The 576,716-nt window shown below is 34.4% G+C and overlaps 2 protein-coding genes and 4 long non-coding RNA genes across 10 annotated transcripts; 4 read left to right on the top strand and 2 right to left on the bottom strand.

The window, feature by feature from the left end:
* The first annotated feature begins 95,343 nt into the window (after window positions 1-95,343).
* LOC126746095 (retinal guanylyl cyclase 2-like) lies at window positions 95,344-502,788 on the top strand. 4 transcript variants are annotated; one of them, XM_050454203.1, is made up of 17 exons: window positions 95,344-95,791; window positions 198,915-199,011; window positions 225,254-225,470; window positions 280,117-280,410; window positions 324,634-324,874; window positions 331,905-332,262; window positions 339,250-339,606; window positions 345,255-345,454; window positions 363,993-364,217; window positions 373,264-373,496; window positions 391,162-391,403; window positions 411,772-412,065; window positions 438,357-438,872; window positions 462,430-462,519; window positions 467,040-467,247; window positions 485,058-485,352; window positions 485,440-502,788. In XM_050454203.1, exons 2-17 carry the CDS (start codon window positions 198,924-198,926, stop codon window positions 485,533-485,535), a joined length of 3,954 nt encoding a protein of 1,317 aa, XP_050310160.1. In that variant the 5' UTR covers window positions 95,344-95,791; window positions 198,915-198,923; the 3' UTR covers window positions 485,536-502,788. The 4 variants fall into 4 exon arrangements, with proteins under 4 accessions (XP_050310160.1, XP_050310162.1, XP_050310159.1 ...); XM_050454205.1 differs by having other exon boundaries at window positions 485,430-502,788; XM_050454202.1 differs by having other exon boundaries at window positions 485,058-502,788.
* Window positions 100,483-111,257, bottom strand: LOC126746108 (uncharacterized). The gene is made up of 3 exons (XR_007663792.1): window positions 111,008-111,257; window positions 107,021-107,243; window positions 100,483-101,292 (listed from the first exon to the last, which is right to left on the bottom strand). It is a non-coding gene; the product is annotated as an uncharacterized LOC126746108 (long non-coding RNA).
* Window positions 159,040-162,258, top strand: LOC126746099 (uncharacterized). The gene is made up of 2 exons (XM_050454210.1): window positions 159,040-160,806; window positions 161,065-162,258. Exons 1-2 carry the CDS (start codon window positions 160,167-160,169, stop codon window positions 161,790-161,792), a joined length of 1,368 nt encoding a protein of 455 aa, XP_050310167.1. The 5' UTR covers window positions 159,040-160,166; the 3' UTR covers window positions 161,793-162,258.
* LOC126746114 (uncharacterized) lies at window positions 240,752-241,759 on the top strand. Its single transcript, XR_007663798.1, has 2 exons — window positions 240,752-240,800; window positions 241,417-241,759. It is a non-coding gene; the product is annotated as an uncharacterized LOC126746114 (long non-coding RNA).
* LOC126746107 (uncharacterized) lies at window positions 465,398-477,351 on the bottom strand. Of its 2 annotated transcripts, XR_007663790.1 has the most exons (4): window positions 477,256-477,346; window positions 468,322-468,521; window positions 465,694-466,041; window positions 465,398-465,623 (listed from the first exon to the last, which is right to left on the bottom strand). It is a non-coding gene; the product is annotated as an uncharacterized LOC126746107 (long non-coding RNA). The 2 variants fall into 2 exon arrangements; XR_007663791.1 differs by lacking the exon at window positions 468,322-468,521 and having other exon boundaries at window positions 477,256-477,351.
* Window positions 502,789-535,147: 32,359 nt separating the features above from the next.
* LOC126746106 (uncharacterized) lies at window positions 535,148-554,851 on the top strand. Its single transcript, XR_007663789.1, has 2 exons — window positions 535,148-535,350; window positions 554,435-554,851. It is a non-coding gene; the product is annotated as an uncharacterized LOC126746106 (long non-coding RNA).
* The last annotated feature ends 21,865 nt before the right edge of the window (window positions 554,852-576,716 follow it).

Genomic DNA, 576,716 nt, shown 5'->3' with positions numbered 1-576,716 from the left:
CAATGTCAAATGCGAATTTCAATGCAAATGCGAATTTCAATGTCATTGTAAACATTGAAATTCGCATTTCTAATTATACTTATTTAAAAAAACATATAAAGAAAAAAACAGAAAAAAAATCCTAACCATCAACGGTTTCTTCTGATGAGGCAGAATCTTTTTTTAAGTGTTTTTTATAAAACGTTAGTTCCGGAAGGCTTCTCCAATTTTCTCCATAGTGTTTGGAAAGGAGACCATTAATAGTTCCTTTATCCCCCTTAAGTTCTTTTCCCAGTGGTAATTTCAGAGGAGCCATTGAAGAAAGGCTAAATTTTTTTTTACAAATACTTTTAGCTTTTCCAATAGCATTGTTGTAATTGGGCTCACCTCGGATCAGAACATTTTTATCTTTTTTTACAAAAATAAACCGCTTTGCCTTATTAAATTCAAAGTGCCATGAACTAGGCAGCTTAATAACACGTTGTGCTTGTGTTCTCCAATCAAAGACATCCCAATCGCTACCGATTTTCCGTATAGTGGAATGCTTTCTAATTAAATCATCGTAGTCACTAATTTTGACGATAACATGGATTTTTTTAATATCTTTTTCTATAAGGCCAAAGATGCAGGCGGAATAAAGGAATGACCGACGATCGGAAAAATCAGTTCAATTTGTTTAATATGTTTCGGCGCTTCTCCTAGAAGCCAATAAGCCAACATTGCCATTATATTCGTGTTTTTGTTTTGTCCACCGCAACCATCAGCGAACAAACAAACTGATTCTATACTGGGATCAAAATCAAAATTATTTAGAGCATGTTGCAAAGCTGATGCAATTGTATTAGGATCTTTGCGGGAATCAATTTCTGTCCACAAGTAATAAAACACATTGCTTGGCCTTAATTTATCTTTAGAAGTTCCAGCGACAATGGTAAAATTATTATAGTTGATTTGCTGGCTAAAATATGCAGCTTGATCAGGTAGTCTTGGCAGTGCCAAGTTTTTCTGGCAGTCAAATGAAAAGTAAGTTGTGTTGGGTTCAGGATTTTTAAGCAGTTTGAAAAAAGCCTTTGCCTTTGCGATACGAACATGATGTTGAGTGACTAAGTTTTGTCGAACATCTAAAGAAGTTGCTACTTTTAGCTGCTCCTTTGTTCTTAAGCAAGTAGAACAACAGTCAGTTAACGGAATTCCAAAAGCGATATTGTACTTAGCATTCACATACTTTCGAAAATAAGAAATCTTTACATGCATAGGCTGTGGAACTTTCTGACGATAATGGTTGAAAAGTTTCTTAAAATTTAAGTCACATGGCAAATAAATCCTCACACTCGTCTTGTTTCTACAGTAATGAGACTCGGTACATTTAATGGATTCTATAAATTGTTTGATGCAGTTTCGTTTTTCGTCATTTTTTGGACCCACTCTATCACCACGTTCCCTTGGTATCTCTCCTGTTACAACAAAATTTCTTAAAATTCTTTGTATGCGGTCCTTGCTTAAATTTGTAATTCCTAGAAATGACTTGGCACAAACTCTAATCATCTCTCCTTTACTCAGACGAACGTGGTATTTCATTGACACTGCAGCATGATTAGATTTCCCCCTTTTTGGTTTTTCTCCCTGACAACACGCTAATAGCAAAAGATCTTGGCTAATTTTGTTTTTTGACTGGTAAAGATAGGCATGAAAATCTTTAATTTGCTTCATTGTGAGTGTGGAACAATAATATGGTAATCCGGGTCGTCCATAATGTCCACAAATTGGAAAAGCCGGAAGAGCTTTTGGTGTATTTCTGTAACAATATAAATAGACAAAAATTACACAATAGCTGCAGACATAAAACATATCGATACAACTCACGGCTAGTAAACTTTTTGTTAGCCTTACTCGACTTAAAAAAAAAGAAAAAAAATTTAAAAAAAAACAACTGACACTGCAATAAAACTCAAACGATTACCGCACAAGTTCAAATTCATAAGTTTAAGATGAAGTACTTACCTAGCAAGTTTAGCAACATTCCTTTTATGCGTTTCTGGCTGAAGAAGTTTTTTGCGTCCTTTTCCCTGTGGACTAGGTTTAACAGACATAACATTTTCACCAACTAACTCCATATTAATAAAAAAAACTTTTTCTTATTCGCCAAGAAAACATCTGTGTAGTTGCTTGAATAAAAAATACTTAAATGCCGTTCTGAAAAAAGTTTTTGTAAACAACCCTACAACAGCTGCTATCGCGTGTTAATCACGTGATTTAACAAGTTAATTTCATTGGTGTCAGAACAAGGAGCGAGTTTTGCAAGCAAAACGTCAAAGCAAAGAGCTAGTTCTGCATATAACTGTAATTTTCTTCTCAGTATTTACATGCTAAAAAGAGAGTTTTGAAAAATTCTGATTTTATCATTTGTCGATTAGCAAGTTTTGCAAATAATGGCCTCATATACTCTATCGGAGAAGTATGTACTGGTGATTTTAACATTGATTTTCTAAAATTTTTAGATAATACTAAACGCGAGGGTCAAAGAGTCAATAATGGACACATTTGGCCTTACCCAAGTAATAAATGAACCAACTCATATAAACCCTGCTTCAGTATCCTTAATTGATTTAATATTTACAAACATTGAATGCATAAAAGAGGCCGGAGTACACAATGTACATCTTTCTGATCATTTTCCCGTGTTTCTAAAATTTAAATTTCAAATTGAAGAGCAGCATCCAGTGGTATTTATTTTCGTTCTATAAAATAAATCTTAATAATTTTCAAAGAGTCAATAATGGACACATTTGGCCTTACCCAAGTAATAAATGAACCAACTCATATAAACCCTGCTTCAGTATCCTTAATTGATTTAATATTTACAAACATTGAATGCATAAAAGAGGCCGGAGTACACAATGTACATCTTTCTGATCATTTTCCCGTGTTTCTAAAATTTAAATTTCAAATTGAAGAGCAGCATCCAGTGGTATTTATTTTCGTTCTATAAAATAAATCTTAATAATTTTCAATACGATCTCGATTCATTGCCATGGCACATATTTATGAGTTGCGTGATATCAACGAAAAAGTGGAATTTTTCACTGCAACCATGCTAGCTCTTTTTGACAGACATGCACCTATTAAAACTTTTAAACGCAATCGTAACTACAAATACGCTCCCTGGATAACTGAAAATATAAGGCTTCTTCAGAAATTACGAAATAGAGCGTTAGGTATCTTTAAAACTACAAGACAGCCAGCGGCCTATGATTATTATAAGCAATTGCGCAATTTCACGACGGCAGCGATTCGTAATGAGAAAAAAGCCTTTTTACGAACAAAATTTAATTCCAATTTATCAAGTAGGGAAACCCTGGCAAAAGAACATTCCTTCAGAATTATGTGATGTAAACTTAATTAATAATTTTTTTACCTCGAACTGTACTAATCCGTATCAAGCAAATCAGAATTTGAACATGCTTTTCAATTGCAAGAAATAACCGAAATCGAGTTAATAAGAATTATTCTTTCCATAAAAAGTAAAGCTTATGATTGTGATGGGCTTAATATTATATTAATTCAGATTTGTTGTCCATTTATTCTCCCCTTTGTGCTTCACATAATAAACGAATGTTTGAAAAATTCAGTATTTACAAATATGTGGAAACACGCCTTAGTCACGCCTTTGGCCAAAATAGATCAACCAAAGGAACTTAAAGATCTCCGATCAATAAGCATTCTTCCCGTTCTTTCCAAAATTCTCGAAAAAGTTGCAAATAATCAAGCTCGAGTATTTTTGAACAGTCATGAAATTTTGCCACTCAAACAATCAGGGTTTCGTCAAGGATATAGCTGTGCTACGGCTATGGCTGACGTGACAGATGACATTTTCCGAGCGTGGGATCAAGGCGAGTTTACTGCTTTAATTTTACTTGACTACACAAAGGCATTCGACTTAATTAATCATAGGATTTTATTATCAATTTTAAGTTATATAGGATTTTCAAGACATGCAATAACATTTTTTAAATCATTTTTGGGCAATCGCAGCCAGCAGATCGTTTTGAATGGTATAAAATTTAACTCAGCACCTTTATCAGTAGGTGTTTCTCAGGGAAATATCCTGGGGCCATTGTTGCACACAATTTATACATGTCGATTTAAAGACCATTTAAAATTTTGTAGCTACCATTTGTATGCGGACGATACCCAACTCTATATTCATTTTCACCCAAATAATACAGAAATTGCCAACAGAAACCCTTCAAAATCATCTGTTACTGTCCGTTACTGTATTCGGAGGAGATAAAAATAATAGATTGAGAGTTAGCAACGAGCTTAATATACAAATTAACAACGTCACCATTCCATTAACTAACACGTCCAAATCATTGGACTTGTTATTGATTCTGATCTTCGGTTTCATGAGCATGTCACAGAAAAGCCCGAAAAGTTATGGTGCTCTTAAACTTATTTATAATCAAAGAAAATTTTTCAATCAAAAATTAAAAAAACATCTATGACTCCTTAGTGCTATCCAACTTTAACCACTGTGACACAGTATATGGCCGATGTTTGGATCAGTTTGATTCTCGTAAAATTCAGAAAGTATAAAATGCGTGCCTTCGCCTTATTTTTGGGATACGCCGCAGAAATCGGATCTCTCATAAGCTTATAGACATCGGTTGGCTTAATATGTATAACCGCAGAAAACAACACTTCATTTCGTTGGGCTACAAGGTAATAAAATTTTAAATCTCCTCAATACTTGTATGATGAGCAGATTTTAGAATTAACGACAATAATCGTAACTTACGCAATTTACATCTTCTTACTATTCCTCGACACAGAAAAGAACTTTTTAAACGAAGCTTTTCATTTAATTTGGCTTCCAGTTTGAATTCCTTAAAGATTACATAATTTGATCTGGCCTGTTCTACTTTTCAAAGAAAAACTAAAGACATTCTGTTTTTACGTCAGTAAATAAAGTTGGTCTTTTATTTTGATTTTGATTTTTTGTGTAATGTCGCTGAATATGTTTTTGTATTTTTGAGTTTCAACTGTTATGATCTGTAATTTGAAATATTGGTACTGATTGTAGAGCAAATTTTTTTATTGTTATATTTTTTACATTGTTTTAGAGAGCGCCCAGAATATAGAGTACCAGAATACTGACGTAAGACGGCCTTTTATTTTTCATAAACATTGTGTATTTCTTAATTTTTATATTGTATTTTGTACTTGTTTATGAAAAGTAATAAATTTTGTTTATTATTATTATATTGAGGATTATAGGGAATTTATATAGGAAGATTTCAGTGCTTTAAAACTCTGTAGAAAGGTTGCCCTATTTACGAACATTAGAACTTTTATTATACCATGATCCAAATGTTATGTATGCAAAAGTACCATGAAAAGCGTAGTAAAACATGTCTATATTCTGGCTTGTTAAGAAGTAACTCAACTCAATTCTTTAAAGTGAATTTTTTATTATTATGTTTGCAATTCTACTTCTACAATTATGGACTTGAGCGCTTCCTAGGAGTTACTATGGCTCATCCTTGAGCATTGAATTAAAGTTAAAGAGCTGACACCATAAGCATAATACGTCTATGCCAGATCCTTAAATTCATATAATAAATATTGCTTGAATATTTTTTACGTAAATGAACGGATCTTTAATTACTTTAAGATTAAAGCGCTATTTTCCTGATCAGTGTAAAGAAGCGAATATTATTTTTCTATTTGAAACTTCAGGTTCTACAGAGTTTATTCATATTCATTCATGTTAAATTTTTCATTTTAAATCTAAAATTTTAAATTTAACATGTATGAATATGAATAATTAATTGTGTGATGTTACTCTTTTGAAAAAATTTTAATCAATAAGTAACATGTTGTTACACACTTTTTATATTTACACACAAATGTTAATAACGTTATGTTATAACCTTATCACTAAAGTTCCTATTTATATTTATTACATAGATATTAGATACCTGATGAGGCAGAAATAAAACTACAATAACAAGAGAGCAACATAACAGGAGAGATCTCAAGGCAAAAAAGTCGGCAATAAAGCTAAACAATAGCTAAATGTTTAATTAACCAGGCCTTAAATGAAACTAGAGTAATATACGCACGCGACAATAAGTGTGGGATCCTAAGAACTTATACCCAACAAAAAAACATTAAGAAATTTCCTGAATTAGGCAATATCATACTACTTAGATAATAATTTTACTTTAATTACTTTTGTGAAACTAAATGACTTTTGAAAGCTAAATGTGTTATGTTGGTTTATGGAAAATTTGCTGATATGCTTGAGAGTGTTGTGTGTGTGCTGGTTATAATAAAATAATTCACCGATAAGATGGCGGTGGAGGTTTACTTGTTTTTAGATTTTATAAATAAAAGTTAACAGATGACCCTGTCGTCTATTAGTCATGGACAATGATAGATGGTTCCAAAACCAAAACAGGTTCGGGGTTTACTTTAAGGAAATGAACCAAATGAGAGGACACTTGGTTTTTGCATGGCTTTACGAAAGCATGTAAAGTTCTGTTGCCAATCAACTGCGACGTGATTTTGTAAATATATTTTTTAATTAAAATATGGGGTTTTTTCACATCAGAAGTGGGATAGAACGAAAGAAGAAGAAGTAAAAAAGTACGTTTATTAGTAAACTTTATAATTTTAATTTTAATATTATACTTCATCTTAATATTCAATCTCTACGTTCTAAAGTCCCAGAGCTTGAGGCATACCTCGAATCGAACCTCAATATTAATATCCTTTGTTTCAATGAGCACTGGCTGTCTGAGGCGGAAATTGGTGTAACCCATATACACGGATTTAGTCTTGTTTCCAAATTTTGTAGGATAAACAGAAACCATGGCGGGGTATGCATATATGTGCGTGATGGATTAAATTGTGAGTCTGTCAGTATTCTGCCCCAAGGAGTAGCATGTGAGGTGGATTTTGAGATTGCGGGGATACAACATGGTGAGTTTCTCATATTTACTATCTATAGATCTCCACTGGGCGATCTCGACAACTTTCTCAGTTGTCTGGAGGGTTTTCTTGCTAGCTTAACAATTAACAAAAAATATGTCATCACTGGTGACTTTAATGTTAAGTTTAATCTAAACCAGACACAGTCGAGGAGGGTTGTTGATTTGTTTTCTTGCTTTGGGCTTTATCCAGTTGCTAGAGGTGCTACGAGGGATTCGAATTGTCTGGATAATATTTTTACAACTGTCTCCAGTTCCAATTGTAATGCTAATATTTGTGATCCATCATTGTCTGATCACTTGGGAATTGTGTTTCAATTTAAACAGAGCATCCCCGTTCGAGGTGACGCTGTTCGTATATGTTACCGCCCTATAACACATTGGGGGTTGTTAAATTTTTATAATGCGGTGGAGAACTTTGATTGGGACTTCATAGGCAATACTAGTGATGTTGATATCTCTTTTCATTCTTGTGTTAAATCTCTGAGCGAGGCTTATTTAATGTGTTTTCCACTGAAGTCAAAATCAGCGAATACCGCCAGGCGCTCAGCTGCTTCTAAGTGGTTTGATTAGTCTCTCAGGGAGATGAGAGAACGGCTCTGTTTCTTAAGACGGGCTAGTCAACAATACCCCAATTTGATATCAAGTGATACTATCCGCACCTACCGTATCAAATACCGGCTTGAAATTCAGACAAGGAGGAGAAAGGTCAATGACAACTTCATTAGCCAGTCAAGTAACCCTGTCCGGGCAATGTGGAGGGTAATTACAGCTCTGAACCCTAGCGTAAAGGAATCGGAGCTGAGTGATATTAATGCCAGCCATTTTAATGAATCTTTCGTGAATGTTCCTGCCAAACTAAAAGAGACTCTTCCTCTGCCTCCCAAAAATCCTTTAGCTTATTTGACTGGCCCTTGCGGACCCGGCTTTTCCTTTGCCGAAGTTACTTTCATCCAGATCCGTCAGGTGATTGATGGCATGAAGAATAGTGCAAGCAATGATCCATATGATTTGAATATCAGACTCATAAAGACTATTAAGAATTTAATTATTGTTCCCCTGACCAAACTAATCAACCTAGCTATCTTTGAGGGCACATTTCCATCCTGTCTTAAAATTGCTAAGGTCATTCCTATTCACAAAAAGGGTTCAAAAGTGGATGTTGAAAACTACCGTCCCATTTCTCTGGTGCCTATCATTGGAAAGATTTTTGAGTCTTTACTCAAGACTCAAATAGAGGAGTATTTTGAACAAAACTCTTTATTTTACGTGAACCAACATGGGTTTAGAAAGAAACACTCCACCACTGGTGCGGTCCAGAACCTGTGTGACGTGGTGCTTGACGGGTTTGAAAGTGCTCTGTACTCCCAAGCCTCATTTTACGATTTATCTAGGGCTTTTGATTGCGTGGAGCATAATATTCTTCTTCAAAAGCTCAACCACTACAAATTTTGTTCGAGAAGTCTGTCACTGCTACAGTCCTACTTGAGTGACCGAAGTCAGTTTGTTTGTTTTGGGGGATGTAGGTCTCAGAGTTTGTCGATTGAGCATGGAGTGCCTCAGGGATCCGTTCTCGGGCCTATCCTGTTTCTTATATTTGTTAATGACCTACCAACTTGTCACCCTGATTGCACTTTCTATTTGTATGCTGATGATACTACATCCCTGTGTACTGATAGGAGTTGCGCAAACATTTCGCTCAAGGCTCAAGAATCTTGTTCTCAGTTTAGAGACTGGGCCGTTTCCAATAGATTGTGCTTAAATGAGTCCAAAACTCAAAATATAATTTTTTCCCTTCGGGACGTTGATTCCCAGCAACAATCTTTAGGTGTGTCTGTGGATTTTCTGGGTGTTAGATTGGATAGTGGTTTGACGTGGCAAGGTCACATAGATGAATTGTCAACCAAATTATCAAGGTGTACTTTCCTGATTCGCAATTTGTCTGGGTCTGTCTCCGCAGGTACTCTCAGGACAGCTTACTTTGGATATTTTCACTCTCTAATGACGTATAACTTACTAAACTGGGGTCATTCAGCGCATATGCCCAGGATTTTTGCATTGCAACATCGATGTCTGCGAGTGATTGCGCAGATTGGATACAGGGATTGTTGTAGGGTCCACTTCAGGCTTCTGAGAGTTCTCACCTTACCAAGCGCCTTCATACTTCTGTGCTTTGTATTCATTAGGGAAAACCTACCCAGGTTTGCGACTCATGCTAGCACTCACAGTCATGACACCAGAAATAGCGGCTTCTTGGTGGCACCATTTAGGAGACTCGAGCGTACCCGTAATGGCGTGTCTTATTATGGAATTAAGTTCTTTAATGTCCTGCCGGTCTACGTTAAGGATTTGCCTCTTAATGCTTATAAGACAAAGGTAAAACAATTTTTAGTCACCAATGCTTTTTATTCATTTGAGGAATTCCTGAACTCAAATTTCAGTGCTATTGCATAGGCTGGGTCTCTTGACTTTTAGTGTTTTTAAGCATTACTTTTTAGGCTTATATGTGTTTTATTTTTGTTCTTAGGTAAAACGAATTTTACAGTTTAATACTTTTATTTGGAGTTACATTTTTGACTGACTTGTGTAAAAGCTTTATACTTTTTGGCATGGATAAATAAATAGTTTTGTACGTTTAGCGTTTTTACAACTTGTTCTTTACGTGTTTTACACGTGCGGTCACAAGACATAGACAATTTTTTTTGTTTTATTCGTGTTTGCAAAAGTATTTAAAAAAAACTGTTTAAAATAGAAGAATTTAAAAAAGGTTAAAGTTAGTTAAGTTAAGTAATAATAATAGGTACTATTAAGCAGGTGTCAATTCCAGCGGTCCAAAATACTAAAACAAGTAAATTAAAAAGAGGTTATCCATTTGAGGATATTAACAAATTGAATATCAGTCAACATCTATGTTATACGTGTAATAAGCTTGATCTAAGACTGCTTATTGAAAAATCTAGAGAATATCAAAGACCTATGATAATATGTTTCGATAATCAAAAGGCGTTTGATTGTGTCAACTAGTTTAAACTTCAGACCATCCCGATAAATATAGGATCTCCTGTCCATCTGGTATCCCTTATAAAAAACCTCTATAAATTAACTATAGTAACATGAAACTAACATGAAAGTCACAAAGTCGGTTTAAAAATTAATGAAAAGACTAAAATAGCGATAATCGATAGATTTAACTGTTTACAATTGACTGACATTTTAAAGTAATATAATCTAGTAGACAGTTTCAACTACTTAGGCTCTACCATAACCAGCAATGGAAACTGCGAAGCAGAAATACGAACGCATATAATCATGGCAAAAAGCGCCTTGCAAATCAAAATATGGAAAGACCGTTTGATTTGCCAAAATATAAAAATGAGGGTTGTAAAATCCCTCGTCTTCTCCATTTTTTTATAGGGTGATGAAACTTAGAGTCTTCCTGCTTCTGATCGTCAGAAAATTTTGAAATATGGTGTTAAAGCCGAACAGCTCATCGCACTAATGTTTCTATTTTAAATGAATTAAAACTAAAAACCAGATTATCATCAATCTACCTGCAACGGATTCTTTAGTTTTTTGATCATACAACCCGCCAAGGCTTTTAAGGTAATTTAGAGAGACTTATTGTATCTGGGAATATTTCAGGTAAAAGAGCAAAAGGTAGATCGCCGACTAGGTGGACCGATGAAGTACAACAAAGACATTCTATCAAGTTTTTCGAGACGCAGAGGACTGAATAAAATGGACAAAAACTAGTCGAACTAGTCGACTAGTCGAATGGGAGGTAATCACGATTATCAGCAATGATGGAGCGACTAGAGCGAGAAATAGAGATCATATTACGCCATATTTTAGGAATTTATAACTGCAGAGAGGTGGTGGGAAATACCACTGAACTTCGGCCTCAGTAGGCCCATATACACCTCTGTTCAAGGAGTAGGGGACCTCTTCCTCAACTTGTTATCCATCTCTTCAAAGGTTGGGTGGAATCCGCCTAGAATTCTGCTACGTATTAATGAGAGAACAGGACAATCGCAAATTATGAGCCCTATTATCTCGTCTTGATGGTTGCATGTCCTGCATAATGGACTCCTAGTTTGATTTTAAAAAGTTGGCCATTTAATTGACAGCGATCAGTTGGATGCGAGCAGCTTTAAGATGTAGTTTTCCTTTAATCAGAGACAATTTGCCTTCAGTTTAATAGGATAGCTTCTTCTGGAAAAATTGCAACTGTCAGTATCATCTCACCGCTTTATGAAGAGCTTGTGAGAGCATGATTTTATTAGTTCTCTTATATTGGCCATGGTCAGACGAAGAGCTCTGGCTCTCTTGGCAAAGGAGTAAGCGGCCCGATTTCCATTGCTGTGGTTGTGCTGCTTGATCCAGCTGACCTCCATCTTATTTTTGAAAGAAGCTTTCACGAGATTGCGATGGCATTGTTGCATTAGTTTCGACGTGAAGCGTGATCTTGACGATGCTGAACTGTTTGTCTGCACTCTGTCGGGTAATCACCGATTAGTTATTCTGCCGCCAGGGTTATCCCATATATATTTCGGTTTGAGAGACACTTGTCAGAATACCTGTAAGAAAACTCGATATTCTAATTGAAAAAAATATTGAAAAAAAATAAACTGCGACGGTATCTTAAAAATATTTATCATATCAGAAAACATTTACATGCTTTCGTAAAGCCATGCAAAAACGAAGTGTCCTCTCATTTGGTTCATTTCCCAAAAGTAAACAGCATATCGTATTTAAAAAATATAAAAACCTTAACTCATCATCATTTAGTTTCTAAACAAAAATACCATACTTAAATCATATCACTATAAAATAACCCTTATATCTAAATATCCTTGCCGCCGCCATCGATGTTGCCGCCAAGTAAACATAAATCTGGACCGGCCGATGTTGATGACCTAGTGTCGTCACGTCGGGAATTTTTACAAGGCCAACCTGAAATTTTAATTCTTAGCCAGTTATCGGTCGAAATTGTATTAATTACTTGTTGTTCAGAGACTGTAACCACAGGATTCCTACTTAAAAAATCTGCATGCTGTAAATATTTGCCCTTTCGGTATTCGGTGTCAAAGGTAAATGACTATCAATACAGCCACCATCTGGCAACCCTCGGGATAAGTTCGTTTTTATTTTGTGAAAATTTAAGAGAGTTGCAATTTGTAATTAACTTAAACTGCTTATGCGTCGAAGATGGAACACGGAAATGCTTTATAACCTAAAGGCTGGCAAGGTCTCCAACTCATATGAGTGGTACTGAGACTCCTGATTAGAAGTTCTTCGAGAAAAATAAGCCACCACCCTTAACCGGTTATTTTTATGCCGTTAAAAAAGTATGGCCCCAAAACCGTTCGCACTGGCATCTGTGTAAAGTTTGTTTGGTAAATTACTATCAAAAAAGGTAATAAGGGTCGTTGATTTAAAAAAGCAGAAACATAAGCTTTCGCGATCTGTTGATCCGTTCCCCACGTAAACTTTTCAGTATTTTTTGTAATATAAAATATAAATATAAATTTCAGATATAAATTTACGAAAATAGTTCGCCCATAAATTGTCGAACTTGTTTTACACTTTGAGGGGCAGAAATATTTAACAGAGCGTCTACTTTAATTTTTGTAGGTCTTCGATTTAATTTTCCCCTGCCGTCAGATATAAATTTTGTACAAAGCTTTTGGTCTTAAGCTGCACATAAATAATTATTTTGAGAAGTAGAAGATTGCTCATGCTGTTTTTGAAAACAATCAACATATAATGCTAAATTTATCAAAAAAATACTTATTTTCAATTCGAGTATTCCCGTAAGTTCCCTTGTTTCTTTTAAGACAATCTCAGATATAGTATTTGTTCATTTGTTCTTAGTTTTTCTTTTACAAAGCCCGCCTGTTCTTGAAATATTTGGCGGTCTGAATAGGCTTTCAGTCTAGTTTTTGAGGTTTTTAAGAGGACTTTGCTGGCGTCATATATTAGTGACAGATATTAAAATTTCCCTCTTTATCCAAAAAAGATCAATTTTGTGGTCTAAACTCTTTTGTTAGCAGTTTTATTTTGTTATTATTTTATTTATTATTATTTTATTAGGTAAAAGCCAAGAATTTACATTCTGTATAGCTCTATGAACTAAATAAGCATTACAATATAATTTAATAGATCTTCAAATGTCAGCTTCCAAATTCAAACAATAAACATGTCCAATTTGTCCGGACGATTCTTTAAACAGTTTACAGAAGTCCACGTACTAGACGGGACCTGCATAGTCAATAATAGGCCGCTATCCATAGACGGTGGCCGCACAAAGGTGGTATACAACTTCATAAAATTGTGAAATGGAATTTTAACAAAAGGTTTTGTAGCATATACAACATAGAATTTGCACGTTTCACAAGTGAGGCAATATACTGGGACCAAGAGTAATCCTTAGTTACTATTATTCCTAGATTCATAATAAGATTCCACTTTTTTAAGGTCAATGTTGTTTATTTGGTCACACAACTTGTCCGCGTTAAGTGGAAGTAACTATTCATTGCACCACTTCCAAACAGTGTCCAGATCGGTTTGCAACTGTGATGAGAAGTTAGGGAAACTGCATATATTTTTGTGTCGTCAGCAAACATTGATACCCAATATTTTATTTCTGAAGGTAAATCACACTTGCAAGCCGAGGACGGAGCCCTGAGGGACTTCGCTGGATACCGGATAGAATTTTAACATGGAGCGCCCCCACCCTCACACTTAACTTTTTTTTTTTAATCTCCAATCCAATTTAACAATTCTCCTCTAAGGCCAAGGTTTTAGCTTATGTAACAATCGTTTCGTGGGAACTCTACCAAATGCCTTAGCAAAGTCGAGGTAGATGACATCTATTGGTTGTTTTTTGTGTAAGGCTGATATCCACTGGTTAAGGCATTGAAGCAGGTTTGTAATCATAGAGTGACCCCTTACGAATCCGTGTTGGATATTGGGTATTACATAATTTTCAGTAAAGAATGTTTGCACTTCATCTCGAACAATGGCCTATAGATCGTTTCCTGTTTGATCCAGGCAGAGTTCATTTTCCATGTCCATCTCAAATTCCTGCATTTTTGATGGATGCAGTATTACATGCGATAATTCTTTTAATTTGTTTTCGAGGCGCTACTTTAAAACGAAGTCTAAAATTCAGAACTAAAAGTTGCTGGTCAGTTTCGTATTCCGCTCCGGGGTAAGTTTTACAGTGTATGGCTGACGATCTTACAATCGTTGCTTAATCAAAATGTAGTCGATCTGCCTCTTGGTTTGGCCGTCTGGGCTCCGCCATGTGAATTATCTTCGAGGATGGTGTTTAAAGAGAGATGGTAGGTGAGGACCTCTTTAAGATGGCCGTAGAATGCATCTATGTCTGCATCTTTAGATGTCGATGTTGGTGCATAGATTTCTGTAAAATGCACGGTGGTTGTTGAGGAATGAACTTTGATATGAATTATTCTGTCATCCACTGCATTGCATAGATTCGGAGGTTCAATTATTGCAACGCCAGTAGTGATGGTATTTTCTGGGCTTGAAAAATAGACCATGGTACCCTCAGCGGTTCTGCAGTGTCCATTACCTCATACCTGTTTTTAATATTTTTCATATTACGGACGAGATTTTCTTGGAAATATAGTTCACTGTGTGGAAACCACTTCTTGTTGCCTTTTCCAAGGCAGTATCCAGCCGCGTTGGAAATATGTCCATTAAGCCTGGGGTATTTTGATTCTAAGCCATCGGAAAAAATATATCTTTGCTCTGTCAGATATATACAAGATATCTGACATATATATCTTAATATATCTTATGCTCCTTAGCTCGGTAATGATAGATACTATTACCCTCCATCATGGCTTGGTTCTAAACCCCAAGACAGAGTTGCCATTTAAAACACAACTGTGTTCCATTTAAAAAAATTATATTGACGCCATAGCTTCTACTTGAGGTACCCTGTATAGAAAAATTTTTATTACAAAAAATGCGCAAGTAACCATGCTAATCGCCTTGTACGAAAAATAAAAGAACACAAAAAGAAAAAAAAGGTGTGTTCCTTTCATCGTGAATGTACTGTATAATTTTTATTATATTCAGGTAAGAAGCAAGGCAGCAGATCCCTCCTGAACAGGGTTTAGTATCCCAAAAAACCTGTGAATATTATTTAGTATTACCTTAAGAATGTTAAAAATTTTTAAAAATAAATTTTTAATGATCAATCTAGCTTTAAAATCAACGATAAGGCTGGTTCAGGCTTTTGTGGAGAGTCCCCTAAGATCAGCAAAGTCTACAAGCCCATGCCTCTTCTGTTTTCCAATTAAAATGTAGTCAGGAAGAATCTTAAATCGCAGAACAGTAACATATTGGTTCACTCTGTCATAGCCGGTAACTGAGTCCAAACTAGTACTAAAGTTTATAAAGGATGAACTGGGACAGGGGGCTATGGGGTAGAGCTTATCTGATACCACTCAGGTAATGCTGGTAACGTGGAGACTCTCTTGCTACCGGTAGGTTATGAACTCATAATAGGCATGGCAGAAAAATCTGTAGCTGTTGTGTTGCTAAAGAGACTCTTTGATAGCAGGACTCTTCAAAAATTGACGAAAGCACTTGGTATAAGACAGGCTAACATGAGGTGAGCTGTCTCACCAGACGATTACTGCGCCTATTAAGATTATACGCCTAATCAGACGAGAAACTCGTTTCGACTGGTCTGTTAACTGGATATTGGCACTAGATACCTACCATCTAGATACCTTATTGTGGACAACCCGGAGTGCCATTTTTGTAAGGAAAAAGAAGAAAGGAATCATGCCACTTCAATGATTTGGTGTAATTATAAAATTGTTGCCTCATTAAAGTCCCCCATTATTATTAAATTATCCACAATAATACGTAGTTTAGCCTTTATTGACATTAATACTATTTTATTTTAGTTAATCTCTACATTTATAGAATACGCAGTAAAACCAAGTATTTTTGATTTTTATTTCTCGCCATATCTAATTATTTTATCTTTTTATGGTAAAAACAAGTTATACATTTTAATTATAATTATTATTGAATAAACTTGAGTTAAAATGCCATTATATTATTTTTCTTATAGTTTCGTAAACATATTACCATAATAAAATATAACACTTAAAGTATTAATATATTGCCATTAGCTGAAAAATATTAAAATTTAACTTTTATTAACGGCGGAAGAATAAAAATTCCTAATTATTTTTGGTATCTGCTTATAATAATTAAGTCAAACACAAACATAATAAACAAAACAATATATTAGTTTATAAGTACTTTTGATATAAAACCTACTAAAATGTACATACAAAAAAAGTATATAATTTTAGGATGACGAATATTTTAATATGATTGACTTGAGTTGTTATAATAGTGCTCTGAAAATTAATGATAAGGTAAAAGATATCAATATCTCTGATCATGTTGTGACAAGATGTCTAATACTAACGAAAAAGATGATACACTTAATATCACAATAGTTCATATAGAAACTTAAAGAAAATTAATTTAAATTTTCCATTAGCTTTAGAGGCTATGCCATACTATAAATAGATCCGAAATACATTTACGACAGTATATCGTTTTGAAAAAAAAAACTTATTTAAACTTTAGATTTCAGAACTGCAATTCTAGAGAACGATGGGCGGAATTAAGAAAAATTAATGTTTTAAATAAACAAAGAAAGTCAATTTCTCATCTAAAAATCCCTAATGAAATTAATTCACATTTTGTTAATGACATATTTGAGTTTTACAAAAATTAGAAAAAGATAAATCAAGATTTTTTTTAGTGAGATATGTGAGGAAGTATAATTTCTAACATTATTCTGGGGTTAAAGTCAACGGCATCCCACAGCGACAAAAATAAAAGCACGTTTTTGTTACTTTGTTGTCCTATGCTATGTTATCTACTATCTTAGTCATACAGTGCATCCCAAAAGTTATGTCTAAATTCATTTAAAATTCAGGGGTGTGTTCGAAAAAAAAACGCTCGGACCCGTCGATTTTTATTTCAAGTTGCGCATTTTTGTACGTGAAGTTTGTATATACAGGGTTGCTCAAAAATAAATTATGACCATTAACTTCATTTTTTCAAATGAAAGCACCTTTTTTATTTCATCTTTCAATTTCGCGTGGAATTCTGCGTATGTTTCATGCATCATGTCCTAAAGCTAAAGTCAACAGTTATCGAAAAAAAGACGATTCATGTAACAAATAAAAAAAGAACAAAAATTAAGTTAAATGCTCAAAATGGTTGCCATTCACGGCTTGACAATATCCAAGGCGATCAATAAAGTCTCGTTGCACATTTTCAATCATTTCCGGAGTTATGGCGCGCACTTCTTTGCGAATTCTCTCTTTCAAGTCGTCTAAATTATTTGGCCTATTAACAAATACCTTCGACTTGAGGTATCCCCACAAAAAAAAGTCCATTGGTGTTAGGTCAGGCGACCTAGCAGGCCATTCGATGAGTCCTTTCCTTCCTATCCACCGATTGAGAAAGGTTTCATCCAAAAATGTATGCACAGTGGCAGCATAGTGCTGAGGAGTGCCATTATTGCTAGAAAATTAGTTCTTCGTCAGGATAGTCTGGGTCCAATAGATTGGAAATAAAGCTAGTAATGCTTGAACTAATTCAAATTGGAGAAAATCGAGATACACTTGTCCCGTTAAAGTCTGTTCAAAGAAAAAGGGACCTATTACTCTTCCGCGCACTATTCCACACCACACATTTAGTTTTTGAGGGTACTGGGTGTTTACCGCCATCATCCAATGCGGATTTTCTGTTGCCCAATATCGACAATTTTGTCTGTTCACACTACCATTCAAACAGAACGTGGCTTCATCGGAAAAAATAATGTTTCTTACTAAATTATTATTTAGATTACACATGTTTTGTAAACGTTCACAAAACTCATTTCGCCTATCGAAATGGTCATCAAATAGCTCTTGCACAGGAATAACTTTGTAGGGGTGATATTTGTGCTTTTTAGCTATAGATTTCGCCATGTGTAAATTTGCCCCAATCTGCGACAGAGGAGTGCATGGATTTTCTTCCAAAGAAATCAAAACGTCAAGTTGTTCATTTTCATCTCAAGCAGGACGACCAGATTTCGGCAGATCTCTAACATGACCGAATTCTCCAAATTTATCCTCTATTCTACTCACCCCTTTTTGACATATCGGAGGACGATCAGGATGGATTTCATTGAATAATTGAGCAGCTTCTCTTTGAGTACGTGTTCTATCACCAAACCTAACCATGCACAGAATTTTTATTTTTTCACGTTCCGTTAACTTTACCATTGTGAAAACCGCAACTTTGCTCGTACACTTCATACTTGACAATATCTGTTTGGCGTACAACTGTCATACAGTTTCTATGAAAATACACAGTCACCAGCCAACAATAAAAAAACACGAATGAATGGAATTTTGCTCTGTATAAAAATTCTCAGAGATAAGGTGACTCGTAAGGTGAACTTCAATAATAATGTTTGGTCGTCTTTTTTTCGATAACTGTTGACTTTAGGTATAGGACATGATGCATGAAACATACGTAGAATTACACGCGAAATTCAAAAATGAAATAAAAAAAGGTGCTTTCATTTGAAAAAATTAAGTTGATGGTCGTAATTTATTTTTGAGCAACCCTGTATATACAAACTTCACGTACAAAAAGGCGCAACTTGAAATAAAAATCGACGGGTCCGAGCGTTTTTTTCTCGAACACACCCCTGATTTTTAAATGAATTTAAACATAACTTTTGGGATGCACTGTATAATAAATTATTTTTCACGAACATCAATATTTCCGAGTGCTTGGAAATCCGCCATTGTAATTCTGTTTCCAAAGGTAAACCGGTCGGATTTTAGCAGAGAACTAGTCAGAGTTTCGTTGATGTTATAGTTGTCCAACTTCACTAGCCGAGGTAACAGATTACATTACTGCAGCCCTAGAAGGATCAACTGGATTGATTTTTTTATACTATTCACGGGCCTTGACCATAAGTCTCGATTCAACCAAGGTACCGGACGGTTGACCGCACATAAACAACTTCGAGCATTTGAAACTCTTTAAAGTACCAGTATTCAGGATAAGAAGACTGTAATCAGAAGACAATAAGAATCTCTTAAAGAAAAGGGAATAGAGGTTGAACTTTTTGAAAAAGCCAACTCTTTTTTAGAGTCATAGGTAGAATCAATGAAAACAAAAATTGATGATTTAAAACAAGAAAACAAATCATTTAGAGAGCAGCTTTCTTCCCTCAAACTGGAGGAAACGAATGAATTGGCAGTGCTGACAGGTCAAAGAAAAAAGATTAGTGAAACTCTAGAAAATGAATGTGCAGCGTGCAAGCCTCTTCATCTGACGGCTCCCAAGAGACGCCAGATGTGGAGATGAGCCTACCGTCAAATATCACTGCACAAAATACTAAAAATTGAAATATAATAAATGTTCAGTTTCAAGCATTGCCAGGCACGAGTCGAGAGTCTGAGAGTAACTCTCTACAAACACCGCTATCCAAGCTGTCAATCTTAAACCAAAACAGAGCTAAGCCTAATCAGGATAACAATGCTGTCAAATTTATAAAAATCGTATTAAAGGTCACGAAAAATTAAGTACAAAAGCACACATTTATTATGGATAACAAAATCCAGTTAAAAAAAGTGAGAAGAGACAGAATGGGCTTGGCTCTGTTTCCTAAGACGGCTCAGCGCCATAGGGATCTTACTATGATTCTCAAAGAGAATGACCAAGCGTTTCACTACTGAATATTAGGGTCAGGGTCGAGAACCTTAAGCCAAAACCCAGAAAAAACACAAGATAAATTGAGCAGTGCCACCGTTATCAGGAGTTTTGCCACTGGCTCAGTAATTGCAATATTGCGCCAAGAAGCACATTTTTACAAAAATTAAGATAAAGAAAAGGTTAAGCCGGCGTAATGTTGCAATTGCGGTAGGGACTACCTTGAAAACGATTAGCAGTGCTGAAAAACCCGAAATTTGTCAATAGTCAAAAAAAAAGGCTACCGAAGTACCGTACGCGGATCGAAAAACTCGACCCGTCACTGATGTTCAGAAGGCGAAGCCAAAGAGAAAGGTGGCTACGTTACCAAACTTTGATAGTGCGGGAAATTATCCATTTTTCTATTTGCTAAGTTTCCCTGCAAACGAGTTGAATCAAAAATCGTAATCTCTATAATAAACTTAATGTTTTAAATAGTAATCCCGCGATAAAATTACTCTTAGGTGCAAATTCATATACTGGGGGACTCCTTGGGGAAATGCTTGAATATTGTCGGTTGAAACCTGCAGTCGCTTTACTCAAAATGCATAGAACTTTGTGAGTTCTTAAACACAAACAACATTGACATAGCGCTGATTCAAGAAACCGTCCCAAGACGGCACACTGAACTTAAAATTCAGAACTAAAAAGTTTATAGAAATGACAGACCAAATTTAGTAGGCGAGGCCACAGCAATACTAATTAGAAGAAACATTACCCACCAAGGTGTACAGATCACGTAATACAGACCCGGCAATAGAAAACACAGCAATTAAATTATTCTTAGGAAATAAAGAGGTTCTAATCATCTCAGTATATGAGCCACCGTCTCAATACTTAACAACCGAAACTTTAGGCACTTTTTCTAGATATAGCTGTCACAAAAAACTTTAGCCATTAAAAATATGGACTGAGAAGTTCCTCTGACCAAACCTCAATCTTAATCACAATAGCTGCAATCTTTATGCAGGACTCCCACGCTGAAAAACTTATCACTTACTGGAAATTGTTTAAGCATATACTTGTAGAAGACTACCCAATCTCAACTCCAAGTTCTATTGAGAAAATAGATTCCTCAATAAAAAAAAGTAAATGTAATTAAAGAGTCGTTTGACTTAGCAGCCATTAAAATCCCAAACACCCACTTCATAGTCTTCCTAATGAGAATTAAAAGATTAATAAGAACAAGAAACAGGCCAGACTGCAAAAAGACCTAAAGGCAAAAAGGATTGCTTGGATGAATTATCTCACGAAAAGAATTAAAAACAAAGTCTTTGACTTCAAAGATACATGGGGCAACTTTTTATAAGAACTTAAAGATGGTAAATCCAAATTCTGAAAGATGTCAAAGATACTGAGAGGAAGAACAAAAATAGTGTCAGCGCCCATAGAAAACTAAGATGGTCTTTTGGTGCAAAACGGCCTGGGATAAGGCGGAAATCTTCATTAAGAAAACAATTTGACCTTAACGATATACCAGATAATCCCGAACTACGTTAAGAAATAGCTAGATGAACTCAAAATCATCCCGGAAGAGCAGTGCTGATTTACTAGAGGATCATCAACCGAGTTGCAGCTTGCACGAATACAACAGAGTCTGGTGGATTCTTTTAATGTGGAGGGTTCTATCAACATGATCACCCTCGACATCGAAAAGTCCTTCGATAGAGTGTGGCATGACGGATTTTTTATCTACAAGTTGCAAAAAATTTGGGGTGACGACAAGGTTTACCAAATTTATTAAAAGTTTCTTAAAAGACAAAAAATTTACTGTCAAAATAAATATGACTATAACTTCCTAGAACAGGATGAGAGCAGGAGTTCCTCAAGGCCCCCTCGTTCACACCTGTGTTATTTAATATATACCAAGCAGACATTACTCCCAAGTCGCGTTATTAGCAGACGATACTGTTTTTGCTAGAATCTTTACTAGCTTTTATGAAGCCATACTAACAAAAAAGCATGACCGCAACATCCCAAAATTGACAATTTCAGACATGTTTGTCCCCTGAAAGGATGAGATAGAATAGTATTCTTCTAGGAGTATTCTTTGACAAAAAAAACAACAAAAAAAAAAATAAAAATTAAAAAAATAATTTTTCTTTTCTCTGCAGGAGTAGTAAGCTCTCTTGAGTAATAAATTAGTAGTGTACAAACGCGAAGAACATCAAAAAGCTTCAGGTGTTTCAGAATAAGTGTTTGAGTTTATTTACTAATGCACCGTTCTTTGTAAGGAATGTTGATCTGCACTCAGACTATAGGTAAACTTAATACTATTCTCAAGAATATACAGGGTGTTACAAAATTCGGTGCCAATATTTTAAGAGCGTATTGTTGGAGTTAAAATGAGACTTTTTTTCCTATAAACATGTGTCCTAAAATGCACCCCCTCAGAGCTACAGCTTGCGCGAATTGCTTGAAGAAAATCGATTATCTGGAATCGTAACGACAATTATGCATCAATTCTTCTGAAAATTTGCGTGTCCCCGTTTTTCGCGTGCTCTTTTTATTTTCCGTCCTAAAAATGGTGTAAATCCAATTTTAGGGGAGGATTCAGGAGAACTTACCTGTTGAACTTATCAATCCTAAACCAAAACAGAGCTAAGCCTAATCAGGATAACAATGCTGTCAAAGTTCTAAAAATCACACTCGCTCAGTAATTGCAATATTGCGTCAAGGTGCAATAAGTGCAAGAGAGAACATTTTTACAAAAATTAAGGTAAGGAAAAGGATAAACCGCCGTAATGTTGAAATTGTGGTAGGGACCACCATGCAAACTATTAGCAGTGCCCAAAAACCCGAACTTTGTCCATAGTCAAAAAAAAAGGCTACCGCAGTATCGTACGCAAAAAAAACTAGACCCGACACTGGTGTTCAGAAGACGAAGCCAAAGAGAAAAGTGGCTACATTACCAAAGTTTGATTTACTGAGTCTCCCTGAAAACGAATTGAATCAAAAAATAGGTAATCTCCTTAATAAACTTAATATTTTAAATAAAAATCCTGCGGTAAAATTACTCTTAGGTGCAAACTCATAGACTGAGGCACTCGGCCCCAAAATGCATTGAACTTTGTGAGTTCTTAAACACGAACAGCATAGATATAGCGCTGGTTCAAGAAACCGTCCTAATACCACACACTAGCTCAAAATTCAGAACTACAAAATTTAGGTATTCTTACGTAACAAAGAGGTTCTAATCATTTCAGTTATAAGCCACAATCTAAATTCTTAACAACAGAAACTTGAGACACTTTTTTAGAGAAGACACTTCCACCATTGCAGCGCGGCGGAGATTGGAATGCAAAAAATACAAAATTGGGAATGCAGAGCAGAAACAGAAGCCTGGCGCACACTGGAAAGATAATTAAGTGAAAACACCATTCAAGTAGTAGCACCAAAAGACCCAACGTACTATCATACCACTTCTGATATTTTAGATATAGCTGTCACAAAAAACTTTAGCATTGTGGTTGAATATATGGTCTCCCAAAGTTCCTTTGATTATACCTCAATGCTAATGACAATAGCTTCAACCTTTATGCAGAACCCCCACACCGAAAACCTTCACTAACTGGGAAATGTTTAAGTATATACTTGCAGAAAACTACCCGATCTCAACTCCAAAGAAATAGATTTCTCAATAAAAAAAATTAATAAAGGCAATTAAAGAGTCGTTTGAGTTAGCAATCATTAAAATCCCAATCTCAAACACCCACTCCATAGTATTCCTAATGAGAATTAAAAAATTAATAAGAACAAGAAGCACACTAGACGACAAAAAGGCCCAGTGACAAAAAGGATTGCGAATAATCTCACGAAAAGAATTAAAAACGAAGTCTTTGACTTCAGAAATAAAAGATGAAGCAAATATTTATAAGAATTTAACGATAGCAACTAAAAATTCTGGCAGGTTTCAAAAATACAAAGAAGGAGAACAAAAATAGTGTTACCGCCCATAGAAGACGAAGATGGTCTTCTGGTAAACACGAACTGGGATAAGGCGGAAATCTTCAGATAACAGTTCAAATAACAGATCATTATGAAAACAATTTGACCTTAATGATATACCAGATAATCCCGAATTACGTCAAGAAATAGAGCTATCAAACATACAAATCGAAAACCTACCACTAAAGACATTGCCAAACTACAAAATATAAGCCTATAAGGAGTAAGGGACCTAATTAAAGACCAAATAAATAGGAAAGCACCAGGCCATGATGAAATTAACAACAAAATGCTGAAAACACTATCTGACAACACATGATTGAATATAAAAACCATTTATAACAAATTCATCAGCCTGTGCTATTTTCCAGTAGAATAGAAAAAAGGAATAGTGTTAGTAATGCCTAAACAGGGTAAAAACATCAAAAAACCAGAATGTAGCATGATGATCTACAAGTGACGATCATAAAACGATCTGAAAGCAGGAATTTGTGGTGTCGGCATGGTTTACCAAATTTATTAAAAGTTTCCTAAAGACTGGAAATTTACTGTCAAAATAAGTGGGACTATACCCTCCTATAACAGGATGAGAGCAGGAATCCCTCAAGGCTCCCCGCTCACACCTGTGTGGCAGGGAGTTAAGGAGGCGGCAACCTATCATTCAAGAAACTACACCTCCTCCTCTTCAACAACAAAACGACCAGGAGGGCCCAACACCATCACGAGCCCCCCTCGCTGAAGGTGCTGCGCAGGAAATTCAGCCAGCGCTCACCCAGGCGGGACTACAAAGACAGCGCATGAAATGGACATCTGCAATGAATGAAACCGTCATGCGCAGCTTTTATAAAGTGACCAACCTGGGACGAGAAATGATCGGCTACAGACAACCTTTACATGCCGAATTTAGGAAAATCTATCCACATCTCCAAGTTACCGAACAGAGAATAGCAGACCAATATCGGGTAATAATGCGTAATCACCTAATTCCAGAGACAAGACTCAATACCATTAAAGAAGAAATACAAGCGCAAACTAACAACGAACAAGACCCCGCTAACAATGAACCAGCTGAGGAGCAACCTGTAATAGAAAACGTATTAAATAACACACAGGAACTTAACACTACCGAAAACACCCAAGAGGACAATTCTGAGCTATATCACGAACTATCTGCAGAAATGGCACGTGCGATGCTAGAATTTGAGGGAACCAACCCACTGATAAGACCCAAACTTCCAAAAGTAAACTCTTCAAAAAAAACTAGGTCAAATTATGGAACTTTTAAACACCAAAATTCTTCCACCTTATCTTTTAAATATTAATAACATGCAATCTCTTCACCTTTTAGTTTATAGCGCAGCAACTGCCGTTGCTAAAACCATGAAGATTAAGATAAGGATCCACAATGACTCTGCAAGAACCGAGCTACCGATACCGCCATGGGAGCCCAGACTTCAACGAAAAATTCAGAGGTTTCGAAAAGATATCGGCCAACTAACAGAATATCTGAGGGGTACACGAACAAATAGACTAAAACAGAAAGTTGATGAAATTTTGCAGAGAAACAACATCCACACTCGGCATGAACCAGAAAATAATACAGCTCAACAATGCCTGGATACTCTAAAACAGAAACTTTCCTTATTTTCAGGGCGCCTACGAAGATACAAGACTAGTAATAACCGAAAACGTGACAATTTTCATTTTGAAAAGGCGAACAAATTCAAGATTTTTGGGCCAAACAACTTGCAACTCAAACAACATGCAATATCAACGCAAGCTGGGTTACTGAAAAGAAACAAAATAGTAAGTCAACCAGATTATCCAAAAACTGCATAATTGGAAATCACCTGGCCCAGATGGAGTTCATAACTTTTAGCTAAAGAAACTACGGAGTGTGCATCCTAAACTCTCAGAATTAATTAACCATGTTATTCTTAACCCACAGGAAAAGCCAGCTTTTCTAACGCAAGGAGTAACCTATCTACTGCCTAAAGACCAGAACAACACACAAGATCCGTCTAAGTACCGACCGGTAACGTGCCTACCTACTTTGTATAAAATTATCACTTCATGTTTAACACAGCGCATTTATCAACACTGTGAGGAAAACAACATCATAGCCGCACAACATAAAGGATGCACTAAAGGGTCTATGGGCTGTAAAGAACAACTTATTATCGACTCTGTCATCAACAACCAGGCATATCACAACAAGAGAAATATTTTTACTGCCTACGTCGACTATAAGGAAGCCTTCGACTCAGTACCCCACGAATGGCTTATAAACATATTAAAAGTGTATAAAGTTGATGGCAATACCTTGTCTTTTCTAGAGAGCGCTATGACAAGTTGGAGAACAACGATCCAGCTCGAAGTACAGGGTAAAAGCACAGTAAGTACAAACAACATTCCAATTCGAACAGGAATCTTCCAAGGAGACTCACTGAGCCCATTATGGTTTTGTCTTGCTATGAATCCTCTTTCGAACCGTCTTAACTCTACCAACTATGGGTTTAGCATCCGAGATAATAACACCGAGATTGCAAAGTGAAATCACTTACTGTATATGGATGATTTAAAAATAATGGCTGCAACTAGGAACCAACTAAACCAAATGCTGCATATAGTAGAAGAGTTCTCCAATGATATCGGCATGCAATTTGGACTAGATAAATGCCGTACTCTCAATATAATCCGAGGAAAAATTCAGCCAGGAGAATATCAGATGCAGAATGCCCAGACCATCGAGGCCATGGGCGAACATGAAATTTACAAATACTTGGGGACGAAACAATCACAAACGATTGAACAACAAACAATTAAATGCGAACTGACTAACGAGTTTGTGAAAAGGGTAAGACAAGTTTTGAGAACCAATCTCAACAGCAAAAATATGTTTAAGGCACTTAACTCCTACGCATGTTCAGCCCTTAGTTATTCTTTTGGGGTAATTAATTGGAGTAGGACAGACATAGAAAGGCTACAAAGAAAAGTGAGGACCCTACTTACTAAAACGCACAACCACCACCCTCGAAGTGCCACTGAAAGAACAATGCTTCCCCGCCTCCTTGGAGGAAGAGGATTAATAGATCTGGGTAAACAACTTGAAAAACAAATCACTAACTTAAGATCCTATTTTTACAGGCAAGGAGAAAATTCCACGCTGCATCGCGCAATAAATCAAATAGACGATTCCACTCCTCTACAACTTAAGAGCGAGGAAGCGCGCAGCTACCATCATACGGACCAGGAAAAACTCCACATCTGGATGGAGAAGCCCCTTCATGGGCGGCATCCTAATGAGATCAGCCAAAATCATCCGTTACTGTATTCGGAGGAGATAAAAATAATAGATTGAGAGTTATCGACGAGCCTAATATACAAATTAACAACGTCACCATTCCATTAACTAACACGTCCAAATCACTGGGACTTGTTATTGACTCTGATCTTCGGTTTCATAAGCATGTCACAGAAAAGCTCCGAAAAGCCCATGGTGGTCTTAAACTTATTTATAATCAAAGAAATTTTTTCAATCAAAAATTAAAAAAAACATCTATGTAACTCCTTAGTGCTATCCAACTTTAACCACTGTGACACAGTATATGGCCCATGTTTGGATCAGTTTGATTTTCGTAGAATTCAGAAAGTACAAAATCCGTGCCTTCGCCTTATTTTTGGGATAAGCCGCAGAAATCGGATCTGTCATAAGCTTTTAGACATCGGCTGGCTTAATATGTATAACCGCAGAAAACTACACTTCATTTCGTTGGGCTACAAGGTAATAAAATTTAAATCTCCCCAATACTTGTATGATAGAGCAGATTTTAGAATTAATAACAATAATCGTAACTTACGCAATTTACATCTTCTTACTATTCCTCGACACAGAAAAGAACTTTTTAAACGAAGCTTTTCATATAATTTGGCTTCCAGTTTGAATTCCTTAAAGATTACATCATTTGATCTGGCCTGTTCTACCGTTCAAAGAAAAACTAGAGACATTCTGTTTTTACGTCAGTAAATAAAGTTGGTATTTTATTTTGATTTTGATTTCTTGTTTGATGTCGCTGAATGTGTTTTTGTATTTTTAAGTTTCAACTGTTATGATCTGTAATTTGAAATATTGGTACTAGTTGTAGAGCAAGTTTTTTTATTGTTATATTTTTTACATTGTTTTAGAGAGCGCCTAAACAGTATCTCTTCTGCGTTCCAGAATACTGACGTAACACGGCCTTTTATTTTTCATAGACATTGTGTATTTCTTAATTTTTATATAGTATTTTGTACTTTATGAAAAGTAATAAAGTTTGTTTATTATTACTATTATTATTATTTACAGCCAGTTAAGACTTGCACTTTTCGGTGTCCGTAAGTGACCTGAAATGTAGAGTTATCTCCTAGAAATTTCTGGGTGCTGCGAGCAGTTGCCAGTAGTACTGCCTTTTGCATGTGCTTATATAGATGTTCGCCAGTTCCTAGTTGTTTAAGGTATTCCAGTAGACTCTTCGGTATTACACCCATTGTCGATATAACAATTGGGATGGTCTGAACATTATCCATTCTCCATTGCCTTCCGATTTGAATTTCTAGATCTCTGTATTTGGCGATTTTCTCAGTGTGTTTCTCTTGCAGATTATTGTTGTTCGGTATGGCTACGTCAATTAGAGTTGTTTTCCTGGAAATTGTATCTATTAAAATAAGATCTGGTCTATTATGCCTTACATGTTGATCGGTAAGTACACTGCGGTCCTAATATAACTTATATCGGTCATTTTCCACTACGGGTTCTGGAGTATATTTATAATACGGAACCTTCTCTGTTGTAATAAGTTCCAACTTCATTGCCAACCCTTGATGTAAAATTTTCCCAACTGAGTCCTGCCGTTCTTTGTATTCTGTCGCTGCAAAGGCCTGACATCCTCCTATTATGTGCTGGATTGTCTCTGATGTTTGGCATCCATACCGGCATTTGTCGTTTTGTACGGACGGACCTCTGACGATGTGCTTGAGATAATTTCTTGTTGGTATAACCTGATCTTGGATGGCGAGTAGAAAGCCCTCCGTTTCTGGAAACATCTTGCCTGATACCAATAGTTCGACGAAGCAGTGTCATGAAGGGGCTTCTCCATCCAGATGCGGAGTTTTTCCTGGTCCCGACAATGGTAGCTGCTCGCTTCCTCGCTCTTAAGTTGTAGAGGAGTGGAATCGTCTATTTGATTTATTGCGCGATGCAGCGTGGAATTTTCTCCTTGCCTGTAAAAATAGGATCTTAAGTTAGTGATTTGTTTTTCAAGTTGTTTACCCAGATCTATTAATCCTCTTCCTTCAAGGTGGCGGGGAAGCATTGTTCTTTCAGTGGCACTTCGAGGGTGGTAGTTGTGCGTTTTAGTAAGTAGGGTCCTCACTTTTCTTTGTAGCCTTTCTTTGTCTGTCCTACTCCAATTAATTACCCCAAAAGAATAACTAAGAGCTGAACATGCGTAGGAGTTAAGTGCCTTAAACATATTTTTGCTGTTGAGATTGGTTCTCAAAACTTGTCTTACCCTTTTCACAAACTCGTTAGTCAGTTCGCATTTCATTGTTTGTTGTTCAATCGTTTGTGATTGTTTCGTCCCCAAGTATTTGTAAATTTCGTGTTCGCCCATGGCCTCGATGGTCTGGACATTCTGCATCTGATATTCTCCTGGCTGAATTTTTCCTCGAATTATATTGAGAGTACGGCATTTATCTAGTCCAAATTGCATGCCGATGTCATTGGAGAACTCTTCTACTATATGCAGCATTTGGTTTAGTTGGTTCCTAGTTGCAGCCATTATTTTAAAATCATCCATATACAGTAAGTGATTTAACTTTGCAATCTCGGTGTTATTATCTCGGATGCTAAACCCATAGTTGGTAGAGTTAAGACTTCTTCCTAATTTCTTTGATTATAAATAAGTTTAAGAGCACCATAGGCTTTTCGGAGTTTTTCTGTGACATGCTCATGAAACCGAAGATCAGAGTCAATAACAAGTCCCAATGATTTGGACGTGTTAGTTAATGGAATGGTGACGTTGTTAATTTGTATATTAAGCTCGTCGATAACTCTTAATTTATTATTTTTATCTTCTCCGAATACAGTAACGGATGATTTTGAAGGATTTATCTTTAGATCGTGACACGTTGAGATTTCTATTATACTTTTTAAATCCAAATTTATATTTCTATTGGCAATTTCTGAATTATTTGGGAAAAAGTGAAGATAGAGTTGGGTGTCGTCCGCATACAAATGGTAGCTACAAAATTTTAAATGGTCTTTAAATCGAGATGTATAAATTGTGTACAACAATGGCCCCAGGATATTCTCCTGAGAAACACCTACTGATAAAGGTGCTGAGTTAGATTTTATACCATTCAAAACGATCTGCTGGCTGCGATTACCCAAAAATGATTTAAAAAATGTTATTGCATGTCTTGAAAATCCTATATAAGTTAAAATTGATAATAAAATCCTATGATTAATTAAGTCGAATGCCTTTGTGTAGTCAAGTAAAATTAAAGCAGTAAACTCCCCTTGATCCCACGCTCGGAAAATGTCATCTGTCACGTCAGCCATAGCCGTAGCACAGCTATATCCTTGACGAAACCCTGATTGTTTGAGTGGCAAAATTTCATCACTGTTCAAAAATAATCGAGCTTGATTACTTGCAACTTTTTCGAGAATTTTGGAAAGAACGGGAAGAATGCTTATTGATCGGAGATCTTTAAGTTCCTTTGGTTGAGCTATTTTGGCCAAAGGCGTGACTAACGCGTGTTTCCACGTATTTGGAAATACTGAATTTTTTAAACATTCATTTATTATGTGAAGCAGAAAGGGGACAATAAATGGACAACAAATCTGAATTATTATAATATTAAGCCCATCACAACCATAAGCTTTACTTTTTATGGAAAGAATAATTCTTATTAACTCGATTTTGGTTATTTCTTGCAATTGAAAAGCATGTTCAAAATTTTTAACTAAATTATTATCATAAAACTGCAGCAGATTCTAATTTGCTTAACACGGATTAGTACAGTTCGAGGTAAAAAGTTTACATCACATAATTCTGAAGGAATGTACTTTTGTCTATTTTTAACAACATTAAGTTTTTTCAGTTCTGCCCAGGTTTCCCTACTTGATAAATTGGAATTAAATTTTGTTCGTAAAAAGGCTTTTTTCTCATTACGAATCGCTGCCGTCGTGAAATTGCGCAATTGCTTATAATAATCATAGGCCGCTGGCTGTCTTGTAGTTTTAAAGATACCTAACGCTCTATTTCGTAATTTTTGAAGAAGCATAACGCTCTATTTCGTAATTTTTGCGTTTAAAGGTTTTAATAGATGCATGTCTGTCAAAAAGAGCTAGCATGGTTGCAATGAAAAATTCCACTTTTTCGTTGATATCACGCAACTCATAAATATGTGCCCATGGCAATGATTCGAAATCGTATTAAAAATTATTAAGATTTATTTTATTTAAAGAACGAAAAGTAAATACCACTGGATGCTGCTCTTCAATTTGAAATTTAAATTCTAGAAACACGGGAAAATGATCAGAAAGATGTACATCGTGTGGTTTATATGAGTTGGTTCACTTATTACTTGGGTAAGGCCAAATGTGTCCATTATTGACTCTAAGCGTTTAGTATTATCTAAAAATTTTAGAAAGTCAATGTTAAAATCACCAGTACATACAATGTTCTCAGACAGAGTATATAAGTTAGCCAAAATATCTTGTAAATGCAAATAGAATCGGTCTATATTGGAATTTGGTGGTCTGTAGACATTTCCTATCAGCATTATGATTACGTGACTTAATGCTAATCCAAATACATTCAATAAAATCAAGTGATAACGTACTCACAATTTCAAAAGAAATCTTAATTTTATGTAGAAGGCCACTCCACCACCACGTCTGCCCAGCCGATCACATCTAGAAATATTGTAGCCTTCAACACAAATATCTGAACTATCTATACTTGGGTTCAACCAAGTTTCCGTCACCCCAACAATGTCCGAATCAACATCAAAAACATAATTTTTAAAACTTGCAAAGTTAGCATGTAAGGAACGTATGTTAGTATGAGAAGCAACAAGAGACATTTTAATAGAAAACTTTGGTGAGAATTAAAAAAAAAACACTTAAAACATTTAGAGTACTTAAAACGCTTTAAAAATCTACCCTAAACATACCCAAAAAACTGTCTCAATTAATCAGAAGTAAGTATCTAATTTTTATCTGACACCTTATTACATTTATTACTACTCACACTTCTAAGGGTTCTTTTTAGGGGATGATTAGGATTCTTGCTATGGCTACTAGAAGTTTTTCGAATATAAATTGAGGATAAAAATTCCGTCAGAATTGTACCCTGTTTAGAACTCACGTTTAAGAGCCCTAATTTTTGAAAATGATGCGGAAACTGCAACTTTTAATCTGATGAAATAAAAAATGTGTACGCTTGAGACCACACGACTGAAGTAAATCTTTATTTCATACACTGATTATGAGAGTAAGAGAGAAAGAAAAATGTGCCCGCGCACTGCACTCTCTTGCTCCAACAGTATGATGACGGATAAATATATATAAATATATATATTCCATGTACTGGCTATGAAAGGAAGAGAGAAAGAAAATGTGCGCGCGCACGGCTCTCCCTTACTCCTACAGTAAATTACAAACCGTAACTCTTTCCCATTTATCTCCACTAACTCATATCTCTTTCTCAACTATCGTTCGCCTCGCCCGATTACACTTTGCGTAACGCTTTCGTAACGCATTCAAGCTGGTGAATGCGTACTATACTGCCCAACTCAAGCGTGCGTAAAGAAGTTTTACTTCAAATCGCAGAATTCTGCCCCTTGCCAGTTTTTCAAGCACCTTGGCTAGGGTAGACAACAAATAAATCGTGCAAAAGTTACAAAACTCATCCAAGTCTCCACCTTTGTGGAAAAGAAGAACCTAATACCTAGAAAAATTGGAAATTTGTCTAAAAAGGACCATTGACCTTTTTCCTATTATAACGGAAATTTATAAAATTTTGAGCAATCACGACTTTAAATGGAAAACCTTAGAAAAATGTATAGATGACATCCACAGCTTTCATTATAATATCTTTGACCATAGACAAGAATCTTTATTCCATTCGATCAGGGAAATAAAGCAACAAATTTTCAATCTTTCATCTATGTTTATGGACAATCATAACGGGTCTGTTAAGGTCCAGATTCAAGACTCTTTAGAGGCAGACCTATTAAAGGAATTGAGTAATATGCGTATAACTGTAAATCAAATGGCACGGACCGTAGAGAAGTTGATCAACTTTCAAGTAGATGTTTTGAAGAGCACAAAAACACTAGCATTCATCACACGTAGCATCAGAGCAACTTGGACTTTTGCGACAATTATACTCACTTGCATAATCTCTATAGTATTGGTTTTATTTAAGTGAAAAAAAAACATATTTCTCTCTGCGGGTCATTCTTTTCATCAGAAAGACTTCTACGCCATTAGAAAATTAAGGAAAGTCGAAGTTGCTATTTTCTTATGGTTCCCTAACAAAAACCAAAAATGTTTAAACTATATGATGCGATCAGTATATTCCTCTTTATTACTCAGTCCTTAAGTGCTAAATTTTCCAAAAATTGTCACTATAACTGAACATTGATTAAATATAAATGAGCCTTTGTTTGTTCTAAATTATACTACAGTCACTACATTTAATTGAAGTAATCTATCTATGGAAGTACTATGATATTGTCTACTAACAACGACTTCTCGTTGATAAAGATTTATTATCTAAAAATATATTTGAATTTTCCATAGTCCCTTATTATAAATTTTATATTGTTAAGTATTTACAGAAATTCTTTAAAAAGTGGTTTCTCTTTAATTCTGGTTTCTCTGATGAAGCAGTACTAGCTAAATTCTCTATAAAAGCCAATACGCCATATTTTTAGAGATACAATTTTTCTAAACTTGAAAATATTTTGATGATATCGTTACTGAGGTTTCTAGGTTTACGAAGTCATTATCTAGAGGCTTAATTTTATCTGCATAGAATATGCGCTCATTAACACACTTAAAAAAATTCTCGGACAGCATCGTCTTTCATGATTATGTGTGACTTTCCAGAAAAATTTATCACAAAAGTATAAGCGCTGCCAAGAATATTTATTACAATAAGAGGCTGGCTAAGGCAGGTAATGCCGGTAGGAAAACATGGTCTATTATAAATGTATTAAGAAATAAGCCTTCTTCGTCTGACTCAATCTTTACTTTACCTAAGACCCTTAAATAGTTATTTTCTAAATATTTGCAAAAAACTTAATGAATACCATAACTGCTTCCCATGATCCACTTTTATAGCTCCCTAATTACAATTTACACAGTTTCTTTTTTACGCCTATAGTATAAGCAGAGCAATACAATAAATGACATTAGAAATAAAACATTAGTTGGAACAGATTGGCTTACTCTTAAAAATGTCTTTAAATCTGCCTTAAACCATCTTACAAATTTAATCAATAAGTCATTTCAAAATCGAGCTTCTTGCACTCCTTTTCATGTTATCCAAGATCAGTATACGATTAGTTAAAAAGAAGGTTAAGAACGCTTACTCACCAATTTGCATTCTTGAGTAACAAAATGCACCAACAATGCTTTATTTTCCCTTTTTAGTAGAGTCTACTACTCCTGTCTAAGCAACGATCACTCGACATCAATTTTGTGTAATTTCTTGAAAGCTTTCGACTGTGAATAGCTCTAATAATAACTTGCTGAATCATATCTTAATTAATAAATTGTACTACGGGTGTAGGAGAACGCCTCTCGAATGGTTTAAGACATATCTTAATGACAGAAGTCAGCTTTTAAGGGTTAATATGACGACGTCTTCTTTCAGGACTCAAGGTTCCGTCTTAGGCCCTATTTTATTTCTACTGTTTATAGTGATATTGCTAGTCTGTAAAAAAATTGTTTATTTGCAGACAATACAAATTTTACTTGGAGAATCCCGGATATTAAGACACTACACAGAATCGTATCAAATGACCTAGTCACCCCTATTAAATCGTGGTGCGATTCTAATCTTCCGTGCCATAAGGTTACTATGATGACCCATCAAATTTCAGACCCATAGCCCTGCTTCCCACGTTTGGCAAGCTTGTAGAGAGATTAGTAAAAACTAAGATGATGGAATTTCTGAAACGGCATGATGTTCTTAACCATCAGCAATTTGGATTCGGGACGAAACTGGGTACATCTGATGCTATTTTCAATTTTTTGAAGAGTCTGTACATGGGGTTGAACGCTGGGCAGTGTGCGGCGGCGGTGTTCTGTGACTTATCTAACGCGTTTGATTGTGTCACAGGATGAAGTCACAGAATACTGCTGCAGAAGCTAGAAACCTATGGATTCAGAGGAGTTGCTCTCGACTGGTTTCGTTCTTACCTATCTGAAAGAACACAACAAAGGGTATTCTTTGACAATGATATGTCATCCCGTCTGGATATGGATGCGGGTGTATCCCAGGGTTCTGTTCTTGGACCAATATTGCTCCTGCTATATGTCAATGATATCTCTCAAATTCCAATTAGGGGCAAATTTACTATCTTTGCGGATGATACAACATTACTTTGGCATGACACTGACACCAAGAGGTTAAAGAATATTGTTGGTAAAGATTTATTTCTTGTAAAGTCATGGTGTGAATCTAATAGATTAACTTTTAATATTTGTAAAACTAATATTTTAACTTTTAAATGTAACCTTGGAAGTGTCATTGCAAAATGAAATAATAAGTCCTTCTAAAACATGCAAATTTTTGGGTCTGACGATTGATAGGCAAATTACATTTGAAAATCATATCTCCTCTTTATTAGGGAAGTTATCATCCAACTGTTATGCTATTAGAGTAATAACATATTCTCTAGGACTTGATGTGGTTAAAATTCCCTACCATGCTCTTATTGAGCCTCATCTGAGATATGGTATTGTGTTTTGGGTTGTGTGCTCTCAGTATTTGTTTAACTCTCTATTTATTTTGCAAAAAAGAGCCATACGTTACATGTGTGTAGCTCCCTTTCGTAGCCCCTTCGTAGCCCCTGTAGGCCATTATTTTTCAAACACTCAATCTCCGAACAACCTTCTCTTTACCTCTGTCTATCACAAAAAGTGAGCAGATTAAGTCCTCAATTGTGTACGGTGGCAGAAGGCTTTTTAACCACATACCCCTTTATATAAGGCTAATAAATTGTGAAAAACGTTTTAGAAAAAATATAAAGAAACTTTTGCTTGCTAAAGCATTTTATTCTCTAGACGAGTTTTTAAATACAATTTTTTTGACAGTGAAGAGTTTTGCGTAGCGTGATGTTACTTCTTACTACCTTTTCTAAGGGTGTGTTCTATGTATGTAAGAATTGTTAAAATTTTTATATTTTTGTAAAAGATTATGTTGTCAATCTTTAAGGTTTTATATAATGCTTTGTTACCAACAGATTATGTCACGTAACAATAAAGCTATTTTTGACTTTGACTTTGACTAAAACGAAAGTCTTCTAATATAAAAATACATTGGAAGCTTTTATACTTCATAAAATCAGTTTAGATGTCGTTGAATCTGTAAATTGGGGCGTATTGTAGATAAGTCCTTAAAATGGGACTTGCACATGCTTTTTCTAAATAATTGAGCTCTATATGTTTTGCACTTATATCGGTTTCCGAGTTAAACTCGGCAACGTCTAAATGACAAAACGTCTTAGACGTCAACGTCTAGATTTTAAATAATCTTGGGCGTTGATATACACCTTACTCTCATGTCACTTTTCACATATTTGTTTTACTTCTTAATTTTTTACTTTCGTTTTTTTTCTTTCTTTTTTTTCTTAATTGTTTTACATTAACAAATAACAATACAATTACAAAACAAATACAAATAACTCATACTGTTGCCCAATTTTGAGGGTTTATAATTGATTGTAAATTGTAATAACAATCAGTATACTTATATATTTTCCTATTGGAATGATTTATTGTATTCTGGAATTTTAGGCACTTTTCTTTCATGCAAAATTTAGAGTATTATAAAATAAGAGCTTACAAGCTAAATATTAGTTTAATACTTAGTTTCCGGCTTAAGTAGTAAGGTAAACTTAATTTAAACCAAGGTAGGACATATAAAGATTTAATCAAATAACATAAAAAACATTCGAACAAAACTACAAAAAAAAGCATCATACATCAATTAACTAATTAAGAGAATCATTAAAATATTCCTATAAGGAATAATATGATTTTGTTAATAATAGTTTCTTCCACATTTATCAAAACTTCCTCGCACAGTGTTGTTTTCTTAATAAGAGAAGATGTGATTTGATCTCATCATCTAATCATCTGATCACCTAAGTCACACTTAAAGTTCATAATAATAGTTTCGGAAATATTGAGCACGAGCTATTGAAATTACACCATTCCTCCAGACACTGCATGTCGCGAACAATTGCATACTTCACCCTTCTCTGAAGGAATAAGAATCCCTGTCATGCGAAAGTATTGTTGTATCATCTGCAAAAACCGTGAAGCGGCCACTAATGTTTAATCGAGCCAAATTATTAATGTATATTAAAAATAACAGGGGACCCAAGACTGATCCCTGTGAGACACTAAAAGAAATAGGCAATTCAAAGAAACATGAGTTATTACACAAAACCATAAGTGTTAAAAGTGTTATGCTCCTAATGGACCTGTCGTGCTCCACCGAGGGTTCCCAGAGCCGATGTATCCTTAAAAAAACCAATGAGGCACTTTCCACTTTAGTTTGAAAGACTTAATGTAGGTGTTACCCAGATATTGGAACCTAGCAGGATGACGACTGAGCACACTCCGACAATGTAGTTTGCAGGTTCTCCCTCCTCTTAACACCATCGGCATTCCGCGTTCTCCGCAATATCTATGGAGATATATAGATACATTTAAATGCCAGTATCTAGTTAAAAGAATAAGAGTGAAGTGAGAAAAAAAAGGAGAGTGAGAATGAAGAAATGCCAGTGTGCGGTTAAAAAACCTGTCACTCGCCGAATTTCGCTTCTAAGCGCGGTAGTTGTCTGATGAGATAGGCAAAAAGCCCATCTTTCATGCAAGGTGCTTCCATCCGAGCTGACCCTTAATTGATGCAACACATTTAGCTACATCGATTATTGGTTTGGGATAATATACCTTTTTCTTTGCCAAAAAAATTGCACACAAATTGCAGTATTTTGCGCCGATTTTTATAATATACAAAACAAACACTTCTTGTTGCAAATATCAATTTTGAATACCTCAAATTAAAGAAATAATAATGATTTTAAGTTGCAGGTGCCGAAAATTAATTTGCATCATATCCTGTTTTTTTTTACAAACTATTCTTTATCTTGATTAACAATATATTGCTCCAAGGTTGGTTAAGAATTTCCGTTCTCACATCGCTTAAGAAATAAAAAAAGTCAACTGTCGACGTATATTTTTCGGGTCCGGTAATGCCATTAAAATGTTTACTGGCCAAAATTCTTAGGTCACTGAAATATGATTCATAATCAGATTTTTAGTGGGCATTTGTTTTGGATTTTAAAAAAAGATAAAGAAATTCGGAGAAGTTGATTATATGCTTCTCTCGTAAGATTTTAATTACTGAGGAGACATAAATTCTGACTTATATAAATAAAATAGATTCAGATCGCTGTCACAATTTTTTTTTCAAAAATCCTGATATCTTCTGTATTGATATTATCTGCACAGCACTAGGCGAAGACAAAAAAAGATAATGAGATTAATGCTCCTTTAAAATATTTACACAGAAAGAGAGCGTTAACCAGGTGCTAACATAAAAGACATATACATGTATATCTTCAATGTATATCCTCTTCAACAACAAAACGACCAGGAGGGCTCAACACCATCACGAGCCCCCCTCGCTGAAGGTGCTGTGCAGGAAATTCAGCCAGCGCTCACCCAGGCGGGACTACAAAGACAGCGCATGAAATGGACATCTGCGATGAATGAAACCGTCATGCGCAGCTTTTATAAAGTGACCAACCTGGGACGAGAAATGGTCGGCTACAGACAACCTTTACATGCCGAATTTAGAAAAATCTATCCACATCTCCAAGTTACCGAACAGAGAATAGCAGACCAATATCGGGTAATAATGCGTAATCATCTAATTCCAGAGACAAGACTCAATACCATTAAAGAAGAAATACAAGCGCAAACTAACAATGAATAAGACCCCGCTAACAATGAACCAGCTGAGGAGCAACCTGTAATAGACAACGTATTAAATAACACACAGGAAACTTAACACTACCGAAAACACCCAAGAGGACAATTCTGAGCTATATCACGAACTATCTGCATAAATGGCACGTGCGATGCTAGAATGTGAGGGAACCAACCCACTGATAAGACCCAAACTTCCAAAAGTAAACTCTTCAAAAAAACTAGGTCAAATTATGGAACTTTTAAACACCAAAATTCTTCCACCTTATCTTTTTAATATTAATAACATGCAATCTCTTCACCTTTTAGTTTATAGCGCAGCAACTGCCGTTGCTAAAACCATGAAGATTAAGATAAGAATCCACAATGACTCTGCAAGAACCGAGCTCCCGATACCGCCATGGGAGACCAGACTTCAACGAAAAATTCAGAGGTTTCGAAAAGATATCGGCCAACTAACAGAATATCTGAGGGGTACACGAACAAATAGACTAAAACAGCAAGTTGATGAAATTTTGCAGAGAAACAACATCCACACTCGGCATGAGAAAATAGTACAGCTCAACAATGCCTGGATACTCTAAAACAGAAACTTTCCTTATTTTCAGGGCGCCTACGAAGATACAAGACCAGTAATAACCGAAAACGTGACAATCTTCGTTTTGAAACGGCCGAAAAACAATTTTATAGAGAGTTAAATTCAAAATCAGATCACCCAGATAAGCAATACCCCACGAAAGAACAAATTCAAGATTTTTGGGCCAAACAACTTGCAACTCAAACAACATGCAATATCAACGCAAGCTGGGTTACTGAAGAGAAACAAAATAGTAATAAATATAACCAGATGGAACATCGACCATTCACTATCGAGGAAGTCAACCAGATTAACCAAAAACTGCATAATTGGAAATCACCTGGCCCAGATGGAGTTCATAACTTTTGGCTAAAGAAACTACGGAGTGTGCATCCTAAACTCTCAGAATTAATTAACCACGTTATTCTTAACCCACAGTAAATGCCAGCGTTCCTAACGCAAGGAGTAACCTATCTACTGCCTAAAGACCAGAACAACACACAAGATCCGTCTAAGTACCGACCCGTAACGTGCCTACCTACTTTGTATAAAATTATCACTTCATGTTTAACACAGCGCATTTATCAACACTGTGAGGAAAACAACATCATAGCCGCACAACAAAAAGGATGCGCTAAAGGGTCTATGGGCTGTAAAGAACAACTTATTATCGACTCTGTCATCAACAACCAGGCATATCACAACAAGAGAAATATTTTTACTGCCTACGTCGACTATAAGAAAGCCTTCGACTCAGTACCACACGAATGGCTTTTAAACATATTAAAAGTGTATAAAGTTGATGGCAATACTTTGTCTTGCCTAGAGAGCGCTATGACAAGTTGGAGAACAACGATCCAGCTCGAAGTACAGGGTAAAAGCACAGTAAGTACAAACAACATTCCAATTCGAACAGGAATCTTCCAAGGGGACTCACTGACCCAATATGGTTCTGCCTTGCTATGAATCCTCTTTCGAACCGTCTTAACTCTACCAACTATGGGTTTAGCATCCGAGATAATAACACCGAGATTGCAAAGTTAAATCACTTACTGTATATGGATGATTTAAAAATAATGGCTGCAACTAGGAACCAGCTAAACCAAATGCTGCATATAGTAGAAGAGTTCTCCAACGACATCGGCATGCAATTTGGACTAGATAAATACCGTACTCTCAATATAATCCGAAGAAAACTTCAGCCAGGAGAATATCAGATGCAGAATGTCCAGACCATCGAGGCCATGGGCGAACACGAAATTTACAAATACTTGGGGATGAAACAATCACAAACGATTGAACAACAAACAATGAAATGCGAACTGACTAACGAGTTTGTGAAAAGGGTAAGACAAATTTTGAGAACCAATCTCAACAGCAAAAATATGTTTAAGGCACTTCACTCCTACGCATGTTCAGCTCTTAGTTATTCCTTTGGGGTAATTAATTGGAGTAGCACAGACATAGAAAGGCTACAAAGAAAAGTGAGGACCCTACTTACTAAAACGCACAACCACCACCCTCGAAGTGCCACTGAAAGAACAATGCTTCCCCGCATTGTTCTTTCAGTGTCCCAGATCTATTAATCCTCTTCCTACCTTGGAGGAAGAGGATTAATAGATCTGGGTAAACAACTTGAAAAACAAATCACTAACTTAAGATCCTATTTTTACAGGCAAGGAGAAAATTCCACGCTGCATCGCGCAATAAATCAAATAGACGATTCCACTCCTCTACAACTTAAGAGCGAGGAAGCGCGCAGCTACCATCATACGGACCAGGAGAAACTCCGCATCTGGATGGAGAAGCCCCTTCATGGGCGGCATCCTAACGAGATCAGCCAAAATCATGTCGACACTGCTTCGTCGAACTATTGGTTGGTATCAGGCAAGATGTTTCCAGAAACCGAGGGCTTTCTACTCGCCATCCAAGATCAGGTTATACCAATAAGAAATTATCTCAAGCACATCGTCAGAGATCAGTCCGTACAAAACGACAAATGCCGGTATGGATGCCAAGCATCAGAGACAATCCAGCACATAACAGGAGAATGTCAGGCTTTTGCAGCGACAGAATACAAAGAACGGCACGACTCAGTTGGGAAAATTTTACATCAAGAGTTGGCAATGAAGTTGGAACTTATTACAACAGAGAAGGTTCCGTATTATAAATATACTCCAGAACCCGTAGTGGAAAATGACCGATATAAGTTATATTGGGACCGCTGTGTACTTACCGATCAACATGTAAGGCATAATGGACCAGATCTTATTTTAATAGATAAAATTTCCAGGAAAACAACTCTAATTGACGTAGCCATACCGAACAACAATAATCTGCAAGGGAAACACAGTGAGAAAATCGCCAAATACAGAGATCTAGAAATTCAAATCGGAAGGCAATGGAGAATGGATAATGTTCAGACCATCCCAATTGTTATATCGACAACGGGTGTAATACCGAAGAGTCTACTGGAATACCTTAAACAACTAGGAACTGGCGAACATCTATATAAGCACATGCAAAAGGCAGTACTACTGGCAACTGCTCGCAGGACCCGGTAATTTCTAGGAGATAACTCTACATTTCAGGTGACTTAAAAGGGCACAGGAAAGGCCCCCAGAGACCACAGAGCTTAATCCTTTTGATATCGTAGGTATCTGGGATAAGTAAATGATCCCCCCCCCACCCTTAGAGGGAGTGCGAGCCTTAACTGGCTGTATAATAATAATAATAATAATAATAATAATAATAATAATAATAATAATAATAATAATAATAATAATAATAATATAATGTTTTATTGTCAAAAAATTGTAAAATTTTTAAGACCTAAGGAAAAATGAGAGAATACAGAACATACAAAAATATAGTAAAAAATACACATAGAAAGAAAACAACCATACAAAAGTTTATACAAACAAAATTGTATAAGGTCAAAATACAAACAAACAATAAAAAATAATAAATAAATAAATAAAAAACAAAAATCTAATATACACTAGAAAATTTAATTTAAGTGTGAATGAAAAAATCGTTTACTGTATACAGGGCTCTCTCCAGTAAGTACCACTTTAATGCTTTGCGAAATGAGGGAAAGGAAGGTATGGACTTTATTTCTAATGGCGAGGGGTTGGAAGGTAAAGATCATGCTCTGCGTTCTTGAGTAACTGGAAAATTGCTTTTCAGAAGTAACAATATCATGTTAAGCATAAAATATCAGAGTAGATGGCCTAGCTGGATGGCGTCTGTTACTTTACGTAGGGGATTATATAATTTTGGTATGTAAATACATGTAATTTCTCATTTTGATCACATATTTTTACCATGCAAACTAAATTTTACAAATGATGTTTTGTTTTTTTTTTTAATGTTTTCCAAAGTAAATTTACATTTTCTTAGAAAAATTACTACAATTTGGGCTTCTACAGGATAGAATTCGTACTAACAAATAAATAACAAATTTATTTGGCATATTTCCCCTAATTTTTTTCTTGAGTTGCTCTTAATTGATCTCATCACTATGATATTTGGATTTGATTGCCAAAACGATTTACATTTTTTTAAATCTTTAAGAACATTATTATTAGTTTTACAGTGGTTATATTTATTAGTCTTTTTATAGAAATTTACAATATTACTTACTGCAGAGCCTCTAATATAATTTCGATCTTCTTCACTTGTACCCAAAGATTGGATACCAAACTCAAGATCTTTAATTAATAAGGGTATTGGTATTTCATTAGAGTTTAATATAAGGGCAAACTTTGGACACGCACATAAGATTTTTTTAGCCTCTACTGGCAAATCTATGTTAGTATATTTGTAAAGGAATTTGTCTTTAAATAAAATTTAATTAAAAAATAATTTATATTAAATTAATTTTAAGTAATAAATAGTGTAAAGTATTATTGTTAGGATGCCTAACAATGAGTTTTTATTAATATAAATTTTTGTCAATAGTCAGGGAATGGTGGTGGGGGTGGTTCATATATGTACCAGCAGGTATTTATGGTGGTACACATGTAAAAAGTTCAACAGCTATGATCGAAAATTTCATAAAAACAGAAAAAAATGCTATACCAACATTTATTTAAAAAAATAAATATAAAAACGGCTTTGCAAAGTAGAAAATAAACCTAATTAACTATTTGGTATGATATAACATAAAACAGAACTTGCACAATGGAATATTGCACTCTCGGCAAAGTTTTTGTTCTTGTTTGTTTTTTCTCTTCAGAACATCTAGTGCATCTTCTTCTGGTTGATCCCTCTACAGGCAGATGTAATGCTGAAGATCCGTATAATTTTCTTTTTCTTGAAGAAGCGCCTTGTTTCGGTAATGGTAAGCTTGTATATCGTATACCTTCTGCTACTAATTCTTCTGCAAGTGTGGTAAAGAAGGAAAGAAAAAAAATGCTCTCATTTTTACGTCTCAGTTGATTATACATTATCCACGAATTTACTGCACACATATTGAGGAATGTGTAAAACACCTTTTTCCCATATAGCCCAATAAATTGATCAGCCCGATCAACCCCTTGTATTTTTTTCTGTAAAAAGAAATGGCCTCTGGACATTTGATATTTTGTTTTTCACCGGTTTTGCTTTTTTTGATAATTGTGTCAAATTGGGCTTATGACAGTTACTCATTAGCAAAACTTCCTTTGTGTCCTACAACTTTACACAAAGTAATCCAGAAGAAGTGCATCTAAACTGAAATTCCCCTTTTTGGAGTTTGTCTTCCATAGTTGGTACATTCTTGCGATTGGATATGCAAGTTCCCAAGGCTGCATAGTCTAGTGAAAGTAACAAATTCACACTTGTAAAAAAGCGATCAAAACACAACACAACATCATTTCCTTTAACTGTAGACGCAAGAGCTGTTACGACTTGCTCTCCTAAAGTTAGGGATTGATTTTTAGTGGGAATTGGGTCCTGTTTTCCAGAATATACATTGACATCATACGTATATCCGGAATCTGCATCGCAGCCATAGTTTTATGCCCCTCTTGGTTGGTTTGAGGGGCATATATTATTTCAAAGAAGATCGACCCTTGAATTTGGTCATAGATTCGTCGATACTTTGATACTGGCTATCCCGGCGACATTTTGGAAATGTGTATTTGAAACAAGATAATAAATCTTCAATATAATATGTTTTTGAAGCATTTGGGGGTTTTTGAGGAGAAGCAAAGTAAATTTTTGAGCTCAAAGTCATGTAACGATTTCTTGAAAAAGTTTTTTGAACTTTTTGCCTTCTTCTTGCTCCAATAATTTTTTAGGCTTAGAAGGCGATTGTAGCACATAATGAACATGCAGCTAAATAATTTCTGTATTTCTCCTTTGTCAGTCATTTTCTCATTCCTTTTTTTAATTAATTTAGGATTTTCAGATGTTCATTTCTACAATTTGCAATGTGTAAATAAAGAGAATGAGGAAATACTTTATAAAAAACTTGCATAGGTGTCAACCGCTTGGTGATATCTGGAGCCAGCATACACTCTCTTTCAGGATGAAGGATTTTAGCAAGCTCAAATTTTTCATCAGGAATGACCCAGTCAAGAATTAGGTTTCTATCAACAATTACCTATGGTGGTTGCGCAGAGTTTATGTCTGAGTTTCGATGCACAGTGGTTTGCATTGTTTCCGATAAAGACGACGAAGATATATCAGACGTATCACTGCCAGCTTCTTCATCGGAATCTGGTTCATAATTATCACTGGAGCCAGCAGAAAATGGTTCCTAATCTGAGGATTCTTCAATAAGCTTTTCCAGCTCTTTTCGTGAGCGGACGGTGTTCGGACGGCGGCGATCCATATTGAAGCTGAAATCAAATAAACGTAATTACAGACCTGTTGGTATACATGTGTACTATCATAAATACCTGCTGGTACATATATGTACCACACGAACATACCCAAAAATACATAAATAAAACATAGTTTTGACCTACCTTTGGAACAGCACTGCACTTGCAATTGAATAATAAATAAAACTTAATTTAAAAAAAACTGCATAAATAAGCACCGAGTGTCCTAAATAACTAATTTTATTGCAGCAATACTGCCGCTGCTAAATACACGTGGTAACTAAATCAACATAACCACACATTTACCACAATGCATATTGTAGGTACACTGCGGAAGCCTGATACACCGGACCGGTACACATTTATACCAAATGAAACGCTTTATTTTACAAACAGGAATTTTTAAATTTGCCTGGTACATATGTGTACCATTCGGGACGAAAGGGTTAAGATTGAGAAGACACCCAATATTGTTGTTAATATGATTAGGATATACTTACCGCCTTCTGCATTGTAACAAGAAAATTCAACGATTGCGAAGATACCAATTTGTCTTCGAGCTTCATCCAGAATTTAAGTAGATGCAACGAGTCAGCTCCATAAATGCTGCACATGTTGAAAAAATCCTCATGTAGTTGCCATTAATAAAGTTTAACGTTATTAGTGAAAAGTGGCAAGAAAGTGTCGCAGGTTTAGAACTTCAAATAAAACTGATTTTGTTTCAGAAGAATTGCCGATGTTTCGGCCTTTATTTAGACTATGTTCAGGGCTGGAAATGACATGTTACACTTTACAATTAAATAAACAAGTATATGAATAAATAAATAAATTAAAAGATTAAATAAAAAACACTGTAAAACAGGCAGTCTTATTTTCTCATAATTATATCAAATTTTAAAGATTATAATTTACAAAAAAAGGAACTATTTATTTTTATTAGAGCTAAAAAAGAAGCCATTTAGATTGGAATTCATACACAAGTTATACGTGGATGACACGATTTTAGCCTGTCCCGAAGAAAATGCTCACGAACTTTTAACTTTCTTTGATAATTACCACCCACGTCTTAAACTTCCTATGGAGAACAGGATAATACAATATAATTTTTAGATATTATGCTTATTCATAACAGCACTGGTATAATTTCTACTAAGTGATATAACAAACCCACTGCTTCTGAGAGGGTGATAAACTATGTGTCTTCTCATGCCACAGTTCACAAGTCTGCAATAGTCAAGGGTTTACTTTACAGATCATGTCATATTAGTAGTCCGGAATTTCACGAAGATGATAAAATAATAATTAAGAATTTACTGAAGCAAGACAATTATCCTACTTCCTTTGTAAATAGAGTTTTTACTAATTTGAATACAAATATGCAGGTCCCTTCTTCCACAGAACCTGAATCCGTAAAATATTTTAAGTTCCCGTACATCAAATGACTTTCTGAAAGTGTCAAAGCATTAAACTTGCATAGACCAACAAGTTTCTCAGGACAAAAAGGAGCATACGGCTTTGGCACATCATTTTTCATTGAGTCATGATTTCGATTTTTCGAAAGTTAAGATCTTGGATAGGGAAGTTCATTTTTTGAAGCGAAATATCTCCGAAATATTATTTATGCATATTGACGTTACACTTAGGCAGATTTCACATCAAAGAGATGAACAACAAGTGATTCGCGATATGCGATATGCAACAGCGATATTGTATTACTTCTATTTTCAGACCACAACGATACAAACATAGAAAATAAATCAGTTAAAAATGGCAACCGCAAATTTAAATAACATTTTGATTGCATTTTATATGTTACGTAGATACAGGCAAAGACAAAAAACTAAAAGCGTCGTTTTTGGGTACGACCTCTTCACGTACAAAATATATGTCATTCAGCATTTAGCAGAAATACATTTAGACTCCGAAAAATTCTCCAAGACTTTGCAAAAATTCCAAATCTGCATTTGGCATAGTGGGGGGCGTTTGCTTTTTTACAAAGTCTATAAAACATCACACAGCTTCTTCTGCTAACGTAGATGTTAAAGACCTGGAACAAATCCTTTTGTTTTGAGTCCTATTGAACAGCTTATGTCGGATAGGTAAAGTATAGTTTTGAGTTTCCTTTTCAGTAACACTCCATTGAGTGTAATTTTGGAAAATATCTTTTCAATTTTTTTTACTTGACTTTGAAGCGTTTCACGTTTCTGATTCCAACACAGATTCGTCATTAGGTTCATCGCTTGAAGTTGGTGAAGGTAAATTACCAGATTATTTCCTTGATTTTATAAAGGGCAAGAGAAATGCCATCGCTTCCTCTAAATAATATTTTTTTTACTAGCCTCTGATCCTGATGGAAGTTTCTTTTTAGCTCTCGTTAATGCTGTTCGTAAGTTCTTCCATTTTTCCTTGCATTCTACTACTAAAAATAAAAGAGTTAAAAAGGCATTCCTATAAAACATCGATGCAAAAAATCGGTTAAATAAGAAATCTTTGCAATTTTTATATTAGTTTATATTCAAGAAATAAATCCTAGTAATATAGACATATTTATTTTTAGATATTTGGCTACAGGAGCAGTTTCTCAGCGCTGTCATTCATGTTTTTTCGAGGAATCAGTACTATATAACTGATGTTGTGATCTTTGGAATCTACCCAACTGTAGAGGTTCAATTGACGAGAAACACATCCGAATTAAAAAATATCGTAATACTGGTTCCCAATACTACAATTACAAAAGTTATTTTTCTGTGGTTTTAATGGCAACAGCTGATGCTGATGGAATGTTCCTAACAGTGGATGTTGGCGACTATGGCAGAAACAGCGATGGAGCTGTGTTCAGAAGTAGCAGGCTGGGAAGACTGCTCGACCGAGGTGAATTAAAAATTCCGGCACCTCGATACAACACGATACAAGTCCCCAAACGATACAAGTGGAAATTCTCTTCCATTTTATTTTTGTGGCGACGAAGCTTTTCCACTTAGGAAACATATTATGCGTCCATTTCCACAAAGACTTTTAGATAAAAAACGCATATTTAATTATAGATTGTCGTAAAAGTGTCGAATGCGTATTTGGTATATTAGTGAGCAAATTTCGCATTTTCGAAACGCCTATTGCATGTAGGAAAGAAACTGTATATATTAGTATAATAAAAAGTGCTTGTGTTCTTCACAATTTTATTCGCAGTAAGGAGGGTCGATTTACTATACCAGTTTTAGACATGGAGAGGGAAAATATAGAAAACCCTTTAGGTACCAATTTGCTACGAGAATGTATGCAAATAAATGAAGCATGCTCTGCACATTACACTACGAATTTATTTAAATGATTATATTTTAAGTCCTAAAGTAGCAATCCCATGGCAATGGAATTGTTGCATAAATAATATTTAGAATTAAATTTTCATCAAAACAATAAAATCTGTAAAATATTTGTATTTTATTTTTTCCTTACCTGGTAATTGTGCTCTTTCGAAACCAAATTCCACGCTATTTCAGATTTATTAATGTTTAGCATATTGGGGTAATCTATAATTAAAAAGACAAGGGTACATTTCAATTAGTTGTAAAAACAATATATTCTGCTTTTCACCTCTTGAACGATCGGCAACAAATATCTGTCGCTGCCTGTCTGAAATATTTCCCAGATACGTATCATCTATCACTTGACGATATTTTCTTGTAACCATATTGCCGCTCTTTCGGTGTGAACGGTTGTCATTTAACCCAATGTTATTTTCACTAGCGACGCATGTTGCTTATCAGGTATCGCTTATTGCTTATCTCTTTAGTGTGAAATCTGCCTAAATTGTAGAACACACAAAACCCCTAGTGCCCAATATAATCAGTTACTGTACATTTATAAACATAAACATAACATTAAACCACCAATGTAGGAACATGTAGGAACATACATAATTCTTATTAAACAATAAAACAAAAACTACTATCTTAAAGAATATTGCTAATAGCATTCCGTCAGTTATTGGTATCACTGGTGCATAGCTTGATGGATCTCAATAGCAGTCGCCGATGAGTGTTTGTGTATAAAGTGACCGTAAAGCATGTACTGTTTGTAGTCGATTTTTAAGGTCTGATGATGCTCTTAATATGAGCGAAACACGTGTAACCTACTGTTAGAATTAATAAATACTTTTGAGACCGAGACATTTTTTGTAATTCCCTTTAGATTATTGAATCTAGGTCTTTTCACCGAACAATAACAAGACTTCTTGTTATTGTTCTTGAGGTCTCTTTGAGAAAATAGACGACTTCCTTTAATAAGAAAATAAGACTGCCTGTTTTACAGTGTTTTTTATTTAATGTTTTAATTTATTTATCTGTAAAATGTAACATGTCATTTCCAGCCCTAAAGATAGTCTAAATAAAGGCCAAATCGTCAGCAATTCTTTTGAAATAAAGTCAGTTTTATTTGAAGTCTTGAACCTGCGACATTTTCTTTCCTTTTTACACTAAGGACGATAAACTTTATTGATAAAAATCTTATTTTTCGCGATACATTTGACATCCCTGTAGATATTTTTCTGAAAATTAGTGGGTAGTTTCTATACATCTAGTACTATTTTTTAATATATAATTAATTTTTTTATTTTACCGAAAACTATTTATTTCTCGTTAAAATTTAAATTTCTAGTTTTATCCGTTTGATAATATTTACGGTATTTATAATAAGAAAAAAAATTACTTAAGAAGAAAAACTTACTTTTAATGTAGAATTCGGTACCAGAAAGTGAATTTTTGCCATTGGTAATGTTTCATACTAAGTCAGTATTCTTAGTAAAGCGACCACTTATCTGGTATCTGCGTGTTAACATTTTTAGCAAGAAACAGCTAAACAATTAATAAATAGGTGTTTTAAAATGGAGGTATATTCGAATGTTGACTACGCTGACGTCGCCTTGAACGTGAAGTTTTTCCAAGGATTCATAGAAATCTTCGTGAAACTGGTAGCTTCGATTGTCAGACAAAGGGTTATTTGCTATTCGGGCAGTTGAGTTTGAAGATGCGGTTTTGAACCATGTCGAGGCCAGTCCTTCCACAACTGTGCGTGCTATTGCATATGATGTGGGAGCAGCTGCAAGTACTGTTTGGCGGATCCTCCCAGATCAACAGATGCATGCGTAGCACTTGCAAAAAGTTCAAGCCATGGGTCTAGATCAGTGTTACTCAAAATTTTTTCGTGACGGAACCCTTTTAAAAAACTAAATTTTTAACGGAACCCTAAACTAAAAGCAAAAGCAGTTATATGTGAATTGTTTATTAATAATCATACAAAAAAAGATAGATACAGTAAGTAGTGAGTTAGTAAGCAAATGATAACACTAACTTCATTTAATGCGAGGCATGTAATTGTTTTTTATTCCTCATCAACTGGGTAATGTCAGGCTTGATAGAAGAAAGTTGAATTCTCATGTCTGGTTCGGCATCCAGTCTACCAGTTTCACACAAATACGTTGTTGGGAACGGCAGAAGAACATTCAAAGCTTCTGTAGCAAGTTGTGGATATTCATCACGAACCCTGCACCAAAAATCATTTTGTGAAATGGTTTTGAACAATGATTCTATGCTTGTATCCAATGTCATTTCTAGAAATAATTCATAGATCTGATTTGACACATTTTCAGGCTTCTGCAATTTAGATGAAAAAGAGTTATGTTCTTCAGAAAAGTAAGATTCAAAAGTCCCTTGCAGATCATGAGATTTTGCACCAATTCAACAAATATTTCATTTTGAAATATTTCTCTATCACTAAGACTATGGTGACTAAGGAACTGACATAGCAATGAAAAGCTTTGGTTTCTCTCTTACCAAAACAAGTAATCCAAAAATCTAATTTTCTTTTAAAGGCAGTTATTTTGTTGTTAGCATTGAAAACTGTTGTCTGTTTTCCTTGTAGTGACAGGTTTAATTCGTTAAGTTTTCCAAACATGTCTGCTAAAAATTCTAGTCTAAATAACCAGCTCTTATCGGACAAATTGTCTTTTAAATTGAAAGGAACATCTGTAAGAAAAGCTTCTAATTCTGTTCTTAGTTCAAAAAGCCTTGTCAAAGTTTTACCCCGAGACAATCATCTCACTTCAGTATGGAGCAATAGTGTTTTATGGTCGCTACCATAATCTTAACATAATATTGAGAACAATCGGGATTGTAGTGGACGTGACTTGACAAAATTAATTATTTTTACTGACTCATCAAGAACAATTTTAGATTTGGTGGCATTTTCTTAACGCGAGTGATTTTCTATGCAGGATGCAGTGGCTGGAACTAAAATTTGGCGCTTTCATTTTTATTCGTGATATTGCTCCTGCTGTTCTACCTGTCATTGCCTTGGCTCCATCGGTACAAATATCAATGCAATCGTTCCAATCGAGTTTGTTTTCTTCAAAAAATATGTTAATCGTGTTAAAAATTTCTTCTCTGGTTGTGTTAGTAGGCAGCGATGAGTACATAAGCACACACAAAGTCTTCTTCGAGTGAATGGATATATAATGATGATTTATATGGATATCGCACAATTACTAGCAAGATGGCCAGTCCAACAACATCAGTCGACTCATCTATTTGCACGACGAATTTTTTATTTTGAAGCCGTGAAACCAGTTCTTGTTGTATATTTGCTGCGATATCCCCAATTCGGCGCGTAACTGTATCGTTCGAAAGCGGCACTGTAGAAAGATGTTTTACAGATTTTTCGTCTACCATACATGGTTTTATTAGCTTTTCAGTGATAGTGTAATTTTCTCCTGCTTGGCGCAATTGGCGTAAGTAACCAAATACGATGCCTCCGTGGCCTTTTCATTCACAGTCTGAGTCGCATACATCATAGTTTTTTGGCTTCTTAATAATTGTTCTTTTTTACGTAGAAAAATTTTTTTACTTTTGTTTTTGAAGTCGGAATGTAAAGTTTCTAAATGTCGGCGCATCTTAGCAAGTACCATCGAACTATTAGGAAGGAGTTTGCTGTACAACATACAAAGAGCTGAGCCGTTGGAATCAACAAATCCGAGATTACTGTATGATTCGTCATTCTTTCCTTTTTTCACCTTCAGTGTGTCATTAGATGTTTTACTACTTGACGCCGTCATATCAACTTGATTTGAATTTGACGCATCATCCAAGCGGACCACATTTTTTGCAACACCTTTAAGCCAGCGCTCCATTCTTCTTTAAAACTAATTTGATTTAGTCAATTTTATGACAATTAGTATTTCTTGACGCACGAAATACAAGATTTTACAACTACTACGAACAACAACAAGACAAGCGAACATAAAATACTGAGCACGGTGTGAGTAAATGTTACGGTACGTTGCTTGATTAATAAATTCTTCGCGCCAAACAATCCTCCTTTATATTATACCAGCCACCTCGAATTCCTCAGAAACTTCGGAGAGCCAGACGATTTTAGGTATTGATATTAGGTAGTGATTTGATTAGGATTGTAAGCGTTTCATTTTGGTTGTTTATTTTTATCTTAGGTAACTTTATTCTTATAGGGTCCACTTTAATACATGCATTCATTTATTATGACTGATGGCGGAGCCCTACCGGAGGTTTCGCGGAGCACCCTTTGAGTAACGCTGGTCTAGATGATTATTATGTGCAGTGACGCCGGTTTGTAGGTGGTGGTTTTGGCCGCCATGTTTTGTTTACCGTTATAATCCTCATGCTATATTCATTCGTAGAGATTAACATCAGTTTTCAATAAATATTTGGGCTGCAATCGTAAACGAATAAGTCATCGGGCCATATTTGCTGCCACATTTAAATGATCATATTTATGTTCAATTTCTACAGCATCTGCTTTCGAACCTATTGGAGGATATGCCACTAAATATTAGAGCTCGTATGTGAGTTCAACATGATGGCGCTCCACCACATTTTACTTTGCAAGCGCGCCAATATTTAGATGCAAGCTTTCCTAGAATACCTAGTACATACACAGTAAGTACCACGGAAGACGTATTACCTAATATGGTCCTATATAGGAGGTCCACTTACCGCCGGATTTCACGTCATATGTACGAGTTTATACTTTTAGGACATTTTACATCATGTATTGGACATAATATGACGTATCTAGAATGTTTACAGTAATCCTTTTTTTGTGTGGTAAAATGTATTTGGGAAAAAATAAATTATTTATAAAAACTAAATATTTATTGATTATAAGAAACTACATAAAAATATTAAACAAAACATGCATATGTCTAAAAAACCAAACAAAAAATAAAAGTTTAAGAAAATACAAAAAAAAAGCATCATTTGTTCTTCGCAACTATTGTAAATACAGTCTTCAATTTTTTTTTTCTCTTCAAGTTTTTCAATTATATTTTAAAATAAGCAAGTTATCAATTAAATAATTCATTATTACTTAAATGAATAATTATGCTTTTGCCATGAATTGGACTAGATCGTAGTAGATCCTTCTTATCACTGAGTGAACAGTAAAACTAAATTCAAATGTAATAAGAAAATGTTATTATAATCCGAATTTTGATAAATCCTAAATTCACAGGTGTAAACTTTTATTTCCAAGGGACAACCCATGCCGACTGAAAGGAGGGCATTCGTTCTCGCATCTGTCGCTTGTCTTAAACACTGTCGACAGTGTGAACTCCCTAATAATGCCAATTACTTATTTGACAGTCAGTGGCGATCTTGATAATTTTGATATACAGTGCATCCCAAAAGTTAGGTCTAAATTCATTTAAAATTCAGGGATGTGAAAAAAAACGCTCGGACCCGTCGATTTTAATTTTAAGTTGCGCATTTTTGTACGTGTAGTTTGTATATATAGGGTAGCTCAAAAATAAATTACGATCATCAATTTAATTTTTTCAAATGAAAGCACCTTTTTTATTTCATTTTTGAATTTCGCGTGGAATTCTACGTATGTTTCATGCATCATGTCCTATACCTAAAATCAACAGTTAATCGAAAAAAAAAACGACCAAACGTTATTATTAAAGTTCACCTTACGAGTCACCTTATCTCTGAGAATTTTTATACAGAGCAAAATTCCATTCATTCGTATTTTTTTATTGTTGGCTGGTGACCGTGTATTTTCCTAGAAACTGTATGACAGTTGTACGCCAAACAGATATTGTCAAGTGTGAAGTGTACGAGCAAAGTTGCGGTTTTCACAATGGTAAAGTTAACGGAACGAGAAAAAATAGAAATTCTGTGCATGGTTGGGTTTGGTGATAGAACACGTACTCAAAGAGAAGCTGCTCAATTATTCAATGAAATCCATCCTGATTGTCCTCCGATATGTCAAAAGGTGGCGAGTAGAATAGAGACTAAATTTAGAGAATTCGGTCATGTTAAAGATCTGCCGAAATCTGGTCGTCCTGCTCGAGATGAAAATGAACAACTTGACGTTTTGCTTTCTTTGGAAGAAAATTCATGCACTCCTCTGTCGCAGATTGGGGCAAATTTACACATGACGAAATCTATAGTTCACCGAATAGTGAAAAACAACGCGTTACAAAACGCGTTGTGAACGCTTACAAAACAACGTGCAATCTAAATAATAATTTAGTAACAAATGTTATTTTTTTCGATGAAGCCACGTTCTGTTTGAATGGTAGTGTGAACAGACAAAATTGTCGATATTGGGCAACAGAAAATCCGCATTGGATGATGGAGGTAAACACCCAGTACCCTCAAAAACTAAATGTGTGGTGTGGAATAGTGCGCGGAAGACTAATAGGTCCCTTTTTCTTTGAACAGACTTTAACGGGACAAGTGTATCTCGATTTTCTCCAATTTGAACTAGTTCCAGCATTACTAGCTTTATTTCCAAATCCATTGGACTCAGACTATCCTGACGAAGAACTAATTTTCCAGCAAGATGGCGCTCCTCCGCACTATGCTGCCACTGTGCGTACATTTTTGGGTGAAACCTTTCCCAATCGGTGGATAGGAAGGAGAGGACCCATCGAATGGCCTGCTAGGTCGCCTGACCTAACACCAATGGACTTTTTTTGTGGGGATACCTCAAGTCGAAGGTATTTGTTAATAGGCCAAATAATCTAGACGACTTGAAAGAGAGAATTTGTAGAGAAGTGCACGCCATAACTCCGGAAATGATTGAAAATGTGCAACGAGACTTTATTGATCGCCTTGGATATTGTCAACCCGTGAATGGCAACCATTTTGAACATTTAACTTAATTCATACGTTCATTTTTTACGTGAACAAACTTCACGTAAAAAATGCGCAACTTGAAATAAAAATGGACGGGTCCGAGCGTTTTTTTTTTTCGAACACTCCCTTGAATTTTAGATGAATTTAGACATAACTTTTGGGATGCACTGTATTATTAAGACAAATACTTTATTATCTATAGTTTTTAGATTTGAAAATCCCGTGCCTAATTACTTTCGATCAAATCAACAAGTAAACTAACTAAATTTAAAGGGTACGTTAGTCCTTTGAAAAGAGGGAATCTCAATTTGACAGTTGTTGTCACATTTATACCGAATTCGTTGACTTTTTCTAACAAAGCAAAGAAGCATGCAAATATTTTTTTTCTGTTTATCCTACGGAATTTAAGAAATATTAAAAATAAAACTTAGAAATTTAGAGGAAAATTTAAAAATAAGTATATTTGAAAAAAATCTTTCCTGGTATATAATTTTGTGTATTAACAAAAATGTAGCATTTAGCATACTGTTCGGTCCTTATCAATAACAGAATGTAAAGAAATAAAATTAAAAAAAAAACATGAATAATAAATAGAGGATTTTTTTGACATGGAATCAAACTCTGGCGCGTATATCCAATACCTTTTATCCCTTGATGATGGAGACCACTGTGTCCGAAACATGTAGGGACTTTTAAATAACTAAATATTTAATAAATAAGTGGAGGGAGACTGCGGGATTTTCATTTTACCTTAACCTACGACTCCACTACACGTATGGATTATTTCTTCACTAAAAATGTATATTTTTTTTTAGTCTTCTATAATCTATAGGAGCTAAAACATTTTCTAAATATTTACATGTACATGTATGTACGGCCGCGAGACGTAAGTAATGTACGTACGAACTACGTATCCAAAAATACGTACTAAATATGTTATTTTTATAACAATAGACTTATAGACATAAATATAACATAAAAATTACGTATCTAGGACGTATGATGCTGTTTGGGTAGTTATATTGGCCGAGGTGGCCCTATTCAATAGCCCGTGCGGTCGCCAGACTTCACCCCATTGGATTTTTTTATGGGGTCATGTTAAAACGTTGGTGTATGAGACCTCTGTTCCCACTTAAGAAGAGTTTTGGGTAGGAGTGATTGCTGCATGTGCAGAGGTTCAAAATACAGTGGAGATATTAGAAAGAGTTTGACAAAACATAAGCCGCCGTGCTCAGTTTTGCAACAAAAGATTTTTTTCTTATAAGCTATGTATAACATCAATAAACTTATAATATTCACTTTTTTTCAGAAAAAAGGAATCAGAAAAATTAATGTTTTTTATTTTTAAGAATTTAATATAAGTAGATATTTATGAAACCTAAAAATCAAATAATTTTATTCTTTAATTATTTTTTTTCTAATAATGGATACCTACCGTAAATATTATCAAACGGCTTAAACAAAAAAATTACATTTTAGCGAGAAATAAATTTTGAACAATGGTTTTTATTTTTTTATACGAAGCGGTACGTAGGAGAAAAAAAGTCAAGAGACGAAATTTACTATAAATTAAATGAGAGTTTGAAAAAAAAACAGTGGCGTACCATTTTCTTTAAACAGTTAACTAGGTTATAGACCGCACTAGTAAAATAAAAAACTAAATTATGTATTAGAAAATAGTGCTAGATAAATGCATAGAAACTACCTACTAATTTTCAGAAAAATATCTATAGGGATGTCAAATTTATATTGAAAAATAAGATTTTTTCTTAAGATTTTATCACCCAGTATTTCAAAATCTAATCGTTTTCGGATAGGGGTTTATGGCACAAACTTGCTTATTTTAAGGCGCTCTACAACTTTTCCAAGTTTGTCCCACTAATCATGAAACATCTATAAGATTGACTTGCTTTTACGTTTGCGAAAGTATATACACCCGTTATTTAGTTAACGTAAAATACCGCCTATTTCAATTAGGTAAATAGTTTATATCTCATCAAAGAGAGTGCCTTTAGAGTTGTACCAAGAGAAGTGAGGATGTACGAAATGGCCAGATCAGGTGAGTGCAATGTCTTTTTCTTGTTTTTTGATTCAATGCGATTTTGGCGATTTACCGCATATTTAAAAAAACCTTTCCGTACTGTTATGTATAAGTCGAAATACCCTCGTATACAGCGAACATTTATAAAAATGTCCATGAAATTCCTCAGCTTTTTCTATACGCTAAAACATCAAATCAAATCATAATATGCTTTATTATCATAAGAGATAATCTTGTCGACAAAGCTGTATGGGAAGAATGGCATTACCATACATGGGTACAAAAAAAAACACATATACAATACAGGAATCATACATAAGTATAAAATAGCAACTAAAATAATGCTCAAAAAAGAAAAACTCTTACAGCAAAACTTAAGTACTACATACACATTTCTGACAGGGCACAGACAAATATTCGACAGAAAATATAATGTCATATGTTAAAATCTATCTAAAAAGAAGTAATTTACTTCATAGTAGCCTCTTGCAACCAACAATTTTTTAACCCTTTTCCTAAAGACTCTATTACTTTGCACTTCCTTAATATCCGCTGGAAGATGATTAAACATTTTTTTACCATCAAATATAAACGACCTTTTTATTAATGAGTTTGACGGTACAGGCAAAATCACATCATTAGCCCTTCTGCATTGCAACATTGAGATCTCTGTACTTTTTGTGAATTGAGCACACCGTTTCCAGTATAAATAAATAAGGCAACGTAAGGATTTTGTGAGTAATAAAAAGTTCTCTACATGAATCTGTTATACCTACTTTGCAAATATATCTGATAGCACTCTTTTGCAAGATAAAAACACTCATAAATAATTGATCGGTACAGGCACCCCAAAAACACAAACCATACCTCAGATGTGACTCAATCAGTGCAAAATAGGCATTCCTGGGCATACCAAACTCTACTTCTCTTACTATGATTTTAAGGGCATAACAATTAGACGCCAACTTGTTGCACAATAATCTGTATTAATCAATATTCCCAAGAACTTATTCTCATTTAAATGACTTAAATCACTGTTTCCAAGGTAAACTGTGCTCAAACCGCATTTAAAGTTCATGACATTTGTTTTAAGAATATTAAAAGTTAGCTTGTTGCAGTCACACCATTTTTTAATTTTGGCTAAATCCCTATTTACTGTATTATTTAGATTTTCAATACTAACATCATGCCAAAGTACCGTTGCATCATCTGCAAATTGAATAAATATACCTTGTATATTAAGGTTTGCCGTATCCTTTATATATATCAGAAACAAAATGGGACCCAACACTGATCCCTGTGGGAACCATGTGAAACAGTCTGCTGTTTTGAGGAGGAACCACCTGAGGAAACACTTTGATACCTATCCTTCAAATACGATGCGAACCGTTGCAGAGCCGGCCCCCGAAAACCATAACGCTCAAGCTTCCACAGCAGTATTCCGTGATCAACACAATTAAAGGTCTTGGTCAGATCACAGAACACTGCCGAAGCCAACCCGCCACTGTTCAGTTCCAAAAAGAGGGACTCTAGGAATGAGAAAATAGCGTCAGACGTTTCCTTACCTTCCTGGAATCCACCAGACCAGATCAATCCAAATCAATCAAGGATCAATCCATCCAGTTGTTCACTTCCAATTTTGTTGGGTCACATAGGACATCATGCGGTTCTTTACTAGTCTTTCAATAATTTTGAAAAGTGTTGACAGCAGTGCTATGGGTCTATAATTAAAGGGAGACTCTGAATCACCTCCTTTAAATAAAGGAATTACTTTAGCTATCTTAAGGCAATCCGGAAATGTACCTGTGGTAAAAGAGTGATTTATGGCACTAACCAATACCTCCAATGCGCAATCAGGCAAGTTAAGGAAATGCTGCACAGTTAGACCATCATAGCCAAAAGACTTTTTTTTCTTAATTTCCCTAAAGGTAGATTAAATTTCTGCAATATCAACAGGCAGGAAAAGGAATGAGTCAGGCTCAGCAGGCAAAAAACGTATGTAGTTTGGTTATACCTGTAATAAGCGGCCATTGACTGAGAGTTTTGGGTTCCGAATCAATAGTTTTAAAAGTATTACTTTTGACTTTTATTTGGATATTCAAATTAACCCCAAACAGAAAACATACATTCCATTTATTTCCCATAACACAAAACAATTATTATTATTATCCAATACAGCCAAATACTGTAAATTTTGCCCCCCTACATACATACACAATGGCCGCCTATAACCGCCGAAGTGCCGGAAGATGTGCCTAAAGTCACGTTGATTTTCAGAGTCATTTTCGACCTTCTTTGGCGCGTAGAAAGGCTCTAGGGCGTTGGCCCTTTTATTTTTATAACGACAACAAATGGCTCTCACCGAATGTTTTGTTTTTCCAGCCGGTGCCCCGACTCTCGTAACGTAAGAGACGGTCATTGTAGCCACCGCTACGGCACGTTCATTCAAGAAATTCATATCTACGTCGCGGCAACATCGCTCCGCTCCGATCCTCGTATTGAATGTTAAGTGCGTAACGTGCGTTTGTGTTATCTAGTCAGCGTTGCCGACTGTTTTAATTAATGATCTGATGTGGCCTTACTTTTTTTCTTATTTGAATTAATTAAAACATTATTAACTGTGATTATACAGTGCATCCTAAAGTAGCGGATAAATTCAATAAAAATTAAATGGACTATTTCTGAAGAAAATGCCCGAATCGGTCGATTTTAATAGTGGGTTAAGAGTTTTCTACGTGGAAATTAAATATACAGGGTGACTCAAAAAACAAGATATGACGTCATCAATATGTTTTTCAAATGAAAACCACCATTTTTTAATGCAGAATCATTTTTTTACAAAGGATATGATACAAACGAATAGTGGTTACGAAGCTTGAACGAAAAATGATGATGAAATGTAAAATTAAAGAAATACCTAGAGTGAAACTACCAGTTACTCGACAGTTAAGCTTTTTTGGAATTTCAAATTGCTGCCACTGGAGTATTTTTTAACCGATATTTTTTTGTTTATGCCTGATATTAGTACATATATCCTATTTTATGCCAACGGGTTTGAAATATCCTTAATATTATTATAGTTCTTTTAGAAAATGTGAAAATTCCCGAAACGACTCCGAAAATCTAGTTATTGGACAAAAAATTCAATTACTGGACACGAAATGTACAGTTATTGGAGACAGGCAAAGCAATTAGTAAAAGCAAATAAAAACTTGAAATTACCTACTTAGTGTAAAAAAACTTTTATTGAACTATTTTCACTTATATTTTTTCATTTCAAGTTGGAATGTATTAAAAAGTTCTTCGACGTCCATGTCGTCATTTGAATTATTTTCAACATCTGGTCCACTTTTTTCCTATAGCGTTCAAGATCGTCTATTTCAATTTGTTCCTTACTTTTTATTTCTCCTGGGTTTTCGTAAATTTTGCTATTGACTTGACCGTTCTCATCTACTTCATACTCCTCGCAACTTCCTAGTTGTTTCGGTTCGTTGCCATCTTTTTTTTTTCTGTGTATTTATTTCATTATCTTTCTTAACGCAAAATTCTTTTGATTGTTGATCGGTGTTACATATTCATTGCTGTCTATTTCTTTGAGGTTGGATTCCTTGCGGTCACATCTTTCAATATCTCCTTCACTTTCTATTTCTGAAATAACATCATCATCATCGCTTTTCATAGTATAACACAAGTGACACATGAATAAATCGTCATCATCTTCTTCAGGAACATGTTCGTTATATTTCTTCGGAATACATCGTCGGTGAATTCTTTTCTTGCAGCTATCACATGTGAGATAATTATTTTTGATTGTACGAACTTTGCATACAAAGCATGATTTATTTTTGTCAGTATCTTGTGTAGTCTTTTTTAAAGCTTTTGCTGCTGCACTCTCTTCTCTTTCTCGCTTTCTCTCTAATTTATTATTTTCTAATTCTAACATCATGTTATAGCAAAGGAAACTCTTTCGATATTGCGTTTATTTTTTCTTGTTGGTTGTTCTAGCACTTCTAGATAGTCACCTATATTTTTACTTGTTGACGGCAAGCTACAAGTGTCCTTACTATAGTTGACGCGCCGAATAGATGCACCAAGAAAAACGCGTGGTTGGCGCGTGATCAGCGAGTGTTCGATGCGCGATCCATTTTGTTGTATTAGACGAGTAGATTTCGAGCGGGTTTTTACGTCTTTATAATTATACGATAAATGTATTTTTATCGATTAGTATTATTTTTATTTTTTATTATTAGAAATTTATTATTATAGATATTTAGTTCACTGGAAGGGCTTATTTTACAAATTTCTTATGAAACACCGTGTGAGTTTTGATTTACGCTCACCCCTATACCTTATAAATAATATGAATTTACTATAATTTGTTAACTATTTACAGTAAATACATAATATTTCAAATGTAATGATATAGGGTAATTCGTTATTGTTGCACAAATTTAATGGCGGATTCTTTACAAAAATATATGTAAAAAATAAACTAATTATCAACATAGGTTTGAAAATGCTTTTTCTCTAAAATAAAGGGCGTTATAACATTTTTAATAAATCAAAACTCCATAATTCAAAAAAAAACACAGTCAGCTACACAGGCCTTTAAAAAACTAATCTTTCTCAGAATCTGAAGAAGTTGTATCGTCATCTTCGCCAACATTTATAATAAGTGGTTCCACCTGAATTTCCATTAAATCATCCAGAGTCCACATGCGTTCTTCTTCTTTGATAATGTGAGCAACAGCATTTTTCCAATTTTGTGGACTGACATTTTGCACTGCTTGATCAAAAAGTGGTTTAAGATCTGCAAATTTAAAAGTGACATTTTTCCGAGCTACTTCACCCTTAATCTGCGCCCATATCAGTTCGATTGGATTCAACTCGCAATGATATGGTGGCAACTTAAGACCGTTCAGCTAGTAGCTTTAGCCATTTCATTCACTACAAATGTGTCTGCGTGTCGGTTTTCTTTTACTAATTTTAAAAGTTCTTCCTTTATCATATCTTGTTCATAATGAATTTGTTTAGTCATTAACCAGTTTTGAATATCCCCTTTCTTTGTGGCAGATGTCGGGGTTTTGTCAAGCCTTCGGGTATGGTAGGATGCGTTATCCAACATAATAACACAGCCATTTTCTAAGCTAGGTAAAATTTTTTCGAACCACTCTTCAAAAACTTGAGCATTCATCTCCTCGTGATAATCTTTCGTCTGTTTTGATTCAAAAACTAGTTGACCGCCCTGAACAAAGCCATCTTCTGACCTAATATGTAGAACTATCAACCGTTTCCCCTTTTCTGCCACAGCTTTTAGCCCTGTGGACAATCTATTGATAAAAGCATTTCTAGCGGTGGTTACGGTTGTATCTGTCCATACTTTGGAAACCGTGTGACCCGCGTTCACCCATGTTTCATCTAAATAATAAATGTTTCTATTTTCTTGTCGAGCCTTTCTTATGGATCGTAAATAACGTCGCCTCCAGCATATTATTTCATCCCTTTCTTTAAGCATACTAATTCGACTTCTCTTTACAAAGCTGTAACGAAAAAAATTATGTTAAAATTATGAGCTTTTATGTTTTTTTTACTCAAATTGTTTTAAATCTTTATTGTATGGCAATCTGTCACTTACCGAAAACCAATTTTCCTGAGTAAGTGTCGAAAAGTTGTTTCCTTAAAATTCGGAATTTCTTCATTTTTCTGAAGTTCTGATAAAATCTTTTTGACAGTTGGTGGCTCATTTTTTAGGAAAAACGAATGGATTATTCTACGGATGGCATTTTTTGTTTGCTCATCAATGTTATCCAAAATGGCTCTCGCCCTATGATACTTTGTTGGTGTTTGAAAGGTATGAGTATTTTCATAACTTTTGACTATATTATAGATACTCCTTTTGGAAACACCTGATGAAATTTTGTAAAGTTTGATACTTTTTGTGTCTTGCTGTAATCTGGATGATTTACTTCACATTCTTTATACATATTTATAATTGCCTCCTTTTCAGAAACCGTAAAATGTTTCTTATAAGCTCGTTTTTTAGGGGGTGAATTCAAAAGATGGCCCACAGGTACGTCACCGATTTTTCAAAACAAATAAACTAATACACACAAAAGATAAACAGATTATAAACTTACAAAAGAGATGCAAACAAATTAAAAAATAATCAGACCGTATACGCGCGCCAAAACTCCTGCTCTAAAATTCTCCAGTATTCACTGGTATTGGAACACGCATTTCGTTTTAACTGTCGCGTGCCATTCACGTGATTACTGCATCTTTTCGGCGCGCCGACTATAGGTTTTATGACAATATTTTGTGTTACATTAATTTCTGATTTCTTTGTAAGTTGAATCTGAGATGAATTGACTTTAGAATCCAAATTTATTTTTTTAATTTCTGGTTCACTTGAAGGTTGGTTTTCAGATGGATCTAGTTCAGGTTCAGCCTCAGTCGAGTAAAACACCTCAGTAGCAAACGATTCTGATATGTCTCTTACGTCAAAGTCTTTTTTTTTTAACATGTGTCAATGAATCAGGTTTTTCAAAATAACTCCATATTTTGTACAAAGCCAAAAATTCTTCGGTAATACCTTCCTTAACCAAAAGATCATCGAATAACTTACATCTTTTAATTAAATCTTCACCAGTCAAAGTAACAAATGATCTATAGTCCATACGCGGGGGCGGATTTTTACCTAAAAATGTGGTAAGATGATAATTTAAATTATAATAGGTAAATAAAAAAGTTTTTATAATATTACCTCAACATGCTGATTTCCTCCCAAACACTTAGTGTAATCAACAGCATCTGGGTTAAAAGTGAATAAACCACATACACGAAATCCATTGATTAAAGTGTCCCTTTTAATATTATTCGCCACTACTTTTTCCAGTAGAGGAGCAAATGTCATTTTATTTAGCACTTCTCCGGGATTTTCTTCATAAAATTACCTAACTGCCTTTTTCCATCCCATTTTTATGGGCCGGAACACTGCAACATCGCATGGTTGGAGAATTCTGGTTGCATTTGGATATAAGGCTATAACTTCAATGTTTAACTCATTGCAAAGTAGGCTCAAGTCATAACTTAAATGGGACTTATGCCCATCCAAAAATAATATTACAGGGAATTGTATATTATTATTCACCAAAAACGGATGAAATATATTTTTCACATAATCATAGAACGTATCTGCCGTCTTCCACCCATTGTCGGATCTTCCAATGCCCCAATCAGGATCTTTTACAGTCTGACTTATTTTTTCCGGAACTCGCTTGTAAGGATACACTATCATTGGCGGACAAGTTAATCCAGAAGCAGAAAACGAAAACATGACAGTGATGCTTTCCTTAGATGATCCTTTTTCCACAGAATAAACATTTTTTGCGCCTTTTCTAGCAAAAACTTTGCCAGTTTCTGGGCAAATCGGAAACCCGGATTCATCGCCATTGTAAATTCTTGAAGGGTCATCAATGATTAAGTTTTTGGAAATAAGATAACTATTTATATCTTTGAACCATTTTCGAATATCCGCTTCTGACACACAAGTGCTGGCACCACTTACTGCTTCACTTGTCCGCTGTACAGTTATTCTTTGTTGCCTAATTACCTTAAACCAACTATTGCCAGGTCTGTTATTTTTAAAGGGATTAGGACGTGGATTTTCAGTCAAAAATTTTTGGACGCTATTTAAAATGTCCTCTCGTTTTCTAGGGAATCCTTTTGTGGCCAGCTCTTCTATCCACCTGCAAAATTAAAAACAGTTATCCTAATATTTCAACATCTTACCTAACTAAATTAACTTTACCTTACAAGGTCAGACTCTTCTCTTGCTGAAAGAATTGGATTTGGACCGCATATGTCTTTATGTCCAGGATTTTTTATTTTGAATTCCAGCGTTGACTTAGGTACACCGTATTTATGTGCCGCATTTCTATATGACATTTTGTTATTCTTTACTTCATGTATCGCGGTTTCCATCGATTCCGCATTATATTTATTTTTCTTGGGCATGATTGAAAACTATATATACAAAAAAAAAATCATGTTTCAGTTATAGGACAGAGTATAAATCAGTTATTGGACAGATGTTCAACAACTAAAAAGAATCATATTTTAAAGTCAGTTATTGGACACCCCTCTAAAACATAACCTAAATTAAAGATATTGATATAAACCTTAAAAATACTTACTTTTACTAGACCACTACGTTGTATATTTATGCGAGCACTTTGGTACAATTTCACTGGTAATTACAACACTAAAATTCACCTAAGGTTTCTTAAGATAGGCTTAAGGAAACTCACTTTTTTGTGCATAACCACAGAATCTCACAATTGGCGCGAAAACAGAAATGTCAGTTAAATGTCGTTTATGTCTATATTGATACCAATAGTATAATAGCGACATCTCAATAATATTTAGCGAACTACTAAATACAGAATTCTTCTTTTTAGTTAAAATAATGGAATATCCAATAACTCGCAGGTGTCCAACAATTGGTACGTTTACTCTATCTAAATCAAATGTTGGTATTTTGGTTTTTTAGTTATTGTTGGCGTTGTCGTTGTCAGTGTCAAAACGTGAATGTATTTTGGTGCAACTATTTGAAGTATTTTACATTTGCAAGTGGTGTTTATTTTATTTTTTTTTTTTGAGAGACGAAAGCAATGTCATCCTGCGTTTTATTAGTAACTGCACTTTATTACCTACTGTTATTGCATGAAATATGAGAAAATTAACCCAACGTCGAAAAAATCGAAATCTTGTACATGATTGGTTTCGGAGATATGTACAGGGTGGGCCAATTTAGACGTTTTCTTATGGGAAGTCATGTCCCTGTTAGAGATAAAAAAATTTTGACCTCCATTCTCCGGGCTCAAATTTTAAAAGAAGTTTATTGAAGCAAATGAAATTTTGCTATGGCAAACAGTTTGGCCGCTAGAGGGCGTTTCTGAAATTTGGTCATTTTCGTTTTTCGGCTATGGCTGCTGTGTTTTTAAAGATAAATGATTTCTGTAAAGACTTTCTTATAGCACTTTTAAGCGCTTAACATGCTCATGATATTTAAATTTATACAGGGTGCTTCATTATTAATTTTTTTTTTTTTTTTTTTTTTAAATGGAATGCATATTATTTTTTTGCATTTTCTTGTAGCCCTTAAAATTCCCTTTTCAAATATATATAACACTTATAATCTAAATTCATTAGTTTAGGAGATATAAATAGATTTCTTAAGTATCAATAAATTATAATGCCGTGCCATTTAAAACGCCTAAAAAACAGAGTAGGCGGGTGACACAATTGCGGGTGAAACAATTGCGTAAAGGGTTGAGTAGGCGGTTGTCAAACTGCTTTGAGTAATACGTCATTTTGACATAAACAAGCTTATTTTCATAATCTGTTTTACTTTGTATTTCTTTTATGTGATAATCACAATGTATCAAAACTATGAAAAATTCGATATGATTAAATGTTTTATTGAATGTAATGAAAATGCAAGAGAGGCCTGTAATTTATATCAACGACGATATCCAGAACGGGGGCAGCCACATAGTACGCTGTTTGAGAAATTAAAAAGAAACCTTATTAATTTTGGTTCTTTTGCTAAACCGCGAAGAAATGCTAATAATAATATAAATGACGATCAAGAACTATTGGATATAACAGTTTTGGGCGCAATTGAAAATAACTCTAATCTATCCACCCGGAAATTGGAAGTAGAAACTGGTGTGCCAAGGACCTCTGCAAGACGGATTTAAAAAAAATATAGGTATAAAGCTTATCGAACCCGAAAAGTTCATCATCTCTTTCCTGCGGATCGTGATAGAAGATTGGAATTCTGTCGGTGGTATTTGCAAAAGTGTGGTCAAGATACAACATTTGGCTAATTGTATTTGGACGGATGAAGCATCGATTAGTAGTGCAGGCATTTTTAATAGGTATAATAGGTATACCTGGGCTCGAGCAAATCCTCACGCAACGGTGGCTGTAAGAAATCAAGGCCGTTACAGTTTTAGTGTATGGGTAGGCATATTTCGTGGTAGATTTATTGGTCCCTATATTTATGATGGACAGTTAAATTCAGAGCGATATTTACAAATTCTGCAAACGCAAGTTGAGCGCTTCCTAGAGGAATTGCCTCTAGCCCAGCAGAGGCATCCTATATTTTTCCAGCAGGATGGTGCGCCACCGCACAATTCTAGAGTGGTCAGTAATTATTTAAATGAGCAGTTTGGTGAGCAGTGGATAGGAAATCAAGGTCCAATACGTTGGCCGCCTAGATCCCCTGACTTAACACCCTTAGATTTTTATCTGTGGGGAAGAATCAAAGACTTGGTATACCAACAGCCAATTACTTCAAGAGTAATGTTGGAAGAAGCTTTACATAATGCATTTGCAACAATAACAAATATTGAATTAAGAAACGCTGTTGATAATGTTAAAAAACGTAGCCGCTGGTGCATTGATCAGGAAGGAGCTCAGTTTGAACACTTGTTATAAGTACGTAATATATAGAGTTGCAGTTTTAGTTAAAATATCAATAAAAAAATAAAATCTGGTTTTTACTTTTTGTTTGTTAGTTCATATTCTAAGTTTAAAATAAATAAATAAATAAATAAATACTTTTATTTTTTTTTTATTTTTTTACAGTATTATTTTGTTTTTATAACTGTATTTGTCCATTAATATAATTAATATTATTTAATAAAACAGGAGCTATTGTTTAATTTACTTTTGATTTTTAAAAGCGCTTACTGAAGTATCACAAATAAAAAATACAGAACCTATAACGTCCTTTTTTAATCTTTGAGTGTCTTAAATAACTGCACTTATTTTAATAAGGACGTTGATATCGCAGGCCCTTAAATTCTCATTATATTTGATAAAACATCTAATCATATGGATTTTTTTGAAAAATTGATACTTTTTGGATTCTAATATCAAAATATAAATACAAAGGAAAACATAGATTATAAAAACAAGTTTGTTTATGTAAATATTAAGCTTCACTTATAGCAGTTTAAAACACGCCTACTCTTCCGTTTACGCGATTAAAATGGCGGGTCATTACCTACGTGTTTTTAATATTTAAGAAATTTATTTATATATCGTAAACTATTAAATTTAGATTATTAGTGTTATATATATTTGAAAAGGGAATTTTAAGGGCTACAAGAAAATGCAAAAAAATAATATGCATTCCATTTAAAAAAAAAAAAAAAAAAATTTTAATAATGAAGCACCCTGTATAAATTTAAATATCATGAGCATGTTAAGCGCTTAAAAGTGCTATAAGAAAGTCTTTACAGAAATCATTTATCTTTAAAAACACAACAGCCATAGCCGAAAAACGAAAATGACCAAATTTCAGAAACGCCCTCTAGCGGCCAAACTGTTTGCCATAGCAAAATTTCATTTGCTTCAATAAACTTCTTTTAAAATTTGAGCCCGGAGAATGGAGGTCAGGTACAGGGTGATACATTAAGAATGGACAATCTCTGAACTGGAGAAACACCAAAGTATGGCGCAAGAACACAAAACAATTTAACCATATTTTGGTGTGTTTTTCTTAAGAACACACCAAAATATGGCGATTGAGCTTAACATTGTTGGAATTTTAATTTGAAATTTCTTAACAATTTAGTGATTTTAAGCAGTATCGTCTTGGAAATTGGCGACTTTATGTGTTTTGACATGAAAATTACGAATTTTATGGTGAATTTAGCATTATTTATACAGGACGTTAGTTACACCTTGTTACTTCGGTAAATTCCAACATATCTTTATTGCCTAATCAGTTATGGCTAAAACGACTAGAAAATCTTAAAGGCAGTTCAATTTTGAATAAAAAAGATACTCTTGTTTATTTCATGTAACTCTCTCAGTTTTTAAGTTATTTGCATTTTAAACATTCAGCGTAAATAATCCTAAGCCACCGTTATTGCATTGACTTTTTTTCAAGTAGGCTTGTGTCACTTATCAGTTTTTCGTGTAAAGAAATTATATGACAATTTTACTATCACTAATAGAATATATATCGCTATATTATCACTATAAAAAGCAATGATTACTAAACCATGGGCGCCCTGGCTCTCACCAAATATGCAACCATTTATGCGACAGAGACGCAGCGCTTCGAGAATTCAAGAGAACCCGGAATGTACACGACTGGGAAAAATGTTAAAGGTTGCGAAATCTTACGTTGTCTATGGTACGAAGGGAAAAAAACTATATTTATCTAATATATGCGCTGAAAAAAGTATTTAAAAAAGCTGGAGGACTCTTAAATCTTTTAATGTTTGTTCAAATAATGATTTGAGTATTCCGGATAATTTACTTAATAATTATTTTTTTAATTTACTTACGTCAGACTGTTCTTCTAAAATTAATTTTTACAATCAAAATATTTTCAACAACAATATTCAGTTTAATTTTAATTTAGCTAGTGTTGCTTAAATTAATAAAATACTAAATGTTATAAAAACAAATGCTTCGGGGGTAGATGGAATTAGTGCCAAATTACTTAAATTGTGCAGTCCCTTCTTGGATGTTTACATTGCACACATAGTCATTTGTTGTATAGAACAAAATTATTTTCCTGATCAGTGGAAATTGTCAATAGGTAAGCCACTTCCGAAAGTAAAAAATTCAACTAACTATGGTGATCTAAGAATAATTAGTATATTACCGGCTTTGTCAAAGGTTTTCGAAAGGGTTCTGTATAATCAGTTGATTGAGTGCTGCGGTGTGAATAAAATTATCCCGGAGACTCAGCGTGGCTTTAGAAAGGATTTGAGTACTGATGTTGCCCTAATTAGAGTTACTGATGACCTAATAACGTTAATCGATAAAGAGTTGTCTACTGCTTTGATTCTGTTAAACTTTTCGAAAGCGTTTGACACGATCAACCACGAACTTATATTGGGGAAACTGAAATTTTATAGACTTCTGGATGGTTCGGTGATGTTAATTAAATCATAACAGATTTAAAAAAAATATTTTCAAATAATTCTCTTTCCGAAGAAGCTAGAATTTTATCAGGCGTACCTCTAGGGTCAATCCTGGGACCATTATTATTCATAATCTACACCTCAGATATACTTAAATCATTAAAGTACTGTAAAGTGAGAGCTTTTGCCGATGATACCCAGGTTTATCTTCACTTCAATCATCAGGATTAGTTGCATGCATCTTCTTTAATAAACCATGACCTGAATTTACTTAACTAGCTTTCTTCTCGCCATAATCTAAAACTTAACCCTCTTTAATCAATTTTGAACCAAATAAAGACTTTCTTAAAAATAATTTAAATATCTTATTAAATGATGTTTCTCTTCCCAAGATGGATCGTGCAAGACATAAAAATGCAAAGTTTACTGATAATGTTAAAAGTTACTGACTGATGAATAAAATACTATATAGTATTTTATTCAGTAAACTTTGGTCTTAGATACTGAGTTGAGGTTTCGCGAATATGTTAAATTATTAATTCAGAAGTAATTTTTATCGTTGAAAATTTTATATAATAGTCGTCAGGTTCTTAGTCTTCATTTCTTAGCTTTCTGAGTCTCTGGTCCTATCCAACTTCAACTGCTGTGATTTTATTTATGGTCCTTGCTTAGACATTGCAGATAAAAATCGTATTCAGAAAGTTTAAAATACTTGCTCACGGCTAATATTTGGATTACGAAAATACGATCACATTTCATACACATTTAAAGAGCTTAACTGGGTGAGGATGGACAGGCGCAAAGAGTTATACTTAGGTAATTTTTCATTTAAAGTTTTATTAAACCCCTGCCTTCCCTCCACTTTACGGAATAAATTTGTTCCTCGTTCAAACGTTCACACAAGAGTGATCCGATTTCCTGAGAGATGACACTTCCTCGTCATTCGACTGCAATGTTTCAACGTTCTTTTACGTAAAATGTCATTAAACTCTACAATAACCTACCAACTGAATTATCAACTTTAGATCAGAAGTCATTTAAATCAAAGCTTAACAAATATCTTTTACATTTAACCTTCAACCCGTAATTTAGGCCTTTAATTATTTTTTTTTGGCAATTTTTTAAATTTTATATTTTATGTTTATATTTTATATAGCAATTTAATATTTATTTAAATTATATATATATATATATATATATATATATATTATAGTATTATATTATATATTATAGTTTATGACCGTTAAGTAGGGTTCAGTAGCGTAGCTGTCTCAGCTAACCTGCGCCCTGCTTCTCGGGTACTTAATTATAGAATGTTATTTTTGTTAACTACACCTGTAAGTTTTGAAGAAAAGACATTTATTATTATTATTATTATTTTTCTGTTTTAGCTCGCTGATAGCGGTGTTGTCAATTTCATCGGCCTGAAGACAAGATGAATTTTTCTATGGTAGATTTAGGAACTTTCGAACAATGTTGCATGTATTCAGTATAACAGATTTCTGTATAGTGACAATCGTCCAGGAGGAAAGATCCACTGCGTTAAGGTTTTTGGATAGTGTTAAAGGGACAATTCCAGTGGATGAAATAGCTAGAGATATTCCCTCTAGTTACATACATTATCTTGCCTCCTTTGTTGTTTTATCTCCTAAGCTAGATCTGCGTATTTAGCAAGTTTAGTGTGTGTCGTTTCTAGGACATTATTGGTATTTGGCAGTGCTATGTCAATTTGAAAGGTTTTCTTTTGGGCTTTGTTTATTAAGATTATATCTGGTCTGTTTAAAGTCAGCGTCCTATCGGTCAAAACAGTTCTGTCCCAGTAGAGGCGAAAGTCGTCATTTTCAAGTACAGTTTCTGGTTACTAGTAATAGGGGCAAGTTTCGCCAATTAGATGATAAAGTTTTGCCAGTTCTTGATGAATAATTTTTGCCACACAGTTATGCCGGTGCAGATATTCGACAGCTGATAGAGATGTGCATCCTAATGTTATATATTGAATTGTCTCTGGTACGCGCAGGCATTTTCTACATCTAAAATCTTAAATGGTGCTCCAAAAAATATCAACGTCGATGATGAAGAAGAGGTTTTAGCTCGTATTTTGGAAAATCCAGATCTCAGTACTCGTCTATTAAGTACGGCAACAGGAATAAGCCAATCGTCTATCTGGAGAATTTTAAAGAAAGAGAATCTCCGTCCATATCACTATACCCTGTCCAAAATTTGCTACCTCAACATTTACCAGTTCGCCTAGAGTTTGCTCAATTTGTGCTAGATAAACAATCCGAAAACCAGGAATTTCTTAATGACCTTCTTTTCACCGATGAGATGACGTTTACTAGACGAGGTGTTTTAAATTGAAAAAACAATCATTTGTGAGACTCCGAAAATCCACATGCTCCAAACGCTGAAAATTCATGCTGAACGACATTTTCAGCATGAATTCAAGATAAATATTTGGTGTGGTCTGATGTCTGGTTTTTTTATTGGTCCTTTTGAACTTCCTCCTAATCTGAACGGGCTCCTCTATTTAAACTTCTTTGAACAACAGTTAAACTCACTACTAGAAGATGTACCACTAGCCATAAGGTGGAACATGTGGTTTATACAAGACGGAGGGGGCGCTGCCACATTTTTCTCTGCCAGTACGGCGATGCCTAAATAAACATTTTCGTCACCGGTGGATTGGGCGTGGCAGTAAATTTGTTTGGCCACCTAGAAGTCCAGACTTAAACCCTCTAGACTTCTCAATATGGTCACACATGAAGGACATGGTTTACAAAGATACAATTAATTCCATCGAAGAATTACGACAGAAAATTCAAGAAGCTGCTATTAACGTTATTTAGTATTCAAAGATCTTTAAGGAGACGTCTTACAGTGTATTGAAGTGGAAGGCGGACATTTTGAGTATTTACTTTGAGGTTTTCATTTAATATTGTTACTGATTGTTATTTGTTGTCTTTACTATTGTTACCCAACATAGTAGTAATTTAACAGAATACATTCCTATTAGGCCAATGTAATAACGGTGGCTTAGTACTTTTTCCGATGAATATTTAAAATGCAAATAACTTATAAACTGATAAAGTTACATGAAATAAATAAGAGTACCTTTTTTATTAAAAATTAAACTGCCTTTGAGATTTTCTAGTCGTTTTAGCCATAACTGATTAGGCAAAAATGTATGTTGTAATTTACCTAAATAACAGGGTGTAACTAACGCCTTGTATAAATAATGCTAAATTCACCACAAAATTTTCATGTCAAAACACATATAGTCGCCAATTATCAAGACGATACTGCTTAAAATCACAAAATTATTAAGAAATTCCAACTTTAAATATCCTGTATCTCGTAAATCTTGTTCCAACTAAATTGAAAGCAAATCAAAACAATAGCAAAACGGTTTAATTACCGTATTTTCTTGACACTAAATATGTCCAAGATGTAAAAAAAATCATTTGCGTTATTAAATATAAGCTCTAAATACTGAATTTACTTTAAATTCGAATATTAGTTATCAGTAATAAGGTTAAAAGCTCGTATTTTTCTAAAATAAATTACATCGAAAAATTTTAGATGTACCAAGTGAACTCTAAAAATTAAATTGAAAGCAAATCGAAACAATAGCTAAACGGTTTAGTTATCGTATTTTCTGAACAATGGATATGTTCAAAAGCCACATTTGTATAAGTGTTCAAAGGCACATGTTAAGCTCAATCGCCATATTTTGGAGTGTAGTATCTCCAGTTCAGAGATTGCCCATTCTTAATGAATTACCCTGTATATCGCGTACTCAAAAGGAGGTGGTTCAGTTGTTTAATGCAACTAATCCTGATCGGTCGTCTATTAGCCAAAGCATGGTAAGCAAAGTTGAAGCAAAGTTTCGTGAATTCGAGCATGTTTGGGATACTCAAAAAGCTGATCGGGATTCAATAACTGAAGCTTATTATTAACTAGCTTAACGTTGTGCTAATGGTCCAAGATAATCCCAAAACTACAATCACAGGCACGGCTTCTAATGTTAATTTATCGCGATCTACTATGTGCATAAAGTATTGATTAAAGCAAAAAGTTTCACCCTTATAAAATATTATTACTTCAAGAGCTATCGGAAGATGATAGATGAAACATAACAATCAATGAAATCTTCACAGTCACAATTTAACTAAACACCAATAAGAGAAAAACCAATCACAAGATATCTTATCTACCTACTCTAACAAATAATTTAAAAGTTTTTTGAGAGTTTTTCAACTGAGTCCATGTGTTCAATAACTTCTGGTAAACTATTATATGCTATTGCGGTTTGATAAGCTGGATTATGTAACCCTATATTAGTCCTTATATTATTATCCCAGTAGATGTCATGTTGAGTTCTAGTATAGTGCTCATGAATATTTTCGGAAAAGAACACTCTAATATGAGTTTTTTGTATTTTATTAGTCACTTTAAACATATATTTACCCTGTTCAAATATAAATAATTTTTTTAGCAATAAGACACCCAATCCCCTCTATAGCTCCACAGTATTTGTGCGCCAATCAATTTTAAATACCACCTTCAAGATCTTATTTTGCATATCTGCATTTTTTTTAAATTTACCTGACCACATGAACCCCACAAAGGGAGAAGGTATCTGAAATGCAACAGGAAAAAGGAATTGTAAATATACATCTTGCTCTTAAATGTTAAATAGTCTGGAACTCTGTAGATAGCGGCTTGCATTGGAACAATTTTACTAGTTACATGCATTATGTGTTCCCTGCAATTCAAGTTTTCATCTATAATAAGCCCAAAATATTTAGTGTGTGTTACCCTTTCAATTGAAATATTATTTATTTTTATAATCGGATCTCTAGAAAATTTATATTTTTGTTTAAAAAATAAGAAATGTATTTTTAATTAATAATTATTGTGCGGTGCGGTATAGTGGAAGGAAGAGTTTTAGGACCTTACTTTTTTATGACACTCTCACTGGTGAGAGGTATTTGGACTTTCTTTAAAATGATCCTATCCCCGCTGTAATAACTTCGTATCCCGATTTGGAAGAAGCCGACATGCACCAACGTGATCTTTTTTTCCAGCAAGATGGAGCCTCACTACACTATGCTTTACCTGTTCGCAATTATTTAGATGAAGTTTTTCCAAATCGTTGGATAGGTAGACGAGGGCTCATTGATTGGCCACCCAGATCGCCAGATTTAACTCCCCTCGATTACTTTTTATGGGGATGCTTAAAAAGTAAAGTGTATGTCAGAGTCAAAGTCAAAAATAGCTTTGTTACATAACATCATATGTTGTTAACAAAGCATTATATAAAACCTTAAAGATAGTTGACTACATAATCTTTCACAAAAATATACATTTTTTAACAATTCTTACATACATAGAATATATGAAATCATATATTAAATCAAATCAAATATTAACGCGACAAAAAACATCATTACATTTATAAAGATGGCTCCAGAAGTATCTACCAATCATACGATATACAAAAATATATCAAGAAAATAATAAATCAGCCCCAAGTACACTTGAACAATTGATAACAATAAATAAAAAATTTTAATAAATTGATTATGATTGTATATGGGTAATAGAAATATGCAGGTTGAGCAATTAACAATTTAAATTTTAAGTGGGTGCAGGTTTTAAGTAATATATGATAAATGCAAATAATAAACACAATTAATGTAAAGAGAATAAAAATCTATGCCCTAGTTTCTTTTTTGGTCACTCTGTATATTTAATTTCCACGTAGAAAAACCCTAAACCAAATATTAAAATTGACGGGTTCGGGCATTTTTTTCAGAAACGGTTCATTTAATTTTTATTGAATTTATCCGCTACTTTATGGATGCACTGTATAGACACCAATTTCTCCAATTTTTTTGGTTGTCAATTTATAATGTGTTTTTATCGTTGATCCTTGCTATGTGTAAAATATTTTTGCTTCAAGAGGTAATTAATTACATACAGGATGTTCATTTGAAAACTTCCCACCACGGATTTATCGATAACCACTGTTTAAAAAAAAACCCGAAATACGTCAAAAGGTTTGTCAAGGGGGACAACTTTCTAACCTAAAATTACTTCACTCCCTTTCACCCTCTGCCCCCCAGGGTCATCCCCTTAAAAATTTTAAATGGCAAGGGGTATCGAGTAATAGCTTGCTCAAAAGGTCTTTCGAAGTCTTTTATTTTAATGTTTGATTTTTTTAAATCGGTCGATTCGTTTTCGAGAAAATTAGAAAAATCTTTGTTTATCTTAATTTGTTCACATAGAAAACAAAAACATGAAAATATCAGCTTTTATTTCAATAGGTGTTCAAAATGTTGCCCGTTATGGTTTGCCGAATCTACAATTCGTTTATAATTTAAAACGGAAACTACCAACATAAACAGCAATTCCGAAGATTAGACGTGGAAAAAACTAAATAACAACCTGAATTTTTTTCCGCATTCTTTTCATCAACACAGATATCCTGGGCGAACTGTATTTATTGTTATACCTGCTTAGTTATTTATAGTTGCTAAGGAAAATAAAGAATTTATTTCGCCGTCAGTTACATTTGTGACAGTCTTGGAATAGTGAAAATGTATTTATTGAATTGAAGATTTTACTTCCAAAATGGTTTGCCGAAAGTGTGGAAATTATTCTAATTTATGGTGCCCAAAATCAATGTGCTCGGCAAACTGCCGTCACGTTTAACGCCAGACATCCCGAGAAGATAACTTCGCATAGGTATGTTTTGAACCTTGTTACTAAGTTTACTGAAACTGGATCTGTTGCAAATAAAAAACGATCATCGGCGAATTTTGGATGAAGCCGCTCAAATTAAAGTTTTGGGTCATTTTGGAATAAATCCTAATACTTCATTACGCAAAATTTTTGCTGCCACTGGTATTTCATGAGGCTCTGTTCACACAGTTACCAAACTTCATAAATTTCATCCATTCAAAATGAAAATATTGCAAGAGTTAACCGAAGACGATTTCGATAGGCGAGTTGAGTTTTGTGAAAAAATTGCTGAAGCGATTAATGATAATACTATTCATGTAAAGAATATCTGCTTCAGCGATGAATGCACATTTTATCTAAATAGATTTGTTAATAAGCATAACTGTAGATATTGGAGCAATGAAAATCCTCATGCATTTGTAGAACGGCTTACCCAGTACCCTCAAAAAATGAATGTTTGGGCGGGCATTTTAGGAAATAAAGTGATTGGGCCATTATTTATTAACGGAAATTTAAATGGAGACATTTATTTGGATATGTTGGAAATTACCATCAATCCACTTATTACTGAATCCATTGAAAACCAAATGGATGATGATGGAAACCCTATACTTGATGAGGCTGAAATATATTTCCAGCAAGACGGCGCTCCTTCTCACTATGTTCTTCCCGTTCGGCAATGGCTAGACGACGAGTTTCCAGATAAATGGATAGGGCGAAGGGGGCCTATAGAATGGCCTGCTAGATCTCCTGATATAACGCCGTTAGACTTTTTCTATGGGGTCATTTGAAATCTATTTTGTTTACTCCCCAACCTGAAAGTTTGGATGAACTTCGTCGACGCATCATCGACAGCTGCCATGATATCACACAACATGTTTTTGAAAATGTCCGTCAGGAATTTGAACATCGCCTATATCATTGTTTGGCCAAAAAGGGGCAACATTTTGAAGACTTATTGAAATAAAAACTGATATTTTCATGTATTTGTTTTCTATCTGAACAAATTAAGATAAACAAAGATTTTTCAAATTTTGTCGAAAACGAATCGACCGATTTAAAAAAAAAAACGTTAAAATAAAAGACTTCGAAAGACCTTTTAAGCAAGCTATTACTCGATACCCCTTGCCATTTAAAATTTTTAAGGGGATGACCCTTGGGGGCAGAGGGTCAAAGGGGGTGAAGTCATTTTAGGTTAGAAAGTTGTCCCCCTTGACAAACCTTTTGACGTATTTTGGTGTTTTTCTTTTTTAATCAGTGGTTTTCGATAAATAAAATAAACTTTTTTGTATGACATAAAATAAGAATACCATACAAAGGTGGAAAGTACCGCTACGCGTATTTTAATAACCACCGTGCTTAAATATCTAAACCTAAAACTAAGACTGCTAATATTCCTACCTATTTATTCATACATATGTATATATTCAGTAAAATAATTATATGTCACAATAAATTATTTGATATATTGCTCTCCCTTATATAGTTCTTAACTTTATGCTTAAAAGTAGTGTGACTTACTTCCTTAGAACTCACAGGCAAGATATTATAAGTATAGATCCCTGTGTAGGCAAAACAAGATTTAAAAAATTCAGTGCGATGCTGAGGAATAGAAAAAATATTTTTATGGCGAATATCTACTGAATGGGCATCTCCACGGCCCATCAAAAACTCCGACAAATAAGCAGGCTCTTTGAGATTTTTTACTTTATATACTAGACTGCTAAGATTTGCAAATCTTCTCTTTGTCATATTTAAAGTATAAATTTCTGAAATATGCTGACTAACATGATTCCTGCGTGAAAGATCTTTAGTAAACCGCACACATGAATTTTGTATTTTTTGAATTTTATATTTGTTAATTTCACTTAGGAATGGACCGTATACAATATTAAGGTAGGCAGGTATACTAAGTACTAGGTTTTCAGTAAGAATTTTTTTACTAATTAGGGGTAAGACATTTTTGAATTCATACAGAATTTTGAGTTTGTGATATGATTTTTGACAAACATGAGTTACATGAGCATCAAATTGCAACCTGCAATCCATGTGCAAACCAAGGATTTTTACTTGATTAGTCCAATTAATTTCAGAATCGTTAATTTTAAGTTTTACAGCTGTGGCAGTTTCTGAGTTTATCTCATTTTTAGAAAACAATATAGCCTGTGTTTTTTTTTTTGAATTAATAAATAAGGAGCTTTGACTAGCCCAAAGAGAGATACGCTCCAAGTCATCATTAATGAAGGTTAAAGCAGAGGACAACTCATTAGCCGGGGTTTTACTATAGATTTGTAAATCGTCTGCATACATATGGTATTTACAGTGTTTTATGTGTTGAATCAAATCTGATGTAAAAAGTGTAAATAAAAGTGGCCCCAGGATAGAGCCCTGAGGCACACCCCTGCCCACAACCCTCCAGCTTGAGATGCTCACTGCTCCCTCAGCATCTGTAATTCTTACTGCCTGTTCCCTATTTCCCAGATAGCTGCCAAACCATCCATTAGCCTTTAGGTTATAATGATTTAATTTAGCTACTAAAAGATCAGTGTTTAAAGTATCAAAAGCTTTGGTCATGTCAATGAGCTCTGTTGGGCAACATTGACCATTATCAAAGGACCTTGCGATATCACTAGTTATTTTCAACAAGGCCGTGGCACAACTGTGGTTAGCCCTAAATCCCGACTGATATTTAGGTATTATGCATTTAGGAAGAAGATAATCTAGTATTTGGGTTTTTACAATTTTTTCCATTATTTTGGATGGAGTTGGCAGTATACTAATGGCCGTAATTCACCCACAGAAGTTGGGCTGGATACTTTAGAAACAGGCATTATGAGAGCCCTTTTCCAGATATCAGGAACAACGCCAGCCATGAAAGACTTTATATAAAGAGTTTATAATAACAAGAGGGCCTAGACACGTCGAAATACAAGATTTTAACATGCGTATAGAAACTCCGTCTATCCCAACCGCACCGCTCCCAACACTGTTCAAGGCCCTAAGCACCTCAAGTTCTGTTACAAGTCTAAATGTAAATGGATCAGAATTTATAGATAAGCTGAGAAAATCATTTAAAAGAACAGGATCAACCTGTGCAGCAGGTGTACTATCTATAAAATAATTATTTATTATATTTGGTTCTTAAATGCTACTTGGAATGGGGGTAAATTCATTATTAATAATTCTCCAATTAGCAACTTTTTTCCAAAAATCTGTACTAGAACCTTTACATTTATTTATTTCATTGGAAAAATATGCCTTCTTTTCTAATTTTATAGCCTTATTGACATAATTTTTTAGATCAATATAATAAGTTCTACTAGAAGCAGTTTTTACTGAGATATATTTTTTAAAGGCTTTATGTTTCATTTCAATCATTTTTTTTAGATTATGGGTTAGCCATGGTGGACTGGTACTTCTAGATTTTCTCAGCTTTAATGGACAAAACATATCAAACAAATCTAACAGTTTAGAATTAAGTATTTCTACTTTAGTATTAACATCGTCAGTCTTATATAAGTCACGCCAATCTAGATGCTCTAAATAATATTTAAATTCTTCAGAGTTAGTGTAAAATCTCTTATCATAGTCTTAATCAGCTTCAGTTTATCACATTTTATAGTACAGAATACACCCTTATGATCTGTCTGTATTGGATCACAGGGTATCACACCATGATCCTTGACTAGGTTAATATTATTTACAAAGATGAGGTCGATTAGAGATTCACTATTTAGTGTTATTCTAGTAGGTTTATCAATAATTTGAGTCAAATTAAAAGTCGTAAAAATATTATATAAAAATTTACATTCTACAGTGGTGCTATTTAAAATATTAATATTAAAATCTCCTGTACATATAAAGAGGTTACACTCGTTACAGATACAAATCACTTCTGGAATTAAATCATGCAAGTATTTTAATTCAGAGTATGCCACTGCTGGTGGCCTATAAACTACTCCCACAGTTATGTTTTGCCCCTCATGCTTAAAACTTATCCAAAGATGGTCAATGCCATATCCTGAGTAAGGCAGATCAATAAGAGTTGTTTTTAATTTATTAGTTACATAAATTGCGACACCACCTCCCCTACCCTCCCTGTCTTTTCTATATAACTTGAAATTTTTTATTGAAAAAGATTCAGAAAGGAGTTTATTGTTAAGCCATGTTTCAGAGACTGTAATTATATCATACTTAGATTTTTCTATAAAGTGCCTAATATCTGAAAATTTATTACATAAAGACCAGGGATTTATATGAACTATATTTAATTTGTGCTTACAATTAGGTATGGCTGGGTGAGGGTCAGCTTCTTTGGGCGATGATGGAGTGGGGATTCCTAGAACTATTTTCTGCGCTGGTATTGGGTTCTCCTGTGAAAATTTCCACTGGTAGGTGGTTTAGCTTTATGAGAAGCCACTGAGCTTTGTGTCCTAAAAGGATCCACGTAGCAGCCATCTGGCCAAAAGCTTTCGGAAAGGTATGTTGTTCCCAGCTCTTCAGGTATTCCAAGTTTAAATGCAGCGCTATTTGGGTTTTTATACTTTGACTGAAGTTTTACACACTGATAAACTACAGCATATTTTGGGTTTAGGACTGCAATTATTTTATTTATTTATTTATTTATTTAGCAATAGTATACAAAGTTAACAATGTTATAAACTTATAAATGTTTAACAATTATATAATATATGTAATGTATATCATCTTCTAATATATATAATCTTCCTAATTATTTATATTTTGTTCTTTTCATAACTACCTATTGCCCTAATTCAACGCACAATGGTAATTTCATACTGTGTGTGCGCCTAACAACGTTTATTAATTACTATTACTGAGGTTTAAATCATTATAAAATATTTACCTAACAAAAATGCAAATTTTAGAAATACTTTACTCACTAAATTTTAATTATTGTAACAAATATTTTTTTTTATATTAGATAATTAGTTTCATAATTACTATCAAGTATCCATTTACCAATTTTTTTTTTTGACATTTTTATATGATTTATTTTTAAATTCTTGAGGTAGACTATTATAAATTTTTGGACCAATACAGCAAACATAACTTTGACAAATTGTAAGTCTAGGATTCTGTAGGCAAACATTATTCTGAGAAGCCAATCTAGTATTGCAACCATGAGATATACTTCTTTTATAAAAATCTGTTTTTAGCATGATTCTTATAACTGACTTAATGAAAAGCTGTTTTATGTTTAGCAAATTGCTGTCTTTGTAAACTAGATTTGTAGGGTATCTTTTAGTTCTAAAAAGCATTACCTTAATGATCCATTTCTGTGCTATAATGAGCTTCTCCAAAATAGTCACACCCGCAGTCCCCCAAATCACAAGCCCATAACATATTATTGATTCAACTAGTGAAAAGTAAACTGTTTTCAGTGTTTTAAAATCTAATACGTTTCTTAGCTCATAAAATTTAAAGATCAGTTTTCTAATTTTATCAGCTACGCTTTTAACTTGTTCTTTCCATGACAAATTTTGGTCGATGATAATTCCCAAGTATTTTAAACTGGTTTTTCTCCCTATTGTTTTCTCACATTTACAGTTAATAGTTATCATGCACTGTGATTCATGCAATTTTATTTGTTGAGAGTTAGGTAAATATGAACTTAAAATTGAAAAGGTAGCGAATTTGGTTTTATCAACATTTAATGAAAGCATGCTATTATCCAGCCAATCTTTAATTTTTTTCATCGCTATTTCAGCATTTTTCTTAGCAAGTTCCCAGGTTTCCCCACATATTATAATTGCAGTGTCATCAGCAAAGCAGTATACAAAACCCTCATTTATAACTGATAAAATGCCATTTATGTAGATAATAAACAGCAACGAAGAAAGCACCGTACCCTGAGGAACACCGCACTCTACTATGGATTCATGGCTATGTTGTCCTGATATGTTTATTTCCTGCAACCTTTTAGTTAAATAAGATTTTATTATATTATTTGGAACCCCTCTAATGCCCATATTATCCAATCTTCCAAGCAGAATACGATGCTCCACAGTATCAAATGCCTTTTGTAGGTCAAGAAACACACCAATAACTTTTTTGCCTTGATCCAGACTTGTTACTATTTTTTCTGTAACTCTACACATTGCACTTTCAGTACCCGAGCCCTCCCAGAATCCAAATTGATTTTCATTTAATAACTGATATTTTTCTGAAAGAATGTCAACTGTTTTTTAAAACATTTCTCCACAATTTTACTTATTGTGCTTGTCAAAGCTATTGGCCTGTAGTTACTTAGGTTGTTTTTAGTATTTCCGGGAAGGTTCCCGTACTGAAAATAATGTTCGTGATATGAGTTAATGGTTTCAATAAGAATGAGCTATATTTTTTTATTAAATTTGAGCAAATACAATCTGTTCCTCCCTTAACCCCTTTTTTTAAATCAGTAATTTGCATATTGATATCTTTCTCTGAAACTGGATTTAAATAAAATGACTGACTTACCCTTTTGCCTAGATCTAAGGTGTTTGATTTGATTTTGCTTGCAATTTTTTTAGCTATATTGCTAAAATATTTATTGAATTCATTAGCCATTTGTTTTTTATCAGTGATTTCTCCACCCTCCCCACTGACACTGCTTATATCTACCTTACTTATTTGGTCATTTGTAGCTTCTTTAATAACATCCATAGCTTCCTAGGGTTGTTAATGTTCTCCTTTGCCTGAAACTTATAATATGTGTATTTTGCATATTTAATGAGCTTTGAAAGTGTATCTCTGAAAGTTCTGTACCTATTTAACAGCAATATGTTATGTCTATTTCTCATACAATCCTTTTTTAATTTATCCCTATTTCTAATTGATATTAAAAGCCCTCCCGTTATCCATGGTTTTAATCTTCTGTTTTTATTTTTTATTACTATTGTTTGTGTGGAATTTAAGATAATAATTTTTATAGTATTAATAAAATTTTGCGTGCAAATTTCAGAATCCTGACAGTCCGTAACATCATCCCATTTTGCCTCCGAAATAAGTCTGTAAAATTTATTGTGATCAATTTTGTGAAAAGAATTTTGTTTATTTACTGGCTCACATTCAGTTTCCAATCTTATATTAAGCAAAATAGGATCATGATCGGTTAATTTATGTTCTAATATTACAGAATTTAATTTATTAAATATACTACTTTTACACTTTATTAAGAAATCATCTAAGCATGTCTGTGAATAACCAGCTCTTCTTGTAGGTTTATTAATAAGGCTTAAAAACCCATATCCCATAAGCATTGTCAAATAGTTATTTGTTTGTTGAGACTCAGTGTCCATTAAGTCGATATTCATGTCACCCACTAGCAATTGCATTCTAGTGTGACTGGTCAATCTTTGTAGTATTGCATCTAGGTTATCAATAAATTCATCACGACTAACTGAGAAGCTTCTATATGTTGCCAAAATGTCCATTTCACTATTGTTCTTTTTTAATGTGGTTCTAATTATTTTCAAGGAATTATGTTCTAAAATCTGATGGTCTAATAAATACTCTTCTTTTATGTATGTAACACATCTATCACATTTATTTAATGCACTTTCATTAAAAAATATTTAAAACCAGGAATATTAAAGTTATTCAAGTCATACAAGAAGTGTGTTTCGGACATCACAAGCACATCAAAGCTCTTTTCACAAGCTTCAAGGAACACCAAGAACTGGTCAAAATTTTGGTAAATGCTTTTGGTAAATTATATCTTAGGGACTAGTGTTCACATCCAGGTTGAAGAGATAAAACCAAGTTAATTTAGCTATTCTCTCACCAATATTTTTATTTGCCACGCGTAACTTCGGTTGCTCTGGACCTGTGCATATCTTTCCAGATGATGCATTGGATAGGTTAGTCTTGCTACTAGGTGGATTTCTACTAACTTGTGTGTCTTTTTGTTTTGGCACATCATCATTGACAAATATAAGCTCATTTATTTTAGTATTTTAGGCCTCGAGCAGTTTGGATGTTGAAGTTGGCCTTTTAGGTATCTCTGATGCATAGTTTGTTTGATTTTGATGTTCCAGATTCTTGGTTGTATCATTTTTGTCAATTGGCTCACTTATTTGTGTGTGCTGCTTCCCTATGTTGTTTAGATTGGCGGAAATTTGGGCAATAGAAACTTTTATTTCACTCAAAGACTGATCTACAGTGGTAGTGAAAGTCTTAAAAAGATTTTCAAGTTTCTTATTTTCAGAGAAATTCTTGCCTCCACGGATCACAATCGAATTTTCCTCCAAAGCTTTGGTTTTATCAGTGGTATCAAATCCGCGGTGGGACGTTTTCAAATGAACACCCTGTATCTAAACTCCTGGACAAAATTATCGCACCACTGATTATTTTGTCAAGAAAATGTAAATAAAAATAAATATCAGTTAACAGTTATATATCTTTTCTCATACAAAAAGCAGAACTGGACAAGAACTATGTTTATGCTCTATTTTGGGATTCAAGGTCAAATTTATCTGAACATTTAAATTCCTTATTTTGCATTTTTCGTTACATATGTACCGTAAACCGGGGTTACTATGAGCCACTTTTCAACTTCAAATGAGTGTAACTTTTGCCAGTAACGTCTAATTACCATGGTAAATATTGGAAAACCTTGAAGGCTATGTCTACTTTCAATTTCTATTAGTCAAATATGATATATATATTCGCATCTATGAAAAAAAAAATAAAAACATGGTGGCCATATTCACCCCGCATTTTGGGGTGTCTATGGCCTCGCGCTTAAAAACACGGATAGGCTTGTTTGAAGGCGTAAAATGGGTGACTATGGCCACAAAAAGTGTAAAAAAAATGTTTTTAGTGTTTTTTATTTTACTTTAAATAAAAATAATCGTATTTTTATGGCTTTTTATTGAAAAAACAGAAACAAAACTAATAATACTTTTGATTATTCATAAAAACAAGGTAAGAACCTACAAATACCCACTGTATGTACCTATTTAAAGAAATAACTAAAAAATAACATTCTAAAACTAAATATTTGGTAACAAAAAAAAGGAACTTAAAAATATAATACTCTAGGTAATAAATAGGTAGGTAGGTAAACAAATAGGAACTAAAAATTATTTGAAGAAAACAAAATTTTTGTACTTCATCATTTCGGGAACCACAAAAATTGCCCTTGAAGTGGTAGAAACGCGGGTTCTTTAATTTTCTCCATTACTCTTTGTTGGGGTACCATAGAACGTCTTCGTTTTTCGGCCACTTCCAACCTTTTGGCCCGGACTTAATCATCGTGGAAATTTGTGCTTCATTTTTATTGGTGGAAATTATTTTTCCTGGATAATATTTTTGATCATGTTTTACTATGACAAATTCCCCACGTTGATACATTTTATTGGATGAATTTTCAACCGGTAGCTGTCCCACTTCAACTGCCTCATCATCACTACTTAGATGTGCCCAATTTTCCCCTTCTGCTTCAGATAAAGAAGTGTAGCCTCCAGAAGAAACATCACTTTCTTCATTAAAATTCGTAGACCTTTTTGTGGTTTTTTTTGCCTCTTCGCAGATTTCATACCTTTCAACTTTTCTGCCCCTTCCCTGCTGGTTCCTGGCATTTCTTCTAGCTCGGCAATATTGTTATTTTCGGAAACATCACTTATATCATCTTCCTCGTCATCCTCCAAAAGTGTTGGATCCTCAAAAGGTGTTGGATCCTCAAAAGGTGTTGGATGCTCCAACGGTGTGGGATCCTCCAAAGGTGTTGGGACGTTCAGAAGGCTTTTACCAGGAGTTATATTAATCTTCGTTCTCTTTGATTTGGGTTCAGCAGATCCTGTGCCAAATCTTTGTTTTTCCAATAAATCTAAAACAGAGTCGCTTATCAAAGATTGGTTCTTAAGTGCGTCCACATCTTTTTTTGGGAGTCTATCTATAACTTGCTGTCTATAACATGGATAAATTCCGCATTTTCGAAAGCCAGATATTAAAGACTCTTTGCCAGTTTCCTTTAGATTGGCCATTAACTGTTTTAGGAGGCTTGGAAAATGGGATTTGTTAACAACGCATCCATATTTATATTTATATTCCTCCAAAATTTTTCGCCACGCAAACTTCATTGGTCGAAAATATGCCACATCTAACGGCTGAGTTAAGTGAGTTGTGTTGGGAGGAAGGCAAACAAATCTAACATTATGTTCTTCACATAATTCCAACACATGGGAATTTATGTGGGATGATAAGGTGTCACCTAGAACAACTTTAGGGGCCTCTTCTTTTTTTAAAACTGGAAGTAAAAGCTGTTCGAACCAGTCTTCAAACGTGCAGGAATCGAACCACCCTGATTTTGTTCGATTATATCTTGCATTTGGTGGTCCGCCTTGGACCCAAGACTCATATAGGTTCGTGGAACGATAGACCACATACGGTGGTAAAATAGTCCCAGCCGCATTTCCACAAAACATTATTGATGTGGATGTTTTCGAAGAATGAATAATTCTCTCAGGGTATTTTGTACCCTTTCTTCGCGATAACTTTCTTTTTCCCGGGGTTATCGGCCAAGTTACTTTCGTCAAAGTTAAAAATATTTTGTGGCGGAATATCTGCAAGTTCCTTTTCTAAGTGATTAAAATAATTATTAAGTGTTGCTAAAGAAACTGCAGCTCTGACATTTTTGATACTAGCGGCAAACCTAACAGTCAATTCCTTGTGTCTTTTAAGAAATAGCTCGGTCCAATCCGCACCCGGCAAATTTTCTTTAAATTTCGAATGTGTCACCCCTTTCCTATCCAAATAATTTTTCACTAACATTCTTAGCTCGAATTTATCAACAGGAAACCCAAACTCGGACAACTTAAGAATAATGGCTACTATTACCTTCTCTTCTTCTGCAGACAAAGCGGTCTGCCCCCCATGCTTCTTTTTCGCTAAACCTAATTTTAAATTTAGCTGAAGAGTGCTTCTAGGGATTTTATACCTTTTTGATGCCTCTCGTTGACTTATAGTCTTGTTTGTAATTTCGGCTAACGCTTTCTGAAGAGTGTTATCAGTATAATCTCGATACGACCGGCTGCCCAATGGTCTTTTGTAAGTTCTTGGCATTTTCTAAAAACAAAAATTTGTTATTAGTCAACACCAAAGACCTTTTATGCATAGCCTATTAAATTATAACATTCACCGTTATCTTTAAAGTCTTTATAAAACGAAACACAAAAAAATTTGATCAAAAACATGAACCTAACCTCAAAATGTTGAATCAATCAATATGGTTCAATATATGCCGATAATTAAATGGATATGAAGCCCTATACATTTAATAATATCCTAATTAATGGTTAAAATTGAAAAAAACACTTTTTTATTTTAATCGTGATCTGCAAATGTAAACAAACAACTCTTAACGGTCTTTCAAGTCGGCAAACAAGTAACAAACTAAACGCAACCCGTTAAATGCAGCGCATCGGTAATAATTTACTAATATTTTCAAGGTCGCCTGGTGGCCATATTGACCCCAAGACGTCCGTAAATCTAAGGGGTGAATATGACACCCCCCTATTACCTAAGTAATTCTTTTTAAAAAAAAAAACATACTGAATTAAGGTCACAAGTGTCCAACGATCCTTATTCACCCTTTTACTTGGCCCCAAAGAGAAAAGAAAGACTTCTGGAGACAAAGTTTTTAGAGGTAAAAAAATTGGCAAAAAGGTCATTGAACTTTCATCATCCGCCAGAAAAAAAGTATAAACGTAACAATTTTTTTTTCATGGTTAGTATACTTTTTAGAATGTTTTCTTTTGAAATTAAGTACTAGAAAATTTTTGTAAGTAATTGTTTTAATGTTGTAACAAATCTAAACATCTTTCCCAAAATGGCCATAGTCACCTCGGCAGGCCGAAGTCACCCCAGTTTACGGTACCTAAAGCGAACAGTTTCACTAGTACTTCGTACGTTTTAAGGTGATAATTTAAAACAACTGTTGTGAAATATAAACCGTCCTTTTTATTGAGTATGGAGAGAGCGGCACGTCATCTAACTGAAAATGAAGCGGTCCAAGCAGTAACTTTAGTTGGAGAAGGTCGAAGTTACCGTTATGTGGCTGGCATTTTAGGCGTGCATCACACAACAGTTATACGAGCTGTGCAGCGGTTTCGGGAGACTGGAAGCCACACAAGAAGACCAGGACAAGGACGACATAGAGTTACTTCTCAAAGAGATGACAATTTCTTGCGCCTCAATGTTCTAAGAAACAGAACATCTACCAGCCGTAGCTTAAATGATTTGATTAGGGAAGTACGCCATGTAAATATTTCAGATCGTACAGTTAGAAGACGCCTCCATGAAGCGAATCTAAATAACAGAAGACCCGCAACTGGACCACTCCTCACCAGACAACACCGTGTTAGTCGTTTAAGATTTGCAAGACAATACTCGGGATCAGGGCCGTATCTAGGGGGGGGGTTTTGGGGGTTCAAACCCCCCCCCGAAAATCTTATAACGTAAAATAAAATTGAAACGACTGGTAACTCTTTTTTTTGAATTTACTTTAAGTTTTAAAGGTGTCCAGGCTATAATTAGAGAAAAATATCCAGCAGCAATATATGTGCACTGTAGTGCTCATTCTTTAAATTTAGCTCTTGCCCATTCCTGTAAGGTTCAGAGTATCAGAAATTGTATTGGAACAATAAAATCTATTGCAAATTTTATAAAAATATCAGCTATGCGCACTGAGATATTAAAAAATAAAATTAAAGAACATGTTCCAAATAGTAAATGGAGTAAGTTAACATCCATGTGTGAAACTCGGTAAGTGAAAAATCATGATGGACTAATTAGGTTTACTGAAGTTTTTAAACCCATTATTGAAACATTAGAAAAACTAAAACAAGTAAGAGACATCGAAACTTCTTCAAAAGCTTTGCAGCTCCTTCGACCTATTATGACCAGTGAGTTTATTATCAGTATGTTAACAGCGTCCACTTTATTTGCTTTTACTCTACCGTTATGCAGAATTCTCCAGACTGTGGATTTTGATCTATTTAGCGCTGTTGAGCATGTGAATACTGTTATTAGTCAGGTCAGGAATATGAGACTGAATATAGATCAAGAATTCAAAAATATTTGTAAAAAATCTGAAGCTATTATAAAGTCTCTAGATGATCAAGAATGCATAAAAATACCTAGAATAGTTTCACGACAGCAGAATCGTTCTAATGCCATGGTAGCCACTGCAGAGGAATATTTTCGAATCACAGTTGCAATTCCTTTTTTTAATCAATTTATAGAAGAACTGATGAAAATCTGCAAGATTTGCAAATCACGAAAAATTGTTATATTGTCTAGTACCAAATATGTGCGAAGCACACATAGTAAAAATGGAAGACTTGTTACCATATGAGGAATTTTTGGACCTAGATACGTTATCTGCAGAACTACAGTTGTGGAAACAAAAATGGATTAAGCTGCCTCAAGCAGAAAGGCCAAAAAATGTTCTTGATGCATTATCAGCATGTAATCCATCTTTGTTTCCCAATATTCATACTCTGTTGCAAATTCTGGCTACGTTACCTGTATCTACAGCCTCATCAGAACGATCATTTTCATCGCTAAGGCGTTTAAAAGACTATTTGCGCAATTCAACTGGTCGAGGAGCGGCTAACAGGACTTGCCCTTTTAAGCGTGAATAGAAATATTATAATTGATACCGCAGAGGTCTTAAATCGTTTTGCGAGGGAAAAGCAAAGAAATATTCAGTTGTTATTATAATTACTATTTTTAAATTTTAACGTTGTTAAATGTGTTTTTTAGTTTAAACTGGTATCTTCTTTTAGTAAAACCTATTTATAAATTAAAGTTTTTTTTATCCCTAATATCTCAAATGTCACTGGCCTAACCCCCCCCAAAACTTTGGTCCAGATACAGCCCTGCTCGGGATGGAATATAAATGACTGGAGGCGCGTTTTGTTTACAGACGAGACGAGAATTGCATTGCGATCACCAGACGGCCGTTCTAGAGTCTGGAGAAAAGAGGGTGAACGATTTGCCCAAGCATGCATATCTCCAAGGGAGCCATTTGGTGGAGGAAGTTTTATGTTCTGGGGAGGCATCGCCTACGATGCCTGTACGGAGTTAGTGCCCATACCTAGACCAGCTCTTAATGCACGTAGGTATGTGTTGGAGGTCCTTGAAGTCAAAGTCAAAGTCAAAGTCAAAAATAGCTTTATTGTTACATAACATCATCTGTTGTTAACAAAGCATTATATAAAATCTTAAAGATAGTTGACAACATAATCTTTTACAAAAATATAAAAATTTTAACAATTCTTACATACATAGAATATAGAACACACCCAAAGAAAGGGTAGTAAGAATTCACATTACGCTGTGCAAAATTCTTCACTGTCAAAAGATTGTATTTAAAAACTCGTCTACAGAATAAAATGCTTTAGCAAGCAAGAGTTTCTTTATATTTTTCCTAAAACGTTTTTCACAATTTATTAGCCTTATATAAAGGGGTAGGTGGTTAAAAAGCCTTCTGCCCCCATATACAAAAGAGGACTTAATCTGCTCACTTTTTGGGATAGGTAGAGGTAAAGAGAAGGTTGTTCGGAGATTGTAACCCGAGGAGGGGGGGCCAAGTTGATGGCGATATTTTTTGTGGATAAGACAAACAGTCTCTAAAATAAAAAGGCATGGCAATGTCAGGACAGAGTGTTTTAAAAACAATGGCCTACAGGGGCTACGAAAGGGAGCTGCACACATATAGCGTATGGCTCTTTTTTGCAAAATAAATAGAGAACTGAACAAATACTGAGAGCACACACCCCAAAACACAATACCGTATCTCAGATAAGACTCTATAAGAGCATGGTAGGCAATTTTGGCCACATCACGTCCCAGAGAATGTGTTATTACTCTAATAGCATAACAGTTGGATGATAACTTCCCTAATAAAGAGGAGATATGATTTTCAAATTTTAATTACTTATCAATCGTCAGGCCCAAAAATTTGCATGTTTCAGAAGGACTTATTGTTTCATTTTGCAAAGTGACAGTTCCAAGGTTACATTTAAAAGTTAAAATATTAGTTTTAGAAATATTAAAAGTTAATCTATTAGATTCACACCATGACTTTACAAGAATTAAATCTTCATCAACAATATTCCTTAATTTCTTGATGTCAGTGTCATGCCAAAGTAATGTTGTATCATCCGCAAAGATAGTAAATTTGCCCCTAATTGGAATTTGAGAGATATCATTGACATATAGCAGGAACAATATTGGTCCAAGAACAGAACCCTGGGGTACACCAGCGTCCATATTCAGACGGGATGACATATCATTGTCAAAGAATACCCTTTGTGTTCTTCCAGATAGGTAAGAACGAAACCAGTCGAGAGCAACTCCTCTGAATCCATAGGTTTCTAGCTTCTGTAGCAGTATTCTGTGACTTACACAGTCAAACGCCTTAGATAAGTCACAGAACACCGCCGCGGCACTCTCCCCAGCGTTCAACCTCATGTACAGACTCTCTAAAAAATTGAAAATAGCATCAGATGTACCCAGTTTCGTCCGGAATCCAAATTGCTGATGGTTAAGAACATTATGCCGTTTCAGAAATTCCATCATCCTAGTTTTTACCAATCTTTCTACAAGCTTGCCAAGCGTGGGAAGCAGGGCTATGGGTCTGAAATTTGATGGGTCATCATAGTTTCCACCCTTAAATAATGGTATAATCAAGGCATCCTTGAGTAAATGTGGAAAGGACCCACTTGAAAGTGAAACATTTAACACCTCAGCCAAAGAATCAAGGGTTGGTAGCGGTAGCGCTGTTAGGACCTTTAGTGACAGCCCATCCCATCCAGAGGAGTTCTTATTTTTCATTGAGGATAGAGCTTCCATTATTTCACTAGAATCTGTTGGTCTAAAGAAAAATGTTTCAGGCACCTTAATGTTGTGTAAGGATCTCCAACAGACTGAGGCAATAATATTGATAGACCCAAAGCAACACCCTGGAAAAAATGATTGAGTGTTTCGGCCGACACCGTGCTATTAGAAACAGAAGGGTTCCCATGTTCGCCACATAAGTCATTAACAATTTTCAAAAAGACTCTCTAGACTTATTTCTTGATTGGTTTATTTTACTTGAGTAGTATAAGTTTTTTGCCAATTTCACTGTATCACGGTAATTTTTGCGATATCTATTAAAGTAGGATATGAATTTGGAGTTGTCCAAGGCAAACCTTCTTATGGAGTGCAAACACCGAAGATTTTTACCAGAAACTAATAGACCCCTGCTATACCAGGGTCTTCTCCTTTTTTCCCTAATTGTCACCATGGGAAAAGTTGCCTCAAAAACATCCACTAAAGTTGAATGGAAACTCTCTAAAGGATCACCGTTGTTAAGTAGGATACCATTCCAGTCTATTGAATTACAACATTCTTTAAACTTACAGAAATTTTTTCTAGTGAACAACCTTCCGCACTTTTTTTTTCTTGAGGTACACTTTTTTTCACTTAGAAGAAAGGAACATAATACGGCCTCATGATCAGACAACCCGGCATTTACAATTCTACATGCAACCTGCGTTTCACAGAGAGTAGAGCAAACATAATCTAAAAGTGATGCTGAATTAGTAAGTGATGCGAGTAGGTTGGTCAACATGCAAACTTAAATTAAAAGATTTCAGCACTCTATGTATCGACAAATGATTGTTAGAGTTATTGCAGTCTAAAAAATTTACATTAATGTCACCTGTCAATATTAGTGATGCATTTACCGATATTTGGCTTAAAATGTTATATAATTTATCAATAAAACTACTAAAATTACTCGAGGGTGACCTGTAAAGGCCTAAAATGTACAAATTTAATTCTTTAGAATAAACAATGCAAAATTTAAAAGTTTTTTCTTCCAGGAGATACTCAAACTTGGTTATATCAACAAAGTTATATCTTTCTAAAAACTTATTCTCTATTAATATCAAAGTTCCACCATGATTATACTGAGTACGGGAATAGATGGATGCAAGAGCATAACTTTCTATGAAAAAAGGTTCACCCTGTTTGAGCCAATGTTCAGTCAAAACAACAATGACAGGGTTATCTTCATATGCTAAAAATAAAGAGAGTTCATCAGATTTATTTCTGACTGACTGAATATTTAAAAGGGCTAAAGCAAAATGGACTCCAACTGAGTTTGGCCTAAAAAAGTTTTGTTGTGTTCCAGAGGTCCACTATTCCATGTTATATCCATACAAGGTATAGTTTTTGATACTATTTTTAAGGCAGAGTGAGTGGTAGAAGAACATGTAGTTCCATTTGCGCCATTCATAGGAACGGATTTCTTACTTATGCATGATAATGCTCGCCCTCACGTGGCTGTAGATGTTATTGAATACATTAATGATGTGGGAATTACCACTTTAGACTGGCCGCCCCGTAGCCCCGACTTGAATCCTATAGAACATGCCTGGGACATGTTAAACCGGCGCATTTGGCAAAGAAATCCTCCTCCCCGAACATTGGCTGAATTGGAACATGCTGCTCGTGAGGAGTGGGAAAACATTCCGCAGGAAAGTTTTCAAAATTTGATACGAGGAATGCTGCGAAGACTTCAAGCGGTCATTGCAGCTAGAGGTGGCAATACACGATATTGAGAATTCATTATTGTTTTTCTTGGGTCTATTTTTTTATTTTTGTATCAAAATTGAAGTTAGTGAAAATCGATGTTTTTTCCTTGTATTGAATATAATTACTTAAATCTCGTTTTGTTAAATAGAATATAATTTTTTTTGGTAATAAATAATGCATAGTTAAGAATGTTTATTTATTAATTTTTTTTTATCTTTCTTAAAAAGAAAATCTCTGAAAATCAAGTGGTGCGATAATTTTGTCCAGGAGTGTATTTTTTAAATAAAATTCCTCAAAATTTAGCGGAAATTCCGCTACATTGGCAACACCGTCGAACTTTTCGGGTCTCTCGCTTCGTGCCCGTCTCTCTATCTATCCTTCTTTCTTCACACACATAAAATCACCTAAACCGAGAGCCGCAATACGAATTCGATAATTCGCTTTCAGTCGACTCAAATACGTGCTCGGTTCGCGTGGTGTTTACATTCTATAAAATGTTTAAATAAACCCGTGAAACATACGGTGTACGGGAGACTTGAACGGTTGTTTTTTTTTTGTTAGCGAAAATACGTGGCATGTGGTGTTATTATTATGGTGCCCCTCGTCGCACCGATCGTTTTCCCGAGTTCTTTTTGGTGGTGACGGCGTATGGCTAGTGGGTTTTTTTTACCTGACCCCCGTGGAAACTTTACTTGGAATTAATTTATTACAGTTGCTACATTAAGGTGTGTTAGGTGTTTGTGTATGTGATGAGTGATCATATATAGGGATATACACTGAGGAACTTACTTTAGGAGTTAATTTATTATAATACTTAGGCAGTGTGCCTAACGATTTACTTCGCCAATATTTACGTTAAGGTAAGAGGTGGTTTTAGCCTTTCCATTATTTGTTTATTAAATAGTTTTGTTACGTATCACCCGCATTGTCTATTTATTGCGACAGATTGCGATGATTTCAGTACGTTTACAAAATTTCTATGAACCAAAACATTTATCTCTCACGTGACGTAAAAATCAAAACACTACGGCACGGCAGCGCTGCGCGGCGTCGGCGCAAATTCACTTCATCTGAATGTTCGATTGTATGCGTGCCGCATAGTTTGTTTTTGTGAATGGCTTTATTTATAAACATTTTCTTTTGAATTTTGAAGAACCATTCACCAAAATATCAAGGAAGGTATCATATTTAAATAAAATAAGAATGAAACGGAACTCTGCTGTTTTGAAATTGTTGTTAACTCATTTCAGTTGAATTTATTGTTCAAATGTCTTATTTTAATGTCAAACTTCATTTGAGTGGCAATATAAATACCGTGTGACACAGGAAAAAAGGAACACTTAATAACTATTTTACTCTTTAAGTTAAACAAATTAAATTTGCTATATATTCTTTTGACATATCAATGGATTTTTGGCAAAACATCGTAAGCGACTTTCCTCGAATTTTACAAGAAATGTTTTTCTCTTCTATTTTTTAATAAAATTTGTTGTCTTTTTTTTCTGAACTAAAGTAATTTAGATAACTTTAAAAATAATTTTTTTGTAAAATTTTACAATTTTTCGGATATATTTGTCACTTACAACATTTTATTAATACCTTTTTTAAATTGTCAATTATTTATTTTTGGGTTACGATAGAGTTATGATGGAGCTTACGTTGTTTTTTGGGATTTAAATTTTTAAAACGAGTAATATCAAATTCTTTGTAAATATAAATTATGTATTCAAAAAACGTATTTATATAATAACTGTATGAAAAAAAATATTAAAGATCGTCGTTGCTCTTCGTCGTCTGTTTTAGTTAAAATATGTGGAACTTGGCCCTTGACTTCAAATTTTTTATACTCGTCCGCGAATTATTTTGGTATAATGTGCTTATTGCATAGTTCCAGTAAATGTTTATAAAGAACGGTGCAAATTTCATTAATGCCTCGGTTTCCATCTACTTCACCCCATAAATAGCAATAAGCTTTTCTTGTTCCGCTTTGATAAACCGTTTCATTGTAAATTGAATACTTTCGTGAATAGTATAGAAGCATGTTATCGCCAAAAACTTTTTGAAGGTCGTAATTTGCACACAGAAAACTATCATCCTCTTTTGTGATCTGTTGGTCTGCTAAAAAGTTTTGTTTGCACTCATCTTTTTCTTTGATAAGAAATTGGTACTTCACTTCATCTGCTTCACTGTATTTATAAGAAAATCTCATCCATTTTTCACAAAGAGACCGACGTATACAACAGACGAAAAACAATGAAAAACACAAAGTCACGGTCTCACAACATTTACTTAAAGCTACACGTGTTTCGCTCTATTCAGAGCATCATCAGGCCTAAAACAATAATAATTAGTATTGAAAGAAAAAAAAAACTAAATTTAATAAATCAATAAAGCACATTAATTAATTACTAAAGCCAAGAAGAGTCCTGTTCTTGTCTGTGTTAACGACGTATTTAATTTTAAACCCAACCTTATTTTTAATAATCTTATTTAATCAATTTTATATTTACATAATTTCTTCCAACTGAAATAAGTTTAATATTGTGTTAAAATGCCTTGGCTTAACAACAAATGTTTTGAACTTCTTCTCAGTGTTCCAGTAGCCCATAGGTTATAATCTCTGGCTTGTAAGCTTGTTGTCGCGGGTTCGATTCCCAATAGGTGTGATATTATTTTGCAATTTTTTATTTTTTGGTTCTAAATAACTGTATAGTCATCCTAACCTTAAATGTATGTTTATTTAATGTTTTGCCAACATTAGTGGCTTTTTAAGGTTTTGGTCTTTTTAATGTCCTCTTTTTTTCTTTCAATACTAATTATTATTGTTTTAGGCCTGATGATGCTCTGAATAGAGAGAAACATGTGTAGCTTTAAGTAAATGTTGTGAGACCGTGACTTTGTGTTTTTCATTGTTTTTCGTCTGTTCACTGTATTTGTCGTCTTTGTCTTTTCTAGATTCGCACAGAACACATTTATCCTTTTTGGGAAGGTGAAACTCAATATTAAAGTCATTATTGAAAATTTTCCTGAATACATTTATTTATTTATTTATTAACGGAATCCATTTACAAAAGTATTACATAGCATACCCATACAAACATATATATTCAGATACAAAACTATTTATAAATCAGTGAAAGGTGTAGATGAGTTAATTAATTAAAGCCCTCTATGAAATAGTATTCTTTAACTGCCCCTTAAAAGATGTTATCATAGAGTCAAAAAAGTTTATCTGTCCTGACAGACCATTAGCACTTCGAGTCATTCATGTAATTGGCTCATTAATGCCATAATTGGTATGGTGGAATGGGACTGACAATATTTCTGATTGTCTATTCAATCTGGAAGGCACTCTAAGTTTAAAAAGGGACAATAACTTGGGACAATCAGTAGCATTTAAAACCTTATGCATAAAACATAAGTCGAGTAATGTTCTTCGTGACTCTAATGTGGGTAAGTTCAGGTTATCCCTGACCCACTGATAGTAATACTCCTGTCTCCTATAACCACATCTAAAAGCCGCCACCCTTAAAAATGTATTTTGAGTTTTTTCAATCTGCTCAATGTAGCAGTTATATGACGGGGACCACACAATTGAGCCATACTCCAAGATGGGCCTAACAAGAGAGCAATAAAGTAATCTAAAAGTAAACAAAGACAAATCAGTTGTAGACCGTTGGATAAAACTCAGCATTTTCATTGCCCTATGAGTCACGTGATTGATGTGACTTTTAAAAGACAACCTGGAGTCAATAAATATTCCTAAGTCAGAAACCTCTGTTTTGACACCAATTGCTACATTATTTATTTTATAAAGAAAAGCAATAGGGTTTCTTTGCTTAGAAAAAGTAATCTTATGGCACTTATTGATATTAAGGGACATTCTATTCAAGTGGCACCAATCAAAGAACAAATTGAGATCTTTTTGCAGGAGCACAGCATCAGAAAGGGATGTGATAAGCCTAAATGGCTTCACATCATCAGCAAACATTAGCACACGACAATTTTCAAGTTTCCAAAAATCAATCAAAAAGAGGCAAAACAAAACAGGGCCAGAATGAGAGCCCTGTGGCACCCCAGATGGCACCAAAATTTCAGAGGAACATGTACCTGCAAAATTAACAATCTGGGTTCTACCTCTGATGAATCCCGAGATCCACTGAAGAAGAGGCCCCACAATACCTAAAGCCCTAAGCTTCTGCAAGAGTACCCCATGGTTAACCCAATCAAAAGCTTTGGAAAAATCTGTATATATTGAGTCAACCTGAAGTCCCTTCTCCAAGCAGCAGTAGAGGTATTGCAAATTGCTCAGGATTAAATAAAGATTTAAAACTCCAGGCAATCCTATGACTAACCAGGAAGTCAAGCAGTTTTGGCAACTCAGATTGGTTACACACAGCCCGATAATTGGAAATTTCATTTCTACTACCAGATTTAAAAATGGGTTTTAGAAAACTTCTCTTCCAGAGAGTGGGATAAGAACCAGTACCTAGAGATTTGTTAAAAATGAACAGTATTGGTTTCGTAAGAACACAAACACATTTCTTTAGGAAGAATGCCGGAATCCCATCTGGTCCAGTGCAAAGCTTATTCTTAGAGGAAGTAATAACCTCATAAACATCCTGCGTTGACAGAGTTGTGACAAGTGCTCAGACAAATTGATTTATCAAAATCAAAAGATGGTATGTCATTGACTTGCTCATCCGAATAGACGGATGAAAAGTATTCTGCAAACATATCCGAGATATTCATGCTAATCCTGTTATTGTATGTCATTCTGGAGGGAAGGCTAAAACCAGTTCTTTTATTTTGAATATATGACCAGAAGTACCTTGGATTATCAGGTAGATTAATTTCCACCTTATTAATGTATTGTTGATAGCACAACTCTCTTAAGTACTCACATTGTTGTCTCAACAATACAAATTCATCATAATCCTGCTGTTGACCACTAATTTTAAACTTTTTGTGAATTTGTTTCTTTCTTATGATCAAACTGCGAAGCTCTGAAGAAAACCAAGATGGAAAAGAAGAACTTTTGTACCTCTTTAGAGGAATAAACCTTTCTATTGAGGAGTAGATCACATAATAGAAAATTAAAACTATGACATCAATAGATGTCTCTCCCAAAAACAATTGATTCCAGTCTATCCCAGCAAGACAATCGTTAATTGCTATGTAATCTCCCTTACCAAAATCATAAAAATATTCCTCATATATCATATCATCAGAATTTTCTGCACAATAAAGGTCAAAACTAATTGCTGTATGGTGTAAGCTATTCTCAAAAATTTTGTCTATTGCATGTTCAACACTAATTAAATCTGAGCTACTAATATGAGATCCAAGGCAACCCCATTGGTATTTAGAACCCCATTTACCTGGAAAAAGTTATAGAAGCTAAAGCAGTTGGCCAGAGAAAGCACAGACTCTCTGTCACTCTCCAGGCAACCACCAACCACTAAACCAAGATCATCATACTCTTAGTGATACATTAGTTTTTACTTTACAAGACTGTAATTGCTCTTTTGCAAAAAGCCGATATAAATAATATACATTTCTTAGTTCTCTGGGTAAGTATTTTTTAGTTGTGCTTGATCTGCAATAATGTGATGCAACTGCGGGTAACTTTTTAATAAAGTCATGAACTTCATTTTTGTCTTCAATTGAAGTTTTATGAGGTGGGTTGTGTCTGCCTCTTTGATCGACTTTGGGAAATATTCCAGTTACTGCATTTTCCTTAGTATAGCGTAAAGTCATCTGTGAGATCCAAAGGGTTTTTAGAATAAATTGTTGGCAAACCTTAATTTCCTTTTCATTCCATTTTATTGTGTAAATGAAGGTTTTATTTCTTCTACTAAGGTTAACGTCATTTACTCGTCTTCTTTTTACTTCTCGTTCTTTTAGCCATGATAGAAGCCAAACCCTTTGTTTGGAACGACTGCCTAAACCCCAATAATATTCTCATGTCGCTCTTGCTCCGTTAGTTTGCTGCACATCCATCTGATATCTCACCTTCTGAATCAGAAAAGCTCATATCGGAATCTTTTTCTTCATGAAAAGAATATTTGTCAGAGTCGCGTCTATTGTTTTTAGGAGTTTTATTTTCATCGTTTTTTGATTCTGAACTGGATGAATAGTCTACCAATTTATTTGGCATGATTGGTTTTTCAATATTACGAATAAAAGAAGCTTTATTAGCAGTTTCCCCCAGATCATTTAAATTTACAGGCTTAAGTGGAACGTAGTTTCCTATGTCGTTGTCCGTTGCGATGTCAGGATTATTTTGAGTTGCCGCGTCGACATTTTTTAAAACCATCATGGCTATGTGGTAGCATAGAATAGCTCTTGAATGGGCCATCTAAATAAAAAGAAACAACTTTCATAATAGAAAAAAAATGTAAAACAAACTTTTTAATCTTAACACGAATTTTTGATACAAAGACACTGAAAAATGTTAAAAATCTTCTAATTGGCTAAAAAATGGCCTTAAAATTGACACTATTTACATCTTGTACTCAAATGCAGCAAAAGTAAGTATAGGAATGGATTACCAGAGCAAATTGGGTAAATAAACTGATAATAATTTGCTGATAAGTATTGCGTAAACGGACGGTAAGGCACCTTGCAATACCATGAAAACTAGTGGAATGACAAAATAAACATGTCTTTACAAGATTGTATCACCGTTAGGCGACGAGTAGGGGTAAAAAAATTATCCTAAGCGACAATAACAAAATCGTAACCATCGCGATTTTACGGCGCATATTAGGTAAACAGGGGTTAAATGGTATTGGATAAGTAACTATTTGGATTTCAAATCTGAATCCTATATCTCTTTAGTTACTGATATATGAGCATTTGATGCCAGAGTATTTTAATTTTTTTAAAGATAAAACACTAAAGTTGTTGGTAGTCAATCAAAATAAAATTACAAATTATCAACACCTAAGAAGAATAATCAAAGATATGTATTAAATATTTTTTTCAATATGATTTAGATATGTAATAGTTCCATAAATATTCTTGAAATAAGGGAAGGATGTAATCTTTCAAATATTAGGAAAGAAAGTTTCACTCTCACTGAATATATGCAAATATACACTAAATATATAATACCATATGTAATCCAATGTTTAATTTTTTTATATTTTTTATGATAATAAGTTTTTATTCAAATTCATTTATTGCTCTTTTGATTACATAAGTAATATAAGGTCGTCGATTTAAGGATAGTACTAGAATTAAGATTAAGTTAAAAAGTTTAAAATTAAAATAGTTAGAGCTAAGTAAAATTAACAGTAAAAGTTGCGGCCTAACTTTTATTTTTAATAGTGAGGGAGGCTAGGTTATTTAGTTCTTAGTTATTAGTTTGAATACATTTATTTACTCATTTTTTTTCTGCTGTTTTGAGTTAAATTAATTTTTGATTCTTATCCTAATTTAGTTTTGATTTTTTTACTATTTATTTTCTCAAACTCACTACTTTTTTTATTATAGAGCAATTCTTAATTCATCAGGTCTTATTTTCAGGATTATCGAAAAATTTATAGGCATCTGATAAGAGTCAGAAAGGAACTGTATTACAATGAGCGCTTAGATTCGTCCGGTAACAGACAGAAGGAAAGTTGGTTAATCATTAACAAATGTAGGCAGTCTTCTCTTCGGCGGTTGATTGAATCGGACTTGGGGCCCAATGATTTCAGTGACTATTTTTCTAATATTGCTGAGAAGTTACTGGAAGCAGTTCCCAGTGACGGCGATCCATTGCAGTATCTTAATCGGAATGCTATCAACCAATCATTCTTTTTCCACCCTGTAGATGCCACCGAGGTCCTTGAAACAATTCAGTGCTTGAAGAATCATAGGTCTTCAGGTTCCGATGGTATCTCTTCACATCTGCTGTCACTTCTGCTTGCGAGCGCTTTAGGTGCTTTGGTTTGGGCAATCAATCAGTCATTTCTTCAGGGCGAGTTCCCATCCTGTTTAAAGGAAGCTATGATTATCCCTCTTCATAAGGGTGGTAGCTTGGACTGACCCTCTAACTTCCGTCCCATATCAATTTTGTCTACCCTCTCCAAGGTTCTTGAGCGGCTTGCAAAAAAGAGAATTGTCTCTTTTTTGACCAAATACAATGTGCTGTCCCCTAATAAGTATGGATTTCAGTCATCTAAGGGCACGCAGGATGCCATTTTCAGATTCTTGGAGAGTGTTTATCTATCTATGAACTCCAAGGAGGCTGCAGCAGTGGTGTTCTGTGATCTGTCCAAGGCCTTCGATTGTGTGGATCATGGAATACTGCTGTCAAAGCTTGATTTTTACGGATTTAGGGGAGTGGCTTTGGGGTGGTTGAAATCATACCTGTCTGGCCGCACCCAGAGGGTGGTCTGGATTTTCGACAGGGATAGCACATCTTAAATGTGGTGTACCTCAAGGGTCAGTGTTGGGTCCTATTTTATTTTTATTATACGTTAATGACTTAAGCTCTCTATCACTGCATGGACTAGTGGTTCAGTTTGCCGATGATACTACCATTCTGTGGCATAACAAAGATCAAAAAGTAGTCAGATCTCTCATAGTAGAGGACCTTCACAAAATGAAAGAGTGGTGCATCTGCAATCAGCTTGTATTCAATGTTGATAAGACTTTTGTTCTGGGCTTTAAGTGTAATGTAGAGGGGTTTTTGTTTGATGAGCAGAGCCCTCTACATGGTAGGGATTATTGTCGATTTCTCGGCCTCTTCATTGATGAGAGTTTAAGGTTTGACAACCACGTTTTGGGCCTCGCTGCTAAACTTTCTTCTGGTTATTTTGCAGTCAGGGTTGCCAGGCATGAGTTGGGGGGTTGTTTGCTCGTTTAGTTTATTTCGCCTTAATAGACTCTCATATCCGTTATGGGTTGCCATTTTGGGGTTTGTGCTCCAAGGGACTCCTTAACATAATTTTTACAATTCAGAAAAAAGCATTAAGGTATCTGTGTGGTGTTGGTCTGAACTCTGAGAGTCTCTTGTAAACTTCTTTTTGTAGCTGAAAGAATTTTAACAGTTAACAGTCACTCTTTATATTAAAGACTGCAACAGTCATACATAAGTCCGTAAGTCCACCATCCTGCACCAGTCATAATACTCGTTAAGTGAGCTACTTATCTCTTCCAATCCCCACCTCCTCACTTACGAGAAACTCTCTTATATTTATTAGTCGTAAAATATTTAATCATGTTCCTTTTTCGATTAGGACTGTTACAGACCTTAAAAAGTTTAGGAGAGAACTAAAGAAAGTGATGTTACCAAAAGCTTACTACAGCATTGAAGAGTATTTTAACGACTCATTTTAATATTTAAAATTAATTATATATCTGTTGATCAGATTTATTTTATTATTTTTTTTTTATTATTCTTGTTTTATGTTGGTTCTCGCCTTTTCTTTTCTTCTTTTTTGGTTTTTTCTTTGATTATATAAAATATGCTTCTATGTACAATCAAAATCGATTCTGTATTCTGTTTTTGTCCTCTATCCTGTATAACCAAATAAATACTTGTATTATAAATTCTAGGATTAGGAAGCTTTTAGCACAAGTTTGTAAACTTAGCAAATAAAGTATATTTTGACTTTGACTTTGACTTTTATAGTTTAGTTGCATGGATCTAATACAGTTCATGCATTCATACTTGTACATTTATATATTTAATAAGCCTATTATTATTATTCCCATTGTTAGCTCTATTTTCAATGTTCTTGTTTAGAGATTGTCCTTTAAGTCTATGTAGTTTTATTCATATGTTCTTGCTATCCTTTTTTAGTGCTAGAATTTCCTTGCTAAACATTATATTTTTTTCTTTTTGTGCTTCATACTGTTTAGCATAAACCTTTCAAGTCACTTCTGAGCTCACATATTACCTTCCTTAAATCATTTATACAATCGAGAAAACCATCCTTGCCGTTATCCTTGAAAGAAAGAAAGAAAGAAAATGTGCTATATTACGTAAGACAACAAAATCTTGTGTACAAGCATCCTAAAAACTAAAAAATTCCAAATTCACTTTAAATTTCAAATTTCAAACAAACATAACATCTAAAACACTTTACCATAAAATTTACATACATTACCAAAATTAATCATACCAAAACAGATTGAGAAAAAAAAGCATCTTTTTGATAAATTTCATTAAAAAATAAATAAAGCTGTCAATAAAACAGAATTTAGAAGAAGTAAATTAAATTATTTAATAGGAAACAAAACTAAAACACTCAAATGATGTCAGAGCACAGGTCAAAAGGTATCATTAAAAAAATCGTCAAGGCTATAATATGCCCTGGATAATAAAAGTGATTAAAATTTTTTTTTGAATCTCTTAACTTCTAAAATTTGTCTGAGCTCTAAAAGAGTAGCTGTTTCTAAGATAAAAAGAGAAAAAAGAGTTAGGATTTTTTGAGATATAAAGAGAGGTTTACAAGAATTTCTTAACCCAGTGGAACATAGGTATCTAACTGCCTTTTTTTGAATCACAAAAATTATGTTTAATAATCCCTTGTTGCTTAAACCCCAAAAAGGCAAGCCATAACGAAGGTGGGACTCAATAAGAGAAAAATATTGGATTCATGAATATCAGTCCTGGTAAGGTCCATTGATTTTCTTACTTCTTGCTGTGTTGAGGCTTTTCAATTATTACAATAAAAATGATTATTCAGTGTATGTATGACTTCTAATTCTAGATTTGTAAGCCCTGTACACCCAACATGCAACCAATTCTTGCATTTTGTGCATTGCACTGATGACTGAGTTTTGGTTACATTGCTTTTACATGCACCACATTTATAGATCTTACGATTTCCACCCATTCTTGCAGTTCACAGGTTCAATTTGCAGGGCCGCGCCAAAGTTTACTGAATAAAATACTTTACGTATTTTATTCAGTAAACTTTGGCCGCGCCAACCATTGCAAAAGAACACTTTGAACACGCTGATTTTACCGGACTGAACGAATATACAGAATCCTAAAAACGATGCTCTAAAATTTTCTTTTAAATACGCCACTGACTTTTATATAAAAATATCTATTATAAGCAATTTTCAATTTTTTTTCTGCTTATCAGGGCTATTATTTTCAATTTCACCTTGTATTTCAGGAACAAAACCACCAAGCACCAACATATTTTTTTAAAGTTTTTTTGGATAATAAAGAATAAATAGAGTAATATTAAACCTTCAAAAATAATTAACAGATGCCCATCATCCATTGCAGGTGCTATTTGAAATGGAGATGAATAATATCCAATGTAAAATTTAAAGTTCACGGTTGCACACAGAAATGTGATAATAAATAAAATGATTATTTTTAGTACTTTGCCGCTGCTGCAGTTATAACATAATTTTATGGTTTTATTATGCATGTTTCCTTTGAAATATCAGGGTCAAGTTCACGCAAGGGTTCAAGTTTCCTATGTTTTTATTAACAGATGCATAGTGACATAACAAGGTACTTGTTGTACCCATGTACCCATTATTTTCAAAAAGACATTAAGATAATAAAATGTATTATTACACATATAAAAGTGCATAAAGCATAATATAATAATTTGAGCAGAAAAAATTGTAACAGTGTATTAACAAATACTAAAAATTATTATTTAGTGTAGTATGTTGGACCATTTCTAAAATAAATTAATAAATAAGTAAATGTTTATTTAGCACTTGGCTAGCTTAAAGCTATTACATAATAATAATATCTATACTTAATGTAATTATCATTAATAGTTAGTTGCTTAATTACACCATAAGATTTTTATTAAAACTCTTTAGTGCATCTGCATTTTTCACCCATTCAGGCAAGCAATTATAAGATTGAATTCCACTGTAAAACAACGATTTTTGTAAAGCTGTCGTCATTACACTGGGGATGTTAAATTGATTATTTGACCTCAAATTTTGATCATGAAAGTTCTCTCGGTTAGATATGGCTTTAAATAGGCTGGTTGTAAGTTGTTCACAATTTTAAAGATTAAAATATAATTTGCCTTTTCAGTGCATTGCTTAACATCTTTATAATTCAGATTCATTGATCCACTACCAGAAAACTTGTTCACACGTACATGTTTCCCGTCTACTGCACCGATGCAGTTAGGGAATTGTGCTGTCTTCCTGAATCCATTAGCTATTTCTAAAAATTTTTCTTGGTTTGGCAGGGGAGGATATTCTTCATGGAATGTTGCCCATATAGTGCGACATACCAATTTTACAATATTTCGGATAGTAGATTCTCCCAATCTGTATGTGTAATGCAAGTCTCGAAATGTGTTTCCACTAGCTAGGTACCTAAAAAAATTAATTAATTAATTAACTTATAATTTTGTACAATGCCTATTTATTTTTATTTATTTACAACTCTGACTGGAAAAAGCCTTGTATTAATTTAGTAAATTTAATTTACTTGTAAATGTAACCTATTATTAGTAACAGTAACCTAGTATTTACAATTATATTTAGTGCTTACAAGTTTTTTTGGGCTTTTCGCCACTACCTACTTTACCTATCCAAATTTGCCTAACACACCAAAGGGGGTTGAGGAGGAAAAGTATTATGAATATGCCACAAAGATATAGAACTTATCTATATTTAGTGATTTTTTTTCAGGTGATTTGATTATTTTGAAGTAAAATGGAACAATCTTCGCCATGCCGCTGTTAGATCACTCAAACAAACGAGTGGTCAAGGCTCGAAAAAGAAATACATTTATTACGAAAATCTTCAATTTCTAATGGAAAATGTTGAAACGGACAAAACTGAATCTAGTATTCCTGCAACCGAACATGAAGAAATTGAAGGAATGTCTGATGACACAGATACACAAGTTCCGTTTGAAACACCACAGAGTCACATAAATCATCCTAAAAAAAAGGCAAAGAAAACCCAACCTGATAAATTGGAAACTGACATAATAAAAGCACTGTCAGAAAAACCAGACGAAGATGAATCATTTTTTTCTTCGCTTCTATCCACTGAACATTTTCGGAAGAAGAAAAGTTTGATTTCCGCATTACTGTCATGAAAAAAAATCAGGAAATTAGGAAACAATCAAAATTAACAATTCATGTGGGCTCCAGCTCCAACTCAGTCACGTCACAACTGCATTCACCTCATTCATACATCTCTCAATACTCAAACCCACCGACCCCATCAAGCGAGCTATACCATCAGTCGTACGATGTTCCGGAGTGTTTAAATTCAGTGACAATCAGCCACCTAAGCCAACACCCACTCAAAGACAAGGCCTTAGTGCTTGGCGCGTGACGTCATCGATGTGGGCCACCGATTTTTAAAAACCAAGGGATTTCATATGCTAATATCTCAATATTTGGCTTATTTTAAAAATGCTAGGAATAGAATAAACTTCAGGAAACATTCAAAGGTATGTTTTAGTTCTGGTTGAATGTCAGGTTAAATATTATGGTGTATTATTTAATGCAGACTCCCAACTCCCCTACATCTGCGCCAAAATTCAACATATGAATTTAGGTATTTATAATAATTTTTTTATACCACCAAGTAGTAAAAAATGTTATATTATATAGACATAAATACATATATTGACTTTAAAAGCTTAAAAAGTTTATCATACTCCAGTTCATGTAATTTTTTAATTGCAGAAATAGAAGCACATTTTTTCTTGGAAGTGTCAAAATCAGGAAAATAAAATTTTTGGTCTGGTTTAGAGTTAAGCCAATTATTAAATACACATTTAAGTAAGTGAACTGTGTCAAATGGGTAAAATAATGGTCTCTGATTATCTATGGGATGAGGATAAACAATGCTAAGTTGGTCTGCAGTTGAACAATGACTCATGACTTTCCCGTTAATGGCATTATTATCACTTATAACACAAAAAACTATGTACCCAATCTCCTCTAAATCTTCAATAATTGTCTTAATAAAATTATGAAGTATGTCTGATGTAATTTTGGAGATGGGAGCTATGTGAACTACTTCCTTAAAGCTGGAACACACACTTGTAATCATAAAAGTAAATGCCGAGGAAGCTAGAGACTTATTATTGACTGATGTTCCAGTGATATTACCGCTTTTATAGTCCATGTAAGGGTCAATATGAATTTCATCAAAAAGTAGTGTCACAAATCTCTCATGATCCTTTAGTAAACTAAACATATTTTGGGCATAAGTTGAAACCATTTTTTTCTTCATCTATGTGGGGATCAGTCATGTGTTTGTTACAAATACCCATTATAGTTTGATGATGTGGTAAAATTAGGGATCCATAATTTCTTAAATATTTGTACGCATGAGGACTAATAGTATAGATTATAGAAGTCAAAATTATTAGACTACTTGAATATTGCAGTTGTAAGTGAAGCTAATTGTTCACAAATAAAATCTAAAGCACGCACTATTTTGTTGTCTTCAATGTTTTGAAAACTTTTTAGTATGTTTGACACAAAATCGAACACACATTTCATTTTATTTATGTCATTTGATGGTTTGACATGATCGAGAATAGTATTGCCAAGGGAATTGGTAGCAGTCTCGGTAGCAGTATTTGGATTTAAGTCACAGTCGGGGTTGTCATTATTGGTAACATTTTCCTCCAAAGGCAGGGTAATAATAGTAAGGTCTATTGCTTCAAGTATTGCATATAAATCATCTAAACTATGGGAAATATATGGAGTTTTAAATTTTGATGTTAAAACACAAACTGGCTCGCTATATAAAAAAGTTTCAACATTTAAATTAAAATTAAAAACAATTGCCCAATTAATGCATGGACCAGGTGTGTATTCAATTTTAAAAATTGTTAGCTTTTTGCTGTCTTCAGACTCACTGTGAGCAGTAAAGCAATCTGTCGGTAGTTTAAAAGCAGAAAATTTTTCAATAACTCTTCAAAACTGTCAAAATTATTTTGTTTCTTATGCTCGCCAAAGTCAATTTTGCTTAATTCAAGGGCTTTTGCTAAATTCAACTCGTCAATATTTTTAAACCTTTCATCTTTACTTGGCCGTAGTTTTATAGTTTTTGACAAATTACTAGGGCAATTTAAAAAAATAGATGGTGTACAGTCTTCTTTTAGCAGTGGTTTTAGTAATTCTATTGTAAAAATTTTACCTGTGTTGGAATCTTGAACTTGAGTACTCTTTATTATACTACCTTCAGGCAAATGAGCTTCACATACTTTGATGTTGTTTGTGGGCTTAAAGTCATCTCTGTGTATGGCTTTTACCTATTTTCGCCTTAAGATTTATATCCTTAGGAAAACCGAAGACATGCACTTTAGGTCCGTTTTTATAGTTTCCGTTACAACCCGGAACACAACACTTTTGAAGCATATTTACACTTTGGTATTAACTAGCCGAACTAGGAGAAAAACATTAAATTAAACACGAACTAAAGTATTAAAGTCTGATATAAACAAATAAAACCGCGGCGGGCCGGAGAACCGGTTTTTCCGAGGATTTTTCTAGTCCGAAAATACGATTTTGCGATTTAAAAGTACGCGAAGAGTTTACATAAATATAACATACACGTTTCGCGGAAATAAACAGTTCCGATTTTTGGAAAAAAACACAAAAATGAGCTAATGTTTACTGCGGATCTCGTCAGAAATACCGGCAACCACAAAACATAAATATAAACCTAACCTCTCGTTTCATCAGGTGGCACAACTAGTAGATGCGCCGTTGTCAGATTTATATAGAAAGAACTCCTATTGGCAAGTAACAAGGTATTAGATAAATGATAACATTTGAAAAAATGGAAGTTTAAATTATAAAAAGAGAAATAAGGATGCACTCTTTTTTTTAACTAAATTGTAAAGTAAGAGCAGTTAAAGATATAGATTTAATTATTTTAAGATAGTAATAGAGCATCCTAACGTTCACGGCAATCTGCAAAGCCTGGCAGCGTTGCAGGCAGCCTTCCGTGGACGAACAACGGCAGCGTCAACAGCTGAATTCACCCGAAAATCAACCCAAAGTGCATGGCCCAAACGCGTGACGTCACGAGCTAAATTTTTTGGAGCGCTTTGTCCTTTTGTAGAGGTGTTATTGTCCGATTCCGATTAAGGAACTTACCAGATCGGACTCCGATTTTATCGGTTCGTGTGCAACGGGCCTTAGTCTCAAAATAGTCCTCCAAAACTGTCCACAAACAACCGTCTCTAGAATTTTATCCACAACTAGTAATAAGTTGATAGGATGGAGGTCACTTACTGTACACGGTTTTGAAACCTTGGGTATAAGAGCTATGACACTATTTTTTAATTTAGCTCGAAAATTTCCCGTTTTTATTGAGGCATTCACTACAATAAAAACGGAAGTTTTATTAACAGATTATTGTCACAAGTGCTTTTGTTTTTAAGATTATACACTAGTTTTCTGAGTTGAGACAATGTTAAGGCTTGAAAGTATGAGAAAGTACACTCCACTCTATTAATATTTGATTTCCATTGTTTGATTTCAATGCTTTCGGATATTTCTTGTAAACTGTCAGCATAAAAGTTGTTAATATTCTCCTCCACACTATTAGAATATTTAGATCCTTTTAGATTTTCCTTTGCACTCATCAATATTTTGGTTGAAATATTTTTCCTTTTAATTTCTTAAAACAGAAACCACATTATTTCTTTCTTTTTTATAGTTAACCCAGTCATTTTCCAATCTAGGGATACAACATTTTTTATATGCGTTATCTCTAATATTTTGTGCTTTTTTTACTTTATTTGTTATCCACAGATACCTTTTAGATTTACTTGGTCTTTGTTGGAGTGGAGCATATTTTTCTATGGCATGCTGTATGATGGTCAAAAAGTCATTATAAATCACATTAACATCTGTAGAAGATTAATTCCAATCTTGTCCCTCTAAAGTCTCAATAATTTAATTTATGTTTTCTTGATTTTAATTTCGGGAGCATGAGGTTTCAGTCGTTAATGATCTGGTTTTAGCTAAGGTCAGATAAGCACCAATTATTTCATGGTCACTGATCAAAGGAAATATTTGTGAGGTCTCAGATAAATTATAATCGTTAGTTATTATAATGATCTATTAAGGTTGCGGAGTTATTTGTAATTCTAGTTAAGTCTGCAGCCTGAATAATATGTAGAAGAGGGAAGTGGCTGTGTTGCTCGAAGGACAATATAAATTAATCAAACCAGATGTATTCAGAGCAATTTATTTTTAAAAGCTAAGCAGAGCGCTTTCGGCGTATGAGCCATCATCAGTGCTAACTGAAATGAGTTGGGTGTTATATGCGTAAAAACATTATAGTTAAAGGCGAACGAATGAAATGTACTCACTTGTCAGTTAAGCCTAGAAGTTGACCATAGTGGGAACACATTTGATATTACTAAAATTATAGATAACATTTAGACACACTTAAGACTATACAGAACACTAAACAGGACCAACAGTATTTTAAAAGGGGAGAACGTTGGTCTCCTTTGTGTTTTGTTTACATTTTATTGTGGTTTCTTAGATGGCAGGAAATATTATGTCAAATTACGTTAGCCTACAGTTAACTTTACTTTAAAATTAATATTTATATTTTGCGAACCTATCAGAGTGGTAGTAGATAGAGATCGGTGGTCTAGATGTCATTATCGTAAATGATATGCGGTAGTGCGAGTTGGTTATAAATTGGTAGCACAAATTAAACTACAACAGTGAATTTTTGTTCGGATAAGGAAATTGTTATCCTTTAAGGATGTAAAAGTGAACTTTTAAATTAGAAGATTGCTAATGCTTATAAAAATTATTTTTTTTTAAATTGTGGAGTCTCCTATGTCATGGAACATAAGGTCTGTTAAGGTTCACTTGTATATTTAAACAAGAGGGATTTTTTATGAGCTCGTTGGTGATATAAATGTCCTCAAAAAAATCTAGTTGGTTATAGTTATTAGAGGTAACCTGTTGGAGTATTTTAGAATTCGACTTTGGACTGAAATTATGGTTATTAGATTTTATATGTTTACCAAATGCAGACATGTTTTTAAGGGTCTACAAGTTCGTCCCACATATGAACAATCACAAGAATCACACTGCAATCTGTAAATACCACTCTTTGATAATGTGTCCAGTTTATCCTTGGTATTGATCAAAATCGAACCCAAGTTGTTTTTAATTTTATAAGAAATTTGTAATTCTGATTGGTGTTTAATGAAGCTATTGTTGATTTTGTTATTTAGATGAGAATTAATGAATGGTAGATATATGAATTTACTATCTTTTTTAACATCAGGAAAGATCTGTTTTTTAATTTTAGCTAATTTTATTTTTCTGATTAAAATATGAATTAGTTTGGGGTCATAGTTCTTATTATAAGCAATTTGTTTAAGAACATTTATTTCGTTTTGAAAATTAGATACAGAAATGCTTAAAAGACGGTGAATGTAACAATTAAGCAGGCAGCCATTTTGTATTGGTGAGGGTGGTTGGAAACATTTGAAATTATGTAGTCTGTTTTAATGGGTTTCCGGTATATTGACAATTCTAAACTATTTGATTATTTATGCATTGTTAAGTCTAAAAAATTCAAATTATTATTTGTTTCTATTTCTAGTGTGAAAGAAATGTTAGGATGTATTTGGTTTAGCTTGTTTAAGAGTAACTGAGCCTCTACTGTGTCACGATTCCAGAAACAGAGACAATCGTCAACATATCTGTACCAATTGAAAATTTCTTTATTGTTATCGGTCATTATAAAATTTGATTCCAAGTAATCCACCGCCAAAAATGAAGATAAGCAACTGCCCATAGCCAGGCCATCTGGCTGTTGGTAAAAACTTATTATTGAAAAGGAAAAAATCTTGAGAAAGGCAATGGTCAAGTAATGTTATTAGGGAAATAAGATTATTATTTATTTTGTCCTTCAAGATATTTTTAATGATATTCACACTTTCAGATTTAGGCACTGTAGTGAAAAGGTGGCAATTGTGAGTCTGCTAGTTTATTTACAAGATCAGTAGAATTTTTAACAGCAAATTTAGAGCAGAAGGCTGTTAAATTTTTTAACAATTTAAGGATAAAATTGGATAAAAAGGAAATTGGAGTGTTGTTAAAACTAACTACTGGTCTTATTGGAATGCCGATTTTATGTAACTTGGGTAAGCCGTAAAGACGTGGGGTTGTAGGTTTGCTGGATGAGAGAGTATATGGAGCATTATGTTCTTCTAAAAAATGGTCAAATTGTTTTATAACAGTGGAGGTCTTTCTGACAAAGTTGTTAAAAGGACAGGACTTTAGTGGTTTAAAGTTGTTTTCAAAGAAGTTTCAACTTAGGATATATAAAATGCTTTTTCCATGATCACTAAGCAATTGGATAATCTTATCAGTCATAAGAATTTTCTTCAACATAGGAAAGAACAAAATTCTCACAAATTCTCTGCATTTGTTTTTCATGATAGGGTAAAGAATTTTTCTAACGTCAATTTTGATAGAGCCGAAATGGATCTTCTCAAACTAGGCTTAAAACATTGCTTTAATAAAGAAATTTCCCAAAATGATTTACTTCAATTTTCAGTTGAGCTTGATACAGTTATTGAGCAAATTTCTAACAATATCAATTTAAAAACGTCTCTTCGCAATGACCTATTTAGTATATTGCATAAATTTAAATCTAATTTTAAAAAATCAAAATCTTAATTAAATTCTCCAGACAAAGTCTTAAAATCCATTAAAAACAAAATAAAAAACTGTTGTAATTAAACAACTTTAAACCACTAAAGTCCAGTCCTTTTAACAACTTTGTCAGAAAGATCTCCACTATTATAAAACAATTTGACCGTTTTTTAGAAGAACATAATGCTCCATATACCCTCTCATCCAGCAAACCTACAACCCCACGTCTTTACGGCTTACCCAAGTTACATAAAATCGGCATTCCAATAAGACCAGTAGTTAGTTAGTTTCACCAACACTCCAATTTACTTTTTATCCAATTATATCCTTAAATTGGTAAAAAATTTAACAGCTTTCTGCCCTAAATTTGGTGTTAAAAATTCTACTGATCTTGTAAATAAAATAGCAGACTCACAATTGCCTAATAATTATCTGTTGGTTTCTTTTGATGTAACTAATCTTTTAACTACAGTGCCTAAATCTGAAAGTGTGAATATCATTAAAAATATCTTGAAGGACAAAATAAATAGCAATAATCTTATTTCCCTAATAACATTACTTAACCACTGCCTTTCTCAAGATTTTTTCCTTTTTAATAATACGTTTTACCAACAGCCAGATGGCCCATCTATGGGCTTATCTTATATAACAATAAAGAAATTTTCAATTGGTACAGATATGTTAACGATTGTCTCTGTTTCTGGAATTGTGACACAGTAAGGGCTCAGTTACTCTTAAACAAGCTAAACCAAATACATCCTAAGATTTCTTTCACACTAGAAATAGAAACAAATAATAATTTGAATTTTTTAGACTTAACAATACATAAACATAGTTTAGAATTTTGAATATACCGGAAATCCACTCAAACAGACCACGTAATTTTAAATGTTTCCAATCACCCTCACCAACACAAAATGGCTGCCTTTAATTGTTACATTCACCGTCTTTTAAGCATTCCTCTGTCTCCTTCTAATTTTCAAAACTAAATAAATGTTCTTAAACAAATTGCTTATAATAATAACTATGATCCCAAACTAATTAATATTTTAATCAGAAAAATAAAATTAGCTAAAATTAAAAAACAGATCTTGCCTGATGTTAAAAAAGATAGTAAATTCATATCTCTAACATTCATTAATTCTCATCTAAATAAGAAAATCAACAATAGCTTCATTAAACACCAATCAGAATTACAAATTTCTTATAAAACTAAAAACAACTTGGGTTCGATTTTGATCAATACTAAGGATAAATTTGACACATTATCAAAGAGTGGTATTTACAGATTGCAGTGTGATTCTTGTGATTGTTCGTATGTGGGACGAACTTGTAGACCTTTAAAAACACGCATAGCCGAGTACTTAAGTAGCACCCTCTTCTGCATTTGGTGAACATATAAAATCTAATAACCATAATTTCAGTCCAAAGTCTAATTATAAAATTCTCCAACAGGTTACCTCTAAAAACTATAACCGACTAGATTTTCTTGAGAACATTTATATCACCAACGAGCTCATAAAAAATCCCTCTTGTTTAAATATACAAGTGAACCTTAACAGACCTTACCTTCCATTACATAGGAGACTCCACAATTTAAAAAAAAAAATTATAAGCATTAGCAATTTTCTAATTTAAAAGTTCGCTTTTACATTCTTAAAGGTTAACAATTTCCTTATCGAAATAAAAATTCACTGTTGTAGTCTAATTTGTGCCACCAATTTATAACCAACTCGCACTACCGCATATCATTTACGATAATGACATCTAGACCACCGATCTCTATCTACTACCACTCTGATAGATTCGCATAATATAAATATTAATTTTAAAGTAAAGTTAACCGTCGGCTAACCTAATTTAACATAGTATTTCAGTAATATCAAATGTAGTAATTTAATACGTAGTAATTTTAGTAATATCAAATGTGTTCCCACTATGGTAAAGTTCTGGGCTTAACTCATAAGTGAGTACATTCCATACGTTCACCTTTAACTGTAATGTTTTTTACGCATATAACACCCAACTCATTTCAGTTTTCAGCACTACTGATGATGGCTCATACGCCGAAAGCGCTTTGCTAAGCTTTTAAAATAAAATTGCTCTGAATACATCTGGTTTGATTAATTTGAATAATATGTTTTAGATTTTTTGCGCCAGTCTTCTCTTAATAAATCAATGTTCAGATAGCCCATTAAAATTATCTTTTGTTTTTGACTAATAGCTTCTTTACATCGTCTTTACGGTATTGACTGTAGAATCCTATTAATTATTAGAAAAATGCATTTCCTGATAACTTCCTCTTCTAATATTTCTTAAAAGTTTTGCCACTTTATGACAGGAACCATTTATTCATACAACCAATTTGTGACAAAGATAGAGATGTGCTTGGTATCTCAAATGGATTCATTTGGTTCTTTAAAATAATCATTTTACCTTCTATTCTAAGCAACTATACTGTACCCCCAAAAGCATCCCCAAATCTATCATGATTTGCTTTTCAACTTTGACTAATTCAAATTCAAAAAGTAGCTTTATTGTTCCAAACAGAGTGATTGACAAAGCATGATTAAATCTAAGTCAGTTAAACTTAGGACTAGTAGATTTCAGAAAGCAAAAAAAAAAAGTTACAATTTTTTTTTTCAAATCACACATACATATTCGGTAATCCGGACAAAACATCATTAAAAAACTTGTCTAATCCATAATATGCTTTAGTAACTAACAATATTTTTAAATGCCTTTTTAATCTAATATAAGAGTTAAGTATTCTTATTCAAAGAGAAAGGTGATTGAACATTTTTTTACCCAACTAAATAAAACAACTTCTGGCTTCATCTGACTGTGTAATGGGCAACCAAAGAGTGTATATAAGACGAGTTCCAAACAAAATTCGATGGTGTGGACATAGGACATGTGGTAGTGGATGGTGAATATTTTGAACAATTATTATAATCAACAGCCTTTTCTAATTTTATCGTTGTTACTTAAATTTTAGATTAAGTGTTCATACGCAACCTAATAAAAAAATGCGTTTATTTCGAAAACGGTCTACTTTTTGGAGATCAAAGAAATATACCTTTTTTGACAAGAATTAAATGCTGTTTTATTATTTTCACTCCCAAATGTGCGTACAGGTAGGTCAAAAAAGTTATGACCATTTTAATCACTCAATGTTGTTGTATGTGGCGCCATCTAGTGGTAATGGGAAAATAGATATCATATTCGTGTTCCTCATCCCAAATAATAAGAGTACACCAAATTTTAGGTTAATCTGAGTGGATTCCAAAATATTTCAATAAATGTTTTAAATAAAAATTAGTTTTAACACCCTGTGGAACGAAAACCAATAACATTTTGCTAAGCGATATTGAGCTCAAACGGTTTATTTTCATGTCAGGTATCCTACATTAACCTATGTACAATTAACTATGGGACACCCTGTATAAGCAAGAAAGAGTCAAGATTATATTTTGCACAAAAAGATGCTGACAAGATACAGGCACTTACTCCACAAAGGGCTCTAATTGCTCTTTTTTGCAGAACAAATACTGTATTAAAGGGATAGTGGGCACATAATCCTAAGAAACAAATCCCATAGCAAAGATGTGACTCCACAAGGGCATGATACACATTTTTGCAATGTAAACATCTAAGTTCTTAGATGTTCTTCTTTAATTATGTGTTCCTGGAATTGGAAAATATAAAAAAAAGAACAAAACAACGCTAGCAAAAACACAAAAAGATGAACAGAACAAGCCTGCGTAATTGAACTGGCAAAGAGTTGCGCTATACATTTCTAGGGACAGAACTGCCTACTACACAAGCTGGCAATGCTATTCTGGTTATTTTTGGGATCCCCTCGTATCTTTAGCTCTGATGTTTGTACAAAATAATCTATTTTTACATTGTGAAAGAATGCATGTCATGATACCAGATCAAAACAACATTTTTTTGTCGGAAATAGGCAGATATTCTTACATTGAAAAATCGTTAATTTTAGGCTTATAAAAATATCCAATAGTTTATCTTTGAATGTGAGAAATTTGATAACTTAATAGCTAAAGACATTTTTATACGATTTTAAAGAATTTTTCACGTTCTTTTGCAGCGTTTTTTTTGGATTAAATGAACGATATCTATCTATATCTATTAAAAATAATGTTTGACCCTGTTTACGACCAATAAAATAGAAACCTTTCTCGGTATTTACTTGTGACCCAGTTTATGAAAATTACCCAGACACCATGGCAGCGTAATTGAATCATGAGCAACGAATTTTGCTTAATACGGTTTATTTGCAAATCACACTCCTTTAGCAATCGGTAAACTAAGATTAAATGACAGCGGGGTCAATTATTTTTTCCACTAGATACCTCGTTATATTTAATAATAAGTCGTACGTGTTATTATCAAGTATATAGGTTGCAAGATTAATGGTAAATATAATATATTAGTCAGAGTTAACGGATTAATTAAATAATAATAATATTAATAATAATAAAGGACAGGTAAGGGGTACATGGTCGGACCACCAGGGAGAGAGAACTGAAGGTCACCCATTTACTCATCCATATATGATAATCTTTAAAATCCACATTTAAGTCTACATTTTCCGTAGAAGTTGGAATGGAACTCTGAAGAGGCAAGTGCGATGTTTACCACCTCAGTCGAGAAAGAGCTGGCAATGCAGCAGGAGATGTTCAGCTGGTGGACGGGAGCATAATTAGACATTTAAATGCTGGGGAGTGTTGTAGGTTTTTAGGCGTCTTACAGAGTGGCATGCAGAACGCTCAGACTGTGAAGGATGCTCTTCACAGTCAGTATAAAGCACGCCTCTGGCAGATCTGGAAATCTAGTCTCTCGGCTAAAAACAAAGCGCTTGTTGCAAGCATACTGGCTGTCCCATTACTATCGTATTCGTTTGGTGTTCTAAAATGGAACGTCGATGAACTTCCAACACGAACTCGACCGTGAATTTCGGAAAATGCTGAACATCCACGTTTGGTCGAAGCTTGCGCCCAAGATACCTTCTCCGCTATTTTGGACGCAGAGGATTGGTGAACATCGAGAGTAGAGTTATCCTAGAGGTGTCGCAGAAAGTGTGGAAAGTGACCACCTTTTAATGCAGCTCGTTAACATTCACGAATCTGCAGAAGCTGCCGCATTTCTCTACGGAGGGGCAGATATTTTTGGACTACGAGACTTGTCTTCATCGAAAATTCACCAGGATTTAGTTGCTGTAAGAGCCAATAAGGAAGGCTAAAGTGAACGGATTTATGGAAGAACGCATAAATAATCTGATGCATTAGCAAGATAATAACCTCTCTAAAGGGATTGGACCTTTATCCCTACAAAGTGACCAGTATTTAAAACATGTTCAGCCAGACTTGACTTTTCAACTGTTCCATATTTCACATGACAACATGTAGCTCATGCGAAATGTTTTTTGATGATATTTTGGAAAGCATTTTGTGCATAAAGTAACATTACACTTATTGCAAAATGTAAGCGGTTTATCTGAGCAATTTGGATATTGACAACGACGTTGCGTTTCGCCTTTTTCGAGAAAGTGACCTCTTTGATCATACCTTTTATCAGACACTCTTGGTCTAGAGGTTGGAAGATAACTTAGTGGTCTACCTTTTAAAATTCGTCTTCCTTGACCAATTGTTAAATACTGTACTGCAATTGATCTCCTAAAATCTTTGATAAAAATTGATTTTTCAACATTACAGTACAATACAAAAGCGTTTACAAGAGCCATATCAATGACTTGCGTTACAAGGCACCAATACCATTTTTTCCCCTTACGGAAATACTGTGTTTTTCTAAAAACCAATCATGCTCATCTACACCCTCCATATATCGGTTATAGTTTTAAATAATCCTGGGCTGAGGTACAGCAACACACTCTTCTGAGGAGCAAAAGTTAAAGTTTTAATTGTATCAAAATTAGTTGCGAGGGTAACGCATTTATTATCATTCCACTTGACGACAAATATTTTGTTTTTTGGATCAAACTGATAATCATAAGCACCACGCCAATTTTTCAAGTCCTTTCAAAGGACACATTGTGTTCGATTCTCCCTAATAGTTCATGTAGCTCGAAACCCTTTATCCCTTAGTTGAATCAAGAAAGAGTGGCTACTGAAAAAATTGTCAAAAAAAACAAAATGATTTTCCAGGTTCTCTACAACTGATAACATTTTTTGTACTACTCTGGTTCCAAGAGAGTCCGAGTTATCACTGTTCTTTTCCGCAATATAATGAGAAATTGAAACAATAACTGGCTTAGCTCTGATAAATTGTTTTAACGAATGATTCCCGTAATATCAAACAATCATTCCGCCGACAGATAATTTCTCCTGAAATACACCCCACTAAGAAAAATTGGAATTTATTATGAAAATAAAAGGACGAATTTTAAAAGTTTTATCGTGTTTATTTTCAGCAGCTCTAGAGTTATCCTGAAAGTGAATAAGCGACTTTATCTCCAAATATGCATTGCGACTCATGGCATTATGAACCAAAGGTATACCTAGATCGTCATCCTGAAACCAGTAGTCCCTTTCACTGGGTAGTTTGTGATACCCCGAGAATAGCAGAAAACCGAAAAAAATTTTATGTCATCTGTTTTAATAGAAAACGCGCGCTTATTTTTTTAATAAGCGTATCTTACTATTTCCTCTACAATCATGTTATAAACATCTTCTTCAAAAAAACTGTTCAAAAATATTTACAGGTGTGGCGTTATGTAAGTTTACATTTAAGGTAATGATTAGGGTTACTTCTGTCTCTTACAACATCTTCGTATTTCGGGGAAATGGGTTTCCATTCTGTTGTTATCTTTATTTTGGATAACTTTATTTTTTTGGTAACTGGCCGTCTAAAGATGTTGAAGGATGAATGCAAGTCGATAGAGCTAGTTTATCTTCGGCGTCATCTCCATCTGGTATGATCTCATTGAGATCAGCGTCATTTTCGATTATGTCAATTTCAGTCAACCCCAGAATGTCGCTCACAACCGGCGTGTTAAGACCTTCGTCGTCAAACTCGTGCTCGTCAGTCATTTCATCAACCTAAGCAGGTATGATAACAATGTCTGCTTAAATTTTGCTCTGAAAAGCAAGATTCCATAGCTTCCTATAACATTTTGAACGATTTATTATTCATGATTACCGTAGCAGGTCGCACCGCCGTTCTGGTTATCATGTTTCAACAGCGAACATGATAACCAGAACTACTAACAACTACAACTACTAACTGTATAAGTTTTCTCTGCATTATCCTCAAAAAAATAGACCAATCGCACCCCACCCCAATGCACACCAAGACACCTGTTGATTTTAAATTGGTACACCGAGCTGCATGGCCAAAGATGATCAGATGAATCAGAGTCGTGAAAATTTCCTCTGCATCTATTCAAATCTTTGGATATGGTAACTATGGGGTATATACAAATCATCCATTTATCTGGAGGTTCATCAGGCTACAGCAAACTTGCCTTAAAGATGAGATTGATAAAATTAGAAGTAAATTTTTTCATCAACTCAGAGGTCTTGTCAGTGTCTTCCATATATGAAAGTTAGGAATTTATTTTAATAATAAGATCTGTAATAGCGGATCTCTTTATTCAAGTGGATTTACTGATACTACGAGGTCTGGCAATGAAAAAGAGTTTTATTTTAAAAATTATTCAATAATCAAATGCTCTCTTTCATTCTACTCTCGTCCCCCGGCGACACACCGTTCCCTTTGTTTTTCTCATTGCTGAAAGTCTTCTTTCGCTTCATCTCTTCCATTGATCAGGTTCTCCAGCCTTCGGACTTAAAAAGATCTTCGGAAACAGGAAAAAGTAACAGGATACTAAATCAGATGAGTACGGCGTGTGTTCCAGCACTGGACTCTTTAGTGGTTAAATAAATCTTCGTAGACAGCGAATTGTCCAGTACAGTTCAATTCGTTTCGTAAAAATTTCCTCACAGTTTATTGACGTTTACACTCTCAGCAATTATCTAAATATACGACGATCTTACCGCACAATTTAATTAATTTTGCTCACTATTTGCCTGAATTAAAGCAGAAATAGGTCAACTTAGACGTTGATCATCTTCGGTGAATCATCAACGGCTTTCAGAAAATAGATGCACGAGATAGAGAATTCTTACAAATGACTTATAGAGCTTAGTCAAATTTAGAACACATATTGGGCTATATTATGTAGTACTGTCAAAAATGCAACTCTGAACAAACTTTTTTTGTATAATAAATATGTTAATTAAATTTTATTAGTATTTAATATTAATAAAATATGTATATGTAGAACCAATGTCCAATTTTAAAGACTTTTATGTCCTCATGTAAAAAAAGAGGCATGTATTTCCAACAGCCTTGTTACCCAATTACAGGAAAGAATAAAAACAAATAAATAAAAATGGAAAATCAAAAATGCTTAACATTCTATGTACTTAAGTACTTAAACAGACTATCTATATACATACTAGAAAGATTCTGCATCACCTATTTACTTTATACTTTTCTATAATGGACCTTAAACTGTCAACAAAAATATTGGACCGTCCATGTAAATTATTATTAATATAATTCTGACACATTATATCCTAGCGGGATTTACATAAAATAATCTAAAATAGTGGGACAGTCAATCTTGTTATGAATAATGTTATATAAGAATTTTATGGAAAGAATTTTTTTCTTTTTGCTAGGGGTATAATATTATATTTATTTAAGTATAATTGACTATCCAAACCTCTGTCTGGAAAGACACCTTCCTCTCTAAACCAGAGATACTTCATAAATTTGCGTTGAATGCGCTCAATATCATCTATCAGGTAGCTATAAATTGGGTACCAAATTAGAGGTCCGTATTCTATTTTTGAGCGTATGTAAGAGAAGAAAAGTAGTTTTAAAGTATTAATATTTTCAAAATGCCGACAGTTTCGATAAATAAAACCCAACAATTTTGGCAGAGTCAGAAACTATTTTTACTACATGCTTGGCGAAACTTATTTCGCATCATAAGTAATTCCCAGATCAATCGCCTCATCCATTCTGGCTAACACAACATTATTTAAAATAATGTTTAATTTTTTATTTCTTTAATCGTTATAAATTTGGTCATTTAGCATTGCGACCATTTTTTTTGGAATTACAAATTCAAAACAAGAAGTATTTTTTGTTAAATTTTTAGAATGCATTATGCCCGTTAATGTTTTTGTTGATAGGCGGTTACGTATTTTTGGATTTATTTAATTTAATTTCCGAAAAAATCCGTTCTACTTAAGCGCTAGAATGCGGCAAACAAAGTAGACTGAACACAAAATTGCATAAATTGGCAAATATGGGATTATTATCTCCGCCTTTAAATTTGCTAACTGCTATCCAAAAATCTACCAAACTTTCATTCTCAAGTGTATGCAATTCTACATTTTGTAGCTCACGCCACTCTCGATTTAAGTCATTTATTTTGTCTTGTTTGACTAAATTAGGAAACAGCATTCCCAATGAAGCAATAGAATTATATTTTTTATCAACCACTGATTTAGGACCAAGCAAATTTAATTGTTTTATTATTTTTTGAGGCTGATCTTTAAAATTAAATCTTTTTAAAATTTGCTCACATCCTTCAATAAGAAAAGTCAAACAGTGTTTCCTAAAATTCAATAACTCACCAGCCTCCATTTTATGCAAATTATTTTGGATTTTAGCAGTGACTATCCCTCCAAGCTATAAATCTTCTATTTTCATAAAATTACGGGGATTTTTACAATCTATGTTTTCGATATCTGTTGAATTAATATATTCACTTTTTAAATAACAACCTAATATGGTCTTTAAATTGGTACAAACTCTTTGGTATAGAAAAGGTATTTTAATATTTTCCGATTGCATCTCTAAATTTAAGCTATTGAAAAGTGCTAAGCTAAAATCTAAAAATTCTAAATACATTAAAAAAGTTCGTAAGTTATTTAAAATTTGTTCAACATTTTGTATTTTGTCAAGTAAATGTGCATTAGTAAAATATAACACCAGTGCATTATATTGCTCTATAAGTCTTTTTACGACAGCAAGAAGAGATAGCCATCTGGTTTGGCTTGGGTGTAAGATTTTATGGGGTTTAATTTCCAAATATTTCGGGAAAGTCGTTAAATCTGCCTGTCTTTTAAAACTATTTTTTAAAAATGAATATATATCTCTAGCGGTATTTGCAATAAAGGAGGGCAGTTTCTCACATGCATAATTTGCACACAATGCAAATGAGTGACAAATACACCTCATTATAAATAGGTTTGGGATGTCAACTTTAAATAATATAGATAGAGAATGGCGCGAACCCATCATAACACTTGCCCCATCTGCCGCAAACCAATCATATTGTCTTTATATGGAATATTATTTTCTATAAAGAAACTCGATAAAGCGGCATATAGGGCATCAGCAGTTGCTAGCGGCACTTGCAGTAAGCCCAAAAAGAGATCAACCACATTATTTTTTTCTTTATCAAACAGCCTGACTACCATAGCCAGGTGTTTAATATCCCCCTGATCTGTAGATTTGTCTAATATATATAAGCGAAAATTTAGTTTTTCTTAAAATATCTAATAACTTCTCAAAACAGTATTTTCCGGTGATGTTATTAACTATTCGAGTTGCTTTAGTTCTTCCGCATGTAAGTTTTTTTGCAATATCTGAATCCGGATATATTTCGCGATTTAGCTTTGCTAGATGATCTAATGCATTAAAAGAAATATTATGCTCCACTGCATAAGATGCTAACCTAATTTCAGCCTCCTTAACCTTTCGATTTAATGATAGTTTTTGCTGTAATGTAGGCATGTTAGACAAAGTTTGCTGCCTGGTTAACCCCTTCGAATTTTCCTTATGTTTTTTTCCGTGAGTGTTTTTCTATTTCTGACTTACCACATACAAAGTCTTTGTTGCACGCCTTAGAATAGCCAAAAGTAGACCCTTTCTTACTTTTTGTAAGCCAGTTCCTAAACCGCTCATCCTGTTCCCACTTATCTTGGTAATGTTGTATATAGGTTTTTTTTCTCTTTTTTACTACCCTTGGCATCTCCGACGCTGAATCCGAATCACTAGAGCTAGACGAAATCTGGCGAGATGTTGAAGCCATTATAATTTGCTGTTTTAGCTTTAGAATAAAATAAAATTTACATTAATTTTAGCAACAAACAATTTTTGGTTTACATACCTGCAAGTCCTGCAACTCTGACACTTAACAATATAATAATAAGACAAATGTAAAATATTACTCGTAAAAAACGATGCACCACTTTATAAAATAATTACTTATTACAACTCACAACGCCTTGATGCTTGATGGTTTGTTCTAATAAAAAACCTGACGAAATCACGAAAATAATACTGTCGATCGCTTGGGTAAATTCCCCCGAGAATTTGGGAATCCCCGAACCCTCTGTGAACTGTCACCACTTACCGGGACGGCTCTTTTTAAAGGCGCACATACACTGCAATTTTAATGTCCAGTTAAATCGTTCGTGTAAAATTATTCGGTCAAAATTGCATTTTGTATATGCAAAATGCGTATGGGCAATTTCTGTAATATTAAAATACGTACCTAGATATAATTATTTTACCGGAATTTTACCTAAAAAAAATTCCCTAGATTATTAAAAATTTCCCTTTTTCCCAGATGCAACCAATTTTTCCCTAGATTTCGGAAAATTCCCTAGCAATGGCAACCCTGCCTCTATTATCCAAATGCTGATACAAATAACTCATTTAGGCAAGCCAGGTTTACTGTGCAGGAGCAATTTTTGATGAAACCAAACTGATTAGGTGCTATGTCTAATTTGACATGGGCATATTAAATAAAGAACTATTCCTGTATAGAACTATAGCTCTGTATAATTTTGAATGTCGTTCTTCGGTCCCTTTTGAGTATCGGGGATATTCTTGCAATCTTCCATTTATCGAAAAATACTGTTGAAGACAAGATAAAATTAAGTATGTGCGCAATAGGCCCTGACAAAACGCTAATCTTTAACGACAAGACTTGGTACTCCATCGGTACCGGAGGTCAACTTACTTTTTAATTTATTAGAGGCGGTGATAATTTCATCTTCCGAAATTGTTCCCAATTCCGAATCTTCCGAATTGTGAAAAGCGATGTAAAGATATCTATGACCTTAATTCGTTTTTTCACTTCCTAGATCTGAGCGAGCGAGCTTTGGACACCATGAGTCACTTTATTTTAATTCTTAAAATAAAATACGTGGAAAAAATTTTTTGTCGATTAAGTTATAAAGTGAGTTCAAAAGTGATATAAAACCTATTTCAGAGCGGGCTCAAAAATAAAATACTTTGTTTGGCACTAAATGAACATCTGTAAGAAGCTTTGTTGCGGTGCTTTTTTTTAGTATTGTTAGAAAAGAGAAGAACATGTCGGTGAAGTTTGTTAAATCTTTTGATGGGGAATGTTTTTCTTCTAGTTGATTTTGAAGGATAATAACCACTGTAATTGACACACAGAGGATATTTAAGAAATTATAAGTAAACCTAACGTAAAATTTGCCCTATAACTATTTGTAGCTTGCATCTTGTTCCAAGTGACGTATACTTTCAAAGTTTTAGAAGAACACATTTAAACTTCATGTCAATGTTATATTATCCGTGTATATTCTTGCACCATTTTTATAGAGATTGTTGTAACTCTTGGTTATAGTTATCCGACTTAATATAGTCTACACAGTTACACATTTGTTTAGATTGATAGAGTCAAGACTATCAGACTTCCCTTTTAAATAAAACTGATTTTCTTTGTTTCAGTTGTGATAGAAAATATTGATTTCCAGACGAGCATCATTTATTCAATGCATATTACCAAAGGCTTGATTGAAAAGATTGGTCTATGCAGGAGACGCTAGATGTCCTAGATGACAGATTTCCTTTATATTAGATATAATTATGTGTGCATCTTTCTACCATGTTATTTAGAACCAGCTCTATTGATATCAGAATCCTAGAATACAGAATTAATAATATGACTATTATACGGTTAAAATTGTAGTATTTGTAAAAGTTACGTCACTAGGACGCAACGTTGAACGCATAAAGTCCATGCATGTGGTTACTGCGTGCGTTCGACGAACACTCAGAAGCATATTTCAACCTAACCTGTCCTGTCGTCAATAAAACCTTCACTAATTTTCTACAAATGACAATGCCTTATACCTATTTCGGTTATGCGTGCTTGACAACGTTGTAATTTCTTAGAAATAACAGACTTTTAAGCCTTTAAGAAGACATACCAATTTTGACTTAACGGCTTATTCTGCTTGATAAATATATTATATAAAGATAAAATTTTCTAAGATTATATATAAAAAAAGTTTGTGTTTGGAAGGAATTCAACCATGTGTTCAAATCACATTAACCTTCATTGACCTAAGTATATGCAAAAACCGACGTTACTGAAATTGGTGCACAAAAATACGAATTGTGACACATCTTGTTTTCGATACCGGAGTAAGGTGTCATTTGGTACAGGACTATTATTAGCAGCCGTAAATGAATGTCTCGGAATTAGATCAAGCGGCATGTGCATGTGTAAAGAAAAGGAGTGCAAAACAAAAATTATTTTTCTATTCTTTTTTAAGAGTTCATTTCTTTTTTCTGCTTGTAGGAAATAAATGGCTTATATTATTGTTTAAGGATTAAATAGATAATGAAATGCACATATATATCGAAACGTTGACGTTTGATTAGGATGATTAGACTGCTTGCATATTATCTTGGGTTTTAAAAATTCTTAATTTTTTTTATTGCTATTTCAATTAAGATAATTAAGAAAGAAAGAAAGAAAATGTGCTATATTACGTAAGAATAATCTTGTGTACAAGCACCCTACAAGCTAAAAAAACAAAACAAAAATACAATTTCAAAAATTGACAAAACAATGAACAAAATTAAACACGAGAAGACAAAACTTTTTGAACATACTTGAATTAAAGAAAACTAAATAAAACAATCAATTACTAAATAAAGGTAAACTTGTTGACAAAACTAGAGAAAAAAAACTTTCCAACATGTCCAAGGTTAAAACCTATCATTAAAAAAGTCGTTCAGGTTATAATATGCCTTAACCAATAAAAGCGTCTTTAATTCTCTTTTAAATTTCTTAATATCCGATATATGTCTAACACATAGAGGAACATGATTGTAAATTTTTTTACTTTTGTAAATTAATGAGTTTTTGGTAAGGGAAGACGTAGGAATAGGTAGGGGAACATCATTTACACGACGAGTCAAATGGCCAGTGTCAGAGGGTAGTTTGGGAATTTTGTGAATAAGAGCAGCAGTTTCTAAGATAAAGATTGAAAAAAGACTTAGGATTTTTTCAGAAATTAAGAGAGGTTTGCAAGAATCTCTTAACTTAGCAGAACACAGGTATCTAACTGCTTTTTTTTGAATAAAAAAGACAATGTTAAGTAGCCCCCTATTGGTTAAACCCCAAAAAGGCAAGCCATACCGAATATGAGATTCAATAAGTGAAAAGTACACTGAACATGCAACCACCCCTCCCAGCTCTTGTTTTGCCATTCTTACTGCAAAACATCCTGAAGATAATTTCCCAGCTAAATGTAAAATATGATCTTCAAACCGAAGGCGACCATCAATGGTAATTCCTAGGAACTTGCAGCACTCTTTATTCTGCAAGAGGTAATTTTCGTCAAACATCAGACCCTGAACATCGCACTTAAACCCCATAATAGACGTCTTTCTTACATTAAACACGAGCCTGTTGGAAGCACACCATCCTGATAAAATCTGAAGGTCTTCAAGGGGATACAAGTCTTAATATAATCAGAATTTTTATGGCTCCATAGTATGGTGGTATCATCAGCAAACTGAACCACCTTGCCCTGCAGTTTCAATGAACTCAAGTCATCCACACACAGTAAAAATAACAGTGATCCCAACACTGAGCCCTGGGGAACGCCGCATTTTAGGGATCTAGAAGCAGACAAACGCCCAGACACTGTAACCTTCTGAGTACGATCTGATAGATAGGACTCAAGCCATCGCAACGCTATGCCCCTAAAACCATATTTATCGAGCTTAGATAACAGTTCCATGATCCACACAGTCAAATGCTTTGGATAGATCACAAAACACTGCCGCCGATAACTCTCCAGAATTCAAGGACACATAGACGCTTTCCAAAAAGCTAAAAACAGCATCATGAGTCCCTTGACCGGCTTGAAATCTAAACTGATTTGCAGACAAAATGCCATTATGATGTAAAAAGGACAAAATTCTGCTTTTTGCAAGTTTTTCAACTATCAGAGGGTAGACAAAATAAAAATGGGACGGAAATTACAAGGCTGATCCCAATCTCCACCCTTATGAAGAGGGATAACCACTGCCTCTTTTAAACATGAAGGAAAACTGCCAATATGTAAAGAATTGTTTATGGCAGAAACTAAAGCATTTAAGGCTGAATCAGGCAAAAAGAGTAACAACCTCGAAGATATCCCATCAGCTCCAGATGATTTATGGTTTTTTAGGCGTTTGATTTCATTTTTTACTTCGGTAAGATCGACAGGATGAAAGAAAAATGAATGCTCTACCGACACTTGTTGAAGATAGTGTAGGGGACTAATGTTACTACGAATGCCCTTGAGCAAGATATTAGGTATATCACAATAATAGCCGTTTAAAATGTCAGGTCTCAACTCCGGTTCAGATACTTTTCTATGGCAATGTCTAAAATCATTAATATTCGACCAACACTCTCTTTGCCTATTTGATGACATATTTAAGCGATCCCTATAATAATTAGATTTTGCTGCTTTAATTGTCTTTCTGTACAGACTACAGTATTTCTGATGATATACAAGGATATTTTCATTTGTGGTATATTTGCACAATTTAGTAAAAAATGGAGGTTTTTAGCTGAAGTTCTAAGGCCTCTTGTAACCCATGGTTTTTGTTTCTTAGTTTTAAGCCTCATTTTAGGAAAGCACTCATTGATCTTATCACACAGAACTTGAAAAAATAAAGTAAGTGGGTCAGAAGCCGTTTCAAGTGTATTCCAATTTACCGAAGCTGTAGCAGCAGAAAAAGCATTGAAATTTCTCCTGTTGAAAATTCTTCCCATATAATGAGATGAAGATAATACAGTATTAAATGGCATATTAGCAAGAATAGCTTCATGGTCGGAAATACCAGATGGGAGTACTGTGCATAAAACGTCATCAAAATTTGTACAGAAATAGTCAATTGTAGTTGCAGATGAAGAAGTTATTCGTGTGGGAGAAAGAACGTGCATTTTCAAGTCGTCAGAATTTAAAATACTTAAAAAAAAAGTACGTGGCAAGGGTTCATCAGTGTACTTGATATTAAAGTCACCAGCCAATATAACCTTAGAGTGTAGGGACAACTGGGATAAAAGAGAATCAAGTTTGTCCAGAAACATAGCAATATCTCCTGTAGGTGGCCTATAAACACAAAGAATATATAAATTAAAACGCTTACAAAAAGAAAGAGAGAATTCAAAAACATTCTCTAACAGAAGATTATCATACTTATCAATATTACAAAAAATCGTTTCAAGATTGTTGACGACAAAAATTTGATATAGGAACATAATCAGATATTAAAAAACATTCACAAGGCCTCAACCAGTGCTCAGTCAGAAGTACAATATCAGTAAAACTACATGTGTCCAGCAAAAGATGAAGCTTATCCATCTTGTTTCTTAGGAATTGTATATTAAGAATAAAGATACTTAAGTTTTTCGAAGAGCTAATTTCAATCTTACTAGTAGAATATGAACATGAATGAGATTCAACCTTCGTGGACATGTCTATAAAAAAGAAGAATTCAATTCACGATCAGTAATCAGTTCAGACTCATTAATTTGATGATTCAAAGACAATTTATTTGATGATATATTAATTTTAAAATATTTGAAAATATGTGCATGTAATAATGATGCCAAGTCTGAACCAAAATTACTGGCATGATTAGACTCTAAAATCCCATACAGATTAATATTATTTGCATGAAAAGTACGATAAAGGGCCTTATTACTATTATAGATAACATTATGGTTTAAATAAGTATAAGGGCTTGTCATCACTAAGTGTTTGTATCAACATGATTTTCAATTACATTTTTTAAAACATCAGATGAAGAACATATTCCATTTAACATTACTATTAAAAAATCTTCTTTCGTAAAGTCCTTAACTAAATTTGATGCTGTCCTAATCACTTCACTGCTTGAACTAATTATATCCAAAGTTGCAATAGATGAATTAAGCAATCTTGGGTGCATGCTTTGAATCATTGTTCTGTTGAAATATCTATCTCAATGGCACATTTTCTTCTGCAAAATATAGCATTGTTTGAAATCGATCTATTTTACCCTGTACTTAAGTCATCGACTTTGGTCTCCTCACATCCGGCTCTGATACAAGCTTCTTAATGGAATTTTTTTCATTTGCTTCACACTTAAATTTGTTTGGGAAAGTACAACTAAAATAATGTAACACATTACAATATTTGTTAACCTTATTTGAGATTCAGTTTACTGGGCTGTAAAGCAAGTAAAATGTTCTGCAATATGGCACATGCAAGATCTATTATGTGTTTGGTTTGATGGTACATGAATTTTAAAGGTGGGTAAACACTCTGGGCTATCTATATAGTTATTTAACACTTTGTATGTGAAACAAACATCATAATACTCCCTTCGAGCAGACTATAGACTTAGGTTTAGATATGACATAGTGAGTTCACTGTTTAATATTATCCCAGATTTAGAGAGTGTATAGCTAGCATATTATTTGAAATTATTATTATTTGAAAATTTATTCAACATAAGAAATACATGCTTAATACAGGATAGATGTAAACAAAATTAATCTATAGTACAAATACAATAAAGTACACCTAGGTGCAAGCACCTGTATGTGTATAACTTAAAATTAATTATATTACTATACAACATAATTATATTTACTAGGGGCCCCATACCACTAATTTACATAAACCGGAGGGTAGTGCATTTAAAATACAGGTAAAACAACTATAAGACACAAATATTAAAAATTTCAGAAGAAGAGGAAAACGTTAATAGTTATTTATAGAAGGTCAAGTAAGGCATCATAATTTTCATAGATAAATCTTTTACAAAGTTCTGGATATTTATGCTTATTTGTAATCTCCCGAATTGTCCGTGGTAACTTATTGAAAATTTTTGGTTCTATTACAGAATTACATCTTTGGCTCCCATCGAATCTGCGAAATGGTACATTAAGATGTCTTTCAGTTAGTTGTCTGGTTTCATGTTGGTGACTTATGTAGTTTTTATCTTTAAGTTTATACCAGAATACACAACTGGAGTATAGATATAAGGATCTAATATTAAGTATTTTGGTATCATACAAGAGCGAGGTGGGGTACAATCTGTCTTTTTTATAGATTATTTTGATAATATAATTTTGAACAGTTTTTAAGGATTCAAGAGCATTATTGTAGAGTCCACCCCAGGTCACTATACCATAGCATATCAGAGATTCCACAAATGATTGGTACAACATTTTTAAAAATTTTTTATCCAATATATTTCTAATAAGCAAAAATTTATGAATTAATAAACTTTTGAGTTTAGATGTTAAGTTTTGAATGTGTGGTGTCCATTTTAAATTTTTGTCTATTATTATACCCAGATGTTTAGTGTTTTCTACTTCTTTTATAATAAAGTTTTGTGGTCCATCAACTATTTCCTTAAAATTTGGCCGATTTGCATCTGTTAGAGAAAAGGCGACATAAACAGTTTTTAAGATATTTAGGGACAATTTATACTTGTTTAACCACATCTTTACCTTCCTCATGCCATTTATGAGTTTCGTTCTTACAAGAGTCCAAGTAACATCCTTAAATACAAGAACTGTGTCATCCGCGTAAGATAGTGCCATGCCACCTATATGCAAGGATAAAAGGGAGTTTATATATAAAATAAAGAGTAAGGGTCCCAGCACTGTGCCTTGGGGCACTCCAATTTGCACAGTGCTAGGGTCATTATATAATAATATAATTATAATAATAATAATAATAGTAAATGTCTTTTATTATTCAAATTCATTACAAACTTCATACAAAAAATAAACAAAGTACCTGAACCTGGCGCAGTCTAGCTTTATATAGCTACTCCACTGAACCAGATCAGGGTGTATTTGAAGTATATAAACCAACATTATAACAACATGTTATATGTAAAGAAAGATTCCCAAATATAATGTAACACAAAAAAAGTTTTCTTTTATAAAAAACAGCAATTTTAATACATATTAAACAGTAAGAGAATTGTTTTGAATATTCATAAGAACAGTTTTATATTTCCTCCTAAATTTATCTGCACGAAGTCAACAAATTCTGCAGGTATTTTATTCTAGCACTGAACAGCATTGTAAGAAAACGATCGCTGAAACATAGCACTCTCATGGACCGGCATGGTTAACTTATTTCTAGCTCTAACATTTACCCGTGTACATTTGCTCTAAACAACAATCTATTCCTTATGGTCGCAGGTGCCTTTGGGCCGCTAATGATTTTTATCAAAAAAGTGGAGAAGTGAAGGATTCTACGATTGTCCATTTTAAGCCAGTTAATTGTTTTAAAATATTGCGAAATATGATCATACCTAGAAATTTATTTTGAATTGTGTCAATTCTGTCAATATGAATTTGAAAATAGGGACACAAAATTCAAGTAAAGACCTCATATATGTAATATACAATTGTTTTAAAGCAAATACATTTTTAAAATCTTTGCATGACTGTTTGATATAGCTTAACATTCTGTTGGCTCTTGAAATAATATTTTCATAGTGAAAATGAAATGTCATTTGGGAATCTAGATACACACCCAGGTGTTTAATTACACTGACCTCCTCAAGAATTACATTGTTAATTGAATACACAACTGGCATTTTATTAAAGATCCTACTGAATCTTAATTGCATATCATTTGCCCGGCACAAAAAAACAATGTCACAATTATCTTGAAGTTTAAGCACATCATTGCAAGATGCTATACTGGTAAAAATTTTGAGGTCATCAGCAAAAATCAGGTTACAAGTAAGCAATTTGCCAAGGTCATTAATGAAAAGAATAAAGAAAAGAGGATCTAAATAAGACCCTTGAGGTACACCAGGTGTGACTAGGAATTGACTCAAAAGATGACCATCTCTTTTTATTTGTTGCTGTCTATCAGTTAGATAGATGGACACCCATTTCAGCAAGGTCCCCGACAAACCATACATAGAGAGCTCTGAAAGTAGTAATGAGTGATTGCCCTGTCGAAGGCCTTGCTAAAATCCGTGTATATAGCATGGGTCTCAACCCTTGATTGAAACTCTTTAAAAATATAGTTGGTGAATAAATATAAGTTGGTATCTACACTCCTACCAGGGGTTAACCCATGCTGCTGAGGTAATATTCTACCTTGGAAATTGATAGCACTTGCATGACACACTTTTCAAATATCTTGGGTATTGCTGATAAAATACTTATAGGTCTGTAGTTTTTAATATTGCACTTATCACCACTTTTGTGGATAGGAGTAATGTAGGGAAGCTTCCATACTTCAGGGAAAATTCCAGAGTTTAAAGACTGGTTAAACATATAGTAGAGAGGAATATATAGGGTTTGACAGCACAATTTTAAAACTCTATTTGAAATGCCATCAGGGCCTTTGCCTTTATTAATATTTAAAGAATCTAGAGCTTTATGAACCATTTCAGCTCTTATGTCAATGTGATCAAGATCGTCATAAATACCAATATCATTGATACAAATATTTTTCTTTGGATTGTAAACCGAGGAGAAGAATTTAGCGAAAAGGTTGGCAATATCGACACCATGTTCACCTCTAGCCCCATCAAGATGCGTTACCTGGGGCACCATACCCACATTCACTTAGAGCGAATAAAGTTCCAGAACTTTTTAGGAAAATTGGTTAGTGAATTTTCAGAATTTCTTGTGAAGTTTTTGTAGCACTGGACAGTTAAAGAATGACATTCCCTTCTCAAATTGCTAAACTGGTATTAGTCCCAATCACTTTTGGTCTGTTTGTAGGTTTGATCCGTTGTCTTTCTGTAGGTTTGACGATTCTGCAGCTTTATGGAAATATTTTCTTAAGTGTTATATATTGAAAACCAAGACTCACTATTTCTCTTCAATCTCCACATCATGGCAACGTCGTCAATCATACAATAATTTTCCACTATAATTTCACAATATCTGTGCAGCTCCAATTGATGATACCAAAAGAGTAGCTAAGCGCGGTAGAAGCATACGTATTAATGGCTTTTATTAGATTCTTTCTAATAAGTTTAGTTTTTCATAACTTTTGTAGTCTTTTTTGAAGCTTGTTGGACATTTCTAGCTTTATTTCGTGGTTGCTTAATCTTCGAGCTTGCCTGATTCCAAGAACGCTAAGGATCTCTTTTTAACTTGTGGCTTAGATTTATTATTGCAAAATAATAAATTAGTTTCTGCATCCAAGATCTCAGTTGGTCAGACCTGTATATCAGATTGTGAGAAGTTCTACACATTCATCAGATCTTTATGGTTGCTCTCGTTTTTCCTTATGTTTAGTTTGTCAAAATTATCTACTACTTCTCCACCATATGTCTTAATAAAAAGAAGTTAGCACATTAGTGAAAATAATTTTAGATAAATAGGATTATCAACCCTAGAACATTGAATGCCTAGAATAAGCCTAGCTGCAAACCATAGGCGAGGTTGTTTGAGTTCACCATATCTCAGACAATGATTGAATGATGAAGATAATTTTCTTAAGTTTAAACTATTAAAATAAGAAAATGTCTATGTATTGTTGGTACACATTGGACATCTAATGTATTTCTTGTATTCCTGGCCAACAAATTCTGGGTGAAACTTCTTAAGATGTCTGTTTCTCGTGGATGTGCTTGAAAATTCCTTCTCACAGACTTCGCAGATTGCATTTTGTTGACTGCAAAAAACATAATAATGCTGATTAGAGCTAAAACAGTTATATCTTACCTTAGTGTTGCCATAATTATCGTAAACAGATACTGCACCAGCTAAAAAAGAAATTATACAGTAATGAAATCACTGGACAGTTTACTAGAAATTGAAAGTCAAACACTAAAAATTTTTGTTTTTGAACTCAAAATTAGCGTAGAACCGAATATTATAGACAATGGAGTCAACATTAAACACTATGATTGCTGTGAGCACTCAAATAGCAACAAAATCGATATAATAATAATTATCGATGATAATTAAAACATTCAGGAAGCAAAGCAAATAAAACCTGCAATCTAGGTTAGGGAAAATAAAACAAAAGTAATATAAGTACCATTCGCGCGCGAAATTTCACGGACGTAAACGAAGGGATCAATCGGTTTTTGGTGCCGTCTTCAATTCTCATTGGCTGGGCATATTCGTCTTTTAACGTATGGTCAACATGGAATACAAGCATGTTTATCAACAAAATATCCCCACAGCCCTCTGTGTAGATGATGCGCTCAATCCAAAGGAGCCAATGTTTATGCTAGTGTATTCAATGTTCTAAGCGTTTTCACTTCCAGATTTTCAAAAATCTAAGGTTCTTCCACGAACATCATCTAAAATGGATTGAATTAAAATCTGGTATATAAAGGTTGATAAGAAATACATATAAAAAGAAAACAAAGTATGCAAAATGTAATATAACCTTAAAAAAAATTATATACATAGTTACATAAGTATTATTTGTGATGTCATCACGCCTTAACATCATTAACAGTATGCCAATATTTTTGCAATAATCTTTTTAACGTGCGAGCAATTATTCTCTTTTTTGTTAAGTGTAGTGATAGCAGTTTTTAATTGTTGTTTACTTAGAAACGTAATTGCTATAAATTATAAATAATTTTCTTGTTTGTGTAAAGTCATAATGAGCCTTTCAGAGAAAAAAAATTCAATTAAAGTTACAAGTGTTATGTAGAAAAAACGTTAGCATCAATAGGGGCATCTTTATAACCTGATGATGTATCGTATTATTCTTACGGTAATTTTTTTTCATTATGACGATATTATATCGTGAAATGTACTTGCAACTACGTATTTACTTGATAGTTACTTAAATAGTTACGTTAGCTTTTCGCAAATTAAACTATATTCTATTTTTGTTTTAAAACAACTCATAGTGGCAATTAAAACAGCACACCTATAAAATATTCATTTATTTCTATAAGTTTGTATCTCTCATAGGCATTACCAAGAGACAATAATGAAATAATTTTGGTTAAAAAATATTTTATGTAATCCCTGAGCTCATAAGTCCGATTTTGGTTTCAATGTAGCGCCATACATTTTCCATAGCGTTCAAATCTGCGAAGGTCAAGGCATTACATTTAGTTTATTTTGTCAGATAACCACCTCTTAACCTTGCTTGAGGACATTATGGTTTTGATTAATATTGCTGTTAATGGCATGATTTCATTCATGTTTGGCACTAGATGAAACAAGTCACGAAATATTTTTTTTGCAACTAATTCGTATTATGAGTTAATATTATTAACTAATTCCAATTACGTCAATAAAGTATAATACCACCTCAACTCAAACCTCTATTTTAAGTAAAACTTCAAGAAGTTCCCAATTCGAAAAAGTTAGTGTATGTTCTTCTGGAATTCAGACTGTCACAAAATCATATAGAAATGGAAGTTCAAACTGATAACTCCGATACTCCTTCTTGCGAAACTCTTGCAGACGAACTTAGCCTCATGAGGCGTACAACATCAAACTCTAGACCACCTGCGTATAATTGAAAAATTAAACGACGAAATTTCAGTTCATAAATGTCAGAAAAACGAATTAAAGGAAAAACTTTATACTCTTAGGGTGTCAGGAAAAAAAAACTACAACATTCGATAAAAGAACTGACTGAACTAAATAAAAACATGATTGTCACCATTGAGGTTTTAGAAAAGGACAATGATTCTAATGTATTGGTACTCTCGTAGTAACGTCATATTCAAGGCCATCTCTCAACAATCAAATGGCTTACCAGGAATAAGTATGATATTAATAGCCAAAATACTGCAAATATTACAGTCATGAACTTGTTAGATAGCTTACCTTAGTACTACCTAGTTTACCTTATTGTCGCCGTTTTACCAAGGATGGCTATTTTTTTCTTGACTTTACTTGTGCACAAGATTCTATGAACTGTAAAAAGCTATACGAACGGGATATTGAACAGAAAATAACACTCTTTAATCATACCAATCTTACACTAATAGGCCCTATGTTACTGCCGAACCGTCCATTACTTAACAATACAATCGCATCTCAAAACTTGGTACTTCACCTATATATATTTGCCCTCTGACTGTTGAATGTTTTAAAGTATGACTGTTTTAAAGTTATAACTAAAAATAATAAACCCATCAGTTATTCTTATAAAATAATTTATTTATAACAAAATGAATATAAACAATACATTTTGCAAATAATTAAATTTAAGAAAATCAAATTTTGGATTCATATACATGTCCGCCTCGATTTTTAATAACAGCTTCACAGAGTTTTGGTAGTCTTCTAATTAATTTGTCCAAAGTTTCCTGAGGTATCTTGTGCCACTCTTCTTGGATGATCCTCCACAAGTCTTCTTTTGATGTGGGGCATGATTTTCGCACTTGTCTATCCAGTTCATCCCACAGTAATTCGATAGGATTGAGGTCCGGTGATTGTGGCGGCCATACCATAACTTTCAGAAGATGTTGCCTTTGTAATTGACCTAAATATTGCTTGCACAATTTCGGCGTGTGCTTGGGATCATTGTCATGTTGAAAGATGAAGTTTTCCCCAATTATTCGAGTACCAGAAGGAAGTACATTGTCACTTCCTCCGAAACAACCTCACACCATCACCGAACACCACCGTATTTAACTGAGGCCACCGTACAGTTCTCAGCGACCCTTTCATTGGCATAACGGCGAACAAAAACTCGCCCCTTCGTTCCAAAAACCTCGAATTTCGACTCGTCACTCCAGAGAACTTTCTTCCAGTCATCAATGGTCCATTCTTTGTGTGATTGGGCTCACTTAAGTCTTTTCTTCTTATTAACATCCTTCAGTAGCGGTTTTGATACAGCTAAAGGTCCTTTAAGACCAGCATTATAAAGTCGCCGTTTTACTGTCGAAACACTGACCGCTCTTTTACGCTCCTTGTTGATTTTTGCTGTGATTTCAGGGGCGGTAAGGCGTCTATTGCGTTTGCTTCTAATTATAATATTTAAATTCTCCTTTGAACTTGTTGCCTTTGGCCTTCCCGATTGAGGTTTGTTGCTAATAGTCCCTTCTCTGGTGAATTTCCTAAATAATCGACGGTCCACCTTGGAATTCCCAAATCCGTCGAAATTTGACGGTTAGTCTTTCCAGCCTTATGAAGTCCAATGATAATACCTTTTGTTTCTACCGACAACTCTTTTGTTTTAGCAATTTTAAAGAATGTTGAAAAACCAGCAAATAAGAAACGGTGACAATCGTCAATAAGCAAGCGAAATTATTTACCAATGTTACACAAAATCAATTCTTGAAGACTAAACACCTTTAAATGTTTCAAATTTCATCAGAAACGAGCTGTAAACAGATTAGTTTTTTAGAAGAAGTGCATATTTTCACTATTTTCACTACCTTGTTTGTTATTTGCAAGACTATTTTTAAATAGGTACTCAGTGTTTTTCAACGAAACACGTAACGAAAACGTAACTATGGTTGATAGGTATGCTGTTTAAGCATATATGCAATTTTCAAAAGAGATACAATCTAAATATAGGTATAAAGATAAGATTTTTGTATCTAATTTAAACTATTAAAAAGAATACATGGTGGGCAAATACCTTTGAGCGGCCCATCCCCAAGCAGCAAGTGGCTGAATACCTTGTGAACTGCTATGCTCTAAATGACAGTGCATCTAAAGTCACTAAAGTAACTCTGGACCCCGAAATCCAAAAGCTGCATCCAAACAGTATGCCGCTTGATGAGGAGTCACCGAGGGAGTCACTGCAGGATTCTGATGAGGAATATTTTTTATCTGCCCGTCGGACCTCATTGGAGTTACGGTAACGGCCAGCAGTTCCAAGTTTTCGTTAAGGTTGTTAAATGTTTAATCTGTTCGAAATAAAACTAGTGAACTTTCTTTACATGTAAAAACATGTGATTATGATCCTAATATTGTACTCCTTACTGAACATTGGCTTAAAACGAACGAATTGGTGAACTTTCATAATTATGTAGTTATTTCTAGCTTTTGTAGGACTGAATTATCTCATGGAGGATGTATGATATTAGCTAACAAAACGTTTTTAAAGGTAAGCTCTTTTCAAAGAATTGATAAATTTAACCATCTTCTTAAAGAATCTGTGTTTGAATTTATCATAACTTTTTTTTGTAAACAGAAAAACCTATACATTATTTGTATTTACCGTTCACCACTAATTGATAGTTCTGAATTCTGTTTATGTTTGGAAAGTCTATTGCTTGAAATCCCTTGCTCCTCCACTGTTCTACTGGCAGGTGATTTCAATGTTAATTATAATGAGGAGAGCTCTATTGAAGCACTGATACTACGCAACCTACTAAGTTAATTTAACCTTAAAATGCATGTTGAATCTCCGACTCGCTTTACTCAGTTCTTATCCAGGACTATTGATTATACCTGCACTAACTATCCTGAACATGCGGTAAATTGCACCGTTGTGAATTCTGGCATTTCAGACCATGAAGCAGTTATCTGTGAAATTAGTAAAGAGCGGATATGCTCTAAGACTGCTTCATGTTCCTATGATCGAATTTTCAGCAAAAAGAATTTCGGGGCATGTGTGGCTGCTTGATGGGACGGCGTGATGGATTAGCCTGACCCAATCTCATGCTTCCACCAGAAATTGTACACCTCTTTAATGCCTCTTTTACGATAGTGAAAATCAAACCAAAAAAGAACAATAAACCCTGGTTTACTAAGGGACTTAAGACTTCATGTATAGGAATCTCCATTATCTTCATACATTGAAAAAAATTACAGTTTTTCATCAGTATTTTAATTCGTATGGAATCTTGTATCGCCGGTTAATAAAAAGTTTCTAAACGATCCTTCTATTCAAATCGTCTATCTAAAGCTACAAACAGGTCGAGAGAAAGTTAGCGGATTGTCAACTGCATCAGAGAAGCACACAGCAATCATTCTAAGGCTGTGCCTAACATCCCTGCTGATGACATTCATTTTTTTTACCGAAATTGCTGAGAAAATCCACAAAGATCTGGGTCCGCCATCAGCAGATCCCATTAGTTATTTTTTACCTGATAATGGGGTTCAGGTTTCATTTTTCTATAGACCTACAGACCTGGCTGAGCTTAAGCCAATATTACTTTCAATGAAAAATTAAAACTCAGCTGGAGAGGATGGCTATCTGCTAAAATATTTCTTAACATACCAGATATAACTTTGAATGTCCTTATTGAAGCTTTTAATGAATAATAGAAAATATTTCTTTTTGCACATCAAAAAATGCGTCTTGATGCATAGAATACATGTACCGAATTTCATAAAAATGTCTACACTATTGTTTAAGTTATTATTAAAAAAACTAATTTTTTTGAAAACATTAACACCCTGTATCTCAAAAGTTAAGACGTTTATGACATATGTTCATAGGAACTTTTTTTCTTAAAATGGGTCCAGGAATAACCTCCTTAAATATTAGCACGTCTTTAAGGAACACCCTCTATAATAAATATCTAAACAGATTTGAGATGGTTGCAAACCTCTACAAACGAAAGTTTTTTATTAAAAATTATTGAGTTAGATGTTATAAACGACTATAACTGCCAAAGGATGTGGATAAAACTTTTAGTTATAGCCATTACAGCCCTTTATATCTCTTAACATCTAACAATTCAATAATTTTCTACAAAAAAACTTTTGTTTGTAGAGTTTTGCAACCATCTCAAATGCGTTTAGATATTCTTTATATATTATTAGAAAAATGATTATTTCAAATCCTTTTTCGTTTCTTTAACACTCAACCTATATATAAGTAATTTTCACAAAAAAGTTTTAGTTGTAAAAGTTTAGTTTGTAGAGGTTTATAACCACTATAAATCTTCGTTTATATATATAAATACTTTTTCGTTTCTTTAACACTCAACCTATATATAAGTAATTTTCACAAAAAAGTTTTAGTTGTAAAAGTTTAGTTTGTAGAGGTTTATAACCACTATAAATCGATTAAGTTATTGATTGTTAATATCTGGACAAAAAAATATTGAAATTCTGGTGAACTCAAACCACCTCGCCTATGGTTTGCAGCTAGGCTTATTCTAGGCATTCAATGTTCTAACCAAGAAACTGTTCGGTTTGTCGGAGGGTCTATTATAGTATGGGCTGGTATATGTTAAAATAGGCGCACAGACTTAATGGTAATTGCAAACGGCATTACGTTACTTGGATGAAATGTTAATACCATACATGATTCCTTTTGACAACGCGATAATGCTAGGTGACACGTGGATAGGATAACAACAACTTTTTAAATGACCACAAGATTGAAGTTATGAAATGGCCGGCTAACAGTCCAGATCTCAATCCCATCGAACTTCTGTGGGATACATTGGGATGAAGATTATTGGAGCGACAGCCTATAAAAACCATCCACCAACTTGAAGAACTTCTTATTCAAGAATAGGACTCTTCTTTCTTTCTGATCAACTACCCCAGGAGTTGATCAGAAACTTGATTGAGAATATGCCCAGTTGTTGTGCTGAAGTTATCAGAGCCAGAGGAGGGCATAGTCGCTACTGAGAGTAGTTTTAAGATACTGCCATATTAAAAGATGAAAAAAATAAAATCATTATTTATTGGCTTATTGAAATTTGAATTTTTTATTCCTAAATAACACATCCGACAGATTTAAGACATTTACAATTTTAACAGTAGTCCTTCAAAATAAATTCAATTCAGTATTACCGTAATATACCAATTACAAAATAAATATGGTATAAAAATATTCAATAAAATAAGATTTTATATCGCAATAAAGCATTTAAAGTATTAGTACTATCATTAAATATCTACCTAGCATAAAAAACTGATAACAGGTAACATCAATAAAATCAAATAAAATATAAGGACAGCAATGGTTTAAAACTACAATAGAAAAGAGGACATACTTTAAGCAAAGTCAAGATATATTGCACTTAAGCACATTTTGAAATTCGTTGAAGTGAACTCAGAGAACAATGAAACAAATCTATACTGACACTATTTGAGTTAATCATCATTCTATCCATTGCACAGTTTTCACCATACATTGTACCATGTTGTTCAAGGTAGAATAATCTAGTCTGTCTGAGCACTGTAGTAGGAGGAACATTTAAATTAAACTGACACAACAACTCAGGAGACTGTATTACATTATTAAGAATCTTGTATGTTGTGACAATATCGCAGTTTTTACGTCGAGTCTCCAACTTTTAAATGTTCAGCAATTTATAAATTTCATTGTAATTAACCCTTAATTAGATAGGTCGAAAATTTAACTTTAAAAAGAAACTATGAGTCCCGGGGACTCACATTTAAAATTGGCTAAAAAAAATATTATTCTTGATATCATAAACTACTATTTTTTTTGTTATAATATAAGTATTTTCGTTAAATAAAACGACAATTATATAAAAAAAAACTTTATTCTAATAACCGAAACACTGCATTTACTAAAATAGGAACATAAAGTGTATGCTTATTGTTATATCAAATAAAAAAATGTAAGAAAACAAAAACCTTATAATATTCTATAAAAAACAAAGATATACACTAAAAAAATAAAAAAAAAATATTAGTTTTGGTAGCATATATCACAAGAAAAAACGTGCATATGCTAAACATGTAAAAAAATATTCTCTTTGTACGCAATTATTGCAAATTTTTTTTGCGCATGACAAACAAATGGGTTTAAAACATTTACAGCAAAGGTATGCTGTTTTTGTTCTTTTTTTATAATGACATAAGGTACAATATTGTCTTTGGTCTCTTGGAAGCTTCTCAATTCTTGGGTCAACTTCTTCTGGTACTTCTATGCCTATGATATTTGATATTGAGGTTCGTAGCTGGCGAGGAATCTTTGTGTTGTATAGGCGACTTCTAAGATTATTTTCATTAAGATTAGCAGCCAATACTTTAAAAAAATTAAGTCTGGATACCTTATTAGCCCTTTTATGGCTTTGGTGCAGTATATAGGCATTTAGACCAGCCATATCTAAAATTCTAAAAAATATAGCCATGGGCCAACGTGTAGTTCTGCGGCTACAGCTGTAAATCGAACACTTCTGGTCAACAGAATCGACACCTCCTTTTGTATTGTTGTAATCTTCTATAATGATGGGTTTACCAGTATTGGGGCCAATTTCATTACTATGGTGCATAGAAGAATAAAGAACCACCACTTTATTTTTCTTTGGGACGTAACTTACTAAGGTACAATGATTTGTAAATCCAAATAATGCAGTGCCAACAACTCTATTTTTATTGGGAAATAACTCTAGGAATTATGGCTTTATTATTTTTTAGAGCCCCAATTGTAGTTAGTTTCCGTTCTCGTAGGGAAGTAACAAGCTCCATTGAAGAGTACCAATTGTCTGTTGTTACATTGCGGTTTGAGTTGAAGATAGGCCTACAAAGCCGCAAAACCGCTTGGGTGGGAATAGACTTTCTTATGTCTTCTGAAAGTGACTTGCTTGCATCAGAACCTTTTCCAGTATACAAATAGGTATTACAAATGTAATGAATCCTAGAATCTGCTAAGCATTGCATTTTGAGGCCATATTTGGCGGGTTTGCTAGGCATATACATTTTAAATTTGCATCTACCTCTAAATGCAATAAGCATTTCATCAGCTGTCGCATTGGCGCCAATACTATAGCACTTTTGAGAATTTTCATTGAATAAATCCAAGACTTCAGAAATAGCGCATCCTGGATCTACAATTTTGCGTGCTTCTCGGTTCTCAAAATATCAAATCGACAAAATGCGACCAGTAATGCACAGAATCTTTTCATTGACATAGAGGCTCTAAAGACTTCACGCCCAGTTCCATCTGTAGCAAATAGTGAAAGTATACTTTCGCGATTAGACTTGAACACTGCACTATAGAAAAGAAGGGAAAAAAGGCCTTCAGCTCAATAATATTGCATTCTCTAAAATTGTAATCCCCAACATGTTTTGATCTTATTTTTTCAAGTTTTTTGTTAGTCCATTTTAGAACAATATCCATCATACGTAGATCAAAAATGTGTTGAAAAGACTCCAATGGGCTAAATGGATTTTCTTGAGCAACGGCTGGTTTATTACAAGGAAGACGAATTATATTATGCGCTAAAGTTCTAATATTTCGTGTTGGAGGTTTGGAATACCACATGAACCTGTTCTTACCATAATAATAAGTATTCGATGGTGTTTCGATGATTGAAGTATCGGGCTCCTCTAATTCTGGATCTGAATCATTGAACATTTCTGATTCTGTTTGATGTTCACTTTCAATATAATCACCATCATCAACATCTGATAGCAGCTCTTCTAGTACATGTTCTTGTGGCTGAGTATCAGCATCATCCTCATTTTCGTCCAAAGCTTCCAACTCCCTTAGCCAGGTACTAACGACGGTTTCGTAATTATCATCTAATGGATTCACCCTACTTGGGCCAGGTAAATTTGCCATTTTTTGCCTTAAAACAAAATATTTATGTAAATATAATCGTACCGTAACAATACACCATGGGACTCATGGTGTACTCACCTCCGGATGGTACGTACCGTAAATAATTTTTCAACGGAGCATCCGCCCGGCGGTCGATTGGGGATCTGACTGCAGGAAGGTTCTGTAACGCACGGCGGATTTGGCGCAATAGAGTGGGGGTCACGAGCGATTAAAGGTTTGTTCTCACAGCAGTAAGAAACAAGTTTCCGACAAATAAACATGCGCAATAGAGTAAAATGCGTTCGCACAGGAACTTCTGATCGATTTCAAATCAAAAGTTTGATGTTCTTACACAAATTTCTGATCGTCATCTGATAGTCAGACTTGTTTTCGGATTTATTTCAAGCAAAGTGTCAGAAAATTCGTGTAGCCAGTCAACGGCGATCTTCGGAATATGAACATAACCTCTAAATTGTTGTTTGTATGTTGTCGTTTTGTATACTCCTTGATATTCGTTTTGAAAATTGTATTTTAAATTGTTGAATTAGGCTAAAAATAAACATTAAGGAAATAAGGGATTTTGAATCGTCGGAAGAATCTGATCAGAATTTTGTTGATTCCGACACAGACTTTTAAAGAAGATTTAATTGAAGAACGGATAAGGCCCAATAATCAAAACTATTTTGATGAAACTGTGTCCCAATTTAATAGAAAAGAATTTCTCGACTATTTTAGAGTAAGTTTTGAAGTAGCAAATAATCACACAATCTTAAACTCTATTAATAATATACAGCTATTTCAAGGTTGTAGTATTTTTTTTTGTTTATGTTTGATTTACTTTCCCATTTCCCACTGGCATAAAAAAGTGAGGTTATTTTTCTTCTCCAGTCAACCCGTATTTGATGTTCGCACAGACGGTTTCAAATCGATCAGAAGTTGTAATATTTTACGCATGCTCATCAAGAATGGTTTGGAAACAGTTTCAAACTTGTAAGAAATTTGCAGTGAGAACAAACCTTAAAATTTCAGTATGAGTCCCCCGGACTCGGGTGTCTAATTAAGGGTTAATATCAATACAAGGAATATTAAGCTTTTAAGAAATGTATCTTATGAATTTACGTTGAATTTTTTCTATACACATTATATATTTAGCATAATAAGTTGACCATATATGCATGAATTCGACTCAAGTTGACTGCGAACCAATGAAAAATACACAAGTTTGATGAAATCAATACTGCTGAAATCATGAGTGTGCCTCTTAATAAATCCCAACATTTTGTAAGCCTTATTACACAGGTTTTCAATTTTTTTGGAAAAGTTAGTCTACAATCAAAAAGCACCCCAAGATCACGTATCTCTGATATATTCTCGATAAGTGAACCCCTTAGATGGTACTGATAGAATGGTGGACTAAAACTCTTGGTAAATTGAATATATTTGCATTTAGGACCATTCTATTGTTCTTGCACCATAATTCAAATTTGTGAATCATGATGTGCCAAGTTACTGTCTATAATTCTAGAAATCTTATTATCATCAGCAAAAAGTAACGCATTACAATAATCAAAACAATGAACAACATCATAAATAAGAAGGTTTAATAAAAAAGGGGCAAGATGGGTACCCTGAGGAACCCCAGAAGTCACTGGAAAAGGACTAAAATAGAATAAAAGTTATTTATTTGTACAATCTGTGTTCTTCCAGACAGATATGACTTCCACCAGGCCAAAAGACAATCACCGATGCCATAGCGTGACAATTTCGTAACCAGGAGAGAATGCTTAACCCCATCAAAGGCCTTGGAAAAGTGAGACTTTACGAGGTGATTAAACGATTTAAATTAAGTAATTTGCAACAAAAAAGTCGTATAACATTTTGTCGTTGTTAAATTTGTTAGTTCTTCTGATACTTAAAATTTTTTGATTTCATCAAATTTCTTTGTTTTTTTTTCATATAAACAACAGTATCTCTATTATTCTTACCACCACATAAAATTTAGATATACCATCTGAAAGAAAATTAAATTTGCTATAATATGGGTATATTTCAGTTTTTGAGTATTTTTTTTTAAACCGGGTGTTATCAGAAGTTAAATGTAAGATTTGGGAAATGTGCAAAATTAGTGGTATCTTCTTCGTTGTCGTTTTTCTAAAATTTGGTAAATAGGGACATGTTTTTTTTTCAGAAAAAACTACTGCATTTAATATGCTTTCCAATGATATACTTACTTTTGTGATAGCTATTTGTTTTCACAGCAATATCATGGGCAAAAGAAAGAAAACCACAAAAATTTAAAATTTTCAAATTTTTATATTTCTTGATCTTTTGAGCACCAATGCGGTGAGTACTTGTAGATCTATCTTCCCTAACACAACAACTCTACAAATTTCCATTAGAGAAGCCGTAAACAAATAACATATCGCGATATTCATTCTTTAAGAAAAAAGGCAGGTTTTCCTTCTTTTGTAAATGGCAATGAATCCGCAAAAGAAGGACATTCACAAACCATGTATTACTTGATTTTAAAACAAAAAGCATAGATATTTACTATTTGACAAGAACTGTCATTAAGTTTTCACTTCGACTTAAAGTAGTTAAATAAGTAATTTGATTTAAACGTGCTTAAAAAAATAATGCCTAGTTTCACAAACATTGAATATCGGGACATCTTATGCACTTCGTTTTCCTAATAGACGGCAACCCCATAGAAGTACATTTGCAGAAGTGTTCAGACGCTGTGGTGAAACTGGAGACAAGAACCTGCGATTATGATAGCTGTTACAGAAGATAGATCTAGAAGTACTCGCCGCATTGGTGCTGCATTAAGGATTCACCATTCCACTGTACATAGAGTTCTTAAAAAAAATAATTTGCATCCGTTTCATTTGAAAAAAGTCCAGGATGGTGAAGTGAGGCTTCAATTCTGTAGGCGGTACTTGAATAAGTTGCAAGAGTGGGGAACAGATCAAATATTTTGGACAGATCAAGCAACATTTACAGGAGCCGGAATAATGAATTTAAGAAATAACCATATATGGCATACAGAAATCCCTCATGCGACTGTTGTTTCACATGAGATAAGGGTCAACGTATGGATAGGATTAATGAGAGGTCGCTTTTTCGGGCCTGTAATACTTCCTGATCAGCCCAATTCCAATGAGTTTTCAAATTTATTAAATAATGACCTTGTTGACTTTCTGGTGTTATACGACTTTTTTGTTGCAAATGAAGAGAAGAATTTATTGATAATTTTTATGTGAAAGCGTTGCTCAATGCATTATACAAACAGTCAACATTAGCGTTAACAGCAGATGAGAATAAACTATCTCAATCTGTATTAAGAAGGTAGCTGTTAAGACCTTCATAATCTGCATTCTCGAAGTCATGTATTTCATCACAATAATCAAGAGATTCAAGATTTGTTTAACTTTATAAAAATCAGCAATGCAGGATGATGTCGATCACATGTAACTGAAAGATCATTTGAGCATGATAGGGTATCATTACTATTGTTACTAAAAGCCAAATCTAGATTTACCCCATTTGCTTTTTGAATGTTATTGATCTGATACATGTTAAGGTATGGCATTGTTTCTAATAAAGATTCTGCAGGCCCCACAACACCACTACTAAACATTCCAAGAGAATCATTACACCAAGTCAATTTTGGTAGATTAAAACCACCGGCAATCAAAATTGAGCTGTCATCATAGTCTTCGGCCACCCTCTCAGTTGTCTCACAAAAAACGTTGGTAGTCTTCAGGTTTAGAATAAAGGAGAAAATGATAAGTTTTTCAAAAAACTATTACACAAAAAATTATTTACATTTTTTCAAGTGGTTCCTTAATCTTTATAATTATGACTGTATTAAATTATAAACGGGTATATCAAGTTACAGTACTTAAAGTGTTTATGAGATATGAATTATCAGTGTGCAATAAGAATTAAGCAATAATGTATGTTGTATAAACCCAGCCGTCGTAATAGTGCCGTCAGTGCACATTCTGCAGTTTTAAACGAAAAGCGATATAGTGATCCGGTTCTAACGATATGCTATGACATTTTACGGTTTTTTAAGAAAACTATTTATCAGAAATTTAAAAACAAAACGGCATTTATTTCACTGATATTTATACTACAACTTTCATAGGAAGTTTTTTTGTATTAGATTAGCCGTTCTTGAGATATCTTGGTGTAAATTATATTTCGATTGCAATATTTCAGTACGCTTAGTTCTGTATTAAGGAGCTCCATATAAGAGCGAGTTGCATAGATATTTTAAAATTAAAAATAAAATACTTCCTTTGGGAGTTTTTAAACAAAACTTTTACAGATTATTAAACATGTTGTGTAGATGTCAATTAGATGAAAAAAATATCGTAATTTTTTGGAAAACCACCCCTTCTACACCCTCCGCACACCACGATTTTTTGACGACCAAGCAATTTTGCTTTCTTAAGATATCAGGAATAATGTAAGATAGGTGTTACATTTTAGCAATAAAATGCAAACGAAAATCTTTTAGAAGGAATATCTTGGCTCCGAACAGCTTTTCCATCAACGAATAATAGTGATAATAGTAGTATTTCTTTTCACACTAATTGATGATAGTTCAATGGTATATATTAAGGAATAAATTGATCAGTTATTAAAATTTTTCGTGAAATCCTAAGAATTAATTTATTTTTAGTGAGTTCCTATACACTCAACAAAAAGCATAAGTAAAATCAACCAAAAAGAGCATATGAAAATGCGTCAAACTACCTTCATAGTTATATTAACCAAATTTTAATGGTTAAATTGATTTTGCTCTGCTACAATTTTTTTCGTTGATTTTAACATGGTCTTAGCGAATTAACTAAATAATAGTCGTTTAACAAAATTTTTGTTGCAGCAACAATTTAGAAGGTGTATTGACATCTCTTTTCGTACTTAACAATTTTTTTGTTATATTACTATTATTTTGTTTGTATAAACAAAATATTTGTCCGATATCAATATGTTCATTTACGCAACAAAAAAAACGAGGTATACTTACGATTATATTCGTTCTCTACCAATTTTTTTTAGTTGAATGACTATTTATTTTTGTTTGCCGTACCTTTTTTTAGTTGTTATACAATTAGGTGGTATAGCGATATTTTTTTTTAATATTTATTTAAATTTTTTGGTTTGGCTTTATTAATAGCATTTGTATAATTTTTCATTATTAATGCTTTACTGTGGGATTTCAAATTTTTCAAATTTTAAAGGTCAGTCTTTTCATCGGCCGTGAAAATGTATAATGTATACACTGAAACACCCTGGTTAAACTTCAATTTTGACTTTCATTTAAGTTTAACAAAAAAATCAAAACAAAAGGGTTTAATCCTTTAATATGAAGAAATTGGTTCTCATAACGTTTGTTTTATTTTTTTTATTGAACATGCATGACCATTAACGAGTATAAAATTAATAATAATTTTTAGCGACAATTTTAGTCAGAAATTAATTATTTTGGTTGGGTTTAATGAAACACAAGATTTTTATCCAAAATTTATTTATCCAAAATGTCTTAAAATTAATCCATAAATAACTTAAAATTATTTGGTCAACTTTAAAAATATTTTTAAAATTATCTTTATTTAAAATATACTTAAAGGCAATTTAAAAAAATAATAAATTTAATTTTTTTTTGCTTTTACACCTATGATGATTATACCAATTTTGTTTTATATCTGTTACATTATTTTTATAACCAATTATCAATTATAAGCTTTTTGGCCTTATATATTCAAAACCATTTGGTGATTTATATACGTGAATAGGAGCGTAGTGAAATTCATGAAGCTGTGTTGAAAATATAAAAAAATTGTTGGTTTTATTTAATACTTTATAAGATTGAAAGTGATTGTCGATTTTACTAATTTTATGCTCAACATAAATAAGATAACAATTTTTCAAATTTTCTTTAATTTCCACAGCTATATGAACAATCTCATAAAATTTTAATGACTTTGAAAGTAAAAAAAATTACTTTATACAGCGTATTTTTATATTTTACTTCCATAAGAAAAATGAACGATTCTGAGCTTACAATTGCATCGTTAAATAAATCCAAATTTTGTATTCTTTCATAATAGGGCATTTCTTTTAAAGTAGATTTAGTGATATGCTTAGATTTATACTCTAATTCTGGCTCATCACTGACTGGCTGATTTTATTTAATAATCTATCGCAAAATTTAAATGTTAATATTCATTAATTCATAGCAAGAAGCTATAACAATATACGAATACAAAAGTGGAAAATGTATTAACCTAGTTACTGGAAAATTAACAAAACACCAGATCCATAAGTATTGCACCAGGAATAAGTGGATATACTTTAAAAATGAAATTGGTAATAATGGAAAAATTGGGACCACCTTCGTCTTCGTTGTCTTTAGTTGAATTGAGTAGAGAATTTACAAACTGATTTGTATATCTTACTGAAAAATCATCATCCATCTTTACTACACCAATTGTTTACTCACTCTTATAAAATATAAAAAATAACTCACAAAACACTGAGTGTATAATACAAAATGAAGAAAATTATTTCCTATTTCTATTATTTGGCGCGCAAATTTATCAACGTGCAACGCGAGCCGTATTGTGGAAAAGAATGAAATGGGCCACAAGCAAAGAATATGTATCGTGTGCTACTTATATTTCCAGGTATACCGAAAAACGTTGTAAATTTACCTGGAATAAGTGGTAAAATCAATCAATTAATATAGTTATTTGAAACAATATTGTGGATGATCCAAGTGCTTTACAAATAAAGTGGGTTCAATTTACCACGTCGGAATAGGTAAAATTAAAATTGAACATTTTTTAGTTTCAATTAACAAAAAAGCATGGTTATGTAACCCAACTATTGTTAAATTATACTATTTCTTAAGTAAATTTTATTAGACAGTTGGCAATTTCTTATTGTTAAAATACCTATTCCTAATAAGTAAAATTAACTTATTAAATATTATTGCAAACAATAATTTGGTTTATCCAAATAAATTGGTGGGCTGATTTAACAAAAAATTGTGTTAATTTTCTATATATTAGTAGTTTAACAAAGAATGTGGGTTAAATATATTATAAAATAATAGTTAAAAATAAATTAAACATTTTTTTGTTTGAATTAACAAAATTTTACTAAACGGTGGGAAAAGAAATAAAGAAATAGTTAAAATAACTTTTTTAATAACGAAAAGGTTGTTAGGCAACCAAACTTAAGTTAAAATTATCTAAATTATTAGATAAATTAATTTTGTATGGTAACAATTTTTTTATGATTACATTAACTATTACCCTTTAGTTAAAATAAACAATATAGTAGTTTTTTTTACAAAAAAAGCGGCTTTGTTACTTAACAATATTTTTTGTTTGAATCAACCTATCAAATTTTTCTGAGTGTACAGTGCATTTTTTTTATCTCGGGTCATAGGGTTTTACGTGTAATATTTTCAACCCCATGTCAGAACCTGTTCTATTTAATCGATAGGATTGAAACTTGGAACAAGTGAAGTTTAAGTTAACAGACTTTAACAAATCCCATTATTTTGCAAAAAAATTTGCGAGGAACCTATTTAAAATACGTTTTTCTGATGAAAAAGTTTGCTTTTTCTGCACCTCGTAACCTTCATTACCTTTACCCTTCAAAGACAGGGTAGACAAATATCTGACAGTGACACAAAATAATTTCCTCAAAAAATAGGTTTCTCGCAAATTTTTTTGCAAAATAATGGGATTTTTTAAAGTCTGTTAACTTAAACTTCACTTGTTCCAAGTTTCAATCCTATCGATTACAGATAGTTCAACAGTAGTAAACAAGAATGATGTTTTTCTATAAAAAAATAGGCTGATTTTTGGTCTATACAGGGTGATTCAAAAGTAAGCGGCATCCTTTCAGGGGCGTAATCCTTGTATGAAAATAAGGCAAAAAGTTCATATTAATATGGGTTCGAAATTGCTTCCTCAGGGAGCTACGCCCCTTTGAATAGGACCCCTTGAAGACAATTTTTTCTCTATAACTTTAAAACCGTTTAGAATTAAATTTTGAAAATTGGTGTACTACATAAACATTTCGTTGTGAATAAGATTCTAAATTCAAATTTTTTAAATGTTATTCACATGCGGGGGTTGGTAAGGGTAAAACATCCCTTTTTCTTTTACTCTTTAGGTTATTGTGATTTTGTTTGAAAATTATAAAATTTTAGAGTCTTATACGTAAAAAAGGTACTCTTAGTTCAATTCGATAGAGCGTACCATTTACGAGAAAATCGACTTTGAAAATTTTCTGATTGCGTATGTTTAATACATAATAAAATTACTGGATACGCATTTAAAACGAAGTTTGCGGTTGTTTTTTGGTTTTTGGCATTTAAATGTCTGATAAATGTCATTGTAAAATACAATTTACTTTGTCAAAGTAAAATTAGTTTCATAGAGTGTTTTACAAATTACTATTTATTATTAATAAGAAGGGCATTGCCTTTATGGTACTTTGTGTTTCTAAGTTTAAAAAGCAAACATGGATTTTACGTATCAAGAACAAGCTGATATTCACATTATGTTTGGAAGAGCATTTGGTAATTGTGTTGAAGCAAGACGATTGTATCATGAGGCATTTTCTAATCGACGAGTGCCACACCGTACGGTTTTCGCAAGAGTAGATCGTAATTTAAGGGAAACAGGTAAATTCAAAAATGTGAGTAATATCGCATAATATCTACTTAAATTTTGCTTAAGGAACATTTCAAAGACAGGAAGTTGTTGGGCGACCAAGAAATGCCAGAACCCTAGTATTAGAAGAACGCGTGCTAGATCGTATTAAAGAAGATCCATCTTTGAGCACTCGCATCATCGCAAATCAAGAAGGGTCCTCTCAGTCAACCGTATGGAGAATTTTGCACGATATGTTACTCTACCCTTATCATATTCAACGAGTTCAGGCTTTGGAAGAGCGAGATTTCCTTCCTCGTGTACACTTCTGTAATTGGCCGCGTTGCTTTTGAAAATTTTGAGAAGAAAATTTTATTTACTGACGAGGCCGGCTTCACAAGAAACGAAATTTTCAATTTCCACAACAACCACCTATGGACGGATGAGAATCCCGATGCTACGGTACAGAAGGCACATCAGCAGCAGTTTAGTTTAAATGTGTGGGCGGGAATAATCTATGGGCATTTAAAAGGACCTGTATTTATGCCGCAACGACTTAATGGACAAATTTACACAATTTTTTACAGAATGAATTACCACAAATATTAGAAAATCTACCACTTCAATTACGAGCACAAATATGGTTTATACACGATGGTGCTCCCCCACATTTTAGCATTCTCGCTAGAGAACATTTAAATAATGCCTATCAAAACCGCTGGATAGGTCGTGGAGGTCCAGTGCCATGGCCACCACGGTCTCCTGACCTAAACCCCCTTGATTTTTATTTATGTGGACACCTAAAACAACTAGTTTATTCCTGCCCTATACCCAATATTGATATTCTCAGGCAAAGAATAGAGGAAGGATTTCAGACAATTAAAAACAATCCAAGAATTCTACCACGTGTGCACCATAATCTAATAAAAAGATTAAGAGCTTGCCGTGACGCGAATGGTAATAATTTTGAACACTTTCTATAAATTGTTAAATAAAATGTGAGTAAAAAGTGTCTTTTTTGTCGATCGTAATGCGAATTAATTTTCATCAATAAACATACGCAATCAGAACATTTTCAAAGTCGCTTTTCTCGTAAATGGTACGCTCTATCGAATTGAACTAAGAGTACCTTTTTTACGTATAAGACTCTAAAATTTTATAATTTTCAACCAAAATCACAATAACCTAAAGAGTAAAAGAAAAAGGGATGTTTTACCCTTACATGTGAATAAAATTTAAAAAATTTGAATTTAGAATCTTATTCACAACGAAATGTTTATGCAGTACACCAATTTTCAAAATTTAATTCTGAAGGGTTTTAAAGTTATAGAGAAAAAATTGTCTTCAAGGGGTCCTATTCAAAGGGGCGTAGCTCCCTTAGGAAGCAATTTCGGACCCATATTAATATGAACTTTTTGCCTTATTTTCATACAAGGATTACGCCCCTGAAAAGATGCCGCTTACTTTTGAATCACCCTGTATATTCAATTTAAAAATCCTATTCCTATTTTTATTTTTAAACTATAAATATAATACAAATCTTCTATTTTTAAGATTGCATAGATGTGTTTACCATCTAAAATAAATGTTGTGTGGCTGTTTTATATATCGGCCCGATTAAAATGCTTTCGTATACCTATCTATTTTCGTCTATACGATGTGATTATCTCAGGCTCGTGTAAATGACCTTGTTCTCTGTATTGCTAAACGTTATGTTTACTATTTTGTCAAACGGGTTGTATGAATAATACGCATGGTCGACTGCGAGCAAACGGGTAGGTGGGCTAACTTGCTTTTGTTTCAACGACATACAATTGAAAGTAGAGTGGTTTTTATAAGCGTTTATAGATAACGTTTTTTGGGGAAAACAAAGATATTAAAACAGATGACCGAATTGTTTAGATTATTTTAAAACGATAAATTAATTTACTGGATTTTTTTTTACGAAATTGCACTTGTACCAGATTTAACTGAAATTGAAAAATAAGGAAACGTATCGCAGTTTACGTATCAACAAATTATTGATTTCAACGAACTTAAGCATTCTAAAAATTTAAATAAATAAAATGAAATAAAGTACAGGGTGTCCCATTTTGGGTACTTTTGCGGGGTATCTCCGTTATTTTTAACGTTAGCGTGATGCGGTTTTCGCGACAGTGTGCTACTTTTTCGTGAAATTAACGATGCCGTTAACAAAAATTCCAAAGCCCTCTTAGTTTTTAAGATATAGGCCATTTTTGAAAATTCGACATTTTGGGACCCCCCTTGTATTTCGGTTATTCTTTAACTTATCGAATATGTAAAAAAACAGTTTTATAGATTTTTTTCCGTAGAATGCAGTGGCGTAGATAATTTTTTTTTTAAATATTTACTGTTTTTGTGTTATAAGCCAAATTTATGTTTTTTTAATGGAACACCCTGTATATATATATGCACTAATAAATTTGTCTTCTTTTTAACTTTTCAAAAATATATAATGGTATGCACTTGTTTTTAAGAAACATACAAATAAATGACAATTTTCTAAAATTAAGGACATAAATTTATTAGTATGCCATGAATAACAATAACAAAGATAAAACTTACACAAATCACTAACAAAGAATTAGATTCATTGCAAATACATTGGATGCAATCAAAATATACCTATTGAGACAAAACCATATTATTAAAAAAATACACTGCAACAGATAGCTCCAATTTTTACAACATAAGCTTGTTTTGTAGCATAAAGCAACAAAACATACAAAACAAAAAACTCAACTGTATTTAACAAAAAGAAAAAAAAATATTAAAGGTAATGTTCAAAATGATGACCATTCTCTCGAATGCAAAATTGGCACATTTTTGTGATTCTTTCAATGGCATTTAATAGAAACATTGGTCTCCTTCGCAGATTTTGAAAGGCTAAATTAATTGCCTCTCGAAGTTCGGCAATTCCATCATAACCTGTTTTATACACTTCATTTTGTACATACCCCCATAAAAAAAATCCAAAATTGAAAGATCTGGAGATTGTGGGAGCCATCTTACAGGTCCGTTGGTACCTTTGCGGAAAATTATTCTCAAGAAATTCCCTTACTAGCCTTGAATTATGACTAGGAGAACCATCTTGTTGTAAGTAAACTGCATTATATTGTTCTAGCGGAATATTTTCTAGCAGTTCAGGAATAATTCCTCAAGGATTTCTAGGTATCTACATGCTGTAAGACCTCCTTCAAAAATCCGATAAACTATTTTTCTGCCCAAAATAAAACAAGACACCCCAACTCCAAAACGTCCCTGTTGTGCTCTTTCGGACAATAAATGCTGTTTTTCTGTTTTCCAATTCCTGGTATTGTGACTATTCAAAATGTCCGCACTTGAAAAAAAAACATTCATCTGACCAAATAACAAGTCTGCCGAACAAATCATTAGCTTCGATTTGTTGTAGATACCACCGGCAAAACAGTGTTCGGCGCTCAGCATCGCCAGGATGCAACTGTTGCACAATACTAAATTTATACGGATGATACTCGTATTTTTTTAGGATCCTTTGAGCATTAGTTTTTGACACACCAATATCTTTCTAAATTTTTCTGCATGAGGACGAAGGTGTTGCTTTTCTTGGCATTGTTTTTAGAGATAATTTCATCGTTATTAAGTTGAATTTTTAAATTACTCAAAAGCAGCTCTGTGGCTATCACTACAGAAAAGAATAGCTGTTGATTTAGCAGAGTTAATTTTTAAATGTAGCTTTTCAATTTCCGCCAGTAAGGTGCTAAGATCAGTATTAATTTTTTGATTGGTTTGAGCAACATCAGTGTGTAATCAGCGTCAGAGTGTAATCAGCGTAGTTATGGCGTTTACAATATTTTATTATTTTTGTAATCTGTGATGTACAAAGTGTATAGAGCAATGGGTCAAAAATACTACCTTGGAGAACGTTAATAATCACATTCAGGGCTTTCGAAATTTTGCCATTTAATGTTACCCTTTATTTTCGGTTAGACAGATAAGAACATATTAAAGAAACGGCCGAGTCGCAAAAGCCTAAATAATGTAGTAATGCTAAAAGAATTTTGTGATTTACCAAATCAAAAGCCATGGGAAAATCTAAAAGAACCACCACGGTGGCTAGGTTATTATCCAGAGCATACAAAATATCGTCAGTTACTTGAGTTAGTGCAGTAGTACAGCTGTAACCTTTACGAAAACCAGACTGATATTCTGGTATCAAATTATTAAAATTTAAGTAATTCAGATTTTGTTGTTCCATAACACTTACAGAACGAAGTATATTAAATTCAGTGGGGTTTTTTATTTTGGGCAAAGAAATGATATTAGCCTGCTTCCTTTTATTTTATTTCCTTTGCTTTTTATATTTTGTAGAACTTCAGTAACCACGTCCCGAGTAATCAAATTAAATTCAAATTCACAAGTAGAAATTCTGTGTTGTTTAAAAAAATTGACAAATTCATCATTAGTGTTATTATTTCCATTATTTATTATTTCAATTTTTTTCAAATTATAAGATGGTGCGCCTCCTCATTTTGCAAGACCTGTTCGAAACTATCTGGATACTATTTTTCCAGGGAGATGGATTGGCAGGAGAGGACTTTTTGAATGATCGCCCGATTTGACTCCGCTGCATTTTTTCCTAAGGGGATATTTGAAATCCAAAGTTTATGTGACCAAGCCGGCAAATATTGAGCAGTTGAAAACTAGAATAAGGCAAGAGTGTCGCAACATTTCTCCAGAATGCATAGGAAACATTCAAAATGAATTTGTAGTACGTTTAGGGCATTGCCAAATAGTAAATAGTTTAAATTTTGAACACTTATTAAAGAAAAAGGTTTAAAAGAGCCCTCTTTAAGTTTATGAAATACGTTTTCTTTAACGCCCTGTATCCTAAAAACAATCGAATAAAGGTAAAGTCGAAATTATACCCATTTGTAATGACGTCATTTTTGTTTATCTTTGTTTAGCATATTCCAAACAGCGGCGACAACAAACTTTTGAAAAAAATTGGTGTCTGATGATAATTCATCTTTTATATACTAGGTTATGTGAAATATCCGTCACTATCAATCAAAAATATTGGTTTGTCAACTTGTTCTTGAAAGTTATTTCGAAAAGTGTTAGGTAATGCCTAAAAAAAGACATAATAAGTATAATGAACAATCGCAGCTGATGATTTTAAATATGTTGGCTTTTTTTCAACTGGAAAAGGAACAAGTCCGAAACGGAATTGCACTTCAAATTGAGAATGTGATACAGCGAGCCGCAGATGCAACAAAATTGAGCACAACAACGATCGCAAATATAAAGAAGAATGGGATAAAATCAGATCAGGATTGCGCAGCCCGTATATATTCCAAGCAAAAGACAGCAATAACCAAAATTACAACATATTTGAAACATAGAATTCGGGACACAATTTATTCTATGTATGCCAGAAAAGAATATGTAATATTGGCAACAATAAGAGAAAAGTTCAGGGAAGAAATTGAATATTTTGAGTTTTCTATTGACTCCTTAAGAAGATGGATCAATAGTATAGGCTTCAAGTGGAAAAAATCAAATAACAGAAAATTTTTGATGGACTTGCCAAATATTGTTCATAAAAGAATCAATTTTTTAAGGAAGTATATCAAAAATAGAAATGTAGGTCCGGAAGGTTTTACTCCAGTTTTCATTGACGAGACGTGGATTTTTAGCAAGGGATCATTTCGTAGTAGCTGGCAAGATGACACCAAGCACACGGATTCAAGGAAAAATAGTGAAGGTAAAAATTATCTGGTTATCTTTTTAGATTTTTTTTTTGAATAAAAATATTGCCCTTGTAAGGGCCCTTTAAATTCATAATGTCATCTGTTTCATAGTTTCATATAATTTCTCTCTAAGACAATATAAGACAATGGAGGAATTTAACTCCATACACAACTCGTATGTGCATGGAACATTACTTATTAATTATATTAAATTTATGTTCTGGAAGAATGATTTCTAAAAGAAGAGAATTGAATTATCTTTTATTTTTAAGGTCATCGTTATATCGTGGTCCACGCCGGAACCAAAGATGGCTTCATCAAGGGTGCAAATTTAATATTCAAGAGTGGATTAAAGACGGGAGATTATCATGACAATATGAACAGGAAAAACTTCGAAAACTGGTTTAAAACTCAGCTGGTTCCAAATCTTCCCCCAAAGTCATTTATAATCATGGACAATGCAAGTTACCATTCTGGTTTATTAGAAGAAATCCCGAGAAAATCTTGGACAAAGCAGAGACTGACCAAATGGTTGAAGAAAAAAAAAATTGGCTTTCCAGAAAAAGCCATGAAAGATAAAATATGGAGTACTGCACGCAGACACTGCCCTAGTGAAAAAAAGTACTTTCTTGATGAATATGTTAAACCTTTAGGACACAAAATTTTGCGACTGCCAGCATATCATTGCCAGTTTAATGCAATTGAAATGGTATGGTCGGAATGTAAACGAAAATATGATCAATATATTTCCAATTTTAAGGGGTCACCTTCAGAAGTTCTGACTACATGGGAAAGGGTAATAAACGAAATTTCTATAGATCATTGGCAAAAATATGTTTTTCATACAGAAAAGGTAATTGAAAAGGCTTGGGAGGCAATACAAGTGTGTGATGCCTATGACATTCTGCCACTTGTGATTACGTTTGACGAAGAGGACGATGACGAAGACAATATCTCTGATTTCAGTTCTAACTCTGACAATACTGACGAGATTGATTAAGCTTTTTTTGTTCTAGCAAATTTTATTTTATGATTGTCGTTTAAGTATTTAATCATATCGTTGCAATTTCATTAACTTGGTAATGCAATATGGCGTGTTTTTTTTGAGTTTGTATGTTTTATTTTTTGGAACCTATTTTCATTTTAATGTGTTAACATATTCCTTCAAGCAGCATTTTTTTTCATGAACAAGTAAATTAAATTGTCAGTATTTAAATTTTTCCCAGTGAGTTAAAATAATTTTATACCATTATTCACAATTTTTGTAAGCTCGGTTTTGTTACGTCTACTCTGCTCGTCGAATTCTACTTTTCAAATATGTTGTAGATTTGGTTTTGCGGTCTTTTACTTGGAAAATATATGAGCAGCGTAATCCTGATTTTATCCCATTCTTCTTTATATTTGCGATCGTTGTTGTGCTCAATTTTGTTGCATCTGCGGCTCGCTCTATCACATTCTCAATTTGAAGTGCAATTCCGTTTCGGACTTGTTGTTTATGTCCCATTATTTATGATTAATTATAATAATATTTGTTAACTGTTAAGTTTGTTCATAATACAATAAATACTACAAGATTTTTTAAAATTTTTTGGGAATGAAAGTATATACACGAATATAAAAATATAACAATATGCTGCTAAAATAAATCATTTGTTAATTTCTGAAGGCGATGGTAAAGTTTCTAACCTAATTGGCAAAAATATCTACACCATAAGTTTTTTCTCACCTGGATGACGTAACTACAAATGGGTATAATTTCGACTTTATGGCATGTGATACATCAAAATGTTACTTAACTTACAATCTCAATTAACGTGTCCGAGCGTTTTTCCGAACACGCTCCCATTTGTTTATTATCGAATTTATTCCAAGTTACAGACTCGCACTGTATATCAATACTTAGCTGCATTGGAAAACTGCCTTAAGGTTAGTTATACCCAATGTTGTCGAGGAGCAAATGGAATACCTCTTAGGCTGTCTCGTTTTTTGTTTTGATTTGAAACGACAACAAACGATTTTTGGTAGTAAACATTTTATTATATGATTAAAGCATTATATGAAGCAAAGACGATTACTAAATATTTTTTGAACTGAAGTGGGTAGTAGCCAAATATATTATCATAAATAAAAATACGCACTCAGTACATATCCAATGTCATGTTTAGCGTAAACATTATATCAATTCATGCGTATTCAAATGAAACGTCGTAACCGTAAATGATAAATACAAGGAAATAATTTAGTAAGAGTTTAGTAGTTTAAGAGTTTATTAATTTCGTATTTAATATGGTCCACTGCTAATGCGCAAAGTATAAATAGATATCTGGGATTAGGTTCAATTAATCATTAATTTATCACCTTGTAAATGTCAACTGCGATCTTGTTGGAATGGAATTGGTATCCTATTCTATAATTTTTTCTAAAATATTGGTTAGAATTATTCTCGATTAACTTAATGTATTTCAAAATGTGGTACAAAATAAACAGGTTAATAAGTTGAGTTTAAAATATAGTACAACGCCTTTAAAATAGCATGCCACATCAAATGTCGCACCACCACTAAACGAGCGTGCAATAACGTCATTTCGTTAATTCGTTCGTAAATTTCGTTTTTTCGTTAATTATAAGAATAAAACGCTAAGATAACCCATTTCCTTTATGTGAAAGAAACCATTTTCGATTTTTTTGTGTTTTTTTTTTCATTTTAACAATTGCCGAACCGATCTCCAAATTTGCTTACAAAAATAGGTAAATTAGATACAGACTTGACAATGAACTGTAATTTGAATTTTAAAACACAACAAAAATGTTTATTTAGTTAACAAAGGATTTTCGTATTCTAGAGGATATTAAATTTATTTAATTTAATATTTGTGCTTTAATGAACTTGCGCAAAAAATAGGTATTCCACTCTCTTTCTATTTTCTACCCAAATTAATGTGAGTAGACTTTTTGGTTGTCTTAGTTCTGGATAATCTGCCCAACTTCTGTTTGGCCTTCCTTATTCAGTCCTATTCCCTCTTTATGAGGGGACTTCATACAGGAGTCTAAAGACGCACATGTTTCTGAATTTTCTAAGTCCTTTCCTGTTCAGCTTCTATTTGTACAATCGTTTGGGAAGATCACATCGTCTTTTTTTAGTACGAGTACTTATCAGTTTTAATAAAAAACCACTCCCTCCTGTGTTTGGTTGCAACTTGTATAGTCGCCAATGCTGACGTTTCGCTGATTATCCTCCCGGTTTATTAAGCATAGTCCTACCTAGTACTTCGTGTGTTTATTTTGTATAGTATTAAGTTTTAAATCAAGACTTTTGATGCTTCTTATTATTTTGTGAATTGTTGGTGAAGCATTTCTAGTGTGTCTTAGGTGAGTCCTATTTGGAAAATCTCGGTTCCGAATGTTTGGTGATTTTGAGTTTTTATTAAAATATATGCTCATAGGACTGGCAATGTATGAAAATCTCTGTGGGTCTTTGATTTTCTCTGTGGATCTAGTATTTTCGTAATGCAGAACACCCCGGTAGTAGTCTGAAAATAATGATTTATAGCCCTGTGTGTGGAAAGGGTCTTTTGTGCTTCAATCATTTTTGCTGCTTATGGCTATTCGGGACGAACTTCTCCCTGGCTTCTTCTCTAAGTAGAGAGAGGGATATATTTGTTTAATTGTGCCGATGTGCTCTATAGGGTTTGAAGGACCACAGATTCTTTCGCAAAGTCTCTCTAATACATCCTTGATATCCAGTATCTTGTACGAATTTTTTATGTACTGCTTTTAATGTCGGAACCGTCTTTTCTGTAAAATGGTAATTAATGATCGTTCTTCGCAAAATTCCTCGATCTGCGTCGTTAAGGCGAATTTTAAGTTTTGTGTTTTCCTTTGTTCTTGTGGGAGTTGAAAATGATGTTGATTGGCCCGTTTCAACTCGTTTTGCTTCCTTTTTAACTCGTCGAATACTTCTAAGCGATACACTTGTTACTGCTGCAACACGTTCTTGAACCTTAGGAATAAGGGTTTTTATAAATCTGTCAAAAATTATAAGTTTTATTATATTAGTTAAGATAGCAGTTGTATTAAAGCAATTTTTCAAATGTATGTAAATAACCACAAAATTAACTAAAGCGTTAGAATTAGGTACCTACATAAATATCTCCAAAAAAAACTGAGCTCAGAAACTAGACAGATAGGCTAGAAATTTCTTGATATCAGCCTTAAAGTCGCATATAACGTACAAATTAATTTAATAAAAAAATGCATTAAAAATACATAACTTTTTTAGAGGAATAGAAACTTCTCCAATCACTGCTTCTGCTTACATAAAATTTGTAATTTGTATTTGACGTATATTGTTAATTATCTCACGACTTTGGCCGCCTAATACTTTATTTCTTGATTTAGTTTCAAACCGACATTTTAAAATAGAAAACTCTATAAGAAAAAACGCATGATATATCAATCCCTTAATCTATCTACCGACTATAAAATTGCGATGTAAACAATGTGAACACCACGAAAGCAACGCTTTAAATGACCTCCCGTCGGTCTTGCCACCGCGCAGCGCACCCAACTCTCAGAGGCCAAGACAGTTTGGTTGACTAGTAGTCAATTTTCTTCTAAAAGAAAATTTCTTTTGAAATTTCTTTGATTTTCTAATTGATGAACTCTCAGAGGCTCAATAGATTCTGTCTTATATTAAAATACATTTTGCAATTGAAATTTTATTAATTCCCTCCTAAGAATTAACTTTTGGGATTACTTTTTTATCAGTAGTTTCTATCATTTCACAGTACTGCAGTACATTGAAATTGAGTATTTTTTTTTCATCAGAGTTACTGCACTGTCGATTTGAATTGCCTACTCTAAGATATAGTAGATTTACCAATTAATCAGTAGCACTATAGATAATATAATTTTAACAGCTAACCCGTTAGCTTTTATTAGAAAAAGGGAACAAACTAATATTAGTATTTTATAAGTAACAATTTAAATACAGAACAAACATTTGGTAGTCTTGTTTTCCTTGCCAGGAGTTCTGGCTATCGTTGGTTCTAGTACAGGCGTATGAAAAGAAATTGCCCGGTCGAGTCTGTCTTGTTGGTACATGAATACTTCTTTGGAATTGAAGATAGTGATGAAAAGATAGAACTAGATAAAAATTAGTTCCAGGAAGATGAACAGCCTGAAACCCAGATGCCTAAGAAATTTGTGTTGCACTGGCTCTCAAGGGTGACACCAAGGAAGTGATTATTATCGATACAGAAGGATGAAATTATGAGACGGGCTGTACTTACAGAGATGTATGTATACCTCGTCTTCCAAGCACGTCGAAATTCATCATCTAACGCCTTTTACATGAATATTTACAAAAAAATTGAATCAAAAAAAGTAACAAATTTTATTAAATGTGAATAATTCCGTTTTAATCTACATAAATTACATATATTTACCTTTATTTTATGGGAGGTTTAATTCTACAAAAACAGACTATTTTTGCATTGGATACATAAACAAAAAGCTGCAAAAAAAACGCGGTCCTGTGTTAATTTTAGATGACCTTCTTTGTGTGTAAGGTCAATGTTTTATCTTTTGCTGTTGCCGAATTGTTATTGCGAGATGACTAAATAGTTTACGCATAATACGAGGTACGTCCAGAAAGTAAGTTTCGTTTGTTTAATAAAAATAAATTGTTTACAGATACAGGAAAAATATTTATTAAATGATTAAACGAACTTACCTAAGTGATGTTTAATCCTAATTATATGAAGCCTCGCCGAATAAATAAGTATAGTTCAGTTCAGAGATCTATTAGAATCTTTGATGTACCGCAAATAGTCCGTGTGCCGGTGTTGCTTGTATTGTCACACGACATGCATGTTTAAATCGCAAAATTTTATGTGGAAAGAGTCATAAAGTAATATTCTAAGCGATATTTAATCATTTCATTAAATAAATAAATGTTTTAAGCATTTTTTTAAGAATTTATACATTTGATTCGTAAAATGTGACTACATGCGCCCACGTACTATTTTGTTAAATGCCTGACCTCAGTCACAGCCACTCAAGCGTGAAAAGTTGCACAGGTCCGGCCTTAAAATGTATTTGTATTTAAAACTTTATTATTCGGGATTTTTGGGTCTAGTTTTATTAAGTTAAAAATTCAGGATAGTTGATAGCAAGATAATATTTAATTTAAATATAAGATTTAAGTACGTTAAATGAGTTTAACCAAAAATTTTAATTTCATAAGTTTAGTTTTTAGCGCCATCCCCCTTATAACAAGTCAAGTCTCTTTGCTTTGCAATATGTCAAGTTGGAATAATGTATTGACTACTGTTAACCCACTGCATAGCTTTCATCAAATAGTATTAAACAATTTTAACACTGCTTTTCCTATTGTCAATATTAAGAAACGAAATAGAAAACCTTGATATACTAAGGGTTTACGAGTATCTGGGAAAAATATGCGCTTCCTTTTTTACATTAGGAAATACGCTATGAACAATGCAACATTTTTAAATTATTATAATAAATACCGCAAGATTTACAGAAACTCAATCAGAATGGCTAAGTGGACCTACTTTCAAAGGAGGATAAATAATTCCTCCAACAGAACATTTGACTGCATGAGTCACAGAGTGCTGCTGATGAAACTGGAGCTCTATGGTTTCAGGGGAACTGCCCTTGAGTGGTTTCGTTCCTACTTATCAAATCGTGTCCAGGCTGTCAAATTTAATGGTGGTATGTCTAAGGAACTTAATATAAATGTGGGTGTTCCGCAAGGATCAGTACTTGGTCTTTTAATTTTTTTCATTTATGTGAACGATCTGCCACAACTGCAGGTAACTGGTGTGCCGATGATACCACCATCCTCTGGCACGACTCTGATGTTTCTCAAATGGAGGCCAATATACGTGCAGATTTGTTAAAAATAAAAGACTGGTGTGATGCAAATTTTTTGACATTTAATGTTTCCAAAACAAATATCCTTAAATGTAATACAAATGATATATGTTTAAGTAATGAAGCCATCAACATGCCATCGTTCAGTAAGTTTTTGGGTCTTTCCATAGACAAGTTCCTTAAATTTAAAGACCATATTGTGAATGTATGTAGAAAAGTCTCATCAGGCTGCTACGCCCTAAGGGTTATTTAAGGGTCTTAATTTCTCCATCGTCAGATCTGCATACTTCGCGATTATCGAGTCGCACCTTCGATATGGAATTTGCTTTTGGGGTTCATGTTCAAATTCACTTTTTAGTTCAGCGTTTGTACTCCAGAAAGGGGCCATTAGATATCTATGTGGGGCCAAGCCTCGTGACTCATGTCGCCCGCTTTTTGTAAGGCATAATATTTTAACCCTGTGTTGTATTTTGGAAACAGTTTGCTTAGTTTTTAGAAAATATAAACAGGAACTCCACTTAGGAAGCCACTATAATACGCGACAAAACTATTTGTTGAGGCTACCCATTCCTCATTTTGAACTTGTCCGTAGCTCTATCATATATGGAGGTAGAAAGCTGTTTAATAAACTTCCACTAGAAATAAGACAACTTAAGACTGAAAAAAGCCTACGTACAAGGAAGAAAATATTTCTTGCTAGTAAGGCGTACTAAACTATGTAGCACCTAAACTATGATGAATTTTTAATAATTAGCATTTAAGTATTTTTCAAAGTTTTATATAATTTTATTTTATTTTAAATTAGTTTCTCGTTTTTATTCCTTTAATGTACAGTCTATTGGCTTTGTCTACAACTTCTATGTTTATATTGACAATAAAGCATTTTTGAGTTTAATGAGAGAGTAGGTGACAAATTACTTAGGCCCATTTATTCTGTGGATTAAGGTATTAAATAGTTACTTTTTGACACAAAAGTGTAAAATGTTTTGGTTTGTCTTCAAATTTTATATATTTCCTTTTTTTGGAAATTGATATTTATTTTTACATGGTGGTGATTATTAATGGGGATTGTGGCTGCCATATTCAATGTCCTTTATTATAGTTTTTTTAATTAATACATATTATGATATATTATTATAATAATATACTCATGAAAACCCCCCATCTCTATATTTAGTACCAACTTCTTTTGATAAAAAGTAATTATGTAGTCAGAAAATTGGAAGTATATTTTCTAAAATAAACTTTTACATTAAAAATCATCTGGCTGTCTATACTTTATGCCTTTAAAAGACACAAGTTTTATTTATAAAAAAAAACACACTTTACATCCTGAACGTATTTATTAATTTGTTTGCCTCGTATTTAGTTATTATGCATATTAGGAGAGATTAGATAAAAATTAACAAAAATAAATGCTTATACTAAAAACTAAAAATCTTATACAAAACACTACATTTTAAGTATACTGGATCCTAAAACTACAGTGAGGATACTAAATACTTTTATAAATTTAACCACTCTTTTGAATCTGGCCCAAAAAGTTAATACAAATTTTGTAAATTCTATTTTTTTGCCATTGTTCTTTAGCAGTTTCTTCCATTAAGGAAGGAAACAGTTTCTCTGTTGCCGCCATGGATTCGAACTTCATGTCGCACATCAGCATATGGATTCTAAAGCATTACATTATATATACTTTATTGTGTCGCTGAAGGACAAACAGGGGCAGTAAGCTGAAAAAAACAAAACTTTAAACTTCTTTAATTAATAAAAATAGGATTTTCTTACTATGGCAAAAAAGGGACTTTTTTCCAGAGAATGGAGGAAGAAGCAGTCTTCATTGTGTTGCTGAAGGACAACAGGGGTAGTAAGCTGTAAAAAACAAAATTTTAGATTTGTTTTCTTATTAAAAACAATGTTTTTCTTACCATAGCAAAAAAGGGCTTTTTCTAGAGAATGGTGGAAGAAGCAGTCTTTATTGTATCACTGAAGGACAACAGGGGCAGTAAGCTGTAAAAAAACAAAATTTTAAACTTGTTTTATTAATAAAAATATGGTTTTCTTACTATGGCAAAAAAGGGACTTTTTTCCCAGAGAATGGAAATCATACATCAATCATAAATGTATCATATCATGTTTCGGCTAAATAATATATGGATCTTTCTTTCTCCTAAATTTTTTTAATTTTCCTCAAATATTCTATACACCACCTGACAATTCCATTACAGCAGCTCTTTTGTTAACCATCTTAAGCTTAAATCCAAGTTTTATCAGGTATCTCCGCAAGGTTGAGACTGAGAAATGTTTGTCCCTTGCCGATAAGGTGTCTCTATGGTCAGAACCTCATTGTTTTTGTATTTAGAATACACACCTTTCCTTAGCAATTTGGCCAATATATATGTCAAGTCCCTTTGATTGTCCTGCATCTTTCCTTTTTATTCTGTCTTTAATCCTTTTTTTTTACAGGCATATTGTACTATAGGAAACCCCTGTTAAAAACACTATTTTTTGAGTATCATTCCTTAGATTGTTATAGATATTTAGATAAATTTGTTCTTTTAAAACTGCTTGATTTCCTCTGTAGCTTCTACTTCCCTTGCTTCTTTTTGCTTCCTCAATACTAGAAAATGAACTATCAGAACTATGTAAGTCTAAATCACTGCCCAGATCACTCTTATTGTTTTTATCACAAATGTTATTGTCTTTCTTGTACACCCACGGCCTCCGTAAGCCCGCACAAACACTTTCCTCTTCATTTGCCAAATTTTCCTGCCTATTTTTCCAGGGTCGAAACATTTTAAGGTCTTTAGGTATAATAACAAAACAAATCCATAAACACAAATAAAAAAACACTGTTCCTCACAGTAAAAACTGCAAAAAATTTACAGGAATACAGGCCAAATTCTAAATTCTTTACTTTCATAAACGTGTAAAAAGCATAACCGGCAAAACACATCAAATAATAACCTCACATGGCCCCCCTCCCAACTATTAAAGGTGATAGACCCATCCAACAAGTATTTTAAAGGCGATAGACCCATCCGTAAAGATCTCTTTAAAAACACGACGAAAATAATGCAAAAACGGTCCAAAAATTTATTTGGGTACGGCCCCGTAATTCTTAAATTCAGTGGGATAGAGAGAGATACACAATCACTTGCACAGCCTAAAGTAGGAATTGTCACAACGCAGGTGTTTTATCTTTGTTTAATAGACTGGCTAAAAAGAGGTGACAAGTCTGTGAGTGCTGGAAGTGTTTGAAATATTTTGTAAGATGCTTGGATTTTAGTCCGCGGTCAATTTTTTGATATTATTTTCTTGTGATATTATTTTCTTTTTAAAAATTGACATTTTCGAAAGAAAAATAAAAAATAGTATAAAACATGGGGTTTTACGTATATTTAAAATGATTTCATAGATAGACAATATAAAATTTTGCCATTTAAACATATATATCATGCAACAATAAATATGACATAGGCGCACGGACTAGTTAGTGCGGCATCTGCGACACATCAAAGATTCTAATAGATCTCTGAACTGGACTTTAGATGTAGTAGCTCCGCTTTGCGTCTATCTCACACAGTCCAAAAGTAAAAAATTTCCATGCGACCACCTAGATCAATCCTCCGCGTCCGTAGTTGGGTGTACCTAATGAAAGAAGTAGCTTTAATGTCATGTTACGATTCTCTAAACATTCTGAATAGGTGTTTCCAAAAAGAAATATGTCATCCAAAAAAATAACAGAAGCGAAACCTTTTATCCTAAGAGAGGTTATAACCGGTTCCATTAACTTCGTAAAAACATAAGGCGCTATATTAAGACCAAAAGGCATACAATTATATTCATAAATATTACCATCAAATTCAAACCTTAAAAATGCTCTGTGTTTTTTATGAACGGAAATTAAAAAATATGCATCTTTTAAATCAATCTTACACATAAAACAGTTTGCCTTTATCATATTTTTAATCGTACGATTATCCTCCATCTTAAAATGACTGCATGAAATATACTTATTAACATTTTTTAAATTTAATATTAGTCGATTTGAACCATCACTTTTTGACCTTAGAAAAATTCTTGATATATACTGATTTTTGCAACTAACAACCTTACTTATTACTTTGTTATCCAGTAATTTATTAATACAAATTCTAATTGATGATTTTTCTTTTAGTGACCATGAGGCCAATTTAAATCTTTTTTGGTTTGGTTTACTTATAAAAGGGATCTTAAGAGCTTTAACCCAACTTAAAACTAATTTGTCTTGACAAAATTTGTACCATATTGGATAAAACAAATTTAATCTGCCAGCAACACAAACCTTATCATTTAGTTCTGCCAGCGACGGTAAATCCTCCTGCGTTGTGGATGGTTCATGTTCACATTCTCGTCGTAAGGTCTTTGCTGAACTTGCAATCTGGGAACAGCTTGGAACTGGTTCTGTCGATTCCCGTCTCGACGAATCGTTTCCCGTTGCTGTCGAGATGGGGCTTTGGAGTTTAAAGACCTTTTATAAACAGGCTTTACCGGCGGCTTTAATTTAAGGGTTTTCCCCGAGGCCTCTAAATTTTTAGCAGCTCTAAGACGCTCCTCCAAATCTACCCCAAACAAAAACTCGTCAGTAGGTATATTTTTTTATTATTAACATCTTTAAAGTCTTGGTTTAAATTTACTGCTACTAAACCTCTGCGAGTCACCGTTTGTTGGTATAAAACATCAAGCAATAACTTACTGGCGTCATTAAGTAGTTTAACATGTTGCGTGTTACTACCTCCCTCCTTCAACAAAACAGAAGTAAAAACTTGACCAACAACAGCCAAACTTGCAACAATCTGCTCCTGAACGGCCGCCAAACGATTATCTCGTTGTTGATTTGATGATGATAGAATCTTTCCAATAATTGCGTTCAATTTAGGAGCTGCTAATGTGGGAAAATTTCCAGGAGGTGGGTAACGTTCACATAATTTCTGTCTCTCATCATCGGACAAACCAGAGGCTAATAGCATGCCCCAACGCACTGCTAAATCATCATGTAAGTTAGGACCAAATTTAATTGCATCGCACTCTTTAGGGCCTAAAATTGCCACAATATCGTCAGAGAGAGAGGCATTAGAAGTGGAAGGAAGAGGAGATGAAGTCTTATCGTCTGGAAGGAAAAAAGAAAACATTTCTTATTGTCCCATATGATACCTTACACATTAAAATATATAAAACCAAAATAAACTACATGAAATATGGTATTCTCATCGATACCCTAAAAACATTTATGGGCTTATTCATATTCTCATTGACATCATGCCAACTAAATAAAATAGGTATTTTCATTAAAACCATTACATAATGACTAAGAGTTACTCATCGACTCTTAAACCACTTAAAAAATGTTGATGTTCTCATTGACATCAAGCGAAAATATTAAGGTATTTTCATTAATACCATAATTAATGGCCAAAAGGGTTGCTCATTGACCCTAAAAAAAAAAACTATAAGCGATAAAATATTCTCATTGATATCCAACCAAATCAAGCATTTATTAGGTATTATCATTAATACCAAAATTACCAAGAGTTGCCCATCGACTGACTATCTTGTAAAACATAAAATCATAAAAATATAAAATCGGCCTTACCTTGAACTAATGTATCAGCCTGAGTTCTATTATTGGCAACAGTCCCCAACACAAGCACCCCATTATCTACATCACCACTGGACGGATCTATTATGCATGAATCGGGGGATGTTACCTTGCTACATCTGTTAGACAAGGATGAAGCACACTAGCACACAAAATTGGTTTCACTTTCCTAGCATTCAGAAAACAAATCACAGATATAATTCCAGAAGCGGCGGGATATTCAATCAACACCGACATTGTAAACAAGCACAACAAAGCATACGTGGCTGACAGCCATCTCAAACTGGCGCACGTTTCTTCTCCTTGATATAAAGCGTCTGTCGCGCATGCACGAAACTGCGATTGCAGCGCTGCAGCGGATATAAATAGAAACGAAACTTACTTTTTAGACGTACCTCGTATGTTAGTTGCCTATAGGACTAAAGTAGAGAAACTTGCATATTATTTTTGCCTTAAATTTAAATGAACTATGTATTTTAATATTTCAAACCGATTTGCGAATAAACAGATTTATGTAAAGAACTTTTGCTCGGCCCACAATCCGTACACCACTCAAAGGCATGCACCAATAATTTTTGAGCGAATTTTCTCGGATCAATACTTTCCGCGTGACATATTTAAGAAAGAAGTATATCTGAATGTCAGTTAGTTTCAGGTAAAGCCAGGAATGACTAACAATTTGCAATATTTATATTGTTTTCCTGTTTATGTGCGTCTAAAATTGAGTGTTAAATCGAATATTAAATAGAATAATGAAATAAGCAGGAATATGACACCCTAATTGAAGATTCCTTGGATGGTATTCCTACTTTAATATATGATCATTAGCTGGATAATGATTGGTTTAACATTGGTTATCTTATATCATTGACGACTTTATAAATACTTCTGAAATTGATGTAACAGAGCGCAGGGTCAGAAGGTATATCTGATATTGAACAAGTCGTTCTCTGATGGTTACTTTCCAAAATGCTATTAAATACTAGGTTACATTTTCACACTTTGCACACATCTTCAAATCACTTATGAATACATTTTTGTCTATTCTGCAATAGCAGAGTTTGCTCCTTGATTTGTCTGGTCCTACCAACTTGATTGTTTATAATAGAGCCTAGTCAGATCCCTTGGAGCTTGGAGAAGTTAAATTTATACTGATGTTTCAAAGGCATTTGACCTAGCCAGCAATTTTTTTCCCTTTCTGGGACTACTCCGGCTTTTATACTCGACTGCACCTCAACCTGTAATAGACTTATTGTGGTGCCCAACCAATTATCTATCTATTCTACCCAGTCTAGCACTTGCCTGCCCTGCACTAGCCTGTTCAAATCTTTTGCTGCTGTACTATTTACTTTTTCTGGATTTAGTGCATTTTTCTTAAGACACTTCAGGTCTCCTTTGTATACATCAATTCAATTGAAGTGTCTCTTAATTGCGATTACTTGTGTCGATTTTTTCGTTTATGGAAAGCAAACACATTATCCATATTCAACTGTTGCATTTCTGTCTAGTGAATTTGGTATTGTCTCTTAAACTAGGATCACATTTCTCTATGTGTGGTACTTTTTGGCACGCCCTGTTCAGGCTCTGGTCCAATAATGGGACTAACATATCCTATTCTATGCAAGTTCATGTGTTTTCTCGTTTTCTAGTACGATACTGTGTCCCAGTATCCTCACAAGTTGTACATTGTTATAATTTCCCAGCTTCTTTGGTTTTAGTAGGCAGTTCCATATAAGCTTCGGATTGTCTGGGTGTTAGATAATATTACGAACTGCTTGTTATTATAGGCTTTTCAATTATTTTCGTTCGCAAATCTCCAGTATTACAAGAATTCGGTCGGAAAGACTAATGCTTAAGATTATAATAATATAAAGCTAAAGATTATCTAAAGGCTGGAATATCTCATGTCTTATTTTTTTTTCAAAAACCCCAGTTTCCGTGATCTTTAATCTGTCTATATCAGATCCCCAGTAATTCTACGGTCGCTGTCATTCCATTTTTCTTGGCTCGGATACGCAACTTCGAAGGGCTATTAAAGTTATATCTGCGAGTCATGCGTTCGATCCTCACAGACTCTCCGAATTATTTGAAGTCTTGTAGGGTCTTTATGGATGCTGTAGTCATAGTTTTCATGGTCAGAGTCAACCACAAAGTTTACTTAAGAAATAAGCAAACAAACTATATTTCAATTGAATAAGTATTTTATAGGGTAAGAAAGGATATACCTGCTAAAATTAGGGTCAGGGAAAATAGTCAACTAATTTAATTATACACTTCACTACGAAAACACGATCACTCACGACTATTAGAGATATTTATTTTTACTGTATTTATTTACAATTTTTTATGTCTGATTTAAATCTGGCGCCAATATTCCGAACCTCACTGAACTGATAACTGCCAACTATCGGCGATGCGGCTTCATATATACTCGGCGGAACACTGTTCCGGAAGATTCCCGCTAACCTTCGACATATCGTGCGGTATACCACTTGTATCATTCCGGAATGACAGAGAATCAGCTGGGTTCTCGGTGTTTACAATATCGTTATAATATAATTTTTGTAATAAAAAGTCAAGAGGTTATGCTGAAGTATTGAGATTACTGAATCTAGATAATCCTTAAAAAAGGAAATCAGTTCTTTGTACCATAAGGCATGTCCTCTTGAAAATATATAGACAAAATCGACGACCAGACAAGTATGAACTATATATCCTAACCATGAAGGAGACAAATCATTTCCAATTTTACTCTTTTCTCCACATGCACTTAACCTAAGTAAAATTTTAATACTTTTTTCTTATAGTAAACGAGTATATTTTTTCCGATTTATGACAAATAGGTATTGACTTATTCATATTATGTTATCAAGTTAAAATATCTGCAAAATAACGGATTTCCTTTATATTATTACCTATAATGGGATCGGCTATCGTTAACTGGCTTTTAATAAAAATTACATGACATTTATACTGGACTTGAACTTTTGACAGCTTATTAGTTTACCTGGATTCTAGATTGTTCTAGGTAAACTGTTAATAACCTGCATATTTTACTATCTTTAATAGAATTCTATAAATGTATTGAAACAAAGTTTAATTAATAGTAGTTCAAAGAGTCTATAACATGTGGGGAATTCAAAATTCTTTACTCGTAGAACGGTGTCAAGCAATTCCATTGACTTTTGACAGCTTGGGAAACAAGAATCTCTAGTCGTGTAGAATTTTGTGTTTTCTACACTTGTTACTTAAAATTAGGAAAAGAAACTAACATTTATTTTTGGTCCCAATGGTAGGCCTAGAAACTAGTAATCGGTCTTTGATGTAACTCGTATGTTGTATTGCAAACCATTGCGGATTGGACGGAATAATGGCAACACTGTCTGCTGTCAGGTGACACAGCCGCAGTTTCGGGAATAAGTGGCCAGCGTAACATTTTCAAATCAGTTTGCTATGCGGGTATTACATTGATTTATGTAAAATTTGCATTGGAAATTTGTTTCAAAATACACCGGCGTTGAAAATTAGAGAATACCGTGGAATTTTATATTATCAGTAACGCTATAACAAAACTATTTCGGTTATTGAATGCAATTTTGCATAGACAATTATATTTTTATAAACAATATATTTATATATTTTTTAACAAGGATACAATTTTTACTTAGCATCTCTGTGGTTCAAATTAAATTTCGAGACAGTTTTACCACTAACCAAACTCTTTATTTAACTCTCGACACTTGTTTCGCTAACGATGTTAGCATTTTCGGGCGAAGATTAAAACAAGTGGCCTTATATACTAAAGATGTAACTTTAACTGTTTTAAGTAATTTTCAGTTGTATATCCCTACAAAGTAACGATTATTTAAAACTGATTCAGTCAAACTTGACTTTTCAACTCTGCCATTTCACATGACCTACATGTTCTTTAAATCTGACATTAATTGATCTTCTGGTTTATGCTAGGTACTTTCTATTACAATCGTTGCAATTGATCTAAGGGCCAGAATACTCGTCAACACTTTTTCTTCTGATTTAGCGAAGTTTACTTTTTAAACTGTGTAATGTATATGATAGCTACAGATAAACCCTATACACAGAGGTGCGTACATTAATTGTGCGTACCCTCCTCTGAAAGGTTGTACGCTTTTCTGAAAGAACACAACCTTTCAGAGGATTGATAGGCAGAGAGAGGATAGAGGTAGGGGTAGCAGAGGAGGGTGCATAAAACAACGTCAAGAAGTCGCTGTGCAAACCAAAAATGATATTCGTTAGTCAATCCATCCCAATTTTTTTCTACACCCCTATTTCTTTTATTACATGCTCATTTTAATCGGTGTTCTAGTCTTTTGTTTAAACCCCACTGCTAGACATGCTCATCTGGTATTTAATTGATCCCGTGTAACCGAGTTCTCACATACAACTTACCGCAATAATGGGGCTCCGTCTAACACTAATTATGTACTACGTGAGGTAGAGAAAGTATTGATACCTTCTGGAGACTGACATCGTTTCCCTGAGATGAACCTCCATGATGCAACTATGCTTAAACGCAATTGATCTGTTGGCCTTGGTTTCCATTAATATATTATATTATTTTGGCGCAAACATAAATATTAAACTGTTACAGTAAAATGAACAACCACAGTCCCGATCCAGATTATTATCGCGCTGTTAAACACACAACCTGTATATCTATCTATCGTTTTTATTAGGAATAGACCCTGGCGTAAAAGGGGTGTAAATTAGGTCAAGTATTAACGTTTTATAAAAGTTTGTCAAAACTGCTGAAAAGGCGAAACTGAAGGAAAAGTAAGCAATAATATTGTTTGAAGTGATTGAAGTTACGAATATTTGTCTTAACCGAAGATATCCGAGTATAGGAATCCACGTACGAAAATGTCATCCGAAGCCGCTAAGGCCTCATAAGTTCAAGATAATTCTAAACAAAATTGCGTTTAATAAGGTTTATTTCATTTTTAATATGACATTATAAAAAACGAAGAGTCAAACTGTTCTTTTGGCAAGTATTTCTCGAGCAGTAGTTTTATTTATTCCATTTTCAAAGAATTTGCTCCATTTAAACGTTAGGACGTTACGTTTCTCGTTCTATGGGTGGATAAGATCTGTTTTACAAGATACAGTTTATTCCATAGTAGGAATAATAAGAGAAGCCACAGAGAGATAATCCTGAAAAGTCGTGAACAACGTGGTTTGTCATCGTATGGGTAAGTATTTTGATGTACTTCGATTGGGCCATATCTACTACCGGGTCATTTATCAGACCACCAATTTACAGGCGTCTTGTCGAAACTTTTCCAAAATGACTCACTGAACATCAGACTGTACCTACAGTAATGTAGAATAAACACTATACCTATAGTATGAAGGCGCACCTGCATTTTTTTCTGAACAGGTCGATCAATATTTGAAGGAGTTCGGACAACTATTAGCCGCTGCCATCAACAACCTCCTTTACCAGCGATCCAGTTTCTTGGTCTCCTGGGTGACCTGATTCAACACTTCTAGATTTTTGTCTGAGGACATTAAATAACAGGGACGTAAAGTCACCAGTTTAAGAAAATGGAAACAGAACAAGACTAAGTTAGCCGTATACCTGCTAAATTTGAGTTCATGTAATGAGGTCTGGCAAAGGGTGGCCTTTTGCACTGCGACCATTGTTGATCTATTGTACTTCCCCTGTTCGTATCATTTTCGTTCATAACAGAATCAGCTCCTTCAGTGGAAATGTCAGCAGATATTTTTTACTCGGGGTATATGTATGAAGAATCCTGTATGTCCTGTGGTTCAGTGCTCCACAATTTGCAATCAAGTTTTCCATCGAGTCCTCTTCCTCACCGCAGAATCTGCAGATATGTGTATCGGAGAAGCCCATTCTGTAGACTGTTGCAGGTGTAGTGGATTGTGAGCGCTCCTACCAGCGTTTGTAGGCTGTTTCTGTGTCTTAGAGCTAGATTCAGCATCGAGGTACTTTTTGGGGTGAATTATTCCATTGGTGTCAATTTCGCAATCTCCCCTTTAAGGAAACTTTTGTTCAACTCAAAAGATGAAGTAAGTCCAATAAAGTTCCCCTCGACCCGTTTTTTTACGTAGATGTCCGCCATCTCATTCCTGGCGTGCGACTCCCGTCCTGGTACCCAGACCAGAGTGATCTGGGTCCGAGTCGCCAGGTCATTGAGCCTGCTGCATTCCATTATTAATCTAGACCTATATGTATAGCCGTGAGAAAATATTAAGCCGGATTCTCCTTCCGTGTCCACTTTCGGATAAAACTTCCGCAGTCTCCGATATCGCATATAGTTCCGCTTGGAAAATTATTGTATCCTTGCTCAGTGTCATGGACTTGTGTGTTCTAGGCCCCACTATTCATTTTTTGATCCATTCGTGAACGACATTTGCTATCCATCCTGTAACCACCTTGGGTTTGCTGAGCATTCTTCCCTTGTAGGGAAGAGAACCCTGTATTTCCTATCGAAACAGTATAATATGGTCGTCCGCATGAGACGTATCAAGTATATCCCAGATTCCCGTAAGAATGGCCAGATGACCACTAAGGTCTTCTTTCCTTTAGATGGATATTACCTTCGTAACGTCCTCCTTTTGTAGAGACCATACCAGAGCCCCATACAGGTGGTGGGTCTCACCTGATTTATCACTATCTAGAAATATATCCAATAGTTTTCGCTCAGACTTCAGGATGTACCAAGTAGTTTTCTTGCCAGCGAAATGTTCCTCGTGATCTTTCGCTGTATTTGATTCGACGTGTGCTTCCCAAGTGAGTTTTTTATCAAATATAAAACCCAGATATTTCACTCTCTCTCTGGGAACGATTTCGATACCGCTCATCCAAAGACTGGGGATGTTCCTCACCCTTTTCCTGGTAAATTGTATAATGGCCGTCTTCGAGGTTTATAAATATTCCCTTCATAGTGCACCATTCACATGTCGTATTCAGGGTATCTTGCAACCGTTCTGCAATCGTCCTTGCGTTGTTTCTTCCGATTATTACGGAGATGTCGTTCGCATAACCGATGGTCTTGTGCGTTCTTCGGTTAAGAAGCCTGATCAGGTCATCTACTATTACAGACCATAAAAAGCAAGATAGTACCCCGCCCTGTGGGTGTCCCTTAACTGCAATGACACTGAGATCAAAGTTCAACGGCACTGGCTTCAAGTGAGGCCCTAATCCACCTTTGGTGCAGCATACGGCTGATTTTTTACTATCGCCGCAGCTCCTCTATTAGAGAGTGCTGTTTCCATTGCTAGGAATCCGCATTATCAATGTCCCTAAAGGTACCCATCAGGGCTATTTTCTTGGATTCCAAGGCCTTTTCGATTTCCCGAAGTCTTTTGTGCAATGCTGTTATAGTTGATTTGTTCTCGTGATAGGCAAGTTCATGCTGAGGTACTGGTCCAATAATAATTTTAATAAAACAGAAGATAAATTGGTCTGTAGGACTTAAAAGATTCCGAGGGTCTGTTTCCATCCTTGGGTATGAATATGACCCAACCGCCCTCCAAATCCTTGGAATATATCCAAATGTTAGGCTTGATGGAAAGATGTTGACTTCCCCACCTCTGACCATTTAAGATCATGTAAACCGATAATAACGTTTTAGCGTTAAGTGTCATAGGACCTTAGCCGGGCATATTTTCCTTGGACTTTTGCACCTAAATCTATTCGTTTAGGCAACGAAAAACTCCTATAGTAGGTATAGATATTTGTACTCATAGTTCTGATTCATCCTATACAAACATAATAATATATAATGATGATCTGTCAACATAATAGCCCAGCAGCACACTAATAGTGCCCAGCTTAATGATATATGTTGATTGATTAACAATGAAAAAATATGAATAATTTGTCTGATGAGTCATTTCCAGGATTTGAAAGGCACTCTTTCTTTGTATATTTTTATAAACCATTACCTCACATTATTTTTAACTGGGATTCTTTCATGCACACCAGGGGGCTAAACGGAACATGTGGCAATCATCACCTTGTAGCATATCTCCGTAAATCGTGTTTTTGCTATAATGAGTATACGATTGTTGCATTTAAACAAAATGAATATTTTAAATTTATTGACACTAATAATAAGAAATGTTGGTAGGATATGCTTGGACTGTATCTGCCCTTGTGTAAAGCCACATCTTAGAAAAGTTGCTATTCGTTGGTATTCACATAGTAATTGGCAGAAACGTTACTTGTTAATTAAGTAATTTATTAATTATCTGCTCATTTGCAAAAACATTTATTTGGTAGCGTTCGACTCACGTGCACATCTCGTACTTACCTGTTTACTTACAATTTTGAAATAAAATAGAAATGTAAAATCTCATGTAATGTAACAAGTCTTTCTTACATATTTCACCTACCTAAATCTCTTAATAGATGCAATGTGATTTTCATATGGATGCTGCAACAAGTGAATTTTATTACTTAAATCTGAACATGAATTAAACTTATCTGCGACGACATCTTGCTTCACACATAGCGATGCATACCTTTAGAACAAGTCTTAAAATTAGTGGTCTTTGTGTTTACTGGTGTATGAATTCTCACTAGCTAGAAATTCAACTTCTGCTTCTTTGTTTTTTTTATTTTCTTCGCGCTTTTTCAATAGGCCATTGGAAACGTTCCTTCTTTGCGCATGACATTCGTCCAAAATGTATTCGTTGCAAATACTTAAATATGGCAAACGAACGCGAACGAATGGCAGCAAGCTAATGCTTGGTAGGTGCGATTAGGTAGTGGTATCTTCTTCTTGTTCTTCAGGTCTCTTTCCGTTTCTCTTTATTCCAGCTTTCCCAAACCAAGTTCATAGGTTCCGCAATCATGATGTTCTTCTTCTGAAATATCTAATATCGCCTATGCATTTGAGATTTTGCAGACACCCACATTCCCACATATTATCTTTCACCAAAGAGTCCTTTTTACACTTACACCGAAGAACCTCTTAAGACATAGAACTTAAAGATTTTCAAAGATAGCCCTTAACTTTACATACATTTCCATCGGTTATCGTTGCCTTTTTTAATCATTTTCGATGAGTAACAAAAACCAGATAAAATATATCAAGTAAAATAAACTCACGTCTTACAAAACTATGTATTATTTTTCCCATTAATAACTCAATTGCTAGATTTCATTCATAATAAAACGTCGTTTTCTGATACTAAACTTACTTTATCAAATACACTTTATGATTTACAAATAAAAGATCTTTTTTTATTTGATATTTTTCGAATATAAATTTATTTAGTATCAGTAATAATAATTTATGACTAATAACGATTCTCCTTATTTACAATTCTATTTATAAGCGCCATGCACTAAAACCAACATCCTTTTTAAACTCTGTGTAGTATATATATATATAGATTTTAAAAGAATGAGAAAACGTTTGGATTTACGTATAATAAAGATTAGTTGGGATTTTCGAGGCTTTAGGGGAAACAAGACATAACTTATTGGTAACAGTTAAAATCAATGTATTGGTTTTAGATTATATATATTTATGACAATTTGGGCGCATCATGGTAAAAGGAATGTTTCATGAAAGTTCAATATACCTAGCGAGCTAAATGTATAATGATACTAGGAGAATTAAATCAGGAATAATAAATTATAAAGTAAAAATTAAAAATTGAAACCGGGGAGATTAAGGAATAGTAGCGTTAACGCGAATAACTAGCGTTTAATTTTTCATTTAGCAGCATTTAAGATGTACAGGGTGACAATTTGGAATCAGATGTTTTTGGCCATTTAAGCTTGAGGGGATTAGAGTTCGGCAAGTGCAAAGTTACCACCTCTATATCGCTTTTTCTATATACGTTGTCTAGGGTCTGATAATTGGGGTTGGATTTCAGAAAGCCACTCAGATTACTGTTAAAATTTAGATTTACGCTTCCACGACAAACAACCAAAATCTTACGGCTACAGCAGCTAACACACAAAAGTACATTTAATCCACGTCTTAAATATAAATAATTAAGGTCTCGGCCTAAACTAAACGTAATTATAACAATAAACCACGTCTGAGTTTGTTATATTACTCGTCGTTTAATACGCGATAAACCATTTTTTATCCGTATTTCTTTAATTAGGCACGTCTTACCAAAAATTATTAATATTTGCCGTCTGCTGCTTAAAGGCCAATACAATCAACTCAACTCTACTAAATCGACTAAACTGCTACCGTCGACCCTTGGCGCACGGATTGCTGCACAACGATGTTAGCAGGCTTTTCGTATCTGGCCAATCACATCTATCAATTCCTACGTCTTCAACGAAATCTCATTCATGCTTCGCGCAACACTTACGCAGTGATTCTTAAACAAATTTAAATAAAAAAAGTTTCTTAACTAAATCAGGTTTTAAATGAAAACTAATCCTACATTAGATTATGTACAATGCTTTGGTGGAATCAAAATTTTATTTGCCTAGTCTATTAAAGTAAAAGTTCGTGTTTTGTACATCGGAACAATTGAATTAATACTATAAGCAATGTCTGATTTTTCCTTGTTGATTCTTGCTTCGTTCGAAAGAATTAAAGGTTGTTAACATATTAAAGAGAATAATATTCTTTTTGCATATTTGGAGTTCAACACACTCAGATATTATTGCTTCAAAATTAGAAGAAGAAAGGTCCGATGGATTCGTCACGTTGGCCAAATTCAGCTCTGAAATTTTATTGATAAGCTTGGATACCTCCTTTTCGACCACACGCTTAACGCTTGCAAATTGATCGCTGTTCGCATCCATTTTCGCACTGTTTACATAGTACTTCGAGCATTCGTACCTTGGTTCTAGTAAGACGCGTGTACTCGTCTTTGGAAAGACCCGTACAAGCGACGTGTATATTAAATTTGCGTCACACTGAATAATTGGTCTTAAGCGGTGAATGCAGTACCGCAATTCGGTTACCTTCTCATAAATGGCTAAATGATGATACAAATGGCTATGGGAATACCAACCATAACAGCTCTCTGCATAACTAACTTCCCACTTTCACTGAGATAAACAATTAAATAACTTATTCTATCAAATAGCAAGCAGGCAACGTTAACGTCTTCAAAAACGATCACAAGAAGTTCTGCAACGTGCTCTATAGGATTTATGTCAGGCGACACCGAGCCAATCTAATCTGGTAAAGTTTTGGTGTTCTTAAATATCTCTGGTGCGATGTGACTTAAGTAAGAGTATAATTACAGGATTTATGATGTTTTCGAGGTAATATCGACCTATCCATTATTCCAGGCATGTATACTATTCGAGCTCTCCAGTTAAACATTGTGTTACTCTCAAAATTTCACAGTCCCGTCGATCGAGGGTGAACTTAAAGAGCTCATTCACCTTGAATAGCTGTGTCAAGTATATTTTGATGTCTTGGTTCCTCCAAAATCTTAAGCCGTAATCATCATTCACTTACAAAAAGGTGTAAGGGAGAGTGGGGTAATTGGGCGCAGCGGCAATTGTGCGCATTGCAATCCTCGCTTAAATATTGAATATTACGGAATCTAACAAGTGCTGCCACCTAGCGATCGATGTATTAAGTACAGCATATACCAAAAATCGGTTCTAATATAGTTAGTACACGAACTTAAAAATATACCTGGACTGCTAATGCATATGGCCGCGATACCCAAAAATGACCACTGCATGGTGGCCGCCATTTTTATAGTGGTTGTGTCCTTTTGATGTTCGTCACTCTGAAAATGTTTTGTGTTGCCAACAAAAAATATATTAAATAACGGTAATGAAGTTGACATTTGACGTGTGAGTATAGCGGATTGCCTAGTTTTTGACGATTTGTAAACGACGCTAGGGTATATCGTCTGGAACAGGCGATGTATCTTTCTCCTTATTTAATACGTGAATAATGTATCACCATCTTTATTTAAAGGTATTTGGTTCAGTTTCTCAAAACCGAATTATTGTGAATTGTCCGTCTGCGTTGTTTATAATAGAATAATATATTGAGTTGTTGACAGAATAATAGATTTTTTCTATATAAACCCTTTATAATTACAAACCCTCATAAAATCATCTATATTTTGATTCTTATATATGGTTGTACCTATTAATGTGGATGTGGAAACACTGTACATGGAAGGAAAGTAAAACTTAAAAAAGTAATAGTAAAAATAGAAAGAAAATAAGTGTTTTTAACTGAATTTGTTAAGTAAATACAAGCAAAAAGTTAAATGAATATCAGGATTTTCATGGTATTAAGATTTATAAGATTCAAGATTATCAGAATGATAAAACAAATATTTTAAAGTGCACGCATCTTTTCTAAGTTGATTGAAACTTTGTCTCATTTTAGGTGAGGATTACTTTCTTTCATAAATTTTAATGAAATTCTTAAAGAAGTACCAGAAAAATCACAGATCTAACTCAACTATCTTAAATTCTTACCAATATGTAACTTTCTATTTTGTATTTTTGTAAACATAACCTCTCAAAAACTTTAGATGTTTTGTTTCCCTACAGTTGGCACAATTAAAATTTGTCAGAGTGACCAACATCGAAAGGACACAATCACGCACAATGGCGGCCCCCTAGTAGTGGTCATTTACTTTTCATTGAATTGGCAGTCCATGTATAGTTATAAGTTCGTGAGTTAGTACGAGAACGTTTTTGGTCGAACGCACATGTTGGTGTTTGGTTATAATTTTAGCTGTATATGATTTTAAAAGGTAAGTTGTCTGTTTATTCTTAATAAATTTTTAGCATGTGTGGTCATACTTAGTAAACGTTTAGGCATCTTCTAAATTAAAATTCCAGTCCATCATAATTCTGTAAATTAAATTATGATGGACCGATTTTTTGTTTTTGTTATGACAAGTTCTTGCAAATAACGCGCTGCGGGGGAATTGTGCGTGCTATGTGCGCGGTACTGCGCACAATTACCCCACATAGAATTAAATGAGAACTTTTTCTTTCTTTACAGATACCAGAAAATTACAAGCGGAAGACAGAAAAGAATTCGTGGGATACAGAAAATTTGAAGAAAGCTTTAGCGGAAATTAGAAATGGTAAAAAAATAAGAGAAGTTGACAAAACAAAGGTAAAAACACAAAGTCACGGTCTCATCAAATCCATATAATTTTTTAAATGCTACACGTGTTTCGCTCCTATCGGAGCATCATCAGGCCTAGAGCTACACAGATCACATTACAACTAACAACAAAATTAAAAAATTATATGGATTTGATGAGACCGTGACTTTGTGTTTTTACCTTTGTTTTGTTTTCGTTTGGTCTCTTAGAGAAAAAAATTAATGATACGTTTCTATAAGAGAAGCTGGCCGGCAATTTAATATATACCAGAGTCAACATTAAGAAAGCAAATGAAAAAAGAAAATCCTGTATCATCGAGCCTTGGTCGTAAAGCAGTATTTTCTCCTGATATTGAGGCCCAAACTAAAAGAGTACGTGCTTACACTTGCCAAGCTTTTTTATGGTTTGATGCCCATAGAACTTCGTCGGTTAGTATTTAAATATGCTTAAGAGCATGATATACAAAATGTTTTTTCATCCAAAAAGCAAATAGCTGGTAAAGACTGGTTATATGGGTTCCTGAAACTAAATCCTGAAATAAAACTTAGGCAGCCAGAAGGCACTCGCATAAATAGAGTTGCTTCTTTTAACTCTGATTTAACCAAGAAGTTTTTCAAGAATCTGAAAGTGGTAATGGATAGACATAAGTTTCCTACAAATAGGATTTTTAACATGGACGAGACAAGGGTCACTGTGGTGCAAAAAAGTGTCCAAAAGTTTATGGACCTAAGGGTGCTAAAAAAGTTGGCGCTGTTATTTCGGCGGAGCGTGGACGACCAATAACAGCAGTATTTGCAGTTAGTGCTGGAGGTAACTATTGGCCACCTATGCTAATATACCCAAGGAAGCGAATGTCCCCAGCCCTACAAAAAACTGGAGCAATTGGAGCTCTTTACGCCTGCTCTAAAAATGGATGGATCAGTTCAGACCTGTTCATTGAATGGTTAAAACGTTTTGAAAAAAGCGTCAATCGTACAGAACACGATCCTGTTCTCCTTGTTCTAGACAATCACTCCAGTCATATATCGCTAGAAGCTTATTTATTTTGTAAAAGCAAATTTATTCACATGGTCTCTCTGCCACCTCATACTTCTGACCACCTTCAGCCACTGGACCTAACATTTTTTAGTCCTTTCAAAAACCCACTCCCTCGGGAAATTGATCTACAGCTGACCAATACGGGAGATGAAAGAATTTCAGAATACGATTTAGCTGAACTTTTAAATAGAGCATTTTTAAAAGTAGCTACTATGGAGAAAGCTATTTCTGGCTTTAGAACTGCTGGAATATATCCGTTGAACCCGGATAAATTCACCGAGGATGATTTTGCACCTGGAAATCAGCTGAGACCCCAGTCGAATCAGTCGAAACTTCTACACCCGATATTGAGAGACCCTCAACGCCTGCTGCTGGGCCTTCTACATCACGGGAATCTCCAGTAAATCAGTATAAAATAGTTAATTCGTCGCAACAAGAACTTTCCACCTCAGACAACTAGTTTTTCAGCTTTGCTCCGATTCCAAAAAAGAAATCAAATCTTAAGCCTAAGAGAAAATCTCGTGGTAAACAGTGCTCCGAAATACTAACATATGAAAGAGCAATTAGAAAAAGCTGAGGAGAAAAGAAGAACAACAGCAGCCAAGAAAGTTAAGACTGTAAAAAGAAACTTAACAGATAACAAGAAAGAAGACAACCCTAAAAAAACGAGATCGGTAACAAAGAAAAAGAGAAGGTTGTCAGAAACAAGTAGTGAATCTGATGTTAGCAAAGCTGTTTGCGATGACGACGACCAAGATGATTCGGATCATTTTGATGATGTTGAACGTAGAGATAACCCTAACGAAGTGTGTGGCATTTGTGGGGAGTTCGGTCGCAATAGGGATCTATGGTACAGATGCGTTGGCTGTTCCACATGGAATCATGCCGCATGTAGTGATGCTGATCGAGCTGAAGGTTATCTATGTGATTTTATTTTGGTTAAATGTTAATAAACACGTTATAAAACGCTCTTGATTTGCCAGTTTTTATTATCAAAGAATATTTGAAATTATGCGCACAATTCCCCACCCTCTGCGTACAATTACCCCATAGGGTGGGGAATTGTGCGCTTTGCACTTTTTTGTTGTGGTACTTGGTTCTACAAAACATGAACAAATATTTCTTTTTACATAATAAAAGTATAATATATGCTTTTAATTTTCTATAAGTGTCAGTAATATAAGATCAATGGTCTAGTCATGAAAGCACATCTTGCTGCAAAATTCCCCCTTATTCTGCTAAAAATCAGTTTTAAAGAATTAAAACTTCGGCCACTGCAGATTAGCGGTTTGGTGGTGATGCGAAATTTATAAAGAATCTCTTCAAAGGCCTTCTAAAAATAACGTGTAATTTGAAATCCCATGGTTGTGGGTTTTTGGACGTCTGATCTTAGTACTGACCGATTTCTATGAGCTGTTGGGCAATATACCGATCTTCTTGACTGGTGGTAACACGAAGACGGCCACTTCGCAAGTCTACTTTCGACTCTACCAGTTTCTTCATAGTCTTTCCCTGTCCAATCATGCCGTTTCGAATAATATTCAACTTATTGCGCTTTTTGCCAGAGAGCAATAATTCTAGTTCTGTCGAGATAAAATGCCGATTGTTGTCATTATAAAAACACTTTGCTGATGCAGATATAGATTTTATTTTAAAAATTTTACAATGCGACTAAAATATAACATATGAACATGACCTTTCCTAGATACAATCTCTATGCTTTCATAAAAACAAGTGAAAATAATTTGGAACATTGAAAATAAATTGTGAAACAACAAGTTAATGACAGGTTTTTGCATGAATCAATTTCAATTAGTTCTATTTATGCAAAGAGTAATTAGGTCTGCTCTTATTTGAAACTTCAAGCCAGTCAACATAGACATTAGAACAATTATCCACACTTAATTACGTTTCTTGATTATAAATGCGTCGGAAATTTTAATAATTAATTTTAGAATCCAGACTAATTATATGTTTTGCATAATTATTTTATTTTGCGTCGCAAACCGGCTTTTCAAACTTCATGAAACTAACAGTAATTGTTACTAGTCAAAATAATAATTACGACTTGTCCACCAAGCATAATTTCATGATGTTTTTACATCAAAATTACCATAGGTATTTTCAAACTTAAATAATACATGCAAGGAAGTCATTTTAAAATTAAAATAAAAATCTGAATGATGAATAAATACGATCGGATTCAACGGTTTAATTTTTAAGGCAATTTATTGCGTGTAGTTCTACCGTATTCCTGCCAAATTTTACATTTTGTTTTGTTTTTCCGTAAAGGTATAAAAAATCCGAGTTTTGAGAGATATATGATCAGATAATATAATATATTTATTTTAGTATGTTAGTTAATATGTTATAAACTATTATTCTTTGTTTTGGTATAATTTTGAAAATACAATAAAAGGCTCGTTCTTAAATCAGTGCAACTCGTTATAGCCGGGATTCTGCGCATAGCCTTTTTCACAAATATTTGTTACAGTAATAGAGTAAACTGTACGATGTTGCAAATAATTTGTAATGGCCACCCGGTATGTTTTTGAAGGTGGTAGACAATGGTACAGTGAAAACATCTTGTCGGACTTGCATTGTCTTATTTATTTATTGTAACACGACGTTTCGGTTGGTAAGTATCTCCAACCGTTATCAAGTGTAAACTGACAGCAAACTACTATTCCATAGGCTTATATACTAGATGTGTGCAGCGATATGGAAGGGGAGGGAAGGGAGGGAAAGTCATCCGTGAAAAAGAGTTGGAGGGGGAAAGGACACGCGTCTCTCTAGATCCTACACTGTCCTGAGAGTAGAGGCTTCCAGATGTTGAGTATATCGACGCTTGGCTGGCTGAAGATCCTCTGATTCTGTGAAATGAAAGCTGCCTCTACGAACTTCCTCTTCCGCCAGTGCTGTTCCTTGTGCAGAATCTTGGCTTCTGACCAATGGATATTGTGTCCATTATGCCACGCGTGCTCTGCTATCCCGGATTTGGAAACCTCTCCTCTTTGGGTCCAGCTGCGATGTTCCTTCGCTCTGATTTCTAGGGGGCGCTTCGTTTCACCTATGTATGAGTCACCGCACTCACATGGGATCCGGTAGACGCAATTTTTGGTATCCACCATGCCATCTGGTTTGGTCTTTGAAAACACGCTTCTGATAGTGGTGCTAGATCTAAAGGCAGTTCTAATATTGTACTTGCTGGCAATGCGTCGGATTTGTTCCGATGTACCCCTAATGTAAGGTATGGGTAGAAGTCTGGTTGTCGTGGTGGCCTCGTCTCTGATTTGATTTGGACGCGTCCTTTGGATGGTCCTACTTATTAGCTTCTTTGGATATCCATTCTGTTGTAGGTCTTTGTAGATGGTATCCACTTCAGTCTTGAGATCCTCGTCGTTTCTACAGATGGTTCGAGCTCTATTGTAGAGGGATCTTATGATGCCTACTTTGGTGGTTGCAGGATGGTTGGACTCATAGTGCAGATACTGACCCGTGTGTGTTGGTTTTCTATAAACTGAAGTTCGTAGATTTCCGCCGACCTTTTTAACGAGAACATCTAGAAAAGGTAGAGCTGAGTCCTTTTCTGTCTCCATCGTGAACTTGATTGTTGGTCTGAAACTGTTGAGGTGAAGCAGAAACTCCTGAAGTGCTTTTTCCTCTTTGTCCCAGATGATGAAGGTGTCGTCTACATATCGAAGCCAGAGCTTCGGTTTGCACCGGGAGGCATCTATTGCATGTTCCTCAAACCATTTCATGAAGATGTTTGCTATTACTGGGGAAAGAGATGAACCCATCGGAAGTCCTTCGTCTTGGGCGTAGAATCTATCCTTGACCTGAAAGTAAGAATTACGAAGACAGATCTCCAAAAGTTCCATCACCCCGTCCAGAGGCAGTGTGGTCCGAGTTGAGAAAGCTGCATCCTTGCTTAGTTTGTCTCGGATGATGTTAAGAGACTCTCCTATGGGTACATTGGTGTAGAGACTTTCGACATCAAAACTCACCAATCTGTCATTGGTCTCGACTTCGATCCCTCCAAGAAGGTCTACAAAGTGGGCAGAGTTTCGCACGAAAGACGCTGCATTTCCCTGGATCGGTCTAATGATCTCCAAAAGGAATTTCGAGAGTTCTGATGTCGGCGAATTTCTAGAGCTCGTGATGGGCCGCAGAGGCATTTGCTCCTTATGAATCTTGGGTAGTCCGTATAGGTGTGGAGGTTTGCTATAATGTGGTGTCAGCCTAAAGCGTACCGCATCCGACAATGTTGAGGAGTACTTTTTAAGTGCTCTGTAAATTCGACCTTCTATGGTTGTCGTCGGATCCTTAGATAGTAGCCTGTATTCGCCTTTGTTCAAAACTTCCTCAACCTTGTTTTCGTAGGTTTCCAGGTCCATAATCACAGTTGCATTGCCCTTATCTGCAGGAAGAATTTTGATTTTCTTTTCACTTCTGAGGTTCCTGAGAGCTGTTTCCTCTTCTTTGCTGATGTTCTGCAAAGGTTTCTGTTTTTTAAGTGAGTCTAGAGCAACCCTTACCTCGTGTCGAAATTCATCGGCCACAGGACGTGGTAGGTGGATTGATTCTACTGAGGACACTATGTCTATAAAGGATGGTTTTGAGGATATAGCGAAGTTTAGTCCTCTGTTTAACACCTTCTGTTCAGCATCGGTAAGGGTTCTTTTTGACACATTAATGATGGTGGCGGGGAGGTTAGAGGTTGGTGCTGGTTGAGTCCTGTTGGTTCGTCTGGATTTAAGGTTTTGGAGTTTTGAAAGGTGGCTTGCTCTTAGCTTTTCTCTTAGTTTTTGGCAAGTGAAGTCTATTTTGTCAAAGATTGGTTGATAGTCTTCCTCCAATGTAACTTCTCTGATTTCTTCGAATCGCTGAATGCATTCGATTTCTATTTTTGCTTTCTTCCAACGGTGGTAGCTAAGTTGAGATCGCAGCAGCTCCATACTAGCACGTTCAAGAATACGTTCTGATCTTCTACCTGGTATAGCGGTTTTGAGACGTAGACCAGTAGGAATGACATTGGCGTCTCTTGTCTCTCGCAGGAAGCTGATGTGTTCCTCCTCCTTGGTCATCTTTATCTTGGTTTTCTCAAAGCCTCTAAATAGGTTGCTGGTTCCGGGATATGTGAACGACACCTTCATCATCTGGGACAAAGAGGAAAAAGCACTTCAGGAGTTTCTGCTTCACCTCAACAGTTTCAGACCAACAATCAAATTCACGATGGAGACAGAAAAGGACTCAGCTCTACCTTTTCTAGATGTTCTCGTTAAAAAGGTCGGCGGAAATCTACGAACTTCAGTTTATAGAAAACCAACACACACGGGTCAGTATCTGCACTATGAGTCCAACCATCCTGCAACCACCAAAGTAGGCATCATAAGATCCCTCTACAATAGAGCTCGAACCATCTGTAGAAACGACGAGGATCTCAAGACTGAAGTGGATACCATCTACAAAGACCTACAACAGAATGGATATCCAAAGAAGCTAATAAGTAGGACCATCCAAAGGACGCGTCCAAATCAAATCAGAGACGAGGCCACCACGACAACCAGACTTCTACCCATACCTTACATTAGGGGTACATCGGAACAAATCCGACGCATTGCCAGCAAGTACAATATTAGAACTGCCTTTAGATCTAGCACCACTATCAGAAGCGTGTTTTCAAAGACCAAACCAGATGGCATGGTGGATACCAAAAATTGCGTCTACCGGATCCCATGTGAGTGCGGTGACTCATACATAGGTGAAACGAAGCGCCCCCTAGAAATCAGAGCGAAGGAACATCGCAGCTGGACCCAAAGAGGAGAGGTTTCCAAATCCGGGATAGCAGAGCACGCGTGGCATAATGGACACAATATCCATTGGTCAGAAGCCAAGATTCTGCACAAGGAACAGCACTGGCGGAAGAGGAAGTTCGTAGAGGCAGCTTTCATTTCACAGAATCAGAGGATCTTCAGCCAGCCAAGCGTCGATATACCCAACATCTGGAAGCCTCTACTCTCAGGACAGTGTAGGATCTAGAGAGACGCGTGTCCTTTCCCCCTCCAACTCTTTTTCACGGATGACTTTCCCTCCCTTCCCTCCCCTTCCATATCGCTGCACACATCTAGTATATAAGCCTATGGAATAGTAGTTTGCTGTCAGTTTACACTTGATAACGGTTGGAGATACTTACCAACCGAAACGTCGTGTTACAATAAATAAATAAGACAATGCAAGTCCGACAAGATGTTTTCACTGTACCATTGTCTACCACCTCCTGTTGGTTTGTCTGGATTTAAGGTTCCGGAGTTTTGAAAGGTGGCTTGCTCTTAGCTTTTCTCTTAGTTTTTGGCAAGTGAAGTCTATTTTGTCAAAGATTGGTTGATAGTCTTCCTACACTGTCCTGAGAGTTTTTTTGGCCACCCGGTATATGCAGGGTGTCAATTTGAAAACTTTCAGTGGAAATATCTCGGAAACTAAAAAAGTTAGATAAGCGCAAATTGGTAAATATGTTATACATGTAGGGAGAACAACCACCATATTTTGGTTATAGGGTGAGTCACCCCTTGGGCTCGATGCATTTTGTAATAAATCCGTTGCCAAAGATAATCAAGTACTCTACGCTAAACTGATTTCTTTGTTTGATACTGATCGCCATCCAATTTAAGTCAAGTATGTCAGATTGTACTTCACAGGTACAGAGTCAAAAGTAACAATAATTTTTTAATCTGATAAAAAAGTTTGTTTAATAAGTTGGAATGCAGTATGTTGGAATATAGGTTTTAGGTCATACCAGAAAGTAGTGTGTTTGGACCTAGTTTTAAAAAACATTTCACATTGTATATTGTCTTGTAACTTTTCACCAACTCACCCAAATACTTTACACATATGGCTGAAAGAATAGAATTTTGCGAGGGAATGACAGAAAAATTACATTTTACTCCTCAGCTGCTAAAAAATATTTGTTTTAGCGATGAATGCACGTTTTTTTAAATGGTTCTGTATATAAACACAACTGTAGATACTAGAGTGGTGAACATCCGCATGTTTTTAGGGAAGTATCCGGATAACATTAACGTGTGAGCGAGAATATTGTGTGATACTGTTGTCTGGCTTCTATTTATTAATGGTAACCTTAATGGCGAAACTTACTTGGAAATGTTAGAAACCACCAGTCATAATTGTTGAACAAATAGAAAAGCAGTTGGATATTTATGGAAGTAAAAACCTAAACGAAGATTTATTACATTTTCAACCAGATACTACGCTACCCCACCAATTTTTACATAATGCGTTGTCAGATCAGCGGATTGGTATAAGAGGTCCCATGGAATGACCGGCGAGATCGCCAGATTTAACACCTTTGACTTCAGCAGCACTCTTCACAGCTTCACTCGATGATCTTCGACAACGGATTATTACAGAATGTGTATCTATTCCAAGAGAAGTGTGAGAGGGAGTTTGAAAATATATTATACTTTTGTTTAGCCCAAAATTAAATACATTTTGGACAGCATGACAGCTAATTATATAAAATAACACTTCATTAAAACAGAGTTTATTTTATTAAACTTACACCTTTCTTTGACCCTGATTAAAATTTATGAAAAATTCTTGTGGAAGTGAATACTACTCCAAAAGACCGTTAATTTGAGGTATCACAAAATAGGTGATGCCATTTAAAATTTTGGGGTTGGGGTACATCGGGCCCAAGAGGCTAACCGATTAGTTACGGTGGTTTTAGTTCCCCCTTCCTGTATAACATTTCCACCAAATCGCGCTTTTCTAACTTTCTTAGTTTCGGAGATATTTGCATTGAAAGTTTTTAAATTGACATCCTGTGTAAGGTGAGTGGTGTATAATTTTTCCCTCATAGTTTTAACTCCACGGCTTTGCTTCGGGGACATTAAATAGGTGGTTCATCAATAAGGTGGCTTCTTTCAGGGGTAGCTGTCTGGGAGAGAAATCTTGGTCGGATCCTTTTGTAGATTAGGTAGCTGATGACAACTAACAGGCTTCCATATATTAGTGTGGTCCACATGCTGGGGTAGCGAATAATGCCTTTCATTACAAGTTTTGGCTGGTTGTCGATGGTCTGACAACGCAGTTTATGTAGTCTATCTGATGTCGTCAGTGTATGCGCTGATGTTAAGTATGGGCATGACAGAATGGTTTTCTTTCAAATCAGGAAATCGAATCGGCTGATAATCAAGATTATAATCAATAATCATTGATTGTCGATTGGAAATAACGATTTCTTGCTTAAGTGTTATATAAAAGAATCTGTAAAGCTTTAGGGTATTTAAAACATTCTTGGTATTCTAGCTCTCTGTCAGGGACTAGATGTCACTCTCAAACTAACTGTGTTTAGTCGAGATTCTCTTAGAGGCTCAATGGGATTAAAATGCCACAGCCTTCAAAAACCAAAGCCAGTCCTTAAAAATATCGAGGTTTCGAGAAAATTTGTATCTGCAACTACATTTCCTTTATATCAGGTAGCAACGTACAAAATTTTACTAAGATTTGAGATAGATCTGCTTGTAATTTTGGACCATGAAGCGATGTATCTTTAAACGCTTGGAACCTTTTGCCAAAGCATTAAAGTCGACGATTTGCTTTACTTGCATTTCTTTCCAGCTTTACTACATCGTGATAAGGTAGGTCGCAGGAATTTACGAGCTTTTGATTCTCATAGGAAGTATGACCATGGTGTAAATAATTTTATATGAATTTGAAATATAACCTATATTTAATTTGATTTTTAACTAACCAAGCTTCCAGTTTTGAAATTACTATAATCAATGGCAAATGTGTCACCCAATTTTGGTTCATCGTGACGAAATGGTAAGGATACCATAACCAGACGTTTATCGAGACATCGTTTTTCTAAAGATTTCTTTACGATTTTCCTCACCAGGTGCTAGAGAAGTTTTACAAATGATTGATGCCAGTTCCCAGAATCTTCAAATACTTAATCAATTGAAGAATCAAAAAAAAAATTGCAATGAGGCTGAAGGAATATAAATATCTCGAGCCAAACACCGTCTCCAATGCAATGGATTGACCCGGCTGGCTTAAAATGCAACCTCCTTATAATGACAGCAAAGGCTTCAGCAACAACAACATGTCTACCGGTGCTGGAATCACAAATCGATGCTAAGCTGATTAAGGCATTTTTGACTAATGAAGTTTGCTTGGCTACCAGAATCTGAAACAACTCTCGCAATTTGAAAGTTGTCTTTACAATCCAAAACTTTGATTTTAGTTGTAGAAAATAGAAGTGTACTTTGGATATACGACTTGGCTGAAGACTGTGAACTGAGTGATTTGAAAACCGATAAGTACCATAAAAATAAGCACCAATCAGCTTATTGGCATACTTATTGGCAGGTGCTTCGATTTTTATTTTCTAGTAATTGGATAGCACAAGGGCTGTCTGGTGTTCTTGCAGGTCCATTTTATTGCAGAAGAAAACCTTTCCATAAATCTCTTGGCACTCATTTTGTCCGTAAAAGAAGTGCAGCTCATTTTTAGTCAGAAATTTGTTTTTTGCTATTATGACTTTAAACATGATCTGTATAGGTATTGAATAAAGGTGGAAATAGTTAACTCCTTTTTTTTAAATGTAATTAGTATTCTCAATAAAAATATAATTTTGTAATATAAAAATTTCTAATTTAATTATTTGTTTATAGAGCAAAGTGTATTCTGCTAAAGTGACTTCCAAAGGCACACGCTTTGCAAGTAGAATTTTTTAAATTACTTTTACGTCGTTAATAATTTCATATGAATTTAATAATTGATTTAGCGAATGTTTATTATAACTGGAACTCTATAACTTGTAAAAGTTTGAACTGCTTTCTACTTGATGTAACTTTCTATCTAATAATTTAGAATTATGATAAACTTTTTCAATAAACTAAAAGCATCTAAATTGCCTGTTGGTGTGATATAATTTATTTTAATTTTGATTCTACTTGACCTTGCGTTATCGCTAATATTTTCGTAGTCAGCAGTTTCTGCTTTATAGTTCACGTTAAGATTTATTGTTGTTGTTTATATCGTTGAAATGAAGTTTATTCACCTCTAAAATGATCGGGTTAAGGTCAATGTCAAATGTGTAGGTATATTCTTCAACGTTAGCAAGTCGTAATTTAATCGGTAGTAATGCGGAATTATCAGATAATTTTTCTAGAGTAATTTGGTTTTCGATTGCATATGCAGCACCAGCAACAAATAATCTAAAAGGAGTAGAAAAGCCTAGAATCAATTTTAAATTATTTTGTTTTAAGGGGTCTTTTTATATTATACAAATGTATTTTTTCTTGATTTTCAGTTTTTGCAGTTTTTCTTTCTCAATTAGTACTAACTATTTTAGTGGGATTTTCAAATTTATCCTCATTTTTCTGTCGAATATGCTTTTTGTGGTATATGACTTGATCTTTTTGGATATTTCAGCGTCGTCTCTATTTGCATTTAATTTTGTAGCAAGCTTTTTCGATTAAATAATAGTAATAGCGACGTAACTTGACTGCCCAGAACTTTGCATTTAAACCTTCTAACTTAATTTTTCCCTTTTTTGTCAATATCTTAAATACAAATTGGATTCTTATTAAATTTGAATCACCCTATGGTTCCCATCTGCATATTAAAAATCCTTATACGGAATCTTCAGGTATATTATGTAATATGCAGAATGCTCATTCTCTGTTATTTTTTAAAATTTATTCTTAGAAGGGCGAGATTCTATTCTATCTATAAAATAGCATTTTTTTCGAGCGGATTTGTGTTACATATATTGGATTTTACCTATATTCGGTTATAAGAGTTGTCAAGGCTGATAGATACAATGAGGTTGAAAAGGGGGAAATTTTACAAGGGAGGGCTGATCACGGGAAGAGGGTTCGAGGTGGCTTTTATAATTGCCGTAAGTGCGACGAGTTCTAGCTCAAGTCGGTCAACCTACCCGTATATAAGTTAGTCTACATTGAGAAAGTTAAATATTGCTAATTTAATAGTTAAAAATATAATGCCTAAGCGACGAGTGTATATTACAATTAAGTATAAGTAGTGTTATTGTAAAAAAAAATGGGTTATTAATAAGTCCTTAGAAAATATAGTGTTTATTTAGCATGAATTTGACAGATGCTAGAAGTAAGTCTAAAAGATTACAGTATCAAGATAATTTTACACTTTAGGGTAAAATCATTAGAACCAGAAAAAAAACTTGTTCGACGCAGTTTTTACAGTGTATGTAAAATGTACGCAGAACATAGGTGAGGTTATCTGACTATATATTTTAAATCACAAATGTGTTTTATATATATTCAGCAAGTCAAAAACATATATATTTTTTTTAAATAAGAATATATAATATTATTTATTCTTAATATTTCAAAGCGTCATATCATGGAACATTGTTTAATATTCCTTTTTCATTTGTTTCAGACTGTGATAATGTATTGGTGGAAATTATTGCTAACAAGCGCAGCTCTCATACCTTTTGTAAGCACTGATGAGAAACGATGTCTAGTCAACTACCCAGGTAAAATATTATAAAATTTACTTTTGTGATTTTAGTTAATGTTGATAATTAATTCTTCAATAAGTACTCAAAGACTCAGAGTGGTCCTCTGTATAGAGAAACTATTTTTTAAACTAAGTTAATACAGTAAAAGTCTAAAAGTGTACTTTTGGTACAACCGGTACCACAAATATTAACATATTCTAATTATGCATGATTATTAAAAGATGTGTTAACAAAAAAAGCAGGCCATTCTAAATAAAAATTAGTACAAAGTTCAAAAAAAGGATCAACTTATTTTATTTAAAAATCCTTTTGTATTCTCCAATCAAATTACGGCGAGAAACTTAAAAAACCAACTGCTTCCATATGAGGAAGACAAGCCGCTTTTGATGTCATTTTTAACTTGATAATAACCCCAAACATGGTTTATGTCATAAAGTGGCCATCCTAGCGCCCAGGTCTAAATCCTATTAAAAACCTTTGGGAAATATTAGAATCGGGATGAGTTGTTTGAGGCTCGAAAGGCTGGAAACATGACCGAATAAATGTTCTTTGTGTACTTAATGCCTAACAAATATTAAAAAGCTGTCCCTTTCTATTTAAGCTGCGTACTGCAGGGTGCGTACTTGCAATTTTTTCCGAAACGAGAAATTACTGTAAGATCTGATCAACCACGCACAGTAGGTTGGCTTGATAGTGGTGTCAGAGATACGAGAGAGAGTTTAAATCTGTTGAATGATGTGTGCCAGCAGTACAATTGAGTCAGAGACAACCAAAGAGACGTGCAACTGTGCGCTAATAAAATATCCGATTATTTTCCATCTTTGTCTCTCTTCGTAAAAGGTGAACGTAGATGGCGCAGATAGCGTTTGCCGCCATAATTCAAACCTCGGCTATTAAGCATTTAATGATTTATTTTGATTAAAATCAGCCGTTATGTCTCAGAAGTGAGAACATCATAATTATGTTCTGAGAAAGAACGGCTGATTTTAATTAAAACAAATAAAAAGTTATTGATATGTTTTTAATTGCTCAGAACGATGACAGACTTTAATTAAAACAATGCAGTTTGATAACAATTAATTGTATTTTTAGTATATGGTATACCTATAATATGTACATGCATTTTCTTAATTATTTTCATAATTGATAATTTAAGACGGTAACAGTAACATGTTACCGTCTTAAGTTTGTAGAGGTTTGAGACCATCGTCAGTCGATTTAGATATTCATTGTTAATATCTGGACACAAAATTATTAAAATGAAAAAAAAAACGAATTTCAGGAGATACGGGCATTATATTGATTAAATAACTAGGGAGTGCGGACTATAAATTGGTCGCTGGCAACCGACATATGCTGCGTTCTCGACATGGTTGCTGGATATCGATCGGACGCTAGCTTCACACACATAATCTGTATCCTACAAAAAACTACAACTACTAACTACTGTAACCAAGTTCACCTAAATCCGGTAGGTAATAAAATACGTAAAATTCAAACACTCGTCCAAAATCTCAACTAATGATATAAAACAAAACAAAATTAGTCAGCAACAACTATTCAGCCATATTGAAATGCACCTGTTCATGTTGAGCAAAGATTGCACTGTTGCCGTACTTAATTATAATTTTAGAAATACTAGAAAATTGGACACAAACTATCCCGTATTTTTGCATTCATTTAGACGGAGATGGAAGAATGTTTTGTCTTGACTGCTCTGATAATTAAATACATTTAGCATTGCGAAAAATTAGTATTGTGGCGCCACCTTAGCTCACCTTTTATAAGGGAAGAGAGAGAACGAAATATAATATATACAGATTAAAGAGAGCAACAACAATAGGATAAAAATTTCTATCTAGTTGCACGTCTCTTAGGTTGTCTCTGATTGAGTGATTAAATAGATCTTAAGTTAAGTTCCGTTTCTATTTATATCCGGTGCAACGCTGCGATCGCAGTTTCGCTTTACATCAAGTAGAAGAAACGTGCGCCGACAGCGTCAGTTTGAGATCGCTGTCAGCCACGTATGCTTTGTTGTGCTTATTTACAATGTCGGTTGAATTGAAAATTCCGCCGCTTGTGAAATTAGATCTGTGATTCGTTTTCTGAATGCTAAGAAAGTGAAACCAATTGAAATTTATCTCCGAATTTTCCAAGTTTACGGACAAAACGTGATGAGTGATTCAATGGTGAGAAGATGGGTCTTTAATAATAGAAGTACTGGTTCGAGCGATTGATGAAAAGCTTAAGGAAAACCGTAAGTTCACAATTAGTGATCTCGCTATGGAATTGCCCCAAATCTCACCATCACGATCACTACTTCATGAAATTGTTACCAAAAAAACTGAAATTTCGTAAACTTTGCTCACGTTGGATACCAAAAATTCTTACTGAGGAACACACAACAAAACGGATGGGTAGTGCACTTCAGTTTTTAATCCGTTATGATGAAGGCGGCGAAGATTTTCTGTCACAGATTGACACCTCGAAAAATCATGTGCACGGTGTTTTAGGACAGGAAAGGCATCTTACTGATTGATTTCTTACCGCGAGGTCAAACAATCAATGCAGATGTTTACTTCGAGGCACTTAGCAAATTGCGCTACGCAATACAGAATAAACGCCGAGGATTTCTGTCAAAAGGTGTTGTTTTCCTTCACGACAATGCACGACCACATACTGTAAATGTGACGAGAAACCTCCTACAGGGATTTGGCTGGGACGCGTTTGACCATCCTCCGTTTAGTCTTCACCTCACTCCTAGCGATTTTCATCTGTTTTTACATCTTAAGTCTTTCCTTGGAGGTCAACACTTCAACAGTGACGAAGAGCTGAAAGAAAATGTTTGCATCTGGTTGCATCGAAGACACAGGCGGCAACCTTCTTTGAAGAAGGCATAGAAAAACTTGTGTCACGCTATGACAAATGCCTGCAAATTTTCAATCTGGAAAAATAGTTTAAGAGTTGTAGATTTTTGTGCAATAAATATTTTTACTGTATCTGTACACAATTTATTTTTATTACCTAGCGGAACTTACTTTCTGGACGTACCTCGTATTAGACAAGGTAGACGTGGAGGTGTTACATTTTTTGTAAATAATAATTTGAAATTTCAATGTTGGTACAGATAAGGGGAAAGAGAGGGTTATTGTTGTTCCTCAGTTTGACCATGTGTTGTTCGGTGGCGATTTTAATGTGGATCTCTTAAATAATAGTCCAGGAACTAATAACTTTCAACGACTTTTAAACAAATACAACTTTTCGCAACTAGTAAAGTGCCCCACTAGAATAACGCAAAATTCTGCTAGCCTAATTGATTTTCTTATATCATCGGACCCTAATTTTTGTTAACGAGGCACACGTTCTAAATAAATGTCTGATATTTCGGATCATTGCTTGCTTTTCACTGATTTTAATTTACCCAAAACTAAATGAGAGATATATTATCCAACATACAGAGATTATTCACAGTTTAACTTTCAGGAATTTTTGCGGGACGTATTTGATATTAACTAGCATACTATGGAATCTATGTATAGTATCGATTAAATCCGTCCTTATTTGATCTTGGTCTATCTGATCCCAAATTCCTATCAATTTCAGATAAAGGTTATTCAAGTTGGTTGGGGATCTTGGCAGCCGTCGCAGTCGTCTCCCCATGATATCCCACATGTGCTCTCTTAGATTCATATCCGGGGTTCTAAGTGGGCAATCCATCGTAGTGATTTAGACTTCTTAGGATAAACTCGTAAGGTACTCCTGTACCACCCTTGCCACGTGTGGTCGCGCATTACCAGCGCTTAAGCAGGAAATTATCTCCAACATAGGGGGCGAATGGAACCACTTGATATCTACAAATACTAATTTTGTGCGGCTCTCCATATTAATCCTGCCTTACACCATTAATAACCCGCCACCATAACGGTTCCCACTATATTGAACTGCGTATATCGTGTGGCCAATCTTCATTGTCCCAACCAACGTGTTCACAAGCGAATTGTAGTCTTCGTCTCTTATGCTCTCTGGTGAATAATGTACTAAGTACCTGCTCTAGCAGGTCTTATAGTGTTTTCCGCTAGAATTCTCCTGATGGTGTTTTGACTTATTCTAAAATTATAACACTCCAGGAACTTATTTTGTAAAGAAGTGCTAGTTACAAGCCGTTGCCTCGAGGTACGAATTCGTAGAACTCGGTCTTCAGCAAAGGTTGTAACTCTTCCACAATCCTGGCATGGTCTTCTAATGTTGCTACCAGTTTATGCAAACCGACTCAAAACTCTGGAGATGGTTGTCTGGTTGACATTAAATTTTTCAGCAAGCTGAATTTGATTATATCAAAAATATATGAAAAAATCATGTGTAAATAACTAATTTAATATTTCGAAATCAACAAATTATTCAATGACCATCAGTTAGGCTTTAGAATGGGGAGAAGCACAGTTATGGGGATTGTTGTCTTTGTGGATGCGATGAGAGCTGATAGTACTTTAATGTCCCATTCTGCGACCTCACCAAGGTTTTTGACTGAATATAATAGTATAAAATTGACACAGTCAGTACTGACAGGTGTCAAAAAGTGCAGGTGCGTGGAGTATTGTCTGCGGAGGTACTTTTAGATATGGGGGTACCGCAAAGATTAATATTAGGCCCAATTCTATTTCTAATTTTCATGAATGATCCTCCTGATGATACAAGTGTTGGAGTGAGTGGTGAGACTGTGTCGGATGTAGAGAGGCTCGGGAAAGTGTGTGTGGAAGTGGTTCCTCTCAAATTGCCTACTTCTAAATGCAGAAAAGACCCATAATATGATATTTTCTCTCAGGTTCTTTGGAACTGAATTCGGGGTTGATCTGGGAGCACCAGGTTTCGGACTTGTGTGGTGGCCTAGTTCTACAGTGCTTGGATTAGGGGTCTAGTGGAATATGTATCTCAAGAAACCTTGAGAAATTCATATTTTGCTATTTTCCACAGTAAAATGACCTATGCTATTTTAGGATGGGGTGGTTGATCAAATTCGACAAGCATTTTTGGGCTGAAGAAAAGTGTGATGAGGGTCATGTTAGTCAGTCAGTAGCAAGTCTGAGTTACAGAGAAGATTGCAAGGTTGTTTTTACACACTGGGAGTATATTCACTTTTCCTTTTCCCTATATCCTGGAACATATCTTATATATAAAAAATAATAGGGATCAATACAAAACTTATTAGAACGTCCACAATCATTTCATTCACAAAAATTAAAGAAGTATATTCAGCAATCCAAAATCACAGCACTAATACCCCGCAAAGTGTGAAGAGGGAAATGCAGACTCACGGTGGACGTGATGATGGTGGTGAAACAACGGAAAAAGAGTACTACTTCCAAAATACGGGTGGTGCCAAGGTAGCCCACAAGATGTCGGGACCAACAACCTTATTAAAACTAAATTACTAGAACGATTTAGATATTAAAATATGAGCTAGATATGATGACAATTTAATTAAAGAGACTCTTTGATTGACAACATGTAAAATAGTTGTAAACTGATAATAAAGAAAACTACAGCTTAATACTTCTTTGGGCTTTAAAATCACAATAATAGATAGCACTATGTCCACATAATATGTCACCAAACGCTTAAATTAATGTACTACCGAGAGTGGTCACTAATAGGTCTAAAGGACGGGAAATAAAAATTTAGAAGAAAGAATATCCATCTTAAGATAAAATATCAAGATCAATTCTAAAATATGTAGAGGCAAAATAAAAATGTTACAAACGTCTTGATTAATATCTAAATTAGAGATAAAACAAAGATTATTACAATTGCTATGGTGCATATTTTTATTTTTTAGATATCTTGCAATACAGACAGTGGCTATCTGTCTCTATTCCGGCAAATATTTTGTATTTTCCTAATGGCAGTCCTCTTACTTTAGTTAGTAAACTACATCGAAGTAAGCTACAAAAGTAGCACGAACATAAAGATATAGTCACTGAAATAAGAAATCTCACACCCAGAAGGAATAATTTCTTCAATTAAATTTTTTGGCAATGAGGTAGTCTTACATCAGAATAAAACGATAATATTTTCAAGAGTTTTTATAGATAAGTAATAAGAAAAAAAATAATAATGTGTTCAGCGATTACGCAGAATACACTTCTATATACACCTAGTCGAGAAAATGAGATGATTGATGTCTGGTTGTGGCGCCTCATTTCAAGCAACTCGAACTTTGTGGATTAGCCGTGCCAGAGTCTATGGCGGATAGTGCAAAGTGATTAGTCTCTACCCTATCATATACCATACATATTCGATGGGATTTAAATCTGGTGAACGGGGTGGCCACGGCAAAACAGTAACGCCTGCATCTTGAAGAAAGTTCGTAGTATGACGAGCAGTATGGAGACATGTGTTATCTTGCTGAAAAAGGACGTGTGCACGGCCCTCTAGATAAGGCAGTAAAGTGGTTTGTAGGACATCATCAAACGCCCAGCAGTCATATTGCCCCGAATAAAGAGAAGGGAAGATGGGCTACCATATGCAATAACCTCCCAAATCATTATTAACAGTCCTGGGTACATGCAACAGCAAATCCAATGTCACGCCGTTCTCCATGGTGGCGCCTTAAGGCGCGTTTCCACCGGAATCGGCATAGCCGATCCGCAAAGCCGAATCTGTGGAAACGTGTTGCCGATTGTCATAAAAAGGCGATCGGCTTGCCGAACGGCGAACGACCAAAAGTCGGTCCGGATCAAAGGAAGCCGAGCTGAATCGAAATGGTGGAAATGCGAAGCCCATCGGCACAGAGATTTTGGTGCGTTGTCAAATTATTAATTTTCAGTTCTCTGGCGAAAGTCACGGATGTATGTACTGCGCTGCGAAAATAGGTAAGTTTTGAATAATGAACTGGAGTAACGAACAAGTTTTGGCCTTGATAGAGCTCTATCGTTCTCAAAATGTACTGTGGGAATCCAAAAGCCCATTTTACAAAGATAAAAATAAGAGACATGACGCCTTCATGGAAATTGCTCAGGATTTGAATGCAGATAAGACCGAGATTAAAAAAAAATTGCTATTTGCAAAGTTATAGCTAGACGATCTTGAGCAGAGATGGCTTTTCGATAATGTGTGTCCTGCTTACTAATCATAGGTACTATCATTTGAAGTAGGTTTTCAAAGGCACTGCTAGACATTCGGAAAAAACTTTTTGAAACCACCGTTCCTTCTGTATTCTACATTTAACACATTTGTATCGTTAAGTATTAAGTCCTTTATTAAATCACTTGCAGTGTATTTTTTTCTGCTTTGAAGACTTGGTCTTACCCAAAATCTTGGTCGTCGACGACGCTTTTTTTGAGCTGCAATAATTATGAATGCTGAAGAGGCAAGAATCGCGTCGTCGTCATCGAACATTTTGATGTCGAATGGCTAAATAATGTCAATTTGGTGGCAACAGTAAAGAGGGTGGTAGGCTTTGCAGATCGGCTTTACCGATTCCGGTGGAAACGCGCCTTTACGTTTCTACGGCTTTCCTGTATACCTAGACAGAATCACGATTCGTCGCTGAAGATGGCATTATTCCATACTGCATCCCAATATTGCCGTTTTCTTCTCCAGCTCAAACTGGAGTTCTAAAGAGCTGAGTCTGAGTCTCATCTCTGCGGTAAATCCTATATGAAATTACCTGCCTATAGAATATGGTCCTATGATTGGAACGTTTGGTGTGACACTCAAACCACAAAACCGTTTTACCACTAACCAAAATGATTTATTTTATTCTCCACAGGTGTTTCGCTAACGATGTTAGCAATGTTAGCATCTTTGGAAAAAGATTAAAAAACTAAACTAAAAGTACTTACAAGTGGTCTTATACACTAAAGATGTAACTAATAAAGCGAAGAAATCCAATGAAATACAGCTGAACAAAGTCTAAACACTAACTAAACTATACAATTGACTATAAGGAATTCGATCTTTATTCTCCTTTATGAAAACAATTTTAGAGTCACTAGTTATGTATCTAAAAGTATTTTTTTCTTTTCTATAAATATCAAATTCTAACTGATTATTATTTTTGATGGCAAAGGTATCTAATAATGGAAGTTGGTTATTTATTTTTTGGTGGAAGGTAAATTTAATGGATGGAAAATAGTTATAAGTTATTCTACAAAATTATCAATATTGCATTTACTTTGTCGAACACGGCAAATACATTATCAACATACCTTAACCAAACTCATGGAAAGTATTGGAATGTATTTTTTGAATTAACTCAAAACGGTTTTTGAAGAGCTTTGCTAGAATGGAAGAGAGGCAATTACCCATCGATGTATCTTCAATTTGTTCATAGTACGAATTGTTGTATGGAAAAATATTTCCTGACATGCAAAGTTTTGTTAATTTAATTATTTTTTGGATATTATCGAAACTATTATTTTCTAAAAGTTGAATCAGATATTCCAATGTTTCTGTTGTAGGAACGCTTGGGAAGAAACAAGAATTTCATCTTCACTTAGTTATTGACTTTTGCAATGAACTGTTGACTGTTTGCAAAACTAATCAGTTTTAAGGCAAACACCGTATCTCTAATCTGTTTCCAAGCCTTCTTTAATAAAAACACTACAGATACGCCATTTTTTTCTTGGGATTTAACAATTAGTTTCAACCAATATTAACAACCGAAATTAAAACTCTAAATATTAATTCTTTTATAAATTTCTTAACAATAACTGTTTTCTTTTACGCTATGTGTCAAGAACAGAGGAATAAGGAATAATAAAAAGGTATGTCAAAGCACAAAACAGTTTGTTTCAAATGAAAGTAAAATGAATGTGCGGGTTTCATTTTGACTTTATTGTTTTATTGGCTCGCATTTATCCAATAAGCAAATCATTGAACCCAAACCACTTTGCGGGGTCTTCGGCTCAGCGTTTTTTCTACTGTTTCGATTTTATTTACGAGTAATATATGTATGTATATTTGGCCCCAGCTAAACACAAAACAACCTTCACTATTTAATATTTAATACTCTTATATGGCAACATCATATTGTTATGTCGCTTTATTGGTTGGCTGATGTCATCCACGTGTATTAAAATTCTCAGAGGACAGACAACTTTAGTGTATTTGTTTTTTAGTATGAAAATTAAATTTTACAAGACTGAATCGTTTTTCATTGGGACCTTTTGACCTCGGTCGTGAAGCAGACGGGCGAGTTAGTAGCATTTCGCATTCACCTATAAGTGAGGTTTATTTACATATGTCATGTAGCTTATTTTATAGCTAAAAATCCTGGGTAAGCCCTTGTAGTAAGTATTACTACAAGGGCGTTTTTTCAGCTTGCGGGGTAGGGCAGCTCATACCTGTTTCGAGAAGATAGTCGGCCAGGTATATGGAAACAAAAAATCATGAAAATTGACTTTTATTAATTAGTTTGATTGGCACAAAACAAAATATTATATACAGGGTGTTTCTTTGAAAACTTCCCACCATGGATTTATCAAAAACCACTGTTTAAAAAAAAAAACCGAAATACGTCAAAAGGTTTGTCAAGGGGGACAACTTTCTAACCTAAAATTACTTCACCCCCTTTCACCATCTGCCCCCCAGGGTCATCCCCTTAAAAATTTTAAATGGCAAGGGGTATCGAGTAATAGCTTGTTTAAAAGGTCTTTCGAAGTCTTATTTTGACGTTTGATTTTTTAAATCGGTCGATTCGTTTTCGAGAAAATTAGAAAAATCTTTGTTTATCTTAATTTGTTCAGATAAAAAACAAAAACATGAAAATATCAGTTTTTGATTCAATAAGTGTTCAAAATGTTGCCCGTTTTTGGCCAAACAATGATATAGGCGATGTTCAAATTCCTGACGGACATTTTCAAAAACATGTTGTAGGATATCATGGCAGCTGTCGATGATGCGTTGACGAAGTTCAACCAAACTTTCAGGTTGGGGAGTAAACACAATAGATTTGAAATAACCCCATAGAAAAAAGTCTAACGGCGTTATATCAGGAGATCTAGCAGGCCCTTCGCCCTATCCATTTATCTGGAAACTCGTCGTCTAGCCATTGCCGAACGGGAAGAACATAGTGAGGAGGAGCGCCGTCTTGCTGGAAATATATTTCAGACGACGAGTTTCTAGATAAATGGATAGGGCTAAGGGGGCCTATAGAATGGCCTGCTAGATCTCCTGATATAACGCCGTTAGACCTTTTTCTATGGGGTCATTTGATATCTATTGTGTTTACTCCCCAGTCTAAAAGTTTGGATGAACTTCGTCAACGCATCATCGACAGCTGCCATGATATCCCACAACAAGTTTTTGAAAATGTCCGTCAGGAATTTGAACATCGCCTATATCATTGTTTGGCCAAAAAGCACGAGGATATTTTTTTCTCAAAGTGGCTTGTACGCCACTCTCTTTCCCTGCCTTTGTAGAACAGCCATCGAATCCAAACCCTACGCAATCTTCGGTTAGGAGGTTAGAACTAATCAAGAAATTGTCAATTGCTTCGCCAATTGCTGAAGCATTTTGTGCTTTTAGTTCAACAAACCCTACAAATTCCTCTCTGATTTTCCTTTTACTTTCGTTGTAGAATCGCACGCCTATTGACGGCTGTTCTTTCCCAACTGCGTCTGCGGTATCATCAGCTATGACTGCGTGGTCTGCATGGTCTTCTGAACCTCACTTATTATATTCCCCTTATTAACGTCGCCACATAAATTTATCAATTTGTTTTTAATTTATGGCGATGTGTAAACTGCATTGCGACGGCACTTTTTCAGGTGACTCTTTAATTTGTCATCCCCTGAATTGATTCTCAACTTCAATAAATCTAATAAAACGCCCTCATCTGTTTGTTTTCCCCTAAGAGGCATATCATGTGTACCGCAAAATACTATACAAGAAATAATTAATGACAATATTTGTCTGTTTTCATGGATTGCTTTTTGGTGTCCACTTTGCAGTTGGATGTTTACAGGAACATTTTCAAGAAAATTTTTTGCTGCATTTGTCGCTGTTAGGTGAAGGTTGGTCGTTACATGCTTTCGGCAATTTTCATGCATATTTTTGAACTATATATGGCCTGACCATAAATGATCCCAACATTCCTCTCACAGTGCTGATGGGCGGAGGGAACAAAACACAGTGCTTACAAAGAGCACCTTTTAGTCGCTTGGAATATGCTAGCCATGGTGCCTATTGATCCAACCAAGCATGATAAAATTTTCTTTCGAAATGGACATCACTTTTAAAATTGTAATTTCTAGGCGGGAACCAAGGATTTTGTAACAACTCCCTCTTCTTTTTCGTCGATAGCTGGGTAGCCAAGCCAACATAACGACCCAGATCATTTTCATGATAGCCATCGTCCACTATAATTTCAGGATCGACGTTGATGTCATAAGTTTGTTGGGACGTCGATGAAGAAGAATAGTCGGCAACAGATATATTTACAGGTTCTGCTGGAGAATGTGACTCTTGTCCAATGATAGCATGAAATGATCTTGGCATTATATGACTAGTTTTATCATGGTTGTCTTACACTGCTACTTTCCCGAAATTTTTTAATTTTTTCGCGTCTAAAAAATGGATACAGAAAATTACTCTTTTTTTTTATGGTGAACACAAGCACAAGAGGAAAGTCCTATGTCACTCTTGGAGTGGTGCTTGCGCGAAGATATTTGTGGGCATTTATCTTGAATCGCTGTAGGTTGTATGTGTCAGGAAATATGTGAGGTGGAAGCCCGTTCCACAAAGAAGATGCTTTCCAGATGAATGAGTCCCGATACAGCGACGTCCTTGGGGTAGGCAGGTGGACTCGATGTTGATGAGCCGCAACTGCTAGACGCGTCCTTCTTGCCGGAACAGCCCTGGGTGGAATTAGGCCTGCCAGCTCAGAGGAGCACTTACCGTGATAATAACGGTAGAATAAACAAAGATCAGCCACCTTTCTCCTGTGCTCCAGACTATCCAGACTCTTTGTCAGTTCTGGTTTGTCGATAAGACGAATAGCTCTCTTCTGTATAGAATCCAGCAGGTTTAAACTATGCTTGGGTGCAGAGCTCCAGACATGCGAGCAATACTCGAGGGAAGGGCGTATTTGAGTCTTATAAAGAGTCAGCAACTGTTCTGGTGTATACAGTTTTTTCGTTCTGAAAAGCACTCCGAGTTTTTTGGAAGCCGCCCTGGCGACCTCGGCAACGTGGTCATGCCAGGACACACTGTTGGTGACCTCGACTCCTAGAAGACGTAAAGATGATTTCATTGGCAATGTTTTCCTTGCCATAACCAGCTCCGGGCCACCAAGGTTAGTCTTCATCGTAAATACTGCAGCCTGCGTTTTTTAGCGTTAAAATTGACCAGATTGTTACCGCCCCACTCCAAGATTGCTCTAATATCGTTGTTGATTGAAGCTACTTGTTGCTGCCTAAGATTCTGAGAACTTGCGGCTATCGTTGGTTTGGCGGACTTAAATGTGGAAATAAGTGTGCTATCGTCCGCAAAGCTGTAGATTGGATTGACAGTAGTTCCTAGCAAATCGTTGATATATATCAAGAAAAGGGTGGGGGATAGAATGCATCCTTGAGGGACTCCAGCGTTAATGTCAAATTTGTCGGAGAGGTATCCATCGACGGCTACTTGGATTGTTCGTTGTTCAAGAAAACTTTTGATCCAATTCAATAATGAGTTTTGTATGCCGATTGAGGAGAGCTTGGTTAGTAGTCCCTCATGCCACACTCTGTCAAATGCCTTGGAAATGTCAAGAGCGACTGAGCGGGAGTCGCCGTGCTTCTCCATGGCCTCCGTCCATAAGTGTGTGACGTAAGCCAGAAGATCGCCGGTGGATCTAAGCTTTCGGAAGCCGTATTGATGATCGCTGATTAGTCCAGATGATTCCAGATATCTTAACAGTTGTTGGTTGACTGCTTTCTCCATAATCTTCGATATTACTGGAACAAGTGCAATCGGGCGGTAATTGGAGGGCATCGTCTTCTTACCCTTTTTGGGTACAGCTAGCACTCGAGCATTTTTCCAATTTGTTGGAAATTGGCCCTGCTTATATGATGCCGTGAACAGTCTATATAAGGGAGGAGTCAATTCGTCTGCATAACGTTTTAGTATTAGGGCTGGAATTCCATCGGGTCCAGAAGCTTTGTTGGTGTCTACGCTTTTAAGAATTTTATTTATAATTTGTTGGGGAAACGAAATTTCTCCCATCGATGAATTCACCCTGGGCAAATATGGCGGTGTTTTGCCTTGCGAGTGCAGAGTAGAATTGGACGCGAAGAGTTTACCCAGTAAGTTGGCTTTTTCCCTTGCTGTTACCGCGATAGAACCATCATCTACTGTTAGGGGTGGCAAGGCCGACTTAGCAAATCCTTGACTAACGGCTTTCGATACCGACCAGAAAGATCTTGTTCCATTTGGGCAGTTTAGCAGTTTGTTTTTGATCCTGTTGTAGTGACTCTCTTTGCATTCATCATTAATTCGCTTGCAGCTATTTAAAAAGTTCCTCCGATGTTCGACGGAAGGATGTTGACGCCATTTGCGGTATGCTGCGTTTTTAGTGTTTACTGCCTTTTTGCAATTTAGGTTGAACCATTGCTTGTTGTTTGATCCGCATTTAGTAGAAAAAGGGATATAAGCTTCCATTCCTGCTAAGATCGTCTCTGTAATTTGGTTTGCACATTCTGAGATGTTATTGGTTCTAAAGCAGACTTCTTTCCAAGGGAATGAGCGATAAAATTCCCGAAGATGGTTCCACTCTGCTGATTTATAGTGCCATACCTTCCGCGGCATCGGAGGATCCTGCGTTTTAACCTCCAACTGCCAAGAGACTGTAATCAATTTGTGGTCCGATGTTCCTACGAGTCAGGGTCTGAAGCCAAGACCAGATCTAGGAAACTCGCGATCTCGATCGGGGATTCTGGTAGGTTCCTCCACAAGCTGCGTAAGCCCGCATATGGTGGCAAATAGCTCAGCTTCTCGTCCTTCATCGTCGTTCTTGTTGCAGGAGCGCAGCCAGTTGATATTGTGAACGTTAAAATCACCCATGACGAAGATTTCTGCGCTTGGTTAGTCAATTTGCAGATGGTTAATGCAATCAACCAGGTTCAAAAAGAGCCGTCTATATTGGGTGTCGCTTGGTGGTCTGTAGATACAGCAGATAAATTTCGTGGCACCACTGGCTATTATTTTGAACCACATGACGTCGAAGTCCGCAGGTTCAAGCGTTTCCTCCCGCTGGCAACTCAAATCGTTCTTGACAAATACTGCCAATCCAAAGTTTAGTCGAAATCGGGTGTGTAGATCGTATCCAGGATAAATGAGGTGAACATTTGTTGTTGAAGGTTTCACCTTTGTTTCTGCCAATACCAGAATGTGAGGCTTATTTGATTGCAGGTGTTGGTGTACTGCATTAATATTGGTGTTTAGGCCTCTGATGTTGCAGAAATTGATTTTTAGGCTTTTTGATCTGCCTGATGGACCTCCCCCCGACCAGCCTCCGCCCGGAGATCCGAATGGGAGGCAAGTTTACCTCCGGAAAGTTTTGATCGTGAGGGCGCCATCATGCATTTATTTTTCTTCTCCATTTCCCCTTTGGAAACCGGACACATCGACATGGCGGCGAAACGTGAGTTCCATGGAACAACTTCACGCCGCCTAAGTCCTATGTGGTGGTATTGAACCGGGCGATGCAAGTGGACAACATCTACCACCTTACAGTGTTTAGGCATAAGACTAAAATACGAAAAATAAAGATTAAGATACCTATAATAACATCACATTCAAATATCATTTACTTCGGACTTCTTATCAGTAAAAGTAAAATTGTGATATTCAAAATTCGTTAACTTTGTGGGGGGAAGCTGCCTGAGTACGCCCCTGGCTTACTAGCCTAAACCGGTGGCTTCGCTCGCATTGAAATAGAATGAATTAACGACTTTGTTTAAGTACATTCGCAAATGTTGAAAATCTACGATAAATCCGCGATTAAAACCATGTCTATTACCTTTAAAAATGGGAGTTTAATAAGTAATGCATGGAAAAGAACTTAAGAAAATATAGGCCTCTTATTTATTGTAGCGATATTGCATTTAAATATAAAAATACTGATAGGCACCATACTCCCTGTAACTAGTCCTCTTTGGACTACCCCTAGTTTGATGAGTAGCGCAGATTATTAAACCTGTTTTTTATTTTTGAGTCTCACACAGTTTTTACTCCCGTGTACAACTCAGCTATAATCGACTTATTGCATTCACCATATGTGTTTTAAATTGTAATAAAATTATATTTCGGATATTTGATACCCAATCATAAATAGCAAATTATCCTTTATAACCTAGATTATTTACAAATAAGAAACACATTATACAGGATCGTACAACAGTGCATCGGTCATAAAGCCTAAAAACAAGGGTCAACATTTTCTAACCTCTTCATTTTTTTGGACGTGATAGCGTATGTCTGGAAAATATTAGTAGTATAGCGATATTTTTTTTAAATGGAGTGCCATTCTTTTTATTTTATTCTTGGGAGCACCTTAGGTAGGTAAGGTACTTAGTATATACGCTAAATATGGCGACTAGTCATGCGCAGCTCAACCGCAATTATTTTTTTTTACAAAAAAAAACACTACATCATTTAATTTCATCTTGACATCAGAAATGTTAGTTTAATGTCAATATTAGGTTAAATTCGGATTGTAGAAGAATGGAGGATTACTTTGACTTAAATGGTTTCGATCTGTCATTGTGGCAATTTTTCTACCCTATGGATATTTTTTTTTTGCCTCATAAATGCACGGCAGCTTTTAGTCTGGTGAGCGTGGTGGTGGGCAGATCATCCCTCCCTTTTTATACTTACTGATTTCATCTTTGGACGCCACTTAATTTAATTAAAGTTTATTTAAATTTTATAATTAAAGATGTTGTTTATAATTAAGTAAATCAAGAAACTTAATTATGTTTTTTTTTTAAAGCAATAGTCTGGACTGGTATCAACTTCAAGTGAAACGGTTTATTTTAATTTTTTAACAAAATTTATTTTGTACCCTAGATGTCAACTGAAACATTGCATTCCGTGCGGTCAATAAAATACTTACAACTATTTACAAATGATGGTGTGATAGTGATAAAAAAATGGATAAAAAAGATACTGAAAATAGTGATAGTAACACTCAAATATCACAAAGAGAACGTGTAGCTCTATGGGTTTATATTAAATTAAAATGGGAATATGACATTAATTATATGACGTTAAACCTGGGGAAAATTCATGAATTCTCTGCGCAGGAAAAAAAGGATAAAATAGACAGTACGCACAGGGTTACTTATAAATCAAAATATGTGTACCAACAAAATTAAATACCACAATCAATCAAAATAGAATAAATAAATCATTAAACCAAGTTCATATAAGTATGATGAAATTTTACCAACTCCGCCACGCAGCTTAAACACTTCCTGCTCAGCGTTACTGCGTAGGAATGCTAGGGAAGCATTATCCAGCGATTGACAGGCCTGAAGGCATGGCCTTAGGTGGATGAGGATGAAGGTCAGCAGTCTGGAAGTAGCAAGGGTTGAAGGCAGGGCTCGGCGTTGAAAATGGCGTCAAGACGTTGACTCGGCCTTGAGCGTGATGTATGACACCGTCAACTGTATGGCAGCAATCAGCAAAGATTGAAGGCAGGGCTCGGCGTCGAAATTGGCTTCAGGCAATATGGCAGCAATCAGCAAAGATTTAAGGCAGGGCTCGGCGTCGAAATTGGCGTCAGGCAGTATGGCAGCAATCACGTGGTTGGGGCAGGTAAAAGTAGACAAAATGACATAAGGACTAAGAACTAAGCAATAAGTAAGAAGAACCCCCCAAAAATATCAATCAAAGATATTTTGTGGCGTAGAATTATCAACCTTCGTTAAAGTTGATTGGGCAGCAACGCAGGACGAAGGAATCTCTAAATAAAGGAAGGAATACCTGATTTAAAGACACTTACAAAGGAACCGTGTGCTACTTACGTGATGTCATGGGAAAACTCAAAAATCACAAAATCAGATAAACCACGCCCGTCAGCAAAAGGAAAACTACATCGGTAGATGCAGTGCGAAAAATAAGTAAGTTTAAAATATTAACACATCCCGAAATGGAAAACTTTACTTGATTCGCCCTTTTTTCTAGGCAAAATTAGAACGACTTGTCAGATCTTCGGTCGCACGCCAAAAAGAAAGATGGATGGCCATCAAGGTTCACCTTGGTGCTTGGTGACCTCCCACCACCGAACCATTGCCGTTGTTGCCAACGTACCTTTTACCAGGAAAAGGAATAGAGCTGCTAGGAAATCTACATAAATAATTATGTACGATTGAAGAACATAAACCAGGACCTATCAAAATCCTTCAATAATGATATGATTCTCAATCAATAATGATAATGATTTTAATTCATTTTGAATATTGAAAACAATAAGATCAGCCGCTTTTCCGTTCCAGCACAATATGGCAACTCTGAACCTTAACCCGAAGATCGATATGCGCTGATTGTTTAAGGCAAGGTCAAGTTAGACTGGATTTTGTTTATGCATTTTTTGATAATAAAATACTTAAATACAAACGTAAACTGTGTTGTTAATAATAAAATATGTAACACAATATAAAAAACAGGTTTAATGATGTCGAAATAAATTAAAAGTACTTCAAGAGTCCATTTAATTATTTAAAAGTCCCTTGAGCTTTTAGGCAACACACAGTACATACTTTGTTTAAATTACGGATACCTCCGAAAGCGATATTGCCGAGATTAACATAAATAAATTAGATTAATTAATAAACAATATTCTTTCCAAATTAAAGTAAACTAAATAAAAAGAAAGTATTGTAAAAGTGTAGTATTTTTTTAAGATGATGCTAAGGGAACAAAAAAAAATCCTATATCATATACAGGGTGTTCGTAGTTATCATGCAAATTTTACGAATTTCAAAGCTTCATATCTCGCTTTTATCAAATGGAACACCCTGTATATTTTTTATGCATTTAATGAAGAATTAATAAATGAACGTTTCTTATTATGGAAACTTATAGCTTTTTGGAAACTTAAATCTTTAGTCGATTTTAAAATATTCACGATAATAATTAATCAAGCATATTAAAAATATGCTTGATTAATAATTTTATTACATTAAGTGTTCAATATGTCCTCCGTGTGGTTCAAAACATAAATTGATATGTTCCTGAAAACTTCTTTCTACTTCATGTAACATTTGTGGAGTTAATTGAGCAAACACATCTCGTATTCTCTGCTCCATGTCTATTGCCATTGTAAGTGGATTTCTATAAACAAGTTCTTTTATAAAACCATATAAGAAAAAATCTAATTTTGTCTTTAAATCTTTAAGTCTAAAAATCTAATTAAGTCAGGCGATCTGGCTTAATAGGTTCATGCCTTCAAAAGTCACATTTAACCCTTAACAGACGTTGTGGAGTCCCAGGGACTCGCAGAACTATATTAACACGTATTCATCTTTAGCCTTTTATCCCAGCGCGGCGCGCTTTTTAGTACCTTCCTACTATGGCCTCAGCAACATCATGTTAGCGCGACAAACTTGCCAGTCACTCTTGAACCTCCGAACCGAGCGCGTGGTAGTCCCTGGGACCTCACAACGTAGTTTTCGTGACTTTTTTGAGAAATGGCAACTCGTCGAAAAGTAGTGCAATCGGGTGATGCAACCCGAGTTTGAAGAGAATGTTCAGGCGTGGCATGACGATTTGGACAGTTATTCTTCTGATCTGGAAAGAGATGGTATCGAAGGTGGTGAATATGTTTTCAGTGCACATGAATCCGAAAGTGAAATGTTCGAGGAAGAAATCGATACATCTGCAGAAGTCGAGAATGTTGTGGACGAAATGGAAGAGGAGATGAAGGAGAACTTAGTTCAGGAAAGGGATAAACATGTAAGAAAAAATTATTGTGGGAAAAAATCGTTATAAGTGGTCCTCGATTGAACCTACACGAAACGTCCGCACTCCCAGCATTCAACATTCTAAAGCTCCCTTCTATGCGTGTCATATTTGACGCTGATAATAACATAGAGCCAATTGACGCCTGGAAGAAAATTTTTAGCCAAGACATGTTAGAAGTTATGGTACATTACACTAACCTAAAATTACATGAGTACAGACAGAAGGCTTCCAATGAGAATCGCACTGAATTTAGAGACACCAACGAAATTGAGATTAATGGATTCCTTGGTCTCTTGCACTTGACATCTATATTCAAATCAAATAACGAAAATATAGAAGCTATGTTCGCCACAGATGGAATTGGAAGGGAAATATTCCGACTGGTTTTTTCAGCCTGTAGGTTTCATGAAAGTTGATTCACAACAAAAATTCACAGGTTGCTTATACTTTGGGTGGAAATGTTACGGTAGATGAAATGCTTGTGGGTTTTAGAGGTCACCGTCATTTAATGTACATACCCAGTAAACCTGAACAATATGAAGTGAAGGTGCAATGCTTAGCTGATGCCAGAACTCATTATGTGTACAACACCTATATACCTATTGTGGCAAAAGTAGCGACACTTCAGAGGAGTTGCCTGATGAAGAGGAGAAGCTGGCTATTCCTACGCAAGCTGTTGTTCGCCTTTGCAAACCAATCTTTGCGACCAACAGGAATGTCACATGGACGACCAACACAATGTCATGAAAAAAATGTTTTTTTTTAAATAGAATACCCTTTTTGTTTTATGTTAAAATAAAGTTAATTTTCTTCATAAGTTTTTTTTATGTAAAGCCCTTTTTACCCTAAAATAACAAAAAATATAAAAGAGTGTTGCTGTCATAATCTGTTGTCAAAAAATTGTCTCAGGGAGAAATTTTTGGGAGTTCCAGGCACGCCACAACGTGGTTTGTGTCCCAAAATGTCGCCACATCAGTTAAGGGTTAAATGTTCAGTGACATTTCAAAAAAAAATGTGCAGGAGCTTCGGTCTGTTAAAATCGCATCCAGTTTTTAGTAATTAATGGAACATTTGCAAGTAATCTAGGCATTTTATTTTGTCATAATTGAAGGTATTAATTAACACACATTTAATGACCACCTATACTGGAAGTCGATCTGCCGCGTAAAATGGGGGTTCTGGATGAATAATATTATAAGTTGCAATGCTATTTACTGATCTATTTTTATGAAGTATTGTTTCATCTGTAAATACGACATGCAGGGATCGTTTTTGTAATTTATTTCTGCTCCAAGTACACAATTCAAGTCGGTTTTGTATATCCCTGTCAAAAAGTGCTTGATGTTCATGGATGTGGATAAAAATGGTTCCTTTTTAAAATTCGTTGGACTGATCTTTCACTTTTTCACATTCACATGAATAACGTGTCAATAAGTTTGTCCTTGCTAAAATGCATTTTATATGCAATTTTCGTTTAGAAATCTTTTAAATAAAAGTTCCGATTATTAAATAAAAACAGAAATTTAAACAATTAACAATACTGAAAAGTGAAACTTGGATGGTTCACACCGTTATCATTTTTAAATGAAGAAATCGTACAACAAAAACTCCTCAATGTGTATAAGGCATTTTTCAGCAGAATATTTTTTGTTGGATTGCTATACTCTGGTAGTGCCAAGGTCATAAGTGCTTCATACTCTTAGCAAGAGTCAGTCCTCCCAGTATCCTCTCGGTACCTCAACCCTGCAACAATCCGAAGAGTTCGTCTCTGGAGAGCGAAAACACGAGCCAACTGGCTGGAATGCCCTCCATGCAAGAATGCCATACATGATAACTGACTGGTAGATAGCAGGAAAGGTCTGGAGCAAAGCAGAAAAAGGAAGAGCCTTGACCGGGCTACGCAAAAGAAAAATATGTTTCGTAAGCCTGACTAACATTTAGTCAAAATGTTTATTGAACTGCAACAGGATCCAGGCGTAGCCTCAAGAACTTTGTTGCGTTCTGATAACCTTCTGGAATACCTTTTGTAAAAATCATACGAACTGTTTTATTTTGGTTTAGGGACAACCTATTACTCATAAACCACACCGCCACACCATCAATAACTACTGTTATTGTAAATTCTATAGGATTAGGAAGCTTTTGGCCCACGTTTGTAAATTTAGTAAATAAAGTATATTTTGACTTTGAATAAATATCCAAAATTTAACCGTTCTAACTTATATTCTAATTGTGTCAACACAGTCATAAGTTGCAGAAACAAATATACTCGTAATCTCAAAAATTTTCCATACTTGTTTTCATGCAGAGGCCTATAAGATTATTATTGCATATGTGTATCTAAAATTTGTCTTTGATTAGCCTTTGTTACTTATGTCATAGCATTTTCCATTTCATTGGAACTTCTACCTCTTCTATAATATATCCTCTTGTTTGTTGAATTTAGACCATTACCTGTCTTTAACGTTTTATCACGCCGAAATATTCATGAAATATATTTTACCAACTACATTAATATTCCGTCTAGAGTAAATAAACAACATCGTAAAAATCAGCTGAGGTTGTCTTCGAGGTCAGTGATACTCGTCTACCAGTCACTAACAAGAATATGGTATACAAGACGGATAAATGAATTCTTCTTTCAACAAACTAATTGTTTATTCATAATAGTATGATTGCCTGGGAATTAATCAAATGAGTCATACAGCTTGTCCAAGATTTATCTTATATGTTTTGCTCAAACAAGAAGCTACGAAAATAGTTGATAAAACGATTAAGAAAGAAATCGGGTTTGAATTTGAATTATGATCAATGGCATATTTTTGGGGATTTTTTAAAAATCAAAATTACTATTTTTTTAAAATAGCGTTTGAAATGAACTATAGAGTTAAATAATAATTCATAAAGAAAGGATATCAGCGTTTTAAGATAAAAAGCAGGATGATAAAGATATTTATGTAGTGTGCTAGAAACCTTCAAAACAAGAAAAGGGAGGGATAGGGTCATATGATTTTGGACCGGCAACCAAGCCAACCCTTCAAAAACTCGAGTTCCACATCACCTCTAACTAAAAAGGCTAAACATACTCTGAATGAACTAAACTTGAATAGCGTTGAACATGATCATCGGAACCTGAATACCATCAGGTCATAGGATATAAGAGTTAGGAAGTGGCCGATAATCTTGCTAAGGAAGGTGCAGAATCACACGCACAACTTGAGAAGTAGATTGAAATACCATGCCAATGGATGCAGAGTCATAAACAAAAAATCATAGATAAGAAACAAAGAACAACTCGGGGAAATTCGCAGATGATCCAAGGAGTTGCTAGGCCTATTAAATACAAGATTGTCAAGAGATTAGGAATATGTGAACACATGTTAAGCTCGGTTTGTTCTGGTGTTGTTGGGTATTTTCACCGGCATTTTTTTATGGCGAATTCCGATATTACACACATAAAATGCGGGGTTACAGGAACCTGGGTGGTGCAATGAGGATAATCACTCTATAATGATCCAGCTTTAATAGAACAACGCAAAAAATGCTAAGGCTCTAGCTCTCAAAAAAGTACCTATACTAAACGAAGTATTATTAACTTTATTATAGTAGAAGTATTATTATAATTATTATTAAATTCCAAACCTCTTTGTGCTTACAAAGGTTTAGAACCACCTAAAATTAAGAGAGAGATATTAGGATACAGTGGTAAAAACTAAATGCCCTGTTATGTACCCTATTGGGTCTAAAATAAATAAAAAACATCTCAAGTACCTTTTTGGTTCCATGTTGGATATCTTCTTAGGAGTTTGAGTATAAGTGTTTTATTTAACTATACCTACCCAAAAGCGATAGAACAAGTTCCAATACGAGCGTATGTCTGAATATATGAGGAGGTTCATAAAGGTATAGTTTTTGTCAATGAAGAAAGTGTTCATGAATATTTCCAGTTCTTAAACTCATGGTAGTGTGGGACGTGCCCGGTTACACACTAAAACTTCCCCGCTGTGTGGTACCTAGTTGGTTCCCTAGGTTCGTGGTCCTTGGTTGGCGGTCTGCTCTGTTGCGGTCCCATTGTGCCTCATAGATTTACTCCCATATGTTCAGTTCTATTGTTTCTGCAGGACGTCCAGTATTTTACCCAATGCTGTAGTTCTTATCATCTCTGTTGATGTTTTGGTTTCGCTCAGGACTGTGGAGTTGATCTGGTTAAATGCTTTACCCAGAATATTAAGAGTGGTTTCTTCTTCTTCTTCAAAATCTCTACATAGCCGTGTATCTACTTTCCCAAGTCTATAAAGGTCTTCCTGAGAGTCTTCCTGGAGGGTGCATGGCCTGTGGGCAGTCGTGCTACCATATTCTGTAATAGGATTATCTCTGGCCTGTTTTTCTCTCAGCGGTTTGTACAGTCTTTGACCTAGTCTCATACTGTCCTAAAGCGTTTGTTACTGCCTGGTCTTCTGTAATGATTGCGAAGGTTCGACTCTTTGGCGCCCCTTCTCTCATCAGTTGGACACAGGATATCTATTATGTTTCCCTGTAAGTATGTTGCTTCCAGGCATATAAGTTCATCGTAAGTTGCCTGCCCTGTTATCCATCCTCTAGAACCCCGATCTTCGATCGTATGGCCGCAGTGTACCCTACTGAGTAGCCGTCTTGCCTAAGCCCAGTAACTGTGTCCAGTGGTCCCTTTCCCTCCTTAATTACAAAGGGGTTATCTGGTTGCATGACCTCTGGTTTGTCCGTTCTTAGTGCAACATACCCAAGGTCCTGTATCTTGTCGAATATACCATTATGTCCAACTTTAGGATCGTTGCGTCATTCGACAGTAGCATTTTTGCACCTAATCGTGTTTCAGCCCGTGCTACTAGTGTAGTAGATTTACCCCTTTCAAGTTTTCTAGGGCAGCAGTCGGTGTCGTTGACATCGCTTCTATACCCAAACACGCTGTTCTTTGTGTTTTGTTGAGTATCTGAATAACAGTCCTTTCTTCCGCACGCCACCATAATGGTGCTGCGTATGTAAATGTGAGTTTCACCATTTTTGTATACACCCAGTGTATAATTTTTTGTGAAAGTCCTCATATTCTTTCGAATATTTTTTTACAATAAAAGTTTTCGTGGCCTTGTCTATCATATTTATTACATGCTTCTTGTAGCTAAGTATTTTATCCAGGGTCCCCCTAGATATTTGACCGCATCTTCGAGTCGCAGGTATCCGCCAACGAGCACCAAGTTTTTTATGGGCTCTAGTTTCCTCCTTTTTATAAAGGCAACAAGGGTGGTTTTGCAAAGTTTACCCTTAGTTGTTTTCCATGCACCAGTGCTCGACAACGTTCAAAGCTCTTTTCTTTTTGTAAATACCTGGAAAAATATGAGGAGGCCACCAGAGCCTGGTTGCCCCATTGGGTTGTGCTGTGGAACCGATAAAACCACAGCAGGGGTAAGAGTACTTCCCCCTGTGGTGTTACCTTGCATTCCTTGGCTTCTATCGTAGTTCTGTTGGGACTCGCTGTCACTTTCTTATGGTTTCCATTTGGTTGACCCAACCACTAGCTTAGAGATTTAGAGCTTAAAGACAAGATCCAAAAGTAATACCAAAACATTAGGACATACTTGGACATTCAGAGTAATGACAATATCTGTAGACGATGATAATAACAGCAGTAAAAAGCTGCTGAACCTACACAAGATGGTAAAAGTATGACTCAAGACGCAAATATCTCTTAATTGAATTTTACAAGGTTAAATAGAGTAACGCTACGCTAAATCTAAAATGCAGGCTCACATATGAACTCTTTAAACCACTGGAGATTAATTTTCCAAATCAGGTTCCACATCACCTTCATAGTCACATACGTATTAGTGCAGTTTGCAAAAAAGGGGTGGTTGTGTTCAATGCCAGTCACGCAAGCAGAAGTCAATTAGACTATGATAAAATTTAGCTAAAAACGTAATGCAGCATTTTTTCGATTCGTTAGGTGTGATTTAAATACTAGATTGTACAAAAACAGTCAACTAATATTACACACTTACGAAACGCGATCACTCACGACTATTAGAAATATTTATTTTTATTGGATTTATTTACAACTATTTTTGTCTGATTTAAATCTCACGCCAATATTCCGAACTTTATTGCACCGAACTGACTTCCATTGGCGATGCGGCTTCTTGTATACTCGGCAGAATGCTATTCCGGAAGATTCTCGCTAACCTTCGAGACATCGTTCGGTGTGCCACTTGTATCATTTCTTCAAAATGTTGGAGAATCAGCTGGTCTCTCGATGCTTACAATATTTCTGTAATACGATGACGATATAAGCATACCTAGAGACGCTATAAAGTGTTGATTACTTTTATTAATTACGATAACAATTATTTTTGCTTCATCATTATGTCTTGGGTTAATCAGCCCCCATAAGATTATATTTTTGTAGCTATTAATAGACGGGATGTATCTACTAGAATAATTATTTAATAAATATCTATTTAACCTTGTAAATTATCTCTATAAATGCATACTTGGCGTAGTTCCACACATGATTTCATGTGTACCGAGAATTCCGACTAAATAAACGTTAAGCTTTTATGATATTAAAGATATTCATAACAACTTAGAGGAAGAAGAATGATTTCAAACTCCTGAAAGATATCTGGTAAATTTCTTGTATATAAAGAGTTAGTTATAAATGAGGAAGATCTTGAAATGAGGAAAATATCCAAGATTTTCCTCAAATACCGGGAAGGAATTTAAAATGGCGAAATAGTAAATAAAAGAAAATTTTTCAGTTATTTAAAACTGAAAAATTTTCTTTGGTAAGAAGATTTTTCTTGGGTGCCGGAATAGCTATGCATTAACATGCAACACAAAATTATAGGTAAAACCTTAACTTAAAGCGATTCTCTGATTTCCTATTGTGTATGTCAACCTTCTCTACATTCTCTACTACAGTGATATGAGTAGGCCTTTAGCTAGTAGAATCCTTCTACTGGGAGAAATGGTATCGCTCACCTTCTAACTTCTGACTCAGGTTTGTTGATACAAGTAGGTTAATAAATAAAGACCTGAGTTGGTTAGACGTGTAGAAGTGCCAATAACATATGAATTGTATAATAATCTAGAAGAAATACTAGATGGTTTCTGGATTGTTCTATAGTATAATAGATAATATAAATATAATATCTTTCAGCATTCTTCTAATGCTAATAAGATTCTGAGAATCTTAAAATAAAGAATTTTGATCTTCATATTAACCAAACCAGAGCTACCATTGTTTCAATTTTTCCAATCATTTATTTTTTATTTGCAGAAGTCCACCCGAAAAAATATTTCCACATGCAAGGAAAATCTTTAAACATCACAATAGAAATGTCAAATCGAGTGACGCATCAACTAGCTACATGGGTGTTTTACTACTACATAAAAGAGATTTTAGGCTACACAAGACTAAATATTATCGTTCAACGTGACGATTTTGATGTTGAAGCTGTACTTAAAAGACTGACTGATACTGAAACTGACAGATGGTAAGTATTTTTCAATTCCTTATAAAAATTCTAGGTTTGAAACTCTTATAACTGTAGCTAAGTTCCCAGGTGGCATTGTTTTATTAGTACGGAAAACTATTGACAATTACTTTTACTTAAAGTAACAACACATAAAAAGCCTTTGCAACCTAAAATAATATTATAAGTTATATCAAAGATTCAAAAGAAGCCTTTAAAAAATTCATTAGTACTTTCCCTAATTAAGATTTCATGATGGGTTGAACAAGAGAACAAACATCTTTAAAGTGAGCATATTTTAAGACTATAATATGACAAATAGTGTGAATGAGAATTAGAACACTATTTCCCTTTTAAAGATGTAAACAAGATCTTGTTACTTGAATTTCATGCTCAATCTCTTCTAAATCTATATTGTATGTCTTTCTGAATGCATACAACATTGGGCCATAGGTTTTATTAATTGCAAAATTTGTACCATTAAACTTCTAGAGGGAACCTTTAAGCTTACCAGGACCATTGAACTACTTACATAATGGATACTGTAAAGGCGGCTAGTTCATGAAACAGCTACATTTCCGAATAAACTCGAAAGTATCTGTATTTAAAGCTAGTGAAATAAATGAACCTGCTAGTTATACAGGGGATTTTAGAACTATGGGATCAAACTTTCTAGAGGTTATTTAGTGCAACAGTAGAAAATATTTGAGTATAAGGGGACCATGTCCGGAAAATTATCACTACTTCACTATGGCCCTAAGACGCATTAAAATTTAGACGATGAATTGCCTAAATAGGATTTAAGGCATTTAATTTTTTCCTATTGTGCATGATATCATCACAATAATTGTTCAAAATGTCGTCCTCCAGCCTGAATACACCGATTTAAATGTCGCACATAATTTCGGCGGACTTGACTAAAAATTCGATAGTCGTTAATTAATTAAAATGCTGCTATAATTAAGTCTTGTTCTGTTTCTACTGGAGTTTCGTAGACCAAGGACTTTACATGTCCCCATAGAAAAAATCTAGCTCCGTTAAATCGGATGATCTAGGAGGCCAAGAAACTGCTCCACGTCTGGCAATCCAACGGGCCCAAACTGCCGAGTCAAATCCTCACGTACTTATACAGCAAAGTGAGCCGGCGCTCCATCATGCTGAAACGTTTGTTGGAACATGTCAAGCGTTTATTGGAACTTCATTATTTATTTTAGGTTTTATATTATTAAGGTATGGCCCAAATAAATAAACATCAACAATGCGTGCTCATACGTTGACAGACCAACGTTGCTGATGTTTTCTACGAGAAATTGCATGATGATTTTCTTCGTGTCAAACATGGCTATTCTTACTATTTAAAATACCGTGTCTTGTGAAAGAGGCTTCATCGATCCATAAAACATAGCGTAAAGGCTGTGCAGCGATTTGATGAAGAAATCATTGACAAAATTAAACTCTAGGATGATAATCGGCTGCAGTCAATCTTTGAACATTCTGGAAGTGGTAAGGATAAAGTTGTTGCTTGTGTAGCACTCGACAGACGGAAGAGTTACTCGTATTGATTTCCTCAGCAATGCTACGTGTACTACTTGGTGGTTCGTCGGCAACTCGCAGAAGGACTTCTTTTTCAAATTTGACTATTCTTAGGGTTTGAGCAACACCAGTATCATGCATATTGGTTTTAAACATGCCTGTCTCGGAGAGCCGCCGATGAATAGCAAAAAACTTTTTGTATCATCGATACTGTCGTTCGGGATAAAGTTCTTGATACAATCGTGAATTGCAGCTTATTGCTTCGTATGCGAAATGCATATCCAGTAATTCTTGATTGGGAAGGTTTTCCATTAGCAACAATTAATTTTTGTTAAATTTTTGCAAACTTCACAAATAAGATAGCACGACTAAGGCAATGTGGAATGCGGCTACAAAGAACAATCTCTTTTATCGCTTTTAAAGATAACAACACACAAGCGCCGGTGAATTATTTAAAATCATCGGCTATAACATTTTTAGACATTGACATTGACAATGACATTTTGAATAATTGTTGTGATGATATCATATACAAAAGGCAAAAATTAAACGTGTTAAATCCTATTCAGCAATTCATTGTCTTTCTAAATTTTAGCATGTCTTAGGACCGTACTGCCGTAGTGACACTTTTTCGAACATGATTTCTATACTCAAATATTTTCTACTGTTGCGCTAAATCACCCCTAGAAGTTTGATCCCATAGTTCTGAAACACTCTGTAGACCCATCTCACTTTTACCATGTTTATCTAAAAGTCATAGAAATCTTAGTTAAGCAAAGAATGATCTTCCTCACTAAGGGTTTAAGCACTAATGATGTATTGTTTGTTTTTCTAGAAGATATTTAGTTAAGCTTGAATAATGGTAACGGAACCGCAGCAGACTTCTGTGATTTCTCCAATGCATTTCATTGCATGAATCGCAGAATATTAAGTATTACTCGGTAAGCTCTTTTGCTACAGTTTCAGAGGCGTTGCTTTGGAACGGTTGGAATTTGGAAACTTTGGTTCGTATTCTTCATTCTTGTCTGGCGGAAGGATAACTTACCTGCTGTAAGCCCAATAGATCATGGGATTACCCATTGTTCCGTGCTTGGCTCTATTTTATTCCTTCTCTACCGGGTGGTGCATTGCCAAGCTGACCATAAAAAAACCCATATTCATTACTTTCTAATAAGCGATTTAGAATTTATTTGGAAAAAACTTAAATATAAAACCACCAGCCAAATTATCAAAATGTAATGTCAAAGTGTTGTCATCTATTTTTTCAGTGGTCGGTATGAATAATTATTACACTAATCAAGAAAAAATAACTATGTTAAATGGTACTACATGAGGAATAGTTTGCGAAAAGTCTCCGAAATGTTCTTCTGGTAATAATTACCATTTACTTAACACTTACCTGGTAAAATAACCGGTCCTGGTTATTTTTTTAACCATAACGAACAACGAATGAATGAATTTTTCGTTACCTGTTTAGGTTTTTCTGTTATTTTCAGAAATTTCTCTTTTCATTTCAATTTGGTCTCACTGTTTACATCTTCTGTTATACTAGTTTTGAATTTTACTAATCGAAGAGATACTTTTCTTTAAAAAAAAATTAGTGCGCTTGAGACCACACAACTGAAGTAAAACTTCTTTAGCTCCATTCATATGTATATTTATGCACAATTTCCGTACGTAATTTCTTCTTAGTTGATGGTCCTGGAGCACTTGAGTGTCTGTATCATTTCCTGCCATAATTTCTTATTATTCACCCGAAAATTCACAAAATTTGAACAAATGAAGTTTATTTACTTTAAACGTAAAATAATTAATGCATTGAACAACAAAAATTAATTTATAAAATTGTTCAAGAACGAACTAAAATTACGAAATAATCAAGAAATCACTGTTCGCGTAACGCTAGCAAACTCGCAAACCTACTGGCTGAAATATATACATATTCCATGCACTAGCTATGAGGGGAAGAGAGAAAGAAAATGTGCGCGCACGGCTCTCTCTTGCTTTTACAGTAATATACGTACCGTAACTGACTCTTTCTATCGCCACTAAATTAATTTCGAATCTATGCGGATTTTGCACATGTAATTCCTGCATTAGAAAAATATTATACCAATGCCGCGTAATATTGCATTGGTATTAAATGCACCGAAGCACGGACTTTAAAATACCTGGACTGCTAATGCATATGGCCACGATACCCAAAAATGACCACTGCATGGTGGCCGCCATTTTTATAGTGGTTGTGTCCTTTTGATGTTGGTCACTCTGAAAATTTTTAGTGTTGCCAACAAAAAATATATTAAATAACGGTAATGAAGTTGACGATGCTGACGTTTGACGCGTGAGTATAGCGGATTGCCTAGTTTTTGGCGATTTATAAACGACGCTTGGGAATATCGTCTGGAACAGGCGATGTATCTTTCTCCTTATTTAATACGTGAATAATGTATCACCATCTTTATTTAAAGGTATTTGGTTCAGTTTCTCAAAACCGAATTATTGTGAATTGTCCGTCTGTGTTGTTTATAATAGAATAATATATTGAGTTGTTGACAGAATAATATATTTTTACTATATAAACCCTTTATAATTACAAACCCTCATAAAATCATCTATATTATTGTATTGTGGTGTCTGTAAGGGCTATTTTCATCTATCTTGTAGAGGCGTTTCAGAAGTTGACGCCAGGTTAATGCAGGCTGAAAAAGCTCCCTGGAGCTGCAATCATTGCACTAATAGTGGCCCTTTTAATGCTTCCTCATCCTCCCGTAGAACTACAATTTTCTCCGTACCTGGTGAAGATTTGGAACTAAAAATGCTAATAAGAGAACTGCAGGGTGAACTTCGAGAAATGCGTAAATCTATGGAATTTCTAAACGAGAAGTATGAAGAGGAGAAAGCGAGGGCCAAGGTTTTGTTTGACATAATTACCGAGATATCCAAGGAAAATACTCTGCTTAAGCGGGAGGTACAGAGTATTAAGGATTATCACAATATTTTAGAGCAGAATAAAGTCAAGTCCAATATTTGTGTGACCGGTCTAGTGCAGAGGGAAGAAGATAAAGTAACCACAGTGGGAAAATTGAAGAAGCTTTTCAACTACATTGATGTCCAAGTATCTGAAACCGCATTTAACACCATTAAGTATGTCCCTACGAAAACTAGTGGTACAAAGGTTATCCTTACCCTAGAAAACGCAGACGCGAAAAAAATGATTATTGATGCACGAGTGAAAAAGGGTCGTATAACGAGTAGAGCCATAGGACTGGGTGAGTCAACAAGCTACATCTTTTTGGATGAGGAACTAACTCCACTAACCTACCAGCTTTTTAAAAAGGCGAAACTACAACTAAAAAATCACGGTTTTAAATATATTTGGCATAGGAATGGTAATATTTTAGCTAGAAAAAGTGATAATGATGATTTAATCGTAATTAAAAATGAAAGCTTTCTGGAAGAACTACTTAATTAATCTAATAATTTTCCTTTATTTTCTCTATTAATTTATTTGTTATTTACTCCTTTCACTTTGCAATGGATTCTTTAGGAAAATATCTTAAAATCGGTCATTTGAATGTAAGATCCCTGCTGCCTAGTATCAAGGACGTACAAAATTATTTACTGGCTTTAAACCTAGACATTTTGGCGATTTCGGAGAGCTGGCTAGGAGTAAGTGTATCTGACGAGGAAATTTATATCGATGGCTACCATTTTTATAGAGTTGACAGAGGGATTAGAGGGGGTGGAGTGGGAGCTTATATAAAAGATAATTTACAGGTTGATAAAATTAATGTAGTAGACTCCAACGCATCATTGGAACAAATGTGGCTTACAATTAAATTTAAAGTAATCACCCTCGTTGTGGGTATTTTTTATAGACCTCCAAAATATAATGTAATTGATGCACTTAATATTTTAGAAAATTCAGTCGGGTTTATAATGCCCTTGTGTGACGAATTGGTACTGTTGGGGGATATTAATATTAATTTATTACGTCATAACAAAATTAGTAACGATTTTGATAATTTTTTGGAATCTTTTGATTTTAAACAAATGGTTATTAATCCAACTAGAATTTCAGCTTACTAGATGTTATTATTCTCTCCAATGAAAATTTGTTGATAGGGCCGGTGTATCACAAGGATTTGCATGATATTTCTGATCATCAATTAATATAGTGCTCAATTAATATTACGGTACCTTCCACCATTCCTAAGTATATTGAATACCGAAATTTTAAATATTTTGATTCTGATCGATTTCACACTGATTTGTGCAACTGCAACTGGTCAAATATTATTTAGACTACGATAACGTTGAGGACAAGCTACAGTTTTTTACTGACTTAATAGTTGCTCTATTTGATATACATGCTCCTAAGCGTAGGATTAAAGTCACCAAACCCTTGGTTTACAGATGTTCTAAAGTTAATGAAAGCTGAAAGAAATAAAGCTTTGTCAAAGTATAAAAAATCTCGTGAGATCAAAGACTGGGAGGCCTATAAAACCTTAAGAAATATGTTTACCCAGGCTGTCCGCAGCGAAAAGAAAGCATATCTAGAATATGTGACAAGCAGCAAAAATGATAAGTTGATGTGGCAATCTATAAATCAATTAAATGTTTACAATAAAACAAAATATAATTTTAACTTACCATTAAACTTAAATAGCCCAGACAAGATTAATAATTTTTTTATTGAGTCAGTACGCAAATCAATGGGCAACTCAATTGCTCCACTACCAAAACACTGCAAACCGCTACCTTATCATACAAAACAATAGGTAAGTTAATTGCGCCAATCACTTTACTAGAACTATGATTTCCAAAATTGCACTGAGAAAAAGGTGATGATAACAATTGTATGTCTGAACGTTGTAATATATTCCATATGCTTAAACCAATAGCAGTAACATTTGCTCCAGAATCCAATAAGCCAATAAATTTCATACCAAATATCGAGACTTCGAGATGAGGACGATCATCACCCTTGCACTGTGCGAAGGCGTAATCTAGAATAGGGTAGCTGGGGTTACTAGTCGAGACCTTAGGAATCGAACTGATCTCTCGACTAACTAACAGTTCGCCCTCGGGTTTCCCGACCTACTACAATTTGGACATGAACGGGTAGTCACATTTTCCCGACCGCAACGGAAACAGTGTCGACGAAAGGGGTGTACACAAGTAGTATAAAAGATACTTGAAGTAAATCTTTTTTTTCTTATTTTGGTACTACAGGGTGAAACAATTAGTGGTTCCAAGTAACTTGTCTTATATTATAGGGAGTTTTTTTTTTTCTTTTCCTTTTGCTTTCCATATACTTTTTTTTAATTTTATATACTAGATGCTTAAAGAAAAAAAAAGAGAAGAAAAAGAAAAAAGAAGGAGGGAAAAAAGAAAAAAAAAAGAAAAATCCGCTCTACAAAGTGGGCGTTTGGCGGAAGTTGGATGACTCAGTGGCGCGAAACATTGGAGTTGTCCAACTCAGTCAATGGGTAGACTAACTTTGTACAGTTAGCTGGTGGTGGTAAAATTCCACTTAGTGCTCTTTTACCAGTATGGGGTGTCTTCCATTAGAACATACCCATACTAAGGCTCAACAAAAATATTTTTAAAAAAAAGTTTATGGAAATTAAGGAAGGAAGGGGAGATTGGATTTTCATTTTTTTTTATATAGTACTTCTCTTTTGAAAGTTTTTTTTTTTTAATTTAATTTCCTTGTGGTAGATTTAATATATTATAGGGTGTTTGAAAGTTTGAAGATTACTTATCTACTTACATTTCAGTTCCTAATTAGGATTATAACTTGTTAAGATTTTCTTTTAATGTAACGTTTCAGCTAGACAGGGCTAATGAAATAAATTACTTATAGTAAATCTTTGAGGCGAATTGAATTTTTTTGGGCGAAATTCTTTTGCTGGGCTGGGGGGGAATCTTACTGAGGTGTTTTACTAACAGTGATTAGTGTTGCAACTTAGTAAAGCGTTTATACTGTCATTGGGATTTTAACGTAGGTTAGGGGCAGTACAAACCCGGGACTTTTTTTTTTTTTTAATTTTTTTTGGAACGGGGTGGTTTGCACTGTGTGCACGGTACCTTGTTAGCGGCTTAGTTGCTCAAGTTACATCACAATACACAATACATACAGGGGACTATAATTAAAAATGGATATAAATAAATTGGAGCTGGATGAGCTTGAGTATGAGCTATCATCTCGAGGTGCTATCACGGCTGGTACTCTTATTGAAAAGCGTCAACGTTTAAGGTTATATTTGAAATTAGAGAAACTTAATAGCTTGCCGATGTTTGAGGTAATAGAATTGGACCCTGATAACGAAGTTGATATTTGTACAGGAAAGTGTAATTTATTGGAAAGTGCTATCTCAGGTCTTAGTGAATTAAATATTAATAAAGAGTATAGTAGGTTGCGGTCTAAGGCCTTACATATCCAGGGTCGTTTCAAGAAGTTATTAGAATTTCATCCTGATTTTTCTGAAGAAGTAATGAGTTTGTCTACTCAGCTAAATTCTATTATTGATAGGTTAGAAATGGCTAAGAGAACCTTGACAATGAGTGTAGAGGAAATTTTGCAGGTGCCGGTTACTATTGAGGCTTCCCCTGGAGAGGACTCCCTTCTGGATCATCCTCTTCCTGTTTCTCAAGCTCAGACAGAAGTCTCACAGCATCTTTCACCCAATGTGATTCCTTCGACGGTATCTGTAAATCCAGGTCCCTCTTGTTCGTTTCGGCCTGTTTCAATTCCGTTTACTCGAACAGCACCAACTTTTTGTGACCACACTTCGACACATTTAGTTCAGTCACTTCACACCATTCCTTCTACGAACGTTATTTCACAGGATCCAGTTAACCCAATAACGTGTTCTTATTATTCCCCATCGAGGAACTATTCCTTTCCTCCACAATCTAATTCCACCTTGAAGCGGAATGTACCCGTGTTTACTTCTGCTAATGCTAATGATGTCACGATTCCGTTAGGTTCCGATGATCTGGCTAAGAGCTTTTCAACAATTTCAAAATGGCAGTTACATTTTGATGGTTCTGGTAGTGTTACCAATTTTATTGAGCGTGTAGAGGAGTTGGGTTTTGCTTGTGGAATATCTTGGAATCAGCTGCTGCATTGTGCAGTAATTTTATTTTCGGACACAGCCTTGTCTTGGTATAGATCTATACGCAGTGATATCAGGTCATGGGAAGAATTGAAATGTAAACTTAGGTCTGCCTATTTATCGTCAGAATATGAGGAGGATATTTGGTGTGATATAAGGAATAGGACACAAGGTCCAGTGGAGAAGTCGGTAATCTTTATTGCACAAATGCGAAACTTGTTTCGAAAGTTACGTGAACCTCCATCCGAGGAAATGCAACTTCGCATTATACGCCGAAATTTGCTCCCCTCATTGCAAAATCAACTTGCACTTCACAATTTCACCAACATCACAGAGCTGGAACTTGCAGCACAAGAGATTGAGAACATCCAATTGCGAACTCAACGCATGCAACCTCCTCCAGTAAACCCTAATAATGTCGCCGAGCCTGAGTTGATGTATCAGCGACCAAGAAACCCTCGTGTACATACAATGAATTCTTCACCGCACCTTCAGAATTCCCGTGGTCCGGTGGTTTGTTGGAATTGTCGTAGTACTGGCCATTTGAGTAGTACTTGTCTACAACCCTTTCGTCGACACTGTTTCCGTTGCGGTCGGGAAAATGTGACTACCCGTTCATGTCCAAATTGTAGTAGGTCGGGAAACCCGAGGGCGAACTGTTAGTTAGTCGAGAGATCAGTTCGATTCCTAAGGTCTCGACTAGTAACCCCAGCTACCCTATTCTAGATTACGCCTTCGCACAGTGCAAGGGTGATGATCGTCCTCATCTCGAAGTCTCGATATTTGGTATGAAATTTATTGGCTTATTGGATTCTGGAGCAAATGTTACTGCTATTGGTTTAAGCATATGGAATATATTACAACGTTCAGACATACAATTGTTATCATCACCTTTTTCTCAGTGCAATTTTGGAAATCATAGTTCTAGTAAAGTGATTGGCGCAATTAACTTACCTATTGTTTTGTATGATAAGGTAGCGGTTTGCAGTGTTTTGGTAGTGGAGCAATTGAGTTGCCCATTGATATTGGGTACCGATTTTTGGAAAACTGTTGGTGTCGTTCCTGATTTGCAAAATGGTTGTTGGTATTTTGGTGTGCCGTCTCAGGACATCTGTATCACTGAAGCCATTATTCCTCAGGAAACTTTAACCCCAGAACAGCGATCCGCCTTGGATAAATTGACTTCAAAATACTTTTCTTTAATGGGTGGTAAGCTTGGTCGAACAGATTTAGTGAAGCATCAGATTAATACTGGTAATGCCCAACCCATTCGTTAGCGCCCTTATAGATACTCACCCGCCACTCTAAAGATTATCGATGAGGAGGTTGATAACATGCTGCAACTCGATATTATCGAGCCATCACAATCTGCCTGGTCTTTCCCTGCCTTAGTAGTACCGAAAGGTAATGGTAAATGGAGATTTTGCGTGGACTATCGAAAACTAAATTCTGTTACGGCTAAGGATGCTTATCCGATCCCTTTTATTGATAGTATTTTGGACAAATTAAGAAATGCAAAGTATCTTACTTCGTTAGATGTTAACTCTGCATATTGGCAAATCGAGGTTGATAAACATTCACGTGATAAAACTAGTTTTTCTGTCCCTGGTCGGGGACTTTATCGATTTAAGAGAATGCCATTTGGGTTGACGAATGCCCCTGCAACTTGGCAGCGATTGGTAGATACCTTATTGGGAGCTGATTTGGAGCCACATGTCTTTGTTTATTTAGATGACGTAATCTGTATTTCTGAGACTTTTCAGCAACATTTAGAGGTTTTGGAAGAGATTTTCCAGAGATTTCATAGAGCCGGTATAACACTCTCTCAGGATAAGTGTAAATTCTGTCGATCCGAACTTAAGTATTTAGGATATGTTGTCGATAAAGATGGACTTCATGTCGACCCGGATAAGGTGACAGCCGTATTGAACATTCCGACTCCAAAGAACACCACAGAAGTCCGACGTGTCATCGGTATGGCGTCCTGGTACAGGCGTTTTATTCCTCAGTTCTCAACCGTTATTTCTCCCCTTACCACTCTTCTTTGTAAACACAAAAAGTGGAACTGGACCCCAGAATGTCAAAATTCGTTTCAGAACATCATCAGTTTCCGCTCCTGTACTTACTTGTCCTGATTTCACGAAACCCTTTTTGGTTCAGACTGATGCCTCAGCGTATGGGATCGGTGCTGTATTATCTCAAGAGTTTGATGATGGTGAACATGTTGTCTGTTACATATCTCGATCTCTGTCTAAAGCAGAGAGGAATTTTTCCACCACAGAGAGAGAACTGTTGGCCATTATTTATGCTTGCGAGAAATTACGACCCTACTTAGTGGGATACTCCTTTAAAGTGATAACAGATCATCATAGTCTGAAATGGATTCATAGTCTGAAGGAACCAACAGGACGGCTTGCCAGATGGGTTTTGCGGTTGCAACAATTCGATTTTGAGGTTATTCATAGAAAGGGCCAAGATCATGTTGTGCCGGATGTTCTCAGTAGAGCTGTGCCAGAGATTGCTAAATTGAGTGTATACCAGGAACCAGAAGTTGCAGATAAGTGGTATCGAAGAGTTTTCAATCAGGTCGTAGAGAATCCTATTAATTATCCCCAATGGCGAATTGAAGGAAATTTACTTTACAAGTATGTGAAATGTTCTTACCCGTCTCTTCGAGATGATGAAGATTTCTGGAAGGAAGTAGTACCCAAGGATCGAAGACGTATGATTTTGGAAGAAAATCATGATCATCCTTTGGCTGGTCATGGTGGTGTCATGAAGACATACGAACGATTGAAGCGTCGTTATTATTGGCCAAAAATGAGAGCTGATGTCCTCCGATATGTTAGGCATTGCGCCAAATGTATTTCGCAAAAGCCCCTCCGGGAGCGACACGGATTAATGGGACAACAAACTCAAGTTTTGAAGCCATGGAACACGATTAGCGTCGATCTTTTTGGGCCCTTGCCTCGTTCTACTCAGGGTTACAAATACGTATTGGTCGTCTTGGATGCCTTCACTAAATTTCCTTTGTTCTTCCCTCTTTGCTCAGCTAAGGCCCCTATGATTTGTCGTCTTATAGAGGAACAAGTTTTTCTCATTTTTGGTGTTCCCCAATTTCTTATTTGCGATAATGGTGCTCAATTTCGAGGTGAACTTTTTTCCAAACTGTGTGAGCAGTATAAGGTCAATATCCGATATACTCCGGCTTATCATCCCCAGGCCAACCCCGTGGAGCGTGTGAATCAAGTCCTTAAAACCATGTTAAGCTGTTATATTGAGGATAATCATAAGAATTGGGATCGACTTCTACCTAAGGTTGGTTCTGCCATAAGATCTTCGGTGCATGAAGCCACCGGGCTCACTCCCTATTTTATGAATTTTTCCAGAGAATATATGCCCTCGGGCGACCAACACAATAATAGGGATGTTCCCAGTATCACGGTTGGCGACTTTATGGCACGTTCACGTGAATTAAGTAAAGTATATAGGGACGTTGAGGAAAGACTGAAAGCGGCGCATCAAATATCAAAGAATCGTTATAATCTTCGACGAAGACCAATTAGTTTTGAGATCGGTGAGCGAGTTTATCGCAAAAATTACGATCTTTCTGATGCTAGTAAAAACTTTACCGCCAAACTCGCACCAAAATTTTTGGGCCCCTTTACAATAAAGAAGAAGTTATCTCCGGTAGTCTATGAACTGATTGACGAAAAGCGCAAGTTTAAGGGTGCTTGGCATGTTAAAGATTTGAAAAAGATCCCAAAAGAAGAGCTACTCGTTGATTCCGATTCCGATTAGACTTTATCGATTTTGCTTACTGGTCGGGACGTATGTTTTTTTTTTTGTGTTTTACTTATTAGTTCTTTTGATTTTTCAATTCTAATATAATTTCTTTTTCTCCAGTTTCTTTCCTCAAAGCTGTGCGGACTGGGTATTTTGATGTTTTTGCGGTTATTGGATAGTAGCTACCTTGTTTGTTTTTCTCTTTCTAGTGAAGTTTCTTGTGGTGAAGGCCTACCACTTGAAGCATTTTAGATTTCCGATTAGGAATTCTATCAGAAATTACTAGAAATTTTGTGTTATTTGGTATTTCGTTGGTTATTATAGTATTATTATTTCATGAGTCAATCAATTTGAAGTTTTAATTTTTCTGACTTATTTTAATGCTTGAATAGCATTTTCAAATAATTAGATTGTTCGCACATTCTTTACTTCCCTTCCCAGTTGGATGCTTACTTCTCTTCGCATGAGAATTACTTTTCTGGTAATTCTTCTGGGGGAAGAGGGGGAGTTGTTGCAGGATTAATTACGCTTTAGACGGGATCTGGAGAATCCTAACTTTTATTCATTTGGTTAAAATATTTAAAAATGACTTTATTCTAAATTTTTCTTTCAAAACTGAGACACCTACCATAATTACAATTGCCTTCGACTCTTAATGGAATTCGCCAATATTTTTCATTAAACCACTATCAATATTATCACCATTTTAATTCTTTGTTATTGTTTACAATATGCTGTGCATGGAGAAGATTTCACGGCAATTGAATTGGTCAACCGGTTTACTAAAGCGGACGCCAGTGGCGCCGCGTGTCGAATTATTACGATTTGGCCCGTAATTGTACTTTCCACTAGGCACTCTATGGTTTGCTTATTAGTGACCTATGTATGGGTTTTGGTTGGGCCCATAGCGGCTAAACCCATAAAGTAACGAGTGAAGTTCCTCAATCTCCGGTCTTGCGCCCAGACGTCTTTTGGACTACTACTTAAGCAGTTCCGCGACGCATCTGGGGGTCTTTCCAGCTCCTGCGTCCGTCAAGAGTAGAGTAGGGAGTAGGTTCGTAAGGGATTTAGTACAGCAACGGCCCTGCTCAATATTCTTGATAACATAATTAAGGCATCAGATCGTGGATATACGTCCGCGGTTGTGTTTCTCGACTTTAGCAAGGCATTCGATACTTTGGATCCAAAACTTTTTCGAGCAAAGCTGAAATATTATGGTTTTGAAGAAATAACTTTAGATTTGCTCGGGGATTATTTGGAGGGGAGATGGCAGCGTGTGTCTTTAAATAATAATAAATCTGAAAGTCTTCGCGTGGAGAGGGGTGTGCCACAAGGATCAATACTGGGGCCACTGTTGTTTATTATTTTTACAGCGGACATGTGGAAATCTGTTAGAGGCTGCAACCTAAGTCAGTATGCTGATGACACCCAAATAGGAGCAGAATTCTCAAAAAATAATTTTAAGGCGGCTGAAGACAGACTTAATGAAACGCTATATATTAAATAGTATATTAACATATTCAAATAATAACGGTTTAAAGTTAAATCCCAATAAATCCGCAGTAATGTTCTTTGGGCCAAATACCGGGTGGGCTAAATCGAATATAAAAATTCAAAAGTGTGTATATACCAGTGGTTGCAGAGTACAAGAACTTGGGAGTTTGGTTCGATGAAAAATTAAGATTTAGGGGACATATTTCAAGGGTTAAACAAAAATCCTATTTTTCATTGCGTAATTTATATAAATGCAGGCACTTTCTCAACTTCGGTATAAAGAAGCAGTTATGTGAGACCCTGGTTTTGTCCCAGTGCAACTACTGCAACTTTGTCTATGGCCCTTGTCTTGATATGAGTAGTAAGTACAAGTTACAAAAAATACAAAACTCCTGCATAAGACTTATTTTTAATCTACGCTTAAAAGATCACGTCAGCCATAGACTAAAGGAGCTTCAGTGGTTAAGTATTGAGGACAGACAGCAGCTTCATTTTGCTTCTTTTCTTCATAGGATGCTCAAAACTGAATCGCCAAACTATCTATTTGCAAAAATTACACCTAGATCAAGACTTCATAACCGAGATACTAAATATAGAGACTATTATCAAATTCCAAGGCATAAGGGAAGCTTCTTTAAATCTTGCTTTAGCTATACTTCTGTTAATTTATTAAATCATTTGCCTGGAAACATAAAAATGTTTAATTAATCAACTTCGACTTTTAAAAAGAAGTATAAAAGTTACCTTTTTTCTAAATACTAATCACTTTATTTATTTTATTTATTGTTTTTTTTTTCTTTTTTGATTAATCACTTGTTTTTGTCTTGTGGATTCTGGAGAGAATTTTGCCTTATTTTTTTGCTTTTGATTTACTTTTGTCTGGTAGACTAGAGACTATTTTGTGTTGTTAGAGACTATTTTTTATTTTGATTTACTTTTTGTTTTGTAGATTTTTTAGGGACAATTTTCAGTTGTATTTTCTATTTATTTGAATATTTAATTTACCTTACTGTATGTTTCGACGTTGTTGTAATTATTGAAATCTTATATTTTGTTTTTGCTATAAATACTCGGCTAGCAACAGCTGTGCTGAATCTCATGACATTAGGATTTATAAGATTCAAGATTATCAAAATAATAAAACAAATATTTTAAAGTGCATGCACCTATTCCAAGTTGATTGAAACTTTGTCTCATTTTAGGGGAGGATTACTTTCTTTCATAAATTTAGAGATAAGATTTAGAGATTTAAGATATACGTAAAAAGCAGCAGACCTCTAATATTTCAACTTACAAACTACAGCACTCTATACACAGACTAATATAGTTAGACTCCAACTGACTTATAAGGTTAAAGTACAGGTGAAATGTCAGAAGTGGCCAAAAACAAGGAGCTTAAAGGGGAATCCTTGTAAGTAAATCTTTTTCATATGTCTATCCGACGCCGCCTAATAATGTAGACTGTAGAGGATTAAGAAGCAGTTGTTGACAAGTCGCAACAAAAGGCCAAGAAACAACAAGTGTATCACGAAGACTGGACAAGAAATCGGTAGACTTCAATACTTCCTAGTGATCAATGTTTAATTTATTTGGGAGTGATGATACAGGCTTTCTGGTCATTTCTGGTCAGATTCTACCAATAGTATTTTTTTTAATTGTCAAGTAAATCTGAGGGAGTTGAGACGTTTTAGGAGATAGTATACGAATCAATTAGTCAAAATAGAGATTCAAAAGTGAGATTTAACGTAATCTCCCTACTGGTTCTATAAAGAAAGATATCGCCTATAGACTAAATTGGGAGAAGCCAAGTAGTATTTCTATACAAGGCCACCTTAATATCTGCAATATTGATTGGACTAGTTGACATTGTTCCATTTCTGTAGCTTATATCCCAAAAATGTTTAGGAATTGGCAAAAAATGTAATCGGAATTTTGTGCTGAAAAAACGTTTGCTTTTCAAATTATACATTGGAATTTTTTTATGCTTCTACCCTAGGATTCATTTTATAAGAGTGATATAATTACAGGGGCGATCAGAACCATACCGAAAGCCGTCATGGAAGTATTACTTGGACCCTCGGTCAACATATCAGACCGAACGGACTGCAATGGGATCAGAAATGGATGGAGCAAGAGAAAGCGACATCGAATAAATTCAGACGGCTCCAAAACCAATTTTGGAGTAGGAACTGAAATATACTGCACTAGCCCAAGGACGGAAATATCTACAGTATTGTGCATAAATATAGCAACAAGCGATGTTTTCAAAAATATTATTTGCTCCTTTATTTATTCCATATTATTTCTTTACTTTTAAGTACACGTCTCTGTATTATTTATAAATATATCGAGATATCATAAGAATGCCAATGCAGAGTATGTACTTCATGTTTGTTTATTTAGACAATGTGCATAAATATAGCAACATTCTTGTTTCGCATTTATTTTATCAGTTAAATATCGATTTACCTGCTGTAAAGTTGTTATTTTTGAATCTCAGAATTAACTTAAAATGGGTCGCTCAAAAACCGTCTCTGGTGATGTAAGAAAAATTATTGTGGAGCATTACGAAAATGGTGTTAGGCAGAGTGACATTGCAAGAAGCTTACGGCTTCACAGGTCAATCGTATCCAGAGTTTGCAAAAAATTTCGCCTTACTGGAACAGCTGCACCGGCGCCTATTCCTGGTAGCCAGAAAAACAAATTTGAGGATGGATAGGCAGCTGCTACGAATTTCCAACGGTCTGTAGCTGATTGGAATAAAGTCGTATTTAGTGATGAATCTAAATATAATTTATTCAGGACTGATGGAGTGATGTACGTCAGACGCCCCAGTGAACAAAGATTAAACAAAAAGTACATTTGCCCCACAGTTAAACATGAAGGGGGAAATATTCTTGTATGGGGATGTTTCTCGGCTCGTGGCATGGGACCCATAGTAAGAATAGTGGGCAAAATGGATCGTTTCATGTACGAAGACATTCTGCAAACACATTTAGTGCCATATATGGATGAAGTCATGCCAGTAACAGCCATATTTCAGCATGACAACGATCCAAAACATGCTTCTCAATTTGTTAAGGTGGCTATCCGATGAAAATATTAAATGCAATGGTCTGGTCATCTCAATCGTCAGACCTAAACCCTATAGAGAATTTATGGTATTACATTGACATCAAAATTAGACACCTAACATGCTCTAATACAAATATTCTCTTTGAAATAGTGGAAAAGGCTTGGAAAGAAGTGAACAATGACTATATTATGAAATTAATTGATTCCATGCCAAGACGATATGCTGATGTTATAAAGGAGAAGGGGTACTACACGAAATATTGAATTGATTTCATGTTGCTAATGTTGCTATCTTTTTGCACAATACTGTATCTGCCTTGTGAAACACTCATCAGTATTTTAAGCGATAGATACCATTTAAATCTGTTCAAGAGTGATTAGCCAAATGCAACTTGAAAACAAAACCATCAAAATCTACAGCGATAGTTAGGCCGGAACAAAATTACCCTAACATAGATACCGGGACATGCTAGGCTTACAGGAATGAGGCGACTGACAAGCTATTCAAAAAAGGAGCAGAATCTAACCTGATAGGTCCAGAACAAGCATTGCCTAAAATATGGCAAAACACACATTCACAACCCTGGTGCATAACAAAGCAAAGCACTACTAGAAAGGATTACCAAGACACAACCATGCGACGGCTTTTATATCGGAGACAACAAGGAAGGTAACAAATACCATAAGGAAAGTACCTAAAAGCCCTAATGGAAATCTATACCAGCCACTGCAGACTGCAGAGCACATCCTATGCAACTGTTTGCACTAGAGAGAACCAAACAGTCCATCTTCGGCAATGCCTTACCTCAGAGGGAAGACATTAGTAATGCTTCTCCAAATTAAATTATTGTACCCCTAAAGAGGGCGAACTTGGTTGGGGAAGTATAAACAGTATAAACAGCTAGGAGTGACGCACAATAGACCTAGGGTCGCAGTGGAGGGACAAAAGGTGCCCCACTCACAACACACTTAGGGTTATTATACAGTGACCGCGTAAAGTTCCGCATAAATTCGATAAAAATTACAGACATGATTTTTTGAGAAAACGCTCGGACCCGTCGATTTTTATTTTATGTTGCGCATTATTTCACATAAATATTTGTATACAGGGTGGAACAAAAAAAAAGATATGACGTCATCGGTCATTTTTTTAAATGGAATGCTATATTTTTTATTGCATTTATGAAATATAGGCAAAATTCCAAGCAAGTTTCGTATAACACACCTTATCTCAAAACTCAACTGTTTCCGAAATATTGCAGAGTCTATTTACAAATTAAGGTAAAATCGAGGATAAAAATAATGTTATAAATACTGCCAATTGTTTCTATTTCCATGGTTGCACGTGTAAAGAATCTCCATTTTCGAATATCACTGTCAGTTCGAAAATTAATAGTTTTTGTGAGAATAAATTATGGCTAATTTAACGGAAAGCCAACGAATTGAAATTTTGATGATGCTAGGGTACGGGGATCGAGTACGCATGCAAAAAGAAGTAAGTGAACTCTTTAATTCCAAATACCCAAACCATCGTATTTCTCAGTCAACTGTTAGTAGAATAGGGCACAAATTCATAACTTCAGGTCATGTTAGGGATTTGCCAAGATCAGGTCGTCCAAAAATTTTTGAAGTAACAAAATTAAACGTTCTCCGTTGAAGAAAATCCAAACAATGCATAATAATAACACAGCCGGAACGTCAGTAAGACGCATCTTAAAAGCAAATGAATACCACCCTTATAAAATTAGACTAATACACGAATTAAATGAGGACGATCCTAATCGAAGAAACCAATTTTGCGAGCAAATGATGGAACATTCGCAATAATAACCGACAGTTTGTGTTACAAGTTTTATTTTCGGATGAAGCAACTTTTTGTTTAAATGGTGTCGTAAATCGACAAAATTGTCGATACTAGTCAGTGTCAAATTCACACTGGGCAACTGAAGCTCATACATAGTAGCGTAAATCTATTAATGTTTGGGCTGGTATCGTGGAAAATAAAGTAATAGGGCCATACTGTTTCGAAGAAAACTTAACAGGACAACGCTATTTGAATTTTCTTCAAGAAGATCTTATTTCTGCTTTGGCTGCCCTATACCCATATGAACAAGACCCTGCTGTCACTTGGATACAGTGTTCCCAGGAAGATGGATAGGACGAAGAGGGCCAATAGAGTGGCCGGCCAGGTCACCAGACCTAAATCCCTGTGACTATTTTCTATGGGGGTACCTGAAAAGTAAAGTTTATATTGAGAAGCCAAACAACGTAGAAGATTTGAAAAATAGAATCACCCGAAATAATTGATAGTGTTTTACATGAGTTTGTAAACCTTCTTGCTTTCTGCCAAGAAGTAAATGGGGATCAGTTTGAACACTTGATACATTAATAAGAGTTTTCACAGTTTATAACATTTTATTCTCCATTTTATCTTAATTTGTAAATAGACGTACAGTGTGGCAGACGGATCTGAAACACTTCGGCCTGAGGTAAGGGGAATGCAGTAGTGGAGACAACATGGCCGACTTCATTCATAAAATGGACAGTGGCGTGTGGTATTATGTGAAACTATTTAAATTCGATTTAAGGAAAATAATTTTAAAATTTATCAAAATAAATTTTCCTAATTAATTATTCATTTGTATGTTTTATGGTTTTAGAAATAAGTTCTTTTTTTTGGTATACAGGGTGTCCCACAATCAACGTCACAGGCTATAACTTTTTTATTTTTAACTATAAAAATTTAAAAAAAATTTAATAGCTATAGCCAACCCAAAATTACTTAAAAAAACTACCCCCAACAAATACATCCCCCAAAAATGAATTTGTCGGGGGTAGTTTTTTTAAGTAATTTTGGGTAGTGATCCTATAGCTATTAAAAATATATTAAAAAAAATATACTTAAAAATAAAAAAGTTATAGCCTGTGACGTTGATTGTGGAACACCCTGTATACAGGGTCGCACGCAAATATCTCTGTTGCTAAGCCGAATTTAAAAACAAAGTTTAAACAAAAGTTGCTAAGGTCACAGGGGGCCACGTCACTGCAATAGTACGTGTATTTTGAAGGTCATTAAAAAAAAACAAAACAAAAGTCAAACGTCGACTAAAATGAGCCACCTGGTATAAATTATAAAAAACGAACAGCATAAGCGTTTTCGCAATGATAAAAGTTCGGTTAAACTAGGAACGGGAATTTTTATGTTTTTTTATGCGAAATTTTCACTCTTTTTGATATTTCCGAAAAAGTAAGGTAATTTGAGAAAAATATAAGGTAAATAACTTACCTAATTTTTCGTTTACTGTTATTTATGTTAATGTTTTTTTTAAGTCTCACACACTTCACTTAAACCTGTTTTTATTTTCACTGGTGAAATAAGCGAGCTCGTTTTCTTTACCTTTAGCCTCGTATTCACTATCGTCTTCACTACTACTGCCATTAGTGTCACTGTCCTCATTTCCTGTGACAAGTTTGTGATGACAACGGGCTCGATTTCTTCTATGATTTGGTCAGTTTCCCAGAATTTATCCTCCACAGTTTCACACATTTTCGGAAATCGAGGATATAGCATCCTCAGTAACCTCCTTTAAGGTTGTAATGTTAAAATTGCCAGTAGTATTCCGACTTCTTATTAAAAATTTGAGTCTTGCCCAAGCTAGTTTAATTGGGTTTAACTCGCATAAGTAAGGCGGTGTTCTTAATGGAGTATGCCCATGGGACCATATAATCCGATCTACTATATAATTTTTTTGGTCACCAGGTGGTTTGTGGCGGAAAACCAAATCGAAAAGATCAGATTTTCTGGCACTTGCATCGTGACTTATACCTATAATAACATATAGTATATGTAATACATAATAATATACAGGATAAACCTTATTCCACCCCATTTTTTTCAGCCATTTTCTTAAAAAAAAAATTTTCGCCAATCGATATTAGACTGCAAGGGACAAATTTATTTGGTATTTTTAACCCCTTAACTTTAACCCCACGCAGGCGGTTATCAACCCCAAAATCTTTCGCCTGAAGTCAAAAAACGATCATCAAAAATTTTTTTTAAAAGAAAATATCTGAAGAAACTGAGGTGGAAAGTTTTTATTAGCTCACCGTGTATGTACATATTATGTAGGTACATTTATATATTGAAAATTTAAAATTTATCAGTTCAAAAGGCTTAATTAAGTTGTTATAGCTACCATTCTTAGTTAACCAGGCAATTATATCTCCTTTTAAAGACAATTTTGTTGGGGTTTTATCCTCCTGCACCGAAAGATAAGGAGAATTGTCTAACACTATTACCGAATTGGCAGGTATATTTGGGAGAAGTTTTTCCGTGAGCCATCTAGTAAAATTTTCCCTATTCATTTGGCCATGGTAATCACCTGTGGCCAATCCGGCTTTAAATATTAAACAGGCATTGTCCACAAAACCCTTGTCGGAACCTGCATGGACAATTATTAGCCGACCTAAAATATCATTTAAAATATATATATTTCTCAAATTTAACGGGTCCTTGCCCGTGAAAAAATATATGACTGTAACTTATACACACTGTTTTGTATTGTATGCTTACCCGTTGAACTAATATTTTTAAAACACCAGTAACCGTATCGCTCTGCCACCATTTCTTGAACGTCAAATCGTTATCCACCCAAGTTTCGTCCAAGTAAATAATGTTTTGGCCTTCTTCACGATATTTTCGTATTTCGCGAAGATATTTGTATCTCCAGGAAAGAATATTGGGCCTCTCCATTAAGATTTTCCTCTTATTTTGACAGTTACGCCAAAAAAAGCCATTTGACTTTAATAAAAGCCGAAACGTTTCCCTGGAATAAGAAAAATTTGCCTCTTCTTTTAATTTTCTTAAAAACTTTCTAGTTGTCGAAACCACTTTATATTCCAGGTAAAATCTGGTGATACAATAATGCCTTACTATTTGAAAATGAAAACTGTCATCTTTTTCGACGACAGTTTTCCGTGGCCGTTTTTTCCCTAGACTGGCTAACATTTCATCAGGGTTATTTTGTCGCCTTTCTTCATCTTCCTTGTGAATTTTTCTCACAGATAATACGGAGACTACGGTATAAAGGGAAACGCGATCAAGCTTACGTTTAAGAGGCAATTTCATCGAATTATTTGCAGCTTCTTCATCAAATCCTAATAACAACATTTTGAATGCATAGTTGGTATACAAAAAGCAATAAAATATAATATAAACTACTGTTTTTTTAAGAGGCACAATGTATTTCACTTTTTTTTAAAATAAATTATTATAACTTACCTGTAAACGTTTGCTATAACTAACCCTCGTTTGACTATGAAGGACCTTACCCTCAGTGAATTTATTCATTATAATAAATGTTATTATTCGTATATATGTAGACAATAATAAAACAAACTAAAAAATTAAATATTAGGTATTTCATGTAAGTAATAAAAGAGTGAAACTCCAAACCTACGAAAATTACACTACCTACTTATAGGTATACACAACACTAATATCAGTTTTTTTAATTAATAGCCACAAATAAAACAAAATAATAAATAACATATTATAAAATAAACGGAATCCAAAAATCAATGACAAAACTTATGCCACTGTCCACCCTTCAATAGTAATCAATGTTTTGAAACGGCAGCAAGCGTTGTAAACAGGTGACAAAGACGCTGTCCAATGAACTGTCGAAATAATTCATAACAAAAACACGTGCGGCGAGGGAAACCAATCACAAGCGTTCAGGTTCATAATGGCTGACTCCTATTATACAAGAAGTAGAGGAGTAGAAGTAGGAATGTTGAGGTGGAACGTAATGTTGCCAGATTTATTAAACATGATCCATTTTTTGGACAAACATTTAATTGTACCATATTTAATGGTAAAACAATTGCGTATTCAAGCCAAAATGGAATAACTATTTAGATTATAATTCTTAACATTTTACCCTCTATATCTTGTGACTGTAAAAAATCTTATATTGCATGTTATTGGAAAGTAAGTCCCGCACAATTACGTTTTGAGGTTAAACGTGGCAACGTCGAATATTTTGGCCCACATTCCTGCCGCTGTTTCAGATCCACTTGCCAGACTGTACTTACTTGCTTGGAATTTCGCCTATATTTCATAAATGCAATAAAAAATATACCATTCCATTTAAAAAAATGACCGATGACGTCATATCCTTTTTTTGTTCCACCCTGTATAAAAAAATTTATGTGAAATAATGCGCAAGTTTTACTTCTTCTTTACTTTTAAGCAAAGTTCACATGTGAAACATCCTGCCTTTTAACGTTCTATCCAAAATAATTCGTTTACTAATAGTGGATTCTAATTTATAGCTTTAACACAATGTCCGTGACGTGACTATCAATAAAATACGTTATGACGTGCGACGATGTTATGATAATCCGACTGATAAATACTTGAAAAACAAATTTTCATTAAGCAAATGCCGATGGCGCCTTTCGTCGTACGAGATATGCCTACATATTGTAGCATTGTTTCGTTTTGTCATCCTGCGTTGCGTTTATTTGAACTATGGTCACAAGATAAGCTTTATCGAGTTAAACCGATCGCAAAACATACTTCATGAGCAGTAATTTACGTTACGGCTTAAAAGGTGTTTTGTTTTTTTTTTTTGGAATGCTACGAGATCGACTGGCTTGATGCTTAAAAGATTATTTACAAAACAATTAACTATATAGAGGTCATAGTTAAAAAAAGTACAATTGCTTTATCGGTTAGGCATTTCAGTCATGTAGAGGGAGGGACTAATATGATTTATTAGCTAACCCGATGTCACGTAGCCTCAGCCACTCAACTTAATATTCTTAAATGGCAACCCATTCAACCCAGCTTATTTCAAAGCTCTTAAAAAGTAGTTTTAAATAATATAATTATTAAAATTACATTTCTTGTGATAGGCTTAAGACAATTACAATGTTAACCGAAACTTTATTATATCGAATAAATAATCAAGATAATTCCTTAATGACTCCTTTACGTAATCACTTTTGAGACTTATTGAATGAAATAATGTGCCATTTGTTTTTAAGAAAAATTTAATTTCGCTAATTTCGATCTCACATTAAATTATTCATTCAGTTAGCGATGATCGTAAGGAAAAACGCCGCGCTACGCCTAATAATAAAAATTTGTCGGACTTAACGTATAAACACCAGATATACAAAGCTTCAAGGATAAGATAATAAAAATATTCATAAATATGGAGCCAAAATCTAATATTCAGTGTTTATTTTTATTTCAAAACTTAAAATTATGATGCAGTGTTATCAGTTCTGACAACCAAGTCATGAATAATGAAAATATAAATTTATGAAACACAAATAGAAACTAAAATGTTCATGCTAATTTAATGTACTTTATGAAGCGGTAAGAAATAAGTCAAAATAAAAAAATATATATATTAAAAAAGCTCAGTCGCCCACATAAGATTTGGAGAAGACTGAGATTTGGACTAAAATGTAAAATTCATAGCAGGAGATCCTTCTGTTTTTTTTTGTTCTATTTTAAGATCTTGGATCATTTGCGTAGGCTTTTGGTTTACGCGATTTAAATAGGTTTCCTTTGAATTGCAAATCATCGCAATTCTAAAATATAGAACATCTATAGAAACGTAATATACAGTGCGTCCTAGTATTATTAAGTTTTAATCCCGTTCGATTACAAAAAATAAATATTGTTATATTTTGATTCTTGGAGGGATAATCAAACTTGATAGGAACGTTCTTTGTTTGTTTGTGTCAAACCACAGCTGTCCCTCAACAGCTTTTCCGATAGATATATTTCGTGGCAAAAAAAAAGCTGTTAAGTGGGCGCCCTTCTTCAATGCGAGTGCTTTATACTACAAGACTAAGCTCTGTGTGCATAATTATACAATATTTAATTTGGCTACTCATGATGCTACCTGCTATTAGTGAAATGAATTGCAAGGCGAGCTCGTAGCATCCGTTTTTGCTACTTGCCTTATTGATTATATCATTCAACACAAGGATTCTGGAAATAGTAGTTTGAACTGATGGTTGTACATACCAAGCTCGTAATTCTATAATTTTGTTATAGAATTGCAAGGATTTTTTTTTGTTATATTATACTTGTTAAGAAAAAACACTTTTTTTTTTATTTTGGCTTGGGCCAGTTTTCGCAATTCAGCCAGTCACATTTTTCTTATAATATGTCATATATCACAAACTTAAAAATAAGTAAGACACGAGCACCCATGCCAACTATGGGACTCGAACCCATGGCCACACGATAGGCAGAAACGTCCCCACCTCGCTGTCAGAGTGGTTTAAAAAAAAAAAAAAAAAAAAAAAAAAAAAAGATATTATCTAAAAATACAAATTGAAAAGTTAGTAGGGGAAGTCTTTTCTCCAAAAATAAAATGCTAATTCTCTAATTTCAGGAGTTATGCATTTCGGCAAGTGTTCTTGCCATCATCAGACTCTAAAATATATTTCAAACAGTTCAAAAACATATACGAACATTTTTTTCCTTGACAGGTGACATAAAAAATACAGATAAACATATGAAATTGTAAAATACTTACTGCGTTACTTAACACATACACAAATTCTATACAATAACAAATACTTCAATAGTACATTGCACGACATCTAGTGAACAGTTAAAATTATAATAAAATTGAACAATATGTGATTAGCAGATTTCTACTGAGTACTGGGAGCGAGTGAGAGAGAACCATCGGACTGTAGTGTTATAGGGTATGAACAAATATACAAATAAATGTGTGTTAATAAGTCAGATCAAATCAAATGTCAGTGTTATTGTTAGGACCCAAGGAATTAAAGAAAGTGTTGCTCTCAAATTGAGTTTGCTCATTAATACAAGTGTAAACCGGTGATTTTATGGCTTTATTTATTTCCAGGATTTCCAAAAGATCCAACCTTAACCCCTTCTGACTAAAATGGAGCACCTCGGTATCCGCCCCAGGCTCGAACCCATGTCCGGTCTCAATAATATGATTGGCGAAAGGAGAAGAGATATTGGTTATAAATCGGCTTCTATTCTTTTCAATGAGTTTATTATGTTCTTTGACTCTCGTCTCGATTCTCCTTCCGCTTTGTCCGATGTAGCACACATTGCAGTCAGGATTTTAGTCTGTAAACACCAGATCTGTGTGTGACCGGAATTTTATCTTTGGTGTTGACTGAAATCTCTAGATTTAGATAAATTATTCGAAGTTCTGAAACAAACACGCAACCGCTTATCGGAGTCCCTCGACAACCTCTTGGCAACCTGATGGGATATGTTTCCAAAATATGTTACGCTTCTGTACATGCCATCGGTTTTTCAGTTTTGTATATATGTGGCTTATTTAAATGTTTGTAAAGATGTTTAAAATAAAGAGAATTTATAATCTTGTCAGGATAACCATTGTTCCGAGCAATTTGAAAAATTATATTGAGTTCCTTTTTAAAATGTTTTTGAGAAAGAGGGATATTAAAAAGACGGTGGAGAAGTGAGTTAAATGCGGAAAGCTTTTGATTAACTGGATGGCTTGAAAAAAAGGGTATAACGTTATCTGTAGCAGTTGGTTTTCTATAAATTTCAAATTCGAGTTTTATGTTGTTTGTTCTTTTAATTAAGAGATCTAAAAAAGGTAGATTGCCTGATTGTTCCTGTTCGAGAGTGAAATGAACAGAAGGATTGATAGAGTTTAGAAATGCCTGAAATTCCAGTAAGTCCTCTGTGGAACCAGTGAAAACTGTAAATATGTTATCGACGTACCTATACCAACATCTTATATGTTTTTTATAAATCTCACGATTTGAGATTTCTCTTTCAAGAAAAAACATAAACACTTCTGCCAGAAAAGGTGACAAGTTGGAACCCATTGCAAGACCAGACTTTTGACAATATAATTTATTATCAACTTGAAAGAAGTTTGCTTCAGTACACTGTCGATAAGAGAACAAATTTCTAATATGATATGAGTAGGTAGATTGCTTTGTGAAAAGAGAAGTTCTCGGGTGTATAATAAACAATCTTCTGGTGGGATGCTTGGAAATAGGTTAGAAAGATCGAAGGAGACAATAAATGAGTTAGGGGGTATTTCTGTTTTTATTACATTTTTGGTAAGTTCATATGAGCTTTTTATTGAGAGTGGGTTAGAGAAATTAGTGAGTTGAGGGAGGATAGACGTTAACCAGGAGGAAAGTTTTGAGGCGGGACGTTGAGACCGGACATGAGTTCGAGCCTGGGGCGGATACCTCCATGTTTCCTCCGGTTCTCCATGTTTGTCAGAAGGGGTTAAGGTTGGATCTTTTGGAAATCCTGGAAATGAATAAAGCCATAAAATCACCGGTTTACACTTGTATTAATGAGCAAACTCAATTTGAGAGCAACACTTTCTTTAATTCCTTGGGTCCTAACAATAACACTGACATTTGATTTGATCTGACTTATTAACACACATTTATTTGTTTATTTGTTCACACCCTATAACACTACAGTCCGATGGTTCTCTCTCACTCGCTCCTAGTACTCAGTAGAAATCTGCTAATCACATATTGTTCAGTTTTATTATAATTTTAACTGTTCACTATATAGATGTCGTGCAATGTACTATTCAAGTATTGTTTAGAATTTGTGTATTGTTAAGTAACCCAGTAAGTTCATAATTTTACAATTTCATAATTTTATCTGTATTTTTTATGTCACCTGTCAAGGAAAAAAATGTTCGTATATGTTTTTGAACTGTTTGAAATATATTTTAGAGTCTGATGATGGCAAGAACACTTGCCTAAATGCATAACTCCTGAAATTAGAAGATTAGCATTTTATTTGTGGAGAAAAGACTTCCCCTACTAACTTTTCAATTTTATATTGACTCCACTTCAATATGGACTTCTTCCTTAATAAAAAATACAAATGCTTAATATGTGATACTTAAGACCTATTTAAATATGTCCGTAGATATTTTTACTCAGTTAATGTACTCAGGGCAGGCTTTTGTTTAGTGAGTCAGACAGATGAACTTTTTGCATTTTTTGCACATAACTCTTGATTTTTGATCTTTTTTTCTTTCACAAAAGGTGCACCTACCAGAAAAAGATGGCCTTTGGTCTACATTTGTATCTACTGGTTTTATATTAAGAATTTTTCCAGTAATAACTCGGAGCTCTACTGGCACTCCAACTTCGTATTTCTAGACGTTCCCTTATCAATGAAGTAACAAGGTCTCTGGCAAGATTTTTTAAGAACGACCTTCTGTTGGGGATTGATTCTTTTTCAGGAGCTTGGAAACCTTTATGTAGAACATTTGAATTAATTCCTACAATATCTAGGAGGTTATAAAAGATCCTGAGAGGCCAGCGCCTCGTTTTTCTGGAAACAGTACATATATCTGTGAGCTAGCTGGTCAAATGTATCTACTCCTCCCGCAAGAACAACAGAATTCGGTTTGTGACCTTCAGGATGCATAGTAGATAGCAGAAGAACAACTTGATGAAAGCAAAATGAATGCAATGTAAAATATTCACTATAGGCAAACATACCAGAGTTTACTTGTCTACCTCTTACTTGAATAAACGATTCTGGCAATTCAGCTTTGTTTTTCTTTATGGTTCCGACTAATGTTGTTAAAAAGTCATCATGCAGTTTTTTTGCGGTTTGGATGGAGGTAAACGAATTATCTGTTGTAAGGTTCCTGTTTGTGCCATGAATTGGCTTTGTCAGTTTTAGTGTATATATTCAACTACAGGAATACCTTGAGGTGTTGAATTTTTGCCAATACAGGCTTCAGCATTGAGTAGATGAAAAGTTTTTAAATCACATAAAGCCAACATTTTAATACCGTATTTGTTCGGTTTTGAAGGTATGTACATTTTAAAGGGACAACGGCCCCTGAAGCTTACTAATTGTCCGTCTAACGTACAGTATTCTGAGGTAAGTAGTAGTGAGGAAGGTATATAAAGTTCATTACATTTGGAGATAATTGCTTCAAAAACATCACGGATTGGTGCAAAGCGATCTGTTTCACGTCGTTGGATTAGTGTCCATATCATCAAATCTGAGGCAGTTTGTGAGAAATGAAAAGCGGGCTTCACTCATTATTACAGTTCTTTGGTGGTTACTGAATTCATGTTTAGGGCCCCAGCATAGTAGTAAATTCCACATTATTCGATGCAGAACTGCTGCCTGGCTTCTTCCCCAAATAGAGGGGGACACAATTGTTTAATTGTACCACTGGAGAGTACTAGTGCACTGTACTTGTTTATTTTGAATGTTTATTGAAGGACCAGAGCTTCTATGGTGCTGAAGCAATTAACTTTATAAATGAAACAAAACTTTTACAATACAAAATATACTCATTTATAAGATCCGAAGACAGGAAACTGGAACAGTTATTCATTAAAGCAGTTGCAAACTATGAATTGTCTTTGCTGTCTTTTTGTATACTTAATTTTAGCTTAATTACACTCACTTTGCTTCTTAGCAGGTAACTTCACTCACTTCTTACTAACTACTAACAATAGTGCTTATACTCTAATTACAAAGGGTTAATTACTTTAACCTATTGTGTCAACACGACGACCGAACTCATAACTAGCGACAATAATACAGGTAGTTTTAACTGGGTTTAGATAATAAGGGTACTTACGGATTTTCCTAGGTCACTAAAAATTTAAATAGAGAGAGAGAAAAAAACCCGTATTAGGGGTAATAGGGAAAACTTCCGTGAGCAACTTCTCACTCCGATCGCGACTACAACTCGCGACTCGACTCACACACTACTTCTCGGGGACAGTGACCCGACCTGACTTCTACAGCAACTGTGATCGACTGTATATCTAAACTTTGATTATGCGACCTTTTTATCAGCTTGTTTTACTTAGTGGGTGTAAAGATGTTCAATAAGTGCATCTTTCGTCCTAATGTGAAAACGGGCTTAAGACCTAAGAGCCTGACAGTTTCATGTCAATTTATGGGTTATATGTGTTTTCTTTAAAAGTTTGAAACGTTTAAAAGTAACCACTTCAAATTGATTATTTTCTGACCTGTGGGAACCTTCTAAGGAGTAGGTCGTAGGCCATCAGTAGGTCGATCTCTTGCATACGTTTCTCTTTGTAGTCGAATTTCCGCGTTAGTAAAAGAGATAATTGTGTTCAAAATATCGTCCGTAAAAAACAAAGACCAAGCTGCAATTCCGCTTGTTACACATAGAAAAGCACCTTTATTTCTTGAAAGATTAATTACTAGATTTCTTCTAGCAACCCGACCTGATTGTTTTTCAACTTTGCCGCTCTATTTAAACCAATTTTTTCCACGTAATTTTACAGGTATTAATGCAAATAATTATTTTATTCCACCAAATTAGCTGCAGGAATATAGGATATATTAGCGGCTAGTTCTTGTTGTGTAAGAGGCCTTCGGTCATTCTTCGATGCCATCATTATATTAAACTGAAAACAGAAAAGTTGTCTTACTGCTACAACTGCTATTTTAAGGTTTATTGTACATGCAATTAGCATAAACCAGATCCTCCAATCATAGTTCACAAATAATAATCTTCACCATAAATACAAGGTCAGTATTTTTTGCGCTATAAAATGAAACGCGGTATTAGCCACTTAACCCTACCGACAAGTATAATCGAAAAAAAAATAACTTACCTCAATTTAATTTGCACACTGATTTGAAATATATTCTGAAAATACTACCCGGGGTACGGGTGTACCATGATGGCCATGATGCCAAGTGCTTCAAAATTACAGGAACTTATTTAGGGACTGGGGTACAAGTGCATCCCAGATAGCGTTCCAGTTAAGTACCGTACGCGAATTTCAGACATTTAACGTTGTGTCTTCAGGCAACTTCAAATATTTGCTTCGTAGTTAAATTCGAGAGAGGCAAGGCAACTTACGCTAATGAAGCACCCGATCGTGACAGGCAAGGGAACTCACGTTAATCAAGCACCCCAAAGGAAACAGAACTTATAATGTGTTTTTGAAAGTTGTAGACAATGGTAATGTAGAAACAGGTAGTCGGACTGACATTGTCTTTGTTGTTGTACAACGCGAGGTTTGATTGATGGGATCAATGAGGCGTGAATTCTGATGATGCGTGAAGAGAGTGTTTGTTAGAAGAGGTCATATGTTGGGAATATCCACACTGGGTTGGCTGAAGACGCCCTGGTTTTGCGTTATGTAGTCAGCTTCTAGAAATTTTCTTTTTCGCCAGTGTAATTCCTTCCGTTTCAGACCAGTGAATGTTATGGCCGTTTGTCCAAGCATGTTCAGCAATGCCTGATCTGGCTACTTCTCCAGTGGTCGTCCATTTGCGATGTTCCTTGGTCCTAACTGCCAAAGGTCTTTTGGTTTCGCCAACATATCAGTCCCCACACTCACAAGGGATATGGGAGATGCAGTTTTTGGTGTCTGCTGTAGATTCTGGCTTTTTTTTGGAAACAGAACTTCTTATTGTACTGCCAGATCTAAAGGCGGTTTTTAGATTAAACATCGTCGGATTTTCTCGGATGTACCTTTTATATAGGGGATTGCGAGAAGCCCAGTTGATTCATCCTCTTGCTTGGTTCTGGTTTCCTTCGCCATCGACCTCGATAGTTTTCTGGATAAGTTTTTTGGAATAGCCATTCTGCTGCAGATCTTCAGTGAGAAGTGCTACTTCCGCCTTAAAGTCTGCGTCTTTATTGCAGATGGTTACAGCTCGGTTGTACAGAGATCTGATGATTCCAACTTTAGTCGATCCAGAGTGATTGAAAACTTATAATATCCACATCGTTGTTTCCGAATGAAGGAAATCACTCGAATCTGAAAATAACCTTAATAATTGACCTCAAGGTCAGTATGATTAAGGTTATTTACCAACTTGTGTTTTACCATGTGTGCTTCCTGTTAGAGTATTTTCATATTTCATATATGTGCTCCCCCTGCTAGAGTATTTTAAAAATATGTATAAACAGCTTTTTGTAATTTGACCTCAAGGTAGTTCCCGCTCTTTTTAAATTCACTACAAAAAAATAGTGGTTCCCATTTAAAAAAAATACTCCGAATTTAATTTTTTTTGTATTTCCTGGTATATGCAATCAGCATACAGTGTTGGAGGTTAGATTAATTTTGCACAGTCTGCAATTAAGGTCTCATCTTTTAACCTAATTTTATTTAGGTGTGCTTTAACGTAGCTAGTAGTAGTCATGGTGGGGAATCAGCGTTCAGCGAGTAGACCTTAAACTCATTTTGCCAACTCCCGCAATTGCTGGTAACACTTGTATCATTGATACAACCATTAGATTGCTGCTAGTTCTGTCAATCGTTGACTGTTGTCATTTGACATAACGTTGAGGCTGTGGTGTGTCCTGAGCGCAGCTTCTCTACCTAGTTTGGTTGAACGCCAATCCCCTAGCAGGTTAAGCGAACCTTGTTTTGGTATAGATGCTAATTGTATCTTCTAGCTGATTAGAAGGAGTTGTTCTCAATCTCATCTCTTTCGGGGTATGGGACTTGACCACAGAACATGAAATCAGATAGAACAGGTGCTGGTCAATGCTAGATATGCAAAAAATTTTATGTATGTGAGAAGCCGAAGGGGCGCAGATGAGGACTTTGATCATTTCCTAGTACAGGTAAAAATGCGACTGAGAATCAAGAGCATAAAAACAAAAGAACAGCAAGCCACAAATACAGCAAAATGGGAAGTAGGCATACTTGGAAACGTTGAAATACGAACCAAGTACCAGACCTAAATGGAAGACCAACTACGAAAAAACACGTTTGAAAGAGAATACATAGAAACAGCCTGGGGCACCCTCAAATCAACTATAGTGGCGGTCACGAAGAAATCACAGGGAAAGAAAAGCAGGACAAAGAATAAAAAATGATACGGAATGCTAAGAAATCTAAAACGCAAAGAAAGCCAGTTGCATATTATAAGACAATAATAACGCCAACATAGAGATATTTTAAACATGAAAGGAGGAATGGAAACTTATAAGAAACAAGAAAAGATCGGCCCAGAATAAAGTATTACAGCAATGAAAACAGAAACAGAAACCAAAAGTAACAATAGTAGGAGATTCTTTCATGAATTAGTGCATATGAAAAAAGGATATAAACGCATTACAAACAGCATCCTAAAAAGCGATGGAGGCGAACTGATAGGCACGGCGGAAATATTTAAAACCTGGAAAGAGTATTTTAACAATCTTCTTAATGGAGATAATGGCATAACTGCAAAGACCACAACATATCAGACGGCGGAAATAGATGTAGAGGGGTCAAGCTTCCAAAAAATAATAGTGGCAATCAGCAAACTCAAAAATAACAAAACTTTGACACAATTCCAGCAGAATTTCTAAAGTATGGAGGAACACATCTCCACAAAGAACTACATAAATTAATGTTAGAAATATGGAAATGGTAAGCCTTGCCAAACAAATGGAACGAGAGTCTTATTATCCCCATCCATAAGAAGGGATACCTTATGAAAAGTATCAACTACAGGGGTATATTGGTACTGAACGCAGCATATAAGAGACTCCACAATGTGCATTGAGCCGTATATCACCGTATTGGCAGTAACAAGTTCGCGACTATCAGTGTGGACCAAAGAGTTCAACAGTCTGGATAGCCTTAATAGCAAATAAAGGCTTACCACAGAAAATCATCAATCTCACGAAGTTAGTAAGTAAACGACAGTAGGTGTCGCGTTAAAGTAATTCCTCAAATAACAGAGAACGTTTTGTTCATGAGTGTCGACTGTCGCTCCTATTCTTTAACATAGTCCTAGATATGGCTATCAAAAAGACGAACATCACCACGGAAGTATTTACTAACTAGGGGCTACAGATGATCATAGCATTCGAAGACGACATTACGCGGTCGGCAGAAGTACTGTCGGAGTCAAGAAAACCTCCCTGAATATCAACAAGAAATATAAATCTGCTGCAATCACCGATCATATGCTACGGCTGTCAGGCGTAGACCCTTACGAAAAATAATGAGCTTCTACTAAAGTGAGCTCAAAGGAAAATCCTGAGAATATTGCCCCGTCAAGAACCCAAACACGGAGCAAAATTGCATAAGGACGAATGCAAAACTCCAGGACCTACAACGCAAGCCGGTATAGTAAAATCAACAAAATCCCAGCGTCTGAGATAGACAAGGAAGAGAACGCTGGAGCGAGCGAAACTGACCAGGTAGATATATGACTGGAAGAAGGCCGTGATGGTCGGGGACTGATCAGTAAAATCTTTATCGCAGCCAAAGCTCACCAAGGGTTGTAGTTCTACCAAGAAGAAGGAGAACCTTCTTCTAGCAAATGATACTACCTTCACATCTAAAAGTGGAGATCCCAAATGTTTTTCTTTAGTCTAGCTTACCTTTCGCATTTATGTATAAGAAGGTAAACTGTTTTCCTTGCTACGCCACTGTTCGGAGCACACTCCTAATCAGGTATCGGTTGAATATACAGTGAATTTAGAAAAACTTTCTCTATGCCGAGACAGCAATTGATTAATAAAATAGTGTATTGAGATTTTTGGCTTGTCTGCACTTGTTTTTTCTCATACTCATTCGTCATGAACGTGAGAAGGGTGTTCACCTCCTATTCTTTTCGAAGAATGTAGGTTGCAGAGCTGATCTAAGTGTAGCGAACAGTTTTCTCATTACCCTCCACTTTACTTTATACTGGGAGCCAGCACAATCGACCTGTTTTCCTTTTGCTTAACTCGCCCAATGCATCCCTGCACTTTTTACCTTTAACAGTTTTGAAGTGATTCTTGGAGGGTTTTTAAAGCAGTGAGTTTGAAAAAATGCTTTGAATAATTTTGAATGATTTGATTGATAGTCATTTAATAATCATTATATTGATTATTTGTCGGAGTACAGAATGATTTCTTTTTCAGGGCAACTCCATACTTCGTCCCATATTTTTATTTCTAGAATGACGAATACCTAAGTTTCCCCACCTCCAGAAATGCACCACACCCTTGAATGCCTTTCAACGGCTTTTCCAACGGAAAAGGCTCTCTTATATCAGTGTCGCTCCTTTATCCTCACATACGAATACAGGGCCTCCCTCTAAATCCACAAAGGAGACTCTCGGAGTTACCTAAATAATTTGTTATTTAAATCCACAAAAACTTTTTAATTTTCTGACGGAATAATTATCTGCCCAAGTTCTGGTACTTTGTTTCCCAAGAAAGAAGAGTAAGGCAACCCCTCGAAAGTGGTTGACAAAGTAACACTTATACAAATAGCCATTTGTTTACAAAAAACGTGATTTTTAACTTAATTTAATATACGTTCATTACTTATGTTTTCACAAAAACCCGTTTAACCATAAAATTGCCTTTACAAAAGTAATGGGCTATTAAAATTTTTGTCGTCGATAATAGGTTTATTGATTTCCTGAAACAATAATATTTTTGACGTGTGGTACGCGTATAATGTGTAGTATATATGACATAAAAAATCATAAAATCATAATTTAACGACTTTAGTTCACCTTGAACTTAAACTTAATACGTATTCTACCTAGAGGTTAACTAAATATGCTGGTTCGTGGAATATATAATTTTAGTTTTGTTGGTCTACAAAGATACTTTAAGATATATTTTCTAAATATTGCTTGTATGTCTTGTACTATTATCACAAACTCTATATTATCACTCACATCATTTTCTTAAATAATACACGAGAGTCTTTCATACTGTTTTAACTGATATGTAGAAGCAATATTTCTATGGCTAAGATAAAAATACAGAAAATTTCTGAATCAAACCTGGACGTATGTGAATGGCAATGATAATACTAATATCTGAACACTAAAACAAGGCAGCCTTCTATCCAATAGGCGTACATTAATAAATAAGTCGACCATCTGGTGTACAAATGGTTCCAGAACGAACACTAGAGTTGGTGCAAGGTTCTGTGGTGGAGTTCCATATACCAGCAGGGCATACTCGCTGGGGGAGCACGCTACTGTCTTCTAGGCTGAAGTTTTTGCTGTGTTGAAATTCGGGCAGAAAATTCTAAACTGCGGACACTGCAACACAATCGTATCAATCTGCTCGGACAGCAGGGCTGCCATTAAAGCTATTGCGGCTGAAATGGTACGCTCTAAGCCCATACTGGAGGTGGCAAAGGTAGGTCGCAGGGTTCAGCTTGTCTGGGTCACTCAGGCTGTGCAGGAAAAAAGGAAGCGGACTCCCTTGCTAGACTGCAATCTACGTAAGCTGCATCAATAAAAAGTCTGCTGGACAAGTGGATCCTCCAAAGATGGACGGAAGCACCTGGCATGAGACAAGATAAGGCACACATAGATGGATCGTCTGCCTGTCTCAGCAAAAATCTACTGCGCTTAAAAACAAAGCTTAAAATATTTTTTGCCTCCGGTTGTCCATTGCACAATCAATACAATCTACTTTTTCTTTAGACATGATAACCTATTTCTTGGTGTTTGAAATAAAAGCGACTCAAATTTATCTTAATCGGATTTTTATTTCGTTAAAAACACAGACTGTACATCACTGGTTCAATTAACATTTATCACGGTATTAAAACACATAAAATGGTAAATTCTGCTGATATAAAATATCATTAAAATCCACGACGGCCACGGACTTAAACTTATGTCATCGCAACGAATACTAATCGACAACCAAAACTTAACTAAACTACCAAATACGTACAAATATTATTTTTCAAGCCGGGAAGAAGATACTCGGAAAACCGTCTGGCTCTTTTCGCAAGAAGAAGGAGTTTTCGTACGGTCAAAAATGTATTAAACTTAAATATTATTTAAAGTAGCAAATTTTCTTAACATCCCCCCCGCCTTGAAAGAATCCAGACTTTCAACAAACCACAAAATACTTGTAAGATAATAAACCCTAACACCTAACATATCTTACTTTCTTCTTACATAAAACAGTTGCAAACATGACTATGTTGACATATACTAACATAGTCTCAAAACAACTGTAAACCTAACTAAACGTAATTAAATTAAAATTAACACATTACACAAACAACATGCACCCGTTATTTAATATCTGCTTCGATTGGAAGCGAACACAACTTAGAAAAAGAACGAGTAACTTCACCACGTAAAGTTTTAACAGTTGCAACACGACTGGTTCCATCGACACCTGGATAAAGCCGTAATACTCGTCCCATTCGCCAATCCAAAGGTGGAATATTGTCCTCCTTGATCAAAACCAAGTCACCCTCCTTTAACTTGTCCTTACTGTGCTTCCACTTGACACGATTTTGAAGTTCAGCCACATATTCCTTACACCACCTAGACCAAAAGCTCTGCTGCATTTGTTGCAGCTTTTCAAAACGCACTAACCTGTTTTCACTAACACTAAGTAAGTTCTTATCAGGTACCGAGGTAAGCCGCCTACCTATTAAAAAATACGCAGGGGTAATTACATCCAGATCGCGAGGATCGGATGACATCGGAGTTAAAGGACGTGAATTGACAATGGCCTCTATTTGACACAAAATCGTTGTAAAGTCTTCATAACTTAAATTATGATTGCCAACCACCCTTTTTAAATGATATTTGACAGTTTTGACGCCTGCCTCCCAAAGGCCTCCAAAATGAGGCGAGTAGGCAGGAATGAAATGCCATTCTATACCCTCATCTTTGACCAACCCTTCCAATTTGGATTGATAATCCTCTAAAAAATGACCAAATTCTTTTAATTTTGAAGAGGCTCCCAAAAAGTTTTTACCATTGTCAGAGTGAATTTCACTTGGTTTTCCCCTACGCGAGACAAACCTTCTAAGTGTGGCTATAAAAGCCTCTGTTGACAAACTTGTGACAACTTCTAAGTGTATGGCACGTGTCGTGAAACACACAAATAAACATATATAACCCTTATATAATCTATTACCGCGACCTTGTGCAATCTTTAGATTAAACGGCCCCGCAAAGTCCACCCCTGTAATATTAAAAGGAGGCTGAATCGTTAAACGTGATTTTGGAAGATTTCCCATTTGAATTCCAAGAGATAACGGCTTAACTCGCGCACATACCACACACTCGTAAATTATTTTCTTTATTAAATTTCTCCCCCCAATAGGCCAATACCTTTCTCTTATGGAGCTCAATACCGTCTGAGGACCAGCATGTAGCAATATTTTATGTTCGTGCCTCACAATTAGCCTGGATAAAATATGTTTACTACTTAATAGGGCAGGAAACTTCTTGTCATACTCAAAACCTGACAACATCAACCTACCACCGACTCTCAAAATACCATCTTTGTCAAGAAAAGCATTTAACCCTGACAATTTACCTTTTTTTATGAATTGACCTTTCTTTAGAACAGCCAACTCCTTAGAAAAACTTTCACTTTGAGCAATTTTCACTAATTCCCTCTCAGAATTTCTTAATTCGTCCACAGATAACTCTCCAAAACGACGCAATTTCCCAAGTTTATTGCTCCTACAGTTATCCACAAATCTTTTACACCAAGCAAAAATCCTCTTTAATTTATCAAAATCTGAAACCTTATTAAGTAGCTCAAAGGGAATATTCTCAACACAAACATGAGCCTTGATCTTTTTTCTGGTTTCTGGAAGTTTATCCAAACTCACAATTTCTACATCTTTAACAAAATATTCCAACTGTCCCAACCAATCAGGACCATTAAACCACATCTTGTTGTTTTTTAACTTAGATGGAAAGACACCCCTGGACACCAGATCAGCTGGGTTATCTTCAGATTTTACATATCGCCATTTGTCACAATCTACCAAAGTTTGTATCTGAGCCACTCGATTTGATACGAACTGATTAAACTGATTTGCCGGCGACCTAATCCAACTTAACACTACAGTTGAATCACACCATAAAATCATTTCATCAAAATGTAGCACCTTTGATTCTAAAACCTCCTGAACCAGTTTTGAGAGTAATAATGCAGCTGACAGTTCCAATTTTGGTATAGTTAAAGCTTTTATTGGTGCCACTCTACTTTTAGCACATAGTAATTTAACCTGCAAACAACCTAAACTGTCAACGGTTCTGATATAGACGCAAGCCCCAAATGCATTTTGACTTGCATCAGAAAACCCATGTAATTCCATTCTTTTTGGATTTTCACATGACACAAATCTGGGAATTAAAAGACTATTAAATTCCAACATTTCACTTTTAAACCTTAACCACTCATTCCTTAACTCTATTGGAATTTCATCATCCCACGACAATTTAAGCAACCACAGTTTCTGTAAGATGATTTTAGGAATTATGATACTAGCACTTAGCAAACCCAACGGGTCAAATATCTGAGCAATGTCAGAGAGTATTTTTCTTTTACTTATCACATCATTATTCAACGAAGATCCAATTTTATACGTAAACACGTCCAAAGAACAGTTCCAAAATAGTCCTAATGTTTTGGTTTTTTCACCTTCACCTAGATCCAACACAACATTATGCCCTTCTATATCTGGATTATCTGGACCCATCTGACTCAAAAAAACCTTGTTATTGGAGCAAAACTTTCTTAACTCGAAACCTGCTGATATTAAAATACTAGAAGTCTCTTTACACACCTCTATTGCCTCTTCTAGAGATGACGAACCGGAAATGAGATCATCCACGTAAAAATCAGCATTTATCATTCTAGAAGCATTCGGATGACTCGCCTGGTAGTCCAACGCAAGCTGCTTTAGACACCTGACGGCTAAAAAGGGGCTAGATGTTAAACCAAAAACCACCGTGTTTAAATCATAGATCTCAACCTCTTCAGATGGATCATTTCGCCACAAGACCCTTTGTAATGACCTCTGATCATCCCTCAACCAAATCTGCCTGTACATTTTCGCAATATCTGCGCAAAATGCCACCTTGTTTTGCCTAAATCGTAACAGAATCGACAACAGATTATCCTGTATTTTAGGTCCAATGTATTGTAAGTCATTAATGGAGACGCCACTGCTTGACTGTGCCGACCCATCATACACAACTCTTAATTTTGTTGTAGAGCTGTCCTCTTTAATCACTCCATGATGTGGAAGAAAGAAAGACACCTCATCCTCCTGAAAATCACTAGTCTTAGTCATGTGGCCCACTCTTTCATATTCGGCCATATATTCGCCATATTGCTTACGCAACGACTCACTTTTTTGAAACCTTCTTTCCAAGGAAAATAATCTTTGCAAAGCCATTTGTTTTGAATCTCCAAGTTTATCTACAGAATCTTTCAAAGGAATAGTCACCACAAATCGACCATCCTCACCACGAGAAGTTGTAGAAACAAACAGATTTTCACACATTACCTCCTCAGAAGACAAATTCTCATTTTTTGTCAATCCTGGTTCCTCCCATTGCCAAAACTTTTGCAACTGATTTTGCACATCCAAATCCATTGCAAAATTACAAATAGTTTTAGAATTTTTCCCACCAGATATATTATTTTGGAACTCTCCAGAAATAATCCAACCCAAACATGTATTTTGGAGGCATGGCATACCATTGCCCAACGATATTTGCCCATCTCGCACGAGTTTCCAAAAAAATCCAGCCCCAATCAGCATATCAATCTCTTCGGGGATATGGAAGCCTGGATTTGCGAGCTGAATATTTCCAGGGATATTCAGTGCCTTCAAATTGACCTCATAAAGTGGAAGTTCCTCACTTATGCTCGGAATTATTAAACATGTGATTAAAGCCTTAAAGTTACCCAAACTAGACAAAAATTCAACCTCACACCTTTTTTTTACATTGCATGCGCTTTGACTAATCCCTACCACAGAAACATCGACTGGTTTACCCTGCAACCCTAACCTATTATACATCTTTTCAGTCAGAAAGTTGCTCATCGAACCCGAATCTAATAAAGCCCTGCATTCATGTAGTTCACCATAGACATCCTTAACCTTGACCACCGCTGTTGAGAGCAAAACCTGTTGGCCGCGATACCCACAATTTTTACCGCTACTCGTAGACATAGTGATAGTAGTAGTCTGCTCTGTACCTCCACTCGTAGTACTAACAACAACTTCCTGGCCCTTATTTACCTGAGCACTACTCCCCTCTAAGGAGGCCCTAGAGTAGTGTAATAATGTATGATGATCCATACTACATTTTGCACACTTAGGTGCAGTACACTTCATACTAAAATGATTAGAGGAAAAACAGCACATACAAAGCCTATTTCTTTTTACAATACTAACTCGAATTGGAACAGGGAAATTCAAAAACCTTTTGCAATTTACCAGTTCGTGAAGGTCTTTACACACTGGACACTTCTTACCAACGCTTAAAAATGCCTTTTGTTCCTTGGGTTTACGCCAGTTACCTGAAATGTGATCTTTCTCTACCTTGGGACTCCTAGAATGTTCTAGAGTTTCCAACAGATCAGCCCTACCTTTAATAAACTCTTTAAAATCTGACAACAAAGGAGTTTCATTTTTAACCTTAAGACTCTCCCACTCTTTTAAACTAATACGATCTAACTTAGAGGCTAAATGATGAATTATTAAATCATCCCAAGATTGCACCGGTCTACCCAAATTTTCTAATGCCCGCAAATGTTTCGACACCGTATCACACAAGTTTCTCAAGCCCTCAGAAGACTCATGTCGCAAAGGAGAAACCTCAAAAATTCCCGAAATGTGGTTTTGGATAAGTATTCTTTTATTATTAAATCTTTTACATAATGACTCCCACGCTATGTTGTAATTTACGGCGCTAAACTCAATAGATTCGATTACTTGCTTAGCAGACCCCAATAACTGCGCCCTCAAATAATGAAATTTCTGTACTTCACTGATACCCTGATTTTTATGGATTAAACTCTCAAATGTGTCTTTAAATTCCAGCCATTTATTATAAGACCCATCAAAAGTTGGAATATTAATTAACGGTAATTTAACACTATTTGAAAGATTTTCCGTAACCACATTGCGAACCGCGTTGTTCACATTTAAACTTGCCCCAGAATTCATGTTTGAGGGTGCCTCAGATACACTGGAAATATCGCTTTTATTATCTCCGTCCTTACGAGATTTTAATATCTTTTTTGTCCTACTCACCGCTTTAAAATAATCGTTTTCAAAAGCATCCCTCTCACTAAGCCTCAATTCAAAATCTTCTTCATTAGAATTTAATTCTATCTCAGTTTGATAACCCTCAAACTCCCCAAAGATTTCCTCAATTTTGTTACATCTAGTTTCTAACTCTATAAAAAGGGTTTCATCTAAAAGCTCATTTTCCCCCAAATTAGAAACTTTATCCTCAATTTCTGCCAAATATTTTCTGAAAAGAGTGATTCGCCCTTTCACAGCCCCTCGCTTTTTAATTAACAATTTAAGCTCTTCCTCCATTGTACAATTCTATATAAAAGCCCTGTATCCTAATACGTAACGCAAACACAAATATGCACCAAAATTTATAGTAATATAGAGGCCACAAAATTCCTAACCTATGTTACCTGTTCTTTACTATTTTTTACCAAATCTTACTCGACACACTCCACACTACGAAGCGATGTCCAAAAAAGTCCACTTTTTTAAGCCACTTGCCGCTTAAGAGCCCACACAATAAGGAATAAGGCCACCAGCACCAGCTACCAACACCTCCTGGGTTCCCACAAATAAACCCTTCAAATAGCGTACAGCTCTTCACAGCGCGTTTAGTATCCACAGCAAAACGCTTAATAAGCCAGCTATTTGTAACTTGCCTCTCACAATAGACAAATTCCCAAATTAACAAAATTCCAAGTCCGGGCCTGACTATTTACGATTGGAAAGTCCACACTGGAATTCACACAACAAATTCACTTTCCAATCCCCAAATTGTGTTTACCAATTAATACCGTTTTATCCAAGAACCAATCGTGCAACACCATGCACGAAAACACTAAAAGTTCACATGGAAGGACCCAAAAACAAAAAATCCGGCTCGAAGGACCAAAAATGTTTGAAATAAAAGCGACTCAAATTTATCTTAATCGGATTTTTATTTCGTTAAAAACACAGACTGTACATCACTGGTTCAATTAACATTTATCACGGTATTAAAACACATAAAATGGTAAATTCTGCTGATATAAAATATCATTAAAATCCACGACGGCCACGGACTTAAACTTATGTCATCGCAACGAATACTAATCGACAACCAAAACTTAACTAAACTACCAAATACGTACAAATATTATTTTTCAAGCCGGGAAGAAGATACTCGGAAAACCGTCTGGCTCTTTTCGCAAGAAGAAGGAGTTTTCGTACGGTCAAAAATGTATTAAACTTAAATATTATTTAAAGTAGCAAATTTTCTTAACACTTGGTCTTGATTCGTTTGGTAATGGGGTAGAGACGAAAAATTTATATGATGTATTCTATGACTATCACACATCGTATCGTCTGTAGTACGCCTGATACTAAAGCATGAAATTAACTCACTAAGACACGTAAAAGAAAAGTGACCTTTAGCAGATTAATGCGATATATGTATATTTTGTTAGTATATTTGTAGCGGGCTACGAGCACTACTTCTCCACTGTTCGTCTGATTTCTCTATGAATTTATCTTGACATTATATATCATTACAAGCCTTTTACACAGATTATGATTGAACTATCCTTGCGACAGTATAGTGTGACCAGTTTTTGGCTTTTACTAAATTTCATTGTTATATACGTAAAAAAAAACTACGTGAAAAACCTTTATTTTTTAATTATGATCTTGGAATGTAACATTATCTATCCTCTATCGCCAAACTAACTTTGCCAATATTCGCAATTGCTCCTGAAGAAACATTAAAGGAGTTTCTTAGTAAGCGCTTTTTTCTCGTTGAATAGAAAATTCAAATGTACAAAATCGAAATTCAGATGAAAACGTTATAAGAAATTAATTGTCCCAGTTTGCCTGTGCATCGCACTATTCCAACCTATGGACACGATTGCTCTGAGTACCAACTTTGGGCTATGTGAAATAAACCGGTAAAAGAACGAATTCGGCACTATATATTTATGATGTTATTATGTGGCACAATTCAATGAAAAACTCACTTTAAGTAGTAATAAAGAAATAAAACAACCATGTCGTTTACTAATCGTATCTGAACTTACTAGTTTTTTTTTTAATATTCTGTCAAAAGTCAAGCAAGAAATATAAAGCATATAGAGATCTAAAGAAATATACTGATGGTGCTACTAGGCTGCTATAAATAGTAAATTTCTGATACAATACCAACACTTCCACTTCATCATAAATTCACAATTATAAAACTCAACTAAGTAAGCAACCACTAATCTCTATACCTAACCCCTTACGAAAAAGATAATTTTTAACTTTTTACAATGGTTTTGTCAATGTCAATCATCTTATCTGTTGGTCAATACTTAATTTTAATATTTATCTCAGAAACCACATCCCTGACAAAATGATATCGAAAATCTATATACTTTGCTCGGTGATGGAAAAATGGGTTAGTTGTCAACTTTTGAGCAGTTTGATTGTTGTGATGGATAACTAAAGGGTCCAATTTTTCATTCAGATCACACAAGAGATTTTGCAAATATATGGCCTCTTTTTTGGCAACAGTAAGAGTCATGTATTCGGCCTCTGTAGTTGACAAACCCAACGAGTTTAAAAAACATAGCTCGTACAGAACTTTCGGTCTTGTTTCTCTGAGCCCCAGTCTGCATCTGCAAACCCTACTAAATTGGAGTCATCCCTAACAAATTTCAATGACAAATCTAAACTATCCTCTAAGTACCTTAATAATCTTTTGGCTGCTTGCCAATGCACCCCTGCATAACAATTATTGTATTAACTGAGTAAGCTTACAGCATAAGTAATATCTGGATAAGTCACCTCTGCCAAATACATCAGACTGCCAATCAATTCTCGATATGATAAACTTGAATTAAAGGACTCACCTTCGAGATTACTCAGATTGATACCATTAACTAAAGGAATAGACACTGACCATACCAAAACGCATGGCATACCAATTCATTTATATATTCCTTTTGATGAATTGTTATAATATTCTTGGTATAATCTGTACCCATACTTTGAGTCATAATCATCAAATAATTCTGGTTCACGGGCTCTTCCTATCCTTCGTGATAGTCCATCGGCATTGGGTAAAACCTCAACAAAATCGGGAATATAATCACTGTCAGAGTTTTCGGTCCTTCGAGTGGTATCTTCACATATAGAAATGTCAGAAAACTCCTCAAGAAGTTCATCTGTTGGCTTTAATGAGTCATTAGCAGTCACCCCCACTGATTGAGTAACCTCTGCACTTCAATATTTACCTTTACACGTAAAATTTTCCGTAATGTGCATATCCCTACTTATGTGACATTTTTCAGTAAAAACCTGACCCTTTTGTTGTCTCACAATAACCTACAAGTATATTATACTTCCTTGTGATCCCATTTGGTTCTCATTGCCTTCGGAACATGAACCATTACCATATTACCATAAACTCGTAAATGATTAAGATTTAGTTTCTTATCATCCAAATTTCAAAAGGAGTTTTTGTAATACCTGCACATACAGATCGATTTTTGATGTAATAAGCCGTGTTACAAGTTTTAAGTACTGCCTCAGCCCTCAAAACTTACTAACAACTCCATGAAACATTAGACACTTGACTCTTTTAACAATGGTTCTGTTGAAATAAACCATCATTTAACTAAACTATTTTGTTGAGGCTATACGGATTTCAGGTTTGATGAATAATGCCTGCTTTCCTTAGAAATTGAGAAAACTTCTTGCTCATATACTGTCCAACATTGTCTGTTATCAATATTTTTATTGTTTGGTTCGGTTGGTTCTCTATCAAATGTTTAAACTCTTTAAACTTGTCAAAGATTTCATCCTTGGCCTTTAGAAAATATATAAGCACATTCCGATATATCATCAATGAATGTGACAAAGTATCTAGCGCTTCTTAGTGATGTTGTTTCCATTGGCCCATTTAAGTCACTATGGATGATTTGTGGAACACTGTCTGGACGCCTACCCTGTTATAAAAAGTGAGCCAGTTTGCTTTCCTTGATACCACACTATACAATTTGTTATATTTGCCTGACCCTTATAGTTAATACCATTAACTAATCTACTATCCTAATCTGCGATGGCAGATTTCAGAACCTAACTTTTTATGAATACCTAGCTTCTATACATTATTGTCTAAAGTAGCAATTGCCACTAAATTACTATAATTTTTATGAAAGTATAGCTTTTTTCCATTGCTGATTATTTGACGGACAGATATACAGTGTGGTGACTTTAACTGGAATAAATTCAGTTAAAACTAATCAAAATTCATCTCGCAAAATTCCTGAGACCCGTCGATTTTTGTTTATTTTTTTTCACATCATCATCAAGATAGTTTTTGTATTTTTTCACCTACATCTCCATTTCACTCCACATTAACCCAAACTTTTTTTTTAAATGGAAAGCCACTTTTTTTAAACTCTCATTGAAAAGAACCCTTTTTCCTGATTAAATTGCCCTATTTACTTTTGTGATTATCTAAAGGAGAAATACGAAAAAAAAATAAAAACCATTAAATTATTAAAAGTCTCGAAATATTTTGTGTTGGTAAATTTTTGGCGTGTTTGTTTATTTTATTGGTATCGAGACATTTCCTGACATTGTTGTAGTGTCACTGTTAAAGTGAATTTCAACCAGTTAAATAAGTTAACTTATATTGAAAAAATGCCTTATTTATCTGAATCCCACAAGATTGAAATCTTAATGATGATTGGTTATGGGGACAGAAGTCGTACTCAGCTAGAGGTTGTCTACTTATTCAGGCAGAAATATCCAGATTTGCCACCTATTAACCAAGGTACGGTTAGTAAAATCGAAAGCAGATTTCGAGAAGTTGGGCACGTGAGGGATGTTTTAAGACAAAGGTCTTCTAAAATCGATGAAAACACCCAATTAAATGTATTGTTAACGATCGAAGAAAATCCGGTAACTGCAGCCAGAAGAGTAGCTCGCGAAAACTCTATTCATCATAAATCTGTGCTAAAAATTTCAAAAAGTGCAAACAAACGACCTTATAAAATGCAACCCGTTCAACAGTTATTGGAAGACGATCCAGATCGCAGAGTTCAGTTCTGTGAATTAATGATGAACGCCATCGACGAAAATCGCATATCTTCGGAGTGGATCCTTTTTTCTGATGAGGCTACATTCACCCTAAATGGCCATGTTAATAAGCAGAACTATCGCTACTGGTCTAACGAGAACCCACACTGGATAAGGGAAACTAATACACAATATCTCCAGAAAACTAATGTTTGGGCTGGCATAATTGGCAGGCAAGTTATAGGGCCCATATTCTTTAATGATACTTTAACTGGGGAAAGATATCTAGAATTTCTTGAACATGAACTAGTTCCAGCCTTACGTGCCTTATATCCGAGTCAGTTCGATCCAGATTTGTATGATGAAAGAATCTGGATGCAACAAGATGGTGCTCCCCCACATTATGCCCGTAATGTACGCCAGTATTTGGATGACAATTTTCCCAACAGATGGATTGGTAGAAGGGGTGCAATCGAGTGGCCGGCACGTTCTCCCGATCTCACCCCACTTGATTTTTTTCTGTGGGGACATTTGAAAAGTCAAATTTATATGAGCAAACCAGGAAACCTAGACGAACTCAAAGAACGTATTAGGCAAGAAATCGTCAAAATATCTCCAGAAGTGTTAGAAAATGTCAGAAACGAATTTTATTATCGTCTTGGGCTTTGCCAACAAGTAAATGGTGCTCATTTTGAGCATCTTATACATTAAACGCAACTTTTAATAATTTAATGGTTTTTATTTTTTTTTTCGTATTTCTCCTTTAGATAATCTCAAAAGTAAATAGGGCAATTTAATCAAGAAAAAGGGCTCTTTTTAATGAGAGTTTAAAAAAAGTGGCTTTCCATTTGAAAAAAAAAAGTTGGGGTTAATTTGGACCCCCCTGTAGGTGAAAAAATACAAAAACTATCTTGAAATGTGAAAAAAAAATAAACAAAAATCGACGGGTCTCAGGAATTTTGCGAGATAAATTTTGATTAGTTTTAACTGAATTTATTCCAGTTAAAGTCATCACACTGTATATTGGTTATATATTGGTTGTTAATCCTGGACCAAACTGGACAATTTTGAACAGGATATTATGCTGCCTGCTTGCCACAACCGTTTTTAATTGTATATAACCCGCACATTTGACTTCACTTTTAGTTTAATTGCCTATCAGTTTGCCTCAACAATGCCTGATAAATCCGGACTCCTTTAATTTTTCTGCCAATCTTTCTTAGTCGTTAAATCAATACTAGCACCACTATCGATGTTCCATGTGACTAAACTGTCCAGTGGTAAAAACTACAGTAAATCCACTGTCGGAACTACTAGCGCCATCTTTCGCGGGAATCCTGTAAATATGCTTGTTTCCTTTACTGGCCATTAAAGCACCAATGCAGTTATCTGTTTGCATGTCTAGCAATTTTGTTTTTATGTAATCTGTGGTGATGTATATTCCTGAATGTTCCACTGCTATAATCATGGGGCCGTTTTTCTCAGGAAGACCTGCGAACAAAAGTGAACCTACACATTCCTCATCAACCTTGAAACCTGTCCTCCTTAAGTTCTGACTAATAATTTTTCAATCTTGCTGAAATAAACGTCTACACTTGTTCGCATAAAACCATTTTTATCGTATAGGTTTTTTAAACTTTGTGGCAATTTTTCTACCCTATGGATATTTTTTTTTGCCTCATAAATGCACGGCAGCTTTTAGTCTGGTGAGCGTGGTGGTGGGCAGATCATCCCTCCCTTTTTATACTTACTGATTTCATCTTTGGACGCCACTTAATTTAATTAAAGTTTATTTAAATTTTATAATTAAAGATGTTGTTTATAATTAAGTAAATCAAGAAACTTAATTATGTTTTTTTTAAAGCAATAGTCTGGACTGGTATCAACTTCAAGTGAAACGGTTTATTTTAATTTTTTAACAAAATTTATTTTATACCCTAGATGTCAACTGAAACATTGCATTCCGTGCGGTCAATAAAATACTTACAACTATTTACAGATGGTGGTGTGATAGTGATAAAAAAATGGATAAAAAAGATACTGAAAATAGTGATATTAACACTCAAATATCACAAAGAGAACGTGTAGCTCTATGGGTTTATATTAAATTAAAATGGGAATATGACATTAATTATATGACGTTAAACCTGGGGAAAATTCATGAATTCTCTGCGCAGGAAAAAAGGATTAAATAGACAGTACGCACAGGGCTACTTATAAATCAAAATATGTGTACCAACAAAAATAAATACCACAATCAATCAAAATAGAATAAATAAATCATTAAACCAAGTTCATATAAGTATGATGAAATTTTACCAACTCCGCCACGCAGCTTAAACACTTCCTGCTCAGCGTTACTGCGTAGGAATGCTAGGGATGCATTATCCAGCGATTGACAGGCCTGAAGGCATGGCCTTAGGTGGATGAGGATGAAGGTCAGCAGTCTGGAAGCAGCAAGGGTTGAAGGCAGGGCTTGGCGTTGAAAATGGCGTTAAGGCGTTGACTCGGCCTTGAGCGTGATGTATGACACCGTCAACTGTATGACAGCTATTAGCAAAGATTGAAGGCAGGGCTCGGCGTTGAAAATGGCGTCAAGCAGTATGGCAGCAATGACGTGGTTGGGGCAGGTAAAAGTAGACAAAATGACATAAGGACTAAGGACTAAGCAATAAGTAAGAAGGACCCCCCAAAAATATTAATCAAAGATATTTTGTGGCGTAGAATTATCAGCCTTCGTTAAAGTTGATTGGACAGCAACGCAGGATGAAGGAATCTCTAAATAAAGGAAGGAATACCTGATTTAAAGACACTTACAAAGGAACCACGTGCTACTTACGTGATGTCATGGGAAAACTCAAAAATCACAAAATCAGATAAACCACGCCCGTCAGCAAAAGGAAAACTACATCGGTAGATGCAGTGCGAAAAATAAGTAAGTTTAAAATATTAACACATCCCGAAATGGAAAACTTTACTTGATTCGCCCTTTTTTCTAGGCAAAATTAGAACGACTTGTCAGATCTTCGGTCGCACGCCAAAAAGAAAGATGGATGGGCATCAAGGTTCACCTTGGTGCTTGGTGACCTCCCACCACCGAACCATTGCCGTTGTTGCCAACGTACCTTTTACCAGGAAAAGGAATAGAGCTGCTAGGAAATCTACATAAATAATTATGTACGACTGAAGAACATAAACCAGGACCTATCAAAATCCTTCAATAATGATATGATTCTCAATTAATAATGATAATGATTTTAATTCATTTTGAATATTGAAAATAATAAGATCAGCCGCTTTTCCGTTCCAGCACAATATGGGAACTCTGAACCTTAACCCGAAGATCGATATGCGCTGATTGTTTAAAGCAAGGTCAAGTTAGACTGGATTTTGTTTATGCATTTTTTGATAATAAAATACTTAAATACAAACGTAAACTGTGTTGTTAATAATAAAATATGTAACACAATATAAAAAACAGGTTTAATGATGTCGAAATAAATTAAAAGTACTTCAAGAGTCCATTTAATTATTTAAAAGTCCCTTGAGCTTTGAGGCAACACACAGTACATACTTTGTTTAAATTAGGGATACCTCCGAAAGCGATGTTGCCGAGATTAACATAAATAAATTAGAATAATTAATAAACAATATTCTTTCCAAATTAAATTAAACTAAATAAAAAGAAAGTATGTAGTATTTTTTTAAGATGATGCTAAGGGAACAAAAAAATGCTACAACTTGTTAAACACACCTCTTGGACCGTTTTCGCATTCTTTACAGGAGAATAAAGAGCTGGATCAATTTCGCTTTTGCTTTTGCAATCAAGAGGGTATCCTGTTCGCTACCGTTGGTGCATTTTGTTAATCCTTCAAGAACAAACACATTCTTGATTGCGAACGACCATTCGTCAAAATTCACAGGCTATTTCGTTTACGATAAAATCACATACACGTTCTATAACGACCCAAACTGCTGTTTTATCAAACCCACAGACTTACTGAGCACTAAAACAAACAGATTCTTTATGCCACAATGACCTGGGCTCATAACCTGTTGTGTTATTATGTGGAAATTAGGCACAAACCTATGAAAAACTCATTGTAAATGGGAATAAAGAAATAAAACAACCATGTCGTTTGCTAATCGGAATTCTGTCAATGTCATTTGTATGTCAAAAGTCAAACAAGAAATACAAATCATATTATTGTAACGATGTCGTAAACACCGAGAACCAACTAATTCTCCGTTATTCCGGAATGACACAAGTGGCACGACATATCTAAGGTTATTCTGCCGAGTATATAAGAAGTCGCATCGTCGACAGTAGTCAGTTGTCAATTCAGTGAAGTAAAGTTCGTAATATTGGCGCGAAATTAAATAGTTGTAAATAAATACAGTGAAAATAAATATCTCTAGTAATCGTAAGTGATCGTGTGTAAATAAATTAGTTGACAATATTCGATTGTTTTATTTCACACCTAACGAACGGGAAAAACGCTACACTATGGAGGTCTAAAAATATTTTAAAGATATATACAGATGGTGCCACTAGGCTAATACAAATAGTGAATTTCTGATACAATACCAACAATATTGCCTCTAAAAAAGTTTCCTATAGAACTTGAAGTACTGTATCAATCTCTAGAAGTATTTTTCCCCTATAAAGGATGCAAACTTAATTAGTGAAACAGGTGTAGAGATTTAAATAAAATCCTTTGATGAGGTGATAAAACTATTTTGGTAATTACTTTTCTTTTAGCGTAACGAAACTTCCTACCAAAATTACAAAAAACACTCAATTACGTGGAAATAATGGTTTTCAAAGTTAATTCTTCCGTTCTTTTATGATGTGTTTTAAAAATGCAAAAGGCGTGTAAATTATAAATTAAGATAAAAAAATATGAGATAAGCATCTTGTATGTTTTAATTTTTATTATATCATTATTATAATTAAATACCCTAATTAAAAAAACATGAAGTCGTACGTACGTAAAAATGAATTTCTCCTTTACTGAAAAATTGCTCATTAATTTTTTATCACGTAAAAGCACTAGACCGAACCTGGCGGCAAAGTGATTTAAAATCTCTGGCCGGTCATTGATATTTTAAAAAAATATTCGGTTGTCTTGTCTGTGCCGAATTGCTTTATAAATAAGTTAATGAATATTATCAAATATTCAGCAACAAAAAGGAAATTATAATTCAAGGTAAAGTTAGTTTAACATTTTGAAAACATTTTTTGTAAGGTTTTAAAATATTTCAGCTTTTTAAATCAGGTGTGATTTTAATAGATCAGTTATAATCTAGAGCGTGTCAAATTTTACATATGCGGGTGATCTGAAAAGTTTTTGACATTAATGTAAAGACGGTAGCATTCGCCAATAAAAACTAGTGAAGATTGCCTATCTTTTGACAGATAACAGAACTCACAAAGTTCAGCTAAATTAGACGAGCAGTTAGTCTAACAATTATTTAAACGAGCCGATATGAGTGTTCTTCTGAAAATACAGAAAATTGAGCATCGAGCTGTTATTATAAATTATTTGGATTTATGGATGGGGACCATCATTTACCATTATGAAATATGGATCAGTTTAAGTGAAGGTTGACCGTGCGGCATGCGGATAACGACGCTATGAACATGTTAATTACCTATTAAATTAAGATTTAGGCATAAGTAATCTATCTGCGCGTTAGGTTGAGTTTGCTTTCCTTTGGCCAAAACATATTTGAATGAATACCATTAATTATAGACAAAACTTGAAAACACCAATATAGGTCTGAAACAAAAATATAGTCCTAGTAGTCCTATGGTTGGAACCTTTGGTGTAACGCGCAAATTACGAGACAGTTTTATCACTAACCAAAACTCTTTATTTTTACTCTTGACTTAAAAGTTTTAATCTTCTCCCGAAGGTACTAACATTGTTAGCGAAACACGTGTCGAGAATAAAAATAAAGAGCTTTGGTTAGTGGTAAAACTATCTCGTAATTTGATAGTCCTAGTGTGGAAGAAGGTGTTTCCAAAAAAACAAAGACTTTTTTCGACTGAGACAGTGAGGCTTTTTGGGGATTTGTTTAATTGAGAAAATGCGCAGTGGAAGATTTATGACCAGACAGCGAGATGAATAAAAACTTGAAGAACACAGAAAATGAATTATTGGACGAAGAGGAATGATGTTTTAACAGCTGAAATGCTTTGTTGTTTATCAGCATATTCCTAAAGTAGACTGGGAGAAAAATGGATACAATGTACATAATCTAAAATGTGGGCGCATGAAGAATGCACAGATGTTAGTGTTATTTATGTTTGCCACACTTGTAAATATGAATAATCTCGTAACTACTTAAGTATTTTTGTTTAAAATATGAATTTTTATAATTAAGACTTTAGTTGTTTTATTTATGCACTCCAGGCTATAAATTAGGTTAAGTTCAGTTGAATATTTAAAAAAAACTTAGATCTGATGTATAACTGTGCCATTGCGAGTCGTAAAATGTTATTAGATGATAACTAAATAGTTATTATGTAACAAGTGTATAAAATTATCTTTTTTATGGATGGGAAATTCGCCTACGGCTCATGCGACAATTCCTATGAATTGAATTTTGTACGGATGTAAATGACTTAATTTAAGTACCTTACGAACAGATTTATGAGGAATTCCTGTTAGCGTTAGCATAAAGACATGTGGGAATCATAGCAAAATGTTCTAATACTTCTACTTTTGCCGCTTCATCAAGTACTCGCTACTACTCTGAAACTTTTTTTTGTTAGCCACCGATCTTTAAAATCAGCATTTCTTCAAATCTTAAAATCAGCTGCTTCACGTAAAGTATGACTCACATTTTTCCAGGATTTCTCTCATTAAATACAGCAGCAGTGCTAAAGGCGCAACGCTTTTCTTACCATTAAATAATAATTATTTGAATTACTTCAGCTAAATTATACACCATGTCTGATATCGGATTAATAAAAAAATAAAACGTGAAACTTTGTTTGAAATTATGTTAAATTAAGATTAAGATTTTGATAGTGTCACAAAACTAATAATTTCTAGTCACCCATATTGTGCTGTCTTTTAATATATTGTAACGATATTTACGATTTGATTGATCGTAATGATTTTAAATGCCGAGAATATCAGGATTCTCCAGATTCCGGGATGACGTCTCCGGAGACAGGTAGAAGACTAGCGAATCTTTCGGCATTACGGTCAGCCGAGTATATAAGGAGCCGCGTCGCCGCTGGAAGGCAGTTGACAGTGCAATGCAGTGTACGGAAATTGGCGCGATATCTAAATCGGACATAAATAGCAGTAAATAAAGTGAAAATAAATATGTCTAGTAGTCGTAAGTGATCGTGTTTAGTAAATAAATCAGTTGACTATTTTCGTCTATCGATTATTTTTAATTCACACCTTAACGAACGAAAAAAATTTTATACTTTTACTTCTTAATTAATACTTCTGCCACCTGTAAAAACTTCTCCTAATTATAATTTTTTTAATTTTCTCGGTGCTGTATTTTTCTGTGTCTATAGTAATTCTTATTTTTATTTTCAGGATAGCCAATACGACAATAAATTTAGAAGTCTGGATCCCTCCGAACTACGATACTTACGTAACAGATCTAGTGAAAGAATGCGGCAGTATTTCGCCTCCAGGGAGGTTCGGATGGTTCATTCCCCTCGACCTTACTTATCCAATTAAGGAGTACTATAATCCTGAAAATCAATCAGATATTAAATCAATTCATTGGAGGCACTTCAGAGATCGACATTTTGTCAAATTGTTTGATTTAACTGCACAAGACTTGAGGCATATTGAAGATCGGGGGTGGAATAAGTACGAAAACGAGTAAGTACAATAACTACCTATCTTACCTGTTATTAAAGAAAATATTTTAAAAAATTGATTTTTTGCGTAGCTTAGCATTATGCACTCACCTTCAAAAGTGTTGCATCCCCTGATTTTTTGAACGTATTTCAAATTTTAAACAACATTTACAACCTCAGTGTGAATTAAGATTAATTTTCTTTTACTTTTTAGTATATTGAAGCTATTGGATTATCCCGCGGTAGATTTCTTAATTCCTCAGTAAGAGCCACTATGACTTCTTGCAAACTATTGAAGTCGACTTTTTCCCGTTTCTCTCTATCCGTATCCACTTCCTGACACAACTTTTACATTCCATAATAGTAGCGCCATCTTCTTTACTCTGTTGTCTTAAGATTAATAGTAGGACTTTTTTGGTTTTTGGTTCTAGTAAAGTTGGTCCTGATATTGTCTTTTATGGTTTCCAAATATTCAAGAGCTGGGCCTTCTCTACCACCGATTTTCACTAGCAGTTCTATTGAATTACTTGACAAAAACCTAAGGTTTCGTTATCTCTTGCAGTAAAGATTTTTGGGTATACGTCTCTTATGTTTGACCCTCGGCCTCTTGGAATTTCTCAACGGTTAGATGAAGACACGCATTGGTTAGGCATAGGCAGTTGGTTTCTTCAATGTGGCTTTTTAATATCATTCAATTTAACCACTGTTTGCTATTAACTACGTCTTTCACACTGGATGAAAACTGCACGAACTCTACTGTAGAGTTAAAGTAGGAAAAAAATATTATTACGACGATATTTAGTAGGTTACGGCTCCACCACTCATGACACGAGATTTCTATGTTGAGGGGTTGCTGCCTCTAAATGGAAATGATACAATTGTGTGGGCCTGGCTCTCGAGGCACCTCTAATGAGATGAGCAGCGCTTGAAATCACACTATTTGGGCTGACCACTACTTAGAGGCCCATTTTGCACTCCATCAGTCTCTTTTCAATCAATTTTTGTTTTGTCCAACGTGGTCATGCCAGAACACACTGTTGGTGACCTCGACTCCTAGAAGATGTAAAGATGATTTCATTGGCAATGTTTTCCCTGCCATAACCAGCTCCGGGCCACCAAGATTAGTCTTCATCGTAAATACAGCAGCCTGCGTTAAAATTGACCAAATTATTATCGCCCCACTCCAAGATTGCTCTAATATCGTTGTTGGTTGAAGCTACTTGTTGCTGCCTAAGATTCTGAGAACTTGCCGCTGTCGTTGGTTTTTCGGACTTAAATGTGGAAATAAGTGTGCTATCGTCCGCAAAGCTGTAGATTGGATTGACAGTGGTTCCTAGCAAATTGTTGATATATACCAAGAAAAGGGTGGGGGATAGAATGCATCCTTGAGGGACTCCAGCGTTAATGTTAAATTTGTCGGAGAGGTATCCATCGACGGCTACTTGGATTGTTCGTTGTTCAAGAAAACTTTTGATCCAATTCAATAATGAGTTTTGTATGCCGATTGAGGAGAGCTTGGTTAGTAGTCCCTCATGCCACACTCTGTCAAATGCCTTGGAAATGTCAAGAGCGACTGAGCGGGACTCGCCGTGCTTCTCCATGGCCTCCGTCCACAAGTGTGTGACGTAGACCAGAAGATCTAAGCTTTCGGAAGCCGTATTGATGATCGCTGATTAGTCCAGATGATTCCAGATATCTAAACAGTTGTTGGTTGACTGCTTTCTCCATAATCTTCTATGTTACTGAAACTAGTGCAATCGGGCGGTAATTGGAGGGCATCGTCTTCTTACCCTTTTTGGGCACAGCTTGCACTCGAGCAGTTTTCCAGCTTGTTGGAAATTGGCCCTGCTTATACGATGCCGTGAACAGTCTACATAAGGGAGGAGTCAATTCGTCTGCACAACGTTTTAGTATTAGGACTGGAATTCCATCGGGTCCAGAAGCTTTGTTGGTGTCTACGCTTTTAAGAATTTTATTTATAATTCGTTGGGGAAACGAAATTTCTCCCATCGATGAATTCACCCTTGGCAAATATGGCGGTGTTTTGCCTTGCGAGTGCAGAGTAGAATTGGACGCGAAGAGTTTACCCAGTAAGTTGGCTTTTTCCCTTGCTGTTACCGCGATAGAACCATCATCTGCTATTAGGGGTGGCAAGGCCGACTTAGCAAATCCTTGACTAACGGCTTTCGATACCGACCAGAAAGATCTTGTTCCGCTTGGGCAGTTTAGCAGTTTGTTTTTGATCCTGTTGTTGTGACTCTCTTTGCATTCATCAATAATTCGCTTGCAGCTATTTCTGGAGGCTAAAAAGTTCCTCCGATTTTCGATGGAAGGATGTTGATGCCATTTGCGATATGCTGTGTTTTTAGTGTTTACTGCCTTTTTGCAATTTAGGTTGAACCATTGCTTGTTGTTTGATCCGCATTTAGTAGAAAAAGGGATATAAGCTTCCATTCCTGCCAAGATCGTCTCTGTAATTTGGTTTGCACATTCTGAGATGTTATTGATTCTAAAGCAGACTTCTTTCCAAGGGAATGAGCGATAAAATTCTCGAAGATGGTTCCACTCTGCTGATTTATAGTGCCATACCTTCCGCGGCATCGGAGGATCCTGCGTTTTAACCTCCAACTGGCAAGAGACTGTTATCAATTTGTGGTCCGATGTTCCTAGGGGGGCATGTACTGATACTGTGTACGAGTCAGGGTCTGAAGCCAAGACCAGATCTAGGAGACTCGCGAACTCGCCGTCTCGATCGGGGATTCTGGTAGGTTCCTCCACAAGCTGCGTAAGCCCGCATATGGTGGCAAATAGCTCAGCTTCTCGTCCTTCATCGTCGTTCTTGTTGCAGAAGCGCAGCCAGTTGATATTGTGAACGTTAAAATCACCCGTGATGATGATTTCTGCGCTTGGGTAGTCAATTTGCAGATGGTTAATGCAATCAACCAGGTTCAAAAAGAACCGTCTATATTGGGTGTCGCTTGGTGGTCTGTAGATACAGCAGATAAATTTCGTGGCACCACTGGCTATTATTTTGAACCACATGACGTCGAAGTCCGCAGGTTCAATCATTTCCTCCCGCTGGCAACTCAAATCGTTCTTGACAAATACTGCCAATCCAAAGTTTAGTCGAAATCGGGTGTGTAGATCGTATCCAGGATAAATAAGGTGAACATTTGTTGTTGAAGGTTTCACCTTTGTTTCTGCCAATGCCAGAATGTGAGGCTTATTTGATTGCAGGTGTTGGTGTACTGCGTTAATATTGGTGTTTAGGCCTCTGATGTTGCAGAAATTGATTTTTAGGCTTTTTGATCCGCCTGATGGACCCCCCCAACCAGCCTCCGCCCGGAGATCCGAATGGGAGGCGAGTTTAGGTATAAAGTTATTATTATGTGACAATTTAAAGTTAAAATGAGAAGGATAATGCTTTTCCGATTCTCCGCCTTCTCTACATTCAGTTTAGGTTGGATACTAATTAGTAGAATAGCTCTATTTTTAACTTGTGACTTAGTTTGGATAGATTAGTAAGTGCTACATACATGCAATGATTTCCGCACTCGAGAGCTGAGTTGGATAGTGCTGTATATTTAATGTTAAATTTGTTGTAAAATTATATGTGTAACCGTAACGTTCATCGATGTGCCCTTTATTTACAAAGTCCCAACTATTAATTGATCAAAATTGCAAAATATATTTGTGCACTGAAGTTTAATAAAAGAATGTTCCTTTTAAAATTGTGTTACCACTTTTTATAAGATTTTTGCTTTTAATAAAAACTAAATAATGTTGAAAGTCTTTAATAGACTGGCACATATGCTAACGGTAGCTTATCAGTCTAGAGAACATTAATTGGTGGTGGATTGGCATGAATTATTCTAGAGATGCTTACCTTTTACATTACCATCCAGTTTGATGTGTTTATTTAAAGTTCAGTTGAAAGAACCTTAAACTGGCAATTGGCAAAACTTTCTCCAAGGGTAAATCGAAGTCCCAGCCAAAACTTCCAAAGCGAAAAAGATTGTTGGATCGTCTGACTCACTCTCACGAGATGTGTAAATATTCATTTCTGATGATGAAGATAACGCAATTGAAGAATTCGAAACAAAAGGATGTAAAGAAATATAACACATAGTAGAACACAAAATAAGCCTCAATTAACAACACTACATTATAAAAAAATCTGCATACTGGTCAGTGTTCGTTGTTTCACTTAAAAAAATCATTGTTGTAAAAATTACAAGACAGTTTCTTGTTAAAAGTACAACCTCTGTAATCAAAACTCTGCACCAAAGTTATAAAACATAAAAAAAAATCAATAACCCGCTAGTATGTAACTACCCTTTCGCCAAAGTCATCAACCTACTGCACAGTACAATGTACAACATGTATGTACTAAATCAAATAAAATAAATATACGTTTCAGTGTGGTTGCTTACACATTATAATATCAATTGTAATGTATGAAAATCAGGATAGTGAAATAGGAAGGTATTGAATAAATTATTATTTAGGTAGATATGCAAATTACATTACATTATAAATTGCCAAGAAAGAACTTTAATCACTAGACAATAATCACTTATTAATGCCTTATCTAGTGTCTAAAGATTAAAGGAGCCATTGAATAATATAAATTAGCCATTATGACTAGTCCCAAAATCTAAAAAAACAATAACAGATCAGAAATCCTGACATTGCTTACACATTCGTTTTATCTGGTTTGACCTGGTAACACGTTGTGCAGACTCAAGGACAGCAGTTGACTAAGGTCCCATCAATAACGTCATGAAGAAGCAAAAAATCCTGATAAAACTCCAATTTATGAGGGAAAATGGGAACAGCATCTGAAATAGCTCCGGTTGGTCTAAGTCTTAAGGGACAAACAGATAAAAAATCTCTTTAGTCAGAGAGAGAGAGAGAGAGAGACAAAAACAACCTGATGCCAAGCAATTGCTTAAAAATTCAAAATGAAGAACTGCTAACGCCATCTAGGAGTTCTTATTTTTTACAAGATCATTAACCGACTTTACACTAGATGTCGCGATCAGCACTATTTTCATACAATATTAAATTATTACATTATAAAAGCAACCAAAAAAAAATAAGACGCTACAATTGGCTTAATCGGCTTCTAATTTTCTGCTTAGTTCGTTCTAAGTTTGTAGTTACGTTCAGCGGCCGATTTAGTTTATTTATGGCACTGTTCCTCATACGGAACGCAGGGCTGATATTTCACAGAAAAATTAAATGAAAAAAAAGATTGTAGAAAGGTGAAAATGAGCTTAAGACGTTTCGTATGGACTTGTACTTGTTAAACCTCTGATTAAAAAAAAGCGATGCTAATCATTGCGATCTGGATACTTATTTGCGGGTACAGTGTTCGTATATTTGCGTATATATGAACGAACTATGTATTTTGTTGTACTGGTTTTCAATGATTTGTTAATCATTAATTTACCTTGATCAGGTCAATGATTGCGGATACGAAATACGCAACAATACGCACCGGTTGACAGGTCGGACAGGTGGCGAAACATTTGAATTTGGTTCCAGTTAATTTAACTTCATTTACACTGTTGCACTTACACCGCGTTTACAATTTTAATTTTAATTCACAAAATTAACATTTGGGCGCTACCTACATTTTACCACTAACATTTTAAAAAAGTTGAAATTCAATCAAATATCAGAACGGCTGCTAATAGTGACACCAAATCAAATCTCTAAAGTAATCAATAAATGAATTACGCAAATGTATAACAACACATTATACAGGGTGTTTTAAATGCTCTATGACATTTTGACAAATAATAAGTAAGTTGGTTACTAATTATCGGACTTACAGTGTCATAGTCATTTCACAATAAAATTAACACGACCCTTAGAGCTACCTTTATTGTATGAATAAGGAAAATAATCTAAGCGATTTCTTGAGCTACCTAAACAGATAACAAGTCAGTAACTAATTCGTATGCGCAGCTTCCAAGGAAGGAAAGGGAGGAAATTCAGGAAGCACAAGCAAATTTCTTCGAAAGAACACAAGGTTCTAGTCAGCCGAAATTTGTGTCCGGAAGTACAATCATTACTTTTTTAATTCTTGTACTTGTAGACATCTCTCTTTTAGTCACTTAAACTTATATACGTTCTCTATTATAAAATGTATATAAACTCGGGTTAACGTTATATCTCACAGGTAACTTGTGCTTTCTTTTTCTGATTTTTATTCTTCCGATATTGGAAATACTAGGACGAAGTTTATAAATTGGTTATTCGTTGCTAATTGTGATTCCTTTTTTTTGTGGTAGTCTTACCCTGAAAAAGAAATACGTGTTGGCAAGGACCATGCTTAACTATTTCTGCTTCTCTTATCCCTCCTTTTCAATTAGGCGACAGTATCAGCCCAGAGGGCTGTTGTGCATATACAGGTACTAAAGAAACTTGTCAACTAGCAAATTTGGAAATATGAGGAGTCCACCAACATCATTAGCGACCGTCATTTGTTTCAAGAACACAGGTCTACTGACAATCTGTGTTGGTCTAGGTCACGCATATTTCGACCGAGGCTATCGAGAAATATCGTGAATCCCGTGATTGCTCTGGATATTCCTATAGCTTCCGGCATGAAACCTCTTAAACAAACTGTATTCTTATGATTTGCCACCAACTCTCGTTGCTTCACTTCGAAGCTTCTTCGAGAACCGATCTATCCAGGTTGTCGTTGATTGACACATCTCCATAGGTTTCAAATTACCGCCGGTGTCCCTCAGCGATGCGTCTTGTCACCCTCTTCCTATTATATATTAACGACCTTTTCGACAAGACTTCTAATCCAATATACAGCTTTCCTTTTTTGCCCAACCAGACGATTTCATCCTATTGCGATAGGCGTCGCCAGATAACAACTATTAATTTAGACCTTAACATTCTTCTGGTCAGCGAAATCTGATTGAGTTTAACGTAGCTAAGACTCAGGTTGCCGTATTACACTAAATACAAAGAAGAATGCCTCTGCCGCCCCAAGCCTTATTATATCCGGGTATACCATGCCTCTGTCTTTGTCAGTTTGCTTGTTAGGTGTGGAGGTTGGAAGCAATATGTCTTGGCATGATAATGTAGCGGGAATAGCTAAAGCGGCTTCTCAAAAACTTGGGGCTCTCTTAAAAACGAAAAGGCTTTATAAACCGTAACAGCTTTGAACGCTTTACCATCTCTACGCGTCCATCTCTTAACTATTGCCCTCACCTATACCCAAACACACTTTGAAGCTGCTTGATTTCATCCAGAAGAGCTTAAATAACTAAAAGCTTAGACAGTTTGGCGCATAGAAGAAGGTGGCGGACCTGACTTTGCTTTATGGATACCGTCACGATAAATGCTCTTCCGATCTGGCCGTATCATTCCTCTTAGAGCTATAAACGCAAAATCTAGTTGACAGAGAGATGCGACTCATGAACGTCGACTGCATCTTCAGACACCTAGAACATCGCTATATCGGGACTTCCTTTTATAAAAAAGTCTTTTATGAAGTCGTCCTTTTATGAAAGAGTCTATGGAATTAACTCCCAAAGCACGTCTTTCTCAAACATTAAAACTGGCGGAAAATTTTTTTAAAATATCTACAGACACCTTGTAATACTAACGCTGCTCGTGGTACACGATACCATAGGGTCTGCCGTTCTGTAATTTAAGATCAATAGCGTTGGAGAAGTCAATAAGGCCCTCTGGTCTGAGAAATCTTATGTGGCTTAGTAAATTGTAAGTATTACCCAGATTTAAAGATAGCGCCCGTGAGTGCTGGGCACTCTCCGACGACGTGAATGCAGTTTCTTCCTCATTTCAAGAACAAGGCACTCCCGGTTACTTACAATATTTAAGGTGCAATAAGCATTTCGCTGTTAAATTTTAAAATGTAATTTATCATTAATAAGACGGTCGATACATGTGGTAAAAAAGCGTTTTTTTTCTTTATAGCCTTAATTAAGAAAAAAATAAATTTACTTACCTTACCCGCTAATCAGGATTTTTATTAAGCTAATAAAGCCATTATCGCTGCTAATTAAACGCCATAATAAAACTGTAGGAAATAATTACATTTTAAGGAAGGATCTGATAATATGATGGAAACATAGTCACTATTAAATTACTGTCACTTTAAATTCTTGACCTCTAAAGATACGAAAGTAAAAAAAATGTAAACATGATAATTAATGGTGGTTCCTTATATCTTATAGTAACCCCAGTATGGATCTGCAGTTTAATATCTTTTAAATTATATACCTAACATATATACGCAACTGTTATGCATTACATTACCATTATATAATTAACTAAGTGGAAATTTATTTTTGTTGTTTTTTTTTTAGCTTTTATACAAAAAATCATTAAAGTTAAGAAATTATACTCTATCGATATCAGGTATAATTAAAGCGAGATTTGGTTATACCTATTTTTATGGACTTTTATAGAAAATTGACAAACTTCTTCAAATTTCACTTCAGTTATATAATATCTCGGCCTTTGGTGGTATCCATAAATCCATAAAATTAGTAGGCTCCGTAAAAAACTTCAGCTCCAAGATTCCGCATCCAACTGCACAGAAGATGCAGCCATTTTTGGAGTTTATAAAGCGATTATAAAAAAAGTGTTGTTAATATTTCTTCTCTCATTAAATTATATGCATAGGTATATACATATGCCGTGCGTTTTCATTCATATGATCTGGTTTTCAGGTAATTTTGATCACTATATTGACTGTAGATGATGTCATGATGTTCCCAACTAGCCTGCCTTTTGGAGCAGATTTTTATGATTCTTCCTCCCTCATTCCTATGTAGTATACAGGTTAGGGAATCGATCACTTCGCATAAAGAGGTGATTAAAGATGAAATATGGTAACGCGCATGCATGCATTTCGTGTGCTCTGCTACTGGCCTGCTGCATCGTTGTTTTTCAGTACGACGTTAGTAAGCATCTGACTTTGATGGGGTATTTCTTTGATGGGAAAGTTTTGGTATTTCTAATCACAATCCACATAGAATGGTAATAACAAATATTTATTATGCTCTGTATCGCATAATGAAAATTAAAGAATTGTTATCTTTCTTCTTCTTCTTCTTCTTCTTCTTCTTCTTAGCGCGTTAGCGTTGTATTCACTGGGCAATATAAAGTGTTTTTTTTGCTCTTCTCATTTTCGTGGTGGCATCAGTGATGTTATATTAGGATATTGCGTAGAGTGTTGTTTTCGTCCTGGTGCTCGTTTTCTCTAGATTTTTCCCTTTAGTATAGTTTTTAGTAAATTATACCCAGTTTTTCGTTGTTTTACGATATCTAGCAGCCGGTCGGTGTTTCTTCTCTGTAAGACTTGCTCATTAGGTACATGTTCTATCCAGGAAGTAGTCTTTTCATGATCATTATTTCGAAGGCCTTCAACTTTGAAGGGATTTAACCTTTAATGACCACGTTTCCACGCCATGTAACAGTATAGGCCATATGTAACACTTCACCAGTTGGAAGTCGGAGCCTTGATGGTAATGGATTAACGGGTTTTGGGTGGAAATTCAGAGCAATTTTTATCTATTTGTCGTTGTCTCATTTATCGTTCAGTGTTATTCACCCTTACCTATTCACCCTCTCGAATCTGACCACTATCATCAGTTTGGTTTTGTGTATAATGACATTAAGGCCTCTCCTTACTCTAGCTAACTCTTTTTCCTTTTGCGTTCATGGCATTTACGATGGCTGGTAGATCTTTAATATTATCTGCTAAGATCGCCTTATCGTCAGCGTATCTTATATTGTTGATGGGCATTTTATTACCGTTATTCCTCTTGGATTATCGGCTAGCGCTAGTTGGAATATCGCTTCTGTGTATATGTTGAATGGAAGCGGTGACAATACGCATCTCTGTCGAACTCCCTTAGCTATAGTTATGGTATCCGTGTAATGTAAATCATGAGTTTGTAGTTTTGTCGTTTGGTTCCAGTATATAGTTTGTGTATTATTTGAATTAAAAGATAGTCTTTTACGTTTTCGAAAGCCTTTTCGACGTCGATAAAGTGTATAGAACCATTTTTGAAATTAAACTGTGTCTCGCCAGACCTTTCTAATAAAAACAAAATATAAACTCTTATAAAAATAGAAAAATGTAAACACTGTACAAAAATAATAATAACATAAATTAATTCTTTAAATAAAAGGCTTAAACATACCTCCGTGTTTGGCTAAACAATAAGTTAACCTATTCTTACGTTTTTCTCGTTCGTTAAGGTGTGAATTAAAATAATCTATACACGAAAATGGTCAACTGAATTATTTACACACTTACATTACTAAATATGATCTTTTACGACTACTAGAAATATTTTAAATTTTTTATTTAAATATCGCGCCAGTATTTCGAACTTCACTGCACTAAACTGTCAGCTCCCAGCGGCGACGCGGCTCCTAATATATTCGGCTGGCCATAAATCCGGAGATTCGCTGACCACGCGTCTTCAGAGACGTCATGCGGTGTGCCATTAGTGTAATTCCGGAGAATCAGCTGGTATTCTCGGCGTTTTCAATATCGTTACACTATCATAAAAGCCATTTCGTACTTCTAAACGGGTTTCTGGTGAAATTTGAATTGGCACATTCAACAATTTTCTCTCGCTCCTCTAAATTTGTTGATGGTCTCCTTAAGCTAACCCCAAAAATAAAAATCATTTGGGACAAAATTGGAGATCTAGGAGGCCATTTAATATATATCTCCAGTCCCACTAATAAGAAGATCGTTAGGAAAAGTATTTGTTATTTTTTTTTGCCATAACCGCATTATGAGTAGAACGGGCTTGTTGAAAATAGACCGATCCCAGGTTTAAATCAGGGAGGATTTGTATGCCAGGAAGGAAATGGTTTTGCAGCAGCTCAAGGTTTTGGGCTTTTAAAGTACCACCAATATAAAAATGGCCCTATAATATGGTCGTTCAAAATACCAGCCAAACATTTAATTTTTGAGGATACTGAGTATCCAATATCGAACAACGAAAGGATTGTGTTTTCCATGTAGCGAAAAAGAATAATTAAAAAAAAATCATTTTCATTTACTTTTTCCATCATGGTTTCACAAAATTCTATTTTTCACCACTGGTCTTCGAGAAATATCTCCTGAGTTTTCGAATATTTAAAACATTTGAATCCATGTTTTTCCCGACCTTTTAACGTGGGTAAACTACCAATATAATTGCAACCTGACGCAGTTTTCACTGGATTCACACGAAAAAAAGACAGGCTTAAAACCGGTACCTGAACCCATAACTTATTAAAAAACGTGGTTCACAGGGAACAAAAATAAAAGACATCTTTTCTGTGCAGCAGATCAGAAACAACTAACTGACGCGAATTTTATTACCTTCCTTCCCTAACCTAACTGTTTTGTTCAAATGACTCACAGAGATGCCAAGTTAACTTAATTTCACTGATGTAGATAGAATAATTTAACATGATTTAGCAAAAATCATGTTAAATTCTTCGCACGTTATCATCACAAGATTCGCCATATTTTTGAGGTAATATGCAACTGTCATATACTTGGGTATGTGAATTATTGAAGTTCTTCTACCAAACATTTCACCTCCGCAAAACATTCAGTCCTAGTGCAAAAAGGAGTAACCCTCAACTCTTAAACGATAATCCTCCAAATTCTTAAGTGATAATCACCACTCACTAACTCAAAGCGTGATTATCTGTAAACAACAGGTTTTCCCAGTCTGTTAATTTCAGTTATGGTGAATTCGCCTGCACTGCTGACCAGCAATTAACAAAGAAAATCTTAAAGGGTCTTCTGGGCCTCGATCCTGATTCCGAAAGATTCTCCTACGAATTAACATTAAGGCACTTCAAATCACACGATTATGGGTTCTCTGGAAGTCTAAGCTTAGGCTGATATGGCAATATACCGATGTTCTCGAATTGTCGGGTAATCACATTGAACTGCATAAGAATTCCAAACTAAGGAGTAATAGAGAAAGTAATTTGGGATATAAAAGTTCACATAAGGTCTGACTGATTTTTTTAATTAAAAAATAGCTCCTCTATTACTTCCTTATAAAGGCTGTTTTAATAAGAGCGCATGATTTCAGTGTTCAATACAAAATGGTTTTCTGTAGCGAAGTATTGAAATATTTATTGATTTATAAAATATACCTTTGGGAATAATATATGATACAAAATATCTTGTACGTGGCCGTCATGGCTTTGCTGGCATATGCGTACCCCTCATGTACCCTCATGTATACAATAATGTTATTTTCAATAACATTATTGTATACATGAGGTCGTATTTCAATAATATAACAGTGTAATTTCGGCTTTCAATGCTTCGATGATTGTGAGTGTGTTGATATTGGCATATCTGTGACTTTAGATAACCCCACAGCCAGAAGTCTAAAGGCATTAAATCGCAAGAGCGTGGAGACCAATTCTGGCCACCAAATCGGGAAATGACACAGGAGCAGAAGCAATATGGCATATGGCATCGTTCTGCTCAAACCACATGTCATCAAGATCAATAGCTTTCCAAATGAGGCACAAGAAACTATGTTATCATAATACGATAACGTTTGTCATTTACTGTTACTGCATTTGTTACCTTTTTTGTTTTCAAGGGAAACTGACCAATGATTTCTCCAAAGCATAATGCAAATCAAACAGTGACACGTTGTTTTTGATGAATCGTTCGTGGATTTTTTAAGCCCCAAATTCGATAGTTTAAGGAAGCCCTCGAGGTGAAAATGGGCCATCACTGAAAATGATTTTGTTTGGAAAATCAGCAGGTTGCTTAAGGATTTGAAATTGTGGAATCAGTTGGATTTTGTGGGCATGCAGCTGTAATTCTTTAGTGAGAATTCGCAGAAGGGAGCCTCTTTGGAATATCCAATTCTTGTGCCCGATGACGAATTGACGTCTCTGGCCCTTCTGTCACAGTCTCGCGAACTGCCGCACAGTGCTTCGAGTATATGAGAATACGGGACAAAAATCACTACTCTTTTTGTACTTAACCGATTTAAACCAAACCAAAACTAATATGAAGGTTATGCACTGAGCTACATATGGCATATTTCACATAATTAATTTTGCACTCACGTACTTAGAAATATAGAAACTAATCTATTTTATTTATACAACACCAAACTTTTTTAATTAAGTACCCTTCAAAACGTTGGACTGGAATAAAAAAATGCAAAGTAGGTTTTATTTTCACAAAAGTGATTTATTATCATCAGGTAACAAAAAAATAAACTCTAAAAATATAAAAAAAAAAATATATAACGAGAGCCAATAAAGCATAATTGTTTATATAACGCCAAACTTTATGAGTATGAGAAAAAAATAAGTATCTATTAAATATTACAGAGTTGTAAACAAATTAAAAAATATAGAGTTCTAAAACACGACAAAATAAACAACTCAATATTAAATTCAATCACCTTCCGATAGATCAGAATCATCCGTGTCTAAATTCAGGTTATTAATATTTGAAGGTAACATATCAGAATACCGTTGCAAAGAAAAGGTATCATCCTCCAGGTAATCTTTAATATCATTTATTATATTGCCGCGATTTGGAACTTGTAGTCTTTCTCAAAGAAGATATGAATAAATCTAAAATAAGTAGTAATCTATTAATGATGTCCTTGCTTGAGCTTTCTCTTGAGTGTTTTCTTGAATAATTTAGATGCATATTTCTAACCTTTTTGTGCCGTGCTTCAAGAGCAGCCTCAGCTAAGCGGGCAACTCAAAATTTTTAATAATTTCGCCTCCATGCACTAGGAGCTTATGCACGCTTGATGGCATGTAATACCAAGGGTATAGGTCGATGTAGAGTTTTCTGGTATCCTTCAAAAGCTGTTCAAATTTCGTTATTTTAATTTTTTTGCCCTATAGACACAATTCTTAAAATTTGCAAAAATTTAAAAATTAATGTTTTATCAATTCCAGTGATTGAAGAACTTAAATCTGGATTTTGAAAAAATCGACTAGCTGTTTCCCATCATTCGTGGATCCGTAGCATGTTTTGGGTTTGTCTACACTTAGGCCCATTTTCAGTTTAAATTCTTTCTGGATATTTTGTTTTCGATTTTCGAAAACCACCTTATTTTCAGGAGACTTTACATTTAAATAGTAATCTATAAGCGATATCTAACAAATACTCAAAACTATGAATCCACGAATGAAGGGATGACAACCCAACGTTAGGAATCTTAATTTTCCTAACTTTTTCGAAAATTTTATTTTGTTCATCTCTTTTGGAGATACACCACAGTTAAAGCATTTTTGAGTTGAATTGATTTCAGATAGGGTATTAATGCAGCTACCATCTAACATGGTGAAATGAAATTGAAACTGCACTTCCACATCCACACCATTAACTGAAATATGGTAACTTTCTAAGTTGTCAATTTGGTTCTTAAGATTGGCGCTTTTGACTAAATCGGAATTTTTGGAAAATAAAAATTTTATGGGTCTACAATAAAACGTAGACGAAGTTTAAGAGTTTTCCCAAAAAACATCGCCTTCTTCATTTACCAGTTTAAGAGGAGACATAGTAACAACAAATATTCGTCAGTCATAGTATCAGAACTAATAAATTTTTTTTTGTAGACGCTATGTCCCGCACTCCCATCAAAACCATACTTACAAACAAGAATGAGCTTTGCATTTAATTTTATATTTAATGACATACTTTCTAAAATTTTAAATGCTCTTAAGGGTATATTGCAACAGAAGTTGTAATTTAATTTCTGCTTCTTGTTCTGTAAAGGTAAAATTTTGCGGAATCAATTGAATTCAAAAACACAAAACTTTATAAAAAGATGGCAAACAATCATCATATCAAATATTAATGACTGACCTCAGCAAATTGTATTTTCTTTGAGAAAGGTCCAAATCTAAAAAAAGTGAAATTGTATCTTGTAAGGGAAGACTTTGTTTTGTTGCAACGATATTTGTATTGTGTTTAGCGGACTGCTGTGCGGCGAAAGTTAGTTCCTCTGATGTATAATTGGAAACCAAATCGGCAATTCGTCTTTTTTTCGGTTTTTGGCTACTGTCCGTAAAATCTTTTGCAGGTCTTCCACGTTTAGTTTTCGAGGAAGGTCCAGGCTCATTAATTATCCTAGTATTATTATTCAAACACATTTTAGATTCTAGCCATGTCTTCATATCAATTGACAAATTTTATCGCTTACCTCTTTGGTTTTACTTTTTTTGGACCCCAGCAGCCATGTTTCTAGTAAATCTTTGTGTGTTATGCTGACGAGAGGTACTAAAAAAACAAATATTTGCTTTAACCTCTTAAATTACCGCAAAAACTGTATTTGTCATTTAAAAGAGCGTAGTTTAAGCTATCAATAAAGTGATTGCTTGGGGGATCCTTTAAGATAAATTAGAATTTTTGTAAAATTTACACTATGCTAAAAAATATTAAAAAAATAGTAGAAAAATATATTAAAAGTTATTCATACCTGGCTTAGATCTATCCATTATGATTGAAAAATAATTTAAAATTATAAAAACTATTAAATACCACACACTTTTCAAACGGTATGATCTCAAACATTAGGTACAAAATAGAACAAAATTAGACGGTCAACTCTACGATAATTTTACTGATAACGAGAGGCAAAAAAAGAAAAAATACCAAGATATATATATACAGGGTGTAGTACTTTATAATAAATGATACAATGTCTTTCCAAGGGTTTGAGTTTTTGAATTTTGTCCTTTGCTCGAAGCACTGTGTGCCGTGGTAATTTGTTCTGAACCTCTAGGAGCTCGTATCGTGTGTTTTAAAACATACCTAACCAAAGCAGTACTTTTGAATTCTTTTATTATTCTTTTCGCAGCAGATGAATTAGGAACATTATTTCGACCGATCATAGGACGCACTTTACGAATAGTGGCAATTAAACTATCAATCAGGACGCGGTTGTTCTGTGTAATATTTCTAGTCAAACTTATTTCATATCCAATAATTTCAATCCTTTATAACTTATATGATCCTGTATAAATTAACTAAAAAGTGAATATTTTCTAGTAGGGGAAAGTGTTGTACCTTGGATAATTTTTTGGTTTTTTATTTTTATACATTCTAGAAATATATATTTACGAAATTTATTCCATACATTAGTTATACTAGCTCTTTGTATACGTAATTTGGATTATTAAACATAATTTTAACTATCTAACCAGTTTTTTGAAAAATACGTTTTAGCTAGCCCTTAAAAAATAGCCCAAGGGGTAATATACCTTGGACCAGTATATGTTGTACCTTGGGTCAGTTGTAAGAAAAAGGAATGGAAACGAATTTTTATTAAATATCTTAAAGACATACAAAACGTTATTAATCGAATGAATATATTTGCAAACAAATACTTATTTAACGTTAAATCCTAAATTCAACATCAAACTGGAGGTGAGCCCCATGACGTGCAGTTCGATTATTTTGTTCGACTGCGGAAGCTTACGTATAATATCACTACGCAAAAAATCATAGGTCTCGGTTGAGTCTTTTATAAATTTATTGGTGCTTCAAATTCTGCGTAAATATTTCCCACAAAATAGAGTCCCACTATTTAGTATTTCGGCAACACAAGTAAACGATTTCATTCCAGCAACTTTCACTAAAACGAAGTCTCTTCAGATAAGTCGTATATATTTTGGTCATTTATTAATTCTTCCGCTCTAGCTACTCCTAAAGTCCTCAAATGTTTCTTCATCACTACTTGAAGTTGATCTCTCATCATATTTAGCAACGCTTTTTGGTACATTTTTTGAAACACGTTCTTCAACTATTCTCTTATTAACTGCTTGAACTTTTCCAGATAATGCATGTGCTAAAGTCTTTTTCTTTTTAAGGCCCTCTCTTTCATCTTTATTTGGAATATCAGTAAGAATACGTGACTTTCCTCTAGCTCTACCCAACTTCATTTTGCGAGACGGTGCTTCCAGATAGGGCCGTAACATTTCAGGTGTAATAACATTAACAAACATTTCCTGACGTTCCTCCTTGAAGAAAATTTGATGTAGAGGGATTAGAGCCATCAATTTTCTGAGCCGTGACTTCAGCATGTTCCCCATTCGGTTTAACATTCACTTGTTTGCGACCCTCAGTAGACTGATTAAAGGACGATCGGTCACATATGATGACAAAAACTCGCTCTCTTCAAAAATGTTTTCATTGACTGGATAAAGACCACTTACTTCAAACCCCTTCTGAAATGCCTTGCCTGCAAGCTCAGCTACATCATAAATCGTAATGGTTTGTCCAGGTTGCATAATCATCCACTCGCTACATGCGGCATTACAATAAGTTTTCATGGGCCCAAAAACTGTTCTGTCGAACGGTTGCATTTTATGACTAGTATGGGGGTGAAACGTAATCGGAATATTTTCTTTGCAAAAATTAATAGATGTGACATTCACATGGCTTTCGTGATTGTCTAAGACTAGTATTACTGGATATTTAACCTCTTCAGTCCCAAGGAATTGTTTTACTTTTTTTTGTGAAACTTTTAATAAAATAGGTTTATTAGGAATTAAAAAAAGCAAAAAAAAAAAAAATTTACAAAAAAAAATTACTACAGAAAAAATATGACATGTCCAGTATTTTGGACAATTGGACTTCATCGGCATCAAAAAAACATGTTTATTTATTCAACAACTTTATTTTTGCCTCTCTGGAGAAATGCATAAATAAAGCTTACATTTCACACAAAAAAATCTTGTTTTCTTTGTACAGCCTTGATTACGGCAGCGCATATAGGAATTTTTGTTATTAAAACTGCATATTGGTTGATGTTCATGTTCATTACCAGTGGTCCTGACATCTCTTGGTGGCAACTCCGACTTCTTGCATTTTTTAGCAGGTTGACTTGTTTCTTCATCTAATGAAGAAGTTGTATCTTGAAAACCTTTTGCTTGTACCCCAAGGGCAAGAGATTTCCCGATATACAGTTTAAATTCAAGTAAATCCATGATAGAGTTTTTTCTATCTCCACGAGCGAAGCAGTCTTGGCGGTATTCAACCCACGAATTTGTAATTGCCAAGTCCACAAAATGCCAGAAAACTCTTACCGGCCATTTTTTTGTTCGCATACAAATGCGATAGCAAGATATTAGTCTTCAGACATGTCCACTCCTTCCATAGAATGGTTGTAACTAGTGACAGAGTTTGGACATGAAACAAAAAGGTACTTATTATTTTTCTTGTCCCATCGGCGTACTACTGTTACTGGCGCAGAGCCTGAAGATGTTGATGCCATTGTTACTGATCTATTGTCCATCCATTTCAGAATGGTTATTTTTTTGTCTTCTCGCACAAACTCATCAAAGGAACCACGACCATTCGAGAGGAGCTCTTTATCATTTTTTATTTTGCTCCTAAGATCTTGCGGAATTCTGTTGTTCATAATTGTCCCTGTTTCCAAAATTCCTTTTGTTAGTAAATGATCCAGTAGCTTGACTGAAGTAAAGTAACGATCAAAATAAATTATGTGCCCTGGCGACAAATCTTCTGAAAGCTTCTTTACAACCGATCCACCTATTCCCAAATTTTGATCGGGAGAACCATCTGGCCAACTTGCACCTTGATAAATCACAAAATCTAAAACCAGTCCGGAAGGTGTTGCTAAAAAAAATTTTTGAGCTCTACTGGATTTGGCTTGTTTTTAACGTACTGTCGGAGAGCAGTAGTGCCTGTGAAGGCGATCATCTGCTCGTCGATGCTCAATTCTTTACTCCTTGGTAAAGTAATACGAATCGCATCGATGATAGGTTGAACTTTCCATAGCCGATTTGACTGCTTTACCTCATTTGAAACACTAAGATTGTTAACAAAATGTAGAAAATTTCTTAATTTAAAAATACGGTCTCTAGGTAGCTGAGTAATGCAAGATATTTCAATTCCCTTCATAAAATACAACCGCAGCCGTGGAAGTCCAAAAATGCAATAAACAATATCATAATTGTTTATTTATGTACTGTGAAGTATGTGGATGGCTTTTTAAAGGCCTGATCATGCTCTAACTAGAGCGAAACACGTGTAGCCCGTTTAATTACATGTTGTGAGACCGTGACTTTGTGTTTTTATTTGTTTTTCGTTAATTTTGTATATTGGTCTCTTAGAGAAGAATGGATGAGATTTTTAAATTCAAATATTTTTTGGCGTATGTATGCACGTCTAGTCCGCTGCACGGCGGGCTCCAAATCGCGTTAAGTCGTCGTGAGCCCGTACTAATATATTTTAAAAAATGTACAGCGGGCTGGACGTGTGGACTGAAGAGGTTAATTGATGGTTTCACATGATTCTTGAAGTGATTTAAATACTGCAAAAACAATGTTTCGTTTGATCAACCGGACGGATTTGCACCTACTATGGTTCCAACTGGACAACCCTTCAGCATATGGGCCTTAAAATTTACTCATGGAAATATCATCATTGGCGGGATCTGATTGCCAATTGCATTTATTGGGGCTAAGTGTAACGTTTTGTCCTCGTTCTGCACTGGTCATTTGACCCAACTGTTTTATTCTCTTGGGTCCGATTATTTTTGGTGGCACATGGACAGTTGTTAGGCCTGTCTCATCGCAGTTTCAATTTTTTTCTGATGTGAAATTGCCGCGAGATAGACCTTCTTTGTAATTCCTAAAGGAGGTGCTTATGTTTGTTTTATTAAAGGATTGATCGGGCCAAGCTCGGGTTTCCGAAGAGACAAATCTGCGTGTCTTTTAAAGAACTGCCTTAGCCATTTCTTTCCAGCTATCTTATTTTGGACCCAAGAAGGCGGATGTAACTTATTATTTGCAATTGCATACCGGTATGCTAAGGTACGAACATCCATTTTAGTAAACCCATAATGCAGGCGTGCAACAGTGAGAAGATAGGTTTAAAACTCAACCTCTTCTTTTCTATTAAAAACCTGTTTTACATTATTGACAGCAACACATGAAAATTTTGTAGCTCCCGAATTTATGAAGGATTGTACGTGTCTGATAAGTGTAGTTTTCGATATGTTATAGCATCTTACCGCTTCCCTATTTGATAACTACCCACTGATACATTTATTAGCTGCTGCAATTATATCCTGGGAGTTTATATGCGCTCTTTTTGCACCTACTTTACTTCGAGGCATTTTAATATGACTATCTGAAACAAGAGAAAGCATAATTAAAATAAAAGTAAAAATGATATTATTTTCAATAAGATTGTGCTTTGTAATAAGTCACGTACTTTGGACCGGTCAAAGGTATTGGGGTGACTTTTCAGTGACCCAAGGTACACAACGGTGTTATTTCAGCAATTATTTGCTTTCTACTTTTAGGTTATGCCTTTAAGTAAAAAATACATTCATTAATATCAAGCACCTGTTTTCAATTGTAATATTAAAAATAATTATGTTAACAATTTAAACGGATGTTGACGGATAGCAAATTGTTCAATAAATTACTTATCACGATACAAAACACTCTATAGAAACCCGCAGAACTGATTTTCGACATATAATTATATGTAGCTGCCACCTATTGACTGCATCTTTAAACAACTTATTTAGACACATCGAAGACAGTGGGTAGAAAATAAAATACACTGACCCGAGGTACAGGCCGGTCCAAGGTACAACACTCTCCCCTACACTTGCTAGGCAGAGCAGCTTTTATCTATTAAAAACACGCAGTGTTACCTCCAAATTAGCAAATATGTGCTGACCTGGATGAATAAAAATTACTCTCAAAGGGTATGTGGCTTTTAAGACTGTAAATACATATATTATTAAATCCAAATTAGGACAAAATATGGGATTTCTTTTTTTGAATAAATGCCAAGGGCTTTAGAAAAGAATGATTGGAGTTATGGAGGGAATATTTCAGGTTTCAAATAATAAGAATATCTATTCTAATCCAAATGAGTGTAATAAATGAATGATGTTTTTATATCATGAAACTTTAATTTTTTTAAAAGATAACGTCTTGTAACACCAAGCTAAATCAGGAGTAAGAAGTAAGATGTTTCATTGACATTGTTAACTTTTTCAAGCCTATTGATATATTGACTTGTCAAGAGCTGCTCAAAAAGGCATTGCATTTATTCAGTTAAGGCAAAGAAAATAACTGATACTCCTTCTAACAATGTACCTGCTTTCAGGTAGTTAGTATTGTTTTTTTCGTTTTTTTATATCCAACAATTCATTTTATACACCACTTCCATCAATATTATCTAATTGCAAACATCTATTATATGAATTACTAGCAATTTATATGAACATATTTATCTCTTTAATACATAATTTGTTGATTTTGACCGGCTGAGCAGCGTTTCGGCAAAAAAGCCAATAGAATAAAAAACTTTCGTCAAGGCTGTCTGTATTTTATAGCTTTGTTTGTCTGGGAGATGTGAAATACGTTTTTTTTTTTGTCATTATTTTATTGACCCGCTCAATGTAGTGATTAGTGATACACAATATTGACATACATTATTCAAAAGATATACAATATTATAAACACAGGCAAACTAGATATGCAACGAAATAGATGAAGTGTTTGAAAGAAGAGCAGTCATATAATATATAAAGGGTGTTTTTTTGAGAGGTATACAAATTTGAAGTGAAATAAAACTATAAAAAAAATTTATTGACATGGTATTGGTTTTATTTAAAAGATATTGTTGTGCCATTAGTGCTTAAAAATGATTTCGGGAATCCACGCCACGACTGGTTCGAATGTAGCGTAATCGGGAAGTCCAATTTTCGACCACTTTTTCAAGCATTTGGGCCCGTATCTCGGCAATAACGCGGCAAATGTTTGCTTCCAAGTGATCCAACGTCTGTGGTTTATCTTTGAAGACATGTGACTTCACATATCCCCAAAGAAAGTAATCCAGGGGTGTGAGATCACACGATCGTGGAGGCCAGTTCACAGGTCCATTGCGTGAATTTATGCGATCATGGAATGTTTCCCGCAATAAATTGATAGTGTCACACTGGCATGTTGCACCATCTTGTTGAAACCAAAGCTTTGCCACATTAAGTCGGTTCAACTGAGGAACAAAAAAGTCGGCAATCATGGCTCTATAACGTTCTCTATTGACTGTAACATTCTGGTCGTTATCATCTTTAAAAAAATATGGGCCAATGATTCCTCCTGACCATAAAGCGCACCAAACTGTAACTTTTAATGGATATAAGGTCGTCTCAACAAAAGCTTCTGGATTTTCTCCACTCCAAATTCGGCAATTTTGCTTATTGACGAAGCCGTTCAACCAAAAATTAGCCTCATCGCTGAACAAAATTTTGGATTGAAAAAATGGGTCAAGCTGAATACTGTTTTCCGCCCATTCACCGAACGTACGGCGCGCATAATGGACACGCGGTTTCAGTTCTTGCACAAGTTGGATCTTGTAAGCTCGCAAGCCAAGTTCTTGCCGCAAAATCTTCCACAAAGTGGATGGGCACAGCCCCAATTGTTATGCACGATGGCGAATCGACTCATTCGGGTCCTCTTCAACACTATGCTCCACAGCAGCAATAACTTCTTCTGTGCGCACTGTATGGCGTCTTTGTGGATGTGTATTATCAACTAGAGTATGCGTGGTACGAAAACGATCCATGGTTTTTCGAATAACTTACTCGGATGGCCGATTATGTCGACCGTAAAATGGACGCAGCGCACGGTAAGTTTCGCGAATTGAACTATGATTTTCAAAATATATTTGCACAATTTGAAAGCGTTGTTCTGGAGTAAGTCTATTCATTGTGAAATGGCAAACTGTACTGACCACGAATACACCACCAACTGTCAAATTGACAATCACCAGAAACAGTTTTAACCACTTAAAATCCAAACCTCTAAAAAAAACACCCTTTACAATTGTTTTTTTAAAAAGGAACCGACTTGCAGAAAAATATTTTTAACGAAAAGATTTAAAATTAAAATAAATTTAGATCTGATGGAATAAGTACCCATCTACGACGACAGATACTACGACGATGGTAAAAAATTGTGGTGGGACTTGTTTACATTAGAGATCTTTCTATTGTTAAGTTATATAAATAATTGCTATTTAATAAATCTAAATTTAATAAAATCATCGCATGTTGTTGTAATAATAGACTGATTTGTATATTGGTCAGTACGCCATCCCTTTTGTGAGGTCACAAGAAGAAATTAAGCTTATATGTTCAAATTTTTGAATTGCTAGGGGGAGTGATAGCTACTTTTCAAATTTTATATGGAGTCTAAAAGATTCCCTTTCTTTTATTACAATAATTAAACATAATAATAAATTTCGTCACTCTATGTACTCCCTCTGTAAATTGTTGTCCTTTTATGTGAAATCTAATAATATTGACGACCCTGTAAATACAGGGTGATTCAAAATTGAGTGCAAGGATTTCAAGGGCGTATCTACCAGCCAAAGATAAGAACTTTTTTTCATATAAACGTATGTCCTAACTTGCTTCGTTTTCTAGATAAAGAGTGTAAAAGTTTTTTAATAAAATAATTTTTTTAGTACCTATTCAAAATCGTTTCAGCCGATTTAAATAAAATTTAGTAGGCTTATTTGTCGTTATAAAGGCTCTCCTTTGGTGGGAATAATTTCAATCATTCCAGTGGCGTTTCAGGAGGCTACCTACTTGATACTTATAGGTAAAATTATGGTACACCACCGGTTTTTTGACAATTTAATTTTTTTTTTTAGATTAAGCGGTCAATAATGTAATTTTCTTGCTTCTTGAGCCTTACTCGTATCTAGCTTTTCTCCAGGAAAAAATCAAAATCTGTGCCTGGCCCTATTAAAACAAATAATAAATTCACATCGATTATTAAGATTCATTTAATTTCTTTTCAAAATTTACCTTAGCCTAAGTAACAGATACATACAAAAGCAGATTTTCATAACAAGTGCTGGAATTGACTGCCTCCTGCGGCGATACAACCCTCCATTCTTCGCCTCATGACCTGCCGAACGCGTTCAAAAATTTCGGAAGTGTTTCTGACTACCTCGAAGGCATGAAATATTCGTTGTTGTAGGATTTCAATGGAAGGAACTGGTCCTGCATCATACACCAGGCTTTTAACATGGCCCCATAGAAAGAAATCTAGCGGGGTACAGTCTGGGGAACGCGGTGGCCAAGCTTTTGGACCTGCTCGGCCGATCCAGCGTCTGGAGAATTCAATGTCTAAATATTCTCGTACAGTTATTCGAAAATGGGGAGGGGCTCCATCGTGCATAAAATAAATATTTTGGCGAATATGCAACGGCACATCCTCTAATAAATCGGGTAAATAATTCTGTAAAAAGTCCAGGTATGTATCACCATTTAAAGTTCGGGGAAAAATAAATGAACCAATTAAAAAGTCTGTAACAATCCCTGTCCAAAAATTCAAACTGAACTGCTCTTGGTGGTTCGACTGTTGAATTTCGTGGGGATTTTCCATTTCTCAAACATGGTTGTTATGATAATTAACGAGCCCATCGCGGGTAAATTGGGCTTCGTAAATAGGATGCGAGATAAAAAGTTCGGATCCCTGGTACAATTATTTAGTATCCATCTTGCGAATTGTACCCGCTACAAACCCTGCGCGCGCTGGATATGATATGGATAAAAACTATTTTCATGTAAAGCCCTCCAAACTGTCGATTGATGAAGGTTTAAATCTCGTGAATTTGCCTCGTGCTTAACGCAGGATTCTCCTCAATAAGTTGCAGAATTTCCTCTTCCGTCATCACGTTGCGGACTTCACGCGGCCTACCAACATTCATTCTGGTAGTTTATAATCTTCCAAATTCCCGGATGCTGATGAGGGTTGCTGAAAGTTCTGCAGTTGAGCAGCCGACGATGAGGACATCTTAACGAGTACATCCTACGAGCTTTAAGTGTGTTTCCATCAGCCAGACCATAAACAAAATGAATGTCTGCAAGGTGCTCAAATGAAAATGGTTCATTTTTCATTATTACAAGAAAAGAAAAATGAAGAACAACCACACAAAAAAAACTAAACCGACTGTAAACACCAAAACGTCAATAATGACAAATATGTCATGGCTATGGAGAAAAACAAATTACTGCTAACAAAGGTCACAGCCCCCTACTTACTTACTTGTTTTAATAGGGCCAGGCACAGATTATTTCCAAATTTTAAGGGGTAAACTGAGAGGGTGCACACTTTTGACGGCCAAAATTTTATGTACGCATACATTTTTTTAAAAATTAAACTACACCAGAATATGGGCCATACAAAAATCTAAATTTTTAGTCTCTTGCATTTTTTTGATAATACGAATAGTTTTTGAGAAAATCACCGATTAATAAAAGGCTACCAATAACGTAATAATTAAAATTTAAACAGATAATATTAAGTAGTAGGCTGTGACTATTTGTTTTAAGACATTTTTTAAGACTGGTTTTGCTATTGTTGAAACTTTGTTATTGAGGTTTTTTCAATAAATTGATGAACAATTATTTACATTAAAGAATGACGGTTTATAAAAATACAAAAATTGGTTAAAAAATTATTTAACATTTATTAACATAACAATTAATTATTTTTTAAATAAACAAACTTCTGAGAAACAAATATTTTTTTTATAAAAAGTGCTCGAAATGCGCACCCCCCGCTGCAATACAAGCCTCCATTCGTCTTCTCATAGATTGTCTTACTTGCTCTAAAATTCCGGGAGTATTTCTTATTGTTTCAAAGGCATCAATAATTCTTTGCCTTAGGACCTCGAGCGAAGGCACTTGACCAGGATTATAGACGAGGCTTTTTACATATTCCCAGAAAAAAAAATCCAGAGGATTGCAGTCCGGGGAGCGTGGAGGCCATGGTATTGGGCCTGCTCTACCAATCCATCTCTCAGGAAACACAAAGTTCAAATAGTCACGCACTGTTATACGGAAATGAGGGGGGGCACCGTCATGCATAAACCACATGTTCGCTCGCACATTTTTTTTTTTTAATGGTAAACACAAGCACAAGAGGAAAGTCCTATGTCACTCTTGGAGTGGTGCTTGCGCGAAGATATTTGTGGACATTTATCTTGAATCGCTGCAGGTTGTATGCCTCGGGAAATATGTGAGGTGGAAGCCCGTTCCACAAAGAAGATGTTCTCCAGATGAATAAGTTCCGATACAGCGACGTCCTTGGGGTAGGCAGGTGGACTCGATGTTGATGAGCCGCAACTGCTAGACGCGTCCTTCTTGCCGCAACAGCCCTGGATGGAATCAGGCCCGCCAGCTCAGAGGAGCACTTACCGTGATAATAACGGTAGAATAAACAGAGATCAGCCACCTTTCTCCTGTGCTCCAGACTATCCAGACTCTTTGTCAGTTCTGGTTTGTCGATAAGACGAATAGCTCTCTTCTGTATAGAATCTAGCAGCTTTAAACTATGCTTGGGTGCAGAGCTCCAGACATGCGAGCAATACTCGAGGGAAGGGCGTATTTGAGTCTTATAAAGAGTCAGCAGCTGTTCTGGTGTATACAGTTTTTTCGTTTTGAAAAGCACTCCGAGTTTTTTGGAAGCTGCCCTGGCGATTTCGGCAACGTGGTCATGCCAAGACATACTGTTGGTGACTTCGACTCCTAGAAGATGTAAAGATGATTTCATTGGCAATGTTTTCCCTGCCATAACCAGGTCCGGGCCACCAAGGTTAGTCTTCATCGTAAATACTGCAGCCTGTGTTTTTTTAGCGTTAAAATTGACCAGATTGTTACCGCCCCACTCCAAGATTGCTCTAATATCGTTGTTGGTTGAAGCTACTTGTTGCTGCCTAAGATTCTGAGAAGTTGCGGCTGTCGTTGGTTTGGCGGACTTAAATGTGGAAATAAGTGTGCTATCGTCCGCAAAGCTGTAAATTGGATTGACAGTGGTTCCTAGCAAATCGTTGATATATATCAAGAAAAGGGTGGGGGATAGAATGCATCCTTGAGGGACTCCAGCGTTAATGTTAATTTGTCGGAGAGGTGTCCATCGACGGCTACTTGGATTGTTCGTTGTTCAAGAAAATTTTTGATCCAATTCAATAATGAGTTTTGTATGCCGATTGAGGAGAGCTTGGTTAGTAGTCCCTCATGCCACACTCTGTCAAATGCCTTGGAAATGTCAAGAGCGACTGAGCGGGACTCGCCGTGCGTCTCTATGGCCTCCGTCCAGAAGTGTGTGACGTAAGCCAGAAGATCGCCGGTGGATCTAAGCTTTCGGAAGCCGTATTGATGATAGCTGATTAGTCCAGATGATTCTAGATATCTTAACAGTTGTTGGTTGACTGCTTTCTCCATAATCTTCGATATTACTGGAACTAGTGCAATCGGGCGGTAATTGGAGGACATCGTCTTCTTACCCTTTTTGGGTACAGCTTGCACTTGAGCAGTTTTCCAGCTTGTTGGAAATGAGCCCTGCTTATACGATGCTGTGAACAGTCTACACAAGGGAGGAGTCAATTCGTCTGCACAACGTTTTAGTACTAGGGCTGGAATTCCATCGGGTCCAGAAGCTTTGTTGGTGTCTACGCTTTTAAGAATTTTATTTATAATTCGTTGGGAAACGAAATTTCTCCCATCGATGAATTCACCCTTGGCAAATATGGCGGTGTTTTGCCTTGTGAGTGCAGAGTAGAATTGAACGCAAAGAGTTTACCCAGTAAGGGGGCTTTTTCCCTTGCTGTTACCGCGATAGAACCATCATCTGCTGTTAGGGGTGGCAAGGCCGACTTAGCAAATCCTTGACTAACGGCTTTCGATACCGACCAGAAAGATCTTGTTCCATTTGGGCAGTTTAGCAATTTGTTTTTGATCCTGTCGTTGTGACTCTCTTTGCATTCATCAATAATTCGCTTGCAGCTATTTCTGGAGGTTAAAAAGTTCCTCCAATTTTCGGTGGAAGGATGTTGACGCCATTTACGATATGCTGCGTTTTTAGTGTTTACTGTCTTTTTGCAATTCAGGTTGAACCATTGCTTGTTGTTTGATCTGCATTTAGTAGAAAAAGGGATATAAGCTTCCATTCCTGCCAAGATCGTCTCTGTAATTTGGTTTGCACATTCTGAGATGTTATTGGTTCTAAAGCAGACTTCTTTCCAAGGGAATGAGCGATAAAATTCCCGAAGATGGTTCCACTCTGCTGATTTATAGTACCATACCTTCCGCGGCATCGGAGGATCCTGCGTTTTAACATCCAACTGGCAAGAGACTGTTATCAATTTGTGGTCCGATGTTCCTAGTGGGGCCTGTACTGATACAGTGTACGAGTCAGGGTCTGAAGCCAAGACCAGATCTAGGAGACTCGCGAACTCGCTGTCTCGATCGGGGATTCTGGTAGGTTCCTCCACAAGCTGCGTAAGCCCGCATATGGTGGCAAATAGCTCAGCTTCTCGTCGTTCTTGTTGCAGAAGCGCAGCCAGTTGTAATTGTGAACGTTAAAATCACTCATGACGATGATTTCTGCGCTTGGGTAGTCAATTTGCAGTTGGTTAATGCAATCAGCCAGGTTCAAAAAGAGCCGCCTATATTGGGTGTCGCTTGGTGGTCTGTAGATACAGCAGATAAATTTCGTGGCTATTGAGGTACATTGTCTAGTAAACCATTCAAATGGTGCTGTAGAAAGTCTAAATAAGTGTCGCTAGCTAAAATTCTAGGAAAAAAGAAAGGACCAATTAACTCATCTCCCACTAAACCTGCCCATACATTAAGGCTAAAGTGCTCCTGGTGGTGAGATTGCCTAATTTCGTGCGGATTCTCTGCTGCCCAAACATGCACATTGTGAAAATTCACCACCCCTTCCCGCGAAAAATGAGCTTCGTCTCTGAATAGAATACTTGATAAAAAATTATTATCTCTGAAGTAACCAGCTTGCAAACTGTAAGCGCCTTGGAAAATCTTGAGTTAGCAAAGCTTGAACTCTTTGAATATGGTATGGATACAAGCTATTTTCGTGCAAAACCCGCCAGACAGTTGCATGAGAAACATCCAAATTCCGAGCTATTTGTCGGGTGCTTAGGCCAGGATCGTCGTCGATGGCATTCAAAATTTGCTCCTCTGTCACTGGGTTTCGTGCTTGTTGCGGTCTGCCTGCATTGTTCCTGGGGGTCCGAAAACTACCGTATTCCCTAAGATGCCGATGTGACTCTGAAAATGTTCGTACATTCGGGAGTCGGCGATTAGGGAACCTTAACTGATACAATCTTTGAGCTTCATACGCGTTACCATCAGCAAGACCATAAACAAAATGGATGTCTGCCAGATGTTCGAATGAATAACGTTCATTTTCCATTTTAGCAATGTTAGCGTTTAGAAATAAAACATGGGAATAAAAACTACACTTTAAATCTAAAACGGGAAGTAAACTACTGGAATTAAACAAAGTCAACAATGACAGTAAATTTATTTTACACCAAATGTCAAGCAAGTTAAAAAATGTCTAAAACAAATACTCACAGCCTACTACTAAAACCTCAAAAATAAAAATATCAACAATTGCGAAACACAGCCTACTTCTTAAATTTTTTCTTTGATTTTTAATTTACGATATTGCTATCCTTTTATTCACCGGCGATTTTCTCAAAAACTAATAGTCGTATAAAAAAAATGCAAGAGACCAAAAATTTAAATTTTTGTATGGTCTATTTTTTGGTGTAGCATAATTTAAAAAAAAAATGTATGTACACATAAAATTTTGGCCGTCAAAAGTGTGCACCCCTTCAGTTTACCCCTTAAAATTAGTTTTATGCCTTTTCTAAGATAAAGGGTAAATAGACCGCCTAAAATAACGGGAGTATTCCAAATTTCGTCAAATTTGATGCAAAACTGTAGACACAGTTTTAAAAAATCGATTTTTTTTACACTTCTTGCGATGGCTGTAGCTTGAAGGGGGGTGCATTTTAGGACCCATGTTTATAGGAAAAAAAAGTCTTATTTTGACCTCAGGAATACGCCCTTAAAATATATGGAGTGAATTTTGAAACACCCTGTATAGGACGAGTCCCTCAGCATTGTAGCTGATTGCGAGAATGTCAATTTTTTTGATGGAGGTCCAAACGAGGTTCTATCAGTTTAATTTTATTGAATATTCAGGGTGTTAGAAATAAGGTAAATGTGCTAGAGTTATTTATAGATTCTCAAATATTGTAATCCTTACCGAACATTGGTTGGAGCAATATGAGCCTCTGGAGTTGGCAGATTACTCTATTGTCTCCAAATTCTCTCGAGAGGAGTTCAGCCACGGTGGCACTATGATATTGATGCATAATGATTTCATTTCTAGTTATTTTTTTCTCCCAATAGCAAATTTTGAGTTTCTTATTAAAGAAAAAATTTTTGAATTTTCAATAACCTATTGCAAAAAAATTAATTTGTACATTTTGGCAGTTTACAGATCCCCCTCTGGAAGTTATCTTTTTTTGGAAAAATTTGAATCTTTATTGTCACTTCAATGCTCATATTGTTATTTCTGGTGATTTTAACATAGACTTTCTGAATCAGTACACTAATCACACCATGTCATTGTGTAATCTTTTGAGGCCTCTAATTGGAGCATGCATGTTGATCAACCAACATGCATTACAGATCATTTATCCCCTCGTGGCAGACTTTATACTAGGATTAATTTTACAAAGTTTGGTGCTCCTTGCTAAAGAACTAATTGGAATAGAGTTTTGAATGCAGGCAATAAACTAAAAAATGTTCACTTTTCTATCTTGGATAAATTCAATGAAACCTTCCCTATTGTTAATAAAAAAGTTAAAAGAAAATAGCCATGTTATACAAGCGGCTATAAAGTTTCAGGAAAAAATATGAGAGCCTTGCATCACATACTCAAATTTGTTTGGACAATGACTCATTTCTGTTCTATTTGAATAATTATAGGAGGATTTGCAGGATTATCGTAGAAGAGTTGATGAATCATCAAATAAATCAAAAGAATCATGGCGCATTGTTGACGAGTTGATGGAGAAAAGCCGCACAACTCTCGAACTGGATTTCAATTTACATGCAGACACACTGAACTCTTACTACTGTAACATTGCTTCTGAACTCACCAATGATGTTTTTAGTAAATACTCAAGATTGTATGAGACATGTAAATGAGGTCAGCGATGTCATGAGAAAGTAAGCAAAAATTATGAGAGCCTTCCGGCATTTGTGGATTCATTAAATAAATCTTTTACTTCAAATGCATTTCCCGATTACCTTAAACAAGTATTTTATTGTTCCAGTTCATAATGGAGACTGCAGCAGTCCTAATTTTAGACCAATAGCTCTTCTCCCTACCATATCTAAGATTGTTGAGAGAAGGTGAAGGTGAGAATGATATCTTTTTTGGACAGATTTAATATTCCAAGCGCGGCACAGTTTGGGTTTTAAAAGGTCAAGAGTACGGGTGATGCTGTTTTTGATCTTCTTTATAACAATTTCTTTATAGCATGCTCAATTCTGTTCTGTGACATATCCAAGACTTTTGATTGTGTGAATCACAGAATATTGTTATGGAAGTTGGAATATGGTCACAGCATAAAGAAACCAGCAGTCTCACTCCGCTCGAAAATGTAAGCGAACTAATAGCATCCTTAGCCATGCCGCAGCCATGTTCTCCGGATGCCGAGCTCACTGTTTATCGAACTGTGTTCATAGGTGTATCGCCTAGTTCAGCGCCGTACTTAGTGACTATTTTGATAGCGTTTTTACAAAGCGTAACGTTTTTTATAAAAACTTTTGTATTAAAAGAGGGGTATGTCAAAAATTATTAATGAAGCAAAATAATTAACTTTGCCAAAGTTTTTAATAGCTGCAAATTTGGCTGTATGGCTTAAATAACATAATTAAGCATCAGTTAAAGTTGCAGCAATGTAATATTTTTTTTTTTTTGGATTTTTAAGGACATTATTTATATTTCTGCCATTTTAACAGTATTGCCATATTTAAAAGAGTTGCAAAATTGTATACTTTTACTTTAGTTGGTACTTAATAATATAACAAAAATTCGCAGATGTTAGAATTGTTTTGAATTGTTGCCAACTATTTGTCTTTATTTATTGGCCTAAGAGTTTCTATTTGTTTTGAAATATTACTTTATTTGTATAATTAGTTATCCTTAAACTACTATGTAGTCAGATGTTAATCTAAAAGCGTTACTATACAGGGTGTTAATTAAGTATGTACCATAAATTATTTAACAGGCTAATTTACCCCTAACATGATTAAATTTATTAGGTTCAGTGTAATCTCGTACGGGACCTGAAGAAATATTTGTGGCAAAAAAATTGGGGCACCTGAATTTTGTGCCATTTTTAATATCTTATTTGATTTACTCAAATACAAATACAACTATTTCGTATCTCGCTTATTTTTCGAGAAAAAAAAGTCCACTTAATTGCATATCCCTGGATCACACAAGGAATTTGGGGAAAAGTTTCATTTGGAATTTATTATTAACTAAGCAAGATACGAAAAAAATTCAAGAGACAGAAAAGTTTTATTTGTATAATCCACAGAACATAATAAAAATTGCACAAAAGTCAGTGGCATATATTTTAGTTGTTGTTAAATTTTAACACCCTGTATATTGAGAACGAAGAATTTCTGGACATATGTTTATATGAACCTTTTGTTTTAAAATTACTCAAAGAATGGTCTCTTAAAGTTATGGTCCATACCTAATTAACTTCCTGCACGTATTCTTCTATATCGTCGTTGTTAGATGTAGAAATGCGATGTTTATTTTTGTTTAAATATTTTGTTAATGTATGAACTTTATTTATATTAAAAAATCAATATTTGTACTATGTAGGTATTTTTATTTTACAAGATAATAACATCTAAAAAAATGTTTAAGTCCGGCTCTAGCCAAGGCAAAAGCCGCGTGGACCGTAGCGAGTGTCAGCGGCATCCCTACTATAAGCAAAAATGCCTCGCCTGCGTTAGTACACATGCACCGAACTCGCTTATTCAAGCCAATGTATTTTTATTGAAGTGCGACTGCTGGTTTCTTTATGCTGTGATATGGTTTTAGAGAGTCTTCTTTGGGTTGGTTCAGCCAGAGAGTCGTTTTTGGGATTGACAATTGATTGCAGACTCAAATTCCAGAAACACTTAATTAAAGTGCAGCAGAGTGTCATCAGGTTGGTATGTAATTTCTAAGAACTTAGACGTTTACATGGAAAAAAATGCTTATCATGCCCTTGTGGAGTCACATTTTCGCTATGGAATTTATTTCTGGGTTAATGTGCCCATTATCTCTTTATTATAGCATTTGTTCTGCAAATTAGAGCCCTTTGTAGAGTGAGGTATCGTGAATCTTGTCGGCATCTTTTTGTGCAAAATAGATTCTTGACCCTTTGTTGTTCGAAACAATAACTGTGGTCTTCAAAAAGCACAAGCAGGAAATTGTAGGCATTCGTTTGAAAATTGTCTTACATACACCCTTCGGTTGCGCATTCCACATTCCGAGCAAGTGAGAAGTTGTTTTATTTACATGGGTAAAAAAATTTTCAATCACCTTCCTCTTCGAATAAGAAAACTTAATTCTTAGTTATTAAAGTTTTACTGACTTAGATTTAATAATGCTTTGTCAATAACTCTGTTTAGCAATAAAGCTACTTTTTGAATTTGCACTTGAATTTGAATATCATCCTGTTTAGTAATACTAGGTTCTCGAAAATTCCAGCCGCACACATTTCATTTTTCGAGATGTTGAGGAGGTACTTGTTTAAGTAATCTAGGATTGGAAGAGGTTATAAATATTATTTGAAAAAAGGTATTGAAAAAGTGTCTAAAATAATATACAGATAAACAATAAAATAAACTAAATTATATCAAATAATTTCAGGTTCACGGTTCACTATTACGAAAACCAAATGTTTTTCATACATCGAATTGATAGGGAATAAGATGATAACTACCACTTTCATAATTTAATTTTAAGTGTAATTATTTGCCAGACTGTAGTTATAATATATAATATAGTCTCATTTTCCATCAAAATAGCTTTTAATTTCAATTAATTATTTTATTTATTTAGTCCAATTAGTTAAACTTACAACACGACAACGTTACAGCTCTTGAAAGAAATGCGAATAAGTGGTAACATCACAAAAATAAGGACAAATTACGATATTCCCTCAGTTCCTTAACTCTTCCGAGTTTTAAAATAGTGACATCGATACGAAATTTCTATTTATTACAGGAAGTAGCTAACTCTGAAAACTGCTCAAAGACGAATTGTAGGTTGGGTATATTAGCATCTAGAAATTAATATTTCGTGAAAATGGCAGCTATGTTGTTGAAACAACAACATCAGAAAGGATTTTTGGATATTGTTTCTACCTTGTGTCATCAAAACATGAACAAATTAGGACGGAGTAGGAAAATAAAGTCAAGTGAGTACAGATTCTATGAAAGAGCACTTCCGATTTTCATTGAATCGTGTGGACATGTTACCTCGTTATGCCTAAAGCTACTTGAGTTTGACAAAACTAGAAAACTTTTAAGTGTTATAATAATTCGTAGAAGAGTTTTAGCATTTAGCATTAGCAGCAGAATTGCGGTTCAGAAGGCTATTAAGAGTTCCTGTGTTAACTGTTTGGCTGCGGTGGTGCGAATTCATCAAAATTGCCATTTAGCAGAATGAAGAAATGCGCTGTTTATAGATAAATCACTGTTAGTGATTGACAGTTAATGACACTGGATTAGTGAGTTACAGCTACCGCTTCAAGAGTCTGAAGGACGATGAAATAGACTTATGGGTATTGTTAGGGCTATTCTTATTTGCTGGTTTCTCTTGGGAGTGAGATAGTAAACTATTCGAGTAAATGTTTTATATTTATATTACTTTGTACTTACTCTTCAATGTTTTTTTTGGATCAAGAGCTCAAAGACGTAAAAACATAAAACATACATTTAGACACACGAATAAACATTCTTAAAATGACACTAAAGATACAACTTCATTCAAGACTACTTAACAGCAATTTAATTAAGGGAGTCAAAGAAAAAACCCAGAGGTAAATCAGGCTTCGGAAGCCTTATCATAATTGCTGTTTTTATTGAAATATGGTGCAAAAATTAACAAAAGATGACTTGGTCTGAATGTCGACTTCATAACAGTAAAACTGTTATAGATGTTGACTAACAACAAATGTGGAGGCAATACAATTTGTCTGACTGTCTATATCCACAAGTAATGCCGCGGTCACTTCAAACACTACGTTATGTTTGTTGGGTGCGAGGCCTGGCTATTAGATACCGAGACTGCACGAGCAGTAAGCTTCCTAGATTAATAAGGGGGAAACGCAGGCTACGTTGAATAGGTGAAAGTGTCTACTATTCCCGTACGAAAATACTTTTTTGTCGCTGACACTAAGATACATCTCTAAGGAATGGAAAGAAGCCAGAGTTTTGTTTCTTGCGAAACCAGGGAGGCAGGACTATAGGCTCATCACTCCATTAGCCTATCATACTTTTGCTTGATATCCTTACAAAGGCTGTGCGAAAAATATATAAGGGATGAAATCCTGATGTCTAATCCGCTTTATCCTAACCAACACGTATACACTCCAGGGAGGAGGTCAACTGACTCAGCCTTACACTAAGTGATAGGGTGGGTGGACGGGACGATGGACCACGAATAAACCAGCCTGGATTTATTTATTGACATTGAGGGAGCGTTTGACCGAACAACCTTCTATAAAATAAGTCACTAGCTAAAAACTAGAAACCAAACACGTTGATGGGGTGGATTTTCAACAAGCTTTCTCAGAGAATTATACAAATTAGTGTGAAGAAGGTCAAAATGAGGGTAATGCTGACCAGAGGCTGTCCGCAGTGAAGAGTGCTATCACCTCTGGTTCTGATATCAACACGGTTTTGGATAGTGTCATCATCGCTTTAATAATGACCACAATCACACAATAGTCTACGTAGATGACTTTATGCGTGGGTAAATTTGAGCTTTACGAACGAATGCAGAAGCATTCGATGGGATTACAGCGTATATCTCTTAGGAGCAGTGTAGGCGCACAATAGTCCTGGGGCTCCTTCCTCAGAGTGGTTATGTGGATCTAGACGGTGTTCAAAGGGTTTCAAGGGCTTCAGAAGTTATGCTGTGTCCTACACCCCTGGACATATATATTTATAGAAAAATCAGTTTAGTCAGAGAGATAAAAAACAACTTGATGCCATTCAATTGCTTAAATATTCAAAAGGAAGAACAGCTAACCCCATCTAGGTATGTAAGTAGGCCAAACTTAGGCTGAACCTAGGAGTTGTTATTTTTTACAATGCCATTAACCCACTTTACACTAGATTTCGCGATCTGTACTATTTTTATACAATATTAAATTATTACATTATAAAATCAACCAAAAAAATATAAACACTACACACTGCTCCAAAATAATGCCGTGCCAACTTTGACAAATGAGTGAACACAAGTTCCAGCTAATATCATATGGTTTCAGTAAGATGAAGCACCACCCTATTCCGTCTCTGAAACGGAATATCTCCAAATCACGAATGGACAGCACGATCTCCTGATCTGACATCATTAGACTTCTTTTTATGGGGATAGGTCAAAAATAATATCTTCAAAATTAAACCACTCGACTTAGCCGAGTTGAAAAGACGAATAACTGTTGCAATTAGTTCGGTCACGCCTGAGATATTGAGTAACGTTAGAAGAAATTTCTATGTAAGATTAGGATGTTGCCAGGACGTTCGTGATGAGCATATAGAACATCTCCTACATTGACATTATTGTTTTTGTTGTTGTTTAATTAAAAGATAAACCATATTACTAATCAGTTTTTGAGTGTGTTGTAAGGAATTTATGTAACCAAATAATTTTCTTCAGTTGAAAATTTGAAACAGTTGAAAATTGGTATAGGATATTATACATGAAATATGTCTAGAATATTCTGAAAAATCAAAAAATTGAGTAATATACAGGGTGTCGCATTTAAAATTAAAAAAAATTAGTATTGACCACTGGTACATGACACACCCCCTATAATTTTTTATTAGATAATTTTAGAATTTATTAAGAATTTATTAAAGAATAGCCAAGTAAAAATACCAATCGACGTGTCTGAGTGTTTTTTGGAAAATGTCCGTTTTTAGTTATTATGGAATTTATTCCATTTGGTCGATACACGCACTGTATAGAAATATTGTATCTCACGTTTCGATTCATTCATATTCATTTTGGGACTTTAATATTTTGAAAGTATATGTAGACATAATAATATGTCAGTCTGGCCATATAGTAATACTTAGTTCATTTTAAAATACGGTTAGTTTCTTTTTATTCGGATATCGAACATAGCATTGCGCTTGTGTAGCTACATAGCCACACCTATTTTTTTCATAATGTTTGGTGGCATACATTTACACCCATTACCATATACATTTACTTATCTTTTTATGTCTGAGGTACGCATTCTTATAAAATAAATAGTATTCACGTAAATATCGGTAATAATACAACACTAATACATTTTTTTAGATTTTACTCTACTCCAAATATATTATTTGGTAGCTAACATTATACACCGTTTGAGCTTTTTGTTAGCAAATTAAGTGTGGAGAAATATTTTTTATATTTAATTTCACGGTTGCTTATAGTAACCCAAAAACTTAATTTTATTTAGGAAAAAAAATTAAAACCAACCTCTCTATAAAGTTGTATTTATTTGGAATTATTTAACATTTTTTAGAAATAAAATATTTGTAATTTGACAAGACTAATGATTTAGTTTACATAAATAAATTAATTCAAGATTGCAGTTATCAAAACAATTCTCTATATTATCAATCTATTAAATTTTATTAACAGCTATGAACGATTAATAATACATTGTGAGTAATAAAGCGGATATACCTGTCTTGTAAAACTACATTAAAATTACTGGTTTTTTGTCTGGCTAATCAGCGAAAGCCCCGGGTATTTAATTTATCGATTATCGAAATTTTGTTTCAGGATTTTTATAAATATTTAACAAGTTTAAAAACGAGTCGCCCGCGCCATACCATCAAATTAACCTCAAGGTTAATCAAATGGTTTTTTGTTTTGATATTTTCTGCTGGTGTTCGTTAAAACTGCTGTAAAATGCAGCATTTTAAACGACGTTTAACTTTAGGTTATTATGACAGAAAGTCTAATTTTTCAAACAGCGAGTGTGGAAATTATGGAATCTAGTTAAAAAAAAAATTGATTTTTTTTTTAATAAAACCATAAAGCAGTTTTATTTACATGTCTACTACTTAAGATCACAAAAAAGTTGTTTATTTACTATAAGAGATATATACATTTAAGATAGTATCATAAATGTATATTTAATTAATAGAGGGAACACTTATTTTTTTGTAACATTTAATGGAATATCCCCAAATTACTGCTTGTAGATGGAATTTTCCAAATTTTCAGTAACTTACAGTATTGCGATTATTTTTACACGGGATTTTATATTTTCTCCGATAATTTCCAATAAAATTTAAGCCTGGAGATTTTGCCCTCCAAAGAAAGAAAATTGATCTTAAACTATAGGGGCGCAATACCCCTATAGTTCTAAGTAGAGGAACGAAAATACCGTATGTATAGAGAAATGGATGATATAAGGCATTTTCGAATTTTGACAATGAAAAAGAAAAAAAAATTTGATTGTGTATTGTATATAGTCTATGTTTACCATCCACTATACAATAATGTCACTTGATTTCTGAAAGAAATTAGAACTTGGTCCTTCGGTTTTTTCCCCCCCATTCAAATATCGTTCTGTTCGGTGACTTTAATATAAATTCACCTGATGTAATAAATACTAATATACTCAGCGGTTGCATTGGCGGAATTGGAACAAAGGAGCAAACCCTATGGTACTCGAGTATCACGAGTAGTGCCAGTGCTGTAAAAGGTGTCTGTAGATATTTTTCTTAAAGTTCTGCAAGTTTTAATGTTCAGGAAAGACGTGCTTTGGGAGTTGATTCCATAGACTTGCACTTCTCCATAAAAAAAAAGTCATCAGCAAAGCAGTTAACTGGATTAGAAGTCTTGTCGAGACGGTCTTTAATATATAAAAAGAAGAGGGTAGGGGACAAGATGAATCGCTGAGGGACACCAGCAAAAAAAAGACACTTTAAACTTCTGCAAGTAAAGAGTGTCATCAGTTGTCGTTCAACCTGGAAGGATCACCTCTCGAGGAACCAGTGAGAACTGGTCGCAAACCATAAGAATACAGTTTGTGTGAGAGGTTTTCATGCCACGCCATAGCGAATGCTTTTGAACTATTTAGAGCTATAGCACAGGTTTCATCATATTCGTTGATAGCCTGGGCCAAACATGCATGCCAACAGATCGCCAGTAGACAGATCTTCTCTAGTTATTGGTGGAATTTTTAACCTACCAGAGCAATCTTGCTCCATTTGGACAATTGAGAAGTTTTTTCTTCAACCTCTTATTATATTTGTCTTTACAAATATCGATCGTCTGCTTGCATGCATTTTTCAAGCCAACAAAATTGACACGATTTGCCAGAGATATGCAATCGTGTGGCGCCCAACCATTTGCCTAATATTTTTATCAAAAATTGCTTCTGAAATCTCGCTTCCACGAACTATTTTGAATGTCTCCAGTTAGCTGATCTACCTGAGTTTTCATGTTTGATAGCATCATGTGGATTAGAGCTGCATGTAAATAAACCTATCCATCTAACATCATACTCTGCTGCTTTACGGGATTGTGTGCTCTCTAAATTAGGATACTGAACAAATTACAATACAATGTTACACATAGTGGGTTTTTAGTCAATGAAGCAGTATGGTGTAGGTTTTCCAGGAGAAAGAGTAGGACAGTAAAAGCTAGAGCGTGGGGTAGACTTTTTCCATTATAAATGACGATAGATTTTCTTAGATTGCTACTCTGGTAGACTGGAATGTTATGAGGACCCGTTAGTAGAATTCCATGCTCTTTTGGTCAAGAATTTTAACATTTGTTTTCCTTTGAAGCCTCTTAGGCAAAAACGTAAAAGACCCTGGATAACTGGGAATAAGAAAGTCAGCGAAGAATTTAAGATCTCTGCATTATATTAGAAAGTCTCATATTTTTAATTTACTTTTGTAAATAATTTTTCTGCTACATACATATTTCGTATGGTTGTTAAGGAAGAAAGGCCAATGTACTATTAGACCAGATTGAAAAGTTCTTCCAATCTACAGAGGGAAGTATGGCGGATGGTTAATGAACTAAGGGATAAACACAACGTTACTCTAATTACTGATACTATAATTATAGTAGTCAGCAAATTAAATGATTAAATTCTATTGTAATATTGCTGCAAATTTTTTTAGCCAATCAAGTATAGACTATGGCAACCATTACTTGCAAGCTATTGCAAAATATAACGGCACTCTCGATTCAGTTGATTGATTTCTTCTTGCAGCAGGGCAAGGTCGCAATAAATCCCTGATACTGCAGCCTGATGACGCTTATTGCATTTATACTCTATTTCAGAAGTGTGTAGAGCAATAAAACCTCATTAGGTATGCAAAAGTGGTACCTGGTGATCCACCAATATTTTATGCCACTACCTTAGTTGGGTATTAGTTTCAATGTAAAATTCTTTCTTTTCGTTGATTGCAGGTAGTGCCACCCGGTTTTGGGTCAATTTATGAGTTTTGCCCATTGTTACCCACTGATAAACATTGAAAACGGTTCGCCAAAGGCGTGCAACTGGGACTTGTTTTTTACCTTATAATTAATGTACTTAAATGCTATTTTATTTTAGAAAGTTACTTTTGTTTAAATGGAATAACATATTTTTTTCACAAATTTATTGAACATAATATGTAGAGTAAAACAGTTGAAAATGTCACTTTTGGATCTGGCACTTTTTGAACAGTGTATAACAATTTTAAATTATAATAGATTGTAGTCTTCTTCGTTATCTGACGAACTGTCATCACCTCTTGACATTATAATTAAAGGATCGACTGTCTGATCGATGAGGTTGTCAAGATCCCACATTTTGTCCTCTTGCTTAATTACATGCTGGACTGCTTTTCGCCAATTCTCTGGTGTCGCTTCCGTAATGGCTTGATCAAACAGTAGCTTAACATCTTTCATTTTAAAAGTCGTGTTTTGTCTTGCTAGAAATCCTTTTACCTGCGCCCATATCAGTTCTATAGGATTTAGTTCGCAATGATATGGCGGTAAGCGCAGTACAGTTATATTATATTTTTCGGCTATATCTTCCACGGCGTATTTCATGAAACGAGTTTTGTGTAAGTTTGCTATTGCCAGCAGTTCTTTTTTTATCAAATTTGCTTCAAACGCAATACCTTTTGCAGTCAGCCAATCGATAATTTCTTGCTTTCTCCAACTTGAAGTTGGCGTCTTCTCTATTCGCCGTGAATGATAGCTTGCGTTATCCATAACTACCACCGAATTAGCCGGAAGAAATTTTATCATTTCACCAAAATAGTCCTCGAAAACGTCTGAGTTTATGTCTTTATGGTAATCTCCTGTGCGAGTCGACTCAAAGGTTAGCAGACCTTCTTTTAAAAATCCCTCTTCGCTTCCAATATGTGTGATTATAAGTCTTTTTCCTTTTCCCGAAGGTACTTTAATACCCGTAGACAGGCCTTCTATGAAAGCTTGGCGAGCACTGGTTATATTTTTGTCTTGCCACATTTTTTGGACTATATAACCTTCGTTAATTCACGTCTCATCAAGATAAAAAACTTTCTTTTGCTCCCTGCGGTACTGCTTGATACTTCTCAAGTATTGTCGTCTCCAACAAACAATTTCGTCGCTCTCCAGTAAAAGTGCTTTGCGGTTATGCTTTTCCCAGGCAAAATCCATATTTTTTAAAGTTTTCCATAAAAGTTTTCTACTTATCAACGGAATACTGTCATCTCGGCCAAGCTCCATTAAAATTTTGTCTAGGGTGGGTATTTCCTTTTTAAAATAAAAAGAGTGAACTTTTCTTCGAATTATACATTTAGCATTTTCATCAAGGACTTTTGTAGGTCGTCCTGGCTTTTGCTTGGGAGATTCCACTTGACCTGCTACTTTTCTTTCCCGCAACAATTTGAAAATTGTGGACTTTCCAATTCCACTCATTCGAGAACATTTTTCAACAATTTCTTGCACAGTAAAACTAGGGTAATCGTGTTTTATGCAATCATGTACATTTAAAATAATAACTTTTTCACTCAGCGATAGTGGAGAATTTTTAGTACATCTTTTCGTTGGACTGAATACCTCCATTTTTTAAATATTGGGATAATAATATTGTGATTACACTACAGCGTAGCAGTGACTACTAACGTTTAAAATATGATTTAAAAGTATTTATAGTCTGTATATATTACCTGACCCCATTTTTGCATGTTACAAAGCGTTAAAAGATAGGTACCTATACAAAAGGATTAAAAGTATTTATTTAGTATTTAATCTCTTTCAAAATAAAGGCATTTAATCCGTGAAAATTAAATTCATAAATATTATGAGTACCTGCGCCTATGAACTACCACGAAATGTAGCCAAACAGAACGGAATTCCCCAGTTTATTGCTCTATACACTTCTGAAATAGAGTATAGTAGGTATTGTTTCCTTCAGCGATCGAGTGCAGGGCACTCGAAGATTATATGAAAGGCTGATCGTCCTCTTCGCAAAGTCTGCACAAAGATTCTTCATGAATTATTCCTAATCTGTGTAGGTGTTTTTTCAATGTGCAGTATATCACAGTATCTCGTAGGCAAAAGTAGCTGATGGGCCTTTGTTCTGCTATGATTCAACGCTGGCAGTTGGTTCCAGTGGTTTTCGTGAGTCTTTAGTCTACTTTTTGAGACTGCCATGGATCGAGGTTTTTGTTATGAATGGTTTTTCAGATACTCGCCTTGCAAGAAAGTATGCTTTTTCATTGCCTTTCACGCCTTTATGTCCTGGTACCCAAGCAAGAGTGACCCTGTTTCGGTTTGACTGAGGAGATGTAAATAGTTTCAGACTAATTTGGACCTAATGTTTGAGCTTTTATTGAGGCTTGAATGTCTGTATGGATTGTTATGCCTTTTTTAACATAGCCTCTTTCGAAATTGACAACTTCCGAAGATGCAAACAAGTTAACTTTCGGGTTAAGGCCATATAAGGCCTGCTCCTATTCCACTATCCGGCAGTATACCATACTAACTTTTTGTTTTGGATTAGTGATTGTTTCGATTGTTCAACTTTTGACCACCAAATTATTGCGCCGTAGGTTAATTTGTGTTGGGTTGGGTAGTAGTGTACAGCCATAGTACTATGTGAGGAGAAAATCCCCAAGCCTTTCCTACCGCTCATTTGGTGGCCATCAGCGCCATTTAGTGTATTCAATATGTGGATTCCAGGCTAGTTTTGCCTCAAGAATGACTCCTAAGTATTTAACTTTCGGAGCAAATTGCAGACGTTTACAGAAGAGTTGGAGTTTGAGAGTTGGATATGTCATATTTTCCCCTCAATGAGTATAACTAGATCATGACGCATCGTTTTGCTACAGACAGCTCCAATGTGTCACCATATCAGTGGCCTGCTCCTTGTCTTCATCAAAGCATATTGTTAAATCATCTACCAATGGTTTTGTTTATGTGATGTCTTGACAAAGCTGCTTTTATAGAAGAATTTAACTGAGGTTCGATTAAACGCCCCTTCAGTGTCTAGAAAGGCTGTAAGGATAATTTCTTTTTTGTCATTTGCGGCTTCTATTCTTTCTACTAGTTGATGTAGTGCACTTTCGCAAGATCTACCTGATTGGTAAGCATGCTAGTTTCTTCTCTTGAATAGAAGCTTTTCTGACATGTCTTTCAATCAGTGTTTCAATTGTCAATACACTAGATGTGAGAGTAATTGGCCTGTTTTTCTGGCCTGAGAGCAATCTTTTCTAGGTTTTGGTATGACAATTGATTTGAATTTACTTTACTCTTTATTACCCAGATCTAAAGTCTGTAGAATACATTATTTTACATAGAAAGGTCTCTAATGTAGATAAGTTTTGGAACCGGGGAAGGTCATTCGTTAAACCTTTTTAACGAATCATATTTTCGATGCGGTCTCCGAGCTGAATTCTGCTAACTGTAAACTTACCTATGATATTTAATTTATTAATTTTATAGAACTTATTAACAATAAACTTATATTTGACATTTCAGTTTTTATTTAAATAGATTTTTCAAATTTATTATTTTTTTGTAGGTATATTTGCCCCGACTTAAACTGCACAAAAAGCTTATATATTCCACCACAGTGCAAAAGCAATGATTGTGCAGTTTTACTGACGTCAGATTGGGGAGCCATGAAGTTTGTTACATATCACATACAAGAAAATAATTTATATGTTAAAGTGTTGTTTTTGGGAGATAATCTGCCGGAAGCAATAAATTTTCTCAAGAGAACTTACCACGAGGAGTATGGACGGAGAGTTCAGCGTAGTTTGGTAAGTTAGTATGTAATTAGAAAAGTATTCTCTTTACTTTTTATGTAATATCAATCATATATATTGTGTAATAACCTAAGCTTTTAAGTCTTTGTTTTGCTTAGTTAGGAGTTAAAGGACTTCATTTCCATTCATTAAGGACTGCTTTTTTGTATATCCAAAAAAGATAGGGGCTATTACTTTTCTATCACTGATACAAAAATAATGACAAGAGAAAAGTATAGCACCAAGGATGATGCCATATTGTTGAAACGACGAAGTAAAAATACAGAGAGTTCAATTTTTATATCTCTAAAGAGAATCACCAATTCCCTTGAACTATTAAACTATTCATTATATAAATAAGAGCAATAATATGTCAGTTAAGACTCCATTATATATTTTACTTTTTTCAACAAGCAGGTAGTGCACCTTCACATCTTCACTCACTATATATGTGTGTGTAAAAATGTTTGTATGGATGGCTGTTGCAAATATAGTGGCATATAAGAGCCCCCAGCAGATTTTCCTATTGAGTCTTAGAGTTAGACCCGTCCTCTCCGCGTCGAAGCTCAGGAACTTTTTGGAGTAAACCAACACATCGGTGTCATTCCAATCTCGCATCATCCTGGGCGACGGCCATTTCGCGATCTCTCCTTTAAGGAGAACTTTGTTGAGCCTATAAGAAAGGGTAGGTCTAGTAAAGTGCCCGTCAGCTCCTTTTTATGCGTTGATGTCCGCCATCTCATTTCCGGCGTGCCTCTTATATCCTGATACCCAGGCAAGAGTAATCTGATTCCGAGTCGCTAGGCCATTGAGCCTGCTGTGATATTCCAGTAGCAGCCTGGACCTGCATCTATCCGTGTACCACATTTGCGATCCACCTTGGGATTGCGCACCATTCTTCTCTTGTAGGGAAAATGAGCCTGTGTATAATCTATCAAAACAGTTTGCCGGCTCCATATAGTCGCCTGCCTGAGACATATCAAGTATATCCGATCAGATATCAGATATCAGATTCCCCTCAGGATTGAGAGGTTGACTTATTAGAAATTGACAGATAAGCAGTAAGGTTATCCGCGTTAAGGTTTTCTTTCCTGTAGATGGAGATTGCCCTCGTGGCTGCATCCTCTTGTATATTAAGCGGTGTTATGTTTAAAAGAGCCTCCATGCCTAGGGTTGATTTCATGATATAACTCGATATGGCCGTCTTCTGCTTACCTTTCCTCCATGATACCAGAGCTCCATACAATACGGGGGGTCTCACCATTTTGGTATAGATCCAATAGATCATTTTACGAATCACACTCCAGGACTTACCAAATATTTGTCTTGCCGTCCAAAGGTTTCTCGTGGCTTTTTCTAGTACTGATTCGAGGTTCGCTTCCCAGGTGAGCTTTCTAGCCAGGAGGCGACTCAGCTATTTCACTCTCTCCCTGGGAACGATCTCGATGTCCCTCATCCAGAGACTGAGGACATTCATCACCATCTTCCTGGTAAATGTCACAATGATCGTCTTCGCCGGGTTTATAGATATGCTCTCCAAATGTCATTGAGATATCATCCGCATAATCGATGGTCTTGTGCCCTCTGCGGTTAAGGAGTCTAATCAGGTCATCCACCAATTCAGACTATAGAAGAGGAGGCGGTACCACGCCCTGTAGGCATCCTTAACCGCAGTGACACTGAGATTTTTATTTTATGCAATCCTGTAATAGCTGGTTTGCCCTTCTGATAAGCGAATTGGAGTCGATGCAACGGTCTCGTAGAGAGTATTTCTATCCTGAGTTGTCTTCAACCTATAAAAAATATAGACTAATTGGCCTGTAGAACATTCGTAATTGTAACCGCATGTGTTTTTAGAATTTTGGAAAATTTTACCCTTGTAAAAGTGGTTCAATTACATTTGAAATTTTGGTATAGTTGTAATCTTGTTTGGAACGGTAATTTCGCCCGGAAGGGGATTTTATAAAACTCAAAGGATTTATTTAAGATGAAATCCACTGCGTTACATACCTTAGTGGCACGTTTTTAGTAACCCTCATTGGTTTGCGAGCGTTTCAGTCTGTAGCTATGGTTTTTCGTTTTTGTTTGGCTTCATTTCTTGGGTTTGTTGGCATTACCCTGGACTCCGGTTTATAATGCTTGGATCTTCTGGAAGTCGGAGATAGATACCTGATGTAACCCGTTTGACTGACGGTGGTTGAGTTGAACCTGAATTCTCACCAGTTCGTTACCTATTATACCGATTTTGATATACTGTCCCTGTAGTGACTGGAACACACTTTAAGAGGAGCCTATACTGTTGGCTATCTAACTACAACCCCATAGCAGTTTAGCATCAGCTAAGTACCTAGTTTTAAAATCAATTTGTTTAGTTAAATATTTCGAATTGTTAACTTTATTTGGCTATAAGCGAATACAAATACATAAGCTATGAAGTTAGTTATTAATTTGTAATTTTAGTGGAGGTAGTAATTAGGTTTAAGTAATAAGTGTTGGCAAAGCTTATTATTTCTGTTTCTTTCTTACAAATGATCGCATGAATCCTATGACAGGCGAAACACGTGCAATCCTTTGACCTTATATTCAATATAAAGGGTGTCCCAATAAGAGCGCACGTTTTAATTGGTAAATAAAAGTCATAATTTATTTTAAACTGAGTGATGTAAAGCTAATACACTGCAATTAAACGTGAAAAATAATATCTGGCAAATGGCCGCCTCGACTTTCGTGACAGACTCTTATTCGTTTTGAGAAATTTTCATTTACATTTTCACATAATTGCGGCCCAATTTCGCTAATAATACGTCTAGTTTCGTTTTTCAACTGTGGAATTGTTGTTGGGTTATTAGCGTATATGAGGGATTTTAAAAAACTCCAAAGAAAAAAGTCACAAGGCGTTAAATCGCATGATCTTGCGGGCCAGTTCTGGTCGCCATTCCGTGAAATGACACGACCGGGAAACTTTCTTTGCAACAATTGAATTGCTTCACGTCTAGTGTGACATGTCGCACCATCCTGTTGGTACCACATACCGCCCGTATCCATACCATCCAATTGAGGCCATAAAAACTCAGTGAGCATATTACGATAGCGTGCGCTGTTCACGGTAACTGCATTTTCAGCCTCGTCCTCTAAGAAGTACGGTCCAATTACTCCACCTGTCCAAAGTCCGCACCAAACAGTGACTCTTAATGGATGCATTTTCTTCTCATGAATGACTCTAGGATTTTCTTCGCCCCAAATTCGGCAATTATGTTTATTAACGAAGCCATTAAGGTGAAAGTGTAAACAAATTTTTTTTCGAAAAATCGACATCCATTTGTTGTTTTTGCAATACCCAAGAAGAAAATGTACGGCGCGTCGCATGGTCCACTGGCTTTAATTCTTGAGTCAATTGAATCTTATAGGCATGTAAATGAAGATCTTTTGTTAGAATTCGGTGGGTAGTGGTCTTCGAAATGTGCAACTGCTGTGCACGATGACGGATAGATGTTCCCGGATTCTCGCCAACACTTTCACGCACTGCGGCAATATTTTCAACAGAACGGCTAGTACGGTGACGCACTGGTGTTTTTACATCCACGACAGAACCATTTTGTTCAAATTTATCAATTAGTCTTTGGACGGTCGTGTGATTTGGTGCATCGTGTCGACCAAAAATGCCCTGCAATTTACGAACTGTTTCCGCAAAACATTCTCCATATTTGTAGTGTGTTTTAACAATAATAATTCGTTGTTCGACCGTATATCGTTCCATGGCTACTAATCGCAAACTGTTTACATTATTCTTTTCAGTTTTTTTTTGACATACTGCGATAAAAAAAGAATGCTGCGCAATTCAAAACGTGCGTTCCTATTGGGACACCCTTTATTTGAGACTTGTTTAATTTATTACTATTTAAAATTAGGGCGATTATATTTTGGGATAAGAAAGTAATTGTTTTCATTTATGTAACTGCAGAAAGGTAAAGCCATCAGTGGTCAATAGGAGAAACTGGGTAACAATGAGACTTTTTTTTCTTTTTACTATAAGATTATTACTATTAAATGTATAAACAAAATTTTTTAATGAGTGTATTTTCTCATCCTTTTATTAACACAATATGTATAGAATTTAGCAGTACCTGTTTTAAGATCTCTGAATTTGACACATAAAATTCAGTTGTCATTTGTCTCAGTGTTACCCATGCATGAGTAACAGTAAGACACTATATGTAATTGCCCAAATATTAGTGATTAAAACAAAATAAAAACTCCAACTGTTTATTTCAATTTTCATTTTAAACAGAACATCAAAGGAAGTTGTGGCTTTAAGCTTACTTTAATTTTTAAAGTAAGAAAACATATTTTAAAAGAAGTTTAACGCATATTCATTAAGTTAAAGTTTAATTCAAACGAAAAAAATGAATTTTGTCGCTTAATATGACCGTAATTAAGGGGTTTGGTAAAATAATTTTAACGTTCTTAATTGGTATTGTGGCAATGTCTGGGATAACGGGAAAGTAAAATTTTGAATCAGTCTTTTGGCTTTTTCTCATAAAACTAATATTCGCCTCATTTGTCTCAGTAACACAAGAAAGCACCTTTCCTATGTAGTAAACAGGCTTTGATTTTGTGTTTTTTGGTTTAAATTCAACCAGAACATAATCCTCAACCTCTGGAAATGTTTACAGATCTTCAAATGCTGTGGGATCCACTTCAGGTTGAAGATTCAGATTCAGATGATGCATCAGAATGCCATTCTTCATCATCTTCATCACTGTCCTGAATCTTTCTTTTTCAGTGCATCTATTGAGCTTGAAAGTATTGTTTTGTAGCCTGTCTTTCTTTCAGCTCAAATTTTTCGGGTGTATCGGTGGGTATCATGCTTTTTCCCTTTCGTCTGCATTTGGATGTCTCTTCTCGGCTCAGCTTTAGGAAACTGTCGAATTTCTTTCGGGGTTATAAATCTATTTGCGTTTAGTTTAGTTTGATCATTAGTTGGTTCCCGAGGAGGAGTTTGATTAAGCAGTTCTAGTTGAGGTCTATCAGTGACTGAGCAAGGCAAAAAGTCAATATCTGTAAATATTTCTCTGTTAAAGGAAAATATCCCGCATTTTTTAAAAGCGGAGGTAATATTTGCTGAAGTCATTACTTTTTGATATGCTTCCCCCACACAACCTGCAACTTGATAAATGGTAACTTGCTTTCCAGGATGATGCATCAGCCAGCTATCTATAGCAGCATTATAAGCAATACTGAAAGACTTAAAAATGCCAACGTCTAAAGGTTGCATCTTATTGGTCGAGTGTGGTGGAAATGTCACAATAGTGACGCAATTTTCCTTAGCAAGTTTGATAACCTGGATGGATAGATGACTCTCATGATTGTCATAAAGTAAAAGACTTGGATTTTCTTTCGAACTAGAGGTGTGCTTAATAAAGTGCTCCATTACTTTTAAAAACAAGTCGGCTTTCATCCAACCAGACGGAGACACCAGACCTAAAGTACCAGGATGAGCACCAACAATCATGTGTTCTTTGAAGTGAACCCGTGGAAAAACCATAGCAGGAGGGAGATGATTTCCTGCAGCACTTACTATTGCACATGCTGTTACAAGAACACCCTTTTCTCCACTTGTAACTTTATTGACTTGTTTTACTCCTTTTTCGGCTAAAACTTTAGCAGATTTTTGAACAGTCACTGTAGCCGTTTCATCAAGATTAAAAATACGCGTCCCATCGCTAAATCTTTCATTGCGTTTCATTGCTTTAAATAAGTTATTAAAAAACATATTAACGTTATGCCTATTAAATGGTGTGGCCCGTGACAGACTACATCCTTCTGCAGTTCTTAAAGAAACATTCGGATTTCTTCTTATGAAATTTCTCATCCACTCCTCCCTGTCATTTTATTAACGAACCATTTCGGAGGCATCTTAAAATGGTTTATGAATGCATTTTTTCTTGCTCCGTATTAAATACTTTATTTACTGCATAATTAGGTGTATACCGAATCAATTAATCCTAACTGGATTTTCTCTTTCGCACATATCTAAAAATAGATATTGTATGTATTTGGTAAGTGTGATTAAACTAACAATTTTTTACCTAGATAAGGTCTGGAAACTTAAATTTTCTTGTTTTGCAACAGATCTAGTGCTAGGTCCGCTAAGCACAGCTTCAACTGCCCTTTTCATAGTTCGTCGGAAAATGTTCCATAGTTTGTTTTCCTTGGTGGATTCCTCGGCATTCTGAACACTTTTTTTATAAAATTCTAATAAAAAAAAGCGAGTTCTATATTTTGTAATAATATCTGGGTAATAATAAGACATGTCTCAATGTACCCCGTCTCACTGTTACCCATTGTCGCTAAAGCTAAAAAAAAACAGCATAACCCTAACCTCAAATTTCTTTTGCTCTATTAAACTGCCTTATTCTGTTAGCACTGTAATCTACACATAAGTTTATGGTAATACTAACAAACTGCTAAATATTCAACTTAATTTTACAAAAAAGTCTCAACTTACCTGTTGATATTTACTTTTTGCACATGAAAGGCACGTGAACGCGACAGAATTTAATTCAAACACGAACGAAAATCAAACGGATAAGAAATCGGTAACTTTCAATATAGCTAAGATACACAAGTAGTGACATCTTTTGACTGGACAAAGAACCGGAGCAATTTCGAATGTCTGTTCCCCGTGTCTCACTGTTACCCAGTTTCCCCTACTACGCAGGGTTACTACAACATTTTAAAGACAAAATAATAATTAAAGGATTTTATTTGGCTAAGGAAAAAATCTGGTTTCACCATGACAATGCACCCGTCCATTCGTTTATTGTTACGATGGCTAAAATCAGCGAACTGCTGAAAGTTCGAATTGTTTACCCAACCATCATATTCGCCACATCTAGCCCTCAGCGACTTATTTCCTAAACTTAAAAAATAGTTTGGAAGTGAAAACTTCCCATAGTCCTTCGAAATAATTCTGTTTAGTTGTATTTTCCTGTAAAAAAAGCTACATGAGAATTTGGTTTTTTAAGTATTATTTTATTTTCAGGTAATATTAAACTGGGCTCCAAGTAATGTCATCCTCCATTTAAAAAACTTCGTAACGGTTTCCTTTGAAAGTAGCGAGCGGTTTAATTTTACACACTCGACGAAAGTCGGCTTCAAATATGAAATGCACCGATTAGTAAAAGTCGCGTGGAACAAAGTGGAAAAATCAGCCAAACCGCTTTACGAAATATTAAGGAGCTTTATGTTTAATGCAGATACGTATCAAGAACTATTAGAAATGTACGAGGAACAGGGCCGTCCCGTTGATAAAAAAGCACTTGCTTGCGAATGGCTTAGGAAAAATCCAAATATTTGGACCAAATGGAGGAAGACGACTGTACAAGCTGAAATTTATATTGGTGAGCATTTATTGTATACTTTCTTTTTTCATGTTTTAGTAATTTTACATGCATTTTAATTACTGCTTAATTGATAGTTTCTCTTTTTAAAATAAAAGTAAAAAATATGATGAAATACTTAACTCACGGCATGAATAAAAAAGAGAACATTTCTAGCACAGAACCAAGACCAGGATATTTTTCTAAAATATAAGACGACTTGAAGAAAAATTAGTTTTGTAATATTTGTTCAAACTCAATCAGCTTGGTTTCATTTCCTTTTACATACTTTTTTACTTATATTGAACTCTACAGGCAAAAATCTGTTAAGTAACATAATAAATAAAATTAAAAGTATTGAAAAAAACATTCTATAGGTTTATAGGTTTATAGTGGCTCATCGAAAACTTAGTTCATTAGCTTTTTTAAAAACGCTCGCACCTGTCTTTTTTATTTACGAGCGGGACACTTAGTAATCCCAAAATCATCTTAATACTCCTAAGAGGGGGTGGAACCAACCCTAAAATACGAAAGGGAGTCGAGTGATAATTCGTTAAAGAAGGTCTTACGATTCTCTTTACAGTAATACTTAGTATCTTGTAGTTTAGTAAAAACTTTGTACGCATGTCTGGTCAGATCTATACAGGGTGTTACAAAATTCGGTACAAATATTTTAAGCGCGTATTGTTGGAGGTAAAATAAGACTTTTTTTCCTATAAACAAGTGTCGTCAAATACATTTCCTCAGAGCTATAGCCCGCGCAAATTGCTTAAAGAAAATCGATTATTTATATATAATAACAGATGTTGCACATATAATTTTCGCATAACTAAAATGTTTACTTCTTTAAACAATATTTTCTACTGTGCTTTCTTTTAGTAGCTCTTTTCATTCTTTCCAGATATAACGCTTTTTCTTCTCGACATTCTGCCTTTTTATGTCCTGATTCCCACAGAGGAAGCATTTATTATCCATATCTTTTACGGCTTCTTTACAGCTTCTGGCCTCATGTCCGTACTTCCAGCATCTGTAACACCTATCGACTACTATCTCTCTCTCTCTCTATCCTACAGTCAGTAAGTCCGATTCTAACATGAGATCTTGCTTGAATATGTACGGATTCAGATTCTATAATATTCAGGGTGGCGGATTGCCCACCATACGGATTTTTATTTACTGAGAGTTTTATGTGGTCCCAGTTTCTTATCAATCTTTCTTTCGTCAACACATACCTTACTTCTTCAGCTGTAAAGACAATATCCAGATCGCGATTGAAGAAAGTTTTTGTTTTTTCTCCTTTGCCCATAGCTCGAACCCTCATATCCTCCAGAGCTTTTGCTACTTCCTCTTTAGTGTTGTCTAATTCGATATTGTCTCACAGTTTGAGCAGTAGATTTCCGTTAGCAGTTTGGCGTACTTGTTTGATAGATGCCTCTATGTTCTTATTTGAGCTGTTGATTTTCATTTCCTGAACGTCTGTGCCTCCTGTTTTGTATCTTACTACTTCTTCCAGGTTTAGATATAATCCTCCTTCGGACTCTATAGGTTCTTCCTCCATCAGTTCTGGAAATCTGTTTGAAATTTCTTCCGCTAGTCCTACTGCATTTCTTATCGATGACCGTCTTTTATTGAAGGCAAAGAGATGATCTGGCCTGCGACCGATTGTTGACCTTTCTTCTAGTTCTGTGATGCTGTATGCAGCAGGTGACCACAGACTTTTTATAGTTTGCTCGCATTTTTTGTAGGTTTCTAGGTATAAGCCTTCTAGAAGTGAGACGGTCTCCTTTATGGTTTTGAAGACTGTTCCGTTTCTTTGTTCTTCTGTTTTTCGAGTTTAATGTTTAATGTCTCTAGTCTCTCCATCTTTTGTTTTAACTCTACGATTTCAGTGTCATTTGTGCGACTTTGGCTTTCCAGATTTTCAATGTAGTTCCTGTATTCTTTGTCCTTCGTACTGTTTTTCTTTTCCATCCTTATTACGTTGATATTAAATTTTTCAATCATGTGTTTAATCTCGGATGCTAGGGCTTTGACGGTCTTGTGTACATTTTGGGTTGCCACTCCAAATTGTACTAGGTCTCCTGCCTTCATTGCTATTTCATCTACCTTGCCCAGCAAGTTGGTGGATTTAATACTTGGGATAGTTTGCTGTAGGTCACATTCTCTTTTAGATTCAGTTGTTTGCATATCAAACGATACTTCGCTTAGTTCCTTTTTTCGGTAATGTTCTCAAAGAAGATTCCAATATCTGCTGTGTTCTATCCATCGGACGAGAAGGATCCCTTGCGCGAAGTAGGGGGAGGTCTACCAATAGAGTCTCTCCTTTTAAATACATCATTTCTTTCTCTTTCAGAATCATTAGCTTTATTAGTTTTCGTTTTTAGATTTTGATACTTCGACTTAGGTACTATTTTCTGAGATTAACGATTGATTAACATTTATTTTTTTTTTAAGTTATTTTCATAATCGATTTTTGAATGACATTTACTTGTTCAAGATAGCAACCTCTTACTTCCCCCCACGCAGATATACCATAACTCAGTTGTGATTGCACCAGTGCTTTGTAAATCGATAAAAGTTTTGTATTTAAATAAAACTTTAAATATTTAAACTTTGAGATTAATACTCGTATTTTTTCAGTCAAATGTTAGCGTGATTCTATTTTTTTTATATCCTATTTTAGACGCTGGTCTAAAACAATTCCTAAATATTTAATACAACTTAAAACATTAAGTGACAATTTATTGCCTATAAACCAGAAATAATCACGAAGTCTCTTTCTGCAAGGATTTTTAGTTCTTGCGATGTCTGCGCCGTATAGAAAATTACGACATTATCGCAATAACTCACAGTTTTTTCCGACGTTAAGTTTTAATAGGCTATTTACATATGTAATAAATTTGAGCGGATCCAAGGCCATTTTTGACATTGACAATTTTGACAAATTTCAACTCCATTTACTTTTACAAATTGGCATCTATTTGATAAGTAACTTTTTAATAGTTTTTGGGATACCGTAATTGCCAAGTTTTTTTATACAAATTTCATGATCTACAGTATCAAAAGCTTTTAATTAAGAAATAGTAATAGATAATTAATTAAGATTAAGAATATGGGAAGATGCGCAAGCCCCATACTAAGAATCGTGCCACCTTATTTTCCGTCTCCTTATGTCTCAGCCACTGGCTTGTGGTGCCGTAACGTAAAATAAAAACCATATTTCCATATTCTATATTTGAATAAATGTGTGGCATTTTATAGGGCTTTAATCATACAACGCGTCAATCACACTAGCACATATCAAAACTAGAAAACAGACCGAACAATCGGTACCAGCATTTGTGATAAGATACTGCTTCTAACTATTTAAAACATTTTAATTACACTATAATTTAAAAACAAATGAGAATCGGATAAGAATATATGGGGTTTTTTAAATTATTTTCACGGGTACAATACTCACTTAGATGTTTGGTGGGTTTCTCCCGACTCATTCTGTTTATCTCTTTCACAAATTTAACGATCGTATTATTATGAAAATGTAAATACATTAATTTATTCTCCTAGTTTTTGTACTATTTTATATGTACTCTGTAGTTAAAGTTGATTCGTAGCGTTTATTTAGGGTTCTACTTATGTTTGGTTTATTATTTTTATCTATAGTGACTAGTTTTTAAGTAGTTCATCTTGTTTTGAGGGCCCCATTTTGGTCCCAATTTAGGTTATATTATTGTAAATCCCAAAAGTAGTTTTAGTTTTCTAGAATTTGTATCCTTGCTTGCTTTGACTATCAGTATTCTCCTAAAATTATTGGTCTCTTTCGGCAAAAACAATGAAGATAATTCAGTTTTAATTGTTTAGTCAGTTTTTACCTTGGAAACAATTAAGCGACAGTCAAGGCAAGTTAGGTTAGTGTTTTTGACGTTGACAATAAAAGTGTGTTTCCGAATTTCGTTACAATTAGTGTCAGAAGTAAAGGATATTAGGAAGCTCATTTTAGTGGATGCCTTTAACAAGAAGTCAGGCCAAGATGGAGACCGAGAAATTGATGGAGCTGCTATTAAGGAAGTTTGACGAGCAAAAAGTAGAACAAGAGGAACGAGACAGTAAACAGAGGGAAGAACTAGAAGAACGAGACAGTGAACAGAGGGAAGAACAAGAAGAACGAGACAAGAAACAGGAAAACTGACCTGAAGAAGAAAAATGAAGACCTGATAAGGATCATGAAAGATGACTTACTGAATTTAAAAGATAATCTTAAAAAGGAGCTGCAATGCTCCAGCTACCTAAAAACATTTGAAGATCATTTCAAAATTATTCAAAAGGTTTTTGTTAAGCTCTGGAGGCCAACCTGAAGCTAAGTCCTAAAAAAGTGTTGCTTATTTCAAAAAGAAGTTCGATACGTTGGCCATGTAATATCAGAAAAAGGTGTCAAGACTGATCCAGATAAAGTAAAAGCAATCGAAAATTGGCCATGGCCCACTGAAAAACACCAGTTAAGAAGCTTTCTGGGTCTTTGTACCTAGCACAGAAGATTTTAAGAAATTTCGCTTCTCTAATTTTAACATATCTGATTCCTGGACAAACTTCGCTAGCTTAAAGGTATTTTGGATACCGAATGTTGGAATTGGGGCCGTTCTATCACAAAAATATGAAGATATGCGAGCAAGTTTAGTGATAGCTTAATTCAGGAAAACGTTATCAAAACCAGAAAGAAACTATTGTGTCACCAGACGAGAGCTATTGGCAGCAGTAAAGGCTATTGAACATTTCCATAAATATTTGTATGGTCAACGATTCATCCTTAGAACTGACCATGCTCCTCTGAAATGGCTGTTTCAGTTCAAATAACCCGAAGGGCAAATAACAAGGTGGCTTCAACGATTATAAGAGTATCACTTTACAATAGAACGTAGGAAAGGCGAATATCACCAAAACGCCGATGCTTTATCGAGAAGATCCTGTATTGAAACATGTCAACATTGTTTTAAAAAGGAATCAAAACAGCATCCAGAGATATTTACTTGGATCAATGTGATGACCCAGTATTTGGTCTTATTTACGAACTGAAATCTGGATAAATTTAAAATTAGAATGGAAAGATATTTCTGACAAATCTCCAGAACTGAAAGCTTATTGGTGTCAATGGAACTCGTTGATTATAAAAGGTGGATTGTTAAAAAGAGTCTGGGAGAGCGTAGATGAAAAAGAAAAGAAATATCTGACAGTCCTTTCTCGAAAACGGATTCCACAAATGCCAGAAATTTCAGATTCTTGAAGCTGTTCATAACGGTTTCGGCGGAGAACATTTTGGAGTTAGTAAGACCTTGGCAAAAGTGAGAGAACGGTTTTACTGGCTGAACAGTCATGAAGATGTTGAACGCTGGTGCCGACAGTGTGAGCAGTGTTCGTCAAGCAAGGGCCCAAGAACCCGGACAAGAGGAAAGATGATGCAGTATCTTGTTGGTGCACCCTTTGAACGAATTGCCATAGAGGTAGCAGGACCCTTTCCTACTAGTAGCTCCAGAAACCGATATGCTCTTCTTGCTATGGATTACTTTAGTAAGTGGCCCGAGGTTTATCCGATTCCAAACCAAGAAGCAACGACAGTAGCTGAAGTGCTGTTCCAGAACTGGATTTGTCGATTTGGTGTACCCAGAGAGATACATTCAGACCAAGGAAAGAACTTTGAGTCACAAATATTCCAACAAGTATGCCAGTTACTGGGAATCAATAAGACCTGTACAACCCCCCTACACCCTCAGGCTGATGGAATGGTTGAAAGATTTAACCGCATATTTGAAACCTATTTGCGGATGATGATAAACTTTAAGCAAACCGACTGGAATACCTGTATACAACCATTCCTATTGGCATATCGTTCTTCTATCCATAAGTCAACTAGAAAAAGCCCGGCAAAAGTTGTCTTCGGTGATAAACTTCGTTTACCTTTGGACATTATTATTGGAAGACTGTATAAGTCTGAAACTCTTGAGGAGTACGTCGACCATTTACAAGAGCGTTTGCAAATTGTTACAGTACATACATACATACAGTTGCAAAAGTAGACAGTAACAGAATGAAATCACGTTATGACATAAAGGCAAATTCTACCGGTTTTAATCCTGGGGATAAAGTCTGGTTATACAATCCACGGAGGACGAAGGGCAAGTCACCAAAGCTCCAGAAGGATTGGGAAGATCTATTCAATGTGATCACCAGAATCAACGACGTGGTGTACCGTACATCCGTACCAGCGACATCTGACAAGCTAAAAATTGTAAATATCGTCCGGTTAGCGCCCTAGCATGACTCAGGTAGTCCCATGTTTGACCCTGGAGATGTTGATTGATCGGACATTTTGGACGATCAAACTTGAGAGGAGAACAGCATTATGAAAATGTAAATACATTAATTATTCTCCTAGTTTTTGTACTATTTTATATGTATTCTGTAGTTAAAGTTGATTCGTAGCGTTTATTTAGGGTTCTACTTACGTTTGGTTTATTATTTTTACCTATAGTGTCTAGTTTTTAAGTAGTTCATCTTGTTTGAGGGCCCCATTTTGGCCTCAATTTAGGTTATATTATTGTAAATCCCAAAAGTAGTTTTAACTTTCTAGAATTTGTATCCTTGCTTGTTTTGACTATCAGTATTCTCCTAAAATTCTTGGTCTCTTTCGGCAAAAACAATGAGGATAATTCAAAATATTTCGAAACTGTTCCATCGGGTTTTAAAAAGGACGCGCTTTGTGACAATTCATTCAGTTTTAATTGTTTAGTCAGTTTTTACCTTGGAAATAATTAAACGACAGTCAAGGCGAGTTAGGTTAGTGTTTTTTTTGACGTTGACAATAAAAGTGCGTTCCCGAATTTTGTTACACTATAGACAATTTGGTGAACTTTTGCGATGCTATCATCAATAGTTTTAGTTGTTGAGTCAAATTAATGATTCTTGGATGATAAAGATACATGATCTACCTTTTCTTACCAATTATGTATTTTTTAGGTGGAATTTTTCCTCTTAGTCATTCTTCTTACAACGGAAGAGGCATAATTAATGGAGCGCTAATGGCACGGCAAGCAATCAACAATAACAATACCATTCTCAGCGACTATAAACTACAGATCCTGATAACGAATGGAATGTGCAGAGCCGATAACGTTATGAAGAATTTCATCGATTTTATTGTGGACCAAAATTACTACCAGAATTTGGTTGGTGTGTTGGGTCCCGCATGTTCTGATACCGTTGAACCTTTGGCGGGCGTGTCCAGGCACTACCATATTATGGTTATATCCTACAGTGCGGAAGGAGCCAGTTTTTCGAACAGGGAGGTTTATCCGTATTTTTTTCGTACCATAGGTAAGTAAGTTTCTTATCAATTTGGTTAAATTTATTTCTTTTTCATTTATTGTATGGGATGTGTACATTTTTATGGAGTATTTAGAAAAGTAAGGCAGATGTTAAAAAAAAGTGATTTATAAGCTGGATTTTGCAGACTCAATACCTTTACAGAAGGATCATTGTATTATCTTCATACGAACATTAATTTACTTGCCGATTTTTTTTCACATAGTATTGTAGCTGTCGTTAAGGATATGCAAGAGACTTGGCAATATAGTTGTTGTGTAGTTGTAGTCATTCTTTAATAAACTTATATTTTTTATTATCTCCTCTTCTGATATTGGCATCATAAATAAACTAGCGCAATAACGTATTCAATTATTACCATTATTACTATAATTTTTAACTTTTTTTAAATAATTTATTTCATTTTAAGGATCAATGATTCATGAACCGGTATTATATTCATTGAATTTACGTTCAGTAAATATCATATTCATTGACGCCAAATATTTATTTTTTTTACTCGTGTAGCAGCTAACACACAGCTAACACAAACAACAAACCCACAGGTGTTGTAAGTTCTTATACTTTGAATGCTGATTTAATTTCCCATCAGCATGCAATAGTTTGTGACGTCAGGATTAAGGTTGAAAATGAACAGATAAATATAGGTCTTACCGCAATTTTACTTTTTTTGACAGGAATGATTTTCTTACTGATCTAGAAGAAATAAATTGGGATAATATTTACTATATTTATGGTCTGGGTGAAAAGGTCGAGTATTTTCCCAGCAACCTTTGTTCATTATTTGAGACACATGCCTCATTAACTACCTCAAGGATTTCTAAACCTTATACTCCATGGATTACCGAAAGCGTTAAACTCTTCATAAAAGAAAAAAATAAAGGGTTATCGAGATTTAAGAAGTTGGTTGGCTATTCTACAAGCAACTACGAAATTCGTTGGTCAGGATTATAAGGCGGGAAAAAAAAGCATTTTTGGAACTTCATCAAAAAAGCAGCAATAGTAAAAAACTATGGAAAGCAATAAAAAACCTTAGTCTCAGAAATTCTTTTAACCGTTCTATACCTGTAAACCTTCAAAATCCTGACCAAATAAATGATTATTTTTCATCAGTTTATAGTTCTTCAGATAACTGCCCGGAGACAGTCGAATATTTTCTTAATCATACATTTACTCCTGATCTCTAGTTCTGATTTGGTTTAGCCACTGTATCTACTGCCTGTGGTAGTAACTGCATCTCAGAGAATATGCTCCAACATTGAATTCATTACTTTTACATTTAAGAACTCTAACAATCATTTGAGAGTCTAGAATTATTTAAGGTTATTAAAAACTAGGTGGCCATCAAACTCGAACCTTTCATTAACACAAGACATATCTGAGCTTTTAAAAGCTTTACTAATTTCCATTGTCTACAGCAAGTCTAGTTTTTTACTTTTATTGCACTGATGAAGTATTTTTATATTTTGGCTGTCAGGAAAATTATGTTTGGAGTCGAGCAGGTGATTAGCAAAAGCCGATCTGGTGACTGTGATATCGGTATTTTTAAATTTATTATATTGAGCCTTGTTTTCACTAATCCTAGTAGAAATCTTTCTACCAGACTGGCCGACGTAAACTGCAGGGCACTCTTTACACCTAATCTCATAAACTCCCGGCATTTTATATATAGGTTTAGGAGGGAAAAAGTTACTGACTGCTAATTGTTTAATGGCAAGGAATTCTTTTTTAAAAGCTTCACGAGAAAGTGAGATGTTAAAAAGCCTGTAAAACAAGTAATGGAAAGAGGCAAATTTATGTGAGGACGGTGATGTTGAATTATATTGTATAATGAACAACAACATAAACAGACTTAAGGTACAAAAGGATATACTTAAGGAGACATACTTAAGGAGAGGCTGGGTTTGGCACTCTTCCCAAAAACTGCACAGGATCATAGAAACTTGACTGCTCTCCTCAGGGAGAGGGAGATGGAATTCCACTCCTTCTTCCAAGAGGATAGGAAGCTAAACCTCATCTTAAGATGTTTTGACAGAAATTTTGACCTGAAAGAGATAGAGGATGCACTGAACCGGATGAGATTCGAGCCATTCAAGAAATGGGCTGGTTTAACACCGGCCCAGGTCGAAGAAGGCAAACGGATCTCATTCGGTTCCTGATAAACAAAGAACAGGAGGACATCTACAAGGTCGACAACCTTATGAACATTAGGGTCCGAGTGGAGCGCCTCAAAACGTTTAAAATCAACAACATAAGGCAGGTGGGACAGTGCCATCGCTGCCAGGAATTTGGGCACGCCGCGAGCAATTGCAACGCGGAGCCGCGTTGCCATAAATGCAAAGAAAAACATATTTATACGGAATGCAAAAAAGAATGAGCAGCACCGGCCCAGTGTTGCAATTGCGGCGGCGACCATCCGGCCAATTATTGGCGCTGTCCCAAAAATCCTAATTTTATAAATAGTAAAAAAAACTACGCCGATGGGTTACAAAGAGAGCCCACATCGGACCCTGTGTTCAGGGGGGCAGAGAATACAAAATATCTCGGTTTGGAGGCTAAACAGATGAAAACATTTCTGCAAAACAATACTTTATTAACTCTTTTATCCTTGCCGGAGGATGTGATAAATTTAAAAATAGATTAATTTAATAAATAAATTAAACAAACTAACTTCAAACCCGGCTTTTATAAATTGTTATTATAAAATCTTTCTCTTTTCTAAAAAACATTAAAAAAAACATATCTAAAAACAAAGTAAACACAACACCGGCCCAAAACTGACGAGCTGGGTGGGCATGTCCTAGACCCGTAAATCCAACCAATCCCAGCCGCCCACCCAGCCTATAACCATGACCAACGCTTCCACATCCCAGTCAGTCAGTCTAGTCCCACGTTCCGTGCCATCACAAGGTAGAGCACCTCGATGCGACCAAGAAAAAAAAGATAGGCGCCAAAAACGTAAACAAAGCAAACAAATCAGGAAACCGGCAAGAGCCATCGTAGCTACGCCGGAGGATTCAGTGCACAACAACAACAACTTGTATAATATCATCTATTGTTTCTTGTTTACAAAATATTTCAAAGGATATCTTATTTTTTCCCCTCTTAAGTCATAAATCTAAGAATGGTAAGGTGTTGTTCTGTTCCCGTTCGATTGTGAACTCAATTTTAGAGTGAAGAGAGTTGACATAATCATGGAAGTTTGTAAGCTCTACCTCACTTCCATTCCAAATCATACAGATACCATCCACATACGGTTTATAAATGATGATGTTATTTTTAAAATTACTGCTCATTATTTTTGTTTCTAAGTTACTAAGAAATACTTCACTAAGAAATGGCGATTAACAAGAGCCCATTGCTAGTCCTTCTTTTTATTTAAAAAAAACGGTTGTTAAATTGGAAAAAAAATTGATCTAGCACAGCAGAAAGAATTAAAAGTAGATTTTTCACCAAGAGTGAATCAAGTTTCCCCTTGAGAAGCTCTTTGACAAAGACCAGACGGTCTACTAGAATCAGCCAGTGGAATGCTTGTAAATAAGTTTTTCACGTTTAGCGATATAAGCTAGGCTGTATCTGGAACGTGAACATTCCAAATGCTCTTGGCAAAATTCACTGAATTTGTTACAGAATATGGCGCTTTGAAATTTGAGACATTTCTGAGAACATTATTAAGCCAATATGATAACTGGTAACAAGGTTGGTTAACAAAGGAAACCACAGATCTAATTTTCATGTTAGTTTTATGGACTTTTGGCAATCCATATAATAGAGGTGTTTTAGGGTTCATGGGATATAGTTTTTGTTTTGTTGAATTAAAATATTGTAAGGTTACCAAGGTCATGTCTAAGACTTTTTTTAATTTTTTAAAGAATGGACCTGTGGGATCTCTGCTGACTTTTTCAAAGTCATCTGTATTTAGAAAATCCATTACTTTATTTATGTAATCGTCCCTTTTTAAGGCAAGTAAGCATGATCCCTTATCGGCTTTTGTGAAAACTATATCGGTGTCCCTCATTTCCTTTTTTATTGATCTTAATATTTTGTTATTGTTTTGATTTATTCTTTGTTTATTGTTAGGGAAGCAATTTTGATTTAAAAAGAAAATTATTCTTGCTCTTAAAATGTCCTTGTTTGATATATCCGTTGACTGCAGAGCATTTTCAGCCTCTATAGCCAATGTTTCCCTAACACATCGGTCGGCTCTAGTAGGAAGATTATATTTTAAATTGTTGTTGAGAAAGTTTAACTACTTCGGAAATAGAAACACCACTAAGGTTCATTAATCTATCGTGAAAAATATGATTACTTCTACGATATTCGTGGAAATCATAAGTGAAGTTATATATTTGTTTTTAGGGTTACTAAATTTGCAATCTGAATTTACAATCCAAAGAAATAAATTCCGCATAATGTAATACATTGTTAAGTTTGAAAAATAAAAACTTTAATTTTATATTGACATTGTTTAACTTTCTTAAGTTTTAAGTTGTTTAAGTTCTAGCCAGATGTAAGGCTTTTCTATTTGCATGAGTCCTTGTCCTGCATCGCAAAGAAAAAAATTGTATTTATCATCTTGCCCTATTTTGACTCATGTTATAAACTCCTGTTTGGAAAGAGGTTGTTTTCCTGATGTTTGGAAGACTTCTCTTATGATGCCTTTAGCTAACATCAGTAGTCCAAAGGACTACTGCGACCTTAGACCTATATCCATTATTCCAGTAATTTCGAAATTTTTGGAAAAGTTTATTCAGCCACAGATTTATGATTTCTTTATCACAAAAATACCATAATCCCGCAGGGCCAGTTTGGTTTCCGAAAACGGCACAGCACCACATCTGCCTTTTTAGAAGTTACTCAAGAAATCATTGAGGCTTCGGATAGAGGTGATACTACGGCGCTCGTATTGCTTGACTTTTCTAAAGTTTTCGATACGTTGGATCACAGCCTGCTTTTAGCAAAATTGACCTATTATGGATTCGATAAAAATACATTAAACTTCTTTAGGTCGTATCTTTCTGAAAGGAAGCAACTGGCGAATGAAGATTTGTCATGTGTTTCAACTTTCACGTCGAGCAATAATTTAAAATTAAATCCTAATCCTAGTCCAAAGTGTTCTGTAATGTGCTCTTCAAAAAATAAGAAAAAAATTGTCTTGGATAATTTACAACTATTTATGGGGGGAACGCCGTTAAAAATAGTTAATAACATTAAGAATCTTGATGTAATTTTCGAGGAGAACTTGAGATTCAAAATGCACGTTTCTGGCGTAATTAAAAAATCCTATTTTGCGTTCAAACCATTGTACGCTAATAGAAATATTATGAACTACTGTAACATTCTTTATGTTCCTTGTTTAGATAAAGTCACCCTGTATCGTTTGCAGAAGCTTCAAAATCAGTACTGTAGATTCATTTTTAACTTATAATATAAATATGACAGAGTTTCAGAAAAAATGTGTTACTCGTGTAAAATTTTTTGTGCCTTACCTACTTCTTTTACTGATTAAACCTTAATGTATTGGTCCAAAAATTGTGGAATATCTTTGTAAAAAATAAACCTGCTTATCAATAGCAGAAATTAGTAGATTGTTGATGCACCACTCTGAAGATAAATATACTAATACCTATGCTTTTTAGGTGAGAACAAACATTATAAACACGTCTACCTAGAATTATTCAAACGGTTTAAATGGAAAAGAGTGGCAGCTCTGACCGAAGACGGACAAAAATATACGGAATATATTTCCCTGATGCAAAACGCATTAGAACAAAACAATATTGCTATTATTGCCAACAAGAAGTTTCCTAGAGAACGAGAGACCGAGCCTATGACGAGAGTAAGTATTTATTATTTTTCAGTCATACAGTAGTGAAAAAATTTATAAAGTTCATATCACTGAATTTGTCAAGGTTATATTATCTTACTTCACAATTTTGCACGAAATGGTTTTTTTTGGATTAGGAAATGTGCTCGGACACAGACTATTTCTGTTCTGATATCGTGTTAAATATTAACTTGTCATTCCATAATATTAGCTGGGTCATTTCAAGAAAACCAAAGATATTTTAATTTAACAAAAACCAGGGTATTTAAATTTGTAGCTTACAAGTACTATACGAAGCAAAGTGTTATTGTTATATCCCTATATCGCTGGGCTTCCCCTAACGGTACCTTTTTTTAAAAGAAAGTTGCTTATACCGGTGATTTTAATGTTGACTTTCTTAAACCCTAAACCTATTTATTCAGGTTAAGTTGTCTTATGAATGTAGATTTGATTTAAATCAGATTATTACAGAACCTACCCGATTTTGTTTGCGGTATATTTCTTGTGGCCTATTGGACGTGATAATAACCAATACAGTGCTCTCCTTAAAAGTAGCAACTCAATACCAATTTCAACTGTGATTTCTGATCATTGTGTTATTTATGCTATTTTTATGTTTGTACAGAAAAAATTAGCCAAATATTTTAAATGTCGACCATGGGACAAAATTTCTTATTCTCCTAATATAGACGAAAAGTTATACATTTTTAACTCAAATATTTAATTGACGAATTTGCAGCTATTAAAGTTAAGAAAAATAAAGGTAAGCCATGGATCAATGATCCAGTGGGCAGGAATTTATGGTAACGAAATCATCGGACCATTTTTGTTTGGAAGAAAATTCGACTGGATAAATTTATACATTTATTAAATTTAATAAACCAAGTGGATGAAAATGGTTCTATGATACTAAACGCAAATAATTTGTATTTCCAACAAGATGGAGCTCTCCCGAGCTACGCTTTGACGCTTCGACAGTGGCTTAATGAACAGTTTTCAGGGATGTGGATTGGCATATGTGGTGCTATTGAATGGCCCGCACGGTCGCCAGACTTTTATTTTTTATATTTATATATTTCAATATACGGCAGAGCCAGTTTACAAAAACAAAATAGATAATACAAAATACTAGACAATATAGCAATATAAATACAATACTAGAATTACAAAAAAAATATATATATACCAAGATAAAACCTCTGAAAAAACAGTCATCAACAGGGCTAAAAACTTAGCACTATCCAAGGAACGTAGGTTAAAGTGTAAGATTATTTATTTTTGATTTGAATGACCGTAAGCCGCCGGAAAATGGATCCAAACTATTTTCATTAAAGAAACGCAAGTCCTAGTCAGTGGAGAAAAAAACCCATAGTTGGCCGAATGAAAGGGTAAACGAAACATAGAAGAGTTAATCCTTCTTTGACAGGTGTTAAAAGGAATTGCTTCCAAGATGGTAGGACAATGATATAAACCATTTAAGATCTTATAAAACGTTAAAGCATCAGAATAATGCCGTCTGACTTCAAGATTAGGGATGTTAAATTGGACACTGATAGCATTATAGTCGATGTAATAATTACGAAAAATATTAACTTCAGCTCTATAAGCAAGGGATCTTAAGAATCTTCTTTGTACAGCCTCAAGGCGTTCAATATGAGAATCATAATAAGGGGACCAAATTACAGACGCAAGCAAGGAACGTACCAAAGAGTAATAAAGTAATTTGAAACAATAAGGTGAAAGATGTACACTATTTCTAGTGATAAAACCAAGACTACGCATACTCCTGTTAATAATATTCAAAATGTGCGGCAAAAAAGTTAGCTTGGTATCAAAAAGAACACCTAAATCTTTAACTGCATTAACTGACTTGAGTTCGTTATTGTTGATTGTGTATTGATAATTAATAATTTTATTAGAAGGACCAAACGAAATACATACACACTTCTTTACATTCAGTTCCAGACTATTGCTATTACACCACTCAGCAACACTATTTAAATCCAATTGAAGTAGCTCAGCATCAAGATATGACTCAATGGCTTTATACAGTTTAAAATCATCAGCAAAAGCAAGATGTTTTGAATGAACAATTACATCACTCAAATCTCTTATGAACAAGTTAAAAAAGACCGGTCCAATATGCGAACCTTGAGGCACGCCTGAAGATACTTCAATATCATTAGAAATATAATTACTTATCCTGACCAACTGTGTGCGACCAGTCAAAAAACTGTGACAAAACTCGACCAAAGTCCTACCAAGGCCCATAGCCCCAAACTTCTGAACCAGATGTTCATGACCAACCCTATCAAAGGCCTTCGAGAAGTCTGTGTACACACTATCGACCTGTACAGACCTCTCAAAAGCACCAATCAAATCATACTGGTAAGTCAACAGGTTAGTCACCGTAGATCTACCCTGACAAAAACCATGCTGATGATCACTAAACAATCGCCTACAGTGCCACGAAAATCGCACAGAAAACAACCTGTCAAACAGTTTAGGAACTACAGACTGAATACACACACCTCTATAGTTACAAATATCAGTTCTATCCCCATTTTTATGAATTGGCGTTAAAAAGCTTACCTTCCAATAATCAGGCAATTTGCCTGATGTCAAGCAAAGATTGAAAAGGTGATGCAGAGGCTTACTCAGAGTGCACACACAGTTTTTAAGAAAAACAGATGGGATACCATCAGGGCCAAAAGAATGTTTGTTCGGAAGGCGTAAGATTTCATCAAATATGTCCAATAAAGAAAAAGAGATGCGATTTAAATCCAGACTGTAATCAAATTTATAGTCAGGAGTCTTGCGGACAGGTTGCCTGTATGTAGTTTCAAAATACCTGGCAAATAAGTTTACAATATCTTGACCATTACCAGCAACCTCGGCTTCCATATGCATGCTATTGGGGTATGAATCAGACCTACGTAATCTATTGATGTGTTTCCAAAATGAAGAAGGATCATGAGAAATTTCAGTATTTAATCTTTCAATATATGACCTAAAACATTCATCACGAAGAGTTTTACATTTCTTCCTCAAATTTGAAAAATTAACATAATCCATGGGATTCTTACTATTTTTGAATTTTGTGTGAGCAATCTTAACTTAACACCACTTATTTTTTTTCTTTGGTAGTATTTAAAAAGCAAAGTTTATAAAACTCCACCTGAAACTATTAGTGATTAACTGCTGGAATTAGTTGATTTAATTTTATTGGCACTGTTGAGAGAATTGGTAGTTAATTAAATAAATTGATTAAGAACTATTTACTAGAAATCCAAAAAAAAGTAATTTAGCTTATAGATAATGTTCAAACAAATTACCATTATTCTCCAAATATAGACGCAATCTAACTGTCGGATTTAAAACATTTCTTAACATATCAGGTGTATTGCTCTTAAATGCTTCAAAAACTATTCTCCCTAGCTGATCCACAGATTCAAAAACACGGTTCTAAACACATTTTTTGCAATACCTCCAGAGGAAAAAATCCAGCGGAGTTACGTCCGGCGAATAAGAGGGCCACGAAACTATTAAATGTGTTTGTCAATTTTCCCGATAATCCCTTGTGGGCGGAAGCACCGTCCTGCTGAAATCAACAGTTTTTAACCTTTGCAAGCGGTAAGTTATCCAAGCATTCTTCCAAATCGCAAGTTGCATAGCAATAGTGCTTCGGAAAAGGGAATTGTTGTAAAAAATGAGCCTATTTATTCTGTTCCAAAAATTCCCACCCACATATTAAAACCAAAACGGTGATGATGTCTAGCCATTCGTTTTATTGAGGGATTTTCCCTTGACCAAGAAAATTTCATTATTTGTAACCTCTCTCTTTGATACTCTCGTCCGACAGGGTAATCCTATGGGGAAATGTCTAATTTTCTTGACATTTCCTGGTGTACCATTCATAAAATGTTCTTCGCCTGTCCGGGTCACTTGGTTTAAGGTCTTGACAGATTATGAATTTAAACGGGTGGAATTTCTGTTTTCTCGAAATAAAATAGACATTAGATTTTGGTACTCCAGTGGTATTGTCAATTTTTCTAACAAATATTTCCGGATTTTCAATTACTACCAAATCATTTCATAACAATCAAAAACTAATACTTATACATTATTTTCTTTTTTTTTTCAATGCAGGACTTATTACTTATTGACAATACAGGTTTCTTGAATGCACCATACTGCTGATGATTCGAAACCAATCGTCTCAAAATTTTTATACTGGGTTGAAATTGTCAAACCAGTGAGCTGCCAAGGCAGTTGTGCATATAGGACTCCTGGTGGACCCGTCATGCCCTACCGGGGGTTACCAGAGCTCAATGGCCTTAAAAAAACCGATAAGGCTCTCTGGTCTGAAGGACTTAAAGTCACTCGGTGCACTGAAGGTGTTACCCAAGTATTTGAACCTGGCGCGCGTGAGTGCTGGGCACTCTCTGACCACATGGTCAGCGGTTTCATCCTCCTCCCAGCACCACCGGCATTCCGGGTTGTCCGCAATACTGGTATGGAGATGGTTTCTTAAGAGCCAGTGTCCGGTTAAAAGACCTGTCACTAGCCGAATTTCGCGTCTTTTTAGGCGTAGTAGATTTTTGGTGAGACAGGCAGAGGGCCCACCTATGTGCGCTTTGGCCTGTCTACTTCCTCGTTACCTGCATGGCCAGGATACAGCCAAGCTGGACCCTGCACCAGTTTTTCCAGGGGCCGTATTTTTGAAACCATTCGAATCTCATTCGCATATGAAATTAGAGGACTTCGCACGAAAAATCGATATTCGTATTTTCCACCGCATCGTATGCGAACTTTTTCGCATGCAGTGTCTCGAGTGGATAAGTGGATATATAGCATTCGAATTTCAAAGTTCGTGTGCGATTTTCAATTTGATTTTGCCACTTGTCTTGTTTTGATTATAAACTAGTATTTTCGTAGTGTTTTTTTGTTGTTTATTGAAAAAAAATAACCATAATCAAATGGCAAGATTAATCAACCTTGTGCAAAGAAACGTCGTCGATACACTGGAAGAGACTGAAACTCTAGCAGATCGAAAGAATAGGATGTACTCTTATTTTCTTCACCCATTTGAAATGTATTCAGATGCTCAATTTATTAAATTATATAGAGTATAGGCTTGTATAAATTATACAAGCCTATTACGATGGAATTGATGTGCTCCAGGGAGACTGTATAATCTGTCTGATACTTTTGTCCACAACACAAGGCTTTTGCAGTTTTAGCTGAATAATCTTGGGTGAATTTGCCCGACTTTAATTCCGGGTGCTCTGCCATAAATAAAATTAATTCTTTCTTTTACTCACTCGATACAAAACCGCAATATTTTTTATTTTTTGAATCCAACTTAAAAAAAAAGTCAATTCAAAAAAGCCAAGAAAGGCCATGAAGAAAACCTCAAAATTCCCTGATGTTTTTAAACTTAAATTCCAGGTTAGGTTAAAAAATCTTTATCGTCTTCATCCCGTTTGACATGACTTTCAATAGCACACGACTTTGCTACGTTGCCACTACATTTCATGTTGTGAAATTTCGAATGCTGTTCAAAAATGCACTTTTAAATTCGTATGCGAATTTTGCCGCTCGACTTTGTTCGCATTCGAAGATTCTCACATGGTTTCAAGAATACGGCCCCAGGACTTTCGGTACGTACAAGCTTGGAGCTTACCTTTACCCATAATAGCTTTAATGGCAGCTGTCTGAGCATATTGATAGGCTGCAGTGTCCGCAGCTTAGGATTTTCTGTCCAAATTTTAATACAGGAATACTTCTGGAAGACAGTAGTTTGCTCCCCCAGGCAGTTTGTCCTAATGGTATGTGGGATTCCACCACAAAGCCCTGATCCAGAGCCTCTGTTATTCATTCTGGAGCCATCTGTGTACCAGATGGTCCCCCTGTTTAGCAGTGCAGGTCTGTTGGAATGCTGCCACTCCTCTCTGCCTGCAATATGCGTCACGAATCCCTCGCAGTCCACAGTCACTGGAGCCATGCAGTCACTGCCCATCAGAAGGAGAGGACATTCCTGTATGGCCCGTGACCCGATTTTTGCGTGACCGGTCTCTCCAGCACGTAGTTCGCCGAGGACGTATAGCCTGTACCCAGTCCTCATTGCCTCGAATTGCACAACGACGTCCAGAGGCGGAAGGCTCAGCAGAGTCTCAAGCGCTCTAGTTGGCGCCGTTCGCATGGAATCCGTTATGCTGAGACATGCAAGGCGTTGGACTCTGTCCAGTTAAGTTATACAGGTTATGTTTTCTTTAGACAGTTATTTAAATACATACGACTATTTTAAACGGCGCGGCGTTGTTGTAGCATAGGATATAAAATTTGAACAAAACAATTTTAATATTTTAATAAAATTATTTTGACATTTTCTGAACGTTCACCACAAAACATTCAGAATTGAATAAAAATCAATTTTTTCCAATTTAAATATTGCAGAATCATATTGTGTCATACATCATGGTATTCGTAATAAAATATGGTATTTAATACAGGATATACTTTTTTTACGCGCCATATAAAAAAATTAAATTGATGATGGTTTCTCCAAAACGAAACTCTCAACGCTGTTTTGTAGAGATTAAAAAGTAGCCATGAGAATATGTCTTTTGTTTTTTCATATCTCTTTAAATAACTTCAGAAAAAAAAATAAAAATGAAACCGGCAAATTTCGGTTTTAGATATATCTCCGGAAGTACGCGGAACCTTAAAACTTTCTAAACGGCATATTTTTTAGGGTTGAAAATGCGCAATTTTTCTCTAAGTTAACCATCTTTGTATTTCTTTTATTTTCCAAGATATTCATGATAAACATCCTTATCTTCAAGCTCCAAGCGTCGCATGTAAATCAAAAAGTCGTTAAAATTTATTAACAAAAGCCTGAACCTTTTCATTTTAAACTGTAAAAAAATAGCTGTAAATTCCTCAAACGTTATTCTTCTTTTATTAATACTATTAAGCCCACCTGCATTTAATAATAATTATTGTATTTATTGGTCGTTGAACCATTTTCCAGAATGCCCGCAGCAATGCCTGTTATTGGGTTAATTAACTTGACTAATTATTTTATTTTCGAATATGTTCAGAGGTCACAGGTTGTTCAGTTTGGTATTCCATTAAGGCGTCATATCATGTTTAATTAACCTTAAAATGTTTTCACCTTCTATTATTATTTTTTTGATCAATCTAATTTTTTCCACAAATAAACCACTAAAAATATACCTGATTAATTTAAACCTACAAATCGTTATCATTATCGGGGAAAAAATAAAACAATAAAACTGTTATTTAGTGTCTTATTGAAGAGAATAATTGATTTATTTTTTAAATTTGATGGCTGTGAGAAATTAATGCGAAGTTTTTAAATTGATGTTAATTTTAAGAAATAGATTAGATAAAACTATATATTAAATACCTTAATATAATCATTTTAGTGTTTAAGTATTTTGGTAAAAGAAGTCGTCTTAACAAAAAAAATAATATTTTATATTTAAAAAAAAAACAATAATAATAAATATACGGTTTTTTGATATAGAATCAAACCCTCGGGCGTATATCTGATACCAATTTTAAACCTTTGTAAGTGTACCTTATATTAATTTTTTTAAGTTTTTTTCTGTGTCTGTTTGTCGTTTTGTTTTTTGTTCAGAACTATTTCCTTTTAGTATCCCGTGATGTGTCCGAAACAAGTCGGGAAGTTTAAAAAACTGAATGTTTCTTAGATTTTATTAATTAAAAAGGCACATATATGTACATACATTATAAAAATATATAATAACATATGAATAATAAACTTATAAAATATATGACAATAAAGCAGCTACGAGCGAGGCCTGCGTAGAACTGAACTCGAGTCGTCTCTCGGATATCAGTTACGCTTGGATCCGCCAAATTGCTCGATCATCATAAAGGATTTTGCCAGGTTGCTAACACGGCCATTCTGAACTTTAGGACGCTCTCGGCCCGATTTCTCCATCCAGAGAAACACCTTCTGGAAAAAGATATATACAAAATCAGTGCAATATAATAACCTTTCTCGGTCAAAATGTACAAACACGGTACTGAGCATAAATATATCATGCGTACAACTGACCAGTTTTTCTTGTCACTTTGCATAACTGACCGATAACTACTGCTGTAGTTACCGAATTTCTTTAACCATTGTGCAAAAACGGTACTGAGCATAAACATATCATGCGCACGAATGGTAAAAACAAATTCATCTGACTTATTTTCTTTTAGTTTGTGGAATCGACTGGTAACACAAGTGCATTACCAAAATGCATAACCATCGTGCAACACGGGACTGAGCATAAACAGATCATGTTCACGAATAGTTAATAAATACACTTCAGCAAGCTTGTCTAATTATAGCCACTACTGTTACCAGATTCCAAAACTTTTAAAGATTTCTAACAACCCTTTAGGTTGACTGGATTACTCAACACTAGCTTTAAACATGGCAGCTCTCAAGCCTCACCAAATCAATTCTAACAACCCTTCAGGTTAACTAGATTACTTAACATCAGCTTCAAACTTTATAACAGTCTCACTATACACATTCAACAATTTATCATAAAACAATCTGAATCAATCTCAATCACAACAAATCTTAAACATCACCAATAAGGTAAAATCTAGTAGTCACAATCAACCTTTATCATGACATTATGAATAAATACTTTTAATTTTACTGAAAATATTATTGCTAACATGGCTCATCACCATCATCAATACTATATACTAACCAGTTTTCTTAGAATCTGATTCCTGGTCACACTCAGCTTCCAACCCCTCAAGAAGGTCTGAACAGTCCTCCAGACACCATGCTTTCGGTTATAACTTCATTTGCGCAGCTGCTGCTGTAGTCTTGCAGTTAGTCAGTGATTCTTTTCCCACTTTGGTCAATTCATATCTGTCATGACCTAGTGTAGCTGTGACTTTGTAAGGACCCTTCCAACCAGACTCCAATTTTTTTGTTAATTTTTGCCAGCGTTGTAAGAGTACGAAATCACCGGGTACATACACCTTGGCAATTTTCGCTCGGCTATTCCTGTAGAAGTCCTGTACTTGAGCATTTTCTTCCAGGCGAGTTTTGACTAGTTCATACCATACTTCGCGTCGATCTTCCTTTTCAACCAAGTCTTCATTTGTTGCTGTATTGAGTATACGTTGAGTTTCAGGATTCCGGCCGTTACATCCAAACAACAAGTGAGGGGATTTTTGGGTAGTTTCTTGAGATATTTCATTTTGCACTCGTAACATGTTGGCAATTAAGCGCATATACCTTTCTACTTGGCCATTTGCTTGATGCATAAACGGAGTTACAAAATGCCATTGGATATGCCATTCAGCCATTGAAGGATCGCCTTGTAGCTTTTTAAAAGATCCATTATCGGTAATTATGCGTGTGGAAGCTCAACGAGTGTTATTATATCTCCAATACATGGAGCTGATTCTAAGGCAGAAGTTCCTCTTACGGAATATATAAAACAAAATTTTGAATAGGCATCAATTGCGACAAAGACATGCGTGAACCCGTCGGCAGTTTTTGGAAAAGGTCCCAAATGGTCCATGTGTAGTGTGTGAAATGTCCACTTTGGGCAAGGAATAAAGTTTAGTATGAGAAGGCTTCGGAGTACGTTTCTTTGTTAAACATTTTAGGCAACCATTAATATACTTTTTAATAAAAGATCTCATTCCAGGGAACCAGAAATGTTGGGCTATACTGGCGATTACTTTATCCATGCCAAGATGGTATTGGTTATCATGATACTCTTTTACTAAAGCAAAACGGGATACCTTTGGCACAAAATACTGAACGTGTTTCTCACCGTCAATATTCTCTATATGACATAAAAGTGTATTACGAATACAATAGGATTTTTTATCTAATTTGTTTTGTTTAATAAGAGCATTATACGATTCTACTTCGCTATCTTTGTTTTGCTGAATTGCAAGCCAACCATCTGGCATCAAGTGTTCACTCTCACTAGATTCTGAATTAAGGTCATCGTCCGAATCATTTTCGGTAATAACTTTTCTAGTGACAGACCAACACCCACTCAAAGACAAGGCCTTAGTGCTTGGCGCGTGACGTCATCGATGTGGGCCACCGATTTTTAAAAACCAAGGGATTTCATATGCTAATATCTCAATATTTGGCTTATTTTAAAAAATGCTAGGAATAGAATAGAGTTCAGGAAACATTCAAAGGTATGTTTTAGTTCTGGTTGAATGTCAGGTTAAATATTATGGTGTAATATTAAATGCAGACTCCCAACTCCCCTACATCTGCGCCAAAATTCAACATACGTTTTTAGGTATTTTTTTATTTTTTTTTATACCATTAAGTAGTAAAAAATGTTATTATATACACATAAATACATATATTGACTTTAAAAGCTTAAAAAGCTTAGGTATACTCCAGTTCATGTAATTTTTTAATTGCAGAAAAAGAAGCACATTTTTTCTTCGAGGTGTCAAAATCAGGAAAATAAAATTGTTGGTCTGGTTTAGAGTTAAGCCAATTATTAAATACACATTTAAGTAAGTGAACTGTGTCAAATAGGTAAAATAATGGTCTCTGATTATCTATGGGATGGGGATAAACAATGCTAAGTTGGTCTGCAGTTGAAAAATGACTAATGGCTTTCCCGTTAATGGCATTATTATCACACTATTAAAAAACTATGTATCCAATCTCCTCTAAATTTTCAATAATTGTCTTAATAAAATTATAAAGTATGTCTGATGTAATTTTGGAGATGGGAGCTATGTAAACTACTTCCTTAAAGCTGGAACACACACTTGTAATCATAAAAGTAAATGCTGGAAAGCTAGAGACTTATTATTGACTGATGTTCCAGTGATATTACCGCCTTTATAGTCCATGTATAAGGGTCAATATGAATTTCATCAAAAAATAGTGTCACAAATCTCTCATGATCCTTTAGTAAACTAAACACATTTTGGGCATAAGTTAAAAACATTTTTTTTTCATCTATGTGGGGATCGGTCATGTGTTTGTTACAAATACCCATTATAGTTTGAGGATGTGGTAAAATTAGGGATCCATAATCTCTTAAATACTTGTATGCATGAGGACTAATAGTATAGATTATAGAGGTCAAAATTATTGTACTACTTGAATATCTGTACCTTTCCTTTGCAGTTTTAAGCAAAGCTAATTGTTAACAAATAAAATCTAAAGAATGTACTATTTTGTTGTCTTCAATGTTTTTAAAACTTTTTAGTATGTTTGACACAAAATCGAACACACGTTTCATTTTATTTATGTCATTTGATGGTTTGGCATGATCGAGAATTGTATTGCCAAGGGTATTGGTAGCAGTCTCGGTAGCAGTATTTGTAGGTGGCAGATTTAAGTCACAGTCGTGGTTGTCATTATTGGTAACATTTTCCTCCAAAGGCAGGGTAATAATAGTAAGGTCTATTGCTTCAAGTATTGCATATAAATCATCTAAACTATGGGAAGTATATGGAGTTTTAAATTTTGATGTTAAAATACAAACTGGCTCACTATATAAAAAAGATTCAAAAGTTTGGTTTTAGTAATTCTATTGTAAAAATTTTACCTGTGTTAGAATCTTGCACTTAATATGTATAATAAAACATATAATAAAGTACTCTTTATTATACTACCTTCAGGAAAATGATCTTCACATACTTTGGTGTTGTTTGTGGGCTCAAAGTCATCTCTGTGTATGGCTTTTACCCATTTTCCCCTTAGATTTAGGTATATCCTTCGGAAAACCGAAGACGTGCACTTTAGGTCCGTTTTTATAGTTTCCGTTACAACCCGGAACACAACACTTTTGAGGCATATTTACACTCTGGTATAAACTACAAGCCGAACTAGGAGAAAAATATTAAATTAAACACGAACTAAAGTATTAAACTCTGATATAAACAAATAAAACCGCGACCGAGAACCGGTTTTTCCGAGGATTTTTCTAGTCCGAAATTAAGATTTTGCGATTTAAAAGTACGCGAAGAGTTTACATAAATATAACATACACGTTTCGCGGAAATAAACAGTTCCGATTTTAGAAAAAAACACAAAAATGGGCTAATGTTTACTGCGGATCTCGTCAGAAATACCGGCAACTACAGAACATAAATATAAAAAACCTAACCTCTCGTTTCATCAGGTGGCACAACTAGTAGATGCGCCGTTGTCAGATTTATATACAAAGAACTATTGGCAAGTAACAAGGTATTAGATAAATGATAAAATTTGAAAAAATTGAAGTTTCAATTATAAAAAGAGAAATAAGGATGCACTCTTTTTTTAACTAAATTGTAAAGTAAGAGCAGTTAAAGATATAGATTTAATTATTTTAAGATAGTAATAGATCATCCTAACGTTCACGGCAATCTGCAAAGTCTGGCAGCGTTGCAGGCAGCCTTCCGTGGACGAACACCGGCAGCGTCACCAGCTGAATTCACGCGAAAATCAACCCGAAGTGCATGGCCCAAACGTGTCACGAGCAAATTTTTTTGGAGCGCTTTGTCCTTTTGTAGAGGTGTTATTGTTTGTAGAGGTGTTATTGGACAGACACGTTTTTTGTTTAGGCGGCGCCGGCGGCGGTGTGTTTCTGCTTAAAAAATCAACGCAAGCCGTGGCAGAGCCCGGGCGATGCTCAATTTCAAAATCAAGTCTTGCATGTAAACCCACCAACGACTTACGCGGGGTATCAAGTCTCTTTTAAATTGAGAGTTTTTAAGAGCATTACAGTCAGTAATTAACTTAAAATTTATGCCTACTAAGTAATGCCTAAAATGTTTAAGTGAATTATAAACAGCAAGCGTCTCAAGTTCAAAAGAATGATAACGTGACTCAGGACCTGTAGTAGCTTTACTATAATATGCCACTACTCGTTTTTGTCCATGATAAATTTGTAATATAATTGCCCCATAACCCAAACTACTAGCATCGGTGTGTAATTCGATAGGTAGCTCGGGATCGAATATCGCTAAAACGGTATCGTTTGTGAGAATAGAAATAACATAGGCGTAAGCTTTATCTTGTTCTGGGCCCCAAAACCAGGGAATATTTGTTTTTAGTAAATGAGAAATTGGCGATACTTTTTGCGAAAAACTTGGGATAAATTTGCGGAAATAACCGGCAAGGCCAAGAAATTGTCGAACTTCTCGGATATTTGAAGGTTTAGGTGAATTACGGAGCATTTCAGTTTTACTTGGACTAGGCTTTACATTTCCCTCAGAAATAAGTCTACCTAGATATTCAACGGATGTTTTAAGAAATTTACATTTTTTTATGTTCAAAGAAAAGCCATATTCCCGTATAGGCTTAAAAGAACTAGTTCTAGTCGTTCAAGGCCTTGTTCAATATTTTCCGAAGGAACTAAAACGTCATCCATGTATTCTAATGCAATTCCTTTTGTAATTAAATTATTAAGTACATGGTTTATTGCTCTTTGATAGATAGCTGGCGCATTGGAGAGCCCGAACGGCATTCTTAAATATTCAAATTGTCCATCCGATGTGACAAAAGCCAATTTTTCAATGGATTCGGAGTGGACAGGAATTTGGTGGAAACCCGCCGCCATGTCAAGGGTGGAAAACTAATTATATTAATCTTGTATATTTTTCTAACTACACTAATTTTAATAAGAGAAAGTTGTGCACCCGTATCAATTATTGCATTAAATTTATGACCTTTTATAATTAGGGGACAGGTCTCGTCTAGCGAATATTTTGTGTATTGCTCTGGTGATCGACAAATACGAACAGTGTTATGATTGCGGTTATTATCTTTCTTTTTAAAACAACTATTATCAGTATGACCAGGTTTTTTACAATAGTCGCAAAATGGTCGCGGTTTTTTACTTGTCGGGTAGGGTGGACTCCCGGATCTTTCACGTTCTAAACCAACTTCAATACAAGAATTCTGCATATGGCCTAACTGGCCACAAATTTAAAACATCGTGGACCTTGTGAAGATGGATATATCATATTATTTTCTGACGAAAAGGATCCAGTAGTCCTTGCAGGAATTGAATAGCGAGATTGATTTATTTCGGTGCCAGATTTGTGTGGTTTAAGTATGCAAAATTGTAAAGCTCTTCATGGTTCAGCAATCAACCGTATTTTAACAGTTTAATTGATTTATTTGCATTTGGATGTTAGGATTACTAATTCCATAACAAATTAGTGATACTATTTCTGATTGAGAAAAATTAGTTCTTAAACGTTCAATCTTTTGCAGTTTGATACGTGCATAGTCAGCAAAACTAGAACACCCGTCAGATTTAAAATTTATTGCTTCATGAGCCAACGCCCCAATATTAATTGTTCCCTGAAAATTGTTAACCAAGTCGCGATTAAGATTACTCCAAGTTCTTTTTTGAACTAGGGGTTTCCACTCATTAAACCAAAATCTAGCACTACCTCTCATACATGAACTTATTCTTACCAGCAGTATAGCCTCACTCCATCCCGCTTCTTGAGCACATCCTTCTACTACCTCTATCCAGTTTTCTGCCCTGTCTACTTGTGGGTTAAAAGAAGGTAAAGAAAATTCCTCATCGTTCCCACATCGAAGAGAATTCGTTGGTTGAAGGGCTTGAACGAGTTGAAAAAATATAGCTTGCATTTGCACAGCTGACGATACACTTGAACTGGATGTTGGATCGGTGGCCGAAATTTTTATAAGTATATCACTATCACGCAAAGTTACCAATGTTAGGTCGAAGTTTGCTTACTATATATGTATATTGTAGTCTCTATATAGTGTGATAAATTGGATAGGCACTGCGCACGCACGATCCCACTTCTGATTTTAGATTTTATTAATTAAGAAGGCACATTATAATAATATATAATAACATATGAATAATAAACTTATAAAATATATGACAATAAAGCAGCTACGAGCGGGGCCCGCGTAGAACTGAACTCGAGTCGTCTCTCGGATATCAGTTACGCTTGGATCCGCCAAATTGCTCGATCATCATAATAGATTTTGCCAGGTTGCTGACAATGTTTAATAAATAAGAGAGTGGATATTCATTTTTCTTAATCTAAGACTCCACTGCAAGTATGGACTATTTTGTCACTATATCCAACTTTGTTCAATTCTTTAAATTCTTAGGTTTTGCTGATGATCTAAATGATTATATGACTCTTTCTTCGATTGAAGATTATTTAAAACGTCAATCAGATCTCAAAAGACTAGATCAGTGGTGTGAGGAGAATGCTATGGATCTACATGTTGCAAAAAGCCATTCAATATGCTTTACTAAGAAACAAAATAATATTTTTTTGATTATACTTTATCACATTGACTTAATTCCTTCCAAGGCATTTAGTATGCTTAGGTTTAAAAAAAAGATACAAAAAAGTACATTTGATATTACGACCATTTCTGCAATTAGATTACTGTACTGTACTTTATTAAGAGCAGTAATTAGAATACTGTTCATTAGTCTCGAGCCCTCACTATGCTTGTCACATATACAGACTGGAACGAGTGTAAGGGCGGTTTCTTAGATATTTAGCCTTCAAGTCCAATATTCCTCCAGTCGATAAATATACCTTTGATTTAATTTATTCCAAGGGTGTCAGGAATAGCAAACTCCTATGCCGAAAGTCTTCACTTTTTTTTATGTTAACTTGAGAAAATTTGTGAGACTATTAAAAAGAAATGTGATCTGATTTTTAAGTCTGAACATTTTTTAGTGTTTTGTACCTGTTTGTTTCACTTTATTTAAATTATTATCTAATGATTATTAATTTATCTGTATATGTTTTCTGTTATCATTTATTTTAGGTTGTTGAGTTTTATATTTTATTGTTAACATTTTTATCCTACAAATGGGCAAGGTCCATAAATTATTAAATAAATTAACACGCTAGCTGTGATGAGAATATACGTTGTTTTATTCTTGTATATAATAATAATAACGTTTATTAATCCACATATACATATGTTTACAAGCTGTAAAAAAAAACATCATTGTAACAAAAAATAACAGACAAAATGTGGATTAAAAGGCATAATTTCAGCTTCTCAACGCAGTTGAGGGCTGTTGTAGCCTATAAAGTAGAATAATTTATCCAAAAAAAGTTAATAATAGTAAGTACCCAAAGAAAAATAAATAAATAGTGCACAAAAATCGAGGAAACACATTTAAAACATGTTTACATTAATAAAATGAAAAAGAGAATAAACAAAAATAAAAACCTATAACAAATCCAAAATTCATATTTTTAAATGCATTGCTTTAATAAAAAATAATAATAAGTTTTTAAATAATATTCTGGAGCTTAGATTTCATGCATTTTCGGAAGCCGTTTGTCGTTAGCGAAAGATCAGTAATATATTTATTTATTACAGATGCAATATTATAAGAAAATGATTGTTTAATAATTTCTTTTCGATGTCGTGGAATAAACTAAACGCCGTCTATTTCTAACATTAGCCTGATGATGAATATCAGCTTTAAATACCACCCTATCCAAAAGATTGTGGGCACCTCATCTTAAGAATATTGTAGCAAAATACCACATAATGTAACTCTCTCCTCGATGACATATTAAGCCATTCAAGATCTTTCGACTGGTGCGACACTCCATATGGCCTGCGAATAACAAAAATAAACCTTATACATGCATTTTGCAACTTTTCTATACGCTTTTTATCTCTGTTGTCTAAACAAGGGCCATACACAGTATCACAAAAGTTAAAATGAGAAAGAATGAGAGAGTCGCACAGCATTCGCTTAGTATCCCCATTTAACTCATGGCGCTGCGGATATAAAGTTTTCAACATTGAATAGGCTTTCTGCAATTTTGATGTCACATGATATGAGAATCTTAATCCTACATCAATGTACAAACCGAGATGTTTGTAAATATCTTGAAATACGATAGGCTCGTTATTAATTTGTATCTTTAAATTTTCCAATAGGTGCTGCCTTAAATTTTATTTGGTAAACAATATCGCAACAGATTTCTTAGGGTTTAACTGTAAGCCATGTTTTACAGATAAATTATATAGACTTGACAAGTCTTCATTTAAACAGTCACCAGCATTGCCCGGACATTTGATGAATCAAATGACAACATCAACTGCATATCATCAGCATAACTATGATGTTTAGTATACTTTAAACATTTAAACAAAACGCACGTATAAATCAAAAAAAGAAGAGGACCAAGAACACTGTTCTGAGGAACTCCCATAACTACAGCCATGTCTTCTGAAAAATTGTCATTTAAACAAACTTTTTGCTTTCAATGTGTGATAAAGCTTTCCACGAGTTTAATTGCAGCATTAGAAAATCCTACAAAACCAAGTATCGACAATAAAATCTCGTGATTAAGCATATCGAAAGCTTTGCTATAATCTAGCATCCCTAGTACAACGGATTCGTTTTCATCTAAAGATCGAATAATATTATCCGTCAGATCGCATAGAGCGGTCGCACAGCTATGATTGAAATGTAATCCAGACTGCTTCAAAGGAAGGATAGAATTGCTGTTTAAAAACAAGGTAATTTGCTGCTCAAGACATTTCTCTAGAACGTTCGATAATATAGGCAGAATCGAAATTGAACGTAAGTCGCTAAATTCTTTTGGATTTTTTACTTTGGAAGTCTTTTTAACTTATTTACAATGGAAGTATATTAGCTAGTTTCTAACTGGTCGAAAATATATTTGATGTTATGCATGAATTTATCAAATGAGTAATATGTGGTATTATAAATGTACAACAGAGCAATATAAGCTCCAAGTTTAAATTATCACGACCAATTGCTTTTGACTTAAGTTTTCCTAAAATTTTCATGACGGTATTGTGACTGAACATTAAACTTAAGTGAACTATGCCTTAGACTATTAGTATGGTAATAATTAAGAAGCCCTGTATGGATATTAAGTGCCTTGACAGAAATATTGGAAAAATGTGAATTTGCGTCATTCAAATTTTTTGATAAATTCTCAGGTAATGTAGATTTTTTGGACTTACAAATTCCTATTTTTCTCATTAAATTACACTTTTCCCTAACATTACTATGTTTTAGCTCATGGTTAAGAAAAGCCTTTTTTTCAGCACAAATAGCAGAAGTAGTATAATTTCTTAGTATAATTTCTTCTCCTATAAGTTATTTGTAATATGACCAATAATCATTATTTTTTGTCTGTCGAAACCTATTTAAAGCGTTGCAGGTTTATCAATTTTTTTTAAAATGCTAACTATATTTCAATCAAACTATGATTGTTTCCGATATTTTTGTTATGTGTCAAGCGCCAATGTAACTTTGCGTCCTTCATCCCTGATTTTTAATGCTCTTTTTTAACTCGCTTTTAAACCAAATTTAAACTATCCCAAAACATATCTTACTATATGTCTTATAAAATAATATTTTTTTGATAATGGTTCTTCTTCAATTCCGAATAGTATTAGAATAATATAGAATTTATTTACAATTTGGTTCAAAGTTTATTAGTGTAAAATTACTTAATAGAATTTTTTTTTCAGTACCTCGAAGACTTAAAAGCCAATAGAGCCCGTATAATAATTGCTGATGTGGTAGACGAGATTGCGCGGCAAGTGATGTGTGAAGCATACAATCTAAAAATGACGGCCGTTGAAGGATACGTTTGGTTCTTGCCGGTGTGGCTCAATCAAACTTGGTACAACACAGATTATTTCAATTCCCACCGTAACGAAACCGTTAATTGTACTACAGAGGAAATGATTAAGGTAATTTACACATATACTTATAAAAGTGCCCTTTTTTCAAATTAATTTTTTTAAATTTCTAATTGCCTACGTTACAATATATGTATACAGAGTGCCTCTGATTAATTGGTGTTTTTGTTAATATTTAAGATGCAGGATCGGTTAAATCAGCAAACTAGTACGATTTTGTCTATTGATTAAAATTGTGAAACCAGAAAAATATTCGATATCGCGTGTCTGAGAAACTGAGAAATATTTCTTTTTTTTTTAATAGAATGCCCTGTATATTTTTGCATAAATCAAAAGTTAATAATTTTCTGAATAAAAAGTGTATTTACACCAATAGCCTAAACTTAAAAATAACAAAGTTATAGCGATGTTAATAGTTTTACCAAACTGTGCTTTGTAATATAAAAATAACATCAAGTAAACCTACTTAATTTACAATAAATAAACAAAAACATCGGCATCTTGTTCAATACATTTCTGGGCACATAAGTACGCGTGTTGTTGCTTTTAAGATTGATCTTCCATCTATTGAACCGCATTATCTTAAGATTTATTATATAAACACAGACAAGTCCGAGTGGTAATTCGATAGGGTCTTGCGTCAGCGGGATTCGATATCGTTGACAAAAAGACAGAATCACCACGAGCCTTGGTGTAAATGGTCACATTTTGATATTCTTCATTTTTAGTAACAAGTAGTGCGTTTTAAATTTTAGTGCGTTTTAAATTTTTATTAGATTTTCATTTAAATCTAATATTCTAAGTCAGAAGTGGGATTACCCGAAAACGTGTCTTGTTACCCGTTACGTGAACTATTGTGTCAATTAATTTAAAAATGGCGGAAGGAAGTGCAAATGTGGGCTCCACTTTGGAGAATTTGCTTCGCGGACTTTTAGAGCATGCCGATTCGCATGTGAATGTGCCATCTATGCCAACTGGGGATTGCATTAGTTTTCCGGACTTTGTACCTGGACGAGATGACCCGGAAAGATGGGTCAATGATGTGTCCGAATTGGCTACCCACTTGGGTCGGAGTACTGGTGTACTTATGGCTGCAATTGGAATTTGTTTTGAAGGGGAGGCAGGAGAGCAGGTTTAAAAATTGGTGTCCTTTAGATAGCCGTTCTTTGGGAAAATTTAAAAAGAGATTTGTGCGGAAGTTTTGCAGGTAGTGCAAATGTTGGTCAATTAATGTCCGATGCTATGGCCTATAATTCTGACGGCTGTCCGTCTTTTGGTTCACACGATCGTTTAAAATTACAAAAAATTAACTTAATAAGAGTTGCATTTACGCAGGAGCAACTTATAAGTCTAATTTGTTTTGGTGTAAAGAATACCTCTTTACAAGCCCAATTAACACAAGCTGGGCACCCAACTGTTAGTTCGCTTCATTTTACACGAATTGAAATAAAACCGACCAGCCATAGCAACATCAATAATAACAATCGACGGGAAATTCAAAATGAATTTTCAAATAACAATGACAATGACAACGTAAGCCATAGAAGTGTAAATTTAAAAAAAAAATTATATTGAATGGTTTAACTGCGGAAAGATTGGTCATCGTCGGGCAGAATGTATGTCTCGAGGGATTAAAATGGAAAGGGAAGAAAATCTACCTGGTCCGTCTAAAGCTACCGCACATCACGCAATTATTGTAAAAAATCGGGTCATTCATTTGATAAGTGTTTAAAGACAATTCGGGCCGATAATAAGCAGAAACCTGATTCTTATAAGCACGTAAACGTTTGTAGCGTCAGTAAAGTGGTAATGATTAACAAATTCTGTTTGTAGTCACTAAACATCAATAGGATTCAAGAAGTTTTATTAGATACTGGAGCAGAGGTTTCTCTTATACGTCATAATGAAGCTAATGATGTTTCGGGGATTTTTACAGCAGAAGAAAAATTACGTATGGGCGTAGGCAAAAATTCTTTTTTTTTATGGTAACACAAGCACAAGAGGAAAGTCCTATGTCACTCTTGGAGTGGTGCTTACGCGAAGATATTTGTGGGCATTTATCTTGAATCGCTGCAGGTTGTATGCGTCGGGAAATATGTGAGGTGGAAGCCCGTTCCACAAAGAAGATGTTCTCCAGATGAATGAGTCCCGATACAGCGACGTCCTTGGGGTAGGCAGGTGGACTCGATGTTGATGAGCCGCAACTGCTAGACGCGTCCTTCTTGCCGGAACAGCCCTGGGTGGAATCAGGCCTGCCAGCTCAGAGGAGCACTTACCGTGATAATAACGGTAGAATAAACAGAGATCAGCCACCTTTCTCCTGTGCTCCAGACTGGCCAGACTCTTTGTCAGTTCTGGTTTGTCGATAAGACGAATAGCTCTCTTCTGTATAGAATCTAGCAGCTTTAAACTATGCTTAACTATGCCAGACATGCGAGCAATACTCGACGGAAGGGCGTATTTGAGCCTTATAAAGAGTCAGCAGCTGTTCTGGTGTATACAGTTTTTTCGTTTTGAAAAGCACTCCGAGTTTTTTGGAAGCTGCCCTGGCGATCTCGGCAACGTGGTCATGCCAGGACACACTGTTGGTGACTTCGACTCGTAGAAGATGTAAAGATGATTTCATTGGCAATGTTTTCCCTGCCATAACCAGCTCCGGGCCACCAAGGTTAGTCTTCATCGTAAATACTGCAGCCTGCGTTTTTTTAGCGTTAAAATTGACCAAATTGTTATCGCCCCACTTGCTCTAATATCGTTGTTGGTTGAAGCTACCTGTTGCTGCCTAAGATTCTGAGAAGTTGCGGCTGTCGTTGGTTTGGCGGACTTAAATGTGGAAATAAGTGTGCTATCATCCGCAAAGCTGTAGATTGGATTGACAGTGGTTCCTACCAAATCGTTGATATATACCAAGAAAAGGGTGGGGGATAGAATGAATCCTTGAGGGACTCCAGCGTTAATGTTAAATTTGTTGGAGAGGTATCCATCGACGGCTACTTGGATTGTTCGTTGTTCAAGAAAACTTTTGATCCAATTCAATAATGAGTTTTGTATGCCGATTGAGGAGAGCTTGGTTAGTAGTCCCTCATGCCACACTCTGTCAAATGCCTTGGAAATGTCAAGAGCGACTGAGCGGGACTCGCCGTGCTTCTCCATGGCCTCCGTCCACAAGTGTGTGACGTAGACCAGAAGATCGCCGGTGGATCTAAGCTTTCGGAAGCCGTATTGATGATCGCTGATTAGTCCAGATGATTCCAGATATCTTAACAGTTGTTGGTTGACTGCTTTCTCCATAATCTTCGATATTACTGGAACTAGTGCAATCGGGCGGTAATTGGAGGGCATCGTCTTCTTACCCTTTTTGGGTACAGCTTGCACTTGAGCAGTTTTCCAGCTTGTTGGAAATGAGCCCTGCTTATACGATGCCGTGAATAGTCTACACAAGGGAGGAGTCAATTCGTCTGCACAACGTTTTAGTACCAGGGCTGGAATTCCATCGGGTCCAGAAGCTTTGTTGGTGTCTACGCTTTTAAGAATTTTATTTATAATTCGTTGGGGAAACGAAATTTCTCCCATCGATGAATTCACCCTTGGCAAATATGGCGGTGTTTTGCCTTGCGAGTGCAGAGTAGAATTGGACGCGAAGAGTTTACCCAGTAAGTTGGCTTTTTCCCTTGCTGTTACCGCGATAGAACCATCATCTGCTGTTAGGGGTGGCAAAGCCGACTTAGCAAATCCTTGACTAACGGCTTTCGATACCGACCAGAAAGATCTTGTTCCATTTGGGCAGTTTAGCAATTTGTTTTTGATCCTCTTGTTGTGACTCTCTTTGCATTCATCAATAATTCGCTTGCAGCTATTTCTGGAGGTTAAAAAGTTCCTCCGATTTTCGGTGGAAGGATGTTGACGCCATTTGCGATATGCTGCGTTTTTAGTGTTTACTGCCTTTTTGCAATTCAGGTTGAACCATTGCTTGTTGTTTGATCCGCATTTAGTAGAAAAAGGGATATAAGCTTCCATTCCTGCCAAGATCGTCTCTGTAATTTGGTTTGCACATTTTGAGATATTATTGGTTCTAAAGCAGACTTCTTTCCAAGGGAATGAGCGATAAAATTCCCGAAGATGGTTCCACTCTGCTGATTTATAGTGCCATACCTTCCGCGGCATCGGAGGATCCTGCGTTTTAACATCCAACTGGCAAGAGACTGTTATCAATTTGTGGTCCGATGTTCCTAGGGGGGCCTGTACTGATACAGTGTACGAGTCAGGGTCTGAAGCCAAGACCAGATCTAGGAGACTCGCAAACTCGCCGTCTCGATCGGGGATTCTGGTAGGTTCCTCCACAAGCTGCGTAAGCCCGCATATGGTGGCAAATAGGTCAGCTTCTCGTCCTTCATCGTCGTTCTTGTTGCAGAAGCGCAGCCAGTTGATATTGTGAACGTTAAAATCACCCATGACGATGATTTCGGCGCTTGGGTAGTCAATTTGCAGTTGGTTAATGCAATCAACCAGGTTCAAAAAGAGCCGCCTGTATTGGGTGTCACTTGGTGGTCTGTAGATACAGCAGATAAATTTCGTGGCTCCACTGACTATTATTTTGAACCACATGGCGTCGAAGTCCGCAGGTTCAAGCGTTTCCTCCCGCTGGCAACTCAAATCGCTCTTGACAAATACTGCCAATCCAAAGTTTAGTCGAAATCGGGTGTGTAGATCGTATCCAGGATAAATGAGGTGAACATTTGTTGTTGGAGGTTTCACCTTTGTTTCTGCCAATGCCAGAATGTGAGGCTTATTTGATTGCAGGTGTAGTGTACTGCATTAATATTGGTGTTTAGGCCTCTGATGTTGCAGAAATTGATTTTTAGGCTTTTAAATCCGCCTAATGAACCCCCCCCGACCAGCCTCCGCCCGGAGATCCGAATGGGAGGCGAGTTTGAGTGAGTTTGAGTTGTTTTTAATACATGCCATCTAATAAATGTTACACTTAAGTTGCATGTGGTTTCTAATGACGTAATTTGTGTTGATATAATAATTGGTTTAGACTTCTTGAATATATCTGGCATCGTATTAACTTATTGCCATGCTTTACCTAAATTAGAATTTAAAAATCCACAATCTTAACGTATTAAAGGAAGAATTTTAGTGAAATTAATACCTCTATAACTACAGGTGAATTTAAAATAAGATTAACTGAAGACGATAAAAAAGAATTTTTAAGCTTAATTAGGACAAAGTATGGACAGCGAAACACAGGACATGAAAGATAAACTAACGACAAATTAGATAAAAAAAAATAGTTTTGTACAATCAGAAACACATTATGTCATATGAGCGAGTTAAATTCAGAAAGAGTAACGTAATATTTTGTACTAAAAAGCGCCCGATATACATTATTAAAAGAATACCATGATGAACAGGCATACATTGGCATTGATAAAACTGTATTAAGCATAAATTATCATTTTCTGTTCCCAAGAATGCGCCACTTTGAAAAAAATATATAGAGTCATGTTTAACCTGCCTCACTCGAAAATGAACACCCAGAACAACCACTAATTACGTACACTCGATAGAAGAAGTTGCTATACCATTTAATACTATACATGTTAATTGTCTTGGTTCCCTACCAAAAACAGAAGACAAAAAATTGCCGACTGCCTCATGGATATAATATACCTTGTGGGTACTCCAGCCCGCATAATATCCAACAATGGCACTTCGCTGCGTGCAGCCCAAAATCGTGAACTTCTCTCCGAATGGAACATTCAGTGGCATTTTATTACACCCTACGTGCATCAAGCGAATGGTCAAGTGGAACGTTATATGCGTTTTGTAGCAAACCTTTTACGCGTTCAGGCTGAAGTTACGTCTGAATGGGGTACGTTAGTATCCCGAATTCAGCTTATAATAAATACCACTGTTCATAAAAAAACAAAGAGAACACCTCTTCAAACACTCTTTGGATGTGACAACAGAATACCAGAAATTCAGCGCGTAATTGAAAATGCTTCTGAAGATAATCTCCCTACTTCTGCTGTTCAGCATGAGAAGTGAAGAGAATTCGCTAAAAGACGCCTTTATGAAAATACTATTAAACAGGATGAGCGGTCAAGAAACCGCTCAAAACTTAAAAAAGTATATAATATTGGTGATTATGTACTAATTTCGAGAGACGAGTCAAGGACATTTGAATCAGATTGGATTGGACCTTGCAAAATGACGCACATATTATCTCCGGGCCGATATGAACTTAGAAAAGTTAGTGATGTAGCTAACTCTACCACGGCAGTAGCTGCTTATCAGATACGTCTTTGCCCCAAAGATTAGAGTCCTCGGATTTGCCCGAAACTTATGTTTCTGATGATACCGAACACAAGGTAAATAACATTGTTTTAATTGAAAATGACCGTGTTAGCGTTTACAGTTAAAACTATATTGAGCTTGGGCACTTGTGATGCCTTCTGGCTAATGTTTTTGTTTTTTTTTAAGCTTGGGCACTCGTGATGCTTTCTGACAAATTATTTTTATACATTTGTCTGGGCGTATTTTATTGTTTGCTGACGCGAAGGCGCTTGGACATATTATACTGCTTTCTGACAAATTGTGTTCATATTTGTTTGCTTTCTAACAAGTGATTTAAACATACACAAAGTTTTATCTCACCTTAGTTTTATACTTACAAAACTAGATAAAATCACTGTATATCCTGCATCAACACATTGTGATTAAAGAACCAGTATTGATTTTTATTTATGTTATTAACAGAGTTGTGAGGAGTCTCAGACTAACTCCGGTGCCATGTGGTAATTCCAAGTGGTAATTCGACAGGCTCTTGCGTCAGTGGAATTCGATATCGTTGACAAAAAGACAGATCACCATGAGCCTTGGTGTAAACGGTCACATTTTGATATTCCTCATTTTTAGTAACAAATACAGTGTGCTTTTAATTTTTATTAGACTTTCATTTAAATCTAATATTCTAAAAACACCCTTCTGTAAAAATTTGGGTATTTTAAAATAACTTACCATGTATACAGCAAGAGATTGAGAGTACCATGGAACAAAAATGTTTACGATTTACTGTTCTGACACCATATAATCACAATAGTTAAGGCTACCCCAGATGCTCCACTGCCGCTAAGCAATAAGCATCTCAACACTTGGAAACTAAGATAACATATACTGAGATCTTAGAATCCAAATGTGTCAATCGAGAAGACAAGTGAGGGCCCTCTATAACTCACAAGACCAACTCGAAGGAACTGCGCATTCAGAGGGCATCCCTGTCGATGGGTACACAATCGACCACAACCTGGTAATACCTCGCTAAATAGCGACTGTGAGGTGGGACTCTGTAACGCAAATAGCGATAGATAAACTCTTTATTCTCTATCTCTACGGTATTTCGTACTCTGTAACGCCGTTCGGGCTTTTTCGTTACAGAACGAATAAAGAATATAGAAAGCGAGGTCGTTTCTTAAGCGACAACGAAAAGGACCTTTCTATTGTAAAGATATTATTTTCTTCCTTTTTTAGCGTGTATTGTGGGAAAGAATAAACTATTGGCTTAATTATTTGGATTTGGTACCGACTCCCCGTCCGTACGCCGTGAACGGGAAAATTTTATTAGGAGGGAGAAAAAATTTAACGTGCGATGGACGGGAGTCGCTACCTGATTTTTTTAAGTGTTATGTTATGATTTATTTTCAGTTTTTCGTTTTTTATTTATATTTGTATTCTGTGATTTAGGGTAACAGGAAAAGAAGAAAATCAAATTATTTTACTAGGTAAGTACTCATCCATTCCCTCGAGTAAATAATATCCTATGTAAAATTACACCTTGCAATTGCAAATCATTATAGATAAAAAGTGGGTATACATCATAATATTATTTCTGTTAACTTCCTATAATACCTATTATATATATGCCTTTGAATATCTTAGCTTCTTTAGAAGAAACTATGTTTGGAATAAACTTAAATTGTTCCAGACTAGTTTTTAATGCCATTTTTAACAAATAATCAACTCATTATTGTTGTTACAGATATGGAGAATCAAAGTAGAGCACCTAAAACCAATCCAGCGCAATGGGCTGTGCTGGATTGGTTTAAAATAAAAAATTAAAAATTTTAAAATAAAAAAAAAGTGAAAATGTCAATATTGTCTGACAGACTTTTGACTTTTCTTCTTCTTCTTCTTCTTGTATTCACAGCTGGACTATGCTCAATTGTCTGATGTTTTTAGAATAGATAATTATCGAACTCTATATGCCCGAGCAACAACGAAGTTTATAAGGAAATGTGTATAGAGTGCCAAGGCATTAAGCGATCTTTGTCTCTTCGCTTCCTTATTCCTTTCCTTCTCTAAATAGAGAAAAATTACAGAGTCCCACGCCTGGAATACTATAAAACTCTAGCCATGGCCTTATACAATAAGAACATAAAATATTACTCACAAGTCGACATGATTTACCTGTGCACAAAACAATCACAACCATTCTTATATCCACCTAGTGGACAAACACCACCACACCTAGTAAACTATAACCACTCTGCACTAATATACATGGCTGTTTATAAGCCGAAGTACTAGCACTCACCGTCTCTTTTACTTTTTTGGGTCTCTCTCAATCTCTGCTTATATTATTATTTATGTTTAGGGTATAGATTTTCAAGGATGTAAGATAACTCTCGGGCGGTTGAGACACTTTTAAACGAATACTGGGTGTTTATAAAATACGTTTTTTAAATATATTAATTTACCTTAGGATATTTTACACTTCATTATTCTTTATGTACCCCTAAATAAATAATCTGAATATTAAAATATTTTTTTGTGGCCGCATGGGCATTGATCTGCTATTGAGGACCAATATCAACGTACACATGCATCGCGCGGTTTCTCTTTGAAAATCCGACGCGGTATAGTATGTTGCCGCTGTACCGCGATCTCGAGATAATTCTGGGGAAAACAGTAAGTTTAAAACTGACCCCGGTCTATCGGTCTTTTCGTCGGCATGCTTTCATCGTTTTTATAGTCATTCAAGTGAGAATAAAACGACTATAATTAGTTATTTTTTTAAATTATTTTACTCTTGCAGGCGATAACTGGGTACTTCTCAATGACACACGCCTATTTCGCCCCAGACAATCAAACGATGCAAGAGAATAAAACGGTGGGGGAATGGAGAAAAGAGTATGAAAGAAGTGGCGAATACTCGGATTACGCCGGTTTCGCATACGATGCGGTTTGGGTATATGCTTTAGCTCTTGATAAGCTTTCTAAGACTGATCCGGAAGCACTTTCCGATATGCATTCAGAGAACACGACTAAGTAAGTAATAAGTATTTCTTTTTTTTTGTAATTTAGATTATAATACCTATAATTATTATGATTATAATTGATACGATTTCGTAATTTTTGGTGGAGATCTAAATATTAAATTTCCTTGGTTAGATAGCTACTAACAATCTTCTTTATTTATTTATTCCATAACCTTTGCAAATACATATAACGGTAATTTTATTTTTATTTATTTGCTTAACAGAAAAATGCAATCACAGAGGAAAAAGAGAACTAAACTTAATAATAAAAACATAGTAATAATACTATAAATACTAGAAAACATTATCCACCCATTCTTGGAGTTCTTATTTAACTGCCAGAACTCTAACTTAAAAGAGAAAAGCTAAATTAAACAATTTAAAAATTTTAAACAACCTATGACATTGATAATGAACTATTTTATTTAACTGGTTTTCTATTCTTACCCGCAACAATGTAGGATGATAATGTTGATTTATTTTTCAATATAATAAATTTAGTTATACAAAATATGGTACCTTTCAAAAGTGTATAGTTTATATATTATATAGTAACAGTTTTAAGTAATTTGATTGATTTGATACAGTAATTTGATTGTGTCTCTCAAAAAAATTAGTGCAATGACCGAAAACGTCTCGCCGTCCAGTCGACTAGGTCCGGCGGACCTCCAAGTCGTCTCAAATAAAGTAGTACCTGCGCAGCTGTAAGAAACAGCTGTAAGAAACTAAGAAACTGAACTAAAGAGCCAGTAGACCTTTCTGGCTCCTTGATTATGTACGGCGTACGGGGATGGGGGACAGATAGCTCAAGGAAAAAAACTTAGTTTGTTTGACAAATTTATTGTGTCACCTTAGGCTGTACAAAGGGCCTTACCACAAAAGGCCAAGCTGAGGAGGCGTTATCAACAATAAAAATACCTAAATTAAGACATAGTTTTAAATCAAACCCTTTGGATAACTGTGCCTCGGGATTTCCCGGAACCTAGCTATCCGAGCCAACTCTTCCCTCAGGCAAGAAGACCGACTGGGTAACTTGCAGGTAATTTGTCGGTTCCCCCAAAGGGCAGAGTTACCCCCTTACAACGGAATTCCACCCTTAGGCGGAGACCGGTAGTTAGTTGGGCAGTTGGCAGTTGGGCAGTTGTTTATCCGGCAGTTAGTTGGCAGTTGACCTAACTTAACTCACGAGCAGTCAGAAACGGCGATCTTACTAAGCAGAACACCACAAACCACTCAGAAACGGCGGACAATAGCGTAAACTCGCCCCCCCATAGTCAGCGGGGGGCCAACCCACTGACGACAGAGACGTCAAAACACTACCGAAAATGAGCCTTCCAATAGCAAACATACGAAGACATCAGAAAAACGTGAAGAACTAGAGCGGGGTAAGTCTCTAGCTGGCAGTCCTTTCCCCTCCCAAAAACCCCTCCTTGAACGGAGATACTCAAAAACTCCTTCCCCTTCCTTAAATCCTGCCCAGACCATGGAAGCAGAAAAACCTTACTATAGTGCAGAGGTGTACAAAACTATCTGCGAAAGCCTCGAAACCGAGATCCTGCGGTCGAGCATTGAAGACAAAAATTTAAAATATAAAACACTTGAAAGTGAAAACGAAATACTTAAAAACAAACTAAAAAACACTGAGGAAGAGGTCGTTCTCCTCAAGGAACAAAACTGTGTCTTCAATGCTCAATTGCGGGAGATGAATGACAACATGGAAAGAATACTTGAGATAAATGAAAAGTTAGAAAACAACAAAAATTTTGTTGTTTTGGAGATGCAGCAATCTGAAGAATCGGAATCAAACACCGACACGGATGAACCTGGTCCCTCAGCGCGCCCAGAGGCTGCGGCAAAACGGGACACATTACCGGAAAAGAATCCACTGTTCATGCCACTTAATAATCTCTCTATTGCAGGAAAAAGGAAGAGTGCTGAACCTAGCAGCCCCAAAATTCCCAAGGTTGTCATTAGAGACACCACAAATTAGGCAAAAAAGTATGAAATGATAATGAACAACAAAATAAACATACTAAAGGTACAAAAGGAGAGGCTGGGTTTGGCACTCTTCCCAAAAACTGCACAGGATCATAGAAACCTGACTGCTCTCCTCAGGGAGAGGGAGATGGAATTCCACTCCTTCTTCCTTGAGGAGGACAGGAAGCTAAACCTCATCTTAAGAGGTTTTGACAGAAATTTTGACCTGAAGAAATGGGCTGGTTTAACACCGGCCCAGGTCGAAGAAGGCAAACGGATCTCATCCGGTTCCTGATAAACAAAGAACAGGACATCTACAAGGTCGACAACCTTATGAACATTAGGGTCCGAGTGGAGCGCCTCAAAACGTTTAAAATCAACAACATAAGGCAGGTGGGACAGTGCCATCGCTGCCAGGAATTTGGGCACGCCGCGAGCAATTGCAACGCGGGGCCGCGTTGCCATAAATGCAAAGAAAAACATATTTATACGGAATGCAAAAAAGAACGAGCAGCACCGGCCCAGTGTTGCAATAGCGGCGGCGACCATCCGGCCAGTTATTGGCGCTGTCCCAAAAACCCCAATTTTATAAATAGTAAAAAAAAACTACGCTGATAAAAAGAGAGCTCACATCGGGCCCAGTGTTCAGGGGGGCAGAGGCTACAAAAGATCTCGATTTGGAGGCTAAACAGATGAAAACACCTCTGCAAAACAATACTTTATTAACTCTTTTATCCTTGCCGGAGGATGTAATAAACTTAAAAATAGATAATTTAATAACTAATTTTAACAAACTTCAAACCCGGCTTTTAAATTATTATTATAAAATCTTTCTCTTTTCTAAAAAACATTAAAAAAACATATCAAAAACAAAGTAAACACAACACCGACCCAAAACCGACGAGCTGGGTGGGCGTGTCCTAGACCTGTGAATCCAACCAATTCCAGCCGCCCACCCAGCCTATAAATATAACCAACGCTTCCACATCCCATTCAGTCTAGTCTCACGTTCCGTGCCATCAGAAGCTAGAGCACCTCGATGCGACCAAGAAAAAAAAGATAGGCGCCAAAAACGTAAACAAAACAAATAATATCAGGAAACCGGCAAGAGCCATCGTAGCTACGCCGGAGAATTCACTGCATAACAACAATAGGCGGAAACCAGCGGTTTATGGTCCAACCGGTTCCTACCTGAGGGTAGAGGATCAGCACGAAGTGGTTATCGAATAACTGGTTGGAAAAAATACACAAAAAATGGAAAATTAACAAAAATACAAATTACTGTATACTGGATTTGTTAAAAGTGGACTGTATATTGGGTTTGTTCTGACACCGCTAACGTTAACTAATAAAAGAAAGGCAACCACACTTTAAAATTACTTGTTTATATATTAATATTAAAAGCAAGTCCAAGTTTTGGTATATGATCTTTTTTCGTCTGTTGCAAAATGCCTGATAAAGAATTAGAACTCAATCTATTTCCAGTTTTTATTTTATTTAAATTTATAATCGAAAAAACTCTTCCGACACAAGCACTACTATGTGGCAAAATTTAAAAGGTGCACAAGCTTTAAAACAATTGGAAACGTTTTTTGACCCATTTTTTAAATTAGAAACATATTTCCAAAAAAGATGAAGGTCCTTTTCTTCAAAGTCTCCCAAACTGTTGAGCAAAAGGCTCGATTCTCTGTCAATGTATTGTAGTTATTTTCAGTAATTAAATTGGGAAACTGCACAACCAAAGGCATTATTGACATATTTATTATATATATTAATGGATATAATAAAAGTCGTGTATTTTAAATCGTTTCTTGAGAATGTAAATCTAGTTTTTATTTGGTCTAGCAGCTCTTGATAGAATTTAAGGTATTAAATTCTAAATTTTTCAAGTTCAAATCGAGGTAACTCTGTATGTGTAATTATACTACTATAAGCAGTATACTATACTATATAAGCACTATACTATGAGTACTATAAGCAGTGACCGAGCCACCAAGATAAATGTTTTCTAATGGTAATAGATTGTTAGGATTTTTATAATCAATAAAACCTATTTCTTTTTTTAATTCTTGTGGCTTAACAAACATATCCAAGATAGTTTTAAATAATGTTTTCACTTTTGAAGAAAGCATAAAAATGTTGGAGGTTTCAGCCTGCATTTCTAAATTTAAATCCGTAACTAAAGGAAAGACATAATTCAAAAAAGCAAATACATTTTTTGAAATATTGTATTTATGGACTTCGCAGAGTTAATATTTTTCTCTGGATTTGTTAAGACCTCGTTTTGAAAAAAAAGTTTTAAAGCATCCCATTGTTGTAGCACTCTATTTACGCAACTGCAACTAAAGAAAGGATATAATAATTTGTGCAGCTTCACGGAACAAAAACTTTGAAACTCTTTATATTCCCCAAATTTTTTTGTGCTGTACTGAAAATACTTATAAACCTCCCCTCCCGGAGTAATCTTTCAGTGGACTCAGGTAACTTAGCACATGTATATATAAGATGCACACAGTGCAAAGGAATGACAACTACACTTTAAAAAAAATAAATTTGGTATGCCATTCTGCAAAAGTGTACACAATAAGTCCCTAGAACACATCATCGTGTTCGCACCGTCACTGCCAAAACCTACCATGAAATTGTCGAAACAGTGGGCTGCCAGAGGCAGTTGTGCATATAGGTCTCCTGATGAGGATACATTAATTGCCGCACCCATGCGGGCCAATCACGGTGCTTTGTCTGTGATTGGCTGAGATAATTAAGGCGCGTATTTCAAATCTGATTATAAGAGGAATTATGGCATTTGAGAAAAATAAACATACGGAACGTTTTACTTACGTAAAGAAATTGTTTATTTTCAGCAAATGATGGAAAATAATTTTGTTACATGATCTTATTAATTTTGCTTTTACTAAAATAGAATTTATCTCATTTCAGGCACTTAGTGGATAGCTTTGAATTAATTCTCAGGCTCTAAACTCCGCTCAATTAAAATTTAGTATAAAAAAATTGATGATTTTATTAAATCAAAGGACACATTTTGTTATTATTTTATGTAGTAATCCATTATATTATTTAAAATTTTCATTTTAAAATGAAAAATTTTCGAGAAGTATTATTTTATTGTGATATACCTACCTATTACACTTTCTTGTCTCGTGTGATCCATACATCAGATTCAATTGCATACTATGAAAATGAGCCATAATAATGGAAAACATTTCTTGTATTCTTCTTCAACAATGAAAAAAGAACAATATTTTTCAGGATCTGAGCTTATTAAATATGAATAAAACAACCAGATTATATTTTAGTAAAGTAGGTTTATTCATAACAATGATGCAGAATATTCAAAATTTATTATATCAACTTCATCTATTAAGCAATCTACTAATATATATATAACATAGTTGCACAAAGGGTTCTATTTACAAAAGTTGAAAACAAATACCAATAAATATGAAACAAACACTAATATATTATTTAATTATAATAAAGGTAAAATAAAAATTAAAAAAAATATATTTTATAAGTATCCTTCACCATAAGCCAACGAATTACATGAATACAAATAGCCAATACCACTTAGATATAATACCAGAATAGGTCACTCACAAAAGCAATGTCAGTAATGAAATAGTTATACATTTTATTATAATAACATTTTATTATAAATAAATTTATTTAGGTTTTTTGTTGAGATAATACTGCTGCTTTTCTATTTTTCTTTTTTTACTCATCACCATTTCTTTTTTGTTTTACTGTCTGCATAAAATTTCTAAAATCATCCATACATTTTTCTAAATCATGTTCACCCAATCCACCACCATAATTACTTTTTCAGAGCAAAACTGTTCTAGACAAATCTACAATTTTATACCATACTATATTATAAAACTACCAAATAAAATTATTGTTAAACTAAATACCTCACGCTTTCTTTCAAAATCAATTGTCACATTCATTCTATTTTCAGTCTCGTCAAGAAAATGATTTACTCCATCCTGATAAACTGTCTTGCTTGTTGAAGGTACATTGACATACAGATTATTATCTTCTTGCATTTCATCCATGAAACCTGAAACATATTCGCTCCTCTGCTCAAATGAAGCTACAGCATGTATATGCTTACACATGACACTTTTAACAGTATATTCTGGACAATCACAATTATATTTATGTTTACATATTTTACACTTCTCACAATACATTGCCCTACAGTCCTCATTATAATTTACAAACATCACAAACCTCATTATAATTTACACAATACAATTTATGATTATCACTATACGACCTTACCTTAAAATGTCCTTATTCAGAATATGATAAATTACCGTTATTACCCACCATTTCTTCTGCTTTTTTATGTGCACTCTGACATATTTTGTGCTGATAATTATTTGCATTTGGCATTTCCATGTTTATAATCCTTTTCCACATTCTTTCATCAACAAGTTCATCCAGTAAATCCAACAGTTTTTCAATCCTTTTAAGAGAAAATATATTTTCTACATATTTTTTTTGTAATGTGTTAAAATTTCCTTATCTAATATTCTGCTTTTCATTCATTTTGTTGTACTTCAGAACTTTATTTAAGCTTTCAATTGCCATATTTGTATTAATTCCGGCATTGATTCTATAACAATGTGCCCACATTATTATTCTCTCTTGACTTTGGAAATAGTACCTAACATATTAAAGAATTCATTACATTTGTTTTATGATTTTTTAGTGTTGACTTTTTTAGTGAAGTACTTTTTCAGGTAATTCTGAAAATTAGTTTCCTCCTCTTCTTCTAATTGCCTAAAATAGTCCTCTTTCAGCTGTATAAATTTTTGTGGATCAGTCTCCTTTAAAATTTTCCTCATTTCATGTTTCATTATCTGTCTGTTTTCCAACTTCTTGATTTTAGACCTTCCTTGTATGTTCCAATTTTTCACTATATGCCAGGTACAAAGTAATCTTCTTATATGTTCTACAAATAAGTGAAAAAATAACATAAAATAACTAATGATCTATAATACTGTTTGATTATACAGTATACACATACCTGCATCCATAGCCATTATCCATGCATTGTAATATTTTGGATCGTCATCACTCATTATATATTCAGCTTGAACTGCTTCCCCTAATCTAGTTTTAAGTGCCCTAAAAAAAACCTCTTCAATTAATTGATCTAATCTGTTACTTAGTAAGAATGCCACTGGAAAACCCATATTTTGTTCATCTCTTATTAACACAATTGTCAAGTCCCAGTTTCTCCTATTTGTTCCATGAGTTCCATCTATACAGATTATTTGTGGAAAATAATCTATACGAATAATCATACGAATGCTTCCTTTAGACTTTAAATTCCGTTGCAAACATGTACTGCATACATACAGACATATTATCCTAAAACATGATTAATTATTAAAAAATTACCGACTTAAATAATTATAAAACTAACTAGGTACCTTTTGAATCACTTCTATTACAATTATAGAAAATAAATTCTTCCCCATTAGCACATTTCTTTCTTCGATGAACAGCATAATCTACCTCTCTGTTTTCTGCAGACCTCCAAATTTCAAACTCTGCCAAATTCCTAAAATTTAAAACAGATTCTTTAATATGTATATTATGAATACTATGAAAGTGTCATAGTTATTAAAGAATCATAGGATGTAATCTCTTTGTCCAGGCAAAGGGGGCAAATAATGTGTTGGCTCTCTTTTTCACTCTGTTTTTTATTATGTATATCCCTCATATGCCGATACAATGTTGAAGTAGAAGAAAATGACTTTCCACAATCTTCACATATTAATTTATTATCCCTAAAAAAATATATACTGTTCAATAAAATTTCACAAAGGTACTTAATTTTAAAAGCACTTACCTGTTTATATCCATGTTCACCGAATAAAGGTGTAGTAAATTAATGTAAATATACAGTGGTGTTTTGAATTTACGAACAAGATAATGGAAGTAAGATTAAGAAAACAAGATAATGTAAGTAATAATAATTACTTTTGGTCGCACAAATTGCAAATAAACAACAAAACGTTTCAAAAACTAAGCTCAAAGCTGAAAATTGAAAGTGAGGTTAGCAAACCACATCAACAGTCCCGCCGATTATTTCGTCGATGCCGACTGACAAAATCCGAAAGCGATCCGTGATTTCATTGGCCCGCATGGGTGCGCAAATTAATGTATCCTCTCTTGATTTCTTAACTTCCTCTCCTGATGGACCCGTCATGCCCCACCGGGGGTTACCAGAGCCCAATGGCCTTAGAAAAATCGATAAGGCTCTCTGGTCTGAAGGACTTCTCGGTGCACTGAAGGTGTTACCTAAGCATTTGAACCTGGCGCGCGTGATTGCTGGGCACTCCCCGACCACATGGTCAACGATCTCATCCTCCTCCCAGCACCGCCGGCACTCCGGGTTGTCCGCAATACCGATGGTAATAGAGATGGCTCTCAAGTGCCAGTGTCGAGTTAAAAGACTTGTCACTAGCCGAATTTCGCGTCTTTTTAGGCGTAGTAGATTTTTGGTGAGACAGGCAGAAGGCTCACCTATGTGCGCTTTGACCTGTCTCATACCAGGGCACTCAGTCCATCTTCGGTGGTCCACTTGTCCAGGAGACCCGACCATTGACGCGACCGATACGCATTTGGCGATTCAAATTACGGGTTCCGACCCCATCGGCACGTTTGCGGATCCCAGTTTGGCAAGAGAGTCCGCTTCCTCGTTACCTGCATGGCCTGCGTGGCCAAGTATCCAGACGAGCTGGACCCTGCAGCCAACCTGCACCTGTTTAATATTTTATACAATATCAAATGTAGTCTAGTAAAAAGGGTTTTCATTTCTACACCAAATAACAGCCAACCAGTTAATAATTCTAACATTCTGTTTAAAAAAATCTTTTATTAAATTGTATAGTATATCGGCAGTGCCGCTTTGAAGAAAGAGTCAAATAAGCGTTCTGCACATCCTGATTCTGATCTAAATATCGAGCAACTAAACATAAATGTTTTGTACAACCCAAATCTGTGCTTTCATCTACAATTAAAGAAAACTTACTCTCCTCAATAACTTGCAATATTTTTTTAAAATTACTGTCATCAATTGCATTATTTATAACAGCTGTGCATTTTCTCCTTTCTAATAAAAGCTTTTTTGCGATTTGCCAGTCAGGGCGTACAGCTTGAACTATGAAAATGTAGGAAATAGGTAATGAAATTGAATGAGAATATAAAGTAAGAAAAAATTGGATTTAATCAGCGCGACTCGATACACACAAGTCTCTTAACTGATGAGGCTTCTAAATCGGACTTGGGTACTGGAATAGCGATTACTCAATTCATCACCCACACACGATTAATCAAGTATTTGGGTTGAATCCAGAAATTAGTGGTTCCGGATTCTCAACACACGAAACACGCGGACGGTACCGTCACTTTTCACACCGGAGTCCGTTCTCGTTTTCTTTCCCCACTCAAATTGGGCTTGCCAAATTTATCTCTTATGGGCATGCTCGATGCGACAAAAGACGATCTGTGCGTATATTTAAAAGAAATTATACAGAGCGATACTGTATATTAAATGCGATAGAAAAGTAAGATTATTTCGGAAAATGGTCAGCTACATTAAAAGAAAAATTTTGTTCGGCCACAAACGAGGCGTATTTCGCCTTTTTTTACACACTGATCTTCAGCATTTATAGCCTTCATACCAAAGAGGCTCTTTTGCTTTACCATGCTTTTGGCGGCAACATTATGTTTGTTAGTTTGCTTGTGCCGCATAATTTCGGTAATTCCGCCAGTCTTTGTGGCAACATTTGCAATAGAAATAATTATTGCCCTTGGCACTTTTTTTTACTCACACAATTTTTTTCTTCCAGTCAGCTTTATAGTTTTGGGTATACCGTTTTTTCGCCTTTCTCTTATTTCCCTCGCTATCATATTCAGTTTTATTTGAAATTAAAATAAAGTAAGATTATTTGTTAATTGTGCTGCAGATTTATTAGATAAAATTAAACAAAGATTAATATTAAAAATTAACTAATACTAAAAATAATAAAAAATTAAATTCGTAAATCACATTACCTGGTCGTGATGATGGCCCCGCCTCCATTTTCAATGTAATTTAAAAACTAATTAAAACTAAACACACGTTGAAGCTGCTTGATTCCATCCAGAAGTGAGCCATACGTCTTATAGGAAATCCAGAGATAACTGGAAACGGCGCATAGAAGGAAGGTGGCGGACTTGACTCTGTTTTATAAATACCATCATGGTAAATGCTCTTCTGAACTGGACCATAACATTCCACCTAAGAGAATTGAGGGATTATCTACATTTATTCAAAAAAACGTTACAAACACTATAAATCGGGTAATAGTTATTACGTGTAAAGCCTATAACAGGAAAAAAAACAAACAAAAAACATATTAAAATAATTTCACAACAATAACAGTAAACCTAGGAGAAAAAAAAAGATAAGAAGAAAAAAGTAAAACATGAGTCCTAAACTATGTCCCGATGCTCAAGTAACCTCCTAATTTCCGTAACCCTGATATTAAATATATCTACATCTTCAAATCCATTTAAGACATTGTTACAAATCCTTAACATATTATTGATTGGAGATGTAGTATTAAAATTATTTATATAAAAAAGCTCTTTATTAGTTATTCTTAATCTAGTCTTTGGTATCTTAAAAGAAATGTATTCAATTAGATTACAGCTCAAGTATTTAACATTATTTACAATAAAATATATAAAAATGACTGCCTGATTCTGCCTTCTGGTACAGAGCATCTGGAAGTCAAACGTTTTTAACATTGCCCTGTATGACACCATATATGGGTGTTCTTTGTTCTTTCTGACATACAGAAATCTTAAAAATCTTTTCTGTACCTTCCTAATCATGTCTGAAGATGATGATGCTTCAGGTGACCAGATAATAGAGGCATACTCCATATGTGGCTTAACAAGGGCATTATAAAGTCTAATGATAGTGCCGACTTTAAAATTTTTACTGTTTCTTGTTACAAAACCTAAAGAAGGGTAAGCCTTATTAACTATTTCACTATAGTGACAATTAAATTTCATATTGGTCTGAAAAGTTACTCCCAAATCTTTAATGAAGTTTTTTCTAAGAATTTTGGTACTATCAATATAGTAGTCTTCAAGAAAATAGTTAACTTTACGAGTGAAAGTGACCACGGCACATTTTTGAACATTAAGCGACATTTTATTAATCTTGAACCAATGAACCACAGAACATAGGTCATTTTTTAATTTTACAGCATCTTCCATGACAGCAATAGTTTAAAATCATCAGCATACATCAGACTTACAGATGAGGAGACACAATCAGGCAGGTCATTAATAAAAAGAACAAAAAGAAAGGGACCAAGCTTGCTACCCTGGGGAACACCTGAGGTTGACATATATTGATCTGATAAACAATTACCAATCTTAACCACGTTATTTCTCCCAGATAAATAAGATTTCATGAAATTAAAAGCTTTTTAAGAAAAACCAAAGCCAACCAATTTATTTAAAAGCACACAGTGATCTACCTTGTCAAATGCCTTCTGACAATCCTCAGACTCTCGCTCCTTAGATTCAATTGCCTTAGAGATTTGTTCTGAGAGGATACACAGATTTGTCACTGTGGATTTATCATTAACAAAACCATGCTGACACTTGTTAATTTATGTTTAACATGTTAATATAAATTATCATAGAGAATATTTTCAAAAATTTTAGATAAACAATTTAAGAGATTCTTGTCTTTTTTATGAATTGGTGAGATCATTGATAACTTTAAAATATCTGGAAAGGATTCCTGTTCAATTGACATGTTGAAAAGATACACTAGGGGTTTTGTTAAAAGCTCAGCACAACCCTTATAGATATAAGAAGGAATTTCATCTGGGCCAGTAGATTCTTTAGGTTTAAGTTTCTTAATACCATTTATTACATCACTCTCATAATTTTTTTTGAAAACAAAAGTGCCCCATTCTTTATTATTTATGTGATGATCGGAACAGCCAGCTGTGCTATACACAGACTCAAAATATTGGGCAAAAGCATTTGCAATATCAAGGGGTTTATTGAAATTGACATTATTTAAGGTCATGATCACTGGTATATCTGCACTCCTAGCTTTAGATTTAAAGAAAGCAAAAAATGCATTTGGATCAGCAGCTAAATTTTTTTCAATTGAAGTTTTGTACAAATTATTTTCATATTTTGTTTGATTTTTTATTTCAGCTCTAAGGTGCTGATATTTAACGCATTCTGGGCTCACTTGCTTGCTCAACTGACAGTGAAGCTTATTTTTCTTTTTAATTCTGTGTTTTAAATCAAGAGAGAACCATATTGGAAATTTCCCTGCAGTGTTGGATTTTATCTTTGTTTTTGGAATTGAAATGTCCAAAAATTGGTATATTAGTTTATAAAATATATTAAACCCCATACCAACATCATAGCGTTTAAACACCATAGACCAGTCGCAATCAGAAAGTTATACAGTGTGTCCCACTTAAGGGTTAGCCACCCCTCTAAAATTTTTGTTTCTTGACCAATTTTTAAAAACTTTTTTTTGTTGGATAGATGGTCAAAAATGGCACTTATGAGCCAAGTTCGACATTTAAAGAAAGCAGGTCATGGCCTACTGTATTCAAGTTTGAAGTGCGAAAAATCGAGAAGTAATATCAGCGATATTTATTTTTGAAAAATGGTACTGGATTATTGTTCAGGACCACTTAAAACATAAGTGTACCAAATTTGGTTATGATAGTATACAGGGTGTTGAAATAAATTGGAGTCAAATTTTTAAAAGGCACAATAACATTCTTAATCAAATACGTATATTTTTTAAATTTTTGGCTAATTGGGATGCGTCTTGAGAACACAAAGGTTGGAAATATCCTTCAATAAACAACAATCGATCACATTATCATACTATTTTAGGCTTCACAATAATACAACTTCATTTATAAATTTTTTAGTTTTATTTCATTGTTAGGTTGCAATTCGCACTTCACTAGTTACTTAATAATGTAATGTAGGCTAAGCAGCAAAAACTGAAAATAATTACCTTAAGGAATTACCTAACACCAAAGATAACAAAACTACTAGTATTTTATCTTTGCTAACACTCAAATTTAAAAATTAATGCCACAAAACTAAATATTAGTTCCTTCAATATGTCGTCCATTAAGTCTTATACATTTTTCTATGCGTCTTTTGTTGTTTACTACCACCCTTCTTAACTGTACCCTGCTTATTTCATTACACTCTTGTCAAATTCGCTCACAAAGATCATGTAGAGTTTGCGGTCTTGATTTGTACACTTTGTTTTTAAGGGTTCCCCAAAGAAAAAAATCTAAGGGAGAAAGGTCGGGAGAACGTGCTGACCACTGAATTAATGGACTGTTTCGTCCTATCCATCGATTCGGATAATTCCGATTTACCGCATTCCGCACTACCACTGCATTGTGGATAGGCGCACCGTCAAATTGTATGTGTAAGTTTCTTGCTTCGGCTAACGGCAAATCATCGATTACGTCACTAAAATCACCTTCCAGGAATCGAAGAAAATGAAGTCCATTTAGATTTTCATTAAAGAAAAACGGCCCGATTATACTTTCGTTCAAGATGCCGCACCATACGTTAATTTTCTGCGAATACTGCCTTTTACATTGTATCACCCAATGGGGATTTACGTTACTCCACATTCTAATATTTTGAGATGACACAATGCCGTTTGTAGTAAATGTTGCGTCATCGGTGTATAAAATATTTTTCAAAAATGTAGGGTTAGCCAAATACTCGCCTTGTAACCACAAACAATATTCCATCTTGCGTTCTTCATCCCCGTGTTCCAAAGTGTGAAGGAATATAGGCTTGAAAGGCTTCTTGTTATTTTTCTTTAAACACCTCCATATGCAATTTTTGGAAATATTTAAGTTGGCACTAGCAACTCTAATGCTAGATTGCGGATTAGCATTAAAGTATTCAAGAATTATTTGGTTATTATTATTTGCTCGATTACGATGTAAATGAGGACGTACTCCGCCTACTGAACCAGACTGATCAAACCCGTAGTTTATTCTGGCTATTGTTGAATGGTGGATGTTTTTACCAGGATGTCTCCTGTTGAATTCCGCCGCAGCTTCACGAAATGTTCTAACTCCATCGCTAACTAGCCGCACTACTTCAACTCTTTCCTTTAAATTATAATCACCCATAATTGTTCGACAAGCAGTCAAAATGAACTAAATGCATGAAAACTTTGACAAACTGTCAGGAACATTTTCTTTCATAGCATACTTGGGTAAAATTCCCACAAAATAATTTTTAACCAGACACAATCATATCTTTGGAATTTAACAAACAAACTCATAAAAAACCAACAAATTGAGCCCAAAATACTATGATAATATGATCGATTGTTGTTTATTGAAGGATATTTTCAACATTTGTGTTCTCAAGACGCATGCCAATTAACCAAAAATTTTTAAAATATTCAAATTTGATTAAGAATGTTATTGCGCGTTTTAAAAATTTGACTCCAATTTATTTCAACACTCTGTATACTATCATAACCAAATTTGGTACACTTATGTTTTAAGTGGTCCTGAACAATAATCCAGTACCATTTTTCAAAAATAAATATCGCTAATACTACTTTTCGATTTTTCGCACTTCAAACTTGAATACAGTAGGCCATGACCTTCTTTCTCTAAATGTCGAACTTGGCTCATAAGTGCCATTTTTGATTATCTATCCAACAAAAAAAAGTTTTTGAAAATTAGTCAAGAAACAAAAATTTTAGAGGGGTGGCTAACCCTTAAGTGGGACACACTGTATATAAAGAGTAAAGAAGTTACCTCTTGCATAGTTATATATATAAGTCTTCTTATTAATTGTTTTATTTTGTACAATCCTCAGATTAAATTGTAAATTAAGAGCAGGGTGGTAAGCATCTTCAGATAATAAAGGGTCACTTGGTCTCGATATTGTGCATTTTTCCATATTAGTTAGTAAAAGATCTAAAGATCTGTTCATACAATTAGGAATATTATTTACTTGGCATAGATTATACATATTAATAAATTGCTGCATCAGGACATTTTTATCACAATCTGTATAATTACAATTATTGAAATAAGGCAAATTAAAATCTCCTAGCAATATCACATTTACGTTTTCTAGAAGAGAGAATTTCCTCAAAAAGGTTAAAATTTTTTCATACATTAAAACAGTGGAATTTGGTATAAAATAAACAACAGGCAAATAAACAGATATATTTTTAACACTTACTTTAAGTATCAGACAGTCACTATCACAGTCGGCATTTACAATTTCATAAGGCACTTGCTTGAGTGCAAGGAGTCCTTACTCCTCCCCTTTGGCCAATTCTGTGTGGCGTTAACGTTACAGTATTACTATTTTGCCAAGAGTTTGCAGACGGTAGCTCAGAATTATTGGAGGCTTGGGATTGTTGGAAGGTTCACTTATGACTGGCTATTAAAGAATCTAAATTTGATTATAACTATTAAATAAGAGGGTGCCACTTTTTTTATAAATGAAAGAAAACTAAGAAAAAGACTTGGTATATAGGTTTCAATTAACAATTAAATGACCCTGGATAAAGTAGAATTAAAGAGGCAAAAAAAATATCTTAAAAATACAACCAAATTATATTTACATCAAAGATATGTATACACCTTATGTTCTAATCTGTTAAATATTAATAATTTATTATGAATTAAAATATGAATAATGTTGATATGATTAAAATAAGTTTGACAGTTAATTAAAATAAGTAACATTTAAATTATAATTTCGCTACTAGGTAGATTTCAGCACTTGAAAAATAAATTGCAGTTATTAAAGTTTTTTGTATATATTTGTAGTACGCAGGGGAAAGTTCATGAACATTTTTATCTAAGGCATATCAGCCTTAACCGTGTTATATCTACTTAATTACCAAAAAGGGTACTGAAAAATACTGAACAAAAAATAACTAAAATTATAGATAAGAAATTGACGTTTTAAATTATGATATTGATTAAATATTTGTAGCAATCAATTGAAATTAAAGGTATATTAATAAAAATTTAAATAAGTGAGACAAATCTATGGTTAGTAATGTTTAAATAAATGGAATAAACTGGCCTGTATATTCCTCCAAGAAATGAACGGCCAGCCTTCAAAACCGAGGCTGTGAATGTATGCCATTTGTAGCTCAGCTATCCGGACTGGGAATCTCTAATACTAGCTCTAGCTCTGGCTCCAGCTCCACCGCTTTCAGCAATGTCCCGGGGAAATCAAAAGCCTGCAGCCATCAACAATTGAAGAAGAATAAGGAGGAAAACGGAAAAGTAAAACCCTAAAACAACGGTTGCCATTGTATTCACTGTCCATAAAAAATGAATGGCGTTAAAAATGTGACACACTCACCTTGCTAAGTTTCATTCTCTATCCATCAAAATCTTGGGCATCCTGCACCAGAATTATGAATTAAACGGTTCCCTAAAGGAACAAGATTAAGGACTATAAATTACAAACCGTATTGGCCACTTCCTGCTTCACAAACTTCGGAAATAAAAAACTGGCCTTTTACGTACGCTCCTACCTGCAACACGGGAACAAGTCCTCGAAAAGTGGATGCAGTACCGACTAAATCAGTAACGACCCCACCTCTCAGGCTGATATTCTCGCCTGAGCTGTGAATATCAGCCAATCAGAGAAAACATTAATTAAGACCAGTCAGAAAAGTGACGGACCGTAAACAGAAAGCATGAATAATTAAACCAGGAGAGTGATGCGTTACAGTAGTAATGTGTCATTGACAGTGTGAATTTATAGAAATATGAATAAAAGAAGTTGACTGAAATTATTAATGTAATTATTGAAATTAATGAAATGTCAATGGAGCGTTAGTGAACATAAGGAATAGAAAAATAAAACGCTACATCTGTCCTTACGGAGCACTGTATATCTCTTATCTAGGAGCTCTGAGTTAAACATGTTCTCATTTAACCATGTCTCGCTAAATGCAATTAGATCATAACATTCTGATAAAGTTGCTGTATATAATGCATTTGTTTTGGTTCTTAATCCACGTCCATTCTGATAGTAGATTGTCAACTTCGTTGGTGGTAATCTATTGTGCAAACGTGTAACGCTCTATCCAACGATATGGAGTTATATTCTGAGGTAGAGCTCTGAGATAGTTTAAAGTGTTACAGAAGAGAAACAAATAAACTAATGAAAAAAACAAATATAAATATATATTTACTAAAAAATGACGTCACGCCTTTTACGTCACGTTCTGCTGGAGGCGTATTAGTGCTTATTATATGAATTCAAACTTTAAAGTAATAATATAACTTATTATTTATTAATTGAAAATGGTTTTCGGTTTGGCTTTTGTTAACGTGATTGAAAAAAATCTGTTTAATTTTTTTATTCAAGAACCCATTATTGTCAACCATAATCTATTTGTCAATAATGCAAATAAGTACTAGATATTTCGCTTACTCTGCAAACAGCTCATTTGTGGACTTATTATGCTAATAAACAACGGTCCCTTATAGTTTGTTGTTATATTCTATATTATATATCTCCTCTATATTGATGCTTCGTTAAAACGGTTTTTATTAATTTTTCTACTTTTTTAGCAAACTAGTTCATTTAATTGAGCAAACGGACTTCTATGGAGTATCCGGTCGAATCAAGTTTCGTGGTGGTCCCTCCAGATTCTCCATCATAAATATCCTACAATGGTATGACAACGCTTCGCATTTAATTGGAGAATTTTATCCCAATCTAACGGATGACAAACCCGAGATTCTTGGTGGCGACTTAATACTCAAGTCTGATAATAATAAGCTGGATCCCGTTCGGTGGTTTACAAGTGATGGTATGTACTTTTTTAATTTATTTTTTGTGTAAGGCAGAACTCTTGACTTTGTTTCCTGTTTTTTGTAAGTTTGGCATGTTTTTTATGAGTTTATTTATAAAACTTTTTATTTAAATCCAAAAAAAAACGAATACATACATACATAGAAAATAAGGGCGAAGTCTAGCCCTAGGGCTACTCCTATTTAACCATTAAGAATAAATAGCATTAAAGAAAAATAAAGATATAAAAAGGGTATATTGCCGGAACTAAATGTTCAAGTTCCTTCAAGCACAAGTAAAGGGAAGGGGGCGTGCAGCAAACTCAGAATAAAAATACACAAATCATTGGTGTAATAAAACATGCTGTTTCAACTTGAAGACTTTGATGAGATTGAATATATTTAATTATATTTGCGCTTAAAAGAGGAAAGAACGAAATTTAAATTTAATTTTTTTAATATTTAGAATTTTAAAGTGGCTAGGAATATGGTTGTAGAGTTTAATAACATTAAATGTAAATGACGTTTTAAATAAAGCAGTTTTAAATTTGGGCGTAGTAGGGAATTCTTTTTTTCTTACATTTAAGTAATCAACTTTGTTTCTTAGAATAAATTTACTCTTGAGTTTTTTTATAGAAGAGGTCTTAGAAGTGCCGGTGATAATTTTATGAACAAAATTGGCAAGATGAAAATTCCATCTGTTTGACATATTCAGCCTCCCTTTTTAATGCCATATATTAACCTACAACAAGAGTTTTGCATTTTCTGAATTCTTTGTAGTTCTAATAACCGCAAACAAGGCGTATATACTCGTATAATATCGCAGTAAGCATAATGACTAAGAATAAGAGACTCACAGAGTAGCTTTTTTAATTTAAAATTAAGTGAGTGTCTCTGAATAAAAATTAATTTTAGGACCAAAGAGGCCTTTTTGTTCAACTGGTTGACAGGTTCGCTAAAACGAAGATCTTTGTCCATATGTAAACCTAAATTTCTCGCGGAAGCTACGAAAGGAAGTATGACCCCTCCTAGGTTAATATTAACATTATTTTTGATAATCATTTTATTTTTTTACTTGTAAAATATAGAAGCTTGGATTTATTGAAGTTAAGTTGTAGGTTATGTTCATTAGACAGAGACCTAACCTAGTTTCTAAGTCGTGATTAACATGCTGTGTTGCATCAGCAAAGTTGGTGGCATCAAAGTTATATACCAGTTGCATATCGTCAGCAAAGGCGGTAGCTGTACAGAAATTAGTAGAACGAAGGATATCAGCGGTATATATTATAAAAAGCAAAGGAGCAAAGCAAAGGAATGAATACTTAGGGTGTGAGAAGAAGTTCCATTGTATGTAATTTTCTAAAATCTATTATTAAGAAAAGATGAGATAATATTTAAAGAAGCATCTGAGCACCCATAATAATGCAGTTTGGAACACAAGAGTGCATGGTCCAGGGTATCAAAAGCCTTAGAATGATCTAACAATATCAAGAGACTGGCCAGGCCTTTATCGTTAGACTCCAAAATATTTTCAGTTACAGACACAAACGCTGTTGCTGTATTTGACCCTTTTAAAAAGCCACATTGGTTTTCAGGTATTATGTGACTCTCGATTACAAAACTATATAATTGGCTGTAAAAAAAATATTTTCATAAATGTTAGTTAGTTATAGCAAGATGCTAATTATACGCAGATCGGACAAGGAAGTTGGATTAGCAATTTTAGCTAGAGGTTTACCAATAGCGGTCTGCCAAGAAAAAGGAAACTATTGCCTTTCGATACAACAATTAATTATGTGTAATATACAGGGTGGTCCTTTTAACTTGAGACATCGCAATATCTCAAAAACTAAACATGTAAACAGAAAATATTTCATGTGAAGTTTGTATGGTTTCTAGGGGCCGTAAAATCACGTCATTGGTTTGACCTTGAGTGGACGTCTTCAAGGTCAAATGAAAGTCAACTTCACTTTTTTGCATAGAAACATCCTTCTCTAGATTTTTTTTTATTAGTATCTGATTTAGCGTTAAAAAATAAGTAACTTTCATCTGACACTTTTTTACATGCGACCTCTCCTTGTCAAGATATTAATTCTTGATTCTTTAACGATTTTTTTCCATGAAAATGATATTAGAAATAGGAATAGCTTCGGTTCAGCAATTCTTCAAAATTGTTGTGTCAAGGCATTGTTGATCAATGATCAATGCAAGTTGTTATGATGCGAAAATTTTCTATAGTGAACAGATCTCACGTGTTTATCCAGGTATTTCAGGGGATTGTAAACAAATACTGATGAACAAAGTAAATGAGAGATTATTTTGGATCACAGTATTCGTTCAGTTATCAAGTATTGACTATTTTGTTGAGTGACTATGGAACGCCCAACAATAAATGAAAAAGTTGAAATGGTCCTTATCTATGGCGAATCTGAACGGAATATTAATGAAATTGCCTTTTAATGAAATTGCCGTCTTAGCTGCATTTGCCCATAATCCTGGAATCATCTCACGATCAATTTCTTCTGCTTCTCGAATCTCCAAAACAATGAGAATTTTGAAACACCACAAGTTTATCCGTATCACTTGTTGCTACATCAAGAGCTTCACGGGAATGATTTCCAAAATCGAGTGAGTGAATGGGCCCAAAATCAATTGCATGAAAATAACAATTTCTTTCTGGGCGTCTTATTCACCGATGAAGCTTCGTTTACAAACTATGGTGTAGTTAATCGTCATAACATGCATTATTGGGCAGTTGAAAATCATGGTCCGTGAATGTCTGGTGTGGCATCATCAATGATAAAGTCATAGGACCTTATTTTATTGATGGTGTCCTTACAGGCCAAATATACTGTCATTTTTTGTTGGAGATTTTTCTACCAGTATTTTTGAAAGATGTATATTTTGAAGTGAGACTAAATATGTGATACCAGCATGATGGTTGTCCTGCACATTATTCACGCGTTGCGCGCCAAGTGTTGGATCGTCACTTCAATGGACGTTGGATAGGTCGCGGTGGAGCAGTCCACTGGCCGCGTCAAATCACGGTCACCTGATTTGACGCCCTTAGATTTTTTTCTATGGGGTTATTTGGAGGAGATCGTATATCGCGATCCACCAACGACTCCCGAAAATATGAAGCTGCGAATCACAGAGGTTTGCGGGAAGATAACTACACAGATGCTGCACTCTGTTCATCGATCGTTTAGAAGGCGAGTCGAAAAATGTATAGTGTAACGATCATAAGATATTAAGATAATAAGATACATTCACTTCTTTTGATAGATCATCAAATACTACCTACAAGGGCAAATGTCATTGTCAAGGAAAAAATTCGTAAAAGAAACAAGAATTAATAACTTTACAAGGAGAGGTTGCACGTAAAAAAGTGTCAGATGAAAGTTACTTATTTTTTAATGCTAAATCAGACACTCTTAAAAAAAATAGAGGTTTTTATGCAAAAAAGTGAAGTTGACCTTCATTTGACCTTGAAGACGTCCACTCAAGGTCAAACCAATGACGTCATTTTATGGCCCCCTGGAAACCATTCAAACTTCACATAAAACATTTTCTGGGTACATGTTTAGTTTTCGAAATATTGCGATGTCTCAAGTTAAATGGACCACTCTGTATAAGTGTCGACTAAAGGGCTGCATATTTTTAACATAGAACCAGAAATATTATCGGTTCCTCGCGAATTGGTTTTATTGCATAAATACCATTATGAATTTCCTCAATAGTAAAAAGTGAAAAATTAAAAGAAAAATTTTCGTTTAATTTATTACTCTTATAAAAGTCGATTCTTTCTTTTCATTTAGTAGAAATATTTTGTAAGAACGATCCAAAAAAATCATTAATGGAATCAGGATTAAATAATGTGGTGGTAAATTATAATTTTTGTTGGTCTTAGCATTCATATTAGAAAGAGTCTTCCACATTTTGGCTGGATTGTTTTGCGAACATAGATATTCAATATGCTGTTTTTTTGATTCTCTGACCACCCTAACTAAGTAATTGCGGCACTGTTTATATCTTATACGATCATCGTTTGAGCGACTTTGTTTAAATTTGCGCAACGCAGCGTTGTGACGTTTTTGTGCTGCGACTACCTCATTATTCAGCCAGGGGGCTGGTTTTTTTGAAACTCGAATATTTTTTAGTGGAGCATGAATATCAAAAATGTTTAAAAGAGTTTTATTAAATATTTCAATTTTTTTGTCAATATTATTAGTTTGAAGAATTTTAAACCAGTTGGCTGAATGCAAGTCATGCTGAAAGGCTTCATACTTAAAATTTTTATAACATCTATATGTGATAAATTTTGCTGGAGGTTTAGGAGATTTTAAGTTATATTCAACTCATGGTCAGATAAATTATATATTGATAATGTTCCACAAGAAGTGACATAATCAGGTTCACTCACAAACACTGGGTCAATAAGGGTGCTAGAATGTTCAGTTATTATTGTTAATAATAATAATAATAATAAGACGTTTATTAGCCACCAATACAAAAAAAAGCATAATTACAGAAGGTAATATGTTTATATACATGGAATTGAATATTAGAATATTAAACAAAGAGAGCATATTAAAAACAATAGGCTATATAAAGAATTTAGTTAACACAAGTAAGGCAACTAATAAGCCATGCATTCAGACTTCCAGAAAAGAAGGAAACAACTTCCTGGATTCTGTTAAGGCTTATAATAGAAGAAGTGAGAGAAAAAAAAAACAATTCTTATAGACAAACTAAAAAAAAAACAAATAGGTAGGCATACACTTATGAGGGGAAAAAGCAGTAGGGGGAAGAATGGATGAAACAGAATAAAAAAATTCCCCCCTCCCCTCCTCCCTCCTTCCTCCCTTTCCTTAAACAGTTAATTTTTGAATAATAAATGTTAATAGAATATTTTACGTTGCATTCAGTTAGTTAGCATGTGCGTAGTATTTTAATAAAGAAAGGCATTCAAGAAAAATTAAATTTGATTTAAAAGAAGAAGCTTGGTTTTTAATTTAAAAGTTTTTTCAGTGACAGTAAAATTAATTACTTTGAACTTATTAATCAAATTTGGTACGACATAAGAAAAGGATCGCTTAAAGAGTTCTTTGCTATGGCAAGGAATTGTTAAAAGATTTTTACGTCTTATATTAAGATTATGCACATCAGTACGATAGGTAAGCTTTTCAAGTAAGGCGGAGTTTTTGATTTAAGAATTTTGTAAGAAAAACATAAAATATGTAATATTCGTCTATTGTGCATATTTAGCCAACCTGCTTCTTTTAATTTATAAGAAATATGTTGCCGTCTTCTTATATCAAATATAAGTCTTAAGCAAGAGTTTTGAAGTTTTTGAATTCTACCTGTGTCGGAGTTATCATTTTTTAGTTTAAGGGTAACATGTTCTTTGAATCTAAGTTTATAGTCCATTACTAGTCCAAGATTTTTTGCAGAGTTTTTAAAACTTATTATATTGTTATTAAGGTGTACATTTAAATTATTTAAAATATTAGTTCGATGATTGTCACTACAAAAAAGAATAGCTGCTGATTTAGTGGGGTTAATCTTTAGAAGTAATTTTTGAGTTTCTATATTTAAGGTATTTAAATCCTCATTTATATATTGATTAGCTTGGACAACATTAGTGTGATGAAATGAATAAAATAGCTGGGTGTCATCTGCATAGCAATGGTGCTTACAGTGTAAAATTTTTAGTAATTTGTGAAGTATAAAGAGTATAAAACAAAGGACCAAGAATGCTACCTTGGGGCACCCCAGAGGTAACATCCAGTGCATTTGATTTATTGTTATTGAGCACTACTCTTTGTTTTCGATTAAACAAGAAAGAAGACACCAATGCCAATGCAGACTCAGCAAAACCCATATATTCTAATATAGCCAGTAATATTCTGTGATTTACCATGTCAAAGGCTTTAGAAAAATCTAAGAGAACCAACACCGTAGCTTTATTTTTATCAAGTTCCTTAAAAATATCATCAGTCACTTTAGATAAAGCGGTTGCACAACTATACCCCTTACGAAACCCAGACTGGTATTTAGGAATTAAATTATTTACATTTAAATATTGAACTATTTGATACTCCATAATTTTTTCTAATATTTTTGATAGTATAGGAGATATTGAGTAAACATCATTAAATTCAACAGGATTTTTTATTTTGGGCAAAGGAATAACATTGGCTTCTTTCCATTGATCGGGAAAGCAGTTTTGTTCTAAACATACGTTTATAATATGAGTGAGTGGTTTAATTATGGCAGGACAACAAAGCAAAATCAGGGTAGTGTTTGATTGATCAACGCCAAATGCTTTAGATTTAATAGATTTTAAGTAATTTATTATTATATCTTGTGTCACCAATTTAAATTTAAATTCAGCCAAATAATTTAACCTATGTTTTTTAAAATACCCAACAAATTCTTCGTCAGGGTTATTATTGTTTTTGTTAATATTAGAAAAAAAAAATTAAGTTTATCTACATCTTGCATAAGAGGAGGAAGTTGTATATTTGATTTATTAGAAATATTTAGTTTATTAAGTTCTTGCCATGTTTCTTTGTTATTACATACTCTAAATCTGTGAGCCAGGTATGCCTTTTTTTCCGCCCTAATTGAACTAGTTACAAGATTTCTGTACTGCTTATAATTTTCCCAATCCTCGCGACTTTTGGTGTTTCTAAATTTACGTAAAGCCGAGTTGCGAAGTCTTTGTATAAATCTAATATTAGGAGTAATCCAGGGGCAATATGGTCTAGTTTTACCCTTTACGTTTTTTATAGGAGCATGCAAGTTAATTAATTCTAATAAAGATTGAGTAAAAAAAAACTTTAGTATTTAAATCAGCCATATTGTACATATTATGCCAGGGAATCGATTCAATATCAGACTGAAATAAACAAGTGTTGATATTTTGTAAATTTCTATAAGTGAAATTATAAATTTGAGGCTTAGGTATATCAAAGTTTATATTGCAGTAAATTAGCATATGATCCGATATTTCAATATCCCTTATTCCACAATTCTCCACCGACTCTACATTTGAGAAAAAGTAAATCAATTAAAGACATAGTGGTGTTGGATATTCTGGTAGGGTCAGTTATAAGCTGTTGCAAAACCATATAATTCAGTAATTTCGCTTAATGATACCTTAAAATTCAAATCTAAAAAATATATATTAAAGTCACCCAAAAGTAAAATAGACTCGTAGTTAACATAAAAGTCGGTCATAATATTTTCAAGACGGGAATAGAATAGATGTATGTCGCTCTTGGGAGGACGATATATATTACCAATTAAAACTTTTTGATTATTTATTTTTAATTCGATCCAGACATGCTCAAGATAATCGCATGTTTCCTTAAGAACTTCACGATGGTCGATACATGATTTTACATAAACAGCTACACCACCTCCCCTGCTTAATCGATCTTGCCGTATGAAACTATAATTTTGCAATTCTATGACTTCGTTGGTAACCCCTGTATGTAACCATGTCTCTGAAACCCCAATCAAATCATATTGATAACTATCTACATGTACTTGAAAAATATTAAAATTATTTAAGATGGACCTTGCGTTAATGTGTGCACATGAAAACATTATTTTAAAGCAAAATAGAAAATTTTTTTGTTAAACAAATAAGGTAAGTAAGTACAGGAAAGGGGAAAAAAAAGGGAAAAAGGGTCAGAATAGGGAGTATATGCCTACAAAAAAAGAAGAAAAAACAAAATTAAACCTAACAACTATCTATAATTATATACACATACATACATATACATATATTTTTCCCTTTTAATGAACACCGAGTTAAGTAAATTAAACACTTATTTACTTTATTTTTGTCGTGTTTGTACTATCCTACTCAATACAAAGAAACTTTAAGCAAAACAGAAAATTATGGTACCTATAAATACGTTAAAAAATAAATCATTTGCATTTAATTATTTAACATTTTCAATTTTTTGGCTTTATTGTTATTATATGCATATATATTTAGTAATCATTAGCGTAGAAATATCATTAAACAATATTAGTACCTAGCTTTCAATTATGAATAGTATCTACAACTTATTATTCACAAAATATTGCAATTTAGAAAAAAAAAACAAAAAAAAAAACGTTTAATTTATTTTTATATCAACTAGGCATGCAGAGAAATTTTTAAATTTTTATTATAATAATAGTATGCGAAAGCCAGTCGATCTTTAAATATAAGTTTAGTTTAGAGTATAAGAACGTCTGTATTTATTTTTTTAGGAAGATATAAATAAACATTTTCGTTATTATAGTAAAATACATGCACAACCTAATGACCAAAATATTAACGTATTTAATTAGAGAATTCATTAGAGTACCTGTTTTATGTGAAGTCCAGTGTTTACCAGCTGTCATTTTTTCCATTGAACTAACCAACACTAGTTTCGCGATAATTATTCACCTACGATTAAGTCATTAAGAGCTTGTTCATCACGAATTAATTTCCGCACATCACCTGTTTGCACATATACTAAGCCGTTATAAGTCCACGATTCAGAACTAAATGCCTCTCGTGCCTTTTTTAATAATTGTAAGTTTGTTGATGTTTATAGTTCTGTGATTAGAATACGCGAGCCTTTAAGTTGTTTTTTGGCTGAAAACACACGATCTCGCATCCAACGGCAAACAAACTGGACCACTAGGGGGCGGGGCTTTTGGTTCTGATGTTTTATGTTTTTCCCCATACGGTAGCAGTAGGATAAGTCAGATTTATTTATTTTTACAGAAAGTTTGTCATTAAATAATGTCGCAACCATATTAAATGGATCAGAGGAAGACTCCTCTAACCCGTATAAGACTAACGAGTTTAAGTTTTGATTTACTTCCACTTGGGAAGTTTTTTTTTGTAGGTTGACGACGCTTAATTTTATCTCCCTTACCTCCTGGGAAAGCTGCCGTAAGGAGAGTGTCATATTTTCTTGAAAAGAATTCAGTTTATTCAAAAAACTGCTGTTTTTGTCACCATTCATAAGATTTTGCGGAGATTGTTTGTAGTTCGTAAACTCTGTGCGCAAAAGGTTAAAACCATCGGCAAATTGTTTTGACAGTTCCTCCACGCGTGCACTGACTGATTTTAAATTAAGGTTTTGCCCTTTATTTGACATTTTTCTTCTTATCCTTCACTTTACAGGGCTTATAGAGGCACTAAATAACTGCACTGTGATAGAAGAAACTAAATTTTTGACCACTGAATTACAAAATTGAATAACAAAGGTAGGAGCACAAACAACTAATGCTTACTACTCAAGCGCCATCTCTCTTCTCTCTGTTGGTTCGTTAAATATTTGGGTTAAAGGATATGATTCAAAGCATTAATTTAAAGGGTTATTAAGGTTAAAGAAGTTTATGTTTAAGTCACCCATGATAATGACGTGATCAAAGCTAGGACAGATATAAGATAAAATGGAATCAAAATCGGTATTTAGACTATTTATATTAATATTCGGAACTTTATAAAAAGTACCTGCAGCTAGTGAAGATCTACCTATTGTTAATTTCAGAAATAGATGTTCAAGTAAGGGGTTAATTTGAAAATCAAATTTTAAGACTTTTGCAGATATAGAGTGTCTTATAAAGGCACACACACCACCCCCTCGAGAAAGTTGTCGATCTATTTTAAACAGTTTATATCCCGGGATTTCCAATAATATACTGGGAATGTCATCATTAAGCCAGGTCTCTAAGAAGAAAAATGTCATATTCGTTATTGTTTACTAATATTTTAAGATCGTTAAAACTAGGCACCAATGATCTTTTGTTAAGGTGAGCACATTTCATTATTAATATGGCTTTTTATTCTTTACTAATAAAGACAGAAAATAATATGCATGGTGAGTAAATAAATATTCCGCGGCTTTACTAATTCTGTACAAACTGCCTATTTTAAGACAACCTCCTATATCTCATTTTTAAAGCTGAAGCAAGGCAGTGGAAACTGTGGGAGTTCCTTTCCGGACTAAAACGAGAACACAACGCCATCTTATGTATTTTGGCCCTGAACTATACAATCTAGTTCCTCTAAATATCAGACGATTAAATAATAGAAACCTCTTTGGAAAAAAAATCTTAACGTATCTGCGACAGAACTTAGAAGTTTTTGCCAGCGTATTAATCAGATAACAATTTATTATGTACAGAAACATTTCTTATGTTGAATATATTAAGTATTATTATACTATACAGGGTGTCCCAGAATTCGACGATCAAACTTAAGGAGGGGAAGGAGGAGGTCATTTAGAATCTAAATATCTATACAGGGTGCCTCCGATTAAGTCGGCACTATTGGCATCTTTGTTAATATTTAAGTTACAGGGTCGGTTAAATTAGCAAACTAGTAGGATTTTTTCTGTTGATTAAAATGGTGAAAACAGAAAAAAAATTGAACATCGCGTTTTCGAGAAAATGTGAAAAATGTACTTTTGTTAAATGGAATCCCCTGTATATTTTTGCATAAATCAAAAGATAATAATTTTCTTAATAAAAAAGTTTTTTTACAATAATAGCCTAAACCTAAAAATAACAAAGTTATAACGATATTAATAATTTTGTCAAATTTAGACAAGTTAGCTTTGAAATAAATAACATCAAGTAAAACTACTAATTTAAAATAAATGAGCAAAAACATCGCCATCTTCTTCAATACATTTCTGAGCACACGTCTTCTAGCTTTTAAGATTGATCTTCTATCTATTGATCCAATTATTTGCTTAATATGTGTTTGAAGTTCATCAACGGTTCTGTATTTTTTTTTATACACTTCATTTTTTATGTAATCCCAAAAATAAAAATCTAGAGGGGTTAGGTCTGGTGACCTAGGTGGCCAACGAATCGGGCCACGTGTCGCAATCCATTCATCGTCAAACAGTCTATTAAGTAATATTCTTACATCATTTAGTTGATGGTGAGGAGCTCTATCCTGTTGAAAATAGATTTGTTGCCGTCTCTCCAAGTTAACATTATCCAAATAATCTTTCAGCGCTTCAGATAATATGAGATTAACATATCTCCTTCCAGTTAAAGTGCCATCATAAAACACAGGTCCTATTACTTGGCTTTCATATTAAGCCGCACCAAACGTTTATACTAAATTGATTTTGAGGTTTTCTGGGATCAGTAAGGAAAAGATTTTCTTGGGACCAATAGTGTACATTTTTACGGTTAGACATACCTTTGTTTGAAAAATTTGCTTCGTCGCTCCAAATTATACGGTTTAAAATATTATCATTAGCTTCATATGCATTACGTAACCAGTTGCAAAAAGCAAGTCTTCTTTCTTTATCGAAAGGCAACAATGTTTGTACTGGTCGATAGTTATATGGCACAAATTTGTGTTCCTTTAAGACCCGCCAAATTGTTACTAAGCTCACACCGTAAGCTCTTCCTAAATCTCTAGTTAAGTTTTCCATATGAGCTTCAAAATATGCCAAAATAGGAATGTCAACATCCTCGCTTACTATAAATTGGTTCCTTCTTCTAGTTCTTTTAAACACGTTTTCGTTACTTCTAAATTTTCTGTAGAGAATTAAAAAGTATCTACGGTTTGGCAAGTTACGAGTCTGGAATCTCTGGCGGTACTCTTCTAGCGCTCTGTCACTATTTTTTCGACATACAAGGTAACATTTTAACATATCACATTTTTCAATATGCGTAAAAGGCATTTTACTAATTTAGATTTTACAAAAATCACAAACTTTGCTAACAAGTAACTGTCAGTATTTCTTTATTTAATAAAATCTCTACGGCTACTGTCATTTTATAATTTAAACAATGATTGATTTGTTTTGCTCTCAAAAATTTCAAGGCTAACTTGCCTAAATTTGACAAAATTATTAATATCGTTATAACTTTGTTATTTTTAGGTTTAGGCTATTAGTGTAAATAAACTTTTTTATTAAGAAAATTATTATCTTTTGATTTATGTAAAAATATACAGGGGATTCCATTTAACAAAAGTACATTTTTCACATTTTCTCGAAAACGCGATGTTCAATTTTTTTTCTGTTTTCACCATTTTACTCAACGGAAAAAATCTTACTAGTTTGCTAATTTAACCGACCCCGTATCTTAAATATTAACAAAGATACCAATAGTGCCGACTTAATCGGAGGCACCCTGTATATGTGGTTATCAAAATATTGATGGGTAAAAAGTTATTCACCTTTTTGTATTTTTTATTAAAATTGAATACTGCGAACAATAAAAGAGTTTTGCAAAATAAACGCGGTATACTACTGTTTTATTTTTGATTATGTTTGATTCTTAGGCATGTCCTTTTAATTTTAAAATAGTTTCAAAAACTCTAATGTCTTCTAGTCCAAAAAAAAAATGTTTAAAAACAAGTTTTTAAAATTTCAAAAAAGCTTAGTAAGTTTTTTTAATGGATGGTGATAAAAAGAAATTACCCTTTAAAAAACTGACCCGCTCTTAGAAAATCTTGAGAAATTATTGTAGATTCTTAACATAATAATAAATAATAAAAACATATTTGTTTTACCCAATTTCTAATAGAAAACACTTTACTTGCACCATTGCCAATTCTTTTAAAAATCACAAAAACTTTTAAAGGTTTTTATTTATTACCAATATTATTAAGGTAGGTATTTACCATTTACCTATTCTTAAATTTAAGGTGAACGTTAAAGTTTAAAAATATTTTGAATATTTTGCATTGTCCTTTTTTTGTTGAGATAAAAATAACAAATGATTTGGTATTTTTCAAATCAGTCTTAGGTACGCTTTCCTCCATACTGGGCTATTACATTTCGACCTTTGCGAATAATAAGTACCTACTTTTTTTTATTTGTTAGTTCAACTATTAAAGATGCCTTATGCACCACAGGAATATGCAGAAATGCATTATGTCTACGGGTTTTGTGACGGTAATGCTCGGGCTGCTGCTAGAGAGTATAGGGCACGATTTTCTAACAGAGCACATTATCCTGATTACAGAGTGTTTCAAAATGTTCATAGGATATACGTGAATGCTCAAATTCCTGGCCAGCATTTGCCCAGAGAAGGAAGGCCTAGAGTTGATATTGGTGAAGATGAGATAATAAATATGGTAGCAGAAAATCCGACCATTAGTATTCGTCGTATAGCAAGGCGTTTGGGATTATCATCTTCATCAGTGCATCATATTTTGAGAAGATCTCTGTTATATCCATATCCTGTGCAACGGGTGCAAGCATTGTTACCCGGAGACTACGCCACAAGAGTACGATTTTGCAGGGATATGTTACGTCGCAACAGAACCGACCCTCAGTTTTTCCAAAGAATTTTGTGGAGCGACGAATCATTGTTTCAAAGGATAGGAATATTCACAATTTACATCATTGGGAATATGTTAACCCTAGAATTGTGCACGCTTCGCGTTTCCAACATCAATTTGGAATAAACATGTGGGCTGGAATAATTGAGGGTAAGTTAATTGGCCCTTTTGAATTACCAAGACGACTCAATGGCAAAAGCTACCTCAATTTTTTACAAAATCATTTAAATGGTTTACTAGAAGATGTATCCTTAGAAACACGTCGAAACATGTGGCTGTAGCATGATGGAGCTCCTCCACACTACGCTCGAGTTTATATCAACCAACAGTTTCCAAATCGTTGGATTGGAAGGGGTGGGACTATCCGCTGGCCACCGCGGTCCTCCGACCTTAACCCATTGGACTTCTTTTTGTGGGGTTATTTTAAAGAATTAGTTTACGCTACAGAAAGTCGCACTGAACAGGAATTGCGTCAAAAAATAGAAGAAGCGATCAGAGTGATCAATAACAACCAGCGGGGATTCCAACGGTTAAAAAGAAATTTTATGAGATTTTCTAAGGACGGGTCAGTTTTTTAAAGCTTAATTTCATTGAATCAGCATCCATTAAAAAAAATTATTCATATTTTTTGAAAACAAAACTTGTCTTTAAGATCATATTTTTCTTGACCAGAAGAGAACAGAGTTTTTGAAACTATTTTAAAATTAAAAGGACACTCCTAAGAATTAAACATGACTAAAAACAAATCAGTAGAATAATCTGTTTATTTTGCATAACTTTTATTGTTGCCAGCATTCAATTTTAATAAAAAGTACAAAATATTAAATAACTTTTTAACTGTCAAAAATTGGATAACAACATATACAGGGTGTCCAAGATAAGGATCCTAAGCATGGGGATCTCGGTACCTGTTGGAGATACAGCTTCGGTTAAATTAGGAAAAAGTTGTGCACTTTGAAGCGTATTTACATGCCGTTGAGAAACTTCAAAAATTTCCAATATCGATTTTATTTTTTCCTGGCTTTATTTTAAAAGATATCAAAAAACTATTGACACTTTTGATGTAGTACGTGATGGCGCTTTTAAAAGAAAGTACACCCTGTATCTGATTCCATTTTTTATTACAAATTCAATGATGTATCACATGTCACATTTTTTTTGTTAGTTGAAAGGAAAAATGCAAATTTTCTATTTTTTTAACATATTTTTTAAGTAAGCTTTGGAAACAAATGCTTTGACGTATGTAAATACCTGTTACCGAGTCTGTCACATTTTTCTTAATATCTATTTAGAGAGTGATGAAGCTAAATGAAGCATTAATTTGCATTGTACATTGTACTACTTATAAATAAAAAAATGTAGCCAGTAATAGACAAATGTTTTATGATTTTTCTAACGATATGCAACAAATAATGAATACATTTTAAAAATAACGAAAAAAGCAAATAAATTAACGCATTTTATAAATTTAATTTAAAACAGGTGTTTAAACAGGTTTCCGTTATTTTCTAGACAGACAAGTATGATCTTCTTACAGTAGCAGTTAAAACATCACGCAATATCTCTGGCATAATACTTTGAAAAGCGGCCGTCACACATTCTCGTAACTCCTGCTCAGTTCCAAAAGAATGTTGATAGACTCGGTTTTTAATAAATCCCCAAAGGAAGAAGTCCAAAGGGGTTAAGTCCGGGGATCGCGCTGGCCAAGACACTTCACTGGAGGTTCCAATCCACTTTTCAGGAAAACGCTGCGAAAGATACTGTCGAACTTGCCCAGAATTATGTGCAGGAGTCCCGTCTTGTTGAAACCAACAGCTATTGACTTGTGCCAGAGGTAAATCATCTAAGCAGTCTTCTAAATCATTTTGCAATAAATTAAGATATCGTTCTGCTGTTAATGAATAATGGTAAATAAATGGACCTAGTATTTTGGTTCCTAAAATTCCACACCACATATTAAACCCAAAACGTTGTTGATGTCTAGATATTTTCTTAACACGCGGATTTTGTTGGACCCAGTAATGACTATTGCGGCGGTTAAAGATACCATTATTAGTGACCATACTTTCGTCGGACCATATTATTTTTGATGGAAAATTAAAATCCTCTTCACAGGCACGTGTATACCACTCACAAAAATGCCGACGTCGTTCGAAATCCCCAGGTTTAAGTCCTTGGCAAATTCTAAATTTGTAGGGGTGATATCTGTTTTTACGTAAAATAAACTGAGCTGTAGATTTGGCCACTCCTACATTTTTTTCAATTTGCCTGGTTGATATCTCGGGGTTTTCAATAACTGCTTGTAAAACATTATTTTGAGTTTCTTCAAGAGATTCCTTTTTTCGAGATAAAACAGGCTTTTTAAACGAACCATATTCTTTTAAATTTCGAGCCAACTCTAAGAAAATGGATTTACATGGTTGCTTTCTATCTGGAAATTTATTAAGATACATTGCTGCTGTATTTACAGTATTTTTGTAACACAAAATGTAGCACGACAGCATGTCAAACTTCTCTTCATGACTATAATGACCACCAGGCATATTTGAAGATAATAACACAATTTTAGCAATAATAACGACAACAGTAAATAATAATAACAATAATTACTCAACAAACAACACCTCGACAATCACGGTAACAACAACGGCAATTAATATTTAATAAAAAATATGTGACAGGGTAAAAGGTATTTACGTCAAAGTGTCAAAGCATTTGTTTCCAAAGCCTACTTAATAATATGTTTAAAAAAAAGAAAAATTGTATTTTTCCTTTTAACTAACAAAAAAAATGTGACATGTGATACATCGTTGAATTTGTAATAAAAAATGGAATCAGATACAGGGTGTACTTTCTTTTCGCGCCATATAAAAAATAAAGTTGATGGTGGTTTCTCGGAAACGAAACGTCGGATATAAAATTTAAAAGCGCCATCACGTACTACTTCAAAAGTGTCAATGAGAAAGTGTCAATAGTTTTTTGATATCTTTTAAAAGAAAGCCAGGAAAAAATAAAATCGATATTGGCAAATTTCCGTTTTTTCCAAATATCTCAGCAGGCCATGGAAATTTTTGAAGTTTCTCAACGGCATGTAAATACGCTTCAATCAAAGTGCACAACTTTTTCCTAATTTTTCCTAATTTAACCGAAGCTGTATCTTCAACAGGTACCGAGATTCCCATGCTTAGGATTCTTATCTTCGACACCCTGTATAGTTATTTTAATTCAAAATGACCTCCCCCTTCTCCCCTTTAAGTTTGATCGTCGACTTTTGGGACACCCTGTATATAGCTTAATTATAATAGCTTATCATTATACTTAATAGTTGTACTTACGTAGCTATATGCTTTATACGTATTTAATTTTCATTAATTACTTCTTATATACCCACACAGATGCACATCCAGGTGTACAGAAATTATTTTATAATTTTATTGTATATATTATTTTGGAATATATTTGATTTGATTTGATATAGTTTAGCTACTCTTAAGTAAACTGTTTTGGAAATAACAAGCTCCAAACTTTAAAAAAATAACATATTGAAGATCTTGGTAGACTGTCCATTGCTAGTTTTTGACGTTTATTAGGAAACAAATGATTCAGAAAACATTATCATTTTGCCATTTTGTAAGATAAATGTATATAATTAGACACAATAAAACCTTAAGATTTAATATTTATTAAGCAACATTTAATTATTTTAACAACTGTTTAACTTTAAATTAAATCCAAATAATTATAACAGCTTTATATGACCACCACCAATATTAATAGAATTTATATGATCTTGTTCTATTTTTTGTATCATAATAATTATAAATTGTCTATGATTTTGGTAAATATAATTTATAATTGAATTATTTGTTTTCTAGTAAATGTCAAACAATAACAATGCACCGTCTACCAAGATCTTCAATATTTTTTTAAAAGTTTTAAGCCTGATATTTGAAAAAAAGTTTAATTTAATTTTTTTTATTTATTTATTTATTTACGGAATCCATTCACAAAAGTGTTACATAGCATACCCATACAAACATATATATTCAGATACAAAACCATCTATAAATCAATGAAAGGTATAGTTGAATTAATTAATTAAAGACCCTATGAAATAATATTTTTTAACTGCCCCTTAAAAGATGTAATCCTAGAGTAAAAAAAGCTTATCTGTCTTGACAGGTCATTAGTACTTCGAGCCATTCGCGTAATTGGCTCATTAATACCATAATTGTATGGTGGAATGGGACTGAAAATATTTCTGATTGTCAATTCAATCTGGAAGGCACCCTAGATTTATAAAGAGACAATAACTCAGGACAATCTATAGTAGCATTTAAAACCTTATGCATAAAACATAAGTCGAGTAATGTTCTTCGTGACTCTAATGAGAGTAAGTTCAGGTTATCCCTGACCCACTGGTAGTAATACTCCTTCTGTAACCACATCTAAAAGCGGCCACCCTTAAAAATTTATTTTGAGTCTTTTCAATCTGCTCTATGTAGCAGTTATATGAAGGGGACCACAAAATTGAGCCATACTCCAAGACGGGCTTAACAAGAGAGCAGTAAAGTAATCTAAAGGTAAACAAAGACAAAGCAGTTATAGACCGTTGGATAAAACTTAGCATTTTCATTGCCCTACCGATTACCTGATTGATGTGACTTTTAAAAGACAACCTGGAGTCAATAAATATTCCTAAGTCAGAAACCTCTGTTTTGACACCAATTGCTACATTGTTTATTTTATAAAGAAAAGCAATAGGGTTCTTTGTTTAGAAAAAGTAATCTTATGGCACTTATTGATATTAAGGGACATTCTATTGAAGTGGCACCAATCAAAAAACAAATTAAGGTCTTTTTGCAGGAGCACAGCATCATAAAGGGATGTGATAGGTCTAAATAGCTTCACATCATCAGCAAACATTAGCACACGACAACTTTCAAGTTTCCAAACTATATCAATCAAAGAGAGGCAAAACAAAACAGGGCCCAAGTGGAGCCCTGTGGCACCCCACATGGCACCTAAATTTCAGTGGAACATGTATCCACTGAAGAAGAGGCCGCACAATACCTAAAGCCCTAAGCTTCTGCAAGAGTACCCCATGGTTAACCCGATCAAAAGCTTTGGAAAAATCTGTATATATCGAGTCAACCTGAAGTCTTTTCTCCAAGCAGCGGTAGAGGTAGTTGACTTACAGCACCAAATTAGCATCAGTAGATCTGCCTTTTATAAATCCAAATTGCTCAGGATTAAATAAAGATTTAAAACTCCAGGCAATCCTATGACTGGCCAGGCAGTCAAGTAGCTTTGGCAACTCAGATTGGTTACACACAGTCGGATAATTGGAAATTTCATTTCTACTACCAGATTTAAACATGGGTTTTAGAAAACTTCTCTTCCAGAGAATGGGATAAGAACCAGTACCTAGAGATTTGTTAAAAGTGAACAGTATTGGTTTCATAAGAACACAAACACATTTCTTTAGAAAGAATGCCGGAATCCCATCTGGTTTGTGCAGAGCTTATTTTTAGAGGAAGTAATAATCTCATAAACATCCTGCGTTGACAGAGTTAAAGTGCTCAGACAAATTGATTTATCAAAATCAAAAGATGATATGTCATTGACTTGCTCATCCGAGTAGACCGATGAAAAGTATTCTGCAATCATATCCGCAGTATCCGAGATATTCATGCTAATCCTGTTATTGTATGTCATTCTGGAGGGAAGGCTAAAACCAGTTCTTTTATTTTGAATATATGACCAGAAGTACCCTGGATTGCCAGCAAGATTCATTTCCATCTTATTAATGTATTGTTAGTCCTATGGTTGGAACCTTTGGTGTGATGCTCGAATTACGAGACAGTTTTACCACTAACCAAAACTCTTTATTCTCGACACGTGTTTCGCTAATGATGTTAGCATCTTCGGGAGAAGATTAAAACTCGAGAGTTTCAGAGTTGCCATCTCCCTTAACAAAATCATAAAAATATTCCTCATATATCATATCGTCAGAATTTTCTGCAAAACAAAGGTCAAAACTAATTACTGTATGGTGTAAGCTATTCTTAAAAATCTTGTCTATTGCACGTTAGAGACTAGTTAAATCTGAGCTACTAAATACGACATCCAAGGTAACTCCATTGGTAATTAAAACCCCATTTACCTGAAAAAAGTTATAGAAGCTAAAGCAGTTGGCCAGAGAAAGCACAGACTCTCTGTCAGTCTCCAGACAACCACCAACCACCAAACCAAGATCATCATTCTTCCATCTAGCATGTGGTAAATTGTAATCACCTGCCAAGGCAAACAAACTACTTGAATATCTACTATATACATGTTCAACGGATTCACAATGGCTTAAATAGGCTTGAAGTGGAGATGGAGATGGTATGTAAATGCAACCAACAACAAAGCTTTGATTGTTTTTCTGTGAAAATCAACTAGATCTGATAAATATCTACATTTACAGGTGGGATAAAAATTCTATGTGTACATAAACTCTTTTTAGCTGCAATCAATACACCACCTCTACGAGCTGATATTAACCAAGTCTCTGCAATCATAACAATAACAGTGCCTGCTGAAAATCTTTTATTTTAGTTCTCATACCACCTGTATTAGCATAATACACGCAAACACCTGAACCAGAAGGGCCATCCCGCACTAAATTATGGTTTGATTTTGATGAAAATTTATCTTGTGTTTATTATTCAACCAAAATTTTCGCAAGATAACCCCTCTAGGCCAGTTATCCGGCCTTCAAAAAATCATCCTTACAATCGCCGTTGATGCTTATCTTAAAAGAAATAGTCTCACCCTTAACTGGCAACAATTCCACTTTTAATTAAAAGTACTTAAACCATATATAGTCGAAATAATATAATTCCTCTCTTTTTAACTATGAGGTCAAAATTTGGCATATGTAAAAGAGAAAAAAATGTCTTGACGGGGGGTCAATATGTGGAGAAAGACCCTGTACATTATTGGAAAGTACAAATAAAGCCATTATTTATTTTTTTATTTCATTTATTACTATTTCCTTAACATTTTTTACTTCTTTCTAGGAACTATTCCCGAAGATGGCACTCTTCCGCTTTCGGACTGTTCGATCGAGGGTTTCGCAAAAGCATTTAAGGTTGGATGTACAGAGGCCTGGATAATAGTAAACGCGGTGCCCATATCGCTTCTGGGGATTTTAGGTGGCCTTGGCTTCACCTACGTTAAAAAAAGATATATTAATAGACTGAAAGTGCAAGAAGAGTTAATGGAAAAAATAGGGATATACAATCGAAAATTCCCATTGGATTTGGACGCGTATGAAGTGCCTGAGGAACTATTGCATATGACGCATAAATTAGGTAAGATAATATTAATAATAATTAACAGATCAAACGAACTTACCTAAGTGAAGTTTGATCTGGATTATATGAAGCCTTGTCGAAGTAAATAAGTAGAACAGGTAGTATCTCCGATGGCATCGAGTCGAATGACACAAATTCAAAGCAAATAAACCCCCCCCCGGTCCTGCATACCTAAATCCATTGCATACTGTTCCTTCAAATATTTTAATTTAATTTTCAATCCGGCAATGCGGTTGATGTGTGACCAGCGCCCGTGTATGGCACCAGCGCGAGCGACCGCGCTCGAAAACCTATTTTTATTTTTTAGTATGAATAATGTAATCGAGGGCGAAGTTGTCGAGAAGGCGTTTAAGGCAGTCTTCGCGCCAATTTTGTATACCCGGAATTTGTCATGTTTTCAAAGTAATTAAATATGTTAGTTAAAGGCAGTGTTTTATTTATACTGTCCATTAGGCCTCTATATCCACTGGCAGCTACGCATACCTTTATGGTCGGGACACACATGCCCGCAACGAGTCCGCACCGAGCACGCACCGTAGCACGGCCGTGTCTCGGTTGAGAATTGTCGTTCGTAATCATATGAAGTAGTCTTAACATGACCGCACCGTGCCCGTGCGCCGAGTCCGCAACGAGCTAGAATAGTTTTGTTTAATTTTCAACGGTGACGGTGCGTTGTACGGTCTCGAACGAGCAATAAAATTTAGTTATTCAAAATGGAAATTGAAAGGTTAATAGAGGAAGTAAGGAAGTTTCTATCACTGTATGATTAAAAAAATGAAAAATATAGGAATACAGATTATAAAGACAGAGTGTGGAAGAAAATTTCTTTGGAATTGAACAAAAAAAGTGGGTCCAAATTTATAAAACATATTTTTAATAAATTTAATTCGAAAAATTGTTACATAATTTGTAGTATATTAGGTAGATTTTGGCAACATCCGGTTGTCTAGATGAGCGAATTTGTTTTAGTAAGCGGCTATTATAATTTGTTCCAGTTGTAATTATTTTATACACCGTGAAATTGATTCTTTTTTCTAAAATGCATTACAGCCCATTTTACAAAAATCAAACGAAGATTGAGCTTGATATTTGAAGTGGTGTGTAAGATCAGGTGTAAAAAAACGACCTAGAAAATTTTCTATTTTAGGATAGGAAACATGCAGTTTTTTGAAAAGCTTTTATTTAACTTGCAATGTATGTATGTATGTATGTATGTATGTATGTACATATGTAACTATACTCTATTTCAGAAGTGTATAGAGCAATAAACTGGGGAATTCCGTTCTGTTTGGCTACATTTCGTGGTAGTTCATAGGCGCAGGTACTCATAATATTTATGAATTTAATTTTCACGGATTAAATGCCTTTATTTTGAAAGAGATTAAATACTAAATAAATACTTTTAATCCTTTTGTATAGGTACCTATCTTTTAACGCTTTGTAACATGCAAAAATGGGGTCAGGTAATATATACAGACTATAAATACTTTTAAATCATATTTTAAACGTTAGTAGTCACTGCTACGCTGTAGTGTAATCACAATATTATTATCCCAATATTTAAAAAATGGAGGTATTCAGTCCAACGAAAAGATGTACTAAAAATTCTCCACTATCGCTGAGTGAAAAAGTTATTATTTTAAATGTACATGATTGCATAAAACACGATTACCCTAGTTTTACTGTGCAAGAAATTGTTGAAAAATGTTCTCGAATGAGTGGAATTGGAAAGTCCACCATTTTCAAATTGTTGCGGGAAAGAAAAGTAGCAGGTCGAGTGGAATCTCCCAAGCAAAAGCCAGGACGACCTACAAAAGTCCTTGATGAAAATGCTAAATGTATAATTCGAAGAAAAGTTCACTCTTTTTATTTTAAAAAGGAAATACCCACCCTAGACAAAATTTTAATGGGGCTTGGCCGAGATGACAGTATTCCGTTGATAAGTAGAAAACTTTTATGGAAAACTTTAAAAAATATGGATTTTGCCTGGGAAAAGCATAACCGCAAAGCACTTTTACTGGAGAGCGACGAAATTGTTTGTTGGAGACGACAATACTTGAGAAGTATCAAGCAGTACCGCAGGGAGCAAAAGAAAGTTTTTTATCTTGATGAGACGTGGATTAACGAAGGTTATATAGTCCAAAATATGTGGCAAGACAAAAATATAACCAGTGCTCGCCAAGCTTTCATAGAAGGCCTGTCTACGGGTATTAAAGTACCTTCGGGAAAAGGAAAAAGACTTATAATCACACATATTGGAAGCGAAGAGGGATTTTTAAAAGAAGGTCTGCTAACCTTTGAGTCGACTCGCACAGGAGATTACCATAAAGACATGAACTCGGACGTTTTCGAGGACTATTTTGGTGAAATGATAAAATTTCTTCCGGCTAATTCGGTGGTGGTTATGGATAACGCAAGCTATCATTCACGGCGAATAGAGAAGACGCCAACTTCAAGTTTAAGAAAGCAAGAAATTATCGATTGGCTGACTACAAAAGGTATTGTTTGAAGCAAATTTGATAAAAAAAGAACTGCTGGCAATAGCAAACTTACACAAAACTCGTTTCATGAAATACGCCGTGGAAGATATAGCCGAAAAATATAATATAACTGTACTGCGTTTACCGCCATATCATTGCGAACTAAATCCTATAGAAGTGATATGGGCGCAGGTAAAAGGATTTGTAGCAAGACAAAACACGACTTTTAAAATGAAAGATGTTAAGCTACTGTTTGATCAAGCCATTACGGAAGCGACACCAGAGAATTGGCGAAAAGCAGTCCAGCATGTAATTAAGCAAGAGGACAAAATGTGGGATCTTGACAACCTCATCGATCAGACAGTCGATCCTTTAATTATAATGTCAAGAGGTGATGACAGTTCGTCAGATGACGAAGAAGACTACAATCTATTATAATTTAAAATTGTTATACACTGTTCAAAAAGTGCCAGATCCAAAAGTGACATTTTCAACTGTTTTACTCTACATATTATGTTCAATAAATTTGTGAAAAAAATATATTATTCCATTTAAACAAAAGTAACTTTCTAAAATAAAATAGCATTTAAGTACATTAATTATAAGGTAAAAAACAAGTCCCAGTTGCACGCCTTTGGCGAACCGTTTTCAATGTTTATCAGTGGGTAACAATGGGCAAAACTCATAAATTGACCCAAAACCGGGTGGCACTACCTGCAATCAACGAAAAGAAAGAATTTTACATTGAAACTAATACCCAACTAAGGTAGTGGCATAAAATATTGGTGGATCACCAGGTACCACTTTTGCATACCTAATGAGGTTTTATTGCTCTACACACTTCTGAAATAGAGTATAACTATGTATGTTCGGTGCAAATCTTGAAACTCAAATTTGACCAACTTCTAGTTGTCCGATTTTGGTGAAATTTGGAACATATACGGTTTTTGGTGAAATTTGATACATTTGCGGTTAGATAGAGTAGCCCCAGGCTAGATCTCGCCGCATTTTTGGATAATAACTTTTGTAACTATTTTCGTAATATAAAGGCATTTATTATTATTATTATTATATACGTAATTCCGGAGACAATAAAATTTAGTACTATTTAGTACTAAAATTAACTAAGGTTGGTACTTCTATATCCATAAAAAAATATAAATTAATTTTTCGAAATAAAACTTCTTCAAGTTAACGTTTTTATTCAAAAATTTTAATTTGATTTTAACTTAATTAACTGGTAACGATAGTTGTATACGCAAATTCCAATTACTTAATATACTAGGTTTTTATTTAGTTTTTAAATTTACATAAAAAAAGGTTACAAAGTTTAATTACCAATATTTTTACCACTAGATTCTACATTAGTTGTTTGGGATTTTCGTCTTAGAAAAAAAATTTTTACGGCACGGAAGAAACCAAATAACTACTAAAAAACATGAATTTGAGACGATCTAGATTTTATTTACTACATTTTAGCGAAAAAGATGCAACATCTAAAAAAACTGGCACATACGATCCATAAATTAAATTATTTAAATTGCCAGGGCTGTATTTTCCTGCCAATCTACGCTGCCCTCTATAAAACTAAAGAAATCATTTAGTTGTTCTCGTATTGCGAATGCTGCATTTGTTGATCATTACCAAATTTCGAAAACATTTTTCTTTGAAATAAATTTAATGTACCAACTCAATTAAGTTTCGATCCCAACTGAATACTTTAAAGTGCGTCATGACCGTCCAATGCGATGCGGGATGCGGCCGTGTGTCGGAGATGTGTGTTTTGGGAGATAACGCACCGAGACACGGCCGAGCTACGCTGCGGGCACGGTGCGGTCTCGGTACGGATATGTGTGCCCCGACCTTTAGTCTTCTTCAAAGCTACATTGTTGCAACGTAGCCGATCGATAGTTCTAGCCTGGACGCGGATTCCGTGTACTGTTGAATTCCATAGCGACATGTCACCTATAAAATTTTGTATTCCGTACACCGTTTGCTACACGACTTTCCCCTGTTCTCGGTCGCTACGAAGACGACACCTCTTGACGTGTTGATTTCATCTTTTCTATACGACTTTCTTTGTTTTTTTTATATTTTGACGTTGGACGGTTTTGTAAAAATTGTTTTTTGAGCTTCTTAAATTTGTCTTGATATTGTTACAAGCTTCATTTTTGTTAGGTTTGTGTTGTTTTTATTTGCATTACATTTATTTCGGTTATTGCAGTTTGATTTTAGGTTCTAAAGGTGTTGTAGTTACGTTTTACGTTGTTATTTCTATTTGTTTTTGTCATTTGTTAGGTTAGGAGGGCCCCAAATTTAGCTTAGTTTAGTGTTGGGACAAAACTGCTATTTTCGTATAGCAAATGCTTTTGCTAATGCGAATCAAAAATAGCAGTCGAAAATAGCTGCTATTTGATTTTTATTCGATACGTACATGTCGTACATAGCTAGTCCTAGCTGTAAACAGTGTAAACTGTGTAAACCGTGTTAAATTTTAAACTGTAAAATACTGTAAAAAGCCATGAGCGAATTTGCAAAAGGAACAATTATTATAAACTATAAATAGACCGAGTGGACAAAGAAACATCGCTAAAAGTTTTTATTTTTATTCCTTAATTTTTAAAATATTAAAAGTCGACTTCTTTCCGATAACGCTATCGCCGACGCCGCACCATAAACGCCGCTGCAACCAACGAGACACCAGACAATCAGCTGCCGAGGTGCCTGCGTAAAAAAATTCAGTTGCTATTTTAATAGCAGCGATTCTTAAACTCATAGCAGATAGCAGCAACCCCTTAAACCCATTAACCCCTATAAACTGTTTATCTATGGATAGCAGTTGCTACAAAACCATAGAGAAATGAATATTAAATATATACTTTTAATTACTCTATTTACTAAACCAAATAGCAGTGAAAAAGTAGCAGACTGCTAAATAGCAACCCAACACTAGCTTAGTTAGGTTATATTTTTGTCTGAACCTATAATGTTTTGTTGTGTTGCTTACTTTAATTGTTTCTAATTAGTTTCATGGCTACTTTCTATAAATTTCATCTCAAAAATTTGGCATGTAACATATACATAGCGTGTTTCCTTGTTATACAAATACCTATTTATATTTTAGATGTTTCCTGTCAATATAAATAATATTGGTAACCAAATTTGGGTGCCTTTCACATATTTGCAAAAAAGTCACCTTCATTATTTTGTGGTACCTATTTTTTTGGTCGAATAAATATTGAATTAGTAAATTGCGAGTAAATATTTTTGAAACTAAATATCGAAAAAAACAAACCATCACCGATCACATTACCTACAAGTACAAACTATTGACCAATACAAACACAATTAAAAAAATATCCCTAGATATTTAGTAACAAAGAAAAAATACCTAGAATTTGCTCAAACATTTTCAGAATGAATAGTATCCAAAATGCGACATGTTGATAAATCCTGACTTTTACCGAACCGGTAACGATGGGTACACGGAATACATATTTGGCGACGTGTTGACCTTAGAAGTGGAATTCAACACTAGAATTCGACATGTTGAAAGCGACAGAACACGGAATCCAGTTCCTGGACACTTATCCCCGCTTCCATCGATACCTCACAACAGAAGTCGAAATCATGCGAGGCGCCGACCGCATCGCGATGGCAAAAATTCCGCGCTGAGGCACATATTTTGCGTTGATTCGAAATAATATTTTACTGCAGTTATTATTGTAGTTTATAGTAAGATTACTAAACCAAAAATTTACTATTTTGATACTCGCTTTGAGTTTTAAAAAGAATAAAAATTCAGTATTTAAATTAGGTGGGTAAATTAACAATTTTATTTTTAACTTACATTTTACAATCTTAATTTTATTTAGAATAATGCCTACCTCTTGCTGCATTCCTGTTTAAGCTCAGAAAAAATTAAAATGGATTTAATTTTTTTTTTTTTTTAATTATCTTCGGAATCATTCAAATTTTCGATTTTTAAAATAAGCATCAAAAATTTGGCGTAGGTACCTACCTAATTTTGTTTTCGGCATTAACATTTTTACGAAAAAGTAATACAGCAATGCAAAAACTTTCCCATAGCAACCAAGATAACCCACAAAAGTGTCAAGAATAAGTTTTTGAAAATTTTGTTTTTTTTTCAATAATCTTCAAAGCCACATAAAATATAATATATATATTTTTTTATATGGCATATTCTTTTACAAGTAAATAATGTGCAACTTTAGGGTAAGTTATCCATTTTCGTATTTTGAGGGTCGACAAATTTGAAACACCGTTTATGTATATTTTTCCAATAAAATAAATAATAAAAAATATTTAAAACATTTATCATATACCTAAAAGTACGTAATAATAAAAAAAATATATTATCTTGTAAAATGTAAAATATTAGGTCCCGCGGTATCTCCACTTAGTCGTTCCACTGTACGGCGTGCGCCACCAAATCTCGGCTTCAATTTTGACGAAACCAGTGTCACGGCTAGAACTCTCGATCGGCTACGGTTGCAACCAAGGGAAATAAATAATAGGGTAGGGAAGCGACTTATTTACTTCGACAAGGCTTCATATAATCCAGATCGAACTTCACTTAGGTAAGTTCGTTTGATCTGTTAATTATATTTCAGCCTTGTCTCGTAAATAAGTAGAACAGGTAGCTATTTAAAGCAAGTTGCGACAATTTTCATTGGAAACATGTCATATTAATAATAATTAAAAAACATAACGAACAGAATAACGAGAAAAAATAATATTAGGCACACACTTAGAATATTGGTATGTACATAAAACATTAATTCTAAGGATGGCAACAACATAATATGGTTATACATTTATTTTTCAAGATAACTTATATCTTAATAAAAATGTACCTACTTAATATGACAAATAACAAATCTGGAAAATATTTTCCTATGCTAACATTAGAAACAAGAAACTTAAAGATAAAAACTCATCATAATACTAACAACTAAGAACAGTCGTTGCAAAATTGTCTTTTTGAAGCAAAGGTCTGTTATAATGATTGGCAAAAACAGAGGATTTCTCCGACCAGCCAGCTGCAAGCCGAATAGAGTCATAAGATACTCCCTTTCGCGCAGCTGCAGACGTCGCAGCATGGCGAGTACTATGAGCTGTGAATTGGTTCGTATCCAACCCACTCTTCTTTAGAATCACCTTTAACCATCTAGAAATTGTTTGAGAAGTGACATCTCTATGAGGTTTCTTAACGGTAATAAAAAGATTTGTTGACGTCTATCTTAAATTCTTGGTTTTATTTAAATACTCAATTAAGGTTCCAGCTGGACAAATTTTCTTATCTTGATTAAAGAAAGGCAAAAGAAGAGTAGGTCGAATGCGACCTTTGGCTGAAATTTTGAGTTTTTTAGGTATTTTAACCTCAACTTTGTTTTCATCTATATAATATTTTCAACTTCTATGTTGGCTAAAGTCTGTACTCTTTGACCAGTAGCCAAGGCAATAAGGATTGCTAATTTATATGTGCGGTCTTGAAGGCTTAATGTTTCATTAGACATAGATTTGACATATGTCAAAACAATACAGGGGTCCCCTGTGTAATTGTATCTGGGAGCAGTAGGTCTTAAACTATGGACCCCTTTAAAAAACCTCTTAATACTAAAATCCGAAGTTAATTCTGGCCCCAAATTTTGAGTAAGAGCTGCTCTAAATGAATTTAAAGACGTATAAGTAAATTGAGTAGTAAAAAATTTTAAAATATCTGGGACAGAGGCTGAATAAACATTCATGTTTCGAGATTTTCTAAATTGCCACCTCAGTTTAAGACCTGAATTATATTGTTGAATTGTAGAGGTAGTAATGGAGGCCAAGCAAATTTCTAAAGCTTCTTCAGGTACTGAACCAGCTCTCAGGGCTTGGAGGATAACACTCCTGCCACCAGGGAAATTTTTCGCCAAAGTGGATGAGGCACGTTCCTAAAAGAAAGTAAACGTTCGTCAGCCTCGAAAACTAAAGGTGTTGATTCTAATAATGATGTAAAAAGTGTGTACCATGGCTGGGATGTCCAGAAGGGCACAACGACAATTCCTCTAGCTTTTTCCTCTTTTATTTTGTGCAAAGCACGAAGAATAACAGAAAATGGTGGAAAAGCATAAAAGAAAAACTTGTTCCATTTTATCGTAAAGGCCTCCACTGCTATGCATTCTGAACCTCCCAACCATGATACAAGCTTTTTGCATTTAGCGTTCATTTTTGAAGCAAAGAGATCAACTTCTGGTTTCCCAAAAGTGGATATTATATCTTTAAACACCAAGTTGCTTATTTCCCATTCGGTTTCTTTGGATAATTTAAGTCTGGATTGTGCATCTGCTTCAAAATTGTCTTTAGACTTTATATAACTGGCATATAAATAGATATTTTTGCCCTCGCACCATTGCCAACTAATACGAGATAATTTATTTAGGGATTGGTGCTGTACACTTCCCATCTTATTAATATAAGCCATGGCAGTTGTATTGTCAACTCGGAATAATATATTGCAATCTGAAGCATTTTCAGCAAAATGTTTTAAAACCAAATAAACAGCTTTTAGCTCTAAATAATTTATAAGATCTTTGTGTGTCATGGTGTCAAGATGGTGTAGATGACACAATAGGCGGCAAGCCTTACTTAGGTATTGCATATATACGTTGTTGCCCCCCCCCCCCCCCCTTAACTTTGTTGCCCCTTCTTCAGCTAGCATCAAAGTTAAGGCTTGGGAAATTGCTGATATGCTTGCAGCCACAAACTGCTGTTTTCGCACCAGGCGCTCATCTCTGCGGAGTATTTGAGCAGTTAAGGCTGCCTTAACCTCGGGATTTAACTGAGGTACTTCCAGAGACTTAACATTTTCGGGTATTATATGTTTTTGGAGAAGAACTTGAATATTCTCCTCACTTAAACCATTCTGTAAAATATTACTCCAGCGAGGGACTACTGCTTCATAAATTAGAGGTCCTAAGACGGTCTTATTTATTGGCTCATCGCCAAGTATCTGCAAAACCTCAGAACTCAAAGATTTTTCTTTTGCTTCCTCTGATTACACGATCGGGGGCTGAGGATTATTTTCTTGCTGTTCAGAATCACCTGAAGCAATAAAAGAGACATGTTAATTTCTAATTTGTATTAAAACAGAATCAGAACAATAAGCATATTAAAGTGTTATCAAAAATACATAATATCATGTCTCGAACAACAAATACATGTAGGTTGTACAAAAATATGTTGCCAAAAACATAATTTCAAAATTAAGTTTTTTTTTTCACTAAAAATAAACAAAGGTATAGGCATGTCCCCAAAAACACACTTAAAATATTCTGTTGCCACCAAAAACAACAAATTAATGTAGGTAAGTATGTTACCAAAAACATACTCAAAATATTATGTTGTCACCAAAAGCAACAAGTATGTATGTTGCCAAAACCATACAATTTAAAATGTACGTCACCAAAAACGTACAATTTGGTACTTACTGTTTAACTGGTGGACATCCACCCTAACTGTTTCACGAACAGAGTGGCGAGGCGACAAATCACTATCATACGCCTACGGTGAAGAATATGCACTGGGTTCTCCGGCATCACCGCCTCTAGAGCTCCCCATACTCTCCAAACGTCGCCTTTTTTCCCGACTATTAATTTCATCTAATTGTCGTTGCATTTCGGCCACTCGTTTTTCTAAACGCCGACTACGAGAATGTTGTCGTTTACGGCTGTGCTTAGGCATATTAACCTATTTATTTAATGAACAATGAACAACTCGGTAACACGGTACAAAATAAAAATCGATAATTTCGAAAAGCCGAGCGGTACATATGGTCGACTCGACACACAAACGAAGACTGAAGGTATGGATTTAGGTATGCAGGACCGGGGGGGTTTTTTATTTGCTTTGAATTTGTGTGAGACTCGATGCCATCGGAGATACTACCTGTTCTACTTATTTATGAGACAAGGCTGAAATATAATCCAAAATAGTCAAGTATACTATACTAGGGATCCTTATTTTTCCCAAGATACTTATCCCGCAAAAAAATGTTTCAAGTACAAGTTATTCTAAATTTTTTTTGGTCAAGGTCATTTAAAATTTCAGGCAATTTTTTGGATGGGTCCTGTATTTTTAATAATACAGCGCATCCGTAAAGTAGCGGATAAATTCTGAAAAAAATGCTCGAACCCATCGATTTTAATATTGGGTTTAGGGGTTTTCTACGTGGAAATTAAATATACAGGGTGACTCAAAAAAAAGCTATGACGTCATCAAATACGTTTTTTAAATGAAAACCACCATTTTTCAAGGCAGAATCAGAAATAACGCATTTTGATATGGTACAAATTAATAGTGGCTACATAAGCAATTTTGAACGAAAAATGATGATAAAATGTAAAACTAAAATCCCTATCTAAATAAAATGTTTGAATTGAGCACCATTAACAACCTGCCAATAACCAAGGCGATTAAAAAATTAATAACTTTTTAAACGTTGTCAATGACATTTCGAGTAATATTTCTAATTTCCTGGCCTATTTGTTTTTTTTTAATCTTGTAAACTCGCTGGTTACACTTTACTTTTTAACTATCCCCCTAAAAAGTAATCGAGGTGAGTTAAATATGGCGATCTGGGTGGCCATTCAATGAACCCTCCAACGATTTCGAAAAACTTCATCTAGATAATTGCGAACGGTTAAAGCATAGTATGGCGGGGCTCCGTCTTGCTGAAAAAAAAGATCACGTCGGTGCATGTCGGGTTCTTCCAAATCTGGATACAAAGTGATCAGATCGGGGATAAGATCATTTTGAAGAAAGTCCTCTCACCAGTGAGAGTGTCATCAAAAAGGTAAGGTCTTAAAACTCTTCCTTCCACTATACCGCACCACACATTGACTTTTTGAGGGTGTTGTGTGTGACATTCTGTAAACCAATGGGGGTTTTCAGTTGCTTCATCAGAAAATATTATCCGTTTTACAAATTTATTGTTATCATTACATAATTGCTGTATTTCCTCACAAAATTAATTTTGGCGATCAAAATCATCTTCCGATAGCTCTTGAAGTAAGAATATTTTATATTCATTCCTAATACAAGATGGCGGGTGAGTCAGACGGTGAATCCGATGTGAGCTCAAAAGAGCCAAAAATTGTTTCTCAATTTACCACAATAGCTGTATAAATCGATCGGGTAGTATTATTCGAATAATAAATAAAACCAAAATTGTTTGTTGCTCGGCGCCGGTTGATCTGACATGCGCTGACAGCGAAAATAACAACACCTCTATCAACAAATTGCAAATAGAAAAGTTGGGTTGGGTTGGGTTGGGTTGGGTCATTGCCGCTGTCGATGGCTGTGTCGAGGGTCCCTCTGCGCGGCTGTATAGAGATGTAGCAACGAGATGGACATCGATAAACCAACGTGCTTGAGAAGTCATCCTAACCTTAAATGTATGTTTATTTACTGTTTTGCCAACGTTAGTGGCTTTTTAAGGGTTTAGTCTTTTTAATGTCCTCTTTTTTTCTTTCAATACTAATTTTTATTGTTTTAGGCCTGATGATGCTCTGAATAGAGCGAAACACGTGTAGCTTTAAGTAAATGTTGTGAGACCGTGACTTTGTGTTCTTCATTGTTTTTCGTCTGTTACCAACATTTAATTTAGATAGGTATTTCTTTAATTTTACATTTTATCCATAAATCTAATCTAATCCACTAAATACCATATCTAGCAACACTTGAATATATATATGAACTTCACCCCCATTTTTGCTAAATAATAATTTATTTTCACTTAAAGAGATTTTCCATAAAATCGAAAGTATGATTTGGTTTCGCAGTCATTTAAATAAATACATCATTTAAATAATATACTGACCAATTTAGCAATTTAATAGTACCATTGCTGTAAAGTTCACTATTTCCTTAAAAGAAAAAAAAGACTTTGAAATAATTATAAATCCAAGCCTATACAAAACTAGTAAATAACTATATTAGTCCTGTATGTTCAAATTTAAAAAATATCAACTCAAATACACACCAGTAAAATGCTTTATATTCATACAAATAATTATTTCTGTTTAAGAAATTGTTGATATTTAAATTGTAATTATTTGACCTCGGCATAATTATATTATTTAAAATTGCATCATTTGAATAAAATATAATATGGGCCTGAAAACTTTGAACTGAAACTAACGGAAAAACGCGTCAAAACTAAGTAGTTAAATAATCCGTAAAAATTAAAAATGCACTTGGAAGGGTTATAATATAATATAATGATATATTATAATAATATAATGATAATAATCGTTTTTTTTTGCTACCGTAATTTTCTCTAATTTTTTTTCAGGTATTTTTTGTTACAACCTTCAAAAAAAAGGTTTGCTGGATGCCTAACACTACTTCAAAATATAATGTGAGATCTACTATTATGTTTTAAATTGCCTTGAAGTATGCCAATATTTGAAAAATTCATATATTTCTTAATTTCTACAACACTCTAGAATTTATCAATGGGCGCATTTAAATACCATAAAAAATCTTTATGTTTTATTCTTATTTTATTATTATAAATATTATTATTACTTTAACAAAAAAAAAATACGAAAAGCAGTAAAAATATTCAATTTTTTTCTTTCTTTGAGCATACATTTGGCCTTTTATTATTACTTTTGATTGATAATATCATCGGACATATAGAAAAAGCAGAAGATATGCAGCATAGTACCCATTCAGTAACTGCATATCAATGCCCTAATTGAATATGGTATGTAAAGGCTATTAAATCAATGATTAATGATTAAATGAAACTGACTGAATCGGACGGATTTCCGTTCCGATAACGCTTGGAGTCTGCGTCAAAATTGCCAACTTCACATATCGCACATGTAATCCAAAAGTGTCACTATACGAAAAATGTAAATTTTTCAGGAGAGCAATTTAAAGTTTTCGGCAAAATGGAAAGACAAATAACGGTGATTCAATTGATAATAAATGAACGATTTTTTTATCACAGTGAACGATGTTTTGGCTTTAGCCATTTTACTAAACAAAAATGGAAAACAAATTCTTTTATTTGTTTATTTTTTAGTTTTTTGATTTATAGTGTCACTTTTTCATTTATTATATTCAATATTTTTAGAATTTGTCAAAATTTTTCAAACCATAAAATTAAAAAAAAAATAGAAATATGTAGAAAAGCATAATATTATTATATTAAATGAAACATGAAACATTTATTTTTACACACAACTGCTTGAACAAAAAATGATGTAGGTAGGTACTTCTAAAAAATATTTTTTATCTAAACTACTAACTTAACTTAAATCGACCATCTAAATGACTACGTATGCATCGCGAACTTAACCATAGCTTAAAATTTAAACCATCACTGTTATTTTCCATTCAAATTCATACAAAATAGCTGGCGTTTACGTTTAAATTTTAAACTACGGTTAAATTTACACTGTGCCAATAAAAGTTTACATCACTGATACAGAAATGGCACTAAAGCCAAATTAATGGCTATAAAAACAACTGCAAAAACAAAAAATTAATTCCTAAAACAAAATATTCAAAAACTTGGTAAATACAACATAAACACAACTTTAAATATGGACAGCTTCCATTATGAAAAAACAAAATATTTTCGTTCGGTAAATTAAATATAGTGGGTAATTATCATTACAAAATATTATTATAAAAGGAGTGTACATAGCATTGAAGTATTAAGGAATTTTCAATAAGACTTTTGATGTCTTGTTTTTTTCGATCGCACAATTTTAATCTTTCTGTGTAAAGTTTATTTAATTGAAAACTTTTGCGATTTTGACGTGTTGAACGACGTGGCGAACAACTATTTTGCTTAAAAGTTTGGTCACTGTATGAAGTTTTGTAATATATTTCAATTTGGGTTTGGCTAAACCGTCACTAAACAAAAAATGTCACTATTGCCCGCCACGAGCGTATTAATATTGCATAAGCCATAATGACACTTGCGCCATCCAGAGGTCTCTAATGTAATTATTCAAGATATTTTATATAGTGACATTGTTGCTGGTGTGGTACGGAAGGGTTTTACTGTAAAAAGTACATTTTGCAAATATTTTGAATAGTGACACTTTTGGATTACATGTGCGATATTTTATTTTCTTATGTTGTTGCAGCCGATAGTGAACGTTGAAAATATTTAAGTTTATGTTTCTGTGGTGTTGGTTTTTCAATTAAGTTAAATTCAATATTTATGGATACCTGGTATTTTAATTAGTAAGAAGTTTTAGGAACGACTTTAAGTAATTTTCTTCGTTGAGAAGGTAAGCCTATAGATATTGTCGAATCTTTTTCTCATGCGGAAACATTCTAAGGATTATTATAATTTTTTTTTATTATTATTTTTATTGTGTCCCTCTGTTAAACTAAGTTTAACAAAATACAAAGCTAAGGATGCTTCTGGGTCAGTCAAATCTTTTGAACTATATATGTTTGGCTTATTAAACGTTTTGTTAATTTAGTTATAAATACAATTTTTTTCACATAATATACAGGGTGTCTCACGACGAATAGACGCGATCGATATCTTGAAAACTAATCTTTAAAAAAATTTTTAAATTTGGCAACATAGCACAGTCGATGGGGGCCACAGAATTAAAATATTTTGACAGTTGTAACGTTTCCGGTTATACCGAAAGTAGGTGTCAACTTCGTTATTTTAAATAAAACACCCTGTATATTTTTACATTTTTGGATTCCACGTGAAATTCTAGGTATATTTTGCATATAATGTCCTATACCTAAGTGTAACCGTTTTTGAAATGTTTTTAATTTCATGTGAAAAATTATGATTATAAGCCCTAATATAATTACCGATTACTCCCTTTAGTAGCCTTTATTTATTGGTTAGTTTTAGTTGTATTGTAAAGGAAGGACCACTTTAAAAGACTATTTTAATATTTAGATTAAAAAAAAGACACAGGGGGGTCAAAAACTAGCATTAAAAATTAACATGAAAAAATCATTAAAAGTCAATTTTTTTAAATGGAAAACCCCTATTATTATTATATTTTCATAAAGATAATTAAAAATAAGGTTAACTTTATATAGAGTTATCTAGTCCAAAAATGGATAGTTTCCGCAATATTGGCACTTTAAATTAGGCCTAAGATTAAAAGCCGCATAATAATACGGCTCAAGGATTGCTGATTAGCTGGCCATGACGGTTGTCATAGTAACAGCTAGAAGCGACAGTAAGTCAATGAATGTAATAGCTTTGTTCGCGGGTCGCAAAACGAACCGATTCTGAACTTGAACTGAACAGTCAAGGATTTTTTGAGAGCGCATGCGCGGTCTGTTATCGGTTCGGGATTATAAATTACCCGCGACCGACCCAGTCCTAGCCGGTCTCTTGTCACCTTGTCACTTTTTGCCACAGCTGTTTTCAACAAGTAGACATAATTATCTATTTGGATGTTTGTATTTGTTTGTTTATAATAAATAATAATATAGGCTTATGTTATTATAACAAGAAAAAAAAAATTCAACAAAATGAGGAAGGTAGGTAGTTTTTATAAAATTGTTATGTTGATAATTGGACAACAAATAATTTATTTGTAGAGTTATCACAATTCTTGGTTCTACCTTCAACACCAGAGGAGAGTCACAGATGGACCCATGAAAGTACACTAATTTTTTTAGACCTCTACCAAAAGTACAGAACTCAGGTAGGATCTTTAAAAATAAAAAATTAAAAAAAAAATGTTTGAAGAAATTGCGAAAGAGTTGCAAAAAATTACAAACACAAAAATTACAGGCAGTAATTGTGAAAATAGGTGGAAAGTCCTTGAAAGGAATTATAAAAAATATATAGATAATTCCAAACTTACTGGTAAAGGAAGAAAGATGTTTGAATATGCAGATGTTATGGATAGAATCCTTGGAAAAAAAAGAAATGTTAATCCAGTGTTAGTCTTATCAACAGATACTATAAGCATTCCGGGAACTTCAAAACAATACATGGAACCAAATATGGAGGTAATAGAAATGGATGTCAGTATAGAGGCTAACACATAAAATGAAGAAAACAGTATTACACCCTCAATTACACCTCATACTATACAAAATATTACACCCAAGACCCCATCAGTGTCAAAAGGAAAGGCTGTGACAGGTATTAAAGTGCAAAAAATCTGTGATAATCAAAATAAAAGACTAAAATTTAATATTTTAAGAGAGATTAGAAGGGACAGGAAAGAATATTATATTAAAAGATTAGAGATAGAAGAGAAAAAACGTTTGGTAAAGAGCAGGCAAAATGATTTGTTAGAAAAGCTTTATTAAAAACATATTGCTTGAACACTTTTTAAACAGAGAAAATATTAATGTGTAATGCAATATTTCTAATACTCATTACCGAGTAGTATAACCAACCTGTTTTTTTGTGATTTTCTTGTTTAGTTTTTAAAGAATATTTATTTTGTTTTTTTTTTCATAACCTATACCAAATAATGACTATTGTCTAATGTGAAGGAAGAAACCCCGCTACAGATATATGAATATGCAAAGTTTTTTTTTCGACTTATTTTTGGTATAAATACAAATTGTTGTACTTGTATAAATTGATTTTGTTAGATAAGTTGTTTTTGTTGTATAAGTTGTTGTTTAGGGTTTAACTTACCTGTTTTTCTGACAAACTGTTATAATTTAATTTTTGAATATTTTCTTTACTCACAAATAAAAATAAAAACACCAAATTTTGTTTTCGTATATTTCTTTATTATTCAAGAATAAACCTTAAGTTATTCATGACCTGTTCTCGAACGACTGCACCAGCCATGTCATCCCTATCCTGCTGAACTTCTTCATTAAATAAGTTATCTCTATTGTCATTAGCAAGTAAACCACCTAAGGCTTGTACATCTAAGTTGAAATCGACATCTAAAGATATATTATGCAAGACACAGCAGGCTCTTATACAATGCACAATAAATTCTATATCCCATAGCTTAATATGGTAGAGTTGCCTAAATTTTTGTTTAAGGATACCAAAACAATGTTCAATAACATATCTATTTGTTGATAGAACATAATTATAATTTCTTTGTCGCCTAGTCAAACGACCATTGTCTTTAAAAGGGGTTAATAAATTTTTTAGGCAAGGGTACCCACTGTCACCAAGAATATATGATTCTCCACATTTTTCCTGCATGGACCTGTACAAAGGTTAGCTTCTCAGAACACGGCTGTCATGTACTGATCCTGGATAACCGAAAAATATATCCCGAATTCTTCTTTTATGATCACACACAACTTGAGCCTAAAACACAATAAAATTACTGTAACCTAGGGTAAAGTATAGTTGCCGCCATCAATATTTTATTTTGGTCAGCTGTCAAAAAACCATTTTTCCACTTGTCAAACAATGTTATTGTTGAGGATTGTTTTACAAGTTTTTTAACAGGTGACCAAAATAAAATATCGATGGAGTCAACTATATGTCAAAAGGCATTACCTGAATTGAAAAAAAAATTTTCCGGTTTAAATAGGAATCCGGATCTTCTGATGGTTTGTCAATCCTTATATGTGTTCCATCTATCACTCCAATGACACCAGGAAAATTATTAGCTGCAAAATGTGCCTCTATTTCTTCTCTCTCTATGTCAGTAGGCCATTTTATGACATCAGGTGACAAATTGCTTTAAACTTTAAATAATGTGCTTTTAGTTATGTTAAATCTGTCAGAAACATCTCGAAACGAAGCTGACTCATTTGAAGCATACCACAAAAAAATAGTTATGATTTTAAGAGGAGTTAATTTATCAGAATCGCCTTCTTGCCAGTGGTAGTACTGAGAGTTAGCAAAACAGTTTGCTAGTTCATAAGACATTTCTCGGGTTAGGCAAAAATGTTCAACATATTGTTCTTCACTAAACTGGGGCACAATTTCTTCAAAATAAGCCTTGCTCTTAGTAACCTGAACAAGTTCTAATAATTCCTCCATATCTTCATCGCTGGAGGACAAATGGTCAGACATTATGAGGAAAGTAATAGAAAAGCCAAGAATGCTTAAAACCCTAGTTAAAACCAAAGTCTTATACAAAAACAATAATAAACATAACCACAATACAACAAAAATAAACAGTATAAAAACTCAAATGTCATACAAACATCTGACTAATTTCGAATAGAGAGAACCGAACTAATAATACCAGCCAAAATCTGGGGACCGCTAGAACCGATTCCGAATCAATAACAAACCGGTTCAAGATGATCCGCGAACGCAGAACCGAAAGTTCAGAATTTTTTCACCGCGAACGCAGCTTTACCTAATGCGCATGCGAATAGTCCCTGAACTGGTTCGGAATCGGACCCGCGAACAAAGCTAATATACAATAACAGAAATGTCATTGCTTGTCATTTCGTAATTTTTTAAAAACTAATATGCCGGGGCGATTAAATTATACACACGAAGATTATTTAAATTTGTTTATTATCTATAGAGAATGTAACAAAGTTCTTCTCAAAATCTCAGAGGATGAGGATTTGAATCACTCCAAACATGGGAATTATGTCTGTTAAAAATACATTTTTTTGAAAATTTTGCCTCATCAGTCCAAATTACGACTTAAGATTACGAATTAAAACTGAGGATTTTTCTGTACCATTGTTAAGATAAATTTAGAAAACTGGATTCTTTTGGGCAAATCTGTTTTTCTAAAATGCTGAACCAAAGATTAGATTAAATAAGGGTGGAAGTTATGTTTCAACAAAATCCTATGTATTATGTCTTTGAAGAATCTAGTTTGTGAAGCTACTTGTCTTAAGGACGTCATAGGATACGCTGTAAAATATCCCAAAATTGCAATTTCAATATTTTCATTGTCAACAAGTGGTTTCCTTTTTTGCGCTTTCGCCTTAACAATGCCAAAATTTATAAAATTTTGAAAAATTAGTTTCCGAGATATCGATCGCGTCTATTCGTCGTGAGACACCCTGTATAACTTAATATACCGGGTGGCACAGGGACCATGTAACAAACTTTAATTTTTTTGGGTTTTAATGATCATGAATGAATGATTTCATGATCTGCTTAATTTACAAACAAACATTTTTTTTGTAACTTCTGGTCTAATCTAACCCACAACTTTCTTATTACTAGAAACCCTGTATATTTTTTTCGCTGTGCCTAAAAATTGTATTTTCAGATTTATTTTGACATATCACAAGTTGACATTTAATTGACAAGTGACAGTTAATGATGATTTCAATGTAAATCATCTAGATGGCTATCGACACGGCGTTAGCAATTGTTTTAGCTAGCTGTTCTGGTATTTTAGAAATTGTGGATGCCTTTATTTACCACTATTTGTTTTTAACTGTTTTTCGTTGAATGATTTCTTTTTGCAAATAATGTTTATTTCTTTAGATATTTTAAAAACTAGAAGTATAAGAACCTTTTTTTAATCTTTACTTTTTCATCGTTTTCAATTTCACATCATCATCAACATCACATTCATAATAAAGTTAGGTAGGATGTTGAAAAGCAGAAACGAGCTCAGAGATCGATAGATTAAACCTCAGCTTCTGGGTGTATCAAAAAATCTTTTATACCTCAAGTAAATTATTGTATTTAAGACCTATTCAACTTACATTAAATCTTAGAACATTGAAAGGCTAAAAGTAGCATGCCGTGGAACTATGGGCAGGTTTGTTTGCTTGCAACATCTCTGATGCAATGATGCCAAATGCTTATAGAGAAATGGCAAAAATCACTTTATAATATCATAAAAATTTTCAGTTGTTTCCGAAGGCATAAAACAATACTACTGCTCCCCTTTAATAAAATATCAAGCATTTTTTTAAAATAAATTTGATAAGATACTCTATATCGAAGTCAATATACGTTAAATAAATGAAAATAAAGTACGAAGAAAAGAGAAAACGGTAATGGCACCGCAACGCCGCTCGTTCGCATTGTTGATGTCACCGATACAAGCACTCTTTACCAGTGACGTCGTCAACAAATATTTACCTGATAAATTTTTATTAATTATTAAAGAGCTTGAGTATAAGTAATATTACCATTTATGAGCTATTTATGTGTTTTTTTTTAACGGACTTCATTAGAGGAAGGTCCTAATAAAAGGCAGCATTTTTGTCAAAGCATTTTTATGGAAATTAAATATTTTATTAATATAATATTATAGATTTCTTAATAAATCATGTTTTAAGACACACATTTTTAACATTTTGCAAAATTTTATTGTTATTGTTATATTGGACAAAACTGAGCTTTACATCACTTACTTATATCACATAATATATACTTCTATGGTGCTGACTTTTTCAAAGGGGCAGTATTGCTTCAGCGGAAAAAGTTAAAACTACAAGGATGTTCAAATTGTGAAGGAGTTTCAGGTTTTTTGTAGGTTATAAGATTTTTATTATGAGTATTTAGCCTGTATAATGATTTTGAGACATTTAATAGTGACCTATATAATACCTAATACCAATTATTATATCATATTAATTTATACTAAAAAACAAAGCTTACCTAAGAATAAAGACTATGTACAATAGGTTAGATAGTTTATTAGTAGTAATATACAAACAAGTACTTTTACAAGTCAAATAAAATATGTGGTATGTTGGGCTTTTTCAAAAATCATGTTATTATTTCTTAAGTATTTTATTAATGACTTGAGATCTAATTCAATTTCTTTGGCGCAAATTTGTTTGTTGCAATCTTCGAATTTTAATTTTCTTTTTTTTTTTTTCTATAATTTGGTGATTTAGCTTTTGAAACGGTGGAATCATCAGTGCTTAGGTCCTCAGGATATCATTTTGATTTTACCCTAGAATAATATACATAAAAATATAGTATTACCAAAATTAAAAAAATGTATTATGATAATCCAATTGATCAATAAAATGTATGTTATTATAAAGAATCTTTGTAATATCATACACTTAATTAATTGCATTTAATTAAACAAATATAACACAATAAAATACTATATCACTTTTTAATAAGATATATAGAATAGGATAATACATGGCAAATAACTAGTATTCTATTTTGAGTGTATTTTTACTTTTTCCTTGGCAGAGTCAGGGAATGTGTAGCAGTTAAACAAAAACGGCTTGGATGAGAAATAGTAATTGTTGCTCAGATGCATTTATTGTTGATGATGAATGATCAGATCTGTAATTATACAAAATTTAGTGTATCAAAAATATTAATCTATTTTAATTATCCATACTTGTCTATATTAGCTTCACTGTTTGTACTATATACCATTTTGGAAGCTAAAGAAGTTTTTGCGCTCAGGAAAGCTGCCCCTGCAGCTTTGAAGGATAAATCACTTGGTAAATTAACTGAATTATCCGCTGCTGTGTTTTTAACTAGTACATCAGAAATTCTACTAAAAAAATAGTTTTACACACTTCTCTAATTTAATTAGTATTAGTTATAAATAAAGCTTATATGAGTAACACTAATACTTTTTGTGACGATTTTTTTCTTCTAGAAAAATATATTTAAAAAAAAATTACCTTTGAGGTAGAGCTGATTTTTTAAAATAAAGTCTGGCTACTGATAATATTAGCTTCCTTATATAAGAAATCACTTCTACTCTACTCTTCTTAGTAATTTTATCTATCTACCTAATGTCTACAAAACATAACTATACATAGGACTTTCCTAGGTACATTATGCTAGATAGGTATTATGCCTTCTTTCTGCCAAAACAACAAAAAAAAGATAAAATCCTGTAATAAAACCAGGGAAAAAATTCTAGTTTTATATTTTTTATAGCCTAATTATAGATGAATATGAAATATTTAGATTTAAAAATATAACTATTTTGGTATTTTACGCACACTTTCACATTCAAGTTTTTATTAGGTTTATATCTATAAGATCCCCTATTCTACGCTTATGATGATGGTAACCCCATGATGTGATGTTATGAAAGTATCGGTACTTACTTGTGAAAAGATCGGCTTGAATCACCTTTTTATCATGATGCGGCACAAACGAAACAAGTTTTTGCCATCCTAGCAATTTAAAAAAACACTAAAATGTGGCATTTTTCCTTTTTAAATCAAAAATGAAAGAAAATACACGAATCCCGAACGTAAACAAAAAGCCGTTTGACAGATGACAGTACGCGTATGGCTCAGGCGCTTAAGCTCCGGTGTTGTCGCTTCAAATATTTTAGAAGCAGTTTTAGGGATAGGAATATTAATAATTTTGTTTATTTTTTGCTTAAGGATATTATATTTATTCTTAAAATATGTTAATTAAACTACTTATACTTTTTATTTGAAATTTTCCTATATAATACAACACAAATAAGTTAATTTAACGTTATGATGGTTGTTAAAATATAGCTAAAAATTTCCTCCGTTGGAAATTTGCGTCGACTTGACAACAGAGAATCGGCAAATATGTTTGTAAACAAAACACCCCTCTTGCCCCTGTGCACATGTTGGACTCAAACAAAGTTGTTGTTTACTAATTCTAGCCTTTCAATGTTCTAAGCATTAAATTAAATATAACGAAAAGTATCTTTAAAGATTTAAGTTCATGTTTTTTTTTTTAAATCCGTGAATAAGTCTATTTTCTTCTTCTGTAATGGTATTTACTGGCGCTTACTATTTTTTTTCTATCCCCTCTCGATCTTCTGGGTTGTTTATAAAGTTTGTAGTTGGTTATCCAACCATTATCTCGGGCGCCACCCTCAAGTTTAATGTGGATGAGGGACCACGGCCTATCGGGTAGCCTTTAGACAGTGGAGAAAGTAATCCAGATCTTCTGTGTGAGTAAAACTATAGGCAATATTGTAACAAAATCACATTTATTCATCCCAAAACCTAAGATGTCATATCTTTGCTAACACTTCTCAATAAGCCTTACATACGGCCAAATTCTATACGGCACGGTGCGGGAAGAGGAGGGGTGCAATGAAGAGAACCCATGTCGGTAAGCAAAATGTAAAAGCGGTACGGTAATTTATGGCAGTGAATGAACGGATCAGATACAGCCCAGAGAAAATAAAGTATGAAATGGTAAGCGGTAAGTCACCCACAGAATAATTAAGCGGTCTAATATAAATGCGGTCGCTCGTAACCTTGGCCAATTCTGTTTAAAATGTCGGTAGACGCGGTCTTAATTATGTAGGTAGAAGATTGTATAGGTTGGGAATAATGGGATAATATCCAATGCAGGGTGATACCTCGAAACTGTCCGACACGTAGCCCCCTAGCACTTTTTAAGGAACACACAGTGTTACACCGTAACGGTCCGGCACGCAACCCCGTGTATCCTGTAGACACTAGGATTAGGAAAAAGGAGTTTGCCTACCTTCTTACCTATTATACTTACATGCTGACAACAGCGGCGGAGTGAAGGAGCTGGCGGCGGCGGAGCGATGTATGGTACTGTGGGGCTTACCTCGGTCGGACTGCCACTCAACGGACTGCGGCCTCAGCGGACTGCCGACTGCGACTGCCGGTCAGTGCATTGCGTTATATAGAGCACGGACATGCGCGGTACTTAGTAAACGCGGTAACAGTAGTGGTGGTACGGACACGAACGGTACTGAGGTATTAACGCGGTGATAAATTAATAATTAACGCGGTCGCGCGTTTATTAACAAAATATAAACTTTCCTAACTTTACTGGGCAAAGCTTTGTTGTCAATATGAATCTTGAAAATTATTAATTTAAGTTGGAAAAAGAACCGAGTAATTCTATAGATAAATAAGAGAATTACAGAAAATTTAGTTACTTCGTTACACTTCTTTTCAATATTTGACCGTATAAGATAGTATTTTCTAAATTGATTTTTACTATAAGTGACGTAACACCCAACAAAATAAGTAATTCATTATGAATTCGTCACAACAATACAGATTTTACTTAAACCTTTTCTTACCCTATTTCTATACAATTTCAAAATGATCCACCCTTAATAACTTTCTTAAAAAAAAAAAAAAAAAAAAACACGTCGAATTAGATATACAGGGGGACGTTTAATTATGCATTTACTGAAGTTCTGTCAATCACCTCCTCACCTCCAGCTAACCTCACTTTAATATGTCAAATGGGAACCTCCAATACATCAGTGTAAAGAGCGTAAAATTCTCTATTCAACGGTACCAAAAAAAATGAAATCAGTAAATTTGTAAGCAAATAGTTAGCGAAAATGTCTAAAAATAATGAATATTTTATTTACGCCAAACTTTGGTATGTCAAATGGCTACCCCATGGTGTGATACATTATTTTAAAGGGCATTCATTATGCTATCAATGGTTGTAAAAAAAAATAAAATTGATTGACCAAGAAGCAATTAAAGTGTAAATCGGTAGGGTAGAAAAATAAATTTAATTAGTTTACCAAATTTATTTTATTAAATGTTCAAAATGCGTGCCGTTATTAGCAAGACAATAAAAAAGCCTATTTTCAAACTCCTTACGAACATTGGCAAGGGTCTGCCCGCTAATTTCTCTGCATTCTTGAAATATTCTATTTTCTAAATTCTCAATACTCTCAGGTGGGGTTTTATAAACTTTGCTTTTTAAGTAGCCCCAAAGAAAAAAGTCTAGTGGGGTTAGGTCCGGAGACCGCGCAGGCCATTCGATTGCACCACGTCTGCCAATCTACTTTTCTCGAAAATTTTCATCAAGCCACTCTCGAACTACCAAAGTGTAGTGCGCGGGAGCTCCATCCTGCTGAAAATGTATATTATTTTCATTCAATAATATAGCACCATGTGTTGATCTACTTGATTTTCCATAGATTGGATGATGGAAGGGTATATTGCATTTTCTAAAAGGTTTAAATAAATTTCGCCAGTCTAATTTTTTGGGGATATTGGGTATGACCTTCCCGAAAAACATGCGGATTTAAAAAAAAAAAAAAAAAGATTTTTGCAAAAAATTTGAAGACACTTTTTTTTCTCGCAAATAACGGTACACATTCTTTACTTAAAAAAATAAATAATTTGCTTGAACTAAATGTACTGTTTGTTACCACACATTTTAACTTCTAAATTGCTTGTATTTTTTTTTTTTTGATGATCTATTATAAAAAATGTAAGAATTTTAAAATGATGTAGATACCACACTAAAAGTATTCATTTAAAATACCAAAGTTTGGCGTAAATAAAATATTCATTATTTCTAGACATTTTCGCTAACTATTTGCTTACACATTTACCGATTTCATTTTTTTTACCGGTACCGTTGAATAGAGAATTTTACGCTGCTTACTATGATGTATCACACGATGGGGGTTCCCATTTGACATATTAAAGTGAGATTAGCTGGAGGTGAGGAGGTGATTGACAGAACTTCAGTAAATGCATAATTAAACGTCCCCCTGTATATCTAATTTGACGTTTTTTTTTTTTTTTTTAAGAAAGTTATTAAGGGTGGATCGTTTTAAAATGAAAGCACTGTATAAAAACACGAACTACAATTCTAAAACTATGAATTTTTATTTAAATTAAATTCAACATGAACACAAAGACTGCTTTTTTCCTAGAAATTCTAGTTGGTAATTTGGGTAGTAATATTTTTGTTTTCCTAGAAATACTATTGAGACTTACTCAAACAAAGTTGTTGTTTATAGCCTAATAAATTTTTTTAGTATATATTTCAAAAGTAGTTATAAAGTGTCATTATTTAATAATAAATATAATCGAAGACATTTATGAAGATGCTTATCCTGCCTTGCCTCCTCTGTCAGGCCGCCTTAACCTCCTTTGATATAAAGAGTTTAATTTTTTGTTCTATTATAGGTGAAGGAGCCTTCGGCACAGTCTATGGCGGAGAAGCCCAAATTGGCGAAGATTGCCGGTTTCCAGTGGCCATTAAAACTCTGAAAGCCGGCTTCTCCGCTGAAGACAGAATTGATTTTCTGACAGAGGCGGACAATATGAAGCGGTTTAAACACGAGAATATTGTACAGCTTATTGGCGTAATTACCAAAAATACTAGACAGGCAACACTTATGGAATATTGCCTGTATGGCGATTTAAGGAGCTACTTGGTAACCCGTAGGCATTTGATCAGCAGCGGTAAGAAATCGGAGGAGCAGAGTAATCGTGCTTTGGAAGATTTATCACCGACGCGGTTAACAAATATGGCATTGGATATCGCAAGAGGATTAAGTTATTTAGCAGGAATGAAATATGTTCATAGAGATTTGGCGTGTAGAAATTGTCTAGTGAATGCTCAGTATATTGTGAAAATAGGAGACTTTGGGATGGCGAGGCCTGTGGACGATTCTCGCTCCTACAGCTTAACTCGAAAAGGTATGTTTTTTCAATTTTCGCTTATTTTTATATAGCCGAATAACACACCATGTTAGAAACATGCCAGCAATGACCCAGGTGGCCCGGTCTACAACTTATTTGCTTTTCAATTAAAACAAATTAAATTAGGTTTGTTATGTGAACGTCCATTTTGCATTTTCAATTCTTTTCTGTCTTTACTTCCGATATAATGGGAAATTGTATACGTATTCGTTCGTATGGATATATTGAAACGAACTATTTTCATAATCCCTTGACTATAACTTAATTTAGCCAGACATAATTTATTATAGTCACCTTTAAAATGAGTAGTCAACTTGCCCATGGACACCACTACTACTTGCAAGGCCGAATATTTCTGAAACTTCTGCTTCGACCTAGTTAGACCTGCAATAGCATTTCTAGAGAATAGTGAACATAGTCCAATTATTCTTAAATATTTTTTACTTCGAAGTGAGTAGTCAACCTGCAGATCAAACATTGCCCATGGACACCACTTCCTAAAAGGGGAAATATTTATTTCTGAAAGTGAACTTAGAATTTACTTAACAAGGACTAGGCTATCTAAAAAATCCTTAACATCTGATGATGGTGGCCTATACAGGGTGGCCCATCAAAAACAGTCCAGCAAGGTTTGAGGCTCTTTTTAAAAAAATGCTCGGACCCGTCGATTTTTGATTTTAGAAAGACAATTTTTTTAAATACTTTCAACCCCTTAACATCAACCCCTTGGCGCGGGTTGCAACCACCCTCAAAATCCACCGATTCAGGTTGGCTGGTATAAATTTTGGATTTCAGATGACCCCACAAAAAGAAATCAAGAAGAGATAAATCGGGTGATCTCGCGGGCCATTCAATAGCACTCCTTCTCCCAACTGGTAATAGGGAGAAAAACTCGTCTTGCTGAAATATCGCATTTCTTAGCGTTGGTCGTTTTCCATAATTTCAACCAATGCTGGGTTAACGGCATTCTCCAAAAGGCCTAAGTACGTATCTCCATTTAAGTTTTCCGGTGAGAAAAATGATCCAATTACGTGATCACCAAAAATACTAACTGAAACGTTTAATTTTTGAGGGTGTTGAGTATGAACCTCATGGTAGTTCCTTGGATTCGTGTCCGACCAGTACCCACAGTTATGACGATGGAGAGTGCCATTGAAAAAAAATGAACATTCGTCTAAGAAGCAAACATTTAAAAGATAGTTAAGATTATTCGAAATTAGTTTGGACATTATTTCATAAAACTGTAAACGGCGGTCGTTATCATCTTCATTTAATTCTTAAAGAAGTTGAATTTTATATGGGTGCCATTTATTATGTTTTAGAATTCTCTGTACAGTGGTCTGCGAGACTCCCGTTACATGAGAAAGTTTTCTGATACTTAATGTAGGGTTCATACTAACTTCACCGAGAACACAGACTTCTACTGCCTCATTTCTCTTTGGATTTTCAATATTCCGTTTCTTTATTTGCCACCGAACCAGTTTCCCGAAATTTTGCTACCATGATGTACCATTGTGCCGACAAAAATTTGGAACATTAAAATTTAGGTAGGGAATTGTCTCCTGGTCTATTATAGTAAATCGCATTCCTTGGTTATGGTAGGCATATTTACCCATTATGAATTTTCAGAGTTTTAATAATTACATATTTAAATAATATTGATACAAAACATTTTTATTTTTCGATATTTATTTTTATTTGGAACACATTTTATAAATAAACCAAAACTAACTAATATTATCGTTTTTGATGATATGGAATTAAAAATTATTAATGCTTAGTAAGCGCACCGTTGTTATCAATTACGGCTTGCAAACGTCGTGGCATACTTAAAATTATGTTTCTGTGGTATTCTTCCATGTGTCATGTGTCATCTATCTTTAGGCGTACATATATTTTGCCATTTTACCCCAAACGCTTTCAACTGGGTTAATATTAGGGCTCTCGAGGGCCACGGTAAAACTTAAATTCGTCTTTCGTCTAGATAATTTTGAACTATACAGGCTGTATCTATAGGAGCATTATCATGTTGATAGTAGATGATTAGACTACACCAACCGATGGCATCATAACATTGTTTAAGATATTGCAATATCCTAAGGCATTAAGCCTTCCCTGCACTATTTGACTAACGCCTGGTCCTCTAAAACAAGTCCAGGCCCAAATGTTTATACTAAAACGTCCACTTTGATTAGTCTTATGTGTATATCTTTCAACACATCTGGTATTAGGCCTGTAAACGCGGATTTTGCCATTGAACGGTTTTTTCATCCGAAAATATTAGCGTTTCCCATATGTTGTTTTGGTGTGCATATTGATGAACAAATTCTAATCTTTTCTGTTTGTTTGCTTCAGTAAAAAATATTTTATTTGTTACACAGCAACTTTTAATTTCCGAATTTCTTATCCTACTACGAGCTGTATTAGCAGAACAAGGAAAATGCGTGTTTTCTTTCGCCTTTATTGCTGTTTCAAACGGATTGTTTCTTAGAAATCCAACTAACTTTCTATCTTGAATGTCGTTTGTAATTTTTGGTCGACAAGAAGTTGGATTTCTTACAATAGCTCCATATTCTGCAATTTTTGGCTTTTTTTTATGGGAAACACAAGCACAAGAGGAAAGTCCTATGTCACTGTTGGAGTGATGCTTGCGCGAAGATATTTGTGGGCATTTATCTTGAATCGCTGTAGGTTGTATGCGTCGGGAAATATGTGAGATGGAAGCCCGTTCCACAAAGAAGATGTTCTCCAGATCAATGAGTCCCGATAAAGCGACGTCCTTGGGGTTGGCAGGTGGACTCGATGTTGATGAGCCGCAACTGCTAAACGCGTCCTTCTTGTCGGAACAGCCCTGGGTGGAATCAGGCCTGCCAGCTCAGAGGACCACTTACCGTGATAATAACGGTAGAATAAACAGAGATCAGCCACCTTTCTCCTGTGCTCCAGACTATCCAGAGTCTTTGTCAGTTCTGGTTTGTCGATAAGACGAATAGCTCTCTTCTGTATAGAATCTAGCAGCTTTAAACTATGCTTGGGTGCAGAGCTCCAGACATGCGAGCAATACTCGAGGGAAGGGCGTATTTGAGCCCTATACAGAGTCAGCAGCTGTTCTGGTGTATACAGTTTTTTGTTTTGAAAAGCACTCCGAGTTTTTTGGAAGCCCCATCTGGCGACCTCGGCAACGTGGTCATGACAGGACACACTGTTGGTGACCTCGACTCCTAGAAGATGTAAAGATGATTTCATTGGCAATGTTTTCCCTGCCATAACCAGCTCCGGGCCACCAAGGTTAGTCTTCATCGTAAATACTGCAGCCTGCGTTTTTTTAGCGTTAAAATTGACCAAATTGTTATCGCCCCACTCCAAGATTGCTCTAATATCGTTGTTGGTGGAAGCTACTTGTTGCTGCCTAAGATTCTGAGAACTTGCAGTTGTCGTTGGCTTGGCGGACTTAAATGTGAAAATAAGTGTGCTATCGTCCGCAAAGCTGTAGATTGGATTTACAGTGGTTCCTAGCAAATCGTTGATATATACCAAGAAAAGGGTGGGGGATAGACTGCATCCTTGAGGGACTCCAGCGTTAATGTTAAATTTGTCGGAGAGACGGCTACTTGGATTGTTCGTTGTTCAAGAAAACTTTTGATCCAATTCAATAATGAGTTTTGTATGCCGATTGAGGAGAGCTTGGTTAGTAGTCCCTCATGCCACACTCTGTCAAATGCCTTGGAAATGTCAAGAGCGACTGAGCGGGACTCGCCGTGCTTCTCCATGGCCTCCGTCCACAAGTGTGTGACGTAGGCCAGAAGATCGCCGGTGGATCTAAGCTTTCGGAAGCCGTATTGATGATCGCTGATTAGTCCCGATGATTCCAGATATCTTAACAGTTGTTAGTTGACTGCTTTCTCCATAATCTTCGATATTACTGGAACTAGTGCAATCGGGCGGCAATTGGTACGTGTCCAGTACTCTGTTATACACGGATCACTAGAATATACCAAAAGTTTATATAAACAAATAAAAACTGGTATATTCTAGTGATCCGAAAACCACGTTCCCTAAAATCATTTAGCAGGTGGCAACATAGTTGTGACATGTAAAAAGCAGTAGTTTTGACAAATATCCAAAATAAATTGTGTCTGGAGGCAACTATACATCTTTTGAAAAGATGATAATGAAGTTTCCTTTCTTTAAACTTGAGCTACCGGTTACCAAGAAATTGAATTTAAGTTTATGTATTAGTACTTTTTACCGTTTTATCCTATCAATTGTTCAAAATATCCTGTCACTTAAAACAGCAAAACGTTCCGGGACATTTTAATATAAATCAGGAGTCATTTGATCGCATCCATTAGAGTTAGAGTTCCTTTTATCTTCTAAGGATTTAGGCTGGTTAGCATACATTTTCGATTTGGGATGTCCTATAAAAAAGACTCAAGGGAAGACGTATCGGGAGATCTCGCGGGCCCTATATCAACCCTTCTCCCAATATATCTACCAGGAAACTTTCATTCAGTACAAGTCCAGATTCCCATTTGAAAAGTAAACGTGGATGCCGCCCAGGTGTTGAAGTTATAGAAATGGAATTTATGTGTAAGCCTCCCTCAAAATTATTATTTTTTTTAATTTCCACATATAAAGCCGTAAATCTAGCTGACAGCAATTGCAAAAAGCGCACTTATATAACAAACCAAACTTTCAGATTTGTTTTGGTTAAAAAGCAAAGAAGTTTTGATGTTTCCTGTTGTTATTCTGGGCCACCCGGTAAGTACCGGAAATGTTTCTAGTAAAGCCTATGTAACCGTTTTTAACATTTTTGGGACTTCGTTTCTGAAGCATTTTAAAATATTTTAAGCATGTCTTACAGAGATCATAAGGCATATATGAATACAAAACTTCCTAGTGTATACATTCTTCCCAGAGCTTTAAATTTAAATGTAAAAGAACTAGGAATTATTCAAAATAATAACTAGTTTTTTATTATATCAAAGTACTGGATTTAAAAAAAATTGTAAATATGTAGAAATTTACGATGGGTTCCTATACAGAGAAGTTCTCTGGAAAACGAAGAATAGGAAAATATAGTTTAACAAGATTGCAGAATAATTACAGGATTCACAACTGAAACATTTTATTAGTTTTGGCATTTCCGGGTATACCGGCAGTAAATATCAACTCCGTTAATTCAGATGAAAGTTAACTATGTTTTTAGATTTTTCTTGAAAATCTAAACACATTGTAAGTATAACATCTTATACCTTAGGGTTTTTGAGGTATATAAATTTTATGTAAAAAAACGTCTGCAAAAAAACAGTTTGGAAAACTCCCTGTATAATTCTTTAATTATTAGGTATTATTTATATAGGTCTTGACTGTTTCTCTACGAAATGTTGATTTATATTCTTCTATAATAATATCGGGAACAAAATAGTAAATTATAGAAATATACACGCTTAACCAGTTTTTTTGGGTGCCGAGATACGCATGTACTATTCATCAGAAATTCATAGGCAAAGCCTTAAGTTGAAGAGCGTTGCTTCACTCAATTGAATCCTTGTACGGTGGCTGCTGAGACTAGAAATATATTTTTTCTAGTAAATGCCATACGAAACGATATGTTCATTTTGCATTAAACTTTAGTTTGTTAAGTGGTAAATAAGTAAAACCTTAGAGTTCTCCTTTTTTGGCCAAAAATCATCTATATAACTATTTTTTAAAATTGTATACATATTTTATACATATTATTATTAGTTCATTGTTTTTCGTAAACATGGACCATTTTTGCTTACAAAATAATCATACAAATGAAATACGCAATAGTAAAAGACTGATACAACTGATCGAACTAAAGATTCGTACTGAAAACCACACAGTAACACAAATTTTGATAAACGATAAAAGCAGTAAACAAAAAACGTAAAGAATTTACACGACATTAGCCGAGAATATCAAAGAATTTATTTATTAAATTTCTTATTTTTTCGATTTTTAATGTTATACTATCTCTTTTGTGTTGGGAAATACAATGATTTTTCGGTAACCGGTGAAACGGCGACAGTGAATTCTAAATCACCGTGATTTTAAACAGTGATTTGAATCACTGCAGTGACTTGATTATAATACATACATATTAAAGTTGATGTAAATAGCTCCGCACTGCTGCAGCTCCGCACAGCTGCGGAGCTATTTACATATGTGGTTAAACCCAAAATGAAAATAAAAATAAGAACAGCTGGGTATCTGGCAACGAATACGAATTATGCAGCTCTTAACGGTTTTTTTTTCATTGACATTCGTCATCATATTATTAATATTTATTGATTTAATTATCACACCTGAAGATGGTAAAACCGTCATATTTAATTTCACTATCACTACTATCACCACATAAATTGAATTATTTTTAATGAATATATGAATATATGTATGTTGCCATATTATTATCTGTAAAAATAAAATCAAGTTTCGGGTTTATGAATCACCTACATTCAAAAATTAAAATTTTTAATTAATCGAACACAAAACATTTGGAATTTGTAATAAATTACACGGACTACACTATCGCTAAACTTTTTTTTTAGAAGATTGGCACAAACAACAAATGGGATCGTAACTAAAGGAATGACGTACGAACCTGTTATATAAATTTCTCCACTTATTGTTTGTGTTGTTTTTTCAAATGGACGCAATACTTTAGAAGTTTTTACTTTTTAGTTCCTTACATAGATTCCATTCAGAAGGACTTAAAACAGGCACATTTTCGTGGTCTAAAATTGCTATTGTGCTTTTTACACCATTTTCTAAAGTTACCATGCGGTCAAGCATGTAAAATGTAGAATTCCACCTAGTGGCTACGTCCTGAATTAATTTTAGTGGTTCAGCAGATGGATTAATTTGCTTTTGATATTCTGTTAGCTTTTATTTACCTATATAGCTTCGCCTAAAATGTCCAAGAATTGCTCTAACTTTAGTAAGAAGATCAACAATATTGGGCTCAGACAAAGAATCTTTAACTATCAAATTTAATGTGTGGGCAAAACATTCAAAATGTTTCCACCCTAATTCCTTAATTATGGCGTTTTTAATATTGGAGGCGTTATCAGAAACTACCAAAATTATTTTATTTAACAGGTTCCAATCTGATACAATTCGGTTTATTGTTGCAGCTAAATTTTGGCCAGTATGATGGCCTTTCATGGCAATTCATGGAAATTTTTTTCCTATTAGGAAGTTCATATGAGGGATTTAGTGCGTGAATAAGTTCTCTAAACCCTGTGTCCTCTACAATTGTGAAGCTCTAAAAATCTTTGAAGAACAACTGCAAAAATTTTTCGTTTATTTCATTCACCGTTGATTTTCCGATTCTTTTTGGCAAGTATGTCGTAACTTTTTGTTGAGTACTCGATTTTATCATTGCAACCGATGTCACTGATGTGCCAGAAGTTGATGTAACGACAAACTGTAATGGTGTGTTATTGGTACTGGTACTAGCTGTATTTTCACTGCTGATAGGATTTTTAGTGTTTGTGTCACCAGTCTTTATTACCGGGATTTAATGTAGTTAAAGAAACTGAGGGATGATTAGAGGTAATGCGTTTTCTTAGATTTGAGTTAGTCATTTTATAGGAAAGTCTTTTCTTGCACATATTACATGTTGCATAATAATTGTCACTTTCAACAGGCGTAAAAAATTCCAGATTTCACTAGTCTTCGCTTTTTTTGGACATGTTACAAACTGAAAATGAACGAAATAAATTAAAATTTTTAAGGGAAAAGTTTATTTTATTCTTTTGATAGTATAGATTTTTTTATTTTTCTACAGTCATGCCGTTTATTAATTCATTCATATTATGTATTCATTTAAACAATATTTACAAGATTAAAAAATTTAATTCGCATATTACAATTTATAAAGCAAATCCGGACTAAAACAACTAAATATTTTTATTTAAAATTCACTTAGACCATACTTTACTTACCTATACAGTATTATTCGTACGATAACAGAAACCGGTACTGAACTAACTAAATTCTAAATTCAATAAAATTAAAAAATCTGACTTTCGTGGGAGCTGCGTCGTTTGGCGACAAAATGTCCCAAAATATTACGCGAAAATCCAGGCATTTTTAAAATATTTATTCTAATGCGGGTTTTACAGACATAACAATGTGTAAAACCCGCATAGAATTGTAATCTTAAAATGTTTAATATGCTGTATTTTGCATAATGAAAATTAAAGCGTTATTCTAATAAAAAATAAAATATCAACTCTGAAAAAAATATAATAAAAAATCAGAAATAAAACTCTAATAATAAACAAACTTAACAACATATCATTTTTTAAATAAAAGGCTCAAATAAACCGCCTTCTTTCGCTAAACAAAAACTTAACTTATCGTAAAAGCTATTTCGCACCTCCAAAAGAATTTCAGGTAAAATGGAATTGGCACCTTCGACAATTTTATTTCGCTTAAGGTAACCCCACAGATAAAAGCAATTTGAAGACAAATCTGGAGATCTAGGAGGCCATTTAATATCGCCAGTCCCACTAATAAGGCGGTTAGGAAAAGTATTTGTTAAAAATTCTTTTACCCTAGCCGCGTTATAAGCAGGACAGCCATCTTGCTGAAAATAAACCAATCCCAGGTCTACATCAGGTAGGATTTGAATGGCAGGAACTTGCAAGAACTTGGCAAGAACTTGGTTTTGCAGCAACTCAAGGTACTTTTAGGCGTTTAAAGTGCCGTCAATAAAAAATGGCCCTATAACATTGTCGCCCAAAATACCTACCCAAACATTGAATTTCTGAGGATACTGGGTACGAAACTGAAAACTTCTGTGCTCGTTTTCCTGAGACCAATAACGAACAATGGAAGGATTGTGTTTGCCATGTAATGAAAAAGAAGATTTATCAGAAAACAAAATATTTTTTAAAAAATATTCGTTTTCATTTGTTTTTTCCATCATGGTTTCACAAAATCCCATTCTTCGCCACTGGTCTTCAGGAAATATTTCCTGAGTTTTTGAATACTTGAAACATTTGTACCCATATTTTTTCCAGATATGAGCCACAGTTTCATTGCTCATTCCCAGTTCCTCTCCAACACTTCTAGTGGACCGTGTCGAATCAAGTTCTAGGGTACTGCAAACCATTTCTTCCCGCCATTCTATATCCTGGACCACTTCAACAGATGGTTCTTTTCGTTTTGTGTGGCATTTTTTACAATCTTAAAGACAAAAAGATGTCTCAAAGTTTGTAACCACATTTAAATCCGTTTTTGCACTGAAAACAAATCTCTACATTGTACTGCCGAATTGCCTCCAGAAAACCATTTAATTAGTTGAACTCTTTCGGAAGGGGTATAAACAGCCATAGTGAAAAAAACACGAAAATAACGCTCAAAAATTATTAATGCAACGTGCAGTAACACAGCAAAGTGAGGTCTGCTGATTCCCGGTTCTAAAAATAAAAACGAAAAATTCCGCCGCCTGCAAACCGCATCGATAACACGATCTGTATAAGGAGTTGCTTCTTTCTTTATTTATTACATATGAAATAACATAAACAGAATGTTTCCTGTGGTACTTCAGAGATTAGGCCTAAAAAGAAGTGTGTGCCTTATTTAACACAATATTCGGCTTTGGATTGGTTAATCGCTTGTAAAAAGTTTTTATAACCATATCTCCAATATCATAATAGTAAATAGAATAAAGTTATAAATAATAAGATTTGGGCCTGAGCCGCATCAAAAGCATTCGAAAAATCAACAAAGATGCTTTGGTTTGTCTAATTCTTCGAATAACTTGTAAGTTTTTGTATTGCATCTTCTGTTCATGTTATTTGTCGCATACGGAAAAGTTTATTTGGCAGGAAGGAATATTTTGGTATAAATGATCACGCCTATTTTTAGTGCCTCTAAAAATATTCCTACTTTAAATGCTATGTGTGCTTAATATATGTGATGTGTTATTTCATTTTTAATTTCTTTTAGTGTTTCAGACCTAATAGAGAGAGATCAATACCTAGAGATTTACCATTCGTTATGATCTCTATGGTATGCAAAAAGTCAACAGGTGTCGTTTCACTTAAAAACTGAAAATTTGGTCATCTCAAAAGTATTTAATAGCATGGTTAATTTGATATTATTAGTCTAATTTCGGTAAAATATTTATTTAGATTATGTTTGGCTGTATCTGGTTTTCTTTTTAGTATATAACTGTTTGTTAGTTTCCTCCTTTGAATCTTTGAATTTTGGTTTTGTTATTTAGAGTTACGATTAAAGTTTACGAGTTAAAGATAATTAATTCACACGATTTTATAATACCCTATTTTGATTCAAATTATCTGTAATTATCGCGTTGCTAAACTGTTTTGCTGTTTAACATTTTTTTATAAAATATTTCTAGTTTCATTCTGTATTACTACCCTTAGTCGCAGTTGCTGTCGTTTCACGGTCCGCCATTCTGCCGGCGTCTTCAAAGCGTATTCTAAAACTTGAAGATGCGTCAATAAATTTCACTTAAAGCCAAAAATCTGGAAACGATAATACTTTGTCATTTGGCCACACCAGGATTTTCTAGTGAGTTTTCTCGCTCATCTGAATTCTATTTACCCCACTATCCAATCGACAATTAGAGTCTTTTTAACCTTGGAGAAACATAATCCTACAGAATACTTTTATCAAGTTGGTTATATACAGGAATCATAATATTGCACAAAAATTTAAGGGCGTATTCCTTGGGTGAAAATATTGAAAAAAATTTCTATTACCTTTGTCCGAAAATGCTTCTCTGCGGAGATACAGGGCGTTGAAATTTTGATTTCATTTTCAATTTTTCTAAATTATTGTAAAGTAAAAGGGCATAACCGTATGATATGCTTAGATGCAGGGAGGTTTTCTTAGATGCTAAATTTAATTTTTTTCATAGTAGTAGATATCACTAATAAAGGGTGCCACGCATTACATTTTGTGTTTTTAAATACAACAATGAAAACAACCGATTTATTATTCAATTTAATCCTTATAAAATCAAAGGTTTTTACAAAAGGGAAAAGTGATTAACATGACGTAAACCACAAACATGACTCCAACTAGGAGTAGAGGTTATAAAAGTTGTTGAAAATGTTGCCCTCCAACTTCAATGTAAGCACCTACCCTACGAACCATTAATTGTCACATTCGTTCAAAAATGCTGCTGTGTTTTGACATTTTTAACATTTTCAATTGGAGTAGTATAAACTAATTGTTTTAGGTAACCCTAGAGGAAAAATTCTAATGAGTTTAAATAGGGAGATCGGTTGTGGACCTCCGCGGCCTATCCAGCGATTGGGATATTCTGTATCTAAATATTCTCGAGTAATTAAGCTAAAATGCGCTGGAGCACCATCGTGCATAAATACATTTGATATCTTAGCTCAAGAGGGACTTCTTCTAATAAGGCAGGCAGTTCCTTCGAGCAAATGCCGATAAACATCTCCAGTTAATCGTTCTGGCAAAAAAACTGCGAGTTATGTTTTCAACTTCCATCATAAAAAACATAAAGAGAAAAGCAAAGCTGCATAGAAATTGTATAAAAGCATGGAAATACAAAGGCATTTAATGATTTTCAACTACTTAGAAATCAAATTAAAACGGATATAAATTTAAGCTACCGAAATTATATCTCAAGAATTGAAACTAATATTAAAAGTGACCCTAAACATTTTTTGGAACTTTGTTAAAGGTAAACAAGATGTTTCGACAGTATCCGGCTGTATGAAGTTGGCAGGTCGAGGTTTATATAAGCCAGCAGATATCTTAAATGCATTTGCAGATTTTTTAGGATGTCTTACTCAATTCCTAATAACACAACACCCGTAAATTCTTTTGCAACCATCACCGACAACATACACATAAATAGCATAACAGAAGCGGAGATTTTATCGGCGATTCGTAGGCTTAAATCAAAACCAACTTCGGGTCCTGACTTAAATCCAGCATACTTGATTCGTGATTACCGCTTTGTCCCTGTAAAACCGCTTAAAATACTATGTAACCTATGCCTTAAACCTGAAAAACTACTTAGTTTATGGAAAAAATCCTAGTGTATCCCATATTTAAGAGAGGAGACAAATCAGAAACTGAAAACTACAGACCGATCTCAATTATTTGCAATTTTGCTAAGATTTTCGAAATTATTCTTCACGACATAATATTTTATAAAGTTCAAAATAAATTAGTGACGAATCAGCATGGGTTTTTCAGGAGCCGCTCAACAACATCCAATTTGATCCTAAAAACTCAGTACATTGCGGAATTTATTGATCGGTGCTATTAACCTGTATCTCGATTTCTCAAAAGCGTTTGATAGGCTTGATCATGGAATCCTTTTGATTAAATTATCAAATTTTGGTTTTTCTGAATCGCTTTTAAATATTTTCAAAATACTACCTTTCAGACCGTTGTCAGTATGTCGCAATGAATGGCTTTCATTCAAGAGATAATTTAGCAACCTCAGGTGTTACGCAAGACACGGTGTCAGGTCCTTTGCTTTTTAATATTTTTGTAAATGGCATTGGAGCTTCGCTTTCCTTTAATTATTTACTATATGCCGACGATGTAAAATTGTATACTGATATAAAATCTATTAACGATTGTCTTGGGATATATTTGGAATATTTGGGAAGATACACAAACCTGTGTTTTAAAATATACCCGGTCGACCTATCGATTGCCGTTCAGTTTCGTTCATCGTGTAGTGCTGCCGCGAACCGGCAAATCTAGGAACGATTCATTTAAGCTGCTTGGACTTCTTTGAGAGACGTTTTCAAGTCGCTGGAATCACCGGCTTCATGGCCGTGTTTAAATCAGTTTAAATCAAATATTCAATCAACATTTATATTGAATTAATAACTGGTGTATTCTCAAGTAAAACATAAAAAAGTGCGTTGTTGTATCTGCTAAGAGGAGAAAAGAACCAATTTTATTTGAGTATGTTCTAAATCCGGAGCCAATTACCTCATCCGATTATTATAAGGATTCAGGTGTCTGGTTTGATAGCAAATTATCATTTGTTCCGCACTATAAGATTATTGTGTCAGAGTCTTTGAGAATGTTTTGATTTATAGTACCTTCTACCAAGAATTTTCAGCAGACAGACTCTGTGAAATTACTGTTCAATTCTTATGTTCGTTCTAAACTTGAGTATGCCGCTGTTGTATGGTCCCCTGGTTATGCTTTGCATTCAAGTTTCAAGATGGCGTGCATTCTCTACAAGGCTGTTGCAATGACGAACTTCTGGTAAGATTTAATCATGATTCACTTATGAAACGTAGAAGTTCTGCGCAACTAGTATTTTTGTTTAAATTAGTCAGTGGCAAGGTAGATTGACCAGATTTACTCGAAAAACTTAATTGGTAGCAATATGGCTGTTACTGGTTAGTTATATTTAGTATTTATCTCGTTTTCTATTTCAGTACTTGATTTAATTTTGTTTTTTTTCTAGCCTTCAATTTCTTTTTTTAATCTTTATGTTGTAGTCGTCGTAAAATGCGACTCTTTAAGGAAAATCACCTGGTAAAAGTGCTTGCCTCGCTGTAAATGGTACGGATATAAGAGTTCCCTCTTCACTATTGTACTTGTTGTAGAATCCTCCTCAATTTGGTTTAACACTGCCTCTTCTGCTTCCACAGTTGCAACTGTACGAGGTCGTTCACTGTTAGCGGTTAATTTCTTGAAACTGCCATTTTCACCGAGTAGCTGATGGAGGCGAATAAACATTTGACCATGTGGAGTAGCACCATTCTTCTTTGTGAATACGCCTTCCTTCGTAGGCATTGCCGTTCGCAATACCATACACAAAATGAATATTACACATTTCTCTGTTACTGTAATTCATTTAAAATGAAAATTTACAAGTACACTTGTACACTTTATTTAACTGTCAAGTATAGAAAAGTCACTATGAACTTTTATTTATTATTTACTGAAAACGATTACAAGAATGCAACAATATCAGTACCAAAAACTTGAAGGTGGAGTCATATCGCAAATGGCGTCAACATCCTTCCATCGAAAATCGGAGGAACTTTTTAGCCTCCAGAAATAGCTGCAAGCGAATTATTGATGAATGCAAAGAGAGTCACAACAACAGGATCAGAAACAAACTGCTAAACTGCCCAAATGGAACAAGATCTTTCTGGTCGGTATCGAAAGCCGTTAGTCAAGGATTTGCTAAGTCGGCCTTGCCACCCCTAACAGCAGATGATGGTTCTATCGCGGTAACAGCAAGGGAAAAAGCCAACTTACTGGGTAAACTCTTCGCGTCCAATTCTACTCTGCACTCGCAAGGCAAAACACCGCCATATTTGCCAAGGGTGAATTCATCGATGGGAGAAATTTCGTTTCCCCAACGAATTATAAATAAAATTCTTAAAAGCGTAGACACCAACAAAGCTACTGGACTCGATGGAATTCCAGCCCTAATACTAAAACGTTGTGCAGACGAATTGACTCCTCCCTTATGCAGACTGTTCACGGCATCGTATAAACAGGGCCAATTTCCAACAAGCTGGAAAACTGCTCGAGTGCAAGCTGTACCCAAAAAGGGTAAGAAGACGATGCCCTCCAATTACCGCCCGATTGCACTAGTTCCAGTAATATCGAAGATTATGGAGAAAGCAGTCAACCAACAACTGTTAAGATATCTGGAATCATCTGGACTAATCAGCGATCATCAATACGGCTTCCGAAAGCTTAGATATACCGGCGATCTTCTGGCCTACGTCACACACTTGTGGACGAAGGCCATGGAGAAGCACGGCGAGTCCCGCTGAGTCGCTCTTGACATTTCCAAGGCATTTGACAGAGTGTGGCATGAGGGACTACTAACCAAGCTCTCCTCAATCGGCATACAAAACTCATTATTGAATTGGATCAAAAGTTTTCTTGAACAACGAACAATCCAAGTAGCCGTCGATGGATACCTCTCCGACAAATTTAACATTAACGCTGGAGTCCCTCAAGGATGCATTCTATCCCCTACCCTTTTCTTGGTATATATCAACGATTTGCTAGGAACCACTGTCAATCCAATCTACAGCTTTGCGGACGATAGCACACTTATTTCCACATTTAAGTCCGCCAAACCAACGACAGCCGCAAGTTCTCAGAATCTTAGGCAGCAACAAGTAGCTTCAATCAACAATGATTTTAGAGCAATCTTGGAGTGGGGCGATAACAATTTGGTCAATTTTAACGCTAAAAAAACGCAGGCTGCAGTATTTACAATGAAGACTAACCTTGGTGGCCCGGAGCTGGTTATGGCAGGGAAAACATTGCCAATGAAATCATCTTTACATCTTCTAGGAGTCGAGGTCACCAACAGTGTGTCTTGGCATGACCACGTTGCCGAGGTCGCCAGGGCGGCTTCCAAAAAACTCGGAGTGCTTTTCAAAACGAAAAACTCGACTCTTTATAAGGCTTAAATACGCCCTTCCCTCGAGTATTGCTCGCATGTCTGGAGCTCTGCACCCAAGCATAGTTTAAACCTGCTGGATTCTATACAGAAGAGAGCTATTCGTCTTATCGACAAACCAGAACTGACAAAGAGTCTGAATAGTCTGGAGCACAGGAGAAAGGTGGCTGATCTCTGTTTATTCTACCGTTATTATCACGGTAAGTGCTCCTCTGAGCTGGCAGGCCTGATTCCACCCAGGGCTGTTCCGGCAAGAAGGACGCGTCTAGCAGTTGCGGCTCATCAACATCGAGTCCACCTGCCTACCCCAAGGACGTCGCTGTATCGGGACTCATTGATCTGGAGAACATCTTCTTTGTGGAACGGGCTTCCACCTCACATATTTCCCGACGCATACAACCTACAGCGATTCAAGATAAATGCCCACAAATATCTTCGCGCAAGCACCACTCCAAGAGTGACATAGGACTTTCCTCATGTGCTTGTGTTTACCATTAAAAAAAAAAAAAAAAAAAAAAATTTTGGCCAATAATCGATTTTTTTTCTTACATTTTTTGTGGCGTACGAGCGATGAATAGATATGTTTTTCTCTGTATCTCTTTATATGAAGTTTTTTTAATATGTGGACCCAAGGAATACTCCCTTAAATTTTCGTGCAATAATAATGACTTTTTTAAATGGAATTTTTGAAAGATGAAATAATATTCTTAGTATTCCAATTTGGTTTTCAGGAGATAAGTATAATAATCTGCTCATCTCTAATACAATACCCATGTAATATTTACAAATTTCTTGAGGGCCTGCATGATTATAGGGGCTTAATATTTGTGGTAGAAGATCTATCAAGCGTCTATGTTTGTTTTTATCATGAAATTCTGTTGGGAAAACATGAACTCTTTGAAATTGAGGTCATCTGCATTGGTTTGTCTGCTCTGACTATAGTTTTAGAGACATAAAGTTTCGTCTTGGATCTTCTGATTTTCTCTTGATTTAACGAGCCTTAATCTATACATGAAATTTACATATTCACAATTGTTTGGCTCAAATCTTTATCACCGATATCCAATAAAACTAAAGTCTCGTATTTTCATTGTGGTTTAAACAATGTAGCCAATGGGAGCCATCCAGTTACTCAATATGACGGTGGAAATTTTCTTCGCTTAATCCTACATTGTGACTTTAAGTTAACATATTAGTCTTGCTAAAAAAAGGATCTGCGGTTGTAGAAGTAACAACTCAATTGGTGCATCAGCTGTTGAAAATGTTTACCTTGATTAGAGCCTTAGGTCTTTGGGAAAATGTTAGTACTGGAAGTTGGTAACCTCTCATTCAAGCATGGGCCTAATACAGGATGAATGCAAAACTATTATATTCTTTGGTTGCCTGTCAAAGTTTTTTTTAGCAAAAGTCCTTATTATTATATATTTCCTGTAGTTCTGCATTGTGAGGTTCTTTTTTAGAGTGTACTTTCAGTTTTAATTTGGTTATTATAGTGCACTTATTTTTTCTATTTTCTTTTTTAGTAGACTTAAGTATTTTTTATATGCTTTCCAATATTACTACATAAAATATAATTATGCAATTGTAGCATTAACTTTTGTAGTTTGAATTGCAGACAAAGACTTTTCATATTTAAAATAATTTTTTTTTAAAATTAAGAGGCCTGATATCAGACATACTCTTAGACCAACAGAACGAACGTATACGAAAAAAGTGTGCATTTTTTACCAGCATTTTCTAGCACCAAAAACAAACAAAAAATTATAGAAACATAGTTTGATAATTGATCCCTAAGGAAGCTGCAGTTTTGAAAGTGGTTTTTTTTATTATTTTTGAAAAGGTTTCACATAAAATCATTAAATTTTGTACATTTTCTTAAAGAAGGTTATTTTTACCTAAAAAATAACCTCAAAACTAAACTGAGTATATTAAACAGGACCAAGTTAAGATATTTTTATCCTATGAAAAACTAATTTTTTTTTGTCAAAAAGGCACTCTTAATTATGGAAATAATTCAGTGACTTTAAGGGAAATGATATTTATTTTTTAATTTGGCAAATTTAGGAGGCAATCCTCAATATAAGTCGAATTTTACTTAGATTTATGGCTTTAAATGCTTAAAAAAAATTCCATTCTATTGGATGTATTTGGGGGAGAAACTCCCAAATAGAGGTAGACAAAATTGTTTATACCACTGGAAAGTACTAGTAGACATGTATGTACTTTTTATCTTTATCGAAGGACCACAGCTTATATGGCGCTGAACCAATTAACCTAATCAATGAAAGTAACATGTGCAATACAAAATATGCTCATTTATTGTATCTAAAGATAAGGAAAATAGAACAGCTGTCCAGTATGGCAGGTGTAAACTATAGAATGTCTACTTAATTTAACTTTATTTACACTCACTTCTACTTCTTATCAGATAACGTTATTCGCTTCTCATTAACTAGGATCAATGGTGTTTATACTCTAATTACAAAGAATAAGTACTTTAACCTATTGCATCAACACACCATGCCGAACTTATAACTAGACATTTATATGAATAATTTATGCATTTTTATATGCATAAAGGTAGGTTTTAACTCGATTCAGAGTATAAGGGTATTTACGAACCTTCACTAGATCACAAAATTATTCAATGATCAACAAAAGTGTAAAGGTGGAGACCCGTTGGAATATGGATCTAAACTTGTTCACTAAAGGTGTAAACAAAGAGAGAAACCCATCATGGATATTAGGGGTAATAGGAAAAAAAGAGAAAATTCCGTGAGCAACTTCTGACTGCGATTACGACTCGCGACTCGACTCACAAACTATTTCTCGGCGACAGTGACTCAACCCAACTGAGATCGATTGTAGCAACTAAACTTAGTTCACGTGACTTTTTACCACCTTGTTTTTCTTAGTGGGTTATTATCGTTTAAGAGATACTACTTGAAAATAGTTGTATGACCTCTGATAAAGAGACTGATTCCATAGTCAAGATTTTAGGCTTGCAATGGAATCCTCTTAGTGATTCTTTTGTCTTTAAAATAGAATCTAAAGTAAAACCATGTACAAAAAGAAACATTTTATCTGATTTGGCTCGTATTTTCGACCCTTTAGGATTTCTTTCCCCTGTTACTGTCTCTTTGAAAATAATTATTCAACAATTATGGTCATCTGGACTAGACTGGGACCAACCTGCTCCTAACTCTATTAAAGAATACTGGTCTTTATTTAAAGAAGGTATTTCTACCCTATCGAGCCTTTTATTACCTCGAAAGATTATCCCTTCCCAGATGAAATTGTGTGAGATGCACGGCTTCTGCGATAGCTCGGAAAAGGCGTATGCAGCTGTAGTCTATTTGCGCATAATTACTTATGATGATAACGTTCAGACGTATTTGCTATGTTCTAAGAGTAGAGTAGCTCTTCTTAAGACAATCTCGATTCCAAGGCTAGAGTTGTGCTCGGCTGTCTTATTGGCAGATTTAATGTCATCAGTTAAAGAAGCACTTGCTGATTCTATAAATATTTCGTCATTGTTTGCATGGACTGATTCCACCGTAGCTTTAAGCTGGATAAAGTCTTCTCCCCATAAATGGACTACTTTTGTAAGTAACCGCGTATCGTATATTCAGGAAAAATTATCTGCGGATTGCTGGGCTCATATTAGGTCGGAAAATAATCCTGCTGACTGTGCTACCAGAGGTCTTCTTCCCCCCGAGTTACTTCATCTAGAAAAATGGTGGGCTGGACCAGAATTCCTCACATCTCATCTTACTGAATGGGTTAATGATCCCTGTATACTTGACGATAGTATAGACCTTGAAAAAAGAAGGATTGTTTTATTAACCTCGACTCCAGTAGTTAGCTTCTGGGATAATTTGATATCCAGATTCTCATCTTTATCAAAGATTATTCGTATTTTTGCATATGTTTTACGTTTCTGTGCATATGTAAAGGCTCCAAAACTCGTTGACAATAAAGGTCATGTAACATTGGCAGAATTGGATAGAGCTCTCTTACTTTTAATCCGAGAAGTTCAGAAAGTTTCATTTGCTCAAGAAATGGCAGAACTTTCGAAATCCAATCCTAATCTAACAGTATTCCCGAAATATATTCGGAAGCTCTCTCCTTTTTTAGACAAGGATGGTGTTCTCAGGGTGGGCGGACGATTGAAGAACGCTTCAATCTTTTCTTATACTCATAAACACCCCTGTCTATTACCCCGTGATCATCGAATTACCTCTCTAATTATTGAACAAACTCACATTAAATATATGCACCCTGGTTTACAAACTACCCAATTCCTACTCAGTCAACGCTTTTGGATTCCTTCTTCAAGAAGAATTATTAAACGAGTTTTGTCCTCCTGTGTACGTCGCTTTAAGTGTAACCCTTCATCACAAGCTCCTCTTATGGGTGATTTACCATCTTTTCGGGTAAATCAAATTAAATGTTTCACCAAAAGTGGTGTGGATTTTGGAGGACCATACTTAAGGTTGTAAGGCTTACATTTGCCTTTTTGTATGCATGTGCACAAAGGCTCTTCACCTGGAACTTGTTACGGAGCTTTCAAGCGATGCTTTTTTGGCCGCCCTAAGGCGCTTTATCTCTCGCCGCGGTCGTGTTACAGACATGTTTAGCGATTGCGGGACAAACTTTGTAGGTGCGTCAAAGGAACTGTTACAAAATATGCGTAATGCATCGATCAAAGAGGGCATCTTGTGGCATTTCAATCCCCCTTCAGCCCCAAATTTTGGCGGAATTTGGGAGGCTGGAATTAAGGCCGTAAAGGGCCATCTAACCCGCGTGGTTGGTTCGCATGTCCTTACATATGAGGAGTTTAACACTATTCTGACCTCAATAGAGGCAATCTTAAACTCTCGACCTCTCTGTTCACTAAGTAATGACCCTAACGACTTAACACCCTTGACCCCGAGTCATTTTTTGAACTTAGAACCTTTAAATACCTTCGTTGAATCGGACCTAACAGAGAATAACTTGGGTCGTCTTTCGCGCTGGCAACTTATTCAACGTATCCACCAGGACTTCTGGAAGAGATGGCATAATGAATATTTGCATACCCTTAATCAGAGATCTAAATGGTATAACCCAAGCAAAGACATTAACATTGATTCGTTGGTATTAATCAAGGATGACCACGCACCCCTTTCATGGTTGTTGGGTCGTGTCATAAAATGTTTTCCGGGCAGGGATGGCGTTACGCGGGTTGTAACGGTAAAAACACATAAGGGAACACTTTTCCGTCCTGTCTCAAAATTATGCCCGTTACCAAACCATTAATTTTTTCTTCTCGCGAAATCTATATTTCGCCTTAGAGTTTTCGCGTTACTTTTCATTTATTTTTTTTTTTATATATAAAATGTGGGACATTTTAGGTGGGCGGTATGTTCCGTCAAATCGGAAGACTCATTTCTTTATTTATTTTTATTCTTTTTTTTATTGTCAATATTCATATAATTATATTTAACATGAGCCAAACGTCGTGGTACTGATCGTTGTTAATATCTAAAGTTGTATTCTACAATTTCTTTAGTTTTTTTTTTGCTAAATCATTATTCGCGGCTTTTTATCGCGTCATATGTCAGACAACCTTAATTTTGACCGAGAAGAGTCGCACGCACCTCTGGTCCAGTACTGCATCGATCCTGATTGATGGGAACTGGCAGCATGAGCATTGGTATATAAACTACTGACCAAATAAGTCGCTCTCCATATATAAAGACACGCGAATGAATTCCAAAAATTATAAGTGCCAGCACACCGTCAAACCCAGCAAATATTTGGAGGTGAACCTGGAGGAGCAGTCCTGAACAGAAGCGACAGCAAGGTGAGCCACAAATTATTTTGGGGTTGTCTTGGCCGCCGTCTTAAATTTTTATGCATTAATTAATTAAAGATACAGTCCACTATTTTTATATTTCTCCTACAATTAAGTTAATAAGGTCGTTTCGAAGAAAGTTGAAGTTCTCTTTTGCATTACAACGATTGGGGAGTACTATTGGGTCAATTATTCGATCTCCAATGATCCTCTGCAAACATTGCATAAAAATATTTATTAAAAATGTATGTTTCAAACAACTCCTAGATTTTCTCCCCATTAAAGGTGCATATTACAAATATTAAGAACTTCATTCTTTGTAAACAGCAACTCAATAGACCACAATATGTATAGTACAATACAATATGTATAGGAAGAACATTATCCTTCAGTATTATCCGAACACAAAAGTGAAAACATGGGAAAATCTACTTTTGATAACTGCTATACGTGTTTAAAATGGTGTAACATGAAATTTATCCGATTTGCGGATTTTTTTGTCCGAACTTCTAATATTTTCTAAATCTTTTCAATAGGATATAAATCTGGACACTGGGATGGTAATTTTATAAGAGGAACCATTTATTCATTTAACCATTCATGAGGTCATTGTCGTATTGAAAATTATGTAGAAGTGGGTTTTTGTATTTCGCATATGCTTGACAGTTGGACCAGTATATTTTTGCAGAAATCTATTGTTAAGCGGACGTACACGTTGAATCCTCTGGGAAGACAATATAATTTGCGAATTTGTCTTCAGAAAATGTCGGGTCCAATCTACTTAACAACTACAATTGAAAAAGCAAACTAATACGTATTCAGGAAAATGTTGCAGGAAATGTTGGGTTTATTTAAAAATATTTGCTCTCTTTCTATCTACTTTTATCCACAGTACGAAATAATTTTTTTTAGTTTGAGCAGTCTATTCATAAAGAATGTGGGATGTGTTCACATTCTTGATTAAACATCTCATGATATTATTTAAAAAACATTCTTCCAAAGGATTTGAAGTAACATTTGTATTTGCTTATAAAAATGTTAATATTAAAAATACCCTAAGCTGGTTCTGATTAAGACGCTTTTAAATTTATTATTAAGGTGTGCTTAAAAAAAGAAATGTATTATACAAAATTAAATTATTTAGCTTAAACTGTTTTAAATTTTAAAAAAAACTTAAAAATCAGCAGCTTTCTCAAGGATCAATTGCCAAATTATGCTTATGTTAACTTTACTTTTTATATTTAGGCCTAGAAACTGTTAGTAAAGTTTTGCACACTTCTCGGGACATTCTGTAAGTTTATTAAATAAGTAAACGTAACATATATTAGTAATTATCCCCTTGTCTGTGGCCGGCATCAATTTTCTACAGAGGGAGAATAGCAAATAAAACATGGAAATGTCAAAACTTATACACACGTGGTGCAAAAAAAAAACATGGGGAAAAAATCTTAATAAAAATTTCGAAGAATATAACTTTTAGTGTAGGACAAAAATCCCAAAATTTGACCTCAATTACAAGCCAAAGAAAATTAAAAGAGGCTGAAATAAGATTAATCCAGAACCAAAAGTACAGTTACCCATATTATTATATGAATAGGGAGGTTTGAAAAGAATGTTAAAAAAGTCTTTAATTCTTTGCTACACAGAATACTCAAACGAGTAGAATACTAAGAGAGGGCAGCATTAGTAGAAACAGGATAGTATTGACAAAATAAAACTCGCAATTCCTTTATTACAAATCAATAGTTTTTAATAGAAAAAAAATTCTATCATAACTTGAACGTACAATTGTCGGTATATTCTTATTAATAAAAAAATATTGTTTTGATAGAATGTTTTATTGAGACAATTGGGAATACTTGTATTCCCAATTGTCTCAAAGGATACTTGACAGTACCAAATGCTGCCCTCTTTTTTTTAAATTTGCCGTATTAGTGAGCTTATATTAATAGCTGTCCGTTCTGTGGCTAGTAAATACTTGGTTGACTTTAATAAGCGACTTTTCAAACCTCACTTTTTAATAATATTTTGGGTCGAGTTACGAGTACTTTTGATTCTAAATTAATTTAGTTCCAACGCCAACTTTTACATAGTACCATAATCATTTCTTTTGCGATTTTTTTCGATTACGGAAGTTCCAGATTTTGTTGGGTAAGTAACTTATTTCTCCATGTTTTTCGTTTTTGAACCAAGTGTGTAGAATATTTTAAAGTCATCTTTTCATCTTTCTCTATTTCATTTTTGCTATTCTTCCCCTATAGGACTTGAATACCTCCGGGATTTAGACTGCTTCGGTCTGGGAAGGCTATATAAGCGGAAACAACGCCCAAAAAAAAAGAAAAATCAAAAAGGTAACTTTCTTATTTATTAATTTGTATGTTTGATTTTATTTCTAACTTTATATTTATCTGTTGTCGTCTTTTAAATAGTCTAATATCTTAAATTTTACCAGTAAAGCTATACATAGTTTAAAATTAAAAAACGCATGTTAATGTCATTGTACACTTTACAACAATTTAAATAGAATTTACATTAATAGGTTCGTTTTCTTTTGTTTGAACTTTTTTATATGTTTTCGCTATTTTATATTCCGGATTGTGTTTTTCTCTACTAGTATTTTCCAGAATTTTTTCTATTAATGTTATAATTTTGTCGGGGAAAATTGGTCATTTTAGTCAGGTGGCTTTAAACAAATTCAAGATCCGAACTTTATCAAAACATTTTTTGTACTACTCGACTAATTTTTCGCTAAAGATGTTAAGAGTCAATAGAAGACCAACACATTTTTTCTTTATATACTTCGCACCCATAAATACATAATTCCATCACTAAAACTACAAATCGAAAAAATATTTTGTCTCTTGAGGGTACGCTACAGATTCTCTAACCAAGTTACTGTATTCGATTTTTAACTACGATAAAAAAGTATACAATAAAAACAATGAATAAATAATTAAAAAGGACTAAAATTAGTTAGTCAGTGATTGTAATGGAACGAAATCAAACGAACAAAAAAATTGTTTTTCTGTCATTTTGTAACATGAAATCTCTTCATACTTTGTGGAAATATTATCATTAATTTTTTTTCATAACCTACTACAGAAACTATAGGAATATATGCAGTAAAACTATTTAAATAGAGAAGCATATGTACTACTTATCGCTTAAATAAAGCTTTTTATCAGCAGAGGGAAATCTGGAGGGAAATAATGAATGAATTACAAAGACTTACTTCAGGTGAAAAGGCCAATAAACGTAAAGTTCATGTCAGTTAATGACATCAATCAATATTATTTTTCTACATCATCGAATCTCTTATTATGGTCTTATGGATGGTCACTTTAATATTCCATCATTCAATTCATAAATTAGGTTCTTTACGGTATAAACTAACACAAAAGGGCAAACCCCATGGTACTCGAGTATCACGAGCGCCAGAGTTTCGAAGGTGCAAGTTGATGTTCGGGTAAAACGTGCTTTGAAAGTTGATTCCACAAACTAGCGACGTCCTAGGCGTCTGCAGAGATAAAACACCAAAATACACATCAAATTTTACACACAATATTTGTTGTATTACAGTATCATCAGGTCTAAAACTAAAACACCAAAATACACATCACATTTTACACACAATATTTGTTGAGCGAAACACGTGTCGTCAATAATAAATGTTTGTGAGACCGTGACTTGGTTGTTTTTCTTAGTTTGTTTATGCCTTTGAATTATTTAGGGCTATTGTACGAGATTCAACAAATTTCTCGATAACCTCGGTCCAAACATGTGTGACATAGGCCAACAGATCGCCATTAGATCTGTTTTCGGAAACGATACTGACGGTTTCTAATGATGTTAGTGGAGATATTTCAAAATTTGCTGGTTGACAGGTTTCTTTATTACCTTGACGATTGCCGGGACTAAACCAATCTGACAGTAATTGATGGGCACCGCCTTTTTTCCTTTTTTAGGTATCGATTAAATTCCCGCAAGCTTCCAGTTACCAAGGAGCAGATCTCTTCTGTATGAAAGAGAAAACAGTTTGCACAACGGTAGTGTCAGCACGTCCGCACGTTTTTTGAATACTATTGGCGGTATTTCATTAGGGCTGGTGGCGTTATTAGCGTTTAAGCCTTTGAGAACTTTTCTTAAAATTAATTTCTGTGAAAGAAAACTATCTCTGGCATCGAAGAAGCCTTTCTTGGAAAAATCGATGGTGTTTTGCCTTGTAGGTCTACGGTAGAGTTTGAAGCGAACATCTGACCCAGCAAATCTTCCTTTTCCTTTACAATCATTGTAATGGAACCAATCATTGGCCAACTGCTTTTGCTACAGACCAGAACGGTCTTGATCCATTTGGGCAATTGAGAAGTTCTCATTATAGTATTAACTTAGTACTTATTCTCAAGCCAACAAAGTTGATGCGATATGCTGGACTTAGGTCTTGCCGCCATTTGCGATAAGCAGATTTTATCGAACCATAGTTTGTTGTCTGAAGAGCTTTTCAATGTATTCGGAATATATGTTTCCATTCCTATCAACATCACGCCTTAAATCTCGCTCACATTCGCTGAAGGATCATTGGGCCTAAGTCTGTTTTAGGACCAGATCCAGAAGGCGGCTATCAAAGTCTTTCTGTTATCAGGGACTCTGGTTGGCTCCCTTATAGCTGTGTTAGGCCGTGACTAATCGCAAAGTCTTCTGCTTGATGCTCCTTATCATCAATTTTATTAGAATACGTCAACAAGTTGACATTGTGGCCAGTGACACACGTTAAAGTCTCCCGCAAAAAACAATTTCTGCACTTGGATGATTCGCTTGCAGGTTGTCGATATTGTCAGCAAGGTCGATGAAAAGCCTTCTGTAGTGTGTATTCCTGGGTGGGCAGAAATACTTTGTGGCTATTTCGGTTGGTATGTTAAACAAAACAAAACAAAACGTCGAAACCTGGGATTTTAGAGCTTCTTCGTGCTGGCAAGATATATCGCTTCTAATGAAGACGACATGTCCGTAGTTGATCCTAAATCGGCTGAGGTAAAAGAAATAAACTAACTAAACTATCGTTCCATTTCTTTTTCTCCCACTCTAAGCAAGATTATTCAAAAATTATTAAAAAATGGAGCATTTGCATAGAAGATTTTAAATTTAATGACGAACATTTATAATATTGAGTGTTGCCTCCACGTGCCCGATTAAACCCCTGCATTCTTGGAACAAGTAAAATCAAGTGACGGATGTCTCTTGAGGAATAATGTATTTAATGTAATATTATAATTAATTTAATGTTATAACAGCAGGACTGCGTAGTCTTTGAACACGAATTTGTAGTCTTCGCCCAAACATGTCCAAAACGTGTTCAGTTGGATTTGCATCTGGACTTAACGCTGGCCACTCCAATGCCTACATCTTTTAAGTATTCTTGAGTAATTCTCGCGAGTTAGAGCAAGGCATTTTCATGCAACTGAGTAGAATTATTTACAATAACATTAACTTAACGACCAACAAAATCTTGCAGAATTTCATTAACATACCTGACAGCAGTTAAGGGGCCTCTTAAAATGACGTAAAATTGTGTGCATGCCTCTAGAGAAATTCCAGCCCACACTATAGGTAAACCCATTGGGTAGTTTACTCTAGAACTAAGGGTACTTTTTGTCAAATGTTATTGTAGTCTTCGTCATATCCTTTTTACGATCATCCGCAGACCGTAAATCTCGACTCATCAGTAAACAAAAGGTGCTTCCATTCATTTTCACCCCAGTGTTCATAATTCCTGGCAAACTGAAGTCGCATAACACGATAGCGGTTTAGCGATCATCATGAGCGTTAGTCCTTCGAAGAGGGTCAGTCCCATGCCGTCCAGTGTAACCTCCAGTTTCCTAAAAACATGTACACATAAATACGGTGCATAGTGCTCTTTGATACGGGATGAAATAAAATGATGGAATTCTGTAAGATTTTGTCGGTCAACATAACGCTCACTTTTTCCGTCTTGAATTAACGCACTCAAAGCAATCGCTATTTCAGGCCTAACAGCAGGCATTTTGAGCTCCAATAAACATAGCACAACTTGCTGAACACGCAGCCACACTTTGACAAATATCTGTTAAATTTATTAAAAACAATAAAAATCTATAACCAACCATGCTGTTTTGAATTATGGAATTATTATTTTAATACACTTTTTATTAAACCCTTTTTTTGTTCAAATAAACGGATGATTATTGGTAGAAATAACTTAAAACATATTGTTTTATTTCTATGTAAGATATTAGGAAAATACAACATTGCAAAGAGTTACAAAAAATAAAGAGATATTATATATAAAATGTTAAGTGCTCCCTTTTTCATGGCGGTGAGTTATATTCTATCACAGTTTCGCAAAAATGTAATCTGCGATTGAAATCGTTTTGTTCAGCTCATGTAGAAATCTTATCATGCTTGGGTGCGATCTCTGCCCTTATTATCTAAAGCATCCTAGCTTGCCCTAAATTAATGGGCAAATCCTTAAGTCAAAGAAAGAACGACAATTCTTTATGGATTCCCCACCTGCTCTTGCTTATAAAGTTTCGTACATCTCATTAATTTGGGCCGAACTCTCGGGCTCTCATCGGTAAAGAGAAAGTAAAAGAAACGCCATCCTTCTCATTTTCACTTATGATTTAAAATTTTTATTGCCAGTTAATACAAATATTTCTGTACCCCAGACGTAGTTTGCTGATATTGTATAAGCCATAGTTAACATCACACTACAATAAATAAATGTTCATTATATTTCACTAATTTTCGATATTTTATTAAACATGCACAAACTGGTATCATTATAAACTTTATAATTAAAAAAATCAAAATAGTCGATACATTCTCTCTGTTTTAGGTATATTACCTGTACGATGGATGGCACCGGAATGTTTTACCCAAAATACCTACAGTACGGCTTCAGACATTTGGAGTTTTGGGGTAGTACTGTTTGAGATCGTTACCTGTGGTGGTACACCTTGGTACGAGAAATCCAACATGGAAGTCGTAAAGCTGGTGGAAGAAGGCGTTTCTCTTGAAATTCCTAAAGGCATCAAGCCAATTTTGTAAGTATTCTTATAAATAAAATTACTCGGTTGCTAACAGACGTCTGCTTGCTCATGATGTTTTGTATTTCGTAAGTTTTCTTCAGCAGTCACCAGTATGTACTCGTAGAATATTTTAATTTTCTAAATGAACTGTAAAGTTAATATTACCCTTTGATTGCGATATTCCTTTTTTATTTTTACATGAATCGAAGAGTAACAAAGTTTCGTATTTCTTTAAAATTAGTAATTCTTATTTCGTAGGATATTTTTAAGATTCATTTCAATATATTTTAAAATATTGGCAAATTAATATGATTAGCCCTGAACTTTGTAGTAAATATATCGGTCGTGAAGCATCCTTTTTTTTACTATTAAAAAAATTGAGAGGGAATATCACGGAGACAGGAACAAAACAGCGAGCAGCTGCGCTATGAGGTAATAAACGCCATGCGTATTGTCTGACAATCCAATCTGCAGCTACAGGACATAAGTAAGAGAGATGCAGTGGTAAATAAACCATGACGGCTTTAACTCATAAAATGCCCAGCTGCGTATGTAATTTTATATAATCATTATCATAGAACATTAAACGTAAACCTACAAAATACTGAACGAAACCGAAAACTCTTATATTAAAATAGAATACTAGGTGAGTGTGTTTGAGAGTGTTAATAAAATTATCTCAAAACCTTCATTTTACGGTGATAAAATTTTGATTCAAATGGATTTTGACCCAAATTGTAGACACTCCGGCGCGGATTACAGACAAGAACAGTACTTTAATTGATAACATCATGACTAATGATAAGAGTTTGCCATTCAAAGTGCATTTGACACCTAAAATAACCGACCATAGCATAATTTCTATCCAACTTAAACAAAAACAGGATGAAAACTCTTATATACTAATATTTCATAGAAATATGAAGGATTATATTACTGATCATTTATAAAATTAGTTCTTAAATACTAAATGGGATAAAAACTGTGGGAATGTTAATGTTTTAAAGTCGTTTTTTTTAAGTCGCCAGTTTTTCAAGACGGTACTACTTAAAATCACAAAAATATTAAGAAATTTCAAATTAAATATACCTTAATAACCCTGTATCTCGTAAACAAGACAGAATCTCAATCGCCATATTTTGGTGTGTAATATCTCCAGTTCAGAGATTGTTCATTCTTAATGAATCACCCTGTATATTAATCAGCATCTTCGCTGGAATGAACATGTTATCGAAACGGCGAAAAAACTTCGAAAACTCTATTAGAAATGTTATCACCTTCGAAGCATCCTAAAGGGAAAAACAATAAAATCAGTTTATAATTCCTGGTGGAGTTTATTTTAAGATACAGTTTACGAATTTGGGGTGGTCTTCGTGAAACTGCATTGTAGATTTTAAAGGTGTGCCAAAACAAAGTCTTAAAGATAATTCTAAACAAAAATAGTTAGTATGCTACAACTAATCTTTTCTGAATTAAAAGTTTTTATTTTTACAAAAAAATTAAACATTTTCACTCAGCTTGATGTCGAATCTCTTGTTTTGCATTTTTCAAATTTTTTGGTTTATTAGACATATTAATTATTATTAGAACCGTAAAATGGGGAAACATTATCCTGTGCATGTTAATTAGGTCTTGAGTTAATGCTACACTGAAACGTAGAGGGTTCAATTGATTTTAGGTAAATAAAAGCTTAAGAAAAAACACTGGTGGTTTTTCAAACAGATAATAAACAGAAAAAATGCAAAATTTACAACAAAAAATGTATTTTAATAAAATTTATTGCAAATAATCAACACATTTGTTATAATAAGGGACAAAATATCAAAAACACTTTATCCTAATGCTTTGCAAAAATATCCTACATCTATACTAAAAATTACACTTATTTGTCAACAAAATTGTCAATTTCTGAAACTTTGTACCGATTTCTCTTAGATACCATTTTTGGCTCGATAATTTTCATAATGACGTCTTCCTAACTGTACAAAAATTCGTCCTTTTTTTCTGGCCAGCTCCAAAATTTAATTCCTTTTTCCATACAATCTACTCTAGGTACTTCTTCTGAAATCTGGATAATTTTTCCAGGATATTGGTTGGCATTAACACGACTTGGTCTCTCAATATCAGGATTTTGAACAACCTCATTATTCACGTCTTCAATCAAATCAGAAAATGATTCGCTTAGATTATCAGATTCTAACTCATTTTCATTTAAAGAGCTCTGAGAAGAGTTTGAAGACAAATTTCGTCTTGGCTTAACGGATTTTTGTTTTGAAGATTTAGGCTTGGTATCTGGGCTTATTAGGTCACTCGAAGGTATGCTTTTCCCAGCAGGAACCTGCAATTTTTTTCTTCTCTGCTTGGTCCTCTTTTCAGTTCCTAAATATTCTGCACGTTTTGCCTCTATCTGTTCCAAAAAAGCTGAACCCATCATGTCTTTATTCACTTCAGTCAAGTTTTTTGGTAGGCGATCAAGTAACAAGTAACATTTGCTTATTTAAAGGATAAATCCCACATTTTTTAAAACCAGAAATTAGATTCTGGCTTTTATCTATTTCTAGATTTTGAATTAGTTCTTTAAGTAAGGGTGGAAACAAATCCTTGGGAATACTTGAAAATCTGGAACCAGATTTTGACTCTTCCCACTTGGTTAAAATATTTCGCCAAGCTCTTTTTAGTGGGGCAAAAAATGCCACATCCAATGGTTGGGTTTAGGTGAGTTGTGTTTGGCGGCAAACATACGAATCTTATATTATTCTGCTCACATAGTTGAATAACCTTTTCGCTAATATGCGACGAGAGGTTGTCACCTAACAAAAGAACAGGTCCATATTCGTTTCTCACTTCCGGAAGAAAATGATATTCAAACCAATCTTCAAATGTAAGTCCGTCAAACCACCCACTCTTGGAGCGGTTGTAGCGACTTCTTGGGGAGCCATTTTCTATCCAAGTAGTCCAGAGATGCTCGGCCTTGTATACAACATAAGGAGCAAGGCATTTTCCTTCTGCATTGCCACAAAACATAACAGAAGTGGCATGTTTGCTAAAATTGCATATTTTTTCAACATACTTAGCCTCTCTTTTACAAATGACTTTTTTGTTTCCTGGGTCGTCACTAAGATTAGTCTCGTTGTAATTCCATATTCGAGAGGGTCGAATGTTTTCTAAAGCAACTGCCAAGTTTTCCATATAGTCATTCAATGCCGCTTCAGAAACTTCTGCTCGAACTCTTTATATTGGAACTAATTCGTCTATATTTTGCGCCTAGTTTATAACGATATTTTTCAGTGATCTCTATCACGATTTCTTTGATAGTGATCATCGATCTCGTAGTGACGAGATCGGTCCACATCTGACACTCGTACTCTAACTGTATTACCTTGTTTAGCTGATGGATAGTTGGAAAATTTTAACATCTTCTGAGCTTGTTGTTTTATATTAGTCAAATCCATTTTTCTTTTCTTCCTTAAATCGTTTATTCTAACATCTATATTGGGATCCAGATTTTCGTTATTTTCTAAATTAACTGCAATAGTCCTTTCTGCCGCATTTTTTGAAAATTCTGGAACTTGACTAGGTTCACGAGATGAATCTTCATCAGTGCTCCAATTTTTTCAACGTTCAGGGTGTAGATGAGGTGGAGCTTGATTCGGGCAATAAAATTAGAGAATCCACATTTATATTATTATTTTGTATTATGTAGATAGCCCAGCCTCTTGATTTCTGAGAAATACCTCTATGTCTTCCTCCGAATTAACATCAGTCAAAACTTCTTGGGGTAGAGAGCTTTTTAAAAACCCAACATTCAACTTTGTGCCATCATATGGCCCACAAACTATACCAGTGTGATAAGCTCTATTCTTTATTTGTTGAATAAAACGTAAGCCCTCAGACTATTTGTTGGTATTGTTGTCTTCTAACCACGAACCAAGCATATTCTCTATGTCTTAATTGGCCCTATCTATAAATTCTTGACTCTGGATTTGCCATATACCATTTTCAACTCGGGCCACATGCTTCAAAGGTTATATGGTTAGCGAAGTCTGTGCCATTATCACTATGAAGTACATGCGATACTTCATAGTGATAATGGCTACTAAGTTTTTCATTGGAATATTATGTTTTTTCGGACAGGTCATGCATAAGTTTAAATAGTAATCAGCTCCTTTGTAATGTTTTTAAATTTAGAATGTATTTCATTCTCCATTCGGCTCCTACCACCATGCTCGATGGTAATATGAAGATCGCGCAATGCATCTAATATTTCTTCTGTATGGACATTATTTATTTAATTAACAGTATGGACAGTATTTAATTACGTTATCTTCTTTCATAGGAACAATCAATTTTTCTACTTCTCTTATCGTCACAACGTTGAATCTTCATAAGCGCTGTTAATCCACCGGCGTTTTCTTCTTCTGTTTATTTTTAGTTCCATTCTTTACCTCATAATAATAATAATAATAATAATAATAATAATAATAATAATAATAATAATAATAATAATAATAATAATAATAATAATAATATCCTTTATTTGCCAACAAAATCGTATACAGGACGACAAAGCAACGTCATACAAAGGAGGATCTAGCTCCCATAGGGTACATTAATTTTTCTTATCTAGAATTCATAGAGGCAATATACTTATATAAACAAAATAACAAAATTTAAAATAAATATTCTAAATATCTAACACAAGTTAAAATTATTATCCAAAAGTAAAATTATAAAAACATTTAATCTGCAACCAGTGGTAAACAGCTTTTTTAAATTGGACTGTAGATTCAATGCTTCTAATATCAGCAGGTAGCATTCTATAAGCCCTGATGGCCATATAATGAGAACCTCTTTCATAGTAAGCTGAATTATGCAATGGAATGTGGAGATCGCTTCTATGTCGTGTAATCATAGTCACATCTTCAGCGTACATTGCCCTATTCTCAACAAACAAATGATTGTGTCTCTTCACAAATAACACCAAGGAAGAAAAGTATAAGGAGGGAAGGGTGAGTATTTTTAGTTTGCAGAAGTAAGGTCTACAGGAAGTTCTGTAGGTCATGCCCAATAAACAACGAATGATACGCTTTTGCATTCTAAATATATCTAGAGCTCCTCTTGCAGATCCCCAGAAACAGATACCATATTGTAAACTCGACTGTACCTGTCCGAAATAAAATAGGCGAAGAGATACCTCAGACACTACATCCCTTAATCTTCTAATCAATCCGCACAAGCTAGCTAATCTGGAATAAAGGTTTTTAATATGTTTCTCCCAATTTTAATTGGGGTCAATGTGTATTCCTAAGAATTTAATACTATTGGCTACAGGGATTGACTGCCCACCAGACCATACAAGTAGAGATTCTGAGACAATATTGGCCTTCGAAAAATTAATCAACCCCGTTTTACCAGAGTTCAAAGACCACTTACTGTCCAGACACCAGGTCCTCATGCGCTCCACTGCGGATGAGCAGCCCCGTGAAAGATCTGCCACTGTTTTTCTGGCAACTATAACTGATGTGTCGTCGGCGAATTGACAAATCATATCAGAAGGGAACAGCTCAGGCAAGCCATTGACATATAATAGGAAGAGCACAGGTCCCAAGATTGAGCCCTGAGGCACACCTCTTCCTATAATTTGGGGGCGGGAAAACGTTGGTGAGCCGGAATGTGTCACACAAACTATTTGTTCTCTTTGCTCTAGATATGAACTGAGTAATTTAGATGCTGCACCCCTATTGCCATACCGTTCCAGGATGTCCAGCAGTAAAGAATGGTCAACCGTGTCAAACGCCTTAGACAAATCGAAATACAGTCCAGCTACACTGGCCTTTCTCTCAAGATTCTCCATAATATATTGTATTGCACTATAAATGGCCATTTCCGTCGATCTTTTGGGAACGAATCCGTATTGGTGTTTATTTATTATTTGAAGGTGAGTTAAATAATTCATAACTATTTGAAAGATAACCCTTTCAAATACCTTCGATATGGATGGTAATACGGATACTGGCCGATAGTTGGCAATATTCGTTTTTTCTCCCTTCTTAAAAACAGGCACTACTTTTGCCCGCTTAAGAGCAGAAGGAAAAATTTGGGTAGAAAGACTCTCATTGATCACATTGGAAATGGGTCCGGCTAAGTGAATCCCAACAAACTTTAAGACGAATACCGGAATTTCATCCAAGCCAGAGGAAAATTTATTTGGAAGGTTCATCAATATCTTAAAGATATCCTGAGAATTAACAGGATTGAGAAATATGGTTGGATAATCATTATGCAAGTCATGTATATTGGAGTTACAGCTTTGTTGATGGTCAAGAATAAAATGTTTAGCAAATAATTCGGTGATTAAATCTGGGTTTTCAATGGACTGACCATCTTCCCTTAAAACAATATTGTTGTTAGTTTTATTTTTACCTGACTCAGATTTTATGATTGACCATGCTGATTTTATCTTGTTTTTTGAATTTTGGATTTTGTTATCATTTATAGACTTTTTATAAGAGGAGATGTAACGTCGATATTGTTTCCTTTCATGTTTGTATGTAACGTAGTGTTCCCTAGAATTAGTATATTTGTACCAAACATAGAGATCTTTTATGTAGTTTGAATATCTTTTTATCTCTGGTGTAATCCAGGTTGGCTTCTTATTTTTCAACCTAGTCGTACATATTGGAAAAGCCAAATCAAAATAATAGAAGAGAATACGAAAGAAAGTATATAATTTCCTTCAACTCCTTCAGCAGAATAGACCTCCTCCCATGCCTCCGACATCAGCATATTGTAAAATCGATTCATGTTGTGTGTTGAGAATTTTCGTCGCTTCACAACCATACCACATTGGGGAACCTCCATCTGTCTCTTAAAAACAAAAATTTGAGGATAATGATCAGACAGATTAGAAACAAGGACTTCAGAAGATATGACAACACTTGAGTTCATATTTGCAAAGATGTTATCCAACTGAGAGGCACAGTGAGCAGTGATTCTAGTGTTGGAGTTAATGTAAGGTATTAGACCAAACGTCTGCATTAGTCCAAGCAAGGCCATCACGCCATGGTCATCAGGATTACTAAAGTTAAAGTTAAAGTCTCCTGAAATAATAAAAGAAATTTTGTTATTATACATCTCATCAAGAAGGTTAGCAAGATTGTGGAGAAAAAATTGGCTGTTACCACTAGGTGATCTGTAGACACAAACAACTATTATGGAATTATTGCTATTAATAACAGTTTTAGAAATGCAAAATTCAAAGACTTTTTCTGTGCCAGTCTGTAGACTGTTTACTTCCTCTACTTTAACATGATCACTGAGATCATCTTTATAAAATATAGCAGTGCCACCTCCTTTTGAACAAGAGCGACCATAGTAACTTGAGAGGTTATACCCATGTATCTTTACAAGTGTTATGTCCTGGTTTTTTTGCCAATGTTCAGTAATTGTGAGAATGTCAGGAGATAGTGTAGCCAGCAGAACCTCGAGCTCCAGAACTTTATTGTAAGCTTTGCACATTGTAGTTAAGCAGCTTTAGTGCAGAATTACTGAAAGTATTTGTATTTGGTGACAAGTATTCAGCGTCAGAATGGTGAGACCCACACTGAGAATAGTTTTCATGCTTCTTGCGATGCAAATCCCGCATAGCAACTGTTAGGTTAGAATACAGACTCATGTGGCTTGTTGACTTCTCTGATAATCTCTCTCATGTAAGCTGGTTTCGTGAAGATTTGTGTATTTTAACTTTTTGCTGAAATTAATTCAGTCAATCTATCGTTAAACCGATTTTTAATAATATTAAGAATAATGAAGGACTTTATTCAACAAAAAAAGTGTTACAGACACTTATAATATGCCACTCTAGGCGAGATTCAGTTCGACCAGAGAGACACTGCTTCAAGCAACTACCCTCCAGGCGTCTGTTCAGCTAACCTAGGTAAACTTAAAACTAAAGCTAATTTCTAGAGTTACCCTATCTAAATAATTTCTAATTGAATTGGATAACATACGAATTTTGCTAAATAGCTATTTAGAGGAAAATGGCTGTGTTGCTCGAAGGATAATACAAATTAATCAATCTAGATATATTCAAAGCAATTTATTTTTAAAAGCTTAGCAGAACGCTGTAGCCCCACTGTTCGGCGTATGTCATCACCAGTGCTAACTGAAAATGAGTTGCGTGTTATATGCGTAAAAAACATTTAAGTTAAAGGTGAACGTATGAAATGTACTCACTTATTAGTTAAGCCAAGAGGTTTACCTTAGTGGGAACACATTTGATAGTATTAAAATTATACATAACATTTAGACACACTTAAGATTATACAGAACACTAAACAGAACGAACAGTATTTAAAAAGGGGAGCACGTCAGTCTCTTTTGTGTTTTGTTTACATTTTATTGTGGTTTCTTAGATGGCGGGAGATACTATGTCAAATTAGGTTAATTGAACGGAGTGGACTGTATATTTTGTTTCTTTTCCTAGGATATTCAGATCTTCCAGGGATTGGCACAAAAGTATAAAACACTATACTTTGAACATATAAATTATCATATAATGTTTAAAGTTTCGCTCGATTGTAAATGATTAAAAATACACTTCTACGAAATGCACCAGAAAACGCATTTTCAGAGTAGTACGCGTACCCCTTGAGATAATTAGGTCGACTGACTTATTCGATAAATTGAGTGCGGGCGATGTGCGGATGATGTGGCTACAGAGCAGGTCTCCGTATAATAAAGTCATTTGTCATAAGATCGGTCCTTTATGGGCGCTTCAGACGCGTTTAATTGTTACGGGAATCACAACAGTTAATCTACAGTAAACTTTAAAATCAATATTATGCGAATCTATCAGAGTGGTAGTAGCGGAAGATCGGTCTAGATGTCACTATCGTAAATGATGTGCGGTAGTGCGAGTTGGTTGGGCACAAATTAGACTACAACAGTGAATTTTTTTTTCCTTATTCGAATAAATTTTCTCACCACTGGAATTTATTTGCTAACTGGACATGTATAACAAAAAAAAAAACAAAACACATTGCAAATATGAAAAAATCATGCTTTAATTGTACCTAAATATAGTGTTTTACAAACAACTTTTAGTCTAAATAAGATTTTTTTGGACATCTAATGCTTTGTTAATTAGTAAGGCAATGCTATACGAAAAAAGATTTTTTGAAATAAGCGGTGTAGTGGCGAGGAATGGAAATAATATTTTTGTGCCTTATTAATATTGTGGATATCTGTCCTAAAAGTTATTCTGTTGTGCAAATAAGGTGGTGACTTTTGTTGTATGTATTATTTTATGGAACAGTGTGATGAAGTGAACAAACCTTCGAGCTCTCATATTTATCCATTTTGTCTCAGTTATTTTATGAGTTATTGGTTTAAATCTTCGTATTCCGTGGATATGACAAAGACAAGAGTTCTGCATTTTGTGTATACGTGTGCTGTCAAAAGCGGTAATGCATGGTCCGTATACGGTAACACAAAAATTAAAATATGAGAGCACAAGTGAATCATATAGGATAATTTTTAATTGTTTGGGCAAAAAATATCTATTTTGAAAAATCACTTTTAGGTTAATAAAACCCTTTTGTAGACACTTATTAATGTGTGAAACGAATTTCAAATCTTAATCTATAATCAACCCAAGATTCTTTACTTCGGCCTTAAATTCAACACGGTCATTATTAATGGATATTAAGTGAGAATAATAGGTTTGAAGTTTTGTTCTATTCTCTTTACTTCCAAATATTATACCTACTATTTTATTATTATTTAGTTTTAAACAATGTTTTAAAAAAGTAGTCCATTTTTCTTAAAGAGACCTCTTGATAATAAAAATTCAGAGATTAGAGGGACACAAAGTCAATGGTCTCAAAAGATGTTCATTTTTTTAAAAATGATTACACGTGTTTCGCCCTAAGGCATCGTTAGTTCTAAAAGAAAACAGAAAGCAACCCTAGTATAAAAACAAAAATGCATAGACACAAATTACAATATAGAGATTTGACTTACCGGTAAAGTTATTGGATTAACACCACAAACATTCAAGTTAAAACAAAAATAAATACATACAAAATAAAAATAATGCTGACGTTCACATTAATTCAGGTGTCAAAACTAAATAAAATAAAAGTAACCAAAACAAGCAGAGTGAGGTTAAGTTGAAAGGGAGAACGGAAATAAAGCAAAAAATAAAATAAAAAATAAAAAGTGAAATATGACTTGGTCGAGAAATGAACCAGCGACCATCGGGTTCGTAGGCAAGCGCTTAACTTACGTGCTATCCAGGTCGCGAGTGCCCCAAGGGAAAGAAGCTTGACTCATTAGAGAAGATGGAGATCACAAGGGCAAAAAGGAGTCCTGTACTGTCTTGTGTGAATGATGTTTTTACCTTCGAACCGCATTTAATTTTTAACAATATTTATCACGACCTGGATAGCACGTAAGTTAAGCTCCGCACGGAGCGGAACTATTTACATCTGTGCCTAAACCTCTCCGTTACATTTATTTTACCCGGTACGATTCCTTTTAGCTCTGTATCATATTGCTGTTAAGTTTGTTTATAAAAAGCGAGCGTAATTTCTCCGAAATTAAACTGACATCCGACTCCGTATCGATCAACCCTTTTAAAATATTTCCGTCGACAATTATATCTGTAGGCATAGCGGCCTTTCCTATACTGCATAGATTAACTTTACGTCTCTCTTCGATAGAATTCTTTATAAAACATTTATCAGCATAATGCCTGTTTTCGCACGGAAAGAACATACCACCCGATTATCAGTAGACGTTCTCGGTTTATTATTTATTTCGAGGCTTTTAACAGTCTGTTTATTACCTTGTCGTAAAGAACGGCATTGTTTACGAAAGTGACCATATTTCCCACATTTATGACACCTAATATTACGCTTCGGCTCCGGTAGGAGGTTAGGTTTAGCCTAGGCGTTTAAAAGGCGATTCTTCTTTATCAGGCGTACGTTCTCTTTTCGAAAACATAGTTAAATATGCGAGCAACTCTGGTATCGTTTTACAGTCGTGCGACATTGCTGCATCTTTTACATGAGATTCTTTAATTCCATAAATAACTAATTCTACCAAATCAGCTTCTTTCCATGTAACTCGCAAATTTGGTAATAACAATGTCTTTTTATATACATATGCATCATAATTAACAACAACAGGCCGTTTAACCCAGGCAGCGGTTACCCATCGAATCCCGCTGAAATAGTGAAGCGAAGAGTCCGGATTAATCGTACGTTCAATCCGAATATCAAATTACTCTGAATCAATCCGGATATCTAAATCGTCCGGATACACGCCGCCCGTCGTCCATTAGGTCGACGATGAAATAATTGTATGAGCTTGCACGAGGCTCACGAAGTTCCACGTTCCACCGGCTAGAGAGTCCGAATTAAATCGTCCGGACAAATAACCCGGCAATCGGCAACAAAGCATTTTCGTATTAATATTTTGCATCGTTTAAAATATACTTGATTTATTACATACATAATTACCTATTTTAGTTTTAACATCATGTAGAAATCCGTAAAAACGAAATGTCTAATGTGTTGCATAATGCATACCTTATATTCGAAAAACAGCTATAAAAAATGTTTATCGGACGGTCGAGCATATATACATGACATAATTTGCCGAACGGGCGAGACATCGAGCGGATGAATTAATCCGGATGAAAAAACCGAATTTTCAATTCATCCGAATCAATACTGTCCGGATATTGAATTAATCCAAATTTTTACAACACTACGCTGAAAGGCGGCGGCGAAGGTAGCCTCCCCATTGGTATGCCCACGTTGCCAATTTGCCTTACTCGTCGCTTACAGTATAGTTTTCGAGTTATTTCAAAATGAAAATTTTTTGATAATTTTTTTGGGGGTGTCAAAAATTTTTTGCATAGTCTATATATACAATATCAATGTACGCGTCTTTTTGAGAGCTATAAATTTGCTATTTAAAAAAAAAACGGAATTTTTGTTAGCATTTTTGGTTTTTGCACTCTCTCAACCCATATAACTTACTGTCAAAATTTTATCCTCTATCTAATTTTTGCATCCATCCTTCTATAACCCGACTGATTCTGGGACAGAATCTTCGTCGCATCAAGAAAATCTTGGAGCTGTTTATCTAAATTTTTTTCAAATATTTTCCAAAGGGTGAGGTGTATGCTAATTGGTCTGATAATTTAAAGAGACTGGATTGGAATAATTTTTGCTTGTTTCCACATACTTGGGAATACTGAATTTTTAATGCAGTGGTTCATAATATGCACTAAAAATGGCACACACAAGTTGATGGTACGAATATTTATCCCATCGATTCTCGTGGCTTTACTTTTTACGCTTTTTATAGCGTTTAGAATGTCCGTTTCATTAATACAAGCAAAGCTAAAATTTAAGTGTTCTTTGAATCTGTTATTTTGATAAAAGTCGATTTGTTCTTGATCGGGTTGTACGTCGGGAATTAAATCTATAAAATGGTTATTTATTTGGTTAACATCACTCAAAGAATCTGGAAGATTTAAAGCGCATTTTTTCGTAGTACCAACATTTAAGAGTTTTAAATTAGCCCTTAAAGGTCCTTAAAGTTATTTTCTAAATTAAGGGAAAAATATGCTTTTTTTTTCTTGTCTTATTGCCACTGTGACCATATATCTAAGACATTTATAATTATTCCAGTTTGCTTCATCAGGATATTTTCTGTGAAAACTCAATGCTTTATCTCTGTCTTTTTTATTGCTCTTAAGGTGTCGGTAAACCATGGTGAGTAGTTTTTAGAAATCCTGTATGTAGTGTAAGAAGCATATTATCTATCTAACAATATATTAATATTATCACACAATTTCTCTGACATTCTCCGACATGTCAGTCGGACATGTTACTTCCTCCGAGTCGAGAGCTTTTACCATTTCATCTTCTTCTTCTTCTAGATAATTTATATTTGCCATGCTCGCCAGATCCTTAAATCTTCGTTCGCCAATGAAGACATTTTGTTCTGTTTCTAAATCCTCAAAATTCTCCTCACTATTAATATCTTCATCATTTTCTTCTTGGTAGCAGTTATGACATAAGAATAAATCGTTATCATCTACATCGGAGACATGCTCCTTATGTTTCTTTGGGATACATATGTTATGAAACTTTTTATGTCCAATGTTTACTTTTGGCTATGCGTTTCTTACAGACCGAGTAGACGGCATCTTGTTTATTTTCGGTTGATTTACAAACTTTTTTATTTTTTAGGTTAGTTTTTATTTTTTAGTTGCAGCTTTTTCTTCCCTTAAACGTTTTTTTTTCAATCTTTTTATTTTTTTCCTCCAACTTAAGAGCCTTTTTAGCCTCAAAATTTTCCTGGTAGGCTCGTGAAGTTATAGCAAAAGATACACGTTTAACTTGGCGCTTATTTTTGCGCTCAGGCTTATCAGGAATTTTAAGGAAGTCACTAATACATTTACCTATTGGTGAAAAGCTAGATGTCTTGTTCTTCGAATCGGTACCTATTTGTTCGTTTGAAGGCGCAATTATCCCAATGTCAGGAGAAATGGTTTATGTGGAATCATTATCTTTCGTAATAAGTACATTAGCAATTACATGAACTTTCTTACTGTTTGAAGCTTGACTTGAAATCGAATTTCTCCATTGAAAGTTTGATTTTCCTGTCTAGATTCATCATTTTTTTCAGTATAATTTTTAAAGTTATTTGGTTCATTCGTTGGATTGTGTTGATTAGAAGATTCCTCCAATTCTCTGGCATTAGGTTTCCTGAAGAAACTCCACATCCTATGGAGGGCTAAAAACTCAGGAGTAAATCCTTCTTTGATGAGAATGGCGTCATATGATTCGAATTTAGTAATAAGGTCAGCCCCCACAAAATTACTAAAAGTCTCTTCATCCATCATTACAGGAGCAGATATCATTTCCTAAATATCAAATAAAATAATATGAGAAAAAAATGGAAGTAAAGTAAGAATAACTTATAAGCTTACCTCAACAGTTTCATGGAACTTCCCAAGCATTTAGAATAGTCAATAGCATCCGGATTAAATGGATAGAGTCCGCATGCTTTAAAACCATTGATAAGCGTCTCTGTTTTGACTGCTTCTGTCACCACCTTTTCTAATAAGGGAGCAAAAGAGATTTTATTTAAAACTTGTCCTGGATTTTGCTCATAATAATTTCTAACAGCTTTTTTCCAGCCCATCTTTATTGGTCTAAATACCGCAACATCACAAGGCTGCAATAGTCGAGTTGCATTAGGATAAAGGGCAAATACTTCTATTTGTAGGTCATTTCAGAGAATACTTAGATCATATGTTAAGTGGGACTTATGCCCATCCAAGAATAATACAACTGGAAAATCAATATTGTTTTCAACTAAGATGGATGGAATATGTTTTTAATATAATCATAAAAAGTATCTGATGTCATCCATCCATTATCGGATCGCACGATTCCCCAATTTGGATTCACTGTAACGGCTATTTTTTCCGGTATTCTTTTGTAGGGATATATTATCATTGGTGGAGCTGTCATTCCTGAAGCCGAAAAGAAGAACATAACAGTAATATTTTATTTCTGTGATCCTTTATCTATTGAGTACACGTTTTTAACACCTTTTCCAGCGAAAACTTTTCCAGTGCTAGGACAAATCTGAAAACCTGTTTCGTCCCCATTAAAGATTCGGGAAGGATTATTCATATTAATATTTTTTATCGTCAGGTAATCTTGAATTTCTCTAAACCATTTCCTTATATCTTTTTCAGAGACACAACCACTTGCGTTGCTTCACTGGTTCTTTGCACGATTGTCGGATTTCTCCGATGAAAACTTAAATAAATTTAAAAAAAAGTCCTAAATAAACATAAAAAATGTTTTTTAAATACATTTACCTTAAACCAACAGTCGCCGGGTCTGTTATTGTTAAACGGATTTGGTCGTGGATTTTCGATTAGAAACTGTTGAACACTGTTGAGAATATCTTCTTTTTTTCTTGGAAATCCTCTATTTGCTAACTCTTCTATTCACCTGTAAGAATAATCACGTATGGATTTACTATATTCATACGGTTAGATAGTAGATATTTAACCTACTTTACAAGCTGTTGTTCCTCTTTTAAGGTCAATATAGGTGATGGGCCGCAAGTTTACTTATGACCAGGGTTTTTGAGTTTAAATTCCAAGGTGGACTTTGGAACGCCATATTTTTTATCCGCCGCCCTTAATCCCAGTTTATTATTCTTAATCTTGTTAATTGCGGTATCCATAGAACTGGTATCATATTGACCCTTTTTAGGCATTCTAGCAATACCTAAATACAAAAGTTGTAGCTATTGGACAGACCAGTACCATTTATTGGACAATGTCCAATAACTGCTCGACAAAAAAATATTTCAGGCAAACCTATATTAAATTAACCGGAATTAAAGATTTGAATTTTCAGCGAAATAACCAAAAATAACCGCCAAATTCAGTTATTGGACAAACGTCCAATAATTGAAAAAAGACGGTTACTCATTTCAGTTATTGGACACCCCTTATATTCTAACCTAACTAATAATACCTTCTGTCATGAGCCTTTAAATTCTTACCTTAATTAGGTCCTCAGGTATTACGAATATCCTAGACAAAATAACCACACTTTTGCACAATTAAAATAAAAAACTTACCTACACTGTATTTCTAAAGAAAACGATAAGTTAAGGCTCCGCTTTGTTGATGTACCAAAGACTAATAAGATTTGGCGCCAAAACATGCCGATACTACAGAGGAAAAAAATAGACAGATCGGAGATATTTAAATGGCGCCATCTATATTATTATCGATGAAATATTAGAATTAGAAATCTTGTTTTTATTTGTTTAAATAAATATGTCCAATAACTGCAACATGTCCAGTAACTGGGTGGTTTGCCCTACTTACAAAATAAGTAGGGTTCATAAATAATAACATTCATAACAACAACGTTCATAAGTAACCACTAAAAATCCACTAAAAAAACTTTTCTAAATTTCTATATACCCAAAAATAAAAATACTACTAATTATTAAATTACAATAGTACGCGCCCGCACCAAATGCCAAATGCAATTCATCAAAATTTTTCATTTCAGGTTCATCAAAAGAAAACAAAACAAAACTGAAGATCTATTGTAGCCGACCAGATCAAGCGTGTCCGTAAACAATAACCTTAAATAGCATAATAAAATAGCTGGTCGACTTCGATAGACAAAAGCTCGAATGTCTTTCCCGCGAGTAATTTTCGCAGACGTAATAGGCTGAATTCTGATGCGGCCGGACCTCTGTCGGCTGCTTGATGCGTTTTTGGTTCGACTAGATGCTCCGAATTTCGGAAGACAAATATCAATGTGTCTTCCTGGGGCTCGTATGCATTATTTGAGTGTCAGCCCTGCATTTTTACTTTCATCAGTGCGGCAGGCCTTCAGATTAATCATGTTTAGATAGTATATCATAATAGTAAGGAGAGCGACTACGTCCTGTTTTAATTTTTTTTTTTATTTTAATTCAGCAATTACTTGAAATAATTACGTGATAAATTAATGACAAATAACTGGATAATTTTGGGTAGACAGTGTCTATCTTGTCCACTCGTACGCTTCGCCACTGCTAATAAAATGAATGTTGAGAGAAATAAGTTACCTATCAACAATCAAAAAAGCAGTGTATAAGCTATTTAGCTATGGGCTATTTTGTGCGTGTGATCCGTATTTTTTAGTTATAAATGCATTCAATAACGAAAATAGTAAATAATAAGCTTACAACTGGTTATTTCTTTTATATATCACTGCTACTTTTAATCTGTTTTTTTGTATCATGTTCAAAAATTTCACCATTCCATGCCCAACAATGTTTGACACCGTATTTTTCACTCACTGATTTGTATAGATTTTGTTTTTCCTTCGTTAACACTTCCGTGAAAACCACACCAGTTCCTTTTAACATTGTCTTTTTAACAAAGACTCTGTCCCATTTCTATTTGTTTACAAACACTATTGCGGTGGGTCGAGGTTTTTAACGACCTTGGGTTTTCGCACCTAACAGATAGCAGTAATTTATGTCGTTTTCAGAAACGGACGAAGATCATTTATTTACTATAATGTCCACCACCTGTTTTCTTAAATTTTCTTATACTCTAGATACCAAATTACACTTTTACACTATTTTATCTATTAACTGTTACTAAAATCGTTGTTATTAATTAAAAATTGGCGGATCGACTTTTTATGCGACTTTTGCGTGCAGTGCAGTGATTTTTCATATCACTATTTCCTCTTGTTCTACAGTGTACTATGCATTACTTTATAAACAAAGAAATGTTACAAACAAACCACTTGTCGTGTCGTATATAAAATAACTTAAAAGGTTGAAACGGACTACCCTTACTAAAGCATGGTTTTAATTCAGCTGCAATATGATTTATAAATACTGACCGAGATGAGCTTCGGTGACGATAACCTTAGTAACAGCGCGCTGATTCACTGCTGAAAATCGCATGATCTACTAAGAACGCCGATTTATCACATTGACCAGCGATAGTATAGTATTTTTCATAATGACCAGACAATATTATAAATTGTAAAAAATTATCAAATTGCCCATTGCAGTTATTATTAGTAATGACCGGGCATTATACATAATGGCTAAAATAATCACTTTGTCCATAACCTATACATTAAAGGTTTTAACTGTGTTTTACATCAATGTGGATCATACCAGACCATAGCCAAATAATAGGAAAACGTAGAATTTATCGGGTAATTTACTTGTTGCTTTATTTATAGGGAGGCCATTATGAAGTCATGCTGGGCCCGCGATCCCAGAGATCGGCCGAACGCTGCTACGCTCGTGGAATACTTTGGCACCAGTACTCACCTCCTAAACACCTGCCAGAATATTGACTTATACGCCATCACCCTGGACGACGCGGATGTCGAGTTACAGAAGCCCGTCTCAATAAGCAAGACGAACGAGGTGATTAAGAGATTGATGCCGGTGAACAGTAACGTTAATTCGCCGAGTATAAGCAACAGATCATATCAAAATCATCAGATAGATGATGATAAGGTTACCAAAGCTGTAAGTATTCAATTAGAGAATTATTGCCCGAAGGCGCCTCTGTTAGGCGATAGCAAGTCGGCTAATAATCTAATAAGTTTTGGGAAGTTCCACATGCAACCGCATTCCGGGTGCCAGGAGGAGGATGACGATGAAGCCTTTGTAAATATTCCGGCCAATGGTTATGTCAATAGTAACGTGTAAGTTGCTTTTTATATTTACATGTTTTTTTTTTATTTTTTTTTACTAGTAGTTACCTGGAGGTTAACGTAACGTTATTTTAAAAGTGACATTTTTTAAGGATCTCGCGCAAACTGTGAAAGTGAAATACTGATTTTAATTGTATTATTGGTGATTATTGCATTTCTTAGAATAGATAAAATATACATTTAACCGTCATTTGTAATTTCCAGCCAACATGCTGAAAGCTCAGTTGAGTTACTGAGCTGGTATACAAAGTGATTAAAAAAACAAACGTAAACCTTTAAGGAGCCTAATTCTTGCATAGAAATAAGTTTAAATGTTCCTATATCTTATTTGGTATTACCAGGACACATTAATAATCACACCAGATTTTAATTAACATTTATTTCGAAAAGGCAAAAAAATAGTCGAAAATCGTACAAAACCCGCATATCAAGAGAACAGCTATTTTTTAAATCTTCTTTTACATTTTCTTCTTCTTTCTCTACAAAACAAATCTTGGTTCCGAACTCCATTCTTTGGCCCAAACTACGTGAAATGAGCTTATACTTTTAGTTCCAAGACAATGAGTTCGTATTATTAGAGATCAGTAGGTCAGATAAGAAAATATTACTAAGCAATACCCGCCCTGAAAATCACTCTGAAACAAAAAATATCCGTTTAAAACCTTAATCATACACATATCCATAATGCTATCTTCTTGAAATGCATATTCTTCAAAACCCCTAAACCCTCAAAACAAAACTTAAAACTACTATAAACCTACATATAAAATTTAACTAAAAATACTTTAAGTAGTAATTTTAAATTTACTTCAAATTCAAATACATAAGTACACCAGCACAAATATGCCATATCGAGACCAAAATATCTCCTAAAATACTTAACAGAAGAGCTAATATCAGACCTAGTATCTAACATTAAGTACATTAAACACTCTATTAAATTTTTCACTGGTCTGTCAGTAGTTGTATCCCCTTCATTAAATTTAACTGGTAATTTTAGGTCTATTGGTATACTAACTGATTTGCTATTTCCAAAATTAAACTTTTTCAATATTGCTTTTAAATATGGTACAGCTCCATAAAAGGATAATTTGATTTGATTAATAAAAAGTTGTTGTTGTCGACTACTTCAATTTAAGTGGTTGGACTACTTCAATTATATGTGGCAACGTCACCTGCCACCCAATCCACACGTGTTTTCCCAAACCTATTCTCAGACCATTTCCCTCCCTTAGAAGGTGGTTTGTTGATCTTATTCACGCTAGTAATCCAACCGTATGATGTTGCATGCATCGTAAGAGCAGCATACTACGACCCGTCACTAAAAACTCTTAACTTCACTTTACAATGGGGCGTGGGTGATCAACCTAAGTGAAAAAAGAATAAAGAAAACCATGATCCAAGTTAATTCCCTCTAAGTCTGGTACAAACTAGAGGCGAGGGGACAGAAAAGAAAAATGCTTCCTCCCTTTAGAAAAGAACGGATGGTTTTTATGTTCCGATTCTGGCCGGTCCATGAATCTGAGTAAGCAATAACATGATCATGGGATGAAGCATTTTCTTTTAAATGTTTAACCAAACACGTTGATATGTCCTGAGAGCCACGCCCACCAGTTTCATCCCATACAAACATATAAGCGGTTTTGTAATTTTCACAAAGTATACCTAAGTTGTAAAGATATATTTTTTGTAAAACGCAACAGAAACTGTCACTTTTGGAAAAGGGAGAGCCTTTTGTAAATCAAATGTTATAATATTAATATTATTCTTTGGTTCTTTATTTTCTCTAGACCACTTTCTTATATAAGTCGTATATTTCTTTAACCGGTAATTCACTATTTCAATATTTTCTGTTAGGACTCTTGTTTCTCGAATAGTGGTTTTAGTAGGCTGGAAATTGACTTAAATGAGCGTTTGAAACTTGTCGTGCCACGCGTTTCTATGCACTTCGACATCTCATGTCCTCTTAGCAATGTATCTATATAGTCATCCATGACTTATCTGAAAAGTAGACAGAAAAAAATTCTTACTGACAACCCGAGTATTGCCGTCATTCCTCAAAAAATACGGAGAAGAAATCTGTTTTTCATAAGCAGAATCATCTTTTGGGCGTTTTCGAATAACTGTTTTAGCTTGCACTAGACCAGGTATATATGCATTTTGTAAAACATAATCTCCAAGGCTCCAAAAAGAGTTGGGCTGAACTAATAAGGACAGCTAGGAGGAATAATATTATTCATTAATACTACCTCTTATAACCTGTCTTTTATCAGGACTAAGTCGACGTGGGCGTCATTGGATGGTTTTATTCGGATCAATTAATCGTATCTCTAATTGGCCAGTAGTAACCCTAGTTGAAGCAAAACCCTTTCTAAATGAATCAGAAAATGTTTCTAAAATATATAACAAACGTGTTTTATTATTACCAACGATGTCAGTATTAACATAATTTGGTGGATTGTTTATGTCGTGGATTGGTCCCCTTTGTAAACTGTTTTCTTCTTTTTCAAACTCAGTTGATGGCCTTATATCCTATTTTCCACAAAAATTACATTTGATACTAGGCCTGAATCTTACCTTTTTTCTCTCTGCTGTTTTAAGAGAAGATTCAGCTTTTCGTTTATTATATGATATTGCTTTTAACTCTTGTTGCAATTCAGCTCTTGCTGAGATTTTGTTATAAAAGATAACTGGCAATATTGCTAAAGGAGTTAAGACAATTGAATACCTTGACATTATGAACGTTAACCTACTGCTATATGTACTAAGGCATTCGCCATCCTTTCTAGCTTTTTATTTGAAAAATGAGAAATAAATTAAACGGAAAGTTTTACAGTAATGTTTTTAGGCCGATGTGTTACTCAGCGCAACCACACAACTCTGGATCTACAGCGTGAGACTTCAGGTCTGCTTCTTCCTCGTCCCGTGTCGGATGTCTTGGAGCTTCATCTAGTAGATTCTTGTACCAGGCAAAGGTTTCGTTATCTTCCCATTTTTCTTGGTAATGTTTTAACAGGGTATCTCCGTTTTCTATATTGACTCTTTTTATGATATTGCGCAGTTCAATTTGCTTAGATTGCTAATTCTCTAATTTCGCATTTCGTTTCAAGTAGTTCTGATATTGTTTGTCATTATCTGTTCTGTAGAAAACGTCTAATTTTGCCAAACACTTGTCACGAACTCTTTTTAAATAAACTCGCTTTATTTCCTGTATACCAGTGATTTTTTAAAATTTTTAACCAGAAAGATCCTTCTAATCCATTAAGTCCCACTCTTACCCCAGCACTTTAACTTTCCCACCTTTTTTAAAGTTATTCCAATATTCTTCCCTTGTGGTAATTTCAGAACGCTTTCTGCAGGTTTTCTCTATCCGACCGAATACTCTGTCCGCGGGTAGATAAGAATGACCTCTCATCGGAAAATATAGCACCACCTCTTCAATATGTTTAGGTGCCTTAGTGGAAAACCAAAACATCAACATGTGGATGATAAAAGAATTTTTATTTTGGCCTCCACATCCGTGGGCGAATAGTCTAACCAGTTTGCAACTCTCTGGAAAATCGCGGTGTGTCAAGAACTGGTATAAGGCTGATCCTATCTCATTCGGTCCCCTTTTCGCTTGATTCTCTGTCCAAGTATAAAAGTAAGGTCGTCTTGTACAAGGTTTCGTTGTACAAAAGTTGTATAAAGCAAGTTGACGTAAATAAAAGGCTTGCACTATATTCATTTTGGACAAAGCATGAACTTGCTGCAAGTCGAAACATACTCTAAAACTGTTTTCCGGACTTTCTTTAAAAAAAATTATGGAATCGTTTGGCCCGTAATTTATGAATTCTCAGTTCAGTTATAGATTTTCCTTTCAAAGCTGCATCCTTTGTGGATTTAATTGTATTTTTTAAGCGTGTACAGAGACTGCATATATATCTGTTAAATTCCCAATATTTTTTTTACACTATTTTCCCGCTGCTCATATTTTTTCTTTCTTCGATCTCCTCAGCCTCTCATCTCAATTATCTGCCCGTCTGCTTTTTTTCTTATAGTAAGGATATTTCGTTGCGAAATCTTCAAAGCAATTAAAAAAAGTTTTTTGGCGCACCAAGAATCTCTCGGAGTTTTTTTTTTTTAACTAATTTTGCCTAATTGCATGGCTTTTATTTTTTAATGTTTCTTCACTTGTTTTTTCTTTAAGGATGCTTTACTTCAATCAGGTGGGATATTTTATTGTGTATAGTCACTTTTACAGATTGTGTATACACAAACTCTAATAATGTCACGTCTTCTGTAGTAACTTCATGGAACTAAAGCGCAGTTTTTGAATGCATTTCACTTCAAAATCTTTCGCATTAGGCATATGATCCATGTATCTATAATAATAAAGAATATAAAACAACTTTGTCGCTCACTGACTAAATTTATATTCAAACTTACCGTATTTTTTTCCATTTCTCATTTAGACATAGTTTGTTTTCTTTTTCTCGAACCATCGGATGCATCACTAATAACCACTAGACTACTATCATCCATTTTAAGGTCTGGCTACTATAATAAGCATCCACTTTTAAAATAATGCGTAATTTAGCAGCAACAAATCGCTAAAGTATAACATGCACACTAGACAAATAAACTATTAACTGAACTAAATAATTTCCCATTTATTCCAACTGCAGTTTGCCTCAATTAGGTTTATCGTGTAGAGGACTATTAAACATATACTATCACATGCCTAACTCAATTTTGCCAATATTTCAAAAACTGCGGTTTGCAGATCACCTCCTCACATAATGTGTAATAGTTCTTTGTGTGTAATATTACTTTTGTACATTTAGTAATTTTTCTGATACTTGCTTTCAGACTTCGACAACAGGCGAAAGGAGGCGCTTTTACATTTTTATGCAATATTTTCAGAAAACATTAAATTAGTAGAAGACATTTAATGTTTTAGAAGTATCTGGTAGTCTTGATGCCTTAAAAGTTGACTATTACAAAGTTGCCGTCAATGTTAATGTATTTTCTTCGATCTGAGCAGCATAGACGGGAGTCTAAAACGGGGAAATTTTTACAAAAATTCGATATAATGAACACGTAAAAATCATACAGCTTACAAAATACAAAACCCTTAGACGTCCAGACTATGCCGCCCAGATCAAAGAAAAATAGATTTTATCGTTACAAACAGCAATTACAGATCATACAGCATAAACCAGACAGAGCTGGTGTTGGTTTCCTATTAATAGTAAAGAACAACATAATATTATATATTTCCCAATAATACTTTTATCCTATTAACCCTTAACTGTCGTGATGACAATTTCTCCCTTGAACAATTTTTTGACAACAGATTATCACAGTTAGCAACACTCTTTTATATTTTAGTTATTTTAGGGTAAAAAGGGCTTTTCATAAAAAAAACTTATGAAGAAAATTAACTTTATTTTAACATAAAACAAAAAGGGTATTCTATTTAAAAAAATAAATAAATATAAAAACTACATTTTTTTCTAAATGCGTAGGCAACCTTATGCCATGAAAATATTCGGTAACCAACTACTGTAGCCTTTTCTTTGTAGTATATACCTGCAAAAAAAATACTTAGTTATTCAAAAGATTTTTATACAAATATCTGCAAGGATTATTTACTGTGATTTTAGTTTAATTTATCCACTTTCATCGACATCAACGAGGCAGTTTTGGCATATTTTCCTACAACATTGCAGGCAGATTCGCTTTTTGCATTTTCTTTATAAATAAGAAGTCTTCCTCCGTAATCTTGGGTTGCAACATGAGCAGTATTTTCTTGCATTTCTAGGTAAAACTTCTAGCTCTTCGTCGTTCTGAGGTTCAGCTGCAATTCCTAGTACTTTTTTGATACTCTTTCTCAAATAGCTTGGTAGACGAGGGTTGGCGGCTCTTTGATTAAGAAGAGGAACAAATAGTTATTTAGCCAGGAGTTTTAGAAATTCAAGTCTTCAGAACACCTGCCTGTTTTTATGAGTTATATATGCATTCAATCCACTCATATCGACAATTCTATAGAATATGGCCATTGGCCATCGTCTTGTACGTCTGCTACACGAATACTTGGAACATTTTTCGTCCACGGCATCCACACCTGATCTCGTGTTGTTGTAAAATTCATTTATCTCCTGCAATCCTGTATCTGGATCGACATTTTTAGTGTGGTGCATGGATGAAAGGAGGACAAACAGCTTTGCCCTTCTTCGGTACGATCGATAATAAAGTTATTGACGAACAACAGCTTGCGTAGGAATAGCCAGCTTCTTATCTTCATCAGTCAACTCCTCTGAAGTGTCGCTACCTTTACCACAATATATATAGGTGTTGTACGCATAATGAGTTCTGGCATCAGCTAACCATTGCACCTTCACTCCATATTTTTACTTATACTTATTAACGATTTTTCCCATAATAATTTTTTCTTACATGTTCATCCCTTTCCTGATCTAAGTTCTCCTCCATCTCTTCTTCCATTTCGTTCACGACATTCTAGACTCCTGCAGATCTATAGATCTCTTCCTCTGACATTTCACTTTCAGATTCATGTGTACTGAAAACATATTCACCGTCTTCGATACTATCTCCTTCCAGATCAGAAGAATCACTGCCCAATTAATCATACCACGCCTGCCGCGGCGGGCCGAAAAATGGATAATTTTTTTTTTTTAATATCGCAAGTGAGTAATGTGGAAAATGTCTAACAGGCGAACATTAATGATTATACAAAAGATGAGGCAGATTTAAAAAAAATTAACCGGGCCCCAAAAGCCCTTAATATTCAAAAAAAAAAGAAAATTGATCTGAGTAGCGAAAAAATGTTCAGAAACAATGTTATTAAGATGTATATAAAAAATCAAGACAATAATTTTATTTTCCACCAGGCCCCAAGCTTTAATAAAACTAAAAAGTTTTGTGCAGCTCTTCGCCTGACTTGGTGTTTATGTAGAAAATGCTGTCGGGTGGGCGATTAGCGAATATTTAGTTGTATGATTTTTGTATTACAATATAAATTAACAACAATTAATTATAAACACTAAACCAGCCCAGAACTCGCCACGTGGAGCTGGCTGCACATCGAGTTCCACCCACCCACCCTCTCCATTTTGAACAAAGATTAATCTTTTGCTGCAGCAAAGTATTTAGCTTTGTTTTCAAAAGTACGTAAATCTAATCTTGCATCAATTTTTGCGCGAATATATCCATCTCTTGCTACACTTCCGCATACTTTTAAAGACGCCTCTGTTATAAGCTTAACACACCTTTCGACTGCCTGAGTGTGACAAGGATAATCGCCAACATTCATCTTCTGTTGATTAATCTGCTCCGCTAATTCTTCAATTGAAAATAATTTGGTAGTTGGAGGCTCGGTTAAATTTATGCTCTGCCAATCAATAATATCTATGTAGTCATCCGCCTCGAAATTTAGTTTTGGAGTTTTGAAAACTCTAGGTTCCGTTATTATTTGAGTACTGGCTTTCCTTATTCGACTAACTGCTAGTTTTCTTATATATTCTCGAGGGTCTGTTAACATTGAAACCAGTAAATTTTCAGGATGCGCAAAATACGAATTCCCTTCTATCACTTTATCGATAATATTTCTGATAGCTTCTGGAAACTGCCTAGATATTTTAATCATCTCCCACAAGTGTCTAGCACCATCTTGTAAGAACGGTTTGGTCTTTATTTTAAACCACATTGGTGCGTAAAGTTTCATTATAAAGTTTACTATAACTTTAAAGTTCTCTGATGGATCCTTTGTGCCAACATATAAACGAAGAATTCTGTTTGCTGTTGTTACCCATCTGGAATGGGAGCAATTTCCATTTTTAATGGCTTGACACATTAAATACAAATATTGCTGATCAGTACTAAGCTCTTTGGCATTAATTTCTGGTAAGTCAGTATTAACTACAATAAACTCCACAACAGGAGTTTTTTCGCAGTTGCATGAAGTAAGCAATAAGCATCATGCGCATTAGTATGTTAGCAGCGGCGTGTATTAAAGAAGAATATATTATATTACGAGAACTTTATGTGCGTTCGGGGCCCGGTTTAACCTTAATTTTTTTTGACCAATTTTTTTTAACACACTTGTGGGGTTGTATATTATTGTTTAGAGTCTAATCATATAAAAATAATAAAAAAAAAATAATATATTTTTTTTAATATTCCCCTCTGGTGCCCGGCCTAAATATTTTAATTTTTTCTCATGTTTTGGGGAACTTTATTTTTGGTCAGTAGGCAACTTTTGGTAGCTACTTGGTTTTGATTTTCAAAAAAAAAAAATTTCAGACCTACCCTACTGAACAGTCTCTTCAAACTCGGGATCACTCGATTGCACTACTTCCCGACGAGTTGCTATTTCTCAAAAAAGTCACGAAAACTACGTTGTGAGGTCCCAGGGACTACCACGCGTTCGGTTCGCAGGTTTAAGAGTCACTGACAAATTTTTTCGCGCTAACATGATGTTGCTGAGGCCATAGTAGGAAGATAGTAAAAAGCGCGTCGCGCTGGGATAAGAGGCTAAAGACGAATACGTGTTATTATAGTTCCGGGAGTCTCTGGGACCCCATAACGTCTGTTAAGGGTTAAGAAGGGGTCGAAAATCGTTCTGAAATACGTAAGTTTACTGTGTTGTCAGATCGGAGGGGAAAACCAAATTGCGGAATAGATATTAAAAAAACGAAATTGCCTATGTAGGGTGTTGATTTGACAACTTGTTCTGACAATACGTGCAGAACATTATTTTGAACACTTTATTCGTTGTTATTAAACTGACTATTTTAACAAAAAAAAGTAATATGAGGTGCCTCATTCAAAAGGGCGTCGCTCATCATTGATGACTTGAATCTTTTTGGCATATTTGTATGCGAGAATTACGCTCCTTAAGGTTCGTTTTTACTTTTCGCCGTGTGACCATATTACACCATGACAAAAAAAACTAGATTTGTGTAAAAGAACAATAAAAATAAATATAGCTACTTACATTTTTACACACATTGTTCTTAATTAAATTAGATGATTTTGATACATTTTAATGCCAAAGAGTTTATTTTTAAATCAGTCTTGGATCTTTATATTTGTCATTTTTAAAGGAATTGTTTTAGTTCACTGTAAGTTTTCAAAGCAAAGGAAAAGTGGTAGATGGTTTCATTATAGAAAGGAGACTTATATAGGGCGAACAAACTAATGTTTGCTCTAAAATCCCATAGGTTGTATTTTCTCACTATTAATTAATTTCTCATTATCTGGAATACCCAATATTTAAAAAAATAATTAAACTATTGTTGTGACATACCTAATTATTGTACGCCTTATTATGTAGGTGGCCTCAAATACCAATATAATTCAAATGTAAGGCAACTATATTTAAAAATTGCTATAAACTGTAAACTATTTATAATTATTTTTTATTAGATTTATTTATTTTTTTAGTTTATTTAAATATACTTTTTCTGGTTGTTTTTATTTTCTATTTTAGATAAGTAGTTTCCATCTGAATTGTGGTATTTTAGACACCCGGCAATTTAGCATATTTTATAATAAACTAAAGTAAGAAAATATTCTATATACCCGTAGCTTTAAGAATACAAAACGATACATTAACCTCCAGCACATACACCATATAGAGACTGAATATGAAAATATACCTGTAATTATTTAAGTTAAAACAATATCTATTTTTGACTAAAAAGCCTAGTTTATATTTTTATAGCCTAATAGTTGTTCTTTTTACTGAATATGATATAAGAGATTAAGTTTGAAGTTTGAAAACAATCTTGTTACTTCGATATCTACTACACTTATTACATTGAATATTTATTAGCGGGTTTTTAAAATAGAGTCACTTTTAGCAAGTAAATATGAATTCTAGTATTACAAAAAAAAAACCATAAGTCTGGATTTATATTGATGTATTTAAACCGCGTTTTCAATGTTTTAAATATTTTTTAATTCACAAAAATTAATTTTTGTGTCCCGCTCTTCTTTTACTAGTGACCAAATTTCATTTTATCTAGTCTGTATCTTCTGATAAGTCATTACTTGACCCACGTGTCAATTAATTCTGTCGCAATTGATTAATTAATAAGTTACGTAATTTCCTATGTAAATGTACAACAGTAAATTATGTAGGGTGTTCTGTGAAACACTGGAATTGGCCCCACCTTAACAACATTAGACCTACAGTCTAATTCACAATGGAGACGGAGCTGAATTGTTCGCAAATGTTTGAAACTTTATAAGATCAAATTTTAAATGTTAAAGATGTCGAGTAATGCTTAACGTAATGATTCGCTGAAGTACGGGTAAGACATACCAACACGTGGGTCTACTTATTGACTTTTTTTGGGTAAGACAACCAGGAAACAAAAAAAAGTTACTTAAGAGATCTCGAGCAGAAGCAACTACCCAATTTATATGCTCAACTTCAATTTTTGGGGAAAAAGGTAAAACATTCGTACTCAGGAAGTACAAGCAACTTCTGTGATACAACATAAAGTTCTAGTCAGCAGAAATCCTCTCTTTTAGTCACTTAAACTCATATACACTTACTATTGTATAACGTATATAAACTCGGGTTAAGATTGTACCACACAGTGCTTCCTTTGTCTGATTTTTTACCTCCGGATTTGGAGGTACTAGAGTAAAGTACACAAATTGATTATTCGCTCCTATTCGTGATCTCTTAGTATCTTTTCTTAACACGTGAGTTCTATTTGAAGATTTTTTATTGGGATAGAAGGGGGATGATAATGGGTTTTAACTTTCTTTAGCAACTGGTTGCTTAGTCATATTAGCAGCAAACTCTCAAATGGAAGGAAGAATGGTCCTATATTGACAAATGTTAACAATAACGTGACGCAATGAAAATATCTTGTGTGTTGTAAGTGTTTTTCCACCGGACTGAAAAATACTTCAAATTTTTTTTAAATAAAGCCAAGGCAGAAGCTTTACTTACTGAGTATTACCAGTTAGTTCGAAACACAAAGAGTCGAAGACACTTTGAAGAAAAAAAAAGGAAAATCATCGACTTTTTTAACAAAAATCTTTTACATCAAAATATTAAAATACGTGATATTTGATTTTTGCACACAAAACTGCACACCTGCCTTCTCAAGAGCTAACAGGCAACTAATCACAGAATTTAGAAATGAAAGTGAAAAACGAATGTGTCGGGTTGTTTTAAGTGCCGCTCGATCGAAAGATGGCGCGGCACGTCATCGATTTGCCGTAAATTACAGAAGTTGTTTTGTTTCATTTATTCTCCGATAGATAGATGCACTGTATGTTTTATTATGGGTTTTCTTGATTTGCTTTCGGTTCTGGCTGCAGTTTTATTAATCCAATAAAAAAAATGTGTAATAATTTTTTTTATATGGATTAATGGATTAATTCAAAAGCATTTTAATTTTATATTATATTTAGAAAAAACACCAATATTCTTTTTAGACATAAAATTAATTATGTGTAGTACTACAAATGAATAGGGGAGGCCACCATGAGACGGAAAAAGTTTTTTAAAATTAAAAAATATAGTTTTGTGTAAATGTTAGGTTTTAAAGAATGATATTTATAATCATGTTAATCTTAAAACAAAACATTAAAAAAAGTTTTAAATTAATAGTTTTGCGAGGGAATTGTACAACATTCTTTTTTTAAAGATGTATCATGGAGGCCCAGAAAAGTGGGACACCATAAGACATAAGACATATGTGAAAAAAACAACATGTTTGTTACAAAACTTTATTAAATGGCGGTTTTGACAACTAAAAATATGTACTTAAACGAAAAAAACACAAAAATATAAGATTTGTCAATGTAAAATATGCCAAAAATCAAAGAATCATTTATTTTTCTTGGTAAAAAAAAGAACTTTAGCGTAAATTTATATTGCTAAACTGAATTTCGAATTTTAGATATTCCTGTAAACGTTTTGTTTTACCCAAATGAGATGGTGGCGGTAAAATCATTTTAACGTCATTTAAAGGAACCATTCCTACATCAGGTTTCAAAGGATATACGAAGTGTCCGCTGAATTTTACCGACTTCCGCAAAAACTTTACTTCTACTTCATTGCTGGAACTTTCCAGATTTATCACTTTTCCAACATAGAATATATTATCATTTTTGGCACTAAATGACATTAATACAAAGTCGTCAGGTTTGGGATTTCGATCCAGTTCTTCAAATGCTGAAGGATCAGCCTCGGGCATCCAGTCTGTTGAATCCTGGTCAGAGTCGGCAAAAGATAAACTTCCATCTTCCTCAGACGAAAATATAACATTGAAATCAACCTTCTTTTTTTTTGCAAATAAATTCCGGGTGGCAGCTTTTTGTTTGTCATCCTTGTGTTTTCTTTTTAATTTGTCTTTTTCAATTTTTTCCTGGTATTTTTTTTCAAACATATCTTTCTCAGGCGTATCAGTGGGAATGCAGCTGGTAATTTTTCTACGCTGACTATTAGAAACCTTTCTCATTCCTGCTTTTGGGTATCCCTTAAATATTTCTGGGCTTATAAACAATTTAATTTTGGTGACTGATCATTAAGTGTATCATTGGTAACTGTCTGAGCTACTTTAGATGATGTTGATGAAGTATTTTCATCCACATTGGAAACTTCTGTATTGTTAATATTTAAAATTTCTCTATCGGTAACAGAGCTGCACAGGAAATCGTCATCCGTAAAGACATTTCTGTCAAAAGGGTAAATTCCGGCCTTCTTGAAGCCTGATTTTATATTGGAGAGAGTCATAGACCGTTACACAAGCAGCAATTTCGTAAATGGATAACGGATTACCCGGATGATGCAAAAGCCAAGGGTCAACTGCAGTATTATAATTCGCCTTAAATGGCGCAAATACTGATATGTCCAGTGGCTGCAATCTATGACTACAATGTGGTGGAAGTGTGACTGGAATGACTCCATTGTTCTTAGCCAAATTCAGAGTTTTAATCCCAAGGTGTGATTGTCCATGATTAAAATAGTGGGATTTTCTTTGGACGACCCATTATGTCTAATAAAATGTTCCATAATAGACGGAAATAATTCGGAGTTCATCCAACCTGAAGTAGAAGCCAGTCCTAAAGTTCCTGCCGGTGCCCCGTTTAACATATGTTTTTTAATTTTTTTTCTGGGGAACACCATTATTGGGGGCAGCGTATTACCAGTAGCACTTATTATGCAACATGTTGTAATCAAAACTCCTCGTTCTCCACTAGTACATTGACTTACTTGTTTGATACGTTTTGACGGCAGAACTTTTTTTGGTTTTTGAACAGTTGTTGTTCCAGTTTCGTCTAGGTTATAAATCCGTGTACCATCAGAAAACTTCTCAGACCGACTATACGCTTTTTCAAGATTGTCAAAAAATAAATTTACATTATAGTTTGTTAAACGAAGTTGCTCTTGAAAGACTACATCCTTCTGGTTGACGTATGCTTAATTCTTTTGCATGTCTTTTTAAAAAACTCTGTAACCAGTCGATACCAGCAGATTTATTCTTATTCTAAGATAACGGAGTTTTTTTTTTTTAATTGGGCCATCTCATATGCCAAAATACGGTTATCTTTTGTAGTTTTCCCATAGCACATTTTTGAACATTTAATAATGTAATTGACTAAATCCTTCTCTTCCTCTTCATTAAAAACTAGGCGATGCTTATAATAGCTTTTCATTGAAACAATATCATTGGGATTGGCTTTATTTTATTCTTTTTTAACATACCTTTGCAACGTTTGAAACGATAAATTGTTTTCTTTTGCAGCTTTCCTAAAAGACAACTTAAATAAATAAACTCCATTTATTCCTACTAAAACTTGCTGAACCGCTCTTTTCATATTTTCTTCTTTAAAGGTTCCTTTTTGGTTCCTTCTTCTTCGTCCTCTTGACATCTGCAAAGGTAAAACAATATGCTTGCAATAGTACACACTAGGTAATACACTATACTACATTCTGGGCTTCCGTGAGACAGTGTCTCATGGTGGCCCAAATAAATTGTCTTATTGTGGCCCATTTGTATATTTAGGAAAAAAATATTATTATTACACAGTAAAACTAAAGTTGTCTTTTAAAAGTTACATTTAAAAACTACCTAAAAGGTCAATTTACAAATGCTTATAACTGTCTTACGTTTAGGGTTTATAGATCACTCAAAAAAACTTATGAAAACAATACATGAAAAAAAAATCGACCTCGCCACGTGCACTTTCCATAAAATCTAGAAGACGACTGATCCAGCGGCGCGAAAAAATGTATATTCAGGTCATGCGCAGTGTGGCCAGATTTCTCAAAGCGTTGTCGCCAGATATACCGAAATTTATCGCCCAAAATCGCCATTTTCATTTTTAACCTCACCAATAGAGGGTGCGCGCAAAAAAAACATTCTGTTATTTCAAGTCATTTGTTTTCTTCAATTGCTATTTCTACCATTACCACACCAACCACTATATATTAATGTATCATCATTGTCTGATACCTTTATTTAAACAATGGTATTATGTATCAAAAGCATCCTAAATAATCATATACCATACACCGTTGACTAAACATTTGCCCACCGATTCAGCAATAATTAATAAAATTAAAAGTTACTATTTGCCTTACCACCACAAGAGAGCACAAACAAAACCGCCGAACACAGAACACCCAGATAGAACCCTTATACCATTTTTATTTGTTTAGGATTATTTTATTTTAAATTTTAGTTAGATACCTGGTTACCTGCTTACCTTGAAATAAAGGTTCTCGTTCCCATTCGTTTTTGTGTTTTTTTTCATATTTCGCCCATTTCCCCATTATATAAATAATTTTATTTTTATAAATAATCGAAGAAATCGCATATTGACAAGTATTGATTGACAGTATTGACAAGAGCGGAAAGGGTCAACAGAAAGTTGTAAGAGCGGGTCCACACTCGCGATAGATAGTTGCGGTTGTACGAACAACTCATAGTAATTATTATCGAATGGTCTACAAACGGATCCGTTATTTAGAAAAATTATTGCTTATCTAAGTTTTGTAATTACCTGATCGCCCAATTGATTTTGTAAATCGCCCAATTTGCGACTTGCGATTTTAACCAAAAAATGGTCGCAACATTTCTAAAAAAGTAGCCCAAATTGCGATAAATCGCCCAATCTGGCCACGCTGGTCATGCGACCGATAGATGGCTATCGCGTAAACGACTGAAAATATAAAGATGTCTCATCGTTGCCCATGTCTCATAGCGGCCCACCCTACCCTAATTAGAAATTATGGCTACATCCATGTATATTTATGATACATATTTTACAGATTCTGAAATATGCTACTCAGTCACACCCTTAATGAATCACCTTTAATATTTACGTAAAGTTTTAGGTAACATAACACACGAGAAAGTACACCACTGGAGTATCCGAGATTATTGGATTCATAAATAGGTAGCTAATTCCTATTTTGTGACACTAAATATTAATGGGGGTAATAAGTTTATATTGTTTATTACTTTAGTCTCTCAATTAAATGTCTTTAGGGAAAATATTGAAATCGAAATGACGTATGACGTAAGGATGGCGATGGCAATGGCAGCCAGAACAGAAGGCCAATCGGGAAAACCCCAAGTTAAAAAATACAGAGTGCCTCATCTATCGGAGAATAAATGAAACAAAACAGCTTCTGCAACAAATCGCAAAATTACGTTCCGCGCCATCTTTCGATCGATCGGACAACCTCTAAAACAACCCGACACACTCCTTCCATTTAACTTTCTTTTCTAAACAGGGATTTTCTGTGCAACTAAGATACGCTTACGATCGTCCGACGTCGGACGAGCTGATGCGTGATTAAAAAAACCAATTCCAAATAGAGAGCATTGACAAAGTTGCCTCACCTGTCCAGTTTGCCCTACTCTCCCCAAATTATATTTCACATATAGAAAATTATAATAGAAAAATAGAAGAATCTCTTCAATTTTGTCCGATACTACATATAATATTAATTATTTGATAAATTAAATAAGCTAATATTTTTTTAAAGAAGCTCTTTGTGTTTTTCTTTTTTTTTCTATTATATTTGTATTAGTTGTAACTTTGAAAATTATTTTCGAAAATATAGTTGAAATACAAATCTGTTAGGACCTTCAATGTCAGGATAAAAACAAATACTTTACTCACTAGTATATAATTGGCATGGTCCTTATAATTATGTTCTGGAAGGGGCATTTCGCATAAAAAAATTATAGCATTCAACTTAACCTATTCAATCGTGATGCGTCATGAAAACAGGACAGTGCAAATATTTAATTTTGTGAGCCTCAACATTCAGTCAGAGACTTCTCATCAAGTCGATAGTACACAACGGCCTTTACACTTAAATTAGTTAATATCGAAATTAACTACATCTCTGGCACTCGTGCGTGAACGGACTTTTTTAAGAATTATTGGAAGAATAAGACTTTGTGTTGTAGACTATTATCCGTTTAAGCTAATAAATATTTTTTGTAATAACTTCACGTTTTGTTTTAACTATCATCGAAAAGAGATTGTTTTCAAATCGAACCATTAAATATGCGGCAATCATATTTCATCGAATATCCATATACATAGTTCACAATATTTGTTTAGATTGGCCACGTAGTAGGTACGTTTTGGTACTAAAAACTGTTTTAGATGTTTTAGTACGGGCTGGCAAAAAAATGACAAAAGCGGTTTTTTTCTATGTCATTAAATATGATTTGACATTTTTTTCTCGCCAGCTCTTTTACGTTTTTTAGTACGATATTTTATCACATGTAAATAATCTTATTTATATTTATATTAGTTCGTAAGGGCTTTAACTTGTATATTTTTCTATATATTTTTTCGTTTATGTAACTTGTTCTAAATATCTAAATCAATTTGTTGTATGCTTAAATTCCATTCTTATTATCGAAACTTATACCTGTATAATTATATTATTGAAATTATCATTATTGTTCTTTTATATTTTTTAGTGAATATTGTTACAACTTTGTAAGATCTGTTAGGTTTTTAAAAAGCAATATAACTATCTCCTAAATTTTTGCTTCAATAATAACATGGTAAAATAAAGTTTTATGAAGTCTACTTATCGTGAATAATACAATTTTCGTTCTAAAACAAAATGTTAAAGTTGAGTAGAGCTCTCGGCAATGCAAAGACTATAATATCCCAATTGACAGTACAAACTTTGCCTATTTATTCATATCAAGTGACAATAAACTCTTGAAACACATTTTTTTTTGTTTTATTTTTATTTCTTACATTTTTTTAAATTAAACAATCGGACCATGGAGTTAATCTAAAAGTCAAAATCTTATATAGGGTATCCCGAAAATATGGTGTAATACTTTTGCAGCAGTTTATAGGGCTAAAAAAGATAAAAGTTATGTATACATATATTTCAGTAATTAACCCCTTGAAGATAGTTTATTAATATTTTCAAAACGGTTTGAGGTAAAATATTATATTCTATGCATTTTCTGAATTTTTTTCAGCTAAACTTAAAAATAATAGCTAAAAGTGTATCAAACAGAACCAACTTAGACAGACAGGGATGGATTTAAGAAAAAGGACCCAGTCGGATATAGTCCATCCATAAGAGTAGTTTTTAAATTGCTTAATATTAATTTTTTTTATTAAGTAATCAGCTGATAGAAATTAGTAGTCGTATTGACTTCTTTCGAGAATTATTATTTCACTATTTTCTCGTCAAATACCTGGGAACTATTTAAAGTTGATAATACCTCATCGCACTCTGACAGAGGTAATTAAAATTCCAGCGATATTTGATTGATATGGATGGACAAGTAACAAGTCCAAGATTAACGTGATTTTTTTTTAAAAATTTAGCAAAAAGAACCAAATCAAACATCAAAGTATTTAATTATAATAATTAATTAGTAATTAAATTAAATAGTAGGGTAAAAGTTTAGTGAGGGCGTTCCGATATAGGAGATATTTATAGATTGGCGTTTCTCGAAACCGACAAAATGCGTCCGAAAAAAATCTCTTTTGAGCTCATCCGCTATATCCTAAAGTTCAAAACGCTAGCAAATTAAAAGGAAATAATATATTTATATCCGAAGATTATATACCACACGATTAACAAAGAAATAAAAAATCAAGATATAATTAAAAATTATTAGCCAGTGAAAATTATCATCAAAACAGCTTACGTCAAGAAAAATAATCTTTTTATTGGCGGACAGAAATTTCCATCAAAGATTTTCAAAATCCTTCAGCTAGTCTGGTACAAAGTTTCTAATACAACACCCGAAACTCCACACTTCATTACTTTTAAATATTCATTAAATACTAAGTTACTCAGATGTTTCTTTTCAATCTTCTCCTGTATTTATAAATCTGCACCTAGACAAACTTTGCAACTTTCGGCAATTCTTAATAGAAAAGAGATTCAGGTTGGGAGTTAATTTCATGCAACATTTAATATCACACGTTCGAATCTGTATTTCTTTTTTATTATCAGAAATTGTTAGAGAATACATTTTTTTAAATGATTGAATGATAAGTTTAAAATATAGATTTATAAAGTTTTAAATATTTTTTAATCCTGATCTTATTTTATGAGTCTAAAAATAGTGATTTCATGTTATCACTTTCATTACTAAATAATAACATACAGAACAGGAAGAAAAATTGTATATTTCTGTATTTGTAACTGTATTTTATTTGAATGATTAGTCATTTTGATTAATCATTCATTTGATTAGTCTTTTAGACTTTTTGTTTAGATAAAAAGACTGTCGGATACTAAAAAAAAATTAAATTATCATTAAGAATATTTCAATATATTTATATTTAATTTATTAATAATCAATTAAATGTTAATTATAAATAATATGTTGATTATAATAAGTTGAAAATGCCCTCCTCCAACGTCCATACAAAAGTAGAGATACTGTTCGAAATGCTCGCGCACATTATGTAACATTTCAGGTGTAATTTGGTGATACTTGTGCACTATTTGTTATCGCAAATCTTCTAAAGTATTGGGCTGAACGGCATAAATTCTGGATTATAAAATGACCCCACCAAAAAAAGTCCACGGGGGACAAATCAGGAGATCTGGCAGCCCATTTAGTTGGACCACTCCGTCCAATCCATCTTCCATGAAAATTTTTATCCAAAAGTTGCCTTACAGGAAACGCATAATGTGCTCTATGATGCTGAAAAATTAAATTTTCTGGCCGATGGCGCTCATCTGCCTCAATGGCAGAAACTAAACCTTGCTCGATAGTAGTTTCCAGTAACCCAAGACAAAGTTTACTGAATAAAATTTATTCAGTAAACTTTGCCCAAGGTATATTTCTCCTGTTAAATTTGCAAGTAAAAAATATGGCCCAATGATGCGGTTGCCGAAAATTCCAGCCCATACATTTAATTTTTCGGTATATTGGGTATTTACTTCCCTAAATAATCTAGAGTTGAAACCCGACCAATATCTGCAATTATGTCTGTTCACAATACCATTATATCCTCCTTAAGTTCCTGAACTAGTTAATTTTGCAGGGATGAAACCTATGTTTTTTTTTAACTCTGGACAAGTCTACGTGAAATATCTGATATTTCACTCACTTTCCTTTCTACTGAGTATGAGATTGGTTGCCATATGACCCAAAACTGCAACTTCTACAGCTTTATTTAGGACTGGATTTATCACATTTTTAGTTTTGCTTGCAACTGATCCTGTTTCACAAAATCTTGTCACTAAGCTTATGACGTACGTACTGGATAAGTGTGCAAGTCAGTTGCTCTAACACCATCGTTATTTCTAAAGAAAATTGTAATAATTTCAACTCTGTCTCTTGAAGCGTTTAAGTCATTTTAAATTAAATATTTGGGAAAACGAAAATATGGCAAAACTTAAAATTCTCATACAGTCAATTTAACCAATATACGAAAAGAGAGACTAATAACTAGCAATATTTTGTACAGCATGGTAACATTCCAACGACCCAAAGTACTTTTGTAATAATATTTGATGTTATTTTGGGTGCTAAGATTACTAAGCATAAATGTATGAGTTAACCCGTTCATTGGATAAAAATTGTCAAATTTGTTTCTTTGGCTCATGAATTGTACAAATTACCATCGACGGTCTATGAACGGGCGCAGACAAACCTCACCTGGAAAGTAACAAAATAAAACCACCTTATGACGTTCTACCATTTCGTAATTTTAGCTTAAAATTTCGAATGATTTTTTTTTCTATAAAGATGTAAACGGGGTTAAAACAATTTTAAATTTCATTGAAGCTAAATTTCATAAGGGTAATTATCTTATAATAATAACTCATTGATATAAGAAGTGTTACACCCAGAAGGAATAATTTCATCAACTTGATTTTTCAGCAACATTATGACTATATTAAACTCATCCGTTTAGTAGTTAAGCATAACAAAATGCTTTAAGTTTGAATACGTCAAAATTACCACCATGTTAGCGATTTTGACAGGGGTAGAGTTACTGCCTATCGAGATGTTGGTTTGTCCTATCGCCGTGTTAATTGTACTACTATGACGGTCAGGCGTCTGTATAGGGTATGGATACAAGAAGGTAGAGGAACACGAAGAAGGATACTGGTCAACCGAGGTGTACCACAGAGCGTCAAGATAGGCACCTCAGGCAACTATTTGAAGAAGGTAGATCTGTTATCATGCGGTTAGTCTATCGTGGCATTCGAGCCTCTGGAATTTTTTCATACCGTCCCACGGTTAGCGCTTCGTCTGATTGTAGCCCTGTCGTCAACGTTTGAACTGGAGCAGAGAACGACAAAGTTGGGAGACAGAATCGCATAATGTTTTCTTCAACGAATCGCGATTCTGTCTAGGTATGCGCCATGTCCGTAACAGAATAATAAGCCACAGTGGAGAACGACGTGACATTGGATTTGCTGTTAAGAAGTATGCACACAGGACTCTTGGAATTATGGTTTGAGGGCTATTGCCTATGGTAGTCGATCATTCCTTTTCTTTGTTCGAGGCAATATAACGGTTGCGCGTTATGCTGATTGACAAACAACTGCACTGCCTTATCTAAAGACTCGTCCACACGCCCTTTTTCAGCAAAACAATACACGTCTCCATATTACTCGTCATACTACGGAATTTTTTCAAAAAGCAGGCGTTACTGTTTTACCGTGGCCACCCCGTTCATCGGATTTAAATTCCATCAAACATGTGTGGGATATGATGGGGAGACTAGTCCTTTTGCACCATCTGCGACAGTCTCTGGCAGAGCTAAGCCACGAAGTTCTTGAAATGAGGTGGCACAACCAGACATCGATCATCCCATTTTGTCGATGCCTAGACGTATACAAGAGTGTATTCAGCTGCGGGGTCGCCAAACACATTATTAATTTTTTTCTTATTACTTGTCTATGAAACTTCTTGCAAATGTTATCGTTTCATTCCCGATGTAAGACTGCCGCATTGCCAAAAGTCAGTAAGAAATTATTTTTTCTGGGTGTACTAGTTACTATGTCGGTGAGTATGTTTAATGAAAATATATATTTTAGATCCATGATATTTGTTTTTTATTAATTTCATCAAAAAAGTATCCTTTAATTTTTGGAAATTTTTAGGATGATTATCACACTATTGAATACAAATTATAGCTACATATGTGCCTAGTTATAAGTAGATTTTCATAATAGCAAATGCTCTTTTTAAAGACTTTAAATTTCTTTTACCCCCGTTATTTCAAACAAATACTTCTATGTCAGCATACTACAATGCGTTTGAGAAGTGCATTATTTAATTTTAAAGTTAAAAGTTTAAGCATTCAAGAAAGCAAATAAATTTTGAAACTTTATTTACAAGGGACGGGAATGCTATTATAAAATGATCATTTAGATATTGTCGTAAACGTTTTGAAAGTTATCCACAAATAAGCATATAAAGAGTATCAGAAAATTTTCAACACACCTTACTCAATAGTAAGAAAAAGTTAATTATTTTAAAAATAATAATTTTAGATAGGAAAAATTACAAAATATAAGGATTACATCCATACTATTTTAAAATCATACATTTAGCAAGCGATAATGTTCTTTCTGGCATACTGTGGTTTGAAGGTAATATTCACAATATCCATCAATAATATGAGTATGCACAAATTATATAAATCAACGAGTTATTTAAGCCCCAAATTTTTAAAATAGTTTTTCAGTAAATATCTGGGGAGAACTCTTATGGAGATTGAGTAATATGTATAATAATTCTTCCTTCAAAACCTTATTGGCTTAGGTTGGCATTTTCAACACGACAGCGCTCCTAATCATTCTGCACGCAATGTTTGAACTTGATTAAACGAACATTTTTTTCAGTAGGTGGATAAAACGAGGCGGTACTGTCGCTTGGCCGGTTCGTTCTCCCGATCTTAACCTACTAGATTTTTAGTATTTAGGAGAAGTCTTTAGTTTAAGCCGTTGAAGTTAACTCACGAGAAGAACTCCTTAAAAGAAAGATCAGGCTGAATATGAAGCGAGAAGAAAATATTGTTTAGTTTACAGGATTTCTTAAAACATTACTCAAATAATTTTAGGCTTACATATTTTGTGAACAAATGATAAAATACAGGTCACACGTAAAAAATTAAGTGTAAAGAATTTAACTAATTTATTTCAAACCGTTTCAAAAAATAAAAAAAGAAAACGTCTTCAAGGGCGTCCTTTTAAAGAGATGTAGCTTTCTAAGTGTTTAATGGCCGAACTAAATTGACAGAAACTTTTTTTTAATTTTTCGCCCCAGAAATTGCTGGTAAAGTATTGTACACAATTTTCGAGATATTTTGTCACCTCGATATTTTTGCCTGCATTTATAAACAGAAACCGGAGAAACAATATTTTTTTTATTTATACACATATTACCCACTGTATCCCACCGCCCTTTATTAAGCACTTTAAATAGTTCGGAAATTTACATATCCGGTTATCTAGCTAATTATCATCAGGCTACTTTGTTCACAAGAGCTTGTTTGGTAATGAAGACTTTTATTAATGTTTGGCTATCAGCCAATCGTTCCAACAGCCATTTCCACCTGAAATACTACGTTATAGTTCACCAATATTTCAACCATTTTGGAGCCTAGGTTGGCAATCGTTTTTCTTAAAATGGACAAAATGTATTATCAAACTGAGTGATCAGTTGTTTTAAAAGACAATACGCCCAAGCACATCAAATATGCGTTGGACGCTGTACACGGAGAAGGAAGTATTATTTACCACTGTGAAATTTTGAAAATCTAAATTTAAACGTGACTCTGCCAGCTGGGAAGGCGATAAACGTTCAAGACGCCCACAAACTGCAAAGGTATATTTATCACTTCGTGCTTTCCATTTTGTATACGTAATTTTTGCAGATTTTATTTGAAAGTACACCCATAGACAGCCAATTCTTTCTGCGTAAGATGTAGCGTTAAGTCCAATAATTTATATCAATTAAAATCATACCATGCCATGCCAATCGGGAATTGTCTACCGAATTTTAACAGGAGAAACTCCGCTAGACGAGTTTGTTAGAACACTTTGTCCCGGAATGGATATGTACGTCGATACCAGTATCGACCTTAATCCAGATTAAGGGTCCTTTTTTATAAAACAGGTTCTTGAAACTCTTAAAAGTAGAAATAGTATCAGACTACGCGGATTGTAACAATTGCTTTTTAATGTCAGTAAAACTGAAGACTACTATCAACATATTTTTCCTTAGCCTAACTTATTCAACACGCAGACCCCTAAAGGTACTTCAAGGTTTCTTATATCTTTGGTTAGTAAAATCTCCCTTAAAGAAATTAGGGCGTCCCGAACATCCTCGTATCTCCATTTCTGACCTGAATCTTTTTTATAGCTAAGTCAAACCTCTTACTGCGATCTCATTTGCTCAATGACCTTTAGGATTTTATAGGGACCATTTTACTTATAATCGGGAAAAATTTATCGCTTAAAGATCAACTATACGTATGTTGATATTTTAGGGAGATCCCTGTGTTTCTCTTCAGATCGTAATGTCGTACTATGTTATCTCGGTCATCCTTTTGCACCCTATATACTTTTCATCTTTAGTGTTTAAATCGTAGGCATTTTTATTCAGTCGCTGGCATTTTGAATTGGGATGCATATCTGGTTCTAAATTACATCAATCTCCTTATGCAATTCAAAAACGTAGTTTTTGCTGGCAACATCTTAGTATATCATGACACTACTTTCTTTAATGACGTGTTAACGGTAGAATTCATGCGCCTTATAATTTTAGTAATTTTGGTCCTTTTAATACAGGGTGGCCCATAAGAAAATTTATTTTTAAGAAATTCAATAAAAAATAACGAAAATGTTTTGGTATTGTTTATTGACTGGAATATATAGAGAGTACATGGGAATTTATGTTTTAAAAATTAAATCGTCCAAATTATGTCCTCTGCGATGACGGCACTCCTCCAATCGTGTGCGGAAATTTTGAAATACCTTAGTAAGGATTTCTAGTGAGATTAACCCAATTTCCTGTCGGATATTATCCTTAAGTTGAGGTATTGTTGTAGAATTATTATAATACACTTTACTCTTAAGGTGTCCCTATAAGAAAAAATCAGCTGGAGAAAGGTGCTGACTTCGAGGATGCCATGAAATATCGCCTCTGCGAGAAATCAGTTTTGCGGGAAACATTTCTCTTACCACTGCAATACTCAAGTTGGAAGTATGGCAGGTGAGTCCATCTTGCTGAAACCACGTATTTAGGTTATAGTGGTGCGAGTTTTGCAAATATGGGGCTAAAAAATTTCTTAACATTGCTGTGTAGCGTTCCGAATTTACAGTAATGGCTCGGCCTCGATTATCTTCAAAGAAGAAAGGTCCAATAATTCCCCACTTTGCAGCCCAAACAGTAACTTTCGGAGAATGAAGTGGTTTTTGATGTTTCACGCGCGGATTCTCGGAACTCCAATAACGACAGTTTTGTCTATTCACAAATCCATTTAGATGAAAGTGAGCTTCATCGGAGAAGAGCATATTCTCAAAGTCTTGAAAAGTATCCAGCATTACATTTGCAAAAGTCATTCTTGCTTTCAGGTCCGAAGCTTTTAATTCTTGGACTAGCTGGATCTTATAAGGGTGTAGTTTCAAATCGAGATGTAACATTCGTTGCAGACTCGTCCTCGGAATCATTAGAGTTGAAGACCGTTTGCGAGTCAACATTGTTGGTGTAGCACGTACCGATTCAGTTACCCGTTGAACATTTTCGACGGTTCGTGTAGTCCTTGGTTGACCTTGAGATCGAGTTTTCTGTATTCAACCAGTTCTCTCAAATCTTCTAACCCACTGCTTAATTAGATTTGAACTGGGAGCCTCATTAATGTCATGCAGTCTAAAATGTCGACGGAAAATTCAACGAACAACTACGTACGCATGATTATTTTCATAATACGCCCGAACGCAAAAAGCACGCTGCTCTCCCGTGTACTGCGCATCATTACTAAATTCCCAAATATGAGCTATACGACGGTTCCACTGTCGCATTTCTGCCACTACACAGGCACGATCTGCGGCGCAACGAAAAATGCATTTTCTAATGGGCCACCCTGTATTAAGGATTTTATAGACGTGTAGACGAAATAAATTGGATCGAGGTTTCTTCTCATAATTCACTTTTCAAATTTGCAGAATTTCTCATTAAACCACATAACAGATTAGAATCACTCACAGACACCCATTAGGACTATTCTTCTAAATTTTACACTTCTATGGCTTCTAATCAACGAGGCGTAATATGTCGAACGAGCCAGCCTGCGGCTGACAGAGTGTATAGTACATTTGTTTACGTCTACCCTTTTGGTTATTAATTGTATATACAAGCGTTTTTTAATATATTTTTCAAGATGCGTAGAGTAGGTTTGGCTAAACAAATGTTGTTTTTGTTAGTTTGTGTTTTACAAGAATTATTTATTTTTACTTCATTTTAATAGTATTTAAATATTTAACACCTAGTTGTTAAAGATCTCGAGATAAGTCATGAAAATAAAAATCAACCTTTCTCATTGCCTCATATGTTATACAATGAATACATTTGCAGGCTAAAATCTACATCCTTTCTACATGACGTCTTAAGTCTTACACTTCTACAACATTTTTCTTTGCATTCCTATTTAAAATGTAATCTACATAAAAATGCGCATCTGACTTAGGTTTAGTTACGCTTAAAATGTGAAGCAAAAGCTTCATATTTTAAGCATAAAAAAAAATTAGCTTTAGAGAAAAAAATAAAGTCTTGGTCTCAAAACATGTTGTTGATAGATATGTTTTGAGACCGAGACTTAGAGTTTTTATTTTTTCTCTACTTACATAGGTCTCTTTGAGATAATGGACGAGTTCTCTCAATAAGCAAAAGCTTTGTTTTTATACCTCAAATTCTTTTGTTACCTTTAGAGAATTTATTTAATGCGATATTTAGCCACCCAATCTAATTTAAAAAAAAGTTTTGAAGCTGAAAGAAATTCAAGGCCACTGTAATTCTAAATTTGTGAATCCAGAAAAAATGTTTCATTTCGCATAACCAATTAAAGAAGAAGACCGTTTTTTTACCCATCTAAGGTACATACCTTTCATTTCGAAAACTATTATGCAAGTCTTAACTCGCGTAATTCCAAGATAATACTAAGAGTCACGGGATAAAAAGTACAATTTTAATTATTATAATTGTGATTTAAATAAAAGGAGATAGGCAGTTTTGAAGGAATGAATAGAAAGCTTATATCTTAATGCATTTTAAAGTGGATATTTAATACACATTTCTTGATTTATTAGATTTTTAATTCGACAGGTGAAATGACAAGAATCCTTCATATAAACTTTATTAATTTGCACCTAGTCAAAAGCAGGCTCGGAAAATTTTTAATTGATAATTTTTAAGTGATCATTTATTTCGCCGCATCGATTCCGACTTTAGTGAATTAACTGAAGAAAAATGTTCTATTTACTAGAAAATTAAATTATCGATAATTAATTATTATCGATAAGGTACTCCCTCCTGGAAATCATAATACGAGGAAAGGTATTGAGGAAAAGAGAGCCTGGAAGAAAAACATCATAGTTGTGAAACCTACGGACTTGGTTTCGGAAAAGCTCAGTCGAACTGTTTCGAGCTGTTATTGCCAACTTCTGAAACGGATAGGTACTTGAAGAAAAAGAAGAAAATTAAAAGACCTTTTACCTTCATTAGGGTTGGTGACAATAAAGTATTGCTAATGTGTTACTGTTGAGAACTCCGTGGTTTTATAAGTTTCTACATCTTGTTCGTCTGACCCAGATTTTGGAAAACGTTACTTTCAATTAATTTTCAAACTTATTGGTAAATAATTACCTTTGTTAAAGGGTCACGTAAGATTTTTTAAAAGACGAAACCTGAAACTTGACGAAATTCTGAAAATTCAATAATTCCAATTGAATTAATTTGCCTTACGGTTACCGTTTTTCTACAGTTAAAAAACATCCAGGCATTAAAATCTTGTAAGCAATACCTTAGAGGTCTATAAAAACCCAGTTAGACTGATTGCGCAAAGCTAGGATGTAGAAGCACTAATTATATAATCATCCAAATTGAGGTTACTAGGAAGCAGATCGCAGGTGATGCAGTGTCTACCGCATTTATAATTCCCACAAACGTAGTTAATTTCCCTCTTTTGGCAGAAGCCACCTGGCATATTTTTTTAAACTTTTGTAGTTTTCAAAAAATTCAAATACAAATAAACAAAATTCAATAACAAAAGAGATTTTTGTTAAATCCGATACATCAATAAATTAATATCGAAACCATTACTTTCCAAAAGTTTTATCAGATATTCCTTTCTTGTATAGGAATGCTTGGGAACAAAAATGATCAACATCGAAAGAAACAAGAAGTTCATCTCTACTTAAAATTAAATTATTGACTTTTGAAATAAACTGTTGACTTTGACTTAAGAATATTCATAAGTAATTTTAATGTCTCAAATTGATTTACCAAAAACTTTTAAATGTTGTAAGTTGGAGATCCTCTAGTCGAGACAATTGGTCTCATTTTATTGCCACGTTTATGGATTTGGTAAACTATCCATAAACGTGGATATGGAATATAATTTTGAAATTGTTGGGTTAGAAAGTTCTGAAGATGAAATAGGGTTTTTATAATCATTTAATGCTGTCTTAGTCTGCGAGATCATTCTTGATAAAGGGTTCCTATAAATATTTTTATATGGGCCATTTTCAATAGGCTCGTTTAAAATATTCTCCTTTGTCTAAAATAATAACCTTGTTTCCTTAGTCAACTTTTAAATAAGAACAATCTTTTCCTCTCAGTTGTTTAATAATATTAGAACCTGATGTGTTTTTCCATTTTGGTAAGATATCTTGAGATTTGGTTGTAAATCTCTCTAGCAAATCCTTCCGAATGATTGTGGCAAGTACTGAATTGATGATTCAACATTTACTATATACTCATCCAGGTTATTTTTGCAGTTTGAAACTGGTGTTAAGACCCTTAGTAAGAACATCAAGTTCTTTCTCATTAAAAGACTGAGACTCATCGCTATTAATTGGTTTTTCTTTTTGTGGTTTCTTATTCCCCTCAATTTTTTTAGTTTTTTATTTGGTTAAGAAAACTTGCTTCCTTACAAATTGCTCCATGCTTGATTCTCTAAATCAGTTTGTCTAACCACGGGACTATTAAGATGTTCCATGTCGACATGTCATTGTTTCACGAATGTATTTTTTTTAAACACTGAACAGTAACTTTGTTGGATTCTAATTTTGAAGAGGAAGTGGAAAAGGCTGGGAATGACGGTTATTTTGTGAATAGAGGCTAAATAATAGAAGTGGTTAACTATGGCTGACTGTAGGAATTCAAATAAATTAAGCAAAATATAATTTTTGACCTTTAGATTAACCTAAGTAACGTTTACTGTAGCCAAAAAAGCAATAAAATAAACATATGATTTCAAAAATATTGGACCTACGTAGATTGGTTCTACGGGTAATAATACGTCACTTGATATACCTTCCTATATAAAGAAGCAATATTAATTAGCTAACTTATTATCCACATAGCCCCATGTCATAGTGTTTACTTGTAATCAAACATAATACGATTATACATACATATATATGTAAAATAAGTTACCTGTACTCATGCCTTATACTTAGAAAATTGCAATCATTGTATGTTATATTAAATTAAATTGGCTGTTATTGACTTTTCATGTTATATAAGCTGATTTATTTGTATGATTTTATTGTAGCGTATATGGTCTTGATTGTATATTGATTATATATTTTAAACAGCCATACGTACAATCTACTAAATGATTATTATTAAATTATTGTAGTACATATCAGGAAAAAAATGTGCATTACTAAAATGTATTCTGGCGAATTGGACTTCATATGAAAAAGTTTAAAGCAGTTTGCGCCTTTTTGGAGAAAAATTATTTTTAGTACAAACTTCAATGAATAGTCATACAATTAATTATTAATATATGATTTTGGTTTGATTTTTTTGTAGTTTTTTTGCCCCATATAACGAAATAATGAAACCCAAAATTTGGTTTTCATAAAATGAGATACCTACGCATTTTAGAGGCAATCTCATAAAAATAACGATGATATAAAGATTTATCCAAAACACTTTTATTTTCTAAATAAAACGTGTCAACTTCTGATATGTTATTTATGCTTCATTTTTTGAACCAAACTCTTCTTTTAGTTTTTGTTTAATGATAACGTAAAATTTTTTTCTTATATTTCAAGAAATGATGCTACATTCAAATAGTATGATCGTTGATTGAATATCTATTATATTTCAAATATTCAATCAACGGTATGATATTTCTAGTTTTGTCTCCCGCATATAGGGTAGACCGGGGATCAAAGTGCCATTTCTAGTAAAAATTGGTTTTAAAAAACTTTGAGAAGTCACTTTTTTTTCATTTTTGGTTTCTGTGGTAACTGTAGTAACCTTAGTGTGTGGTAACCTTAAGTTAATAAACTGGCTTGCCACAAAAATCTAACGTGAAGAAAAACACTGGTATTATCAGTTTTTATGGATTCTGGTAAATGTCAGTCTTTACCCCATGCATGGGGTAGAAAGTGACGCCCATGGGGTAAGTTGTGCCGTGATAGAATAGAATAGAAACTACGTAAGTAAGGCTGCTTTTAATACGTTTAAGTAAAAGTAAGACGTGAACTACATTTTTAAAAGGTAAACAACTGAACAAGGAACTGTTAAAGAACGAAAAACTTAGTCCATATCATTGTCACAGTTAAGGCAGATAAACCATTTTGAATCACCCGTAATACATTTGTCGTGAGCCCACTCTTTGTAGGTTCTACATTACACCCATTCCTCTGAATGTAAGCTCTGTGAATATGAATCGCAACATATTAGGCAAACGCAGTCATCCTCCGAATCGGTTGAGGAACTCGAGTCTTGATTCTTCTTGCTTGAGTAAACCCTTCTTTTAACTTGCTTTCCCTTTTGTTTAACTTGTTTCATCTTTTTCTGACTTATTGTTGCCTATTCCTGCTCTAGGGCGTCCTTCTCGGGAGTGTCTGTGAGCACAGCGGTATATCTACGTTTTCTGCCCTTTGTCGATCCTGTTCGAGGTCCTGCTTTGGGAAAGGGTCTTACTATGTGTGGAGAAAATGTTTTCTTTCCTGGCAGATTATCAATGTCAGATGGTCCAGCAATAGGATTTTCGGCATTTTTTATATTTTTTTCTTTATTTTGCGGTTGGTCATTTTCATTAAGAGCAGGATATTGACTATTTTCATTGGGTTGTTGAGAAGATTCATCAAAAATGAGTCCTTGAAGATTTTCATTGACGACTTGTGGTTCATTCTCAAGAAGTTGGTTGTCCTGATTGTCATTTCCGTTAGGGGGAACTGGTCGATCTGTGACATATGCTGGAGCAAAATCAATGTCTGAGAAGGAAAAATGCCAATCTTTTTAAAAGAATTTATAATATTGTTAGGACACATCGCTAGGGGGTAAGCTGAGTTAACAATCGATGGAATATCATAAATTGTAATATTCTTTCCGGCATTACTTCTCATCCAGGCATCTTGGGCAGAAGATAGGTATTTCTTGAACATATATACACCCACATCTAATGGCTGCAGCCGATGCGAGCAGTGGGGCGGAAACGATAATAAAACAATGCCATTATATTTCGCCAAATTTAACACTGATATAGCTAAATGCGAAATATAGTAATCTAACAATAGAAGGACTGGTGATTGCTTTGTCAGTTTCACATGTTTAATGAAATGCCTCATGAACAAAAAGAAGCTATCTTCTGTAATCCATCCCGATGAATTTGCTGTACCAATACAGTCGGGTGGTCTATCCCGAATAAAATAATCTTTATAATTCTTTCGGGAAAATAAAAACATAGGTGGTATACAAAGCCCACTTGCAGAAACTGCTGTTGTAAGTGTTACATTTGTAACCCTTTCGCCTGAAGTAAGAGCACCGACTTGCCTTGACCCCTTCACTCCTACAATCTTTGGAGGTTTCAAGACTGTTGAAACTCCAATTTCATCTGTATTCCATATGGAGGAAGCAGTGAATGAGTAGCGCTCCAAAACATTATTTAATTTGTCGAAAAAATCGGTTAAATTTTTCTTGTTAAAAGATGTTGCCCTTCCCAAACTTTCTATTCGAACACTTGACCTCAGGTGTTCGAATAGAAAGTCGTGGGTTTCTTTTTAGAAACGCTGTAACCCAGTCAGCTCCCGCTTGTTTGTTTTGTCGCCATGAGTCTGGCATATCTTTATTAAATTGGAGTGCAGACTCGTATGCTAGTCGACGCACTGAAATGTTAGGGTGTAAGGAATTTACGAAACTAAGAAAATTTGGTAGGTCTTCATCCCTGCCATTCCAGATTATAAAAATGTCATCCACATACCTCTCATTTATCGTGAGGCAATCTCTAAACCTACCTTTAACTATTTCTCTTTCTAGATGACTCATGAAAATCTCGCTTAGCAGAGGGGAAAGACAAGAACCCATAGCCAAACCTGAGACCTGCCTGAAAATTTTATTGTCAAACTGGAAAAAATTTTGGTTGATCACTATATCGAGTAAGTCCAAAAGACCCTCAATGACTATACGACTAAGAGATGTTTTTAATAGGAGACTTCTCACTAACTTTGTGCTAGTTGTGTTAACTGTGAGCTAGCTGTAGTAAACCGAGTTACAGTAGTCTAGCTGTGGCAGGATTAAGGATTCCACCAGAGGTATTTAATATGGTCAGGAAGAACATATTCAAAAGAATAAAGGTTCTTCAATTTTAAGTAAACAGAGTACAGCTTCTTCAAAACATGCTGCCGAAAATTCATCGCAACATCTATTACAAGGCCCAGATTTCTAGCATATTAAACAGACGGGATAATTACTTCTTTTATATGAATGGTTGTTAAAAGGAACCTAATGAACTTAGCCCTGACGGCCTCGGACCCAATAATCAGGTGTAAACTTTTTTTGGAATTAGGCAACAAACCATGCCCAGAAGACCAGTCGGAGACAATGTTCAGAACAATATTGACACCAACAAGTCCCCCGCAAGAATCTTCAGGATAAAATGAACATAGAAGCTGAGTGTCATCAGGATATAGATCTGATGAGCATTGATGAATCTGAGATGGTAAGTCAGCGGTAAAAAGCGCAAAAAGTGCGGGACCAAGAATGGACCCCTGAGGCACTCCATGTTGAAGATATTGAATGCCAGACCTAGTCCCATCAAGGTCCACAACCTGCCTTCTACGCTTTAGATATGATGAGAACCAGCCACAAGCTTGATCAGAAAATCCAAAAAAGTGCAGCTTAGCAATCAGCATTATCATCATGATTAATAAGCATTAATATTTAATAGTTAATTTTTTTAGTTTAATAGTTAATAATTAATATTTAATAGCATTATGATCATGGTTAATAAGGTCAAATGCCTTACCATAATCTAAAAGTACCAGACAGGAGACTTTTGATTCATCCATGTTTTTAGATATGCAACTAGTAACCCTCCTAAGTGCCGTTGCTGTGCTATGACAAGCTCTAATCCAGACTGAACATCCGACAGCATGTGTTGAGAGTGAACAAAATTGTTCATCATGTCGGAAACCAGTCGTTCAAGCATTTTCCCAAGGATCGTCAAGAGGCTAATTGGTCGTAATTCATCCGGACTACCGACATGTGTAGTCTTGGGTAGTGGCTTTACAATTTTTTTTCTGTTTTCCACATGATAGGATATTCGCCATTCTGTAAACAGTTATTGTAAATAGTCGTTATCACAGGAGCCAAAAAATCAATGCTAAACAGAAGCATATCGTAACTTATCCCATCAATATCCATACATTTTGATTTAATCTGCGAAAATGATTTATAAACATCATACTCTGTAACGATTGATAATTTGACGAATTATATTTGACCAGCTCCAGGTCCACTGGGATGGCCCTATCGCCTATGCTGGCAAAGTAATTGCTAATTCTTGTGACATCTTTCAGGCTACCAAGGATTTCAAATGAAGCCCTAGAATGAACTTTCCAATTATTAAGCATTGACCAAATCTTTTTAGAATTATTTTTAACCTTATTTAATTGAAAAGTCGGGTAAGCCTTTTTTTCATTTTTTATCGCAGTTTATAAGTAATGCTTAAGATCCAGGTAGTAATTTTTATCAGATGAAGCAAGTGAGTGCTTGTATCTATTATATGCTTTTTTCTTCAGTTTTATAATTTCTTTGATTGTGTCAGTTATATATGGTTCAGGTCGTGTTCTAAGCTTTATAGTTTTTAAAGGCGTAAAGTAATCAAAAATTTCAATTAGTTGCTTGTTCAGTATTTCGACGGAGTTATCAATATCAAAAGGTGTTATCAATAGAGCCTTGGGTCAATATTTGGCCAAAATCAGTATTACTCATAGAAACATTAAACAAATGTTTATCAAAATGTCTAAAATTCCAAAAAGTTATGAGTTTAGGTTTATGAACATTGAGGCTTAAATTTAAGAAATAATAAACAAGCCTATGGTCTGTTACATCGTACATTTCCACTGTTCCCTGGCTTAATAACCTGCATACCTCGATCCACACATATAACATCAATCAGAGTTTCAGAAAATTCACATACTCGAGTTGGTTCGTCAATCACCTGGACTAAGTTATGGGTTTCTAAGACTGATTTAAAAAATAATTTTTCGCGACTAGTCTCTAAGAATAAATTTACATTAATATCTCCTGTTAAGATAATGTGGAGAACATGTGAACCTGTAAGAACATGTGGCCCAATGCAGAAAGCAATGTGTCAACAGCTAGGAACTGCTAGGGAGTGTATAACTGCAGAATTTCCCTTGTCCTTCAACGCTACACTTGTCAACTAGATCTAAGTTTTCAAACTCAGTTCTTTTGTCATTTATAAATATAAAGCCATTCAAAAGTTGACTATTTTGATAAATTCGGCTTCATCGGGATTTAACCAATGCTCTCTTAGGCACAATATGATCTGTTCTTCCTCCAGTGCGTTTAGAGCAGGTTCAATTTGGCTTGCTTTATTGCAAAGGCATTGAACATTTTGATGGAGTATGTTGTATAGCTTCTATGTTAGGCAGTTAAAAACCATTATGTTATGTAGTTAAAACCGGAGACAAAGAGTTAATCTTTGTTTTCTACCATTCACAATTGAAATCGATAGTATTTTCCAAAGATAGTTTTTGAGCTGTCTTGTTTAGGGAAGTTATTGTTTTGCGTTGTACTATCTTTCATTCACTTTCAGTTTCTCTCAATTTTTTATCTTTTTTGTCAATAATTATTATTTTTTCAACCTTGGTTTATATCTATTTAATTAATTTCCCGCGCACGTCACTCCTGTCAACGTCAATGCCGTCAAAAGGTTTGTTCCCACTGCAAATTTCTAACAAGTTTGAAACTGTTTCCAAACCATTCTTGTGTGAACATCAAACACGGGTTGAGTGAAGTCCAATTTAAAAGAAAAAGTGCAAGAAAAATAACCGGACTTTTTTATGCCAGCGGGAAAGAGAAAAATAAATAAAAGAAACGAAAACAAATTTACAATACAATCTTAAAATAGGTGTATATTATTAACAGAGTTTCAAATTCTGTATAGCGCGTTGGGAAGGGCGAGAAGAATTTTCTTCACAAATAAAAATGCCTAAAGTTCACTCATCATCATCAGACTCCAACACTACATAGCTGTGATGTTTACTTAAGTGAGTAAGTACTATTCATCTGCGGCAACTGTAACCGCGACGAAAGAAGGATATAAATACTGTAAAAAACCCATTTCGAACTTGGTCTCCAGGCATTTTCAGTGGCGCACACTATCAATTAAAAAAATATTGGATATTTTACCTTTTTATTTTCTGCTTATCTGGTTCTTTTATTTTTATAACCAAGAATAAAAGCGATTGATTTTGTAAACCTATATTAATTGACTCGGGAAATCCAATCTTCTTAACACATTTAATTTTTTTCTTAAGACGATTTGAAGTAAATTTTTTAAATGTTTTTATTTTCATCATAAAATAAAAAAATTAAACAAAACACAAGTCAAATTAAACACTACAATCTAACTTAAAAGACTTTATACATAATAATTATTATATATGTACAATTATACATATAGTAATCTTACTTAAATTTGAACTAATAAACAAAAAACAATAAACACAAAAAAATTGTCATTGTTTCTTAGTCAGAATCAGGATCCATTGATCCTTTTTTTCTTCCGAATCATCTAACTCATCAGAGCTAGCATCACTTTCATCATCATCCTCTTTAATAATTAATTTTTCAGGGATGTTCTGCATTATCTGGTCAGTTTTCCAATACCTACCTATTCCCTATATCTATAACATATGTGACGTTCTTTTTCCAATGATTGGAACTGACAGACTCAATACCCTTTAGATCATGTTATCGGGAGCTACGTATTACCCAAAATAATGGCAACACCGCTTGGTTGCGGCTTGTAGGCGGCGGAATTTTTGGTTTTTATTTTTTGTCCCGGGAGTCAGCAGACCTCACTTTGCTGTGTTACTGCACATCGCATTAATAATTTTTGAGTGTTATTTTCGTGTTTTTTTCACTATGGCTATTTATACCCCTTCCGAAAGAATTCAACTAATTAAATGGTTTTATGGAGGCAATTCGGCAGTACAATGTAGAGATTTGTTTTCAGTGACATTTGAGAATAGACCGATTCCTTGTGCAAAAACGGCTTTAAATGTGGTTACAAACTTTGAGACATCTTTTTGTCTTCAAGATTGTAAAAAATGCCACACAAAACGTCAAGAACCACCTGTTGAAGTGGTCCAGGATATAGAACGGCGGGAAGAAATGGTTTGCAGTACCCTAGAACTTGATTTGACACGGTCCACTAGAAGTGTTGGAGAGGAACTGGGAATGAGCAATAAAACTGTTGCTCGTATCTGAAAAAATATGGGTACAAATGTTTCAAGTATTCAAAAACTCAGGAAATATTTCCTGAAGACCAGTGGCGAAAAATGGAATTTTGTGAAACCATGATGGAAAAGGCAAATGAAAACGAATATTTTTTTTAAAAATATTTTGTTTTCTGATGATCTTCTTTTCCATTACATGGCAAACACAATCCTTCCATTGTTCGTTATTGGTTTTAAGAAAACGAGCACAGAAGTTTTCAGTTTCGTACCCAGTATCCTCAGAAATTGAATATTTGAGCAGGTATTTTGGGCGACAAAGTTATAGAGCCATTTTTTATTGATGGCACTTTAAACGCTCGTTTTTTTGTAATCCTGGCGAGTTGCTGCAAAACCAAGTTCTTCCTGCCATTCAAATCCTACCTGATGTAGACCTGGGATCGGTTTATTTTCAGCAAGATGGCTGTCCTGCTCATAACCGCCTTATTAGTGGGACTGGCGATATTAAATGGCCTCTTAGATCTCCAGATTTGTCTCCAAATGACTTTTATCTGTGGAGTTACCTTAAGCAGACCATTTACAAGCGTTGTTGCGAAATATAATTGTCGAAGGTGCCAATTCCATTTTACTTGAAACTCTTTTGGAGGTGCAAAATAGCTTTTACGATAGGTTAAGTTTTTGTTTAAAATCTTGGACTAGTAATGGACTATAAACTTAGATTCAAAGAACATGTTACCCTTAAACTAAAAAAAGGATATTCTGCCTTAAAAACAATATATCGTCAAAGACATTTTTTAAGCTCAAGTATCAAAAAACTGCTCTGTGATGCTTTAGTACTCACCGTTAAATTTTTGCGACACAATTTATGGACCATGTCTCGATAACTCCGACTCAGGTAGAATTCAAAAACTTCAAAACTCTTGCTTAAGACTTATATTTGGTATAAGAAGACGGCAACATATTTCTTATAAATTAAAAGAAGCAGGTTGGCTAAATATGCACAATAGACGAATATTACATATTTTATGTTTTTCTTACAAAATTCTTAAATCAAAAACTCCGCCTTACTTACTTGAAAAGCTTACCTATCATACTGATGTGCATAATCTTAATATAAGACGTAAAAATCTTTTAACAATGCCTTGCCATAGCAAAGAACTCTTTAAGCGATCCTTTTCTTATGTCGTACCAAATTTGATTAATAAGTTCAAAGTAATTAATTTTACTGTCACTGAAAAAACTTTCTTTTAATTTTTCTTGAATGCCTTTCTTTATTAAAATACTACGCACTATGCTAACTAACTGAATGCAACGTAAAATATTCTATTAACATTTATTATTCAAAAATTAACTGTTTAAGGAAAGGGAAGAGAAAGGGAGGAGGGGAGGGGGGAGGGAGAGGGGAATTTTTTTTTTATTCCGTTTCATCCATTCTTCCCCCTACTGCTTTTTCCCCTCATAAGTGTATGCCTACCTATTTGTTTTTTTTTTCTCTCACTTCTTCTATTATAAGCCTTAACAGAATCCAGGAAGTTGTTTCCTTCTTTTCTGTAAGTCTGAATGCATGGCTTATTAGTTGCCTTACTTGTGTTAACTAAATTCTTTATATAACCTATTGTTTTTAATATGCTCTCTTTGTTTAATGTTCTAATATTCAATTCCATGTATATAATCATATTACCTTCTGTAATTATGCTTTTTTTTTGTATTGGTGGCTAATAAACGTCTTATTATTATTATTAAAGAAGGCAGTTTATTTGAGCCTTTTATTTAAAAAATGATATGTTGTTAGAGTCAGAGTTGATATTTTATTTTTTATTAGAATAACGCTTTAATTTTCATTATGCAAAACACAGCATATTAAACATTTTAAGATTACAATTCTATGTGGGTTTTACACATTGTCATGTCTGTAAAACTCGCATTAGAATAAATATTTTAAAAATGCCTGGATTTTCGCGTAAAATTTTGGAACATAAGTCGCCAAACGACGCAGCTCAACGCAACCTTCAAGGTTATGTTTTGTGGAGCAATGTGAGGTTTTGCAAAATACTTAACATGAACAATTTATTATTAAAATGAAGAATAACTTAAAAATGTATTATATTTTTGGTCATCATTAATAGCAGGGTTTCCTAAAAACTTACTATGGTAAAACTGCAGAGGGCGACACGAGTTTATTTGCCAGAACAGGTAGACTACCTTCGGTGAGTATTTGCAAAATTCAATTTTTTTGGGTTTATAGTTTCATAGCCATTTTAAGCCATTTTACATATTTTTAATAAATTCCTGGACACCACATTCTCCCCAAATTTTAGAAAATATATTTTAAACTCGCCTGGATGTAGAGATCCAGATGTTAATTAAAGTATAGTTGGTAATCTGAATGATCCAAATTGCATGATTATCTTTTAAGCAAAAAGTTTTTTTAGGCTGTATGGAAAAGAGCTGTTCTTTTTATTTGAATAGGCCAATCATGTGATAGTTATTGAAAGCTTGATGCCTTCTGTATTACGGATCGTTTTCTTTCGTGGTTATAAGAATCTGTTACTGGAAAATCACACATAAAAATTATGATTTTATATTTGAAGCTACTAAAGTCTTGTCTCTAGCCTTTGTTATTTTGATGGGTCTTATTATCAAATTGTGAAATGGTATAGACTTGATGTTTGCAGTTGATGGAAAGCTTTTTCATAGAGATTTGAAACTGTTGGCTGCCATTTGTCATCAGGAGCATATATATTTTTTTTAAGGATGTGTAGAAAATATAACGCAATAACTTTAAAAATAAAATAACTTTAAATAACCAAGGATCATAAGTTTTTTAAATTTTTACAACACACAAAGAGACTATAGTAACTTATACACAATTGACAAACAAGTCTCAATGTAGAAACTGAGTGGATTAGAAGCAGTTTGGATATATAATCTAAAAATATTTGTGCTTAATTATGACTGATAATTTTAGATATAATTTGTTTGTAAATGGTTTGAGATAAATATGATCTTTAATTTGTACAGCACTAACAATTTTAATATATTGCCTTTTAATTTGGGTCCTAAATCTGATCTAAATATTAATTTAGTATGATATTAAGTTTTAAATCTATTAAACAACCTTTAGCAATTGATTTTTCTTTAAATTATTTAAGTTAGTATAAGTATACAATACAAATATTACTAGGTAACATATTTTATCTTATAACATTAATTATTGAGAAGAAAATTTATAATTACAGTATAATCTGGACTAAGTAAATAGTGTCTGAAAATTGGAATGAGATTTCATTATGTGTTAGATCTGCAATTGGTGTTTTATATACAGTTATGGTCAAACAACTAAGAGTAAAGTAGTTGTTTATGCACAATTTTAAAAAACTCATTATTGTCATATTTTATTTAGTCAAAGTCAAAATATGCTTTATTATCTAAAAAATCCAAAATTCTTATAGACAAAGCTTTTCTATATTAAATTATAATATTCTACTACATAAAATAAAACTTATAAATGTAAGAGACAGAATAAAATTACAATACAGCTAAATATTCCCTAATAAATAATCATCCACACTATAATAGGCTCCTCTGAGTAATATTTTCCTAACTTTCCTTTTGAATATAATATAATTAGAAATCCTTCTAATGAAAATAGGAAGATGGTTAAACAGTTTCTTACTCAAGTAAATAATAGAATGATAGGTCATGGAGGATCTATAAAGTATAGGAAGGTTTATTTTAAATGTAGAGCGAGTAACAATAGTATTCTGAGAAGTAATTGCTGTTGAATATTTTTTTGCATTAAGCAAACAGATTCGAGTATAAATATTGATGGTAAGGTTAACATTTTTTCAGAAATAAAATATGCTTTACAAGACACAAACGTTACAACCTATTGCAGAGGTATCTTAGGGCGTGCTTTTGCAAAATAAAGATAGATCAAAACAAGTAACCTGAGCAACATGCCCAAAAGCAGATACCATACCTCAAGTGGGAATCTTAATTGATTGGCAAAATAAGCACTTTTTGATATTTGTTTAATAAGTTGACTGGCAATGGTTCTGATTGCAAAGCAACCAGAAACAAGTTTCAGCGATAATTGCTCTATATGTCTATCGAACTTTAATTTGTTATTTATTATTAGACCTAGAAACCTGTTTTATTTGTGTTTAAAATAGGCTCTATGTTCAAAAGCACATTCTCTAGTCTTAAAGGACAAGTAATTACAGTCACACCAAGCCTTGAGTCTGCATAAATCCTCATTCATTTTCTTGAGTAGAAATTGTGCATCTGCATCATGTCATAGCAATTGGTATCACTGCCACCACTTCTCTATCATTAAGTTCCAAATAGAGTCTTTCCAACAAGTGAAATACTGCATCACTGGTATTTTGTGAAGCTTAAAAGCCAAACTGAAAAGTATTAAAAACCTTATTAGCTTTATTAGCTTCCAAAAATTCTACCACCCTTTTCTTCATAAGTTTCTTCACAATTTTAGTTAGAGTAGGGAGCAAGGCAGTAGGCACCTTGCTTATGTATGTGAACCACAATGGCTCTCTTTAGAAGACTAGGAAAGTTACGGCCCAAGAAAGAATTATTAATACAATTGGACAGTGATGTCAGTGCCAAGATGGGAAGATTTAAAAACGCTTTAATAGAAATACCATCCCAGCCAGAAGACTTTTTATTTTTTATTTTAGTCAAAATATTCATAATTTCTTCAGCAGTAACAGGCATATAAAAACGTATTTAACACAGATATATTCTGTAAATATGTTAAAGGGTTTATTGTACAAGCTGGAATATTGTAGAACTGGAGTTTTAACAAGATCAGCTGCAACTCAACAATAAAAAGTATTAATGATATTTGCATTCAATTGCGAGCTGTTTGTATTAGAATATTTTTTACCTCTTAGAGAATTAGAATTTTCCAAGATTTCTTTTGCTTGTTTTTTTTTATATGGTAAACATAAGCACAAGAGGAAAGTCCTATGTCACTCTTGGAGTGGTGCTTGCGCGAAGATATTTGTGAGCATTTATCTTGAATCGCTGTAGGTTGTATGCGTCGGGAAATATGTGAGGTGGAAGCCCGTTCCACAAAGAAGATATTCTCCAGATGAATGAGTCCCGATACAGCGACGTCCTTGGGGTAGGCAGGAGGCTCTCTTCTGTATAGAATCCAGCAGGTTTAAACTATGCTTGGGTGCAGAGCTCCAGACATGCGAGCAATACTCGAGGGAAGGGCGTATTTGAGCCTTATAAAGAGTCAGCAGCTGTTCTGGTGTATACAGTTTTTTACAGTTTCGTTTTTGTTGGAAGCATTTTTCATGCTACTTTCATAATAATTAAATTTGGCCTGCCGGATTAATCTGCGGTAAGTGCTTCGGTATTTATTAAAATAATTCATCATAAACATCTCATATTTCTACCAGCTATCCGTAGACCTTTGGTGATCCAAGGTTTTTTTTGAGTAGATCTTTGTACTACCCTGTATATAGCAAATGTTGTAAAAATAGTTTTTCCAAATTGCTTAATTGAACGTCCTTCTTGTTTAAGAGTTTTGTAATTATAAAGCAAAAGAAGCCGCTGATTTATGAGAAATTAAACAACGCTTCATATATCATCAATTAAACCTTTGAAAAAAAAAACAGTTGGGTAGCTAGATTCTAACCTTATTTTCGCGGATTGAGATAATTTAGTTTTTTAAAATAAATTGAATTAATAGAGCTTGGCCTTCGTTATCTAAACAACCAGCGCAAAAATCAATAGCATTGATTAATTGTTTTGTATTACTTTCTGTACCATCCATATTAGGTAACATGGAAGCGGCGATTTTTAAATCAAAATTTTCACCCTCGTTCTCCATGTTACTACAACTTTGTGACCTATCCATGTGTAATAATCTTTGCGAAAGAATATTTCTTGCCTCTAAAAACTTTCGATCTAAATGACTAATATAACGTTGAACTTTTTATTATTAGGTAAAGTTATGTATATACTATATCGTTGTTTAAGTATAGAATAGGTTTTCTCTGTATTAGTTAGATCAGTCAAAAGTTTATTAACCCTATTAGAATTTTTGCGCCTTTTCTGACTTTCTTTAACAAAATTTGAATTAAACTGTTCTAGCCATTTATATATTTATTGGAATTTACTTAAGTCTACCTTATTATCATCTCCCATAAATATTTAAACCAATAACCTAACTAACGTAATTAACGTAAAAAAATCTATCATTATACATATATCAAAGAACCGAAAAAAAATATAACCTATATATATATATATATATATATATATATATATATATATTTTATAATAAAATAATTAATTTACTTATTTTTCTTCTTCATTTCCTTCATCCATTTAGCTAAGCACTTCATTCCATGACCATTCCATAAAACCTACAACCTGCATGCAACTATACGATTCATCCTTTTGTACCACAAAAGAAGTACAACGCATATAGAAGAATTGACCCAAAAAGAAGCTGAATTACCTCCCAGTATCCAATAATCTACTTATTCTCAGTAGTTGTGGCTGAAGTTTCTCCACTATTTCCTGATTGGGCTATTATCACCTCCTTCAATTGATTTTTTACCATGTTTTTCACTAAACTTAAGCTCCGTTAAACTTAATCATTTCACTTGAAATACTCATTATCGAAGTTTTTCGTTTTTAAAATATTTGGACTGGCAGGATCGCCATATGTTATTTCAGGATATTAATTAAAAATCACACTCAGTCTATTTTACTTAACGCATCTATATTAACTAAAAAACTAAAAACCCCACAATAAATACATTACAACCAATCCAGCATAGGACAATGACATCGAGTATTGCTTAGTCTACATTTTGCATATTGCACCAAATTCCGTTATGTCGAAATCTATAATATACCAATAAGTTAGGTTCATTGTAATCATAATTAAACTTATAATAAAACTATTTTTACTACTTTTGCTACATACAGGGTAGTACATCTTAAAGTTATTATAGGAAATACATTTTCAAAGGCGCTCATAAGAAGACTATGAAAGCTGGTCAATGAATCATCTCCCCTGCAGATACTCCAATCAAGATTCTGACGTGCATCGGAAAGCTTAGTAAAATTATGCCTGGAGTACAGTCGATCACGTCTCTTGCGTTTTTTGCATATTTCCTGCTTGATGTAAAATTGAGAATAAATTGCTTCATGATCTGATAACCCAGCATCTATTAGAGAACAAACTGTGTGTTTACCAAAGTTTGAACAAACATAGTCCAAGATAGAGAACGTATCTGCTGTTATTCGCGTGAAAGAATCAACATGCATTTCCAAACCAAAAGAAGTTAGTAAGCAGTTAAGAGATTTAACATTGAGCATATTTTTATCAGAAAAGTTAGTCACCAATTAAGATTACAGATGCACATAAAGGTAAGGACTTTACTTAAAAGTTATTTTGTTTAAAGGCAGGAAGGGTATTAAACAAAAATAAAATAATAAAATTCAGAATATTAATATTTTATCAATGTAAAAAAATAAGAATATTTCATTCTAATAATATAAGTGGATAAAAAAACTTATTATACTAAAAAATATTTTTTCTACAAAAAACAATTAAACATTTCATAAGATAATCTTACTATTTTGTAGCATGGTCTTTGTTCTTTAAAACGGCAATCTACTATGGTTATAGAATACCAAGCTTTTTTAAATTCTTTCTATAAAACCTTTTGTTTGAAGTTGTCTTGTCCGCAACTCAATTTTTTAGCGCTCTCGAAATGTTCTTAATCCACCATCATGCTTCACAGTGCCTAGGATCGTATTCTTGATATTTATTCCGTCTTACAAACAGTCTTCCATCTGATCCAAATAAATTAATTTTTGTTTCATCCGAAAAAAGAATGTTTTTCTAGCTAGCACTATCCAAATTTTGTCTAGCAAATGCAATTCTTTGTCGAACATTTTTTTAGTGGGAAAGGGTACTCTTCTTGCAACTCTCCCATGAAGATTCATTGCCTCCAGGCGTCTCGTTATGGTTCTTGTACTAATATTCAATTTTCGATTTCTTTTTATTGCAACAAATGTCAAAAATGAGTCTTTGTGTACCTCACGTGCCATGATTTTATCAAGATGTTCCGTTGTTTTTTTCTTTGACGATCTCGAATTTCTAACGGTTTATTTATTATATGTTGGTCCTTTAAAACTTTGGAAATTAAACAAAGTGACCTTTTAAAAGCATTGCAAGTAAACTCCTTTTTTTTTTCTTTTTTTAAAACTTTTATTTTCACTTCGTAACTGAATTATTAAGCGTTTTTTTGGTTTTACCTGAACCGAAAATTTGCTAATTTTGCAATTACATTTAATTGAATAATTCAAGATTCGCTTATTAAATTTTTTTGAAACTTTGCACAAGGGTTTGCCAGACTGGTCTCTTCAACAAGTTATCTTACATTTTTTCTATAAAATGTACAGGGAAGCTAATTATTGACCCCCTTAAAATTTACATGGGTTTTCCTATGTTCCGCTCGGCGACGCACCACCTGGTTATATATCGTTTATTTCGTCAAAAAAAGCTAATACACGTTTTTACCTTCTACCGACTTTATTTAGAGAGACATCGGCAAACTAGAAACAGTTTTTCATTGCCACTTTTTATGTCTTACAACATAAACAACATACAACGCAAAAAAAAATTAATCCGACGTTTCGTTTTTTTCGATCATCATCAACTTTATTTTTTCTTATGGGCGCCATATAGGATTTTCTCATTTTTAAAAAGTATTTTTAATTGGGTTTAAAATGAGGTATCGCACTTGCATGTCCGATTACTCCTTCTAGTACTTCCCATAAAAACTCCATAAGATTTGCATCCAAGTGCAAGAGAGAAATATATATCAATGGGATTTCCCAATAAATTTATTTTATATATACTGAAGCTATAAAATACTCTATATAAAAATTTTGTTTTTTTAAATTTATATAGTAGGCCATGACAAAATGACATTAGCCGGTTAAACTTAATAAAATGAAAGCTGGCTACGAACTAAAATAAAAATAATGTAATTTTTAATAATTAAAGCTTTATTATTACTAAGACTTATATTTTTATAAGTCTTAGTAAACTTATATTATACTAGTAACTTAAATTTTTATATTATTATTTTTATAAGACTATATTTTTAAGACAAAAAGAACGCGAAATTTCTCTGATATAGGTTTCATTAATTAATCGTTTACAAAAATAGAAACTAAATGTCTAATCTTACAAAAAACCTTAACAATAATCACAAATATGTAATTACTAATTAATAATAAAAAATATTCACAAAATACGTTTAAATTGATATCCTTCTGCTTCGATGCATTTTGTAGAAAGTCGACCTAATTTTAATAATGCACGTTGAATGATCCTTGCGGGAATTGGGCTAATTTCTCTTATTAAATTACGCCGTAATTGAATTATGTTGTCAGGGATATCGCAAAATAATTTATTTTTAAAGTAACCCCATAAAAAATAATCCAAAGGATTCAAATCCGGACTTCTAGCAGGCCATTGCACAGCTCCGTGCTTTCCTATCCATTTATTTGAAAATATTTCATTTAGGTGATTTGGGACTAATCGTCCATTATGGGGAGGCGCGCCATCCTGCTGCCACTATAACTTACAATATTAAGAGGCTCATCTTCAAATTGTTCTACTATGTTGTTTAAAATTAATTCTATATACCTTTCGGAAGTTAAACTTCCCTCGTAAATAACAGAGCCAATAATTTTGTTGAGCCACAATCCTACCCATACGTTAAAACAAGTTCGACCCTGTGGCCTGACTTCTGCTTGTTGCCTTGGGTTTTCTACCGCCCAATATTGTTCGTTGTGCCGATTAAAAATTCCGTCATTAGAAAAACTACACTCATCCGTCCATATAACTTTTAGTAAAAACTCATTGTCTTCATAAATTTTGTTGGAGAGCCAGTGGCAAAATTCCAACCGTTTAATATCATCACTTGGTCTAAGTTTTTGACTCTTAAAGAATTTAAAAAGTTCGCCATATTTTCATTTTGGGCATTTGCATTTGTTTCTCAAATTGTCTTATTGACCCTCAAGGTGCATTATTCACCTTAAATAAAAAGGATAATTATTGTCAATAGCTGTATTAACTTTTGTTAACAATGTTTTAAAACTTACAATATTTAAAATATTTTGTTCTTCGGCAGCGGTTATTCGCCGGCCATACTTTTTTCTTGGTTTTTCCAAATTCCACCAAATTTTTATCAAGTTTGGCAAAGTAATTCTCATGCGGCTGCAACCGGTTGAGATATTCCTGTAACTATAACGCTCACCTGAAATTCTAGCATTTTGGTTCCAAAATAAATTCGCAACATATCGCGCTTTTCTAAATTTGAAAATGGCATTTTCTTATTTTTTAAGAATTTAAAAGCTAAAGAATTACCAAAAAAAGAGAGAAAATTGGTGACATTGACGTTTGATCTAAGCAACCCAATTGTTTTAAGTCATAGCCGCCTTTATTTTTTTGTTACCATAGCAACGGCCATGTCACTTTGGCATGGCTTACTTACCATTTAAATTTAAAAAAATCTTTTTTTTTAAATAATACCTCTAACACATCATTAAATTGGTTTTGAAAATATCAATTGAATACAGGGTATTTCATAATATTTCATATTTCTTTAAATAAAGTCGATAAAAGGTAAAAACGATTTTGACAAATTTCGGTTTTTTTTGGATATCTCTGGAAATATCCGTAATTTTGAAATATTTGAAACGTCATAAAAAATTTTTGATTTAATTATTTTAGTTGTTAATTATTTTGGGTCCGTTAAAGTTAAAGGAACGTTTAAAAAACGATTTTTTTTGAAAATTTTTACATACAATGTTGAGTTTGAACGTTTTATTGATAAAAAAGTGAGGATGAAGTAAAAAAATGCAAAATTTTAAAAATTATAAAGGATTTTTTACTGACGTATAATGCACAATTTCAAATGCCCGCTTAACTGCACTCTATTAGCGACTAACCATCACGTTGATTATTATATACGCTTAATTCAAATTTAAAACCTTAATTAACCAAATTCTATAACTTAGAAGAATTTACATCACTTCTTTAGGTCACAACACAAATTTCTACACGCGAATTAGGAATATCAAATATGTAAATACGGATTAATTTATAAATAAAAAAAGACTGTCAAATGTCACGTCAACAAAATATTATTTTATTATTTGTTGCGAGTGGCTACTGGACTAGTACGATTATTGAAATTTTCTCTTGTGTCTCATTATAGGTAAGTATTTATTTATATAATCATAATATATATTTTTTAAGTTATTTGCATTTTCATTAAATATAGGTATTTTTAATCTTTTCTGAAGCACAAAGTAGTAACTCGTTAAATAAACGATTTCCAAAAAAGCAACCTCTATACACATTTCTTTAAAATTTTATAATTTTTTTTTTAAAGTTAGCTTTGGTTGCTATAAAACAAATGAATTTCATTTTTATTTATGGATTTCCCAAGTTTTTTACTTATTGTTGGTGACATTTTGTCGACTGAGTACCGGTTCACTGTTAAAGAAAATTACATTTAATAAATAAAATGGAAATTCAAGACTATCGAGAAATAAATACGATTTCAAGAGTTAGCGACTAAGACCTTTTTAATTATTTAATAGACCGCAGACTGGTGAGGGGTGAGTTGCGATACAAAAACCGTCGATGTCAGATATGCCTGAATCAGATAGGATATATTATTAATTTTTTAAATTTTTCTCACCTTATAGGTGTTTGTTTAAGTAGCCTATATAGTTAAGTAAAATCTGTCTTGTTAAATCTATATAGTTGCTAGTTTTTTACTTGTTTTTATGTGCAATGAAGATTATATTATTTTTATTAGGACGCAGTTGGTTTGTTGTATGCCTGGGCGTGTAAAATGTCAACAACCACTGCATTTTGGGGTAACAAAAGTCAGTCAATGAGTGTTCAATATTTCCGTTTTTTCGTGTTATTTGTTCCTTGCACTTGTTACTTTTATCGGATGAATTTCAATTAGGTAAGATAATTATTATTTATTAATTTAATTACAACGGAATTTTTACAATTTAATATTTTTAATAGAGCATAAATGGGTGGTAGCTTCGTATGTACATACATACGAGGTACAAACTATGTATGTACATATGCCCACGCATGTGCTGTGTGATTGGCGCACGTGTGTAGTTGGGATTTCAAAAAGAGATTGATGCCTTTTATTGAGTTGACGCCAAGTAGTGGATTAAGTAGTCTTTTAAGCCATATTTAAAACAAAAGATGAAATTGGGTTCAGGAAATTTGGGGTTGGATTGGGTGTTATGTTTGCACCCACGGGGCTATCGCATACAAGGCGGGCGCACACGGGACTGTGTGGTTGGTGCACGGCAAAAGATTCCGCAGGTTGGCGCACGTGCGGAGTTGGGGTTGCAAAAAGGGATTGGAACCTTGGGTTGGCGCTAAATAGTGGGTTAGTTAGTCGTTTAAGCCCTACCGGAGTGATAGAGACAAGGCTCAAATATAAACACGTGTTTATGACCTAAAGAAGTGATGTAAATCCTTCTAAGTTACAGAATTTGGTTACTTAAGGCTTTAAATTTAAATTAATAGCATATATAATGGTCAATGTCATGGCTAGTCGCAAATAGAGTATAGTTAAGCCGGGTGTAATTGTGAATTATACGTAAGTAGAAAATCCTTTATAATTTTTAAAAATTTGATTTTTTTTTACTTCATCCTCATTTTTTATTAATATTTTGACCACATTCTATGTAAAAATTTACAAAAAAAATCATTTTTTAGACGTCCCTTTAACTTTCCCGGACCTATTATTTTAATTCTTCATAATAGATTTTACGTATTGGGTCATTTAACTTCATCATTTCATTGGTCTATATTTCTTACAGTGTAGGTGTTGGTTAACTGTAACACAGATTTACAGAATACAAGAATATATTCTGTAAATCTGTGACTGTAACTTAAATTACTTTGTATTCTATTTCGTTTATCGCAGTGTTATATTCCGTTCGTTTAGCAACAGTTTCTCGAGTCATTGTGAATGCAGCTTTATTTTCACATTTCTGTGAGTAAGACATGACAGGCATCTTTGACAGTGTTTGACATTTCTTCGACCGCGTCGCAGAACTCGCTTTTCTTCTGGTTGCCGGTAATTAAGTGCATCGAAATTTTCGTAACCCGATTTTGGGGGCTCACCACATTTCCACAGGTCTTTTATTTTGTGGCTTCTTGTGTACAGGGCTATAAAGCCCTGTGGATAACCGCCTTGCGGGATTTATTAGGCACCAGAGGTAAGTGTCCTTTTGTCAGCCTTTTTTTTGTCACTGTCGTCCCTCACAGAAGGTGTCAGGAGACCCTTGAGAAGGTTCTGCTAAAGACACTGCTGTTTTGAAAATGACGATCATTTAGTAAGAAGAAAGAATTTTTTGATTTTAGGGCAAAATATGGTTCATAGGTACATTTTTTTTGTTTTAAAACGTTCTATAGACCATACCCTTTCTACTAAGCAAACATTTTTTTGCAAAATCCTTGGGTCTTAATTTGCACAAGCACCTTTTCATATTTCATACTGGGTTGCACCAATCATAACTGTAACTATCAATAAGGGAATGAAGGGGTGATTGATTGTATTTGTTTCCTTCTTGATTTTAATTTTTTTTTGTAATGTACTGTGTTAGAAACTCTTAACAGTTTTGGTAATTCTGCAGTTTAGTGGCTTTTGTCAAAACTAACGAAAAATGGTAGGGTTTTTTGCAAAATTGGTAGATTTCGATATATATTTTTCACTAAGAGTGGTGGAAAGCCAAATTTTATTTAGAAGAGGGTGTTATCACGCACTAAATCACTCATTATGGGACATGAATAGAATAACATCATTAGAATAACCCTGTATTCGATTAGTTTTGACAACAAATAGGTTACAACTAAGGTGAGGTTAGGTGTGGTGTTGCCAGTTCTGTCGTCTACTGCTTTTTGTCACTCTGCAGCTTCAGCCTTGTCCCCAGTGTGGCTGACTCATGAGTGCCTTCTCTAAAGTGGCGAATTCACTCTATATTTTTTAGTCACGTGAAATGTTAGGTATTATGCATAAAATAAATTCACAAAAACTGTTTTTATCTTTTCTTGTAACTAAATCTGTTATTTTCGTGCAACAAACATACTGAAGACACCCATAATGTATTATTATTTTGGTAATCTTTAGATTTCGGTCCAAATTAAAAATAATATGATTCCGCAGTTTAGCGGCTTTTGTCAAATTTGGGGTATTTTCACCGATTTTCTTTCTTAAAGAGCGTAATTTTATCTGGAAAAAATTAATAAAGTGGCGGAAGGTGTATTTTGCAAATAGTTTCTTTATAAACAATGTGAAGTACTCACAAATAGAGGTAAACTGATTTATTTAAATTTTTTGCTGTTTTTTTTTTGTATAAATTAAATGACAGTCGCTATTTGTCAAATGGGTTGTTGACTCTGGGAGTATGTGTGCAGTATTTTGGTTTGTTCCGTTTATCTATCACCGCGAGGGGAACATAAGGCGCTGCACACAGACCATAGATATTAAAAATTATGTACTTCTAAAAATAAATTTTCAATTCAAACAAATGTATGTTTATTACATGTAATTGACATTTTAAGTGATATGTAATGAAACTAGTGTATAATGTTATAATTATACACTAGTTTCATTCATCATTTTTTATGTGTTATGATAATGAATGACTAAAAAAATACAGAGTGACAAAACGCAACAAAGTCGACAACAAAACTGGCAACACCACACCTAACCTCAACTCAGTTGCCACCTATTTGTTGACAAAACTAATGGTATACAAGGTTATTCTAATGATTAATCGCGTCCTATAGTGAATGATTTAGAGCGTGATAACACCCTCTTCGTGATAAAATTTGGCTTTCCGCCACTCTTAGTGAAAAATATATATCGAAATCTACCCATTTTGCAAAAAACCCGACCATTTTTCATTAGTTTTGACAAAAGCCGCTAAACTGCAGAATTACCACAGTTTTTTTCATAGTATTTTTTACTTCTCCTTCTTCTTTTTTTTGCCAATGTTTTGTTTCCCTTCGTATTATATTCAACATCAACTGCACCCACAAGCTGCTGTGAGACCCTGCAACCAAGTGTGGTAACTAGAATTATTTTTTTTTAAATAAATTGTAACATTAAGTGTGTTTGACTCTACCAACCTCAGTGACCTAAGGTTAACTTTTTTTTTTATTATTAATAAATTGTGTTATTGTTGGTGAGTGAGCCAGTGGTGCTCTTTACCCATCCTATCCTCCTGGGCTGGGGCATAAATTTGTCACCACTGGGGCTACTTACCAACAAGCCCCTAGTAACCTTTATTTTTTTTTAATAATTGATTTTTTTAAATAATGTGGTAACATGTTATGATCATGTATTTTGGCAGAATGTGACTTTACTCAATAGATACTGTGGAGCAGGACCAATTTTAATCTTATGAGCTATGTTTACAATGCGTGTACCAAATATTTAATACTTGGATCAAATGACATCATGGGGACTATTTTTTCGATGTAAATGGCAGGGCACTAAAAAAGTACCCAAACAGGGTAGATTAAATTTACTTTTTTTCGGTGTAAACACCTAGGACATGTAGTATTTTTAGCTCCAAAATTTTATAACCTTCTCCCAGAAAATGTCAAACAACAGAAATACTTCAAAAAGTTTAATGAGCATGCCCTAAGTTATATATTAGGAAACAAAAGAAAATTTTGTTGATTGATCATAAGTGCTTGTATCAATATTCTGCTTTTCACCAAACTTTTTATTTTCTTACTCGATAGCAATCACAACATAAATACATAAGGGAAAAAGAAAAAAAATCTCAGTATGGACATTTATTCAATTATTTATTTTGTTTCAAATATTATAGGTTTTAGGTACCAAAGACTAGAAAATTCTGTAAAATACTACATAATACCTTTGTAGGTAAAATGTATATGTGTATATAGTATATGAATCTTTTTTTTTTTTTTTTTTCTCTTTTTCTCATTTTTATTGTCTGGTTTTTGATTTTTGTTATGTAGTTTTGGGTAAACTTATTTAAAATGTTAAATATTGTGAACTAATTTATATAACGGCTAGTCTGCTAAGGGTAACAACATTGATATATTAGAATTTTTGAATTGTTTCTACCATAGCACATACAGATACTCTGGTATCTAGGTGCTTTATATTCTTAGAATTGTAATATTTTATATTGAAGTTGAATATATTGAACTATATTGTGAAGTACCAAAATTTCAGTTTAACATTTTATTGGATGGTAGGTTAGAAGGTTTTTATTTTTGTATACAAAAATAAACAAAACTAAAAAAGAAGAGGAGGAAAGAGGAACAAGGGTAAGCCTTAAAAAAAATGTATTAGTTTATTTTTATTATTTTCAAACAATAATAACACTTTTAAAGATTTAGAGGTTATGTCCTGTAATTCTTTGTCTAAACTGATAAACTCCCTTCAACTGAAATTTTGATCATAGAGATAATCCTGCACTAATTAAACCGTAAAAATCAGTCCTTGTAAACAGGGCTGTACTCAATAAAAATAGTCTACTATTCGATCCATTATCCTAATTGATCCTCGTATTGTAAAATGTAGCTATGGACAAATTTCAGAGTGTTGAGTAGAATATGCTCTTTGACTGGTAACAACTCTAAAGCTCATATAGGTTGCTCTCATAGGTTGTGTAGTGGAGGAAATTGTACATGAGTTTGTACAATTGTGTAACATGACGGAGCAAGGGCAAATTTTCTGTTTTTGTTTTGTAATCTGACTGATATAAGATCTCTGTCAACATGTCGAGTACTTGTGATATTTGTTCAGTCAAAATTACCAGCACACGAAAAGCAATGAAATGCCTAGAAAGGAGCTGTCCTAATGTATGTCACCAGGATTGCCTAAAGGGACATTTAGATGATTGGAAATGTAAATCATGTTCTTACTGCCCATCACAAAAGGATCTTTTTGAAGAGATGCAGAAAATTTCCAAGTCTTTGGTGGAAATGAAAACTGAAATGGGAAAATCAATTGAGTTTTGTCAAGGCTCAATTGAAGAAAATAATAGCTTAATAAAAAAACAAGACAAAAAAATCTCAGAATGTTTGGATAAAATAGAAACTTTTCAGAATAAATGTATCCAGCTGGAAAAGGAAAATATTGCCCTCAAATCGCTCCTTAATGATGAAGAACAACATTCAAGATCTAACAGTGTCGAGATAGTTGGCGTCCCTGAACTAAGGGATGAAAATGTAATCTCTACAGTCGTTAAGATTGCCAGAGCCTTAAACGTCAATATTGGGGAGGATCACATAGATCACTGCTATCGTATAGGGGAGGTCCAGAAAGAAAAACATGAACCTCGTTCCATGTATGTGAAGTTCATTTCAAAGATTAAAAAGGAACAGTTTTTTGGTGCTAAAAAAGTGAGACGGGATCTTTGTGTGGGCAATATATGCGAGGGTGTGCAGGGGGTTCACGCGAAAAAACCCGTGTACATCAACGAATCTCTAACAAAGTCTAATCGTGCGTTGTTTAAGAAGTGTCTATAAAAGGAAAGAAAACATAAAATACTTGTGGGTGAGGGATGGAAAAATTTGTATGCGAAAAAATTACACTTCGAAGAAGTTTGTAATCTATACAGAAAATTCATTGATTGATGTTAACTGAAAATGAAGGTAAATATTTAAAAGTTTACTATCAAAACTGTCAAGGTCTTAATTCTAAGTTATTTAATCTTAGGCTATCAATCTCTTCTTCAGATTATGATGTTATTGTCTTGACGGAGACTTGGATCCAGCCATCTATCTATGACCGCGAGTTTATCGATCAAAGATATATAGTTTATCGAAAAGATCGTGACCTAATTCGATCAGGTAAAGGAACGGGAGGGGGAACCCTGGTCGCCGTCAAGACAGAAATATCATCCCAACTGTTACCCATATCGTGCAATAATAGTAACATAGAGGATATCTGGATTAAATTATGTTTTTCTTCTCAAAACTTGTATTTATGTAGTACTTATATACCTCCAAGGATGTCATATGACACTTATAGTGAATTTTTTGATACTGCAGAAAGGTATCTACAAGGCCAAAATAATAAAATTCTTATTTTAGGGGACTTTAATATACCAACTTTAGTAGATGTAGAAAATAGGAATATTTTTAATAACATAGAAAGTAGATATTTACAAATGATAAACCTGTTAGACTTGCGACAACATAATAAAATTCTTAACGATAGAAATAGGGTTCTTGATCTTGTTTTGAGCAATTTTTCTTTAATTTTAAATAGAAACAACTCTCCTTTTATAAGGGAATATCCGGATCATCCCACTTTCTTTTGCAAGCTTGAATTTAGCAATACTTCTAACAAAAAAACTTTTAATAGCCAATATAACTATAAAAAGGCAGACTTTTTAAAACTTTACAGATTGCTTGAAAATGTTAACTGGGATGATCTAAAAAGCAGTTCTGATGTGAACCAAGTAACAAATATTTTTTACAAAAAAATATATGATATTTTGGATAAATGTGTACCAATGGCACGTGAATGTAAAGAGCATTACCTACCGTGGTTTACTAAAGAAATAATTTTAAATTTAAAAAGAAAGGAAAGATTGAGGAAAAAATACAAAAAATCTAATAGTCTCGCAGATAGAGCAAATTTCATTTATATCAGAATTAAAGTAAAAAGTGACATTAAAATTGCATATAAAAAATACATAGAGGAGGTAGAAACAAAAATAGCTAGCGACCCTAGTAACTTCTGGAGGTACACAAGTTCAACAAAGTCAGGCACTTGTTCATCCAATACACCAATGTTATACAGAGACCAGGAAATAATCGAGAACAGGGATATCGCTGACGCTTTTGCCTCGCATTTTTCTAGTATTGTTCAATCAGATCCCTCTGGCTACACCCTGGATTTTACTCCTGGAAGATATTAGGGTCGCTGTAAAAAAATTAAAACCTAAAAAATCGGTCGGGCCAGATAAGATACCACCCTATATCTTTAAAGCATGTATTGATCTTCTAATTGAGCTCTTATTAATAATATTTAACCTAATATTGAAAAAAAAAATTATCCAGATTTATGGAAAACCTCAAAAATAGCTCCTATATTTAAAAGTGGTGACAAGGCTGATATTTCAAATTATAGACCTGTAGCATTAATTTGTTGTCCAAGCAAAATTTTTGAATCAATATTATATAACAAAATTTATAATCATATAATCGGTGTTGTCACTGAAAAACAGCACGGTTTTATATATAAGAGGTCAACAGCCACAAATTTAACCACATTTTTGCAGAAGCTGAATGGCGTGGTTGACTCTAACGGACAGGTAGATGTTATATACCGATTTTTCTAAAGCGTTCGATAGAGTCAACCACGACATTTTGTTAAGAAAGCTAGATTGGTTTGGCTTATCGCACGATCTTCTGCAGTTGCTTGCTTCATTCTTGCAATCAAGGATACAGTATGTAGTATATAGAGGGTGTACATCTCGAAGTTTTGTCGCTTTGTCGGGGGTGCCTCAGGGGTCTAACCTGGGGCCATTGCTTTTTTTATGTCTTATCAACGATCTACCATTGTGCTTAAAATATTGTGATGGTGAAATGTTTGCCGATGATTTTAAATTTTATAGAGCAATTAATAGTATTAAGGATTGCGAACTCCTTCAGCATGACCTGAATAGAGTAATACTTTGGGCAAAACAAAACAGATTATCTTTTAATGTTGAAAAGTGTATTTCAGTAAATTTTACTAGAAAAAAAGTGCCAATTAATTACAATTATAAAATGGGTACTAATGTCTTAAAATGTAAAACAGAAATAAAAGACTTGGGAGTAGTTTTCGACAATAAGTTGCATTTCGATGCTCATATTAACACGGTTGTTAATAAGGCATTTAAGATTTTGGGTTTTATAATTCGTAATGCCTGTAACTTTACTAACTTAAAGACCATTACTACTCTCTATAATGTCTATGTTCGCAGCATATTGGAATATGCCTCGATTGTTTGGTGTCCATTCTATTCGGTTTACGAATAAATGTTGGAAAAAGTTCAAAAAAGGTTTTTGCGGTATTTGTACTATAAAAAACATGGTGTGTATCTGATGGATATATCTTATGAAAATCTTTTGACAGAATTTAATTTAAAAAAACTTACTTCCAGAAGAACTGTGGCCTGCTTGTTGTTTACGCATAAGATCCTTCATAATAATATAGATTGTTCATTTCTTCTCGAAAAATTGCTTTTAACGGTAAACATTCATAACAATAGAGATTTAGGAACTTTTTATATAAAAAAAACAAATACCAATTTAGGTAAAAAGTCGCCAATTTTTCGAATGTCCAGTGCCGCCAACCTACTATTTCATATTGACATATTTTACGAACCATTTGGGAAATTTAAAAAAAATATATCTGATGTAGAATACTTTTAAGCTTTTTTTCTTTTTAGTTTTTTTTTTTTTTTTTGAGTTACCTAATGTGTTGTCTGGGGGGCAAAGAATCTATTTTTTTTTAATTTTGTAACATATAGTGCTTACTGTGCTTATTAGTCATTAAGGACCAATTGTAATCATTTAATGGACTTTGTGTCTGTAGATTGCATAAATAAATAAATAAAGCCTGTACATGTCTTTTATTGGGGTCAATCTTGGTTTACCTAGTATTATGCTCATGGCTCTATTTTGCAACTTTTAAAGTTACAACTCATTTTGTTTTAATAAAAAATAATACACTAGAACAATAAATAAATTCAGGCAGGATAAGTACATTGTAAATAGTTTTTTTTGTGCATAAGATTAAGTAAGGTAAATATCTAAAATTAAATAAAATTAAAAGCAATTAAAATTTGAAAATCATATCTCCTCTTTATTAGGAAAGTTATCATCCAACTGTTATGCTATTAGAGTAATAACACATTCTCTGGGACTTGATGTGGCCAAAATTGCCTACCATGCTCTTATTGAGTCTCATCTGAGATATGGTATTGTGTTTTGGGGTGTGTGCTCTTAGTATTTGTTCAGCTCTCTATTTATTTTGCAAAAAAGAACCATACGCTACATGTGTGCAGCTCCCTTTCGTAGCCCCTGAAGGCCATTATTTTTAAAACACTCTGTCCTGACATTGCCATGCCTTTTTATTTTAGAGACTGTTTGTCTTATCCACAAGAACTATCGCCATCAGCTTGGCTCCCCCTCCTCGGGTTACAGTCTCCGAACAACCTTCTCTTTACCTCTGCCTATCCCAAAAAGTGAGCACATTAAGTCCTCTTTTGTGTACGGGGGCAGAAGGCTTTTTAACCACCTACCCCTTTATATAAGGCTAATAAATTGTGAAAAACGTTTTAGGAAAAATATAAAGAAACTCTTGCTTGCTAAAGAATTTTATTCTGTAGATGTGTTTTTAAATACAATTTTTTGACAGTGAAGAGTTTTGCGCAGCGTAATGTGAATTCTTACTACCCTTTCTTTGGATGTGTTCTATATTCTATGTATGTAAGAATTGTTAAAATTTTTATATTTTTGTAAAAGATTATGTTGTCAACTATCTTTAAGGTTTTATATAATGCTTTGTTAACAACAGATGATGTTACATAACAATAAAGCTATTTTTGACTTTGACTTTGACTTTTGACTTTTATGAAATCTTAATGACCTCAAGTGCATGACCTTTAAAATTTAAGTCCTAATCTATCCATATGCCTATGTATTTGATTTTTGTTACACATTATCTCGAATGTTTTTTAAAATATTTAACTCTGCTTGTAAGTGTCTCTCAAAACATTCCTTTGCTATTATCATATATTTTGTTTTATTTATTTATTTATTTATTCATGCCAAAAAGTACAGATTCTTACACAATTCAAAATACAGAAAAAAAAATATTGCAATAATAAAATAAAACCCATCCAGTAACTATAAGATAAGATAATCCCAAATTAAAGGAAAGATACATCAAGGGTCAAGCGTTAAGAGCACTAAGTAAAACTAACAAATACAAAGCAGTTTTAACAGAAATACAATATAAACATGAAAAATACAATATTCCTAAAAAGCCACAGTATAGTGAAGAAATTCTTAAAATGAGTAAAAAGAGTTATAATTTAGAAAATTTTATTTTTGAATATACAAAGTGGCAGAACCCTTACAGAGGCTGGCAGGGCATTGAAAAATTTCACTCTGTAGTGTGAAACCCTAGTTCTTGATCTGGAAAGTTGATGGAAAGGTAGAATTAAGGAGTATAATAATAATATATATTTTAGATATGTTAATTTTCAAAATTTTAATTACACCACTCATAGACCGATTTTAGTATGTTATTTAATTCAAGTTGAAGCTCATGTGTGTTTAATGTAGTAAAATAAAGCATCATCTGCAAAAGTTGTTAAGAAAGATAAGTTGTGCATTCTTTAGCACAATCTATTAATCATTAATATATATATTACAAATAGCAATGGTCCTAACTCACTACCTTTTGGGATGCCATATTTATTTATTACTAACTAAATATACCAAACCACTCCAAAACAATTCTCTATAGTATAGGTTCATCTATACTTTTTAATGTTGTTATTAATTTTTTTCTGTTGATGGTTTCAAATGCTCTTCTTAAATCTAGCAGAATGGCACTAGTAGCTAAATTACAATCTATATTTTTTCCAATCAGCCAACACACTCTGAACAGCAGGTGCACAGTTAAACTTTTCTCTAAAGCCAGATTGAAAGTCACTGATTATGCAGTTATCATTAAGATAGTTAACAAGCTGTGTATATGCCACTTTTTTCAGTATTTTGTCTACGGCACATAAAATATTTATTGTTCTTAGGTGATTAACCAAAATAGATTTATTTACTTTTGGTATCAGAACAACTGTTGATAATTTTAGTAGTTCAGGGATTTCACCAGTTCAAGAGAACAATTTAATTAAAAAAAAACCTTTATTAATAGCACTAGGCTAGAATCAATTTCATACATTGGTTTAACTTTATAACAATTAAAGCTTTAATATATTGTTTACATTCCCTTTTAAAGCTATTTATATTATTATACCTCTTTAAATAATCCGGCAACTCATTGTATTGTTTTAAACCTTTAAAACATAAACTATTTTGACCTGCACCAGTATTTACCCTGTCTGTGTAAAAATTATCTTTTGATCTTGTATTGTGTTGATGAATGTCACTAACGAACTTACAGTTTTCTACTAAGTGATTTGGAACTAATTGGTGTAACATTTTATAAATAAATATCATTGTTTTGTAAGTGATGGTTTGTCTTACACTCAACACATTGGCATAGTGTTCAGTAATGGCATTAGCATTACCTGCAGTAATTATTTAAATACTTATATTAATCTCACTTCTCTAAGTAAATTTTAAATGACCCCCTATATCTAAAAATATGTCTGCTCGCTAACACCAAAATTCCTCATTCCCCTCCTAAAAATGAACGAGGAACCAGACGTGAGAGAAGTGGACAAGCATTTAAAAGGGAACCATTTTCATGCATTCGAGGCATTTGAATGTATACTTCACTAGTACTCAAATTAAGTAACTAATCTCGTAAAACCTTGCCGATGATCGCAAATACCGGCCGGTAGCGGGAGTGACGGACAGCTCAAGTATATAGAAGAAAGGAATCAACAGCCTATGGTATGTTCATTTTTATTATCCTTTTTCTCTCATAAATTTATCACTCTCACCTCCACATGTTGGTCCTTCAAGCCCGTTATCCTTTCTAAAAAATACTGAGCTACCCACATACCATAATTCTCATATTTTCAAAATTAAATGAAAAATAATTTTTAAAATCTCATACTCATACATTTAGACACTCCTAAAACCGCCATATCAGTTCCCTTATAGTTTCACCTGCTCATTATAGATAATATTAGTTTATTTATATGCAATATTAACTCGACGCCTATTTGACCAAAAACATGTATCCAAATTTATTTTGTTTATTTATATTTTTTTTTTACCGAGCATAGTTGTATTGTTCACTGCAGAAATAAATTCTTGGCGCATTCTCGCGTAATTTTTTCTGGAATTCTTTAATATTTTGCGCTTAAGAGTCCGAACCTTGTATGTAAGTAGTTATTTAAATATTAAAATTATCATTATTATACACAATAAAGCATATTTACATTTATTCTTATACGCGTACACATACACATTTTCTAACTTTCTTAAAAATGGCTGATCAAAAGAAGTTAAAACAATACATTGCTCAGCGCGATATTGAAATAACAAAAATGACAGAATTACCAGAGACAACCAAAGAGACGCGCAACTGTGCGCTAATAAAATATCCGATTATTTTCCATCTTTGTCTCTCTTCGTGAAAGGTGAACGTAGATGGTGCAGATAGCGTTTGCCGCCATAATTCAAACCTGCTATTAAGCATTTAATGATTTTGTTTTAATTAAAATCAGCCGTTCTGTCTCACAACGGCTGATTTTAATTAAAATAATGCAATTTAATAACATTTAAATTGGGGAACTAAATATAATTCTGAAACGTTTTGTATTGCATTTTCAGTATATGGTATAACTATAATATGTGCATGCATTTTCTTAATTATTTTCATAATTTATAATTTGAGACGGTAACAGTAAAATGCATATACATAAATGCAATTAAAATATAGAAAGCTTTTAATTATCACAGTACTATAATAATATTCCAAAAAATATATCATTTGGTGTAACACCTAAAATAAAAAAAGTTTAATGTTTTGCTGAAGATGCTAATATCGTTAGCGAAACAGCTATCCAGAATAAATGAAATTGATTTGGTAAACTGGTAAAACTGTTTTTCTACTAATTAGTAAAGAATAGATAAGTCTGTTCTATTCTATAATAATGAATATACTGTTAAATTTGTATGTGTATGAAATACATAAATACATGTTTCATTATTTATGATGCAGTATGTTTTTAATCAATAAACATTAATTAAAAGAGTAAAACAGAAAGTTTACAGCTAAATTTAAAATAGCAGCAAATAGTCAGCACAGATAGCCCGAAAAAATGTTATTCTTGTAATTATTCTAAGTTATATTATAAAAATTAAATTCATTTGACTATTTATGTCAGTTTTTTAATTTTTTTTAAATGTTTTTTTTTTGAAAATCTCTTAATTGTTCGTTTTGAACCTCCATGGAATACCTATTTTAACTACAGCTTTAACAATTACCTTAATGAACATATTTCTGTTCCTAACACAAGTCAAAACACTAAAATCTGTATCCTACAAAAAACTACAACTACTAACTACTGTAACCAAGTTCACCTAAATCCGGTAGGTAATAAAATACGTAAAATTTAAAAGCGCTCGTCCAAAATCTCAACTAATGATGTAAAACAAAACAAAATTAATCAGCAACAACAACTATTCAGCCATATTGAAATTCACGTGTTCATACTTCATGTTGAGCAAGGATTGCACTGTTGCCGTCCTTAATTATACTTTTAGAAATACTAGAGAATTGGACACAAGCTATCACGTATTTTTGAATTCATTTAGACGGAGATGGAAGAATGTTTTCTCTTGACTGCTCTGATAATTAAATACATTTAGCATTGCGAAAGATTAGTATTGTGGCGCCACCTTAGCTAACCTTTTATAAGGGAAGAGAGACAACGAAATACAATATATACAGATTAAAGAGAGCAACAATAATAGGATAAAAATTTCGATCTAGTTGCACATCTCTTTGGATGTCTCTGGAATTACTTAAAGTAGCGCAAGCAGCGCTAAGAGATCCTTCTCAGCACTCCATTTTTAAGTGTAGGTACAAGTTGATTGATGTTATATATGATAATTTTATGAAAATTCACAACAACATAATTGTATTAATTTCTGGACAGGAAAATTCTGAATTGGATAATCAAAAGGAAATTTTAGTGAATTTTGATAAAACTAATTTTGAAATTCAAGCTATATTTTCTTCACATTTTGAAGAAAATAATGGTACTCAAATTCAAACTCAATCAAAATATAATAACGCCAAACTTCCTAAAATTTCTGTACCTGTATTTGATGGAGATTTGAAAACATGGCAGACCTTTATCGATATGTACGGCTCTTTGATTCACAATAATGACTCTATCACTAATATTCGTCTATCACTCCTCTCTCTCGTTAAAAGTACACCATTGACAAGTCAAAATTATATAGTTGCCTACAATGCATTAAAAGCTAGGTATGATAATAAGTGTTTGATTGCTCATACTCACTGGCTCTCTATTCAATCAATTGTTCGAATTTCTCAGCTAGATACCTCTGCTCCTTTACGATTATTAGTGGATACTTTTTGGAAAATATCTCAGTTTTGGAAAATGTAGGTTACCCTGTCAAGTTCTGGGATTTTATTTTATTTAATATGTTAATGGATCGATTGGATCAAGCGACTGCTACTCGTTTTGAATTAGAATGTGGTTCAGAATTAGTCAAAGATGAAAACTTACATAACAACTTTCAGTATTCAATACTTGTCAGTTTTTTAAATAAACAATGTTTAGCATTAGACACTGTTTTTTACTCTAATAGCTCTGTTAAAAGGTCGGAGTATGAGAAATCAAAGTCGCATTTTAAACTCAATGATCAAAAACTCAATAATCACTTTCAGTATAAAGCAAAACCTACTTCTAGTTTTGTCGTTAACTCACAACAAAATCAGAGGAACAGTGTAATAAAGAAGAAAATGTCCTGTCAGTTATGTCTAGAAGATATCTCATATATAATTGCCCAATTTTTAGTAAAAAAAATTCAAGTGAGAGATTTTCTCTTATAAAAGAAAAGAGATGGTGCACTAATTGTTTGGGTACGAAACACACGTCCTGGCACTGCAATTCTCGTGCAGTGTGTCAAATTTGCTCTAAAAAACATCACACACTTTTACATATGGACACTCCTCCAGTCATTAATAGTAACTCTGGATCTGAAACCAATGTTCCTTTCTCCTCAAGTAATACGTCAAATGTTGATTGTAACTTAGCCACTACAGCCTCACTAGTCTCAAATATTTCTAGCACAGTATTATTAGCCACTGCTATTATAGAAGTCCGCGATGCAACGGGTATATATAAACCTGTTCGAGCTCTTCTAGATAGTGCCTCTCAAAGTAATTTTATAACCTCGAAATGTTTAAAAAAATTTGGTCTATTAAGGTATTCTCTTTCTCTGGATATAAACGGTATCGGTCAAACTCACTCACGGGCTACAGGTGGCGTCTCATGTACTTTTAAGCCAGTAGGAAAACTCAACCCCTCTTATACACTCGATTTTGTTATTTTGCCCAAAATATGTAATAATCATCCTACTGTCTCTCTCCCTCAAGAGTATTATAACAATTTTTCTCATTTATCTCTCGCTGACTCAAAATTTTATGAATCTTGACCCATAGACATGCTCTCAGGTGCTGATATTTTTGGATATTTATTAAGCGGAAATTCTCTCTCTATGTCACTTGATAAACCTGTAGCACTAGATACCTCTTTTGGATGGATTGTTATGGGTAAAGTTTCTACCTCCCCCTCTCAAACTCTTATTAAATTTTTATTATTATTTTTATATTTTAATTAATGTTCTTATTTCAAAATAAGTGATAATTTTTGTTTTGTTTTGGAGTTTGTATATTGATTGTAAATTTTTTTTTTATTTTCTATTTATTTATTTATTTTACGGGATCAACCCCATTACAACAGTAAATTAAATACAAAATCAATTGAACCTAACCATACTTAACAGTAAAATACTAACTATTAAGCAGTAATAAAGCCTACTTATAAATGTAAAATACCGAAAATAGTTTTATAACTTAAATCAATATAACAGAATTCTAAAAATACTAAAAACATACCCTACTAAAGTATAATATTCAGTATTGCACTAAAAAAAAAAAAAAAAATTAAACAATTTCTCTTATTTTACTCTTAAATCTAGATAAGGAAATGCCCAAAATTTCAACCTCCCTAGTATTGACAATTCTTAGAGTTCTTTCAATAGGAGCATGTAATGCATAATTGGCGCTATGAAATGGTAATGAAAAGACACGATACTGCCTTAAATTCCTAGATGGAATATTAAATTGTATTGTCATCAGAAGTTCTGGACAAATTATCTGACCATTCAATAATTTATACAAAAAAATTAAATCTGCATATATCCGTCTTTGTCTCAATGTCTTCATATCAAGCATTTCTAAAACAATATCATAAACATGATCATCCGGAATTCTTATTCGAAGTTTATAGAGACAAAACCTAATAAATTTGTTCTGAACTCTTTCCAAGGACAAGCAATTATTCATGTAAAAGGGCGACCATATCACTGAGCCATATTTCAGCAATGAAACAACCAATGACATGTATAACCTCTTACAGGTCTCTATAGAAAATTCTTTACAGTTCCTTAGTACAAAACCCAGATTCTTAGAGGATTTGAGAACAATATTGTTTGTGTGTGCATTAAAGTTTAAATGAACATCAAACAAGATACCAAGATCTTTAACTATGCCGCAATATTGAAGTGTACTTCCTTGAATGTTATATGAAGTGACAACCTTTTTAGTTCACTTGAGAAAACTTATATAATTGCATTTGCTTACATTCAAAAACAAATTGTTGTTAACACACCACTCATTCAATCTATCCAAATCACTTTGCAACAAAATCTGATCAAGTATTGATAAAATCTCTCTAAAAAACTTCAAATCATCAGCAAATAAAAGGAAGTCACTGTTCTCAAAACAGGCACCAATATCATTCACAAAAATATTAAAGAGCAAAGGTGAACAGTGCCCACCTTGTGGAATACCTGAAGTGACATTAATATAGCTTGATCTTGCATTACCTATTCGTGCCTGCTGGGTCCTCCCTGACAGGGAATTTACAAACCAATTCACCATAAGATTAGAAAATCCAAAAATATCCAACTTTTTTGCCAAAATACTATGGTCAACTCTGTCGAACGCCTTGGAGATGTCGGTGTAGATTACATCCATCTGACATCCCCTCTCCAAGGCATTCAACAGATTCTGCTGAAACACTAACAAATTAGTCACAGTAGACTTTCCAGAAATAAATCCATGTTGTTCCCTAAGTAACAACTCTTTACAATAAAAATATAATTGATCATAGATAAGACTGTCCAGGAGCTTCGGAATCAGCTTGTATACAAACACTTCTGTAATTCTCGATTTTGCTATTGTCGCCAGATTTAAAAATTGGCATTACAAAACTATGTTTCCGCAAGGTTGGAAAAATTGCAGAATCTAAAGATCTTTTAAAAATTATAAAAAGAGGGTATGAAATAGTACATACACACTTTATTAGAAAATAATTCGGAATGCGATCGGGTCCTGAATTAACTTTGGGTGGCAACTTGGTAATTTTATCAAAAATCAACCCAACGGAAAGGGTGGGATTAGGAATGGTCATATTTAACTTTGCTTGCTGATTGATAAAAGCACCATTATTGTTTATATTATTAATAGGACTATAGACTGTTGAAAAAAACTGGGCAAAACCTTCAGCGTGTAATCTGACTTTAGAAGTTTTTCATACTAGGAAAGAAAAATTATACACTATGAATCCCAGAACTCCTCTCCTCTACGGCCTTCCTAAAATCCATAAACCCAATCTCCCTATTAGGCCAGTAGTATCGTTTGTAAACTCACCTTGTTACAACTTGTCAGCCTGGTTAAATACTACACTCAGAGATGTAACTGGTTTCAGAAGTACTTATTCCACAAAAAATTCAGTAGAGTTGACAATTTTTTTTTAAAATATCTGCATACCAGAGGGTTCAAAACTAATTTCTCTGGACGTTAAGAACTTATTTCCAAGCATTCCATCTGGTGATTGCCTTGATCTAGTCAGGTCCCTTTTGCTTAAGTCACCGCTTGACAGTTTTATTGTTTATGATCTTTTAACACTCCTCAAGCTAGTACTTGATCAGAATTTATTCGTTTTCAACAACAGGTTTTTTAGATAAGTTACTGGACTAGCAATGGGGTCTTGCCTCTCTCCTCTTCTCAGTGAGATTTTTATGCACCATTTGGAGAAAAGGATTGTCAATGGGAAGTTTGGTGCTTTTCTCACTGTATATAGGAGATATGTGGATGATATTTTTGTGGTATGGAATGGAAATGATCTGGAATTGGCGGATTTCCTCATTTCTATAAACTCTCTTCACGCAAAAATCTCGTTTACCATTGAAGAAGAAAGAGATGGAAAGTTACCTTTTCTTGATGTTCTTATTTCAAAAAATACCAACAAACTTGAATTTGAGATCTACCGCAAACCCACCACTACGGACAATGTCATCCAATACTCCTCAAACTATTATTCCTACAAATTTGCCTCTTTTAATTCCCTTGATGAACTAAATATAATTAAACATATTGCTTTTAATAATGGTTTTCGACTTGATATAATTAATCGCATTTATTCTAAATTCTATAATAAATACAAACTTACTTACAACTTAATCCATCTTAATAATGAAAATAGTCATCTATTTAGAACAATGTCATTTTTTGGTAATATTTCTTTTCAGCTTGCAAAGTTTTTCAAGTCTACAAATCTTACAATTGCTTTTAAAACTACAAACAGTTTAAAAAGTCAGCTAGTTAGTACAATAAATAAGGCAGATTTCTTTTCAAAATCAGGGGTATATTCATTAAGATGTAATGACTGTACCACTCCACCAGAATAAAGGAACATACAAGTTTGGTGGACAGGTATAGGGATACTGACATGACCGAAACTAAATCGGCGTTTGCAAATCATTTATTGGTCTCCTCACATGGTTTTTCTTTAACTCAGGGAGCGGATATTTTGCATGAGTGCTCATAAGGCAAAAAACTGGACTTGTTAGAAAAAATGGAAATTACTAAAGCTAAGAAGAGCCCTGTCCTTGTGTGTGTGAACGATATTTTCACGTTTGAACCTCACCTCATTTATAACAACCTCTCTTAAAAAGTCTTTTCTTCTTTTTTCTTTTTCGATTTTAGATATTTTTAGTTTTTATTGTGAAGATTGCTTACTTATATTCACACTTATTAGTATAGTTCGGATTGTTTTCCATTTTTGATCATGTTACTTGGTGGCCTATGGGTTAGACGCGCGCCTGTGAATCTAAAGGTTGCTGGATCGTTCCCCACTGGTGACATTTTACATTTTTACTTTTTTATTTTTTTAAACATATATTTTTATCTATGGTGGGAATTGTTAACTTAACCTAGCTTTTCTTTTGTTGTTAGTTGTAATGTGATCTGTGTAGGTCTAGGTAATGAGTTTTATAAGCGTTCTTTTTGTTTTGTGAAAAATATCCTAATGTATTTTTTAGGCCTGATGATGTTCCGATAGGAGCGAAACACGTGTAGCTTTAAAAAATTATATGGATTTGATGAGACCGTGACTTTGTGTTTTTACCTTTGTTTTGTAATATATGTATATTTATGTTTTTCTATCATAATTTCAATTCCCGATAACCACCTATTGTTGCTAAAATCATAATTACCCATTTTTTTATATGCATACCTTTTTTTATATATATATATTGCTGTGCCTCCAGTATGTGAGTTTGATGAAAGATTGTTGATTGTGTTATATCCATCTATTTTTATTTAATTTTGAGTAAAGTCCTCTGTGATGTGAGTTTCAGATACACACAAAATCAATGGTTTTACATCTTTTATAAACCATTCCAATTGAATTTTAATTAATATAATATAATCAGGCCTTGTATATTTAGGTATATTATTTGTGCTTTTAATATATTTTTTGATTGCTATTTTTGGCTTGGATAAATATTATTTGGATAGTTTATTTTTTGCTCTATTTGATTATAGACTCTTTCATACATGGCACAGTTTTTATCATAAACATGGTGATCAAAACTTATGCTTGGTATTTTTAGAACTTTAGCTGCATATTTACAATTTGCAAAATTAATATTTGATTGACTTTAATGATTATTAACTTTGTTGATTTTAAGATTTGCATTCTTTTGTAAGATGACAAAATTTGTAACATTTAAAACACTGTATGGCATTTATGTGGTCAAAGAACTTGTATGACTTCCAACCAATAGACAATTTCTATAGCTATTGTGTACTTATTTAGCTAAATTGCAATTGAGTTGACAAATAGGGTAGAGAATTTGTAGGGTTTCCTATTTTTTATTAAAATTATTTTTGTGACATCATGTCACATTCCTACCTTTAAATTATTCTGAACTAAATTTACTTACCCAAAAATATCATGAAACTGACATCTATGCCGAACCTCATGTGGTTTCTATTTTTAGGTCTGTACTTGTATTCTTGTTTTTGCTGCTTTAACCTCATCTACTTCATCCATATCCAGTGGCTTGGAACAGCTCTTCCTAGACTGCTGGTACCTATGGCCTAGTCCTGTAGGTGTCAACCATGGAGTCTATTCAGACCAAATGGACCCTGCTGCAAGTCAGGTATTCCTTTCAGGAATGGGGACCTCAGGTATTAATTTTGTCGGGTCGCACATGCAATTCATACATTTTTATGAACCATATTCATTGTCACTGATTATTGATTGAATTTAATTGATTTTTTAAATCTGTAATTAAAAACCGAGTATATACATATACCGGGTGGTGCATTGCCAAGCTGGCCATAGGAAATCCCATATAAATGATGATATTTTCAAGTATTGGTTCCCCTGTATAATATATTACAGAAAAACTGTATTTGATTTTTTTAAAGGTTCAAGTAAGATAAGCCATAATACCAAATTTATTACTTTCTAATAAGCGATTTAGAATTTATCTGAAAGCGTTGTCATCTATTTATTTATAGGTCACTATGAATAATTATTACACTAATTAAGAGAAAATAACTATAAATTAATGGCACTACGTGGGGAATAATTTTCGAAAAGTCTCCAAAATGTTCTCTGTGAATTTCCCTGATAGGCATTTTCTAAGTAAAACAACAGTGCAGAATATTGTTAATAACTTTGGGACTAAGGCTACAGTAATTAGTAAATGCAAATGCTCTGAGCAAAACAATAATAATGACAGAGCTGGAGAAAATAATTCAGATTTTGAAATGTTACTTCATGTTGAAGATAAATAAATAATATCTTTATTTAGCAAAAGCTACATTCAATAAAAACATAAATGAAAAATAAAGTATAAGTTGGCCATAACTGTATCAGGACTCTCCGGTTTGTCCATGGATGGTCTCGGTAATCCAGAAACAGCATCCTGGTTCCAGAAATATCCTGTCAGAGGTAGACCATAAATTAAAACCAGACTTAACCTAAACATTATTTCCTTGCCCCACTTATTAAAAGCATATTTAATTGTTGTTTGCCTTATAATAATAAAAATAATGTCAACTCAAGTTGATCGAGTTGGTTCAGTTGCAAGCAGCCGATGACACACATTTGGAACTTGGTTGACCTTGCTGACCAGACACATTGGTCCCCCCGTGTAATACTTAGAAATGCTTCGATAGTTCCAAGAAGCTGTAACCAGTATCCCGGTTGGCCCAAAAATACCCAGTCAACAGATAAACCCACAATCAAGATGATGATTGGAGCGGAAACAATGCATACTATAGTAAAACTTAATAAATTACATAATTAAAATAACATAATAAAATAACAAACACAATATTACTTATTCATGATAAATCTTCTCAAGAGCCCTCTGAATTGATTTAAAGTAATACAATCTTTGATGTTAGCGGGCAAGTTGTTAAATAGAATTAAACCTTTGTACAGAACTGAATTATGCATTTGGGTTGTGTTACATCTGTCGACCAGTATGAAGTCTATACGATTTCTCGTATTATAGTTATGTATATCTCCAAAAACTCATTTATTACAAATATAATCGGGGAGCATCTGATGTTTTAATTTAAAAATAAACAAATAGACGTTACATAAAATTCTTTGATGTACAGACAACATATCTAGGACACCCAACATAGAGACAACAGGCGTGTAACGATTACAATTTAGAATCAGTCTCATGGCCCTATTTTGAATTCTTTCCAGTTGGTCAATTCTATACTGTGGCAAGTTAAACAATAATGTTGAACAGAACTGTAAATGAGGAAGAGCAATGGCGTTGTAAAGTTTCAATTTGATGTACACTGTGTCCCAATTTGGTTGTATTTGCAGGTTATCTCTGTTATTTTTAAAGATAGAGATGTGCGGTTTTCGCGAACCTGTGTCACTTTTTTGTAAAACTTTTATTGCCGCAAACAGAATTGAGATACCTTTTTTTGTTTCTGAGATACAGGGTGAAATTGAAAATTTTCACTTTTTGACGACTTGCTCTATCTCACGAACCATATAAGTTATAAAAAAAGTAAAAACTGCTATGGATAGATAATTTTAAATAAAATTCAGAGGCGTAGTCAAAAATTTTATTAAAGGCATTATTTAAGAGATATGACCCAAACTTGCATTTTTTTAAATGGAACACCCTGTATTTTTTCATACCAATAAATTGCGCTATTTTTTCCGATTAAAATGATATATAACACTTGGTATCTTAAGTCATGATAAATGGCCAAAACATGCAAAAAAAACAAATCATAGCGAAAAAAACATTAGTTGGCCATGAAACAGAAAAAATTGAAGTTGGCTGTTTAAAGATGTCAGTATGAAGCTGTCAATAATTATTTAGAATTTATTTATTTCGAACGAAAGTTTTTAAGTAAATATTTTAGTATTTTTTTTAAGGGATAGAGCGTAATTTTTAAGAATGACTAATAATTTTGAAAACAGTCACAAATATGACATGATAGCTTGTTTTATTGAGTGCCAAGAAAATAGTGACAGGGCATCCGATTTGTATTTAAACAGGTATGTGTTAGTGTCGTTACCTAATATTTGCTATTATACTTAAAACAATTTTTCTAAGATATCCTGAAAGGCGTCAACCAAACAAGTCTATTTTTCGGAGAATAAAAATGAGTTTGATTAATAATGGATCATTTACAAAGCTAAGAAATAAAAATTACCATAGGCAAAATCAGGAAAATAATGAAATTGCGGTTTTAGCAAGTGTTGAGGCAAATCATTCAAATTCCTGTCGAAATATTGAAACTAATGTAGGAGTGTCAAAGAGTCAAACACAGCGAATATTAAAAAAATATAAATATAAACCATACAAAGTTAACATAGTTCAACAATTACATCCCGGGGATGCGCAAAGGCGAATAGTTTTTTGCAATTGGTTTTTAGAGCAAACTCGAATTGTTCCAAATTTTGCCAGAAAAGTTATATGGTCCGATGAAGCATATATAAGTTGCACTGGAATTTTTAACCGTCATAATAACAGGCATTGGTACACTCAGAATCCATACTTATTACGGGAACGCCAACAACAGGGCAGATTTGGATTTAGTGTATCATGCTTTATTTTGGGCACTAAAATAAAGTATGTTTTTTATGAACACACTTTAACAGCAGCCAGATATCTGGAAATATTGCAGCGGATTTTACCAGAACTTCTAGATGAGATACCGTTGGCATTTTTAAATAGCATATATTTTCAGCAAGATGGGGCGCCAGCTTATAATTCTCAAATAGTAAGGCCATTTATAATCGAGACATTCGAAGATCGATGGATTGGTACCCACGCTCCAAATAGGTGGCCAGCTAGATCACCGGATCTTTCTGTTTTGGACTTTTTTGTCTGGTCTTTCTTAAAAAACAAAATTTATTTAAATGTGGTGCATAATTTGCAAGAACTTCAGGATGCTACAGTTCAAGCCTTTGAAGCCTTGCAAGCAAGGCCGCTTATTATTTTAAATGCCTTGCGGAGAATAACAACTCTATGCCAATTATGCGTTCAGGAAAATGGCAACCATTTCGAGCAATTTAATTAGTTTTTTCAAATTTTTTTATAGGACTGTAGAATTAAGAAATAAAAAAAAGCTTGTTAAGGTTCTTTGTTAAATTTATTCAGTTGTTACAATATTTTTTTTTAATAAAATTGCTTAAAACAAGAGTTTTTGTATCTAAGACTTTTAAATATTATATAATTAAAAGGTTTTTATTTGGTTATAAAAACTTCTATCACGGTATGATTGACATCTTTAAACAGCCAACTTCAATTTTTTCTGTTTCATGGCCAACTAATGTTTCTTTCGCTATGATTTGTTTTTTTTTTGCATATTTTGGCCATTTATCATGACTTAAGATACCAAGTGTTATATATCATTTTAATCGGAAAAAATAGCGCAATTTATTGGTATGAAAAAATACAGGGTGTTCCATTTAAAAAAATGCAAGTTTGGGTCATATCTCTTAAATAATGCCTTTAATAAAATTTTTGACTACGCCACTGAATTTTATTTAAAATTATCTATCCATAGCAGTTTTTACTTTTTTTATAACTTATATGGTTCGTGAGATAGAGCAAGTCGTCAAAAAGTGAAAATTTTCAATTTGTATCTCAGAAACAAAAAAAGGTATCTCAATTCTGTTTGCGGCAATAAAAGTTTTACAAAAAAGTGACACAGGTTCGCGAAAACCGCACATCTCTATCTTTAAAAATAACAGAGATAACCTGCAAATACAACCAAATTGGGACACAGTGTACATTGACAAATTTTTTCCAATTCTTGTGATAAATCCAAGTTTTTTTGAAAATTTTCTCATTAAATAATCTGCATGAGCATGGAAATTCAGATTGGCATCGAAAATTGTTCCCAAATATTCAATTTCTTTGGCATACAAAATACTTTCCCCATTCACAGAAATCTGTATATTGCCCATGTCTATAGAACTTAATCCAGATCTCTTGCCAAATATACAAAACTTGGATTTACTTGCATTTAAACTTCGTTTATTTCTACAAAGGCAGATGAATAAGTTATTGAGTTCAACGTTCATGACCTGTTGCAGTTGATGAATGTCTTTACCCACCACATATAACATTATCGTCCGCAAACAACACCACATTACACCCCCGCACTACCTCCACCATATCGTTGACATACAATAAAAATAGAAAGGGGCCCAAGACCGTTCCCTGCGGCACACCATGCTTTACATTAACACTTATAGATGAACTATTTTTGTACATGACTCGCTGAACTCTACCAGTTAGATAAGATTGAAACCACTTCAATACATTATGTTTAAGGCCTAACCGTTCTAATTTCCTAATTAATATTTATCTACTCACAGTTTCAAACGCTCTCTTAAAATCCAAAAACACAGCAAGTACTAGATTATCAGAGTCAAGGGCCCTAAGAAAATTATCAACTATATTATTAATGACAGACTCACATGAATGATTCTCACGGAACCCCGATTGGTTAGGTACAACTATTTTATTTATATTACAATACTCTTATCTTGTTTACTATGTTATTTCTTATAGCCTTATATTCATTCCAAATGTTGTCGTTATTTTCTATGGTAGCCCTTTTATATAATCGATCCCTTTCCTGTATTGGCTCCCTTATATCTTGAGTTATCCATTTTTTATCGGCATATTTCTGTTTTTGTATAATTTTTATCCTTGGGTACATACTGTCAAGAATTGTTCTAATATCTGTTACAAAAGTATTAGCTAGTAAGTCAACATCTGAACTATTTCTATTCCAATTGCATGTAAGCAGTTCTTCCTGAAGTTTATTGCATTTATAGGCTTTAAGAGACCTAGTATAACTTACTATATCCATTGGCTGTTTCTTCGATTGATCTATAGACATTGATATAATAGAATGGTCACTAATTTTAGGAGTTTGATGGACTTTTTGCGAAAGAGATTTGTCATTTGAAATTAAATAATCAATCAGGGTCTGACTTCTTTGGACTATTCTAGTTGGAGTCTTAATTATTTGACTAAACCCATTGGTATAAATGATATTTAATAATTTGTTATTATAAAAACTGTTTTTTAATAAATCAAAATTAAAATCCCCAAGAATAATGTTGGTGCCATTAAATCCACTAACTTGGTCTAAATATTTCCCAAAAAACTATAAATTTGGCATCTTGTTTCTGAGGCGAATGGTACAAAACAGAGCACAAATATTTACCTCCACCCATAGATAGCTCAAAAGACAACAACCAGACATAATCATCAATAGACAATACAGACCCCACCTTATATCTAATATCGCTTCTAATAAGGGCCAAGACCTCACCTGTTCTGTTGTTACTAGTGCATTGCTCCAAATTGTACCCATCAATAATCAACTCACATGGTTCAATAACCGGCGTTATGTCAGTCTCACTCAAATGCAAGATCTTAGGCCTCCAGTCATTTACTAGTAAAATAATGTTATCTTTGTTGTTTAGATAACCTTGGTAATTAAAATAAACAATGTTGGTGTTAAGTGCAATATTTAGGTCTAACTGCTACTTAATATATTTATTCCTTTGTAACTCTTCAATTCGCTTATAAGAATCACAACTAGTTACATCACAAGAAACGTGATTGACGTTTAGCCTAAGACCATACTTTTCATTAGATACTACACAATTGATACACTTAACGCTACTTACATTACATTCTTTAACATCATGGGGTCCACTACACTTTGCACACACTTTATTTAAGAAAATAAATGAATTATCAGCAGAGCTCTAGAAGAAGTTGTAGGAAAAGATCATAGTACAGTATTGCGCATACTAAAAAAATACAAATACCATTCCTTTAAATATCAAAAACATAAGGAACTAAGGCAAGACGAAAAATCCGAAGAGTAGATTTCTGTTAAGTTATGGTAAGACCACAGGAATTCAAATTGGACCAGCATTGGAAGAAGTTGCACCTGAAAATGATATTTGGTTTCAAATGGCTGTCCTGCGCACAATTCACAGCAAGTCAGGGAATAAGTAAAATCTGTATTGTTGTGACGAATTTATAATGAGTTACTTATTTTATTGGGTATTATGTCACTTATAGCAAAAATCAATTTAGAAATTACTATCTCACACGCTCAAAAATTGAAAAGAAAAAGAAAATAGACTTATTCACGTATTTAAAAGAAATATGAACTCAAATCTTTATAGATACCTTCAATATATTTAATTTAATTTAAGTTTTAAATTTTATATTCTATTATTAAATTTTATATTTTTATATTTTTAATTAAAGTTTTAAATACAATAATTTACTTGAGGTATAATATATTTTTTTATATACCTAGGAGCTGAGGTTTAATCTATTAATCTCTGAGCTCGTTTCTTCTTTTTAATATCCTACCTAGCTTTGATATGAATATTAAAAACGATAAGAACAACGAGAAGATCTACTTTTTAATAAAAATACCTAATCTGAACCAACGTTTCGGTAGTTATATCTACTACCGTTATCAAGGTAGATAAAGTTAAATACAATTTACAAAAAAAATACATAATACTTTAAATACTTTTTTATATAATTTCACGGTTGATTAATTGCTTTAAAAAAATACAGTTTGTCAAGCTATTAATCTGATTTACAATGATGTAAATCTACTATTCTACTAAACTAGTTGCTATTATGTCTTTGACACATTTTTAAATCTATCAAGGTATGATAAACCTTTGATATCATGAGCAAGCCTATTATATTCTCAGAAGTCCCTAAAAAACAGTGAATTCATGGTAGTTAATTGTTTAAGACATACATAAATTGTCATTATTTCTTGTAGGATAATCATGGACATTTCTATTAAAATTTACAAACTACTTAAAATAAGGTGGTGCTAAATTATTTAGTTTTTACCTTTTTTTTTTAACCAAAAACCAATTGAGTGTGTTTTTAGCATCAAAGAGATTGATGTAACGCGATGTGCCCTCAATATTACTCTCATTTCCCGACTGTAAAGCTATTTTAGTCTATTAGTTTGGATTAACAAAACAAAGGTGAGGACACAAAGTCACGGTCTCGATGATGATGCATCGATGATGATGCTCCGATAGGAGCGAAACACGTGTAGCTTTTAAAAAATTATATGGATTGGATGAGACCGTGACTTTATGTCCTTACCTTTGTTTTGTTTTCGTTTGGCCTCTTAGAGAAAAATGGATGATACGTTTCTAGTTTGGATTAAGTTAAATAATTATAAATCTGAGGCGCAAAAGTGAAAATGAGGCTAAACAACTATATTATAAACCATCAGCTTGGATTCTTTACGAAATTCTGCTGTAAGAGTACAATTTTTTTGCATTTTTTTTTTGAATATAATCACAATGATCCTGAAATGAAAGCAAGGTTCAAGCTGCAACCCTAAATATTTAATAAATGTAACAAAATCAACATTCTTATTGCCTATTACAAATCGTGGATTACCAACAACACTTCTCTGATATCTAGATTTAGATGATGCAAAGATCATAGCTTTAGTCTTAGATACATTTTGCTTTTGGTTTATTCATTTGTAAATATAACTTGGTATCTGTCAATACCTTATTCGTTTTATCAACACAACATCTCTACATGCCAGAGAAGTATCATCCGCAAAATGATTGATAAACTCACAGTGCCAAAGGGATCACTATCAGTGCACAATATTGATCTTGATAATATGTTATCAAAATCATTTTTTATTTTACAGGGAGATAGCTGAAGGGTAGATTCACATGAGTGACCCTGGCGAAAGCCAAATGTTACCATTAGCATACTATTTACTGTAATATATTCCAGAACCTGATTATACACTGCTATTTCCAATACTTTTTCAACAGGAGGTAATGTGTTCACTGGAATTTACAGCATTATTAACTTTTGGGGATGATTGTACATTTAAGTTTATCCGGGATTGAAGTTTTAAGAGACGTAATTAGTAAATTTAAAATAATATAACCAATGACCTCAAATAAAGACTTTAGCATTTTTGTATTCGACAATTCATACATGGAACACAACAAGCATCAGAAATATTTAAAATTCGAAACCTCAAAATTTAAGTTAGCATTGATGTTGCTCCACTCCTTGTATACCTTCATCAATTTTGTCTATACTATCTATAAAATAGGAATTAAGGTTTGATGCAATATCTGTACCGGGTGTACAACTAAGAGAGAGATTTAAGTAACTAATCATCGCACAGCGTAGGAAAAAAATATTTCTTATAAAAGCGGCAAGGAGAAATTGCTGGAAATTATTTACTTACGTAAGTTCATACGATGACCGCTAGGGGGCGTAATACAACATTGAAATAGAAAAAATTGGTTTTATTAAAAATATTCAAAGTGAATCCTAGAGAAAAATGATGCTATTTTAAAGTATGGTAAATTCTTACCATCTTTTATTTCAATTTTTTTTTCTAATTTGTCAAATAATAGGTGGGAAGGGTTGAATATTTATATTTAAAATTCTTGATAACTTTTGATTGACCTAACGAATTTTAACGAGCTTACGTTTGTTTTAAAGGGTAATTATTAGGCTTTTATGTGGTATAATTAATTAGCCGTTTTAGTTGTTTTGTTAAGCAGTTTGTTTTAATTTGGAGTTTTTCAGCGATTTTCTGGCAAATATTAAATACAACGATTGACAGTTTTTGAAATCATTTAAGTTTTTAAAAATGTCAAACGTAATTCCAAACGACATAGCTTTTGATATGCTAACAGTGTATTTTGAGTTAATGCAAAATGCACGCAATGCAGCCCAATATATGTCCAAAGATATCCTGACAGAAGACACTATAATCACAAGATTAAACGAACTTACCTGAAGTGAAGTAAAGATTTAGTTTTTGCCATGCCACCCACAACGACATGCAGGACCGAATACGCAATGCAATCGTATATGCAATATAATCGACTGTATATTAAAAATGAAGGAAAACAGTTTGAGCATCTAGGACACCATTAAAACTATAAAAAAAATATTTATTACAAAAATTTAAGTTCTGGAGTTTTATTTTTATTGTTCAAAAACATTTTAATTAATAATTTCGGAATAAAATAAGATATCGAGTTGCGGTTTACTCCAGTTTTTATGTTTTTTCATGCTCTTTTAGCCTAAATGAAAAAAATTACATTGTATTTAATATTTGCCAGAAAATCGCTGAAAAAAGGCCAAAATAACACAAACCGCCCTCTAGCGCTCAACAAAACAACTTAGTTAGATAAGTAATTATACCACATAAAAGCCTGATAATTACCCTTGAAAACAAAAGCAAGCTCCTTAAAATTGATTAGGCCAATCAAAAGTTATCAACAATTTTATATTTAAATATTCAATCCTTCCCCCACCTATTATTTGACAGATTAAAAAAAATGGTTTGAAATAAAAAATATTTAGAATTTATCATACTTCAAAATGGCATCATTCTTTAGGATTCGCTTTGAATATTTTCAATAAAACCAATTTTTTCTATTTCAATGTTGCATTACGCCCCCTAGCGGTCATCGTACGAACTTGTAAATAATTTACAACGATTTCTTTTTGCCGGTTTTATAAGAAATATTTTTTCCCCTACGCTGTGGGATGACTAGTTACTGAGATATGGCCGGCGACCTCTCTTAGTTGCACACCCGATACAATTACTGAAAGTTTTTTCTTATTATATACAACAAATCAAACAGTCAATAGTTTTAATAATATTAATACACCATTGTGTTGACATAGGGCAAGTATAGATAATACAATTATTTACAATAAAACTGTTTCCAAATTTAAGTAGTAATTGCCGGAGAGATGAACCATCTTTTTAATTTTTGTTGTAAAAAATCATGAAATCAAGTTTATTTGAGAAAAACCTTGATCACTAAAAAATTGTAATTTAAATAAATGGTATCTTCATTGAAAAACTCTAAAATATCAACTGGTTTTTTACTTAAAAGGTCAATTGTAAATCCCTAAAATGGTCCAACTCTCCTATAATGTGCGGGTTAGATGAACCGCATACTTGGGGTAGGTGAATCACATAGGAAAGTATAAACATTTCTAAGTACTCCTAAAAAAACTAAAGTATTATTAATGTAACAAAAAATTATGGCATTTTAAACTAACAAGGACCTCCCTTGCCACATCTGTCACACATATTTTCGTATTTTAAACAGGATTCATGGAGGCAGCGAGTGCATACAATATATTGCGCAAATCATCAGTCTTCGTTCTCTTTCCATTCTTCTGGGGTGTCACTATTATCTTTTAGCAACAAATTTCCCTCAGTCTCAGAACTGCTACTCGATAATTTTTTTTCTTTAATTTGTTTTTTGTTGGTGCTTTTATTTTTCTTTGGGATGCATCTAATGTACTGTTTCTGTTTCTTTTTATCGACACTTTTGCTTTACATTTTCCTTTTAGCAATTGTCCAGCTTCGCTTTTTAACAATTTGAGACTCGGTTAGGAACTGGGCTTACGAAATCTAGCATCTTACCAGGGGCTAGGTCATTAGAATTTTTGTTCGCTTAGGTTGGCGATACTTTTTTTTTACTATTATTACAGAAAGAACAACTGAAATAAAACTTTTGACTTTGGTTCCCAATGAGAAACATCCTGGATGGGGTTGGCCAGGACCTGTAGTGGTCCCCATCTGAAACCAAAAAAGTAAATGTTTTAACCTCGTTCTATATATTAATATATATTTATAGATTGCTGTGTTTGAAGGTTTTTAAAATCTTTGTTGGATAGAAAAGCATATCTGGTATTGCCTCTGGTGAAAAGGGAATAATTCCGGTAGCCGAAAACCGGATATAGTGTTACTTGCTATAGCTGCCTTTGCCCAGGACTGTGCCAAAAGTGGACGAAACTGAAGCCTTTCCATTTTTCTTGATGGATTAGTTTTCATGAAATTATTAAATGCTGAATAATAATGTGCTTTCAGCGATTTGAGTACCGCTCTATCAAGGGGCTGAAAGTAGTGAGTGGTGTGCGCTGGAAGACACAGCATTATTAATCTATTTTTCATCAGCAAATTTAAGCATTTCGCCAAGGTTGCAGTGAGATGTATGGCCATCAAGGATTAGAAGAACCTTTCCTACTCAAGGCATAAAATGTTCTTTTAACCAGTGAAAAAACATATGCAGAGTTTCGAGACATACGAACTACAGAGCCTGTTGGCATGCCCGCGGATAACTCTTCTTTGGTGTTTTCCCTTTAAAAATACAATATGGTGGAAGAAAGCCACCCTCATCATTACAACAAGCAACAACACAGATTGTTTCGTCTTTTTCTCCCGACTTAATGGAGGTTACTGCCTTTGAACCTTTAGCAGCAATCATTTGTCCTGGCTTAATATTAAGTTGCAGTTCTGTCTTGTCAACATTGAAAATATTACCTGGTTGATCAAAACCCCATTTTTACTTAAAATAGTTTCCGCATTGTGAAATAGTTGTTTAAACAATGTTTCAACTTTTGTTCTACAAGTGGAAACGCCCTTATGTCGCACATCGGCTCGTGTGGGGGCAAAACCAATTTTTTGCAGTATTTTAATATGCGCTACCAGCCTGTTCCCATTTTCTTCCCCTAAGATTGATGAGGGCCCCAATGAACCAGTTTTCTTTTAACTCTCACGAGATGTGTCTTCTCGGCAAAGTAATTTTTGGAATAGTAGTCATTGCCAATAGCATTTCTTAGATCCTCTTCTGACCAAGTCATCCTTTCTAAATCCAACTTTCTCTGATAATGCATGGGATTAAAAAAAAAAAACAATATATTATAGCTGGTCCAACTATCCCGATCCCACTTTATCCATCTGACCTAATATTAAAGGTTAGATGGACCACTACGTAATTCATAATACAATTAAAAATATACATTTGCGGTGTTTATAGATCAAAATATGGCCACTGGCATGACATTTTACTTACGTTTGGTCAGAACCACAATTTTAAAATCGTATTAGAAAATTTTCCACCACGTGCAAAAACTCAGGTTAATATTTCAGTGTAAAAACTGTAGTAATACACATCGGATCTACAGAGAACATCGACTGAATATCACTTGAGAGCATATCCGCGTTTGATTTGCAGGTCTCTCCCACGTACGCTCCGAACTGAGGGACTGGCCATTTACCCTATAACTACTACTACTTACACTATAGCACAACATAAAGAAACCAGCAGTCGCATTCCGCTCGAAAATGTAAGCGAACTAATAGCATCCTTAGCCATGCCGCAGCCATGTTCTCCGAATGCCGAGCTCACTGTTTATCGAACTGTGTTCATAGGTGTATCGCCTAGTTCAGCGCCGTACTTAGTGACTATTTTGATAGCGTTTTTACAAAGCGTAGCGTTTTTTATAAAAACTTTTGTGATTTTGATTAAAATTACTCAAAGAATGGTCTCTTAAATTTATGGTACATACCTAATTAACTTCCTGCACGTATTCTTCTATATCGTCGTTGTTAGATGTAGAAATGCGATGTTTATTTTTGTTTAAATATTTTGTTAATATATGAACTTTATTAATATTAAAAAATAAATATTTGTACTATGTAGGTATTTTTATTTTACAAGATAATAATATCTAAAAAAATGTTTAAGTCCGGCTCTAGCCATGGCAAAAGCCGCGTGGACCGTAGCGAGTGTCAGCGGCATCCCTACTATAAGCAAATATGCCGCGCCTGCCTTAGTACACATGCACCGAACTCGCTTATTCAAACCAATGTATTTTTATTGAAGTGCGACTGCTGGTTTCTTTATGCTGTGACTATAGTACGACTACTTACTTACCCTATAAAAAATTGAAATATCATTAGTAGCTAGCTTATAACATACTAACTTACTTATAACAAAACTTAACTAACTTAAACTAACTTATAACATATTTTTGAAAATGACTGTTCAAGTTCTGGAGCCCACTCTAGAGACCACCCTGAGTGCCTTTCTCTAAAGCCAAAGAGCCTGCCTTTTTTTGTGATCTTTAAGGTTGTCTAGTAAAAATTCCATGTTTCGCAAAAAGGTGACAAACTATCCTGATGGTAAAACTATAAATTCCTAAAAGAGAAATATTAAAATCTGTTAAATATACTCAACAATAAAATTTCTATATTTACATGAAATTTAAGATTTTTTACAATTGATTTTAAGTTGTAATGAACACACATAGCCCCTTCACATTTATACTCCTTCGGTGCAAAAAAAACTATTGCACTGTACCCATCAATTTGTAGTGAGTGGATTTCTTCATCACACATCCAGTGTTCTGTTACAGTGATGACATCTATGTTTGGCTCGGGGGTCTACAGTTTGTCCCCATGTGCCAAGATTGTGTTGGTAGGGTTTGGTCTAGAAAGGTGGTTCAACGGGCGCCACACACGATACAAAGGTGAAACCACTATCGTACCAACATACCCCCGTGTATAGGGACAGTGCGAATAAATAAAGTTTGGTCAATTAACAGATAACACAGTTTATTGGTACCTGGTGCTTCTTTTCTCGGTGCTTCTGTAACTCTGAACACTACAGCTGAAACAAAATGCAAATTTCCTCAGAAAAGTTACTCAAATTAAGAAAAATAACGAAAGGAATAAATGAGGCCATTATTTGCAAAACTCGTCCTATGCTTTAAAGCAAATTGTTCAGGAAATGAAAAAAATGCTCACAGAACTACTAATGCATTATAATTTAGCTGTTTTTTTTTACTGGTAGCTTCGTAGGTACAGAAAAGCAAAACCACTAATTAGAAATCTAAAACGCTAAAAATGTTGCTAAAAATAAATAAATAAAGTGCATAGAGAGAGTTTTGCAAATAAAATTAAAAAAATATATATCTTCTAGTTCTTCCCTTTATTAACTCTCACGAGATGTGTTATTAAAACTAGGGTGAAAGCATAAACAAATCCTAATTGCGTTTATTTAACTGCATAAAAAACAAAGAAACATTTTTTCTAACAAAAATTAATGTTGGAAATTCAGTCAAAACAAAATCAAAATATAAATTATTCAAACAGGAAAATCCTCAGTTTGATTTTGGCATCCCTCCAACTTATCGTCTTCTTCGCGTGCAGCGGCAGGCTTTGTGAGATGACTTTTATAGAAAGTTAATTGTGGAAGACTCCTCCAATCGTTTCCGTAATGTTGAGCCAGCAACTTGTCAATTGTACTTTTGTCACCCCTCAATTGATTGCCTAATGGTATCTCTTTAGGCGATAGCGAGGAAACTTTGCAATTTTTTTTGCAAATACCTTTAGGTTGCCCAATATTAGTGCGATAATTAGGTTCGCCTTGCACCAGAACAGTACCATTATTCCTGATGAAAATGAAACGTTTTGCTTTATTGAAGGCAAAATGCCACGATGAGGGATTCTTCACTACTCTTTTGGTCTCTGCTCTCCAGTCGAATAGTCTCCAGTCAACCCCTAACTTTCGAACAGTGGCATGTTTTTTAATTATATCATCATATTGACAAGGTTCGACAATTACTGGTGTCTTCTTTATGTCCTTTTCGACCAAACCAAAAACCCTGTCGGGAGGGATGAAGGAATGTCCAACCATCGGGAAAATCAGTTCCAGACATTTAATGTTTTTTGGCGCCCCTTCTTGAAGCCAGTGGGCCAGCATTGCCATCATTATAGTATTTTTATTTTGGCCGCCACACCCGTCGGCAAATAAATTTATTTTTGTTACGGAATTTTCAAAATTGAAGTTAATCAAAACATCTCGAACAGCCGATGTTATAGCATTAGAATGTTTCGGAGATTGAATTTCGGTCCATAAGTATGAAAAGACATTTGTGACTCTTAATTGAGTCTGGGAGCTACCACATACGACTGTGAAATTATGGTAATTAATTTGCTGGCTAAAGTAGGCAGATTGGTCAGGCAACCGTGGTAAGGCCAGATTCTTTTGACAATCAAAAGAAAAGGTAACTGTTGTTGGTTTAGTGTATTTAAGTAATTTGAAAAAGGTTTTTGCCTTCAATACGTGGATGCGATGTTCCACAATTAATTGATGCCTACCACTCGCGGATATCATTGATTTAATCTGTTCTTTCGTCCTCAGGCAGAAAGAACAACAGTCAGTCTGTGGGGTCCCAAATGCAATATTGTAATTAGCATTTACATATTTTCTGAAATAACTTATTTTTACATGCATACCTTCCGGGGTTTTTGCCAGATATTGATTGTAGAGCTTTTTAAAAGAAAGGTCACAAGGTAAATACATCCGGACACTTGACTTGCTTCGGCAATAGTGCGATTCAACACACTGAATTGATTCAATGAATTGCTTTATGCTTTTTTGCTTGTCAATATTTTTTACACCTACTCGATCGCCACCTCTGCGTTCCTTTGGAAGAGCCCCGAAAAGCACAAAATTTCGCAATACCCTTTGAATTCTATCTTTACTAAAATTTGATATTTCCAAAAAGGCATTTCGGCATACCCTTATCAAGTGCCCATCCTTCAAACGGATATTGTATTGTATAGAAACCTGAGCGTGGTCTGTTTTACCTCTTTTGGGTTTGTTTCCCGTGCAGCAAGCCAGTATTCGCCTATCTTGTTCTATCTTGTCTTTAGATTCGTACAAGTACGCGTGACACTCCTTGACCTGCGCCATCGTTAGTGTCGTGCAATAATAAGGTTGTCCTGGTCGACCATCATGCTTGCAGGTCGGATACGTTGCCAGAGTCTGTGGTAAATGTCTAGAATAGAACAGCAGGGATTAATTAAAAGATTCTATGACACATTAAAAAATGATATACCTACCGCATACGATTGGCAACATTTCTTTTATAGTTTTCTGGCTGACGTTCTTTCTTACGTCCTTTCCCAGCAGGGCTAGGTAAAACACTTGAACTAGCATGTAGTATTTCCATAGCAAATAAGACGTTAAAATAATAATTGAACACTGAACAATATCAACAATCGTTGAAATAAGACGGACGATAACAACTAATATGACACACGCTGCGACTGCAAATAAGACGTAAAAACACATAAACAGCTGCAAAAAGTCACGTGAATATTCTAACGCGCGCTATTGGTTCAAACGCATTCAGCGAGTTTTGCAACTAATTTCGCGAAGCATAGAGCCAGTTTTGCAAATTACAAGCCTTTTTGATATGATATTTAGGTATCAAAGAGCCTGTTTAGCGCGGAACTGACTCGACCAAACTATTAGCCTTATAAAAATGAACATTTCTGACACAAAAAACAATTTTCGGTAAAAATGTCGATTAGCGAGTTTTGCAAATAATGGCCTCAAATTCAATGTAATATCTGTGGTACTCACCTCGCCTGTTGTTAACCCGCTTTCTTATTTAAAAAGAAGCTCAAAAATTATGGGCCGACATAAAATATGGCTTAAGCCAACCTGATCGTTCGGCTGTTCAGATCAGAAAGAAAGCTAAATGTGGTCTCTTCAAGAAAGTAACCCACATGTAGATTCACCGGAACCCAAAAAATGACGGTTTAAATAAGTAAAAACGAATTTAATTAACAAAAAATGAAGGATTGCCCGGAATCCCTCCACCTAAGCGTGGCGCTTCCAGACAATCAAATTACTGTCTTTTGCAGAGTTGAAATTGTAAATATTGAATTAAAGGAGAAATATTGATATAAACAATTCATAAAATAATTAAATAAGTCAAGCGAATCTACTTTGTTGTGAAAACAAAGTTTACTAAAAATACAGTAGTTCACCATAAGTATAGCCACAGATAAGATCACCATAAGTCACAGGCAACGAGCACCAAACATGAAATATAAACGTATAATGAAATTTTCAGACAGACATTCTGAAGCATGGGCAACCTGCACTCTGTCAAGTTAAAGAGAGAAAATCTGAATTTAGTTACTTATAGATTACAAATAATATTATTAACCAAAAGTATAAAATAACGATGAGTGGCATAGGATTCCAAGTAAATTCCTGTAAATACAGGATAACAAAATATCTACAACATTACATTATAAAAGGGTCATACAATTCAGGTGAGTATAATAAATCAGTTCCTATCTAACAAACAAAATACATAGTTATCTTAACCGTGGCCACATTACAATATTGAATATAGAGAGTAAAGACATTAAAAACCACGCTTAGATTGCTGCCTAAAACCATTGTTAATAGTCAGTACCAAATGCCACCTATGCACACTCTGAACAAGGGAATAGTAATATAGATTTTTAAGTTTCGCCATTTTATGTGTAAAAGAGAATATTGAGATTGTTATATATTAAATTATTCTAACGTAACATTAACATGTTAAAATATAGAAAGCGCAGTTTTCATTTTAAGTAACAAAAATAATGTGGTCTATGATATATCGTTCAATTCGTAAGAAAAAATCAGATACAGGGTGCATTTTTATTTATAATATTTTTTTGCTTAAAAATCTAAATTGAAAATAGAATCGTCAATTGTTTTCACTTTAATAAACAGTAAAATCAACTTTCGGATTTTTTTATGAATTTAAATGTTTATTTTTATGCGATATTTAGAATTTAAAATGACATGAATTTTTTTTTATCGATTTTTTCTATTACTTTCTAAAAAATAGAAAAAAAAATCCGCACGCTAATGAGAGGCCATTTTTGTCCCCCATGTCTGTATATTATGACCCGCAGATGCAGGTATCATCGGAATTTTCAACACTTTACCGCTTATTAGTTATTGATAGGATAAACCAATAAAAGGTTCGTTACTCCTGTATTTTGTGTTTTAATTTCCCAACCCAACCCTTAGCATATAGGTTTATTACCCTACCAAATAATGTGGATCAGCTAATATATTTGTATCTATGATTGTTGGCTACTGGATTGAGGAAATGGAAGTGAGAAGAAAATCCATGGGAAGATATGCATATAAATGGTATGGCTGATAGTTTTCTACTCCGATACCCACAAACTTAGTATTACTAAGGTCTTCTTCTATCAAATTGAATATAATAAGCAAATCAAAGACTCCACATTACCTAGTCATTTCGAAAAAAATATATTTTTACTATAGAAACGTTAAAAAATAATTAACGTTATGCTTGTGTAATTTAAAAAAAAATTGGATATAGTGAGCCTGATTTTATCAATAAGGTTCTGCTGTTTAAGAGATAATATTATATTTATACAATGCCAAAACACCAGCTTCCAAAGTGCCAGAGTCTGAATTGAGTAAGGCATCTGTTCAGAAACACTTTGTAAGATGTGTTTTAATAATATTCAAAACTTGTGAATTTCTTTCCCGATAGCCAGTTTTTTTTGGTCATTGTCGATGTCAAAAACTACAATTAAAACGTTTGAAATTGAATGCCAATAATCAAAAAGCTTACATTATTCAGTACCTCTGTCTGTACTTTTCCAGATGTTATAAAATAACCAGTAACACCAGCCTTTTAAGTGTAGGGCCTGAAATGAGTAGGGCATCTGTGAAGTAACACTTTGAAGGACGTGTTATTCTATTTTTTTTTTAATTTTAAAATCCCATAATTTTTTTTGTAAAATGATAATTTGATGTTCTAATTGAATCTGAGCATAATGGGATTTTATACTCAGATTTCTCGATTCCGTTTTGATGTATTCTATACAAAGTTCTCAGAGTGAGTTTCTAACTTTTACTCAGTATGCCTCGCTGCTAAACCTAAGGTCCAATACGATATATTCAATTCGTATAACTGCTTCTCCCAAATATTGAGCCGCATCTAGATTTGAGTGTATTTTAAAGTGACTTAAGAAAATGAACCCAAATAAATTAATTCTTACGTCAAGATATGTGGTAAAATATAATATTCACGATAAAGAATTTAACTTCACGACTGACCTGATCAATACCTATTTAAAAAATTACTTCCCAAGGAAAACTCAAAAATACGGTTACCACATAATTTTCCTTTATGGGTCAAATAAATTCTTGTACAGGGTGGCCAAATAAGAATGCGAGGTACTGTATCTGGGAAACTATTCATCGTAGAAGCTTGCGATAAAAAAAAATAATTACTAAAATGGCCAAGAGAATGACCTGGAAAATATTTTCAAGTTTCTAAAATGGCCGCTAGGGGGCGCAACTGCAATCTTGAATCTAGAAAACTGATGTTTCTGTAAATTTTGCTGAATTAACCTAACAAAAAAATAGCTGATTATTAAAGTAGAGACTAATCCGAACCTTTTTTATTTGAATAGTTTTGCTGTATCTCTAAAAATAAAGTGGTGGGGGGTGTTCAAAAGTTGGCTTAAAACACACCCTGTATACTAAAAACGCCTTAGCCGATTTTATCAAACTTGGGCTAGTTGAAAAGAGCTATTATTAAGCTACGAATATTATTATATTTCATGTTTTTTTAGTTTTACATCTCGCCGCTAGAGGGCTTTTTTCGGCTTTCTGACACAAATGACTAATTTTCTCAAAAAACTTAAATGCGTTGATATGATTTTTTTTTCATAGAAAAATAGCTAAATAATGTTTAAATAATCTTGCGAAAACCGCAACTCGATATCTTGTTTCTAACCTAAAATATAGGCCAAAGAATATTTTATACCCTTAAATTTTAATTTTTTTATACTAATTATTTTGGAATTATTTAAAATTCACTACTTTTGAAAACAAAATTTACCATTTTTGAAAATATTACGTAATATCACTAAAAGTCAGACTTATTTTATGTTATATATTCACTATAGATATACGAAAAAAATAATTATTAGAAAGCAGGCCATGGAATGCAACAAAACAAATGTCTACTCAAATTATAAACTTTCTCAAATTGTAAATAGTAAGTTGTCAAAAGTTTTACGTTACTTGAGCATTTTTTGTTTTTGCAAAATGCGTTTTACGAACGATGAGGCTGTTGATATGCTTGCGGTTTATTTTGAATGTCTTCAAAATGCTGCAGTAGCAAAAAGAGTTTATGCTGCTCGATATCCAAATCGAAGTCCTTGCGATATTAGATTTTTTCCCCGATTAGTGGCGAACTTACGAGCCAATGGTAATTTTTGGGCATAGGTTTCAACGGCCAAGAATTAGAAGAAATGCGGACAATATTAACAGCGTACTGGAATATATTGAATGAAATCCTCATGTTAGCACAAGAGCATTATCCCTTGAATTAGGCATATCAAGAACAACGATTCAAAATATTTTGAAGGACAATAGGTAAATTCTAATAGCCATCGCCATATATGGATTTATTTAAGTTCAGCTTTTTTTTTAATATATTTATAGAATGCACCCATATCATGTTAATTTACATCAGGCATTGGAAGAAGCAGACTTTGACCGTAGGTTGGACTATTGCCATTGGATATTAGGCATGATACGCGAGGACAGAGATTTTTTATTTAAAATTCTTTGGACCGATGAAGCCACATTTAAAAGTAACGGTAGAGTCAACCTGCATAACATGCATTATTGGTCTGCAGAAAATCCGCATTGGTTGCGTGAAATTCAGCACCAAGGGCGCTGGATTTTAAATGTGTAGTGTGGTATACTTGGAGGCAACGTTATTGTACCATATTTTTTTTGAGCAATCTCTAAATGACAATGTTTTTTTCGACTTTTTGGTAAATCAATTACCGTTGTTGCTGGAAGATGTGCCACTGGAAGTCCGGCAAAATTTGTTTTTGCAGTTGGATGGTTGTCCAGCACATTTTGCTAGGAATGTGCGAGAGCATATTAATAACATTTTTCAACAGCGGTGGATTGGAAGAGGAAGCCTGTTTCCATGGCCTCTGCGATCCCCAGACTTAACCTGTCTTGATTTCTATTTATGGGGGCGGTTAAAGGACATTGTATTTCAGACTCAGCCTACGACTAGAGAAGATATGAAAAACCGGATTCGTAATGCAATACACACCATACCGAGAGCCGAAATTGAAGCTGCAGTTCTATCTACCCATGAGAGGCTTCAGCAATGCATAGAGCGTGATGGTCAGCATTTCGAGCATATACGGGGGCATTAAAACCCTTTCTTTTTAAAATCGGTCCTTTATAGGGCCACAACTTACATTATAAAAGAAATTCGAAATAAATTACTTTGTAGTTTTTATAAATATTAAGGGATTTCCATATAAAATTTTCTTTGGCCTAAATTTTAGGTTAGGATGAAGATATTAAGATGCGGTTTTCGCAAGCATATTTAGGCGTCATTAAGCTATTTTTTGTATAAAAAAAATTTATACCATTGCTTTTAAGTTTTTTGACAAAATTAGTCATTTGTGTCAGAAAGCCGAAAAAAAGCCCTCTAGCGGCGAGATGTAAAACTAAAAAAACATGAAATATAATAATATTCGTAGCTTAATAATAGCTCTTTTCAACTAGCCCAAGTTTGATAAAATCGGCTAAGGCGTTTTTAGTATACAGGGTGTGTTTTAAGCCAACTTTTGAACACCTTCCACCACTTTATTTTTAGAGATATAGCAAAACTATTCATATAAAAAAGGTTCGGATTAGTCTCTACTTTAATAATCAGCTATTTTTTTGTTAGGTTAATTCAGCAAAATTTACAGAAACATCAGTTTTCTAGATTCAAGATTGCAGTTGCGCCCCCTAGCGGCCATTTTAGAAACTTGAAAATATTTTCCAGGTCATTCTCTTGGCCATTTTAGTAATACATTTTTTTATCGCAAGCTTCTACGATGAATAGTTTCCCAGATACAGTACCTCACATTCTTATTTGGCCACCCTGTACATATAAAAATAATTGAAGTTGGTTGCCATTTCAAGAATATACAAAAGTTTTTTCCGAATTAAATAAGCCTTACAAA

Source organism: Anthonomus grandis, chromosome 17 (genome assembly GCF_022605725.1).
Source record: "Anthonomus grandis grandis chromosome 17, icAntGran1.3, whole genome shotgun sequence".
In the NCBI taxonomy this organism is placed as follows: Eukaryota; Metazoa; Arthropoda; class Insecta; order Coleoptera; family Curculionidae; genus Anthonomus; species Anthonomus grandis.
Note: the sequence above shows the minus strand (reverse complement) of the source record. Positions and strands in the feature narration are given on the sequence as shown.

What these genes read in the sequence shown, in the direction of transcription:
- LOC126746099 (XM_050454210.1), top strand. Translation starts at nt 160,167, where the DNA reads ATGCCTAAAAAAAGACATAATAAGTATAATGAACAATCGCAGCTGATG. An exon ending in TTCAAGGAAAAATAGTGAAG is followed by an intron (nt 160,807 to 161,064) that starts GTAAAAATTATC and finishes TTTATTTTTAAG; the next exon opens with GTCATCGTTATATCGTGGTC.
- LOC126746095 (XM_050454202.1), top strand. Translation starts at nt 198,924, where the DNA reads ATGTATTGGTGGAAATTATTGCTAACAAGCGCAGCTCTCATACCTTTT. An exon ending in CTACAGCTTAACTCGAAAAG is followed by an intron (nt 438,873 to 462,429) that starts GTATGTTTTTTC and finishes CTTCCCCTATAG; the next exon opens with GACTTGAATACCTCCGGGAT. An exon ending in AAAAAAGAAAAATCAAAAAG is followed by an intron (nt 462,520 to 467,039) that starts GTAACTTTCTTA and finishes TCTCTGTTTTAG; the next exon opens with GTATATTACCTGTACGATGG.